General features: G+C 42.5%; 6 protein-coding genes and 2 long non-coding RNA genes across 33 annotated transcripts; 5 read left to right on the forward strand and 3 right to left on the reverse strand.

Moving 5' to 3' along the window:
- Positions 1-672: 672 nt before the first annotated feature.
- ARFGEF3 (ARFGEF family member 3) lies at positions 673-139,585 on the forward strand. Of its 11 annotated transcripts, none has more exons than XM_075924267.1 (36): positions 676-1,486; positions 4,223-4,277; positions 26,452-26,533; positions 28,551-28,682; positions 48,819-48,887; positions 55,907-56,029; positions 57,415-57,460; positions 58,573-58,651; positions 66,462-66,566; positions 69,059-69,383; positions 71,279-71,391; positions 72,216-73,126; positions 76,322-76,405; positions 77,428-77,594; positions 78,582-78,747; positions 81,039-81,074; positions 81,827-81,934; positions 82,347-82,562; positions 82,798-82,908; positions 84,175-84,325; positions 85,134-85,448; positions 88,367-88,500; positions 92,846-92,991; positions 94,379-94,558; positions 95,225-95,369; positions 97,683-97,805; positions 100,224-100,321; positions 102,520-102,664; positions 103,303-103,431; positions 104,665-104,841; positions 105,275-105,389; positions 106,184-106,286; positions 107,169-107,300; positions 108,303-108,433; positions 114,279-115,500; positions 117,820-120,710. In XM_075924267.1, the coding sequence occupies exons 1-36, from the start codon at positions 1,402-1,404 to the stop codon at positions 118,009-118,011; spliced, it is 6,651 nt and encodes a 2,216-aa protein (XP_075780382.1). In that variant the 5' UTR covers positions 676-1,401; the 3' UTR covers positions 118,012-120,710. The 11 variants fall into 11 exon arrangements, with proteins under 11 accessions (XP_075780392.1, XP_075780391.1, XP_075780393.1 ...); XM_075924268.1 differs by having other exon boundaries at positions 57,418-57,460; XM_075924275.1 differs by lacking the exon at positions 676-1,486 and adding an exon at positions 1,889-1,958.
- A 14,968-nt stretch (positions 139,586-154,553) lies between these two features.
- Positions 154,554-164,330, forward strand: SMIM28 (small integral membrane protein 28). Its single transcript, XM_075924279.1, has 2 exons — positions 154,554-154,918; positions 163,887-164,330. Exons 1-2 carry the CDS (start codon positions 154,808-154,810, stop codon positions 164,283-164,285), a joined length of 510 nt encoding a protein of 169 aa, XP_075780394.1. The 5' UTR covers positions 154,554-154,807; the 3' UTR covers positions 164,286-164,330.
- An 11,538-nt stretch (positions 164,331-175,868) lies between these two features.
- On the forward strand, positions 175,869-186,984 carry HEBP2 (heme binding protein 2). 2 transcript variants are annotated; one of them, XM_075924302.1, is made up of 5 exons: positions 175,869-176,072; positions 176,337-176,409; positions 178,579-178,714; positions 183,019-183,199; positions 185,854-186,984. In XM_075924302.1, the coding sequence occupies exons 2-5, from the start codon at positions 176,338-176,340 to the stop codon at positions 186,050-186,052; spliced, it is 588 nt and encodes a 195-aa protein (XP_075780417.1). In that variant the 5' UTR covers positions 175,869-176,072; position 176,337; the 3' UTR covers positions 186,053-186,984. The 2 variants fall into 2 exon arrangements, with proteins under 2 accessions (XP_075780417.1, XP_075780418.1); XM_075924303.1 differs by lacking the exon at positions 175,869-176,072 and adding an exon at positions 176,097-176,202.
- Positions 186,985-193,060: 6,076 nt separating this feature from the next.
- NHSL1 (NHS like 1) lies at positions 193,061-456,111 on the reverse strand. Of its 11 annotated transcripts, XM_075924289.1 has the most exons (10): positions 417,853-417,984; positions 373,288-373,531; positions 256,391-256,543; positions 247,507-247,614; positions 227,621-227,748; positions 215,440-215,632; positions 209,824-209,955; positions 198,749-202,195; positions 198,118-198,247; positions 193,061-195,315 (listed from the first exon to the last, which is right to left on the reverse strand). In XM_075924289.1, exons 4-10 carry the CDS (start codon positions 247,595-247,597, stop codon positions 194,586-194,588), a joined length of 4,851 nt encoding a protein of 1,616 aa, XP_075780404.1. In that variant the 5' UTR covers positions 247,598-247,614; positions 256,391-256,543; positions 373,288-373,531; positions 417,853-417,984; the 3' UTR covers positions 193,061-194,585. The 11 variants fall into 11 exon arrangements, with proteins under 11 accessions (XP_075780404.1, XP_075780405.1, XP_075780397.1 ...); XM_075924290.1 differs by lacking the exon at positions 373,288-373,531 and having other exon boundaries at positions 417,853-417,870; XM_075924282.1 differs by lacking the exons at positions 247,507-247,614; positions 373,288-373,531; positions 417,853-417,984 and adding an exon at positions 454,529-456,111 and having other exon boundaries at positions 198,749-202,192.
- Positions 456,112-484,571: 28,460 nt separating this feature from the next.
- Positions 484,572-499,975, forward strand: CCDC28A (coiled-coil domain containing 28A). 2 transcript variants are annotated; one of them, XM_075924304.1, is made up of 6 exons: positions 484,572-484,724; positions 492,082-492,277; positions 493,527-493,693; positions 495,806-495,960; positions 496,675-496,697; positions 499,228-499,975. In XM_075924304.1, exons 2-6 carry the CDS (start codon positions 492,120-492,122, stop codon positions 499,280-499,282), a joined length of 558 nt encoding a protein of 185 aa, XP_075780419.1. In that variant the 5' UTR covers positions 484,572-484,724; positions 492,082-492,119; the 3' UTR covers positions 499,283-499,975. The 2 variants fall into 2 exon arrangements, with proteins under 2 accessions (XP_075780419.1, XP_075780420.1); XM_075924305.1 differs by having other exon boundaries at positions 484,581-484,724; positions 492,087-492,277.
- Positions 493,588-519,693, reverse strand: LOC142827892 (uncharacterized). The gene is made up of 3 exons (XR_012902688.1): positions 518,196-519,693; positions 515,447-515,511; positions 493,588-493,726 (listed from the first exon to the last, which is right to left on the reverse strand). It is a non-coding gene; the product is annotated as an uncharacterized LOC142827892 (long non-coding RNA).
- ECT2L (epithelial cell transforming 2 like) lies at positions 502,579-546,497 on the forward strand. 4 transcript variants are annotated; one of them, XM_075924292.1, is made up of 21 exons: positions 502,579-503,686; positions 506,394-506,613; positions 508,895-509,007; positions 510,852-511,014; positions 512,480-512,732; positions 514,237-514,373; positions 516,318-516,445; positions 518,093-518,231; positions 519,689-519,857; positions 520,439-520,567; positions 523,088-523,180; positions 525,571-525,777; positions 527,439-527,542; positions 528,722-528,933; positions 531,123-531,270; positions 533,495-533,568; positions 534,256-534,412; positions 535,213-535,278; positions 539,901-539,989; positions 542,312-542,484; positions 546,114-546,497. In XM_075924292.1, the coding sequence occupies exons 2-21, from the start codon at positions 506,548-506,550 to the stop codon at positions 546,239-546,241; spliced, it is 2,748 nt and encodes a 915-aa protein (XP_075780407.1). In that variant the 5' UTR covers positions 502,579-503,686; positions 506,394-506,547; the 3' UTR covers positions 546,242-546,497. The 4 variants fall into 4 exon arrangements, with proteins under 4 accessions (XP_075780407.1, XP_025033795.2, XP_025033787.2 ...); XM_025178010.2 differs by having other exon boundaries at positions 510,954-511,014; XM_025178002.2 differs by lacking the exon at positions 502,579-503,686 and having other exon boundaries at positions 505,106-506,613.
- On the reverse strand, positions 528,879-539,907 carry LOC142827893 (uncharacterized). Its single transcript, XR_012902689.1, has 3 exons — positions 538,104-539,907; positions 536,975-537,196; positions 528,879-530,706 (listed from the first exon to the last, which is right to left on the reverse strand). It is a non-coding gene; the product is annotated as an uncharacterized LOC142827893 (long non-coding RNA).
- Positions 546,498-550,771: the final 4,274 nt, after the last annotated feature.

Here is a 550,771-nt window from a genome sequence, read left to right on the forward strand (position 1 = left end):
GGCACTTAAGTTTTACACAGTTTTGTTTTAAATGCAGTTGTGTAACAAAAGTACATTTGTAAATTGCACTTTCATGATAAAGAGAATACATTGCAGTGCTTGTATTAGGTGAATTAAAATACTATTTATTTTTTAAAACAAAAGACAGGACTATGCAGCACTTCAAAGACTAACAAGATGATGAGCTTGCGTGGGCCAGACCCACTTCCTCAGATCAAATTGTGGAAGAAAATTAGCATGTCTGAGGAAGTGGGTCTGGCCCAGGCAACCTCATCACCTAATAAACCATCTTGTTAGTCTTTGAAGTGCTGCATAGTTCTGTCTTTTGTTTCAGCAAAACCAGACAAACATGGCTACATCTCTATTACTATCATTTTTTAGTTCAGCTTATTTGTAATAAAATAGCACTTCACACTTAAAATTGTGCTAAATGAACTCAGTATCAGTTGGTATTCTTATTTAACAATGATTAAAACAATTAACTTTTGTTCATTATGATTTTTTACTTGCATGCATTAACTGCAATTAATCGACAGCCCTACTTTATTTACAACTTATCGTTTCAAAAATAATGCTATTCCTTAAGCTATCGTGGCACATGACAATGGATTGTTAAATCAGGATTTAGGGCTTGCTCCTGTTTCAGCAGAAGACAGTGAGATTTTGGCCAGTGACACGAAAGGCAGCAGGATTAGGCCCTAAATGCCCAGTAAAAACAGGCTGGGGGGGTTAGTTTCTGGTTTTATCTCCAGATCGCTTCCCAGAGCGACTCAACGCTGTGCAGGGCTGCCGAGAGGAGAGGCTTGCCTTGAGCTGCTAACACGCTGTGTTCATAGGAGTGGCGGCTCTGGGCTGTGAGACCCGTAGCTGTGCAATGAACCTGCTCCCCTCCACCCCCCAGTCCTGAGCCACGTGGGGCGATCAGTGTGTAGGCGAGCAGGTGTGTGCAGTGCGCGGGAGGACAGAGTCAGGGCCTGCGCTGTGCTCAGGAAACATCCCCTTGCGCCCTCCCTCACCAAGCCACCCCCTTCCCAGGCGAGGAGCTCCATCGCCACCTTTTCCCGGCGCCTCGGCTGGCCTGGGAGCCGGGCTCCAGGAAGGCGACGTGCGAGGCTGAGGATTCGGCCTCCTAGCGGCAGCGGCGACACCTCCAGCAGCCGCCTGCCGAGCCCAGCCGCCCCACAGCGACCTGCCGCGGGGAAGCCGGCGCGGGGGAGGGAGGAGGCAGCGGCCCGGACTGACGTGTCCCAGCCATGGAGCTGAGCGTGATTCATCAGCAGCAGCAGCAGCAGCAGCGCGCCGGGGGCAGGATGCTGCGCGGCGTCCCCGCTTAGAGCCGGGGAGGAGGCGAAAGCCGCGCTCTGCCCGCAGCCGCGTCTCTTTGCCAGGGGGGCAGCCAAGATGGAAGAAATCCTGAGGAAGCTGCAAAAGGACGCGTCGGGGAACAAGCACAGAGCGATCAAGGAGAGCTGCGGCTGGGCCATTGGTAAGGAAGCGGGTACCTGCCCCCCGGCGCTTTCTCCCAAGGCTTGCCCCGTTTCCCCCCGCCAGAGAGCAGCCAGCCTGCTCGGCCCGGCTCCCATTATGCACCCGCTGCTAATGTATTAGCAGCGTCCCCCCCCATTGTGCACGCGCTGTGCCTGGGAAATTCTCTACCTAGCGCCTCCTGGGTCTTTTCCCATTTATTTAAAAGCACCCAAAGCCACACCTGTGCTGAAGTATTTTTACCGCCCCCCCCCCCCCTTTAGTTGCTCTAATGCTCACATCGCTATCGATTTGTTGGCCTTCAGCGTGAGCGCCCCTAGGCCAGCTGTTTGCAATGTTTCCTTTGCCAGCCAGGGCGCAGGCAGACTTAAATAGGATTGCGTTTCCTTATCTGTTTTTCGAGTTGCCTATATGAGCTGGCAGATATATACCTTGGTTCGAGGTGCTGGAAAGCTGATGGGAGCCCATAGCAGGTAGTTTCCTTGCACTTGTGGCACCAGTGGTTTTAGTGGAATATGTTAATGGCATTTGTCTTAGTTGCCAGGTAAAAACATTCTTTTGTCAGGTTCAAGTGGTGTAAAACTGTTCAGCAGGGAATGATCCACAGTGACTAATTGGCACAGCTCTGGGGAGCTGTAACTGTGGGCCAACACCACCTGGGCATAGACTGCATAGGGTTAGCTACAGGAAAGGGTATTACAACCGCTGATAACATTTGAGAAGGAGGTATAATGACTTAATGAGGGCAGCTCTTGAGGTTGCAATGCTCCTGGATAGAGGAATTACTCTTCTTTCACAGGTCTCAAACTAATGTTCCCCATGTTTTGTTTTTGTTTTGTTTTGTTTTGTTTTACACAAAAGCCTTTTGCTTTTATTATCCGTGCATCATCATCATCTTGTGTTTAGGTGCATTCTAACTGCAGTGAATCACATGATATCTTAAAGCTAGTGAAAATTTTAAAAAAGGTATTCAATCAGTAGGTAACTTACTACTCTTCAAATGTACATGTAGGGTGCATCTAGACGGGCAAGATTTTGTGCAAAAGTGGCTGCTTTTGTGCAAAAACTTGCCAGTTGTCTACACTGGCTGCTTGAATTTGCACAAGAGCACTGACGTTCTACTGTCCGAAATCAGTGCTTCTTGCGCAAATACTTTGACGCTTCCGCTCAGGGATAAGCCCTCTTGTGCAAGAATACTTGCGCAAGAGGGCCAGTGTAGACAGGCACCTTAATTTTTTGTGCAAGAAAGCCCAATAGCTAAAATGGCCATCAGAGCTTTCTTGCGGAAAAGCACGTCTATACTGGGCATGGATGCTTTTGCACAAAAGCATCCATGCCAATCTAGACGCTCTTTTGCGGAAGTACTTTTAACGGAAAAACTTTTCAGTTAAAAGTATTTCCGCAAAATCATGCCAGTCTAGATGCAGCCGTAGTGATTCAGTCATCTGATGCCATGTTTAAAAGTACAGGTTTCCTATGTGGCCAACCATGCTTTGCTAGAGCTCAATGATTTCAGAGCAAATCAATATCTTTATATTCATGCCTAGCTGCTACTGTGATTGGTGTGGTATAAATGTGTGCATAAACAGCTATTCAATTGATATGTAGGGTTTTTTTTCCCCTTCCCAGATTCAAACTACCTATTTGATGCATATTTTTATTTATATTACAGAAACTATGTGTTTAGTAGTTACGCTGCAGTCATTAACACCTTTCTTTGAGTGAGATCTGGTAGACCTTTAATTATTGGAAGTTTTATTTTCTTAGTTCATAATGAGCGCACATATAAGGTGTTCTTCAATGAATGTGCTTTCTGTTACAATGCAATTTTTTTGTACTGTGACTTGTAAGCCACCAGTTTATGCTAATAGGTGAGTTCTGAGAGGACCTCCCTGCACATGCTTTGTTGTTAATTGACTAATAAAAAGAGTGCCTGTTTTTAATGAAAATGAACCAAGAGTAATGTGCTGCACCCAAACTTCCAAGGAGAGGCTGACTCAGAGAAAGAGTTCAAGCAACATAAATTAGTGCTGGGGTTGATGTATACATAAACTTGCACCAATGTAACTTAATTAATATCCTAAAACCAGCATAGTTATTTTGTTGCAAGTCCAGGTGGATGCTGATTTTGGAAGAATCCACACTGGCACTGAAATAATTAAATCATTTGTTATACACAGCTGCTGTTGTTTTAGTGCAGGTTTGTAGGTAGATTAGCCTGTTCCAAGGTCCTGTATACATCCCCATACTGACATGTGGAAGGGTTCCCTGCAATGAGAAAAGCACTCAACATCTGCTCCACAATACCTAGAAATATAGAAAACTAGAAAGGGCATTGAGAGAGATCATCAAGACCAGTCCCCTGCTCTCATGGCAGGACCAAGAATGGTCTCTATCATCTCTGATAGATGTCTGTTTAACCTGCTTTTAAATATCTCCAGTGATGGAAATTCCACAACCTCCCTAAGGCAATTTATTCCAGTGTTTAACCACCCTGACAGTTAGGAAGATTTTTTCCTAATGTCCAACCTAAACCTCCCTTGCTGCAGTTTAAGCCCATTGCTTCGTGTTCTCTGTGATCTGGCCCACAGATAACTTACAATTTCAAAAAATTAACTGAGTGCTAGTGATTGTTTTCCAAACTGACTCCTATCATTCAAAACTGTAGAAATGTACTGTCTCTAGATGTGGAACACTTTGTCTCCTCATGTTTTTATACTTCCCTTTACTCATACAGAAACTTTGGAATCTTCAGACACTGCTGTTACCAAGATCCCTCCATATCAGCTGAGGTAAGGAAACACAAATGTTTTGGATCATGTGATTCCCTGGGCATTGTCAAAGCCTGCAAAGAGTCAGAAATGTACAGAACTATATTAATGATATACTGAAAAAACAACAAATAGTCTGGTAGCACTTAGACTAACAAAACATGTAGATGGTATCATGAGCTTTCGTGGGCACAGCCCACTTCTTCAGTTGACCAGAGTGTTGGATGTCTAGGACCAAAATAAATAGGGGAGACGGGAGGAGGGGCGGGTGGAAGAAAAGAAAATTGGGAGGGAGAGAAAAAGAAAAGGCATGGGTAAAAAAAAAATCATTGAAAGTTGAGCTGGAAAGCAATATCGGATTTGTGTCCATTAATTTTTTCACATAGGGACTGTCCAGTTTGTCCATATATATTGCTGTGGGGCATTGCTGGCATTTGATGGCATAGATTAAATTACTGGATGTGTAGTTGAATGAGCCTCTGATTTGGTGGCTTATGTGGTTGGCTCCAGTAATGAGTTCACTTGAATAAATATGTGGGTGGAGTTGGCACCATGGCTGATTGCAGGGATGGGTTCCTGGTTGTTTTTTCAGTTTACCTGTACAGACTAACTTGGCTATCCCCTGAAGCTATATTAGTGATGTTCAGGGAAAGGAAGGCTGGACTATGGCAGGCTCTCACTCATGATGGAAGCCTGCTTATTGTCACTTTCTTTCAGTCTGAGAGACTGTATTGTTAAATCTGGGTCATTCAGTATGTACTGGAAACTGGTAGGCTGTGTGGTTGAGCTAAAACAATGAGTTGGAACTCAGGAACCCTAGTGTTGGTTTTGCTACTGACCTACTGAGTGACCTTTGGGCAAGTCACTGCATTGTTCCATGCCTCAGTTTCTCCATCTGTAAAAGTGAGAATAAAGATACTGACTTCCTTTGGTAAAATACCTTGGGATCTCCTGATGATAAATGCTATGTAAGGGCTACATAGTATTATTTTAGTTATTCAGTCTTTTGTATCGTAAGTAGCAGTGAACTCTCACTGTTAGGCAAATAGTAAATTGCAATTAAGAAAAGGGATTTTGTTTCCAAATGGTCACTTTTTAGTCAGTCATTTCCATTTGAGTTTTAGTTCATAAGTTGCTTTATGCTTCCTTAGCAAGTCTAAGCTTTTATCTTGTGAACACTAGTTGTTTTTTCTTGACAGATCTCACTGCAGCATTATCCCAGGAGCAGTTTCACTGCTGGTCGTAACAAAGTTCTGGTAATCGCTAGGGATGTTAGATAGCATGTAACTGAATAGTCATGTAACCACATCAAATTTTAGCGGTTACACAACTGTTCAATAGCACTCCAGTCCCAATCCTGGGGAGCCCCCTGCCACCCCATTCTGCTGACTGATACAGCAGCAGCCCCTGTCCATGGGAGGCCTGATCTCCTCACACACAGAGGCTGTACCGGCATCCATGAAGAAGCCTCAGATAGAGAAAGCAATGCCGAGAGGTAGGGGGGAATGGAGAAGAGAATGTCTGTGGGAGGCAGCAAGGGGTGGGGGCCTGAGTCAGCACACACGGAGACCCAGCTTAAAAGCTGGCTCCCCACACATGTTGGCTCCTGCCTGCCCCCCTCCTCTCTTCTTCTCCCCACCTCCCAGCTGCTGACTCTGATAGAGAAGCAGCAATGTGGGAGGGGACAGGCATCTCCACAGGAGCCAATACATACGGGGTGTTGGCTTGAAAGCCAGCTACCCCAAGCACTGACTCCTGCCTGTCTCTCCCTCCCTCCTCCCACACACACTCTGCTGCCTCTCAGTCAGAGGCAGCAGTGCAGAGGGATGGGGCAGGTGGCTCTATATGGGATCTGGTGCTTGTGGGGAGCCTGCTTAAAAGCCAGCTCCTCACAGGCACCGGCTCCTGCCTCCCCACTTCTCCTTGCTGTCTCTGATACAGAGGGAGCCAGGTGGGGGGAGTGCACATAGTCAACAGGATTAACTGTTATCTACATGCTGACAATCATGTAGTTGTTTACAGGCTGACATCCTTATTAGTCACCAGTACTTTTACTGCCACTTTGAGAACCACTTCCTTAATGGAAGAAAACCTTGTCTATGGCTGCTGGGGGTTCTCTCCCAACCTCACAGGTGACCCAAGCACTGGCCTCAAAGCCTTTGCAGGATCTACCCATTAGCAATGGGTACAATCTACCCCTCAAGATCTCCATTCCTGCCCCTGGACATGCACAATATTCAGATTCACTGCTCCCAAAGCAATCGTACACCCCAAATCACCACTTGGCTTAATATGCAGCACGTAGATTTATTGTTAAGAGAAATGAGGTGTACATTTATTTAGCAGAGAACAGAGATTTGAGAAATGACAAATAGAAGTTTTGGAAACAAATGGTATTTAAAAAAAAAAAAAACCCTAACATGCATATTATAGCCTAGAATTGGAGCAGGGACAATCTTGGCTGGGACAGATCAATCCCAGACTCAATCCAGTTCTCATCCCTCTTAACCCTCGCTCCTATTAAAATTTACTCCTGCTGCTGTGGTTGTGGTGGAATGCAGCTCAGTGGGGCCTGAGGATCTGGTCCAGAATGTTTAATGATGTCAGATTATAATAGAAAATTCACTTGAGTTTGTGCAAGCCAAATAACATCCTCCCTAGTTCACAGACCCCATTGATGAGTGAGCTATGTGATGCTAACATGTAGGAAGAGAGTGCAAATATTGGAATATCAACAGTTTAGGGCATAGGTGTTTCTACCATGTTCTCCAAAGGGGACAGTTTAGTGGATTTCCTGTCTTAGTTATCCAAAATCTTGAGTCTTGTGTGTGCAAGAGAAACATGCTCCTCCCCCCCATTTATCCCGTAGAAGAGTGGGTGTGTTCTTACAGTGTGCAGATCCAAGAAGCCAACATCTGATGACTGTGCTTTATTGCATTATGTTTTTGGTAGCAAGTTCAAAACTAAGTTAAGGATGTAGAGGGTCTTTCTTTCTCTGGTTTCCTTCCTATAAGGTAAGGGAACCGGGGGGTTGAACGGGGGTTCTGAAGAGGAGAAAGAAAGGGAGCTGTGGTGTGATGTGTGGGGAGGCCGGCACCAGCATGTCTTCTACATCTTTGTTTCATAGTGATTAAATGAAAAGTCAGTGAGTCCAGTTTCAAAACCAGTCCCTGTAGATTCAGTGGGGGCTGTTCCTAATGTTTTCTCTGACTCTGGTCTAATTGAGCTGTACTTTGCACAGAGAGGCCCACCAACAGTAGACAAAAGGAACAGTTGCCCTGGGCCCCGGTGATTCAAAGGGACCTGGGACTTGCTGCTGCTACTGTGACAATGGTGCGACAGGGATCGTGGGCCCTTCAAAATTACTGCTGGAACGCTGCACTGTGTGATGCTGTCACTGGCCCCACCTCTTCTGTCCAAGGCCTCACCCATTCTAGGAGCATGGAGCCACCTTCTCCCCCTTCCTCCACCTTGCCCAAGGGAACTACACAGATCCTGGGGTAGTTCTCAGCCAATTCTGACTTCCTCAGCCTTAGAACTGACCAGGGGCCAGTTTAGTCCTGCAGTTTCCGGCAAAACTTTAGAGCAGCTAAGGTTTCTCTACGTTCTGCAGGCAGAAATGGTTCCAGTGGCTGGGGATCACCAGAATGCAGGGCTGGAGGAATGCACTGGGGGAGCGCACCTTGATGTTTACAGGGGATGTTGTGGTGGCTGTTCTGTCTAGGAACTCCCAAGAGGATTTGTCTCCCTAATCTCTTTCCGGGGTTGATGAATTTAATCTGCCCTCATATTTCATGCTGAAGTACTATAATACTGTATACATACCAAGAGCCAGGAAGAAAATCTGTAAAGACAAATTAGGGAAAATGTCCTAATTTGTTCTTTTCCCTATACAATTTCTGTGATTCTGGAGCAAATGGAATACAGTAGCATGGCCTCATTAAAATACTATGCAAAATTCTGGCAATAATATAGTCTTCTTACAATGTTGGTCAAAGAATTGCATTCACTAACACTATCTCTAATCAGTGATCCAGCTGGAATTAAGATGATTCATGTTGGCCTCAAAGCATATAGAGATCTGGTATGATGGATGCTCTCCCAATTGTTTTTTAAAAGTAATCTTTAACTACATAAGGATCTATCTGATTCCACAAAAGTGAAGGCAGTTCTGATGTACACCTGTTGCTCTATTCTTAGCTTCCCCTGTTGGATGGCACCTATATATTATTGAACATATGGTATGTTAGATCAAACGGTTTCCCTGGGCCTTTGCACCAAATGCAGCTTTTTTATCATGGCTGCTGCTTCCAAGGCAACCTCAGCACTTCTTGAACGAAGTACCTATTACAGAGGACAGCACCTGAGATGGATTTTGCTCCTGGCCAGCTGTGTTCAGCAGTATTTGGACAGTTAAGGAAGGGGAGGCAGCCTTGAATGTCACTGCTTTTAACTGAGTCCCATTGGCACAAAGTAGGGAGATGTGGCCATTCAGCTCCTCTTGATGTTATTAGGCTTTATGGGGTTAAAACCCTGAAAAACACTGTGAAGATTATCACAGTTGAGGGACTTCAATTGTAATGTCTTGCATCCCAAGAAAAGTAGTCAGCTCTAGACACTGAGGCCTTTCATTTTCCCAGTGCCCATGTCCATGGTTTTTCTTGCACTGCTGTATCAATGTAGCTCAGTTCTATCCCAAGGAGACTGTACTGAGGGAGAGGGGGAAGGTTACAGGCTCATTCTGTCCTTGAATGTCGGAGGGGACTGCCAATATGGGCATCGGCTGGAAAGGCAGGAGGGTTTGGGGTAAAGACAATCTGAGTTTGGTCCTGCATGTGTCATGACTTCCTGTGCAACCTTGGATGTATCACCTACTCTCTGTATGACTTGGTTATAATGCTACCCTAATTTACAGGGTGCTGTGAAGATAAATGCATAGTCAGATGATGGCTTTATAAATATCTAAAGTCAAATGGAGGCACCATTTTTAATGACCACATGTGTCCAATAGAAAATGGCCTAAGATAAAAGGTTGCCAACCCCCCAGGATTGGACCAGAGTCTCCAAGAATTCAAATACAGGTTGCACCTCTATAAACCAGAACTCTGTCTAGTCCGGCAACATCCATGGTCTGGAAGGACCACGGATGTTCCAGGATCAGAGAGTCCCGGTGCGCTGTAGGGGGACTGGGAGTCCAGCACTATGTAGGGGTTGGATGACGCATGGCCTGGCTGGGCTGCACAGGTGGGGGAGCCAGTGCACAGCTCAGGTAGGCAGTGGAGGGTAATGGAGGCCAGGAGCCTGCACGTGGCTCAGCGGGATATTGGGAGAGCCAGAAAGCCCAGTTGGAGGAGACAGGACAGAGAGGGGGCAGCAGCAGGGGGCTAGAAGTGAGGGCTGTGAGCCATACCAAGGAGTAAAAGAAATCAAGGTGCTGGAGCTATGGTGCTAAGAGTTCCACAGCACCCCCTGGATTGAAGTGGTTTCTATTCAGTGTTTAGAGTTTGGTTCAGCAATTCTTAGCACCCTCACTATAAAAAAATTGCTCCAGTACCCCTGAAAAGAAAGAAACTAGAATGAAATTTACAAATGAAGAAATGCCATCTTCCGCATTCATTAAGGATAGCTAAAGGTGGCTAATGCTGAGGCGGATTTTTCTGCACATAAAATGGCAAGCTATCTTACTGAAAATTTACCCTTCAGTACACTTTAGAGATTGTATGTGTACAATGTTTCCATCTTGACTGAGCCATTTAGTGTTAGATAATATTATTCTTTTCCCCCCTAAAGTGATTGCCTCAGAATTCTCAGGTATATTTCGACGACATCCCAAGTTTTTCACTACCCAACTATTAAATCCTTTTCAGCTAATTTTCTTTCTCCCCAAGAATGGCTGAATATTGTACTTAACGGCTAATTGCCTCCTGCCAATCCACAAAAGTGTTGCTGCCCATTATGTGGAACTCCTTATCTCAGTGGTGCCCCACCCCTAGAGTGAGGTGAGGTGCTGTGAGAAGACATGTATGTGCTGGTTTTGTGTGTCTCTAAATTGGCATTGCCCCAGTGCTGTCAGTGGAACTATGCTAATTCATATCAGGTGAAAATATAACTGTTTTGACAGTGACAGAACGTGGATCAGTGTGTGTTATGTTAGCATAATGAATAATTAGGGGCCTATCAAATTCACAGCCATGAAAAGAGCCTCATGAACAATGAAATTTGGTCTCCTCCACCCCATAAAATCTGACCTGTCGTGTCCTTTTATCATATACTACACAAATTTCACAGGGGAGACCAGTGCTTCTCAAACTGGGGTCCTGACCCAAAAGGGAGTTGCATGGGATCACAGGATTATTTTAGGGGGATTGTGGTATTGCCACCCTTATTTTGGTGCCTTCAGAGCTGGTTGGCTGGAAAGCAGCAGCTGTTGGTGGGGGTGCCCAGCTCTGAAGGCAGGGTCCTGCCAGCAGCAGCAGCACAGAAGAAAGGGTGGCAATACCATACCCGCTCCTTACTTCTGTATTGCTGCAGATGGCAGCTCTGCCTTCAGAACTGGGACCTCATCCAGCAGTCACCACTCTCCAGCTGCCCAGCTCTGAAGGCAGCATTACCACCGCCAGCAGCAGCGCAGCAGTAATTGCAGCTGTATGTAACACACACCCCTACAATACTCTTGCAACCCTCCCAGCTCCTTTTTGAGTCACGGTCCCTACAGTTAGAACATGTAAATTTCAGATTTAAATTGCTGAAATCATGACATTCATGATTTTTATAATCCTTTGACTGTGAAATTGACCAAAATGGACTGTGAATTTGGTGGGGCCGTATGAATAATACAGTATATTATTATATTATGCATTTATTATTCAGTGAAGGTTCTCCAAGTGCTTTACAAACACTTGTTTGCTAAACTCCACAATATTTTGATGTCATGTATTATAGTGCCCAGTTGAGAGATGTGTAAACTGGAATATAAAGCGAGTATCCCAACATTTTCAGAAGTGTCCACTAATTTTGGTGCTCAGTAAAGAGACACCTAGACTGTGATTTTTTTCCGAGGTGGTGAATTCATTTCAATTCGGTGTGCTCAGTGCTAGTAGAAATCATGTCTATAGGTATTTCATGCTGCGAATCCAAGTTTAATAAATACTTTTGAAAAATTTGGCTCATGCAATTACTGTACATAATTAAAGTGAGAACTCTGGAGCCCTGACTCCCAAGCCCTTCCTCTAATCCTGAGATTGTGGCTACCTTGTTCCTTCTAGTGAGTATTATTAGGACATGCACCCCAAATAAAACTAAACTGGGTAGTGCCAGTGGTAGCTATAAGTTGATGAAGCATGTTAAGGGAAAAGTGACAAAGCAAATTTTTAAAAAATACTCTGACAGCAACTAGCATGGTCTTAATAGCCAGCAACAGCAATGGAGAAAGAGTCAAAGGTGCATGATATGATTTTAGTGATGAATACAATTTTAAAAAACAAATCTTCTTTGAGTATAGCAGTGATCCTTTAAACTTGCTTGCTCTCTATCACTAGTCTTAACATTTTCCAAGAATGTGTAAAAGTTGGTGTAGAAACTGGAAATTGTCTTTTAAAAAAACACATCCAGTGGAAGACTACTATTTGATAAGTATCATGACTCTTGCACCCAATTCATTAAGTACGACAAAGAAATTGCATAGGGGTATGAAAAGAATAGATTTGAAAGTGTCCTTTACAGTGGATTTCACATGTATTTTTATTTTCCCCTGCAGAAAACAGAAATTATATAATTGCTCTGATGACAGTGCATATCTTCCAGTATCTACAAGATTGTGCCTTGCCTATTTATTGTTTGAGGATTTTTTTCCATTGCTAGAAGTGATGGAGTGATTACATTCTGCAAAGGGTCTCTGATTTTTCCAGAAATGTTTGAGGAAAGGATTTTAGGATTGAAAGCAAAACAAAAGCCAATGATGTCAATATGGCAATGTTTTGTTGTGTTCAGGGTAAACTCTGATTACTGGTTAAGAAAGAGACCATAGCATCTTGGCCTCACATTATCCTGCCCAGCATAGCTTGCTCAAACTATAATCAATTCCTGTGTGTCTAGCCTTTTCTTGCAGTGTTCTTTCCATTATGGTGCATTTTGTTCCAGAGTTCATTATTTCAGACTGATGTGTGAAGTTCAGGGAGACTGCTCAGTGAGAAGCATGAGTTAGCATCAAAGGTAGTTGACCCCTGAGGTATGTATTTGAATTTTTCTGTAGTTCTTAGAACATTGGACAAAAGCAGATGATAGAACAGTTCAAAAAGAACTCCTCTTTCCATCTTTGATATCCTTCTCCAGCGTCTTATGTGACCAAGGTCTATGTCCTGAAAAGCTTGTTAGGTTCTCAAGGTCAGGGACTGCATTGCCTTCTTACTTTATGCTGACTGTCTCTGCTCAACAGTGTTAGTGGTGGCCTTTATTAGATGCATGATTATCACCAGATTCCTAGCACAGCCAGCTAATTTCCAGGATGGTCCATATAGCCAGAGAGTCCTGAAACTGGAATGGAGTTTGGCTCTTCCTTTGTGTTTGAATGTTTGATTTTTTTTTTTTAAACATCATTTCATTCTTCTCCTTCCTCATTCCAGATAGTGTCCTGGATTGTTGATTTCTGCTAAGAAGTTTCACATTTAGAATGCTCACGTATGCTAAAAAAGACCAATTCTGAGTCTCCTCTTTAGAGCTTAGTGGGGAACAGTTTCTCCTACCTGCAAAACTTTTTTGGACATTTGAAGAATTTTTCCTATTCTGCTCTGGAAGGGACCAGAAACCCCTTGAAACTTTTCATGAAAAATCAGAGCAAGGTTGATCCAAGAATAGCCTGTAATCAAATGGACAGGACAGATCGAACTTTATGTCTCTCTGAATCGGGCAGAGCATAATCTTGACTCTGGATCTACCACTTTTCTGTACAAGTACACAAGTAGTCCTATTGCAGTTAACAAGATTATTAAGAGTAGAGTTATGAAGCTGCTTCTGTATCTCCGGGATTAGAACCTCAATTTGCTATAAACAAAATGTTGACATTTTTGTAAAATAAAATAAGACACCCTCTTTGTGGTGGCGTTAATAACCCCTAGCATCTATAACTCTGTACCGTATAGACTGTGATCTGTTAAGCTGCAGTAGTACAAAATTTTCAAATTGATTATACACCATTCCTACTTGATTTAAAAAATCAATGAAATCACTTTTTTGTAAAAATCAATCATGATTTCATTCAGTGACTGAAATTGCCTTCATTTAAGTTGTTGTACTCTGTTTGCAAGGCACTTGATATTTATGTGCCCCTTTGCATGTAAAAGGATGGGGACACTACAGGGTCCGGGTAACAGTGCCTGCAGTTTTAGGCTGAATGTAGTAAAGGTTAGACCTCCCTGGTCTGGCACCCTTGATATCTGACCAGTCTGGACAAGGGAATTTGCTAGACCAGAGCAGGTTCGGGGAAAGGGAGCGCTAGCCTCCCTGCTGAGCTCCTCTCCCTGGCCACCGGGCCCTATGGGCTCCAGCAGCCCAGTAGGTTTCTACTGCCCTGAGGGCTCTGTGGCCCTGGCGACCTGCGAGCTCTGTTGCCCCATAGGTGAGCTCCACTCTCAACCACCAGCAACCTCTGCTGCTGGGGCTTTCTGGTCCAGACACATCCAGACCACAGATGCTGCTGAACCAGAAAGTCCCAGACCACCGAGGTTCAACCTCTGTTGCTTTTGGTCAAGGGTATATTCTCTGCAGCGGTAGCAAAAAATGATAGGCTCATGAATATGTTTGGTGTGCATTCACTCATAGTGAGCAGTAGCTTACAGCAAAGTAATGTTAAGAGCATGAAGCAAATTGTTTTGCCTGTCACTGCTGTTAATGCTCTTGTGCCTTCCTCCTCCATCTGAGTGCGGGGATAGGAAAATTGCCCCACGCTGTTCTGCAATTACATGGGCGCTATCTGACTATAAATTGAAGTCATAGATGCCCAATGGGAAAACTCCAGCAGCACCACAGACTTGATGATTAGTGTGCCTGGAGGTTTCAAACACCCAATTTGCAGGCGGGATAAATCCTTCTTGGCATATTTCTGCAGATTCTCAGCTTGAAACTTCTTTTTAAGAAAAATGTTGGCATCTATGGTTGCAGATATAATCTTCCATTCAGAACCATTTGTAAACGTATGCAGTGTTGTCTGCCTGAATATGGAGATATGGACTCCCTATTAATGTCACTGGGGTATTGACTCTTAAGCCTAAGGGTGACAACTTAAACATCAGTACTGATTTAGTAGATGGGATAAGCAAGTGGGAATTGGAAATTGCCACAAGGAGGGCAATGTAAAAGAGAGAGATGGCAAAAGTTACATTTAGGATCACTGCCAAAGTATTTTCTTACTGAATAATGTTGAATGTGACAGTAATACTGAATGAATAGCAAATGATGACTTAGAAGGTAGTTACTAATAAGAGGCTTTTTTTTATAAACCTCCCACTGATATCAGAGCATATCTAAATCACTAGGGGGCCTACCAATTCTCTCATATGAAAAAAGTGTCATGGATCATGAAATCTGGTTTTTTGTGTACTTTAACCCTATAATATGCAGATTTTTAAAAAATCCTATAATCATGAAATTGATCACAATGGACCTTGAATTTAGTAAGGTTCTACTAGTCATGACGACAATGGTGGAAAAAGCTACTAGAGCTAAAAAAGCCATCTACGTTACGGCTCCCAATGTTGCTTTCCCAGCACAGCTAGCAAAGCTCCTCTCTTGTCCTACAAGCCACCCTCCCTGGGAGCAAAGGTGAATAATGTCTAATCCTGATTGAAAAGTTTAGCATCACACTACTGAAGAAAAGGCCCATTCCAGAATTTAGAAGTAATGAAGATGGAGGGAGGCTCACAGACACACAAATCCATGTCACAGAACGCATATGACTTTAACAAAAGTCACTGCCATCAATTTCAATCTGTGAGGATTTTGCATAAGATCATTAGGGATATTTCTCCCTGGCAAACAGCTTGTCTGCTGCTAGTCTTTTATTCTCAATGACAAACATCAAATGTTTTGTGGTTTCAGTCAGGTGTATTTCTGTGATGCCGGTTTATAGTGCCCTGCACCCTACTGGCTCACTCAAACCATTTTCCCCCAGCCCTTGTTGAGCAGTTTAAGAACACATGCTCCTTACTTAGTTCCCTTTAAAATGCTTCTGATTCACCTCAGGTTTGGTTGTGGACCCCTCTCCTCAGTTCCTAGCCCTTTACTTCCCCTAAGTTGTAATGCTTTCATAGTGATTTCAACCATGTCTGCAGCAACCCACTTCATCTTATCTTTTCTGCCTCTTTGTTTTTGTACCTTGGTGGAAGAATGGTGGTTTGATATGAGACTGCAGAGTTTTAGGAGAGGAAGGATGTTTCAATGATTAAGGCACAGAGAAGGGCATGAGAGATCTAGGTAAAATCTGTACTCTGCCACAGATTGTGTGGTGTTGAACTTCACTAAATTTCTCTGAGTCTTAATTTTCCATCTGTAAAATGGGGATATTAAACTTCTGCACCTTACAGACTTAAAAAAGCTTAATAGCAGACAAAACAGGCCATTTCCTTATGCACAGAAAGTACCTTACATGCTTAGTTTCTTTTAATTCTTGTTTGCTTAGGAAGGTAATGTTTTTTTATTAAGTATACCAAGGCCCTGTGAATGTTAGTGCACAGTGCATGGTAAATGTGGTGTTTAAACAACTCTGTTTATTTTAATAGCCATTCTTTAGATCTGTTAAGATTTAAGACTGTTTGCATTGCTGCTAAAGTGGAGTGAAGTCCCAAGACACAGAACTAACCTTTAAAGCTCAGCCAGTAATAATTGGAAATGCAACTCATCCTCTCTTGTCTTCTTATAGAGCTCTTTTTGATTATCTGGCCCCAGGTTTGCTTACACAGTGGAAAAATTAGCATAGATTTCATTCAGCTTATTGCAGAGTCAGGGAGCAAAGAATGTTTGAAGTATCAAAACAAGAGACTTAACAAGAAAGAATTTTTCATTCATTTATTGCTGAGAGTCCAGAGTCTCACTAAATATGCTCCTGGCTCTAACCCTGGGCATTATGTTGTTTGTGCTGTGCAATGTAGTGAATGCAGGCCCATACACAGGAATTTCTGTTGGGGTTACTTTTTTGTAAATGTGTACCGCAAGGGGTGCAAAGGCATCCCACCCATGGTCCCCCAAGTAAGTGTGAGCTGACCATGGGGGAGGAGGGTGTGCATTTTCTTCCTTTGCAAATACTCCCGCCACTCCCCGCATATGGGCCAGGAATGAACTCTTGAGATTGCTGTGTATCTGTTGGAAGAAATTATTGCAGGTGAATGCATGGCAGAAAATATTTATTATAATTATAGTCACAACCAACATCCAGCCCCATTGTATTAGACAAATATTAAGAAAGAGTTCCTTCTCAAAAGAGCTTGCAATCTGGATAGTCCAAGGGATGGAGAAAAAGGGATTTGTCATGTGATCGTTCTGAGTGATTCCCATTGTCACAGAGAAAACTGGTTTGGATTTGACAATGTTATCCTTTTAAAATTACATACTAGGCATGCGCAGGAAATCTTTCAGCTAAGGTTAGAAGGTGCACCAGTAAGGATGGATTCGCTGACCCTTATCACATGTTCACTCTGCTTCAGCTAATAATCTGTTCAATCTTACTTTTGTGGTTCGGGAGAAACACTGAAGAAACTTAATAGCTGTAAATAAAGTAGGCAATAAATACAGAAAGGATACTGATTGTCTTATAATGAAGGCTCCTGTGGGATTTGTGTGTGTGATGAGACTCCTTAAGAACAGAGTTAGCTAGAGTCAGGCTATGCCTACACTGGGTAGGTTTGGTAACAAAAGTGCTGTCGGCATGCAAAGGTCACCAAAAGTGAAAACTGGTCACACCAACTTTTCTGCCTCCCATTGTTGACATTTCATGGCCACATTGCTTTTCTCTGTCTTTCAACAGGGTGCTAGTAATGTGGGTAAGCATCCCATAGTGCAGTGTTGTGGGAAGGCAGAGCTGATCCCTGCACTTCTTTGGATTTCCTTGTAACTCGGTGAGCTCTCTATGCTAAGGAATGTCAAAGCAGCACAGCAGTCTCTCCAGTACTCCACCTGCAGCAGCAGTCTGCCTGCCACTGTGTTCCTAGAAAGGCAGAACAGAAGCACTCCAGTTATTTGCTTTTTGCTCCCTAAATGGAGCAGCTCACTCAGCTGTTGGATAAATAGGGCTTTATTCCGGAGGATCGGGCCAGTCTAGACGCTCTTTTCCGTCTTATCTACAAGCTGGAAAAAAGTGGCGGACATCTTTATTTAAATCCCGCGGGGGATATTTAAATCCCCCGCGGATTTCCCTATTCTGAAGTTTAAAATTAGCATGCCCCTTCCGGAAAAGGGGCCAGTGTAGACGTAGCCTTATAATGAAATGTATCAAAAAGAAGTTCCTCTAGAGATTAAGGGTATCCTGGTTATTTCTTTTGGTCATGTTCACAGACTGACACATTTTAACATTGCAATATATGTTTTCTTTGTGTTCTTGCCTCACTGTTTCCTTTGTACTGCTACACTCAGAGCAATAGTACATTATGTGCCTAATGTTCTTTCTTCTTGACAGTAGTGTTGAACTGCTAGCTGGGTGGACTCTGTATGGTTTTTAAATAGATATCTTATTAAGGGACATAACAAAGCAGCTAATAACCTTAGAAACTATCTCTAGATGGGTGACTTTCAGAGCCATTGAATTATGATAGCCAGTATGAATAGTGTAGTCTCTGTTGCTTTGCTTGTTCAGTGGATTTACTAGTTCACATCTGCCTTTCCAGAGGTACTGTTACACTTTAGTGATGGCAATTCAGATTGTGGTGGATGGTCTGTTAAAAAAAAAAAAAAATGTCCAGGATTGTCTTCTATATTCTTTTGTTTGTCCGCTTTTACGTTTAAAGGGATGTTAGCTGCGGAGCCTTTCTAAAATTCCAGATTGGATAAGTGTGGAAGGTGAAGTTAACATGCACTCCAAGTATCGGTGAAACATACTGTTCTCCCCTTCCTAGTCTAAACTGCACTATGGTAAACAGCTGTTGTGTTCCACCCCAGAAGCATTTGTTTCAGAGTTGCATGATGTGATTGTTCTCTGTATCTAGTTTGTAAAGCAAAAGGAGAGGAAAAAGATACATGGAGCAAAGGGCGAAGGGGAGAGGAAATGTTGGGGGGGAAAAGAGCATGGAGAATTCCATGCCACTGACTGTAAGAAGAAATAATTAAGTTTGTGCCATTTCCTGTCCTCATTACAATTTTATCATCAGAGTAACGAGAAGAGAATAATGGCTTGTTAATTCATAGTGGATTTTTCCCCAGGTTTTCCTTTTTTCTCTCTCTCGAAAATCTTTAAGGGCAGTCTGAAATTCATAGTGCTTTTAAAGACATACACATTTTTAAGTCAGAAGATACCATTCTGATACTCTGACTTTTTGCATAATATCAGTGATGGAACCTCATCCAGTAATTTCTGCATTAGGCCCATAATTTCCATGTGAGCTGTGGCATAATGGCCTTGATAAGTAAGACTCCAAATAATTTAAAATGACCTAAATGCAGATAAAATGCTTTCATGCTTGCCAGATCCCCAGCCTATTTAAAGAACCATCACCTGAAACATTTTGTTATGATTGTCAGCTACCTTTACTTTCAGCCATAGAGTAGACCAAGATTTCACTAGCTTTAAGTAAACTACTGCAGCTAGAGAGAGTTTAGATATTTAAACTTTTTTTAAAAAGCATTATATTTTATCTTTTTGGAGTAAAATTTACCTTATTTTTTTGGACCGAACTGGCGCGCGCGCACGTGTGTGTGTGTGTGTGTGTGTGTGTGTATAAGAGAGAAAATGATTATTTGGATTCACAAAGGGACAAATTTAGGGATGACAGCTTTCTCTGAACCAACAGTATGAGTCTGACTTTTTAAAAATGCCAGGCTTACCTCGTGAGTATGTCCTTCAGGTACAGATTATCAAACAATGGCAATCATTTTTATATCCCATGCTTTGACTCAGCTCTTGTTACATTGTAGAATGCAAAATGCATGTAGATACGCCCTGAGGTATGTCATATTATTTCTACATAATTTGCAGTGGGAGATAATATGGAAATATGTTCTATTTTGAATGACTTTCTTTAAACCAATATTACGACAATGAATCCAGTCACTAGTTTTTATATGAAGGGGAATAAGATTTATTGCATATGAAGGGGAATAAGATTTATTGCAAAGTGTATTCTTCCCCCCCCCCCCCGTGCTGCAGCCAGCAATGCAACTCCATTCCACTGATACGGTAAGAAGAAAGAATTAGGTTTGTGCCATTTCCTATCCTTGTTACCGTTTTCATCATGAAATTAATGAGAAGAAAATAATGGCTCATTAATTCAAAGACTTGTTCCACTAGAATGAGGTAGCTGGATCTTTGTGATTTCTTATTTATAAGGTCAGCTGTCGTCTTTGGATGTTTCTAGTGTTCTTTGACTTGATTGGCTGGTCATCCTACCCTAGTGGCAGGTGCTTGGTCTGGAAAGGTAGATAGACAAGTCTTTCAAAACACAGCATGTTAAAGGTCATTGTAACCCAGTGTGCTGAACATAAGAGGCATTTACATTCTAATAAGGCATTCTGCAGGCTGACAAATGATCAGCAACAACGGAATAGTTCACTACTGCACGAAGCAACATCTCTTGTGGGGAAACATGCTGCTGGCTAAAACTAGGGCACTGGGACTGCTCCGAAGTTAGAGGTTCCGTCACAGAGTGGCTTTGTGACCTGGAGCAAGTTGCTTATTATGACTCAGTCCTAGTGCCTGTGAAGTCAGTGGGAAAAATTCCATTGATGTCAATAGGAGCAGGGTTGGATTTTCATCTTCTTGTTCCTCTAGTTCAGTGGTCTCCAGCCTTTTTAAGCACAAGATCACGTTTTGAATTTAAGTGCAATCCAAGATCTACCTCAAGTATAAATACCCTTGCCCCTCCTCCCTCCTGACTCTTCTCCAAGGCCCCTTTCTGGAGTATGAAAGGGGCTCTGAGCTGCTCTTGGGGCAGGCAGTTGGGATGTCAGAGGGGGTTCTAGGTGCAGGCCCTGCGATGGCGTTTGGATGCAGGTATGCTCGGAGCTGGGGCAGGAGCTTGGAGTGCAGGAGGGGGTTCATGTGTGGGGTAGGAGTTTGAGATGTGGGCTCCAACTGGGCACTGCTTACCTCAGGTGGCTTGTGAGTAGGTGCAGTGAGGTTAAGGCATGCTCACCCCCTGCCCTGGCCCTGCAGCACTCCCAAAAGCAGCCAGCAACTCCCCCTCAAGTCCTGTTGTGCCCCCTCTCTGCTCTGTGGAGATAGGATACGAAGTGGGAAGGGAGGCACCCTGTCATCACTGCCCTCCTCTCCCTCCCCTGCCCTGCACAGCAAGGAGGAGGCTCAGGGGGGCAGTGGGGGAATGGGCAGCTGAAGTGCCAGCCCATGATAGCCTCTTGGCCAAACCAGTCAGGATCACCTGTCAGAGGCTCCAAGATCTACCGGTAGATCCTGATCAACTGGTTGGTGACACCTGCTCTAGTTAACCCATCTGTGAAATAGGGACGGTAAGGCTCAACTTTTTGAAGAGTTTTGACTTCCTCTACTTAAGGTACCTTATGTGCAAGTTGTTGTTGTGTTTAATCTAGAGTTGCAAAGATCCAATAAGTATGGTCTGCACTGGTTTGTGTTTGTTTGAATATAAAAGAAAAATGGTCTGGGAGCAGAATACATTTCCCCAGCTATGAAATGGGAGCAGCATGGCTAGGAAGGCTGTCCGGTTTCACTGTTGTTTCTATAAGTGTGTCTCTGTTCTCTGCTGAAAGGTCACAGTCCATACCATTATTCTGCTGTGAGTAGCACCAAACTCTGCACACGGGGGAGTCCAACCTTACACCTGCCATGGTGGCAATACTAAGAGCTAAGAGCTTTCATTATCCCCTCTTCTCTAGCCAGAAAAGAACACTGACAGGAGGCTGTGCTGAATCAAGGCATTGTCCTTTTGCCTTTCTTCCTTTTTTTAATTTGACTGGCTCTAGCAGTCTTACGAGCAGGTGGCTAATAGTGCTCACTTGAGGGTGACACTGAAATTCTGTATACATGTGCAGAGGTGAATCCCAGCTGCCCAGATAGCACAAACTTCACACGGTTTGGGGCTTTGCTTAGGGACACAGATATTAAAGATGCACAGGCTGAACTTAATTTGTCTGTCTTTTCCCTTTTCCTTGCCCCCTTGCAACTTTCTTAGGCTTCAAAGTCCTTCTCCACTTCCACAACCTCCCTCCAAGCTTTCCCTCTCTATTTTATTTTCTTCTCACCACCTGCCTTTTAGCTCCTAAACTCCCACAGCACCTCTGGCTCCCAAAACTTCTGGCAGCTTCTCTGCCTGTGAGCCTCCAGCAAGTAAAGTACTCGCACTTCTTTTGATAATGCCTTGTGTGACAGTAAGGAGTCTCGTTCATGGCTTTGAGATACTGCCTTATGTAAACCCTTCCCTGCCCTGAGCACAGCATTGTAGACTAAGGATGTTAAAATGCAGTTAATTGACTAGTCGACCGAATTTCTGTCGACTAGTCGATAGGCACTTCTGCATACGCGGAGGAATGTGGAATTCCACGTACAGCCTGGGGCCAGCGGGAAGTCCTGCTGACTCCGGGCTGCACGCGGGTGCCTCCTTTGAAATGCACGAGAGTCCCCAGTGGGGGCTCTTGTGCGTTTCAGAGCCATAGAGCCCAGGATCAGTGGGGGACTCAAAGTTCCATGCTACATTGCATGCCGCTAGGAGCCCGGGGTCAGCTTGGCCCCCAGCTGATCCCGGGCTCCCTGCAGCATTTTGCAGGGGGCCCAGGGTCAGCTGGGGAGTCCCCCGTTGACTCTGGGCTCCCCACAGCTGCCCATTTGAATCGCTCAGATGCGTTGTTCAAAGGGACAGCCGCCAAATAGCTGATCCCCAGATCAGCTGTTTGGCGGCTGTCCCTTTGAACCTCGCACATGCATGGCATCTGTGCGATTCAAATGGGCAGCTGCGGGGAGCCCGGAGTCAGCGGGACTTCCCACTGGCCCTGGGCTGTATGCGGAGCTCCACATTCCTCCTTTGAAATGTACAAGAGCCCCAGCAACAGCGGCGGGGGAAGGTAGGCAGCAAGAGGCGGGGGAATCGACCAGGTGACTCAACTATCCGATAAGTATTTGCTTATTGGATAGTCGAATAGTCCTTAACATCCTTACTTCGGACCCCTTTGAATCTCTGAATCCCAGGGCAATTGCCTCCTTTGCTTCCCTCTCCCCCCATCATTGGGCCTGGTCCAGTATTGGCAGGATATCTGTAGGTGCTTTATGACCGTGGTAAGGAGATGATAAAGATCTTACTGGCGGAGATTGTAAAAAGAGCAGGAAATGACACAGTGGCAGCTTATTTTCTCAGAGAATGTAATGGGAAGGGAGATTGCTGCAGCATTAATTAGATCTTCAGTGAAACATTTTTAGCAAGGTTGGGGAGTACAGCTAATTGAATCTGTTCTCATTTCCATTCTCCTGTTGTGATTTGTGTGTGAAGCTTGGGATGATGTATCAAGAAATCACTTACATTCTGTACCCGTTGCAATCTCTAGCTGCCGAGGCTGGGCTCTGTGCACAATAGTGGTAGCTACATGGGGCACCAGGCCATTTTTATGGTAACGAACATCAGCGGGCTCAGTTCCATTGGGTTATGGCCTCCTCACCCTCACTTCTCAGACTGTTAATAAAAGAATAAAAGCGTCTAATGTTTGCCAAGTCCCACCTATCCGTATTCGTTGTCTGTACTGCAATAGTGCCTATGGCCAGGACAGCCCCATTGTGTTAGATGCTGTACAAAGTGCAGAGGGTGGAAGACCCTCCCTTTCCTAAAGAGCTTACAGTCTAAATCAGTGGCTCTCAAACTGTGGGAGGGAATCCCAAAGTGGATTATGACTGCGTTTTAATGGGGTCACCATGGCTGGCTCAGACTTGTTGGAATCCAGGGCCAAAGCCAGAGCCCCAACACCCAGGGCCAAAGCCTGAGGGCTTCTGCCCTGGGCAGTGAGGCTCAACATACAGGTCCCTTGTCTGGGGCTGAAGCCCTTGGACTTTAGCACTCCTGATTGGGGCAGAGGGTCTTGGGCAGGGGTGGGTAAAAGGGCCTCAGCGGGCCTTATCCAGCCTGCCAACCGGATAGATCCTGCCCTCGGAGGCCCTGCTGCTCCCACACCCCCAGGCCAATGAAGGCCTGGGGCAGGGAAGAGCCCAAAGCCTTCTCTGCTCTGCCCCCGCCTGCAAGGCCTCCTTCCGCCCTGTGATGAGCACATGGCGCTTTGAAGGGCAACCGGGGTGCGGGAGGGAGAGCAGAGAAAGCTTCGTGCGTTCCCTTGCCCCCAGGCCAATTGGGGCTTGCAAGGAGGGCTGACCCGGTCTCCCTGGCTAATCAGGGCCTGGCCCTGTGGCACTTCAAAGTGCTATGTGCTCCTCGCAAGGCAGGAGGAGGCTTCCTGCGCTCCCCTGCCCCCAGACTCTGATTGGCCTGGGGTGTGGGGGAGCATGCCAAGCCTCTTCCAGGGCATGGGTGCCTAGTGGGAAGTGGGGCCAAAGGGGCTCCCCACCCCCCAGACCGATCATGGTCTAGGGGTAGTTAGCCCTGCCCCTTCCTGTATAAGCTCCGTCCCTTTTGGGTAGGATTACCAGGTTTCCGGTTTTGAACCGGACAGTGCAGTATTTGAGCTTCTGTTCAGGAAATAAATTGAGAAAATATAAATGTCCAGTATTTTCTAAATAAGATGTAATGTGGATTGTGATGTAATGTCAAGTGTGTTCGGTATTTTTGTTGAAACCATCTGGCAACTGGGATGGCCTGGGGCTACTTCAAAAAATTTTGAAATGTCCCCAGGCAAAAATTATTGCCTGCCCCTGGTCTTGGGCTTTGGTTTACCCACACTCACACCCCCAAAGGGCAGTTGAGCTTAGGCAGGCTCAGGCTTCAGTCCCCTCTCCTGGGGTTGTGTAGCAATTTTGTTCTCAGAAGGGGGTCATGGTGCAGTGAAATTTGAGAACCACTGGTCTAAATAATAGGCCTTTTTAAACAAACGGTAGCAGTTGTGCTTAAAATGAGGGGAAGAGTGTTATGCGTGTAGCTTCATTTCTCAATACCTGTTATGTTTACATGAGTTCATGCACAGCGACCTTGATTGCTACCTGTTGATCACGTAAAAAAAACAACAACCCTCGATTCAGCAGCTGAAATGGGACAGCACTAAGTATTGGCTGTTCTAATAGCTGATATTTTTTTTAAAATAGCAAGAACAAAAGAGAAACATTGAGTGAGTTCAAGTCTTGGAATATCAGATATTGTGGTTTTTTTTTTTTTTTTTTTTTTAAAGAATGTGTATTGGCTAGAAGTGGCATTACTATGCATCTGTATGATTTCCTCAAGTGTCCTTCTGCCCCAACATGTGCATGTAATCCATGCCCACTGGATGTGTAGGTTACAAATGGGTTATTGAGTGAAACCTGTTAATAGAGAGAACCCATGAACTAATTTGCTTTTGGATGTTCCAGTCTACAGCAGTCGACAGAGATGTTTCTCACATGTTGTGTGAACAGCGTGTAACCAATACACCTACTGGCACCAAAGCCACTTTCAGAGAGAAGAACGAGTCTGTTCTGAAGCCTTCGCTGAGAGCCACAGCTGGCTTTTAGCTCAAGTTGTACAGGCTCATGGACTAAACTCCAGAGGTTCCAGGTTCAGTTCCACCTGTCAGCATTACAAATGCAACAGCTTTGGATGCTATAGCTAATATTTGCAGAGTCATTTTGGCTAAATATGTTCTAGAAACTTTTGAAGAGCTTCTGAAATAGTTAATTTCTGCATGTTTGTTCTTCAAAGCATCCTAAGCAAGGTGATTGAATATAAATGTAAACTCTATTAGAATTTAAAAGCAAGAATTCCACCCAGTCATCTTTGTGCTGCTATCAGATATGTTAGGTGAAATTTTGTAAATTTGCATCTGTTGGGGGAAAGAGTGTGGGAAAGCCTGCAAGTTCACAAACAAGTTTTGCAGTTATGAATTCACTCTTTTTTTAGTGTTTTGCTAAACTGTGTTAGATTAGTAGCCTTTGGGATGTGGTGAGGTCTTTAATTGGCACTAATGACAAGGGATTGTGTTTTGAAAAAATATTTTTTTGTGCCTTGATTTTTTTGAGTGCCCAGCTGGACAACCCTTTAAGGGACTTGGTTTTCAGGGGCGGGCCCTCAATATTTTTTATAAATTAAATTTGTTAGCATTTTCCCACACCGTGTCAATCTCTATGTAAACATTCCTCCACCTAGCGCTGTGGATACATGTCAATCATAAGATGCAATAGTTGTTCCAATTCAGGGCCTCTTTTCAGCCAGTTATGAAAGGATTTCTGAGATAAGCAATGTATTCTGGTCCACTAACCACTTTTTTTTTTTTTTTTTTTTTTTTTCTCATTTGTATCTTAAATCAGAGTTTGAATCCAAATCTCCAGTGTATTTGGATCTGCTTCTGGCTATTCTAACACACTATTTTTTTTAATATGCAAAAGCTTGCAGCATTCTGCAATTTGTAATAATGTGTTAATTAACCCATTGTAAACCCTATCCTTTAATGTTTATTCTTTGCACAATTTATTTTAGCTCAGTTAACACACCTTACATATTGTGCTGTACAAAAGGCAAAGAACAGTTTCTTCCATAGATGATAATGTGAAACTCGGTATCCTCTTCTGCAACTTGACTAATAAACAGAAGACAGGCGACTGATGCACCATGCTTCTCAGTGTATGCTACAGGATCATGTGTAGTTCGCAAATCACATTTGTGCTACACAACATGAAAAATAGTAAGGGCCAAGCTATTTGGGAAGTGGATCTACAAGCAGCTTTGTCCTGAGGGAATATTTATTTGAAAAATGTGGAGAAACTGTGGTAGTTTCTTTGAGAAGATACTTGCTGGTAAATTCTTCAGTGGTGGTTTGTGATTGTCCCTGTTTAAAAAATGAGGGATATCCAGAAGGGTCTGCTCTTTGTGAATGCCTGTTTCTCAGCATCATTTTCCTCTCATTTTTGTAGGGAGAAGTGTCTCCTTCCACTGCAGCTTGCTTTGGAATCAAAGAATGTGAAGTTGGCCCAACATGCTCTAGCAGGGATGCAGGTATGGCCTGGGACTTGAGTGGATTTTGACTTCCTTGGTTGGAGAGTGGATGTAGAAAATGGTCACTTCTGTATGATTTAATTTAAAAGGAAATATAGATGAAAAAAGTATGAAAAGGGGGGGGGGGGGGAGTAAATAAAACATCAAGTCATGAGGACTGACCTAGTGATACCATGGGCACTGTTGAGAAGTTCTTTTCCATAGTATGGGCTCTGCTGAGAAGGCATCCGGGAGCTACTCTCTGTGCTAGCAGAGGCAGAAGATTCTTTGGAAGCTGTATGCTCTTATGCCTAACCCTGCACTTGGATTCCAGTAGATGACTTAGGAGCTGTACTGAGAGTCCCAGTTAGTCCACTTTGATCAGCTCAGAGGAGAGTGGTGCTTTGAGGCTGGATAGGGTAACATAGGCTAAAGTACCTAGAGCTCTGTTATAAATGTATAGGAACCCCCACTGAAAATATTCCTCATACACTCACTAGCACTAGGTGAAGTGAAGCGGTTTTTATAAATTACAGCTGAAAACAGCCATGCAATGCATATCCCAAGAAAATCAGATGCAGACTTCAAAGAGCTAATGTATTTGCAGGTAACAAAATGGAAACTGAGCATGTTTTTGCTTTGTTGAAGGAAAATAGACATTGCACCAGTATTCAGTTAATGTTAATTGCTAGGAATATAGTTTTGTAGGGAAGGCTTCATGCTGCTCTTCTACTAAATGCAAGTTGCTGTTCACTGAGTTTCAAATCATCCCAGCACAAAAGGCGAGCACAAGACCTTTGTTTGAGGGCAGAAGTGCAGTAGGACTTCAGTGGTGCACGTTTCTCTGTTTTGCCCCAAGGTAACTGAAAGTAGGTTTGTGTTTTTGAGACTAATAAAAAGGTCAACTGTTAGATTTGAAAGTGGGCTCCCTTAAAGATCCAGTTAGGTCCATTTTTAAGTTGGATTTGCTTTTTTGGTGCCACCTTTTCTAGCTCTATCATGCTGTCTAGAAATACCTCAACGTAACACTCCATTACTCATATACAGTACTGGGTTCTTTCCAAGCTGCTCAGGCCCTAAAAATCAGTAGCACTGTGTCCTTTATACACATCCTCTTGCTCCTATCCCTGACAAATACACAAAAACTTCATATCTCCAGAACAACCCAGTGGTCAGGCTGCCTTCTCTTCAGGGGCTTAGTTAATGTTTTTGATGAGTCATCTCTTGAGAGATACATAAATCCCTCTCTCCATCCTCTGTCAGTGATTAGGAATGCCACCTCCACAGTGCTGCTGTCACCTCACCATCCCTGTGGCAGCTCAGCGTGAGAGAGTGGGATGCTAGCTAAATCTTCATCTCCCACTAAGCAACATGTAAAGTAGTGGGAGTTGTAGGCCAGTGTTTCTCAGCTTTCTTTTATAAAGTACCCCTTATTCCCCCCCCAAAAATAAGTACCCCCAGTACCTACAGTTTTTTTTCTCTACTATTGCGCCATGTTTGTTTAAACAACTTAATCGTAGCTGGGCAGGCAACGAAATTTTTGGGTGTAAAAAAATACAAAAATAATAAAGCACTATAAAACTTAAAACAAAAATTCAGTTTTTCTCCAAATTTCAGTTGTTGATGTACCCCTCAAACTTCTCTCAAGTACCCCTAAGGGTACTCCTACCACTGGTTGAGAAACACTGCTCTAGGCCATCAAACCAGTCTCATTGTCCACTCTGTATGTGTGTTGGAAGTTTTACTTCTAAAATGACATTAGCTGAGTGCTTCACCTAAGCCAAGACCAGCAGCCTTCAGAAATTACATATTGAGAGTGCACTGGGAAACAGTCTTCTCTAGATCATTTGAGCTCACGAAAAAGAGATAAAAGAGCCTGAATTCAATAATGAATTCAAAAGTGTTCTGCAAGGCTTAGATCCTGTCCTCCGAGAAGAAAGGACAGGTATGCAACTAGTACTCTGATTAGAGTGGAGTTTTATATAATGGGGAGAAATCAACGGTCTCTGAGACTGAACTGCTTGGTGTTTTATTGCAGAAGCTGCTATCTGATGAGAGATTTGTATCCATGGAAATAGGCGCCGATGAGAAGCAGCTACTAAATCAGATGCTAAATGCTGTCAAAGTGACTCCTCTTCTGAACGAAGACCTGCAGGTAGAAGTGATGAAGGTGAGTGATTTACAGATGTCCGTGCTTACAACACAGACTGTCTGGCTCACACTCAGGGGTTTGTGAGCATATTTGGAAGTGTCTTGGACATGTGCACATCTTGCATTCAATCCTCCCCCTTGTTGACGAACAGTCATTTGCAGTCCTACTGAATTATGTAACAGTAGCTTTCATTTGTTGCCTCGTAACACAGTTATCTCCCATGTTGCCATTACCCTACCTATAAGTTAAAAGGCAAATCTAAACAGCATAAAGCAGACACTGTGGTTTGAAAACTTCTTTGGAAGAAGTTCACAGATGGCACAAGGATTCACATTTGTACGTGCTCAGTGTTTGTTGTATATACTCAGATGGAGGATTTGCACATTGGAAACCCTGGTTGTACGCATGCACTTTTGAAAATCTGGACCACGTTCTCTATCTGTTGTTTGTCTCTAGAAAAAAATTGTTCACAAATAGTGGTTGGCAAAGGTGTGTGGTGTGGAGGGAGGAATCTGACTTATCTGGGCACCTGCTGGTTACCCCCAAAATATTTCTGAACTAGTGTATGGGAGCCACCCATATTTTGTATCCCTTAATGGAAGTTTTTATTCCTAGAAATACTTGTACTGCTTCAGGATGTTTGTTATGAGTTAGAATGGTCAGTTGGTAGTGAGGGAGTCAAAAAATGACCTGCCCTGTCAAGAGGCCTTTGAGTATACCCTGTTTCAGATACCAGCTCATGAGCCCTTAATTAAAGGTACAGTAGAGTCTCAACTTCAGTTCATCTCATACCTGATAGAAAACAGTACTATGATTGATGGCTTCCAGTCCTTTGGATCTAAATTTTATATTTGATGTAAATAATTTCTCTTTGATATCCTTCCAAGTATCTGCTTACAGTAAGGAGGGGAAACTCATCCAGGAAGAAACTATTTGAGGAATATGTGATCAGAGGGGCCTTTTCTGCATGTTCTAATGCACTCAGTACTGTACTGTATAATTCTGCCTCATATAGAATTAAGATTTATGAAACCATTTGTCCAAAGGGATCTTACTCCCTTCTGCTCCTAGACTCAATTACTCCTGCTAATTTTTCCTTAGAGCTTTTGTTTGCTTTTCTTTTTTTGTGGTCTTCAGCACTGAAAGGTGCCCCTGCCTGAAGGAGAAAGTGGCCCTTGCTAAAACTGATCCATATTTGCCAGTCATGCAGACTGCTTCTTTTTCTGTCTTTTACTCAAAGCCCTTTGTTTCCTTTGTGCCCATAGCAAAGATCATTTGTGCGTGCAATTACCCAATGCACATATACAAATTCAAGAGTGATGCCTACCAAAGATGATGTGCAATGGGTGGAAGTTGTCAGGAAGATGGGTTCAACTCTCTCATTACTAAGAGAAGCTCCAGTTCTGAGGCAACTTAAAGCTGGTGAGAGGAATCCTGAGCACCCACCAAGAATGTATCCTGCCTGCCTCTCACACACCATCTCCCTCCTTCTCTTCACTTGCCTCTGTGGTGGGAGGGGACTGGTCCAGGGTTAAGAATCAACACATCTGCACAGATAGGGGGTGCTCTTCCGTCAGGTGAAATCTCTTTGACTAGTGGCAACCAGTTTCTGTATTGTGCAAAATGGCTGAAAACAAATTAGGGCAGGCAATGATACTCGCAGCCCTCGGCATGTGCTGTAATTTAAGTGTGGTTGCATATATATGCAAATAACTTCTTTCACACTGACTGGCATGACTACAATTAAGGCAAGACTACACAACACGCAGGACCCATTTAAGTCAGTTCTGCTGATATTAATAAAACGTAATATTTACCAGATTTCCACCCATATGACAGCACTGTTAATGAGCACTTTTAAAAGAAAATTGTATACCCATGTTTTGGGTGTCTAGCTTGAAGCTTCAGGTTGTGCATTTCTTGGAGTGATTTTACTCAGAAAAAGGTTTCCAAGCCAGAGTGCTCCAGCCTGCGGCGGGTGGGGAGCTGGGTGAGTCAGGCCAGACACAAGAGGCAAAACACATCAGGTGCCCAGGAGCTCCATTCTGGATTCCCATCAGGGCTGAAGTCCCCAAATGGGGGCTGCCCAGCCACAGAACTGTACCCAAACGTGGCCAGTGTGAGCCAGTCAGTGCTTCTCAGGTTCTGCCCACAAGGCTAAGCAGCCAGCACTTCCCACAATGCCCTGACGCTCCTGGCACACCTTCCCTGGGGTCTAGAAATGCCGACACCCCATGCCCGTCTATTCCAGCCAGCCCATCCACTTGTGTCTTTCAATGCTCACCCCGCCTGGGAGATTTGTTGAGCTCTGTGTAAACCCAAACTGCACCGCGGGCACAAACAGGCCAAATGCGGCCCACGTGTGGAGTAGCCCTGGATTAGGGAATCTGGCACAATGTGTCAGATGTTTTAAAGGTCACTGGATCCTGACAGACCATTCTTAAATTCTTAGTTTGCTGTGAAATAACATATACAGTGCCACTTATCCAAAACTGGGATATGCAGAAATATTAGCATATATGAAATGTGAAATTCCTGACACAAGTTATTTTGGGCAGAAAAGAAAGCATTATACTTACCAGACTCGATTTACATCTTTTTCTCTCAAATACCACATTGTGAGATATCTTGTCCAGTTTTTCTCTGGCTTTTTTTTTTTCCACTGTGCATTGTTGAAGAAGAAATGCTTTCTTCAAGGGTTTCAAGAGTCCATACCAAAATTGGGTTTATGTCAGAGAGCAGACCCCAATTTTAACTAGAGAGGCTGCAAGCCATCCATTATTGAATTATTTATTGCTATTTATATAACTAAAAATATGCCTCGCCAAGACACTAGGGATCCTAGCTCACCATGAACAATTACAGTTAAATCTCAGCAACTGTAAATCTTCAGTCTTCTTCAAAACCCCAGTCTTTTGCAGTGTGACCTGATGGTTATCAGATTTGAGCTATTTCGGTATTTGGAGCTTTATTGTCCACTGTCCGTGTGATACTAATACCCTCTTGAACATGACTCATTCCAATTCAATGACTTTATGATAATCAGGGGTAGGTGGGTGAGGGTGTGTGGGGGGGTGTACACACAGGTAGCAGTGTGGGCTGTAGAATGGAGCACTGGATTGGACCTTAGAAGATGGGGGTTCAAAGCTTGGCTGTGCCATAGGCTTGCTGATAGCATTTCAGAAATGCCTTGGTTTCCCTGTTATTAAAATGGAGATAATGATACTACTAAATGGAACCAGTGTTCCTTACATATGTAATGTGTTGTACAATGAAGTAATAACTAGGTTGGTTAAGGTTTCAGCCCTTTGATGTGCACTGAGCAGATGAATATTGTTGAATTGAAATTGTGTTAGCTCTTGGGACCACATCTTAATTTAAATGACCAAAATGCAAGGATGAGTTAGGGTTGTGCAGGACTGCCTTATCCAGCTTGAGGCACTGAAAGAGTTAGCACAGAGTCTGAAGAGCTGCTGGGAAGACTCGTGATTAATTTAGAGACAAACACAGACTTTTTTGTCTTGAGTTTGAAAAGCTTTTAAAATGGTTTTAGCATTTTCTTCTTATGAAATTAGACTTACCTTACTTGCAAAAGCATGTGCGGTGTTGATAAAGACACTGTCAGATATGGTCAGGTCAGCAGTGGACGAGGAAACTGGTCTGCTGCTGAGCTGTTTTAGTTTCTCTTTTTGTGATCGTAGTACAGGTGAAAGACCCTTTCTTTTCTGGGTTTACTGGTAGTCAAAAGGAATCTAGCTCAGAACATGACCTTCTGGCTCTAAAGCAAAGGGAGCTAAATATAAAAGGAAAGTGAGATAGATGAAGGAGCTCTAAAGAGCGAGGACCTTTTATTTGGGGGGGGGGCACACTGTTTTATCATATGTAATATTAATTCCTACCATATTATTGTGACTTCTATTTGTAAAATGTCAATTTTCCTATTGACTTAATTTGGAAGCTAATTCTTTATTTTCTAAGAAGAAATTAATCCTGAGGCCCCTCTCAAATATCCCAGTGAAAAACAGACATAATGCACTTTTTAACACTTGTTGCTTGAGGCTCAGAAAAATCGTATTTTAAATAGGTGCCCACACTTACGATTGCTGTGGAGGAACAGCAGTAAAGTTAAAACAGCAGGCAAGTCCTCTTGGAAAGTGACAGTTGGCAACTTAGGATGTGCCCCTCTCACCACCCTTTTTGTTTTTCTCTCTTTGTGATTTCAGTTAAATTAATGCGCTCTGATGCATCATTCAGAAGCTTGAGTGTACAAGCAATGCAGGATTAAAATAATTCAGGATAGAAAACTTAAAACTGATGAGACAGAAACTGCAGAGGAAGATGAAGAAGAGATAGAAATACTTAATTAAGGCTGTCACTGGTGACCTTTTCTAGTATTTATGAGTAATTATTTCACTCTTAGTTAACGTGCTAAAGCTGTTCTGGTTCTAGGCTCTGAATATTTCTTGCAGCCTAATAGGCTTCTAATTTGGGCTTCCATCTTCTTAGCCCAAATAAACTTATCTTCAGGCATTTAGCAGCTACTGCTTGGTATACCATGTGGCAAGGTTTGCACACAAACACCATTGCAAAAAAGGATATGGTTTGTAAAAGAATGGTCAAAGGAAGAAAGGGCTCTGCTATTACCCAACTCTGTATTGTCCATAGTGACCAGCTGTTTAAGATTGGAGTATTCCCAGCAACTCCAAATTTACTTTTGTTGGTGGATTAGGTGTTCTGCTCTCTGATTAGTATTATCTTTCAAGTTCTATAGGCTTTTACTGAAAAAAACCAGGCAATACTCTGTTTAATCCATGCATGAGATGTATGATCAACGAACCTTTGCTAAAAACCGCTTTACGGGAACCTTGTTCTGAACCTTTTCATGTACTCCATGCACAGTATTTGGGACCCTGCAGCACTAATATAGGCAGCATTTTCTGAGATTTCAGCATTCACTTTTGTCTAAATGCATCCGGGAAATCCAGAAATAGAAATTATAGTTCTATACTCATAAACTTGTGGTCAGCCAGCAGAAACAGACCACAACAAACCATTTTGTCTCTAAGGGTACGTCTACACTACACATTTATTTCAAAATAAGCTATTCCAGAAGAAATACTCAGAAATAGCATGTCTGCACCACAGGGAAGCCTCAAAATTAGTCGGAGGCAGGCTTCCCTAATGTGGACTTGGTATCTCAATTTAGAGCCCCAGGAGGCACTGGGGAGTAATTACTTTGAATGGCCCTGGGGAAGAGCTAGTTTGAAATGGCAGCAGTAGAGCATCCACACTACTGCTATTCCAAAATAGCTATTTCAGGACAGGCGTTATTCCTCGTGGAATTACTTTTACAGATTTCGGAATAAGCCACCTGTTATTTTGAAATAATGGAATTGCTGTGTAGAGGCTCGCATTATTATTCCAAAATAATGGCCACTGCCGAATTCATAGGGGCTTTGCTCAGATATCCTGTTGTAGAATCAAGGCCAAAATCTGGTTAATATTCCTGTCAGTAATGCAGATCCGATTCACCCTAAGTTGTATTCTATTCTGCCTTAGCTATCAAACAAGATTTGCAGTTTATTTCTAGCTACAAAATCTTCGGAATTGATGGTGGAGTGGGAAGCAGAACCCAGGGAGAGTTTTGCAAAAGATTTTCTATTAAAAGATTTTTAATGAAGAATTGGGGGAGTTGCCTAAAAAAAACTTTGAGGCGTATTTGCTTTCTTTAAAACTTTGATTTTTTTCCCCCATCAGAAAATTTTAAAAATGTGTGGGTTTGGGGATTTTCGGTTTTTCAATGGAAAATTGTGTGGGTGAGAAACTGGGTACTTTTCACCAGTTCTAGGTTTAAGAGCTGGTAGCTAGCCATTTTGACTTATCAAATTTGTTGGTTGATGTGGAAATATGGAGAGAGCATGAATGAAGTCATTGTAGTGTAGTGTAACTTCAGCTCTTTCTCTGAATTAAATTCTGCATTTTACAGATAAAAAAATTAACTCATTTAATTAGCTCAATTGAAGCAGCTCATTAAAATAGTAGGACATCAAAAGGATAATGATTAGCCTGCTTATTTGTGGGTATTTAAGGGTCAGTGTGTATGGAATACTTTTCTCTGTCGCTGATGCGTACGGTTTGTTACATTTAATGGAGTAACCTTAGTAGCTACTGTGCTTCTCCTTGCACAGCATAATCAAATTGAGGAAGAGGTTGGACTGAAACAGACATGTTTTAGAACCGTATATAAGCTGCATTACTTTTTATGTTGTCTCTTTGAGTCATTATACATGTAATGACTAGGTTTATTGTAGGACTAAGAATCATTTCACTGTCCATAAAAACAGGAATTCATTGCAGGAACCATAAAAATGATAATTGGTAAACAGAGATGCACGAGGGGTGAAAAATGTTCTGAACATACAGACTAGGAAGCAATTGTTGATCTATGCTGCCAATTTGTAGTTAAGGCTCCTCTTAAATGATGTCACTTTTTTATCCTTTTTTGGGTTTTATTTCAATAATTTTTACTCTCTCGAACAGCTAAATTTGAGAGATTTGAAATATGAAAGACAAATGTGATATTTGTATTTCATGCAAAAAATAGTTACATTTCACAGAACTAATTTTGAGGGAGTGGAAGTAGAGAGGTGGGTGGAAAGAAATTGTGTGAAAATTCAGTGGATATCCTAGTGATGGGAGTCGTATAAAGGCACATGTGACACATCTGGTCACATCTCTCCCCCCCCCCCCAGTTAAGTTGTTTACTAGCCAACTGACTGAAATCGACATGCATTATTGACAAAACACGAAATCACATTCTGATGCCTTCTGTGTTCTGGTCAAGGCACGTCTCCTTAGGTGTCCAGCTGCTAGCATTCACCTCTGCCTAGGTTGGGCCCACAACCTTCTCTCTCCTGAACAGGGATTCAGGCTACAACACCCTGCAATCCATTGTGATGATCCCAGCAGGGCTGACCTCAGAGTGGCTAATTCAGAGCAGTATTTTGCTAAGATTTAACTTTCAAGGCTAAACCACCCTCATTAGAATGGCTTTTTTCTAGCTCTATGAAGTTGCTTGTACGGTCATGCAGCAGTGAGTCTGAGCAGAGCAGAAAGGCACTAAAGGCTCCCACTGGCATTTTCTGTGCAGAGCCCAATGGTTCCACAGATGAAAACATGGCAACCCAAGGACATGAAGCATTTTTTTCCCCTCATATCCAAAACACCTACTACGAGGAAATGGGCAGCATCTGGCAAGAAAATCAACTTAATCAGTTTTACAGTCCCAGTTTGGGGGTATGGAGCCAATTAAATTACAGCCCCTGGGTTACTTCTAGTTGACACATTTTCTATCCCTTATGAGCCTCCTCAAACCAGCAAAGCTACAAAAGAGCAAAATAAGCATTTCATGTTATTGGCTCAGAATCTCTAGAAGTTAGGTACAAAGAGTGGTTGCCACAACTCCAAAATGAATTCACTACTGACCCAGCATGGCATTTTAAATGTCCGGTTCAATGCAAGTGTAGGCCCATCAGTGTTTTTATGAGGCATTTGCAGAGAAGAATGAGCCTTCCCATCTATGTGTGCTTGCAGCCTGAAATGCTTACTCTGTTCAGAACTGCAGATGCTTGAGATGATGCCATTGATCACCTGTAACAGATGGATGAGGTAGCTACAGATCTGTATCTTCCATCAGGGATATATCTACATCTTGCCCACTTTTCATCCAGGCCCACCCAAATTGGGACTGGAGCCCCCCCCAAATCCACAGGCTGGGATTCCTGATCCTGGCTAGGTGTCCCATCAGCCCAGCCGCAGGAGCTTCTGCCAGCACCATGCACTACTGCCCTGGTCTCCAGCCCCAGCATTAGCTCTGGGTGAGGTGTGCTTAAGGGGGAAGGTCTGGGTTGAGCTACGCCTGGGGCAGGAAACTGAGGGAGCAGTACATGGCACACAAGAGGGATGCAGCAGGGCTGGCTACTGAGCAATAAGGGGGTATGGGAAGAAGAAAATCCCCCATTCCCTGTGCCCCTTTTTCCAAAACCCAGGATCCATTCTGTGTCCCCTCCCCTTTCTGTCCCTCTCCCCCATTCCTCAAGTACCCTTTTGCCACCGAGGGGAGGGATCCTTCATGTGGGAAGGTCTGGGCAGGGCTAGTGCTGGGTCCAAAAACGGGGGCAGCAGAAGAGAAGGAGACTCCAGCTACTTTGTTAGTAAAGCCCAGCAAATCTTCAGATATCCACTTTATACCCACCAGTATCTGCATCCACAAATGTGGATATCCGTGGCTCATTTTTGCAAATGCAGGTACCAATTTTCTGTCCTCTACTTGTTAGGACGACTCTCCAGAGCAGTGCAGAGGGAACAATGCAGGGAGACAGGAACTAGCTCCTTCACTACACCAGAGTGATGGCTCTCGGAATGAGGTGTCTACATTGTTCTGTGGTTTCGTCAAATTACCTGATCTCAGTCCTAAGCATTACCCACATACCACCATTTTTCTTTTTCAGCAGACCCTTTTTATGTCTATACCATACAGTTCCTAAGAGTGAATGAGATAAGAAAGTACCCAACACTGCCTGGGGGGGGGGGGGGGTGGTTTGGTCCAGTGTACAAAATAAATGAGGGAAGTCTTCTGGGTAAAATAGCATGTGATCAACTGTAATAGATGATATTGTTAAGATTGCACAGACAGTTTGAACTTTATCAGTTCCTAATTTTTGACTGCTTTACTTTTCAGATCTCGTGTTCTTAGAACATAGGTTTTTGTGCATGGAAATTGACAATCTTTAAAGAGAAAAATGAAGAAACAAAGATGTTCTATCATGCTTGTCTATTAGGTTAACTAACAGTAAAATGCTGTGTGCAATATACTAGATGGCATGGTGATGTATGGTGTAAAATCCCATGTTAGAATAATACCATGCAGTGAGTCAGCCTCCCTTGCCTTGTTTGATACATATCTTTCTATGGCCCATGGATGAAGGGAGGGCTTTGAGCCCTGTATCCCTTCATAAAAACTCTCAGATACAGTGTGGGTGGAGGCAGAACTTGCTACAGATTTTCATAACCCACACATGTTGTCATAGAAGCAGGAGAACATTGGTAAACCATTAAGAGATTGAATTAGGTCACTGTGTGGGCACAAAAATCCTATTTTAAAGCCTTTTAATTTTCACGGATCACTACCCAAGTTTTCTCAAACCACTGAAAAATACGTCCGCAACCTAAGCAACATTTCACGTTTCTACATCGAGCTGTAAAAAATTACAGAAAGTTTGATGGTAAAAATGTATTTTTTTTTCACTCTCATCAGTCATGGAAAGCGGTAGGACTGTTTTGAACAGTCTGAGTTATAAAATAACTCCCTGGTCCAAGAGCAAACTTTCATATTTTGTCTCAAAATGGAGAACATGAAAGTCCTAAGCTGTTGATGATAACTGTGGTTGGGTTCCCAGAGGCTGGGTAGCCTATTGCTAGATTGTTGAATAGGTGGGGCCAAAAGGTGGGAAGACTTACTCCCTGCTTTCTTCCCTTTGATCCTGGCTCCCCCCAGACTGCTCAAGTCCTTTAAGTTTGGGGCATAGACACAGGAGTCCAGATTTTCATTAGTTGAGGTTTCTTGAGTTCCCCTCCTTTTTTACCAAAGGGGGGGGGGGAATTTCTCACTGCCATGGCAGTGAGATAGCTCAGTGGTTTGAGCATTGGCCTGCTAAACCCAGGGCTGTGAGTTCAATCCTTGAGGAGGCCATTTAGGGCAAAAATTTGTCAGGGGTGGTACTTGGTCCTGCTATGAAGGCAGGGGACTGGACTCCATGACCTTTCAAGGTCCCTTCCAGTTCTAGGAGATGGGCAATCTCCATTAATAATAATAATAATAATAATAATAAAAACTTGCCCACATGCTCAGGGTTTAGCTGATCGCCATATTTGGGGTCAGAAAGGAATTTTCCTCCAGGATAGATTGGCAGAGGCCCTGGAGGTTTTTCGCCTTCCTCTGTAGCATGGGGCACCGGTCACTAGCAGGAGGATTCTCTGCATCTTGGGGTCTTTGAACCATTGTTTCAAGGACTTCAATATCTGAGAGATAGGTGAGAGGATTATTCTAGCAGTGGGTGGGTGAGATTCTGTGGTCTGCATTGTGCAGGGGGTCGGACTAGATGATCAAAATGGTCCCTTCTGACCTTAAAGTCTATGAGTCTATGGCTGCTGAGCTGAGTCCTCAGATCATCAAACCAAGTTCTTGTGTCCTTGATAATCTGCCCGAAACTGAGCCAGGCTCCTTCCTTTTCTTCCCCATTCAGGCCTGGGGTTGGCTAGCCTTGCCTGTTTTATCAGCAGCTGGATCCAGAGGCTTTCTTTAAGCCCTGAAATGCTGGGCCATCTTTTCTCCATCCCTCACAATGACCCTTAGATTTTAGCATTTCCTAAGGTCTCTCTTTAACTATAAGTATTCCTGTGTGCTTCTCCCATAATTAACACATTAAAAATAAAAAACCTATACCATATTAAAATATCAACATAGTTGCTCTGAGAAGATTTGTTTTTAATTTTCTGATTTCTAAGCAAATAAAATCTCTATCTCAGCCTTGTATTACCAAACAGTCCAAAATATAACATCATAGCAGAGGTTCTGTCTAAAGCTATTTCACCCCTCCATAATCTTTTCCACTCTGAAAGTTCTCTTGGTCTGACCTGTGGTTTTATGGGCTTGGTATAGTATGGCTACTTGGCACCAATTCTGTCAAAATGCATGACATAGAGAAGCTTTCAGGTACCCTAAGTTTTGCCAGCTGACCATATCCCTGTGCTCATTCTAATACCCTCAGTGATGTCTCCTCTTTAGCAGAATTGTTACTGTTTGACATATACAAGGTATTATGGCCTCGAAACAGGACAGAGCAGGCTATATTGTGTCACACGCACATGTGGGCCATATAAAGATACATTGGCACATTTTCACAGGTGTGTGATTGCAAATGACTTACCTTTTGATAGAGAGAGAGATGACTTTTTTTTCCCTCCAATTACTGTACTTCAGTATATTCTCTGGATCCAACTTTATTGTTGTTTGTGAACACAATAGAAAAAGTAGATATCTTTCTAACATTTACCCAGAGAACTGTTAGGATATTTTGGAAAGGTTCACTGACATTAGTATTAGTGACATTTATTGTGTGTGTTGTTAATGATCTGGATACACCAGGAATACCGCTATCTAATGTCAGAGAAACATCCAAATTTAATATGTTTTTAATGTTTTGGCCATTTTAGTCTGCCTGCTTGCCTTTCCTTATTCTGTCTTTTCTTTGTCTCCTGCAAAATCTTTTTATTATACTAATTGCTTTTTTAAATCTACAAAATTCAGTAGCATTAAAAACAGGAGGAAACAAATTGCTTGTTGTTTCTCTCAAATATGATCCCTTAAGGAATATAGACTGTTATGTCCTCTCAATGTAAAGTAGCTCATTGGTTTCTTTGGTCTTTTATGTGTTTAAAATTTACCCTTTGTTTGCTATGTTTTGTGCAATTTGTCACTAGCTATTACTTTTTGCTTTCCCCTTTTTTCTTCTTCCTGGTTGATTTTACTACTCTCTTAATCACCCATCATCCCATCTTTTTTATTTTTTAAAAAAGCCTATTTCTAGCTGTGATTTGTCTTTTTGTCTCTTCATATCTCTTCTGTTGCCCTTATGGCCAAATTCTAATCATGCTGAATCATACCTAATGCCATGAATAGTTTCCTGGATACCCTTACTTAGTGGAACCACCCATGGAGTACTGCTCAACATGTGAAGTAGTAGCAGTGTCTGGCTTTTTTTTCTCTCCATTTGGTAATGGAATTCATTTATCTGACTTACTGTTTTTCTTATAATTTGCTATGGCTTTGCTTGCGATTTAACTATATAATTTAATTTATAAAGGAACATTATGTACACACATATTGACATGGCTGGTGAAGCAGAAGATCTCATCCTGACTTTGCCAGACAGCTTTCTATAATCCTTCCTACATTAGAGTACTGTATTATCATTTTGAAAACAAAAGCCACTGCCAGAGCCATTTAAAAAAACTTGTAAAATATCTGTTGAGTGACTGATATCATTTCCTTCCCCCTTGCCCCTATGTTGCATAAGTAGAAGTTTCATGCTGAAATAGTTTTCAGCAGTAGCTTTTAGTCAAGTGAATTAATGAGCATGTTCTTCTGGGAACATTCAACATGTCATCATTTATAATTTGTGAGCTTAATCTGTACTAGATCTGAGTCTTTGTCTTTGGTGTTCTGGGTAATGAATGCACCAATTCCCACTGATAGCTGAGCCTTTCACAGTGCTTCTAATTCATGGGAAGCCACTGTCTTCATCCTTCCCATGCCATGCTACATACAGTGAGACAGGATTCAGGCCCATACGCAGGAATTTCTGTGGGGAGAGGGGTGTTTTGTTTGGGGTTTTTTTGAAAGTGTGGACTGCAACTTATACATTTCCTGCTGCTCTTTTCTCCCCATAGCAATATTTAAATCTGTTTTGAATAAAAAAGGGCACGACTGAAATAAAACTTCTATAAAGGGCTTTATTTTTAAATAATTTTCATTTAAATTTAAAATGGTCCCTTATTTTCCAGTAATATTCCAGTTGTGCTTAAAAACCAGTTTCAAAAATAAATAGTAATTTAAACTTGAATAATAATAATACAAGTAATCAGCCCAGTTACCGTGAAATTGCCTGTATACAGCTGTTTAAAAATAAACTGTCAGCGACAGAAAGCAAACACACGTTTCATGAGTTGGTCTACTGTTGCTTTATATTGGCATCCTAACTGGTAGCCATCTTGGCAATGAAAAGAACAATCTTCTACGAAGCAGCGCTAATCGCCGGACACCTGTGGGACGCCCAGCAGGGCCCAATTATAACCTATATCTGGGGTGCCCAAGACATTGACGACAATCTATCGCAAGTGGTTCACCAGTGGATCACAAAGCAGACTGGTAGCCTGCTTCCCTGGCTGGCTGGGAGGGGTGGGGACAGAATCAGCCCCTACCTGGCTGGGCCATGGTAGCCCATCCCCACCCCCAGGCACTGCTCTGGAGGAGAGGGGGGAAATTAGCCTTCCCTCAGCCAGTTGGAGCATGGGGGAGGGAGACTTGGGCAGTGCGCTGCCCACAGGTGAGGGAGGCTGGGGCAACTTGGGGGACTATGAGCGGGTGTGTTTGCACCCTTCAAACCACTGCAGACAGTAAAGTCTGTAGTGCATTAAAGTCCATTTAAAGACTTTAACGCACTTCATTTCTTTTGCCCTTGTTTTCCTTGCAAGGCCAGTAAAACCTGTATGATCAGGCTAACAGCCCATCAGCTACCAAGATGTTTCCTGGTTATATTTCTTTGCAGAAAAATTTGCGTTCATTGGCAGGTATTCAGATCCTAGCATAACAGAAAACCAGTCTGTATGCCTCCCTAACCCCCTCACCCCAAAATAAATAATTTAATTAAATTTAATACCGCAGGATGTAATTGATCTTGTGGATGTGGCATTGGACTGGTACTCAGAAAATCTGGTCTAACTGCCACAGACATTCCTGTGGGACATTGAGCAAGCCACTTGATCTCTCTGGGTAACATTTGCAAAAGCACTTAGGTCTCATTGGACTCATCTGACTTTGGAATTTTTACCCCCTCTCACTCACTTTTCCCATCTGTAAAATGGGGGGGGTAATGCTTACGTTCTTCCACTCTGTTGGCAATGTACTGTAGAATAGAAATTGCCATTCCAATTAAAGTGACCCTCTTTTTATACAGTTAGTCATTCTGAGAAAAGTGACTTTCGGTGTAGCACAAAAAGCAATTATTTTTTTTTCCTTTTGTCCATTGTGAAAACCCATCTGTGCGTGCAGTTTGACATTGCCTTGTAATACCACTTGTATCCTGGGCCTCTGGGGAGAAAGAAGATAATTCTTCTATGATGGGCAGGACTCCACCAGTAATTAAAATGAACAACTTTCATTATGGGCCCCCTACTGATAGAAATCCGTTTTGATCAGAACATTTACAAGATAAGGGAACCTGTTTGACTTTGCAGGTATCACCAAAGTAACAATATTCCTTCTTTCCAAGATAGTTTCTTTTCAGACTTTCTGAACATTCTAAAGCCCCTTCACTCTAGCTTCTCTCCTCATTGCACTTTATATAGTAAAGTCTCCTTTCTAATGTGCACCTTGATGTACTAGGGAAGAATGACTTATGCTACAAAAGATGCCACTAGAAATTGCATGGTAGTCTGGCAACAAATGTCTGTGAAAGTGTAAAACAAGGTAAAATGTCATAGTCCAGTGAAATGCATATTATTTCTTTTCAGAACGGAATCTGCCTATATTTAACATAGTTAGTCTGTGGCTGGAGATAAGTATCTTAGCAGCTGCCATGTGTTTAGTAGCTCTACATAATCATTTATAATGCACTAATAATTTGCACCTTCCCTTTATGGCTATGTCTACACTGGCGGCTTCTTGCGCACGTGTTCTTGTGCAAGAAGTCTTGCGCAAGAAAATGTCCACACTGCCATGTGCGAGCTGTGCTTTTGCGCAAGGGCACCCATAGCAGTGTGGACGCTCTCTTGCACAAGAAAGCTCTGATGGCCATTTTTAGCCATGGGGCTTTCTTGTGCATGAAATTCATGTTGCCTGTCTACACTGCCCTCTTGCGCAAGAGCTTCTGCGCAAGAGGGCTTACACCTGTTAAAAAAGAGCATATCTCTTGTGCAAGGAGCCCTCTCTTACCATGCTGTACTGTAAATTTACTTGCGCAAGAGCGGGCAGTGTGGACGCTCTGCAGATTCTTGCGCAAGAACGGTCGTACGTGCGCAAGAAGCCGCGAGTGTAGATATAGCCTATGACTGTCAAAAAACATTCAAGAACTAAGCCTCAGGTAGGAAACTTTTTATCCTCATTTTTGACAGCTAGGACAAAGTAGCAGCAGGTAATCTATGACTTGGTCAGAGTCACAAAAGAAGCCTGCAACAGGGATGGGGAAAGAATCAGAACTCCTGAGTAGTTCTGGGCATTAGTCAAAAGACCATGTTTTCAACCTTGGGTCTGGTGTATACAGAACTGTAGAAATATATGACTGGAAGGGGTCTCAATCATCTAGTCCAGTTGCCTGGATGGAGGCAAGGGTAAGTATTATAGCCACTTGTTATGGATGAACTAGAATCTATCTAAATTGTTCTTAAAAATCTCCAGTGATGAAGAGCCAACAACTCATGGGCAATTTGTTCTAGAGATTACCTACTCTGACAGTTAGGAAGATGGGTTTTGTTTTTTGGGTTGTGTGGCTAGTTGGTTTGCTTGCCTGATGTTTAATCTAAATCTCCCTTCCTGCAATTTAAGACCAATATTTCTTGTCTTGTCCTCAGTGGTTAAAGAGGACAATTTATCATCCATAAAAACAACTTGAAGATTTGTTACTATGACTACCCTCAGTTTTCTCTTTTCCAGACTAAACTTTCTCAGTCTTTCCTCATAGGCCGTGTGGGGTTTTTTTTTTTTTTTTCTAGACCGTTCATTTTTGTTCTTCTCTGGACTTTCCCCAATTTCCTGAAGTGTGGTGCCTGCAACTGAACACATTAATTTATTTGAGACTTTATTGGTGCAGAGTAGACTGGAAAAATTACTTCTCCTGTCTCGATTACAACACTCTTGCTAATACAGTCCAATATGATAGTTGCTCTTTTGCAGTAGTATTATACTGTTGATTCACATTTAGTTTATGATCCACTATAACCCTCAGGTTTTTTCTGCAATACTCCTTCCTAAACAAACATAGCCCATTTGTATTTTGTGCAATTGATTATGCTTAAGTTTTAGAATTTTGCATTTATCCTTATTGAATTTCAGCCTACTTTTTTAAAATTATTTCTGTTTGCCAAACTGCCCTGCAAAACCAGGAGGCAGTGGAATTGCCCAGCGGTGGAGCTGGAAACCCAGAACAGGTAGCACAACCAGGAACCTGGCAGCCCCGCTGCCACCCAGTCATGCAGCTGCACGGTGGAACTTAGGAGGCAGCGAGGCTCCCCACAGGGCCAGGAGCCCAAACACGGGCCTGTCTGACCGCAGTGCAAGGAACCAGGGAGAGGAGCTGCCCAGCATCAAAGCTGTCTGGTGAGGCCGGGAGGCAGCAGAGCTGTCCAGCAAAGCTGCCAAATGAGGCTGCCCAGTGAGGTGAAACAACTGAACCCCATAGAGCAGGGGGGCTGCCCCACAGGGCAGGGAGCCTGGCACTAGGGCTGTGCTTGCAGTGACGGGGGCTGCCATGGTGCCCTGTGCTGAGGGTCTGGCAGCAGAGGGAAGCCAGCTGGGAGGTGAGCAGTGTGACCCTGGTTTGTGGAAAGGGGTGGGATGGTGGTAGGGGTCCCCAGAAATGACCTTTCCTGGTCCAGCAAAATTCCTCATTTGAGACCGGTCAAGTCCTAAGGTTGCAGACCAGGGAGGTCAAACCTCTAGTACAAACCTAGTTACATCAGTTTTTAAATCCTTATACCAGCGTAGTGTGTTTCCCTTCTACACTGGTATCACTAGAACCACAGTAACTGAGAGAAGGGAGGTGCAACTTCACTATATTGCTTTTGTTGGGAGATGAGGCCTTACAAGACAGTAGGGACCAGAGTCTGTGTGAGAGAATGGCTTTCTCGGTCTGTTGTAAATCTAACCCCTACAAATTATTAGCAACCAAATCTACTTTTGCCTGAATTCCCTGTTATTTCAAAACATGCGGTCACTGTCACCTTTTCATCAGCAAGCACCTGATGAAATTTTTCTTATACTGTGCATCTGACCCCTAAACCAGAAACTGAGTGAGTTGCCTACTCCTTTAGGCTCACTGGCACTTCTGACAGGAAAAAGTAAGCACATTTCCTACCTGTTCAAATTGCAGCCACTTAAGGACAGAAGATGGAGAGAGACTTAAATGAGGGCAAACAAATAGGAATCATTTCCGTAAGCAGAGCCTCATAAGAATACATTACTCTGGGAGATATTTCCGTGTGTTTCACAGATCCTTGTTACAATTAAACATTCCATAAACTATGAAATCTTTTACAAAGCAGTATTGAGCTGAGCTTCTATATAAGAACAGAGATGTCACACAAAGCACACAAGGAGTGTTATGTGCCATTAGTGCCAAGGAAAAGACCTTATCTTACATCAGTGAATACATTAGGCTTTGTATTCTAAAAAGTTCAATGGCATTTTGCAAATTGTGGACCTAGTATTCAGGCGTGGGTATTTGATGCACCTGCACACCGTTTGGGGGGCTGATGCATGTGAAAATTGCATCTGTATGAGACAGGAATATAGTGATTCATCTTGTAGCGCATCCTGTCTCCAGCTATGAACAGAACAAGGGGCTTCAAGTGAAAGGTACACTGAGTCCTGTGTTGAATAGTTATGGAATATGTTTGACATAACAAATCAGGTAGAGAATTCACCCATCAGTGAAACTGGCATATCTGGGTGGAGTATCTGAGCTCTTCTGAATGTTCTGTTTTTAATAATTTTCTTTAATGCTTTGTGGGAATGTTTACCATACCATTTTCTTCTCTCCTTTCTTCATTTATCCTTTCTTCATTTATCAACTTAGTGTTGTGGATATGTGTTGCAGCACCCAAATTCAGATGTTTCTATCAAGTAAAACATAATACTGTTAACACCCTGAATGAATGTACCCAGAGAGGGTTGTATTTCTTGACAACCTCAGGAAATAATGATACTGACCAACTTGCATTTGATCATCTAAAGGCACTTTAAAGTCATTAAGAACTACAACACTTCTGTGAGGGGAGGAAATATTATTGTACAAATTGGAAAACTAAGACACAGAACATTTAATTGATTTAGACTGTATCAGAGAGCAAATCGCCAAAAGCTGAGAATAGAATCCAGACTATTCTGTTCCGGTCTTTTTCCATTCTCCTGGATCGCTGGCAGCGGTGAATATAGGGCAGAGTGAGCAGGGCAGCTGCCCCAGGCCCCACGCTTCAATAGGCCCCGTGCACACACTACTACCTGTCGGCTGTGGCCGTGGCAAATGCGCAAAATTGTGCTGCCCTGAGCCCTGTGGTTCAATAGGCCCCGTGCCCTGGGCCCCGCAAAACACTCATCCGCAACGATCACTGGCATTTAGCTACACCATTCAGTTCATATTTTAAAAGGCTGAGGGGTTTGAGACAGATAATATTGTTTGAAATTCAGTAATTCCTATTTGCCTGGTTTTGAGCATCCTCTTCTCAAGGATGTACAAGAGCCTAAATAAACACATTTTCCTAAAGGTAGTGTCCAAAGACAAGGTATACCCTCATTCCAGGATGCAAATTCTCTGATCTTGTTCACCTTACACAGAAGGTGGTAATTTAAAGATATGCATTTGAGCTATTTATAGTATGATTTTACATACAGGTAAAATAGTATGGTATGGTATTTTTAGTATGATTTTACAAGTTACAAAACTTTCTACATGTCACTAAAATCCAACTCACCTGTACACACCAGTTTCTTAATGTATTGTTATGCACGTTCCCTACCTTTGTTTTGGATACTAGTATTACAGGTATTGGTCTTTAAAGATACCTCCATATACTTTGCCATATCTCATTCTGAATACTACATTCCAAGTGTTGATGAACAATGACAGGATTCCCTGACTGTACTTCGTGCAAAGTATTCATTCATAGCTTTAGAAAATTGGAAACTTTGCAAAACTGAAGTTAGTTGTTTTGACAAGTATTGTGGAATATCTGATATGGATGAGCCCAGTTGTGGGAAGAGCATATCTGTTAACATAACTTCCCACATGTATGTATAGTATTTATCACACAGTACCAACTATTGTGTTATATGCTACACGTAACTTACATGTATTGCTAACAAGGTTCAGTTCCTGTACTCTTCCTGATTTTTTTTGAAATGGGGTATCTCGGTAAGGCAAATTATAAATGCATGAAATCAAACTTGTCCATTTCTGTGCTCTGGTGGTGTTTAGAGTCATATCCCATGTCATTTTTAAAGATCCATCATGTTTCTGACGGCAGAGTGCACTAATACAGGTTGAACCTCTTTAGTCCGGCACACTCTGGTCCTGCAATCTCCATGGTCCATCATGATTTTAGTTAGCCAGGTGTCCACTTATCATGCATGTGGCCAAGTTTCCTTAGATCCCATGCATGGAGGAATCTTTCTCCCAGATTTGTAGTCCACAATAAATACACTGGGGGAGATAAACACCAAGGAGAGAGAGCTATTTAAGCTAAAGGACAATGCTGACGCAAGAACAAATAATTTTGAGCAAATTTAGGCTGCTTAGAGCAAGGTTTCTTTCTAGGTGTTGGTACACTGCCTAGGACAATGGTGTCTTAATCCTCTATTCACTAGTGTAGTACAAATAATTATTAGATGAAAATATTGTCAGACAAAAGGTTCCCTTTAAGCCTCGACAGTCCTTTCAAGACTCTCTCTTTCCTATTTTCCTTCTCCACAGGGTGTTTTGTGGATTAATTATAGTTACTGATTATAAATCATTTTTAAGTATTGGCTTGGTAATTATTATACCCATACCAATTCAGGGAGTGGCTTCTTAAAAATTGCTCAGTTTTTTTTAAATATGTATTGCATGGCTTCTCACTTCCCATAATTATCTGAGGCTTTGCAGTCTTTAAAGTGTTTATCCTAACAACATTTTTGCTAGTGCCCCATCTGAAACCTGCCTGAGTCACAGAAAACCTAAGTGACTTTCCCAAGATGATACAGGAAATCAGTGGCAGAGCAGGGAAGTGATCCTGTCTTTCTCAAGTCTTTTTGCTTAATACATCCAAACCATTGGACCATATTTCCTCTCTGATAGACCTGTACATATAGAGCAACGTAACATCAGGGATTGTGGTGCCTTTTTTGGTCAAGAATCACAATTTTCCAAGCAGAAACTAATCAGCAACTTCATTGCCCTCCCCAACCCCAGTAGTTGCTGCTGTGGAAAATGTAATGAATTGTGTCTTGAAGGATATGATGCAGAAAAAGTAATTAACACAATAGACAATATCAGAACTCAACCACAATCTAGAAATGATGGATGAAACTAAAGCTCTTGTGCTTTTCCCCCTTCTGTGTTCAAGGTTTTGCTCTGCATCACGTACACCCCCACATTTGACCTGAATGGAAGTTCAGTACTAAAGATTGCTGAGGTGAGTGTTCTCCATCCTTCTCCTCCCCCCGCCCCCACTAACATTGCTTGTTTTCCTGGACCTTTTGCCACTAACTAGAATGTGCTTTCTATGCATAGACAGGGATTGACTTATTCAAAACAATTGCAGTCATTCTTTATGATTGCTATTACCCTTGTTACTATTGTGTTTTATTCAGTCAACATGATTAGCAATCACATAGTGCTGACAGCTGTAGACATGTAGTGGAAGATGCGTTTTCTACTCTTGGCAATTTCTCCTAGTGTCCACTGTGTAGTACAGTATTGTCTGTGTTGAAAACTTTGCCTGTTTTTTTTGTTTTGCTTTGCCTTCTGCAGTAATAAAAAATGTTCACCTTCAACTTTACAACAGTGTGAAGGTCCAAATTCATCCCAGGTCAAACTCCACCAAAGTTAATAACAGTTACAACAGAGATGAGATTGACCTATAATGTGCATTATTAGTGTGTCTCTTATTCTTGATGCATCCAAGAAAAAAAATCATTCCATCCCTAGATTTATTATGTTGTCCCACTGCAATTAATTGATCATCCCTTGCCCTCATTATATTTGTCTGGGTTAAATTGTGTAAATGGCTTTGTCAGCTGGAAAACACACCTGCCAAGAACCGATCTGTTTATAAATGAAAGTTTTCAGATAAGTGGCCTATGTAGCTGCACAGTGAGTTTCAAGCAGTGAGTATCCCATGTAGCCAGAAACAATGAGCCTGTTGCACGGCAGGGGCTGGGGGGGTGGGTGGGGGTGTGTGTAATAAAGCATAAAATTATATGGAATTACACTGCATGGGGATTAAGGGAGATGTATACACACTTAACATCAATGTATAATACAGCAATGAAAAGGTTTGTATGAAAATATTTGAAAACTCCATGACACAACGCCCCTCTGTTTTTATACTTGTTAGCTATTCTTTTCAATATTGAGGAATTAATAAAATAATAATAATAATAATAAACATAATTGATAATTACAGAAGGAGTTTTCATTCTGTGTTCAGCTCTTATTTAAAGACAATTTGGGAAGTTATAAGTGAAATTAGTAAGCCTGAGAGAGAGTGATTAAAAATGTCAGTTTTTCCATGGTGCAAGAGAGGAAAAGGAAACCTAATAGAAGTGCCTAGCTTTACCTGATAGTGATAACATTTTATAAATCTGGGAATTAAGTTGATCCTGCATCATCCTGTTGCTACTTAAGGGGAAAAAGCATGGTAAGTAAGAAAATTGACTGCCTTACTATGGTAATGTGGCTGCTAAAACATCACTAACTGACTTTACAGGCAGATGGATTACAAAAATAGTTTCTATGCAAAATATTAAAATTCTCTTGTGTCCTAAAAACAGGCCATGTGCTGAATACAGGCTAATATTCATTTGGGGGTGACCTGTGTAACTCATGGTTTCACCTCTCTTGAGTAATATTAGGAAATCCATACTCAAGAGAAGTAACTTCATTTTTCTACTCGTGGTTGTAGCAAAGATGTACTGGGTCAGCAGTTCATGCCACCCCCTTTCTCAGTTCATGCCACCCCCTTTCCCAGGCTGTGTTAAATCCCTGTTGCTCCAGTCTGCCAAACAGAGGCAAACTTATGGCTCCTTTCCACTGCTGCAGCCTCTCTTTTGCAGACTTTCCACTGTGGAGAACAGTTGAAGTGAGTGAAAGTTGAAGGTGAGTCTAGCCCAATATAGCTATAAATAGTAGACAGAGAAGTACAGTAAGAGACAGTGCACATTTTGGGGGGGAAAGCAATAGCTCCAGTATTTCAACCTTTGAGCTGCTTCAGGTAGTGAAGTTGTCACAGGAAATCAGTTGTCACTGTTTTGTTCCCTGGGGACATCTGCAAGGCTGTGTGCATTATTGAACTCACCGTTTCTATTTCTACTATGCCTTTTCAGATAATAATATGCAACTGACACGTGGCTGTATTTTCTCTTTAAAACACCCTGCTCAACACCAGTTTATTTCGTGTTGTGTTGGACCCTGCCGTTGTTTAGTGGCTCTGCCATATCCAAAAGGTCATGTCTAATAACTTTTGTCAGCATTTTATATTTATATAATATATAAATAAATTAAATAAAAAATATGACACAGACGCACACTAGCAAAGTCCTGAGTGTAGATGAAGCTATACTGGTAAAGAAAATTATTTTGCTGGGTTAGTACATTTTGTTCAGGAAATCGGTATCCGCGATACCAGCAAAAGCACTCTCTTGCCAGTATCAGCTCTGTCTACATTAGGAATGTGTGCTAGAATACCTATACAGAGGAGCACTATTTACACCTTTGGACTTTGTGATTCTGGCCCATAGATACTACAAAGGCCTTAAAATTTGAAACCTGAGGACACAGTACTCCCCTCCGTCTGAACTTTTCCCAGTGCTGGCATTGTAGCCATTTGAGGATGTGTATGGATCACTGAGTCATCACTGGTCTGGTTCTAGCATCAGCTGCTCAAACTTCTTCCAGTGGAGAACTGACATAGTTGCATTCTGCTAAGTGTCCTTTCTTCTCCAGAAAGCCCCCTCCCCTCCCTGATATTGCCCCTGCTAGCTGGTGCTAGTGCCAGCTCTTCTGTCTCGGCTTGTTTCTTACCAATGGGGGTACGCCTACAATGTGAATTGTCTTCTGCCAAGCTAGAACCTGGCCACTTTTTATCGCCCAATCAATCCATAATGGATGCACCCCAAATTAGTGGATACATCTTAGCATTTTAACCTTAAGCTCAGCCTCTTTTTCCCTTATTAACCTCACTGGAGTTCTGTGAAGGGTAAGGAGATATTTGTGAAGCACTGTGACCAAGAAAAGGGTTGTACAAATGGCTTAAATATTATTAGTGTTGAATCTACAGTCAGCCTGGCTATATCTAACTACACACAGTACTTTTAATGTGGTCAGACCCCAGCATGACGAGTTATTTCATGCTTTGTGACTGGTTTGCCTTCTTGTATCTATTCTTGCCTTCTTGTATCTATTCTCAACCATGTTTTGGGAGATTTGTCTTGTTTCGTCCATTGCACTGCTTGGCCTAACCTTTTGTGTTTTGCTTTCTTAGCTGTGTTTTGCATGTCACAAAGCTGGAAGCCCCCAAATGCATGAAATGATCAAAGTGACCATTGCACACCTCTTCCGTACCCTGAGCGCTCGCATTTTTACTGGTGCACCCCCACCAATGACATTTCACAAGGTATCATGTTTGGCTTGTGAGACTGGAGCTCAGCAGGGCAATAGTGGTGCATATTAACACACTAGGGGCAGGGGAAGAAACAAGGGGGAATTGATCTGGCTTTTTCCAGAAAGTCAGCCTGCTTTTAAATATAGTCTTTCTACAGTTCCTTCAGTCAGCTGAATTAGATAATAAAATTACTATTTACCCACTCACAGAAGACAAACTTCGAGTCAATGGTTTGGCCTTTGCAAGTGCTAAATTGCACAATTGTAAGTAGTCGATAGGATCCCGTATTGCTTGTCCACTGAAATTCTTGTAAGGTACACCATCTTCTCTTTTTGAAAATGGCAGAAGAGTAAGGGTTTTCTTGCACTGTCAGAGAAACATAAAGAGGAAATCACACTGACTTGGCAAGATGGGTCATTATGTTACCAGTAAACTCAGGCATTTTATATGTATTTCCTGAGGCCGCAGTCCTGCAATGGGTCTATTTTGGCAGATCCTTAACTCCTGTGTAGAGCACCACTGAAGCCAATGAGGAGACACACTGTTCAGGGGTCTGTTCACATAGGTCTGACGGCAGGATTTGAATGTACTGTATACTGTTCAGTGAAGAAATTTTGTTTTTGTTCATATGGTTTTCCTGTCATGAAGTGCTGCATGCTATATAAATAACAGTACTGACATCTGTGTGGCATCTTTTTTTACACATTTTAAGATAGAACACTTTAATCTGCACTGACAGTTTGTGCAGTGAGAGACATCATGTGTCTTTGGAAACTTCTTCACACATCTATTAATTAAGCTCCTGCTGTGTGAAATTCCCCACTTACCTTGGGAAATATAACACTCCCAAAGTCCACAGATGCCCCAAAGCCCAAGATAACTGTAGGTTCCATCCATTATCTGATCTAAATGCTTTCAGCATTATCAAGCTTTAATGTATTATTAAAATGAGAACATATGCAAGCCTGAGATGAAATATTTTGTCTTTATCTTGCCTCTAGCACATAAGAGGCACAAAATATCTTGTGTGCTATGTATATTGTTCTCATCATGCTACACCTGGATATAACAAGTGATATGGGTTGAGAATGGGGTAAGAGCTGTATGTAGTTCAGATTATTCTAGTGTGTGGTATTTTGGCTCACAATTTACACTAATCAAGCTTATTATGTTTGTAACCAAGAAATTCAACCATGCTTTATTGTGCCCATAACTTAGACACAAGGCAGAAATCCTAAAAGCATTAGCATCTTTCACTTCTGCTGGATATGTCTGACAAAATAGCAGAGATTAAAAATTCAAAGGGATTCTGGTAGCAGGTCTTATTCTCTATTGTATTAAAAGTAACACACATGAACAGCAGTTCCATTTTACCTTTACTCCTGACCTTCTCCCACAGAAGTTAATGACAAAGCACTACTTGGTTTCAGTAGGAAAGGAATCTGATCAGATTGTGTTACGGTGTACATATCAGTATTGATTAGTCCACATAATGTGCTAACCACCTTTAAATTTTCATCTTCAAACCTGGGCTGCTTCCTCGTTGGGGAAATAGAAGTATCTAAAATGAGATAAATTGTTTTTATTTCTGTAATGTGAAAAAGGACAATAATAGAAGATTAGGGTTGGCACACACCTCAGGAGGTCATCTAGTCCAACCTCTTGCTCAAAGCAGGACCAACCCCAAGTAAATCACTGCTGGTGGGCAGGCTGCTGATGAGCAGGGATTTGACCAGCATCAGGACCCAGAAGTACTGATGGGGGAGAAGACAGGAAATATGGAAGAAATTGTCAATTTTTAAGAAAGTCAGGACACCTGCAGGAGGCCTTAAAAATGGGAATGTCCCTTTAAAAACAGGACAGCTGTTCACCCTACATTTGTCAGACTTGATCAGGTATCTTCTGGCTGTGGAATTTTAGTGAGCTGAGACCAGGACCACATTACAGTGATAGGATGGTACTGGAAACAGGGCTATAAAACAGGGGTGGGCAAATGCTGACCCAGGCCCTCACTTCTGTGTTTACCTGTGCCTCTGCAGGCACCTGGCAACTTGGATTGCTATTCATGGCCAATAGGAGCATCAGGAAGTGGTATCGTAGTTGGCGCCTCTTCCCATTGTTCCTATTGGCCGCGAACGGTGATCCATGGCCAACGAGAGCTGTGACTGCCTGATAACTGCAAAGGGCACTGATCAATATAGCAGTGGTACCCCACCAGGGACTAACCCTGTTAGGTCGCTGCTTTTTTACTGCCCACCCTGCTGTCGAATGTCTGGATGAAGGAGATAAATCTGTGGAATTTTTTTCTGCTCACTATGAACAACTGAATGAGGAAAAACGGAGCTAAGGAAACTGTGTATGACACTACATATAGTCAGGTAGAGGTGTGTGATCATCATGAAAGATGTCTGATATTCAGTGCAGGGTATGCACTGCAGCTGCCATCCTGGGCCCAGACTTGGAAGGGGCGGAAGTATGTTTGGCACCAGGCCCGCAAAATGTTAATCCAGCCCTCACCTAACACATTTTGTGTGTCTTTACATTGCGCGTGTGCATGTGTATGTAGTCATTTCCAGGTTGACTTGACACAGGAGTTACTATCCTTCAGAGTGACTTTATGATAGAAATGCTGACATATCTGAAAGGCCCCACCCTGAATAGTACAACAGGTAGTGTTACAAACTCATGGGCATGCATGCTGGCTGAACTTGTATGAGTAACTGCAGAGCTGTAGAATCAGAGTGCAACATATGCCAACATCAGTGGAATTGCTCCTCTGGATCACAATGTATTAATAAATGTATGTTAAACAGTTTGGTCCCAACCTCATGATATAAATTACAGGAAGCACTAAATTAGCTCATGCATCAGCCTCTGGCTTGAGATATCAAAAATGACAACACAGTACTTTACCAACTCTTCTGGAAATAAACACTTCCTACAAGAAAACTTTTAAAGGACATTGCAGTGGGCATAATGCCATAGCCCCGGCATTCCAACTGCACTGCATTTTCACAACTGCCTACAAAATATTGTCTTTGGGCACAGTTAAGTCATGGAAAAAATTCAACCCTACAGCTGAAAGTTTGCCAAAGCCACAAACAACTGAAAATGTAGTTAGAATGGAAACTATTGCAATGTGAACTATAGCAGTCACTGTCACTTTTACTATAATAAAAATAGCCAGATACATTTTTTTTTTCCATTTATGGGCACTAAAAGGTTATTGGACACTGCAATGAACATAAATTAAAGTCATGATTTACAATGAACAATCAAGACACCTACTTGCATCATAGTAGCAGAAGATGTCTGAAAATCCCCAATGTATTACTCCTACAAAAACCCCACACAAATAACAATTTACGCAAATAACCTGAAAAGAAATAAAAACCTTTATGATCCTCATATGAGAGGATACCACCACTTATGTGCTAGTGGAAGAATTCCAGAGAAATGGTCCTTGTGAATTCGTTTGGTTCCTTTGATGTCATGAATACATCACTGGAATTAAAACAATGGGACTAAAATTTGAAAGCAACATCCACAGCACAAGCCACTGCCTGGGCACCTTAGTTTGACAAGAGAGAGGTTATGAGGTTGCCATTTTAGTTTTGCTACCTCAATGTACACAACACTTTAGAAACCTGACAAACTGCATGCTGCTTTTAAATCATATTAATTAACTACTCGCATTGCTGAAAAATGTTCTAACTCTGTGCGCTAGTAAATCTGGCTGACCTTCTACATCAAAGAGAGCTTCACTTCCTTCTGAGATGGTCTGCAGTTAAATTTAGTTTATATCTATGTGCTCCTTGTTTCCTCACCAGGTTTGCATTGAGACATATGTATCTAGCTGTCACCAGCGGAGTATTAACACCGCTGTGCGGGCAACCCTCAGCCAAATGTTGAGTGACTTGACTTTACAGTTACGGCAAAAGCAAGAGAATACGGTAAGTCTTCCAGCATCAACAGATGCTTCAGTATGTCATGGCTGTGTCCTTTTTGTGTCTCTGCTTGCAGCATTGAGTGACTGGGTGCTGTGCCTTCTGGCATTATTTGAGCATTCCAGCATTAGTCCTCTTTAAACTGCCTCCTTTTGGGGCTACATCAATATTCATGCCTAACAAATCTTTCAGCAGACACCGCTTTTCCCTTCCAGCAGACACACTCTACATTTTGAATTGCAAGATAGACTTCATGCTGATGTTAGATTATCTTGACCTTGTTTTCCTTTTCTCTTTTATATTGTGTGTTTATTTACAAAATCTAAGCCAAATCCTTTTGAATCTGAATAAATGAAATTATTTGGGCTAGAGCGCTTCTTCACCTGCTGGCTTATTGGCAAAAGTAACTGGTTTCTGTTTAGTGCCTTTATTGTTCTATTAAAATCCACAAGAGTTGTTTGCACTTAACTCCAGCATATTGTTTGATGGAATTATGAGCACCTCTGGGCAAATTTGAAATGACTTTGGCTTCTTGCACTTATGAGCACTTTCTTGCATATTAATGAAGAAATTATTTGCCTTTATGTGTTTGTTTGATATGTTAGGGGATTTTGCAGCTGTCAGTTGTGTAGAGGTTTAATCTTATAGCAGTTCAATAAAATAGAGATCCTTTTTAAAAAAATAAAATAGACAGAATTTAAGTATAGTCTTAATCTGAGAAATAGGCATAAACTTTAGTTGTAGGGTTCCTTTTATTTATACTTTCTCTGGATAAAGTGTGCCCAGTTTATAAGTCAAAAGTTGTTTTTTTTCCCCCCAAACTGGCAGCTCTGAAATCTAAATTGTTACCTCTGCTCATACTTTCTGACCTATAATGGAGATTCTGCAAACTGTCCTTAGCGTCTGACAATTTTTGATGATACATGAGACACAAGAGAGTTGATATTGTGCTTCCATGTGCTTTATGTGCCACAGGGAACTATCCTGCACTGGCAGGGAAATGAACTAGATGATCTAAGAGGGTTTATGGCCTCTGTAGTGTTAGCAGCAGTAAAGTAAAATGTTCAAGAGCAGCAAGGTGACATGTTCTTAAAACCCATTTCCGAAAATTACATAAATGCCTGGGAGTCTGTCCCAGTGGTTTTCAGTTGGTCTTAAATGCCTAAATATAAATCACTTTTAGAAAATAGGACTTAGACGCTTTTGAAAAAAATCCCCCTCAAAATTAGTAAAGAAAGAGGTATTTCTAACGTACAAGGAAGTTGTAATGTTAACACTTTCTTTTCTGACTCTAGTCCCAGACTGGCTTTTTCCAATTAGAAGCTGAGTACTTTATTATATAGCACTTTCCTTCCACCTATTCTCATTGTAACATATTTCTTTCCCCTCAGCAGACAACTGAGAACCATGAAGCCATGCAGCAGTTCAAGAGCCAAGGTATCTATTACTCTTAATTTTATGGTAACTCTTTAAAATGTGATTTTTCTTTCCTCTTCTCTCTCCTCGTTCCTTGTTCTTGCCTACTGTTGCCAAGACACCTGGTTGCCATAGTGTTTACATCCTCTGCAGAGTCACACTGCTCCTTTCATTTTCCATTGCTCACACCTCATTGGTCTCACCCCACTCATTGTATAAGTGTTCTGGTTATCTTCAGAACTGCAAAGTGTCTACAAAATCTTCCTGGCTTGCAACAGTTTTAATGATACCTTCAGCTGCACCATGTGAATGGTGTTCCATACAAGAAAGTAATAACTAATGACTATAATATGCTGTCTCTGCACCCAAAGGGCTTCAGCGCTGTGGGCAGGGTTAAAGTGAATTGGGGTCCCTTGTAAAATTTGAACAGTGTTTTTCAGAGATTAGCAGGGTCTGAAATCACAAATACAATTTCTTACCTATTGAGCCAGACATGGTATATTAACTAGTGGATAATGGTGTCCCTCCTTTCATCAATATTTTTGCAGGTCCTGACAGACAGCTCTGCTAAAAATGAACCTTCATCATGTCGATAGTATCAGTTTTCTAATGTTTTTCCTAGCTTCTCCACTATATTGTCTAATTGCTAAAATCTGTATTAGGCCTGGCTTCTGCAACTGGATCTGTGGGAGTGGATCCTTGGGTCCATGTGCGGCCCATTGATTCCAGTGATACTCCACCCAGGAATTATGATCTGTCCACACTGTTCCCCAGGCAGGACTGGCACCTTAGTGGCTACATAGATTTCTCGTGGTTGGAAGGAGCAGCCCAGTGATAAGCAATAGGAAAAGCCACCATGATTTTAATAATCCTGATGAATTATTTATAGTCCTTTTAAGAAATTAGTGTTATCCACCAAGTTAAGGATGCTACTTTTTTTTTCATTTTGTGACTTCCTCCCTCAGAATAACTTCCCATTCCGCTGATTCTTTTTTTTAAGTCTGGCAGCCTGCAATCCACAGCTGAGAACTGCAGATCCAAGACACAGAAGCTGGGATAGCTCTGAAAGTGGGGGGCGGGATGGTAATCCAGCGAAACGCACATAATGCCACTGACCTTTGTCTTTTTTGGAGGTTCTACAGTAGAGTCCCTTTGCGATGATGTTGTATCTGTCCTCACTGTGCTCTGTGAGAAGCTTCAGGCTGTCATAAAGTAAGTGGCTTATTTAGCTACAATTCATATTTGTTGCTGCAGTCTTTTGTGGAACATCACTTATAAATTCTCAGAGAGAGAGCCATGTTGGTCTGTAACTTAAAAAAAAAAAAACACACAAGTATTCCTGTGGCACCTTAGATGCTAACAAAAATTATATATAGTATCATGAGCTTTTGTTGGCAAAATCTACTTCTTCAGATGAGCTTGAGTGGAGCGAGAAAAAAACCCAATAAAAAGGGTGGGGGAGGAAACTTATAAATGATCTTACTGTCCTCATTCTAGAATAACAAGGCAAACAATTCTTGCGCTAGGTTTCTTGTCAGCTGTACCTCACTCTCTGTTGGGTTGATCGCATTGTATTAAGTAAGTCCAAAGTTACTTAATACAAGGAATTATTAGGAAAGGGATAGAAAATAGGACCCAGAATATCTTACTGCCCCTGTATAAAACTATGGTATGCCCACATCTTGAATACTGCGTACAGACGTGGTCTCCTCAGCTCAAAAAAGATATTTTGGCCTTGGAAAGGGTTCAGAAAAGGGCAACTAAAATGATTAGGGGTTTGGAACGGGTCCGATATGAGGAGAGGTTAAAGAGACTGGGACTTTTCAGTTTAGAAAAGAGGAGACTGAGGAGGGATATGATAGAGGTCTATATAATCATGAGTGGTGTGGAGAGGGCCGATAAGAAAAGTTATTTATTTAGTTCCCTAAATAGAAGAACCTAGAGGACACCAAATGAAATTAATGGGGAGCAGGTTTAAAACTAATAAAAGAAAGTTCTTCTTCACACAGCGTATAGTCAGCCTGTGGAACTCCTTGCCAGAGGAGGCTGTGAAGGCTAGGACTATAATAGAGTTTAAAGAGAAGCTAGATAATTTCATGGAGGTTAGGTCCATAAAAGGCTATTAGCCAGGGGATAAAATGGTGTCCTTGGCCTCTGTCTGTCAGAGGCTGGAGAGGGATGGCAGGAGACAAATCGCTTGATCATTGTCTTCAGTCCACCCTCTCTGGGGCACCTGGTGCTGGCCACTGTTAGTAGACAGGATACTGGGCTAGATGGACCTTTGGTCTGACCCAGTACGGCCATTCTTATGTTCACAGTTGTGGTAAGAAATGTATTTATCATCCACATTAAAGAAACTCCAGTAAGTAATAGCAACCTTTATTGTAGATAGATTCCATATAGTAACAACACATTTCAGGACAGTGCTTGCTGGGCATAATGACACATCCACAGAAATGAGAAGCAAATAGTACAGCAAAACTAAAATACAGTGATTTCTTGGAAAGTATTTATTGGTATTCTCTAGTCTAAATATGGGGACTATAATGACAATTTAGTACACCCAGATAACTCTTAATTATTTTAAAATGGTATGTCTTCTTCTGAACTACAACCACCATATGTGAGATAATACAGCATCAAAATACCATGATGCTCTACATCTGAATATTGATCCAGATCCTCAGGCGTTTGTAAAAATGCACAGCTTCATTAAACTAATGAAAGATTCTATTTAGCTTTAAGTGGTTTGTTTGTTAGCGTGTTTTATATAGAAGTCAGTGGAGCTTTGTTGATTTGCACAATCTCAGGATCTGACCCACTGATTTTTAAATGTTTGTCATATTATTTTCTATATTCCTGAGCCTTTCCTAGATTTCACAGAAACTGAATAAACTGTCTAAAATTCTGAAACATAATAATTATTGATTTGCCCACATGACAGCCTTTCAGTTTAAGAATTCAAATCAGATCACCAGATGATGATTATTATTATTCCTGTGTACAGAGGGGACAGTTGAAGTATACATAGAAGAGACTTGCCCAAGGTCTCATAGTGAGTAAGTGCCATAGGGCCATAGGAATTCTGAGAATTCCACGTGGCCATGCTGTGAGAGTGGCACAGAGCCATTCAGCTTTGAAAACACAGTCCTTTCTGGACTGCCCCACACTCAGGAGAAGTACATACTACACTGCACCAAATCTTGAGGGCTAAATGTTGCTAGGCAGTTTTCACTTTTAATGCATTATGAATTAATTGAAAAGCCCTCTGGATCTGATCCTACAGTTCTTACTCATATGAGGAGTCCTGACTTGTACAAGTAAATCCACAAACACTAGTGAAGTGGTTCTCAAACTATGTGGCCCATGGCCTATTCCACTCAATGCAGACCTTTCAATAGACCACCAGCCAGCCACCTATGATGACACAATGGGTGCAGGACGAGGTAGGGATGCAGAGTCTGATTGTGAGTAGGCTGTAGAAGCAGGCTGAGAGTGGGAGTGTGGGGGTCTGTATAGAAAGTTAGGTGCAGGAGCAGGCTGAAGCTGTGGGGTGTCTGGCTGAGCGGTGTGCAGGAGCAGGCTGGGGGTGAGGGATAGGTGGGAGGGAAGATGCAAGAGCAGAATGAGGGTGGTGGCCTGGGCAGGAGGTGGATTGCAGATGGAGATATGAGGTCTGGGCAGGAGAGAGGCTGCAGAAGCAGAGTGGGGGTGCAGCATCTCAGTGTAAAGGGTCTGACTGAGGGCATTGGGATGCAAGGTGTGAGCATGAGGGGGATGGAGGTTGCTTACCTGGTGCTGTGTCGCCCACTGCATCCCACCCCCACCCCCATTGTCAATTCCGGCCAATGGAGCAGCAGAGAAAAAGTCCTGATGAGTGATTTTCTTTGTTGCCATTCCCTTAGCCAGGGGAAGGGGGAGCAGTAAAGCGTGGAGCTGCTTCCTACCCCCACAAATTGGATCTGCCCCACAAGGCCTACCCTTACAGCAGGAACCTCGAGCTTCAACCTCATGGGGGGCTGTGGAGTTGGCATGCCAGTGCAGACTCCCCGCTGTGGTGGAGGGAATGAGCCCCGAGCCTGAACCTCGGCTGCTGGTGGGCTGTGGATCACTAGTGGTCCGTGGACCATACTTTGGGAACCACTGCATTAGAGGGACTATATAGATGTGTAAGAGCTACAATCAGCGGTCAGGTTTTGCAGGATCAGGCTTTTCATTTGCAATGCATTGCTCTCCATTTCCTAATGTTACTTAAGAACAGGGTCGATGCTGAATTTATTCAGAAAATGTCACTTCAAAATTCCCTTGATTTCAGTGGGATCCACATAGATGCAAGGCTGTGCCAGCCTTGTAGTTGCTTACAAAATCAGAACTTTTACTTATCCTGCCAAGACTTACTTTTATACACTGAATTTTATACACTCTGAGTAATCCCGTTGAAAGAGGGAGCCTTGCAAGTGACTTCAGTGCAGCTAGGAATTCACTCACAATATATGAAGTTATATCCATGTAGAATTCTTTGCGAGATTGGGGCTAAGAATGGAATCCTCAACATGGATAACTTGGTTCCTCTAGTGATCAATTTATATATCAAAACATCCACAATTCCAGTGTTTCACATCTTTCAGTGCCATTATATGAATATTTTGTAGAAAGCAGAATTTCAAACACTCTGAAATAAGTTTAGTGACAAAAAAAAATCCTAGCTGTGGTATTTTAAGCCATGCACCGCAAACATTTAATAAACTAGGGGGACATAAATCTCAAATGTGAGAAAATAAATTAATCAGAAATGAAGAGCAGCATAAGCAATACAGTGCAATTACTTTAGAGGTATAAATACGACACTAAAATTTCTGTGAAAATTTGAGAGATTTGAAGGAAAAAAGAGTTCTTATTTTAAATTAATACCACCTCTATATCATGAAAACTAAGCTCTCACTTGATTACTGCTTAATTGCAAAAAGATTGGCTTGAGTGAAAAGGAAAAAAGGAGCTCTTAGAAGCTGGTTTACGTGGTGCAAAACTAAAGCACAAACTGGAGCGGACAAGTTTGTAATGATCAATGCCTCTTTTTGGTCAGTGTGAGCAGTAGGATGCACACACAAAATTTCCTTGGATGGTTGGAAAATCATTTGAAACAGTGAAAAGAAAGAGAGAGAGAAACATTTAGGTCTGCAAAACCGTGTGCTCAAAAATGATGTTTTCAGTTGTCCTATGCACTTCGCTCTCTGGAATTTTGTCTATAAGCTAATTTTTTTTAAATGTTATCTGATAGGCATGGCCCATAAAATTATAACCATTTCAAATCACTAGCAATGAAATACCAAAGCTAAACAACTTAACAGGATCTCTTTTTAAAACTGTTGCCTTGAAAATAAATAAAGAAAAGACAAATCCTTTGTGAAGTTTATTCCAGCTCCCCAGGAGACTGCACTGAATTAAAGCAGATTAAGGCATAATATAGATAAACATAATAAATTAATAGAACCTAAAATATGGTCAGTGAACTGTGATTTACTGCTGTAAAATGCCCAGCTATCACAAAGACACTAATACATAATTCTGCACCTATTTTCAAGTTGCATATTTTAGTTAGATAAATATAATGAAGGATTTTAATTAGTTCTGGAGGAAAACAAATGTAGCTGACTTGCTAAAAATGTACTGAAGTAATTATGTGGGAGGCTGGGAGTAGAAAGCTGTTCTTCTTTCCAGCCAATAGTTGTTCTCCTCAGAAACAACCTGTCGGAGAGAGTCACCCTGTGCAGTCATTGGGGCAAGGCTTTGGGTTATTAAACTGTCTGCTATAATCACCTCATATGATGATTTCTTTAACATACTGTACTTAAATTCAAGCATATTAACCTTTTCTTCTGAGGGTAGTGAGGTGGGGGTGATGAAACTTGGACAAATGACCAGGGAGAGCTATAAATATATAACTTGAGTGCCAGGGGATTATCAGAAAGGCAAAAGCTCAATTGGAATTGCGACTGGCAAAGGATGTGAAGGATAACAAGAAAGGTTTCTACAGGCATGTTAGCAAGAAGAAGGTGATCAGAGAGGGTGTGGGGCCCCTGCTGGATGAAGGGGGTAACTTGGTGACAGATGATGTGGGGAAAGCTGAAGTATTCAATGCTTTCTTTGCTTCTGTCTTCACGGACAAGGTCAGCTCCCAGACTAATGCGCTAAGTGACACAAGATGGGATGAAGATGGACAGCCATTGGTGGGTAAAGAACATGTTAGGAACTATTTAGAAAAGCTAAACGTACACAAATCCATGGGTCCAGACTTAATGCATCCGAGGGTACTGAGGGAGTTGGCAAATGTCATTGAGGAGCCTTTGGCCATTATCTTTGAAAAGTTGTGGAGATCAGGAGAGATCCCAGATGATTGGAAAAAGACAAATGTAGTGCCCATCTTCCAAAAAAAGGAAGCAGGACAATCCAGGGAACTATAGACCAGTCAGTCTTACCTCGGTCCCTTGAAAAATCATGGCAGGGATCCTTAAGAATCCATTTTGAGGCACTTGGAAGAGGGGAAAATGATCAAGAATAGTCAGCATGGATTCACAAAGGGCAAGTTGTGCCTGACCAATCTGATGAGCTTCTATGATGTGGTAACTGGCTCTGGTGACATGGGAAAGTCAGTGGATGTGATATACCTTGCCTTTAGCAAGGCTTTTGATATGGTCTCCCACAATATTCTTGCCAGCAAGTTAAGGGAATGTGGATTGGATAAATGGATGGTAGGATAGATAGAAAGTTGGCTAGAAGGTCGGGCCCAGCGGGTAGTGATCAACGGCTCGATGTCAGGATGGCGGTCGGTTTCTAGCAGAGTTCCCCAAGGTTCGGTTCTAGGACTGGTTTTGTTCAATATCTTTATTAATGACCTGGATGAGGGGATGGATTGCACCCTCAGCAAGTTTGCAGATGACACTAAGCTAGGAGGAGAGGTAGATAGGGTCCAGAGTGACTTAGACAAATTGGAGGATTGGGCCACAAGAAATCTGATGAGGTTCAACAAGGACAAGTACAGAGTACTGCACTTGGGACATAAGAATCCCAAGCATTGTTACAGGCTGAGGACCAACCAGCTAAGTAGTAGTTCTGCAGAAAAAGACCTGGGGATTACAGTGGATGAGAAGCTGGATATGAGTCAATAGTGTGCCCTTGTCGCCAAGAAGGCTAATGGCATATTAGGTTGCATTAGGAGGAGCATTGCTAGTAGATCCAGAGATGTCATTATTCCCCTTTATTCGGCTCTTGTGAGGCCACTTCTGGAGTGTTGTCCAGTTTTGGGCCCCCCACTACAAAAAGGATGTGGACGCATTGGAGAGGGTCCAGCAGAGGGCAACCAAAATGATTAGGGGGTGAGCATATGACCTATGAGGAGAGGCTGAGGGAGTTGGGTCTCTTTAGTCCGCAGAAACAAAGAGTGAGGGGGGATTTGATAGCAGCCTTCAACTTCCTGAAGAGAGGTTCCAAAGAGGCTGGAGAAAGGCTGTTCTCAGTATTGACAGATGGCAGAACAAGGAACAATGGTCTCAAGTTGTGGTGGGAGAGGTCCAGGTTGGATATTAGGAAAAACTATTTCACTAGGAGAGTGGTGAAGCACTGGAATGGGTTACCTAGGGAAGTAGTAGAGTCTCCATCCATAGAGATTTTTAAGTCTCGGTTTGACAAAGCCCTGGCTGGGTTGATTTGGTCCTGCCTAGGGCAGGAGGCTGGACTTGATGACCTTCTGAGGTCTCTTCCAACTCTATGGTTCTATGAAAGAAGGGTAAAGCATAGAAGATGGATCAGGATGGGTCAGGTCTTTATAGCTTTGCCTACTTTTTATTGTATCTCAGGATATGTCTACACAGCAGCATTATTTCTGAATAACTGACATTATTTTGAAATAACAAAATGCGTGTCTACACAGCAAACCATTATTTAGAAATAATATCAAGATGGAGGACGACTAACTCTGACTTCTGCAACCCTGATTTTGTGAGGAATAAGGGAAGTCAGAGGAAGAGTGTTGTTCCTTCGACTTCCTGCTGTGTTGACAGCGCCAAAAGCAGAATTCAGCTATTCGACGTCAGCTACACAATTGACGTAACTGAAGTTGCATAGCTTAATTCAATTTTTGCCCTGCTGTATAGTCGTGCCCTCAAAGTATGGCCTCGTGACCTCACCTTATTTTAAAAAAATAACCAAAAAGGAATAGAAAAATTCCTCCTTGACTTGAGTGAAAAAACAGAATGTTAATCCTAGTGCAAAAAAATTGTCTTTACATGAAGAAGCAACTTTATTGTCTGAACCTTGCAGTCAATTCTCAAAATATGTATAAGAACATGTTCTGTTTGTGGTGTTCACAGATCTTTCCATGCACTTCCTCTTGGGATTCGTCTTGGTATTGATTGCAGCCGACTGATGAACCCAAAATCTAGTTTTCCTGAAATACTGATTTAGCATTCTTTGCCATGATTTCTGACATCAAAACAGAAAAGGATGACAGCAAAAAAGAGAGAGAGCGAATGATAAAATATATGAGTAATATTAAGAATGTTAGGCAGCTACTGGGTGTTCTCAGTTTGCATGATGCAACTAACAACTCTACTGGAATTTGAGGAGTTTTCTATTAATTTGTGGGATAAAATCCCATCTTCTGCATTAAATCAAATTTAGATAATGGCATTCATCTTCTGTCTACTTTTTCTTTTCTTTTTTTTTAAAAGAATTTTCTTTTATTCCTCATTTCCTTATCATGAAATGGAACACGCTAATCACCCTGTTACTTTTTCTGCCTGCTTGCACTGAATGTTACTAAGTGCAAAGCTAATGGGGTGTAAAGAGGATCACACATTTGAAATCCATGCCATTTTCAGGCAGACACAAAATAACACTATGCTATAAACTACAGGATAACACACAGATGAATCAATACTGTTCTCCAAACAGAATATTAATGATAGTGATGTTAAAGTCTCAAATATTTGTTTTTTGTTGAATATTCTTTGTTTCTGTTTGTCAGTGAAAATCAGCAACTGCAGCTTCTTTACCTGGAATGTATTCTCTCAATGCTAAATAGTTCTTCTCCCAGCATGCACGATCACAGAGGATTCACTGACCTTATTTGGTAAGTACACTTGCACCTTCCTATGAAGAGAAATAGAACTTAGATTTCCCCTGATTAATTTTTTTTGGGGGGGGAGGGGAGGGAGAGGTGGGTTTCACCTGAGCAAACATGAAGAAGCCATGTGCAGCCTTCACTGGAAAGTTCTTCATTAATATTTTGTTGGCTAATACAGGTTGCTGAGCACTGAGTCTCAGCTACGTTAAACCCTATTGTAAATCTCATTATTATTATTATGGCATTCCAGTTTTTAGGTCTTGAAAGGACTTCACTGATCATTTTGTGTATCTTTCTGCAACCATATAGGACTCAATTCTGTACTCAACATATACATTTTAGTTCAATTCAACCAGAAGTGACTGGGCGCAGGATTGATACGTATGTAACAGGGAATGATCGATTGAAGCACTACCCGAGTTACTGGCCTGTGTTATGCAGTAGGGCAAGAAAGTCTATGACCTGTTTTATGCAGGAGGTTAGAACAGATCATTCTTATCATTCCTTCTGGCTTAAAAATCTCTGAATCTAGTATGTTTATTAAAACCTCTGGTCTATTTTATCAAGTTATTCTCCTTTCTAACTTACCTTACTACAAGGTCCCCCATTTTTCAATTTTAAGCCATTAACTATTTTAACATGTGAACCAGTTGGTGCCCTATCACTTGAACTAACCCTCAACCCGCTTTCTGACTACCTCTTTGTAGTGTTCAGATGCTTGGCTCCCATCAATGGAGTTAGAAATAAGGTCAGAGTGTCATTAACACAAAGTCTATCAGAGTCTGTGAAAGAGCAGCAATGTCCAACCTGTGGCCCTCAAGGTTCTAAATCTCTCCTGCGGGGTGACAGTGTTAAGACACAAATATGTGTGAGACTGTGAATAGAAAATGTGTCCCAGGAGCAACGGCACCCTGTGATTTTTAAACCGAAGTGTTTGAATCTGGCCCGCCCTCTGTGGGGGAAAAAGTAGGAAGGGGCATGGCTTTTCCAGGCACTTTCCGCCACTTCCCCCCAGATGCAAGAGCAGCTCTGGCAAGACCAAGGAAAGATCTAATGAGCAACTGTCACTTCCCCAATGCAGATGTTCAACAGCTACCATGAGGATCATCTACTTACTGCATCACAGGGTTGAAAGCACAGAGTAGTTCTGGCTACTCCACAGCCTGCTCATTGACTGTTGGAGCCCTGCTGTGACCACGATGGGAGCTTGACTAGTGCTGTGCAAGCCTCAGAGAGCCTCTGGTGTGCACATGAGAGCAAGCACACGCACACACACACGCACACACAAAATCAGCACAGTGCAGAAGCAGGGGAAAGGAGCTGAGAACCATCAACCAGTTACAGCTTCCCAATTCCCTGCCCCGGTCCTGTATAGGTTAAAGCAGGCTGATGACTGCTCCAACCCAGGGGATCCCAACTGCCAGTCCGCAGACCAGTGGCGGGCCACTAACCCGCCACCTGCTGGGTTGTGGAACTCTGCCAGGCCACACAGCCAGCTGCTAATAAGCCCCGCCCACTGGGGAGCACAATTCCCTAAAATTCTCCTCCCACTCTCGTATGGTGAGTGGTGCTGTGGGCTGCCACGTGTGCCATGGCTGGAACCCGGGCCACGGTGAGGCTGTCCTTACAGGGGCAGCCACACAGCCCAGCCAGCGGGGCCACGTGATGGATGTCTGCTTTGAGAGCTTGGCTGCTCTAGGGATGGCCAGCCCACATAGCAGAGTGGGGCTGCCCCAGGGCAGCTGAGTCGTGTGGCAGAGCAGGGTTCCTCTGATGGGGCTGGGGCTGCTCCAGGGCTGGCCGGTCACGTGGTGGAACGGGCTGCTCCCGGGGCAGCTGGGCTGCTTGGCAGAATGGGGTCACACTGATCCCTGAATATGCAAATAAATGAATCACCATAATCAATATGCAAATGTTTCCATGCTGAGTCCACCATAGTTTCCATGCTGGTCCTCTGCCTTGAGATGCAGCAGTCAGGGCCTGGTGCGAGCGGGGACTGCTTGAGTCCCTACTCTCACTGAATTCCCCATTGCATCTCTGCTTTGGAAATGTAGCAAGGGCTGCGGGCGGCTCTTAGTACATTTAAAAGGCAGAGCCACAGCAGGGATAGCGAGTGCCCCCCCTCCTCCCTTATCAACCAATCGAGTAGTCAAAATTCCATCAACTACTCAATTAACTGATTAATCAAAATTTAACATCCCTAATTATTATGGTACAAAGTAGCACAAATATGAATATAAGCATGTTGCTTGAAGCTATTAATTCTTTGTGAGTATTTAAAGTCATTAGAAGGGAGTTAGGTGGCAATGAGATACACACAGGCACTTTCACCACTGATTTGAATTCGCTCTTGGCAGGCACTGGGCTAAACATCTTTACCAAGCTGTTTCAATCCAGAATGAGTTGAGTTGAAGGGGGTTTTAGGCTATTGTAAAGCTGTTTCTGGGACACTTTTTTTTTTTCTTATTTTCATCTGTTCTTTTTTTCCCTTTCCCCAGGAAGCAATTGTGTCCAGCCCTTGTTGTAATCCTGGGAAATCCAATCCATGACAAAACAATCACTTCTGCTCACAGTAGCATCTATCTTGAGGCCGATTCGCCCTCCTTGGGGGTCGCTGATCATGGTCGAGGCTCAGGTTGCTCCTCCACAGCACCTGCCCTCAGCGGCCCTGTTGCTCGGACCATATATTACATTGCAGCAGAACTGGTTAGATTGGTGGGGTCAGTAGAGTCCATGAAACCTGTGCTCCAGTCACTCTATCACCGAATGCTGCTATATCCCCCACCCCAGCACCGAGTGGAAGCCATCAAAATCATGAAAGAGGTAGGAAAATTGAGATCTGAATCCAAATCGAATGCAGGGGAAGTAAACATTGCTAATTGTAAATTACAGTGAGGTGCATGTAGAAGTCCAGTCTATGTGATACTCCTATGCATGTCAAAATAATCCTCTCTCAACAGTTGTTACAGTGAAGGCTGTTCTGCAAAATGTATTTTAGTCTTACCAGTGCTTGATAAGTTCCTTTTTTACCATTTTTGTCTCAGTCATACCAGCTGTCTTGGCAACAGTGGAAATATTGGTGCTGTATTACTTTGTTGGGAGCAGATCTTGTGACTGCGGCATGATCGCTTTGATGGGTGATAGAAGATAAATTATTCTGTTCCCAAGTTCTCTGATATCTTTTCCCACTCTTTCCTCTTGCTATAAGGAGGCAGTCACTGGCACTATAATGTTCACAAAGCCAAGATGGAAATATCTTTTCATTCAGTGCCAGGTTTTGAAGGTACAATAGGACAGATACAAAGCAGCTGTCTGCTTCTTGAGTAGCCTGCTCCATTCGTGTCACTAACTGTTCTGGGAAGTACAGTAAACTTCCGATAATCCGGCACCTTTGGGACCCAGGGGGTGCCGGATTATCAGATATGCCAGACTATCGGAAGGGGGGGCTATGAAGGGTCTAGGGTGGGGGGGATGCCACCTGAGACCCCTCATAGCCCCCCCTTCCGATAGTCCGGCTCTGCCCCAGGCGTCCCTGATTCAGCCGCTGCTGAAACTGACCAGCAGCGGCTGATCGGAGAAGCCTGGGGCAGAGCAGCTGGGGTGCTGCTGGGTTGGTCCCGCAGCGCCGCTCCTTGGCGCTACTGGACCAACCTGGTAGCACCCCAGCTGCTCTGCCCCAGGTGTCCCCACGTCAGCCGCTGCTGAAACTGATCAGCAGCTGATTCCAGGAAGCCTGGGGCAGAGCAGCTCTGCCTCGGGCTTCCTGGAGTCAGCCGCTGATCAGTTTCAGCAGCGGCTGAATCAGGACGCCTGGGGTAGAGCAGCTGGGGGGCTGCCGGGTTGGTCCCACAGCGCCGAGGTGTGGCGCTACTGGACCAACCCAGCAGCACCCCAGCTGCTCTGTCCCAGGTGTCCCCAAGTCTGCCTCGGGCTTCCTGGAGTCAGCCGCTGGTCAGTTTCAGCAGCGGCTGAACCGGGGACACCTGGGGTGCTGCCCGGTTGGTCCAGCAGCCCCGAGGGGCAGCGCTAGGGGACCTACCCAGCAGTGCCCCAGCTGCTCTGCCTCCGGCTTCCCCGATTCAGCCGCTGGTCAGTTTTAGCAGCCGCTGAATAGGGGAAGCTAGGGCAGAGCAGCTCCAATGGTCCGGCTGCCCGGAGCACTTCCAGGTTCCTGATGGTGTCGGACCATCAGGAGTGCCAGACCATCAGATGCCGGACCAATGGAGTTTTACTGTATCTCAGTTCCAGAGACTCTATAGAACACTGGCCATTCTGGGTCTGACCAGTGATCCATCTAGCCCCATGCTCTTCACTTGTGGGTTCCAGGATTAACTGCTCCATCTTGCCTCCCTATGCAGAGTGCTAGATCTGCTATCCTATTAAGGATGTTTGCTGTATGCTTAATATTTGAATTGTCTTGTATGCAGTTTCTCTGCATTTACTTATTTATCTATACAAAAATATAAAAGGAAATGCATTTGTCAGTATTTTGAAGCATTCTGTATTTGAATCACAATTCAATGTATGCAGTTTCTACCATCTTCCTATTGATTTAAAAAGAAAAGAGCGAAAGAAAAGTATCCATAATAAATAAGATATATTTTCCTTTGATGTGACCTGTCCTTTGACTGTTGACCTGGATTATCCATAAAACAAAGACTCGTTTATTTGAGCTATTTAGATAACCATTCTGCAACTTGGATTCTATTTTATTTTAGATATTAGGTAGTCCACGACAGCTATGTGATTTGGCAGGACCTTGCTCGTCTGAACCAGAATCCAGAAAGAGATCAATCTCAAAAAGGAAGTCCCATCTGGATCTTCTCAAACTGTATGCTTTATTCCCTTTTTTAGATTCTTCTTTTTAGGTTTACAAACCTGAGATAGTTTAGTAGCTACTGAAAAACCACTCTAGCAGGAATGTACACAAATGAGAACTATGTAAACTTTCTAATTAGATGCTGGTGAATAGAGCTGAGAAAATGGAGAAGGAATAAAATGTGGTAAAAATTAAATTTCTTAGGCCCATATTTTCAAAGATGTTTGTGTAACTAAACATACAGATAATCACTTAGTGGAAGTTTTTGAAGTACCTAAGCAGATTAGGTACCTAACTCCATTGAAATCCTAAATCCATCCAAACACCTTTTGAAAATCTGTCCACTAGGTTGTGACTCTGGAAACAATTATGCATGTGCTTACCTTTAAGCATGAGTAGTCCCAGTAGATGTTAATGGGGCTGCTCAGAAACTTAAACGCATACATAAGTGAGGCAGGATCAGGGTGCTGTAGCTCTGAAGACACAAGAAGAAAAGATCTGAGTTGGAAGGCATCAATGTGTATGGATGCTTTTAAAAATACAGACTCACTAGATAATTTTAGTTTTCAATCTCTTGATTTGCTATTCTTAGAGCTAAGTTAATGACTTGGGGATATTAATAATTGCTTCAGTGTTTTATTTATTTTAAATTAAAGCTCGCCTTTAAAAAGATATCATACAGTGGTTTGCCATGAACAGTCTTGCAGGACTATTTCACTGTAAATTTTTTCTGCTTATTAAAATTGATGATGTACAATAACAATATCAGGTTATTCTAGGAATTTGATCCATCAGCTAGAATAAATGTCATTCATTTGTTTATTTTGAAATTGTAGTATCATGGATGGGATGACTGAAGCTTGCATAAAAGGTGGAATTGAAGCATGTTATGCCTCAGTTTCTTGTGTCTGTGCCCTGCTTGGGGCATTAGATGAACTAAGCCAAGGAAAAGGCCTTAATGAGGAACAGGTCCACCTGCTACTCCGACGCCTGGAAGAATTGAGGGATGGGACTGAGACAAGCAGAGACTCTATGGAAATCAATGATGCTGATTTTAGGTGGCAAAGGCGTGTCCTGTCATCAGAACATACGCCCTGGGAATCAAGAAACGAGAAGAGTCCTGACATTAGCATTAGTGTTACCACAGATACTGGGCAAACCACTTTGGAGGGAGATATGGGGCAGACTACTCCAGAGGATAACCCTGAGGATCAAAAAAACTCACTGCAGTCTCCAGCCAGCCAAGACTTTAAAGAGATTGAGTGTAAAGAGTCGGAGTCAGAAACAATAGACCAGCCAGATGTGGTTCAAAGGAGTCACACCATCGTTTATCCAGATATAACTAATTTCCTGTCCGTTGACTGCAGGACACGGTCCTATGGATCCAGATACAGTGAAAGTAACTTCAGCGTTGATGACCAAGATCTTTCTAGGACTGAATTTGACTCGTGTGATCAATACTCCATGGCAGCAGAGAAAGACTCTGGGAGGTCAGATGTCTCAGACATAGGTTCTGATAACTGTTCACTGGCTGATGAAGAGCAGACTCCAAGGGACTGTCCTGGACAGAGGTCCTTGCGTACTGCTGCTCTCTCTTTGAAATTATTGAAGAACCAAGAAGCAGACCAGCACAGTGCCCAGCTGTTTGTACAGTCCCTTGAAGCCCTTCTTCCTCGACTAATAACTCTCCACCGTGTAGAGGAGGTGGATTTAGCGCTCCAGAATTTTGCCTCGACCTTCTGCTCAGGTTTGAAAGTCGATATTTACTATGCAATTAACATGCATTATATTTGAAGAGCGCCTCTTCTCCTAAGTAATCCTAAGCCACTTCTAGAATAGGCAGACTGATGCTGTAACAAGCATATAAATCTTCCTTTAAACAAACTATTTTTTTTTTAGTTAAATAATATTATCCCAAGTTCTCTGACATCCATGAGAGACTCTCCATTGATTTAATAGCCTTTAATGAAGGGAGAAGATAAACTTTGATGTGGTAGCTATGTTTCCCATATATTATACCGTACATCAAAAGAGCACAGTGGGGTAAAACAACCTTTTCTGAGTAAGGAGTGCTTTGGATTTCATATGAGCATAGGAATAAGAGGCATGAACCCATCTTCTATTTTAAAATGGATTAAATATAGTTTGCAATACATCTGCATTAATATTAACAATTCAAAACTTCACAAAGAAGAAACCAAAAGTCTCTCAGTAGTAAATTGTAAAAAGGGCATCTTTTCCTATTACTAATCTATGTTACCTAAACAGACTCTCATCCCACAGCAAATACAAAATAGTCTAGGGCGCAGGCATTAAAGGGCAAATAGTTACACTTAATTTTTCAGAATAAGGACCTTTGAGAGTTTGATCTTTGGAAATTAAAGATGACCAAGTGAAGGCTTATTTTCTATTGAAAATATACATAGCTAGTATAAATATTCTCTATTTGTAAAGAGACTTTTTTATCCTGATAATGATCCAACATGTTTAAGATATATATTTGTTCCTTATCTGATTTCACCACAACCACCTTTACCCTTGGTCCTCTCTCTCGTTCAGTCATTTATTCACTCACTCATTCATTCTATCTTCTACACACACAAACTCAAAAATGATACATCCTATATCCTCAGCCCAAAGAACACAGGCCAAAGAACCTCCCCCATTAATCTCTACATCAAGCTCGTACCTTTCTGTTTGCTTTTAGAGCATCTATTTTGGAAAGATAGCTAGTCTTGATTTAGACTGCACATCATGGAAACCACCATGTCCATAGCTAGGCTAGCACAATGGCTAATTACCTTCATTGTTAACGTTCTTTACCTTAATTTTAGTCTAATTTGGCCAAGTATTTTAAAAATGCACTCAGCAGATCATAAAAAGTTCCCAGGAAGAAGCATCCTTGTATTTCATGGAAGCATGGTTGCAAGGAAAGTTGTTGTGTCCTACCAACATCTGTGTGCAAGTCTCAGTGGTGGCTGTGTTGAAAAGATCCATTGCTGTTTTCTTTTTGAAGGGCATAGGTGGAAAACTTAGCTTTTGTAGAGAACCTGCTTACTAAGTAAAGGATCTAACTGATAAGTACAGAATCTTCAGGGGGAAGCCGAGTTAGTCTGCAGGATAAACTTAAAAAGCAACAAAAATTCTGGTAGCACTTTATAGACTAACAAAACATGTAGATGGTATCATGAGCTTTTGTGGGCACAGCCCACTTCTTCAGATAACCGGAGTTATGAGTTTAGGATGTGCAGACCCAAAATAAATAGGGAAAGGAGGTGAAGGGAAAATAGAAGGGGGCGGGAAACAAGGAGCAGAGGGAATGAAAATATCAAAGGGAAAAACAAGTAGGCAGAGCCGGTGCCTATTAAACCCCTGAAGATTGGATAGTTAAAAGTACAGTCAGATACCGTTAAATCCATTAAGCGTGCGTGCTAATGAGCTAACTTGTGAATTTTCAGTAAATCTGTGTTTCTATGCAGAGAATCCCCGTCCTATCTACTTTGTTCCATTCATGTTTTTTAATGCACTAGAATAATGCAGTGCAGTACTATGTATAATAGTGTCTTTCACATCAGCTATGTCCTAAAATACTTATATAACACAATTATAGAATTGAACAACAGCTGAGAGAGCACAGATTTATGAATTATAAAGAAGGGAATACTGATATGCTTTCAGATGAAATTTGAAAAAAAAAAGTAGTCAGAAATATGTGTTTGGGAAATATTATGATTATAATTTTAATCTTTTTTTTCTCCTTGAAAAATTTGCCCATATTTGTTACTAGATCAAAAGAGTGAACATGAAAACTTAATAGCACTAAGTTGGATGTTTGTTTATATAGTATAATTTGATATTTCACACATCACATGTTCTTGATTTAAAAAACAAACAAACCCAAATCTATGTGGCATGACTCTTCTGTGACCTCTCTAAACAATTGAATGAATTGTTGTCCTCCTCCAGGCAGTATATTAATTTGTTATGGGTACAGCTTTTTATAATTAAAGTTAGTAACTAATATTCTCGGAACGCAGAGTGTTATTTTCAGAACAGTACCGAGTTGTTAATTCTAACAAACCAGACATTGTTTGAATAATCAAACAGGACAGTTTACACAGTCTGTCGCTCATCTATCATATTCTGTTAATGGAAGCATTTTATGGTGTTTATGCCTTACAGGTATTGTTCATGATTACAAGCCTACCCATTAGCTGCTGGTTTCCTTTTTGAGGCTGAGCAGTTGCTCAGTCCATTCAATATACATGAGGGAACTGCAACTTTTCCATGTTTTAGAGGAATTGGTAACTCAGACATTTTGGGCATACATAGGCATAGCTCATTTCCATGCACGCTTAGCAGTTTTCACTTGCAATTTTGCAAATTTTTGCACTTTTAATTGCAGTAGCTATGCACATCAGTTTGGTGTGCAATTTTGTATAAATTTTATATGTAAAATGTGCCAAAGAGAATTTTCTATATTTTCTTTAAGATGTCTCTTTAATGCCTTATTCTTCTTTCACTCTATTCTAACTGATGTAACTTTTATAAGCTGACCTTAAGTAGCAAATCAATATATTGAAGCAGCAGGTTTCATTATCATGGTCTCACTCCAGCAAAGTACTTAAATACACCCTTAACTTTAAACACATGAGAAGTTCCATTGCAATCACTGGAACTACTCATAGACTTACAGTTAAGTGCATGGTGAAACGTGTTGCCGCACTGGGGCCTATTACAAGACAAGATGAAGATTTCTGCCAGGAGTAACCACAGGAATATCCAACATTTTCCCCCTCATAAGTAAAACACACATTTTTGTGGACACTATACATGTCCAGTCCCATGACTTCTTTTCCACACACCCCACTCCTCAGACAGTTATTCATTTTTAGACCCACCCGTGAACAATTATTCACTTTCTAAATCCGCCCTCAAACAGTTATTCACCTTATCTACGCCCCCCAAGTGACGTCAATGGAAAGTCCAAGAAGGCAGCAGCACAGAACTGTCAAACCCTCACGAGGCAAGAAAATCATTATTTTTTTCTGTGTGTGGTTTTTTAATGTTATGGTTTATTGTATTTTTTTAAATTGTGTCTAAGAAGAGGTATGATCTTTATGGTGGGAGGAGTATACTAGCAATAAACCATTGGGTAGTAATCAAGTGATTTGGCATTGCTGAAACAGTTTATCAACCGCAGAAGCTGATTCTAGCTTCATAGCAAATACTCCTCTAGGATGGAGTTTTACAGAGGTGAAGCCCGCAAATATATTGCCCATCCATAGTTTACAAACAAAAACAAGGATTCAAATAAATATTTCAGTTTTTGACTTGTTTTCCAACCAGTCAACTAACTAACTTAACCCTAAAGAAGATGTATAGTTCTGTTTAATATCTGCCTGAGAAGAAGGGATCATGCTATTATGAAGATGATCAGGAGACATAGTTACAAGTAAATATTTGTAGAGGAACTTAGCAGTCACAGCTTCTGTTGAAGTCAAGTGGAGTTGGGAGTGCTTTGCACATCTGAAAAGCAGCTCTTTGTACTACTTACATGAACTGTCCAGCTATCTGCTGACAATACAAGGTATGCCAACTTCTAGCCAAATTACCACCAAATATTTCTCCCTCTAATTCTAACTTTAGGTCAAAGAGTGGATGATGTTATGGGGCTTGATCCTGCAAAGTGCTGAGCATTTTGCTCCTGATCCCACAAAGCATTTAGCTATGTGCTTAACGTTGAACATGTCAGTTGGCCTTTTGAAGTCTTGCACTAGTCATATGGTTAAAGTTGAGCATATGCTTCAGAGCTTGGCTGGACCAGAGTTAGTGTTCAGCACTCTACAGGATCAAACTCAAGATAGGAATGGAGAAAAATATTGATTATATTAAATGTTTACAATAGACATCTATAATATATAGTCATATTAACCTACTCGAGCAATATGGTACTACTGAAGGCCTATGTTTTACTAGAATTAGGTTGTGATTGTTCCAGAGCAAAATCTATTTGAAGTGTGAGGGCTCACTCTGCCTTTTTGTTAGATATGATGTTCTCACCAGGATTTGAGGGGAACCCCAATTTCAGCTTCCAGACTGTGATGAATGCAGACAGTATCTACATGGTCTCGCATTATGCCCTTCTTCTCAACCTGAAATTGAACAACTCAGACTACTACAGGAAGAAACCTGCCCAAGCACCTGTGTCCCTGGTGAGTGAGGAAGATAGAACAAACCATGGTGAGAAGTAAAAAGCCCTTTGGTGACTGAAGATACAGTATTTATTTTATTTGGAGCTGCTAAACTCTGTTCGTTTCCTCCCAATCATTTGAGACTAGGCAGAGAAAGTAACCTGATATTTTCAAATCATGAAGCGACCGTAAACTAGTCCGCACGCGTGCACACACACAGAGACCGTAAACTATTCCATGCTTCCCCACGTATATACACTCACTCTCTCTCACTTTGCCTAGCTTTAGTTCACACCATTTGGTGCAGAAGGGGGTGGGTAATATGAAAAAGTGTTTCAATTCCAGTGATTATCAAAACTAACCTTTGAACGTTATTAGCATTTCCCATTTGTTTTTCTCAGAATAATTCAGTCTTTTGGGAGAGCGCATCCTTGCACCAGGCCTGAACTTGGCCTTGTGTGTCATTGGGTGTGTCACCTGAGTAAGAACTTCTCTTAATGAGGCAGGGCACATTCCTGATTAGTTGGCCCATGAAGGCAAAGCCCTGTATTAGAGGGCAGTGCAGAGCCTATGTGCACCATAGGGAGCAGCAGGTGTCCTCACATCTTCCAGCACTCAGGTCTTACTCAACAGGCGTGGGTGTTGGGCCATGGCTTGCCTCCCACGCCCTATTTGGGTCTTGTACAGCTCAGGAAAAGTATTGAAGGACCTGTCCCACCAGTGACCTCATCATAGGAACTGTAATTATGCCTGTCTCCTACGTGAATGGCCACAAAGAGAGGGGAAAGTTCCTTGCACCATCTCACTCATCATTGCCCAGGTGTGTAAGGGCCAGGCACAGTCTAGCTCTGGGTCAGTTTTTACTCTTACAGAAACTCTGTACCCCCATCCTCTGCCTCCTCATTTCTTTGTGTGCATCAGTCTGCTTGGCGAGAAGTGGATCTGGTAGCTGAGGCATACACATAGATGACTGTCATGTTATATTTAGATTTATATTGTTCTCTGCAGAAAGAGTTTATGAAGCAGGTTCAGTCCAGCGGAGTATTGATGGTGTTCTCTCAGGCATGGGTTGAGGAGCTCTACCATCAGGTACTGGAAAGGAACATGCTGGGAGAGGCTGGTTACTGGGGAAGCCCTGAGGAGCACAGTCTTCCACTCATCACCATGTTGACCGGTCAGTATCATATTGCCATTGCCACATGAACACCATATTCTGTTTGTATATATACAGATTAACTTCTAAATGTATTCTGTAGATACCTAAAATATTAAATATTTAAACATTAGGCTTCACTCAATTACCTGTAGTTCAACATGCTATATGGCTGAAGGACAGTGCTTACTAATGTGCCACTGGAGAAGAAATTTGGATTCAGGTGTGGCATGTACCTCATTCACTCTGAATCAGACATTCTGTGTTGAAAGTACTTGAATCCTGGATCATTTCAAAAAAATACCTGACAGTACCTTGGTTCTCTATGGCCAGTATGACCAAAAACTGAATAGACTCAGAAAGGTTAGCTTGTTTGTGTTTATGGCAGTCTTCCAAGCCCCTACTGATTTATGCAAAATCATGAACATTGAAAAAAATAATTCCAGCTATACATACAAAATGATAACGTTAAATTAGTTGTGACCACTCAAGAAAGGGATTTGGAGTCATTGTGGATGGTTCTTTGAAAACATCTGCTCAAAGTACAGTGGCAGTCAGAAAAGCTACCAATGTTAGGAACCATTAGGAAAATGATAGATACCAAGACAGTAAATACTGTAATGCCACTATATAAATCCATGGCATGCCTAAACCTTGAATACAGTGTTTTGTTCTGATTGCCCATCTCAAAAAAGATATCTTAGAACTGGAAAAGGTACAGAGAAAGGCAAACCAAAACATGATTAAGTGTATAGAATAGAGATTAAAAGGACTGTTACTGTTCATCTTGGAAAGGACACAAGTAATAGGGGATGTGATAGAGGTATATAAACTTATGAATGGTATAGAGAGTGAATAAGGAAGTATTATTTACCCTTATAGAGAACACAAGAACAGGGTCACCCAATGAAATTAATAGACAGCAGGTTTAACAAAAGGAAGTACTTCACACAATGCACAGTCAATCAATCTGTGGATGTTGCAAAGGCCAAAACTATGCCCTGTTCATTTCATTACCCTGAAGCATCTAGTACTGGTCACTGTTGGAGGACAGCGTACTGAGCTATGTGGACCATTGGTCTGAGCTAGTATGGCAAGTTTTATGTTTCTAATCAGAATCAGGGCTTACATGATAGTCAAAGCATGTGAAAAGTAGCTCTGTAGCTTTGTCAGAGATATTATAGGGACGGATCCTTAGCTGGTATAACTGAGCTTCAGGGGTTGTCTCTGGCAGATGCTGAAATGATCTTCCTTTGATATCTTGGAATCGAAGACCTACTGCTGCTCCAAAAATCTATCAGCAAAATCTAAATCTAGGATTTGTGCCCAGAACCGAAAGAACATGATCTGTGCCTTTCTAAAGATTCTCCTTCAGAGTCCTAGGGTGACAAGGATAGAATGTGGTGGATTAGACTAGAGAGGCAGTACTGGACTGGACCTTGGGAGACCTGAGTTCTACTCTTGGCTCTTCCATTAACCTGCTGTGTGACCTTGAACAAGTCACATCCCTACTGGTGCCTCAGTTTCCCCATCGGTAAAACAGAGGCAAGAACACTGACCTCCTTTATAAAACACTAAGATCTAAATGTTGCTTTTCCTCAGCACTTCTGTCTCCCCAAACCTCTTTCTCTATTCACCAGTGTTTATTAACAGCTCCATTGACTTCAGTGTGCTATTACAGAGGCAAAGGCTGTTGATTTCTGAAGACTCTGTAGAGCACTCTGGGACACAGCTTCGCTGGTGTCAGTTGAAATAGCTAACGGCCATTACTGTTCAAAAATTTGTAGTTTGGAGAAAAGCCAAAGGGGCTTTTAAAACTTGACCAGAACTTGTAAGTAAATACTGATGCAGGAGAAAGGAAGTTGTGTAACTGCCTTAGAAGTGGTGTGGTTCAACTCTCCAACTTCCTTTGTCACTGCAGGCCTCTCAGGAGGAACCTCTGGAAAAAAGCATGGTGTGTTCTGGGCATACATCCTAGATTTGTATTTTCACTGGCAGATATTGGAGCAGCAGTAGGGCACCAATAGAACAGCAGTGTAATGGCAGTGTACCCATGGCTCAGAACGAGCATGAATACTGGCAGTCTGAGCCTGCAATTTTTCCATTGATTGAACTCCCATTGATGTAGATTGATACTATGTCAGGGATATGCTAAAATACTACAAAATTCTGCTAAGAAGCTAAAAGACCGGAATATCTATGACAAATACTTCAGTGCTCCCATTAATATATTCCTAGGGGGGAAAAAATGCAGGATGGATATTGTGAAGGTGGGTATTCCTATAAAACTTTATCAATATTTTCTGTTTCAGTGTTGCATGCAATATGTTTACATGAGGCGCATACAAGTAAGTTTCTTGTAATTAGAAGCAATAACTTCGGGTAGCCCCATTTACTGGTATCATTCATTCTAATGTTTCACCTCTGAAAACACTGAGTTAAGTAGTCCTTTGTAATAACTGGCGAAGGGCTAGCACACAAAACTTTGGGGTAAATTAAAAGGCAGCCCCTGAAGGCAGAGACTGTTGAGAAGTCTAAGTTTTGAGTGTCTGGGCTAAGCTGCTAGACCTACCAAAATTTAATCCTTCTATCTGGTTATGTTTCGTTCCAGCTGTTAAGATTAAACAATACTGGGTTTTGAAAAGGCTGACTTGGGTCACTGTTAACCACTGGTCACAGCTCCCGAAGGGAATGCTTGTACAATGGACCTGCTGAGTTGACTTGTGGGGGACTGTACCCTTAAGGCCCTGCTTAGAGGGTCTAGCAGAGTCAAAGTTGTGGCTTACCCTGAACTGTGATTAATATCAGGAGAAAACATCCTATCAGTGAGGTCTGCTAGACTATGGACCAAGGAAAGTGATGGATGCTTTTTTCTTTGAATCACTTAAAATTACACTGAGGAGAACAGTTGGGATTATAATTCTTATTACCTGGAGGCCCTTTTGTACCCTCATTGAGGTCCCATCACAGTGCCAGAGGCATGTAAGTGAGAATCAGTCCCTCAAGAACATGCTATGAGAAATTCTGGAATGCTTAGTGCTGTGGTTCAATATGAAATGTTCTTCTTACCCCATATGTGTGTGTGTTTATGTCCTGGCAGACATTGATGGATTGGGGAGCAGTGCTATAGGTGGGCAGCTGATGGCATCTGCATCAACACAATCTCCTCTCACCCAGAATCAGAAGATGGATGATTCTATTGTGGCAGGTAGAAACTCTGCTCTGTGCGTGTGTGTGCGCGTGCACCATTAGAAGGCTTTTATATAGTAGAACCCCATGGAATTTATTCAAATGTGCAAAGGCTTCAGACAAATGGGACACTGAGCCCAGTGAAGTTGTTCCCTGGATTAATTTAACCTAATGTGCTTATGCAATTAATCACAGCTGGTGCTGTGGCAGGCTTTAAACGGTTTACCTATTAAAAGTAAACAACAGAACAAATATTTAGAACGTAAAGACCTAAGTCAATAAATCCAACGGACTAGTAAAAAGATCAGATGGTTCATTAAAAAGATCAGATTGTCCCGCAAGTAAAGAAGAGATGGGGCCCATTTCCCCTAAATGACAAAGCAGCAGTTCTTTTGCTTTCCAGGAAATGATGGTTTCATTTCTTGCTGCAGGTGTTGCTTTTGCTCGATACCTTCTGATTGGCTGCTGGAAGAATTTGATTGATACCTTATCCACGCCTTTGACTGGCCGCATGGCAGGAAGCTCCAAAGGGCTAGCATTCATCCTGGGAGCTGAAGGAGTCAAGGAGCAGAACCAGAAGGAGAAAGATTCTATTTGTATGAGCCTGGATGGACTGAGGAAGGCAGCCCGGCTGAGCTGTGCTCTAGGTATCAGTATGGACCAATGCCTAGATGGATTCATATAACTGGATGAAGCAGTAAATAGTAAATGTTCTTAAGAGGGAATTTGGGGAAGAGGGAAGCAAACTGGGAAGCACAGGAAAGCTGGTGTATAACCCAATAACCCTGTTTGTGATGCTGTCTGATGGTAAGATTGCATAACTCCAGTGAAAGAAATCAATAAAAATGCTGATTACGCAAGAAGTGTTTTGCCTCTTTGTAGGGGTTGCTGCTAATTGCGCATCTGCCCTTGCCCAAATGGCTGCTGCCTCCTGTGTTCAAGAAGAGAAGGAGGAAAGAGAAGCCCAAGAGCCCAGTGATACTATAACTCAAGGTAGCTACTATTGGCCAGTTAGTCTTTATTATCTAATGTTACCGAACTGACATTGTAAGGTATTTTGTTATAGGTGGCAGAAGCAGGAAAGGGGGAATTTCAGTGGCACAGTATGTTGGCAGTGGTTCCTCCAGTGGCTGAATGGCTAAGCTGTCAGCCTCCAGAACCTGGGGCCATGAGTTCAAGTCTTGCTCAAGGAGTAGCTGGGCTGCTGGCACCAGCTGAGGGTAGGGAGGTGGATTACTAGTTTTCCCAGGGCTGGAGCCAGCATGGGCGAGCAGCTGGCTCTGGAGCCACAGAGCTGCTTGCTCTGGCTGTAGGAACCGGAGCAGCGACTGGCCCGGGCATGCGTGAAGAGCCGCTCCAGCACATGCAGAGCCGCCCTGCAAAAGTCAGAGGTTCTATGATTGATAGAGACCATATGCTTGGTCCTTCTGTGAGGGCAGGAGACGGGACTTGATCTCTGGAGGTCCCTTCCAGTTCTAGGCTATGTCTACACTCGCGGCTTCCTGTGTGAGTAATATGCAAATGAGGTTGTGTGGAATATCGCTGAGTCTCATTTGCATACCTAATGAGCCACCTTTTTCTTCAGAAGAGGCTCTTGCGCAAGAAGGAGCATCTACACTGCCCCTTCTTGCGCAAGAAAAACCCTCTTGCACAATGCTGCTACGCCTGTTACTTTTCAGGAAGAACGGCATTGCGCAAGAAGGTTTTTCTTGCGCAAGAAGGTTTTTCTTGCCCAAGAAGGGGCAGTGTAGATGCTCCTTCTTGCGCAAGAGCCTCTTCTGAAGAAAAAGGTGGCTCATTAGGTATGCAAATGAGGCTCGGCGATATTCCACGCTTAACCTCATTTGCATATTACTCCCGCAAGAAGCCACAAGCGTAGACATAGCCCTAGTGTTCTATGATTGCCATGCAAATACATGGGAAGTACACCTACCAAGGAGACCATTAGTCTCACATAGACTTCGTTGTACCAGGATCTTATTACTTCACACTCCATTTTATCCTGTGTAAATCTTCTACTGATTCAGTTGAACACCATTAAACTCGCTCACTCACACAGAGAGAGAATGAACTTAAGTGTAGCATGTACATCTGAAAAAGGTGTTATCTTTTATCTTTTGCCTAAAACAACATATTAGCGTAAATCTTTCATATTGTGGTCTCCTCCATCCCCACCATACGTGAGAACAAATTGTTTGTTTGTTTGTTTAAGTGACGGATATTCTTAAGAAATGTTTTTTATTGTTTTTTACTGGACAGTGAAACAGAAGGTGGAGCAGAAGCTGGAGCAGATGGGGAAAGTGCAGGGAGTCTCCTTGCACCCTGCTCATGTTTTGTGCATGGATGCCATCCTCAATGTCGGACTGGAAATGGGAAGCCACAATCAAGACTGTTGGCCTCATGTGTTCAGGTACAAGAACCTAGTGGCTTTGTCTTTATTTTAACAGAATCCTGCAACTTAGAGCGTGTGTGTGAGAGAAATAAATTGGTATTTGTTCCCTTCATCATTCTGGGAGGGGCTCCCAGGGCTTAATATATTGATCCCCACAGCACTGCTGCCACCCAGGGTAGGGCTATTAACCCTGTAGTACAGATGGAGACCTGAGGCACAAGGGAGCTAAGGCCTAAATCCTCAAAGCATATGGAGGCAGCTAATACACACCTAGGAAGCCTGTGGTAGAGCAAGGAAATGAACCCAGATAATCAGCAAGTGCCCTAATCGCTAGCCTGTCCTTCCTTTCTAAAGCCATTTAAAGTCAAGGCTTTTAGAAACACAAAGGCAGCAGGTACTCCTGTATGTCTCCCCTCAGACTTCAGATTAGTGCAATGTCCCTTTCAGAGAAATTCCAGGCCCCAGGACAGGATAGCAAATCTCCACTTACTCAGCACAAGATAGGCTGGCTCCATAGGCCAAGATGGCTCCAAAGCGGATATGACCGTCAGCCCAGTGGTCTCTACATCACCATTTTCAGGTAGTGCGATTCTTTTAGCTTTTATGCCCCCCTGACTGGCCTACTTCACTATGTGCTTTCTAAATTATTAAACTAGCTCCAGTGAGGGACACTATTAGAGGTATTTGTAAAACAAATACATAGGATTTTGTTATTTGACAGATGCTTCCAGGTTACCTCTAAGGAGCCAGTGCAATGCCGAACCAAATTGTTTTGTAGTGACTGACTCTAGGGATTCACAATCCATGTTGTCCTATTTGTTCTCAGGGTGTGTGAATACATCAGCACTCTAGAGCACACCCATTTCAGCGATGGCGCATCTCAGCCCCCTCTCACTATAACCCAATCGCAGCAGGCCACAGCTGGGCTGCAAGTGGATTATCCGTCTGCACACTCCTCCAAGGAACTGACACCCGAGAAGGACACCACGCTGAGCAACAATCCCGTCATCCAGCCCGTCTCCATTCAAGACCTCATCAAGGAGAGTACCAAAGGCAGAGGCTTCGACTTTCGCGGAGGTAGCCTGTTAAGTGGAAGCAATGCCGCCAAGGCTGTCCTCACCCTCTCCACTCAGGCTGACAGGTAGGATTGCAATGTCTGAAACCTGGTTTGGTCTTCTTAAAATCTCTCCTGAGCCATCTTCTGAAATAAAGGGAACAGGCTGTCAGACGTGGACCATACAGACATTCATGCCATTTGCTTAGCAGCCAATGCTAGGGTTGAGGTAAGAGTGACATTTCCATTAGCACATACTATTTTCACATTCAACATGCAAAAAAAAAATCTCATTTTTGCTGAATTTTTCGATGCTTGTCTCCACCCGCAAGAGGAACATATATTTGAACCTCTTAACCTCTTTAACCTGGCCAGGGGCAGATGACCATTTTGTGGGGCCCCGGGCAGCATAATTCCGCAGGGCCCCCCCTTTGCCACGGCGCATGCGCGGGGCTTTTTGAAGCGCAGGGCCCGGGGCGGCCGGACGTTCGCCCTGCCCTATATCTGCCCCTGAATCTGGCAACCCTGGTAAACAGGATATGACAGATTAAAGAATTTTCTGGGCCAGGCAGGGTGCTGTGGGGTCTGGGCATGAGGAGTGTGATGCTGACCTGGCACCCTGCTCCCAGGGGTACTTGTGGCGCCACAAACCTCTCCCCCACACTGTTATGGGAGTAGCGGAGGAAAGCCTCAGGAGAAGTGCATCACTGCACTGTCATTCCCTTGCCAGGGTCCATACCACAGGTGTTTCCAGATCAGGGTCACCCAGAGTATGGAGGTTCAAGTATATTTGTAAATTATGGGCAAAAATTAGTTAATGCCTGAACAGTGTGTTTTCATACGCTGCATCATCTTTATTTCATTTAGAATTGCAACAGCATGCACAGGACAACAGAATAATACAAATACTTAATAGAGATCTTAGTTATGTACATGTGATTTTCATAATGTATCCTGTGGCGAGCGTAGTGAGTGGGGGGCACAGCCCCCTAGTATCTATAGCGATATACTATTATAAAAGGAGAGGGGTTCATCACAGAAAAGATTTGGAAGAATTGCAAAGCCTGGGTTTTCCAATGGTCTAATGGATAAGGCATCAGCCTCCAGAATTTGGGATTTTGAGTTTGAGTCCTGGCCCAGGAGCAGCTGCCTCCAGTTTCCCCAGGGCTACAGCTGGCACTGAGGGTAGGGAGGTGGGTTATCAGTTTTCTCAGTGCTGGAGCCAGCAGGGGTGAGCATCTGGCTCTGGAGCCATGGAGCTGTTTGCTCTGGCTGCAGGGAGCAGAGCTGTGAATGGCCCAAGTTGCGGGGGCTGCACATGCTAGAGGAGCTGTTCCAGATCCGCTGTGTGGAGAGCAGCCCTGCCAGAAATTACAGAGGTCGTGGAAAGTCATGGAATCCGTGACTTCTCTGACCTCCATGAGAAACACGCAGCCTTATTCATAGTAAGATTAATTCACTTGTATTGCTTGTGTATAACTTGCTCCTCAGATGGGTCAAATTAGGGATGTAATTGTGTAGTTGATTAACTAATAAGCAAAATCTTATTAATGCTATAGACCAGCTGTAGACCATCGTTTCCCAAACTATGGGCCACCGCCTGATACCAGGCCATGGGGAAAAAAATACCGGGCCTCAGTGTGGCTGCTGGGAGGGGAGCAGAGCAGGACGGGCTGGGAGGAGGGGTGTGTGGAGGAAACTGGTCACCGGGGAGCAGGGTTGGGGGCAGCAGGGCTGGTCCCGCTTTACGCCTCAGTCTTTACGCCTCCATCTAAACAAAGACATTAATTATCTTACCCATTACAAAGATAGCCTCCCCAATTATCACCTCTAATACCATTAGCTCACAGACATTTACCTCCTCCTCTCATCCCCCTTCTGTTCTGAAATGTGATTTGTCCTCTTCATATGTGTTCATTTTTTTGATTGTATCCTTTGGTATATATGGTTGTGCCAATTTTCTTCCACAAATGGATCTGAGAAAGTGGGTCTAGCCCATGAAAGCTCATCACCTAATAAACCATCTTGTTAGTCTTTAAAGTGCTACATAGTCCTGTTTTTTTGTTTCAGCTACACCAGACTAGCATGGCTACATTTCTATCACTAGAAAATACCAGACATTTTAAATGTCTGATAATTTCTCAATTTGTTTCCCGGACAAAACCCTCAAATACTGGAATGTCCGGTACAAAACCGGACACCTGGCAACCCTTCCCCTCCTTGCACCCTCCCTCCTAGCCAGATACCCTACCCCCAATCTGCTCCTGCTCCCACCTCCTGCAGTGTCCATGCGGTGCCAGGTCCTCCAAGCCCTGGCTCAGGCTGGGCGGAGGATGCAGCCAGGTGAAACACTGAAAATTTATTCATTTTTTTATATGCTTTTATCAGAGGCAGCAGCACAGGGCGACAGGCGGACTGGCTCCCCTCGTGGACCAGCATTTGCTTGGCACCCTGTGATATAGAGGCAGCAGCGTGAAGTGGCAGGGGGCTCCATGGGAGTGAGCACTGGCTGCCAGCCCTGCCCCCTCCCTCGGGACTATAGAATAGTTGACTGACTGCTAAGAATTCTTGAGGTTACTCAGCTATTCAGATAACCAATATTTAACATCCCTTGTACAAATCGGTACAACTCTGAAGTAAATGAAACTATGTCAGTTCACATCTGCTGAATATTGGCCCATGTCATATTTTAGCTTAGCCATTGGATCGATTGTTGCATGAAGCCACTAGCTGTACTTCAAATTAAAAATGGTCTATGCTGCAGTTAGAGCCCCAGAAAGAGTTCTGATTAATTATAGAGGCCCCTGCTTTTCCTTACTCCAAAAATAATAAAACTGGTGGATCAAAATGAAGTTGGTAACACTATCTAAATTATTAAACTCTCAGTAACCTAATCTGCTACTAACAGCCTGCAGCTGGCAGGCAGCAGCTGTATGTAGGCGGGGTTCTTCAGTGCACATAGATACTTTAACCTCCAGTTGTATTCTCTGCATTGTTGCTTACAGGCTATTTGAAGATGCTGCTGACAAGCTAAACCTGATGGCACTGGGTGGCTTCCTATACCAGCTCAAAAAAGCTTCTCAGTCCCAGCTCTTTCATTCAGTCACAGATACAGTGGATTATTCCTTAGCAATGCCAGGTAAATCTGTTAAAGCCCTCTTATGGGTTCAGGTGTTTCTTGTATGTTTTCTGCATTTCCTACATGATTTTCTGAGTGTTTGCTTTGCTGCTATATGCCCAGGACAGATAGCTTAAAGGCAACAGTAAAATACAAAGTTCAGTGAAAGATCCCTCTGTAGGGGTACGTCTACACTACAGCATTAATTTGAGTTAATTTAATTCGAAATAGTTAATTCGAATTAGCTTAATTCAAATTAACGCATCTACACACAAAACCTATTTCAAAATAGCATGTCCACACTGAGTGGACCCTGAACTGAAGTTAAGGTTGGCCGGAATCAGTACCAGCAGGGCATCAGGTTAGGACTTAGCCTCAGGCAGCAACCCCACGCACTAACTGAACTCCCTGCTTAAAGGGACCCTACCCCCACCCCGGACAGACAGTTCTCAAGGTTCCCCGCTTGCTTGTCTACCTCGATGAGGGACAACAAAGCAGTCCTGTCTTGGAGTGCCCGCACTCGGGACACCACAGCACGTGGCCACATGGAGCCAGAGCTGCCCCTGGGCATGCCAGTGCATCTTGTGGGGTCGTTGCTGCAGGCTGCCATCCAGGGGGATCCATCAGGGGGCTGTCAGGATCCAGGAGGCCATGAGGGAGAGAGCGTCCACCCCGAGGAGCACTCAGATCCACCCCGGTCCTCCCCACTGGGGGCTCATAGCCCGTTCCTCCCTCACGTCCTTCCACTTACCCCTCCCTATCCCCCCTTCCTGATGTCAAACAAAAGACACGTATGTTCAAAAATAGAAACTGGGTTTATTGAACAAAACTGGGGGGCAGAGAATGAACCTCTGGGGAGACTGGGAAAAGGAGGTGGGAGAGGGGAAGGGGGAAGCTCAGGGCCTAGGGTTGGGGATCTCACTGGACCAACTTGATTTTCATGCAAACCTGCTCCTGGGTTCTCATGTGGCCTTTGGTGGCCAGGCTGGCAGCTATCCTGCCATAGACAGTCGCATTCCTCCATCTAGTGCGGAGATCATGGACGTTGGGGGCATCCCTTCCTCCCAAAACCTGAATAAGGTCCATGATCTCCACCCTGAACCAGGAAGGTGCCCCCCTTCTCCAGCCCGTCAGGCTCCTGGGAGCTGGCAGACTGCTCCTGGGGAGCGGCAGATGGCTGGCTGGCTCATGTTTTGGGGCCACTGGGTCGGGGGCCCGGTGGCCACTGCTGGCTCTGGGTTGGCAGGCTTGGATCTGGTACAGGCACTGTGACCAGGGTCTACCCCTTTAATGGCTCCGGGGCTGGGGGAAAGGAGAGTAAGTTTTCCTGGTTGTGCCCAGAGTGGCCACCAGGGTTCCCTGGGAAGGCTGAAGGCCTCCTATCTTGAATTAAGTGTCTACACAGCACTTAATTCAAAATAGCTATTTAGAATTTGGCATTACTACTTAATTCAAAATAGCTATTTAGAATTTGGCATTACTCCTCGTAGAATGAGGTTTACCAAATTCAAATTAAGCACTCCGCTATTTCGAAATTTGCATGTATATATGCTATTAATGTTAATTCGAAATAACGGCTGTCATTTCAAATTAACTTTGCAGTGTAGACATAGGGGAATTGCAAAGTATTTTAAAAAGATATCTACAGTCCCTGGCCAAGAGAGCTTTAAATTCAGCACCTAATAGGGTACTAATCCTGACTCACAGCTGGGTGCTTCTATAATATAAGCATTTATTATTAATTATTATTTTATTTATTAATACATACCATTTAAATCCTTTAATTCCAAATTAATAACATCTATGGCTAAAGAGGAGACCTAGATTTTGCATGTAGGTTACATGTCACTAGTGGCAAGTCTACACAGGGGAGTTATTTGGAAATAAAGGGCTTATTTGGAAGAAGAATAAGCTTATTTCGAAATGGTTATTTTGGGGGTTATTTTGAAATAAGCTGGTAATATAGACATAGCATAAGTGGGTAGACATAGCAATACACTGCTACTAGATTCCAGACAGTGCACCCAACAGAAATTCTCAAGATAAAGCAGAGCGGATAGTCTCCAGGTTTCTCCTGCCGTGTGAAAGCCACCCCCTTGTAGCACAAGGGCAGTGTAATATGTAATTCTCCATAGCTCTTCAGACTGGGCATAAGGACCTGATCAAAAAGAACATTTTCCATTGACCCAAAGAACTTTGGACCAAGATATAAATGAGGCTTGAGGAGTACACAAGATTAGCGCTGCTGCTAAGTGAAGAGTTTTTTGCTCTCCGTGAATTCAGATTGATTTTTGCACTACTTTGCATTATTCCAGAATGACATTCAATTTGTTATTTTCCACTCATATCTTTTCTCTCTGACTCAACAGCATGTATTACTTTATTATTAATGAATGGTCTCTCTGTGATTTGTACATAGTGTTCCATCAACAACTGTTAGATTCTTATTGATAAACTAGGCAAATATAACTTAGATAGGGCCACGATAAGGTGGGTGCATAATTGGCTGGATAACCGTAGTCAGAGAGTTGTTGTTAACGGTTCTAAATCCTGCTGGAAAGGGATAACAAGTGGAGTTCCTCAAGGGTCTGTTTTGGGACCCGTACTATTCAATATCTTCATCAATGATGTAGATATTGGGATAGAGAGTACTCTTATTAAGTTTGCAGATGATACCAAACTGGGTGGGGTTGCGACTTCTTTGGAGGATAGGGACATAATTCAAAATGACCTTAGCAAGTTAGAGAAATGGTCAGAGGTAAACAGGATGAGGTTTAATAAAGAGAAATGCAAAGTGCTCCACTTAGGAAGGAACAATCAGTTCCATACATACAAGATGGGAAGCGACTGACTAGGAAGGAGCATGGCGGAAAGGGATCTAGGGGTCATAGTGGACCACAAGTTGAATATGAGTCAACAGTGTGATGCTGTTGCAAAAAAAGCAAATATGATTCTAGGTTGTATCAACAGGTGTGTTGTAAGCAAAACTCGTGAAGTCATTCTGCCGCTCTACTCTGCACTAGTTAGGCCTCAGCTGGAGTACTGTGTCCAGTTCTGGGCGCCACATTTCAAGAAAGATGTGGAGAAATTGGAAAGGGTACAGAGAAGAGCGACAAGAATGATTAAAGGTCTAGAGAACATGACCTATGAAGCCAGGCTTCATGAACTGGGCTTGTTTAGTTTGGAAAAAAGAAGATTAAGGGGGGACATGATAGCGGTTTTCAAATATCTAAAAGGGTGTCACAAGGAGGAAGGAGAAAATTTGTTCCTCTTGGTTTCTGAGGACAGGACAAGGAGTAATGGGCTTAAAGTGCAGCAGGGGAGGTTTAGATTGGACATTAGGAAAAAATTCCTAACTGTCAGGGTGGTCAAATATTGGAATAAATTGCCAAGGGAGGTGGTGGAATCTCCCTCTCTGGAGATATTTAAGAACAGGTTAGATAGACATCTGTCAGGGATGGTGTAGGTGGAGCTTGGTCCTGCCTTGAGGGCGGGGGGCTGGACTCGATGACCTCTCGAGGTCCCTTCCAGTCCTATTATTCTATGATTCTATGATTCACACCATTAATAGTAGTGCACACAGCTGCTTAAATATTTGTTTTATGTGTCAAAAAGAGGTAAGCTTCCTAATTATGGTCTCCATTAGAGATAAAAGCAGAGGCATCCTTATGAATTTATCAATTATGTGAATTTCCCAGCATTTTGAGAGCAGTGGGAGATTAAATTAGAGTTACGATGGATTTCAAAGTGTTAGGGAATTAAGAATTTGTATTGGCTGTTGAGAAATTAAGAAGGTTTTAAAGTTCTCTTTATCCTGTGTTCTTTAGCTCTGTAAAGACAATTTACAACCTCCCACTACCATGAAAATAAAGAAACTACAGTTAACTCTTTTCCTTGTAAATGTTACCAAAAGATTCTAAAGCCAACTCCTCATACTAAGGGTGAATCATAAACCACTTGCCCATCTAGACTGAATGCTCACCAGAATGCAACCTTTATCATTGATTTATTATTTTATATTTTCCCCAAGTGATTACACCTTAAAAATGCATTTGAAAAAATACACATTGTGAAGTAGTGAGACCATACCTAAACGACATAGCCGTGTAAGCCATTCCTACAGAATAGATCCTTTTTCAGTTTATTCCTGTGCTTTTGCAAGTACAGACTGCTTGCTATGCTGAATTTCTTTCTGGACCCATTTTAATATGTACGGAATTTAAATCAAATACTTTGTGACCAGACTTGAATTTCAACTGAGACCTGTGGAGATGAAATGCTAGAGATCCCTAATTCCTGTTCATTGTCCTTCTGCTCATAACAATTTTCACATTCATTTTCTTAATGCACCTTATTTTTCTTGTAGGTGAAGTAAAGTCTACCCAGGACAGGAGAAGTGCACTCCATTTATTTCGTCTTGGGGATGCCATGCTCAGGATTGTACGGAGTAAATCCCGCCCATTGCTCCATCTCATGCGTTGCTGGAGTCTGGTAGCACCTCATCTAGTAGAGGTAAGAGAGAGAGAAGAACCTGTCGAACAAAAGGTATTGTAAACGCACCTCACTTAGAGATTTAAAAAAAAAATCAAACTTTGACTAATGCAGAATATCTGCAGTTACACTAGACATAATAACATCTTAAAGACTATTAATCTTCTTTTATCTAGAGTCAGGAATACATACTCACCCCTTCTTGTGGTACAGTATTGCACAGCTAGAGAGGTACATTGTGAGCACTTTCACGCCTACTTCTCAAACATCTAATAATGTCTAAATTCAAAAACATAATTCCAGGGCAAGACATTTAGTGTGTTTCAACATGGCAATTCCTGTGGAAACTAGCTGTGCCTACACTAATTGAAAACCATTTTAATAGAGCTAGGTTTCTTGGGTTTATGTCATGCATGTGAACAAGTATTTGTACCTGAGCTTTCTTTATGTTGTTAATTACATTTGTCATCATGCATTGAGTTTTAAGGTGTACAAGAAGTACGTATCTCAGGAGTTTAAGATCTAGGATAAATAAAATACTTGGTCGGGTGTTAAGGCGTGTTGAAAATGTCCACAGTGGTATGTTTTGACTGTACAAATGGTCTACATTCTCAAAATAATTAGTGATTTTTGGATGCCCAGCATGAGATGTGTTAAAGGAGCCCAAGCCCTTGCCTTCTGGAATCAGTCCCCTTTAAAATGTCTCAGTTTGGGCATCTAAAAAAGGAGGCTCCCAAAATCACCTGTCACTTTCAAAATGTTGGGCATACCAAAAGTTCTCTTTTGGTGAATTTTGGCATAGGGGAAAGCATAAGGAGGAAGAGGCTGGTTGGAGTACAGTGACTGAGCAAAGAGATGCTTGGGTAGTCCCCCAGTGAGGAATAACTTTGTCCAGATTCACTCCAGCCCCACATTTGGAATAGCTCTTGCCAGCTGAGCAGTGTCCTGTTGAGAGCATTCCATTTCTTGTTTAATGTACTTTATTGCTAGTTATTTTTATTGTGCCATAGGTAGCCAGTGCCAAAGAGATAACGGTTCCCTTTCCTAAGTGTTTAAGAACATTCTAAATATAGTACTTAACCATAAATAGACTTTTAAGAGAACAGTACATTTATACAATGAAATGTGAGAGATGCAATTTCCCCTCAATGTTAGCCATTGAACGCAACAGTAATCTGAAAAAGCATGGATGATTGTAGACTTTTTTTTTAACTCAATAAATCTTCCCGCATCTTCTAACTATTGAGCATCTACAATACATAACCACTTATTTTCCATTGGATGGTTACTGTGTTCATTCAGGCAGGACTCTCTGGAGCTATTTTTGGAGGTTGGCACAACCAAGTTGCTACTTGTGTGTCCCGGCCAAAATTCTGGTATTTTTTCCTTCATTCCTTTCTCTCTGTAGGCCGCCTGTCATAAAGAGAGACATGTTTCTCGGAAGGCTGTCTCCTTCATCCATGATATCCTCACCGAGGTGCTGACAGACTGGAATGAGCCACCCCATTTTCACTTCAATGAGGCGCTGTTCCGTCCATTTGAGCGTATCATGCAGCTGGAGCTGTGTGATGAGGATGTCCAGGATCAGGCAAGTCAACCCTCATGATGGTGTCTGCATCCTGCATGTCATACAGGCAACAAGGGCTGTCTCAATTGTACATGTAGTGGCTACCATATCTGCCCATTTTCCTTTCATAGGATGCTTCTGAAACCCTGTATACAGCTTTCTCCCTAGCTAGAGCACCAATACAAGATGTGATAGACCCACCACAATTATTTTTGTAATAAGCATCTTATGGAAAGCTGCCTCATCATTGTCACCCAGTTCAATACAGTGACTTTTCTACAGTGCAGTAGATTGTGGAGCAATAATTTGTTCTGTTCCTTTATCAGGACTCACCTCAGATTCAAATTACTTCTTTTATTAGGTAAGTATACACCATGCATTAGAGCCAGATCTTCCAAGAGGGGGCACATGAAATAGCAGCCAGGAAGCAGTAGGCTTTGGGACTATGTAGTTGGTGATTCAGCTGTTTTTTCCTTATTGCAGGAAAGTGATTATTCAACTTCCAGCCCTTTAGATTTGAACGAAAAGTAACATTTTCTGGAAGAAAAAAAAATAGATCAATCTACTTTTTTTTTTTTTGGTTACTTCTGTTGGTGTTTGTCGGATAATTTCTGTTAGTTGTTCCTTCCCCCTGTTCGACTGGCTGGATTTATTTTTTGAAAGTTTTCTCTGCTTTGCCTACACTAGGTGATCACATCCATAGGAGAGCTGGTGGAGGTGTGTTCCATTCAGATCCAGTCTGGGTGGAGGCCCTTGTTCAGTGCACTGGAAACAGTCCACAGCAGTAGCAAGTCTGAGCTGAAGGAGTACCTTGTTGGAGAGTATTCTATGGGTACGAGTTTTCTCTATTGCTTGTTTGATGTGTTTCTTCATCCCATTATCTCTGAGCGAGGAAGGGAGAATGTTAAGGCCATTCAGCAGTCTGGCCGAGCCACGTTGTGCTGCTGGACCATTGATCCATCAGGTTGCTCTGTGGGTGTCCTGTGGCAGGAAAAAAAGAGGCTCCTTATCAGGCCTGCCAGAAGGAGGTGGAGGTGGTGCAAAGAGGACAAGTACCCTGGGATCTAGTAATTCACAAGGTTTAGCGACCACGGCTGCCTTTAAATCACTGCCAGAACCCTGCACAGAGCACTCCAGGTAGTGCTAAAGGGCTGATGAGAGGCAAGCTCAGCCCTACCCCTTCTACCTGAGGCCCTGCCCCTTCCAATAGCACAGAGCCTGCCCACACCCCACACACACCTGACCCAGGAGACTGGAAATTCTGTTGACTTCCTATGCCTTATGGCCATTTCTTGTCTATGCACCCGAGCCAGGCAGCCTGCATTTTGCCCACAATGTGAAACAGGTGCTTCTGTAAGAGAGGGCTTGTTAGCACTAGAGGTGCTGGGCAGCTGATGAGCAAGGTTCATCTCACGTAGCACTAACACATAATCCGTAGAGTCAAATCTGTAACAGTCTTGCCACATCAGTCCCGTGTCTCTCCTGAACACAGCAGGTCAATTTTATGGAACATGTATGGGGAAATGTCCATTCTATATTTTATCAACTTAGCAGGTACTTTAAAATGTTTTAAAAGTCAGATCTAGGTAAGTATGTGCCTGCTGGAATCTAGTCTTTCAGATCCATTGTATACTTTAGGCAGGCGTTGAAAGGTTTATTATCAACTCAAGAAAACAGACCAATTTTGCTTCTGTCAAGAGTCAAGCTTGTAAATGTGACAGCCACCTTGGCAGCCAGTAACAGTGAGAACTGAACCAGAGCTAAAAGCATGAAGTGCTACAGCCTGAGCTAGAAAGAGAAATCTCTGTAGCTGGGGCAGATCTGTTCTGGGATCAATTTGGGGAAGTTCTTTGGCCTGCGTCATATAGGAGGTCAGACTAGAGCAGGGGCTGGCAAAATATAGTTTACGGCTGGATCCAGCCCCCCAAACCACCAGATCCAGTCCACTAGCCTCCTCTGGACACACCCCTGCACCCAACTAAGAGCAGCCAGCTGCTGGGGCCAGCACATGCATCTCTGCGCACCACAAGCAGTAGGGGAGGGGAGCCTATACGCACTACCCCCACCCCAGAACAATCTTGCAGCTCCCATTGACTGGAAACCAGCCAATGGGAGCTGCCTGGACTGTGTTTGCAGCACAGGCACTGTGCAAAGTATCCACTCCCCTCAGAGAGCACATGCGCTGCCCCTTCCCCCAACTGGCTGTTTTGAGTGGCATGCAGGGGTGTCAAAGGCAAGGAGCCTTCCTGAGGGCTCCCACTGGGCTGCAGGCTGGGAGCCACCTAGGTAAGCATCTCCCAACCAGAGCTTGCACCTGTCACCCCAACCCCTTCTTCACCCAACCATCAGTTCTCCCTCCCGTACCCTGGCTCCAAGTCAAAGCCCTACCTTCTGTACCCCTGCTCTGGTACCCATACCCCATCCTGTACCCCAACTACCTACCCCAGGTCACAACCCAAACCCCTGCACCCTCTTTCACCCTTGCCACAGGTCACAATCCCCTCCCAGATCCTGCATCCCCTCCTCCAGGTCAGAATCCTCTCCTGCACCCATGACCCCTCCTGGACTTTGCACCCTCTCCTGCACCTTAATCCCCTGTCCCAGATCACAACCCCTACTTCACCCAAATTTCCTACATCCTATTCTGCACCACAATCCCGGACCTCTAGCTCCCTGATGCACCCAACCTCTATACCAGCCGCCCACCCCCCCCCCCCCCCCCCACACATCTCCTCAATTAACATCATGGAAGAGTGCAGCCCTTGACCACTTACCAAATTCTTGGAGTGGCCCCCATAAAAAATTGTTGGGCTAGAGGTTCACAGTGGTGCCCTCTGGCCTTGGAATCTTTGAAACTATGACTCTTATTCTCTACTGATTAGGTACAGAGGGGAACCTGTAAATCACTCTCCAGTGGGTTGAGAGAACACCCTCAGGTAGCTAGTCCCTTAGGAGCAAGAGGAAAAGGAAAGTAGATGCAGCTTCCAAGGCGGTCACAACATTTGCCTGTCAGAAAGTTGCCTATCTATCCCAGGAGTGTGATGGCACATTCAGCTGAACTAGCATAATAAGAAAACACAGGGAACCTCACCCTAATTTTTTTTTTTTTTAAAGTAACCATCTTTACATCCTATTGTTCTCATAGGGAAATGCCAGGCTCCAGTTTTTGACGTCTTTGAAGCATTTCTCAACACAGACAACATCCAGGTCTTTGCCAATGCCGCCACTAGTTACATTATGTGCCTTATGAAGTTTGTCAAAGGATTAGGTAAATATGATTTTTCCTTTTATGTCATTAAGCACAACCTTTCTTTTGTGGGGGTGGGTTTTTTATTCTGGAAGAGGTGAGTTGTTTATTATAAGGTAACGAGTATACTCGGAGAAAGATTTCACAGATGGTAAGATGGGGATACTGTATAAAAGGATTATTCAGAAACATTTTTGTTGCTGTTGGATTTTAGGGTATGTCACAGCAACAAAGATTGAGCAATCTAATTATTTTTACTATGACTTCCCATACCCATATACTGTAAATACTACAAAATTCTATAGCAATAGTCCAGAACTCTGCAGTCACAGTATTGTAATATTAGGGGACGGGATTGGATTAGCACAAAGAGCGCTGTAGCATTTTTTTTCCTAAGGGCAGTTTTCCATTCAGTGATCAAAGCCACTTTTTTTTCCCCCCCAGTCCCTTAGCAGCAGCATTTGGCACAGAAGCTGCCAAAAATCTGCTGGAACATTCTATAAGGACATGAGTATCTCAGGTAATAGCAATCTGTCAGCAAGATTAACTTATTTCTGGTAGTGAGGTCAGAGTAAGTGGGAGAGAAGATAGGGTATGACAAGTCAAGGTGACCTTGTACTGTAATCCATAATGTTTGTATACATTTCAGAACAAAGGCAAATTCTGGTGGGTCGTTCTGCCCTCTTATTCACATTTCCCTCCTTGGCTTTGATCAAGAAACAATTGTCAGTAATTCTGAGAAACTATGGAATTTATTCTCCTCCTCCTACTAATATAAATAGCAACATGCCAGGGAAAACTGACTGGAGCCCTACTTTCTTTTGTTTAATTCATCCTTTAATTCATAAACGATGCAGCAATTTTGTGCCTCGTCCTACCCTCTGATTTCAGTGGACACAGGACCTAGCCTTTGAAGAGGGGGACATGGTAATTATTTACTCCTTTATGGAAAACATTAAAATTGTATGCCAAGAACAAAAGAAGAAATTGTAAACACTGAACCAGTTACAGATTTTTCTTTTGATAGTTTAGAAAGAATGTTTTCCATTTGTTGAGATGGATTTATCAAAAGGGAAAGAAATGGATATTTGTCTGTAAAATTGTAATGAACAAATGGAATTCCTACTCTGAATCTAATTATATATATAATATTTACCTACTAGCATACTTAACCGGCATTGCCCGAGTGCTTCAGGGCAGGGTATTGGGGATGAGGGAAGTGGTTTTGGGACGGGAGCTATTTACTCGTGTGCTGGCAAGCAAGATTGTGGAGCCCCAGCTTTGCTGGTCACTTGGTTGGTGGAATGGCTGCCCTCCTCTCCCCTGTTCCCCCTGCAGTCTCACTGGCCCCAGTGGACACTTTTATATCGTGTCCCTTCAAAAGCAGCCTCTCCCTTTGCATGTTATGGAAAACTCTCCTTTTCCCAGGGCTTCCAGTTCTCCTGGCACAACCACACCCTGACTTTTGCTTTGTTATAAGAGGAATTTGCATACCAAATTTGGTGGCCCTAGCTCTTGCCATTTCAGAAAAGTTCTTGAACACACAGACAGATGCTCTCTAAAATATACTCAGTAACAAAAGAAAGGATATTTAAGCATCAGGGATTTATTCCAAAGCTTACCAAAATCAACAGCTGTCTCCCCACAGTCTGCAATAGGCTTAGAATAAAGGCCCTAGATCTTGTGCAACTACAGTACAGTGCTTATGACTTGTGAGGAACTATATTTTTAAGAATAAAAGAAGATAGGTCTGCTAATGTGTTTTCATGGTTGGAAAACACCTGTGACTGGCAGTAGGCACTGAAAAGTTGAAATAAAATTATCTAAAATTTTTTGAACAAAAAACAAATTTCTCCCATTATCCTATTAACAAATCTACCTTCAGAGAGTAACTGCTAAGTTAGTGAGATACAGTGGGCCAAATGTGTTCCTGGCATTACTTCAGTGTAGTTATACCAGGTTTGAATTTGTACCTGCATGAATCAAAGATTTGTCATGACCCTTTAAACACTGTGATCACACTTTATATTAAAATTACATGTACAAATAGTTCTTGAATGAGAAAAAGATACTATGATGTGTGTTGTGTGTGTTACATACAAATATAAACTCTGGTTATGACATGAGTAACCTATTGTAACCATCGATAACCATCTGTAAAAATATTCATTATCCTTTAACAACACTATACTACAAAGTATTTGCATATGTACTCAACATAAAGTGTTACCACCATTTATTATGTTCTTGGATGGCAGAAGTGTCCCCAAACTCTTTAGCCTGAGGTCTAAGGGCTGCATTTATGGAATGTGTTGTCAATAGCACATGTTAGCCGGATTGAATGAAAAAATGTGTGTTGCATAAAACTTTCACTTCTGTGTTTACATTTACTTTGGGGATGGGGGTCCCTTCTCCTTCCCCCTGTCTTTCAACTCCTAGGAGAAGTGGATTGTAAGGAGATGGGTGATTGTGTGTCAGGATCTACATCTACGGACTTGTGCCTTCCCGCTCTTGATTACCTCAGGAGGTGTTCACAGGTATGCTACTGATCACAGAGAGTTACAGACCTGAACTAGAAAATCACTTCTAGTTGGCTTTGTTTTTTAATTCATGGCAGTCATTTGGAAATGTTTGTCGTTTTTTGTCTGCACATGGTAGAATATTTTATATGTACAACTTCTGTGGCAAGTTTAACGTTAATATCCTACACTGCCATCATGGAGGCAAAGGGTTAGTTCTTTATTGGGGTTTCTTACTCTCTTGGCCAGCTGAAGTGGGCATAGCTCAGGATATGGTAGACTCAGTCCTGAGAGAGAAAAATGGACTGTATACTCTGTGAATGAACAAGATGTGATACTGGCATGTTCAAAGGTGAAGCCAACAACACTGGGATTTGGGGGAGTGGAAAGATTTCAGAGAGGGGGGGGAAAAAAAGAATCCTCAGATCTCTAGCAATGTGATAGACTCAGCCTGCTGAAATAGGTCAGCAGCCTCGCTGTCCCATAACACCATATCTAAAGGCAAGGGCAGAGTTCTAAGAAGTCAGAACACCAGCATATTTTATATGCAATGTTGTTGTAGCCACGTCGGTCTACGTGACAAGATGTATGAGGTAATGTCTTTTATTGAACTGATTTCTGCTGGAAATAGAGACAAACTTTCAAGCTACACAGAGATGTTCTTCAGGTCTGGAGAAGGCAAGTAGTGTCACAGCTAAATACAAGGTCCAACAGTTAAATATGTGACAACTTGTTATGCTAAACTATGGGATCATTCAAGGTGAAGAGGCCCATTAATAACCTATAGTCATAGGGCAAAAAGAAGGGCTAGAGAATTACAGCTTGTTGTAATGAATCATACATCCAGTGCCTTTATTAAGACCATGATTTTTACATATTTTGTATAACCTCCCTGCATAGGTTTCTGTTCAGGGCTGTTGGACATTTTTTGTCTGCACTTTGATATTTTTATTTTTACCACAGTAGCACATGAGGGTCTTAGTCATGGACTGGGGTCCCATTGTGCTGCATAGCAGTGTCCTTACCCCCAAAGCAATTAAATTCAACTATAAGATGAGAGACAACAAATAGATGCCACAGAAAAGGGAATAGGCACAAGGAAATAACGAGACAGTGCTGGTCAGCAAGGCAAGCAGCAGTCACGACAAATTGTAACTATTATTGTTAACATTCTGTGATAGCCCTAAGCATTGGTTTATGGCAAAATCTGCAACATCACATTTTATCTTTCTCCTCACCACAGAGAAAGGGAGCCTATTTGTTTCTTTTCTTCTGATTTGTTTTATTGATCTTATCAAAAAAGGAAGAGTAAAATATGTAATAGATACATTGCAAATACTTGTATTATATTAAAAAATGCCTCGGAAACACAGTACATGTCTTCTCTCTGCTCACAAATTGAAATTTGGGCCCCAGTTCTACCTTGCTCAAAGCAGTATCTTCCCTGATGAAAATGTTGGGAGGCTGCTGCCTCCTAATTCAAGAAATGCTGTATCATTTATAGGGATTGGTGTAACATGGAGTGGAAATGTTAGTGGCACAACACTGCTATGCTGTATTCAGTTCTGGAGCAAAAGGGACCATTTTGAATACTACCTTGAATTTTAATCCTGTCAGTTCATATTATTAGCAGCCACCCACTCAAATACGTCTGTTACTTACACACCAGTACTTTGACACTAGAAAATATGGAATCCCAGCTTTCAGAACAGAGAAAGCACTAAAATTATCACTGGTGATATGATGTTGCAAATTTCATTCCTCTTAAACAACGTGTACAGGTTTGCCAGCTACAATCAACCTTTACTGGGCTAGTGATCAGAAAAAAAAAACCCAAAAAAACCGATCTTCCAAAATATTCTGCAGATAGGTGGATTGCTGGTAGATGATGATAATGTTTAGTATTAATAAACTGCTTTAAATCTTCAAAGTACCCTGTCCAACTAACCCTCACACAATACTCATGCCGGATCAGTAATATTTTAATTTCACAGCTTGGGGAATTGACACCCAAGTTATTTCAATGACTTGTCCAAGGACAGAGGAAATTACCAGTAGGAGGAGCTCTTGATCCCTAATCCTGTGTTCAGTGCCCTAGGCTAAGCTTCCACAGACGGACCCAAATATCCAGCCCAAATACTGTTACTCCAATACTTATTTTCCCCATTTGTGACATAAAATGGGAAAGTGTTATGTTCTGTTTTCTCCTCCTTCAGTTGCTAGCCAAAATCTACAAAATGCCCTTGAAGCCAATTTTTCTCAGTGGCCGGCTGGCCAACCTGCCCCGAAGAGTCCAGGAGCACTCAGCCAGCAGCGAGGATGGCATTGAGTGTGTCCTTTCTGACTTTGAGGATGACACTGGTAGGTGAATTTAAAATAATGGCTGGTGTGTAATTGTGCTGACACTCAGGAGTTAATCAGTTCCATGCTGCTGCAAATGTCACCCTGCGTTTATAGTGTTAACATATCCACATATGTTGCAAGTTAAGCTCTGTTGTGCTGGTTTCTCTCAGTGGGGAGAACCTGTGCCCCACCTAGCTCTCTCCTCCCATGCATACACAAGTGATTTCACCTCATTTATACTCTGTGATGTTCTGCATACCTAAGAGACCCACACTCTTATGGGGTGAGGCGATCAAGTAATACCGATGACAGCCTGATAACCCTGACCCTTCCATCCACTAACTGGGTATGAAGGGAGAAAGACGACAGTACAGCGGGGGGGGGGGGGGGGGGGATGCTCTATAAATGAAAGAAGGGAGAGAGGAGCAGATATTCAAAACAGGCAACGTTCCCTCACTATCACGCACACCAACTGTATTGCGATGGGTAGAGAATAAAGACTAGGAATCCATTATCTAGCTCACAAGAGATTTTTTTTTTTCCTTCCACTCTCCGGCATTCTATAATCAACCACAGCCTGTGAGCAAACCTGTAAATGCTTTATAAATAGCATCTAGTCTGTTTCCTCGCTTCTCATTATGTATGTCTATTTCTAGGTCTTATCAATGTCTGGATCATTCTACTGGAAGAATTAACTACTGCTATATCCAACTGTCCCCGCCAGCACCAGCCACCCACCCTGGATTTACTTTTTGAACTGCTGAGAGATATTGCCAAAGTTCCTGGTAATTTCAGTGACTTTATAGAACATCTGCTACTGAAACACAAGAAAATCCTTGTTAAACTAGAAAGGACTGTGAAGATAGTTTGCTTAGCTTCTCTAGAGGGGAGATATTGTCCATGCGGTGTTCATTAGTAACTTCTCAGCTAGGTTAAAGATCACATGGACTGGCTCCCAGGGGAGCCTCATCAAAAAGATGATAGACTTTGCATAGGGGAGGGGAAAGGGATAACTGTGGTAATTGTGAGGTAGCTTTTGACATGTATTGACTTTCTTGTTGGTACTGTTGTCCAGTGCACATGATACTCCTTGTTCTTGACCCAACAGGGGTAGCAAGCATTTTTCCCCCCATTCCTTTGAAGGCCAAACTGATGTCATATCAATTCACAGCATATATAGGTACATTCCCACACATTCACTATTTTATCCAGAAGATATATTTCCTTAATGTTACCACTCACCCAAATCTTTCAAATGCATGTGCGCACACACTTCTGCCTATCTACCTACCTATCTCTTCATGGATAAAGTGTCTCTGAAAGCTTTTACCTTTCTGTGCTGTATCTGCTTGAAAATCTTCCATTCCTTGAAGTGCCGAACTGTTGTCTGTATGCTACTAGACACCGTTTATGCAATCCTTCTTGAATGTTCATCTAGTGTAACTGCACTGCTCAGTTTGCATTCCTTTAGTCAGAACCAGAACTGTGCATCAGACACCATAATATAGAAACATATGCCTTTACACCACAATAGATGTTTATTCATGTTTTATATTAAGAACACACAAATAATTGACTTGAAGAAGAGTAAAAAACCATAGTGGTGTCACTCATAGAAATAAAGTACTACTGTCATGCCCAATATTTATTTTATTGACTGCTGAATATCTTGCCTTTTTTGATCACTTTTCCAGAAAAATAGTTGCTTTGTCATCTTACATCTTAAAATAAACCTACATCAAATCCAAGATGACAGTTGAGTTCTTCTGTTACTCTTCAATTAATAGGTGATTTTCTATACACCTTCACGAGACCAAGGTGTATGTACTGCTGAAAACATTACTGGTTCATAGTTAAGATAACACAATTGTTTCAGATATTTTGGAAGTAATTTTCTTTAACATCACTCAATCCGTGATCTCAGTCTGGAAAGGGGTATTTGGATTTCTTAGTCTGGGCATGTATTTGATGGGTAGTTGTAGCCTGAAGGTCTTATCATGGTTGTGTTTTCCTTTCAGGCCCAGGATTTGGCATTTATGCGGTTGTACATCTTTTACTCCCCACAATGTCCCTCTGGCTCCATCGTAGCCATGGTGACCATTCTTACTGGGATGTGGCATCAGCTAATTTCAAGCATGCCATTGGCCTTTCCTGTGAACTAGTAGTAGAGCACATTCAAAGTTTCATACATTCCGGTAAGCAGTGTCCCTTCGACATCATTAATGATACACTAACCAGGCAAGGTTTTACTATATCAGATGCTTAGAAGAGGGTTTAGTTTTGATTGTTCAAGAACAAGTCAAAATCAGGGAGAGTGGGAAAGTCATTTTTACTTTAAAGAGGGTTATGTTAAACTTTCCAAAAATATAAACTTAGTTTTATATGCAATATCATAATGAACTGGAATTGGCAGACAGACACCAACACAGTCATTTTCTCAACATCAGTGGGAATATTTGACATTCCCATATACTTATCTCCTCTTAATTTGTTGTATTTTAATACTCACTGCCATTAGTGTCAAAGGGAATCAAGTATGTAAAACATCCAGATATCAAGGAGGATTGCCATTTGTGTAAATGATATTGCAAAGGTGGTAATGCTAAAACCAACTTTCTTGTCCTTTAGACATTGGCTATGAGAATATGATTAATACCATGCTAAAAGATCTCTTCAAGTTGTTGGTAGCCTGTGTGGCAGAGCCTACAGAAACAATCTCCAGAGTTGGCTGCTCGTGTATCAGGTAATACAGAAAAGCTCTTCCTCTTTTTAATATGCTGATGAGGAGAAAGTGATGCAAAAACTCCTGAATAGAGAAGTCTTGGTGGAACATGTAGATTGATCATTTTAGCCACCATTTCCATAGTAATCAATAACCTGTCTCTTGTTCTTTAAAAGCAAATTCTAGAATTAGAAATGGCTTCCAAAAGCTGAAATCAAACGTCCATCAATTAGCCAGACTCAGTTTGCTTGTTACCAAACTAAATTCCCAGTAGTCAACGGGCAGGTAGGAACATGTGGAAATGCCCAGACCCTGTCTGTATTGACTAAACATTGTCAGAGCAGAGGAGAGAGAGAGAGAGAAAGTCCATAGTTTTGGGAAATGATGTAAACACATTTCTCCAATGAAAATATTTGCTCTACACTAGTATCTACATCAGTCAATGTAAAAAATAAACCTCTAGAAAAAATAAACTGTTGTTGGCTAGAATTCACAGGTCTGCTGAGGTTAGTATTCCCTTCACATTCTGCAAATCAAACTCAAAATGTGGTTTGCAGCATTGAACAAACAAAGATGCAGTCCCTGCTCTGAAAACCTTGCCTTTTTATATAGATAAAAAGCATTCAAAAGCAATACACTGTGTATGCAAATTGGTCAGGGTAGTGATTGGCACACATCTTACTAGCTTGGTGTTGGTAAAGCAGCTGCCTAGATTTTTCTCTACCCAATTGGCTCAATTTTTACCGTCTTCCTTTTAGTCAGAAAAAGTTTTGTAAGACTTGGAGGGTTAATAACTTCTATGTTATGACTTGCAGGTATGTCCTAGTGACAGCAGGGCCTGTTTTTACTGAAGAGATGTGGAGGCTTGCATGCTGTGCATTACAGGACGCCTTTTCTGCGACTCTTGAGCCAGTAAAGGTAAAGCCAGCATTCCAATGCGTGCTAGACTGAGTATTAACCAGCCTCAAGTCACTGACATTTGCTAGATCAATAGATTCCCTTTCTGAGAAACTTTTGTGTCTTCATTTTTGGTTGGGTGAAATCAAACAGTTTGCTCATAAATCCAAAAACATAAGAAAAGTAATTTAAGATCTGTTAGCATATATATGTTTGTTAGTTACGTTAATTGAGAACTTTCACCAAACCAAATTAACAACCCTGAAAACAGAAGTGTTTGGTTTCCCCCCTCACACACACCCCCGACCCCAAAAGGACAAGTACACCATGGGCAATGGCATAGTGCTGTGATTCCTAAGACAGTGATCTAGTATTGCACCAAAGATCAGGGAGGGAAGTGACCATAGAATCATAGAACTGGAAGAGACCTCAGAAAGTCATCAAGTCCAGCCCCCTGCTCTAGGCAGGACCAATTCCAACTAAATCAACCCAGCCAGGGCTTTGTCAAGCCAAGACTTAAACACATGCTGCCCTGCCAATGTGAAATTGATAGAGTTGAACACATTTTGTCTCCATGAGGTGTCTTTATTTTCCTATTGCTTTTGTAAATCCAGCTGAAGACCTGGATACAAACAATAGCCTGAGTTTTGCTCCAAATTGAGTCCAGACTAAAATGCTTGAGTCTTTCGACTCTTTGGTTGTAACAAAAAATCATCACAGTCCAAGCTGCTTACAAGGGAATCAACAGTGCAGTTGTTCAAATAAAATGTCCATGGAGAGGGCAATTATGGGACAGATCACTCAGAACCTGGCAATGCATGTGCGCTCAGTAGGATGGAGGGCTCTACAACTACTTGGTTGATCTTACACACATTGAAAATCTGATGTTGTGTCTCTCTCTAGAACCTATTGGGCTATTTCCACAGTGGTTCTGAAAGCTTTAGTGGTGATGCCTGTGAAGTGAAGGTGGCGGCCCCATCTCTCTCTCCCAGTGCCGAAGCTGAGTACTGGAGAATCCGAGCCATGGCACAGCAGGTAATGATCTCAGTACGAGGGAAGCCAGAGAGTGACCTCCCTCCTAGAGGACAAACTGTTTACTAAAAGAATTAAACCAACATGCAAGTTGGGAATTTTCTTTCCAAAAGTTCTTAGAAAGGGCAAATAATTGTACTGTGTGAAGAGATTTTACTCGGTATCTGTGTTACTGGAGGCCCAGGGAAGCATTTCCTTCTAACTAGGCATTGTCCCGCAAGGGAGGGCAGTAAGCTTGTGAATCTCAGTACTAAATAAATACCATCTTGCTGGAGTTTGCCTTTCCTTGTCCTTGTCACTTAAGACAGTGCCCCATGAACTACTTCCCCCAGCAGCTCTTTTGTGCAATTGCAGGTAAATGTCCTTTTCCACATAGGAATAATCATTCTCCCAAAAGTAGTGGAATGACTGTAATTTTGGACACATTAAAAATAAAATTGGACAGGCCCTTAAAGGCAGAGACAATCTTGCCTGGAGAAAAAGGATGGCTTAGAAATTGATAGAAGTGACCTGTTGGTTTGTCTGTGTAATTGATTGCACATGCTGCTGCTTGGAGTGCACATTTCACAGATAATATGCAGAAGTGGGACTGATGGGAAATAACAAAGGCAACCCATGTGGAGACAGAGACTGATGGGTGATATTGGCTGTGTTTAAGTTTTTAAACACAAAGTTCAGACTAGCTCACTCCTTCTCTGGTTACACGTGTGCACATACAGTGCCTCTTCAGTGACCTCTCCGGAGATGAATTCTGCTCACTTGTGCTTTAGCATAACTGTCCCATTACAGTACAAAGCATGACAAGCCACAAGGGTTGAACTTTGGTTGACTAACCACTGGAAGTCACTGGAGGTTGGGTGCCTTTAGAAATAATCCCTCTCAGAATGCACAACCCTCAAGTGGGACACAGTAGCTATTTGAAGGAGCTGTTCTGTTCCTATATGTGTTACTCTTTCAAACAATGCAGGTGTTGAGTTACTTGTGCATAATGTGTGTGTATTGCAGGTTTTCATGTTAGACACTCAGTGCTCACCGAAGACCCCAAACAACAAGGAGGGATTTGAACATGCACAGTCCTGTGTGCTTATCATTGACCTGCCCCCTGACAAGAAACCCAATGGGCACACCCAGAAAAGGTAAGAAGCCAGCCCCATGAAAGTCTTCTGAAATAAGCAGAAGGAATAGAATGTTTTTAGCTAAGTAGTGACATGAAAGCAGTAGAGCAAATCTGTCAGTTCTTCAGTTTTGCTAAAAATATGAAATATCAGTGAATAGAATGGCACTTAGGGAAGAGCAACAGACATCAGCACGGACCCTTTTGTAAGGAAATACTGAGAGCTGGATAGTGCAACCCTCCTACTGGTGCACACACATACTTATGAGTAGGCCTATCGAAGTAAGTCAGGTTATATATGAATGTGCTCAACTTTTGTCAGGGGTCCAATTTGTTTTAATGAGATAAATACATATCGATGGCTAGATTGAAGGAAATATATAGTTTACAACTCTCTGAAAGATGTACCTGAAGAGTTATCATCTAGGGTTTTATACAAGAGTCTTCAACTTGAAGAACCAGGGCTGGAATTAGGAAAATTTAGGCAAATTGCAGGCAGATCTTCCTATCATTGAGAACTATTAGTCTGTGTAGTAGTCTCTCAAAGAAAGGTTCAATAGCCTCATCACATGGTATGTGAAAACTAGACTGGAAAAAGAATTGGCAAATCATTTATTGGGAAGTGTGTGTGTGTGTGTGTGAGAGTGTGTGTGTGTGTGTGTGTGTGAGAGAGATATGAATGGAGTTGAATTTTTCAGCAGCCAAAAATAGAAGATCCTGTTTAAGTTTTCAAAAATTTGCATTCACCATGGAGACAAATGGTTATACTGTTTTGTACATGGCCATAATATGTAGAAATTAGAACCAGAATAACTAATTTGTACCCCACAAATGTTTCTACTTTTGTTATGGTTAAAAAAAAAATTTTTGCTTGTTAAATAAAGGACCATTATATTTTTTTGGATGAAGAACAAAAAAAAATGTAGGACAGTGGAACTAGTGGATCAAAGTAAGCTAACCCTAGGTTAGCAAAAGCATTGTCCAAAACTACCAGTGTTGTGCTTTATATACTAAGCTGAGGAAATGTATGTGTGGGTGGTGGTGGTTTTGTAAACACCACTCTTTCAAGTATTCAGTCAGTCTAACACTGAAAGATCTGCGAGTTATTACCTGACACTTCGCATTCTAACTTTATCACATGCACTTAGTTTGATAGTGTTCAGCAGTGTCAAAAGATAACGTCAACCCCAGTAGCATAAATGGAACGCAGTATCAGAATTGTGAATCCAGGACCTGCATTTATATGGGTGGAAATGTACTGCCAACAATGAAACATTTGGGGATGAATTCTGTGTGATAAATGGTCTGTGGCAAGTCCTTGTGTTCCTCATTCAGAGTAGTAGTCTTGCTCACAGTAAGGCACAGATCCTGATGATCCTTCTTTGGCTAAGGAGAAAGGAGGACAATGCAACTTAATTTCCTTGCAAGGGTGTGCAAAGATATTTCACAGCTGCAATCCCTATGCTTCCTGCTTCTCCTCTCGAGAGAATAACCAGCACCATCCTAAAGAATGGGACAAATTGTGCAACATTCCTTTGCCTACTTAGGGTACGTCTACACAGCAGAGTTATTTTGGAATAATGTCTGTTATTCCAAAATAATGTGCTAGCTACACAGGAAGCCCGTTACTTTGAAATAAATTCAAAATAACGGGCTTCTTACTCCAACTTCCTGTAAACCTCATCATACGAGGATTAAGGAAGTCAGCGGAATAGCAATTTATTTCGAAATAAGTGCTGTGGAGACAGTGCCAAATTTTGAAATAAGTGACAATTTGCATAGCTCAAATCGCATTGCTTATTTCCAGGTACATGCTATTGTCTAGATTTCTATTGTCTAGATGCAGCCTTAGTGTACACAGAGGAGATGGGAGCACTTTCCAGTGTAATGGCATAAGTGGAAAGCCATAATTGAACATTTATAAGGGAGCATGGACCTTTCAAAAGGATCACTGTACTAAACACAAGTACTGAGAGCCATTTCAGCACCAGTAGACTTGTGTAGGGACTAAATCACCAGGTGTTGGGGTCCATTTTCATTTATAAATGGATTTCCCAGGTCTGGTGACAGATTTTTGCTGGGCCAAGGGCGATGTGGGTGGGGCTCAGCTCCACCTCGGGCAGGGTCTCAGGTGGGAGGGGGTAGGATTAGAGCAGCTAGCCCTCTGCATTGCCTGGACTGCACCATGTGGGGTTCCAATGGCTATTTAAAGGGCCTAAGGTTCTGGCTACTGCAACTGCAGCCCATAGCCACATTCCAGTGGCCATGGGGTTTCCATTTTTTTAGCCTCCTCTTCACCAGAATGGGGCTCAACTCTTGGCTGTGCCATTATTTTCCTTTGTATTGTTTTCTCCAACAATATAGCTATTGCCAGTCTCGCATGCTAAAAATTGTTACCATGCTGAAGCTTTGCTTTAACCTCATGGGATTTCTCTTTTCCCATTTGATTTTTTTGCTTCATTAATGCTGCATTGTTCCACAGGAAGCTGGGGTAAGGGAGCATTTCTTTTCCTACAATATTGTTTCACAATTTGCAGTAACAACATTATGCTCTAACAGGATTAGAGTTATGTACCCTTGTTTGTGTGTCTTTACCAGCACCTTAGTTGGGTGTTTTACCTAGGAAACAACATCCTGGCCAAGCAGTACTGCAAACAAATATCCTATTTAACTGTACGGCCCAGATTTTGAAAGGTGTTCAGGAATCCTAGTGCTCAGCGTTGCAGACCCTAACTGATATGATCCTAAGTCTAATTTTCAAAAGGAATTTAAGCACTTAGAAACCAAAATCCTACTGACATGCAAAGGCAATTAGACTCAAGTGCCTACAACCATTTTGAAAATGAGATTTAGGCTCCTAAGTCAGTTAGGCTCAGATTTTTAAAGATATTTAGATGTTGCATTACTGAGGGTGGCAACACTTAGACCTGCAATCACCACTCCATTGACTGGCACATGATTAGTCCCTTTCAAGACAATGGAAGTAGTCCTTTGCTTAAAGTTATGCTCATGCGCAAGTACCTTGTTGAATTGGAGCATCAGTCAGGAACAGTGCCGTCCTTACCCATATTCAGAATATGCACCTGGGTGCAACACCCCAAAATGTGGGGCACCACTGGGTCTTAATGTCCTTCTACCTACCTCTTCCTGGATTCATGTCCTCTGGAAAGGATCTAGTTAACTTAAAAGTGAAAAAGCCTATTAATCAGCACAACACTGAACCTTTGAACGAGCCATTTAACAGGCATTTGCCAACTCCAGGTATCTGGGGATATCCACATCCGCAGATATAGATTTGGTTAGTTGCAGCTCATTTTTGAGGATAAGGATAAAAAAAATATCTGTGCAGGGCTCTAATAGTACTATGTTTTGCCCCATAAATCCTGGTCACTAATGTTTGTAAATTATCTGCTAGAAAAGAGCTCCTGAATATTCATAGGATTTTGTCATCATGACAGATGTCATGTAATATGAAGCCATTCCAAACTTCACGGAATCACTTGTACTTCATGGCCAACAGGCATGCATGGTAAATTTGCCACAACAGCACTCTGACAGTACGTTCTCTGACCTGTGACTGCTGCACATGTGTGCCCACAGAAATTACATCAAAACAGAGGTAGCTCTTCTACCACAGTAACATCTATTTGTACCTCTAGCAATGTGCTGAGACAACTCTAGAATACTAGCACTCAGCTCTTCCTGTCAGTCACAACAGACTCTGCTATCCATACATTTACCACGGGATCAGTTCTAGTTCTGACATCATAGCATCTGTGGCTGTATGCAAAGACTGAAGAGATTAAGAAAATTATTGAACTAAAATGTTGGTGATTTGTAGGATTAAAACAAAACACCAGTGCCTTAATTATGCTAGCTTTTCTTCCTAACTGGATTTATACTGTGGGATTCTAAACATTTACTCACTAATGAAATAGCTGCAAAATTTTATCATGACAATAAGATGATGTTTTAGCATTCTAGATTTCCTGTGCAGATCATTGAGTGATGTATGGCAGGATGTTCCTGATCTCACTGAGAAGAATGGGGACACACACACACACACACAGACACACACAGGCAGTCGCCGAGTTACACGGATCCGACTTATGTCGGATCCGCAGTTACAAACGGGGTTCCTCTCCCTGGTCTCCAGCAGACCAGGGAGAGGAAGCAAAGCGGCGGAACACGTGGGCAGCGGACAGGGCTGTCCGCTGCCAACGAGCTCCGAGGCTTGGCTCTGCTTTGCCCCCCCCCCCCCCCCCCCCCCCCCGTCCTCCTGGTCTGCAGACCGGGGGGGGGGCAAAGCAGAGCCAAGCCCCGGAGCGCCCGGCCAGCTGACAGCGCAGATGCGTCTGGGCCGTCAGCTGATCGCGCGCTCCGCGGCTTGGCTCTGCTTTGCGCCCCCCCCCCCCCGGTCTGCAGACCAGGAGGGGGGGAGCAAAGCAGAGCAAAGCCGCGGAGCACGCGGGCAGCAGACAGCCACGGTGGGTCTGGGCTGTCCCGCTGCCCCCGTGCTCCAGACACCTGTGGTACAGCAGCTGGGGCGCTGCCAGTTGGTCCTGTAGCGCCGCTCTGGGCGCTACTGGACCAACCGGGCAGCACCCCAGCTGTTCTGCCCCAGGCTCCTGATTCAGCCACTGCTGGTCTGATTCAGCCACTGCTGGTCAGATTCAGCAGCGGCTGAATCAGGACGCCTGGGGCAGAGCAGCTTGGGTGCTGCTGGGTTGGTCCAGTAGCGCCGAGGAGCGGCGGCGCTACTGGACCAACCCAGCAGCACCCCAGCTGCTCTGCCCCAGGCATCCCCAAGTCAGCCGCTGCTGAAACTGACCAGTGGCTGACTACAGGAAGCCCCTGCCCCGGGCTTCCTAGAATCAGCCGCTGATCAGTTTCAGCAGCAGCTGACTTGGGGATGCCTGGGGTTCTTAAGTTGAATCTGTATGTAAGTCAGAACTGGCGTCCAGATTCAGCCGCTGTTGAAACTGATCAGTTTCAGCAGCGGCTGAATCTGGACGCCAGTTCCGACTTACATACAGATTCAACTTAAGAACAAACCTACAGTCCCTATCTTGTACGTAACCCGGGGACTGCCTGTATATACACAAGTCTGGGAATAATACCCATTAGGGGGGATACTATATTTTCCATTCCATATTAGAGATATATAGGAATCTGTTCCTATATTCAACCAATCTGCTTTAGAACAAGAGCTTCTATGCTGTCTCCACCACATTCCTTATAGTTAGTGTCCAGCTGCTCTGGGAAGCTTTTAAAGAGGTTCTTGGCCCTACTACAGGGGAAATGGAAACCAGGAATTAGTCAGTTTGTGTCTAGTCAGATCTGCCATGGCAAAGCTGAGCTTTGGCTCTCTCTAGTGGCAGGAAGCTTGCCACTCCTCTATATGAATTTAATCAAAGCGCAATAAGGAGAGAAGAAAGTACAAGGACCTAAGCAAAGCAAAAATCAGGAGATGCTGACATATTAGTCTACAGTCTTCCTAAGTAAGCTTAGTTATTGATACTGAAAGAAAATATTTGATCCCACAGCTGATGTCAAACGTGCCCAAAGGCTACAAAAGTAGCAAAGGCATACTACAGTATTGAAATACTCATTACATTTTGAATAGGACCCGATCCAGAAAACTTTTGCTCCGCATCCTTATCCAATAGATCGTAATAAACGAGACTTCAAATGAGAGTCAAGGCTACTGAAGCAAAGATTTGCAGGATTGTGTAGCTTTCATGGCTCATTTTAAAATGCAGTGTATTGCTGTAACTCAGTAAAACAGTAACATGTGAATTATAAATTAACAGTTCATAATCCCCTCCCCCCCCTTTTTTTTCCCCTCCCCCTCTCTTGACATCAAGTATCCCTTTCAGGACAATAGTGGTGAGTCTGTTGTCTCATCAAGTGCTGCTCCAAAATTTGTATGATATCTTGTTGGAAGAGTTTGTGAAGGGCCCCTCTCACATAGATGACAAGACAATACAAGTGCCAGAAAACAAACTGGCTGGCTTCCTCGGGTACATTTCCATGCAGAATTTGGCTGTCATCTTTGACTTACTGCTGGATTCCTATCGGACAGCCAGAGAGTTTGACACACGGCCTGGGTTGAAGTGCTTGCTGAAAAAAGTGTCTGGCATTAGTGGAGCTGCCAACTTGTATCGCCAGTCAGCAATGAGCTTTAACATTTACTTCCATGCCTTGGTCTGTGCTATACTGACAAACCAGGAGAACATGACTGCAGAGCAGGTGAAGAAGATCCTGTTTGAGGATGACGAAAGAAGCACAGACTCTTCCCAGCAATGCTCTTCAGAAGATGAAGACATTTTTGAGGAAACTGCCCAAGTCAGCCCCCCAAGAGGGAAGGAAAAGAGACAATGGAGAGCTAGAATACCATCTTTGAGTGTTCAGCCGGTGAGCAATGCAGACTGGGCTTGGTTAATCAAAAGGCTTCACAAGCTATGCATGGAACTCTGTAACAACTACATCCAAATGCATCTGGACTTGGAGAATACTGTGGAGGAACCTCCAGTTTTCAAAGGGGACCCTTTTTTCATCCTACCATCCTTTCAATCTGAAACCTCCACCCCATCAACCGGAGGGCTGTCTGGAAAAGATACACCTTCAGAAGATGACAGAAGTCAAATTAGGGACCACTTAGACAATCTGACTCCCAGGGGAGGGACTGGAGAAATGCTGGTACTCCCACCATTGAGCCCTAAAATAGAGAAAAAAGACCAAGCCAGGAAAAAAGAATGGTGGGAGAGTGCTGGCAACAAAATCTACACAATAGCCACTGATAAAACTATCTCCAAACTCATGACAGAGTATAAGAAAAGGAAGCAGCAGCAAAGCTTGACTTCTTTCACCAAAGATGTCAAAGTGGAAAAGAAGGGAGAGTTCCTGGGCTCGAGGGGGCAGGATTCACCACTCCCCCAGCGACCGCAGCATCTGGTGGACCAGGGCCAAATGAGGCATTCCTTCAGTGCTGGCCCAGAGATCTTGAGGCAAGAGAAGCGACCACGCTCAGGATCTACAGTCAGCTCCCTGAACATATCTGTGCGAGATGCAGAGGCACAAATCCAGGTAAGTTACATTGGCAGATTATGGCAGAATACCACCAAAAGGGGTAGAAACGACTAAACCAAAATGTCTAGGAGTATCCCTACAAACTAGGATTGATGTGTTCCTACATCATGATCAGATCAGAGAAAGAGTATTCGGTGGCACAATAGTCAGAGACTTCAGTGAAATTGGAATGGGAGCTATTTGGTAAAATTTTGTGAAGCGCTTAAGTGACTTGCAAGCTTATGTCCCATTTTCAAAAGTAATGTAGCTAATTAGTAGCCTTTGTTGAAAATGAAACTTAGGTTTCTAAGTCACTTAGGGTGGTACAATTCCCAGCGCAGGTAGACACATTTGCAGTGGCTCATCTTGAGGCTAATGCACTAGAACTCAGCGTCTACCTGGTTTGGAATTCACACACGCCAGCTGCAGTACAGACATAGCCTTTGGTGCTTTCGGAAATGTTGCCAGTTGTCTGACATCTGATGTTTAAGGCCTTTATTTGTGATATTGCAGAAATTGAAAATTCTACAATATTAAACTTCCACAGCAGTTTTTATTTTAATTAGCTTACTTTATACAGACCACAGTTTTGCAAACATTGAGGTTTGCAATAAATATGGGCAGTCAAACTGGTAGAAGCTGGGGCTACCATCATCAGCCCCCATGCATTAATACCTGTAATATAATTGCAGAAAAATTTTAGATAAAAAAAAAAGCAGGCATAATACAATACTCAAGTGTTTTATTGTTCCAGCAACTTTTTCCTAAACGAATGGGTCTTCTCTGACTTTTCTGAATTATAGCAATTAAGAAAGATCCATTATTACTTTTCTGTAATTTTTTCATGTCTTGTCCACAACTCAGCCAAATATTTGACAGTCATCCTGCAATTCAAGTAGGGCTGTACTTCCAATGCTCTTGTAATCAAATTGCTGCTTTTGTCAATTTCAGAATAGCAATATTGAACTGGTGACTAATTACCATTTGCACCCCCTAAGTAGGGACCGACACTACAGGCACCAAACTTTGGACTTGTGGTCATTTTGTGATAGGACAGTATATACAAAGAAACAATATAATGGTGATACACTCACTGTTCAGCCTAAATACCTTATATATAAAATGGCATGAGTGGGAAACATGCTAGCATCGTTCTGGATTTTTCCTGCGGTCATAGTCTTTCTTTTACCATATAATGTGACCCAAGAGGAGACTGTTCTCTCCAGAAAGTGCAAGCAATTTCTAAAATCAATGGGATTAACTCATACACCATCTGTTGAGATTACCCTCCTGGAATGTACTTTGCTGCATCTCCAAAAAGATGAAGCCCTTTGTGTCTCCCTTTAGCACACGCACTGAGTGCCAGGGCCAAAGACACAGCTGTGCAAAAACTAGGCACCCTCAACAATCTTCCTTCATGATCTCTTGGGTCAGAAAAGACTATCATCTCTCCTCTCCTACCCCAGGACAATTAGAACCAAGTTCCAGACTCTGACAGCTGCCAGTTTTCTTCACGCAGGCTGTTTCTCAAGCTGGCTTTAGGCACCTGGTTGCACAGCTATGGAGGGCTTCCTTCCTCTCCATTACAACCTGACCCTTACCTAATGACAGTGTAGTTTGTAGAGCTCTTTAAGGCCTGGTTTACACTAGACCAGGCAGGTTAGCTTAAGGTACACGACTCCAACTAAGCAAAATGCATAGGTGGAGTTGGTTTACCTTAAGCCGAGCCATGTGGTATCCATACAGCGGGTGGCTTTGCCGAACAAGGAGTACTGAACACCAATAGGAGTGCCCTTGGCATTTGATTTAGAGGTCTGTATTAGACCCACTAATGGAATGCTAGAAGATTGACCTCCGGGACATCGATCTTCTTGCGAGTATAGACATGCCTTATGAGTCTTTCAGTGAAGAGAAGGTCCATTCATCTTAACCCCTTATTAAATCTCCTGTGACTGTTCCCCTTTGCAACATGTTCAGCTTAGTTTGAGTTGAAAGGAGAAAAAGGTCCTTCACAGAACCCTTTTTCTCTTTTTTGGGGGGGGGGAAGGGGAGAAAGGAGGCTCCAGATTTTAACAACAACAAGGATTCTAATGGTATGAAAGGTTGGGGAAAAAAGTCTGGTTTTAAGATGTAGAGTGGGATTGAGACAAAAAGCCTGCTTCTCATGTCAGTTACATCAGTAATACCCCAATGTAACTCCTCTGACTATTACTACTACTGATTTATAATGGTGCCACAGGTAGCAAATTGATGCCCATAATATGCTAGTCCGGTGACTATTTATATGGATGTTTTCTGATTCTGTACAGCAAATTATGTTTTTCAAATTTGTTTTAGGCATGGACTAACATGGTGCTGACAGTTCTCAACCAGATTCAGACCCTGCCAGACCAAATATTCACAGCCCTCCAGCCAGCCGTGTTCCCCTGTATCAGTCAGCTCACTTGTCACGTGACCGACATCCGTGTCCGTCAGGCTGTGAGAGAATGGCTGGGAAGAGTGGGAAGGGTCTATGATATCATTGTGTAAAAGGAAATTTTCATTAACAAGAGAAGAAGGAATCCAAGGCTTTTACAGATATACAAACAATACCGTTTCTGAAAGTAACAGGGATGGAGCTACACATACATTGCCCATTGGTGGTGATAAATTCTGAAATAACAGGCTCTTCATGTCCCCTACCCACTTAAGATTGTGTGTGTCAGTCTCACACTAACAAAGGATGTTCTACAGTTCACATTAAGTAGCATGAAATGAAACCAAGTGATGAATCTGAAAATTGTTAGTAAATCAGGCTGATATATAATGGCTCAGTAAATGTCATATTAGGTATTTTCATCTGTGAACGGTAGGACTGTGTATGAATGCTTCTGAAGTGAGGAAAAAATAGATGGAGAAGAACATCTGTGTGGATGGAGTTGAGGTGAAAGCAACTGTATTCACTAAATGGATCTCACGTGACTCTTTAATTCCCAAGATTTAGGACCAAAATGATCAGACTGGTCTTACATGGCCTCCATTTTTTGAACCTGTAATATTATGGACCCCAGTAATTGAAGGTTCAGAGGATTCAATAATTGGTGGATAGAGATGGCACTTTAAGTACAAGAGTTGATTGTTGTGCTTGAAAGCCCAGTTTGTAGACAATTGGATCACCTAAGTCACACATTTAGATAACGGAATAACTGTGAGGAAAAAGGTAAGGGTACAAAAAGGGAAGCCAGAGGGAAGTGGTTGGTTGGTTGCTAGTGGTACTCTTTATATTTTCCATTTGAAACCAAAACACAGATCTGGGAAAACAGACACCCTAAGGATTCTTACATATCCAAACGTAGTACTGCCCTCGCTGCTTAGTAGTCATTAAAATTTTAAGCCTGGGGCTTTGTGTGGCTGCTTTTCATTGTACCTTAGGAAGATCCCTGCTGTAAACCAGACAAAGGAAAAAGTCAGCTCTGCGTAAGAGAGGCTACTGTAGCACAGCCTTGGGATAGTGGGCACTTTTTTCTGCTAACATATTTGGTATGGCTTGAAGAAAGGTGGAATTGCCAGGTCTCCTCTCCAACCTACTATCAGCCACACATACAGCACAATCCTCTCCACCAATCCACAGTGCAGACACTATTCCATTCATTCCACATCCGTTACTCCCACTGAGGTCAGTGGTAGTTCTGTGAAGAATATGCACTAGTGAGTTAAATTACAATCTGCAAAACAGAATTGAGGCAAACCCTCGCATTCAATCACACATGATGGGAATACTATACGATATACATCAGCGCCTTATACATAGAATTGGCTTGCATGTTGTCACATAAGAAGGTAGTCTCATGTGTGCACCCTGTTTGCTGTAGCTCTGTGGATCCCCGTCATTTGCAGCTATATATACACACATCCCTCTTTCCCCACCTGTACCACTTGTTCACAGGAGTCAAATTGGAAAAGAGCTGGCAGTGTTACCCTCAGCTGGTCAGAAAAGGTGCCTCAGACTGAGTTCCCTGCACCCTCAGCTTGAGCAGAGTTCACCAGTGTATAGTTTCTGCCTTTACTGGTGTACAACAATGCAAATGCTCCTCATTTCAAAAAAAATGAACCTCAGCCAGCAAGAACATGTTGATTCTGCAAGGAACCCCATTGGAGTGGCACACCTTTTAAATATAGCACAAGGTTCTCCTGTGCTGATTTTACAGGATCGGGGTCTACGTTTCTGATAAACTCTTAGTACTTTGGAATAATTTCATGAATAATTTGTGTAGAAAGCTTGATGAGGCACGATGAACTCCAGCAAAAAAAGCAAACGCATGCTAATTCTCCATTATGCTACGGCTCAGATAGGTTTACAGAGGGAAGAAATGGCCCCCTGATGGTAGCCCCTCTCTAACCACTGTAGAGGTAATACAAGAGCTCTCCCCATATCTTCCTCCCAGTCATCTAGTGTGCGGGGCAGGATCAGGGACATGTCTGGATTGCACAATGCTATGGCCAGTTCCTGCTTCACATGTCCTGATTGAAGGAATAGAGTGTAAGTTACACACCAGGGGTCCGGCGCACAGCTGTAAAACCTAAAATGTGGGGCATACAAAGGTGGATTAAAGCTACTGTTGTCCTCCCTCTCCCGCCATCCATGTAACAGAGGGCTGGTCCACATGGTAAGTTAGATTCACACCCTCTGCACTACAACCCACACCAACTTGCTATACTGCCTGTGTTTTTTCCTATCTGCTTGCAAGCCAAGGTGTCATGCTACAGTATTCTCTGCTTACTTAATCACACAATTTGCTGGACAAAAATATATTTACAAAAAATTTATATTTACAAAAAAACCCTCTCTCATCCACCTTGTGTCTCTAATATCATGGGCCCAATACAGCTGCAAAACTGCACCCCATAGTGATTAAATAGTCTGTCCTGAACTAGGGCTTTTGTTCCAAAATTAAAGCCAAGTGACATCAGAAGCTTTACATGCATGCTTCAGCTGATTTTTTTTTAATTAGCATAAACAATACATACTATTGTAAAGATTAGAGAAATTCTATTGCTTTAGACAATGAAATTTACACACAGTAGATTCACTGTGTCATGTATTGATATAGCTCTAGAATGGACGAAAAACATTTTTAAAATAGTAAAATGTGACTGTAAAACTTAAGCAATCAGCTGATGTATGAGGAGCACCTCAGATTCCCAGAAATTACTCTAACTCTAGTCAGTTTAAAAAAAACAAAACAAAACACACCACACAAAAATAATTTGGGGAAAAGCTTAAAGAAACAATTGTAGAAAATGCAAGGTCTTGGCTTTTAGAAAGAACTGCATACTAGTCAGGTAGTAATAGTAAAACTGATGTTGCCTACCGATGTGTATGGGTACACATTCTTTTGTGGAGCAGACACGGTTTGATTTCCACTTAAATGAAAGTATCCTCTTTCACACGTGAGTCCTACAGAAAACACCAAAGTTTATATTTCAAGCTGTGCTAGGATAATAGCACGAGGCGGTGATATTACTAGTTTAATTGGCGCATTCATAACAGCCTTTAAAATCAGCCTGGTTTATAATTCTTTACAGACAGATTCAGTACTTTGTAGCTCTGGTTAAAAACTGGATACTTTACCTGACTTGCTTCTGTGTTTATTTCTATTTTTTTGTGTCACACATTTGTGTGTGTTTGTTTTTAATTGGAAAGAAGACAATGAATGTACAAGTTCTGCCAGCTTCTGCACCTTTGTAAATAATATGCAGTAAATTATGAAAAGTTTTCTCCATTTTGTCAGTGAAAGAAACTGCTCCTGTGCTCTAATGAGATGCCATGAAACTGTTTTGTTCTTTTTCCTGTTTTGAAGGTGATTTTAAATTTAAATATGCAGTGCTTTTATAAGGCTGTCCTGTCAAGTTGAACTTTAAGGGAACATTTTTCAAGTGTTGCATGGTGGTCCTGGGTATTGTTTGTTAATGAGATTTTGTGTGTAGAACCTCTTCATATTGTTTAAAATATACCCGCTGTGGTTTTTGTTGAAACAACTGCTAAAAGCTCAGAGCCCCTCCTCAGATTTTCTGCTCCTTCAGCAAAACAAATTGAAGATTCCAGATTCAGCTTTGAAACTCATGAGCTGTGCACATAGATCCAAAATGAAGAAAAATAGCCTACAGTAGAGAATTGTACCACTGCCACCTGTACTGATGCAGTGCATTCACCAGAGTTAAGCCGTTTCATATGCAGCATGCCCCCACTGCATGCTTTACCATTCATCATGAGTTCTCTTTTGATTAAAAAAAGAGGCACAACTCCTGGTGGGTTCACAGGAGAGGAACCCTAACGAGATGTGGCCCTTGATGCACACCTCCTTTAAGCATGCAAGAGATAAGGCCAGTACTATGCGCTTCTTGAGATTTGTATCTCCTTGCAGCACTTAGGACACAGTTCTGCACTACTGAAGTCTGAATGAATCAAGATCAAACCCTTATCTGGCTTACCTTTTCAGGTTCTCAGGAGGTTGCAAGGCATCTCAAAGACCTTTTGGAGGTATACAGGCCCTCGTTCTAGAGCAGCTCATGAAATTTGAGGATTCCCCCACTCCAGTTTTCAGAAACACTTTGGATTTTAAAGAAATGAATACTGACATTCACTTTAAAAAAAAAAAAAAAACCTAGCAATTGCAAAAGAGGTCAAGATTACATAAAATCAAACATTGCACTTGTATGCCATGTTATGTAAACAGTATCACTGTGCTGCAAAGGATGCATTTTCCCCCACACCTTCCACATTCCTTAAAAGCTCATGAGGCTACTACTCATAGGATTTCTTTAGCAACCATTACTGGCAATACTCCAGTCCCAGTTGCATAAATGTGTTGATCAGATCGCTGACGACGACGCCTGACAGGCTCACTCCAATTTAGTGTAATTAATGCCTCAACTTGGAACACACACACTCCACCAGACCCATTCCTCACCACAGTGTCCTAATGTACCAGACGAACAGGCAAGCGCTTTGGCCCAAAGTGGTTTTGCTTTGGCCATAAAAAGACAAATAAAGGAGTGCTGCAAAGTTCTCCTTTTGTAATGACTGTGTAAAATAAATATGTATTTATATTCAGAGGCTCAGGCTAAAAGTTTTAGGGGAGAAAAATCGACATCTTTTTGCAAGTCTCTGGCATTGCACTGGAATAAAACTAGAGCAATGCACTATCGAACCAGGGCATGGGATCATACCTCTAAGCTGCCCTTCATTTTAGACCCTTATTTGGCACACTAATTTTTGCTGTTATAAAGAACTGAGCATCAGAACCACTGAATCAGGTAATAGTTTCTTTAGCCAAAAAAAACCCCGCATCATGAAAACGTTCTTGGACTCAGACTTCCTATTCAACATTTTTTTCTCTGTCCCAAATTTGGGCTGAGCTAAGAAACCACCATCATTCAACAAGCAGTGACTGAAATGAACAATAGCTGCGCTGGTAAGAGGGTGCAGGTGATTAGCTTTGAATGGTGAATGAACCAATGTGCCATAATCAAAATGGCTTTGACCACTTCTTGGAGCCTAGCTGCGTGGCAAACACACGATTCTACACAGAGGCGATGAGAAGGACAGAGTGAAGGCTGCTGCAGTTCTCTGTCACTACATGAGCAGGTCCTGCACAATGAGGGGATACAGTGGGGCTACGTCTACACTGTCCCATTTTTCGGAAGGGGCATGCTAATTTTCAGCTTCGGAATAGGGAAATACTTTCAAAGTAGGAATAAGAGATCCTCCGGAATAGGGCTTTATTCCGGAGGATCGGGCCAGTCTAGACGCTTTTTTCCGGCTTTTCCCCAAGCCGGAAAAAAAGCGGCGGACATCTTTATTTAAATCCCGCGGGGGATATTTAAATCCCCCGGGGATTTCCCTATTCCGAAGCTGAAAATTAGCATGCCCCTTCCGAAAAAGGGGACAGTGTAGATGTAGCCTGGGAGTTAGTCACAACACATTGCTTCATGGGCCTTGGAATCTGTGCTTGCAGTTCCCCTAATTGTGTGTGTTTACCACGTATGACGTTGTAACAGACTAGAGCACCCTACCTCTTTTCCCCCTTCTACAATGAATAGAAAATAAAGCCAAAGGGAGTTGATCCTCCATTTGCCATCTTAAAACTATGCCAAAGATCTATCTCTTTCCTGTTTGAAAGTGATTGTGAGATTTGACTAGAGTATTCCCATGGTGATGACTGCCCTAACAAGCATCTTACTACAAGAAACACTAATCCCAGGAGTACACCTTCGTGGTCATATGTTCATAAGGAGCCTCTGATAATTTTCCACAGACTAACTAGCCTTGTGAAGGAAGTTAGTACATTTGGTTTACATTCTAAACAGTTCTCACACAATGATCCACACCCAGGTCCTCAAAAGGTAGACAGACATTGACATTAGGTACCTAAATATCTTCAAGGATCTAAGCCCTAATGCTCAGCTAGCTGTGATTCCCACATATCTTGTCTCCTATCTTTCTTTGTGTCCTTTAGAGAAGCAACACTGCCTCATACCTGTGTGTTCTTTTGTGCCGCAATGTTTGTTTGGTTGTGTGTCCATTGCCCAACAGGGGGCTGTAAGCTGGCTTGCAAAATGTATTTTGTGTATATATTATTCAAACTGAATTCAGAAAGGAAAATATTTTAAAACAAATTATAAACTGTATTTAATGTTGCTTGTGTTGTAGAATAAAGAAGCAAAATGCAAAAAAAAAGTATCTAAATTTTCTTTTTGGCAGTTATACGATCCTTTCACAGGTCAGTCAACTGAAGCAGCAGAGTAGGGGCACCATGGAATACTTGTTATTTAGATGTTGAGACTGAGACACGTTTGAAAATTTTACCGCGAAACCCATCTTCAAAAGGGACAAAATGTTTACATGCCTAGAAATGCAAACAGACACCTTGTGGAATGTTCAAAAGTAGGACAGGTGCCCAACTCCCATTTAACTCAATGAGAACCCTTGGGCTTTGATGAACATAATTTGTTGGGGAAAAGTCAACATAGTTTCTGTAAAGGGAAATCGTGCCTTATTAAAGTTCTTTGAGGGTGTCAACAAGCACGTGCAAAAGGGATCCAGTGGATATAATGTACTTAGATTTCCAGAAAGCCATTGACAAGATCCCTCATCAAAGGCTCTTAAGTAAAGTTAGTTGTTATGGGATAAGTGGGAAGGTCCTCTTGTGGATTGATAACTGGTTAAAAGACAGGAAACACAGGGTTAGAATAAATAGTCAATTTTCAGAATGGAGAGAGAGGTAACTAGTGGTGTCCCCCAAGAGTCTGTACTGGGACCAATCATATTCAACCTATTTGTAAACGATCTAGAGAAAGGAGTAAGAGTGAGGTAGCAAAATTTGCAGATGATACTAAACTGCTCAAGATAGTTAAAAAAAAGTAGACTATGAAGAGCTTCAAAAGGATCTCACAAAACTAGAGAGATCTTGGTGTCATTGTGGATAGTTTTCTGAAAGCATCCACTCAATATGCAGCGGCAGTCAAAAAAGCAAATAGAATGTTAGGAATCATTATATAAAAGGATAGTGAATAAGACAGAGAATATCTTATTGTCTTTATATAAATCCATGGTACACCCACATCTTGAATACTGCATATAGCTATGATTGCCTCATCTCAAAAAAGATATATCTGCACTGGAAAAGATTCAGAAAAGGGCAACAAAAATTATTAGGGGTTTGGAACAGGAGCCATATAGAGAGAGATTAAAAAGACCAGGACTTTTCATCTTAGAAAAGAGGAGACTAAGGGGGGATATGATAGGAGATCTATAAAACCATGACAGATATGGAGAAAGAGAAGAAGAAAAAGTTATTTACTTGTTCTCATAACATACAAGCTTGGGGTCACCAAATGAAATTAATAGTTAGCAAGTTTAAAACAAGCAAAAGGAAGTTTTTCTTCATTCAGCACAGTGTCAACCTGTAGAACTCCTTGCTAGAGGATGTTGTGAAGACCAGGAATTTAACAGGGTTCAAAAAAAAAAAAAAAAAAAAAAAAAAACTAAATACATTCATGGAGGTTACGACCAAGCCAGAATGTGTGGGAATGGTGTCTCTAGCCTCTGTCAAGGGCAAGAAATGGATAACAGGAGAGGGATCACTTGATTACCTGTTCTGTTCATTCCCTCGGAGGTATCTGGCATTGGCCACTGTTGGAAGAGAGGATACTGGGCTAGATAGACCTTTGGTCTGACCAAGTATGGCCATTCTTATGATTTAAATGGGAGTTAGGCACCTAACCTGCAAAGATGCTTTTGAAAAGCCCACAAGGCACCTACGCTTTATGTTTAGGTGCCTGAATATCTTTGGAACTATTTGTTCATTTTGAAAATGGGAGGCTAAGTTATTTAGGCACTTTTACCCTACATATCCTAGCCAGTTTTTGAAAACCCCAGCTATAATTTAACACATATTTAGCAAATCTAATTTGTATTTAACTAGACTGTTACACTCAGCAACCAAATACATGCTCAAACAACACACACACACACACACACACTTCTTGCTAATTCTTTGAATTTAGATCTATGGCAACTTGAGAACACAGGTTGCTAAAGTACCAGATAATTTCATGTCACGACAGTAAAAGAAACCTTCTATAACCTGTTGTGGATGCAAAATGTAATGGTTATTGAGTTTGCTGGGGGGGGGGGGGGGAAGATACTCAGAGGAGGAAGAGGTATCAAATGTAGTCCACCAGATTTCCTGCTGCCTAACATGGTCATGGAACTCCAATTAGATTATCTTCATTTCCTCCTAAACAGTGTTGCCGGAGCAAAATGACTACTGGATAACCAACATAGGAAGTGCAATTCCTCTTTTTCAGGGGAGAGTGACTTCCTTCTCTACAAGACCTGCTTTCTCACTTGCTCTGGTTTTTCCACCATTCACATCAGTGGTATAACCTTGGGTGTAGGCCAGTGAGGGCAGGATCAGGTCCACCTTAAATTGCACTGCACACAAAATAGAAAGTATCAGATTTCTTTCAATTGCACAGAAGGCACTTGTACTTCCTCCATGCATTGGCTTAAATTCCAGCCGTTTTGTCAGGAAAGTGGCTGTGATAAATATTTAATAGGTAAGGTTTTTTAACCTCAAGCACTGTGTGTCCTTCAGCAGAGTTGGTGAGCTCATAAACCAAGCACAAGAAAAATACAAACTTAATGCATTGCTTTGGCTTTTATTAATTGACTGGTGAACAAAACTTCCCATTAGCTCATCTATATGAGACTACTTTACTTAATCCTTTCACCAACTATACATTCTCTTATTTGTAGCTGCCTGATTCTCACGTTGCTAACACACTAGAGTGCTGTAGCATACATTACCTGTTTTGTTCAGTTGTGCAGATTTATCATCAGCTACTCATTTTTCCTTGTAAATGCTATAATTTTAGTTTTAATGTTAGTTCTGCGAGATGCAAATGTAGGGGTTGCATACATGACTGTGCTCTCAGTTTCCAGAATAGGAAATTCTGCTCTGTGCGTCATTGTGCTCTGTTTTGGAGCATTCCTATCCATCTGTACAACTGTGTCCTGGTTTGTGAGCAGAACAGAAATGGAGCCCACTTTTTACAACTCACTAACACAGACTAGTTCTAAGATCAAGATGCAGGGTTAAAGGCCTTCCTTCCAGAGTGATTCCTATTTCCTTCCATCCATATTCCAACCACCTTTGCTGAGTCACTCTCAAGATACCCCTCAATATGGTTTCAAAATATAACAAAACTCAGTCTGGGTAACATTTACGACACTGAGTTTGAACCTGGCTAAAGACTGAAGAAGATGCAGTGGTGCCCTTTGGAGGTTCTATATCCAGCGTAGGAACTGGGAAAATGTAGTTCCACTTGGTCAAGTAAATCAGTTTATTGCAATATTGTGAATTTCCATACGACTGCCCCTCCTGATTTAGCCCAACACGCATGCCATAAAGGATACAACTACACGGATAGAAAATTAAGGCATTTCCCTAAAAGGACCATCATGAACATAGCGTGACCTCCTGTACTTTACTGGGCATAGATCCTTGCTTGTTCATTCCTGTAACACATCACTAGCCTGCGGCTGAGTTACTGACAGGGGCAACATGTATATGGGGGGGGGGGGGGCAAGAATAGGAGGCATCTCAAGGCAGGAGGGACTAGCCAGCAATCAGCAGGGAAAGCGCAACAAAGCAGCCCAGCTCTTGCTGCTCTACATCTGTTCTGTTCCCAGGGAGGAGGCAGGATCACCCCAGCACTCTCCAGAAGCAAAGCAGCATGGTGCAGCCAGAGAGCAGCACAAGCTAGAGCCACATGGCTGCACTTCCCACCTCACTGCTGGTGAGTGCAGGGGACGTGCCAGCAGCAGCCCTCTGGCCTTGCTCGTCCCTCAGGCAGCTTTGGCTGGAGGTAGGAGGAGGAGGGATGGAGGTGGGGCAATGGCAGGACTTCAAGCAGAAGGGGTTGTTCTGGACCTTCTCCAGGCTGAACGGGCATGTGACTGGTGCCGCCTCCCCCCCCCCCCCCCCCATCCCCCAGATCCCAGCCTCTGGCTATGGAATACCTCAAAACATGGTTTAGAGAGACTTCAAGTTACAGAGAATCTACTTAAAGACTAATTCCATTCATCTGAAGAAGTGGGTTGTGCCCACAAAAGCTCGTGATACCAGCTACATGTTTTGTTAGTCTCTAAGGTGCTGCAAGACTATTTTTTGTTTTTCCAGTTACAGACTAACTCAGCTACCCCTCCGACATTTTAGAGAACCTACTGATCACACTAGTTTAAGCCTGCAAATGACCCCATGCTGCAGAGGAAAGCCAACTGAAAGGTAACTAGTTCATGTAGTCCCAGGACCAACACTCACTAGGTACCTTTTTATTTCATGATCGCAGGGTCTTCATGGGGCAGTTATCTATGTCTATGCTGCAGCTGGGAGCCAGGCACACACCTAGCATAAGTAGACTTACACTAGCAGGGTTCTACCTAGCACATTCAAAATAGTAATATGACATTTGGCTCAGGCAAAAGCTTGGTCTCTCAAACCCATCCAAACACCTAAGCTTCATAGCTTCATCCAGAATGTCCACATTGCTATTTGTGCATTATTCTTTGTGATTTTTAATCTTCAGAAACAGTATTTCATTGTTTTATTCTATTCCTTTCATCAGAAAGGGCGGGGGAGGGAGGGAGGGAGGGAGTCTTTAAAATATATCACAATACAGCTACATAACATGCTGAATTAAAAATTAACTATAAATGTAACAAATATATACAAGAAAGTTAGTAGGAACAATAGCCCTCACAACCAAGGAATCTCCCCAAATCGCTTTAGTTTGCCATAAAAGTAATGGCTGTTATGGAAATGAATGATCCATGTTATCAAGAAGATAATTGCAAACTTGTTGTTTCCAGGGCAAAGGCACCTTCATATCCAGCCACATGAATTAAAATATAATGGAAAGCAAATAGTGTCAAAGCAATGTTAAAATGAACATTACCCCAAACAAGAAATACTATCAGCTTTATTGGTATGGTTTTGATTAGTTATTTTGCTAGACAATGGACATTTCTAAATATTGTTCTTTCTGCTTTAATTTTATAAACAACAGAAGGAAGTTGACAGAACATTCTTGTTGTGAAGTAATGAATTCTTCCCAAATCCCGAGTCACAGACTGATGACCTTAGGTTGCTTCTACTTAATCTATTAAATAATGACCTGGTGTTACTCTACTGATTTGGAAAAATATGAGCAAAAAGAGAAGACGCAGGCTTTGGAGCCAACCATGTGAGACCTGTTCAAAATGTGATGTGAACATAAAGGATTGGGCAGTGATCCACTTATTCAAAATACCTTAAGATTTGGTGGAGATTTCCAAAATGAACCCTAGTAAATAAATTATTGCCCACAGGATCAAGGAGACAAAAGCTGACCAAAGGTAAACATTCAAAGTGGTTTCAAGGCTGGACAATCCAGTGACAATATCAACTGAAGAAGGACAAGAGGGAAATCAATTCTAAACCTACTGTGCATATCTCGTATAGGGAGAGAAAAGTGACAAAAGGTGCTTGTGTCAAAACGTTCCACGCAGAAATGTAATTAATTCCCTCATGGGAAAAATATACGTATTGGATTCCTGAATTGAATTACGATGGGCTTCACTGAAAAAGCCAAGAAGTTTAAGCCCTCTGATATATCTTGCTATGCAGGTACAGTCCCAGCTGCTCTGGTGATCATCAGAGCAGATCTTACATCTCTCTTGCATACATTACCTTTTCTTCTAAAAGAACACTAAATAATTTAAATACCTTCATATAGGCTCTTGTGGCCAACTTGAAGCTCTAGAGATCAAAGATTATTAGTTTGCAAAGCCGACCATGAAAAAAGAAAACAAGGTGCTGTTTGAAATGTAGCTTGCCTAATCATTTTTTCTAGATACTCTGTCAAATTTTCTTCATATTTTAGGAGAGAAGGGGGAAGGGAAATTCTGCACAGTGTAGTTTGCTATAGACCACGGCTACTCAACATGCAGGGTTACCAGATGGTTTAAAAAAATACCGGACACACGATCTCAGATTGGGAGCAGGGGAGGGGTGTGTGTGGAGAACTAGCCGATGGGAAGCAGGACTGGCCGGGAGAGGGTTGTGGGGAGCGGGGATAGCTGGGAGGAGATCAGGGGGAGCAGGGCAGGACCAGACAGCTGGGAGCTGGGCTGGCCCAGGTGCATGCAGATCCCAGGTTGCTGCCCATCCCACACATGGCCGCGGCAAACACACAGGCAAGTCTAGCCCCAGGGTTTCCATCCCACCCCCCTCCTCTCTACTGTGTAGTTGCGTACTGCCTGGCTAGTATACACACTCACACTGCATGAGCGTGTACACGACTACATATGGATACTCATGATAATAATAAAACTTAATTATAAATGTCCAGTATTTTCTATGTCCAGTATTTTCTCAGTGTGTTTCCCAGAGAGAAAGCTCAAATACCAGACTGTCCGGTTCAAAACTGGACACCTGGCAACCCTATCCACATGCAGCTCGCAGTATAGTTTGGATTTATGCGGGGCTCAACACAGCCCATGGATGGGAGCCAAAACAAAAAAAGTAGTCATTATAATGGTCTTCTGCTGATATGCATTTTAGTAGTTAAATTCCTGGACTGTCATTGCTCATTAAAAGTGCTGTCATATAGGGGTGGAAATCAGGTAAATATTGCATTTTATTAATAGCAGCAGAACTGACTTAAATGGGGCCTGTGTGTTGTGTAGTCTTGCTTTAATCTTTGTATTCATGCCTGTCAGTGTGAAAGAAGCTATTTGCATATATATTTGGATGCATATACAACCACACTTAAATTACGACCCTCAATATGTGCTGTGAGTATCATTGTGGCCCCCCTGGGGCTTCCAAAGTTGAGTAGCCCTGCCTTTTGAATAGACTCTTGCATTTCTTCTAATTAAACTTACTGAATTTCAAACAACACATGCTTTCAGGAGGACAAGCATCCTTGCTGAGGGACATTGTCCTGTCTACCTTGGAGGCAGACATCCGAAACCAAATGCTTCCACAGATTTGAAAACAGCAGGAAACAACTGAAGAACATCAAGGCCTTGGTTCTGCCCCCTTGCTCCCATAGCAGAGTTGCTTGAACAGGCTTATGTGCATCAAGCCTCAAGCAGTTCTCTCCATGCTACATCTTGCCATGTGGCCTGGAAAGGAAGAAAAGCATTCCTAGACCACAGCCAGTATCTAGGAGCCAGAGATACCTTCTAGATCTCCTGACACCTCCAGTGGATCAAATATGGTGGAAAAAAATGGCAGCAGCTGCCTGCATTAATATTGGCACCAAGAATAGTACATCAGTGAGAGACTCTCAGTACATGTCTATCAACAAGGCCAGGGAGCAGCTAATTTTGTTGCAAGTTACTTCATCACTTCATCTCTCAGTTAAATAGGAAAACTGTCCCAATAAAGAATCAGTCCTTTAAGTAATTTTATACTTAATATCACATCTGGTAAAAGTGCTAAATATATGGGGTGCATATGAACACACACACACTCAGTATGCAGTGGCAGTCAAAAAAGCTAACAATATTAGGAATCATTAGGAAAGGAATAGTTAATAAAATAGATGCAAGCAGGGGCTGAACTGCTGCTTGCTATCAGCCAGCTAAAAGGAGAGAGCTGCCCTGGGCCTGCTCTGCAAGATAATTAACTATTAACTGTTGATATGTAAATACAGCTCATGCCAGGAAGGAGAAGGTATCTGAGGTGTGGCTATATAAATCCAATTCAGCAAGGGCTGATGGAGGATCAGTGTTGGAATGGAATGTGATGTATTGTAAATAATTTGGGGCTGTTGTGCGGGGTCACAAATCATGCTACCCCTAAATGTGGGAACTGTAAAACATGCCACTAGTGCTTGCAGGAGAAACACCATCATTGTAGAGGAACAAGCCTCCCCACTTCCAGAGTTGAGTGAACTGAGCTGGGGGGAAGGGTTAAAGGGCTTGAGTCAACCTGCTTCACACCTGCTAGGTGTGAGCTGTAAGACTGGCCCAACCTGCCCCTTTGTTTTAAGGGAAGACCTAAAACAGACTCCATGAGGAGCTGGAATATTTTGCCAGTTTAGGTGGTGGCTAAAGAGTTGAAATCACTAAAAGCTGAAATCACTGGTTTGGCTGGGAGCCAGACCTGTTGCAGCTAGCGAAGTGACTGGCAGGAATGACTGGTGGGCGGCCGGTAGGAGCGGCTGGTGGGAGTGGCAGCAGGTGACCAGCGGCACAGCCGGTAGGAGCGGCGGCAGGAAGCCAGCAGAGTGGCTGGTGGGGACGACCGGTGAGCAGCTGGTAGGAGTGGACCGAGACAGCTAGTGGAGTGGCTTGCGTTAAAGACTGCAGCAGAACCCTACTGAGAAATGGGGCCATTGGCCTCAGACTACGTAAGGTGCCCCCCTCAATCCGCCTGCCCCCTTTCCACCCAGGTTGGGAGGTAAAACCCTGCAGGTGAACTTTTGGACTCCGGGAGGCACTGACCAGGAACAGAGACTTTTGGGGTGTGGGACTTCGGGTGATTCTTGGCTAGGGGGTGGGGCCTTAGCTCATGGTTTGAGCTATGAACTCTGTTTGTGGTATTTTCCCGAGTTAATGCCATATGACTTCTCTCTCTGTTTCATTAAATAGTGATAGAGATGCAGCCATGTTAGTCTGGGTCTAGCTGAAACAAAAAGAAAACTATGTAGCACTTTAAAGATTAACAAGATGGTTTATTAGGTGATGAGCTTTCGTGGGCCAGACCCACTTCCTCAGATCCATTTGTGGAAGAAAATTGGCATGACCATATATACCAAAGTGATACAATCAAAGAACGCATGTGAAATTGACAAATCAAATTTTAGAACAGAGTGGGGGTGGAGGGGAAGGTTAGTGTCTGTGAGGTAATGACATTAGGTCAACCCTAATGTCATTACCTCACAGAAACTTCCCCCTATTATCACCCCTATGTCATTACCTCACAGACACTAACCTCCCTCACCCTCACTCTGTTCTAAAATTTGATTTGTCAATTTCACATGCGTTCTTCGATTGTATCACTTTGGTATATATGGTTGTGCCAATTTTCTTCCACAAATGGATCTGAGGAAGTGGGTCTGGCCCACGAAAGCTCGGCACCTCATTAAACACTTTAACAAGATGGCTTAAGTGCTACATAGTTCTGTCTTTTGTTTCATTAAATGTTTCTTTCCTACACTCAGACTCTGTGCTTGTGAGCAGGGAAGCATTGCCTCTCAGAGGCACCCAGGGGTGTGTGGATTTCCCAGGTTACTGGGTGGGGGCTAGAGCTGGTTCTGTGTGAGATGGACCCCTAGATATTGAAACCAGCCCTGGTTGCTGCCGGGCCTACCCGGCAGAAGGATTACCTAATAAACATCACAATGCAGTTGTATAAATCCATGATAGGCCCACACTTTTTATACTGCATGCAGTTCTGGTTGCCCCATCTCAAAAATATACATTATAACTGGAAAAGGTACAGAGAAGGGACACAAACATGATTCAGGGTATGGAATAACTTCCATAGGAGGAGCAATTAAAAAGATTATGATCTTTGATCTTGGAAAAGATACAATTAAGGGGGGATATGATGGAAGACTATAAAATCATGACTGGTGTGGAGAGAGTGAATATGTTATTTATCCCTTCACTGAGAACAAGAACAGGGGACACCTCATGAAATTAACAGGAAGCAGATTTAAAATAAACAGAAGGGAATACTTCACACAACGCATCATTAGCTAGTGAAACTCATTATCAGGGGCTGCTGTGAAGGCAAAAACTATAACCGGGTTCAAAAACAGAATATCTTGGCTGTCAGTCATGTATGGATCTAGTCAGGAATGCAACCTCATGCTCTGGGTGTCCTTAATCTCTGTGGATTATGAAGGATGGATAAATTAGCCAGTTGTGTTTATTGACTGTTGTCAACAGACAGATAACTAGGGGTGATGGACCACTGGTGAGACCCAGTAGGGCCATGCTTACAACAAGTGCAACCTTCTCACAGCGAGCGTTTTTGGGAACATCCAACTGCAACAGATATTTCCCAATGCCTCTCTTTTGTGACGACTGCACATTCTATTTTGGAATAATGATCAGCAAACTTCATAGAATTGTGTTGTATATGAAAGACCTGTTAAAAAAAAAAAAATCACTCATCACCCACCTCACCAATTCAGGATTTTTTTCTATAGAAGCATAGGCCTATAGAATCATAGCAAAATGCAGGACAATATAGCACTTTAAAGACTAACAAGATGGTTTATTAGATGATGAACTTTCGTGGGCCAGACCCACTTCCCCAGTCTGGCCCACGAAAGCTCATCATCTAATAAACCATCTTGTTAGTCTTTAAAGTGCTACATTGTCCTGCATTTTGCTTCAGCTCCCCCAGACTAACACGGCTACATCTCTATCACTATAGAATCATAGTATTGTTTCCATGGCCACCCTGCCACTACCTGTAGCTCTTCATTAACCGTGTTTAAAACTGAGGCAAAGTATTTGTTTTGGTGTTGAGCCATGTCTAGATTATCTTTAATCTCCACCCCATCCCTCTCAGTGCTTAGCAGTCCCATTTCTTCTTTCCTCAATTTATTTTTATTTATATGGCTACAGAACCTTTTACTATTGGTTTTAATTTCCTCTTGCAAGGTCCAACTCTGCTTGGCTTTTGGTAATCCTCACTAGAACTCTACTCTTTTTGATCTCCAAGAGAGCTTTCCTTGCTCATCCATGCCATCTTCCATTCCCTGTAGGCATTCTGCTTTCTCTTAATCACCTGTTTGAGATGCTTGTTCATCCAGCGTGGTCTGAAACCCCTCTCTGAATTTTTACCCTTGCTTAGGATGCAAGCTTCAGATCATTTTGGCAACTTAGACTTAAAATAAATTCTAAGCCGCCTCCAAATTCAGATTCTTGACTTCTTCAGTCCAGACAACTTTCTCAACTAATTCCCTTAATTTTTTAGAAGTTTGCCCTTTTGAAATCAAGGAAGAGTACACAGTGTGTGCTTGAATCAGGGTGATGTTCCAGTCCCGAGTCTGCTAAATTAAATCAACAGTAGAATTCCCAGGAGCCTATTGGTGAGTGCTTTGTTAAATAATGCATCTTTCAATTCAAAAACTTCCATCTGGATTCAGTAGTCCATGGACTTAGCATAACTTTCTTATTTTTTAAAAAGAAAGGTGCATTCTAGGGGACTGAGCACAAGACTAGGAGCGAAAGCCTTTCGGATTTCTATTTCCTACTTTGACACTGTCTCTGTGGCCCAGGGCTTCAGTTTTCTCTTATTATTGATAGATTAATAGATAATAATTAATAGATAACTCTCTACCTGTCTACCTCATAAGAGTTTTGTGATGATTCAGTGGCTGTATCTAAAGCCCTTTGAAAAGAAAGTGTTACAATACATATTGTGGTGATTGCTGAAATGGAGCACAACTATTGCAAAAACAGAAACAAAAGCCTTTGATCATATTGCTGAAACATTCTAAAAAAACCCTCATTCATATAAATGATTTAGATGAGATTGATCATATTGACAGATTCTAATTCTGCTGTGTGTGATTGCTATATCCTACTTCTCTGGTTGAAAAAGGGAAGAGAAAATTGAGAAGGGAATGAAAGCATCCCATCACTTCCTATCCATCCCCATTACCAATCTTAGTAAAAAGTGTGCTTATTTTAGTAATCATTACTGTTTACATTCATCATAACCACTATTGTTACTACTTGGCTGTGTCTACACTGCACCCCTTTTCCGGAAAAGGAATGCAGATTAGACACTTCGGAATTGCAAATGCCGCGGGGGATTTAAATATCCCCCGCAGCATTTGCATTTACATGGCTGCCGCTTTTTTCCGGCTTGGGGATAAGCCGGAGAAAAGCACCAGTCTAGATGTGATTCTCCGGAAAATAAGCCCTTTTCCGGAGGATCTTTTATTCCTACTTGAAAGTAATTTCCCTTGAAAGTAGGAATAAGAGATCCTCCGGAAGAGGGCTTATTTTCCGGAGAATCACGTCTAGACTGGCACTTTTGTCCGGCTTATCCCCAAGCCAGAAAAAAGCAGCAGCCATGTAAATGCAAATGCCGCGGGGGATATTTAAATCCCCCGTGGCATTTGCAATTCCGAAGTGTCTAATCTGCATCCCTTTTCAGGAAAAGGGGTGCAGTGTAGACACAGCCCTTGTGTATAAGAATTGATACTAGGTACCTTTAACATGAGTATTTTGGAAATGCCGCCTCTCAGCTTCTCAAACACTGCTCATCTCTTTAACAAGATAAATTAGACCATAGACAAAATATCACCACATTAATGACAACATAGCAGTCTACAGAAATCTGTGAAATAGTACTAGAAAAATGTCAATACATACGTATCTGCTGGTCTGGAATCACATTCCAAGTCATAAAAGACTAGCAGAAGAACTTATTAAACCATTATCAGGTATTTTTTTAAGCTTCTTGAAGAACTGGGCTAGTTTCAGAAGAGTAAAAGTGCAGATTTGTTTCCAGTCAGTAAATGGGGAAAGAGCGAGCTATCTTGGCTCGCTATACTAGGGTAATAAGCAGCCCGCAGACTGAACACAGTTCACCAGGGTTAGCCTCTGGAGGGCCACCAGTGATTTACTGTGGGTCTGCAGGTATAGCCGCTTGCATCTTTTGTTGGCTGTGGATCCCTAGGACACTGCTTCCTGCAGCTCCCATTGACTGAGAGTGGCAACCCACAGCCAACAGGAGGAGCAAGTGGCTTTACCTGTGGACATGCAGGTAAATCAAGTGCCAGCAGCCAGCCAAGGGCTAACCTTGGTGAACCATGTCTAGCCCGCAGGCTGCTTATTGTCCACCTCCACTCAACACCTAACTTCAATCCCTAATCAAGTCATGAGGTGACTAATTAAAGGAGTTTTATTCCTCAAGCAGCTAGAAGATAGAGACCTAAAGAGCAGTAAGTAGCATGGACCAGCAATGAATAAAGCATGCTAGGAAGACAGGATAACTTTCACTGCTGATTTCAGTAAACTGGATCAATGAAACCTAACACAGTAAAATAGATATTGTACTTGGATTTTGCTAAAGCAGATACACTGCTTCACAAAATTATGTTAGAGCAATTAAATCAAAGGGGCTTGAACAATGGTACTGTTAAATGGAATAAAAAACCAATCACCAAATTATGGGCAAAGCAGAATCATAAATGGCTATGACTTCATTTAATTGAGCTCAATTGTTTTAGCGAGGTCATGCAATGGTCATTGCATGACCCAACAATGACCATTGCATGACCTCGCTAAAACAACTGAGCTCAATTAAACTGTAATAAACAATTAACCATTATTAAAACATTAAACATTATTAAAATGTTGTCAGTAATGATTTCTGGAAAGGGAGATATAAATGCATGTTAATTACATCCATGCACAATACAAAGTAAAGGAGAATTGCATACACTCATGAGAGTCAAGAGAGAAAATATAAATGGACTTAAAGAGATTAGAGACATGGCAGGAATTAAATTGAGATTCAACCTGGTAAAATGCAAACTAATACATCAAAGAGAAAATAATCCAAAACCAGCTGCATAACAGCAAAGAGATTCCTGAAAAGCAGTATTACTGAGAAACATTTGGATCTAATGGCCAAAAAGTGAATTATAAGTTTGCAGTTATGGAGAACCAACCTCACGATTTGTGGGTCCAAATCAACAGTGTCGGAAAGGAACATCTGAACTGTCCCAGTATTGATTGGTTAGAAAAAATGGGCTAAAAACATACCTTAATTGTGATCTCAACTCTAAAATGCATGTAAAAATTCATGAAGGTGATGGATGGAGCGCTCCCTTCAGGTGGTGGATGGAGTTCCACCCCTTATACCCATGCCCCTTCCCCCTCATGCCCCCACCACCACCAGAGCCCTGACTTACCCCCAACCCGCACCCCTGAAACCCTAAGCCCGTGGTCTCCAACCTTTTTAGGCACGAGATCACGTTTTGCATTTAAGACCTACCTCAAACCCAAATACCCTTGCCAGGCCTCCTTTGTGCCGCTTCTCCGAGGCCCCGCCCCTGCTCACTCCATCCTCCTTCCCCTACTCTCCCTCACTTTCACCAGGCAGGGGCAAAAGGGTGAGGTGCAGGATCCGGTCTTGGATAAAGGATTTGGAGTGTGAGAGGGGCTCTGAGCTGACCCTGGAGCAGGCAGTTGGGGTGCTGGAGGGGGTTATAGGTGCAGGCTCTAGGAGGGTGTTTGGATGCAGGAGTGCTCAGGGCTAGGGCAGAGGCTTGGGGTGCAGGAGGGGGTTGATGACTGGGGTATGATTTTGGGATGTGACTCCAGCTAGGCACTGCTTACCTCAGGAGGGTGGTGCAATGGGGGTAAGGCAGGCTCACCCCTGCCCTGGCCCTGCACCGCTCCCAAAAGCAGCCAGCAAACTCCATTTGAAGTCCTGCTGTGCCCCCTCTCTGCTCTGTAGAGATAATATACAGGCTGAGAAGGAGGGGAGGGGGGACAGACCATGACATTAGTGCCCCCTCCTCTACCTTCCCTGCCCTGCACAGAAAGCAGAGGCTCCTGAGGGGGCTGCTCCAAGGCAAAAGGCAGGAGATGTACAGCGTTGTGGGAGGGGGAAGGGAGGGAAGACAGCTAAAGTGCTAGGCCTGATAAACTGTGCCACGAGTCGGAGTTAAAAATAGCCACCCTTAAAGGGGCAGGAGACTCCCCCCCCCCCCCCCCCCAAAAAAAAATAATAGCCTTCCCTGGCCTATTATACCCACATTGCCCATGAAGTTACAGTAACTCAGAATAACAAACATTGATGGGATAAAGTAGGAAAGGGAGACAAAGACAGAATTAATATAAACTAAAAGGTGTAATTCAAGATCTGTGTTAAGCTCATGCTTGGTCAACAAGAAAGTGTGAGATCAGAAAGCAGCGAACCAAAATTGGTGTCTGAAAGTAGGTCTAATTTGTGGACCAGATAAGAAGATGTGCGCTAGTCTACCTATTCTTCCTTTTCTGTGTCCTTAAAGAAAAAGATTTGAGGATGGAAATACGGAAGAATACATGAAGGCTACTGAAACAAGCTTCACCGTCAGGACTGGACCACCATCTCCTGGAACACTGGACCTTCTTCAGCGTAATTTCTGAGAGCTAGCATGACCAAACAAGAGGAGAGGAAAGGCCCTCTCTGCCAGCTGACTCCCAACTACCAGATGGGATGAAACAGGATTAGATTTTAAACAGCAGCAGCTCCAGTCTAACTTCTCTTTTCCCCACAAGGAGAATATTTGCCATCTTTGATACCATCTGAGACTGCCAAACAAGAGGAGGTGAGGGGCACCTTCTAAAAACCTCTCTCCTGCTGAAGGGAAGGGGAACATGGGGTGGAATTAAAATGAAACTTACATTCATTACATTTCAAATGCTTTAACAGTTTTTCCTTCTTGTCTTTATCTTTAAAAGAAAGTTTAATGGGCTTTTAATGGTGTGTTTGCCCTGGTACTTGGCAGACTGTATTAACAAACCCTAAACTTTAACATGGTTGAGTGCTGCACAGAGACTGGGTTACGTTAACAGTTAGTCCATGTGTTCTATCTAAATTTACAGAACAGATTCCACTCTTGGCAGAGATCTGTGGCAGGTGGGGTTTTTCAGTCTTCATTCCTGCTGCCAGAGAGGATAAAAACTGGACAGATGATGAGCTTAACTCATCCAGATCTTTTTGCTGGAGGAGATGATGTGATCAGGCCCTGAGTGGATGAGTTAGTATGCTCACCTGGGGTGAAAAAGAAAAAGAAGAAAAAAAAGAAAAAAGAAAGAAAAAGAAGGAGGAGGAGGAGGAGAAAAAAAAAAAAAAAAAAAAAAACACAGAAACACCACATCTCAGCCTGAGTTAGCTGAGCCAGGGCAGGCCCACCAATAGCAATTCTGGGCCCCAGGGCAGAACAGTGAATGAGAGCCCCCCTCCCTGTCCACTCACAAGCTGCACCAATGTGGATGCAAATCATTTGGGTGGCGCTGCACCTGTGCTGGCTGAGAGTTGAGCTCTGGGTGTGGGAGGGGGTACAGGGTTCAGGATCTTGGTGGGAAGTTGGAGGTGGGATGTGGGCTCTCGGCTGAGGTAAGAGGTGCAAGAGGGGTGGAGGGAGGGTTGGGCTTTGGAGGGAGTTTGGGTGTGGAGGGGGGCTGAGCTCTGGGTTGGGGCAGAGGGTTGGGGTGCAGGATAGGATCAGAGTGTTGGCACTTACCTCAGGCTCTTAGGCTGAGGGAGCCATGGGATCTCCAATTCCACTGCTCCCAGGCACTACCCGTCAGTACCCCTGGCCACCTTTCCCAGCCAATGGGAACTGCAGAGTCAGTACTTGGCATAAGCAGACACACACACACGGGCCACAGGGATGCGCTGGCCACTTCTGGGAGAGATACAGAATGAGGGCAAGAGGTCCCATTGCACTACTGGTGGCAGGGGTGGCCCTTTTAAAAATCCCAGGCCCCTTTAAATCTCCTGGGCCTGTGGGCAACTGTACCTCAGTCCCTTCCATCAGCAGGAAGCCAAATGGGTTATGGAGCTTGAGCAAAGCAGATTAAGAGCATCTGAGCTCAGGCTGGAGCTTGGACTCTTGATACCTTCCCCCACCCACTTTAAGTGTCTCAGGATCCAGCCTGAACCTCTGTACTGTCATTTTCTAGACTCACACTGCAAGTCTTATGAGCCTGAAACAGCTGACCCAGGCCAACCAGAGGTCTTTTATCACAGTGTAGGCATTCCTTTGAAAACTTGTATCTAAGGCCTGCCTTGGAGTGGTGTCATACCAAATTCTGCATTGTGGCACAGAACACAGAAATGGTGAACATCAGAACCTTAGGGTAGGGAAAAAACCAAACAGATTTCCACTAATAATCGACAAGTCTCAAAAGACTCAGCACTTTAGCACAGACGCTCATCTGAATTGTATGAAACATTTATATTGTATTCAGAGTAATGGAAAGAAACTGGCAAAGAAAAACAATCTGTATTCAGCAGGGACCACTTGAAAAAAATCAGTATTTGTCATGCCTCACTATTAGTCTATTGTGCTGTGGTATCCACCTCTATTTCTTAGACTCGAAGCACAAAGATACTGCAATTCTTGCAACTTCTAGAAGTGATGAATGGAATACTGAAGTTTTAGATGGTCCCCACATTCAGAGTCATCTGGATTGAACATCTATATTAGAAAGCTTTTTGAACTAGCTTCTCTCTATGATCCAGAAAGGAACTTAGGACAGAAGGTCAGAGTTCAACTTTATTGTTAATTGGTAAACCCAAGGTTTAAAAAGGTTAAATTGCTAGTAACAACATAGTATGTGTGTCTGAACTTCTCTACCTATTCTTACACATACAGAGGAGATTTGTATGGCTCATTTAGCTATCAACTTTTGTAAATCAAAAGAAATTTCAGTGATCACTTCCAAAGATATCTAGAGAAAGAAGCTGCAAATGGATTTGATTGTGGCTGGAGTGAAGTTACGTAGATTATTTTATTTGGACATAGTCTGTGTCTTTCCATGAGGTTTTAAAGAACTAGATTTATCTAAAAAAAAAAAAAAACCCACACACAAGAAATGGTCTGGTAGCACTTTATAGATGAACAAAACATACAGATAGTAGCATGAGCTTTCGTGGGCACAGACCACTTCTTCAGATAACCAGAGTTTTGAGTTTAGGATGTGCCCATGAAAACTCATGGTACCATCTACATGTTTTGTTAGTCTATAAAGTGCTACCAGACCATTTGTTGTTTTTTAAGTCTGTACAGGATAAACTAACTCAGCTACCCCCTGAAGCTTCTAATTTATCTAGTTAAGCATGTCTAATTCACAAGTCCCTGTAAGAATAAGATCTCTACCTACAAATTATGAACCTGCAGTTTTGTCTTTATGACTATGGGATCAAGGTCCCAGGTGCTTTTGAAAAATCCCACCTCACTCAATCTTTAGGCACCTATCCACCTTTAAAATTCTGGCCCTCAGTGACTCTCTCTCAGGAGGAATATTTCTGGATTTTCTTTCCTGATTCTTTAATTGGGAAGGGGGGGGGGGGGCGGGACCTTTGAAAAACAATGAGGCAACATCCAAAAGCTGACAACTCAAACTCTGCCTAATCTCTGGTGTTAGGAAACACAAGAAATAACAGTGAAATTTCATTATCAGAACATTCATCAAAGGACTAGTCATGTAATTCTCATTCACAGTAGGTTACAGAGCTACTACTACTACTAGCAGGTAAGCTTCCTGTACCAGATATGAACTGGCTACAGAGCTTCCCTTATGATGGAGGGAGGGGTTGAGAGAGAAGGGGTGGGGGGGGGGGGATCTCTCAGGCTTTGTCTATACCAGTGTTTCTCAACCAGTAGTACTTGAGAGAAATCTGGGGGGGTACGTCAATACAACTGAAATTTGGATAAAACTGAATTTTTGTTTTAAGTTTTTTATAGCACTTTCTTATTTTTCTACTTTTTACACCCAAAAATTTCATCACCCACCCAGCTACGATTAAGTTGTTTAAACAAATGTGTTGCAATGGTTAAAAAAAAAAGTGTGTGTCTGAAACTGTAGGTACTTGGGGTACTTAATATTTTTTTAAAGGGTACTTTATTTAAAAAAAAAAAAAAGTTGAGAAACACTGGTCTACACTTCAAAGTGTGGCCAAGGCACAAAGTGTGTTGGGAGAGTTCTCTCCCAACACTATGTAAACCACCTCCTTGAGGAGCATAGCTAAGAGGGGCTTCCAGCTCTGTAGCCTGGTTCACACTGGCACTTTACAACACTGTAGCTTGCTGCACTCCAGGGAGTGGGGTGTCTTCTCCACACCCCGATCCAGAAATTTACAGCACTGTAGACTGCCAATGTAGACTTGCCTCAGATACTTTAAGGCAGTATTTGGAAAATCTTACCAGCTCAGGTACAGTATGTTACACATGGCAAGACCTAGGAACCAAACTTTAGAATACCATTTCAGCATTCCATCAGAGGGCTTGTCTATTACAGAAAGCAGTGAATGGCTGGGATTCACTCTTCATCCTTGAAAGTCAGGAGACATAAGAACGGCCATTCTGGGTCAGACCAAAGGTCCATCTAATTCAGTATCCTCTCTGCTGACAGTAGCCAATACCAGGTATTCCCCCTCTCTGGGGCATACAACAGGTAATCCCCACATGATCCCTCTCCTGTCACCCATTTCCAGAAAAAAAAGGATAAGATGCAATGTGATATAGTAGAAAACAGGGATTCACGAGATCTGAATTCAAAGCTGTACCACTGACATGGAGCATAACCTCTGTTTCTTCTCCACCTTTTGGAGCAGGGACTTTTCTTATATGTTTGTATAGCCTCACAGAGAGGCCCCATCTCAGGAGAGGGCAACAGGCAAAACTGTAATTCAGATGAATGGCTGCTACAACAATATAAAGGCTGTGTTAAAGCTGCTTTCTGCAGAGTCTGAAAAGAGTAGTGCAGAGAGGATGTATTGACATTTTGTATGCTTTAATAACTCATCTACTAGGCAAGATTTCCAGTACAACAAAAATCAACTCATTAATGTACGGATGTTATTAATCTACTATATATCTGAGAGTTTGGCGGTCAGTGAGCGAGTTTACCCATCCATCCAATTGTTCAAGAACTTGTCCTAAATGGCAAGAGATAGGACCACTACATTTGATATAGCTTCCTCTTATCATAACGAAAGTCAGTGTTTCTCAAGCTGGTCCATGGGTCCACTCTGAGAAACCTGCTAACTGGTCACTCCAGTGTGTTTTTTTATTAGCTCTGCAGCCATGGAGACTTGTGGCTCCCATTGTCTCCAGTTCACTGTTTACAGCCAAGGGGGAGCCACAGGAAGTAGCAGTCCAGCCCATGCTGCTTCCCGCGGCTCCTGTTGGCTGCAAACCGTGAACTGGAGCCAATGGGAGCTGCAAGGCTCTATGGCTGTGGAGCCAGTAAACCAACAAACCAGGGTGGCCAGTTAGTAGGTTTCTCAGAGTGGATCCACAAACCACTTTGAGGCACGCTGACTTAAAACAAGGTAAGAGTCTGGTGGTATCAGGACAATGGGATGTACCTGAAATGTGATTATTTTCCATGAAATGGAAAGGGAGTGGGCTGCTGTCAGGGACAGTCCTGCTGTGTAATGACCACAAGGGGCAGCAAGATGTCACAGAAGGGGACTGGGACAGCAGGGGCAGATGACGATTTTGCCGGGCCCAGGGCAGCACAATTTCGCAGAGCCCCCCTTTGACACGGCACATGCACGGAGGAGCAAAACAACCCAAAACCAACCGTCACTGTCGTGGCCCCCAATTGAGAAGCAGAAAGGCACATCCCACATTTCCCTTGCACACATTCCCCTAGCCTCAAGGGACCTAGCCTAGTAGATTTTGTGCGCTCCAGCTCTGCAGTGGGGGCCTGGAGTGCCGGTGCCATCTCTCCAATGCTGGGGGGGGAACCCTGAGTCTCAGGTGCTGGATCCAGGCAAGCCCTGGGCCTAAGATTCTCCACCCTAGCTCTAAATTCTTTACGTCCAACTCATCACGAACATGATATAATCTGTAAGAAACTTGAGCATGTGCCTAGTTTAAAGCATGTGAGTAGTTGTGCTGCAAAGCCTTCACTGAATCAGGACCTTTGTCTCCCAAGCAATACAGTAGTGGTTTGAGTCATTCAAAAGTAATATGAATAAACAAACAAAAACTAGAAGATGCACTATGGGGAACAATGGTGAGTTGGCAAGAAGCAAACTACATGATCTAAGACAGGGGCGAGGAACCTTTTTTTGGGTCGAGGGCCTTTGAGCCACAGCATAATCTGTCAGGGGCTGAATGAGAAGGGGGGGGGGGGGAGAGAAACGACACTCCTCACATTGTTCACACACACCAGAACCTAAGGGGGCCCAGGTTAGTAGACTGTGCGCGCTCCAGCCCAGCGGTGGGTCAGTGGGGGCTGGAGCACCAGCCTGGGCTCCCCAATGCTAGGTGGGGGAGCCCTGAGCCTCGATGGCTGGATCCAGGCAAGCCAGGGGCCACATCCAGTCCGTGCCTTAAATTCACCACCCGTGATCCAAGAACTCTTGTCTGTCTGTAGATTTTATTATGTATCGCATTGAGAGAAGAGATATTGATTGCTTGCCTTTGCATCTCTATAGATAGAGTGCTGGGAAGAGCAGAGTGCACAATCCAGCAGTTAATTTTAATTATTGATTGAGATATTTACTTATGGCTTTTGTATGAAATTGCAAACAAACATATTGTAGGTTACTTCGGAAGAGTAGAAGGTAAATGGCTGGAGAATAATGGTCCCTGGTGACAAGGCTGAGAACAGAACAAGAAAGAAATGTGTTTATTCTAAAAGAATATTTCCAACACATCACTGAACAACGCACTGACTTGCAGTAGCCCACTGCCAGCCCCACAAGAGGAAGGCCTCTATGTGGACCCTTGCTGACAGTTGTCCTAATGAGAGTCTTGATAATGATACTATTTATATATTTTTCTTAGTCTCTGAGGGTATGTCTACACTTGCATCCTCTTTTGAGAGAGGGATGCAAATGCAGCGCGGATTTGAATTTCCCACACTTCATTTGCATATTCGCATTATGGTGCTATTTCAAAAAAAGAAACACTGTCTGGACGCGGTTATTTCGAAAGAAAACCCTTCTTCCGAAATAACTGGTAAACCTCGTGTAGCAGGAATAAGGGTTATTTCGGAAGAAGGGTTTTCTTTCGAAATAACCACGTCCAGACAGCGTTTCTTTTTTTGAAATAGCGCCATAATGCGAATATTGAAATGAAGCGCAGGAAATTCAAATCCACGTTTCATTTGCAATTTCGCTCAGCTGCATTTGCATCCCTCTCAAAAGAGGGTACAAGTGTAAACATACCTAAGGTAGGTGCAACAGGTGGAACATGGTTGTTGTTTAAAGTTTCTTCAATTCTGGATGGCATTCTATGAGACAATGAGGCAGAGGGCCTGATTAGTCACTCTGTTACATCTGTTTTTCACAGATATAATTCCACTGATTTCATATGAGTTACATCACATCGCTATTGCTCCAGTGTAACAGATGGAGACTCAGACCCATAGCCTGCTTTGGATATGCCAAGCAAACTTGTACACATTAGCTAAAGGCCCAATCCTCCAGCAATTGAAATCAAAGTTCCCATTCACTTCCACGGTATGAGATCAGGGCCTAAGACAGCAGCAAAGATAGCAACATTTACAACATTGAGAGTCCTACCACAGGAACTAGAAACTATTCAGAGCATAAATATTTTCTATCCATTCAAAAACAGCTATGTTATAGTAATACAAGCAGTCCCCGGGTTACGTACAAGATAGGGACTGTAGGTTTGTTCTTAAGTTGAATTTATATGCAAGTCAGAACTGGCGTCCAGATTCAGCCGCTGCTGAAACTGACCAGAGGCTGACTACAGGAAGCCCGAGGCAGAGTTGCTCTGCCCTGGGCTTCCTGGAATCAGCCACTGATCAGTTTCAACAGCGGCTGAATTTGGACGCCTGGGACAGAGCAGCTAGGACGCTGCCAGGTAGGTCCCCGCAGCGCCGCACCTCAGCGCTGCGGGGACCAACCCAGCAGCACCCCAGCTGCTCTACCCAAGGTGTCCCCAAGTCAGCTGCTGCTAAAACTAATCAGCGGCTGATTCCAGGAAGTCCGGGGCAGAGCAACTCTGCCCCCGGCTTCCTGTAGTCAGCCGCTGGTCAGTTTCAGCAGCAGCTGACTTGGGGACGCCTGGGGCAGAGCAGCTGGGGTGCTGCCGGGTTGGTCCAGTAGCGCCGAGGAGCGGTGCTGCGGGACCAACCCAGCAGCGCCCCAGCTGCTCTACCCCAGGTGTCGTCGGCAATAAAAGCCTGCTCTGCTGGGAGAAAGGGCGCGCTAACTGCGCCCCCCCTCCCCCCCAGCAGACCAGGGAGATGCGGGTGGTGAAACTGCTTGTTACCCTCCAGCTGCTCCGCGTCCAGCAGACCAGGGAGACAGGGAGCAAAGCCTCGAGGACGCCGGCAGTGGGACAGCCGCGGCACGTCTGGGCTGTCCCGCTGCCCGCGGCTTTGCTCTGCATCTCCCTGGTCTGCTGGGGAGGGGGGCAGCCCCCCCAGCAGACCAAGGAGACGCGGAGCAGCTTTTCTCGCCCTGGAGGACGCGGGCGGCGGGACCGCGGCGCATCTGGGCGTCCCGCCGCTCCAGTCCACTGGGGCGAGAAAAGCCCGGTTTGTAACTGAGGATCCGACATAAGTCGGATCCGCGTAACTTGGGGACTGCCTGTAAATAACATAGAACTCTTTAGTCCGAAAAGAATCCCGAAATGCTTAAAAAAACCAAATACAGAAACTGGTGTCACAGTTGCCAAATCCACACACAACATCTTGGGAAAGGAAGGAGGGTCCATCAAGTACTTTTAAAAATGAGGGGGATTTTAAAGTGGGCAGAATTTACATTAGAACCTGGCTGTGGCACCAAAGTTAACTTAATGTTGAGTCTTCGTTCCTGCCTCTCTGAGGAAAGAGATTGATGTGGGACCTGCCTATGGGTGATGGGGAGGATTTCTTACCTTCTGGTTGCTGTTAGTTTATGCTTTATTATTTGATACCCCTCCTGCCTAATATGATGGAATCCACAACCCACTCCTCTTACAAATTTGTTCCTTTTGCTGCTCCTGAAGTGTCACTATGACTAGAGAAAATCTGGAAAGTGCTCTAAGAAAGCACATTCACGAGAGGCAAGCACTTGCATAACAGGTGCCCCTCACAGGATTCCAAGATTTGCCTCCCCCTAGTAACAGCCTGCTTTTACACAGGGTAGGAATCCCGTATGTATTGTAGTTTAATTGGGAAATGTAATAGATAGATGACTGGAGAATATGGCCCCTGGTGAAAACCTGAGCTTCAGAGTTACATCAACTTCAAGAAAAATTTACAAGTTATAGCAATGCCAAAGAAAGTCAACAAAGATGATTAAGAGTTTAGAGAGCTTGACTTTAGAGAACAGCAAATGGTTTTCTGTCTTAAGCACAGCTAAAAGGGGGACAAGATAACACTATATATTGCAAATATTGGAAGGACAATTATTAAGGAGGGAAAACAATTGTTTAGGATGAAGAGGAATAATCAGGCTGAACTCAACAAGGGACAAGTTATGCTTAAGTTTAGGAAAATTTCTACAACACAGTCAAACTCACTCTAGGGGGAAAAAAAGACGAGAAATAGTGGAATCTCGTTGTGAAGTTTGAAATCAGAGTCAAAGAACTGGAAGGGACCTCGAGAGCTCATCAAATCCCATCCCCTGCACTCATGGCAGGATCAAGCACCATCTAGACCAGGGTTTCCCAACCTATGGGTCACAGGGTTGCCAGGTGTCCGGTATTCACCCGGACAGCCCGGTATTTTCACCTCCTGTCCAGTAAAAAAAATTCAGAAAATACTGGACACCCAAGATGTCCGGTATTTTCTGATTTTTCCCCCCATCCAGGAGGCGAAAATGCTGGGCACCTGGCAAACTTACAAACACTCAGCGCCCGGCCTTTCCCTCCCCCAGAGCCCCAACCCCAGAGCCCATGCTTACCTGGTTCTGCAAGGCTACCAACACAAAATGGCTGCTGGGAAAAAGACCAAGGGAAAGCAATGACTCCCCTGGGTCTTAGGAACAGGGGAGTGGTTGAGCACTATCCCCACACTCACTCTTAAAGGGGACATGCTGGTTTTTTTTGGGGGGGGGAAGGGACTTAAGTCTTGGAGTCTTCCCCCCCCCCCCAACAACTTGGGTCTCTCCCCCCCTTTTTTTTCCCCTTCAACAGAATTTTTTCCCGGTTTTTGTTGGGGGGGGGGGGGGGGCACGCCAGCAGGTGTTCGGTATTTTTGTTTCAACCATCTGGCAACCCTAATGGGTCGGGACCCGAATATGGGTCACCATTACATTTCAAAAGGGTTGCTAAGTGTCTCTCCAGGTGGCTCTGCCCCTCTTCTTCCACCCGTTTTTAAATTGCCTTGGGTCACCAAGTCTTCCTGAATTGTCAAAATGGGTCCCCATCTGGAAAAGGTTGGGAACCGCTGATCTAGACCATCCCTGACAAATGCTTGTCTAACCTGCTCTTAAGAATCTCCTCTGCAGTGATAGCAATTCAATAACCTCCCTAGGAAATTCATTCCAGTATTTGTTCTTCAGAACAAGGCTATGCAGACAAAACATTGCGGACTATCCTGAAGGTACTATGTGGCTTTGGCAAGAGGAATAGACTGGATGCTCTAAATAGCCTTTTCTTTCTTCTTGTTGTTGTTGAAATTCTTTGCTTCTGATTGCTCACCTGGAGTAACTCCAGAGAGAATACCACAGAAATACCTCCCTCTATTACTGTCACTGTTGCTTCCACTCCAAGATATCTGACTATATCCTAATAGGGGAAACAAATTTAAAAAATTCAGCCCATCTCAGTTGCTAAAAATTACAAGAGTGCTTAATTTGTCAAGCAACATTATTGAGTAGACTCTCAGCTAGCACAAATCAGGATAGCTCCCCTGGCTTCGACGTAGTTATTCCAGCAGAGAAGAAGCAGGCTCTTTAGATACAATGAGTTTTGCTCCCAAAAGCATTTATTAGCCTTTGTTGTTTAAATTACACAAGTATTCACACTTCTCAATTTCAAACAACTCCAAATCTTGAGATGGTTAAAGAACTTTACAGAAACAAGTGGACTGATTTTTTTTAAAAAGTACAAGAGAGAACGTTTGCCAGATAGCACAAAAGATAATGGGTCTTCCTGTCACAAGAGCACATGTAGCTTTTCTGGAGAGAGAGACTCCAATGTAATGTGATAATGCACGATTCATCATTGCTAGTTAACATTTACATAGTGGGAGGCTCGATGAGGTTGTGTTTTATGTATGCTTCCAAGAGAGAAGCCATTATAAGAAAGAAGGAATGATATTAGGTGGAAAAATAGGAGCAAAGACAAGAAACTGGTGTCTAACTGCAAATTGGACATCCTTCCTGTCATGATTATGAGGGTTAGCCAGCAGCCTGGGGATTAAGGGGTTAACTACACCTAGCCAGGTGGAGTGGCCAATAGGAATGCAAGTAGGACTTTCAAACTGGGACAAAGGAATTTGCTCTCCCTCTCCCTCTCCCTCTCCCTCTCCCTCTCCCTCTCCCTCCCCTCCCCTCCCCTCCCCTCCCCTCCCCTCCCCGTTAGGCTTTATTGTTTTAAGGGTTGGGTATGGGATCGGATATCTGGCACTGCTTAAGAGATGTTTGGCTTTTCTTTTTAACTAAGTTCCAGCCCATGGTGTAACTCCTCCATGAGTATATTTTGTTACCTTTCCTGCTTGCAACAGGAATATTGTTGTAATAATAAAAGTTTTCTCTTTTCTTTTTATTAACCTGGCATTGGTTACTTGTGTGTCCTGATTTTTATAATAGGGGTGAGATTTCCCAAATGATCTTTCCCCTAATCTCATTATTAATATTTGGGTGGTGGCAGCGGAAGTTTTATTCCCAAAATCTAGGTTTTTGAAGATTTTGGGGGAAGTTTTATACCAAAGTCTGGTAGGTAAGGCTTTGGGGTACACTTGCTGGCCCCCACTTCTGCATTTATCAAGTCCGAGTGGGGAATGAGCCATGACACTTCCCTCCACCCCTAGTGTTTGACGGCACCTACATACGGTTTCAGGCTAAAATCGTCAAAAGTTCCATCCCCACCAGGCATACATTAGTGCAGAACTGAGTAGGATTTTCCCTACAATTTCAACGTTAGCTGCTATCTGTCAGGTTGGAGGCAGTCACCTGATATGACAGCAGAGACACTCTTTCTTGTGCTCACAATGATCTCCATGCAGGGCTCCAGCAATGTGGTTAATAGACTATAAAACCCAAAGTGATCATTTGATAATATAATCTGACCTCCTGTACAACACAGGCCACAGAACTTTCCTGAGTTAATTCTTGTCTGAGCTACAGCGTATCTTTCAGAAAACATCAGTTTCTGAATTGCCCATTTCCAGTAGAGGATCCACCACAACACTTGGTAAATTGTTCTAATGAATAACTACTCTCATTATTAAAAAACTGCTTCTTATTGCTAGTCCAAATTTGTCTACCTTCCACTTCGAGATACTGTATCTTGCTCTTCAATTTAGCAGACAAAAAGGTACAGCTATTATCAAACTTCTGTCCCCCATGTAGGTAAAGGAGGAAGTTGCCTGATTTCAATGCAGATGAGACAAAGACAAGAACCAGACCTAAGAATGAGATACATGGGCACTGGAGGGTAGAAGAGGGAGAATAGATCAGGAGTTGCAAGAAGAGAACACCCTTGTACTGACTGGGATTGAGGACCAGTTGAACTGAGGAAATTAGGTGGGGAAGGAGAGAGAACTGATGGAGGATAGAGTGAAGGGAAAGAACTAGTGATGCCTCAGCAAAGAGACTGTGATAAGGAGTCAGGAAGGGGAGAGACTGGGACAAGCAATGGGAAAGGGGCTGTGGGGGAAGAGACAGATGCTGCATAAAGAGCCTTGGACTTGCAGCAAACGGTAATTGGCAATATGGCCTGGTGGGAAGGGAAACGGAAGAGACTGGATGAGGAGCTGTAGTGGGGAAACTGGGACTGGCTGGGCAAGGAGATTTGCACTGGATGTATGGAGTGATGATGGATATTAGGATGGGGAATTTGAAGTAGTAAGAATAGGACTTCTGGGCAAGGCGACCAGGCTTTTCATCCTGGTCCCAAGGAATGGAAACTGGGTGTCAGTTCACCAAATATCTGTAACATCCACTGGCAAAATGGAGGTCTCATCCCACATTGAGAACTCCCTACTTCTGCATTCAGTTATTCCATTAGCTCTGGTAACTGAGATCTGTGGTGAATGGAAATATTCCAACCCTGCTGATGACCAGTGTGTTTTCATAAGTCACATGATGATATTTTGGTTGATAGGAAAGCACTCTAAAGTCAGCAAACATTAAAATTAAGATTGCTCGAGCAACTCAATTCAGTTCTTTGGATGCCTGAATTACAGTCTTCATTATATGATCACATACTATTTCCCTCACACCTCCACAAGCCCTGCCTCATTCAGTGCATACAACAGACTTTACTCACATAATAAACAGCTAGTCAATATTTTTCCTCCTCATTGTTCAACATGTGGACCTAGGCTTTATGTACTCCATACTTTTCAAACCCTGTTCTGAAGACTGAATTATTAATTCTGCAGATTTTACTGCCGTGCTCTTTATTACAGTATTTCAGTGCTTCAGAAACACCAAACCCTCTGAGGGTGTTGATCCCCATTTTACAGATTGGGAATGGAGGCACAAAGATGTTTTTTAAAAAAAATCCATAATTTGGGGGGGCCAAATTTGATATCTCTGGGACTCGATTTTTCAGAATAATCAGTATTATATAGCACTTCATGTGTTTAAAGCACACGTGTTCCCACTGACTTCAGCTGCAGCTCTGAGTGCTGAACATTTCTGCAAATTAGACCCAATGTCTCACGACACCTACAATAAAGGACAGTGGATGACCACTTGTGCAAAGTTTGGTTGCAGTGATTTATCCAGCATCATATACAAACTCTGTGGCAGAGTGTGGGATAGATTCTAATTCCACAGGGTGGCATTCAAGTGCCTTCCCATGAGACTTTTCTGCTTCCTCCAATCCCATGCCTCATTCACTGCCTGCCTTCCAATTTCTCCAGAAAATGACAAAGGGTCCTACAGACAATAGTTTCCCTTACTACAGAACCCTGTTTCATCACTAGAGCAGGGCCATTCTGTGCAATGAATGAAACGAGAGTCCTGTGGGGGGAAAATATAGTACGTAAGCCTGAAATGAAAGAGTGCTGGAATGCACAGGCCCAAGGAGAGCAACTGAAGGTTGCACAAGCCACCATCCTTCCGGCATTTCCAAACTTTTCCTTGTTTGACGTTACAAGTCACAAAACATGCTCTCCCAAGTGAGCATTATTAAGACTGTAGAGCGCCCCTTATATTGTGTATATGTATACCCTTACTCAGGGGAACAGACAGCCCTGATGGGCTTCTGAGCAAGGTGAGGGGTAGCTCCATGTTCCCAGAAGAGGCAGGACATCCTACCATCAGTGCTGCCCATACAGCACTGCATCTCCTCCCCAAGCATGCAGCACCATGTGAAGCACGCACACTGCCCAGGGCTCCAGAGACGATTTAAAGAGCCCAGGGCTCTGGGCACTGCTACAGTAGCAACAGTGGTGGCTGGGAGCCCCAGGCTCTTTTGAATTGCAGCTAGGTCCCAAGGAGATTGCCCCTTCCATGCCGGTGGGCCTGACCTTACTGCCGTAGTCTCAAACTTTTTACTTCATGCTCCCCCTCTTCCTCCTGTTCATGCCCCCACATGGCCTCTGGAGCTGGGGACACAGCTGGGGGGGGGGGGGGGACAAAGGCATAAGGAGGCCAAGGCTGGGGCCATAGAAGGGGCTGCAGGATCAGCTGCTGGCATCTTTGGTATGGGGCAGAGTTGGGCAGCCCTCCCTCCTTACCCCCATTGGGTAAGGCCCAGACATGTCCCACATGCCTCCTCATCACCACAAATTGAGGACCTGTGTCTTATTGTCTAAGCTTTGTTTTCAGGTGGGCTGAGTACCCAAAGCTCCCATTGCCTTCTACTACAGAATCAGGCTCTAAGTCTTTTTAGAGTGTTAAATTAGAGAAGAAAAATGTAGGTTTATATGAAACCAGGAAATAAAAGCCAGAAATGCTGACACACAGACCTCTGTGTCCATCTCTAGGCCATGTTCATCAGGTTACTGAAAGGTCTGTGTGTGCAGGAAAGTAGTCCCTCCTCCTACTCAGAATTTAAAAAAATAAAATAAAAAACAACCCTGTCCACTTTTCCGAAATAATAGTCCTCCCTCCACCTCTCTCTAGCTCAATGCGATCTCAATGAGATGTGAATACATATAGTTGGGATTTAAAAGAAAAAAAAAACTAAACTAATTTCAATCTAGTGATGCTTATCCTAAAAAGGAGTAAATAAGGGCAGAATTAAGCAGTTGTCAGATTTGCTATTATTATGGAAAGTAATCGTATATTCTCAGTGACCAAAGCCTTTGCTGGCAGAGATCACTCTTTGGATTTATCATTAACATCTACATTCTAATGCTCCTAAATAATTCAGCAGCGTAGTCAGCCTTATGTCCTTGCCTCTCTACCCAGAAACGACTCTGTATGTTCCAGCAAAGATAAAGAGAATTTTGTCTTGATTCTTTTCCTCCACCCCTTTTCCTATATACAGTGCAAGGAACTTTCTCTCTGGGCATGGGAGCTTTTTAAAAAAACCAAGAAGTTGTTTATTAAATATTTACATTTAGAAAATTATTTATCCACAAAGAGTCAGGACCATGTGGTAACAGATTCACATGCAAATTCCCCTTTAATAATCCTAGTGCAGGGAACTCTCCAATCAGAATGCTATCCCATCCCTGATACCTGATGCCAGCTTTTCTGGTAATGTAGGCCAGTGAAGCAAATCCAGAGAGATTGAGTTGCAACAGAGAGTAGCATCTGAGATCTATTTGGTTGTTTTTTCACTTTTTTCCCCGTCTTCACCAAGGAAGAATTTTATAAAGGATCATTAGCTGGGTGCCTCCCCTCTGGGTCTGGGCTAAGAGGTGAGAAGGGCACTGTAAGCTGTGAAGCAAGGTGGAAGGACTAAGACAGTGTATTAAGTTAATGAAAGCATGAGGTGGCTCTTAGGCGGCAGCTGGAGGAAATTTGGACATGCTGACAGAGGAAACTACGACTGGTTAACAAGTGAACCAGGTGTGCCACTTCTGGAAACACAGCTGCAGGTCAGTACCATAGAGTCACTTTAGGAAATGCTCTTTGGCTTTTTTGTGACACACGTTGGTGTGTGGGGCAGAGGAAATGTGTGGGTGTTAGGACACGAGGATTTATACAAATGGAAAAAAAGAGATGGTATTTGATTTGGTTACTGAAAGTTTATGTACTTCCTCATTGAAATTAATTTGTTTTTCCTCCTACCACACAAATATATGTAAGCTTTAAGACCCAAATAAGAAAAACTTGCAGGTATAGGCAGTAAAAGAAGTTTAATTCTTCCAAATGAATTAAAAAATGAGTATACCGCAGTCTACATGCTATACTCCCTTTTCTTGTTTTAAATGTACACACACACACACACAAACACACACACTCTCTCTCTCTCTCTTTGGCTCTGATCCTTTCTACAGCTGTTAGAGTGAGTAGTACTCAGCAATGAACTCTTGTTCTCTAAGCTGTACAATGATTACTTCTTAGCAAAAGAAAAATATGTAGGGATGTGGGAGGAAGATAATTGTCTGTCAGATAAAAAGACAGCCTGCTTTTCTATTGTTGCCTGAAATGTATTGAAAACTCAGCTTTAGGGTGCAAGTTTAACCCTGGTGTAAATCCAACCTGCATGGAGTTACACCAAGAATTAAGATTGAGAGCTGCAGCAAATAAGACATAAAGCACACCAAAACAAAACAAGAAACGTGGGGCTTCTGTGTCTCTTAGATTATAACTAATTCCAGTTTACGTTAAACAGAATCTGCTCATTGGTAGCATTACCAAAACAATAGATTATAGATGGCAAAGTCTTCGCCCTGTTAAACTAATGTTCTTTTTCAACAGAAATAATAAAAAATAAATTCTTTGCACACAAATACTCCTGTTGTTCATATGCCTGTTAGCATGGAAGAACAAGTCTGAAAATTGAAAAAGCAAAATGTTTATATGAACACAGAATTACATATTTATATAGCTACACATACTAAAACAAATATTTTCTGTGTATCAGTTTTATATTCAATAATGCTGTGAAGCCTTTTTAAAATACCAAGAGGAGATAACCTATTTAAGAAATGAAGGTGTCCTTTTCAGAAGTGCCTATGACAGTTTGGTGCAGAAATCTTAATTACTTCCAATGCACCTAACTCACTTAGGAAGTTTTGGAAATTCTATCATTAATGTTTATCTCCTATTCCACCTTAAAAAAAAAAAAAAAGCATGAACATGTTCAATTTAGGGATGTTAAATGTCAATTAACTGAATAGTCGAGTAACATCATGAATTCTTATTGATTAGTCGACTATTCTATAGTCTCTGGGGCAGGGCCAGCAGCCAGTGCGCCTCACTCCCAAGGAGCCCCCTGCCACTTAGTGCTGTTGCCTCTGTATCAGAGGCAGCAGTGCGAGAGTGCCGGGCAGGAGCTGACCTGTGAGGGGAGCCAGTTTAAAAACCAGCTCCCCTCGTGGACCGGCTGCCTGTCACCCTGAGCTGTTGCCTCTGATAAAGAGACAGCAGCGTGGGGTGTCAGCAGCTTTTGTCTAAGGGAGGGTCTGAGCTCTTGGACCCGGAACTGAGCTAGGCTGTCTGCCTGCCCAGCTCCCAATACACTTTAAATGCAGAGCCATAGGAGGGGTAGGTCCTGGACCTGTTGCAAGCCAAGATTGAGCTGGGGTGCTGGCCAGCCTGCTAAAAAATTTACTGGCGGGGTAAGGGGGTGATGGGAGAAATGTGTGTAGTCTACAGCATTAACCTATAAGCTTTTGCTTATCAGTAAACTGACTACACTATTACATCCCTAGTTCAATTCATCATTCAGTCCCAGTTGTTTTATATTTCTCTTTAGATTTGAAATTTAGCTATCCAAAGCTCTAAGTGTCCAGCAAATCATTAGCAATATAGTAAAATCCCCACACTATTTAAAATGATTTCTGTAGGAACTCAGTAGCCAGGCATCTCTTTTCCACTTGGACATCTTCCCATAACTTCCCTGATTACGTGGTCATCTTTTACAACGAGCCGGTAGGTAAATAACTACAGGGTTTTTTAAAAATTTATTTAAATAGAGTTCCTCCTTATGGAAGTGTCATACAGCTCATCTGTTCTCTTCTGGGTTTCATTCTTTACCATCTAACCTAGGTGAACAGCTTTTTCAATTGACAAGGAACATGTGACCTGCAAGCTGGCAGTTGTACATACCAAGCAGTTAAAACATGTGCAGTCTGACTTATGAAAATGTTTCACTCCTTATACATCTTCTCAATGCTCAGTTGTTTGAAAATTGCATTTCCTAATTAGAAAATTGCATTTCCTAATTAGAAAATTGCATTTCCTAATAAGATGTATAAATTACAGGAAAGAATACATTTCACAGGAAGTTAAAGATGCCCAAGTAATCTCATTTACGTTCAAAGTTCTATAAACCAGTGGATGCCAAATGGAAACATTTTCCTGGAGAGAGAGAGAGAGAGAGAGAGAGAGAGTGTTTCACATTTTTGTTCTTTTTTCCCCTTCCCCTCTCCTTTATTAGGAAGTCTATTTCTCATGAAAAGAAGAGAGTTTATCTGCTCCTGTTGCTTTTTGTCCCTCAAATCATAGTCCTTTGTTTACAATATAAGAACTAGGGAAACCAGCATACCTCCCTTTGGCATGGGAAAGGAGATCTATCAATTAATATCCACAACTAACCAGGCCCACCAATGGGAGGGAGGGTCAACACTGTCCCAGGGCCTGGCAATTCAAAAGGGCCCAGGGCACCTAGCTGCTACTGCATCATCAGCCAGAGCCCCAAGGCCTTTAAATCACTACCTGAACCCTGGGTGGGATGCTCCATGTGGTGCTGACGGGCTGGTGTGGGGAGGCTAGCCTTCAGCTCTGCCCCTTCCACACAAGGCCTTGCCCCTTCCAGGAGCAGAGAGTCACCCCCTCACACCTGGCCCAAGGGCATGGCAATTCAGTTGCAGATAGGCCAACCAACTACACCACAACAACACAGAAGCTGTCAGCATCATTGGAACAATTTACCAAGGGTCATGGTGGATTCTTCCTCACTATCAATTCTAAAAATAAAAAGCCACCAAAGAGAATATGTTCATATTCAGGAAGTGTTATGTGTTGTAGGAGGGAGACAGGCTTAAACTCTGAAATAAGAGACAAGCAACAAGGAGCAAGTGACTCCAGAGAATGCCATCATTTTACATCCTAAGGAATTTCTCAATACACGTTCTTGGCTTTTTCATTTCACTCAGTCAAGACACTGAAACTCATTGTCATTTGTTTTTTAAAAGTTTCACTGTCTGGCTCCTGTGCTCTTGTATGTCGTTTTCTGCTGTTTTGTCCTCTGAAATGCTGATGAGCCAATTAGACTTTAAAAAGTTTATTTTTTTGAAATTTCATGAAAATATTTCCATTAAAAACCTTTTCAAATAGATCTACATGAAATACTTATTTGTCCCTTTCAGAAGCAAAGTCTTTATATCATGCAGCTTTCTTTTGTAATGATAAATAATAAATTTAAAAAAGGGTGAGGAAGAGACGGAAAGTCTGTACCAGATCGATCAAATTGTCTTCAAATACTCTTTCGTGAGGCAGGTTTTTAGTATCCATATATGAGATACAAAACTTAATAACTAACTAGCTGTTTGTTAGACCAGTTTCTCCAGTATATTACAAACATAATGTATAATGTTTGGCAGGAGGATATCAAAATAATTTTTCATCTTCTGTATACCAGACAAAGAGATAATGTGAATTTTACCTCAAGTGAGAGCAGCAGCATTGGCCTTAATTCACTTTATAAAAAATACTTTGGATTTAAAAATATCCAGATAACGCATTACCTAAACTTAAGCCTAATTCTCCGCAACGTATTTTCCTTAGAGATTCACTTGCACCTATGCAAAGCAAATGCAGAATAGATTTGAAACAGTACTGAATAGAAATGATAGTGATTTATATCCTCTTTTTCCTAGCACTTTGTGTAGTTTTACTAGACAGTGAATAATCTGGTCTTTAACCTCTCGATCAGTTTTGAAAGAGGAATCCATTGTCCTGCCCTGTTCAAATTCAGAGAAAACCAGATAGGAAATCTCTAATCCCAGCTAATCACACAAAACTATGCTAAAAAAAAAAAATATTATGCTTACAAAGTCAAGCTCCCAAAAGTCGGTAAATGCCAGAAGTAAAGTTGCCTTAAATACCTCAATTCAGTCCCATCCCTCCTTGTGTGCACACAAATGACATGCTCACATTTTTCCAGAGATGCCCTGCCTCATTCAGCACTCAGGACAGACAGCGTTCATTTAATCAGCAGCTATTCAATGCACTGTTTTTGCCTCTTTATTCAAAGCGTGGCCCCAGGCCCTATTTACTGCAAGCTATTCAAATCCAGGTCTGAGGGCTGAATTATTAATTCCTCTCAGACTATTCTACGGTGTTCATCGCTATGGCATCTCAGTGCTTTTGCAAATATGAAAAAATTGATTTTCACAGCACCGCAGGAGATGAGGGGGGATTGAGATTGAGATAGATCAAAACATCCCCTCATTTGGGGACTCCACATCCCAGAGTCTCATGTCACGCACCCAGAAAATAAGGACATACAATTAGCAACAAACTTTTCCCAGGTGGGTTTAAGTGACTTGCCCAACATCACTTAGAAAGTCTGTGTCACTGTCCCTTGAAATTGCAGTACCACAAGGAGGTACAAAACAAAGCCGACAGAGAAAGTGGACAAGCTCTACATTCAAAATTGCGTCAGACCACAGATACTGATATGTACAGAGAGGACACATTTACACGTGGGGCAAGTCAAATTAAGATATATAAACTTCAGCTATGCAATTGACGAAGCAGAAGTCAAAATAGCTTAATTTGGCTTTTGGCTCTGTCTACACAGCAGGCAGTCGAAGGAAGAACACTTCCTTCATTCTTTGTGATATGAGGGTTAGAGGAGTTGGTGTAAGAAGTCCCCCAGCTCCATATTATTACAAAAAAAACTGGCTTACTGGGTAGACACACACTTTGTTATCTCGAAATAATGTTATTCTGAAATAACATTGCTGTGTAGACATACCCAGAGAGTCCCCAATATCAACTAGACTTTGTAAGATGCACATAGACAGATTCCCCAAATCAGTCTCCTCTGGAAGGAAAATAACTTGCACTGCCTACAAAATTTTTTTTTTTTTTTTTTTTTTGACAAACAAAATTACTAAATGAGAGTTAATTCTGTGGTGGACCTCTGCAGAAAAAATTACAGAAGCATAGGAGCTGATCCAAAGCCCACTGAAGTCACTGGAAATGTGTGGTATTAATGGTGAGCTTATTATTATTATTATTATTTAAAAACAGCACACTGTATTTCAATGGGTTTTGGATCGGGCCTGTAGTACTTCAGAGACAAAAAATTGAATCATCCTCTTCATGCTCCATTTTACTGGAAGGAATCAAAATTCAATGGTATGGTGGGTCTAAACTACCAAGTTTTGTTGACAAAACTTATGCAAACACTCAGAAGTCAACAAAAATCACCAGAGGGTGTACACATTTGCTTCCTCTGTCAGCAGATCGCATTCGGGGCACCATCACTGACAGTGTGAGGAATGCACCGTGGATACATATCCCACAGTGCAGTGTTGTGGAAAGGCAGGGCTGAACCCTGCACCCCTTGGGATTCCCTCCGAGTTCTCCCACAGCCTTTTCAACGGGGGAGGGAGTGGGGGGGGGGGGGGGAAGGAGCAGCAGCATCATGAGCAGCTCTGTGAGCTCTTCATGCTGAGGAATATCAGCGCAGCACAGGTGTCCATCCTCCTCCCCCTGCAGCAACAGTCTGCCTGCCACCATGTTCCTAGTGCAGGGCAGCACAGGAGCATTCCAATGATTTGCTCTTGCTTCCTCAAACAGAGCTGCACGCTCGGCTGTCAGATACTTCCCGGAGCTCGGAAAGGGGAAGAGTACACACCTGCAGGGCAGCAGAGACCAAAAAGCTGAGACAAACAATCAGGGCAGGTATTGTGGGATACTGAAAAAAGCCAGGTCCGTAGACACTGCTGTTTGTTTTATCGACACTGGCTCTTTATTGACAATAAAAGGGATGGGGGAGGGGAGAGAAGAAAAAAAGTCTTAGGGTATGTCTAGACTGCAGAGTTTTTCCGGGATACAGGAGGTAACCTGGAAAAAGCTCTGCCGTGTCCAAGAAACGTGTCTGCTTTTCCAAAAAAATTTCAGAAAAGCAGATGAGTTTTTCAGCATCCCTGTAAGCCTCGTTCTACAAGGAAAAAGGGATGTTCCAAAAGAGGCTTTTCTCTCCAACATTTGGCTCATCTACACTGGGCCAAATGTCGGGGAAGAAAAGTGGAAAAAGATACACAAATTGTGGTTCACCAAAACTGGGCATTTTTCCCCAACAAGAGTCACATTGCAGTATGTACATTATTTTGTCACTAAAAGTCAGTTGTCAACAAAATCTGGTAGGGTAGGCATACTCTTACTTTCTTCTGACTTTTTACATTTTCACAATCATGTATTTATAAGCTAGTAGAAAAGATGGAGGGGCCCTGATACACAGTCTGCTGAACATGAGCTCCAAGTATAATGCTGTAATTAGAGGGCAAACATAATAATTGAATATATAAGAAGGGGAATATCAAGTAGGAATAGGAAGGTGATTTTACCACGGTATATGGCATTACTGAGACTATTACTGAAATTGTGACCAGTTTTGACATCCACGAGGGTTGTCAATTAACGCGCATTAACGCCTGCGATTAACACGGAACACAATTAATGTGTTAATTTTTTAAAACGCGTTAATCGCAGGCACTTCCACAGTGCTGCCCCTTTGAAATGCCACCAGGGCATTTCAAAGGGGCAGCGCAGTAGGAGCCTGGGATCAGCTGGAGTCCACAGCTGGGCTGTGGCCAGCCTGGGGTCAGCTGTGCAGCACTGCCCTTTTGAAGCTCTGCCCTGGCTTTTCACAGGGGCAGCGCAATGCAGCCCAGGATCAGCAGGGACTCCAGCTAATCCTGGCTCCTGTGGCAGCGGCATTTCCAAGGGGCAGTGCTGCACCAAGCCAAGGTCAGCTGGGTACTCCACTACTGTGTTTCAAAGGGACAGTGCTAGCAAAGCCGGCGATCAGCTGGGGACTCCAGCTGACCTCAGGCTCCTGTGGTGCTGCACATTTGAAAAGCTGCCACTGCGTTTCAAGTGGACAGCACACGCGATTAATTGGTTGGCAGCCCTAGTATCCACACTTCAAAAAGGATATTGAATTGTTGGAAGGATTCAGAAGAGCTACAAGAATAAAGGAACTCTGGAAAACCTGCTTTATGAGTGTCTTAAGGAATTCAATCTATTTAAAGTATTCCAAATAAGGTTAAGAGGTGACTTGATCACAGTCTACATGTACCCACCTGGGGAAGAGATTTCTAATAGCAGATCTGTAGTTAATCTAACAGAAAAATGCACTACAAAAAGCTGACACTAGACAAATTCAGACTAGAAACAGGACAGATTTTTAACAGTTAGGGTAAGTAATAATTGGAATAAATTTACTTAGGGCTATGTAAAATCTTCATCGCTTGAAGCCTTAAAATAATGACTAAATGCCTTTTAAGAGAAGTGTTAGCTTGGCAGAATTTGATTTTTTTTAAATAATTTCAAAAGATAGTGTTTTAGGCAATTTTCCAAATTTGTATCTATTTAAGTTTTTGTAGCTGGTTTTAAGCATTTTTCCTCAGGAGAAGAGGGGTAGACGTGTTAGACTGAATCTGCAAAAGCGGCGAGGAGTCCTGTGGCACCTTATAGACTATGCTCCAACACTTCAGTTAGTCTATAAGGTGCCACAGGACTCCTCGCTGCTTTTCCTCAGTATAAATATTTAAACTTTTTATACGTTTATGGAAAATTATGGGGGAAATCAGAATTATTTCATGACATACTTACTGAGATGAAAAAAAGTTAAAGCTTTATAACCATTAAAAACACAAAGTTGTCAACATTGCATGTCAAAAATATACAAATTAAATATCCTTAAACTGTAATAAGTTCTTAAACTAAGAAAAAATATTGCCTACCTAAGTTTTGATTATCATCAGTGGAAGTGTTTTTTCATCAGTTTGTTTGTGAATAGTGAAGCTAGCATTTACTCAAATTTATCAATGAAAACATAATCCTTCCTGGCCAAAAGATATGCTATAGCTCAAAGAGAAGTTATGAGTTTCATGCAGTGGCTGTTTGACCTTTTAATTTTGGTGGACCACTTCAGACAGGAAACTTTTAACTCCCACCTCTATAATACTTCAATTCTTCCAGATCTTGGTTTGCAAAGTATTTCATTATGTGGACCACCAAGGAGAACTCTTAAGCTCACTGGTCTACAAGTTATAGTGTGAGAATAGCTAATAGGGGAGAAAGAAGATCACCATCGCAATGTCTACACTAGAAAACTATTTCAAAATTACTAAATTTGATTTAACAACTCCCGATTTAACAGGTTTAAACTAGCATGTCCTCACTACAGGGAAGCATTGAAATTAGTCTGAGGCAGGCTTTATTAATGTGGATGTGCTACCTCAGACTTAGTGCCCCAGGATGTACTCTGGGAAGCTGCAGGAGGCCTCCTAGAGGCCAATACATTTGAATTAGTGGCACCAGAGCATCCCCATGAACATTATTTTTAAATTACTATTTCGGAATTATCATTACTCTTTGTGAAAAGCATGAGTATAGATTTCGAATTCCGTGACCAGTTATTTGGAAAGAACAGGCTTGATAGTGTGGACAATCTATTTGTAAATTCAGCCTTTGGGGCCGGGGAAGAGGGGTTGCGTTATTTTGGAATAAGGTTCTCATGTAGACCAAGAACAAATAGAAGCAGAAACATTTGATGATTGGGGGGGCATGCATATTCAACAGTAAAAATAAAGAGAGAGGGAGAATTTAAAAAAAGGAGATTGAAAATTAAATATATTTCCTTGTTAATTACAGAGCAGTTCAACCAAAGACGACATAGAACCATTTCTATGCATCATCCTGCCTGCCACCATGCTGCTCTTCCTGGCATTCCTGCTGCTCTTCCTATACCGCCGCTGCCAGAGACCCAGTCCCCAAGGGCAGATCTTCAGTATTGATCTTCCCGAGCACCTACCGGAGCGTGATGTGTCCGATTTGCTTTCTGTACTGCCCTGGAACAGTGAGCAGAATTTCCACTACTCCACTCTGCTCCCTGAAGCCACTTCCCTCATGGTAATCTTGCCTCCATCATATGAGGAGGCCACTATGAAACCTTCTATGGAAGCGGCTCAGAAAGAGTTCTCTCAGGATCCAGTGCCTCCTTACGAAGAGAGTACATGCTGGTCACCAACCAACAGTAAACAAACTTCCTAAGGAAACACCTTTGGCTGAAGCTTGCAATCCATCAAGGCTTAAACAAGAGACCACTAATCATTAACATTAGTGACAAAATTTTCAAACAAAACAACAACGAAATTAATGGAGGAAGGTGCTGTTGATGTGGGATTACTTAACACATTTAAATGATTCAGCATTTCTAATTCCAATTCATGGCAACAAACAGAAAATAACACCAGGTTGGTGTGGGGTGGGAGGAACTGTAAGGATAAAATTAATGATGTACCTTAACTAAATTGAAGGGCACTCATTAGGTTAGAGAGCTGAATCTGGAATATAGATTATCAGCTATGAAGGGAGGCAAACTATGCTAGATGTGTGTCAATTACTGAAAGGGCTTGTATCACAAATCTCTTCCTTTGTTGTTATTTTTTTTAAATTGAGATTTTGGTAATTTTAGTAACTTAATTTGAAGTATCTGTATTTACAAAAACTCACCATAATTGTAAGTGCAATAGCAGTGACGCAGATCTCAGGAAAAGTGAACAAGAAATGAGGCCTACAAAGTATGTGAGTGAGTAAATACCATCATCAGTCTCAATGCTTGTTTTTCCATACAGCTACGACAGCGTAACAAGAAAATAGGATCATAGGCCATACAATCGTTTCGGGTTAAGTAGAAATAGACAACATGGCAAATCAGGATATTCATGCAGCTGACAAGCAGATATGAAGTCCTAGAAGTTGTCTAGGTCTGATGGTTTTAATTTATTTTCTTATTTAAAGTAAAAAAAAAAAAAATCAAACCCTGTAACCTTTCAGTGCTGGACATGAGGTGCAGTTTGTAAAAATTTAGAAAAAATAAAAAAAAATAAACCAAGAGTGAGAAGATGACTTTGTGTTTGAAACACACACCTATTTCCCCCTTAACTCACTGGACAAATTGAAATGCAACTGTTTAGATACAGAAGTAGAATTAAGGGAACTGGAGGAAATATGGATGCATTAGAGTTTACTCGGCAACTATAATAACCAACATTACAAAAAAACAAAATTCATGTTTTTTTCTACAATATGTAACTACACACTGCAGAGGAAAAGTAGTATCCATTTTTGATTAATTGTGCAGTTGCAACAGTACTAAGCCACCTGTTTAGACAGGGCTCAGGGATTGTAACCTGGCTTCATGGAAGTCTTCTATGAATGAATTATTATGTAGATGCTCTTATTGCAAGCAAACATAACATGAAACATAGGTTATTTCCCTTACAGAACACAGCGAACAGTGAATTAGCCCCAAAGTGCCAAGCAAAAGTGATCTTATTAAAAACATGAGAGGGGAAATCACAGTACAAGAGGAGAAGATGTGCATACACCTGTAGCCTTAAAAATTAACGAATTCATCTAGAGTAGTCTAGTCCATTTAGTTAAAGTGAAGATGCAATAGGTTTACATCTATAAAGAACTCAGCCTCAGCACCAAGCTGTTTCCGTCTTGTTACTTTACCTTGGTAGTGTCAGAGAGTCAGCCTCTGGTCTCAGGTTTCACTTCCATTTGTCCCAGTGATATTTGCCAGTGATGTTTCATGTGAGTAAGAGTGACTTGTTGTGAAAGTTATCTCCCAGAAGAGTATTTACCCAGCTGTCCTCTCCAAAGAGATGATGAGTATCGATCTCTTGCTCACTAAATATCCATCTATGGACAAACAATTTGGGGGTTCCTCTTTGTAATCCCATGTACAGTTGAAAGACAGATGTTTGCTCAAAATTTAAGTGGTAACAAGAGCAAACTTAGAATTCAGTTTTATTTTCCCTGCACAGATTGCTTTTTGTATTCTATCCAGAGTTCGCATCTCTTAACCCACTGTGTCACAGTGCAATCTACTTTACATATTAGTTGGCCCCTGGCTGAAGGGATACCTCAAGACACTTCAATGTCCCCTTCAAGTCAAGTCTCATTTTCCTACAATTTCATTTTAATATTATGTGTACTCTACATCATGTGTGGATTCTCAGTAAATTAACATTGATTTGTCAAAATGGCCTGAATTCAGGCACTCCCAAACCATGGTTCCAAATCAAAATCAATATCCAACCTCAAATGTGAATTAACTCCTCTCTAGAATCATACCAAGTTATTTTAGATCATTTCAGTATGTGATGTGTTGGAGCCTGTTGGAAGAAGGGTACTTATTTCTAAGTGCTAAATGGTTATTGACCAGTTAGATCATTAAAGCAAAGCTTATTTTAGATCAAATTTGATGACTCAGGCTCATCCAATTGATTTGTGTCTGACAATACAGCAAAATAATATATACAGACAAAGCATGATTTTCAGAACTCCAGTAAGTCAGATGATTCCAAATTAATTTCTGTTCACCATCTACAAAGGTGACGTAGGAACAGAAGTTGGAAGGGGGAGGGGGTTGAGAGTCTGATTTTATTAATTTTGCAAATTCCTCTTTAGATCACTGTAAAATTATTATTTACTTACATGCGATATCACTTTGCTCAGGGGCCCAGTGAGTCTATATGATTATTTTGAAGATCAAGAGATCCATACAGCACTTGCAAACTGGAGTTAATTAATTGTATTATTTCCCTTTTACATGTGGAGGCTTCATTTCACAAAGTCTTGTATGTGCAGAGAGTCCTGCTCTCCCGTTATATAGGTTGAGAAGCAATGCAAATTTGGTTATTCCAGATATAAGAAAGAAAATGTTCTAGACTGAAGATCTCCTGTGCATCATAGGAATATATACACTAAACTCTTTATGTTTGTGCACTGAGATGGCCCTTAGCTTGCAGCAAAGAATGGGTGCCATCTCATGAATATTCACCACTTAATACGCTAGCTGTTACCAGATATAATTTAAACTCAGTTCAGGGGATTCCCTTTACAGATGAAATTTCTGATATGCCATTGGTACAGGGCTTCTCATTTTCATTATTGTTTATGCGTTGAGGCCACTCAGCATTTAAATGGACACATTTAAAAATAAATTCTCTAATTTATAACAAATTTCAATATGAATATTTATAGCCTTGATTTCAAAGATTAAAGAAAAGCCTGCTCCAAGTGATTATGTGCATAGGGTCATTACCACCATACTGATTGAAGTCAGAACTGTTCAAAAGTGTAACTTATTTTTTAGAGAAATACTCTTTCCGCACCCTCCCATCCCATACTCCCCACCCCATGCTCACACACAGAGGGTTTTAAAAAGTGTTTTATATTTTTAAACAATTAAAAAAAAAAACAACCTCCGCAATTCCATCATAAGACTAACTGACCAAACAAAGAAATATTAAAATATTTAATGTGGTAAAACTGAAACCGGTTTGGTAAAACTGGTAATGAAACATTTTGATAAAAGATTTTGAAACATTTTTTAAAACCTAGCTCTAGGTAAAATTGCAATTGTCATAATAAAAATTGGTGGACCCATTTATTGAGAACAATTTATTAATTTAATGTAATCCCTTTTCTATTCACAAACTATTCATGAATATACTACAATTCCTATGAATGTGTCAACTCAGATTTACTCATTGTTCAATGTATATGAGTTTCAGCCAATGAAATGCTTGTAAAGGGCTTTCAGCGAGTTATAGCTATTTAGAAGTTACACTATGTGATTGATCACATTATCATTTTTCATCCTTGACTGGATGATCATAGCTTCAGTAAAAACAGGAAGAGGGGGTTGAATAAGGATCTTAAGGTTTGATTCTCTCAAGAGATTCAGAGAAACTTGCAGGGCATTTGAGGGAGGGAAAGAGAGAAATAGACATGCAAAGATTTTCCATTAACATACGTGTAAACAAAATGCAAACCTTTTCCATGCATGATTGTGGAAAGTGAATAAAGAGAGGATGTGAAATAGTCAAAATGAATTTGTTCATAAAATATTTTCTGCGTGATTCACTCAGCTCCAGTCCTAATCTAGTACAGAGTTCACTGTCAAAAATTAAAACACCGGGGCAAAACGTTAAATTCGGACTTGTAATACTCAGATAATCAAGCAAGACATCCCAGTACATAAATCAATACCATGGTATTCTCTCTCTGCTTGGCTCTTTTTAAGAGCCAAGTCTATATCTTTTCCCCCTTAATGCCCTTCTCAGAACCTGAAGACAATTTTTTCCACTGTTGCTTTTCCCAGATCTCTCAAGGATGGTGGATTGAAATAAAAGTCACCATTCTTCCAGGCAGGAAAGAAAAAAAAAAAAGAATATGGAGTTTTTACTAAAGCCTTCACCACCTTCCCTTGAATTTGGAGCAGGTTCAAACCCATAGAGAACATAGCATCTCTTTGTCAATCCTTTAGCATGCTTCTAGAGAAGCAATTGCTTCAAGACACTATTGCAAACCTCATTCTATTAGCAGACTTGTGCATTTTCATGCACTAGAGATGAATCCATTCCTCAAAGCTATCATTACCATCCAACATACTAGAGCAGTGGTTCCCAACCGCTGGCCCGTAGACTGGTGCTGGACCATGAACTGCCAGCTTCTGGGTTGAGGTGACTCTGGGAGCCAGGGCTTTTGGCAGACCAGTTACATTTTATTTGCAAATAATGAATATACAGATTTTCAAATAAAATGTTACTGGTTCACCAAAAGTTTGTGAATGGGCTTGCTGGTCCTCAGTATAAAAAAGGTTTGGAGCCACTGTACTAGAACAACCTAACAGGAAAAAGGATATGCACAAGGATGAAAAAAAAAAAAAAAGGAGAGAACAAGCCAGTACAGAAGTAACCTTTTTATAAACCTGCTTCCCACATCCTGCCCTTCAATTCCTATTTTATTTAATTCATTTTTATGTCTGATTCAAAAAAAGTAATACAAGAACAACAACCGTATATGGACTGTTGCTTTCACTCAGAACAAAGTATACATATGCAGCATACCTTCTTCTAGCCATAGTCTGCAATGCCTTTTTTTCCATTATAAAGTGCTTTCTTTGCCTGCAACAATTTTTCATTCTCATGTTAAATGGAAACTGTTGAGTTCAGAACCATTTCTGAAGATTCCTTTCTTCATATATGCAGACAATAACTTATATTATTAAAGCAAAGTTATTTTAAAATTAAATATACCTTTTCTGGTGGAAAGGGATCACTTCAAATTGTTGATTGCTGTCACAAAACCAGTGCATGGTCAACCAGGCCTAGTGGTCAGAGTTGAAGTCAGAAATGGAGCAGGAGAGCAAGGTTGCAAACAAGGTAAGAACAGAAGACATTGCATTTGCAGGCATAAGTGCTGAGCAGCCACTGGGCCAAGTACTACTGCTGTGTTTCAGAGCAGCACCATTCAGGCAATCAGACTCTCTTGCTGATTAGGGATTGCAGCTGAAGCTAGCTAGCTAATCCCAGGTCCAGCTGCAGGGCCTCTTTCCTAGCAGATGACAAGAACTTTTATATTTAAAAAGTTAATTAAATATTTCAGTATAGAAAAGCAAGCAATGATAGACTAGATCTTAATGATTGTTTCTCTCACTACCAACTCATGGGTGAGTAGCAATGACCCTAAAACTGGATTGGCAGCAGAGTCTTTAGCATGCTATACCAGGGAGTCTAAGAGATGCTGCATTTCACTTTTAGTTAATGGAAAATATTGAGCTTGTTGCCATTTCTTATACTTTTGTTTCCCCTTTCTGTAATATCATGATCACAGCTTTCAAACTTCAACAACTGATCTTGAGCTCTGTGTGAAAACATTGGTCGAATTCAAAACATTTTAGCTTGCTATTGTTTGATGCTTTTGGGATGAGAGTTGTCTGGTCCTCTTGCCATTTCAGTTAGAGTTTCTACATTTTTTTTAAACTATTGCTGATATTATCTCTACACTGGTTAATTCCCCCTTAAATCTGATCCTACATTTGGGTCCTGACCTGCTTTCTTCATTTATAAAGGCAGATGCAAAATAATTGCTTAATATCTCAGGGGGCTCTTATCCTCTAGATCCTAATTCCCTGTCATTCTTTCTTAAGAGGGCTGATCTTTCCCTGTAATATTTATCTGCTGCATAGGTGCCTGATGAATATTTAAGCTATTACTCCTTTCCAAATAGTTTTACTGTATTTCTAGATCAGCCAGCATTTCCATTGGAGTTCCAATTTTATAGCTTATCCATATGACCTTCCCCAGTTTAAGATTTGATGGTTTACAACACACATAATAGAAGAAAGTGTGTTTCCCCTTTAGGTCCCTGTTTGAATGTTTCCCAGTAGAGATGAGGAGGTTTTCCACCTGCCTGAGTGCAACTCAGCACAGTAAAGAGGGGAGGCATTTCCCTGGTCCTCACCCACATAATCCCAGTGCAAGTTAAAGCTGCTCTTGTACAGCTCTAATTTACACCACTGGAATGAGATCTCCCAGGGACCTCCTACCCAGGGAAAATCAGGACACCTCTCTCCATCCTGGACATGTCCCTCTCTCATGCCCCTTGCCAGAAGCATGGGCGTGGCCAATGTAAGTGGCAGCAGAGATTTCTCCACCAGCTTTATGTTATCAGGTAGTTTTTGTATACGTTTGCCACAGTTGGTAGATCTGGTCTGTACAAAGAACTTTGAAAAACTGGATGTCCCCTAAAGCTTCTCAGCATAATACAATCTTTCCAAGATAACAGGCAAAGCATAGTGATTGTGCAACTTTGCTCTGCATTTCCTGTCTCAGTTTAGCTCAGCTCAACATTGTGCAAAGAATGGACATATCACCAACCAATCTTAACTCTGTTTAATGTAGAGATGGGGTTGGGTTTTTTTTGGTCCAGTGAATGTGTAATAGTACTTATCAACGTTCTGACTTACAACATTTGGAGAATGAAGCTCTCTCAATATTAAGTGCTCAATCCTCTTGTAGGGATAAAGTTGGTAATTGAATCTGTAGGTCCATTCAGACTTTGGCTGATCTGCTGAGAATTTAAAAAGGCTGCCAATGCCCACTGTGGTAGTGTTGTTCACATGTCTGCTGGAAACTGGGCAGAAGAGGGGCCAATACAATTATCCAATATAAGCATATATTAAGTTATTCTTTCTTTCACTAGCTAATATTGGATAAGCACAGGAGAAATACTATAATAATAATAAACTGGTACTTTTCACTGCTCTAATACCTTCTATCTCTGAATCTTAAAGCATCTTATAAACACTGACAAATCAAAGCTCACCCCACCCCAATATATTAGGCATTACTATTTCAATTGTATAGGTATTGAAAGAGAGGCAGAGAGAGATTAAGGCCCAAATTTCCCGAAATGCTCACTAATGTTGACACCTCTTTTTTAGAATGCCTATCTTGAGAGAAAATGTCAGATTTCCAGTAGTGATAAACATTAATAACTCCCCAAGAACCTCTTTATTCCATATCTGTGCCTTCAACAGATTCCATAAAGCTTTTTAAAAAGTTTATAGCCCCACTTAAAACTATCAAAGTAGTTTTCATAAGCATAACAACATTGTCCAACTATACATAAGCATTTCTTTTAGGAACATCTACCCCAACCAGTGCTTGCCAAAATATTATGTTTCATACACAGCAAAATAATTGTAATAATAAAATGAGTATTACTACTCAGTAAATGCCACTGCCTATTAAAGGAATAACCTTGACAAAAGAAATTAATGGCACAATAACTTGACCAGCCATATTAAATCTTTGCCTGCCTATCAATAGACGTGAGATTGTCCTGAAAGTGCTACTGATGCCAAATATGCTATTTGGTGCTTAAATAATGTACAGTTATTAGGCTGCAATAATCATTTTACTACGGTATTTTTATCAGCATATTAATTTTGTCTGAGGTAACATACAAGCCAGGAGAATAAAACCATATGAACAGTAATCAATTTTTTCCCTGTTTACATTCAATCCAAAGAGAAGGGAGAGCTATATTAATAATTTTGTTTCATATTGCCTCAAGGAAAAGGGTGCAGTATAAATTAATCCTTCTAGAACAGGTGAGGCAAACCTTATGTAAGACTTCTTAGTTAATTCCCAGAAAAACATTAGTGATAATACCTGAACATAAATCTTGACTGACAACAATGAAACTGAGGACGAAATCTACGATGAACTAAATAAAAAACATTAAGTTCACTCCAGGCCAGTTCACCCTTTATTTCGGTGAGGTTATACCTAGGATTAATTTGGCTTTAGTGAAATACATCATTTTGGCTGGTATTTTAAGTGTAGGAGATTCAAAATAATGGCTCAATATCAATTGGTTCCATGCACATATATAATCTAAAATGCTATCCATGTGTTTAAAATTTTTCATCGGGATAATATTTTGCAATTCTATAGCATTTTCCATTAAACTCAAAAGTATTTTATTGGAATTAATTTAGCCTCACAGCATGCCTGTGAAGTAGAAAGGTATAATCCCATGTTTTATACTAGATCAGGAGCGGGCAAACTATGGCCTGCAGGCTGCATCTGGCCCATCAGGATTTCTAATCCCACCTGCGGATTACCAGTCTGGTGGCAGAGCAGGGCCAAGGCAGTAGTCTTTCCTGCTGTGACCATGTGCTATTCCCGTAAGCAGATGGCATGTCCCTGTGGGTGAGGGAAAGGGCAGAGGGTCTCTGCACGCTACGATTGCATGCAAAAATCACCCCTTGCAGCTGCCATTGGTGGAGAACAGGGAACCACAGCCAATGGGAGGTGCAAAGATGTGCCAGTGGACAGCAGCTTCCAGAAGCCATAAACCACATCTCCTCCCACAGCTCAATCCCCTGCCCCAGCTGTACATGCATGTCCTGCCATACAATTTTTGTACTCAGATACAGACCTCAGGCCAAAAAGTTTGCCCATCGGGTAAGCCCTATTTAAGAATTTTGGTTTCCTTTCCATAAATACTGCAGGTGCTGTAACTGTAAGGATTATTTAAATTTAATTTCAAAAACGTTTTTTCTCCTCTCATAACCTTTAACTTTGGAAGGAGCCTCTCTTTCTCAGGCAGTCAGGTCCATCCTTAGGATTTATGGGGCCCTAGGCAGTACAGGCTGCCCCCGACTTGTGACGCGATCAATTCTGGGAATAGCATCGCAAATCAGGAGCGTCATAACTCGAGCCTGCATTTACGACAGGCATCATGCGCCATTGTAAATGCAGAGCCGAGGATGTAAGTCGGGGAATTTCTGCCCTTTCTGCACTTACGGAAAAGGTCATAAATGCGGGAGGGGGTCATAAATCAGGCCATCATAAAGCGGGGACCTCCTGTATTATTAAACTGGTATCCCTAGGACAGACTTGTTTTTAGCAGAGACCTCCAGACCTGCTCCCTCACGCAGAATGCGCAACACCAGTGCATTTGGCTCTGTGAACATGGGTCCTGCCTAAGGAAAGTGCAGCGTTTAGTGGGTGTGTGGGAGCAGGTAAGAGTGGGCTGGCTGTTCCGGTGGTCAGGACCAGATTTACTGTCTTGTGGACCTGGGGCTATTAATTTTTGTTTTAAATTAGAGGAAAAAATTATCATATGTGGAAGGCAGGGATGAAGGCCTGGGGCTTTCCCTGGGGGTGTGTGTGTAAATCTCTGTAACACTTCCATATAACCATGTATCATTCTCATGTAACTTTGTATTAAGCCCTTTATGTTATAGGCCTTAGGAATAGTTAAGGTAAAGAAAAATGTCTTTTGCTAGGAGTAGAATAGATCTCTCCCCTTTCCTTGATTGCCCTGTTGAAATGAATGAAGTGTGAATGGAGAATGAAAGGTGAGCACCTCCAGCAGCAGTTGCCAAGGGTGGAGAGGGGAGCCAGATCCAAGACAATACCTGTGAAGGGAGCTCATTGAAAAGAAGACTGGACATACAGATGCCTTGGGAGTCTGAGCAGCAAGGGCCTGCCCTTGGAAGAACTCTCTTTGAAGTAGCATTAAGAAAGGCAGGGTGATGATTAATTGGCTGCATGAGAGGGATAAATATGAGGCATCTTGCAGAGGGACCCCAGCTTTTCATCTTGTCAACATGGGAGCATCGATCCAGATTTGCAGAAGCCCAGCTCCACCCCTCCCCCATCTAACTCACCTGGCCAGTGCAGTTAGGGGGAGCAACTATTGGTAACAAGATGGTGTGTATGTGTATGAGTAATGTATCATATGCATATGATAAAGTGTTGATTGATCTATGTATGTTCAATAAATGTGGCGTGGTGCCTTATCCCCCTGAAAAAGATCCCGGGTGCTTCTTTTAAGTACAACAGAGGGATGAGGGGTTCAGAGTGCAGGAGAGGGCTCCAACCTGTGGCAGAGGGTTAGGGTGTGTGCAGAGGTGATGGCTTTGACTGTGGTGGGGCTGGTGGGTTTGGGGACTCCAGGTTGGGCCAAGAGGGATCAGAGCAGGAGGTTGGGAGGAGGGGGTCTGAGCAGGAGTTAGGTTGTGGGGGGGGAGGGCTCAAGCAGGTGTGTGGGGCACTTACCTCAGACAGCTCGCATTTGATGATGCAGCGGTGCTGAGACAGAATCCCTGCCTGCTCTGGCCCTCCCCTGCTCCCGGAAGTTACTGACATGTCCCAATAGACCTGAGGGGTGGGGACAAGTGGCTCTGTGCACTGCCCTTGCCCACAGACACTACTCCCACACTGCCCATTGGCAATGGTTCCCACCCAATGGGAACTGTGGGGGTGGTGCCTGTAGGCCAGGGCTGCATGTGCAACTTCCTTCATTGCTGCAAGCTGGGCAATCCTTGCTAATTCAGCAGGGGAAACCAAGTCTCAGGTCTTTGGTTGGTGGCATGAAGACTCGCTGTGAGCCAGATGAAACTAAGCAGGGAAAAGGATCTGGTCCATGGGCTAGAGGTTCCTTCCCTTATGTTAAACCGGCACTGCCAGGGGGGGCCCATATTTTCAGGTGCCCAATGCAGCTGTATATGCCTGAGGACAGCCCTGCTTCCAGTCCACCAGATGGGAATTCGCTAGCTGTTCCACAAGAGAGATGAGGAGCACCTACAATGCGGGGCAAGCACCACCATGCCAATAACCAGCAGGTACACAGCGCTCCCCAGTGCTGTGGTGGTGGAAGCTGACCGCTTGCTCTCTCCACAGTGGCCAAGCATTTGTTGGTACATGTGTTCTGATGGCTCCGAGGTGTATGGATTTTTGTTGAAGTGGCGAGTGTATGGCTGTTTATTGCTATGTACATGGTGTACTGTGCATGTACTGATCTGGTTTGATGGATATAATGAACGTGCAGTCAAATTTACATTCCTGCCCATGCAGCAGGAAAGCTACAACACAGCTTCCGATACAAACGGGTGGCCCTCGGGGATGCAGTAACCGCCCAGATCTCATTTAGGATGAAGACGAGGGGATTTCTAACTCCTTGTATGGCCAGATCAAGTCATAGCTGGAAGGCTGTTACATCTGCAGGGGGGCCAGGCCTAGGGTGGGCAGCTGCGGTTTTGGATGAAGGCAGGTGCGCTAATGGACCCCACACACATCTCTGGGGAAGCGTCTGCCTGGCTCCGAAACCCCCCGGCACTAACGCGCAGGTTCACCCCAGCCGGGGGCCGGTTTCCGTGCAGCCTGCAGGTCAAGCCGCAGCTTAATCGCCCGGCCTCCTTCCCAGCCCCGCCCCCGGCTGTTTACTCCCCGCCCAGGGAGCGAGCGAGCCGGGCAGCGCCTCCCGCCGTGCGAGCCCCGGTGCAGCGCAGCGCTCAGGGCAGGTTCCCCGCCTCCCCCAGGCCGAGCACGGGGGCAGGATGCAAGGGGCCTCTCCCAGCGCGCGGGGCGTGAGCCGTGGCTGTGCCCAGCCTCCAGCGTTATGAAACCTCGCCGCCTGGCCCGCCCACAAGCGGCTGGCTGGCTGCGGCGGACGGAGGTTTGTGCTTCTCCGGGGACTGGCAGGGGGCACCGCGGGTGGGCGACGCTGGGGCCGGTGAGGAAGACACGCGGTGCTGGGCTGGCCCGGCGCTGGCGGGGGAAGAGAACAGCTGCAGCGTTAATCCCAGGTCTACCTCCGCGGCTGAGTGGGCAAGGGGCACAGCGGGGCGCCGAGTGCCCGGCTGCGGGTGGGTCTCAGGGAATCATGGGGAGAGGGGTTAGCTAAGGCTCCACTAATTTGGTCCTGTTTTGATTTCCCTAGGATGCTGAACCCCAACAAGCAAGCCCGCGCCTCCAGCCTGGAGGAGCCCAAGTGGGCAGCAGCGCCAAACCAGGTGAAATGGGTCTTAGCAACCCTCTTGCGTGCGCTCATTTAGTCTGTCGTCTTTTCAGGTCAAAAAATGCCAGGGTTAGTGGTCAGCAAAACAGGACATTACAAGTTGGGGATAATCACTGTGGACATTTTTGGGGAGGCTGGGGGAAGTGTAGAAGTCAATTTACCCCTATCTTTTGTGGTCACACGGACAGAAATTTAAGTTGTTATTCTCTGGAGCAAGATACCACACTACAGTTAGGTGTGTTTTTGCAGTAACTCTGAGATGGTGAGTTGCATAAAAACAGTTATGCAATACTATCTTCTGAGGTGTTTGTTTCCACCTGCCTTAGAGCCTTGCAAACCAATACCCCCCATGATATTAGAAGTAGCTAGCTCTTCCACTAAAGTCAAACAAAATACAGAAAATTAAATATAACAAGTATCTTACAAAGTTTAACATAAAATGCAAAACTTAAGATTGCTGTAGCCACATTAAGTACATGGTCACTTGGACAGGTTGATTTAGTGTCATAATCAAAGTTGTATAAACATAGGTTTCCTAAACCTAAACATTAGAAAACTTCTCCAGAATTCTTGAAAAGGCAAATAACAGTTTTATACTTCCTTTTGCTCTGTATTTGCAATTTGTGTTATAGTCTTTTGCTAACTAAAGATGAAATTGGGGAGTTTACTTTGTTGACCAAACTGCAACTCAAACTATATGCAGTATTTGCATTGCTACCCATTTTAATATCTAAAAGTTTGAAGTTAATACACAACAGACTGGGATGTAAGTCTGCCTTCCATTAGCATGCCATACATTAAATGTCCTGCACATTAGAAGTTCCCTAGTACACACCAACCTAATCCTGTTTCTAAGCAGTGTATAGCAAAGCATACTAGAATGCTTTTGGTGTGCATCACCATGGGTCACACAAGTAGCGTTAGTGCAAGACAGATTAACAGCCTAGCTTGTCCTACACTAATTGTTCATCTAAACAAACTCCTAGAACCTCAGATAGTAATGAATTTCTTCCAACAACCCAGTGAGGTACAGTAGTAGTACTAAACCTGTTTGTCCCTTACAGATAAGAAAGGTAAGTGATTTGCCCTACATAATGTGGGAAGTCAGTGGGCAGTATAGGAATTGAACCCAAATCTCTAGGGATGTGTCTAGACTGGCAAGATTTTGCGCAAAAACAGCTGCTTTTGCGCAAAAACTTGTCTGCTGTCTACACTGGCTGCTTGAATTTGCTTGAATCAGTGCTTCTTGAGCAAATACTTTCACGCTCCCGTTCGGGGAAAAAGCCCTCTTGTGCAAGAATACTTGCTCAAGAGGGCCAGTGTAGTCAGGGAAGAACTGTTTTGCGCAAAAAAGCCCCGATGGCTAAAATGGCGATCAGGGCTTTCTTGCGCAAAATCGTGTCTAGACTGGCCACGGATGCTTTCGCAAAAGCATCCGTGCCAATCTAGACGCGCTTTTGCGAAAATACTTTTAACAGAAAAACTTTTCCATTAAGTATTTCCGCAAAATCATGCCAGTCTAGACGCAGCCTAGAGTTCCTGATGTGAAGTAAATTAAGCTCTGGCCCATCAACCATTACATGAGGACTACTTCAATAATATTATGTATTAGATTAATATTTTCCCTGTTAGTAGGGTAGGGCAAACTTTAAACTTTGCATAGGCCACTGAAAGCTTTAGAGTTGTTACAGGCTGGCTGATTAATAGACAAAAACAGATTTATGCCAAATAGATGTTAATTTCCAATGTAAGAAATTATTTGTTGTCAGAGATCAGTCAGATGTAGTCCAGGTATTTGAGGGGGAAGTGAGCCATGAAGGATACTATATTAAAATCAATCACACACACTCACTCGGTGTGACTTTGTTGCTTTTAAAAAAATAAGTTGTATTTCCTGACTTAAATTCACATCAAAACACTTTATTTGCAACACTTTTCCGGCTTTGAGCTCTTTTCCTACTGTCTGGTACCTATACATGTTTTCCAGCAATGTCAGGCTGGTTCATTAGTTTATATTCCTCTCCCTTTTAAAAAAAGTTTACTGAAATTATGCAAATGTTACGCTTGTGATATAAAAATGAATGAGTTGTTTGTGAACTCCTAATCAAGTTACAATCTGCTGACCATCTCAAGTGCTATTCCTGATATTTTTATTTGTTTATAGGCTTCAGATTATGAAGTCCGGCAGTATGAGCCAGCTAAATGGGTTGCCACACCTATTAAATCCATGGATTATGATTCAGCTATCAGCACTGGTTTCATGAAGCTCTTTAATTATATTCAGGGCAAGAATGAGAAAGGTAAGCTGCTCTGGACTACACTTTTTGTAACGTAGGGTTTCTAGTATCAGAGGGGAAGCCGTGTTGGTCTGACTGCATAAAGAATGAGAAGTCTATAAGGTGCCACAGGCCTAACAAATGTATTGGAGCATAAGCTTTTGTGGGCAAAGACCCACTTCGTCAGATGCAGATGTAGGATTTCTAAACTTTTAAAAGCTGAGCCCTCTTTTAGAGAAAACAAAGCCAGTCTTGTCACCCAGGAACCCTACTACATGATGGCAAAAGCTGCACTTCTCAGTCCATACATCTTCCACATATTCACTAGTCTTTTAGGCTGCGTGCAGTACCCAACTTTGGGAATGCTAGCAGTTGTTACAGAGCTCTTTTCCTTTAGCTTTCAGCAGTGAAATAGTTAATGTAAACAAAGTATAATCTGCAGCCATTGTTTCAGGCTCTGTGCAGACTCAGCCAAAGGTTTCTGTATCAATTAAGAAACACTCCGGCTATGTCTACACTCGCGGCTTCTTGCGCAAGTACAGCCGTTCTTGCGCAAGAATCTGCAGAGCATCTACACTGCCCGCCCGCTCTTGCGCAAGGAAATTTACAGTACAGCATAGTAAGAGAGGGCTTCTTGCGCAAGAGCTACACTCTCCTTTAACAGGTGTAAGCCCTCTTGCGCAGGAGCTCTTGCGCAAGATGGCAGTGTGGATGCTCGGCAGGGATTTCTTGCGCAAGAAAGCCCTATGGCTAAAATGGCCGTCGGAGCTTTCTTGCACAAGAGAGCGTCCACACTGCCATAGGAGCTCATGCGCAAAAGCACAGCGCGCACATGGCAGTGTGGACATTTTGCGCAAGACTTCTTGCACAAGAACCCTTGCGCAAGAAGCCGCAAGTGTAGACATAGCCTCGTTTTGAAAAACGTAACAAGTTTTTTAAAAAAATTACTCTGCAGGAGTTGATCCGTCTACACGTCCAGCTTCTAAACAGTCCCTCACTCCACCCCATAGTTGCACTCTGTACACTTCAGAAAATACTGCATTAACACTGTGTTCCTTAGTATCTAAATTCCAGTAAGCTGCAGCATTTAAATGGTCTTTATTAATTCTCTTTGTAGTGGATATAGGAAAAACAAATACATTTTAATATGGCATCTGGAATAGATCATATACTAACTATGGGGCTCCTATGTCCCATAAGCTTGGCTGCTGGCTGATTGCTCTCGGTAGCTAAGTAATTTTGTATTGTAAGCCATTGGAAAAAAAATCAATAAGTGATAATACATTTAACACATTATACCCTACCATGGGGCTTACTCGCCTCTAGATATCTCCTTTTCGCAGTGTCTGGGGATTAGCTGTGCCCAGTCTGATTTCCCTCCCCCTCCCCCCCCCCCCAATCTTTTGTTTGCTTGCTTATGGTGTCTCACCAGAATCAGGTTACTACTTGGAAATCTAGCCCCCTGGCTACATCACAATAGCCTTCTCCTTCCAAGGTAACAAAAGACCCACCAGACAAAGGGTCTCAGTCTTCTGATTCATTGCCTAGTCAGTGCTTTTTTCCCCCTATGGCTAGCAGAACTGGGACCTTCACACTACTCTAGGTTCCAGCCCAACGTACCCTGTGATCACTAATCAGTCTGTGCCAGCTCTTACCTTGTTGCAGTTTCCCTGGGCTCTTGTCTAATTACTTTTCAGTCTTCCATTCCCTGCAGGGTTACTGGTGGGACTTTCTCTACTCTCTGCAACTACTTAACCCCTTTTTGGGGTTTTGTCAGATCCAAGGCAAGATTCTAGGGCTTGCTAGCTACCCAGGCAGCCTCAGTGTCTCTTGCCAACACCCTTCCTCTCTGGGTAATAACTTCAGAGTTCCTTCTTATAGTTGTCTCTTACCATCAGCTTCCCCAGCTCCTCCCCCATCTGGGCTTCATCAGCAGGCCTTGACTTCTTCCAGGTGCAACCTAAAGAAGTTAATTTTCTCTCTTCAGGACTTGAGTAGATATCCCATCATATGCATTAATTATTTTTTCCAAATGAAATATTTGCATTAGATAATAAGTTCTAGTAAATCCTAGTTAATGCCCCCATTCTGTCTTGAGGGTATCATTTGTCCTTTTTTGTTTAGTAAGATATTTCTCTGCATTTTCTACTGCATAAAATACAACATAGCAATGTGTCCTTTTAGCAGTCAGTATAGTTATGTTTACAAGCTGAATGCTTTTTCTCCCTGCTGCTATTAGGAGTATTTAGCACACATGCTTCTAAATTTACCTGCTCCCCCTTTCTTTTCCATGTTCCACCTTAGAAATCCTTGCAGATCCTACCAGACTCTGTTCCACATAACACTCCAGAGTTCCATTAGTAGAGGGGCCAAGTCAGAAGAAGATGTGGCATTCTTTAAGATCCATGGTGATTATCACCAGCTGTACCTTACTGCTAATGGCATCTCCTCCTGGTGACTGCTTTATGCTAGCTGCTGCCCTTACCTGGCTGTGTCTTGGTATCTTTTACCTTACAGCCTCTCTCACTCCGAGCTGTAGATTTCTGTTCTGGGCTTGGTCACAAAGATTGCCCCCTTTCTGAGGAATTCAAAGTTCTTCAAACCAACTCATCTCCAAGTGGCCTCTTGCCTGTGGCTGGTAAGAGAACTCAGTCCTGCCTTCTACACTGGGGTGCAGCACAGGGACCCTGCCACAAACAGCCACGGTCTGTATGGCCCTACTCCTTGCTGCTGTTTCCCTGGGTTTACCTGCCCAAGTGCTCGTCCTCCCAGGAAATAACTATAAACTATTCCTTGCAGCCCTTTGCTGCTCATAATTCCTGGAGTTTAGACTGGCCCTTCTTGTTCCTGCCCAGCTGACCCTGTTTCTAGTAAGTGGCCTATTCCTTCAGGTGCAGCCTGGGCAATTAATTGGGCTGTCTAGCCACTTAATCCCCTCCAGACCTTGGGTGGGGCAGGCACCCCATTACAGTGATGTTCTTCAAGACTCTTATACGCTCAATGAAGGAGAAACTTCCCACAACCAGGCTTTTATTACTGAAAATGAAATAGCTAAACTCCTCCTTCTCATGAGGCTGGCTTCAGCAATTGCTGCAGCACCCCAGCCCACTGCATATTGGTCCATCCAAGCTTTGAGAGCTGGCACATGTGACTTCAGAACTTAGAAAGTAGTTTGCAATCACTGATGTACTGAACGTTACTCTTCTCCAGTCTTATTTTGGGGGCATTAATTGGTGATCAACGGGTAGTTTATTTTTGATGGTTCCAAAATATTTTGCTCTGCAGCACAGAACCGATACAAAGATTTGCTATAGCTGATGGTGCTCACTTTCTTAGCATGACTTTTACAAAACAGCCAGAGTGTGGAGGTCATTTCCTGCCAAATTAATGAGTTTGTTTTAAGTTAAACTTTGAAGCTAAAATTGTAACCCTCTTTGCCATGACTAAGAGGGTGTAAAACCCTCTAGCTGGGAGCAAGCCTCCCAGCCCAGATAGAGATGTTCATGCTAGCATGCTAAAAATAGCTGTGTGGACGTTGTGGCTCCAGTGGTTTCTTGGGCAGTCAGCTGAGCTCAAGCTTTGGGGTAGCCAAGCATGAACCTAAGCCACAAGGTGGACAGAATTATTTTTTGGGATGGTAGCTCTAGCATCTGCCTGCACTGGGAGGCTTACTTCTACTTTCAGTGTAAACACAGAAAAGCAACTAGCATGCACAACCCCCAGCACAAGTGTAAATAGTGGTGAAGATGGTGAGGCATGGCATAGGTAAGTATAGTCACACCAAAACCTTTAGGATATGTACCCTACATGGCTCTCTGTGCAGCCAAGCAGTGCTGTAGACACTTGTCTACACTGTAGACACAGCTCTTTTTAGCAGTGTAGTATCCTACTACCTTCCCACTGCCAGAGCCTTTCCCTGCTCCAATGAAAGTTTCCAGACATGCGGCAGGGGAGTGGATGGGGAAAGATGCTGGGGCCTTTCACTGCTGTCTCCCACTACACATACTCTACATGCTGCTGCGAGTGTAGAGGAGGCCTAAGTTGTTGAGTCTGTGGTAGTGGAATTCACAATCCAAATGGGATGTTAATCAAAACAAAGGGATCTGCTGTATATGAGCAGAAATGTATTATGTATAAATTTGTTATGGGTGGATAAGATAATCCTAATGCAATGCAACAATATTTAAACACACATGTAAACTAAAATTACCTTTCATTAAATTGAAAAGCAACCTTTGATAAGACCACCAATGTGCGCTCTCACTCTTGACACACTGCATTATCTAACTGGAGACTGAGCAATGTATTGTGGCTTATTTGCCTGATAGGGATGAAGATTGAGATGACAGCTCCAGTAACATGCCATGTGGCTCCTGGTGCAGGCCCATTCTGCGAATCCACTATTACAGTCTCTTTTTATTTACCATCTGATCATCAGGCTGATCCACCTAAACCAACAGAGTCAGATATTTTCATTGAAAACAGACCAGAAATGACTGTATTTGTCAGGTACGTATTAACTAACTACTGCAGCTCTGCAAAGTGCAGGTAGTAAGTCTGCACACAAGACCACTTATGTATGATCAAAATGTTTTTAGTCCTCAAAAGAAGAGGTGGCCTGACACTTTAAAGCAGAGGTGGGAAACCCTTTTTTTGGGGGATCGGAACCTACACACAATTGAGAAGCAAAAGGGAAAAAAACCCCACTGACCTGGTCCCCAAGTAAGGCGAAGAAAACCCTTGCAGATGTGGCTCCTAACTGAGAAGCAGAAAAACCCACAATCAACATCACTCCTCTCACGCTTCAGCCCCACAGGGGGATTAATGCTGAAGCTCAGGGCTTCCTACTCAGGGCTAGATTAAATCTAGGGATCCAGGGCTAGCAGATTTTGTGGGGGCCCCCGAGGGTCTGAGGTGGAGCCAAAATGAGTTCAATGTAAAGGAGTGGGTTGCCGGGCAGCGGGGTGGGAATGTGGTTCCTGGGCAGGAGGGAAGAGTGCAGGGGGAGAAGGGCGGAAAGGTGAGGGTGGGGTCCTGGGCAAGAGGAAGAATGAAGGAGAGAGAGACTGTGGGGACTAGGCAGGAGGTAGGGTGCAGGAGTGGGGGTGCAGGGTCTGGCTGGGATGGAGGGGGCAGGAGAGGGTTAGGGGTGTGGGAATCGGGCAGGAAGGAGTGTAGGTCAATGTTCCCTCTAATCTTTTCCATCCACATGTGGAATACATTTTTATGTGCACTGAGGCATATATGAATGTGCACCACCAGTAGAAATAGTTGTTCTGCTAAGCAGTCAGGCCGCATTTGAATTGGGGATGTAAGCAAGTAGTCGACTGCTCACACACACACCCCAATGCCTCTCTATCAGCACCCAGTTTCTCCCAGCACCATCTTTATGGTGCTGCCTGCCCTGTCCCCCCACTGCTGCCTCTATTAGAGGCAGCAGCATGGGGGGGCAGGGAAGGCTGCTCAGGCAGCAGCCCCTGTCCACAGGGGGTCCCAACTCCTCATTGGGACCTACCGTGGACAGCGGGGTTTGGTCCCGGACTGGCATGAGCCAGCTGCGTTCCCCTATTGACTAATTGGGTAGTCGATAAAAATTTTATCAACTACTTGATTTGTAAAATAGCTTCATTTTAACATCTCTAATTTGAATCTGTCCTGAGCAGCTGCACAAACTCATGGCTTGCAGGGAATGTTGGTGGGTGAGGGTGCAGGGTCTGGCTAGGAGATGAGTGCCAGGGGACAGAAACTTGGAGAAGGTGTGCTGCTGTTGCCAGAACCACTTCCTATCCTCTATCAGGCAGAGCCTGAGGGCCATAGGTTCCCTATCCCCACTTAAAAAATAGCAACTGAACAGGATATCCTTCAGCTAAACTGTGGCTGCCATCTTGTGGCTGTCAGTACATAAATATGGTGCAGAGACTGGCTTTTTTAATGACCAATTCACTTTATTCTAGCCCAGTAGTCCCCAAACTTTTAAAGTTTGTGCTGCTCCCAGGAGTGGGGCTGCAAACAGCACTTAGGGGGCCTGCAGAGAGAGGTAAAAGGGGTGGGCCTGGGGGCAGGAATGGAGATATGGCCAGGGGCCAAGGCTAGGGTCAAGGAAGGTGCTGGGGGTGAGGCTGGGGTCAGAGTGGAATTGAGGCCAGTAGCAGATCCCCAGCAGGGCTGTATTGGGGGCTGTGGCTAAGTGTGAAGCTGCAGCTGGCAATTGGAGTTACAGCTTGTTGGGGGAAGGGCTGGAGCAGAGATGGTGGTAGAGCAAGGGTAGGTGGAGCTCCCTCCCCACCCCCCACTTGGGGTGACTGGCCCAGGCCCTGTGGGCCCCCCCCCCCAATATTCCTCCATAACATATCCCACAGGTTGTGAACCTACTGTATTAGTCTACAATTCAATCCAAATCTCTATATCCTCATACTTTTTTCACGTGAGGACATTAAGTAGAATGTCCTGACGATATTATAGCTTATTCTACCCAGGAATGTCTAACATTTAAAAAAATTTTTTTTAGTGTATATTAATGAAAACATCAGGAAAAACACAGGGTTGGAAAAAATGCTGTATTTTTTCCTACTAGTTCAAGTACACAGCAAAACTTTAATTGATTAATTTTCTCCACCCTGAAATCTAGACTAAACCAAGTTGTTCTAATACAAAGTTAATTTCTGAGCATACAGTAACTAAACTTTCCATGTAAGCTTCAGGTAGTATCTTTACATAGTTTAAAAACTCCTGAAAAAGAAAACGTCAATGGGTACTGGGGAAAGTGTCCCACCTACCCATCTCTGTTTTTGAACATTAATTCTGGGTGTTGAAAACCATGTTCCTTGGAATTTTGCTTTTCACAGAGCCACTCTCAGGACATCAAGACAACATTCTTTACAAGTGCAAAACAAGAGATGTGGTCATACATTTTACTAGTTTTTTGCCAAGATGTCCCACTGGTAAAGTCTATTACTGTGAAAGTGTCTTAAGGGAAATTGCAGAAGTTTGTATTATTTGAAGCAAACAAAACAAGTGCTAAAAAACAGGCTAAAGGAAACAGTCCTGAAAAGGGTGGACTATATGGTCTAAGAACATAATGCTGGAGAAGCAGCATAGAGAACAAGCTTAGATTTATAATGATAACCTTTCTTCATGCTCTCCTGTTATGTTATTATTGACAGGTCCTTTGGAGGATTTTCCAATGCCACAAAGAACCAAGAAGAACTATTGACACTAGCTGAAAGTTTGAAACGGGATGGGAAAGTATTTGATGAAAAGGTCTATTATACTGCTGGCTATGACAGCCCTTTTAAATTGCTTAATAGACACAATGAGGTGTGGCTTATCAAGAGAAATGGAAACCCCAGCAATCAAGAATAGGAAACAAAATGCTTTCTTTAGAGACAAAAATTCAGTTTATTCAGACACTTTTTTTTGCCTAGGAATTGAAAGTAAGTTTTAAAATATCTAGACATATAATTATCAGATTTCAAATGTGCCTCTTCTAGAACGAGACTACAATTTTCCCCATTCTGTTATGAGAGTGGTCACACTTTCAGTTAGGGTAGAAAACCATGAAGGTTTTCCTGTTTCTCATTGTTCACACCATGTTCCCTATTTCTCTTCCCTGGAAATCCATCAATCACAGCAATTCAGCACACATGTAGAAAGGCTACTACTGCGTAACACAAGGAATTTTTCTTAGGTATTCCACACTATCTCTTGGAGAACCTATCCCTCACCACAGTACTATGCTCCACAATTAGCTTTTATTTTTTTTAAAAAAGTTTGTAACTGCAGTGGTTGTGAAGAAGACAAGAACTTAGTGCCTTTGTCTGCAACCAGCAGAAAAACAATAACCGAGAGGTTTAAACAGTCTCCTAATCGCAGAAGTTTCATGCTCTCACAGTTTTAAAAAAGGAATCACTGTTCAAGAAGTTAATGTCACTTAAAGTAAACTAACAGACATTTGTTTAACACCATGCTTGTGCAGGGTCTTTTCCAAGCAAAGTAGAAGTCTAAGTTCTACCTGGAGGAATTTACAATCTGTATTACACCTACTATGAAGAGACCATGAAATAAAAGGGGATAAGGCAGGAGACAAAACAATGGCAAGAAATTACTGCAAGTGCATTATTCTTCTGCAGAACAGGCAGAAAAGCCTACTTTGTTTTATTTCTTGTTTGCTATAAGTATTTTTAAATTTTCAGTTTAAATGTGTGTTTCCTGGCCTTTTTAACGTTGCTAAATTTGTTTTTGCCACAGACACAGTAATATCAAGCTTTTATTAAAAATTATACTTTTAAAACCTGTATCTTTCTGGATTATTTTTCCCTATCTTGGTTCTATGCTAGTTAGGGTTTCTGCTGTTGTATAAACAGCTGTAAAATCTGACTCAATAAGGGTAGTATATTAAAGAGGAAAGGAACTATTTACCAATCTTCCACTGAAATTAATAGAATTTTACCATTAGCTTAAGTGGGGATTGACCCCAAAGGGTTATTTGAAAAAAGTCATTGGAATGTTTCACATTATGAACCAAGCATCTAAGGAATTTGTGAAAAGGAAATGTAATAATGGAGTCCTATAAATTGTTTACTTTCCTTCAGAGCAATAAATTACCTGACACTTCAGCCTTTTACCATCTTTGTTCAGCATATATTATTTCAGATTAACTCAGGAGGTATGTTTACACTGCTACTAAATAGCTAGAGCTTGCACATGTCAACCGACTCAGGCTTATAGGGCTTGGGCTGTCTGTGGATGACTTGGAGTAAAGGGCTGTTTAATTGTGGTGTAGCCAAGGCCAAACATCTGCACTGCAATTAATTAGTCCTGTACCCCAAGTCAACTGTCATGTGTTTTAATTTTAATGCAGTTGCATTAGCCAAAGCACACCGGAGAAGACCTGCATGTTCACTACACAATTAAGTTATGCATGGACAGAATAGCCTATCTGAAAACAGCGTTAAAAGATTTAACCAACTGTCAAATTCAAGCCCAGAATCCAGGCTTTGTTTCCACAGCCAGTGCCTCTTGACAAGTTATAATCCTGTAGGCTACTAGCAGTGGATGTTTGATGAGTGCAATTGCCACCATTAGGATTTCCTCATGTTGGTTCTGCATGTGGTACCAGTGATGTCTGCTCAGCCCATATTTTTCAGGTGGAAAAACTGATGAAGTATGGAGGGATTACTTTTTGCCCAGTGCTGTTGTCTTGATTACATTATAGATGGCTGCCCCATATATTTTAGCAGTCCTCTATATCTGTATCTACATGGGCTGGTGGTTCAAAGAATTTGGAAACTTACAAAACTAAAACCTTGTCTAAACAGGAAAAGTTGAATAGGTTTAATATATTGATTTTGAATCAGTCATGCTAACTTGATTTAAGGCACAGTCCAACTGGTGTATGTGAATCTATATTAAGAGAGTTCACTGGTTTAATTCTAATTAATTTAGTCAAGCTGGCATAGACAAGTTGGGACTTGACAGGAAATTAATTGTTAAATTTAGATTAACTAATTGAATAGTCGATGCAATTTGCATTGACTATTTGATTAGTCGGTAAGGGCACCTCCGCCTTTGAAGTGTAGTCTCAGGGCTGTTGCTGCACTTCAAAGGCGAAAGCACTGTGGGGAGCACGGGGACTCCTCAGCTGACTACTTTGAAACGCAGCTGGGAGCTCCTAGCTTGCCCTGGACTGCATGCGGCATTTCAAAGAGGCAGCATCGCATGGAGCCCAGGGTCTGGCCCCAGGCTCCACATGGCACTGCCGCTTTGAAGCACCCCCTCGTCTCCCCCGCCACCATGTTGCCGTCTCTTTCTGATAGAGGCAGCGAGAGGCGGCGGGGGGAGGAGGAGGAGGGGCACAACTAGTCAACTAGTGTGTTGACTAGCTGATAAGTATTTGCTTATTGCATAGTCAAGTAGTCATTCACATCCCTACAGGAAGTCTTGCTTCTTATGCTATCATGTGCCGAAAGTGTCCGTCTGCTATGTACATTGGACAAACGTCTCAAACACTTCGCCAAAGGATCAATGCCCACAAAACAGATATTAGACAGGATCACAAAGAAAAAACGTTTTTTTGCCATTTCAACCAGAAAGTACATTGTCTTAACAACTTGATTACCTGCATCCTGCTTCAAAGGCCTTTTAAGACTACACTTGAAAGAGAATCCTCTGAACTGTCATTCATGCTTAAATTTGACACTTTACACCGCAGTTTGAATAAAGACTAATTATCTTACCCATTACAAAGATAGCTTCCCCAATTATCACCTCTAATATCATTAGCTCACAGACATTTACCTTCTCCCCCCCCATCCCTCTTCAGTTCTGAAATTTGATTTGTCCTTTTCATGTGTGTTCATTTGTTTAATTGTATCCTTTGGTATTTATGGTTGAGACAATATTTGACCTGAGGAAGTGGGTCTGGCCCATGAAAGCTCATCACCTAATAAACCGCCTTGTTAGTCTTTAAAGTGCTACATAGTCCTGTTTTTTGTTTGAGCTACACCAGACTAACACGGCTACATTTCTATCATGCTTCTTTCATGGAAGGGAATTAATTAGTGGTATCTATTCACTACATTAGCATGCCTGGTAGCTTGAAAGGACTTCCAATTGCTTCTTATAAAAAATGAGCAAGATGTGTCTGCCTTACAATAAACAGACATATAAGCAGTCAAGAAAGGAGCTATGTGATTTTGACGTTCCTATACATTTATTATTAAAAATGTAAACAAATATATTTGCTCACCCTTTTCTTCTTCAGAGAGGAATATAAATTGTTTTCCTCTCAAGCAGCGTGTCAGTTTTATCATCTTACAGTAGGAGTGGGCATTCACCTGCCCAGAGGCCGGATGTGGTTCACTGCGGGCAGGCCACCAGGCACTATTTACTCAAGCATCCACAGGTGGGACTGGTCACAGCTCCTGTTGGCTGTGGGTCACAGTTCTTGGCCATTGGGAGCTGCTGGAACTAGTGGCCCAGCCTGTGCTGCTTCCTGCAACTCCACTCACCAGGAATTGCAAGCAAACCGCAGCCCACAGGAGTTGTGAGCGGCCAGGCCTGCAGACACTTGGGTAAATAAAGCCTCTTGCAGCCTGCCAGGAGCTAACTGGCAAACCCTATCCAACCCATGGCCATTTATTGCCCACCACTGTCTTACAGTTCTGTGCAGAAGACTGCCACAGAGTGTATTTTTCTAAAAGCTGTCACTTACCTTCCCCTTCTCCTCTAGCAGATTGCTCTCCCTTCTATCTGCTTCCAACCCCTCAATTTGTCCTTTTGACAAGTTCCTATATCCAAAACTTCTTTTGATTCTGTCTCCTTTATTTCTGATAGCTCGCTCTTTCCACCCTCCCCTGCCTCTGTGCCTTGAGGCATGCTCTTGTTTATCTCCCAGTCTCACCTTGGGGGAGGAAGTTGGAGGAAATCTGATTCCACCTTCACTCTTCTATCTTGCCTCCATCTGAGGAAGTTGGTTTTACCCACAAAAGCTCATGATCCTGTGTATTTTTGTTAGTCTCTAAGGTGCCACAGGCCTACTCACTTTTAAAGTTACAGACTAACACTGCTACCCGGCAGACTTTTTGCCCCCATGTACTGAGTGCAGTATCTAGTCAGGCTGCTTTTACACTCTTCAACCTTCTCCTCCTCTTCTTCCCTCTAGCTTCTGCTCATTCCTGCTGCATTGAAACTGTCCTGCCCAAGGACACTAATGACCTTCTCCTAGGTAAATCCATGGATTCTGTCTCGATCATTCTTTCTGAACTATCTCATACCTTTCACACTGTTTCTTTCTTCCCTGCATTGTCCCCTCTAGGCTTCCACAACTCTGTGCTGTTTCTTCCCCCTCATCTCTTTAAAACTCGAGCATTGTCCTCCTATTTGCTCTAATACTTACTGTCCCCATGACCTTATCTGCTCTGAGTTTCAAGCCCCATTTTTATGCAGACAAGTTTCAAAACTTCTCTACCTGACTTTTCCCTTCCACACATTATAACTGATTCTCAAGTTGCCTATATAATATTTCTTCATTTCTCTGTCTCATCACAAATGCACTCTTTCCAAAAGTAGACTTCCATCCTTGCTCCTCTCCTTTCCATTAATGACAACTCCACTATCCTACCCATGGCTCAGGTTCAGAACCATGTCATGTTCTCTCCTCTGACTCACCATATTCAATCTCTCTACATCCTGTTATTTCTTCTTCTTTAATATCCCCAGAATCTGCCCCCCTCTCACTCTTTTCTAAAACTGATTCCCATGACTTCACCAATTTTAGCCTTAACTTCCTTTCTCTCCCAGCCTCCTTGCTCTTCCCCCTGCCATTCATAAAAATCCTACCGCTAAAAGAATTTCCCTTTGCTATTGCTCTAATTGCATCATTCCCCAACCTTCCTTTTATCTATATTGGTTTTCTGTTGCTTGCTGTATTAAATTCAAGCTTCTTGTCATCTTCAGGGTCATATACAACCTTGCACATGTGAATCTTGCTCTCAATTCCCTCTCTTCTTTTAGTCTCTCTGTTTTCCTTTCCTCCACCTTTCCTGCTCCTTTAGCCTCTGTGCTTTCTCTCACATTGCTCTGTATGCTCGGAACAGTCTAGACTTTGGTCAAACCTGGTCTCCCCTCCTTCAAATCCACTTAGTTCATCTCCTCCTGATTCTGAGTAATTGTCCCTTGATTAGTCGTCTTGCCAAGATGGTAAGCTTACTGGAGCAGAGCTTTATACTTCTGTTTGAAAGGGGTCATGTCAGTTTTGTGTAAGGTATATATAAATGTCATAGATTCAGGCTTCATTTTGCTGTTGGACTCTCATGTTGTAGAGTACATATATTCAAGATCCACCACAGAGATCCTGTTCTTAGTGATAAGGAAGCATAAAACTAGTTAATAAAGAGCAAGCTTGAGAATATACTCAATGGAACTGAAAGGCAAAGTGAGGAAAGCAGAAAAACATCTCATAGCTACATAGAGTCAGTAATCGTTTCTCACTGTCCGCGAAGAGCACAGGTGCCCAGAGCAACCTCTGCCCATGGGAAGCCTGTTTCCACCATGGAAAGGGGCTGCTCCAGTGGGGTCTGGGAGCCAAGAGCCAGCAGAACCAACCTCAGTTCAGGGCTGAGAACCAGAAGCCCCATGGGTTGGGCTCCAGCCAGAGCCCAGAACTTGCTTAGTCGATTAACCAGTTAAATTTTAACCTAATCTACCGTTTAACCAGTTAACTGATTATTGGGATTCTACATCCCTATCTGCCATTCCATTCTTTTTCCTGTTGTTTACAGCTCGATTGTCACACTGCTTTATTCTAGTCTTTCGATACTGAATATTTTCTATATAAATGCAAAATTTAACTCAGCAGTAGCTATGGAGCAGTGACTGAGCACAGGGCTGAGAAACCAGAAACTCCCAAGTTCTTATTTATATACTAGATCTGCCAGTGAGCTGCTAGTTGGCTTGAGCACCCGTCTTAGAGCCTGACCCAGCAACCACCGACATATGAACAGACTACACCAAACTCAGTTAAATGTACTCCTACACTTGAAGCATAAGGCCCTTTAGTTTTCCATCTGCAAAATGGGAGTAATTAACTCCCTCAAGGTGGCATTACAAGATGAGTTAGCATTTGTGCAGCGTATTGAGAATGTGAGTGCTAGTTGTTACATGAAAATATGGAGCTCTACATTTAATATTCGAATGACATAGGAAGACAATAACCACGTGTGCTTCCCCTTTATTTCATTAGAACTTTCATTCTATGTGCAGCACTTGTGCACTGGTTTTTTTTTGCTATGTGTCTTTATAGCTATAAATAGCCCAGATCAGTATTAACAATTATTTTAAAATTTTGGTTACCTGAATTAGTTTTCACTTGGTTCCAATAATCAAAGGCATCTGGTATTTTTACCTGCTCAATGTATCAGAAACATAGGAAGTTTGCTAGACACCGTTCCATCTGACCATTGTGACAGGGATTTAGACACGCAGCAGCACCATAGTACACATGCTATGGACAAACTGGCTGCCACTGATTTAACCTCTGATCTTCTGCTTCAAGAACTTTTGTTCCCCAGGATTGGTACTAAAGAAGAAAGGAGGGACAATAACACCTCAGAAAATGATATAGTAAACATCATGAGGTGGAGGTTGGTGATGAGTTAGGATTTTTTTCTGCCCTATTCACTGCAGTTGGGATTGTCCCAAAAGATATGTAGAAATGGTATTCAGAGATATACTTTAGTGGCACTGGTATTTAACCATTTTTGGTAAATTTCGCTTGATGAACTGGATGTTAGTAGTTAGACACATGATCTTCTATAAGCACAAAATGTTGGCTGCATCTTTTGACAGATGTTATCAATGCAAAAGACAAGATAGCAATTGGCAGCCTTGTTTTATTTAAGCAGAGTCACAGCATTGTCATCATCCCCCTCCTTTGAAGGGACGAGTCAAGTGAAGGCCCCTGAAATTTACATTACTAACAAATAAGGGATTGAAGAAAGGGATTACAAGCATATCTCACTAAAATAAATAATCTACAAAGAGTGTTTCTTCTTAGAGCAGTCTAAAAATGTATAAATTCTAAAGTGGGAAAATCAAAAGGTATTTAACAACTTCCATTATTTACAAACAATATAAAAAACGCACAAACCATCAAATGATGCAAAATTCCTTTTAAAAATTAAAAGCGTCCTCCTACGATGAGCCAAAAACTCCAGGCAATCTTCTGTTTTAATCAACTATTTTCTTTACAAATGAAAGCCATTAAATACTTTTTATTACCATCAGTAAAATATACAATAAAACAAACCTTGCTAAATTATTTTTTTCCTAAAAGAAAAAAGAAAGGAAAAGATATATTGCAGGCAAATCAAAAAGGAAAATAACTAACTTACTCTTTGGTAACTGAAAGTTAGCAAGTATTAGACATTTCCAATGATGAAAACTTATAACGTCTTCCCATTTTGATAAATGGAAGAAAAACCTCTGGCAAAATGCAACTCCCATGTTTAATTTAAACGGAAAGGCTCCACCATTGCTCTCAAACTCATGTTTTATGATTAATTTCATTTCAGATACCCGAAACTTTCCAGCTCTGGCAGTGTATTGCTTATACCGCTTCCATTTTCCTGTTATTTGCTTATACTCTCTTTACAAATATGCATCCAGTTATTTCAGTTCTCCTGTGGGATCACTCACTTTCCAATCAAGTAAGCGATTCACTTGGAAATGAGAGAGAGTGTATGTGTGTGACTGTCATTACGGCTGCACAGCAGCTAGGACTGTGTTACAACTGTGCCCTCTCTCCTGTGTTAGGTTTTTAAAGTTTACATTTTCCTCTGGAAAAAATGTACCTACACCGATTCATAATTACTGACTTCTTTACATGAATATGAAAGGCTTAAATTATCAGGAACACACACAATAAAAGAAGGTGTGCAGTGCTAGCCCCGCTACCGCCAGCAGGCCATGCATCTCATCCACTTCCCAAGCCTCAGAAATAGAATGCTTTAAAAAAGCAACTTCCCTTTTGTACCACAGAAAGCTTCCTATCTTCCTTTCAGGCTTACTCTATTTTTTACCCCCACAATTCAAAAGTGAAAAAAAAATTCACAGCCCATGGCATCTGAGGAAACTCCCTCAGACCGGACTTTTAAGGCTTATGAAAATGTTCCACTGCTACTTCCATTAAAGCCGCAGACCGTCTACTCAAAGCAAGTCCTACCCTACCCAATCATGCAGAGCAATCAGTGCTCCAGTTTTCAGTGCCCATATGAAGTTCATGTAATAAACACTCAGCAAAATGAACTCCTGGACTGGGTTTTCTCCTGGGATCTGTTCCTTACTCATTCTGTATACTAGCTGAAAGACTACCACCACGTGCCTTTGTCCTCACTTATTAACTCTTTTCATCTGAAGGGCTCAGACACTTCTTTGAAGAATTTGGTTTTGCCAGTTGAGTCATTAAGTCTATGTGGGTTGGAGCCCTGATCTCACTGGAACCAGCATCATCAGCATATGGAAAATCAATGTCCATTTCATCACTGTTAAAGACATCAAGCTGACTCTCTTGCTGTTCTTTTAAAGTCCTACGGATCCTGTTCTCTGCTGTTTCGACTGCTTCCCCATCTCCCTCACTAATAACAGTCATGGGGCTGCTCTGGATACGGTTCCGGACGTTGTATTTGCTGCTGGCAGCAGAAGGTGGTGTTCGTGACCGGCCATACCTTGTGCTGGAAAAGGACATGCTCCTTGGCATCAGGCCTTCACTCTTGGCCCATTCTTCCTGAGCCCTTTTGTTTTTGCTGGGGGAACAGCTCGTGGGACTGTCGGGAAGCTCAAGGGAGGAATCTGCCTTCGTTCGGTGAAACCTTGGATCTGTATTCTTCAGCATCTCTGCTGCTGACATGCGGGAACTGGTGTCTGAACGGCTCCCTTTCTTCAGCAGCAAGGCTTTGAAGTTATCGTTGCTGGTGCTGCTTTTGCGAATGCTTCTCTGAATTGATCCAGCCTGCTTGAGGGAAGCTAGATTTGGGGAAGCACCAGTGGGCGTTACTGGGGGTGAAGGAGAGTGGTTGCGGGTGCGGTCATCCTCAGAATCTTTGCGGCCAAGGACTTTCCTTTTGGATCTGAGATTGTAATATAAAAATAAAACATTTCCCCCCAATAAATGAGGATGTCTATTCACCACCAAACCTGTGTATATATTAGAACAGATATTTGAGAAGACATCAAACACCAGTCCATTATTCTTATTTCTCATAATAGGAATAATGAGCCTATACTGTATTTGACAGTGCCGATATCCAAGCCAATTTGAATTTATTTTCCAAATAAGATTTCCTGAGGTCATTACTTTAGTAAATCTAGATATAGGCTGCATTCTCTTTGTTAACTAATAATGGGATTTTATCAGAAAAATATATATCACTCCAGTCTGTCTGGCATATATTCTTCACAAGGGAGTAATTTCGGGAGGGTAAAGGGGACAACAGCTGTGCACTCCAGGACGCAGCTAGCTTTTCATCCTGTTCCCTGGATGCTAAAGGTGTGAGGAGAAAGTACTTGCATTCTGTGCATGCCTCTCACACCTGGCTGGTGAGCTCCCTTTATTACTGTGGACAGCTCCACTGTTTGCAGCCTGCCTTTGCTATTTTGCAGAGGAGATGTCTTCCCCCCCTCCCCCCCCCATGAAATCTCATTCAGATTTGGCTGAAATATAAATAGTTAAAAATGGTCATTTCCCTTCTCTCCCTTAGGTTCCTCAGAGAAACTGTGGCAGGCTGCCACAAACACTGAACACACTGAGTCTAGGCTCATGAAGCCGCCAAAGCGACATCTTGTCCTATGCTGAAGCCTGCTCAGTGAACACTAGATTCACACACTCAGTGTGGCTGGCCTGAAGCTCTGAGGGGATGCAGTATCCTCAACAGAGATGGAACATTTATGGCCAGCCCTGAAACAAACCTTTCTAGAGTACCGATAAGCCAAGATTTTCCTAAGTTTATTATTCAGACAGATTTCACAGGGAGAGCAAAAGGCACATCTCTAATCAAGGAAGAATTCCTTGCCAGATTTCAAAATCCCTACTCCAAAGTATGGAGATAGGGGAGCTTCTCAGTGAAAGGGGTAGGGAGAGGAAGTGTTTTTTAACATGGCCAAAACAGTCTTATTTTTTCTCTAGTCTTGTTCTCAAACAACTGGATCTTTTTCCCCTCCTGAAACTTTCCTAAAAATGCAACCTGAAGCAGTATCTAACATAGACAAATTCAGCTTATGTAGTTAAAGTTTAGCAAAATTATAAAACAACTGAAAACTGGGGTCTTTTAAAGGAAAGTCTCCCCCAATATTAACTATAGGCATCACTGACAGCTCTATTACATTCTTATATGTATAATGTGTATGTGTGAGTATAGATATATCTACACACACAAATATACACAACAATTCCATGTATGTATTCCATAGAGTGAACCTTTGTATGTATATAATGTAAAATACTGCTTTCAAGAAACCAGTATTTCATTTGTAGAATAATTCTTTCAGCTTCAGACATTATATCACAATTTTCTTTTTTAAAAGTATTTTCTATATCCCATACCATTTAGTTCTTATTATCAGACATTCTAACAATGGATTTGTTACTTTCATAATGAGTGCCATTAAGAATATGACAAATTCACTCTTTAAATGAAAGCAGCGAGGAGTCCTGTGGCACCTTATAGACTAACCGAAGTGTTGGAGCATTAAGCTTTCGTGGGCAAAGACCCACTTCGTCAGATTCATCTGACGAAGTGGGTCTTTGCCCATGAAAGCTTATGCTCCAACACTTCGGTTAGTCTATAAGGTGCCACAGGACTCCTCGCTGCTTTTGCAGATTCAGACTAACATGGCTACCTCTCTGATACTCTTAGAATGAACAGTTACTAAGGGCCAACTTCTAAGGGATATAAAATTTGCATCCTGGGTGTTCTGATTCCTAGCCATGTGCCAGAAGACTTTTCCTGTTTCATAATATTTGAGCTAGAAAAGCCACAAAAATGGCACAGACTAATTAAATACCTAGTGAGTGCAAGTAAACAATTACAATGACTCTTTGGAAATTTGGTTCATATGTGTTTGAAGAAAATGACATGGCCATAAGATGGCGCCATCTCCACACACATTCTAAATGCAAGTTCTTCAACTGTTCAAATTATAAATCATTTTTCCTGCATACTTGCTGGTGAAATGGTGCACCTCCTTCTCACTGAAGTGTTTTTATTTAACCTACAGAAAGCTAAATGAAATTCAGATATCTACTGAAGGTGTTTTTAAACAGGGGAATGATACATGGAATCTGTATTGCACTCTTTGTTGCTAAACCAGTTTGACACAACATACCCCACTTCGAACTGGATTATGGCAAACTATAATCCAGCACTTGTCATATGTTTTGCCATATGACTGACATATTATGTTACTTGCCAGTTTAAGCCACGCTTGCCATGAAGCATTAGCGTTGAGCCTCTGTCCCAAACTGCACCATATAATCAGCGAAGGAGAGTAAAAGGGATGAAGGGGAAAGGGAATGAAAACAAAAAGATACACAGAGAAAGCAAGAGTAAAGTTAATCAGGCAGATTAAGAATAGTACAATATATATAAGGTGTAACATGACATTTTCAGGGGTCAGGAGACTGGAGGGTTATAAAAACTGGTTTAAGTGAGCATTATTTAGTGCAGAATTAGTTAATTATTATTATAAAGCAAGAAAATGCATGTTCTTGTGTTTATTACAGGCTTCCGACTACAGATATTTACTGGAAAATAAAAGAGGATTTTGCAGTAAAAACAAAAAAGATCAAAATTAGGTTTCTTTGGAGGAGACTATTAAATAAATGGTGAGAGAGTTAGTGGATGGAGCAGTGCCAATGGCAACTTCTTCAGTACCTGTGAATTGCTGCGAACAGATCCTCAGTAGTTCTCGGTCTCGCTGGCATTGCCACCGCCTCACTCCTTGTTCTGTAACTATTGCTTGGCAGTGATGAGTTACTGGTTGTATCCGTCTCAAACACCTCAGCTAAGCAGAAGGAATGAAAAATACAGACAGGCTGTCATTGGAGTCCCAAACTGCACCTTCTCTGTTAAAGCATCCCTCCGTATTCTTCACTGAAGTAAGTGAAACACTGAAGGGATATACTGAACATACTGTTTTCTCTGTGATTTCACAATAGTTTTTCTGAGGCAACTGCAGTTTCTGAAATGCCTAGGATTATTTTTTTAGGGCTTCGATTAAAACAAGTCACTGAAATTCTTCCAAAAAAAAAATCAGGTTTTCACAGGATTTTTAAAACAGATGATGCAGATAATAAAACACTGCTTTCCAGACTAGAGCTTAAAAAGAAAAAGACAGACATAGGGACTCAAGACATGCCCTGTTATTTTCCTTGTGATTTTTAGTCTAGGATCACACCTCCCTTTCTATAGGTGAAAATTTGAATGCTATAGCACTTCCTTCCACCCCCTACCATCACTAAACAATGTTCTGCTACCCATGAAGGATAAAAGAAGAGAGACTTACCACTTTCATCCTCTTGAGATAGATTTCTATCAGTATTACTGCTGTTGTCTCCATTGCTGTCTGAACTGCTTCCTTCATCCAAAGTGGTCTGATGCTCCTGCTTGGGAGCTTCTTGAACTGGTGATGCAGCAGGCTGTACCATACAGACATTGGTTTCCACTGTTTCAAAGAAGGTGGAACCAGCAGCTCCTCCCTTAGGAACCAAGTTGCCTGAGTCCATCTCATTGGAACTGAGTCCATCTGTAAGACAATTTTTTGCTTCTTCGCAATGTGCAGCCTCTCTCCTAGTTGGACTTGATGTGCTTCTGACAGGATCACACACATTAACTGTTTTCTCTGCTGTAAAATCTAGCTGCGGAGGTGGCACAATGAGGAACAGTTTGGGTTTCTTTGAAATAGGAGGTGGCTTCTTGTTTGGTGATGTGCTCTGAATCTTGTTTGAAGACGACCCTGATGACCCCTGAAACAATGTACTAGTAAGGCCAAAGTGAGATTTTTCATTGTGCCCAGGAGACTGAGGTGCTTCTTCAATGTTTGTTCCTGATACATCAGCTTTGAAGGTTTGTATTACACCTGCTGCATTCCCAGGTTTCTGACCACTGCTGATCTCAGGTGCACTGTCACCAAAATCTGGAACTGAATTCTGAGGAGGGGTTTGAACTAGGTTTTTGAACGAGGGAGTATGAGTTTTCATGTCTTCATCCAGGCTGTTGCTGAGTCGCAGGGAAAGAGATGGTTTTAGAGAAGGCTGTGGTGGCAAAATTACAGTTGCTTTTTCCTGAGATTTGGCATCAAAAGTAGGTCCAGATGATTGTTCGGTCTGTGCTCCTGTACATTTTTTGACAGACCTCAATTGTACCATCTGCAGTGCTTTGGTAGTTATTAGGGGCATTACAGGCCTACTGGAGTCTTGCTTATTGGCTGGCTGTTTCGCTGCACCGTGGCCAGATTTATTCTGATTACATTTATTAAAAGAATATTGTGTGAATTTCGTTGCATCTTGTGTCAGTTTCGGGTCAAGAGGAGGTGCTGGTGGAGGTACTACAATGGGGAAAATGGAGGAAGGAGGAGATGGAAGGGTAGCAGAAGAGGCAGAAAAAGGACCGAAGGACATTTCCTGTGGAGGAGAAGGAAACCATGGACCACCCAGGGGAAAGGAAGAATTTATAACAGCTTCTGGTGGAGGTGGGGGGAAGCTGGGAGAGGCTGGTAGTGGAGGCAGATCCATTCCATCTGCTGGGGAAGGGGGAGGAGGAGGGAGAAGATGATCAAGGGAATGTGGAGGTGTCAGAGGAGGAGCACCTGCAACATCAGGGGGGGAGGTCAAGGCTGGGTCCAGTTTCTTCATGTTCACACTCCCTTCAGTAGAGGTATTAGAAGAAAGAGAAGTGGAGGATGAAGAGACAGATACTGAAGATAGCAGAGAGGATTTTCTCTCAGGCACTTTAGGTTTCAGCTTGGGTTTGCTATTTGCTGGTGACATGGATTTTAAAAACCCAGGCACTGGAGTAAGTGCTGTGGGTGTGTTTGATTGACTAGAATACCCACTAGATGGTGATGTGACTCTGTGAGACTTCTCTGGAGAAGCGTTCTTTGGTTTGGCCAGCTCACTGGCCACTTGGGGCGCAGACGCCCGTGAACCATCACTGAGGTGGCTGATGCTATAATCATTGAGAGCGGCTGTAGTGCTTGCAGAATGAGCCACTGAGCATTTTAACTGATCGTCTGGCACCCCGGCATAGTCACTGTAGTAACCCCACTGGTCAGTGTACTCTGACTTGATGCTGCTTGTTTCACTCTGTGATGGAGTGACAGTACAGAGAGAGTACATATTTGGAGCTGTTGTGGACATCATGCTGCTACTTGCACTGATGGAGCTCTGGCTGCGAGAACGCAGCACCCAGGGATCCTCGTAATCGCTGCATGGACTTTGGGATGGCGAGCTACCATTTTTGCACTTAAGGTTTAACTGCAGTGAATGCTGGAGGGTAGCAATCAGTGTTTCATCAAGTATCTGTCCGCTGGACTGGGCTTTTTTCTTCGGGACCCTTCTGAGCGAGTCTGTTCTGGATGGGGGAAGAGGTGGTTTCTTTGCTTTTTTCAAAGATATGTTTCGTATGAGGGATTTGTCATTGTTGCTTGACCGCTCGTCTTGATTTTTCTTCTCATTTCCATCAAAAACATTAATCACACTGTGCCTGGGGTTTCCAAAACCATTATTACTATTGAATGGTTTACCTGACTTGAGTCCAGAGTCCATATGCATGGTAGTATAGTAGCCATCATGGTCTACTGAATACAAAGAACTTGAATCTTCCTGGACTGAAGTTCTCTCTAGGCTGCTGCAACTCAGGTTGCTTACAGGAGTGGAATAACCTGCAGTGGCACAGGTTGGCTTGTGTGAGGGGGACTCATCATTTTCTTTAGATTTATATACCCAGTGGTCCGTGCTATTCATACTGTTGCTTTGTGATCTGTCCCCTGAATAACTGGATTCACTCCTGCCATCACTGTCCTGGGAGTGGCCTGGGAAAGGGAGATTGTTTCTACAGCCATAGCTCACACTTTGGGACCCATTCTCCACATTTCCTGGAGCGCTGAGAGATACTGCTGAGTCACCAAGGGAGAGCATCATGGTAGCATTAGACGAGATAGTGTCTGAAGTCTGTGAGTGGCGTGCTGAGCTGCTCTCACTCCAGTTACCGCTAGAAGAATGGTGATCTTCCTTCATGCTTACTGCACTGCTGGCAACAGGAGTATCTCTGGGCTTAGTGTAGGAAGGTGAGCTGGTAATTTTACTCTCCAGGGGTCCAGCACTTTGGGTGGTATGAATAACAATAACTTCTGAAGAGGACGATATTGTGGCATTTGGTATGATGCTAGTTGAATAGGTAGCATGAGGCGAGACCACACATGCTGGGCTTGTAGCTTTTTCACTCTCATAACTTCTCATCTCTTGGGACTTTGGCCTTGGCAGTGTCCCAGTCCTGGGATTATTCCTTATATGGATCACGCTATCATCAACCTCCAATTTATTTATCTGGTGTGACAAAGTGCCGGATACGTCTTCTGCCTGGTTAGAGATGCTCTGCCTCTGTTCTAGTGACTGCAGAGACACTCTTGCTCCTGATCGAGGCAGACTGTGAAAACCCATGTTGTTACCGAGGTGAGAGGCAAACACAACCCCAGCGGAATCACTCATCACAGACATGTTTTCAGATGAACTGGAGAACTGTGACATCTGGGCAGCAATCCCTTGTCCTTTCTGTGCTCGTATTCTTCTCACTGAAGGTGGCACAACTTTGACTTCCTCTGTCTGGCAACTGGTGTCCTTGGTTTCAGATCGTTGCATAGCAGAGCGGTAGCTGTCTAGTCTCCCTAGTGTGGAATAGTGATCTGGAACATACATCGAATGCCCACGGAAGTCACTTTGGCCAATGCCAACTGCTGGAGTCAAAATAAAACAACAATTATCCCTCAAAACCACAGGTACTTACTTTACTTCACTACTTCCATGTTCCTATTAATTTAGAAATCATCATAGGTCATATTTATTATTAGGTCATTGTTCCCTTTGCCCTTGGAGTTATTTAGCTGTGGAGAGATGTTCATGCCTTCTGAAAAACCACGAAGCACCAACAAACTCTGATTATGCGTTGTGTATTTTCTACATTCCAATTCCTATTTTCTTATTACAAGGTACTGTTTGTTAGCTTGTGGAATCTTATGTGCTCCTACAGCTTATTCCACATGACATCTTCAATTTAGTACATGAAAATAATTTCCACAGCAACCCATTATGTTAAACACCCAATAAAACTGAACAACTTCCGGAAGGAAAGCAGCAGGATCAGACAAAAGCCTGAGATATGTAAATCTTGATTCTGTGGTAACATCTTGGGTAACAAAGAATAAGGAAAAAGAAATCTTAAAGATAGATAAGTAAGTAAAATCTGCAAAACTGTTTCTGAACACTATTCTTTTCAAAGTCCTTCAGAAGGCACCAGTATCTCTCCAAATCTTTAGGAAAAGGGGCGGGAAGGCTAAAGAATTGACAGTAGAAGTTGTTGTATCACAAATAAAGCAAATATCTGAAAAAGCAATACAAATATGACCACCTAAATCTGTAAAAGATTAAATATTTCCATTTGGAGCTATTTTGTATTTACAGTAAAAGAAGAAAATCTGAAGGGGGGGGGGCGGGGACGGACGGACGACACCAAGAAGACTAATTCAACTAATGAACATCTAATGCCCAGCACCATTAAATACCCACACCCCTCCTTTAAAAAATCAAACAAAGATCTTGTGGACTGTTAGCCTGGGGATAAACAGACATGGAGGACAAAGGATGAAGAATGTATTTATTCAAGATATAGTATCAGTTATTTATTATTTATATTACTGTAGGGCCTAGAAGCCCTATACAGCTATTACTAAATCAATAGAAAGGACCTTCAGGTTATTAGAGATTTATATTTTTATAAGTCTTTGTGCTAAGGAGAAAAACCACCACCATATATATTTAAAACATTTAAAACAGGATTGGAAGAGCTCTTATTCCTCACTTCAGTTGTGCTACTACAATAAATTGCAAACAGAAGAGACAGCAGAGAAAAAAAAAGTATCTACACGGTGTTTTAAAATCCATCACAGTGAGTTTCAGGGCCGGCATCTACAGACTTGGACTCCTGCTATGGCACAAACAACAGCTTGAAGAGGAGAAAAGTGGCTGCTTTAAAACTCCTGCCTGCAAGCTGCTCTCACAGAAATGATTCAGTGACATGTCTGAGTTCGTATCCTCTCCCACCGCTTGCCTTCCTTCTTATTTGCCAAATTCAACTGGTTTAGTAGAAGTGTTTTCCCCATTCAGTTTTAAATATAGTTTATAGCACATTAAATTGTTCTTATTCTTGGCATATATCAAACTGAAAAGGTATGTGATGGACGAAGGAAGTGTATTACTAGTGGTGGTGTTTCTAGAGGGAAAGAAGCACATAAAAGACTGAATTTGCTTTACCTTTTCCAAGGCAAAAAAGTAAACTTTAAGCAGTTTTAAGCCCGTTTTGTTTACTTGTCTGTAGATTCTTCTGCACTCACAAAAATGCAGTTTTTCTGCTTTAGCCAAGGGAGTGAGAAACGAGATTAGAGATTTCTTTGCTAGCAAGCAGCATGAAATTCCAAGTATATGAGGCTATCACAGCAGACAGACGATAGCATCCAATCAAGGTACAGATTTGCATAATCAGAGTCCAGTTACTGAAAGAGACTTATAACAATAATAATATTTGTATTATTTTAAATTTATATTACAGGGTAAGCGCCCTGTTTTTCACAGTGCTATGAAAACACAAAGATAGACTTCACAAAGATCCTGGCTCTTGTGCTATGACCGGGTCACAATTATTATTAGCCAGTTAGAGATAAGGAATTTGTGTATTACATAGAGAAATAATGGTTATGATTTGACAAATAAGACAGAATGTAGGAAACTGTGAGACTTTAGTGCAGCTATATATCATACTAGGTATACAGTATCTTTGCATTCTGATTGGCTGAAAAATTTATTCATATTATACATATATATAACCTACATTTGTTTGTCTACACAAGTAGCTTTAAAAAATACATGGAAACAGGCTTCACATTTATTTTAAATGTTCCATGTAGGGAAACTAAATACATAATAGTACCATTATTCACAAAGCAGGACAAAACCAGAGATTTTGACACAACTTATACTCTACAATTCTCAAGCAAGAAGCTGAGACTTTTAGAGTATAAGTTACTAAGTCAAATATATATATATATTGTAAATATGCATGGACATTTTAAAGTGATCAGAACAAAAAATGTTAGGACAATTTACGGCCTATTCTAGTAGTCCTTATGCACATTCACGGAGTGCAAAAATTGACTAAAGGTAAAACTTTAGGCCTTGGTATTGCGATCAGATCCATGTAGGCAGATCCCTTGCAGAGCCTCATGACTTCACTGAGGTGCCACAGTTGTAACAGGCAACTAGTGTGGAGCTCCAGTGAAATCAGCATCACTCAGTGCAGGTGCAAGTTTCTACTCACATAGCTATATAGCTGATGGATAAGGACCTGGAATTGAAGACTAATTGTTTAAAGTAACATTCTGGAAAGTGTCTTTTTAGTTTAGAAGAAAACATAACTTTGATATTTTAAAACTGTGCTAGAAAAAAAAAGAACGAAGTGACAAATTGTGAATTAGTCTGTTTCTGTCAGATGAGTGCACAACTCCCTTTGAAATCAATGGAAGTTTTAAACCCTGTCTAATTGCACAATTAGGAATCCATTTTCAGTTCAATTTCTTATACAGGGATACCAGAAATCTGCAGGAACTCATTGTGCCTCTCTTAAAATGCCATGGGTTTACCACATCTTGGTGGGATTTTTAGAGGGAAATTGTTTCGAATTTCTCATCGAATGCCAGATTGTCTCCTTATACACACTTATGAGGGCTTTTCAAAAATTCTTAACCTGAACTGCCTTTGTTGCCCTGAAAAGTATATTGTCCAGCAGCAGTTTCTGAGGAAGAGCTCAAACTATCAGTTGAATGTCAAATTTAGAAATCTCTAATTTAGTAACAGGTTAAAGTTACATCTTACACAACACCAAATGCTAGACAAGAACTTGAGCTTTGAAGGATACCGCCTATCAGCTAAAAGCCTGTGTGGTTGCAGAGAGGTGATATTCAAGCAGATATCACCAATTTTGTTTTAGAAGTGGAAAACTGAGCTACAGATGTTGCACAAATGCAACTGACAATAATCATTATCATGTTTGGAGTTTTAAAATGGTGGTAACTAGCACACTGGCTCAGTGATTAGTGCTGTGCGCCAACATCTCAGAGACCTGGTCGTAGCATCTTACTGATCATCACTGTTGCCAGGCTGGGAATTGCTGGGATTACTGAAGAGGCAACTCAATTAGGGCATATTCTAAGAGCAAATAGAGAAAATAGAATACCTTAATCACAATGGACTCATATATTAATAGGGTTCCAATCAGAAATGCTGGGTAGAGACTTAGTTGACTGGGGACAAGTTTACAAAGGAAAATACCCCTGTCACACATCAGAGATCAGTATCCCTGATTCCAGTGGTTACTGTATAGTCACCAAACATCTAGCCATTGAAGGTTAATCATGCAGATCTGGAGAAAGAGTTTGCTTGCAAACCCCTAGAGTTGGATGAAATGCAGCTGGGAGAGCCACATACTACTCTGCAGTGAATCCTCTAAGAGCAACAACAATTAATCTGTCCCACAACATGGGACTATGATAAAAAAGAGGGTGCAAAGAGAAGGGATGGCTAAGAGAAAAAGAAGCCTCATCACAAAAAATTGTGTTTATCAACCAATATATAAGCAAACTCTTTTTCCAAACCTTCTGTGTCTGGCTCTCTGATTATTTCTAACACTTTCACTTCTCACTTATGCTTCATGAATTATGCCCAGCTGATTCTTTACTTATTAGGCTTTCTCCAAAGGTGATACGCTATGTAAAGGAATAGTGCATGGATAGGGCTGGCACTGCACTATCCCTGTTACCACAAGTGAACAGTCTAAGTTCACTTCCCGCTTCTGTGTTTTCCACTAGTATTTGCACAAGTGCACAGTGTATAATATCTACACAAGAATATGAGTTTGCATTGGTACTCCATAAAGCATCTGTGATCTTCAATAGGGGGAAAATCCCACAAAACCCTAAATGCTCAAATAGAACTATAGCTAAAAATGTATTGGATCATTGTAAACATCACTGCTTTGTGAAAATGTGACTCTTAATAGATGAATGTCTACTGGACAAGGAGTTAATACAGCTATGGTTCTGTTCCTTGCTCTTCCACTGATTCAACACCTGACTGTGGGCAAGGTAGTTATCCTTAACCTGTGCTTCATTTGCCCCATCTGCAAAGTGGGGATAACACTTAGTTGTTGCCTAAAAGTGTTGTGATTAACTCTGAATTCATTAGTATTTGGAGTGCTCTTTGTGATCCTCAGATGAATGGTACAATAAAAGTACAATGCATTAAGCCCAAAATCAAACATCTCAATGGCATTTAAAAGCTGCAGCCTTTTCAGAAATGCCCAACATCCCTAAAGGGAAATAATATCCTCTCTGAGGACTGTGTGGGCTATGTAGAGAGATACTGAGTAAGTATGAGGTTTTGCAATCTCATGGCTTATGTTGCCTGACACTGGCATGGAATCTACACAGACATCTGTACTACCTCTGGTCATCTGTAGTTCTATCTGAGAAGGTGGGAGATTGGGGATGGGGGGTGGGATTTTGTAAGTATACAGTAATTACTTGTGCTCAGGCAGTTGATGAAGTTAGCTGAATCTTCCAGGAGACAAAACACCTATGGATTTACTTATGAAGCTTAGTATTATTTGGGATTACAGATGCTCAAATTTTGCTGATATAGAGACAGCAGCACGGGGGATGGGGGCACAGGCAGTACACATGGGAAGCCGGCTTTCAAGCCGGTTCCGTGCACATACTGACTCTGCAGAGTCGCCTGCCCCCCACCCTCCACTGCTGCCTCTGTATCCCCACCCCACATGTAAATGTGAAAATAAGCATTTTCTAACACCCCAGTGTCCAGAGATTTCAGTACTTTAGGGAAGACGTGAAGAGGGATTTACTCAGCTGAAACCATAGGGGAAATGTAGACAGGCACGAGTAATCCCTTGATTTAGATCAGCTCTGGATTCATATTCCTACAAAATGAGTCCTGGAATCAAACGCATTGTTTGTTTTGAGATAGGGTTAGGAAAACAATGTATTATATATGCGTATATTGCAAGGAAGTAATGTGGCTTAGCGGACAGAGCACCGGAATGGCACTCAGAAGATCTGAGTTCTTTTCTCTACTACTGCCGGATGACTTTGAGTGCTAAGGATTAAGAAGGCAATAACGGCTCCTAGGGAATCCTCCTAGTGTAAGTTTGCGCCCTATGTGGTACAGAACTGTCACAATGGTTCTGTGAAGTTAATATAACAGCTCCCACCACAGGGGTTAGGGTTGTGCTCTGCCTATCCTGACACAGCACAGTCAGTCATTAAGAAAGTATTGCAGCCACAGCATAGATTAGCAGCTCAGAGGTTACTGTAGCTTAAGCGAGGGGACAAATAAACTTCCAAACAGCCTGAGAAAATACAGGGAGTGCAAAGGTGACTTTAAGGTCCCTTTTATGTCTGCTCCTTCTGTTTCTGTGTTCAGCACATAACAGAAACACACGAACAATCATTCAGGCCCATAAAATCTATGTTCTGAACAGTTTTAAAAGTAGAACTAGCAAAAAGACACTCGTGGAAGGTTTCTTCATAATCCAGATCCTGCCTGTTTATTAAGCACCTACTTATTTTAGCTAAAGACACTTGTACAAGATTTCTTCATAGTCCAAATGCTGTTTATTAAGCACCTATTTATTTTAGCGAGTAAATTAAACATCTTCCACACAGTGCTTCCTCATCAGGTTGCTCCTCATTTCAGAATTCACAAATCCTGTTTTTCTAGGTCTGGTTTGCACCCTACAAATCTAGTATTTAGGACATTAAGAGAATCTCAAAATTGTTATAGGTGTAGAACAATGTCATTTCATCATGACATGTTGTAATATAATGTTGCCATTGGAAGATTCAATACAGTATTATACTTTGTGAATCTTCTTTGGTAGCAAAAATGAAGGTGGGGTTCCCATACTGGGACATTGTTTCATTATGAATTTTGAGGGAACAGCTCTATTTACAGCACCACTTTGTATAGCATCTGGATTTCCCTGTAGATCTCCCACTGAAGTATTCTATAGGCCTGACCCTTCTCACATCAGAAATTGAGACAGGTGAGCTTGCTTTGCTTAATTTCAAACCTACTCAGACTCAAACATCATAACTTTTGTGTACTACTTGGGAGACTGAAAAAATGGAGTGGGGAAAATGGAAGACCGAGGGGGGAAAATGGGTGAAAAAATGCAGGAGGGAGAAAATCTAAAGAAAGAATCCACACAAGATATTACCATATGTATGGCATCCAACTTGCACTACCTCAGTTTTTTGGAAATTCTTGTAACTTAAAAATTATGATTTAGAAAACTCCACTATCTTTAAAAACAGGAAAAATGCATGGATTTCAATTACTGGGAAAATAAAGGTTTATTTACTCAAACTAGTTTTGTAAGCCTTTTAAAAAACGTTTGAAAGGGTTTGCCAAAACCCAGAGCTCCATCATATTAAAACATCCCCAATTTATTAAATCTGAAAAAGATCACAACCCTAGAAGAGTGGTTGCAACTCACTACAAAATTCCTCTGGAACATGCAAGAGAGTTGGAAGTCAGGACATTGCGGTGTTCTCATTAAACATCTACTTAATGTATTACTTCAGTGCAAGAGTGGGCAATAAATGGTCTCTGGGCTGACTACAGTTTGCCAGAGATAGCCCCTTGTGGGCTGTTAGACGCTGGCCTGCAGAATTCTTATTGCCCAACCCAGCTCTAGTATGTCTAGCAGAATCAATGAGATAGTTAACAATGCTGGCATTTAAGAGCTCACAATTAGGTCTGAACTACACTGGAGGAAGCTGATTGCTTTTTGTAATTTTGCGTTGGGTTGAGTGGCAGAACATCCAGTAAGACAACCATTAATTGGTTGATAGCAGTAACACGTTCTTCACAAGCAAAATGCTTAATTTTTATTTAAATGGTTGCATATATTCTGGAGCACAAGGCAAAACCTGTAGGAAGATTCTAAATGCGTGGATTTTACACCCCGGCAGATTTCTGTTGTCCCAGTACACAACTTTCTCAAACAATGTGTTCCCCTCGATTGATTGAAATCAGCAAGCAAAGAACTTTAATTTGCAGATTCACAAATGATTTGGCTTGAATTAACATGTATTTTGCAACAGGGCACACATTTATTTGGAACTTTAATAGGCTATCAGACTGTATTGGCTTCATGAGCACTGGTAAATATTATTAGTCAAGTAATGGTAAGCAGTGAAGATGAATAGTGATGGAATACAGTTCTGATGAGCCATACCTAGCTCCTTTTGTATGTTGTCAGGGACTCCTGTAATAGTCTTTCTCCTTTTGACTTTCTTCGGCCGTCTTACCACAGTGTCTGTGTAAATTAGAGACCGCCGAATGCTGGCTTGGCGGTCGAAATTCTCCCCTAATGTGTAGTAGAACAAGCAAAGCAACATTACTTTGAAGCACGCTGACATCATGCACTTTCTTCCACTAGCTCATTGTAGAAATGAAAAAAAGGCATTAATAAATGATGTTAGCTCAGTCCTACAGTGAAGGTATATACATCGAAGAAAAAATACAGCATATCGTCATAATAAGGCTTGAAGAACACACATTATAAAAAGGTGCATGAGATTTTGACTTTTTGGACCCATTTCAAAACTGACTAACAGGTGCCATTCCAATAAAGTCAACAGGTTTGAATTTAGCTTCTATGGGTTGTATTTTTTTGGGGGGGAAGAGCAAATTTGATTGCTCTCTCAAAATGAAAGACTAATATTGTTCATTTAGGAACAGAAGTTGTAATGGCAGGAATAAAATTAGCTTCCTTCTGCAGCTCCATCATGGTCTAAACCTTGACCTGCAATACTTTTCCCCCCCCCCAGTCTGACCATTCTCAAGCAAGCATTGCCAAAGCAATGGTACTGAATTTGTATAACATAGTTATTTTATAATATGGGCAAACGTCCACTGGGGACCAGGATGAGACCAAACAAATTTTGTGTGTGATCTGTTATATTTCAATCTCAATGAAAGGCCCCAAGTATTAATAAATTATAATACTCGTTACTATCAAACCCTTATAAATGGTACATTCATAAATGGACTTCTACTGCATGGAGAACTCATGTCGTGTCTGCCAGAGTGCACTACTGGAGAAAGCCTTATGGTGACCATGTACTGTATCATAATGGGACCCAGCAGCAGCACCACTCTAGTTAAGGTTGAGAAGCTTTTCTTTAGAAACTCACTTTTTAAGAGTTCACAACTTGGCCATTTTAATTCCCAGTAGGATAAAACTTAGCTTATGAATAGTCAGCTGAGTTAATTCCGCCCCCCCTTAAAATTAGATCACAGTACTCAAACTTTTTTTTTTAATTTAAAAACCCACAAATAATTTTGAAAATACAAATTCACTCTGGATGAGTTTTAACACTTTCAAATCTGCCCCTAATTTGGGGGCAGAGTTTTAGAAACTGACATGCTACAAACATTTGAGCACGTGTATTTCTTTTGCCTTCCTCTATGCTTTTGTTCAATTAAAAAAATTAACGGCCAAATTATGTACCTCTGAAAAACAACGCAGTAGCTAATTTCCTTCTCATACATCTTTCTCTTGTTTTCCTTCACATCATAGTGATGCATGTCATATAGGTAGCCTGGAAAATACTATAATTTCTACAACACTTTACATTTTAAAATATAACCATAATCTTTGCAACTGTAACAGTATATCAATTTCATCTCAATGTTTGGCGTTCTACTAATTAAAGTAAGGCCAGATTAGGAGGGGAGGGGGCAACCCCCAGGATCTGTGCTATAGAGGCTCCAAAAGATTGTGGCAGAATATCTATTTTTAGAGCACACACTACTACTACTCTAATGGAATGTCTACATTGCAGTCAGGTGGTGAAAAGCAGCACTTATAAGACTATTCAAAGTACCTCAATAAAATAGCAGGGTAGCCATGGCAACATGGGCTAACCACTCAAGGATATACCCAAATCCTGTGCAAGTTAGTGGCCTGCAAATTCATGCCAATTTGACTACACTGCTATTTTTAGCAAGCTAGCTCACATATGGCAATCATGTATTATGATTGGTGTATAGGCATACCCGGGGGTATGTTTATACACCAAACACACACCTGCGGGTGCCCTAAGTCAATGGACTCAGGCTACAAAATTGCTGTATAGACATTTGGGTTCAGGTGGGAGCCTGGGGTCAGGTGGGAGCCCAAGCTCCGGGACCCTGTCAAGCCTGAGCCCAAACATCTACATGGTAATTTTACAGTCCCACAGCTCCAGCCCCACAGGCCTGTGTCAGTTAAACCAGGCCAACTATGGCTCTAGCAGGCATCTTTTAATCCAGTATAGATGTACCCTAAATGCTATGAAATGTTGGGACCCTTATTGCTTGAAGGTTCAGGATAATTTATTAATTCAGCCTTCAGATGAACAACTAACACTTCTACACATATTATAACAGGTCCAAATAACTGGATGGCACTAAAAATAGATTTTTTTCTGTTTCTTCAAAAAAAAAAAAAATTCTCCCATTTAAAAACAAATAATTGCATGGAAGACAGTAGGTTCTGAGGAAACCCAAACATAAAACGAAAAGAGAAAAAAATATCACAGATCCTCCAGAATAAAATAATATTTTTAATTGCAATTTAAGAGAATTAAAACAAGGAAATCCTCTCTCTCCATACTTGTTTGCCTTATTCTGCCTTTGTATTTTACAGTATGGATTATGTAATATATGCAAGTCACTGTTAATTATGGATCCAATCCTGCAATTGTTACTAATACTCTCAGTCCATAGTTTAAGTAGAACTACTCATGTGAGTAAAGGCAGTAAGATATATTGATTTGTATTGAAGAAGAATGTTAAGCGCCAAGTGGAAAAATTTACAAACTAAGTTAAACTAATCCAGTCAAGATGTGTCAGTCTTATTTTTACCACTGCTGGAGGCTAAAATACATATTTATCAGGATCAAATTAAAATATCTAAAATAATAATTTTTTGTTTTAATGGTTTATAATAAATATCCTTGGAGTCCTCATTTGAAATCTGTGTGTCTTACTTGTTAAATCATGGGACACAAGGTGAACTGACCTAAGCACATGCTCTTCATTTTCACCCTTGCTTATCCTGTCCGTCACCACCAGATACTTTTATAGCTGGAAATTAGTCCTAGAAAACCAACTGCAGCAGACCCCTCTATGTATCTCTTGATTAACATGTAGAATGTTGTAAAAGCACTTGCTGGCCCCCACTCCATCACTAAAAAATGAACTGAAATCCCTTATGAAGCAAGCGCAGCTCCTGTTTACCCAAAAGACTGAATCCATTCTCAAGCCTGGATGTCTAGCCACCAGCTTGTCAGCCTAATACAGTAACCATCTTCAGACCAGCCACCGGATTTGTAATACTAATGTGTTAATTGCAATCTGTTCCACTAAAGAGCTAAACTGCCAGAACACTGCCATGTGGTGCACACCCAAGTAAGAGGCCTTGTTGCATCTTCATTATTAATGCATTTTCAAAAAAGGTTTTCAATTTCCAAAAGCCACTTCTAGTATGTTATTTCAGTCAAATAGTAACCAATAGGGATTTCTGTCCCACTTCTGTGCAATGTAAGAGTCACTAGCTATTAAAAAAGAGCAACCAAAGGAACAAAAGTTTCTATATATGTTGCACAGCATGGTTTAAAGAGTGGCACAGAACTAAATTTTCACTCTGCATTTTCTTCCTCCGCTGTATAACTAAGTTTAACAGGAAATTTATAAAACTAAGTTACTGGGAGAAAGAGTGAATATTTTGAAATCTGTAATAGACAGCAACAAAAGATAGATTCCCTTCACTATGGTGCTCAGTTCTTTACTTTAAATGAAACAAAGTAACAATTTCAGAGACAAGGAAATCTCATGGCTCATGTAGAGTAGTTAACACACCTAGTAGTAATTTTGCTTTGCTCTAACCACTTTCATAGCTCCTTCTATAAAAGGAATAGAGTGCAAAACAAGCACTTCAAAGAAAGCAAAGTGTGTTACATAACTTGATAAAATTACAAGTTTAGTTAGTACAGATTCACTAACATTTCCAATACAGCTAAATTAAACCTGTGGCTGTTACTTGATCTCTTATCTTCTTACTCGCTCTCCTTCTTTCTTTCCATCTGTTTGTCTTCCCTGTACATTTGCAGCACACAAAGGTCATTACTGTGAACTGCAGATTACTCAGTTTATAAGTATGATGTCCTCCTGCTGTCAAAATATTTAAGCCATGCTCAGACTTTACTGATAATGGCAGATAATCCATTGTTCCCATAATACCGCCTTCTGCACCTGTGCATCCTATAGTCTCAAGATAATGCCAATTGGTCTTTAGTATTTCAGTGTTGCATTTGTTCATGCTGTTTATTTAAAACATTTAGTTATTTTCTGTATTTTCTTTTATGTCTATGACATTTCCTCTTGATTTGCAGATTTCTTTGTAGTGTTCCTTATTGGCCTGAAGTTGCATAGCACTGTAAAATTTCACCAAATGGAAACATTCAGCATTAATTTTATGTGGTTCTTTCATAAAAATATATTAATAAAAAAGATGTGTATTACATAGTGATTAGTAATCAAACAGGAGATGTGAACACCCCCTTTTAATAAATTATTAATATCAAGTATCACACGCTGTTGAGTACAATATAATGGTAAGCTTGGAGTCAAAGGGAAGCTGCATGATGTTTGAAATAAGTCAGGTACTGAATTATTCCTTCTGTTTATGGCATTCAAACATAGGCCATGTCTGTACTTACCCATATCTCAGCACTCCTAAGATCAATCTTCTGGCATTCCATTTAGCAGATCTAGTAAAAACCTGCTAAATCAAACGATGAGGGTGCCCACATTGGCGCCAGTAATTCTACTCCTCGTGAGGTCTAAGGGAAGTAGACAGGAGCATTTCTCCCGTCAACCACCTGCTGTGGGGATTGCGCTAAAGTGAGACTCAAGGTACGTTGATTCCAGTTATGCAATTAACGTAGCTGGAGTTGCGTATCTTGATTTGAACTTCCGGGTAAGTATAGACATGGCTATAAACACACATTTCCTGAACAAACTATAATATATAATCTTTATAATATTCAGACACAAGGAAAAATTAAGTGATGGTTTTAATATTTCATGAAAGTTCTAATTTGGGATATATCAAAAGCTTTTCTGGGTCTTGCTGGTTTTCAGAAGCATAACTTCCATAGTCTTATATGGGAACTATGCGGCTACAATAGCCCACAACATTTTTTACACTAAAGATCAATTATATTACTGACACTAAGGAAATATTATATGCATATATAACAGTGGTAAATTTTCTCCCAAGTGCCAAAAATATAAGCAGCACAACAACTCTTTTTATTCTCTCACTCTTTCTTGATAAGCCTCTTGCTATCAGTATTAAAAGGTTGAGGGTTTTTTTTGGCCAAACTTTGAAACTCTCCCACTTTGGGGGACAGAAACCTTTTGGTAACTTACGCTAATAAATCCTGAAAATAACTGCCAGTATTAAAGTAGATGATTTTCATTGTATCCATTACCCTTTTTCATTGTAGTCTATTGCAAAATGTAATTGATATAAATGTTCCTGTTTGATCTCATCTATTTTTTTCCTGTTTCAAGACCACCGTGTTGGTTTCCTTTATTAAATTAAGTATCTGACTAGGGATCACAAATCACTCTTGAAATAACTAGTATTTATAACTTGTAACTAGTATTTATTTCAGGTGATGTAATTAAATCATAAGCTTCAGGTAAAAAAAAAATATGAAACAACACTAATTAGGATGCATCTTCCCTCCCCACTCCAAGAATTCATTCAAAAAAATCTATGAAATTAAAAGCCTACCAGTTACATTAATAGGAACCACATCTGTTTGGACTGCTTGTGCTTGCTGTCTCATTTTCTCCTCTGGTGTCGGCAATGGAAGTGACTTGGTCCAGTTAGTTTGGGTGTTAATATCAAAACATTCATTTGAAACTGGTGTTCTGGTTCTCTTGATGCTAATAAGCTTTTCCTCTTCAGGGGAAGGGACTGAACACTACAGAAGGAAACAGATACAACAGTATGAATTTCTCATAAGCAAAAAATGTTAAGACAAACTATGATAGCCTTATTCAAAATGAACAGTATTTGACACTGCCAAGTCCTTGGACTCAGGGGGTATGTCTACACTACCCTCCTAGTTCGAACTAGGAGGGTAATGTAGGCATACCGCACTTGCAAATGAAGCCCGGGATTTGAATTTCCCGGGCTTCATTTGCATAAGCGGGGAGCCGCCATTTTTAAAACCCCGCTGGTTCGAACCCCGTGCAGCGCGGAGGTGTACCGGTAGTTCGGAGGTGTACTGGTAGTTCGGAATAGGAAGCCTAGTCCGAACTACCTAGTTCGAGCCCCGTGTAGCCGCGCTGCACGGGGTTCGAACCAGCGGGGTTTTAAAAATGGCGGCTCCCCGCTTATGCAAATGAAGCCCGGGAAATTCAAATCCCGGGCTTCATTTGCAAGTGCGGTATGCCTACATTACCCTCCTAGTTCGAACTAGGAGGGTAGTGTAGACATACCCAGGGGGACTACTTGTGGGGAAAGATACTATTCAGCAAGAATAAGGGTATCACAGCGTGCCCATAAAAAGTATGATCTCTTTTTTTGTTAATGAAAACTTATTTATCAAACAAAATCTGCTCAGATTCAAGAATATATGTTAAAGTAGCAAGAAAATGATCTTGAGCATGGCTAATTATAAAATTATTTATTAAAGTATTCCTTTTTGCAGTTGTTACTTTGGGAATAACTGTATTATGTACTATAGTGATAGAAATGTAGCCGTGTTAGTCTGGGGTAGTTGAAGCAAAATGAAGGACAATATAGCACTTTAAAGACTAACAAGATGGTTTATTAGATGATGAGCTTTCGTGGGCCAGACCCACTTCCTCAGATCAAATAGTGGAAGAAAGTAGTCACAACCATATATACCAAAGGATACAATTAAAAAAAAATGAACAAATATGTACTGTCAGATTAGTTAATGTACACAGTTTTAGCAAGAAGCCTGTTATGAAAAAGCAGTTTTTGATGCAGCTCAATGAAGCAGAGAACTAAAATAAAGCACAGGGAGAGTAACCTTAACCTCTATCAGTGATAAGGAAAGGAGAGAAATCCTGACTCTCATCAGTGATAAGGAAAAGGATCTACATTGATATACCAAAGAACAAGAACAAATAAGTTATATTTGAAAGCTGACCAAGAAACTCTAACCACTATTGAATTTTACTAGGAAATCTAATTACCACCACACTATCAAGGGATTTGCATACCTTATCAAGTCATTCCTTATCAAAAGACCATGCTTTGTGTCCATGTCACTATTTGGGGGAGTAAGTGGAGTATAACAAAGCCTGCACAGTATTTTCACTACTCTAAGTAACAGTGCCAAAAAAGGGTTTTGGATGAGTGACTTTTGTTTAGTGATATTACATGGTCCAAGTTCTGGGGTCATGGATGGTGGAGTGGGAACGAATGTAACTTCTTTCTGATCTGAATATGCTGATGGAATGAGACAGACTAATTGCAAGGGCAGACGGACCTGTGTACATGCAGGGCAGAAGGTGCTTGGAGGTGAGGGTCAAGATCTCTGAGCAACCATTCAGTAATTCTCAGCTTTTTTTCCCTGGAGCCTGGGAATTTATTGTAGCCAACCCCCGTGGTAAGGAAGGAGAGAGAACTGGAAAAAGGTCTCTATTTATAAGGAAAAACATTTTTAAGAGTTATGAGACATTGTGGTGTTGATGGGCCTCTTTCTGACGGCGATGATCCAAGATGCTCCATCTGACCTCTCTACTGACATCTGTGTTTCAGACCATCAACCAGGGATACTATGCTAGGTGAAGTTACCCATCCAGTCCCTTTGTCATTCTGCCAGGGAGAATAGACCCTTATTAGGGTGGGACTATCTAAAACTAGCTCATCAATGAGCGATCTGATCACTGTTCCTGCTGATGTCAGTCACTCCTCATAGCTCAATTGCCATACAGGGAGGCTGAATTCATGACCCTCTCTAGGTGCTTTGTAGCCACCACTTATATGCCAGGGGCTGAGAATTTTGGGAGATGTCTGTACAACTTATATAGGCAGAGTTTTTAATTTTCCTGGAAAGCACAACAGTATAAAAATGGTGTAGCAGCTATTATGCTACAACCATTGCTTAATAGATGGGCCGTAATCATCTCATGTTGTACTCCCACTGTTAATTTGATCCATTCTCCCTTCCCCTTACTTAGGCTACATCTACACCACTGCAGGGATCGACACTCTGAGATCGATCCACCAGTGGTCAATGTAGTGGGGCTAGGGAAGACCGGCCAGGTCAACCGCAGACTGTTCTCTGGTTGACCCTATTACTCTACCCTGGACGAGAAGAGTAAGGGAGGTCAAGGAAAGGGTTTAGTCCATCGATCCCCCATGACAGTAATTTGACTTAAGGCACATTGACTACAGCTATTTTCTTCATATAGGTGGAGTTGCATAACCTTAAGTTAACTTTCTGGTATAGTGTAAATGTAGCCTTAGTACGCTCTTGGGGACAAGGGCCACCTTTTTATGATTTGTTTGTACAATGCCTACTCCTGCTATGGGCCTCCTGATGTAAATGATAAATGACACTAATAATACTGCACTTCCATGATACAGGAATATGCTTTGAAGTGTAGGATTTTCTTTAGTTTAAAACAGGGATGAGGAAGATATGGCCCCTGGTTTTCCTGGATCTGGGTTGCCTGGCTGAGACTTAGGGCCTTTCCCAGCATTGGGAGTTCGCGCTGGCACGCCAAGCTCTTGCCACCTCCCTGTGGGTCAGCGGCCTCTGGCCCAAAAAAGGTTCCTCACCCCTAGTTTAAAAGAAATAAGCAAAAAACGAAAGATTCTATACATTTTAATTTTTCTATTTCTCTACTGAATATTATACGGATGATATGGGTGTGCTCTCTGATCTATGGGCACTTCCATTCATATTTTGGAGGGTCCAAAATCAACAGAATCTTAGTAAGTTCATTACATATAGTTTAGGGACACAATCCTGCATGAAGCTTCAAGGCCAGATCCTTGTGGCTATGCTCCACTGAAACCAATGGGAGTCACTTCATGCAGAGGGTTGAGGTCTTAATTATTTTTACAAATCTCAACCATCAAAATATTTTTTTCCCGATCGCTGAGGCTTTTAATAAAACTGCATGAAGTGGGCAACTGAGGAAAAACTAACACTACCACAGTAGGAAAGGCAGCTTATATGCCATGTTTCAGCCCAATTTCATTACAAAAAAATATAAGTGAGTTATAATGAAAATGGCAAATGACTCTGAACTGTAAGTGATGTTAACCTGCATTGCTAGAGTACAACAGAACAAAAATAAAAAAGGGCATGTGTGGTTGTTTCAAAGGGGTAGTCAGAATCTGTTTGATGATGAATAATATTATTTCGATCCAGAGGGTTTTCTCTCTCACTGGTTCATTTGCCAAGGGACATATTTGAAGCAATGTTTTTTGCCCTTTGTGTGTGGTGATAAGCTCCAGTAACCTACTTTTCCTCTTGTTGGTTGATAGTGTCAGAATTGATAACTGTCACTCTGAAACTATTTTGTGCTCTAGGTCTCAGCTGTCATCAGGCAATCACCAGGGGCTACTCCACTATGACAAGTGACAGATAGTCAGTTAACAAGCTCGCCTTCTCTCTCAAGGAAATCACTCCAACAAACAGGGCACAGATAATTTGTATTTAAATGAAGCTGTTGTACAGTGGAGTGATCAGGTGGAGGGGAAACAACCGCATCTAGAGTGAGAAAACGCTAACTGTGGTGGAATGCTGACTACCCAATGCTCTGGGGCAGCTGCCTACATTTTTAGAAAAATCAGGATTCAGAAAACTAACAGGAGGGAGAGTGGGGGATGAACTGACCAGCCAAGTGAGCAAACAAATCTCACAGGTGATGAAGAGCCTTATGAAAAATGATTCAAAATACAATTTGTGCTGACTGCAGCTAACATGCCCTTTCAATGGAAAGCTGGATACTATTCTCTCAAGCTAGAGGACACATTTGTATTTCTGATAAGGGGGAGTTTTGGAAATTTAGGAGCTTGGGGAGTGGAGTGGGATAAGAAATCTTGTTCCCACTGCAGATGATTTCTCCCCTGTTATATAGGCTTCCTGAAGCACACAACGTCCCTCACTTCCAAGGACTGCTCCAAGAGTGGTACTAACTAGTGATACTGATGGGGGTTATGTATACTTTTACATATCAGTGCATGAAAAAAGGCATGACATTTACAAAGCTACGCACAGCTCACCTATAGCAACATGTGCTGGAAAACAGCAGCCTGGGACCATTTGCACTGAACTGGTTCACCTCTAAATTAGGTGATTATAGGAGATACAGATTTCTTGCCAAATATGGAAGTAGGCTCTTTTAAATATTTCAAGGTCACCTACTTTTCTAGACTAGTGCACATAGCCTTGTAGGCAGATTAGATGAGTGAATGTCTTTTAATCAAATAAGACACATTACATCAGAATGGTAATGCAAGTGTCAATATATAAGAGATTATACTATACATCTAGCAAATCAGTATAGCCATAAACAGAGTATTTCTGAAATGATAGAAAGCAACTTTCCCATTTTAAAAAATTCTGTTTCGTACTAGTTTTTTATTTTTAGACCAATAGGGCCACATTTCAAAATATGGCTTCTAATCTGTTTGCATACAACTTTGCACGAGCTATTGCTTGAATGCTAAGTTTTCTGTTGCACATGCAAATCATGAACTTGGACCATATATACATTTTCATTGATGCGCACAATGGAAAAAAAGATGAATGCATAAATAGAGGTTGATGTGAGATCTCCCTCCTGGAAAATGTGGTTCACAACCCTGTCCACATATCTATACAAACCACACCATCACAGGACCTAACCACACAAGCCACATTATCAAGGGCTCATACAATTACACATCCTCTAATGCAATATATGTCATCAAGGGCCAGCAATGCCCCTTTGCCACGTATATAGGCCAAACTGGACAGTCTCTATGACAAAGGATAAATGGACACAAATCAAACATTAGAAATGGTAACACACATAAACCTGTAGTAGGGGGATATTTTAACCTGCCTGGTAACTCAATCATGGATTTAAAAGTAGCCATTCTACAAAGGAATTTCACTAACCAGTTTCAGAGAGAGATTGCAGAACTAGAATTCATCTACAAATTTGACAGTTACCATGAGCTTGAATAAAGACATTAACTGGTTGGTGTATTACAAAGACAATTTCTCCTGCCTTAACATCCACATTTTCACATAAAAAACTATGAATGGGACACATCCAGTCCGCTTAATTAGCCTCATTAACATGGAAGCTCATGTTTCTATGTATTTTTGTTAGTCTCTAAGGGTATGTCTACACTACCCCCCCCTAGTTCGAACTGGGGGGGGGGGTAATGTAGTCATACGGAGTTGCAAATGAAGCCCGGGATTTGAATTTCCCGGGCTTCATTTGCATAAAGCCGGCCGGCGCCATTTTTAGGTCGGACCCCGTGCCGCGCGGCTACATGCGGCACAGACTAGCTAGTTCGGATTAGGCTTCCTATCCGAACTAGCTGTACGTGGAACGAGGTGTACCCTAAGGTGCCACACTACTACTCGTCATTTTTCAAGTTGCAGACTAAGATGGCTACCCCTCTGAGACTTTACCCACAGTTTGTGTAACTACTCCACTTTGTGTGTGTATTCTGCTTTGGAATTCTGCTATTTTCATGATGAATTTGCATTCAATTACATTAAATTCTTCATCTATAGGTCCATTTAGTGGCAATCTTCATGTCCCTTTGGGTTTGGGAGAATCCTTATAATTAATTAAATATTTACCATTTTCAATCTCACTTACCAACTTTGCTATTGGTATCTGAATTATTCACTTCCAAAATAATATCTGAAACCTCATTTCTTCTCTATTTCCAGATCAGGCAGCTAGAACTTTTTAGGTACAGTCAGTATTTCTCACATTATTTATCTAAAAATGGACAACCTGGACAGCTTCATCTCTAGTTTTCTTGACTAATTACCAGCCCCATGGCCTCAAAATTCTTATCATTCACTGTCATGTTAAGGAAGCATTTTTCTGGGAGCAGAAATTACTTAGATACAAAGAAACCATCAAGTCTTCTACTAGCATTTTTATCGCCTCTTTCCTCTGCTCCTACAGCATCTTTACTTATTTCCTTGGGTATTAGAATTCTACCATGAGAAGAAAATGTATTATTTTAAAAAATGCCAAGTGGTTTAGAGGCATTAGTCCCTTAATTTTCAGTAGGACTCATGCCTCTAAATCACCTTGGCTGTTTGAAATTCCCATCCAACATATGCATGAACTTTCCTTTTGGACAGTGCTCTTCTGTTAATCTCTTCACTACATTATCTCAGTGCCTTATGGTTTCCTAGACAGCAATCTTTAGCACATTTTGTTTCTGCTATGCAGGCACAACATCACAACTGCCAGCCTGCCACATCTTTGGGCTATTAATGCTGTATAACAGTCTCTATACTCTGAAGGAAATTTTTACTAATCAAGATCAAAAGTGTTACAAGAGCCAGTTCAGCAAGCCCAGAGCTCCCACAATTAACATCAATGTACTGTTTTCAAAGGGGCCTAAAGATGCTAGGCACCCTGTTCTTTGAGACTCCTTGGAAAAATCCCAGCTCTAAATCTCAATTTCTATGTGTAAATACTATTAATAAATGTTTCTATTTATGATCTCCAAGGTCCTCATTGCTGCAGAATGCTGAAAAGAGAGCAGTTCTGATGAGCAAAGTGACAGACATATTTTCCCCCATTAAGAAGTGTGAAGTACTTTTTGCTACCCAATGTTTGTTGAAATAAAGGCACATTATGATGCATATCTGGGTCCCTGTACTTTGGGCAATCGGCATTACTTAATGTCAAATCTTTCTAGTCCTAGTCCAAATCACACTGTTTGAATGTTTTTGATGACTAATAGAACTAGATCACTGTCATCAAATAGCCATTACATAAAATACACTGCTCATTTAAGAACTGTAAACAAAAGTGAGTGCTATCAGGATTGCAAAGGCAATGAAAATGTTAGTTTATCAAGTAAACAAAAGAATCCTGGGCTGCAGACAACTGAGCTAATGGGAAAAAAAGGACATGACTGGATTTAACATTACTTTTGTTTGCTGGTTGTTTTTGTTTACTTTTACAAAGAAAACAGCAGCCAGTGAGGAACAAAGAATAAAAGCACAGCGAGATTCCAAATATGCTAATGCTACAGTAACATCAAGCTGCAACTAGGACAGCTGGATGCTTCTATTGTGGCTAGGTACCTTGAGGCTCCATGGAACCAAGGAACAGCAGGCGCTAATGCAAGACTGAGATATGCAGTCTAACAGACTAGACTGTTGAGTGAGAGAAAAAGAAAGAATGAGTGAAAAAGAGAATGGACAAGAAAAAGCATGTAAGGAGACAAACATTGAAGTGATAACAGTATACACACTTTCAGAAAGCCAGAGAGAGAATCAGTGACTGAAGTAACACCTTTTTGATTGTATCTTTTGTTGCAAAGAAATCAGATAAACCCTGTCTAGCAAAAGTACAGACATGATTGTCTGCCTTTACAAAAAGAGAATTAGCAGAATCAATCAAGTTTTTACAACTGAGATTTGAAACACAACAGGACAAATTCATCCTTATTTGGTTCAAACTGTAATTTAGAAGCCATTTCATGGGATGAGGGCATTTTAAGTATTTTGTACTATATAAACTGTCTTTCAGAAATCCATACTTGTTAATTCAGTCTCTCTCTTTTTTTTTAAAATAGGGTAATCTTGCCTATTAGGTAAACTTCACTGGAACAGTCATCTGGAATATCAGACACTCCAACAGTCCAAATCTTTCCTAAGCAGACACACTGTGTAGTATTTTGTGATATGAATTTCATTCTCTGGTGATTTAGCTGAGAGAACTATACTTACACTTAGCACCATGATTCCATGCCAACTGTCCAGAAAATAAAGGCAAATGAATTATCCAACTACATGTGACCTAACCTACTACAAAGGTTTAGAGAACATAGAAACTTGAGTTGTCTATTTTCGGAAAGTACTAAGCTCTATAATATAATTTTTCCTGGCGCAAAAATGGAATTACACTAATTTAAGAGAAAGCTTCCAAATAGTAAATAAGAATTACTTGATCCATTCACCATTCTATTATTCTCCAACTACAACACTGCCTTCCTCTGATCTGTCTATTTAATGTTTGCTTTGATTGCTTTTGATAAGTGGCAGATATCATTAGAAACTTCCATGAAGAGAAACTCTGAACTCAAATCCAGGCTGTTGCCTGAATACTTCCTCCCCTCCCCCCGCAGTACGTGAAAACTTACAAACTCTAGTCAATGGCTATAGCTACAGTCTTAGAAGCCTTTGACTTTTTTTTTAAATCAAGGGGGTTATACATCAATTTTAGCGAATGGATTTTAGAATATCACTTTTTAGAACTTGCTACAGATGCAAAGAAGAAAATGAACCACTGAAACTGTACAGTGTAAAGGGAGCACCATAGTGCAATTTTGCTAATGAGTAAAATCCTACTAAGTTTTAAGCTAGACTGAGAGAGCTAATGGTGCTCAGTTAATTAGTGTCACTAAAAACTGTGTCATCCTTGCATCTGTCCATTCTCCTTCACATAAACCATGCTTTGAGTAACACAGATTAATAGGAAGATGTTTTAATTTGCAATACAAATGCTAATGAAGTATAATCATTTATAGTTAAGCAGTTCAGAATGCATAGATTAACTGAACAAAATATTACCAATTCTTTTATTAATTTTAAAACAACATACCACAGAAAATTAAGGATGACGTTTAGTCTTTAAACCGAATTATCCATGGCAATTAGTCCTTAGTAAGTCAGTTTACCTATAAACAATCTTAACATTGTATCATACTGCACTAATTTTACACATGTTCTTCTGTAGATTATGTATTTATAAGGGCAATCAGGTACTTAAAAAAGCTTCAACACATGCACACAACTCACATAGCAACAATTATGAATATGTAGTCAATTTTTATAATAAAAGGATTATATTATATTATATTATATTATATTATATTATATTATATTATATTATATTATATTATATTATATTATATTATATTATATTATATTACATATCTCCTACTAATTGACTTTTCAGATTATCCTTGTTATGTGCTTACTCTTACTTCATAGTACATACACAATGGTTGTAAATTAGATATTACAGCACCACTAAAAGCACAGCTAAAGTAGAACCACAACATAGCTGAAGTTTCTGCAAAGCCAGAGCATTCTCATTGATATGGGGCAATGTGGAGAGTAGAACAGAAAAACTATGTGATTGTACCAGTCCCTTTATATTGAATTCAAAGGAACTGCATACCTCACAGAGTAGATATGATTATATTTAGACACACATACACAAACAAATGATATATTGTTAGTGTTAAACAAGCAAAAAGAAAAAAATAAGCTACTGTAGAGATAAAGCTGTGATATGAACTGACAAAAGGATTCCAGACTTTTACTAGGAAAGCAATATTTTGTTCCAAGATATTACAGGATACAATATCTTCAATAGTGCATGTGCTCTAACATTTATGCACAATGGGATGAATTAAGGACAGGTTACTATATCTCAGCATGAGATTTTCTTGCTTTTATACAGTTAACTCAGAACTTTAATACTATTGATACATCGTGTTTCTGGAGTTGAAATAACTGAAATCAAATGAAGACTGTAACACCATCTTAATACAGGCAGTCCCCGAGTTACGCGGATCCGACTTACGTCGGATCCGCAGTTACGAACGGGGCCGTTCCTCTCCCTGGTCTCCAGCAGACCAGGGAGAGGAAGCAAAGCAGCGGAACACGTGGGCAGCGGACAGGGCTGCAGACCGGGTCTGCAGACCAGGGGGATGGAGAGGGGGGGGGGGGGGGCAAAGCAGAGCCAAGCCGCGGAGCGCCCGGCCAGCTGACAGCCCAGACGCTTTGCCCCCCCCCCCCCGTCCCCCTGGTCTGCTTTGCGCCCCCCCCCCCCCCGGTCTGCAGACCAGGGGGAGGGGGGGGGGCAAAGAAGAGCCAAGCCGCGGAGCGCCCGGCCAGCTGTCAGCTGCCCGTGTCCTCCGCGGCTTGGCTCTGCTTTGCCCCCCCCCCATCCCCCTGGTCTGCAGACCAGGGGGACGGGGGGGGGGGACGGGGGCAAAGCAGAGCAAAGCCGCGGAGCACGCGGGCAGCGGACAGCCCAGACGCGTCTGGGCTGTCCGCTGCCCGCGTGTTCCGCCGCTTTGCTCCCCGTCCCCCTGGTCTGCAGACCAGGGGGACGGGGAGCAAAGCAGAGCAAAGCCACGGAGCCCGAGGGCAGCAGGACAGCCACGGCGCATCTGGGCTGTCCCGCTGCCCCTGTGCTCCGTGGCTTTGCTCCGGACACCTGTGGTACAGCAGCTGGGGTGCTGCCAGTTGGTCCCGTAGCGCCGCTCTGGGCGCTACTGGACCAACCGGGCAGCACCCCAGCTGTTCTGCCCCAGGCGTCCTGATTCAGCCACTGCTGGTCAGATTCAGCAGCGGCTGAATCAGGACGCCTGGGGCAGAGCAGCTTGGGTGCTGCTGGGTTGGTCCAGTAGCGCCGAGGAGTGGCGGCGCTACTGGACCAACCCAGCAGCACCCCAGCTGCTCTGCCCCAGGCGTCCCCAAGTCAGCCGCTGCTGAAACTGACCAGTGGCTGACTTCAGGAAGCCCCTGCCCCGGGCTTCCTGGAATCAGCCGCTGATCAGTTTCAGCAGCAGCTGACTTGGGGATGCCTGGGGTTCTTAAGTTGAATCTCTATGTAAGTCAGAACTGGCGTTCAGATTCAGCCGCTGTTGAAACTGATCAGTTTCAGCAGCGGCTGAATCTGGACGCCAGTTCCAACTTACATACAGATTCAACTTAAGAACAAACCCACAGTTCCTATCTTGTACGTAACCCGGGGACTGCCTGTATTACAACTAAACTGTTCTTCTCCATCACACTTCATTTGTTTCAGTAATTTCCAAGTACTGAGACAAATGCCAGTGTTACTGAGTTGAGACAGGGCACATAAATACGAAGTAAACTCACGTGCATTGAGACAAACCAATATCACTGTGAGCTCTTTCATTCCCTTATAGTCTCCTTAATGCATTTTCCCCTAATCTCCCATCTCCTTAGTATGGCTGCCAATTAATTGCAGCTAAGGCAAGCAATGAACACAAAACAAACTAAGTAGATTTTTTTTTTTAAACTGCAGAAATTAATGGCAGTTTTAATCATAGTTAAAAATAATAAAATATATATTTAAATTTAAAATAAAATGCATTGTATGTATTGTACATTTTCAGATATATTGATTTCAATTATAAGACTACAAAGTGTACAGTGCTTACTTTATATTATTTTTATTACAAACATTTGCACTTTTAAAAAAGAAATAGTGTTTTTAATTCACCTCAAATATTTACTGAAGCGTAATCTATCATGAAATGCAATTTACAAATAGGGAATTTTTTTTCTGGTTACGGAACTACACCAAAAACAGAGCAGTGTAAAACTCTGAGCCTTCAAGTCATTTCAGTCCTACTTCTTGTTCAGTCAATTCTTAAGACAAATTAGTTTGTTTACCTTTACAGGAGACAATGCTTCCTTTTATTTACAATGTCACTGGAAGTTAGAATAGGCATCTATCTACATGGCAGTGTTGTAACCAATACTGCAAAACATTTGTATGCCCCTTCCTGCTTCAACCACCATTCCAGAAGTTATGCTTCCATGATGAAGTTCAATTGGTATTTTATTATTGCTTTTCAGTGCAATTAAAACTGTAATTAATAGCAACTTTTTTTAATCTCACAATTAATTGTGACCTTTTTTTTTTTAATGGTTTGACAGCCTACTCTTTACCTTTCGTTCAATTTCTTCATAGTCATCTTGGTAACTGCCATAGGCTGCACTGGAAGAAGAGGAGAAAGTTGGACCCTGAGAGTAATATTGTGAACTTCGATAGCCATCCCGCCGCAGTTTGTCACATTCTGTACATTGAAGGGAGAGAAACAAAACAAAACAAGAGAGAAGAAAGATAACATTATTCTCATTCTCTTATTTGATTTCAGTGTCTAATTTAAGAAAGGCATAGGGATCAGTGTCACATCAATTTATTTTTACTTCTCTAATCATAAAACTCACTTGATATAAATGTATGTAGAATAACGCTCTGATGCATATGAGTCTTGTAACTAAAGGGCTTGATTCCTCTATAATGTACTGTACAATGACAACAAATACTAATCTGTACTTATAGTTAAATTTTTCTCTGGCCAGTTTCTAATATGAATTATAATATTAGATTACAGACATCATACATACATTCTATTTTACATCAAGTATGCAAACATGTATGTATGCATACTTAATTTTACATTAAGTATACATACTTACAATATATAATGTACACAATATATTGTAATTACACACATACAAACACATCTATTGATAACATATTACAAAGGCCAATCAATACCTATTACTTTTTACAGTGCTGCAAATCTAAAAATACTCAATATTTACAGTGAGTGTGGTGATAGGAACTTTTATGATACATTAATGTTGTCTAATAGATAATGGGAGACAATTTTGAAGTTCTATACATATATGCAGGGCTTAACAAATCCACTTATCTACTCGCCCGGGGCGAGTAGATTTCAGCTGGTCGCCCCATTCATTGGCGGTTCACGCATGCGCAGTGGTTTTCGCCATGATCATTGAGCCCTGCATATATGTACAGTACAGATTTAATTTATTTCAGTTGGCATGAGCTCTAGAAATACTACAGATAATTGGGAGAGAGAACAAGAGGGTTGTTTTTTTTTAAATTTGTGGTCTGGCTTATTGTCTTGGCAGATGGCAGCATACTACAGTACAGGAAACCAAGGTGTGCTAGCAACAGTGGGTGTATCACTCGCCAGACTGGATACCTCCATAATATGCCCTTCACTTGGACTGCAGATATTGCTCACTGCTCAAGCACCATCTGTTAAGTGGCTCTGGCACTGGCCATTCATCCAGCCTCCCAGCCTGAGGAAGACACAATGTTTTCAGGGAGACAGACTGGAGTGTGAATTATAGAGATCCTCAGAACCTCAGACCAGCCTTTGTCAGGCCAAATGTAAAGTTAAGAGTCTTTCACGTAGAGGGAATATAGAGTAAAATTGAGGAAAGGATTAAAAAACCCAACCCAAATTGGCCAAAATCCCAGTATCACTTCATTTCCCTGAATAAAATTTCTATAGCTGTGTTCCTGTCGGTGTACTTTTCTTAATTGGTATTCAGTGTGACTGTGCTCAAATTTAACAGATGCTGGAGCATAAGGAAAAATTAAATGTTCAAGATGTGACAACGAAACTGATTTGTCCAGTGGAAATGTTAGTTTTATATTTCCAGAGACTGAAATCTGAATCTGTTGAGAGATTAGGAAAGCACAAACAAAAATAAATATTTATTACACCTCTACCAAAGTAACTGAAACGTCTCCTGGACATTATACGTTGTCATGATGCAAACAGCTTTTGTCATTACTTACTGGAGAAGATGTGTTTTTTAAATAGTCTTTTAATAGTTTCTTGCCTACTTCACTCCCATCATTTTCCCATATAACTTCAATTTTATTTTTTTTATTCATGGCACCTTTTAAGAAGGAATTTTGCTTGTTGAATCATTAAATGGAGCATCAACTTGTAACCAGAGAATAATTTGGCTTTGTTTTACTGTTTATTAAAAGGTTCTCAACTCTTCTACCATTTTCAACAAGACTGGGGATGTTAAATATTGGTTAATTGAATAGTCGATTAACCTCATGAATTCCTACTGGTTAGTCAACTATTCTGTAGTCCCGGGGGGGGGGGGAGGGGGGAGGGAGGGACTCTAAGCTCCCGGACCTAGCATGAGCCAGAAATGAGCCTGGCTGCCTGCCCACCTGGCTCCTAATACACTTTAAATACAGAGCCGCAGCAGGGTAGGTCCAGGACCCAGTACAAGCCAGGACTGAGCTGGGCTGCTGGCCAGCTTGCTAAAAAATTTATTGGCAAGGGGGTGGGGAGGAAATGCATGTAGTCTGTAGCATTAACCTGTAAGCTTTTGCTTATCAGTTAATTGACTATACAATTACATCCCTAAATAAGACATCCATAAAGTAGTTTGTGGGTCATCAAACTCAAGAGAGCCTCCAAAACAGAAAGCCCTTTTTTCAGGATACAGGAATCTGATTCTGAGACAAAGCCTATTTTGAACTGCTGTGTTTTTAATGGAATGCAATACCATGTTTCACATTTAACTTAGAGGTACAGGATTATGGCATGTAACCTTTTTTTTCCTTTTTATTCTCTATGAACATTACGAATGTATCATATTTCAAGGCCACCTCTCAGGTTCAAGGTCTTCTGTTCTTACAATGAAGTCACACAACTGTCTTGGATGCCAAAACACATCATTACAGACAAAATCCAGGATATGATGGTAAATAAGCCTTCCTGCTACAGGTGAACCTCCCTGGTCCAGCACCCTCAGGACAAGGAGGGAGCTTGCCGAGTCAGAGGTGGTCAACTTTGGCCCCTCTGCTGATAGACTCCGGTTCTCCTGTGGTCTGTCAGCAAATCTGGATGGGCTCCCCTCTAGGCCGCAGCTGTGCTGCCAGCCCTAATCCCAGGCTCCCCGCTGCTGGGTTCTGCAGCCAGCCCCGGGGCCCCAGGGTTTCCCTGCTACCAGACTCAGTTGTCCCAGGACTGCTGCCGAGGTCTGCAGCAAGCTCCCAGCCTGCCAGGCTATGCCGCTTGCAGTTGCAGAGCTCCACTGCTGCTGGGCTCCTGGACGGGCTGCCGGCTCTGCTCCCTGCCGCCAGTCTTTCAGGGGTCTTTTGTGTGGGGGATCTCTGGTCTGGCAACATCTGTGGTCTGGTACTAGGGATGTTAAATTTTGATTAATTTCCATCGACTACTCGATGAGCTGATAAGGCAGGTGCTTCGCTATCCCGCTGCACCTCTCCCTTTGAAATGGCAGCTTTTGTACATTTCAAAAGGAGAGGAGCAGCAGTCAGGACCCACGCGAGTGGGACTTTCAATCCCTGCTCACGTTGTTTCCCTGCTGCCATTTGCCTTCCCTGCCCCCTGCAGAGATAGTGCTGTGGGGAACTGGCTTTTAAGCCGGCTCCCGCTTCCCCCCCCTCTCCATTGCTGCCTCTCTCTGCTAGAGGCAGAAGGGAGGGGGAGGAGGGAGGGGAGCAACAAAGTTGTGTTCCTACTCGACTACATGATAAGCATTAGCTTATCGGGTAATCGACTAATCGCTTACATCCCTGTCCACAGATGTTGCCAGTCCTGGACCACAGAGATTCAACCTTTAGTACGTTCCCATCTGTCCATAAGAGCAGCTCCTTTTTACACCCCTGTAACTAATCCTGGAACAACACATAATGACCCTGTAAAAAGTCAACAGATTCCAAATGAAGGTGCAGCATTTAAAGATAAATTGCAAAATATAATAAACGTGTGTGGGTTGTAGTTGTTGTGGGAGTGACAAATGGCAATTTCCTGGAATATCCTAGTTAAACTTTATTGGAATATGTTTAAACATTTTAAGCCTACACTATATTAAAAATGCAACTGTTTATGCACTACTGAGGGACTGTATGTAATCCAATGAGGCTGGGGAACCATAACTCTCCAGGAACAAAGAATAGTGAGGATTCATTCGGGTTGAAAAACAAGTAGAGCGCTACCACCACTTCGAGAGATGCTCATTTCTACTGGATTTTATAGGAACTAACAAAGAAAGGAGTCTGTGTAAAAACTGATTTAGGACCCTTCCCCCTGATCCAGCAAATGGACGGGACCTGTAGTCTAAAGGAGTCCTCGAACCTTAGAGATGCATTCGAAAGAGTAATTGCCAACAGGAGTCATAAGAATGGCCATACTGGTTCAGACTACAGGCAGTCCCCGGGTTACGTCCCCTAGTAACAAACCGGGGGGGGGGGGGGGGGGGGGCACTAGTGCGGGGTGCCTCCCCCACTGTCGCTGCCTCCGGCGGCGCTTCCCCCCAGCAGACCAGGGAGACGTGGAGCTAGCGCCCTCCCCTCCCCAGCAGACCAGGGAGACGCAGAGAGGCTTTCTCGCCGCGGAGGACACGGGCGGAGGGACCGCCGAGACGCGCTGCGGTCCCGCCGCCCGCGTCCTCCGCGGCAAGAAAGCTGCTCCTTGTCTCCCTGGTCTGCTGGGGGAGGGGGGTGCGCAGCCTGGGGTAGATCAGCTGGGGGGCTGCCGGGTTGGTCCCACAGCGCCGATGTGCGGCGCTAGTGGACCTACCCGGCAGCGCCCCAGCTGCTCTGTCCCAGGCGTCCAGATTCAGCCGCTGTTGAAACTGATCAGCGGCTGATTCCAGGAAGCCCGAGGCAGAGCAGCTCTGCCTCAGGCTTCCTGTAGTCAGCCGCTAGTCAGTTTCAGCAGTGGCTGACTTGGGAACACCTGGGGCAGAGCAGCTGGGGTGCTGCCGGGTTGGTCCAGTAGCGCTGCTAAGCAGCGCTGCGGGACCTACCCAGCAGCACCCCAGCTGCTCTGCCCCAGGCGTGTCCAATTCAGCCGCTGCTGGTCAGTTTCAGCAGCGGCTGAATCTGGACGCCAGTTCCAACTTACATACAAATTCAACTTAAGAACAAACCTACAGTCCCTATCTTGTACGTAACCAGGGGACTGCCTGTAATGATTCGTCTAGCCTAGTACCTGGTCTCCTAACAATGACCAATGTCAGATGCTCCAGAGGGAACAATCAGGTAATCAAGTGACCCATCCCTTGTTGTCCATTCCCAGCATCTAGCAGTGAGAGACTTAGTATAGGGTTCTAACCCTGACCATCTTGGCTAATTGCTGGTCCTTCCCCAAAAAATAAGGATGCTAAAATGCTGGACCAATTTGGTCACAAGGTCTATTCCACTGGGGGGGCTTCAACTGTTGGTCTTGAACCAGCAGGCACTCCTCAGTGGGCATGCGTGTAACTCCTGGAGTGCTCTCTCCAAATTCCAGTAGTTTTTCTCTTCCGACTCTAGGCAGGAGTTCTTGGAGTTGCTACAGGAAGACCGCCCGGTCACCAAGACTGCCCTGCAGGTGGCCCTGGACACTGTGGACTCAGCAGCATGCACGATGAATACGGCTATAGTGATGCTGCATGACTCCTGGTACTTCCTTATGCCAAAGAGGGCCTGCACCCCACACTGGACCTCAAAAACCTAAACACATTCATAAGAATATTCAAGTTTCTTATGTATCCCATGCCTCTATCATCCCCGTACTGGATCTGGGGGATTGTTACACTGTCTACCATCTCAAGGAGGCATACATTCATATCACCTCCATTTTGGGGTGGCAGACTTGCATTTCCAGATCACGGTGCTGCTCTTCAGCCTGGCCATGGTGCCCAGATGTCTGTGAACTGCACGGTGGTGGTAACTGCATTCCTGTGTAAGAACAGGGTGCAGGTCTTCCTGTACCTGGGTGACTTGCTCATCAAGGGCAGGTCATGGGAGCTGGTGCTCAAGCACATGGAACTGGTCAAGACCCTGTTCTCCTGATTCTCAAACATACCAAAATTCACTCTTGCTCCAACACACAGAACAGAATTCACTGGGGCCCTTCTTGACTCTACCCTGGCAACTGCCTCTCTGCCCAAGTCTTGGTTCCAGGCCATGATGGGTTTTATCTCCATGCCACAGCAATGCCTGACCACTCTGATAGTGACTGGAGCCCCAGACTCGCTTGAGTGTGTTGCTCCATGCAGCTTTGAGGGCTGGAAAGGGTGTGGGGAAGAGCAAGTGCTAAGGGCTGATTGCCCAATGTCCCACCCCCCAACTCCTTGCCCCTGGTCCTGCAGTGGCTGTCGTCTATGCTACGTTGGATAGAACGAAAAAACCCTCCCAGTTACAAGCTCTGTCAGAGAGCCACTTTTACCCACAGTTGTGGTTGTGGTAGTTTTGTTTCTTTGTCTTGTTCACTCACATGGGGTTTATTTTATTTTTTCCCTTTATTTATTTAATTGTAATGGAAGAGATATGGTAAAAAACCTCTGAAAGACTCCCATTTCATTTTTAGTTGTAACAACAGGTTAGGTGTATGGTCTGGAAGATGCATTGCAAATATAAATGTTTTTAAGCAGTCAACAGTACTATATAAGCATTTTCTCATGCCTGGGAGGCCTTTTACTACCACCCACACTGCTGAATTCTGGTGTAATGCTAGCACTTGTCACAGACAGCACATAAGCTAGTCACAGTACTCTCCCCATTACATAAGTCTGTCATTCAGAACAGGGATTTTGTAGACAGTATTAGTGTAGTGTGTCAAAGTGGCGTTCACGGTGAGGGTTCATTGGAAGTCAGTGCAGCCCTGTAATAGAATGTGGCACTATAAACAATGATTTAAGAATTGTAGTACAACTAAGGGTACATCTATCCTGCAGGGCTTAACTCGAAATAAGCTACACAAATTGAGCTATGTCAATTGCGTATCTTATTTCAAAATAGCTTATTTTGAAATAAGTGCTGTGTAGACACTCCCTATTTCGAAATAGAGCACTCTTCCTCTGACTTCCCTTACTCCTCATACAACAGGAATAACTGGGCCTGTTGAAAATGCAAAAGAAAACTCATAAACCTGGAAAAGATACCTCATCATTCTTGTACAAGACACAACTCCCATCTCACGTTAAACTCTAGCTGACCCTCAACAGTCAATGCACAGTAGCAACTATTGCATCCACAAGCAATTTACTGCATTTCAAATGACTTGAGTCCATATTCTTACACCATAATTTGAGTCTCTGATCAATTGAGTGAACAGAAGGCACTGAATGTATACCTCATTAATTCATTTGACATGGTATTACTGTGAAAAAAACAGGATTAACTTATGCATTTTCTGTCTAGTCAGACAGACAGATTGAATTTCTCAATGGTGAAAGAGAGTGCATATCTTGGGGGATAGGCTGGAAGGGTTTTTGTGCAGTTTCTCCTCTGTTCCAGACTTACCATTTAGTTAATATTTCATACCAGCAGAACTTCCAACAGTTAAAATTAATCTCCATGTCTTGAAAATGTATGTGAAACAAAATTTATTGCAGTATAGAGCAACAGCTAAGCATGCAGCAGAACTGAACAGAGTGACATGGATCTACAAACATTTTCTGAATGTTTTCCATACAGTACAATCACATTTACTAAAAATTCCAAGATGATACATAATAAGTTTCATGTGTTTTCTTGTACCTAAGAACATAAGAAGGGCCATATTGGGTCAGACCAAAGGTCCATCTACCCAGTCATGTCTTCCCAACAGTGGCTAAACGATGTCCCAGAGGGAGTGAACAGACCAGGTAATCATCACGCGATCCCTCTCCTGTCATCCATTTCTAGCCCCTGTCAAACAGAGGTTAGGGACACCATTCCTACCCATTCTGGCTTGGACCTAACCTCCATGAATTTATCTAGTTCTTTTCTGAACCCTGTTAAAGTCCTGGTCTTCATAACATCCTCTGGCAAGGAGTTCCACAAGTTGATTGTGCACTGCATGAAGAAAAACTTCCTTTTGTTTGTTTAAAACCTGCCACCTATTACAGTAAACTTCTGATAATCCGGAACCTTTAGGACCCAGGGGGTGCCGGATTATCAGATATGCCGGAGTATCGGAAGGGGGGACTATGAGGGGTCTGGAGTGGGGTGGGGGGATGCCACCCCAGAACCCTCATATCCTCCCCTTCCGATAGTCTGGCTCTGCCCCAGGTGTCCCCATTCAGCCGCTGCTGGTCAGTTTCAGCAGCGGCTGAATCGGGTACGCCTGGGGCAGAGCAGCTGGGGTGCTGCCGGGTTGGTCCCTCAGCACCGAGGAGCGGTGCTACTGGACCAACCCAGCAGCACCCCAGCTGCTCTGCCCAGGCATCCCCACGTCAGCCGCTGCTGAAACTGACCAGCAGCTGATTCCAGGAAGCCAGAGGCAGAGCTGCTCTGACCCCGGATTCCTGGAGTCAGCCGCTGGTAATTTTCAGCAGAGGCTGATTCAGGAGCTGCGCTACTGGACCAACCCGGCAGCACCCCAGCTGCTCTGCCCCAGGTGTCCCCAAGTTAGCTGCTGCTGAAACTGATCAACAGCTGATTCCAGGAAGCCCGGGGCAGAGCAGCTCTACCTTGGGCTTCCTGGAGTCAGCCTCTGGTCAGTTTCAGCAGTAGCTGAATCGGGGCCAGCTGGGGTGCTGCCGGGTTGGTCTCGCAGCCCCGAGGGACAGCGCTACGGGACCTACCCAGCAGCACTCCAGCTGCTCTGCCCCCGGCTTCCCGGATTCAGCCGCTGGTCAGTTTTAGCAGCGGCTGAATTGATGAAGCCGGGGGCAGAGCAGCTCCAATGGTCCGGCTGCCCGGAGCACTTCCGGGTTCCTCATGGTGTCAGACCATCAGGAGTGCCGGACCATCAGATGCCGGACCATCGGACTTTTACTGTAATTTCATTTGGTGACCCACAGATCTTATGTTATGAGACTACCTAATCAAACCCACACAACCTGTGTGCTGTTTTTGTGACTTCAGTTATGCACTTTACTTTAATCCTTTGGAGACGGAGTTATTACTTACAAAACTTGTCCTAATGTGATTACTTATGTAAGTAAACTTTGAAGGGTTTCAGCATCAGTCCCAAGCCCAATATATCTTCATATACTACACATACACACCCACATATGTGTGCATAAATGTATGTGAGAGAATATGCACTAGTATGTATAAATTATAGATAAAGGGTCTGATTCAAGTAATCCTATTTCTCCATATTTTAAGCAGTTATCAGTAAAAATGCTTATGTTCCCTGAATTAATTTAACAATGGATACATATACAATTTTAAAAGGCATTTTGGGTAGCTAAAGCAAAATAAATAAGTATTGCTCAGAAATGCCTGCATCAGGTGCCTTGTCTTGCATCCAAGAAAAATTAATTCAACTACAACTTCAGACCAACTGATAAAATCCAAAATTAAATGCCAGCTGGCCCATGGTAATTTCTACCAGCACTGCGAATGCATGGGAGAACAGATGTCTCTATGCAAAGCTGCCTCAGTAGAAGAGGCTCTATGAACCAAGAAGAGAAGAGGGAGGAAAACAGTACATAGGGGCTGCCTTTGTACTAGAGGTCTTCTCTTTTGCTGAAGGGAAAAACGAACAAGTGACAAACTGACAGCTAGATTTGCATGCCTGAAAAATTAGCTTGGCTAAATGCAGGGTGACTTCTTGGCTCAGCCTTTCTTGCTGAACTTGTAACTTAAAAGATCATGGAGAGGTTATTAATTGTAATAGTCAGCTGAACTTTCAACCATAGAAATAAATCAACTGATTGTTCACAAAAACACATTTATCTATTCATTGCATACCTGATTGGAAAATTATTCTGTTCCCTGAAATAAAAAAACTTTTTCTCATTGGTTTTAAACAACTTGGGCAGTCTCATTTTATGCAAAAACCCAAGAAAACAGCTCCTTTATACAGGTCATATCTATGCATTTTGTATTAACTTTTTTAAATGAGTGTCCATAAGAACTGTCTAAAAATCACATAAGACGATGACAATCCTAATAAAATGTACAAGACATTTCTTTCTAAGGCAAACTGACTACATTGTTTGTTGCTTTATGCTTTTTTGTTTTGTTTTGTTACTGTCTACTTGTTTTGCAATAAACTTCTATTTTAGAAACAGAGAAGAAACCTCTTTGGTAATAGTTGAAATTATTGCTGAATTATACCTGAAATAGCTGAGGTCTTACTGACTGTGAAAATGCTGAGCATCAAGCAACCTAAGTTATATTCACAACTCCGCCACTGACTTACTGTGCGACCTTGAACAAATCATTTGGTCTCTATATCTATAAAATGAGGATAATATTTTATCCCTTATGTTGTGGGGATGCAGAGTGCTCAAACATTATCTGCAATAAATCTGATTTCTACAAATAACTCATACATAATACGGCATTCAAAGAAAGGTTTGATTTATGTTACAGTATAGAAACTGTGTCCCTTAGTCTAGTGAGGACGGTTGACCAAGTGGTTAGGACATTAGTCAGAGACCTAGGTCCCTGCTCCACTACTGACTCCCTTAGTGACCTTGGACAAGTCACGGTCTCTCTGAGTACGCCTACACAGCAACATTATTTTGAAATAACTAGTGTTATTTCAAAATACTGTCAAGCTGGAGGGTTTCTTACGCCAACTCCTGTAACCCTCGTGATACGAGGAGTAAAGGAAGTCGGAGGAAGAGTGCTCTATTTCGAAATAAGCTATGCAACTCACGTAGCTCAAATTGCATATCTTATTTCGAGTTAAGCCATGCTGTGCTGATTGCACTCTCTGGACCTCACTTCCTCCTGTATAATGGGAATAAGAGCACTGTCCTACATCACAAGAGTGTTATGAGCATAAACAGGTTAAAAATTGTAAGTGCTCAGGTATTACAGTAACAGGCAGGGCTCGACAAATCATGTAATCTACTTGCCCGTGGTGAGAAGATTACAAGCCGGCACAGCGCATGTGCATTTCGCAGAACCGCGTAGCTGGTGAGCGGTGGTCGCCGCCGCTTGGCAAGCCCTGGTAATGGGGACCATATAATACCTCAAACAGATACAAGTCTACATATCACACAAGAATGCATTCAAACTTGGAACAAATCCCATTATGCCTGTCTAAATCTCCATACTAGCTACACAGACCTGGGCTATCAAGAGTGAATCTCTACATCAAAACTAGCTTTAAAATATGCTGCAGAGCCATACCACTGATGACCAATACTGACAGTAAGGCAAGTTCATGAACTTTATCTACAATACATCCAAAACACCCACTTTGGACTCAGGACAAAAATTTTCTCTGTACTGAGTCAGGAATTCAAACAGACGTGCTGCCACAACAAATTAGCTGAAAAATCTTTTGTTCAACAGTGTCTAGTTGGTTTGGTTAATATTGCTTATATAAATGACTAGGGCTCGACAAACGGCTGAATCTACTCGCCCATGGCACGTAGATTTCAGCCGGTTGCTCCGTGTGCCCCATTCACCGGCGCTTCGTGCATGCGCAGCGCTAGTCTGGCGCATGCGCAGTGCGTGGCTGGCGAGTGGCTCTCTCCAGGGTTCGTCAAGCCCTGTAAATGACTATATCTCTTCATCCTACCACTCTCCCTCCACCCCTCTCCCAAAAATGTAGAGATATTAGCAAGTTGAGAACTTTGTTACATCAGTACATATAATGAAGCATTCCCTGGCATGCATTTAGAAACTGGACTTTTAATAACTCCATTCATCTGAAGAAGTGGGTTGCAACTATGAAAGCTTATATCACCGTCTGTATCGGTGGTCACCAACCCGTCAATCGCGATCGACTGGCGACAATGGAGATACCTCTGGCGACAATGGAGTAGCATCGGCTTCCTGCAGGGTGGACGGAAGTCCCTCAGCTGTGCGCTACTTCCGCAGTTTCAGGAAGTAGGCTGGCTGCTCCCCTCCCCCAAACAACTGACACGGTACCTGAAAGGCCAGGTCTGTGGCGTGCCAGGGACTTCCTGGGGGGAGGGGAGGAGTAGGAGTCCCCAGAACAAGCACTGCTCTGGGGCTTCCCTCCTTTGTGGGGTGAGGGGAAGGAGAAGGAGGTTGGAGTCACCAGAGGAGGCACACACCGGGGCATCCCTCCTCTGAAGGGTCCCTGGAGAAGATGCAAGCCGTGGATTTCCTGTGCGAGGGGTAGGAGTCCCCAGAGGAGACACGTGCCGTGGTTTCCTTCCTCTGCAGGGGAGGGAGGGGGCAGGGGGTAGGAGTCCCCGGAGGAGACATGTACAGGGGACTCCCTGTCCCCTGCCCCCACTGGCACCCTATCCAATGTCCCCTGCCGCAGTACCCACTGGCACCCTGTCCTCGCCCCAGCACCCACTAACACCCTTCGCCAGTACTATGTCCCCTGCTCCCACCAGCACAGTTGAGGCCACATTAGTGAGGCTTGTGGGGTTTTGGAGGAGTTATTTCTTTGCATCTCACTTGCGTGGCCCAACTAACTTTTCTGTGTGTCAGTGACCCCTGACTCAAAACAGGTTCCCCGCCTTTCTCATAAATAAAGATAACACTGAAACATTTTGTGTTTGACATAATATTTTATTTAAAAAATGAAGCCTGGCCAATAAACCCCTAATTGGGGCCAAGCCCCCATCTGGTACGTAACACTCCTGTACCCCTCCCCCCCAAACCCAAATCTGAGCCTATTATACACTGGAACCTCCTGTCCTGAGTGTCTCACATCCCCAGACTCCTGCCACAACACTTCTGCACCCTCCACACACTGCAAATCTGTGTCCTGAGCCCATCATACTCCCAACCTCCCTGTCCTGAGCCCCTCACACACACTCCAACCCAAACTCCTGCACTCTCACAAACATAAGCCTGTGGCTTGCTCAGCACCCCAACCCTCCACCTGACCCCAACACTCCCTAGCCTGGTGTCCCCTCCCAAAGCCAGCATCCCCTTCTCCACCTCCTCCTGCACCCAAATTCCCTCCCAGACCTTGCACCTCTCATCCTTTCCCACACCTCATAGAATCATAGGACTGGAAGGGACCTCGAGAGGTCATCGAGTCCAGCCCTCCACCCTCAAGGCAGGACCAAGCTCCGTCTACACCATCTCTGACAGATGTCTATCTAACCTGTTCTTAAATATCTCCAGAGAGGGAGATTCCATCACCTCCCTTGGCAATTTATTCCTAATGTCCAATCTAAACCTCTCTTGCTGCACTTTAAGCCCATTACTCCTTGTCCTGTCCTCAGAAACCAAGAGGAACAAATTTTCTCCTTCCTCCTTGTGACACCCTTTTAGATATTTGAAAACAGCTATCATGTCCCCCTTAATCTTCTTTTTTCCAAACTAAACATGCCTAGTTCATGAAGCCTGGCTTCATAGGTCATGTTCTCTAGATCTTTAATCATTCTTGTCGCTCTTCTCTGTACCCTTTCCAATTTCTCCACATCTTTCTTGAAATGTGGCACCCAGAACTGGACACAGTACTCCAGCTGAGGCCTAACTAGTGCAGAGTAGAGCAGCAGAATGACTTCACGAGTTTTGCTTACAACACACCTGTTGATACAACCTAGAATCATATTTGCTTTTTTTGCAACAGCATCACACTGTTGATTCATATTCAACTTGTGGTCCACTATGACCCCTAGATCCCTTTCCGCCATGCTCCTTCCTAGACAGTCGCTTCCCATCTTGTATGTATGGAACTGATTGTTTCTTCCTAAGTGGAGCACTTTGCATTTCTCTTTATTAAACTTCATCCTGTTTACCTCTGGCCATTTCTCTAACTTGCTATGGTCATTTTGAATTATGTCCCTATCCTCCAAAGAAGTTGCAACCTCACCCAGTTTGGTATCATTTGCAAACTTAATAAATGTACTCTCTATCCCAATATCTACATCATTGATGAAGATATTGAACAGTACGGGTCCTAAAACAGACCCTTGCGGAACTCCACTTGTTATCCCTTTCCAGCAGGATTTAGCACCGTTAACAACAACTCTCTGACTACGGTTATCCAGCCAATTATGCACCCACCTTATCGTGGCCCTATCTAAGTTATATTTGCCTAGTTTATCAATAAGAATATCATGCGAGACCGTATCAAATGCCTTACTAAAGTCTAGGTATATGACATCCACCGCTTCTCCCTTATCCACAAGGCTCGTTATCCTATCAAAGAAAGCTATCAGATTAGTTTGGCATGACTTGTTCTTCACAAACCCATGCTGGCTATTCCCTATCACTTTATTACCTTCCAAGTGTTTGCATATGATTTCCTTAATTACCTGCTCCATTATCTTCCCTGGGACAGACTAACTGACCGGTCTGTAGTTCTTATTCCCCTTTTTATAGATGGGCACAATATTTGCCCTTTTCCAGTCTTCTGGTATCTCCCCTGTCTTCCATGATTTTTCAAAGATCATAGCTAAAGGCTCAGATACCTCCTCTATCAGCTCCTTGAGTATCCTGGGATGCATTTCATTAGGACCTGGTGACTTGCTGACATCTAACTTTCCTAAGTGATTTTTAACTTGTTCTTTGTGTATCCTATCTTCTAAACTTACCCTCTTCTCTGCTTGTATTCACTACGTTAGGCACACCTCCAGACTTCTCGGTGAAGACCGAAACAAAGAAGTCATTGAGCATCTCCACCATTTCCAAGGTTCCTGTTACTGCTTCTCCCTAAATCCCTCACTCTCACCCCAAAGACCGCACCTCCTGTCTCAACCCAGTGAGGGTACAGCTAGACGACAGGAGTTTTTCCGGGATTCCAGAAGTATCCCAGAAAAGCTCTTCCGCATTCAGGGATACATTTTGTTCTTCTGCTTTTTTTAGTGGAAGAGCAAATATGCTCTTTTGGCAACCCTTGTATTCCTCGTTTCACAAAGAATAAGGGGGCTTCTGAAAGAAGGGGTTTTTCTGACATTTGGCCCAGTCTAAACAGGCCAAATGTTGGGAAAACCTCTTCCTACAGAATAGGAAAAAAAAGCAGCAGTATAGCTGTACCCTGAGAGTGTACAAGGGCTGGGGACAGCAAGTGATGGAGAAGAGGAGAACAGAGAGGGCGGGGCTTCAAGGAAGGGGTGGGGTTTTGGGGGAAGGATGGGGTGGTAGATCTTTGCTTGTTCTGACATTTAAAAAGTGATCTTGGGCATAAAAAGTTTGGAGACCACTGGTCTACATGTTTTGTTAGTCTCTAAGGTGCTGCAAGGCTATTGGTTGTTTAAGTTTTTTCCAGTTACAGACTAACTCAGCAACCCCGTCTGAATCATTCCAATAGTTAGCCTTTATTTTGTGGAACCCGAAGACTCTTCATCCCCAAACAAGTAATTCCAGTGCTAACACCTTCTTCACTGGTCGAGTGCATGCTGCAAAATACATTTAATCTCACTGAAAAAAACATGGTTTAAATAGTCTCACAGAAATGCCTAATCTCTGTGACACCTCCACTACTCTAGGTTTCCCCATACCTTGCTCACTTTAGCACAGGGCTACTCAACATGTGGCCTGCAGCCTATTTGTTTGCGGCCCGTGGCGTGATTTAGGTTCATGTGGGGCTCAACACGTGGCCCGCAGGTGGGATCCTTTGAACATGGCCTCCACTGGGAACACAGTCCACAATGGCAAGGCGTCTCCCAGGCAGAGTGAGCACTGAAAGACACAAGCAGATGGGCTGCCTGGAACAGATGGGTACAGAGTGTTGGCATGTCTAACCCCCAGGGAGGAGATGCCAGGAGCGCCGGGGCATTTTGGGAAGCCATGTGGGCAGAGTTGACTCACACCGGCCACGTTTGGGTCCGGCACCAGGGTTGAAGGCTTAATCTTTGTATTCACGCCTATCAGTGTGAAAGATGCTATTTGCATATATATATTTGCATGTATATGCAACCACACTTAAGTTGCAGCCCTTGGCATGTGCTGAGAGTATCACTGTGGTCCCCAGGGTTTCCAAAGTTGAGTAGCCCTGCTTTAGCAGATCCTTCTGTAAATTTTTTAACCCTTTCCTTCCTTTACCTTCTCCTTTTCTTGTGTCCCTTCCTTGCTTCTCTTCTCTCTACTTTACCTGTGGCTTCCACCCCACAGTTTCAGACATATACTGGGTTGATAATTGTGCTCACTAAAAGCTAATTAGGGATCATCAGTTCAGACTCATGTCCATCACTGTCATTCCAACTATGCACCCCAGCCAACTGTGAATGAAAGTGACAATTTAAATGAAGCATACTCTATATGGATTTTTAATCACAACTGCAACTATAAAGTGAATGTTCTAAATCAGCGTTTCCCAAAGTGTGGTCTGCATCCCAGTACCGGTCCTTAGAAAAAACCCACCAGTCCTTAGAAATATTATCACGCACAATCCTATTAATTTGTGCGATGGGGTAGCAGCACCCTGCACTGCTGAGATGGCCTAGTGCCGTGCACACTGACACACAACACCTGGCGCTGGACGTAGCTGGGGGAGCCAGCGCCGGCCAATAAAGCGGCCAGGACTGAGGCCAGGAGGGGAGGGAGGGGGCAGAACAACCCGCCAGACAAGTAGGGCCAGCGACAATTTATTTGCATATTCATCATTTGCTTAATGAGTATGCAAATAAGCAAATAAATGTTATCGGTCCTCCAAAAGCTTGTGATTGGGTTGACTGGTCCCCAGTATCAAAAAGATTGAGAACCACTGTTCTAAATGATTTGATAGATGTATATTAAGAGGACAGTTTGTTTTAGAGTGCTGCACTGTGTACGATGGGAAGAGGGGTTTCTTGTACAGTATTTCAGACAAGTAAAGGCTGCGGCTTCATTCTTCAGGATGGATCCAGACATGACTGAGAAGAAAGAACTCTGCAGTAAGTGATTCCCAGTTATATATGTCAAATCATCAGCATATTTAAATATTCCCGTTGTGTCTTTTCTCTCTTTCACATGGCCTTTCACACCCAGCAAATTTCAGCAGAGTGAATGATCTCAATGATTCACGAGTACTGAAAACTCAAATCAACATTTTAAGGGCACTAAGCTAAAACAGACACAAATAAATATCATTTGTAAGAAGCTGTCATCAGGGAGACTTAAAAATGATTATCTCCATTTGTCTTGGGCTAATTTAAATTTCTATGGGGAAGTAATACCAGAACACACACTTGTAATAAGTGTAATTCATTTAACTGTGCCTTTCCTACATTCATTTATTCTTGCATTTCAGTGCAGAAAGAAAAAAACACCACCTTTTCTATCCTTTTTATGGACATTTGCTGTTTCTAAGACAACTGAATACAGTTTAAATAAAAAATATCCAACGGCTTTCTTCTAACACACTTGGTGTCATTTTTAATTTAACATACTGGATTCTTAAAATATTACAAACAAAAGCAGAGTACACAGAACGCCCCCCACAAAAGGCCAGACTGACAGTCCTGGAGACAGAGCCTCTTATTCGTAAATAGAATATCTACAGCACAGGAGTAATGTTCCTACCCCACACCTGACAATCGTCCTTAAGCAGAAGCTGAGGGAATACCCTCAATGTCATGTCTAGGCAAAAAAAAGTGGTCACGTTCACGCACACAATTTGAAACAGGTCTTTGTACCTAGTATAAACCCAGAAGGCTATGTTTTAAAACGATGGTCAACAATCAGTTAATAGGTTTTAAAACATGTCACCACCAGGTGAAAAATCCTGTTTAACCTCATGTTATGTAATACATATGAGTTAACATGACAACATGCTCTGTTTTCCTAATCTGTACATGGAGCAAGAATGACACACTAGTTCTGGTGTTTGTTTATTCTTTAGCCTCCTCTGAGGATGACAATAGAATGCCAGCTAGATGGACAACTGAGATCATTGGATTCTTGCTATATGGACACCCACCCACTCAGAACTCAACAAAGCCATGTCAACATTAGTAATTTCTGTCAATTTCATCAAATCATAGTCACACACTGATGCTGTACTTATGCAAACCTCCTGTGTAGATGAAGAAAGCTGTAATGTCACAAGTGAATAATTAGCCCTGCTTGAAATACAAATTAATTACACTGGTGCAAATCACAGCTTCCCTTGTCTATACTACACAAGGGCTTCCACTGGTGTAGCTACATTAGCAAATGGCCATCAATTGCTGGATTCAGAAAAATACCCAATTTAACAATGTCTGAGACAACATACTCATTTCAGGTAGGTCGCCAAATCAAGCAACAACTTGGGTTGAGTTTAAACTGTGAGCTAGAAGTGAAAGGTTGTGTCTCTCATTAGCAGTTCTCTGTCTTAACCAATATTTTAGAAGGTGTGTTCTTAGAATGTGTTGGCTAAGGTTCCCAGCCTCCCACTCCCGCTAAATAGCTAGCACATCTTAAAAGTTCACACCGCCTTATCTACACTAGACTTTAAAATATATTAGATAATACAGTTCAAAACACACACTTTTTATTTTACTCAAGAGAAACCCTAAGTGAAGTACACCCCCTGCTGTCTCTACAGGATTCTGGATAATAGGTTCAGTGTGAACAAAGCTTTCAAGGAACAGGTTTTAAAAAATGAGATCCACATAAATACCACCAAACACAGACCTAAATGTGGAAAATGGTAAGGCTCAATGGAGTTAAGAATATTAGTGGAATATTGCTATGGGCTTTGAGTGAACCAGTATCAGATATACAAAATGTCTTTTAGATTATTTTTTAAAAAATCTTCTCACTAGGGATTTTGACAGCGTTTCTTAGCTACGTGTCAAGCATTCAACTGTAAAGTGTTCACCATGTGCCCTGTGTGCATAAGAACATATAATCAGTCTAAATATAATTAATCTATATATTTTCACACCCAGTGGTGTGATATTTAACTAACTGTATAGCTTTGCATTCTGAGTATGCTCCAATAAGCTCTCATTTCTCAGCATGAAAGCAATACTGAATATGTAAATTCTAGGTTTTTAGTGGAGTTTTGTCTAATTTCCTTTAAATACTTTTTTTTTTCTTTTTAATTCCTTACAGAAAGGGCAGTTGGAATATGGAACTCTGCCAAAATCAACAACAGATGTACTCTGTGAATTAATTCAAAAGGAGTAAAAAGGAGAGAGTACGTGGGTAGCGCTACTGGCACTAACTTGACTATTGAAACTAAAATAATAAGAAATACATTGATTTTTATTGCCTGGTTTTGTAAGAACAAGTCTTGCTAGGACATATGGTTTGCTCCTAGCCCCTAATGGTTTTATTTCAATAAAAGTTCTGGGGGGAATTTCACATCTTGACATCTCTGGGAACCTGGAGCAGAGCTGTTAATATTAAGTGGTTCCTCTTTACTTTGTAGCTCTTTAATGAAACACAAGATTACTGTTAAAACAATAATCTCAGCAGGATTATCCACCAGTGGGGCTGAACTCCACTATTGCTCCTCTGTACAGTGACCAAGGAGAGGCACGGTGAAAACAAAGGGTAAACCAACAGCAAGCTTTGCTAGGTGTATTTATTATTATACTCTTGAATAGTCAAACATAGTTCAATTGGCTGTACCACAGTCATGCATCCTAACACGGCTCACACTGTTGCCCTTGTTGCTGGTCACCTTTTAAATTATTGATCAGCTAGCGATTTGAGGATTATTTTCAATTTACTTTTTATATAAGACAACTGCTTGTGTTACTCTATTAATAGAATTATTACTGCTGCTGTTGCAGGATCTCTGGTACTGGATGAAGGTCATTGTGCATGATCCTTTAGGTATACCTCATTACACACAAACAAGTCAAATCTGTGGGGCAAATTTCTAGAGACATACAGAGAGGGGAAGTGATTATGTAGGATACAAATCCCTTCACTCTGCACAGTCTCTTGGTCACATAAATCAAACGGGCTGGAGATGAGAGAATTATGGGAACGACAGGAGTAGTGGCATTTCCCTCTGCATCACAGCTTAAAATCGGAATAAAAAACTAAAAAGGATTAGTTAATGCTGCTCAGAGCAACATTAATCTGTGTGTACTGTGATTCTCCCCCCCCCCCCCCCCCCCCCCCCCGTTAGAGAGTCACAGAACTCAGCAAGTGACACAGTAAGCATGGCAACATGGAAAAAAGGATAAGCAGCCATTTGGCCATGGGACAGAGTATATCATGTAGCTGGTTGGGATCTACTTGGGAAGCTCATATCTTGCACTGCTGCCACACTCACCTCGATTTGTCCCACTGAGGAAATAGTCACAGGAACTGCAGATTTCAACAAGAACCACAGAATTTTGATATAGTTTTGTCCCAGTCTGCATGTTTTATGCTGGGGAACCTATGAGAATATGAAGGAGATCCTTGCTAAGAAGAACTATCTGGGAATGAACTATAAAACCACCTTGAACATGAAGGACAGTGAAAATAAGTACCTTGGATATCAGGCTATGTCTACACTACGAGTTTTTGCCAGAAGAGGCAATGAAAATGAAGTGCTGATTAGGATTTTGTTGCGCTTCATTTGCATGATCTATTCCGAGCAGTTTTTGTGCAAAAACAAGCAGTGTGGCCATGGTCATTTTGCGCAAAAAGAAACTTTTTGCACAAGATCGTTATGCCTCTCCCGGAGAGAATCTTGTGCAAAAAGGGGTTTTTGTGCAAAAAGACCACGGCCACACTGCTTGTTTTTGCGCAAAAGCCTCCTGTGGAACGGGGTACCATATTCTACTTTTTATTTTAAAAAGTTAAGCAGTACACTGAAATGAAATTATTATTATTATTATTATTATTCAACTGAGCTTGCACTTCCTTTCCAAAGCCTCATGTTAGGCCATTTATAATTTTCCTGAGAAACACACACATACATTGAATTTCTCAGGTATTGATTTCAGACCAGAAGTCTCCTTAGTTTTTTTTTAAGAATACATTAAAATTCATTCAGCATTTCTTGAGAATAAACACAAAAATATGCATAGTTCATTTTACATGTTTTGTTTTTTAATTCCAATCCTTCATAAACACCTTGGTTTTTAAAGTTTCATATGGAACTTACATACTACATGAAATGAGGGCTAGCACCTTTACCTCACTTGAAGAAATCTGCATACCAGATTGAGACAATCATATTTTAAAATAGTTCTACAATCAGGCAAAATTGGGTCTTCACTCTGCTTAATTTCAGAAATATATAGCTATAGTTTATGGGAGCAAGAACTTTAAAACAACATTCATCAGCATATAGAACTGTACTTTTTTTCTCAAACTGGTTCTGTTACACATTGTAGTGATGTGACGGACCAGCAGTGGCCCACACTAGAACGGGGCAGAGTGCCCGGGAGGGGCTGCCTTGCCAGCGCGCTGCCAGGAAGGCGCCCCCGCCAAACACCGCGAGAAGCAGAACTTCGTGGCTGCGGGGAATAGGGCCAGCCGGCGGGCCGGGTGAGATGTGCCCGGCCCCGGCGAATGACGCCGTGACGCAACTCCGCCCCCGACGTCAGGACACTGGTAACGCCAGGTGCAGGGTCGGGGGAGACGGCGTGACGTCCAGCGGGAAGTTCAAAAGCCACCCCGGAGCCAGGGCAAGGAGGAGGACGCCAGAGAGGCCATTCCTCCCTCCCCGGGAGAGACGGGACACTGGGAGAGTGGCGGAGCAGCATCCTGCGTAACCCCGATGAAGAGGTAAGGATCACCGGCCCGGGCCCGGAAACTGTGGACACAAGGGCGGCTAGGAAGCAGCCTGGGGCAGGGCCACTCTGGCGCCCGTGGGCTGACGCGTTACAGGGTGGGACCTCGTCAGCCAGGTGAGGGTCAGCACCCAAACCCTTAGGGCCCCGGGCTAGGACCTGACGGAGAGCGTGGGGCCGGGTCCCCCTAACCCCCAGGATTCCTCCGTGCTGCACCCAATGCAGGAGAAAAGGGAGTAAGAGGGAGACCCCGCCATCCCAAAAACCGTGGGAAAGGACTGAGGCGCCCGGGAGGTGAACCGGGAGTGCCGGGCTCCACTTCGCCCCCACCTCCACCCCAGGGTGGGCATCAGGAGCTCGCGCCCATCAATGTAGTGAATCCGTAAGAACCAGATGGCGGGCTCGCTGGGCCGTGACCCTGCGGAGGGGGTTGCGCGCTCGCACCCAGAACTAGATCCATCACAAGTGAGGAGAGTTTTTCTATGTCTTTCAGAAACCTAAAATATACATTTGTATTAAGTTTATAAAATTAGATAAGGTAAAAACACAAACAAACAAAAGCCATTTGCATGCGTTTCCTGAAGAGATGCATAAGAAACATATGTAAAGGTCTCTATTGCTGAATGCCATTCATCTCATGAAACAATATCCCTCCCTAATGTTTAAATGTACTACCTACCAAACAGTTAATACAATTTAAAAAAGCTATTAGTATAACTATTACCATTGTGCGTATATTTTTCATACTGCTGTTCAAAAGCCTATTAAAGTCAATGAAAAGACTCCCATTCACTTCACTAAACTACTGGTCACTCCATAAAAATTATACCAGTGTAAATAGGAAAACTTTATACAACTTTAAAATCTAAACAGGTTTTAACTCCCAGAAAGCTTGACAGCAATAAACTTGTGTGTTTTTATTATTTTTAAAAATGTCACTCATTTGATAAGTTGCCAGGTACAAACTATTCTGCTTCTGCTTTGTTATTTGTAACCTGAGTTGAACATTTACTTGTCATTCATTGGGGCATCATCACTCATCTGGAATCAGACTAGCACGGGTAGGCAGTCATACTGTCAGAGCTCATAAGCAAAGGCCAAGCAAAGCTGGGAATCAATACTATTTGGATGGGACAGCTCCCTGGAGCAAATGTACTTTAATGCACCAGATAACAGCAATTAGTTGCTTTCCGATGACATCACATCCTCTAGTTTTGGTAGCAGTTGTCCTACTGCCCCAGATCTCAGTTTAACATTTAACAAATATTTATACAATTTTAAAACTGGAAGTTTAATCACAGAGACAAGAAATTTAGAATTCAGGTTCCCATAGAAATCTGACTGTTCTTATTTGACTACATTTCATCAGGGCCTTTTATTGCTGAATCACAGAGTTCAGGGTAGTTATTCAACAAATAAATACATCATAAAATAATCCAAAGAATTTCAGTTTATTCTCAAATCACAGATGCATATATGCAATATTTGAAAAATCCTCTCAGAAGTGGAGAGTAGAAAACTAACCCTAGGCAGTAATGAGTCCTCTGCTCCCCTCACCCCCAAAAAAGTTTTTTTCAGCAGAAATTTAAATTGAATAAAGCTTATTTCTAGATTTACAGTAATGAAGACAAACTTCCAAATGTGACCTGATGCAAAGGTGTCTTCCTCATTCTGCATGGCTTTTCCAAGACACAGCAGAGTAACATTGACAGGACTTTGGCATTTGCAGTGCATTGACAAGAAGCCCTGCAGTCATCAGGGAAATTGACAAGAATTATGTCATTCTGCTATAGTTTGTGCAGCCAGGAGTGGAGCAGAGGGAAGCTTTGGAATTACTCTCAGGGAGAAAAACTAAAATGAAGCTGAGGAAAAGATAACGTAATGCAGATCTCCATCCATTTTGACAACAAAGACACAGGTGAAGGAGTAGAAACATGCTGCCAAGGAGATCTCATAAAAACGTTCTCCTTTTACCAAGGAGATCTCATAAAAATGCTTTCCTTTAACGTATGATAAACTCTGTGATAGACTTAAGGCAACTGGGGAGATAAGATGTGGACATACTCATTCATTTTTCCATATAACCCATTTCTGACCAAAGAGGGAGACAAAAAGTACATGGAAAACTTACATTTATTGCCCATTTAATGCCCTGGAAATGTTTCGCTTTGATTTTAAAAAATATACTGTGGTCTACATGTACACCAGAGTATACCATTATAACGGCTGCAACTTGAAATGTAATCTTTAGTTTTGCTTTAACTGGAGAATTGAGAGGGACTTTATGAAAGACCTTTTAGTATGGTCCAGGAATATAGTTCCCCTGTCTGAACTCTGAAATATCTGATGTGGTGCTCTTCCGTGTATTTTACAAGCCGAAGACACAGATGTGTTACCAATAACCAGAGATGATGTGAACTAGGATAACCATCCCAGCACTGCCTAATACTGCAGAATACTAACTGCAGAATACTAACAAGCACTTGCGTTCCCCTCTCTTGGGAGGGGCAGAGTAACAAAGACCACTATCTAGCCTGAGGGAGGAGATAAGAGACTTTGGCACAGGGAAGAAAGAGAAGTGGGGACTAAAAGTATCAGCCTTTGAAAGTCTTCCATGATAGATAAAACCCCTAGACAGGTACAGAGAGAACACCAAAGTATGAATTCCAGAACTTGTTGCCTTTCTTACACTGAAATTAGGAGAGGGGTAGGAGGAGCTTACAAAGGTATCACCCATGCACTTCTTAACAACTGCCCAGCCCCATATTTTTGTATCAGTCTCTAGGACAGTGGTCTCCAACCTTTTTACACCCAGATCACTTTTTAAATCTCAGAACAGGCGAAGATCTACCTCCCCGCCCCTTCCTTGACGCCCCGCCCTCTCTATTCTCCTCCTGTCCATCACTTGCTATCCCCAGCCCTTACTTACACACTCTGATAGTTTATTTTTAAATTATGCAATATATAAAATTAAAATCACCTGTTTTTAGTTATGAAATAAATGGTCTGTTTTTTATTCATGCTATTTAAATCTAAAATGAATCATTTATAATTATATATTTTGTGGGGACAGAGCTCTGTGGTTGGGGGCATGGTGCTGGGAGGGCAGAGGACAGGGTTCTGCAGCAGGGGACAGAGTGCCAGTGGGGACAGGTTTCTGCAGCTGGGGACAGGGTGCCAGTGGGGACAGAGTTCGGGGAGTGGGGACAGGAATAGGGACACAGTTCTGTAGCTGGGGACAAAGTTCAGGGAGTGGGACAGGGGACAGAGTTCTATGGCTGGGGACAGGGGAGTGGGGACAGTGTTCGGGGAGTGGGGACAGGAGTAGGGACAGAGTTCTGTGGCTGGGGACAGGGGACGGGAGTGGGGACAGAGTTCTGTGGCTGGGGACAGGGGAGTGGGGACAGAGTTCTGTGGCTGGGGAGTGGGATCTGGGGAGCGGGGTGCCAGTGGAGGCACAGAGTCCCCTGCATCTGCCTCCTCCCAGGATACCCCCTCACCCCAGAGGGAAACCAGCGCGCGCCTGCCCCAGGGCCGACCCCCTGCCGCCTCCCCGGCGCAGGTAAACCCCACACGAGCCTGCCCGGGGCCGACCCCCCGCGTGCGCCTCCCCCGGGACTGACTCACCCCTCCTGTGCGGTGCAGGGAGCCAATGCTCCCTCCCACAGTACACTCGGCAGAGCAGCTAGCGCACTTCCGGAATCACCGGAAGTGGCGCTAAGCTGCGGGACTTCTGTCAATCCCCGGAAGCCGACACTACCTCCATTTTCACTTGAGGAAGGTAGTGGGGCTCCTCGGGGGTGGGAGGGAAATAGGGGCAGGGCGGACAGGACACCTCGCAATCGACTGGTTAAGGCCTGTTGGTGACCACGGCTCTAGGAAGTAGGGCATGGAACAGATGTAGCATTTTGTATTATTGCAGATATATGGTGTGACCCTGTAATATCGCTTACATGTGATGGGACAGTTTAAATATTGTTAGTGAAACCTTAACTTTCTGTCATGCAAGTCAGAATATTCAAGCATCATCTTTAACACGCTTTTCTCATCTTTTGGACCAGACACATCATGGATGAGATAATTTTAAAAACAGCATCAAGGTAGCTTTGTTTGTTCGTAAATGTGAAGTATTTTTTTTATATATATTTATTACAAGCTTTTGGAAACGTGAAACTGAAACCTGTTTCCTCCTCAAAAATTTCCTCAAATGTGTGCATACACTGATTCGTTTGTTCAAGGTTGCATATGGTAAGATTCAACTAGCACTGAAGGATTTATTTTACAGAAGTGTGGCCACTTACTTTGATCTCTTAAAATGTATATATTGCGTAGAGGTGCGTAAACACCTTCACACTGCAATATGATTTTGTATATATAAACCTATTAAAGATAGAAAAGGAAAATCATCCCTGATATGACGACTGCACTGAAATAAAGAAAACCACAGCAGCCATGCATTTTGGCCCATAAATCTTTGATTAAGTTTCCAGGGCAGTTGATAGTTAGAAAATGGAAGAACAAGTAGTTAAGACTTGATATTGCAAAATTTAAGTACCAACAGCATTCTCTTTAAGGCACAGTGGGCGAAAGCCTTTTCCTTTTAAGGCACATCTTGTATATGCACTGATAAACTACCTCTACAAGAGATAGTTGGCATGCTTTTATATTTATTACTGAGTTAATATATTTGTGCAGAACATTAGCATTTGAACTATCTGCTGACTGAACCCTGGCATGATCTATTAATGTTGGCCGTCAAGAGTGCCCTATTAAATTATAATCAAAGCCATAAAAGTAAGAAATGGTGAAACCCAATTAACTGAAGAGGTAAGAGAACTGAAAGAAAACAAACAAACCCAAAAACAAACAAAACTGCGGGAAAAAAATGTTTCTCCAATTATATTAAAATTACATTTCTAGGCAGTCAAAAGAGTAGACATTATTTCTTACACTAGCCAATTGGCCCATCAAAAGATGAGATTTTCAGGTCTCTCCTCCATGCCAGTCTTCCCTCCTGAGCCTCTGGTCTCTCGCTGCATCTCTTCCTCTCTCTCCTCCTTCTCCTACCTCCCCCCCCCCTCTAAGCTCTCCTCCACCTTCTGCCTCTCTCTTTCTCTTCTCCCCCTCCTGCACCTCTCACTCTCTCTCCACTCTTCTCTGTCTCCGTCGAGGATGCACGCTCATCCAGGCCCCACCCCCTGGGTATGTGTCAGTCACCGTCCCTCCCCTCTTCGCCTCCCACCATGGCGCTTGGCTGACTTCTGTGCTGCCGCGCAGGAGCAAGCAGCGCAAACAGCCTCTCTCTCTCTTCTCCTCCTTCTGCCTCGCCATCTCTCTCTCTTTCTCTTCTCCCCCTCCCGCCTCTCACTCTGTTTCTCTTCTCTTCCTCCTGCTCCGTCTCTCTTACTCTCTCTCGCTGTGCTCCACCTCCTCTGTTCTCCTCTCTTTCTCCTCCGCTTTCTTCCTTTTGAATACGGCGCCCTTTCCTGAAGTCAGAGATGCATGCTCGTCCAGGCCCCGCCCCCTGGCTGTTCCCTCTGGGTGGCGCTGTTGCCTCCCGCTATGTCGCTCGGCTGACTTCTGCGCTACTCAGCCGAGCCGCCAAGCGGGAGCAAGCAGCACAAGTGGCCGTTTGGGCTCTGCGCTCCTGCTAGGGGCCCAAATGGCCACTTGTGCCGCTTGCTCCCGCACGGTGGCTCGGCTGAGAGGGGCAGAATTCAGCCGAGTGCCACAGTGGGAGGCAACAGCGCCACCCAGAAGGAACAGCCAGCGTTTCAGTGTTACAGAGTCAGAGACATTGGGCTACTATATATATGATTCCCACACACCAAGACTGTCTGAAAAACACTATTTCTATCCACAGGTAGATGTTGTTCCAAACTAGGGATGTTAAATATCGGTTAACTGAATAATCAATTAACCTCATGAATTCTTATCATTTCAGCGGGGGAGCCGTGTTAGTTTGTAACTGGAAAAAACCTTAAAAAAAACAATGAATAGTCTTGCAGCACCTTCAAGTCTAACAAAAAAATGCAGATGGTATCATGAGCTTTCATGGGCAAGAGGTGGGGGTGGGACTGTGTGGGGGCGGGGCTGACAGCCAGTGCAATCCGGCCCCACTCCTGAGGAGCTCCCTGCCACTCCACCTTTCTGCCTCTGTATCAGGCAGGAGCTGGTCCACTAGGGGGGCCAGTTTAAAAACCAGCTCCTATCACAGATCCCCTCTGCTGATAGAGGCAGCAGCATGAGGTGGCAGTAGCCTGTGGCGGGGGAGTAGGGGTGTTGGAGAGGGAAGAGTCTGAGCTCCCGGACCTGGCACAATTCGGAACTGAGCTGGGCTGCTTGCCCACCTGGCTCCTAATACATTTTAAATAAAGAGCCACAGCAGTGGTAGATCCCGGACTTAGCTGGGCTGCTGGCCAGCCTGCTAAAAAATTTACTGGTGGGCAGGGGAAGAGGCGGGTGGAATGCATTTAGTCTACAGCATAAACTGATAAACTTTTTGATTATTGGTTAATTGATTAATCGAGTACATTATTACATCCCTATTCCAAACATTTCTTCATTGACTGCTCTTGTTCAAATGACTGCACAAAAAGAACATAGTGCCACTAACATCAGAGATATAGCCCTGGTCAGGCAAGGACAGGCAAGACAGAAGCCATCTCTATAGACTTATCAATTTTTTAATTTTAAATTTTTTACAAAATAATTCTTTTTTTAAGAGTTTCTAACACAGAAACTCATTCAAACTCCAGGACAGTTTCTCATTCTTACCGAAACGTAGAGCCTTACTGTACATTTCTGTACTGTGCCCACCTGCTGTCTTTCACTGAGAGTTGTGCATATGTACGTGAAGGCTGAATATAGTCCTTAAAAGTTTAATGCAACTTTTTGTGAACAAGGAGCTATGCTACAGACAGGGTCCTTGGAAGCTGATGTGGCTGGATACTTCAAAGCAGCTACCTTCTCACACATGTGTTACTATACCACTATCAACAGAACTCCCTGAAAAAGATGCCAATTCTGTCTCGCTATTTCTTTAAGACCATAAATGGTCTGATTCAGTACTTTAAAACATAGTTATTATTTATAATAAGGCTCTGAAGGCAGATGTGAATTTATAAAAGCAGTTTTTCCACTCTTTATACAAGAGTGTAGTGCAGCAAAGCTGGGGATTTACTAAACTCTCCATGGCAGAAAGAATTACTTTCCCTCCTCCACTGGCAAATGTCATCCAACACACCTGACATCTGTTTAAGACAGCAGAACAAGCTGTTTCTTTTGGAACCTAAGAAACTCAAATATGCTTTAAAAGACTATAAAAGTCTAGTAACAAAGCCACGCTCGCTAGTGGCAGAGAATGTAACCATGTAATTTACTGAATTTCTCTCTAAGCTCTTAGCCACAGCCTTAGTGGCAGCATCTTACCTCTTAGTACGGACTTGAGGTTCAGCTTGGCTTGACGATGCAGATCCTCCACACAAGGTGGCCTCGTGGAGGGCAGAAACACATTTTCCTGCTGGTGCCAGGGAGCAGTATAATGGACTGTCCATCTACTTTCTTCATCTAAGTTGGAGACAGCTGCAAAGAAAGAGAGAGAGAGAATGTAATACACAAATTATATGCAGCTGAATGAGGACTGTGCATAAACAGTTGAGATGCATGAGCTGAGGATATTAAAATAAAAACAGACCAGCTCTTCAGATGTCACACTGGTATAAACTGAAAGTAACTCTATTGACGTTAATAAGATGACACCGGCTTTACACTGTTAGGAATGGAAACAGTCAGGCCCACTGCTTTTACACCTCACAAACTGACCAGGCCCCAAGAGCAGCTTGGCAGGATCCCAATGGCCACAACTAACTCACCAACATAAAAAAACCTATTAAAAAAAACTTAGTGCTTCTCAAGTTCAAATTCTCTAAAATAATTCTCTAGTAATAAATCAAACTAGTTAATTAACAAAAGTACACCACTATAATATTTATACTTATAATTTATCTTCCCTGAGATGCTTACATTGTTTGTTGTCTAAAAGTTTGCTATCAATATAAACTGTAGTTGAATAGTCTGGCCCCTTTCTCTGTTGGGACAGGAAAAGGGCAGCTGAGGTATCACACCTCTAGCAGCATTTGCCCTTCAGAGCACACACTGTGCATCCAACTCTCCCAAGCAAAAAATTACAGCTGTGCTTGTCTCCCAAGTACCTCTTATGCAGGCTCAGCCAAACTGTGTTGGTCACTTAGCTGCTCTCCACCCTCTTGTTCCCGTTTTTGAGTTTTCATGACTTATTTGTTAAAATTGGAGTAGCATAGGAGCTGCATGCTATCAATGTCACAGCACTAGCTGCACTGTATCATTATTAAGCATTAGAAACATAGTGCCTTACCTAGTGGCAGATAAACTGTACTGGCTGTGTGACAGTGAGAGCTTCCTTGCCTTGAAGAATAATTATAAAATAATTGCATTGATTAAACAAAATAAAGGAACTTGCAAATTAACGTCAGAATCTAAGTACAACAGTATCTTGTGGTGTTTTGTCAGATCCTTTAATAAATGTTTTCAAAATGTTTTTGTTGGACTGTTCATTTGCTCACAAGTTTGACTGGCCACGTGGCCTGGCCGCTCCCCTCCTGTACTTACTTTCATTGTCCTGGATGTAATAGAAAACACCTCATGCAGCAAGGCAGACAATGGTGACATGGTGTATGGCTGCATTCTCTGTCCTTGCCAATCAGAGGTCAAATACAAATGATAATGAACAGACAAGTCACTCACTACCTGAGTACAATATCAATCATCCTAGAATTACAGGCAACAAAAGGTACATTAACAGACTGACTTACCAAGAAAGAATGCCTTGCATTCACCTTACAAAATAAGAAAAGTCAGACACACCAGCATACTGCTTAGCTCTACTCGGTACCATATTGAGAGAATTCTACTAGAGCATGATTAAAAGGACTAACGTGTGCTACACATGCTCAGACTGCCAGATCAAACTCAATTAGCTTGTCTCAATGAATTAAATCTCACCAGCTAAATATGCAAATAAATCAAGAAAAACGTTTCTGACTAGAATGATGCTACACAATGAGACAACACCCCAAATTTATGTACATATTCTGCAGCTGTAGAGCTGGGGGAGGGAGGGCATTAGAATAACACCTTTTCATACAATGACGATAGATACATAGAGCAGCAAGTTACATCAAGGCTTTCAATTCTCAGAAGTAAACAGCTTACTTTACATGAAAAGCTTCTTCAAAGCCATTCCGAGAGACATAAGGAATAGAAGTTAGTTAACATTCACTCATCCTTACAAAGAAGCTCAGGTACATTGCCTTCCAGACTACTGCCTCTGCACATTATGAAACATGTAGAGAAAAAACTGTACAGATTTTCTGACAAGGGTTTCTATAACCTATTTTACACACACACACTCACCCACCCACACACCTTTCTTACCACAAAATTCCAACACTTTCCAGACATACAACATGTATGCACATAACTACTTACTCTTCTTCTTGAAAAGTTTAATTAAAGATTTCAGCTTTGTGTTGATGAACACCACCATTTCCAAGCTGTCTTATTTGTGGGTCCTGGAGTTTAGTTCTCATAGAAAGCAGGTAGCTGGGTTTTCAATTTGTACTTGCCAAAGCTCTACAAACCCTGCTAACTTTGCCTCTTCCTACACCCCTCTTCTCCACCCCATGCCCTTCTTTTTGCACAACTGTGAGATTGTCCTTTTTGTCCTGGCAGTTAGCAACCATTAACAATCCTTGAACCTGAACATCTCCTTCTGAAACATAATCCTGGGGGCTGGGAACAGCTAATTACAACTTCTGAAGGAAAGAAAAGAGAAAGCCAATCGTTCATATTTGCATAAAACAAGATCAGGCTTTTTGGCTTCAATGCTCATTCATCCAGTTCACTCTAGCAAATCAACAGTTTTCCTTCTCCGGGTTTCACTCCACCACAAACTGAGCCAATTGTAGGTAATTTCCGTTTCCACTGCACTAACAGGATCTTCCAAAATCCTTTACAGTGTCGCAGGGAGAAATGTGGCTACTTTCATCTCCATCCTTTGTATCAGGCAGGCTAATTGTGAGTGCATGGAATTTGAACTGGCTGGGACAGTGTGGCTTTCTACCTCTTTCAACTATTGTTTCTCAAACACGCCCCCAATCCCTCCCTCCTATTCCATAGGCAACATTTCTGAGCCACAAGGCTCTACAATTGAATCTCCATGGAGCTGTAAATGAGAGCTGCATTCTTGTGTAAATCAGGATCCCCTTCTTTCTCCCCCCCCCCCCCCCCACTTTCTTAATGTCCCAAGACCTGCATTTTAATTGTCCCTATCATGGAAGGGGTTTTTCTTTTGAGGGCGGGATATTTCTTTGTTGCCAAAATATCCCCCTCCCCATCCCATTACAATGATAGAAACAACCCAGCAATCTTACACATTGAATTGCATTCTGTCACCTGAGGAACTATCCTGATTAGGATCAACTTGGGAGCTTCCTTAACAAAATGAATAATAAAGCTATAATAAAAAATTATTTCTGTCCAATACTGAAACTATAATTCAACAAAGAACACTAGTACAAAAGTGGATATGGAAAGGCTTTTTGAAATGCACTTTAACTTCATGCCTTTAAATATTTCTGTACATCAGCCCATATACTTTTCTATTTAGATGTGAATTACTATTTTACCCAAGTTAAAGAGAAAATGCTAAGTACCCCATCCATCCGCTCAGCAGGGCATGCCCCTTATACAATGCTAGGATTCAAGAAGCAAGACCTCCTATACAAAGCAAGGGTCGGCAACTGCCTTGGGTTAACAATGAAAGGATTTTTCTTTGGGGAAAGAAATACTAGTAGCAGGGGTCTTAATGTGCCCACAAAGCTGCTTCAAGTTCTAGTCTTCACAGTACAGCATGCAAAAGCAGGTGCACTTGAGAAGCATCCAATTCCCAGCCCTGCTGGTTCGTCTCAGAATCACAACTGTGGAGAAGGGAAGCTAAACAGAAGGGATAATATTTTAAATTCATACACTGCCTCTCAGCCAAAAGGACCCCAAAGTTCTTTACAAACTACAAGTGTGTTTAATATCACATCCACCGCTGGGGGGCAAGTCCCAGAGGCACTCTGTCTAGCTCACCACCAAGGCAGCCAGAACATCCTGGAAGCGCACACACTGGAGTGGCAAGTGTTTCACTCCTTGAAAAGGTGCGAAAAGCTTTTCCCACAGGCTGGGAAAAAGGGACAGGGACCTGGCCTTGAACTTTTAACCTCTCTTTGGGGAATGTAGAACTACCAGTGAGAGGGACAGGGGCTGAGACTTCCCCTTGTGTAAATGTGAGGTGTCATCCTAGTTCACCAGTGCAGGGCCAGCCACATTCTTGCCCTACACAAATAACCACCACACACCACACTAGAAACACAAGGATGGGAGCAAAAGTTGGACAGAAAACCAACATACTGCACGTTTGCAGTTGATGAAAGATGGGACAAGCCTTTATGGGTATAAGTTCCACATCCTTCATTGTCCTGGTAATGATAAACTGCATGCTACTTATTTCATCTGCCATGGAAGGGTGAAGAGGCTGAATAAACTTTCTGAGATTTCAAACAAGAATGCCCCTGATTTGCAGGTAAAGATATGCATCTGGAGAGGTAGCTGAAGGTAAAAAGGAGGGAGAAAAGGAAGCAAAAAGTGACTTTGATGCTATTAAAACTGTGTACACCAGACCACATGACATAAATTGCCTACAAGTCTATCAGGGGTTGAGCAATGCAGAGTAAAATTGGTTCTGGGTAGAGCTTGGAATTGGAAGGGCTGATGGAGTCATGCTACAAGGCATAACGAGGCTGGTGAAAACCAAGGTGCAGAAGTTGCATGGCAAGAGAGCATCCAAGTCGACAGGGCAAGCCATGACAGAAGCCCTTACGGGTCTAGGTTGAAGTACAGAACATCGCAGTCTGTTACGTAAACCCATCCTCCACAAGAGAAACAAACTATACCAGAAAAAGCTTGGCTGTGTTGCTGCATCTATACTAGTGACTTTGCTAGCACAGCAACATCTCTCAGAGATTGATATCATGGTCTACACCCCTGACCAATACAGTTGAGCCTGAAGTGTAGATCTGGCTGGCCTACATACTGGCCCAAATCTAGATTAACTATGTAGCATCTGAATTATGTTATTTATAATTCGATAGCTGAAGGGAAACGGGTCCCTGGTCTCAATCCTGTTCCTAAGTCTACATCCCTGGAAATAACCACCAGTCCCACTGGCACCCTTGTTCTCAGTCTTTGCAGAAAAGTTAAGGACCAAAAAGCCTGGCGATTAAACACCTTACCACTACCCCAAGCCTCTCCAAAAACTTATCAGCAAGGGACACTATCCTGAAGCTTGTACTGTCACTGCCTATGCTGTTCTGCCATATAGATAAGGGATTTCAATTTCCAAATCTAGCTTATTTTATTACTAGTAAATGCCACTATAAAGCAGGGGAAAAATAGTAACTGGCCCCAGTAACAGTTATGTTGGTAATGAAGCGCTAGCAGCCAAACTGAAGCATTCGGGGAGAATCCTTGGAAAATTCTGAATGGTAAAGAAAGTTTCCTTAATTTTCCATTTGTTTCCATAAGATTCCTTTCATCACGCCCTCTAACCTGTTGAAGGCTCAGATGTGAAAGGTCTGTGTCTCAACCTCACTTACACATTTTCAGTCTTTAATCATCCTTGGAAGCAAGAGCCTGAGCCTTCCCCACAGAGTGCAACCTTCAACGTAACAACACAGTCCAATCACTGCAATCCATCACTTAAACATGCTTCTTCCCCTGTATGGATGTTTAGTGGCATCTGTGAACTTAGTATATATTGTCTGATCAACATTACCCAGAATGACCACAGCACAGTTGCATTGTTTCATTTACAATAGTATCATGTATTCATATTTAAAATAGTATGATGGGAAATTGTGTGTGTGTGCGCATGCGTGCGTGTGCGCACTCAGCAAAATGACTGACCAACATAGTAAAACAAGCTTGATTAGTTAATCATTAAATCACACAGTGTTATAATATCCTGTGCTGCAAAGAGCCGCAAGAGACACATTTGCAGCTCCTAAGCTTCAGTTCACAGGATCCACAGCCGGAGCAGTCTCTACCCGTGGGGCTGCCAACTCCCAGCCACGGACTCCCAGCCCGTCATGGGGCTACTGTTCCTGGCCCCAGGCGGGGCTGCGAGCATTGCAGGGCTCCTAGTGATGCTTACTGGGTAACCGGTTAACTGCCCATTCCCATTACCGGTTTCCCATTCCCATCCCTACTGGGCTTGGAGACTAAAGTATCCACAAAATGTATTTCCTCAAGGTCGGGGTGGAAATACAAAGGTAGGACAGTTTGGGGAAGCTTATACTATTATCAGCCCCCCCAATAATTAAAGGGCTTCATTTTCCATAGCCATCAAGTTAGCAGTCAAAACACCATCCCTAAAATTAACTTATTAAAAAAATATTAAGAGCTAGTTATAGTAGTAAAATAATTGCACTAGCATTCATATAGGGCTGACCCATAGTTGGGATGTGAGACTGGACTTGGAAGACAGAGGTTCAATTCCCTGTTCTACCACAAACTTCCTGTGTGACCTTGGGCAAGTCACTTTGTATCTCTGTATCTTATTTTCCCATCTGTACATGGAATAACAGCACTTCCCTACCTCACAAGAAAGTTGTGAGGAGAAGAAACTAAACAATTAACAGGGGTAGACGTACTATCACCACCAGGGCTCGACAAAGTATTGAATCTACTCGCCCATGGTGAGTAGATTTCAGCCGGGCGCCCCGTTCATTTGCGGCGCACGCATGCGCAATGTGGGTCTTGCGCATGCGCAGTGTGGGGCTGGCGAGCAGCTTTCGCTGCCGTTCGTCAAGCCCTGATTATCACATAGGCTGTATAAGTAGCTTCTCTAGACAGGTAGGTGTTTGGCAAATTCAAAATGTTTGACAAAATAAAAATCAAAAGGGAAGTAACATTTAGCAGAAAGTGATATGATGAAATGGAAAGGAATGTTTTGTTTAATGAGATCATTAATTGAAGGTGCTTCTCCTGTCCTACAGGATGAAACAACAGGTGGCAGAAAGGTGTGTGTGTGTGTGTGTGTGTGTGTGTGTGTGTGTGTGTGTGTGTGTGTGTGTGTGTGTGTGTGTGTGTGTGTTTCAGAGCACAAAGAAAAGACAACTAATCATCTAGGGTAAAAAATGCCTATTCAAAACTTTGGAGAGTATCATGCATAACCACTGGTAAACTTGTGCTTCTCTCTCTCTTTTTTTTTTTTACACGCAGAAGTCTCGCTGCATATTCAATTTCAGGAAAGTTGAACAATCCTCTTTTTTGACTATTTCAGCATTGATTATTTTGTTTTGTTTTAAAGTCTGCCAATAATGTTGCAACAGTAGCACTGTAGTAAATGATAAAGGCCATGCACATGTCTGAAATCTTTTAAATATAGAAGGATTGCAAACGCGCAATCAGTAGTATACGGAGTGCTTGAAACACTGCATCCCCTCCCCCTTACCCCCTCTTTCCTCCTTTTTAGAGTTAGGTTTCAGCAGACCTGTACCATGACAACCGATTGGGGCAGTCATCCCTGATAATCACAGCCATATAGGAGGTCTGTGCTTGTGAAACTATCTGGAAATATTCAGGCAGACCACTGAGACAGCATTCCTTTATCGAATCAGCATTCATGTAAGCCATGGAACTCTGCCCCACTGCTACCAATCTTGTGAAAATCTGAGGCTTTACGAACCAAGCACCAAGTCTAGACAAATCTGGGACATTTATAAACAGGTTCACAGCATATCTGCCAAAGGCACTAGAGCAACTGTGCATGATGAGAACAGCTATTCCTGCTTATCATACTATGCATGATGGTGTTATGCAAAACTCAGAAAATATTTAGCAAATAAAAAATCTAGTTCTCCTCCTACTCATGTTAATAGTTTCACCATTCATTTCCATGCAGGCAGGGTTGAGTCCAAGCCTCAGACTACACACACCATGAAGTTCATGCAAAGAGCAACGTGATTTGCCTAGTTACTATCAGATGTACTTCCCCATAGGCTCAAAATACAAGTGTTAAAATTGTAAGAGATAGCCACCATATTGTTCAGCAAACAAATAATAGTCACAGATGCTCTGGAAACCTTTTAAAAAGAGAGTTTTTAAAAGATAAAAATTCCTGTCTGAACTGTCCAGTACATCTCCATTTCACATTTAATAAATGTAATAATGGAGGAGAGGCGTGTTTCCAACATCAAATTAAATGTTTTTCATCTTATCAGACATGCCAGTCACCAAAAACTAAAATATAGCAGTATACTCTTTTGTGGTTCTTATGTCCATGCAATATGAAATGGTTTTCACACATATATAAGGAAGGAGGGTATATACAGTATGACCATAAGCACATCAGGTTAAGCATACTACTAAGAACTGCTCTGAGTCATCTCATCAATCCCTTTAAGCAGCTTGTCACCCAACATATTCAGTCTGAGAACATGTGCTTTATATGGCCAATGAGAGAAACAGGAAAGTGGACCTGATCCTGCAAGGTGCTGAGTAACTCCTCCAAGCTAGAGGGTGTGTTCCGCTTCCATCGATTTCAAAAGGGAGTTGAGGGTGCTCAGTACTTTACAGAACTGGGTTGCAAGACAGTCCATTTCTTTTTTAATTTCAATTAAAAAATACTCTTGTAGGAGACTAAAACATACAAAACAGCTCAGGTATGGGAAAAGTGTCTCGCTATGGCCATTATTTTATTACAATTCCAGTCATCTTGTCTCATGCCATCAACTATTTGTCAACCTGGAGAGGTACCCAAAAGGCTGTATTCCTTTAGCAGTAACTAATTTATAAATTAACAAGAGTCCCCCCCACACTCCTTTGGATCCAATCATGTCTGGCCAGCTCAGGGCATTTTTCCTGAGAACAAAAGTCAGTTCCCACCACAAAGGCACTCCCAAGTGGCAACACATTCAGCTGCCTTCCTATCTGGAACTCAAGTAGCTCACAATGGCTTCTTTCAAGACAATCTCGCTCTCCATGAAGCATGATACTTCCCCAGCTACTAACAAAATTATAATAATTAAATCTGGGATGGAGGGGCAGAGGGGAAGAGAGAGAGGAGAGAAGTATTTTATCCAAAAGCAGCTGTAAAAGAGAGGTCCATGCCCCACTTAACCCTCTGGGGGGGCATGCCCAAAGTCTCTCTTCACATAGGCGATTACCAAGCAGGTATTGATTTAAAGATATCACAAAAGCTCCCTCATTTATTCATGCTCATTGGAGATTAAGGGCTGCAGTCTCTGGTAGATAAAATAATCAGATTAATCATTCTGTTTCTTATTTACGCCACAACACAAAAAAGCTAATTCGTTCCTTCAACAGTTCAAAAATCTTCTTCATATTCTCCAGCTATAGCAAACAGGTCACCAAAGAGAGACAGGCTTTTAGGCAGACCTGCACAGAGGAAAAACAACAGCTTTCCCAGCCAAATATTGTAAGAATATGAAGAACAGAACATTTATCTACTGTGCAACTTTTAATGTGTTTGTTTTAAATTCAGGTGAGCAACCATTTGTCTTTGTTCATATCAATGCTTGGATTAGCTCAATATTTGTTTAGATTACATCGGAAAATATTCTTTATTGTAAAATTTCAAAGGTTCTCTGTTGTTTGTGACCATGAAGTTTGGTTTACTCTTTGGGGAAACAGAGCAGCCCAGAAGCCCTGGCACGTGTGCCACAAGTGGCACGTGAACCGATTTTTACTGGCATACGGGACAGGAACTCAGCCCCACTCCTCCCCCTTGAACATCTACAGGCTGCAGCACCAGTTCTGGCTTCCTGCTGGGGGGGGGGGGGGGGGGCGGGAGAGGTGCTTGCATCCCTGGGGCTGCTTCCTGCCTCAGAAGGGGGCAGGGCTCAGCCTTCTCTGCAGAACTGGGGCTTAGTAGCTGGCCCACGTGGCACGTCGGGGCCTAGGTTGCACAGTGCTGATCCCCATGAGCTGTGTGCAGGGTAGGGTCCCTTCCCCAGCGCTCCGCTGCACCTGGCTGGGCAGGAGCCAGCCCTGGACAGCCCCAGGCTCTGCCTGCTCCAGCCTGTGCCACAGCCTGCAGGCAAAGGGCTGGGCAGGGCAGGGAAGAGATGCTGCCCCCCACCCCTACCTCTCCTCACTCCAGTGCTGCTCCCAGGGCACTGCTAGTCCCAGAACTGCTGCCCTGCTGGTGAGTGCGCTGAGGGCACAGGGATGTGGGGGCAGAAGGGAGTGAAGGAGAGTGGGGGGCAGGATGGGAGAGGGTAGGGGTTGCACTGAGGGACATGGGATCAGGCTGCAGGGGCAGTATGGGAGGGGGCAGGGGTTGCACTGAGGAGTATGGGGCAATGCAGGGGATCAGGCTGGGGAGATCATGGGACTGAGGGGAGTGAGGCGGAAGCATAGGGAAGATGTGAGGGGGGATACAATTTGCAGAAGCTGCACTTTCCTTTATTACCCACTTCTTCGCTTCCTTCCCCAACGAGCTATTTGGCTGCAGTCTCACCCTTGCACCTTTACTGCGATACTCCCCCATCCCCACCCTGCCCCCAAACTCCCTCTTGTACTTCCAGCCCACACCCTCTCCTGCCACCAAACTCCCTTCCAGAGCCTGCTCTCCTCACCCCAACCTGCACCCTACCTCCCACCCAGATCCTGCATCCCCATCCCACTTGATGGCAGTCCTGTCCTGCACATTGAGCCCCTCATTTTAGTTCCTACCCAGAGCCTCAGGGGGGGTCCACAAAATCCACTAACTCTGGAACCCTAGAAAAGTAAATCTGGCCTATGGAAAGCCCTGAACCTCAGTCCTCCCTGCCCCTTCCCCTCATCCCATAGGTTCTGTAGTGCCAGAAGAGTGAGGTGTCTCAGTTGGGGGCCACATAAGTGAGGATTGGGGGTTTGGGGAGGAGGTTTTTTTTTGCTTCTCAGTTGTGTGGTCCCCAACTGATTTTTCTGTGGGTCAGTGACCCCCAACTCAAAAAAAGTTCCCCACATATGCCATAAATAAAGAAAACATGGAAACGTTTTGTGTTGGACATTCTACTTTATTTAAAATGAAGATTGATAAACTAACATGAGAAAGTTAAAACACTTAATCTGTTTAATAATATAAATTAAACCATTCTCCCCAGCAGCAGCACTAGCAAAATGGCTTGGGCATAATTATGTAATTAATGGTGAGTTTCCATTAGCAACTGGTGGGCCATGGAAAGGTTTACATTGACTCAGGTGGTCCACGGGGTGTGCGGTGGAGAGCACCCCTTCCCTCCCGGGAGCTTGGCATGGCCCAGGGCAGGAGAGTTAAATCTTGGCACAGCACGTCGGAAAAGCTGCTGACACATGGTTTAGATGCATTGTACTACCCTCCCAGCCCACCATGTCCCGCTTCGTGGCAGTGGGAAGAGGAACGCCCAAGGACTGGGGCATTCTACTCCCTGCTGCCACAGAGAAGCAGATCAGAGTTGGCTGAGAAAGGGCAGCGCAGTGGGGCCCATCGGAGCAGGCTGCTAGGTCACTACAGATCCCACCAGTGCGGTGACTGTGTGTCTGTGGGGGGGAGAGGGGAAGAGCACTGCTGCCACCCTGCACCAGGCCCCATACTCCCCTGGGTTCCTCCTACACATAGGATATTTGAGACGGCCTCCAAAGCACGGGGCCTGGGGTGGCCATTCCAAAACATCCTATGGACAAGATGGCTCCGAATGTACATCCATCTTCCCTCCCTACATTGCTCACCATGACCATTATATCTGTATATGGACCAAGTGGATTTTTCATGGAGTGGAGAGGCAGGAGACCCAAGTTCTTATTTCATCTCGTCCACTGATTTTTGTGTGTAACCTTCAGATATGTCATCAAACTATGCTCTCAGGCAGAGGTGGCCAAAATATAGCCCGCAGTCCATATTCAGCCCATTAAGCCACCACATGAGACCCATGGGCACAGCAGGAGCCTCAACCAGGCTCCCTGCTTGTCCTGCCCCTCAAACTGCTCAGAACAACTCTCTGAATACTGCAAGTCCCCCTGAGGGAAAGAGATGCCTGTGAGATGCCGCACCCCCCCCCCCCCCCCACCCTTGCATCTCACAGTTCCCATTGGACGGAAACTCGCCAATGTGAACTGTCTGTTTGCAAGACAGCAGCCCGCAAAAGTACTCTCTCTCTCTCTCTCTCTCTCTCTTTCCCTCCAGGCTCACAGTGTTTGGAGCAGCACATGGCACCCTGCTCTGAGCTGTGTGAAGGAGCAAGGCAGAGAGCCTGGATGAGGAACCTGCTGGGCTGCTGGCCAGAAGCCACCCAGGTGAGAATCTCCCGGCCAGAGCTTGCCTCTGGCACCCCAGCTCCTCCCACCCTCCAACTTTCTTTCTCCCCCTCCCCACCCCGACTCTGCACCCCTCTTCCAGGTCAGAATCCTCTCCTGCACCCATACCCTTTTCCGGACCTTGCACCCTCTCCTGCACCTCAATCCCTTACCCCAAGTTCCTTTCTGCCCAAGTAATGTATTGACTTCATATAACCACCTGACTTTGTTTTGTGAGAAGGTGCAAGGAGGAATCATAATTTACTTAGGATGCACTGCAACTTGAGACCCTGTCCACCTCACAGGTCTGCAGAAAACTTATTGCGCTGGTCAAGAGATACAGGCAGTCCCCGAGTTACGCGGATCCGACTTACGTCGGATCCGCAGTTACGAACGGGGCACTTCCTCTCCCTGGTCTCAAGCAGACCAGGGAGAGGAAGCAAAGCGGCCGCGCGCTCCGCTCTGCTCCCCCCGGTCTGCAGACCAGGGGGAGGGGGAGCAGAGCAGAGCGGCGGAACGCGCAGCCAGCTGACAGCCCAGACGCGTCTGGGCTGTCAGCTGGCCGCGCGTTCTGCCGCTCTGCTCTGCTCTGCTCCGCTCCGCTCTGCTCCCCCTCCCCCTGGTCTGCAGACCAGGGGGGGGGGGGGGAGCAGAGCGGAGCACGCGGCCAGCTGACAGCCCAGACGCTTCTGGGCTGTCAGCTGGCCGCGCGTTCCCCCGCTCTGCTGTGCTCCGCTCTGCTCCCCCTCCCCCTGATCTGCAGGGGGGGGGGGAGCAGTGCGGAGCACGCGGCCAGCTGACAGCCCAGATGCGTCTGGGCTGTCAGCTGGCCGCGCGTTCTGCCGCTCTGCTCTGCTCCGCTCTGCTCCCCCTCCCCCTGGTCTGCAAACCATGGGGGGGGGGGAAGCAGAGCGGAGCACGCGGCCAGCTGACAGCTCAGACGCGTCTGGGCTGTCAGCTGGCCGCGCGTTCCGCCGCTCTGCTCTACTCTGCTCCCCCTCCCCCTGGTCTGCAGACCTGGGGGACGGGGAGCAGAGCAGAGCAAAGCCGCGGAGCCCGAGGGCAGCAGGATAGCCACGGCGCGTCTGGGCTGTCCCGCTGCCCGCGTGTTCCGCGGCTTTGCTCCAGACGCCTGTGGTACAGCAGCTGGGGCGCTGCCGGTTGGTCCCGTAGCGCCGCTCTGGGTGCCACTGGACCAACCCAGCAGCACCCCAGCTGCTCTGCCCCAGGTGTCCCTTAGTCAGCAGCTGCTGAAAATGACCAGTGGCTGACTACAGGAAGCCCCTGCCCCGGGCTTCCTGGAATCAGCCGCTGATCAGTTTCAGCAGCAGCTGACTTGGGGATGCCTGGGGTTCTTAAGCTGAATCTGTATGTAAGTCAGAACTGGCGTCCAGATTCAGCCACTGTTGAAACTGATCAGTTTCAGCAGCGGCTGAATCTGGACGCCAGTTCCGACTTACATACAGATTCAACTTAAGAACAAACCTACAGTCCCTATCTTGTACGTAACCCAGGGACTGCCTGTATACTGATCTCATGACACCAAACACATATACAAAAATTGAAAAACAGAATTCAAACAAGACCTTTGTGTGGTTCAATTCCTCTTAATTAAAATATCCCTATGATGTCCTTAATATGAAAGTTTAGTCCCATAAATGTACCCTGTTAATTAATTTAACTTCTAAAAATAACCATCATATGGAGGCTGGTTTGAAGTTTTATTTCCAACTCTGCTTGACAGACTACACAGGCATGAGACATTTCTAGTGTCACTGAAACACAAACTAGCAATTCAAACCTGACCATCCTGTTTTCAATTCACATGAAAGGCTGTGTCTCCTTTGAGATTACCTAAACAAATATATTTTTGAATTGTAAATGATGTAACTCTGAAAGAGATGTGTCAAGACTTTAATATGTATGCAAAAAACAATTGCGAGCATCCAGCCTTCCAAGATTCTCTTTCACACTGGAAACCTTGTTAGACCTAAGTGCAATTCCAGGTCAAACCCTTGTTTGCAATGAGGTACTATTATGGGCAACCCGAGTCCAAGAAAAGCAAACAATAGCATCACATATACTGCCTGAAAAAATATCCTTGGAAGTATAACTGGAGAGTGATGGAATTTGCCACTTCCTTCTGAAAAGTGAACTACAGGTTGCACCTCCCTTAACCGGGACCTCTCTGGTCTGGCAACATCTATGGTCTGGCATGACCATGGATATTTCTGGACCATAGAGCCCAGGAACAGGGACATCTGGTGGCAGGGCAGAAGTGCAGTGGGGGGACCAGTGACTCAGCTGGGAGTCCAGTGTTGGGGGGCGGGGGGAGATGGCGGGGAGTTCTAGCCCCAGTGGTCGGGGAGCTCCAGTCATGGCCAGGGAACTGCAACCCTGGCAGTGGCTGTGGAGCTCTGACCCCAGCCCCTGCTTGAGCCATAGAGTCCTGGCTGCAGAGCAAAGTATCTGCACAGCTCCAGCCCCAGCTGTAAAGCTAAGTGGCTGTGGAGCTCCAGCCCCACTGCTCTGGCTCTGGCAACAGTGGGGCCAGCAGCAGCTAGAAAGCCCCAGGGCTGGGGCAGCAGCGGGGCCAAGGCTGCCTTAGTCTGGTGGCAGTGGGGCAGGGCAGCACAGGCCATGAGGAGAGGGACATCCCCATGTCCAGGCAAATCCCCTCGTTCGGGAAAGGCCCCGAAAGTGCCAAGGGAGGTCCAACCTGTACAAAGGAAAAACTGGGGTGTGTGTCCCTTTACTTCTTTCTGACCTATACAGAAGGCCTGACATTTCTACAACTGTCCTCCACAAAAAAAGGGACAGAATGTTTCTGCTTCTTTTAATAGTAAATATATGAGATCTTCCCTGTTTTTGCTGGAGAACTGACCAAGTGAGATTATACATCACAAGAGACTTTTAACCTACGCAACTAAGGGAGGGAAAAGTTTTAGTCAGATGCACACAATTATTTGAGTTATAAAACCACACACACACACACACACACACACACACACACACACACACACACACACACACACACACGAGAAAAATCTCTTTGTGAAAGATTCAAACCTTCACACCATTTTAACTAAGAAACAAGAAAGATTTCATTCCTGCTCTCTAGTTCTCAAACAAAAACATTCAAGACAGAGCTTCATATTCCTGATATATAAGGTTAGCAAAAATAAACAGGAGGAATAGAGGCAGGTGTGAATGACACACCTTTAACAAGAAAATGAACTGTGGGGGAGATGTGAAAGGGAGATGCCCTTATCCCCGCTAATAAACTACAACTATATGCTAACAAAACTATTAATAATTATTTACAGTCTTTTTACAGTAAAGTTGAACCAAAGAAGCTAGAAGCTACCAACACAGGAGGTTCCTTCCCAGACTTACCACCCTCAGCTTGCAGCAGATGAAGGCATAGTGCAAAGGTGCAGACCAAGGGACACTGTTTCTGGAGGACCTGGCACACATGTGTACCCACAGTAAAATCAGCACACTGAGAAGAATTATATAGGTTGAACCTCCCTAGTCCAGATACCTAAGGATCTGACTGGTTCCGAACAAGATAATGTTCTGGACTACGGGAGGTCAATACTGTCTAGCAACATTACCACTGCTTGCTGGGCTGATAGAGGACATATAGGGATAAATTAGAGCTAAATAACAGCACAGAATACTGAGAGCTAGGACTGGTGGCTGTAAACAAACTTTATGGGACCACAGGAAACTTGGCCACACCCATGAAAAATGGACATCCAGCTAACTAAAATCATTCTGGATGATGGATGTTTCTGGATGAGAAAGTTCTGGATTAGAGAGGTTCAACCTGTAGCTGATGCCCAATTAGCTCATAACATTTACTCCCTGCTGAATGTACAAAACACCCATTTTATATACCTGTGCTGCAACTGCATTAGCAAGACCAGTGTTAATAACAACGATAACAATGCTGCATTTATACAGCGTTCTGTTCTTCAAAACAAACTGCAAACCTTAATTAATGAATCCTCAAAACATCCACATAAAGAGCCTCTTTCACAGATGGGAAAGAGAAGTAAGAGGTTGATAATCTGCCCATGACTACATCGCAGATCATTTACAGTTTTAGAATGACAATTTGAACTGCTGAGTCTATTTAGTGCTCTGTTCACACCTCTAAACCAAGTCTCTCCATAAACACTGGCTTACCTGGCTGTGTCTAAGTAGGTACAGTCAAGGCTGAACTTGGTTATAAAACATGATTATAAAAATGTGCTAGGGCAGTGGTTCCTAAACTTTTTGGCAACACGTCCCCTTTTTGATTTTTGAGAAACCCTCACGCCCCACCCCACCCCCCAATAGCTGCAAAACTTGTTGACGGGGGAGGGGCTGGGTCGCCTTGTGCCTTCTCCCTCCCCTCCCTCCCCCCAGAATTTCTTCACACACACCCAGTTTGGGAACCCATGTGCTAGGAGCTGACATGGGGGCCCAACCCAGCAAGCTTTCTCCACACAGAACTGCCAATGACTTGAATGGAAGTACTGTGCCTAGTGAGGGCTGGCAGGTTCAGCCAGATATTGTATTAAGATAGTCTCCTCATTAAAATAAAATCACAATTTGAGTAAGACCCACTTAACTGCAAAAATACGTCCTTTGTCCCTCAGTCTCCAACCTAATAAACAGTGGAAACTTTTCAAGCAGATGAAAGGCATTACAAGAGTGAACATTTAAAGCAATCCAGAACGCAGTCTATCTATAAAAATATTCATGCTACTAGATTTACTACTTATATTTGAAACCCTCTTAACCTACACAGTCATACCATCTTCATTTCAGTATCAATTTGATAAGTGCTTTTTAGACAATATACACAGTCATACCATCTTCATTTCAGTATCAATTTGATAAGTGCTTTTTAGACAATACGTATGCCAGAAAGAAATTAAAACCTCTTGAAAACGAACAGCTCAGCTCGGTGACCTTTTGCAAGGTGTGGAGAACAAAACTTCCACATGAATGGAAGCTGCAGACACTCAGCGTCTTTAAAAGTCAGGTCAGCATTTCATTATATGTGTGTAATTTCAACGTAGGAAGTGTCTTGAGCTGGCCACAAATGCCAATATGATATAAAACTATGATTTCAAGCCAGCCAGTCCTGTCTTAACAATTCTGCAAAGATCCTGAAGTAATAGAGTGACAAATATTTTGGGGCGTTTTCTGCCAAATTTTCAGTTCACAATAAACTCTAGTGTCCTACTCAGTTACTCTGTACAGATAAATCCTTTGTTAATTTTTTAAAAGGCAAAGCATTATCAATAGTTAAAGAAAGGAGTAAACCTTGTCACCTTTTAATATAGCTTTAAAATTGTAGTGTGTTCCATTTCACATTCCAACAGCTGTACAGTATTTTAATGCTAGGTACAGTGGTCCAAATTCCACTCTCCTTTACTAACATGACTAACAGGACTGCCAGTTCTACATTCCAATAATATTATTAAACAATTTGATCTACTTAGATTATCAAGAGCAATGGAGTAGTCACTAGTTATGGCAGTGAAAATAAACACAAATGGAGGAGCCATGTTGTTAAAGTATGTTGTTTTTAAAAAAAATATTTTTGCCAGATGAAGTACCTAGTCAGCAGTCTCCAGCAAACTCAGTGAAAGGTGTGACCACTGAAAGAGAAAGTTCAACTAGACTGTTTACAACAAACATCAGTGGTGTAGTCAAACACAAATGAAATTTCCACCCTTAGGAAAACTTAATCAATAAAACCTCAATAATTTTGTTCTTAAGATGCACAGTGATGTGAAAAAGCCTTCAATTTCTTTAATCACATTTATGGGATGATGATACAGATGCATTCTGTTCTTCAGCAACTTTTATTCAGTATTATGAAATACAGTATTTGATGAAATATAATATCTTTACATACAACTCAACAATATGCTAGGGTGACTAAAAGTATCAGATTATAATATCCTTATTTTATAACCATGCCAAAAGTTATCTAGTGCAAAAACACCCTCAAGCACACAAATATTCTCCAATCACAGAGAAGTTTACTATTTTACAAATAAAGTCCAAAAATCATTCCAAGTTAATTACAAACCTGTAAAAAGCCGTTCTCCAATCTAATTTGCTTATCACCGCTGGTTTGATTCATGAGCAAACTTTGTGAAAGAATTTTAAATAGAGACACCTAAAATATCCAAAACATTTCCCAGTGTTTAAAATTCTATAAGGGTGCCCATTCCAGGCATCAAGAGATGAAACAACCCTTTTTCTATGCATGCTTTGAGAACACATTTTTTATGCAACACCAAATAGCGCTAACATTCACTTCTGAAGAATGAATACTACTGAAGACAAGATAGGCAAGATAATCTTCACTATCATCAGACACAAGAGAAAACCCTGCACTTCCCTATAGTTCTCCTTCAGTAACTATGGGGTAAAGGCTTACAACAAATTAAATCTACCGTGCATTGAAAGAGTGCCTCTGCCTCTATTTAATTATTTAATCTGACACTGCTCCTACTACCTGTTCAATGCTCTACTTGCACACTTCCAGAACACCAGCTCACCATCACTGGTCGAGCAATGCCTTCATGTTCATCATTCAAATGTGTCACAAACAAAAGGAAAATCAGGGAGATAAAAAGAACGCTGCTAGAAAAAACTGAAGGAGATCACTTAAACAAAATAGTTATCAAACTTTCTGTGAAAAGGAGCTCATTATAAATGTAATTAAAGTCTCCAGGCCAGAAACTCAAGGTTAGGGGCTCCCAAAAGACAGAACACAAAACTGCAGGAAAAACACTTCGTAAAAAGCCCACTAATTTGTTTTCAGGAAGGGCCAAAAAGCAGATGGATTTCATCCTCCTCTTCCCCCAATCACCCAGAGAGGACCTAAGAAACAATTTGGCACCATTGGTTCCAGCCTTTATATCACCACAGTTTTTAAGTTCCCTGTATCCAACAAAGGAAAGGTGTAACAGATTAATGTTTCTGCTAAAACTGAGTAGTAGTAAAAGTTGCCATTTGAATTACTGTCATTAGGCTCCGGTTTTAAAATGTTGAGAATAAATATTGACCCTTCTTGGAATTATTGTTTCAAAATGTCTGTGCATTCTAACAGAAAAGCCTACTTAACACTTGGAAGGAAGGCTTCCAAACAGTCTATGTGTTAGCAACTGAACTTTAAGAAACAAAACATTAAATTCAACAGACACTTAAGACTGTCACATTGGCCAGGTTTACACATCACCTGGGTCAGATCCAGCTATCAGGCTGGATGTTTGCCAACATATTGCCATTCTCAGACTGAAAAACTTCAAAAACAGACTGTGGAGAGAAATTGCTGAGCTGGGATTCACATGTAAAGCCGAACTGAACTGAACTGAACCGAACCGAACCTGAAGTGAAGTCTAAATCGGGGCCGCTCAACATGTGACCCGTGGGCCGCACGCAGCCTGTTTGTTTGCGGGCTGTGGTGCGGTTTGGGTTTACATGGGGCTCAACATGCCGCCCACAGGTGGGATTCTTTGAACATGGCCTCCACTGGGCATGGCCTCCACAAGGGCAAGTAAATAGAATGGTCTTCTGTTGATATGCATTTTAGTAGTTAAATTCCTGTCATTGCTCTTTAAAAGTGCTGTCATATGGGTGGGAATTGGGTAAATATTGCATTTTATTAATACCAGCAGAACTGACTTAAAATGGGGCTTGCATGTTGTATAGTCCTGATTTAATCTTTGTATTCAGTGTGAAATAAGCTTTTTCCATATATTTGCATATATATTTGCATGTATATGCAACCACACTTAAGTTGCGACCCTCAGCATATGCTGTGAGTATCACTGTGGCCCCCAGGGCTTCCAAAGTTGAGTAGCCCCAGTCAAAATAAAAAGTTAGTGGTTCTCAAAACAGAACAGGTAATCTCCCATTCAGCTACTCTTATCTTCTCACCACAAATGGAGATGAACCACATCCATTCTGATTTAATTAGCCCTGCTGTCACAGTCCCATATTTGCATCCTTTTTTAACATTTGTTTTTTTTCTCTTCAGCATCTGAGGAAGTGAGTTGTAGCTGATGAACGTTTATGCTCTAACACGCTAATAAATCTGTTAATCTTTAAAGTGCCTCCCAACTATTTGTTTTTATTGAATCAGACTAACATGGCTACCTCTCTGAATATTAACAAAGTGTTGTTCTAAGAAGAGATATGAATTAGGGATGTAAAGGGTTAAGTGTTTATTTAACTGGTTACCCAGTAAAGCATGCATCTTACTGGCATGCTTACCTGAATAACCAGGAGGGGGCTACTCCGGCATGGTGCAGCAGACTCGGAGCCACTCCAGGAGCAGACCCCAGCCGTGGATCACAATTAACCAGGTAACCATTTACGGAGATATACCTATCTCATAGAACTGGAAGGGACCTTGAGAGGTCATCGAGTCCAATCCCTTGCCCTCAAGGTAGAACCAAGTACCATCCCTGATAGATTTGTCCCAGATCCCTAAATGGCCCCCTTAAGGATTGAGCTCACAACCCTGCAGGCCAATGCTCAAACCACTGAGCTATCCCTGCCCCTAGCTTTACCCAGTTAACTTTTTAACTGGGATTTTACATAGGCACTGCAACCTGACAGTTAAGCCCAGTGCTTGAGAGGCTTCTATTTTAAAATGACAAATACTTAGACTGATGCAAATCTCTGTGTGGAAGACGTATGGAGACTGATTTAAGTGCAGTTCCATTTCAGTAAGTGACTGCAAAAAATGGTATCATGGGGTTTCATAGCCCTTCAGTGACTCCAGGTCAGATTTGCTCAATTTCTAAGTAAAGTGACTGCTAAAACTACAGACAAAGCCAGGGATCTGGAATTCAAGCTGTGGTCTTTCTAGTTCATGCATCAGCCCCATCTTGATATTTTTATGAGATTACAAGTTTGATTGATAAAGTGTTAATGTATATACTTAAACTTTCGGATAGTATTTGACATGGTACCACATGATATTTGCATACTAACGATGAGTGTTAAATAATTAAGAGGACAGGTCACTGCTACCATCAATCTGCATCAGCTGGTAAACTGGGCGCAAGTAAACAATGTAGCTTTTAATATGGTTAAATGTAAATGCACAGGCCTAGGAACAAAGAACATAGGCCCTTAAGTACAGTAATGGAACACATTGCTTCTAGGAGATTTGGGGGTTGTGGTGGACAACCAGCTGAACACAACCATCCAGGAAGATGCTGTGGCCAAAAACTAATGCAGAGGTGGGCAAGATATGCACCAATGGCCAGATCCACGCCTTTGGATCTGACCCACACCCCACTGGGACTCTCTGGCAGGCTGCTCAAAGCAGCCTACTGCTCCATGCATCTCTTTGTGCTGCGTGCCAGGGGGAGAGGAGGGAAATAGGCAAATGGGAGCTGTGATGATGGTGCTGGGGGGCATAGGCAGTGCACAAAGTTCCACTCTCAGAGGCAGAGAGGCACATGGCCCCAGCAGCCAGCCAGCCTCTTTGAGCGGCCTGGGATTGCAGAAGGCAGGGAACCTGCCCGAGGGTCCCACTTGGTTGCTGGTTGGAAGCTGCCTAGGTACGTGCCTCCAGGCCAGAGCCTGCCTCTGTCACCCCAGCTCCTCCCTCCCCCACCTCAACTCATTGCCCCACGTTACCACCTCCTCCTGTCCTGGGTCACCACCCAAACCCTCTTCATCTCCTTCCCCCTGCCCCAGACTACAACTCCCTCCCAGACCCTGCACACCCTCCTACACCTCTCCCCAGACCAGAATCCTCTCCTGCACCCATACTGCTTCCCCAACCCTGCACCCTCTGCTAACCTCAATCCCTTGTCCTAGGTTGTAACCCAAACCCTTTGCTTCCCTATATCAGAATTCCCTCCTGCACCCATACTCATAGACTCATAGACTTTAAGGTCAGAAGGGACCATTATGATCATCTAGTCTGACCCCCTGCACAGTGCAGGCCACAAAATCTCACCCACCCCTCCTAGAATAATCCTCTCACCTATATCTCAGATATTGAAGCCTTCAAATACTTTGAAGACCCCAAGATGCAGAGAATCCTCTAGCTGTGATCTGTACTCCATGCTACAGAGGAAGGCGAAAAACCTCCAGGGCCTCTGCCAATCTACCCTGGAGGAAAATTCCTTCCCGACCCCAAATATGGCGATCAGCTAAACCCTGAGCATGTGGGTAAGACTCACCAGCCAGACACCCAGAAAGTTCTCTATAGTAACTCCTATCATCCCTCCATTGACCTATTTCCCACTGATAATGAATGGTCAATTAGTTACCAAGATCATGTTATCTCATCAAACCATCCCCTTCATAAACCCATCTAGTTTAATCTTGAAACCAGATAGATCTTTTGCCCCCACTACTTCCCTTGGAAGGCCGTTCCAGAACTTCACTCCTCTAATGGTTAGAAACCTTCGTCTAATCTCAAGTCTAAACTTCCTACTAGCCAGCTTATATTCATTTGTTCTTGTGTCCACATTGGTATTAAACTTAAATAATTCCTCTCCCTCCCTGGTATTTATCCCTCTAATATATTTTAAAAGTGCAATCATGTCTCCCATCAGCCTTCTTTTGGTTAAAGTAAACAAGCCAAGCTCCTTGAGTCTCCTTTCATAAGACAGGTTTTCCATTCCTCGGATCATCCTAGTGGCCCTTCTTTGTACCTGTTCCAGTTTGAATTCATCCTTCTTAAACATGGGAGACCAGAACTGCACACAGTATTCCAAATGGGGTCTCACCAATGCCTTGTATAATGGCACTAACACCTCCTTATCCCTACTGGAAATACCTCGCCTAATACATCCCAAGATCGTATTAGCCTTTTTCACGGCCATGTCACAATGGCGGCTCATAGTTATTCTATAATCAACCAGGACTCCGAGGTCCTTCTCCTCCTCTGTTACTTCCCCAGCTTATAACTAAAATTCTTGTTATTAATCCCTAAATGCATAACCTTACACTTCTCACTATTAAATTTCATCCTATTGCTATCACTCCAATTTACAAGATCATCCAGATCTTCCTGTATGATATCCCGATCCTTTTCTGAATTGGCAATAGCTCCCAACTTTGTGTCATCAGCAAATTTTATTAGAACACTTCCACTTTTGGTGCCAAGATCAGCAATAAAAAGATTAAATAAAATTGGCCCCAAAACTGATCCCTGAGGAACTCCGCTAGTAACCTTCCTCCAACCTGCCAGTTCACCTTTCAATATAACCCGCTGTAGTCTCCCCTTTAACCAGTTGCTTATCCACCTCTCAACTTTCATATTAATCCCTATCTTTTCCAATTTAACCAATAATTCCCCATGTGGTACTGTATCAAATGCTTTACTAAAGTCGAGGTAGATTAGATCCACTGCATTTCCTTTATCTAAAAAATCTGTTACTTTCTCAAAAAAGGAGATCAGGTTGGTTTGGCACGATCTACCTTTTGTAAAACCATGTTGTAATTTGTCCCAATTGCCATTAGCCTCAATGTCTCTAACTACTTTCATACTACTAACTACTAACATACCCCCTCCCAGACTCTGCACCCCAATCCATTGCCCCAGGTCAGAACCCTAACCCCCTTCTCAGACCCCACACCCTCTCCTGCACCCCAATGCTCTATCCCAAACTCCTTTCTGCACCCAACCTCCATTTCAGACACCGCTCCCCCACCATAGAAAAGTGCAGCCTCGACCATTTACCAAAATCTTGGAGTGGCCCCCCTATCAAAAATTATTATCCACCCCTGGACTAATGCAATGCTTGGATGCATGATCAGGGGGATTCTGAATAGGGGGTATAATGTTTAGGTTATTTGGCACCGTTGTGAACCATAGTAGCTGTTTGATTGGATACAGAGGGAGTGTACAGTCAATGTTGTGTATAACTAGCACATATCTCGCTTCACATGAAAAAACTATGTGGACAGGAACTAGAATAATCTGGCAACCCTGTGGACAACAATAAACAAAATATCTCATGGGCTGCAGGTTGCCCACCACTGATTTAACTGCAATCTGAGAGGAAAATGTTTTGCATTCCAAAACATCAGTGTGAATGCCTAGCATAAGGCAAAAGACTGCCATCTACAGGGAACTACTTGCACTTGTCAATTTCCAAATGAGTAACTATGCAAACTAGTAAGAATCTAGACCAATACACCGTAAATGTGGGAGAGAAAGGGAAGAAATCAATTCCTGCCATGTAGTCATAATCTATATTTTCTATCTGACTTAAAGCTATTGAGTGTTTTCCAGTGGTGGCAACTGCATTCACAAGGCATAAAAACATAAATATAGGCAAGCATTTCAGTGCCTTGCCTCCAAGTGTGATATAGTTAATTATTGTGAAAGATGGGTTGATGCTAAACACATACAGCAATCAACATTTTAGTTTTGTGGAATGTTTTGCACAGAAATTCACAGTGTTTCAGTTTTCTCTAGTATTTGAGTCTCAATTTCATTTTTTAGAGTTTCAGAAACAGCTGTACGCCCACAGAGACCGTGCAAACATGAAAACATCAGATGAAAAAGCCATATTTAACTTTTAAAAGGGCAGGGATTCATTTATGCTCAGAAATAGGTCACAATTTTCCTCAGAAACTGTCCTTTTTAGATATGAGATACCTATGTATAAGTCTATAGCAAAAACATATACATTCATCTGATGAAGTGTGTCTTTGCCCATGAAAGCTTACCCTCCAATAATCTGTTAATCTATAAAGTGCCACAGGACTTCTTGTTTTTTATGCAGATTCAGACCAACACTGCTACCCCTCTGATATAAAGTCTTGAACTTCAAAAAGTTTTGTATTTCTTATATATATTTGGCATATCTCTAGCTAATACCAGGGCTCCCTTCCCAAGCAATCCCATCCAGATCTTTGACCCATAAATAAAAATAAATACAAGAACCAGAGATCAGACATACATGTCACATTTCTTCTAGGTAACGTGGGGCTATAATTAACAAATCTGAAAATGTGTCTGAAATAATTTACCTCTCGGATATTCATTCAAATTAAATACCAACTTGTTTTGGTTTTCATCCACATAAAGTCATCAACCAAAACATACTTCATTATGGTCACCTGTCTTTCCATTAAGTCCCCCCATGTTTTCAGTATGAATCAAAACAAAAACAGCAGAAGGACAACACATGGATCACTTCAGGGTGGTGTGCACACACTACCACCCTTGAGATTTATACTCTGAAGATACAATTACTATTTCGTTTCCCATTTTCCTTGTATTAAACAGCCTTCAATGCATTCAGCAACATCTCCCATATGGTTAAGATGAATGTTTTTAATTAATATGCAATTAATAAGACAGTGTGATCAACTGCTTTTGTTCAGTGAGGCAGCTGGCCCACATACTGCATGCTAATTAGACAAATTAAGATGGACCACTTTTGTTTACTGATGAACTGGCAGCACTGCTGGTGTTTAAATGTCACCAATCCTATCAGAATTTTTTAGTAATACTTAAGAGGTATGAATAAACCAGAATTATTAATCCTTATCCATAAAGGTGGGAAAAGGTAAGTTTAATTCACCTCAAAAATGCTGGCGCCAGCAGCTCAATAAATTAATGACGGAATTGATCTGATTCAGGGATGCTGTATCCTGGAACTAACAATGTAGCAATGAGTGTCACAGGCAGTGTGGTATAGAGCAGGCCTTTAAAGTGGCATGAAAAGAGACAGAGATATAAACAGAAAGTCTGAAGATCTTCAAGTAACCTAAATAGTACCAGACAGTTTTATAATATTTCCCATTATTTTATCCTATTAGTCCTAGTCAATAAACTTTTAAAGCTATCCCTAAAATTATTTTTAAAGTAATTTAAAATTCATTTTGTTATGCAAATTATATGTAGATGTTTATTATATTTTTACTTATATTTTTGATCAGTGTGTCCCTCATGTTCTATCAGCCAGATGTTGTGATTCCAAAGTAAAATCCAATTGGGACTAAACACCTGGGAGTAGGTGCCAGATATAACAATCATCAGTATGTTTAGATGAAAACTATATCCAGAGTGCTTGCAGGACAGCATCCTTCCAGGTGGGCATTAACGATGTTAAATATTGGTTGACTAGTCGAGTAGTCAATGGAAATTCCATCCACTACTTGATAGGCTCTTCCGCATTCCTCCTTTGAAATGCACAAGAGCCCACACTGGGACTCTTGTACATTTCAAAGGACGAATGCAGAACTCCGTGTGTAGCCCGGGACCAATGGGAAGTCCCACTGACTCCTGGATGCATGTGGCGTGCCAGCTTTGAAATGTACAAGAGTCCCCTGCGGGGGCTCTTGTGAATTTCAACGCCGCAGCGCAACATAGAGTCCAGGGTCAGCGGGGTACTCAAAGTCCCCCGCTGACTCCGGGCTCCATGCTGCACTGCCTATTTGAAATGCTGTGTGGAGCCCAGCTGAGCCCAGGCTCCACAGCGCCACTTTGAAATGTCGCCTCAATGTTTCAAAGAGGCAATGCCTCAACAGCTGACCTCGGGCTCAGCTGTGCAGGGCTGCTCTTCTGAAATGTGGTGTTCAAAGGGCAGCGCCGCACAGGTGAGCCACTGGGGATCAGCTGTGTGGCACTGCCCTCTGAACACCGCCTCCACCTTTCAGAAGAACAGCCCCTCACCGCTGCCCCTTTGAAATACTCTCTCCCCACCCTTGCTGCCTCTATCTGACAGAGGCGGGGAGGAGGGGGGAGAATCGACTAGTCGACTGACTATCCGATAAGCTTTTGCTTATTGGATCGTCAACTAGTCTTTAACATCCTTAGCGGGCATTACTAGAGTTTTCAGCTTCTTAATACATATGTGCCGGAGAATGGCATATGGGAGAAGAGCTGGCAGAAGGGACAGTGACTTGGAGGAGACTGCGAAAGAAGGAAGGTATGTTATGATTTTCACCTTTACTCACTGTTTTCAAGAAAACCACATCAACTATAAAGAAAATCTTACACTCTCTCTCTCTCTACACATACACCCCTCCTGAAAATGGGATCACATGCTTGGGCACCAATATAATGTTATGCTGAAGAGTGAACTTTTAAAAGGCCAGTGTAAAAAAAATGACACTTTCATCGGAGAACTATGCAGCATTGTTATAGCCCTGTCAGCCTCAGAATATTAGACACACAAGAAGAATGGGGCAATATCTTTTATTGGACCAAAGACTGTTGGTGAGAGAGACGTGTGTAAACACAAAAGCTTGTCTCTTTCACCAAAGAAAGTTGGTCCAATCAAAGAACTAGTTAACCATAATCCAGCAGGTGCTAAAAATGCACTTTAACTACAAACTGATTGCCTTTTATCACTTCATCTGGAACCAGCTACCTCTCCAAGAAGCAATCTTCCTGAACCATGACCTGATAGAATAGATTTACATTATGCTGCCATCATCAATTGGCACTGGCAAACCTAATTCAATGAGGTGTTTGAGGAGAGGCCTTAAAATGCTTGTACTTTTCCCATGCAATAAGGGAATCTTTAAAAATGATAGGATACTAGGAGTCTTTGGCTAGCCCACCCGAGGGAAGGAACCAAGGACCCCAAGGTGAGGAACAGCCCTGCTTTGGAAGGCTTTGCTGGAATGGAAACATTTTAAGGAGAGTTTGTTATGAGTTTGTGTAGTGAGTTTTCAGTTAGACTTATCTAAGCATTTTTTGTTATTTTGAGTTTGTCATCTACTTTGCTCTGCCTGTTTTCACTTATTTCCACTTAAATCCTTCTGTTTGTACTTAATAAAATCATTTCCAGGAAGTTAACAATCAGAAAGTCAGACTTTGCTCTGAAGGCTCCATTAGTTTAAAACTTAGTTTAATCACTCATCTTCTTTATACTTACACAGAGACATTTTCTGAATGGCAGTCTACATTATTATATGGGTAGATGCAAAAAGAAAAAAAATTTAAAGCACCTGAAACCTAAAATTGGACATTTGGTGTCTTCAGAATATATAACACCACAAACAGAAAACATTTTCATTTTGTGCTGCTACTAGCTAATAAAAAACACTGAGAAATTTCTTAGCAACACCTATTGTTTAACCAATGCCAAACATAATCTAACACTCCCCCAAACACAAAAATCCCCAAAACTCTCCCTACCACAGTATACTCAGCTGTCTCAAAAACAGATGAAACTGTTAAGTTAATTCAGCAATAACAGAGTTCATCTCTAATGTTTCCTAACCTAGCAATACAATCAAAGGATGGTAAAGGTCAATCCAAGAGACCTGCAGCTGCTGTAAATGTGACAAGGAGTTTGTTTAAAAAAGGACAACGCCATAGCTTAATATACCTATGTGCACACACCCCTCTTCCATTCCTCATAACATGTCAGTTCGGGGATAAAAAAATGTTTCAACGTAACCTCTCTACTGAGAAACCTATCAGCAACCAATCTAGGCTGATGGGTTTCTTTATAATCACGGATAAGTGAGGACATTTCTGTCACTGTTGCTTTGCTGACCTACTGGATTTTTTTTCTTGAGAGCAAGAAGATTATGGGAAGACACATGATTCCTATTCCTGGACTCTGCTTGATTTCAATACCCTGATTACTTATAAGAAATGGGTCAGTAATTACCACAGAGGAACAGAGTTATGAACACTGGACCAAGACAAGTCTAGCAACATAGTACCTTCAGTTTATATCAAATTTAAATATATTATGATTATTCACACTATAAAATAGTAAAGAAATACAACTAAAAGTTTAGTGTTTAGGATTATTACTACAGAACTCAACATTCTTCCCCATCTCTCAAATAAGGGGACCCGCTGATTTGTGAGAAAATCCAATAATTTGACCACATTGTGCATTAAAACAACATTAGTATTATGGAGGGCTTTTTTCAGTAGGGTAAATCAGTACTGTGAAACCACTTAAAATGCTGTTCTCATTCAGCTTTATAAGGACCCCAATGGAAGGCTTTTATCAACAGAGATAAAACCTAGCCAACAAGCTCTGCAGTTATCACTGTTCCCAGAAATTTTTTCAGCTCCTAAAACACTTTTGTTTCTTAAAATAAATATTAATAAATTAAAAAATAAACACGATTATCTACTGGTGAAATGCTCAGTACTTATCCAATATGGGTGGTTTTCACTTGTTCTTCAAGGGGCTTGCAATTTATGCCTTAATTATGATTGGTATACACTTTTATTGTCAGAAATGAGGAAAATCTGTTCTTAATAGAAGTCCCTTCAGAATTCATATGTCCTGTGAAGACTTGCATAGTAGGACATCACACAGAAAAACACAAAAAAGTTCAATTTCACAATATAAGAACACTAAACAGTGATTTACCAGGAGAGTAGAGAATTTTAATATTGTAGCATTTTAAGGATGGTAATTATTTCACCATTCAACACCAAAAAAACCCAGAAACTTCACTACTGAGTGAACCATTTTAAGAAACCGGATAATCAAATGAACAAATTGCAAACCTAGGAAACCTTTCATATTTCACTATAGGCCAACCAGAACAGCTGAAAAGGTTTGTACTTTGGAGAAATATGCTTTTTGCTTGTTCTCCATGAAACCTCACTGAAATTAACAGGATTGAAGGTGAAGTAAACATAAGATAAAATTTTGACTCTAAGGGTCTCAAAATCTCACACTGAGAGGCAACAAACCAAACAACATGCCATTGTTGATTCGGTATATTAATGTTATTTATTTCTTATGTAATTCCTTTTAACATGTATGCATAGAGTTTGAATACCTATCTCTTCCCCTTCTCGTGTTGTTAAAACACTGAAACCAGCAAAGTGAACGCACTTACAGAGAAGAGGAGAGAAATTTGCACAGCATACTCAGAAACTGAATTATAGAGCACTAGAAGATTTTACCCAGAGTTGCTCGGGTCCTTAACTCAATTAGGGTTTTTTTCTTCAATTACATTGTTACGATAGGTAGGGCTGGGGATGAAACTGTCCTGAGAAAAAAGGACTACTCCAGCCCTCTCTCACTGCAGCAGCTTGGGGCCAGGTGAAGAAGGACCTCTCTATGGCTGCTGCAGCTCCAGTGGGAACAACCAGAGAAAGGGGGCATGTCCCTTGGCTGGGGCAGGTTCAAGTTTGTCTATACCTTGTCCCCCACCCCACCCTCCGGAGCCAGAGTGAGGAATACAAGCAATGGTGCACTTTCCCCTTGCTTCCTGACGAAGGGGAACAGCCAGCAATGTTCCCATATGAATGGGGTGGGGGGGAAGCTTCAGTCTTCCCCCCCAAGGGCACCAGGGGGGTGGCTCAGAACTGGGGCAGTACTGGATGGTGCTCTCAGCCAGCCCCTTTCACCTGTCTGGTAATTGTCTCCTTTCTGTATGGATTTATAAGAAACAATCCCTTGCTGGGCACATCCGAGTTTCCTGGCAAAAGCAAACCTTTATCTTAGTTTAAGTTATGATAAGAGGAAGCTGCCTATCGAATTTGGTGGTCCTAGCTTTTACGAGGTATGTTAGTTAGCAGGTATTTGAATAGTAGTGTAACCACATGAAATCTTCGCGGTTACATTATTATTCAGTAGTCCCCGGGGAGGGGCAGGGCTGGCAGCCAGTGAGCTCAGTGGCAAAGGGAGTTGGTCTGTGAGGGGAACCAGTTTACAAACCAGCTCCCCTCGCTGATTGCCTGCCTGCCGCCCCACACTGCGCCTTTGATAGAGAGGCAGCAGTGTAGGGTGGCAGCAGCCCCGTCTGTGGGAGGTCTGAGCTCCCCCATGGACAGACACTGCTCTGGGAAACGTGGAACAGCTGTTGTCCGCAGGGAGCTCAGACCACCCGTGGACAGGGACTGCTACTGCGAAGCAGCCTCTGCCCTTGGCAGGCCCAGGCTTGCCATGGACAGAAGCTGCTTTGTAGCCACCTTCTCTTCCCCTGCCCCCACTCACCACAGAATCAGTGCTGGGAGTGGAGGGGAAGGGGAACCAGCTTTTAAGCTAGCTCTCCCCAGCACCATCTCTTGCTCCGCCCCTTGCTGCCTCTGATACATAGGCTGCAAGGGGGAAGAATGCGAGTAGCTGACCAGATTAACCAATAAACCTAGGCTTATTGGTTAGTCGTCTAGTCGACTACTCTTTGACAACCCTAGCTTTTACAGTTTAGAAGGAGCTCTTGAACAAAGAAAACAAAACAAACCAAAACAAAAAAAATAGGCAGACACACACATGCACACACAGACAGACAAACGCTCTCAAATATATAGCAGAAATGAGCCGATGGCTAAAGCTTCCTTGGGTCTTATTTTCACAACTGTCTGTCTCTAAGTCAACATGTAGCATTTTAACATTTATATAACTCTGCTGATTCAAAGTTCATAAAGCACTGATCAAATTGAATCAATCAGAGAATCAAACAGCCTCACAATGAATCACAAATATACAATATGAATGAAAAGAGAGACCAATTTAAGTGGGTGGAAAGATTTCAAATGTTTACTTGAAAAAGGAACTATGACCAATGCACATTTAACAAACTTTTAAATACTGTAGTAACTAAATAGCTTCCACAGATGGGTCATCTCTTCTCTTCTTCCTTTCTGCTCTCTCTCTTCTCTCCCTTGCAGGAGAATGTCATTATTAAGACACAACACAATGGGAGGGAGGAGGAGAATTCCTTGCACTTTTGCAGCACAAAGAGAAAGGAGTGAAAAGCTCTGGGTAGGATTTGAGTGCTCCATCTAGTCTTAATCTTAACTTCATACACTGAAGAAGCAGGTTCAAACAGAACAGCTGTTTTACATACCTTGAATGCAATACATAAACATACCAAAAGGTCCTTTAAGGGACTAGCTCTGTTTTAGATAACATGCCAAGTTATCCTGGATAGTTCAAAAGAGGCATCTAACACCAGATACACACATAAAAAGCCAAAATGTTGTCTGCAAAGTATCCTTTGTACCAAATAAGAAATTCTACTAAAACAAACCAACTAAAAATCAGTATTAATAAAACTGCATTTATCTTTTCATGAGCTCCATCAGTGCATATATATTTCCTAAAATATTATAGCTGGAGGCAGATTGATTAGTCACAACAATATCATGATTTCTTTATATATGAAATCGTTCAACATTTTCCCTAACACACATGTACCATAGTATTTCATATAATTTTGCAGTCATTCTTTTCCCTTCTGACTTAAACCAGAACTGCCAGAATTAATACCAGAATTTTATCTAACTACTATTAGATACAAAACTCAACCAAAGACCTGCTCAGCAGGACCCTGTAGGTCATGTTTCTTCAGTTACATTTTGAGAAATTATTTTTTCTTCAAACAGGGCAGAGATATCTATTCAATAACAGGTCAGGATTATTCTCTCCTTGGGGCAGAACACTAAAGGAAGCATGTTTCTACTAACCAGAAGAATGTTATAATGCAGGAAATTAGAGCTATGTCTAATGTCACTTAACAGAATTAATACTGTATAGCAAGGTGGTGTTTTTCAATTGTTGGTGATAAACATCATCATCAGATCAGACTGAGAGCAAAGAGAAGAAAATCAGTACAGGTGCAAATGAATTAATTCACTTTTTCCAAACAAAGCCTGGTGCCATTAAGCACAGCAGGTTTTTGCAAAGGAAGCTTTCCTTGCCTTTTGCACATTTTGTTCATACACTTTCCTGAACAACCACTCCATGAACAGCTGGGTGCCTCTGCTTGAATGGACAGAGAAAAGGAGAGGCACGTTAACAACGGCCAGTTGAGCATTACTATTGTACATTCCTTCCTCTCTGTCCTCTATCTCAATCTCTATTTACTAATGGAACCTGACCTTTCAAAAAAGACTCATGACGACTCAGGAATTCTCCCCCTCACATTCAGAGGGAAAAAAAAACTTAGTAATAAAGGGATTTTTTAAGTGCTCATCTATTGTACCAGTTGCAGCTTTCATCCAAATGGAACAATTAACATCTATGAAGCAAATCTTCTTTTTCCTTTGGTTTTATTTTTAATTTTCTAATTATTTATATATATATAATTGCTTCTCCAGTTCTTTAAAATCAAAGTAATGTGGCATCATACCATTAATACAATACACTGTTTTGCTTTAAAAAAAAACTTGATTAATTAAACTAAGCTAGTCCCTAAGAGCTCTCAAAATGGTCATGTCACGCCATAAAGACAACCTCATGGCCTCTTCACTCAACAGTTAAATAGCAAAAAGCACTGCTCATAATTTAATACTAATTGAAACAGTATATTTGTTGTAAACAAGATTCATTACCTAACCACACTATCGTGCAAAAAAAAAAAAAAAAAGACACTTTATCTGCTTAGACAAATTACGAATCTGACAACTACTAAATTTAACTAATTTTTTTTAAAAGGACTTGAGTCCATCTAATGTTTATTTTTTCCAAATAATTACATTATGTGAGAACATAATAAAAGGACATGATCCATTCTTACTTGGCCAGAAGGAATTGTCTTCTGTGTTCAGTAACTTCTTCTTGAGACGCCCACGAAGTTTGATGTGACTATTTCCCATTTTGTTTGTATACAGTGGGATAAGTTCCTCTTCATCATCATTGTAGTTTGCCTGCCACTTGCTTCTGTGCAAACACCCAACCATCGGGTCTGACGGCAGGCAGGGCACATAAGCAAGCATTGTAAGATGCTGCTCCAAAGGATGTCCTTAGGATTCCCAATGGCTAGTTTGGAGCAGAAGGAGTGGCCTGTCCATAACCTTTCAAATGGACAGAGGAAAAGATTGTGGAGGGGAAAGGTTTTGCTCTCCTTCTCAGTTAAGTAAGCAAAACTATTTAAGTTGTGGGCTATTTGGAACAGGATTTTGTAATCATTAAAAAGTGATCTGACTATGCAGATGACTTTTTGGATGCTGTATACATCAGTATTTGTCCATTCTCTGACTGATTCTTGCAGTGAAGGAACAGAAAAATATCAGCAGCACAAACAGATCCTTCTACAAGAGATTTCAAACTTGTTCCTTGGTGCTCTCACTAAAGTCCACTGCTTCTCTTAAGCTTTATCCCAGATTATGTGTCACCCTCTAAACAACAGGTACTATGGTCACACACAGATGGTCATATCTTAGAAGCTTATGCAAGGATGACTTAGCATGGTCACTGCAACATGAACAGCTACAGAATCATAACCTGAAAGGAATCTGCCTTGATTAAGGTTATTTAAATTATTTTTTTCATTCAGGTTAAAGAAAATGGAGGGAGGAGGGGAGTAAATGTCTGGATTTTATACATGTGAACTGGAGCAAGGATATCAGATTTTAAAACCAGCATCCTATTATTTGTTACGAAAATTGTAGGAAATACCTCTCAGTTTAGTCTGTGGCTTTATTTACAGTGCACCAATAAGTGAGCTAATCAGTTATATATCACTTAGCATTTTATAACTGCTAGACACAAATTACTGAATTCTTGTTAACACTCCTGTGATGTAGATACTGTCCCTACTTAAAGACAAAGACTCAGAGAGGTTTAGCAATTTGTCTGTGCTTCAAGTGGAAAAGCCAGGATGGATTAGAACTCAGATATAAACAGTCACTAACTTCAAATTCAATCTACTGTCCATGCTACCTCTCCTAAACATTGTGATCCCTGTAATTAGCATTTTAAATAATGGGACCTAAATATTTGTAGCTGCATCAGTCTTGATACTATAACTCCCTCTACTTCTGTACATATGCACACATTAGTGCAGATATAATGGTAATCTTTCTGGTCCTCCATATAAGCCCAAGTGGGTGAAGAGGTTAGGTAATACTTTTGTGGGGAAGTTGCTACACTTCAAAGGCAGAAGTGCCCTTAATTAACTATTTGATTAGCCAATTAATCAAAATTTTACATCCCTAATCACATGACCTCCCATTCACTACCACAGAACATCTTTGTGATAACTATAGCAATTGCTTACACACACTAATATTATTATGTCTGCTGTAGTAAGGCTTTTAGGTTCTGGAACAATTTGTACAGAGGGGTGGCTAAGAACCATTGAACCAAGCCGAAGCATTCAACAAGGTGCTTTTCTAGACCAGACGTGATCAATTATCCTTGTTGTCAAATGTGTGCCCTTGAAGTAATGCTAATACAAGATAATGGGATCAGTAACAAAATCCAGTTTTAAAGAGTATATTTACCATGTGGTAAAAATGAATGTCTGCACCTATTCTTTAAGTTGGGGAAGTAATAGTGTAATCAATTAACCAATAAGCAAAAGCTTATAGGTTAAAGCAGTGTTTCTCAACCTTTTTTTGCTCATGGCCCCCTTCTGAGCCTTATTCATCATACACTTGGCAGTTAACTTTGGGTGGCCCCCTAATGTTCCGTTTTTTCCCCATATGGCCCCCTGGGGAGCCATATGACCCACGTTGAGAACCACTGGGTTAATGCATAGACTACATGCATTCCCCACCCAAATAAATTTTTTAGCAGGCTGGCCAGCAGTCTCTCTCATTCCTGGCTTGAGATGGGTCCGGGACCTACCCCTGCTGCGGCTCTGCATTTAAAGTGTTAATAGGAGGTAGGGAGGCAAGCAGTGCGCAGCTCTGTTCCAGCTCATACTGGGTCCAGAAGCTCAGACATGCTCCGCCCCCAGAGAACAGCTGCGATCACCCCGTATCAGAGGCAGCAGCGCAGGGAAACAGGCAGCACGTCCAGGAGGGGATCTGGTTTTTAAACTGGCTCCCTAGCGGACCAGCTCCCACCTGGCACCCCACACTGCTGCCTCTTATACAGGGCAGCAGTGTGGAGTGGCAGGGGGCTCCTCGAGAGTGGGGCCAGATTGCACTAGCTGCCAGCCCCCATCCCCATCCCCAGGGACTATAGAATAGTCAAATAGCCGATAAAAATTCATGAGGTTATTCGACTATTCAATTAACCGATATTTAACATCCCTACTTTAAGTACAGACTACATTTTTTCCATGAATCCTGAACATCCACATTTACAATAAAATTCTATAATTAAAATTCTGTTATTCAAAAATACAAAACCATGAACACTTAAAAAGCAACCACAGATTCATTCTCTCTCTATGATAACTCATTTCTAGTACATTGCAAACACTCTCCCTTTGCCAATTCTTAGTTTGAAGCTGTTAATAAAAAGAAAAATTCATCTTGTACTTTGTCTGATAATACAATACTGAGGGTGAAATCCTGGCTCCATTTAAGTCAATAACAAAACTCACATTGACTTCAAAGGGACCGGTATTTCACTTTATATCTTCAAAAGCAGCCTGTGAACAAAATTCTTACGGTTACACTGCTGTATTAATATAATTTTTGTTTTCTAAAAGAAAACTATCAATTGCTTTTTCAGCTCTAAACTGTCATTTACACACAACTCCCCCCCATAGCACTTATTTCCAGCACTACCTGTTTTTACATCATTTAACTACTAATAATGTAGGTTATTAACCTGTGACTGCATTCAGGGTTTTGACAGCTAGCCTTCTATTGCCCTATTTATAACCACCTCCTTATTTTCAAGTTTTGCTCCTTGAAAGAAAACTGATTACATTACATATAAAACTGTCAGGAGCTGATGGAATCACAGGCATGTGGACATTCAGTTTTTAAGAGAAAACCATCCTGTTGTGTCTAGGCATTCCCAAGATCTCAAAATGTGCTATAACATGAAGGAATGTGGGTACAGAATACATATTTTGTGTATCTATTATAGAGACACGGATATCAGCGATGCATATGGGGGAATTAGGGAGCACGTGCTCCTCAAACGCCATGAGTGGGAGGGGCAAGGGGCCAGTCATCAGCCTGTGGCAGGGCCTGGCCCCTGCAGCAGGGATCCAGACACACACACCCCACACTCTCCAGCAGCAGTGGTGGAAGCGGAGCAAGGCGGCCCCAGCTCGCTCTGCTTAGTCAGACACACACATTCCAATGATTTGCTCTTTGTCCCTTCCCAGAAGCTTTGAAAGGGGAGAGGTGTATGCCTCCAGGGCAGCAAAGATCAAAAAGCTGAGCAGGGCCATTAGGGCAGGCACTGTGGGATACTGGCAGACCTCAGATCTTTCCACAAAACAAACAGCAGCGTCTACACTGGCTCTTTGTCGACAATAAAGGGACTGGAAAAGAAAAAAGTCCCTTGTAGGGGTGGAAGTTGTTTGTGGCAGAAACTGGGTGTTTTTCCTAGCAAAAAAGTGGCATTTCAGTGTGAACACTTTTGTTGTGTCACCAAAAGGCAGGTTTTGGCAAAAGAACTTGGTAGTGCACACATGATCTCAGACTTGTGTCCAAGCTCAAGGATCATGCAGAGTAGGAGGATCCCAAAGAAGACTGCAGCCTGATCCTGGAAGTCTCAGTTAATCAGTCCCTTAGTCCGAGCCCCTGAGCTCGAATTAGCTGCCATGGGCCAGCCTCAAGTTTTTAATTGCAATGTAGCCGAATTCTCAGTTCAGGAAAACTAAGAGAAGGGGATTTCCCCCACAGTGAACCACAGTAGACTAATGCCTCGTCTACACAAGGCATTAGGTTGGCTTAAACTAAGTCAGTCTGAGATGTAAAAAATTCACACTTCCAAGGGGTGATGTGAAGATGACTTTAGTCCCCTTACACATAATTCTTCTGTTAACCTCCCTACAACTTCACAAGGAGGTGGATTACCTACATTAACATAACCCCTCCTGTTGGCAGAGGTACTACCTACATTGAAGTGCTAACAGCGGCACAGTCCTGAGAGAAAGAAAACGAGCGGCACAGTCCTGAGAGAAAGAAAACGAACTGCAAGCCCTTAAAATAGAAGACTGGTGAAGTGAAGGACCTCCAGACAATACAGTCCAGCATCGTGGGAGGATGCTGGCTGTGAAACGCTGGATTTCCTCTGGGACAGAAGAAATGCTGAGAAACTGTTTAGAGGCAATAGAAATGTGAAACCTGAAGTCGAAACTTTATTTTTGTGTTACTTTTATGCATCTGTTTCCCCTTACAATTTAATCTTTGAATCTCTAGGTGTGTGGGGACGGGGCCTATTAAATAAACATTTTGTTTATATTTATCACAAGCAGGATTCTGGCATGCAAACGGCGTGGAGTCTGTATGCCAAAGTGAATTGATAACAGGGCAGGTTTCACTTCTTCAAGGAAGAGAGAGCAAAGGGGAAAAGTCTTGAGTATCTGCCAATTTACTCAGGATAGATGGATTTGGAAAAACTAGGGACTGAAAGGGCTAGTGAAGTCACCCTGCAAGCAGTAAGTAGGCCAGTGGAAGCCAGGGTGGGACCTTATGCTTGTAGGCTGGAAACTGGTATCAGGACTCTGACCCATAAAAGCACACCATTAAGACACCAACAGCTACAGTGCAGGAAGTGGCAGAACCCCCTTCTGGTGTGAATATGCCCCAAAACGTCATACCGAGTAAGTTAAAATACCATGAGAAGTCAACTATAGGTGCATGCACAACAGCCAAAAATGTGCACGTAGTGTTCAGCCATTATTTCAATCCAGCAGATGGACATAAATCTGCTTCATTCAATGACTAACTCCTGTTTGATCAGCCAACAGTGCAAATTATGAATCCCTATATAACATAATAACCAGATCCAAATAGCTTTTTTGCTGGAGCTTCTTAACAATACAGGTCCTCAAAAAATATTGCTAAATGTTGCCCTATTTTGACAGTGATTCTATTTAAAGGATGCTAGGGGATTAATGTATTTCGTACACTTGTTTTTAATTAAAAAGTAAGATTCTACCTTATTTGAAATACAACAGCATTCTCAGACTAAAATCTACAAAACACCAACACTATGCAACTGATTCAGGTAAATAAAATCTTTGTCACATTGTTATTACTCACTATCACCTACCTGATAGAAATAACATTCGGTACTTACATTATGCGTTTCTTTTTGTCAATAAGCTGTATAAACAATAGCGAATGTTTACTACATCTTTGCCTTGTGGGAATTATTTTAATTTTACAAGTGAGTAACTTATGCAGAGCGGGAAAGATTAACATGCTCAACACCAAAGAACTAGTCAGTGTTAAAGCAAGGATTAGAATACAGCAGTGCCTGGCTCCCAGGCCTGTGTGCAGCCCAGAACCAATTTAATTCCTACTACTTTCATGCTAAGACATGCATTTTAAAAAACAAACAAACAAGAAGCCCTTACACTTTCAGTCTCCTGCATGTTTTTAAAAAGTAAAAATCAACCTTTCAAATGAGAGCTGAAGTGACTTTTACTTGTTTTTAAAATGACTCAAACATTAATAGCTTTTAGCATAAATACCAAAATACATCAATCAACACAGACCATTAGCATCTATGGACTTCAGAGTCAGGCTCTGCCCCAACTTCAGACTGTTCAGGACACAACTCTCTCATGCAACATCACACTCTCTGGCATTAGCTCCATTCTTGACTCTCTTGTGGAATTAAAAAAATAGTGCTTGTGACTAACTCTGTTAACTTGCATTTAAAGGAAAAAACAAGGTGCACATATACAGGTCAGAGTTGCATCACATTATTTAAAGAATTAAAAACACAATATATAATATACAAACTCAAGATTAATCGTGCTGGCGTGCAAAACAATTCAGATATAAATCCACACATAAAGAAGGAACTTGGGTAGTTTAATTGCTAGTGTCCAAATAGTCAGAGATAGGCTCAAATTGTGACCTGAAAGCACAATCCCAAATTTCTGAAGAACCTGAACAGTACACTATTTGCCCACAAAACCAGCTGACAAGCTTGCCACTAAACAAAGCTGAGTATGCACTTTCACCTTTCTCTCTACAAAACAAAGCCCTAAGGAGAAAAAAAATCCAACATTACTCAGCTTTGGGGGAAGGGAGAGGAAACAAATTTAAGGGCCTTGCTTTCCCACACTTATCAAGCAGCATGACTGTACCACTAATATCCCCAATTAATACTCCTAAATTCATGTGCATTTCAGAATTGTTCACCTTGGTGTTTAAACCTTCCACAGACTTGATTGCATCTTATCCCACTGACCTGGTGTCTCTGTATTATGTCCCCAGCCTTCTACCTGTCTCACATGTAATCTCTCAACTGATGATGTGAAAACCTTCTCTTCTGCAGTTCTTGTTATCTGGAATAGCCTTCCCATATCTCCCTACTCCAGGGTGGACAACCTGTGGCTCTTGAGCCACATGCGGCTAGGATTGCTAGATGGCTGAAACAAAAATACCGAACACCCCCCCCCCCCCCAAAAAAAAAACAAACCAGGAAAAAGGGGAAGAGGGGGATGGACACCAAAGTTGTTGAGCAAAAAAAAGACTCCAAGAACCTGGATCCCTGCTAGAGGTTACCAGGTAGTCATTTAAAAAAACAACACAAAAACCCGGACATGCCTCATTGGGGGAGGGAGGGGGCGGGCAACGGGGCTGGCCGGGGGCGATAAGGGGTGTGGGCAGAACGGGGCTGGCCGCAGGATATCGGGGGAGGGGGCTTCCCCTCCTCCTCACATCAACCGAATGAGGGCTCCCTGCCACAACTGCAGCCCCACCGCCCAGCTGGGACTCCCAGCCGCTCCCCCCACCCCGCCTACGCCAAGCTTCCGTCCGGCACGCAGCTGGAAAAATCAGAAAATATCGGACACTGTCTATGTCCGGTATTTCCTGGGTTTTTTTTTAAACCAGACAGCGTGCACAAATACCGGACTGTCCAGTACAATACTGGACACCTGGCAACTCTACATGCGGCTCTTTGCTCATAGAAATGTGGCTCTCAGGGTTATGGCTTGTTCGAAGCCACATGCCCGCTTTGTGCACGTGCCCCAGTTCCTGGAGGGAGAAGTGCATGGCTGTGGTTGTGGAAGCTCCAGTGAGACCCAGGCATCGGGTTAGAATGGGGGTTCCTGGCTCTGGAGGAGAGGGAGGGCACTGGGTTAGGGACGAGGCTGGGGGTGCCTGGCTCTGGGGGAGTGGCTATTTGCACTACTATCCACAGCTCTTTTGGCTCTTCATGTCTAATTGGTTGGCTTCCCCTGCCCGTATACCCTCAACTCTGTTTTCAGCTTTGAACGTATAATTTCCCTCTCTTCTATGCCTCTAATTTCCCTCTTCCTCGGCTATCATTAATTATTTAATTTCATTACTACTGTTTGACCCAATGAAGCATTTTGGGATCACATCAAAGATAATAATGAAAATTATTATTGCTGTTATTATTAATAATAATAAATTGCAAGATACCTGTTTGCAGTCCCTGAACATTTAAAAACAAGCTTAAACATGTATTTCAATCATTATCTTTACTTTCAGTCTGAAAAGGCCTATTTTAACAGCAACATCAGTGTCATATGTTTGATATTAGCTTTGCAATGTTTAAACAAGAAAGCAAACAAAACCAGCTGTATAAGCAGTAGGTAAATGAGTAGAATCCTTTCACAGGTTTTCTCTTTATCTTTGTTGCCACCAGAGGCAAGACTTTAGCTGAGATTGTTTCAGTTAGTATAATTCGTGAATCAAATTTTATGAAGGGGAGTTGTATGTTTTTGGGACTAAGGTTAAAAAAAGTAATTAGAAATGCAGAAGTAAGTTAACAATTGTTCTAATGAAAAATTATTACTGGAGGCTGCTAAAACAAAAGCTATTATGCTACGTTATTTTAGGGCCTTGGTCCCATGCAGCTGTAGCAGCATCAGAAACATGGAACGAAAGATGATCAGCAAAAAAAAGGGGGGGGGGGCGGGATTTCTAATCTGGAGCAACAATGGAATGACAAAGCTGGTAATGCTGGTACACCCAAGCACCACTACAGCAAAGGATTCATTTACATCTGTGAAAAACAGCTCATTTTACAGCTCACATTAAATGGCAATTCAGACACAGTTGCGGTAGGATTACCAGTGTCAGGCCTGCTTATTAAACCCATTACCATGGTAACCAAAGAAAGTAATCTTCCCCACTACCACTCCCTCTGCAATCCCTTTATGGATTTAAAAGGAAAAGAGGAAAATGCTTTTTTAAGGGGGGGCGTGGAATGGGGAGGAGACTTAGCACTTTAAAAATATCTTAATTTCCTTTCCAAAGCTTTTCTGTACTTAAAAATCATAGTGCAATTGAATTTTCAAAACAAAAACCAAGAAAAATAAGAGTTATAAATCAATGTTTCTCAACCAGTGTTACGAGTACCCCTACCCATCCTCAAGAGAAGTCTGGGGGATACTTCAACACAATTGGAATTTGGAGAAAACTGAATTTTTGTTTTAAGTTTTACATTGCTTTATTATTTTTGTACTTTTTACACCCAAAAATGTAATTGCCTGCCCAGCTACAATAAGTTGTTTAAACAAACGTGTTGCAATGGTAGAAAAAAACTGAAAACTGTAGGTACCGGGGGTACTTATATTTTTTAAAGGGGGTATTTATAATATAATTTTTTTTCAAAGGGGAGTACTTTATAAAAAGAAAGGTTAAGAAACACTGTTGTAAATGGCCTTTTGTGAGGAAATGGAAAGAGAAATTATTCTGATACTTCCATAATGGATTATGAATTAGAAGTTCTGTCAAAAATGTATAGTATCACCAACTTTTGTGGGTAAAACCCACTTGATGACCTCAGCATCTGAGGAAGTGGGTTTTACCCATGAAAACGCACAATATATATGTTGCATTTTTTAGGATTGCCAGATACTTTCCCAAAAAATACCGAACATGGCAGGGGAAAAAATTGGTTGAGGAAAAAAAAAAAGGGGGGGGGGGGTAAGCAAAGTTGTTGTGCAAAATTCCAGTGCTACACACTCCTCACTCTCCCCCACCTCCACCAGATATGGCAGGGGAGGAATGTCCCAAGCAGTCTTCCTGTCCGGTATTTTCTGGGTTGTTGTTTTTTTTAACCAGACAGAGGCCATAGATACCGGGTCAATACCGGACACCTGGCAACCGTAATCTTTCTGTTAGTCTCTGAGGATATGTCTACAGTAGGACATTATTTTGAAATAACTGATTTGAAATAATTTCTGAAATAACTATTTTAAAATAGTGTGTCCACACTACAGGGAAGCCTCAAAATTAGTCCAACACATGCCAATGTGGATGTGCTACCTCGACATAGAGCCCCAGGAAGCACTGGGGAGTAATTACTTTGAATGACTCTGGGAAACAGTTATTTTGAAATAGCAGGAGTGGAGTGTCCACTACCACTATTTCGAAATAACTATTTCAAAATATGTATTATTATTTCATAATAACCAACCACTTATTTCAAAACAACAGGCTTGATAGCGTGGATGCTCTGCTTGTTATTTCGAAATCTCTCCCTAGTATAGACGAGAACTAAGGTGCCCCAGGACTACTTGTTTTTGTTATCATTTGTAATTATAAAAATATAGTGCCATCTACTGGTCAACCACAAAATTATATAAAAGCCCAATCCAGCACAATGCAGAATCAGAAGAATTTTTCTTCTCTCGTGACAATTTGAGATTCTGAACATTTTTCCTGTCTTAAATAAGGGGGAGAAGTCAAAACCTCAAAAATTTCACATACCAGTCTTTTTTTCTTTTAACTCAGGCAATCAAATTCTATTGCTTCTATTTCAATGGTTTTAATTATTTTTAAACTAAAATTTCAAAATGAAAAGTAATTTAGAACTGGAAAATCCACTCAGCATCTCACAGGATCCAAAGCACCACAGCATGATTTACAAAATGTTAACAGGGATTGCAGGGTTGTTATAAAACCTTTTTACTGCAACACAATGAGTTGCATGCAGACAATTGCGCCTTTCAACCTTCTGTAAAACACAACTGAAGCTTAGTTTCAGTACTGAGTACTCAAAGCAAATTTGTGTCAAAAGCATTATCAGAAGGTGTAAACACAGGAGCCCAGCTGTAGCTCAGACAACAACAGTTTTGGCCAAGCATGACAAACACATCTACATCTTCAGAGTGGTAGCTGAGTTAGTCTGTAACAGGGAAAACGTAAAAAACAACAAATAGTGTAGGAGCACCTTAAAGACTAACAAAACATGCAGATGGCATCATGAGCTTTCATGGACACATCCACTTCTTCAGATGATAGCAGTTTTACATCTACATCAGTGGTCTCCAACCTTTTTACACCCAAGATCACTTTTTAAGTCTCAAAACAGGCGAATATCTACTGCCACTCCCCTTCCTTGAAGCCCCACCCTCTCTATTCTCCTTTCCATCACTTGCTATCCCCAGCTCTTATACACTCTGTTAAACAGTTTATTTTTTAATGATGCAATATATAAAATTAATATCACGTTTATAGTTATGAAATAAATGGTCTTTTTAATTCATGCTAAATGTCAAATGAAGCATTTACAATTATACATTTTGTTCTCTGCTATTTTGTAAATCTAAAATCAAGTATTGATAATTATATATTTTTTCTTCCAATAACAAAGTCTCAGTGTGACACCCGTGACTGAACAGTATCTGCCAGTGTCTTGAAGTCTGGGTTGTAGTCTGAGATTGCTAGTCGTATACAGTCCATCAGATGGGCATCTGTGATCCTGCGCTCAGCCTGGGAAGCTTGCTCCAGCACAGCTGGAGCTATACGCAGACTCCCTGGGCTGAGCGCAGGGCAGCCGGGCTGGAGGGAAGAGAAGTGGCTGCCCGGCCAGCTGGCCATGGCGCTCAGCCAGGGTGCACCAAGCTCCACGTGGGCAGGCGCAGAGGAGAAGCTGCTGATCAGCTGGAGCATGGGGCAGCCTCTTTCAGCTGAAAGCCACAGTCAGCTGGCTGGGGTGTTTCAGCCCTCCTGACCTCCCAGCTCCCACCATTCCTAGCAGCTACTCACCTGTATTGTTGCTCGGTTAGTAGCTGCTCCTCAAATGAGGAAATCTAATGTAAATGTACTGTGCAGGTGCACAGTTCAGAGAGGGCTCAAGAGCTACTCTTAGAGCCTCTGAGATCTACCGGTAGATTGCGATCTACTGGTTGGTGACCACGGATCTACATCTATCAGACAGTCATTTTCACCAGTTCCAGAGCAGACCACTTCAGAGTTGAGTAAACCATTTCGGTCCTGCAGGATGAAGGAAATTGCTACATGTAATTTTCACATGACAAAGTAGTGGGCTATTAAAAGAAAGACAGATTGTTATACCTTTATGCAAGCTGCATATTATTTAACATTTATACTGTGTAGTACAGTAACTTATTTGGCAAGAAGTGTCCTAGCAATGAATGGTACTGCTTGTGGTAATCCAAGTTAAGCAGTTTGGTAGAATATGGCCCTCAATTAGCAAAGGTAATCAAACTGTATTTTCAGGTATTAGCCAAAGCTGTAATCACTGCATGTTGTTTTGCTAATGGCTACCTTTGAAAATAAGAATCTCCTCCTCTTGACCATTCTCCTTAATGTGGGTTTATTATATGGAGGAATTTTTACTGGAATTATTATGATTTTTAAAAGGCAAACACCTAAGAAGACTATTTGACTCAACTGGTAAGCATGTGATTATTCTGTCTCTCCCCCCCCCATCATACATTTGTTTCAATGTAACAGTTACAAGCCCTCTTGTAAACACAGATAAAAAGTGAACTTTAGCAACAACAACAAAAACATACATGAATTGGCCTTGAATAATAGCTTGTATCAATAAATATTACTGTTTTAAGCCATAATGGTACAGCAGAAAACATAAGTCTTTGCAAATCTAAAGTATTATTCAGCCTCTTAGGATATGTCTACACTACCACCCTAGTTTGAACTAGGGTGGTAATGTAGGCAACCGGAGTTGCAAATGAAGCCCGGGATTTGAATTTCCCAGGCTTCATTTGCATAAAGCCAGGCGCCGCCATTTTTAAATGTCCGCTAGTGCAGACTCCGTGCTGCGCGGCTACATGCGGCACGGACTAGGTAGTTCGGACTAGGCTTCCTAGTCCGAACTACTGTTACTCCTCATTTCACGAGGAGTAACGGTAGTTCAGACTAGGAAGCCTAGTCCGAACTACCTAGTCCTTGCCGCGCAGCTACACGCGGCACGGAGACCACACTAGCGGACATTTAAAAATGGCGGCGCCCGGCTTTATGCAAATGAAGCCCGGGAAATTCAAATCCCGGGCTTCATTTGCAACTCCGGTTGCCTACATTACCACCCTAGTTCGAACTAGGGTGGTAGTGTAGACATACTCTTAATTATTAGAGAAACATATCTTGGAAACAAACTGGAAGAATTAGCTACTTAAAGAGTTAATGTTAATACAATGTTTGTATACAACTGTTCGGGGGGGGGGAGGGAGAAATATATTTGCAAAGAAGAAATAGATTAGCTCTAGGATTTATAGATCCTGGCAGAGGAAGGCATCTAATTCCACCAGCTAAGCAATGATGAAAATATGTGCTGCTATTAACAAAGGAAAGATGAATCTGGTGAGTAGCAGTTCAAGTTAGCAGTATGTCATTCCAAAATAAACAGTCAAACCCCATAAGCAGAGCTTGACAAACCATGGCAAAATCTACTCGCCTGCCCCACACAGTGCATGCACAAGATCCACATTGCACATGCGCACGCCACCGATGAATGGGACAACTGGCTGAAATCTACTCGCCACATGTGAGTATATTCACTGATTTGTCGAGCCCTGGCCAGAAGAGCAATATATGTCAATCCAGCGTTCTATGGATAACGAATGAAAATTGTTTAGAATCAAGAGTTATATGGACATATTTCTTGAGATTGTGACGGGGCGGACCAACTCCCTGGGAGTGGAACTGATTCGCCCCGCACTCAGCCCGCGCCGACGTCCGCAATTTATGGGGCGCACGGTGGGTGGTCAGCCGCCTGGCTCCTGAGCGGTGCCGCAGCCAGAAGAATGCTGAATGCAGCGGTGGCAGCAATGTGCAGACGGTACGTCCGGGGAGGGGAGGGGGCCGCCGAGTCAGGAGACGTTACGGGAAACGTGCATCAGGAGGAGGGGGCTAATAGGGTGTGACCAGGTGGGAGATTCAAAAGGTACAGCCACAGGGAGTGAGGGGGGGAGAAGAGAGAGAGAGAGGGATGAAGGTGTATTGGGAGTAGGGCAGAGGAAGGAAGCAGAGGAAGGAAGCAGAGGAATAGAAGGGACACGCTCCTCCACACCCGGTGTCGGGGGTAGAGACGCGGGGATGGGGCGGAGAAGTGCAAGCAAGGTGGGCCGGCTCCAAAGGCCCTCGGGGGTAAGAAGTAGCTCAGGGCGGGGCTATCTTGTGGTTAGCCTGCAGGCTGGTGCATTTCAGCAGGAGCCCCACCAGCCAGACAGGTCTCTGTCTGTACCTGTTCTTAAGGCCCTGGGCTGGGACCTGTGAGAGAGGGCAGGCCTGAGTCCCCCTATCCCCACCTGCCATTAGATGGAGAGATATATTTGAAACTACGGTGGCTTGCGACCATAATAGATGGTTACAGAGGCCGCAGCGTTGTAAAATCATGCATAGAAGGGATGTCAAGGTAGCTGCCAGACCCAGGGTAGGCTGGGAAGAAGGGGGGAGCGGGGACGCGCTCCTCCACAGAGATAACTATTAATATGCTCTATTAATATGCTCCTATTGATTTGCCACTTTTATTCCTAAAGCCTCTGGTTTAATGGTCAGTATATTTCATGATGTAAAAATTAAATTAATGGATTAAACTAATTATATCTATTTATATTGCTGTCATTTCCATGATACCTAAGCACCTAACAAAATGATAAAATCCAACGGGCTGAACACAACAAATGATATAATGCTCCCTCCTTCTTCCCCTCTATCAGTAGTTATTTGTTCTAGCAGTGGAGTGAACTTTACATATTAGTCTGGAAGTGGTCTGAATCACAATCATTTTCATCTTCTCAACAAAGTGTATTTCACAAACATAGACTGATTGCCTGAAAAGCTCTTTGACAGTCCCATGAATGCTCCCATCAGGGGAAAACTTAAAAAACAAAAACAAACAGTCTAGTAGCACCTTAAAGACGAACGAAACATGTAGACAGTATCGTGAGCTTTCGGGGACGGAGGGGTTTCATCTGAAGAAGGTTTCTCACATTGTGGGTCACAGCAAAGGGAGTAACCCCAGATTCTGCATGGCCACTATTCTACTCCTTGTGCAGGTGAGCAGGCAGGAGGACTGGGGGATGCGAGGAGCCTTGATTCTCCCTACTCGCATTCCTCCTGTGAGCACTACCAACTTTGGCAACAAAACAGTGAGAGCATATACACTACAATGCAACTTTTGTTGGGGAAACACCCATACCTGGAATTCAGATGTTTGCTTGTGGGTAGTGGCCCAAAAGGTATTCAACCTGCACATCTTGAAAGGGCTGTTAAAAGTAAATGGCTCATCAAAGAACATTTAGCTCAAAAAGGACCAAAGGAGACAGCTCAATGAACTTTCCTGTGAACAATCTATCTGGGGTATATAGGTAATGGCTACTACTGTGACTTGTCCATGTGACTCCAAACACCATCTTGTCACCTGTAATTTTCCACAATGAGAGCAATGGTTTTCCCTTAACGTGGGAGAAGATATACAAGGCCCTGAAAACATCTCCATTTTGCTTCTTTCCTGCTCAAACCTCTGAACAACGAACGTTTACTACTGAGAGCCTTTTAATCAAGGGACCGAGGACCTTCTAATGATTTGGAAGCAACCAGAGACTTGTCAAGCTAGCAATTTATTCTATCACTACTATAAGCCTGAACCGAAAACTTTCCAAGAACGGGACATCCAACATTCTGGTCATCTGAAGAAGTGGGTTGTGCCCATGAAAGTTCATGATATCATACATATTTTGTTAGCGTTTGAAGTGCTACCAGACTATTTGTTGTTTTTTAAGTTTCTCCTGTTAAAAACTAACTCAGCTATCTCTCTGAAGCTTTTTTACAATTATTGTCTGTATTTGATTACTTTAACCAATTTTAACTCTCACCCTTCTTCCTTTTTTTAATAAATAAAACTTCAGTTTTAGATACTAAATATTGGCAACAGCATGATTATTGGGTAAGGTCGGAGTTGTACTCTGACCTAGACTTGGTCCTTTGGGGTCAGAAGTATCTTTTGTTTCATGACATAGGTTTTAAATAACCACTCATTAAAGTTCAGTGGTTTTGGACTGAAATGCCTAAGTAAACTGCCTTTCTATGAAACTAGTTTATTTTGTTTCTGGTCTGGTATATCTTATGAGAGAATAACCATAGTTTTGGGGAATGTCTCAGCAGTTTCTCCTGAATTTGGTATTCTCAGTTGTGACCGACTGAGAACTAAGACAGAACATGCTAAATATTAGAAAAATCTGATTGCAGAGCCACAAAAATTGGAAGGGAGACTTAAAAGGAGGGCCAACACTTTTCCATAGACGTAAAAAATTACTTTTAACTCATGTTTTGAAAATGACTGGTATTCACAGTAAAAATGTTCCTTTATAGTGGGAGCAACAAGAAAATCATAATGTACCAAATGTCTCCATTCACCAACATGTAAATAAGGAAAAACACTTTTCAAAAATTAACCAAAAAATCAACTATATTTTTTAAAGGAATGGGAGAGTAGAAAATCATCTTTCAAAAAGCCACACTTCCAAATACAACTTAAACAGGCAAATTTTAAATTAAAGTTAACTGGCAGAGTACAAGAAGAACTTTCTATAGTGCAGCAACCGCTACAAAAATTAAAAACCCTGGAGATGATGTAGTGAAGGGGGCTAACTCTAGTTCTTTCTACAGCTTTCATGGGTAAGGTTTCCAGTCAGAAAACATTCCTCTGTAATCCCCAGTCAGGTTAAGTGTAAACTACAAGATAGTATAACTAGAAGAGTGAAGCTGACAGCTAAATGGCCCACTTCCAAGGTTACTAACTTCATTTTTTCAAAATCCAAGAACATACCTAATAGGAAAAACTTGTTACTATGTCGCAACACAGACCTGACTCATCAGTTCAAACTATGCTTAGTACAGGAAACTCGCCAACAACTTTTGTTCCCACCCAAAATACTTACTGAAAAAAAAAGGAACAAGAAAACAACAACAAAAAATAGTATCTAGCTTGAGCAGTTTTATTGTTTTTTTAACTCTAACAACACAAGTCTCATAACTACAAGACATGGACCAGCCGGTAACAGTTTCCAATGTCATAGTTTTTTCAACAAATAAATGAAAGGCTGTCGAGAGATTTAAAAATTTAATCGCAATTAATCGCTTGCACTGCCCCTTTGAAACTCTGCAGTGGCATTTCAAAGGGGTAGCGCTGCAGAAAACCAGGATCAGCTGGAGTTCTCAGCTGACCCCAGGCTCTGTGCAGCTGCCCCTTTGAAATGCAGAAATGCAGTGGTGGCATTTCCATGGGGCAGTGCTGCAGAAGCCCAGGATCAGCTGGAGTCCTCAGCTGATCCCAGGCTCAGTGCACCTGTCCCTTGGAAAGGCTGCCCGGAGTTTCCAAGGGGCAGCACTACAGGGATGACTGCAGGCTCCCGTGGTGCTGCCCCTTTGAAGCTCTGGACCGGCACTTCAAAGTGGCAGCCTAACGCGGAGCTGGGGATCAGCTGGGCACTCCAGCTGATCCCAGGCTCCTAGTGCGCTGCCCCTTTGAAGCACCAGAGCGACACTTCAAAGGGGCAACACAGCATTAATGCCTGCGATTAGCGTGTTAAAAAAAATTAACACGTTAATCCTTCCCTGCGTTAATTGCAGGCGTTAACGCACAGCAATTGACAGCCCTAAATAAATTATCTGTCTTTTTCTAAAAACTATTTACTTCAGCATGGAATAAACACTTCAGACAAAGAGCTGGATTTTGCTAACTCAGACTTTCATTTACTCATATCCACATGTTTTCTCACAACTATGCACATATTTTGTGTGGATGTGACCCCCTACTTGCACAATGCTTCCTTCTAACAACTAGTTTATAGAGGATTAGGGCCTACTATACATAAAACTATGGCCTCATGGCATCTGGCAGTCAGAGCTTTAGGGACACTCAGAGCATGAGGTTGCATCCCTGATCTTGGCCTTCATGCTGCCCCTCGGCAATGAGTTCCAAAACTTGATGTGCGTTACAGTAAGAAGCATTTATTTTTCTTTTTTTTAAACCTGCTGCCTATGAATTTCACTTCAATCCACCCTGGTTTTTGTGTTCCATGAAGGAGTAAATAAAACTTCTCTCTTCACTTACTCCATGCCATTTGGGAGGTTATAGAACACTATCAAGTATCCCCCATACTTGTCTTTTTCTCGAAGATAAAAATTCCAGTCTTTTTAATCTCTCTTCTTGTGGAAGCTGTTCCATACCTTAATCATATTTGTTGCCCGCCTCTGCATCGTGTATATCTCTAATATATCTCTTTTCAGATACAGCAACCATAACTGCATGTGGTATTCAAGATGTGGGCATACCATGCACTGTATAATGGCATTATGATATTTTCTATGTTATCTCTTTCCTAATGCTTCCTAATATTCTGTTAACTCATGAAACCCATGAAAGCTCATAATACCATCTACATGTTTTGTAAGTTTTTAACGTGCTACTAGACTATTGGTTGTTTTTTAAGTTTTTCCTGTTACAGACTCAGGGTATGTCTACACTGCATTCCTCTTTCGAGAAAGAGGAATGCAAATGCAGCCAAGTGAAAATTGCAAATGAAGTGCGGATTTGAATTTCCCGTGCTTCATTTGCATAATCATGTCTGGGCGCTATTTCGAAATACCCTATTTTGAAAAAGAAACGCTATCTAGATGCGGTTATTTCGAAAGAAAACCCTTCTTTTGAAATTACCCTTAAACCTCATTTTATAAGGAATAAGGGTAATTTTGAAAGAAGGGTTTTCTTTCAAAATCACCGTATCTAAACAGTGTTTCTTTTTTCAAAATAGGGTATTTCAAAATAGCGCCCAGACATGATTATGCAAAGGAAGCACGGGAAATTCAAATCCGTGCTTCATTTGCAATTTCATTCCTCTGCATTTACATTCCTTTCTGGAAAGAGGAATGCAGTGTAGACATACGCTAACTTGGCTACCACTCTGAAAGAGGGATTATGGTTTCCAAAATGCAATATATTGAATTTATCAACAATTAATTTAATCTGCCATTATTTTGCCCAGTCACTAAGGTCAGTGAGAGTTTAGTGTAACTCTTTACAGTCTGCTTTGGACTTAACTGTCTTATGTAACTCTGTATTATCTGCAAGCTTTGCCTTTCTCATTGTTAACCCCTTTTCCCAGATCATTTATGAATATGCTGAACAACACTGGACACCGAGCAAATCACTGGGGGGTACTGCTGCTTATCTCTCTCCATTCTGAAAACTCTGCATCTATTCCCACCATTTGTTTCCTGAGTTTTAACCAGCACACGCACAGGCTCTTTTATTTGTAATATATATTTTCCTGTAACACATTCACCTTAAGAATAATGCATGCGCTTAGAAAGGGCTATGTAGTAACTTCTGCATGCAATTAATTATGCTGTTTATAGTCTCTGACAAGAAAGCAAAGCAAGAGGCAGGAATTGGGGTCTGCAGCACAGCCAGTCTCCAGGCAACCTGACAAGAGCAGCTGGCCTGTAGCAGACGGGCCTGATTGCTTGGGAGAGTCAACACACACACCAGGTTTTGAGCCTAGCAGAGCCAGCAGCTCAAAGCTGGGTTCAGTGGCTGCTCAAAGCCTTTGCACATAGCTGCGATGGCCCTGGCCTTGGCCTTTGCCATGCCTCACTTCAGGTAACCTAGCTCTGATCTCTTGGTTCTGATCCTAATCTCTGACCTTTGGCTCTGGCCTCTGACTCCAGGATTAACTATAAAACCTGACCCCTACTTCAGCCACTGGCTATGACCACCCATATCCTGGTTCCAAGACAACAGGCCTGCTTAGGCAGTCTGGCTTACTGATGAACTCATAGTATAGTTATGGAACTGTGCAACCTATATATAGACCCCAGTCAGGAGAAAGAGAAATGCAAGCTTCCATCCAAGAAAAGTGAAGGTGGAGAAGCTGGGCACCTAAAAGGGGGTGCCTTTGCTGGATCATGGAAGGGGAATACATGTACAGCAGCCCTGAACTGTGACACTTCTAATCCCTTTTCAGCCTCACTTGTGTAAAAAAGGTGCTAGGTAGACATTGTTCTGTGAAAACCTGTTCTGAGCACAAACATGGTTCTTAGGAAGGCCAGTGACCACATGAATTTAAGACTAAACTATGCTCTTACCATTGCTACCACGGTTCACACAATACTGTGACTACGAAGAGGAACTAGTACAGGTTGAACCTTTCAAATCTGGGACTCTCTGGTCCAGCAACATCCGTGGTCCATCAGGGCCAGGGATATTGCTGGGCCAAAAAGCCCTGGAGAAACACAGGGACTGGGGCAGGCCTGGCCTTAGGACAAGGCGAGCAAGACGCTTGCTCACTACCTTGGCTGGGAGTTGCCCGGCCATGTGGACCACGTGACACGGTGCAGCCAACCACATCATGCTCCTGTGGGCCCTGCTAACTCTTTGGCTGGGCCTGGGCTGGGAAGCCCCAGCTGGGCCAGGCTATATCTGGGGAGTCCTCACCCTCTCCGAGAACGCCCAGCATTAACAGGGCCAGGCATGGGGGGCCCAGCCCCCGCCAGGGAACCCCCAGGGTCAGCAGGGCCACCACGGCTGGGGAGCCCCGGGCATTAGCAGGGCCATGTGGTGGGGAGTCCCAGCCCCAGCTGGGAACTTGGGCTGCAGCTGGGCTGCCCCAGCCAGGAACCCCAGGAAACCCCCAGGGGACAGCGGGGCTGGGAAGCCTCTGCTGGGAAATCCCCAGCTGAAGCAGGACTGGTGGAGGTGGGCAGCCAGAAACCTTAGCGGCAGTCTGCCCAGGCAACCCTGGCTGGGGAACACACAGCAGCAGCAGGACCGCCAGCAGCTGGGTGGCCACAACCAGGAACCCCAGAAAACACCCTGCAGTAGCAACACCAGCAACAGCCAAGTACAGGCAGTCCTCGGGTTACGTACAAGATAGGGACTGTAGGTTTGTTCTTAAGTTGAATTCGTATGTAAGTCAGAACTGGTACATATTGTAGGGGAAACTCTAGCCAAACATTTCTCCAGAGCTCAGTTTTATTCTCCCACACCTCACTTCCCTCAGTCCTTTATTCTCAAGCTGAGGTGTCTGCTGAGAAAAGCCGCTCCGCGTCTCCCTGGTTTGCTTTGGGGGGGCACTAGCTTCGCGTCTCCCTGGTCTGCAGGGGGGAAGCAGCTAGTGCAGGGTTGCCTTACCCTGTTTGTAAGTAGGGATCCGATGTCAGTCGGATCCATGTAACCCGGGGACTGCCTGTAGTTCCCACCAGGAACCCCAGGAGACCCTGGGGCAGCGGGAGGGCAGCAAGGTGAGGAGCCGTGGCGGGCGGGCGAGCGTTAGCAGGGCCAGCAGCAAGGTAGAGAGTCCCAGGGAGAGAAGCCTGGGAGCGGGACAGCCAGCAAGGGAGCACTGACCTCTCCTGGTCCAGCAAACTCCCTGGTCCAGGACAGCTCAGGTCCCAAGGGTGCTGGACCAGTGAGGTCCAACCTGTAGTCACTGAATGATCTCATTACCCATGTTTTCATTACTACACTTTTGATTTTCTTAAATCTTCCCATCTTTGTTTTTATCATTGGTTTAATTTTTTTTAATAAATGCAAATTATGAACTGCCAAGACTATACAGATAATATTTTGCTGCTCAACAGAGGGCAGTGGCTTCCTGTTAAACTGCAGCTAAACACCGACACTCCTTGTAAATAATAAAAGTGTGCATCCTAGCGAATACACTAAAATATATGTGCAGCTGCCTGAATCCTTAAGTATTGAAAGAATTTAATACAGAAATGTTCTGTGAAATAGCATACACATACTTTAAATAAGCCTATAAATATCTTTGCAGGCTTTTCAAGGATTTAAGTAAAATAATTACTCTACATTGTTTAAGTATAGCATTACCAATGCTGTATATGGTATGTCCTCTTCTAGCTTTGCCTTGTTCACAGCCATCTATTCAGAGGGCTGATGTTGCTGTTAAGGAGCATATGTTGCCATAAATTACTTAAGGGTTTCTCTGATTAACAAGAAGTTTAGTGAAGGTGGCAAATTGCTTCTCAGTTTAAAACTCTGTGGTAATCCCAGGGATAGGATCACTGCCAGAGTTACCAGGTAGTCATTTAAAAAAAAAAAAAAACTGGACATGCTTCATGGGGGGAGAGGAGGGGTGCTGGCCAGGAAGGGCGGGGGGGAGGAGGGGAGATGTGTGGAACAGGGCTGGCCACAGGAGTGTGGAACAGGGCTGGCTGCAGGATTTGGGGGGGGAGGGGAGAGGGGACGACTGGCCAGAGCAGGAACTAGCCAGTGGGATGCAGAGCTGGCGGGGGGGCGGGGGCTGGCCAGGGAAGATCCAGAGCAGGAACGGGCCAGCGGGACACAGAGCTGGCGGAGGGGGCAGGGCAGTGAATCAGCTGGCAGGGAGCAGGACTGACCCGGGCTGTGCAGATCTCAGGGCGCTCCCGTCCCAGGCGAATCAGTCCAGCTGTGGCTCCACCACGCTCTTGACCAACGCGCAGGAGCATGGACCGGGCTGCCCCTTCTCCTCCTCACATGCAACCAGGGCTCCCAGCGCTGATCGCGCCCCATCTCCCAGTCACTCCCCCCGCCAGGGTTTTGCTTATCGGTTAATGAGTTCATCGACTACACTATTACATCCCTAGTCTGGGGCTGCCACCTGGACCACTGCCACTCCACCTACTGCCCTGTCTGAGCTCCCACCAGCTGGCCTGGTTAACCAGTTACCTATCCAGTAAGCCTAACGCTAACCGGGTAACTGTTTATACCCGCGTTTCTCAAACTGTGGATCTCAACCCCCCAGGGGGTCATGAGCAACTTAGAGCGGGGGGTCGTGAGAAACTTAGAAGATGGTCACAGTATGACAAAGTTTGAGAAACCCTGGTTTATATCCCAAAGCAAGGTTGGGCAATAATTTTTTACTGGGAGCCACTTTAGAAATTTTTGAAGTGGCCCTGAGCTGCCACGGAAGGGGTGGGGCCTCAAGTGGAAGGGACGAGGCCTGGACACTTCTGTGCTTTGCCACCCACAGACCTTAATTGGTCTGGATTGGCGGAGTGTGCAAAGTCTTTGTCCTCCCTCTCCACCCTGGCTCTGAGAGAACTGCCAGCTATTCTGAACAGCTGGTGGTTCTCTCTAGGTACCCACACCTCTGGAAGTGGGAGGAGACTTCACACATTCCCCTTGCTACCCCCAGGTCAATCAGGGGGAGCACATGAAGTCTCTCACTCCATGCCCTCGCCCTGCAAGGAAGCACTGCACTTAATAGTCAACCACCAGTTGAGCAACAGGGTGTAAGGAGATTTTGCATGCTTCCCCATGTCCCACACCCGGATTGGTGGGGTGAGGAGGGAGAGAAGTGTGCAACTGGTTGTGGGAGGAGGGTGGCGCTTCTAAGCGCTGTATACTCCTGGCAAGGTGGGGGCAGGACAGGAGGAGACTTCATGTGCTTCCCCCACCCCCAAACCCTGATTGGCCAGGGGGTGTGGAAAGCGGCAGGACCTCCACACGCCCAATCAACTCTCCTGGTGGGCCGGATCCAGCTCGCAAAGGCCCTTTTGCCCACCCCTGCCCCAGAGGCATCAGTAAAGGGCAACAAGTAGCTGGTCCGCAAAAGGAACTGGTTTTTGAACTGGCTCCCCTTGTGGACTAGCTCCCGCCTGGCACCTCGCGCTGCTGCCAGGCCTGCCCCACCCCGGGGACTACAGAATAGTCGACTAACCAATAAGAATTCATGAGGTTACTTGACTATTCAATTAACCGATATTTAACATCACTGCCCCAGACCTGCAGATAGGCAAGGGCAGTTGGGACCCCAGCCAGCCTCATGCAGTGGTGGGGGATGCAGGGAGTACCTGTCCCCTTCTCTGGCGGCTCCTCACCGGGGGAGAGGGAGACTGGGCTTCCTGGAAGCTGTTAGGGGGTGCGGCTGCTTGCTGAGGATGGGGAAGGAGAAGAGAAAGGCCAACTGGGTGGTGGACAATGTAGAGAGTCCTGGTCCCAGCTGGCCACTCTCTTCCTGGCACAGCTGTTCCACTATGGTCTCTCTGCAATATAAATGGCCCCCTCACTCGCTGTCCCCCTGTGGTCATTGCACCCAGCTGCACAACTGTCCCTCCTATCAGATCAAGGGAAAGGGAAAGGAGAAAGAAAGAGAGAAAACAGCTCTCACACATACTCATTGAGCCAAGCTACACATATTAGCTCTTTCAAACTTTCCTGATGTGTCCCACACACTGTTTCTTTCAGAATGAAAAGATGAAGCTTTTGTTTAATAAACAACTATTTTAAATTTTTCTATTTAAAATGTTGTTGGGTTTATTTTTTTTGTAAATAATATTTTTCCTGCTTTGGCAGACAAGAGACCTCCTCCTCAAGATTTAACCCTGGACCATTAGGCCATGGTGTTTGGGTAGGTTGCTCTTTATTGTGACCACCTGTTTTCAACTTCAAATTGATACAGATGTCCAGTTGGGAATTAGACAGCTGTAAACTGAAAAGTTTTGCTGATATAGCTATTTTGTTTAACAGTGTAAAAAAAACCAACACCCACCTCTAACCGACATAGCAATCTATGCTTGTTAGAGCACTGATGTAGACTCAGATATACCAACAAAAAAGTTGGTACAAGCTTTTATAAATATATATAATTTCTTTCAGGCCAGTGGAGTAAGATATAGTGATGGAAAAAACTTCTGTTGGCAAAAGCTGAAACCGTACTAGGCAGGTTTGCTGATATAATTCATGTAAAGGATGCAAGTGAAGTAGAGGCCCTGACAAAAACCCCTTCCTTCTCCCTCTCCTATCGTAGGCATAGTCAGAACCTCTCCCTTCTGTTGTGTGGGGGCTGAAGCCACTGGAACCCTAGGGCAGAGCTGGGAGATGTCAGAAATTGGGTAGCCAGGCTCCCTAGACAAGAAGCTCAGCAAGAGGTGGGCACGGGCAGGATTCTTCTGAGAGTCACCCATTGCTCCCCTGGGACTTCTCCAACTCCCCCGCCCCTCCATGTTCCTATCTTCCTTCTAGCTCTCCCCACTACCTCTCAGCTCCTCCCAACTCCTCTATGCTGAGCAGGTTAATCACCACACTTGCCCTGAAGTTCACAAATTATCGCTGACTATATCAGCAAACTCTGTCTAGAGTAGACAAGGCCTGGGTAAAGTGTTCCACACAGTGGAATAGGGATAATAGCAGGTAGCAGTCCAGACAGTTGGTAACTACATGTCTAAGTAGACTTCAGTAGCGATTAACTGAGTAGATACTACATATAACAGGATGTGCAGGAAAAGGAGAAGTGAAGAAAATAGATTAGAAGATGGGAGCAAAAAAGAGAGAGTAATTCTGTACAGTACAAGAGGAAAAAATAAAGATGAACCGCCAAGAAGAAAGAAAAGTTACCTGAAGCTTCCGTATCTTGGTGATCAAACTCTGTTCAATCACAATTATAAAGTGTGTCTTGTTATCCAGGGTTGCTGGAGCAATGTGTACACTGGGGGGTGCAGAGAGCTAGTGAACCAAACGATAAGCCCTGTCTATGATAGAAACCACTTCAATGCTGGGAGTATAGCAGCCTCCCTAATTCTAGCACCTGTGCTTGCCATAATATATCAATCACTTATTTCGGAGGAAACAACCTCCTAACTAAGGAGCCAAGTAAATATTGAACTTTAACAATTCAGGATCATGCATTATTTGTCTTTCCTTTGCACTTCCATTCACTCTTTATTGTAACTAGAGTCCATGGTAGCCCACCCTGCTGATGATAATCATTTTGCACACAGATACCAGAGCTGATGCTAGGAGACCTGGGCGAATGAGATAAAAGGCCATAAAATTGTTTCAACAAAAAGAAAAAGAAAAGAAAACTTAGATTCATACGTAAATGTGAAGAACCTAAAATCTTCTCAATTTCAATACAGAAATGTGTGAATTTTGTTTCACGTATTTATTAAGATTATTTGTTCTACATGGGGACAATCAACTTCAGGGCCTTCACAGTTGCTGTGCATGATTAAAAAGACTATATGATTCTCAAAATGCACCAGTGATCCCTCTAAGATTTTCCAACCATGAGCGGAGTGAGTTTTGGCTTGTGCACCAATACTGAGGTCATGTGAGCTGGTCTGAATGTGTGTCACTGTAGCACCCAATTTATTAATACACACACATTCCTGGCTGCCAGAGCAGAATCCCTCTCCCTCTCTCACCATGTAGCATATGTCCCATTCCAAACTGCCGGAGCAGACAACCCCTCATGCAGCAAGTCCCATTCCCGGCCACAGGTGCCAGAATAAATTCTGGCTCTCCCTGCCACCAGAGCAGGCCTTTCCCTTTCCCCCCACTCCAGCGGCCACACTAGGTGCCAGATTCCCATTCCAGTGGCCACGCTGTCTCATCTGGCCCCGCCTGCCGGAGCAGTGGCCAACTGCACAACTGCTGCTGCGCGGCTCTCCAGAGGAGGTGGGTGGGGGAAGAATTTTTTGTGGCCAGGCAGGTGCTCATCTTAATGGGAACTATGAAATGCACCACAGACAATATTTAAAGGTTCTAACTCTCAACACATACAGGACTTCAAAGTTCAAGATAGAAATAAAAGACAGCATCGAATTCATGTCAGATGAACAAACACACGCACACATGGGATGTTAATATGGAATTAACTAAACATGCAACCTCTGAAAATTTCAGTGGTTACAATCAGAAAGGGGTGGGAGCAGCCAGCCTTTAAGCCGGCTCCCCATGCATGCTAGGAATCTGCATGTAACTATGAAGGTGAACCAATGAGCCCAGGCTTATCGGTTAACAGTGTACACAGTTACACTTTCACATCCCTACTACACACACCCACTTGGTTTCCTAGTTTTAAATAAAGTCATTTTAAATTTTTACTGACTCTCATGGGCAGGCAGCACTGTCACTTTAACTGGCTCCAAATCTCCTCCCTTCCTTCAAATTTGCTGATGAATATATGCGGGGCGGGGGGGGGGAAATGGAGAAAAAAGCAATCCCATGTATAAATTGTCACTTGCATGGCTCAACTTGGAAAATCTGTTTCTGATTCCAAACATTAGATATTTTCTGAGTATGCTGCCAAGAAAAGAATCCAAGGAATGTCTTTACACACAACACACATGAGACAACTGGTAAGCAGGCCTTGTGATCTTCAATTTAAAAAAAAATCTGCATTTACAGCATGGAACTCTCCTCTAGGGAGTAACACCCACATACCCAGGATTTTTCACAGATAGTTTCTAACATAACTTGTTGCTATTATTAGTATGAAAAACGTCCCCCACCAAAGACACAGTTGTAAGACATGCAAGGATATGGAAAATACTTCTCCAAAGCAGGCAAGCAGTGAGTACACACACACCCCTTTGCAGCTTTGCTGGCACTATTTCCCGTCTGTGAAACTATAAACTTCTACAAAGATCCAGAAGAGATCCTAGGCAAAAATCTGAGTTCACTTTTCAGCACATGCCAATGTATTGAGACTGACACTCACGACACTCCCAGATATTAACTTTTAAGGACTAAAATATATTTAGAGTTTCTAGATATCCATCTCTCTCATCCAAGTTATTGAGAGCAATAGAACAGTCCACCTTCTGCCTTGCACCTGCCTATATATTTATGCAAAATCTGCTTCAATCTATCGGCAATAACATTTCCATTAATGCATCAGAATAATTTCAAACAAATAATCTCAGAAATTGTGAAACAACACCTGGTACTTTCAAATGGGATATTAAGATACAGAAGCGATTTCAGAACTAATGCTCCTTGATCCTGGAAAGCCAGATACAGCTAGAGGAAATATATTCTGGCTCACTGGGGATATAAGAGAGCCCTGTAAATCTCGGGATATCTGCTTTATATCTAAAGGCCATTTTTGTGCATTGCGGACTGGATGTGAATACAATTTTGTAGCCAGGGCAAGGGCCTAAATATGAGGGTGTAGATACACTGTCTGAACCGTGTCCTTTGCCAGACCTATTCCAAATTGATGGTGGTTCTGAAGGATACAAAGTGCCTTTTCTTTTGATACTGACATGGTGGCTGCAGATGGGTGGCAAGGATAAAGGCAAAGTGAGCACAAATGATAGTTAAAAGAAGAAAACAGAAATTAGAGGGATGCTGAACCGAAGACTATAAAGGTGTGGGGAGACTAAGCTATGAGGAAGGACTTCTGTGCCAACCAGTTCCACAAGAACACATGTGATTCAAAGCATACACAGACATTAATGACCGAGTCGCCTAAGCAAGAGTACTAATCATTACTAGAGACTGAAGAAACTACTAATGCACAGCAGCAGCATCGGAGGTGCTTGCCATAGAAACATGCAAATAAAAACACCCTATGCTCCTAGTGCTTTCTGAACTAAAAACAAAACAGAACATAATAGCCACAGGATAAACAAGTTGGGCTATTTAAGAGACAGAAAATAAACCCACTTCACAGCCTCCCATCATTTTATTGTATCTCACGGTACTAATATATCCAAAACTACAGCTAAGTATGATGATTAGGACAAATGAAACAGACTGATACGATAGAAGGATTTACAGAAGGGAATAACTAAAAAAAAACCACTGCTAGTGAAAGTAAATTAGACACTTGTACTGCCAAGCTATTACTACAGGATTGCAAATATAAATATAAATTAATACTAGTATAGTATGTTAACTTTTGTTTTAATTACTGCTTTCAGAATTATTTTAGGAAATGGAGAATATCGCCCATGATGATAATAGAGCGCTATAATATCACCGTCTGTGGAGGATGAAGAGAACCAGAGACCAGAGCGTAAATAACATAACTGGAAAGGGATAGACAAGAAACCCATCTTATCACCACAGTGACAAACATAACACATGCCTAGAGTAAAAATTTGGTGATGATGATGTGACCATATGAGCCCTTGTATTCACATCCTACATATTAGTGTAATAATCTTTGTATGAAATATGCTTTGTTAGTTAACATTTGAAAACTAACTCCTCACTCGTCAATCATATCATGATGAAATTGACTGAAATGTGGTTATCAGACAAGTTTGTGGAGTGGATAAACCTGTCTCTCAAAGACAAAGGACAAGTTGATGCCTCTCCTCAGGTGTCATCAACATTGATGGGAAATCACCTGTCAAGTGGCCATTCTTTGAAAAAAAGAAGGGGAGCAGAAGCAGATCCATCTAAATTTTAGTAAACGACATGGGACCTCTTTTACACTAACACTACTTGACTCCAACCTTACAGCAGGAATGAACTTTATCACAGGATAACCCTCGGGGAAATGCATTTCAAAGCTGACTGGACATGTAAATTTTAGTGAACAAAATGGAACCTCTTTCAGGCTAACACTACCTGACTCCAACCTTACAGAAAGAATGATCTTTATCCCAGAATAACCCTCAGGGAAACGCATTTCAAAGATGACTGGACTATAAAAACTTTTACCTTTAACTAAGTCTAGTTGGATAAGTTTTAGTTACTACAATGTGCTTATCTTTATTTCTGTAGTAGCATTTCAGACTTTTAATGCCTTATCCACGTATTCACTTAAAATTGCTCTTTGTAATTAAATACACTTGTTTTATGTAATCAAACTAATGCTGTGTTTAAAATGAAACGTTGAGTAACTACAATTAAAGTAGTAAACTGTTGTATATTAACCCCTGTCTGGGCAAGAGACTTGTGATATCTGAACTGTTGAGGAGCAGTACTAACAATCCGTATTTTGGGGGGAAATTCAGAACTGGGAGATGCTGAAGTCACCCTGCAGCTAGTAAGCAAAGCTGCTGGGGACAGTGATGTTGGCAGCCTGGAGCTATACACAAACACTTAGGGTGATGTCTTAGAGTAGCCCAGATTGGGCATTACACCAGCAAAGCATTGTGAGGCACCAACTTACAGGGTAGGTGGTGACAACCTTGCACAGCTCTGGATTGCAACCCTGAATGTGACCATTATCATAACATTCATCACAAATGTATTGTTAATATTTCAACAGTTATCTATTTTAGCCATACACTCAAAGGGCACCCTTAATTAGCTTTCTGAATATTATAATATTCAATTTGTATATCAAGAAAAAATACTTATAAAAATGCATTTCATGTGTTAAGCTATTTCCCTTGCCTTTAGCATTTACATAAATGTTTAAAAATCAAAGGATATTGAGAAAAGTTTACAGCGCTGTAACTCGCTGTGCTGGGAAAGGGGGTGTTTTTTCACACACCTGAGCCAGAAAGATACAGTGCTGTAAGGTTCCAAGGTAGATTTAGCCTAAGTGTTACTGACAGTCAATGAGTCAGACTCCTAAGTTCTTAGTATCAGGGATGTTGAATAGCAGGTAAATAGAATAGTCAACTAACGGCGTTAATTCTTAGTCAACTCTTCTATCGTCCTGGGGCGGGGCAGCAACCAGTGGGATCTGGTCCCACTCCCACCCTGCACTGCTGTCTCAGAGGCAGAAGCCGGTCCATGACGGGGGGCCAGTTTAAAGCCGGTCCATGACGGGGGCCAGTTTAAAAGTCAGCCCCCCTCGTGATCTGTTTGCTGACACAGAGGAAGCAGCGCGGGGTGGCATCAGCCCCTGTCCGCAGGAGTTCTGAGCTACGAGTCGATTACACATTCACATTTCTACCTAGTACACTTTTGAAAAAATGCTACCCATAGTCCACATAGATTCTTTGTTTCAGCAGTAACTAATATCCTACAAAACTAATAATTTAATGCTTTTCAATGAACAGCTCAGAATCACTGGGTTGTTTTTTTTTTAATTTCAGTGGCCTCAGTTCAGTACATGTCATAAATTGAAAACATTGTTTTAAACAGTCTTTTAAAAATGCACGCAACACAACTTTTTGTGTACGCACATGTGTGCAGAAGCATATCCACTGTATAATTTAAGATGAACCTCATAGATAGTGAAAAGTCTTAATTGGTTACAGAAAACTGTATCAAGAAACTATGAAAATATAAAGCACTAATTAGACTAAGAGTTTGGGGACAGGGTTGCTCTTCTTGTTATGTATTAATTCAATGCCAACACAATGGGGCTCAGTTCATGCTTGTGGCCTCTATGTGCTACCTTGATACAGTAAGTAACAATAACTTGTAATAGTCTATAGTAGGTATAATATATTCAATATTTTGATGTTACCACTTTGAAAGATGGTCAAGAAGTTCTTACCGAATGAAAAGCAAATTATGTGCATTGAATATTTAATTTTACTCTATCCCATGGAAAACCTGTGTCAGAGTCCTAACACTTCACCCCAACAGCTTTTTGCTCAGCCAGCATTCAGCAACCACACCTCAGAAAACTATGACAAGTAACAGCAAGATAATTTTTGAGGAAGGACTTAAATATAGACCTGATAGAGAACGCTTCTCCCTTTAGGAACAAAACTTTACCAAGCCCAGTTACCTCCTCTCCTAATGTTGTAGTTATGTTTCCGAAAAAGCTACTTTAAGAGAAATGATGCTATGTGAATCCAATTTCCCCATAAGAACTAATAAATACGGAGTACGGAACATCGGGCAGGTAGGCAGAGTGGAGCAAGCCAAACAACCCTATAATGGAACGCTTTGTGACTTTAAATAAGAATGTTCTCTAATACATCAGCAACCAAATAACAAAACAATGTTAATTAGGATGGCACAGTGCAGAATTACTGTATTATTTCTCTCCCCCAAACACATTACCTTTGCTATTCGTATGGCTCAGCATTTATTCTAGGTCCAGAAAAGATATCATCCACAACTGCAGAATTAATTGCTACTGAGTATTTGTGTTATTATCACAAAACAAATTTACTTCTGTTTTCCCTCAAGGCATTCATCACATCCCATCCCATTTGGGGAATAACTAAATTAAGATACACTCTTGCTCAGCTCACAATGCAGCATCACCAGTGCACATGCATTAACTAATAAACCATTCCAAAAGTTTCTGCGATGCAACTAAGTCTCTTTGAAATGTTCTCTACATTAAGCTAGCCACGTTTACTTTGAGACACACACAGCAAACCTGGCCTTTTGTCTAAAAACATTCATATGTACTACAAGAGAATTCCAGCCAGGCAGCAGTGGATCTTTTGCCTGTTCGTAAGAACAAAAGGAACAATGAATTGATGCCACTCTCTCATTTCTGCACAGAATAAACTCATAAAGTTGTAAGCATTTTAAAGGAGTTGCCATCCCTATGAAATAACACAGTCCTGTGAGCTAGAACCAGAACAACTACTTTGCCAAAGAAGTCCCCTCACCTTTCAAACAAAACATGCTGAGGCAGTTCCATGAAGAGGAGAGAAAGTGTTCTGCTTCCCAAGCACAACACAAGAGTGCAAGGTACAGCTGTTCCCCAGTCTATGCTATTCAAGCACACAGTCGGAGAAGTGTGGCAGCCAGCCAGCTCATGCTGTTACAGGAAGCTGCTACCCAATCCACAGATTTCTGAGCTGCACGATGACACCTCCCCATATCTCACCTCCCCACCCAGCCAATTCCAAAAAAAAGCTACTGTGTCTGTGTCTCTTTAGTCAATCCCAGCACAGCATAAGCTTGAGTGCAATTGTTTTATCTTATCAGTCAGCATTTTTCACTGCTGTGGACACAGCTTATATCCACCAATTGGTCAGCACTAGAAAAATAAATCACTTTAATCCAACTCAACTGTTTGTTATGAATTACTAACTCTGCTCTTTGTAATTTTTTGTTGTTGTTGTTCTGGAATGCATGGCTTTTCTCTCCCCCATAAAGTGCTTTGTGCGGTTTGTATTTTAGATATGCATATACACATACATAGTACCTACAACATATAAAAAATCTCCCCAGAGTCCTACTTTTAGTTGTTTTGCCAGTTAGGGACAGTGTAAAGAATGTTAGCAATTAGGAAATCAAACATGATGTCAAATGAATTTACATTACAGTTTTAAGCGCTCTCATTCTGAGTCAAATCCTATCAGCTCTCAGTCAAGCAAACCTACCATTACAGACACTAGCAGGTTAGCCTATGTAAGGACTCTAGCTTTTAGCTTTTGTAATTCAGGGCTTAACTGTATCTCTTCAGCACAACTCTGAGATAGGGCTGAACACCACCCTCTTCTACCTCACTTCCCAGCAATTCAGCACAATCACCTGTGCATTGGTCCTACTCCACCCATCTGTGTGTAGGGCAGGAGTGGGCAATAATTTTTGATGGGGTGGAGACCAAGAATTTGGAAAATGGTTGAGGACCGCTCTCTTCCAGGATATTAATGGAGGAGGTGTGAGATCTGGGATGGAGGTTGGGTGCAGAAGGGAGCTTGGGTAATAGAGGCAGTTTGGGTGAAGGAGGCCATTGTGACCTGGAGCATTGGATTGGGGTGGAGGGGGTTGGATTGTGACCTAGGGCAGGGAATTGGGGGTGCCAGAGGGTACAGAAGGGGGTGCAGGGATTTGGCTTGTGGGATAGGGCAGGAGGGGACTGTGATCTGGGGAAGGGGATTGGGGCGCCAGTTCTGGGAGGGGTTATGGGTATAGGAGTGGGGCAAAGGATTTGGGTATGTGGAGGAGGGGGCAGAAGTGGGGGGCACAGGGCTGGGGAAGAGAGGGACTGGGATACCAGAGGTAGGCTCTGCCAGGAGACTTACCAGCCAACAGCTGTTTCTGTTTCTCTCTACCTGCCCTGCCCACACACAAGTTGCAGCCATGTGCTCTGGTGGCTGCCTATTATTGAAACAGGTAGCTCCCATTGGCCAGTTTCTGGCCAGAAACTGGTCAATGGGATTATGCTGGGTGCAGAAGCAGCTCTTAAAGCTTTCCCTCCTCTCCTCCGGATTAGGGATGTTAAATATGGGTTAATTGAATAGTTGAGTAACCTTGTGATTTTTTGTGGGTTAGTCGCCTATTTTATAGTCCCCGGAATCAGAGGCGGCAGTGCAGGGTGTCAGGCAGGAGCTGGTCCACAAGGGGAGCCTCAGCAGGAATAGATTCTGGACCCAACGCGAGCCAGAACTGAGCTGTGCTGGCAGCCTGCTTGCTAACAAATTTACTGGCGAGGATGAGAGGAGGGAAATACGTGTAGTCTATAGCATTAACCTATAAGCTTTTGCTTCTCAGTTAATCGACTACACTGTTACATCCCTACTGCCGACTCGCAGCCACATTTCTGAGCAGCATGGGGGTGGGGCAAGGAAAGCGGATAGCCTGCCTGGGGCTCCCTGCAGCATCCACAGGCTGCATCCAGTGGCTTGGCAGGCCGGATCCGGCCCGCGGGCCGTATTTTGCCCAGATCCAGTGTAGGGGGTGGAACCAAGGCCTTGCCTTCCTTTGGAGCACTGTATGCTCCCTCTGTCTCTCCCCTAAGAGAGAAGTCACTGAGATCAGGTACTGGAGACTCTTTGTAAGGGTTTAATCCAGAAAACATTTACTACCAGATGTTGTGCTTTCCATCTTGTGTGATCCTACTGATATCTCAGTAGGACTAACAATGGTACATTTAGCTCTATGCCCCACAGCAAGTGCTTATACAGAACCAGAACCTACAGGTATGCCTATGTTACAAATGCAATGCAAGTAGGCAGACCCATTCTAGCTTTCATTTAGCTGGTCTGGTTAACAGTGGTAGTGAGGACATGATGACACGGTTCAACAAAGGGTCGCCGTCACAGTAGTAGGGTGACCACCATTTCAAAAGGCAGGACACATGTAGGAACCTCAGCCCCTATGTAGCCCCCCACGCTTTCCACCAAGGCCCTTCCCTGGGCCAGGCTGGACGCCATGGTGTGGGGCCATGGTATGAGTTGCACAAGAAGTCTGAGCCGCTGTGGGAAGCATTGGTGGAGAGGCCGGGGCTCTCTACAGTGGCCCAAGTTCACTGGGAGGCTTTTATCACGGCCCAGCTTCATCTTCTGGACTAGTGGAGGGGCTTTGGGGGCAGAGAAGGAACAGGGTGTGGACTAGAGGCAGGAGGCAGGCAAAGGCCCACCCAAGCCTCCCCTTCTTCTCCACCCCAGAAAGAGGCTGGTGCCACTCTGATCCCTTGGCATGCATGGAGCAGTTCCACAGGAATTCGAGGACAAATATCTCAGGGTCATTCAAACCCAGGACCAGGTCTTGAACTCTGAATTTTGTGACTGTCACATTTAGGGTTGCCAGGTGTCCGGTATTGGCCCGGACAATTGTAGCCAGACACGAACCACATCTTGATTTCCGCACCCCCCCCACCCTCCCCAGAGAGCAAGAGAAACGCAGTCAGCCTTTGATGCCCTGGGAACACAGGTGTGCTGCCTGTCCCTGACTCTACCATAAACAGAAACCAGACAGTAAATGGGCTAGCTGACGACCCGGGGCCTCCCGCCGTCCTGATGGCTAGTACCAGTAATTGACACGCCTGCACTGTCCCAGGAGAGGAATCTTCGCCCATCACATACCAGAGGTGCCCATTGTCTGCATTTTCCCAGGTGTGAATTATGCTTTGCACCCTTCGTGGGAAACTTGGCATTCAAAGCCATTTTTTCTAATTGGCCACTTGAGACCAGGAAGAAGCCTACGTGACCTAAGGGGTATAAAGAGGGGTATAGTAGCCCACCCCATTCGAGCTCCAATCATCTATACCTGCTGGCAGGTATTGATTGTCTCCCGAGGTCTGTGGGACGCCCAACCTCGCCCTACTTCTTCCCGAGGGATTGAGAGAAAGACACTGGCCATGCCAAGTCTGGAACGCAGGGGTGAGAATTATACCTGCTATGTGTCTATTTTGCATGCATTTAATAAGAGCTCAGAGAACCAAAGGGGTTTCATGGTAACTGTAAGTGACTTATTAGTGTAATTTGTGTCCTGTCCTTTGTAGTGGCTGTATTAACTGTAACACAGCAGTAGCATTTAACAACTAAGTTTACCCTGTAACAATAAAATACTAACTGTTTAAGCTTTAACCTGACTCCTTCAGTTGCTGTAACAGAACCAAGCACAATTTAAAAGAACTTCAGCCGGTCATAAGGGACTCACTGCTCTGACCGTCGACTGACAACAGTCCAGAAAAAAAACAACAGAAAATGCCAGACATGTGAAATGTCCAGTATTTCCTGTTTCCCTTGGACAGATGCCCAGCATGGACAATTTTCTGGTGAGGGCAGGGGAGTGAGGAGCGTGGCAGAGGCATAGCGAAGGGGGGGTAGGAGAGGGCACTTGCCCCGGGCGCCATGCTACAAGGGCACCGGGCTGGGGTGGGAGTGGAGCACACGTTGCTCTGGCCCACATGACGCTTTGAGCAGAGACCCGGGAGCTGGCCACGTGATGCCTCTCTCTACACACTGAGAGCTGAGGCAGCGGGGCCAAGCAGCAGGAGCGGCAACTTTAAAAGTAAGATTTCCTTACCCGGCCAACCTATTCCTCCGGTGCCTGGCAGGGAGGGACAGGGAGATAGATTTGATTGGGACAGGGCGCTCCCGGCGCTGGGGACGCCTAGCTCAGGGAGAGGGGTGAGTGCATGTGGATAGGGGACGCTGTGGGGGGCCTGGCTCTGAGGGAGGGGTGAGTGCACTGGGATGGGGGGGAGGGCGATGAGTGCGAAGCCATTTAAAGGCGTAGCGCTCCTTCCCCCTCCTCCCAACAACTTTGGTCTCCCCCCCCCTTTTTTTTCCCCGCCCTCAACAGAATTTTTTCCTGATGGTTTGGGGGGGGGGGGGGGAAGGGGGTTTGGTATTTTTTGTTAAACCATCTGGCAACCCTAGTCCCACCCAATTCAGTATAACCCTGTCCAGTACAAGCCCACTGGGTATGTAATCAAGTTGCTGGGTCCACGCTGGGATCTTTGCAGCCAGGTCTTTCCTACTACTGTTACCCATATCAGCTAGATAAAACCTAGCATGGGCATGCTTACCATACTGCAGTTGAAGATGGATGCTTAGATAGTAAAGAATTATATGTGGTAAGGAGCAAGGAAGAGTTCAGGGTTAATGGCTTCATTGTATACCTGGGAAATGCAGCCCCTAATGTATAGTTTACCAGCATACCGTTCCTGAAATCCAGGTCCCTCTGTGAAACGTACGCATGCACAACTCATTTTCTAGAACTTCTCCCAAAGAATCAATATAGCAAATAGTGCAGGCACTTTAAAAATAGCAGTAAAGACCATAGCCAAAACAGCACTAATAGCATGTGGAGCCCTATTAGCCATTATTAGCTCTTATGTGATCATTGTTCAGTATGTGTTACCATATACACAGTAGAAACTCAGAGTTACAAACATATTGACAATGGAGGTTGTTCATAATTTTGAACTAAATATGAGCATTCTTTCAAAAGTATACAAATGAACATTGACATAATGCAGCTTTGAAACTTTACTATGCAGAAGAAAAATGCTGCTTTTAAGCATCTTAATTTAAATGAAACAAGCACACAAAAAAATGTCCTTACTGGGGCAAATCTTTTTTTAAACTCACCCTCCTTTTTTTGTACATTTTTTTTTTAAATGTAATATATAACACAACACTGTGCTGTATTTGGTGCTTTTATTTTATTTATTTATTTTTGGGTCGCTGCTGTCTGCTTGCATAATTCTGGTTCAAAATGGGATGTGTGCTTGACTAGTCAGTTAATAATTCTGGTGTTTGTAACTCTGGTGCCCTATTGTACACAAGTTACTTTGGTGGGTTACAACTTTGGAATAAATTATTCTAGCAGAAAAGTAGGGAAGATCTTATGATAGTGGTCACTTATCCTGGCCCAGTGATCCCTAAACTGTGGAGCGTGTCCCCCTAAGGAGGCATGGCAGAAAGTTGGGATGGAAGGCATGGCAGCTAAGGACTTCACACTCCCTCCAATGACAGCTGGAAGAGGAAGTCAGTTCATTGTAGTAGGCATAGAGAAGCTGGCCTGTCAGATGCTCCAAGTAAACATACGAGTTCTGAAAATGGCTGGATCATTCCTTTCAGAAGAGACCCTGAAATCCTCAAACTGCTAGATGAAAGCCTTTGTGTGTGCAACCTCAAAACTGCATTGGCCCTTTTTCCAAAGCGGGGGGGGGGGGGGGGGGAAGAGCACTACATTTCAAGACCAGATCCACTTTTGCTGTACAGTAATGGAGGGGAGGTGCGGACAGATTCCATTACTGATGGGGGAGGGGTCCCATGACTAGAAAAGTTAATGCGCCACTAGCTTCCCATGATATTCCAATGGGAAGAATACAGCCCTATTTCAAGGTTTAAAAAAAAAATCCTTTGAACAAAGGATCGGTGTTAGGGCCAATCTTAGTAAAGCTATTCATTAATTACCTGGAAGGAGAAATAAACAGACTATTAATTAAATCAAACATTAATGAAATCAACAGATTCTAAATTGGGAGCAGCTGGTTGAATACTGCAAAATAGTGTTAAGTGGTCCTAGTTGAGCATGAAAAAAACAGAATGATATTTAACTTGGAAACAAAAAGCAGTTTTGTACATCTGCAGGTGGGAGTGTGGAGGAGAATCACACATATGCAGCTGGATGAAGAGACTTGGGAATCAGTATCTGACACAGAAATTAGACATGTAAATTACACATTACTGTGTAATGTGATAGAGCAGGAAAAAGGGCCATTGCAGTTTTGAGGTTGCACACACAAAAGCTTTGTGTCAACCAGCAGTTTGAGGATTTCAGAGTCTCTTCTGAAAGAAATGATCCAGCCATTTTCAGAACCCATGCATTTGCTTTGAGCATCTGGCAGGCCAGCTTCTCTATGCCCACTACAATGCCCACTTCCACTTCCAGCTATCATTGGAGGAAGGGTGAAATCCTTAGCTGGTCTCACAGAAGTAGCCGTGTTAGTCTGTAACCGAAAAAACTTAAACAACAAACAGTCCTGCAGCACCTTAGAAACTAAAAAATAGATGGTATCACGAGCTGTTGTGGTTCATCTAAAGAAGTGGGTTGTGCTCACAAAAATTCATAACACTATCTACATTTTTTGTTGGTCTCTAAGGTACTGCAAGACCATTCATTGTTTTTTAAGTCCTTTGCTGGGCTAGGAGAGATGGGCACTTGCAGGAGAGAAAATGGAACGTTTCCAGCAAAGAAAGGAATAGGACTGTGAAGGAAGATGAAGGAGTTTCTAGATCACGGTTGGGCAAAATAAGGTTCAGGGGCTTAATCCAGCATGCCAAGACACCAGATCCAGCCCACAGCCTAGCAGGAGTCTCAGTCCGGCTCCCTGCCTGCCTCAACCTCCCCCCTATGCTCAGAGAAGAAGCTGTGGTGAAGAAGAGGCTTCAGATGCTGTCCCCACCCCCAGCACAATCCCACAGCTTCCATTAGCTGGAAATCCCCTCCTCCCATGTTCCCAGTGTTCAGACCAGCATCTCCACTCCTGCACAAATACACTCTCTCAGACCCTGCACCCTAAATTCCTAACTCCACCACACCCTAAATCCCTGCACCTCTGTCACAAGACACAACCCCCTCCCAGACCCTTCACCCGCTCCTACACACCTCTTCCAGGTTAGAATCCTCTCCTGCACCAAACCTCCTCCTAGCCCCTGCATCAGATTACAATCCCCTCCTGCCCCAGGTCACAATCCACATACTTGCACCCCCAACCCAGGTCACAACAACCCTATCCCAGATCCTGCATCCCCCTGCTGCTCGGTCTGCCATGGCTCTGCACTGAAAGTAATTTAGGAGCCAGGTAAGCAGGCAGCCCAGCTCAGTGCCAGCTTACGCTGGGTCCCAGGAGCTACCCACTGTTGCAGCCTGCCCACCCGGCTCCTAAATTGCTTTCCCTGCAGAGCTGCAGCAGAAGTAGTTCTGGGGACCTGGAGCCAGCCAGGACTTAGCTATGCTGCTGGCCAGCCCTCTAAAAAAATATACTGGCAGGGGAAGGGAGATGTGTGCACACGATAACATTAACCAATAAGCTTTTCTCTTACCGGTTAATTGTTTAATCGTCTACACAATTACATACCTAGACAATACAATATGTCAATTTAAGATACTCTTGACTCCAGCTATGTTAACCATCTGCATAACTAGGTTGATCCATAGTGTAGACCTTTAAGTGTCAAACAAATATAACTTGACTAATGGGAATTTAGAAAGAGAAAAAAATATACTGAAAAACAGGAATTTCTTGGCAAAGTAGAAGCTTTATCTTTCCAGAGGAATCAGCACAAGTCCCATCACTTGGCTTATTTTAAACTCTGCTGGGCAAACCATTATTCAATGCACTACAGGGAATAATTCTACATTGGCAGGGAGATGAATTACAAGCCTTATAGGTGTTTTCCATCTCTAAAGTTTAACAACGTTTAAAAAAAATATTCAAGCCATCCCTCATAACTGAGTCTGACCAACCAACACACATACTAATAATATCTTGCACAGGCTTCATTCAAATAAGAAAGATGTTCCTCACTCTTCTCCAGCTTTCTCTGAAGTCGGCTCAGTGATCACAAATCCACACAACACCACATGCAAAGTAGAAAGGAGAGAGATTTCTTCCTTTTTTATTATTTCCAGAGAACACTTCTGCCAAAAACACTATCTTCAGAGATAGAAATAAATGTGGCCTTTTTCAAGACTATCTAGTGTCTTGTAGGACACTCATGCACTTGCAGGTCTCCCATTCATTCCCGCAAACTAACTGGATCTTCTGGTATCTCTGTACCAAACTCTGTTCATCAAAGGTTGTTGTTGCACCTGCTCTGCGTGCCTGGTGAAGAGCTGAGATCCCAAAGTAGGCAGTGGCAGCATCAGGTGGGCAACAGATGGGAGGCGGAATGGGAGGCCAGGGATAGGTAGAATGTGGTGACTGAAGACATTGGAGGAACTGATATGAGAGGAAGGCTGGTCTGGTGATAAGAATGCCAGCCAGGACTTGGGAGATCCTGGTTCAAGTCCCTGTTCCAGCACAGATTTCTTCTGGATTTGTCACTGAGTCACCTTAGTCAAGTCACTCAGTCTCTCTGGGTCTTTGTTTCCCATCTGTCAAAAAGGAATAGTCATATTTCTCTACCTCACAGAGGTGCTGAAGTTTGTGGATATATGGAATTTATTTGCAAACAGGTAAAATAGCTCATTAAATTAATTATACAAAATGCCCAACAGGTAGACTTCCAGGAATCTTAGCAGCCTTGAGTATTAAATGTTGAACATGTGCATATTCCATAATTTTGACCAGGGAAATGGAGGACAGGGGGAAGGGAGGTAACTCAATCTGTCACTGCCTGTTCTCTTGAAGGAATTATTTCTAATTAAGTGCTAAGTGGGCATTCCTGATGATGCAGTCCATGAATTACCATTCTTAAATTGCTTCACATCATTTCTTGGATCTGACTTTGCAAGAGTAATTGTACAGTCTTTAGATCAGTGCTTCTCGAAGTGGTCCACAAAACCACTTGGAGAAATATACTAACTGGCCACTCCAATGTGTTTATTTGCCAGCTTTGTGGCCACAGAATCTCACAGCTCCCATTGGCTCTGGTTCGCTGTTTGCAGCCAAGGGAGGCTGAGGAAAGTGGAATGGGCCGGGCTGCCACTTCCCACAGCTCCCCTTGGCTGCAAACAACAAACCGCAGCCAATGGGAGCTATGAGATTCCGTGGCCGCGAAGCTGGCAAATAAACACATTGGAGTGGCCAGTTAGTATGTTTCTCCAAGTGGTTTTGTGGACCACTTAAGAAACACTCCTTTAGCTAAAGGTAGATTGGCTGGCTTTTTAAAAGGATTTTGGGAAGCCAGAGTGGGTCTTTCATTCTTTTTGCTGTGTGCAAAATCATTGGAATTCATTGCATGCAACTCCTTGATGACAACAAATACGCCATTTTTATTTTTTTCTATTAAAAATATAAATCAATATCAACATCCCAGAAACAGAAAACAGTTTATAAAGAAGTGAAATTTCATCCTTCTAAAGGGATTATTAAATTATTCTCATTCTATTATTCTTGTTAACAAAACAGATTGCAAACATTTTTTTAAAAGACATTTACATTTTCTTTTTTAAAAAGACAGGGACATAAAGTACAAATAAAATCTAACTTTTGGCTCTAGAAAAATTTGTTCCAAGTTGCCCCATTTTCCTAAAAATAATTGATTAATCCCATAAATCAGAGCTGTCAAATTCAAAGCTACCAAAGATCTGGGTTTGGACTATTCCTACTCCATCTGCATTCTATCTTGCTTTACCTGTTACTGGGCTACCAAGTGCACCCAAAAACTAAAACTACCAAGTTGCAAAATGAAATTGTCACTCTCTGGATAGGTCTACCATCAAGAAACGCAAGACAGAGATTCCACCACAAAAATGTTCACATCACCAGTAACAGGAAAAAAGGTCAGCAACAAGGAAGTATTTAAATTTATTTTCTTTATGGATGTATTTAGTCACAATGTTAATTTTAAAAAAATCACACTTCTCTCTGAAATTATGTTATCAACTACCGTGATAAATAATACAATCTTATTGTAGCTGAAATAGTAGAGTAAAATATTTTCCCTATATTTTGTTTTCTTTGCACATTTGATAGGGCTTTCTATATAATCAGTTTCACTAGAGTCATTTTTCTTTTTCTTGTGGTTTTCCCTACAAAACTATAGGGGAAAATAGCACTTTGAAAATAGAAAAATATTATTTTAAAGCTACAAAATTGAGTGTGGGACCTTGGAGCACGTGTTTTTGAAACTCATTAACTTTCTTTTAAGCAGCTACATTTTCAATTGAAAATATGCCTGGCAGAGAACCACCATCACTGCTGATATCATCTCAGATAGCTAAATATTTACTACACAAATAAATAAAAAATTAAGTTCCTATCCGACACACAGTTATGCATAGAGGAAACTTTAACTTCAGCAGGACTTCTCAAGTGTGTAATGAAACTACTCACATATGTAAGTGCAAGACTAGGGCCTTCATTTTCATGACAACTTTTGAAAGTAGCCATGACACTGCTTCATTTCACAAAATCTACAGTGTAGCATCCACAGTTACAAACAACACACTTTTAAAAGATGTCTGTTTTCTTAACCAGTAACACCAAAAAGAATTCAGGCGTGTAAGTTAGTTCAAGTTCATAATGAAGTTACTTGCAGTTACATTCCCCTTTCTATGATTTTCTTGGTAAGGAAAACTATTATATAGACCCAAAAGTTGACCTATCATAAAATTATTGTAATCAAGTGAGCAATATCCTTTGAATTCTAAAAGTATATTTAAAAATACACCACTGTTACAAAAAATATGAAAAAAATTGCTACTATTTTGGCTTTTATGTTTTCTTTTTCTTATTCTTATTCTGATATCCATTTATAGGAGGATGTACAATCAAGTCACCTTTCTTATACCATCTACCACAAAGATCCAAGGTGTCCCTCCACAGTACACTTGTGACCAGGAGCCAGGTGGATACAAATATGTCAGCCTGACTTGTAAAAAGGTAAATATGAAAACTGGTTTCTCCATACAAATACAAACCAACAGAAATGTACAGATAGGCAAAGAATGGTACTTGGGATCTTTTTAAGAGTTTGAAGGAAACACATGTGATGCTTTAATAGTTATAAAACTGAATCTTAGCATCTACTGTCATTAAATATCTATTGTCTGTCTACCATATTTTACCACAACTGTGAACATTTAAATTAATAAAAATTAAATTTCAAAGTGCTTAAAGCACTTGTAGCAACACTTGAAAGTTGAAATTAGTTTCTACATGTATCTAGTCTTCTCGGTAAATTACCCTAAAGCCCCATCTCACTTGTGACACTTAATTATAGATACTCAAAACTGAATATAAAATTAGATACCAAAAATCATTTATTTAACTGAAGCACACCATAAGTAGAATCCTAAATTAGTATTATTTCTCAGTTTACACTTCTGTAGTAGGTGCATTTGCAAAGATCTCACTTTGCTATTATTAGAAATAAATTAAGAATTCATGCTATGTTCATTGCAAACCAAAATTTAAAAATAAATAAATAAATGTTTGACTTGTTAAGAGGGAACACAAAGGGCAGAATTCTCTATGATTTGCCATATTGTCAAGGAAGGAATCTGTTACCAACTTTTCCAAATGTGTTCAAGAATTTCTTAGCCATAGAAGCTGTATAAAGAGAAAGGACAAAAGAAATATAAAGGGTTTACCATGAGGACAAAGTGAAGACTATATTAAAATAGTTAATGAAGGGTTTCTGATGAGGGCAGGGTGAAGCAAAGAGGTATGGGAGAGACAAGTGTTTTGATTTCTTTAGGTAAGAAATCGCCACAGTGGAAGTGGTGCAAAAAAACAAAGGATTATCCAGGGATTTCAAGACACTAATCTTTGTTTGGCAAGAACTTCAGTAGCAAATTATATGTGGTTAATGGACACATCTGAATTGTATTACTGATGCTTATAACTTTACTCCAAGATAGGAAAGCTAAAGGTCCAATCAGTGGATCAAATTCAGTGATGAATAAGGCAGTGAGTCTGTCATTGAGGTCATAAATGCTGTGACTTTCCAGGATCTCCATGACTTCCGCAGCTTCAGCAGCCAGTGTGACCCTAGGGCCAGCCACACCAGCTGCTGCTCATGCGGCTCCCGGAACCACTGCTACTTAGGCAACAATACCCAGAGCCCCCCCAGGGAAGCTAAGATTTAGTCAGAAGTATTTACAGTAAAAGTCATGGACAGGTCACGGGCTATGAATTTTTTTTTATTACCCGTAACTTATCCATGACTTTTACTAAAAATAACCAAGACTAAATCTTAATCTTAATGATGAATCGTGGTCATGTGCCACCTGCAGCACATATGCGAAGATGATGATCACCTGTTCTCAGAGGCAAAATCTTTCATCATATTTATTTATTCTTAAATCATACTTTGCACCAGAAGTCAATGGAGTCCTATTTCAGAGTAACTCGGTATTTTACTATAATAAAATAATAATGATAACAGCAGTGCGGATAAATATTGGTGCTAAAATGGAAAATAGGAATGTCAGGATCAAGTAAGGCTGCGAAAACACAGAATTATTCTGCTACAGTTTTACTTATTGTCTAGAAGGCAGATCACACTTTAAATGGACAGGTGAACGAAAAGGGAAGTGTACTTGGCAGTATCAGATTACGTTGATATTTGTCTTCAGGGTAAACAGCACACGTTTTAATAACTAGACTTTAACAGAGTATCTGTGTTCCAGAAAGTACAGGCAGCTTCTCTGAGATGAACATTAATATGCACGATAGACATTGTGATTATCTTCTGGAAAATGACATATTGAAAAATCCCTGTCTGAGACATACAAAAGGAAAAAAAAAGCTTGTTTACCTTTTAGACTAAAGAGGACAAATGAATGAAAGCAACAGAAGATGATCCCCAGTTATTGATATATAGCTTTCCTTCAGCAACCAATGTTCACTTCTGGTCCAGAAACAATTAACCACAATATTTTGGAGTGTTTAACAGGTTTTTAGCCATGTAGTTCACTAATGCAAAATGCAGGACAATGTAGCATTTAAAGACTAACAAGATGGTTTATTAGATGATGAGCTTTCATGGGCCAGACCCGCTTCCTCAGATCATTTGATCTGAGGAAGCGGGTCTGGCCCATGAAAGCTCATCATCTAATAAACCATCTTGTTAGTCTTTAAAGTGCTACATTGTCCTGCATTTTGCTTCAGCTACCCCAGACTAACACGGCTACATTTCTATCACTATTCTAGTTCTCTAATGTGTTGGAATCTCAAGACTCAAATGCCACCCAACTCCTTAAAAAGTGAAAACAAAAAACATTTCCACATAGTCTTTGTCCTCAGTGAGATAAGAAACCATGTGTGGAATGGAATAAGGCAGTGATTCTCAACTTTTACATCCTTTTGTAATTATAGTTTCAGAATTCTCCTGCCATCCTCCTCCCACCCAATATATTCCTACCTAGCTATAGAAAGGTTGTAACCTTCCTGTCACTGTGACACACTCCGAGTTGATGACCATAAACAACTCAAGCACAATCCAGCTGTCTGTGTGCAGAGTTCCTGTGCTGAAAGAAGAGGCAAAGAGGATTTTCTATTTCTGTTTTGACAGGACTAATCTGACATATTTGTTGCCTCTCTCACATACCTAAGAAAAATGAAGTCTGCCTAGACACTTATCTATGTTTCTTATCAGCACTAGCACCTGCAGGACATGCTGCATTCTGATCTAAGTTAGCCAAAGACAACCAAATGGAAGGAGTTAATTATGTTCTGTTGCCACCTACTGAGCTAAAGGAGATAGCTGCCCCTTTGTGAGAGCAGGTAACTGGGAATCACATTTACTGTTGTATTTCCTTCTCTGTTATGAAATTTCTCTATGGCAAGACCCTTCACTTCTCTGTGCCTCATTTCCACACACGTGTAAAATAGGGATAACAATACTTATCCTATGAGGGTAGGATGGTAAGGATGAATCGAAGTTACCAAAAGTAGTTAAAGATCTTTGGATGAGAGGTGCTGTACAAGCGCATAGCACTAATATTAAATGTGGCTCAAGTCCTGGCTTTACTACAGCGCACTGGTAAAAATATATATGCCCCTTAGTTTTCAGATAAAACCAATTTTTACTGAAAACTTCCTGGAGTTTACAAAAAGCTTTTTTTTTTTTTTGTCTGAATTGCATTTTTCTATTGTCTAATTGAAATATAAAAAAATACTTCTTTATTAGGAAAATACAGTACATTGCATGAGATATATGTATTACAATAACACATTAGCCTGTGTGTATATGCAAAGCTGCCTTTTGAAGTAAGGCTATGTATTAGTCTAGAACATGGGTTCCCAAACTGGGGGACATGCCCCCCTGGGGGAGCGTGAAGCAATTCCAGGGGGGGCGCAAGGTGACCAAGACACATACACCCCCGTCAATCCCACCCCAAGTTTTGCTGCTATTTGGGGAGATGGTGAGGGTTCTCTAAAATCAGAAAGGGGGTATGATGCTGAAAAGTTTGGGAACCACTGGTCTAGAAGATACACACAATAAACAAACAGGCATGCAGGGAAACTTTGAAGTGCATGCACATACTAATGTACTGATGAATCTCTCCTCTCTTCCCCTCACCCCCCCCCCCATAAACATTTCAAGCTGTTAGCAGCAGATAACAGTTTAAAGATCTGACACACTAAAATTGGCAGAAAATGTAAATCTGTATCAGAATACATTTCAGAACATAAGGTAGCAGTCAAAAGTTTTTAAAAAATGGAGAAGGATGGAGTTGAGAGCATACACTGGAAATGGTGTGGCCAAATTATTACATGTCAGTATTTATAGGCTAACAGTTTGAAGTCTACAATAGTAAACTGTTTATTCAACTGAAAAGTTTTTTTGGGGGGTGGGGCGGGGAATCAGACATACAGGCTACGTCTACACTGGCCCCTTCTCCGGAAGAGGCATGCTAATTTCAAACTTTGGAATAGGGAAATCCGCGGGGGATTTAAATATCCCCCGTGGGATTTAAATAAACATGTCCGCCGCTTTTTTTCCGGCTTGGGGAAAAGCTGGAAAAAAGCGTCTAGACTGGCGCAATCCTCCGGAATAAAGCCCTTTTCCGGAGGATCTCTTATTCCTACTTTCCCTATTCCAAAGTTTGAAATTAGCATGCCTCTTCCGGAGAAGGGGCCAGTGTAGACGTAGCCACATTGTTTTCTTAGACTCAAAGGTGGCATTTCACTTTGAGTTCTGTTTTAGTTTTACAGTGACGATGGAATTCAAAACATTAATCTACTGAATACTTCTTGCCCATCTTTCCATCCACCAAAATAAGCCCAGTATTTACCCACTGATTGGCATCTGTTTTTGTTGTGGTAATAAACACTGATAAATTCCCGGGAAATATTAAATAAAATAAAAATTGAAAAAGGGAGATGTATATTACACACATACATTAAGCTAGAGTTTTTCTTATTGAAAAGTGCCTTTTTATCAGAACTGAAGTGTTTTGCAGAAATGTTTCGATAAGAGGAGGACGAGAGGGGTGATATTATGGATGATATTATGAGGTTGTACTGTGAAAACTGTTGAGTCATTAAACATCTCTGGGTCTATGTGGAGTCCACTTTTGCTCACAATGGCCGCTTCACATCCTTCTCTCATCAGATACAATGGAGGGTCTTTAGAATCTTAATAACTATCTACACAGGCGAAAGCACCTTTGGACAATGGATCAGCTGAAGCCAGAACCACCAGATCTATATAAAGTTATATATCTACATACACCGCTTCTTCACAACTTCTGAAGATTCTTTGGGCGGGCCCTCCTGCTTTGAAACATGGCAGGCTCTTCTCTCCTTCCCAGAACTTCCTATGGGGTTCTATGGGTTTTTCCATAGAAATTACCTACCCAGCCTCGGTAATTTTTTAAAAAGTAGCATCAATGGTTTTGGAGCCCTTGCCCTGCCTATTTTAGTCTTCCACTCTTCAACTGTCAGCCCTTTCACACAAGCTGGAGAAAATAGTATATTTCTCCTGCTAACAAGTAATGAGCAATGGTGTTAGGATCCCATGAAAAGTCTGTTTGCATGTGTTATAAGTTACACCTATCACATCCCATCAAAGAGTTAGCCAGTGGACCTAATATGCACACAAAGCTGGAGCTCTGGGAGAGGGTTTGTTTAAGGTGTGGGACTGCCTGAAAGATCAACCCTAAGGGGCTACATGATCTGTACCCAAAAAGGGTCCTTTGAGATCCTAAGACAGAGGAAGATCCTGGACTCTGTTTAGGCTGCAGAGGCTTAAAAGATACAGGATCCAACATTTGGTTACCTTACAACAGCCTGGGAGAGCCCAAAACGGGGGGCAGAAGTGGGAGATAGTGCATTCACCTAGGATGCAGCAAACCCAGCTTCAAGTCCCTTCTTAAAGCCGGCAGACCACGTACTTGATCCCTGGATAACCCACATCTCTTACACCAGATTATTGACTATTCTGGGGCGTTAGGCTCTGTTTTATCTCCCTGGCTACCCCAGGTCATTTTTCAGCTGATTTCTCCACAATGAGGGAAAACAAGGAACCAACACAGAGGAGGCTATAGAAACCACGGTTTGTACCAGCACATTTCAGATCTCAAAAGACAACATAAAACTCTAGTATTCATTGGATGTAGAGTATAAAATCTAATCACCATTGAGTGCAATGTCCAAAATAAAAACAAAAGGCTAAGAAAATAAGAGAATACATCCAGCAAACAAGCAAGTCTGCAAGGATATACCAGAAACGATTTGCTGTTTATATCAGTGGATATGCAACCTCATGTTTGTCTCTGGGGATGGTCAGCAGGTGCAGTTAATCAGGCAAAATGCATTATCAAGACTGGCTGTGTTGTCTTCCAGCAGGGGAACAAGGTTTATATTGGTAATAATTAAATCAGGCCTGCCAGCGCCGTAGCTAATGCACATGTGACATAGTGTGTGTGTGTAGGGAATGGGGGTTTAATGAGTGTAGGGATTTGGCAATGGGAGAAGGGAAGGTGCTCACACCCTTCTTACAGGAACATTATTACAGAGTTTGCCATGATTTTGGCGCATGTATCATGAGAATTCTGATAATTTTATCTAACAAGTCAGTGACCCATTTCACAAAAGTACACCTTCCTTTCCTCCCTCACTCTGGTTCCCAACACACTACAGCATTTGGCTTCAGCAACATCTTCCCAAGCTACCCTCTCATTCTCAACATCTGCATCATTTTGAGCGTATGGACAAGCACATACTTAACTCGCGGCTCTTGCTCCATCTCATATGCTACAGGCTGATCAGGAGAGCAGTGCCTGAGGAAACCATCTGCTCCACAAAGGTAAAGTGCCAAAATGGAGGCCACATATGTAGGAGAAGTACTGGGAAGATTTGAAAAAGTACATTTTAATTATTTTTTGCTGGTGCAGAAAATATTCCAGCTTCTTGTGTTTTCAAAAGACTATGCTGACAATTTAGCTCTGCCATATAGCACAAGTATGTATTCTATATATTTCAAAAGATCAAGTTTTATTCATGAGGATTTTTTGATTTTGTTGTTTGAGTTTTTGGTTTCTTTGGGGTTTTTTTGGGGGGGGGGGGGGTAATATGTTTCAGAACAGTAATTCAGACATAAAAGGTTTTCTGTCCTGCAGTAAGAACTACAGGCAGTCCCTGGGTTACGTACAAGATAGGGACTGTAGGTTTGTACTTAAGTCGAATTTGTACTTAAGTCGGAACTGGCATCCAGATTCAGCCGCTGCGGAAACTGACCAGCGCTGACTACAGGAAGCCCGAGGCAGAGTTTCTCTGCCCCGGGCTTCCTGGAATCAGCCGCTGATCAGTTTCAACAGCAGCTGAATCTGGACGCCTGGGACAGAGCAGCTGGGGCGCTGCCGGGTAGGTCTCCGCAGCGCCGCACCTCAGTGCTGCGGAGACCAACCTGGCAGCACCCTAGGTGCTCTACCCCAGGTGTCCCCAAGTCAGCTGCTGCTGAAACTGATCAGCGGCTGATTCCAGGAAGCCCGGAGCAGAGCAACTCTGCCTTGGGCTTCCTGTAGTCAGCGCTGGTCAGTTTCAGCAGAAGCGGACTTGGGGACGCCTGGGGCAGAGCAGCTAGGGTGCTGCCAGGTTGGTCCAGTAGCGCCGGGAGCGGCGCTGCGGGACCAACCGGCAGCGCCCCAGCTGCTCTACCACAGGCGTCCGCGAGAAAAGCCTGGTCTGCTGGGGGGGGGGGGCGCACTAGCTGCGCGCCCCCCCCCTCAGCAAACCATGGAGACGCGGGCGGCGGGACCGAGACACGCCGCGGTGCCGCTGCCCGGGTCCTCCGTGGCTTTGCTCCGCGTCTCCTTGGTCTGCTGGGGGGGGGCACGCAGCTAGTGCGCCCCCCCCCCCCCCCCAGCAGACCAGGGAGACGTGGAGCAGCTTTTCTCTCCCCGGAGGACGCGGGCGGTGGGACCTCGGCGCGTCTGGGCGGTCCCGCCGCCCGCGTCCTCCAGGGCAAGAAAAGCCCCGTTCATAAGTACGGATCCAACATAAGTCGGATCCACGTAACTCGGGGACTGCCTGTATTCCATAGTTAAGGTTACAACTGAGCTCCCATTTGAACTTCAGTTTTGCTCCTTTCCCTCAAAAAACCCCATAAAGATATATCAGGCTCCAAGTTGGTTGCTTAGGTCTACCACACTTCAAGTGAATTGAGACATGGATTCCTTTAATTATGGGCAGCCTAAAAATAGCAGGGTTCACCAGAGTTCAATAAGGCTTCTATAGTGGGTTGTTATGTTTTCTTATTTTTTTGTTTTTCAAGATACTGAAGCAAAAAACCAGAAAGCAAAGAGCAAATGTTGTTGATAGGACTTAGTGCCTGCCCTTCTAATAGCCTATTTTCTTTAGAACTAATTACAACATTCTTTTAGGGTTCTTTATCCTTAAGTTCCTGTATGTGTTCTTAACCTCAGCTTCACCTTAATTTTTTGGGGGCTGCATATTTACAAGTTCAACCTCTATGGTCCAGACCTCTATAGCCCAGCACCATCTGAGGTCCAGTATCCCTGTGGATGCTCCTCTGCTCAGAAACAACTCCCCTATTCTCCCAGAGCTTCAGATGCACTGCAAACTCAGGGAGGGCGGAGGGAAGGGTAGAAGCAGGAATGGGGGACACTCAAGGCAAGAATCAGCGTGGCTGCAGAGCCCTACAGCCAGGGGAGGGAGGAACAGGAGTGCAACCCCGCAGCCAGTGGCGAGGGCCGAGAGTACAGTCTGGCTGCTGCAGAGCTCAGTGTGGTCCCACAGGGCTGAGCTTCTGAGGTCAACATCCACCCTGCATCTTCCCCTGAGTGGTCCCTCATCCCCATGCTCGGTCAATGACAGCCCTTCTGCTGCTGCCAGAATGGAGCCCCACAGCTGGTGGCAGCAGAGGACCCAGAATTGACCTCCCCTAGGTTCCCTGATCAATTCCCTGGAGCAGGACCAGTCAGGTCCTGAGGGTGCTGGACCAGGTAGATACTAGGGATAGAATCATAGAATACTAGGACTGGAAGAGACCTCGAGAGGTCATGGAGTCCAGACCCCTGCCCTCATGGCAGGACCAAATACTGTCTAGCCCATCCTTGATAGACATTTATCTAACCTGCTCTTAAATATCTCCAGAGATGGAGATTCCACAACCTCCCTGGGCAATTTATTCCAGTGTTAGACCACCCTGACAGTTAGGATCTTTTTCCTAATGTCCAACCTAAACCTCCCTTGCTGCAGTTTAAGCCCATTGCTTCTTGTTCTATCCTCAGAGGCCAAGATGAACAAGCTTTCTCCCTCCTCCTTATGGCACCCTTTTAGATACATGAAAATTGCTATCATGTCCCCCCTCAATCTTCTCTTTTCTAAACTAAACAAACCCAGTTCCTTCAGTCTTCCCTCATAGGTCATGTTCTCTAGACCTTTAATCATTCTTGTTGCTCCTCTCTGGACCCTCTTCAATTTCTCCACATCCTTCTTCTGTTAAACTGCGAGTAATTAAATTGGATGCTAAATTGCGAGTAATTGACTAATCGAATAATCAGTGCATTTTTCTTCAATTAGTCGATAGGGCACCTCTGCCTTTGAAGTGTAGCAACAGCCCTAGGGAAAGGCAAAAATACTGCGTGGAGCCCTGGGTCAGCTGAGGACTCCCCACTGACCCCCCCGGGCTCCATGCAGCGTTGCCACTTTGAAACGCCATGGGAAGCCCAGCGTCCAGCTCCTTGTGGCATTTCAAAGCGGCAGCGCTGCATGGACCCTGGGGTCAGCAGGGGAGTCCCCAGCTGATCCTAAGCTCCATGCAGCACTGCTACTTTGAAACATCGTATGCAGCCTGGGGACAAAGCAGTTTCAAAGCAGCAGTGCCGTGTGAGGTCCAGGGTTCAGGCTCCACGCGGTGCTGCCACTTTGAAGTACCTCCCGCCCTCTCCCCGCCACACACACACACACACACACACACACACACACACACACACACTTGCTGCATCTTTCTGATAGAGGCAGCAACGGGGGTGGGGAGGGGAGGGAAAGGACACACACACTAGTCAACTAGCCTGTCGACTATCCAATAAGCATTTGCTTATCGGATAGTCAACTAGTCCTTCATATCCCTAGTAGATACAACTTGTAATAAATGTATCTTTTCAGCCTCATTCATGCTTCCACTGGTGTGGCCACAATGCCTGGGCTGCAAACTCCCCACAGATGGGAGCAGGCTTCTTCTCAGTTACAGGAGACTAAATCAAGATGGTTAGCAAACACTGGTGTAAAAACAGAATTGTGTTTTACTTCATCAACCTGTTTGGAAACTTCCTTTAACAAAAACTTCCATTCCCCATTTGCCATTTCCTAATGCAGGCAAAAGTGCTTGAACAGGAGTCATCAGTGATGCTCCTAAAGAGATGTCTTCATTTTTGAAAATAACTTTCAACAACACAAATAAAAACAAAACATAGAATTCAAGACTGAAAGGTTTTTTGTCCCCTTCCTAAATTTTTGGGGCCAAAAGAGCAAGGAAAAATTTTTTTTTGCCATGAGAAGTTATTTGAGCTGGAAAAAAAGATAAAGACAAGTAAATCTAGCAAAAGTTTTGCAGTATCTTCAACAGTGGTGTCTTGGCTATAGGTACATGATATCCAACCCTCCAAACCTAAATTGTACGCTTCAGATGAATTATCCCAATCTGGATTTATCTGGGACATGTCAAAATCATCTATGGAAAAATAATTTGTTTTTGTGGATCAAATTCACTATTTTTCCCAGAAAAATCAGACCTCTATAATTTGTAGCTATGCTTACTGGTAGAAATGGCAAAAAAGTCAATACAGAAAAATGATGTTTACTACTTACAAAAATGTAGACATTACTGTAATCCACACACACAAAGTGAAATTAGTGGCTTTGCATAACTCCTGTTTTACTATCATGAAAAGCTGTGACTGACACTGTATATTATTAGCATTTTAAAAATGCATTCTCCTATGTGATGTCCCCAGATGCAGCAACAAATATTGCACGTCTTTTGTAAACTAAATATCCGAACACAGCAACAACGACTGGCCCAATTTGAGAACAACTTAATTTAGCATAAAAACACATGATATATCTGAACTGACCATAGGGAAGGCATTTGGGATTAACATTCAGAGTAACATTTGGGATTAACATTCAGAATGAGAGGAAAGTGATCAGGAATAGTCAGCATGGATTCACAAAGGGCAAGTCGTGCTTGACCAATCTGATTGGCTTCTATGATGAGGTAACTGGCTCAGTGGACATGGGAAAGTCAGTGGATGTTGTGTACCTTGACTTTAGCAAGGCTTTTGATACAGTCTCCCACGATATTCTTGCCAGCAAGTTAAGGGAATGCGGATTGGATAAATGGACGGTAAGATGGATAGACAGATGGCTAGAAGGCCGGGCCCAGCGGGTAGTGATCAACGATTCGATGTCAGGATGGCGGTCGGTTTCTAGTGGAGTGCCCCAAGGTTCTGTTCTAGGACCGGTTTTGTTCAATATCTTTATTAATGACCTGGATGAGGGGATAGATTGCACCCTCAGCAAGTTTGCAGATGACACTAAGCTAGGGGGAGAGGTAGATACGCTTAAGGGCAGAGATAGGGTCCAGAGTGACTTAGACAAATTGGAGGATTGGGCCACTAGAAATCTCATGAGATTCAACAAAGACAAGTGTAGAGTCCTGCACTTGGGACGGAAGAATCCCAAGCATAGTTACAGGCTGGGGACCAACCAGTTAAGTAGTAGTTCTGCAGAAAAGGACCTGGGGGTTACAGTGGATGAGAAGCTAGATATGAGTCAACAGTGTGCCCTTGTAGCCAAGAAGGCTAATGGCATATTAGGATGCATTAAGAGGAGCATTGCCAGCAGATCCAGAGATGTCATTATCCCCCTTTATTCGGCTTTGGTGAGGCCACATCTGGAGTACTGTGTCCAGTTCTGGGCCCCCCACTACAAAAAGGATGCGGACGCATTGGAGAGGGTCCAGCGGAGGGCAACCAAAATGATTAGGGGTCTGGAGCATATGACCTACGAGGAGAGGCTGAGGGACTTGGGTCTGTTTAGTCTGCAGAAGCGAAGAGTGAGGGGGGACTTGATAGCAGCCTTCAACTTCCTGAAGGGAGGTTCCAAAGAGGATGGAGAGAGGCTGTTCTCAGTAGTGACAGATGGCAGAACAAGGAGCAATGGTCTCAAGTTGTGGTGGGAGAGGTCCAGATTGGATATTAGGAAAAACTATTTTACTAGGAGGGTAGTGAAGCATTGGAATGGGTTACCTAGGGAAGTAGTGGAGTCTCCATCCCTAGAGGTGTTTAAGTCTCGGCTTGACAAAGCCCTGGCCGGGTTGATTTAGATGGGATTGGTCCTGCCTAGAGCGGAGGGCTGGACTTGACGACCTTCTGAGGTCTCTTCCAGTTCTGATTCTATAAGGGGATGGTTGGATGAAATAACATGATCTTGGTAACTAATTGACCATTCATTTCCAGTTGGAAATAGGTCAATGGAGGGATGATAGGAGTTGCTATAGGGAACTTTCTGGGTGTCTGGCTGGTGAGTCTTGCCCACATGCTCAGGGTTTAGCTGATCGCCATATTTGGGGTCAGGAAGGAATTTTCCTCCAGGGTAGATTGGCAGAGGCCCTGGAGGTTTTTCGCCTTCCTCTGTAGCATTGGGCACAGATCACAGCTGAAGGACTCTCTGCTTGTTGGGGCCTTCAAAGTATTGGAAGGCTTCAATATCTGAGACATAGGTGAGAGGATTATTCTAAGAGGGGTGGGCGAGATTCTGTGGCCTGCACTGTGCAGGGGGTCAGACTAGATGATCATAATGGTCCCTTCTGACCTTAAAGTCTATGAGTCTATGAGTCTAACACATTATGGGTCAAATTAATATATAGCATAAACATGGGCAACCACTGTGGCATAATCAGTTGACATGTCTCTGGTTGTATGCCTTTTATATATCTCATTACTTGAGGACAAAGTGTGACAGAGCATAGCAGCAGACTTCACATTACACTTCCTCCCACTACCAGGTTCGGCTTGGGCAAAAAAGTATTTAGGCTCTTATAAATGGGTATTTAAGTACTTATGCAAAAGCCTTAAGGCCTATTTTCACAACATTTTTTCCTACAAACACTGCAATCTGTCACTGAGTATTGGTCCATCAAGTCACAACTGCTCCTTCTACATGTGCACTGTCCCTAGTCTGTCTATTAAGCATCCTTATTTTTATGTTGTTGCTGAAAATAAATCAGTTCACATGTACAAAAATGCTACTAGAAAGTTTTTCATTATGAAATAAAAATGCTTTAAAAAAATCCATATTATGGATTAATTATGCCAATATTTCCTTTAATAAACTAACAGAAAATTGAACCATAATTTCTAGGAAACTCACCTACAACTTATAAATTACATTTTTTCAATTTAATTTGGACTTTTAAAATAAAGCTGTGATTTAAAAGCTGAAATTCTGAAAATTAAGTTTCCTCCTCCTTTGGTTAAAAAAAAAATAAGGCTAACTTTGTAAATGCCTAAAATGATTTTCTGAAGAAAGTGTTGACATAATGTTAAATATTGAAGCATGTAAGTATTCCAAAAATTAAGTCTCAGAGTAATGCAAGTTGTCTTTGGAATGTTAAAGAAAACTTACCTGATACCATCAGCATTTAAATCAATCACAGATGGTAAAAGTAACACTAACTTTGTAGTTTGTAATGATATAGTAAACCACCACCAATATCACTACTTATGCTGAGTCTTTAACTGTCAAGTTTAAGGGAATTTAAAATTCATATGCATTCTCAGAGAAATAATATAAACCTAACTTATAGTTGAGGCATTTCCAGGTTAACATTTTTATCGATACATAGTAATTACCACACCACCTATGCTATTATGACACCACAGCTCGAGCCCACAAGTAGTTACCATACTGCAATTTTTTTTTAAAAGCCTGGGCATAAATAATGTTTCAAGTTCTAAGATTTTTGGCGGGAAACAAAGCATTCCACATACTGTAGTTCTAAGAGTTCTACTGAAGACTTGGCCTTGTACACAGCAAAATGCCAGTGGTTTCCACCTTCTGAACGTTGTCTGAATCAGTCTTTAAAGTAACAGTCATCTTAAAAATAACACTGTCCTGATTGACAATCCAAGAGAGGTCTGTGAGGTGGCACTCCCAGTAGCAGATAAACATAGTCCCATGACCTCCTGACACATGCACGAGTGGGAATGCTGGGTGAGGCAAACTGAAACACTGCACAGATAGGTGGAGATGCTGCAGGGTGGGGGGCGGCCCATTAATGGCTCTCAATAAAAGGTCCTCATATTAACATGCTCTCCTATCATTTTTGTCTTCCACCTCAGTAATGCCCCAGCCTCTGCCCTTTACTGCTAGCTATGGACAATGTTCCCTCTAATCTTTTCCATCTGTGTATGGAATACATTATTTTGATGTGCACCGAGGCATGTGCAAATTAAGGATGTAAAATCCCATTTAATCGGTTACCCAGTTAAAGGTTATATTTAATCAGTTAACTGATAAGGCAGGATCCCATCAGGGTGGGTGGGGAACTGCCAGCAGCTCTCCCAACAGGACTGCTGTTTAGCTGGTTACCAGTAAGCATCATACAGTAAAGTTAACCAGTCACCCATTCCCATTGCAAATGTGCACCACCAAATAGAAACATAAAAACCTACCTATCTGTGGGCATCTCTGCTACTCAGCAGGGTGGCATTTGAACTTCTGAGCAGCTGCACAAGTGCCTAGCTTACAGGGAACACCGGCTGTGCCTCATCATTCCCTAACACCAAAAATACAGGACGTTCATCAGCAAGGAAAAGTACATGAGTAATAGGACTGCTAGTTCAGCTCCTCGGACAACTTTAGGGAGAAGTCTTCTCCTCTGTCTGCCTTCCTCCCAACATGACTAGAGGAAGGGTGAGACTTATCATCACTGAAGGTACCTCATGTTCGAAGCTGGTAGCTCCATTTGTGAGCTGTGAGCATAGATGCTGGAACTAGGGGTACTGAGGATGCTATCCCACATCCCTTGGCTTGAAGTGATTTCCATTAGGGATGTAAAATCCCATTTAATTGGTTAACCGGTCAAATGTAATGTTTATCCAGTTAACTGATTAAAAGGTGGGTGGGCAGGTGGGTTGCCATAGCTGAGCTGCCCCTGCCAAGAGGTGCCTTTCCAGTCAGACTACTGCACCCCCCCCCCCCCCCCCCACACACACACACCACCACATGTGGCAGGCCTCGCAGTACTAGAGCAGCCCAGGTGCGGTAGGTGGGGAGCTGTTCCAACCCTCACCGGTTAATCGGAACCAGTAACCACCACCTACCTGTTAAAGGTGAGAGTTACCAGTTAACAATTCACATCACTAGTTTTCATTATACAGCCGCTCTCCGAGTTGCGAACGGTCGAGTTACGACCATTCGCACTTACGACCAAAGCTCCCATGGAGCATTCGTAAAGGCGGTTCCCGAGTTACGAATGCAACCCGCGCTTACGAACAGTGCAGTCGCGTGTAACTCAATGGGGTCCGAGTTACGAACAGCTCAAGTTACGGCTAAGTGTTTGGTCCGTAACTCATTTGTAACTCGGAGAGAGGCTGTATACAAGGTTTACAGTTTGGTTCAACAATTCTCAGCACATCCACTGTACACATTGCTCCAACACCCCTGTCTATAAGAGTCTTCCTCACAAACTGGAGAATTTAAGCTTTGGGAAAACTCTAGAAGTTTGCCAACAAATCTTGGTGTAGCACCATATGCTGCAATTGGCTTTTATCTTTCTGCAAAATCAACAGAACTGTTGTGACATTTGTAATGCATATGAAGTCATTCACTATCCACTATTACAATAAATTTGATGTGGCTAGAATCTGTGTGGTTATTTGTTTGCAATAGGGATCTGAAAAAAAGATAAGGCATGCCAGTCCAAAGTCCAGAAGAGTAATTTATAACTGCCGATATACTATTATTTGTATTGTGGTAGCACCTAGGAGACTCAGTCATGAACCAGGACTCCAATATGCTAGCTACAAACACAGAACAAAAACATCACTCCTGCTCCCAAAGAAAACAATCTAAATAATTGAGACAGACACACTGTGGGTACAGGGATAGAACACGCAAGCACTCTGAACAAATTTTATAGCAAAAACATCAGGTTTGTTCCCAAATTTTGTATCCTCACCTTCCTTCCCCACCAAGATGAATACAATTAGAGGGGAAGAAGCTAAATAAAAAGAAAATGGGAAGGGACAGGGAACACTGAAGGGAAGCACAGGACGAAGACAACAGGATAGGAGAGAAGAGGGCAAGAGGAGCAGGCGTGGTGTGATACCAGTGGAACACTTCCTACTACACACAGTCTTTGAAAATTCAGACAACTCTGGCAGTGTTTTCCACCATCCTCCCTCATTATTTTAAAGATGCAATTGAGCTACAAAGAGGTTTTGAGAAGTCCGAAATGCATAAGTGGGATGCAACCTTGACTACAGTGCTGCTATTGCACTTACACACACACACCCCCACAGGCCTGGGGAACAGTCACAAAATAGAGTATTTTTCTATTTGCTGCAGCTGCTTCTTTAAGCTTTGTTCAGAGATCAATAGTATCTGTATTATAGCTTTTCAGTTCTGTGTTTACTGAAAAGAGAAAGGAAGAATGTAGAATATAATGCCAAGTATGTCCTTGACAGTTCCCCCGCTTCTGTAAAGAATTGAAATATATGTTTAGAGTCAATACATAAGAAATAACCACCCGCCATGATAAAAACACCAACATAGACCATAAAAAACTATTCTCTACTTTTCCTTAGAGAATAACAAAAAAAGTATACACCATTGAGATGGAGGAGCAAACAAGATAAAGGCTGGAACCACACACACTGTTTGAAAACCAACAAAGCTAGTCATAAGCAAGTAGCCCCATTCCAAACTTCCAGCAAGAGTTAATTTGTGATGTCCAGGAATTCACTGCTCGAGTCCATTTAATTCTATGCAACATGAAAGGGACATAAGAAACCAAAGAGGGGTGTGAGAATGTAGATATGGAGTAATGAAGGTCATAGACCTGACTAGCAGATATGGGAAACTCAGAAAAATGTAGAAGCCTTAAATTTCTCAGAACCTAGACGAAAGAAGCCTGGAACTCTCCAACATGTGAGAAAGCCATCCTTTGATGCTGGAGGAAGAAACACTACCATCTTGCTTTAACACTGACAGGCAGTAGCAGGCCAATAGCTTCACACAAATAGATTATTATAGGCCTCAGCCTACCAACTTTTCTTTGAAGAGGAATTGTTTGAGGATGTGGAATTGCGAGGCTCTGTGATGGGGTGTCCATAAATTTAGAGAATCATCCTAAACTATTCATTGCTAAACTTAATCTCAATCCTTTCCTGGCTATTTGAAAGAAAAAAAAGAACTCGATTAACTGACAAGGAAATATTTAAGGAAAGAAACTGATGTACAGGTTCAACCTCCCTCGTCTGTGACTCTCGTCCAGCAACATCCATGGTGGCAGCACCAGGGATGTTGCTAAATCAGAGGGCCCAGCCACAGAGGTTGAGAGCTGCTTGAAGAGGAGCTAGTCTGGTCGGCGGCAGCCTGTAGGGCCAATGATCTGGGGGTAGAGAACCCCGGGAGCAGCTGCCACCTCACTCAGGACTAGGGAACCCCAGGAGCAGCTGTTACTGCGTGCGGGGCCAGGGAACCTTGGGAGTAGCTGTAGCCGCTGCAAGCAGGGTCAGAGAACAATGGAAGCAACTGCTGCTGCACTCGGGACCTGGGCAGGGAACATCAGAAACAGCTGCCACCCGCTGTGGGGCCAGGGAACCCCAGGAACAGCTGGCAGGGCTGGGGGACAGCAAAGCCAGGCAGGTGCCTGGAGGTGGTCTCCCAGGACAGCAGCCAGGAGGGGAGCCCTGAGAAAGCCTGGATGCCTGACCTCCCTTGGTCTGGCAAATTCCCTTGTTCAGGACCACTCAGGTCTGGAAGGTGCCAGACTAGGGAGGTTCAACCTGTACTAATTTAACAGATCAGTGGTCAGGGCTAGCCCAAGATCAATGGTGCTCCAGGCAAGGAATGCCTCCCCTGCTTGTTAAACCTTTGTATACTTAATTTTGTATGTATTGTATTTTAGCCCATATGGATTTGATCCATGGTTTGCATCCATGATTTATTCTTGTCATATAAGGCAATACATTTGCATACTGGAATATGTACATCAGTGTTTATTCACACCATATATGAGAAAATTTCAAAAGATCATATCCTCTAAGCTTATAGAAACATTTTAATTTTAAGAATAACTGAAATGTACGATTATCATCAATAAACTGAACTGTGCATCAACACTGGAAGGACCAGTATTAAATAATGTTATAATAGGGGACAGCCTTACAAAGTTAACCTTAGCGCTTTAGTTTAAAAGGTCACTTTTCTTGCTTTGGCCTTGCGAGCCAAAGCACAGTGTGTGAGAGATCCACAGACTGGCCAGTTCCATTTCAAACCATAAAATAGCAAGCAATGTCAGTCTCTCATGGGGCATTGTCAATCAAAGATCTGTTTTAATAAGCTTGTGCATTGGAATACTCAGCTCACCACTCACTACTGTGACCTGCAGCAGCATCAGAATCCTCAAAGCTGTCCATATGTTAGGAAAAGTAATGAGGAGTCCTGTGGCACCTTAAGGGGATATATATATATATATATTATATATATATATATATATATATATATACACACACACTACCATATCAAAAGAAGGGAGTTACTTATAAAATGTAGGACCAAACGAGGCCAATTGAGTCAGGATGGATGTGGCTCACTCCCAGCAGTTGATGGGGAGGTATGAATACCAAGACAGGGAAAATTTGCCTTTGTAGTGAGAGAGCCATTCTAAGTTCTTATTTGATCACATTACATTTGCAAATGAATAGCAGCTCCGCTGTTTCTCTTTGCAGTCTGGTTTTGATGGTTTGTGTTTTTTGGGGCTTTTTTTTTTTGTTGTAAAAGGATGGGTACTTTTAAATTTGCTTCTGAGACCAGGGAGGTTAAAGTGTTCTCTTATTGATTTTTATATATTATCCTTCCTGATGTCTGATTTGTGTCCATTTATCCTTTGGTGCAGGGACTGTCCGATTTGGCCAGTATACATGGCAGAGGGGCATGATGGCATCTATCATGCTAGTAGATGTGTGGGTAATAAAGGGCTTGTCTCATGGTGCATTACTGCACATCAGAGGGTGATAATTCTACCACATACAAGCACACTGCTCACAATCTGTCCCACTTGGACACTGCTGGTATGCACTGAAGGTTGCCTAGTACACATTAATGTAGCTCCATTTCATGTACGATTGACAACTTTCTGAATGCTGAAAACCAAATACCATGGCCCCACTCCCTTTCCTTCCGCAGTTCTTTTCCAAGGCCCTGCCCCCCATGCCCTCCATCTTAACCCCAACACAGTCCTTGCCTACAGCAGCATGTAATTTCAATCTTTAGCAGACTGCCCACCGGACCAAATGGTGTAGAGCAAGTTATGAGCTGAACATATACCCATTACACAAACTAATATTACAAATTATTAAGCTAAATCTGAGTCTTCTCTCTGTGTAGGAGAAGCTATAGGGCATGTTTGTACAGCGTGGCCTAGCCCTCCTCCATTTCCCACTCAAAACCCACATACTACAATCTCCATTATGACAAAGGAGGCAAGCTTTTATAGCTTGCTGACCAATTTCAGAAAGAATCTTCCCCTCCCCCCGTGCTCTGTACAATGGACTTCTTTATTTTCAATAAATCAAGTGTACAATAATGCTCCCGGCAAAATTAATACACCATGTTAATCCACCAGCATCTTTTCCTTTCCCACCACAGTCATGCCATTTCTTGTGAAAGAATTCCTAGCTGGTGCAAGAAAGTTTAATGCAATAATGAACAGCGTACTTTACATTATGTGACCAGTACGTACCATCCCAAGAATGTACAAGAATCGACTTGAGCACAGCAACCATCCCAGAATGGTATGCACTTATCAACAACTAAAAACTAAAAATTAGGAGCCAGCTGCAAAATGAAGATCCTTCTGAAGCAGTTTTACAGCATTTAAAAGGTTACACAGCCACCTTCTAAAGAACAAATCAACATCCAGTTCCACCCTCTTGGTACCACAGTACAACTGTATACGCCCTTTTAAGTGTTCCTTCTGGGAAGGTTTCATCCAAACCGCATACTAAAACTATATTTATTTCTGACTTGGAGTAAAGCAAACCAATGTTCTGGTTGCGCACACGCTACTGCTGCCAAAAAGAAAAGGAAAATTCACTTTGGCTACGTCTAAACTACACCCCTCTGTCGGCAGAGGGATGTAAATTAGATGTATCGAAAGTGCAAATGAAGCCAGGATTTAAATATCCTGCGCTTCACTTGCATAATGGCAGCCACCGCTTTTCTTTCTGCGAAATGGGGCTTTTCGAAAAAAAACCCAGCAGTTTAGACAGGACATTTTCGACAGAAATGCCCCGTTTCGAAAGATCCTGTACTCCTCATTTTTTGAGGAGTACAGGATCTTTCGAGACAGGGCATTCTGTCGAAAATGCCCTGTCTAAACTGCCATTTTTTTCCCAAAGAGCCCTGTTTCCAAAAAAAAAAAAAAAAAAAAAAAAAAAAAAAGCAGCGGCCGCCATTATGCAAATGAAGCACAGGATATTTAAATCCCGGCTTCATGTGCACTTTCGATACATCTAATTTACATCGCTCTGCTGACAGAGGGGTGTAGTTTAGACGTAGCCTTTGAAATGCAAGTGTTTAAGTGCTTGCCTGGTCTTACAGAAGTCACCTTTGCAGCTTAAATCTGTCACCTTCAGTTTTCCATTGACAAGCGTTGGCCATTCTCCAGAATAGAGAAAGGATGATCCAACCCATCTTATCATACATACCAGCCTATGACAAATGCACTGACAGTAGTTCAACCTGTCAACAGAAGTATGAAGACTGAGTTCTGAAATTCATTCTGCTATGTAGTTAGCAGATACATGTATGAGCAGGTGGCTTCCTCATTCTGCTACAAACACTCTGCACAAGTCAAAATGTGTGTGCGTGTGACACACCTACCTCCCTTTTATTTGAATAGTGTTATAAGTCTGTAAAACATGCTTAACATTTTCCAGCAGGACTATTACCTATTAACATATTGATGGTGTAAGGAAACACTACCAACTTGTTAGAGAAATTGTGGTGTCATAACTGAGCACTGCTACTGTAGTGAAATAAAAGATCCTTCCAACATTTGCCAATCCAGCATAACTAGTGAGGCACAGTCACAAACCTTAGGCGGACAGGGAGGGAGAAATATTATGGAAATGTAAATATAAAAAAAACTAAATCTATTGAACACACTATAGAAATAAATGTTACTTGCCCAATCAAGGAAGTTCAAAGCTTTTTCCACTTGGATTTTTATAAATTCCCATAGAAATGATGTGACCATGCCAAGGACATCTCTACAAGATCATGCAGAGATCAGGACAGTTCTGCTCTGCTTATTCAACATTCAAACACAGTATTGGGAGAGTCATATTGTCTCCTCATGGGGTAGGTCTACACTGCAACTGGCAAGTACAGTTGCAGCACACATAGGCATAGCTGAGCTAGTTTTGACTAAGCAAGCTCACCAAAAATAGCAGAGTCAAACCCAAAGGGATGGATGGTCCCTCGTAAAAGATTCATCTTAACAGCACCAGTGGGCATCACTAGTAACAAGAACAAGAGACAACAGGGAGAAAGAAAAATGAATGGAGAAATGGTACATAAGCAAGGACACAATTAAATGTGGACAAAAACTGAGTCACCTTTTCTGTGTTGAGTTCTGTAGATCCAGTTCTCATCGTCCTCTTCTACCTGATGCCTACATATTGATGTGAGCTCACCATCACTGCGAAACAATCTTTTTGACTGCCTAGACAAGGAGGAAAAATTTATCCAGCTCACAGCACGTGAGAGGGAACCCGAATTTTGCTTGAGTCTGAAAGACCTTGAGGTGCATTCCTTTTTCATTTTCTTTAAAGTCAACTACAGTACTCAACTTTAGAGAAGCCTCTTCTGGCGTTGATCCTATCCCCCACCACAGTGGCTGCTAAAATGCTAATCTTGAAATACAAGATCTTTCCAGGCTTTTTCCAATTCATTCAATCAAAACACTTGCTGCATTTAAACCAGCAGCAGTAGGGAGCTGGGTCACTATGCCCGTGCAATTCTCCTGAGGCAGACTTGCCTACAACACTTTGTAAGCTGCCAAATAAAAAAGGAGGAGGAAAAACAACAGTAAGTGGCACCTTGCAGGAGTTTCAGAAAAGCATATTAGGATTGTGTAGACATACAATACCAAAGTACATCCTTTCTGCACTCTCCAATCAGTATCCAAAACTGCAGTCCCATTCCGCTCCCTGACATAATTTTCCAGAAGTGAGCCTGCAATCCAGTCGTCTGTTCTATCTCATCAGAAACAATACCATGGGGAAACAGACACAGATCAAACAAGTTGTCAGAGTACGATATAAATTAGAGTACTTATGCCGCTGCTTCATGGCAACCGTGCTGCCGCTCTGATTCCTAAGCCCATCCGCCTTGCTTTCCCTTAATGAAAAGCCTAGTGAGAGATCTCCAGGAGGATTCTCCTAACAATAAAACAGACTGCGTGGCTATCGTTTCGGATTAGAGTGAAATACGATAGGCTCTCTCTCCTACAGGCACAGCCACAAAGGCAGCAGACTCCTCCTCTCCACAGCCAAGAGCTCAATAGCAATGAAAACTTCTGAACTCTGCACACACGAACAGGAACACTCACGTGCAACTCTTCAGACTCAGGAGGGAATAAATGATTGATACTTTATCTATAATTGCACAGACATTCTATATATAGGACATAGGGCTTGTCAATAAACACAGTGGGATATAAAAAGTCCTCAGTTGATTAAATATGAAAACAAAAACTGTACACTAGGAGGTTTGCACTGAACAGGCTAACAACACAGAATTGGTATGACTGCTGCTTTCAAATGCCTTTCACCCCTGGTTGTTCCTACCTTATCCTTTCATTACCAAAAGTGAAAACACTGAATCATCTGACTTAGTTTTTCAATAAGCCTGCCATGACTAAAATCATTACAGTGATGCCAGTAGTTTATTCAGTAGTTTGTACTGAGCCTGTTGAAAGGAAGGAATGAGGAGTCAGAAGGGAATGGAAAGAGAGGATGACAGGGCACGGTAAGAAGGCACAAAAGATAAAAGTTGGTAATATACAAAGTCCAGATATCATGACACTATTTCCTGATTATTTCTGATTTTACTGATTGACAAAACACTGGAAGGGATGTTTAAAACTTGCACCTAAAAACTCATGATATACTATGTAACATTATAACCCAAACAACAATATAATATATATTGAGAAACTACTAGTATAGCACCTTAAAAACAACCACCTACATTATTAGTAGATTTGACTGCCTTATCATTTAAAAATGCCAATGCAAAACGAGTGGCCGCAAAAATAGATTATTTTTAGCTGTCAAGTGCCAAGATCATTTTAAAAAATGATTTACAGTACAATAGAACACACCAACATTTCCTCCAAGCCTAGATGCCCTTCCACACACCTGTAAAATTTGCTAACACACACCCTTCAGAAACCATAAAAAGAAAAGCTTCAAGTTTTTCCAAAAATTATGGTACTCTGACTTATAATAAAAGGATACGGTTTAATTTACTGGCTACAAAGCAAAGAGCTAAGTACTGTATCACATTACTCTATGAATCAACTAAGCACACCAGAGTGACCTTTGGCTCCTACAACACAGTACAATGGGTTAGCCAACTGTCTTCAGTAAATAATTTAATAGGCTGCATTTAAATTGAAATCACCATGTGAGGTAATGCACATGTGCACATACAAACTGAAGACTTTCACCACTCCTGCAAGTAAACAAGTGAAAAAGCTAGTCCAAGGTTGCTAACTCACAATTTTACTTGGTGTTCTTTAAGTCCCAACTCCTGGAGGGATTTGAATATGTGAGAATCTCAGATTTCATATAAGAAAAGGTAAATTTCTAGCCTTCATCTTGAAGGGAAAAAGCTTGAAAATGTGATCCAAGTGCACCCTAGGCGAAAAGAAAAAGAACCCAATAGCTATACCTTTTTTAATATCTCAAGATTTTTAAGCCAATATCATGAGTCACGGGGGCCTGACTCGTGATTTATGAACACTTGCAGTTGGCAATATGGCTGTTTACTATACAGCTTCAGAAAATTCAACAAGAAAATACAGATAAGAATAAATAGAGTCATGATTACTACAGTCACTCTAAATAATATACAGAGGCTGTATAAAATCTCCGTTAGGAATTGTGGAATAATAGTCACCTCCACTGCACTGTAATTCTGAGAAATAGAAGAGATGGGGAAATAGAATAGCTGTCAACCCCGAAATGCAAGGGTAACTCCCATCTGTCTGTTTGATGTCCTGCCAGCGATTTTAAGACTTTAAGAATCTGTCAGACATAAAACAATGCTGAATTTAACTCATGATGTTGCATCACAAGTTGACAAAGTTCTGAAAAATACATTACCCTGATGTGGTTGACCCTATCAAAATAAACTGAGAAATGTTCTCATTTCCACTGTAAAAAAATAAATAAATAAATAAAACAGTGATAGGGCATTTATTTTAGAATTTTATATCCCCTGATCACTATATTTCACTGCAGGAATAGGAACATATTTTAAGTTACTATGATAAGGTCAAATACATTATATTGTTCCTGTTTATACTTTAGTGGCCACTAGCCTAATAACAAATGTTATAAACTCAGCACCAGCCATCACATGACAATTACTTTTGTCGTGCTGTACAAAAGGAATAGGAAGCAACTCTAAGTGGAAAAATGTATCTTGTACCCTTGGATTGTTTCCTATCAATCGCTTTTAATTTGCTGGCTTGCTCCATGGAAAATATAGTCAGTCCAACCCTTGATTATTGCCATGTACAGATGTTAGACTTCATTTACAAAGTGAAAATGGAAAAACACTAAACAGCCGTTATTACAGGATGCACATGTTCAAAACAAATGACTGTATGTATGCAGCAAAGGAGGTGGAAAATGTTAGTATTTGACAAACTTTAAACGGGAAATGTATCTTATAAGATGCATTGATCTATAAAAGTCATTTAAGAAAAACCAAGGGCACAATTCTATTAACTTTCATTCAATTACATTAGTTTCCAACACTACAATTTTTCTCTCTCATTACCTGTTACACATGCAAATGAGCTTTTAGGTTTCAGGATTAAATGGGTTAAAATGAAAACCCTGTATTTCACAGTTATACTCTGAAGATCCATGAATCACAGAAAAGGGAGCAGTTCTTGGAAATCCTAGGGGAAGCTAAGCAGGACTGAAGGAAAGGCTAAAGGAAAAAAATATGTGCCACATTTAAGGTACTGGATAAAACACAATATAGTTTATGACATCAGTACTTACTGTGGTTCATAAGTTTTGAAGTAGGCAAATGCAAATGACTTAAAGCAACTGATTTTTCCCCAAGTCCAACAAACTAAAAGATTGGTTGTAAGAACAAAAGCTTTCAGTTTTGCACAAAACTCAGACTTGCTGGATTTTTAGTTGGTCTGTGGTTTCTGGCACCATTCACATGCTATTTTAATCCTTACGTTTTCTCTAATTTCATTTCTGACTACTTGGTTTGACATTATCCAACATGATTCACAAGCATTGCTCCCTGGGGTACTTATTGCTTATGGTGAGTGAACACCTTTATCCAAGAGCAAGGGGTGTACCGGACAGTCTCTTTCTATACATATTAACCAAATCATTGTCAGACAGCCACAAAGGCAGTTAGATTTTCAGATTAAATAAAATCAAAAGCTCCTTGAAACCATATTGTTTGTAGACTCAACCTTTCACAAATGCTTCTGTAAACAGAACCAAAATGAATCATCACTCATACTTGCTCAGACAATGAGAAAACCATCCGGACACAATTCCAAACCCGTTATCTACAGCCACTGTACAGAGTGTGACTGATGATCTCCAGCCATGTAAATCATTTGAAAGCAAGTAGAAAACTCACTGGCTCTAAATGACACAAAAGCTCTGAACCTGCCCTACTTCAGAAACATTGCAGTCTACTCTGTTAAAGAGTGGTTGGGAACCCTTTTTGGGTGGGGGCCACTAACCCACAGAAAAATCAGTCAGAGACAGCACACAATTGAGAAGCAAAAAAACCAACCAACTAAACAAAAAAACCCAAAACACCCTCCCTGCCATGGCACCCAACTGAGAAGGAGAAAGATATGTCCCACATTCCCCTTGCACACCAGAGTCTAGGGGAGCCCAACCCCCTCATGTGGCGGGGGAGGGAGGGGGGAGACTGGAGTGCCAGTGCAGGCTCCCCAGTACTGGGGGAGAGGGGGCTTAAGCCTCAGAGGCAGGATCCAGGCAAGCTGGAGGCTGCATCCAGCCCCCCAGGCCTGAAGTTCCCCACCCCTAATGTAAAGGCACACTGATCAACTTGGATAGGCACCTGGGATATAAAGGGTTAACCCAACCAGGCCCACCTCACCACAGGCAAGAGGTGCTCCAACCTGACCAGGCCCACTGCGGGCAAAAGGTGCACCATAGGCAGGCCTGCCTGGCTAGGCCCACGATGCACCATGGGTGAAGGATGATGCGACAGGCCTGCTTGGAGTGGAACAGCTCCCCACTTGCAGCACAGCAGGCCCAGCTAAAGCATCGCTCGCCCCCGGCATGACAGGCCCAGCCTGGCCTCGCTGGAACATCCCATGGCATGGTGGGCCCAGACGGGTTGCAGCAGCCCTCCCACCCATGTCACAGAGGGCGCTCCAGACCACATGGGCCCACCACTCTGCTTAACCAGCTAACATTTTAAACAAAATTTTACATCCCTAATTGGCACAGTATAAAAATGCTTGGAAAGATAACAAGCTTTTATAATACCATAACCCAGAGCGCCATATACAGTAAACTTACGATAATCCGGCACCTTTAGGACCCAGGGGGTGCCAGATTATCAGATATGCCGGACTATTGGAAGGGTGGGCTTTGAGGGGTCTAGGGTGGTATTGGGGGATACCACCCCAGACCCCTCATAGTCCCCCCTTCCAATAGTCTGGCTCTGCCCCAGGCTTCCCCAATTCAGCCGCTGCTGGTCAGTTTCAGCAGCAGCTGAATCTGGATGCCTGCGGCAGAGCAGCTGGGGTGCTGCCGGGTTGGTCCGGTAGCGCCGCCCCTTGGCGCTGCGAGATAAGCCCGGCAGCACCTCAGTTGCTCTTGGGGATGCCTGGGGCAGAGCAGCTGGGATGCTGCCGGGTTGGTCCAGTAGCGTCGCTCCTCGGCGCTACTGGACCAACCCGGCAGCACCCCAGCTGCTCTGTCCCAGGTGTCCCCAAGTCAACCACTGCTGAAACTGACCAGCAGCTGCAGAGCAGCTGTGCCTCGGGCTTCCCGGAATCAGCTGCTGGTCAGTTTCAGCGGCGGCTGAATCGGGGACAGGTGGGGTGCTGCCGGATTGGTCCCGCAGCACTGAGGGGCAGCGCTACAGGACCTACCGGCAGCATTCCAGCTGCTCTGCCCCTGGCTTTCCCGATTCAGCCGCTGGTCAGTTTCAGCGGCAGCTGAATCGGGGAGCAGAGCAGCTCCAATGGTCCAGCTGTCTGGAGCACTTCCGGGTTCCTGATGGTGCCGGACCATCAGATGCTGGACCAATGGAGTTTTACTGTAGTTATTTGCAGCAATTATGCATACAGAAAACATCACTTTTTATTACAATAGGGCCTGAAGGTCCAACCAAAACTGTGGCCCTTCTGTGTCTACTGTATACAAACACATAATAAGCAGCAATTCCTTTCCCAAAGAGCTTACAATCTAAACAAACAAGGCAAAGGATGAAAGGAAAAAGAGCTAGAAATTGAGTTATTTGCCCCCAGTCAGACAGCAGACAAGTTACAGATGTAAGAACTGAACTCATGTTTCCTGACTCTCTTGTCCAGTGAGCTACGCTAGTCACTAGCCACATGTGGCTATCTGGCCAATTGAGTGTGTCTAGTTCACTAGAGCGGCTACTGTTTCAGAATTGGTTGGACACCATGGGACTAAGACATGAGACCGCCTTCTATTGGTCTCAGAATAGGGAAGCAAATATATAATGGAACAAATTACCAACCCGTGTTCTTTCAAAGATTATTATAATCTAATTGCAAGGAATAAAATTTTTTGAACTCTTACATTTTATTACTGATTATCCAGCAGGGGAATGTAAGTGAGGTGATTGGTTGGTTGGGAAATGGAAAAATGCATATAAAAGATAAGTATCCCAAATTTTATTTTTAATTGAAACATTATTTTTAGCATCACACACATACTTCAAATCAGTCAGACCTACAGAAAAGAAGCCTGCAACAACATTAAAATCCATCCACGGTAAATCCAGCCTTGAGCTTGGGGATCTTCACATGCACACATGACACCATCCCTCTGTCCCCTAACCTTGTATGGAAATAATATACTGACTGGCCCAGACAGGCATTTCATATCTTGTCTGAACACAGCAATGAGAAAAGGCAGGCAAAATCGCTCAACTATGCAGCATTGTCATACATCGCACCATACATTGTTGCTGACAAGCTGGGATTTTAAGTGTGTTTGCAGACCATAATTTACAGAGCTAATACATTCCATGCTATCAGTGGGCAAGTTTGTGGAGTTTTATTTCTGGAAGAGATCGGACTTCATTTGCCTCTTACTTTCACCAGTCTGACATCAGTGCAACTCCGCTAACATCAGATGACTTACTACTGATTTACATTTGTGAGAGAGCAGAACCAGGCTCATTACATTTGAAGTTTTTATTTATAAAAATATGAACAACAAGAAAGCATTTTATATTAAAAAAATTTTTTTGAAAAGGGAGATATGAGTCCACAAAATCTTCATGTAGAACTGCTTGGCACCAAACTAATAAATAAAATAAGCTTTCATAGCATAACCCCATAAAATAAGAAATACTCCTTTAAAAAAAAGTCAGTTTAGCCTAATAAATTCCAGAATTGATGCAAAACCAAAATTCCCCAGTAATCAACTTCCCAACATAAAAATGAATTAAGCAATCACAGACCACAAGAGAAATATTTTAAGTACTGAGACTTAATTGAACAGAGCTGTTACATTTTGGTGTATGTGGAGGGACAGAGTATTCTGAGGATGTGGAGTCGGCTTAGCAGTAGAGAAACCTTAATTTTTGCCTTGTCTAGCCTAGAAAGGCCTACTGATTCGGTAATAAAGCCTCTTAGTGGAGACAGATTGTACAGAGTTTCTTTGGCTGTTTAGAGTGTACCAGTTCCCCAAAATAAACTATATCAACTGGCTCTTTTTTTGGGGGGGGAGGGGGAGGGAGGGACTGGTTTAACTACATCTGCACTGATGCATTCTGCTGGCATGGTTATTACATTTAGGGGTGTGTTTTTACACACCCCTAACTGACATAGCTATGCAGGCAAAACTTAAGTTGAGACCAGGCTTTAGAAAAGGCTTGGCTTCTCCTATCCTATAGGAATGAATGTGGGCACTTGTTGGGTTCATAAAGATTGATGCATTTATCATGTCAGACATTGCATTATGGTGATAGAAATGTAGCCGTGTTAGTCTGGTGTAACAAACAAAAAACAGGACTATGTAGCTTTAAAGACTAACAAGATTGTTTATTCATCACCTAATAAACCATCTTGTTAGTCTTTAAAGTGCTACATAGTCCTGTTGTTTGTTTCATTGCATTATAGATTCCTTTATATCATAAAGGTACTTGACTTTACTCACAGATCAAGATGTTTATAAACATCTGTGCTCTGAATAAATGAAGTCATGTTGTTGGAATCAGGTCTGCGGCTGTTCTGAAGCATTGAATAACATGATATAATGATCAGCAGGTGAGCCACAATGCGGCTCCATGGAACAATTAACATCTCTAGACTACTACACCGACATGAATTGAAACTACACAAGACAGCATGCTTTGTGTAGTAGCATCAAACCCAGCCAAAACTAACAGCAGAAAATTCTGGGTTGTATTATAAAACAAGAAAAATGAAAGTTCAAGGCAAATGAGGGCAAACATTTTTTAATGGCATCTTCTGTCTAGAGAGCAAGAATTTTCAGAAAATTCCCATACAGTGTAGGGATAACATATTAATGTATTGAAAATGATTCCCCAAATGGAAGTGACCCCCCATAATTTGTTCCCCACAACTTAAAGTGTTTAGATTTATTATTAATTCTTATTCTTATTATTATTTGTTAAGATTGTTAAATGTTTAGACTTATCATTATTATTGCCACTTTAGAATATAATGTATTAGGTCATGTAACTTAGAACTGTTAAGAATATAATCCTATGTAACCAGAAACAGCCCCCCCCCCCCCCCCCCATGCTCCAGGGCATGCTCAAGTTTGTGCAAGGGGTTGCTTGAAATTGACATTGCAGAGATACATTGTAACAATGCATTGTCAAGCCACTAACTCTGCTATGGGAGCCAAGCCCTGTAATTGACTAAGGGCATTGTTACTTAATTGAGGCCTGTTCTCTTTAAAACATTGTAACTTTATTCAGCACTCAGAGAATGTTTTAAGCAATACCACCCAGAAACTTTCTGTAACTACAACTTTTATTATTATACAAAATACTGTATGAATGTATGAGAGAGTGCTTGGACGATGAATGAATGGTTCTGAGAGGTGCCAGCCTGAGAATACAGCAACAAAGGGCTGAAGAAGGAGTCAGGTGCCAGTGCAACCGAAAGGTGTCAAGTGGAGAAAACCAAGTACTGGAGGTCCACCCGATGAGATCACTGACGAGCACCTGGCAGCCACCCTGGAGACATTAGCATGATGCAGCAATTTCCATAGACTGGCATAGGAACAAATTCCTATAAGAACTGGACTAAAAAACTATGGAATCAGAGTCTAAGGTTCTGCTGCCAGCCTACCAGGCGCTTCAGATGCGCATCTGATCAGGACTTCGCTCCCCACTACCATCACTTGTGTACAGAATACCTGGCCAGTATTCTGTCACAAGCAACTTCCAGGCTGGTAACTATACACAGAACTTGAATGAATGGATGTATGAATGAATGGTTTTATATATATATATATATATAAGTGTATAAGGGTTAAGTAGTGTTAGGAATAAGTAGTTAAACAACGTTGTTTGCTTCTATCTTTTCTTTATTTTTTATTATTATCTTTACAATAAATGTGGCTTTTTGCCTTATCCCCCTCATAAGATCCTGCTTGCTTTTATTTGGTACAACAACAGCACTAAAACAAAAACATTACTACTACAGGACAACAGAACTGATGTGAGATCATAAAGAATCATACTAAGTTCTGGAGAGTGATCATCCTGTTTTTAGCAACAAGCTCATGTGAACCCTTTTATTATCCCAGTAAGGAAATAAAATTTAATCTCATTTATTTTAGTGTTTTTTTTTTAAACTGAGCCATGATTCTTCTCCAGCCAATAGTCCCAGAATTCTATAGGAAAGTCCCACATCTAAGAAGTTGCCACAGCAATTTGAGTTGCTATACCAGTTTCCACAGAAGGTCTAAATTCGGTGTGGTTGTGGCTTCATAACACAGAAATCTTCTTCACAGGCAAAACATCAAAGATACTTCTAACCATAAGTAATCACATTCTTTCCAAAACTCAAAATTGGCTAGGGTGAACAGTTACATGGCTTAGAAAATTTTAAAAAAACAAAACCCATATCTACTGACCAAGCAATCCCAGAAGCTGATGCACTCTACATCCTACTAAACACTGTAGGATGAAGAGGATTGTATTTAAATTTTCCTCTATCCATGGAAGATAATTATAGCATAATTTTATTGTAAAAAAGTTTGCATTTTTTTTCAACATACAAAGTATTCTAAATAGTCACTGTAATTAGAAGATCAGCAAAGTTTAGCAGACCACACAACAAAAAAAATACTTCATAGACATTTTGGCTGCCAGGTCTCTGTTTTTAGAAGCTCAATATTTTTCTGCTATGGAAAAGTCAATTAGGATGAGACATATCTAAATACATCAACTCCTTGGATTCTTTAGTTAACAAATGTAGGTGACTCTTATACATTTACCTTGAACCTAAAGAAACCATGGTTCAACTCCTGCTTCAGGCAACAGCTGAAAAAAAGAGTGATCTCCTGCCAATCACAAACACTTCCCCATATAATTCCAGCAAACACAAAAAAATTGCCTGAGAATTCTAAGGTAGAAATACCACCATCACTGCAGGTCAAAAGTGAAGAGAACCCATTAAACTTAAACAAAGCCTGTTTACACTGCCCCTTCACTTTCTCAAACACTCATAATTGAAATTTTTGTTTCAGCTCAGAGGAAGAGTTCTCAGAATCAAACCATCAACTGCTTCTAATCACACTGTCTCCTGGCAAGAAAGTGATGTGTAGTTTTGTAATTTTTTTACCTAATTTACTTAACAGTTTCTTCTCCGTCTCCTTTAATTTACTTAGCTGCTTTGAGCACCTGGTAAAGAAACTACGTCAAACTGCATATTCTCAGCTAAATTATACCACAGTTTAATAGATACTGCAGTGTTTTAAGTTTAGCACGTGTTGAAAAAGTTACCAGTTTCTTAACAGGTGTGCCAAAATATTTTTATTACCTGCCTATACACTTGTGTCCAGCGTGAGATCTGTAACATATTACAGTGATCAAGGTTCAGGAGACCTTGGTGAGGCCAAGAAAAATTTCTTGACAGCATGTGCCTTTAGGTTGTAGAAGTTTCTCATGGGAACTGTTGGCAGCCTTATTGCTGTAGATTTTTAAAACTAAACTGTACACCAGTAAATGCATAATGGAGAACAGTCCTATGCTGGCAGGGAAGCAGACTACATGACCTAATAAATATTTTCTATTTCTCACTTTTATGATTCAGTAGGCGCTAGAGAAATTGTAGAGAAGATATGACTGTTTACATCGGAAAGGGAAGAGATAGGAAAAGATGCTGACTATATTGAATAAGCAGCACCCTCTGCTGGTAGTTTAATATAAACAAGCACTAAGGCTTTTTATAGAGAAGAAAACAAGTGGAACAATGATGGTAAAACTACGGAAGCAGAGGTGGCTGAATTTGCATAATGTGCAATTTGCTGAATATCATTAGGCACATGAGTCTTCATAATTAAATGCTAATAATTAAAATAAAAAATAACTGACAGCTACCATAAAATCGTGAGTATAATGAGCACCTATTTATAATGTGCACCTACCTTTTCAACGTCAGAATCCTGGAAAAAAGTGAACTCCTATATATAATGCTCACCCCCATTATATTCGCGATTTTACGGTATATATAGGAAGGAAGGGGCTGCTCCCACCTGCAGGGTCGCCCGGGGAGCCGGCGGCAGATTTTGAAACCTGCTCCACCACCCAGTAGCCCGTGCGCTGCGCTAAGTTCATGCCTGCCACAGAGCCCTTTGCCCCCCCTCGCCCAGCTATCCACGCTGAGACCGGGCAGGCAGCGAGCCAGGGCGCTCCTCACCTTGTCCAGGAGCCTGTCTGAGCTTGCGCCTGCCGCAGGGAGCCCCTGCCCAGCTGAGCTCGTGCCACACTGAGCTCGTGCTGTGGGGAGCCCCTGCCCAGCTGAGGTCGTGCCTGTGACGGGGGGCCCCTGCCCAGCTGCCCATACGCCGTGCCGAGACCTGGCAGGCAGTGAGCCAGGGCGCTGCAGTCTGGCGGCGTCGCCAGCTTCTCGCCTTGTCCAGGAGCCTGGCGGGCCAGCACTGCAACTGGAAAGTTTCCATGCAGAGGAGAGGGTGAGTTAAAAACTTTAACAGACAATCTCCTTTGTATAATGTGCACTCTGGCTCTGACCCTAAAAAACCTGGAAAAAAAAGTGTGCATTATACTCGAGATTTTATGGTAATACCTACAGCAGAATATGAATTTCTTTTAAAAGGAACATTCAGTTCTCTCTCCGGCTGTGACACATCTCTACCAAATGATATGCCCATCATTCCACAATCATCAAAACACATTCACCATTTGAAATACAGCCACAGCAAAGGTTTGTTCAGACATTTACTGTTTATACCACTTCCCTCACTGCACCACGTTTCTATAGTCAGAGCTTAAACATTAGGGTAAGTTTACACTTACTGGCAAATCGATTCCCTGGGGGTCAATTTAGTGGGTCTAGTAAGAGTCACTAAATCGATCACTGATTGAACTCCTATTGACGCCATCATTCCACCAGAACAACCTCCCAAAATAGTAATAGAGATGTAGCCGTGTTAGTCTGGTCTTACTGAAATAAAAGACAGGACTATGCAGCACTTTAAAGACTAACAAGATGGTTTATTAGGTGATGAGGTTTTGTGGGCCAGACCCACTTCCTCAGATCAAATAGTGGAAGAAAATTGGCATGACCATATATACCAAAGGGATACAATCAAAAAAAGTGAACACATATAAAATTGACAAATCAGATTTTAGAACAGAGGGTGGGTGTGGGGGGGATGGGGGAGTGTCTATGAGATAATGATATTAGGGGTGATAATTGGGGAAGCTATCTTTGTAATGGGTAAGGTAGTTAGCATCTTTGTTAAGGCCCATTCGTAAAGTGTCAAATTTAAGCATGAATGACAGTTCTGAGGTTTCCCTTTGTAGTCTGGTGTTAAAGTCTCTTTGAAGTAAGATACATGTAGTGAGGTCATTGAGACAATGCCCAGTCTAGTTGAAATGACAAGAAACTGTTTTTTCTTTGAGAAACAGTCTGATGTCTGATTTGTGGGCGTTAATTCTTTGGCGAAGTGTCTGAGAAGTTTGTCCAATATACATAGCAAATGGACACTGTTGGCACATGATGGCATAAATTATATTTCTGGATGAACAGGAATATGTGTTCTTGATCTTGTAACAGAAGGTGTCAGCAGAGTAAATATGTGGACAAAGCTGGCAACGGGGTTTGTTGCAAGGCAAAGTTCCAGGGTTGGTATTAGTGTGGTATGTCCTGTGGGCAAGGACATTCTTCCCCTGCCACGTCTGGTGGGGGAAGCGTGGGAATTTAAAGGTGCAGCAACCTTTCTTTCTTCCTACAAGTTTGGTCTCCCCTCCCCCCTTTTTGTGTTTTTTTTGTTTTTGTTTTAAAGCAGGTTTGGTTCCCCCTCTTCCCCCCCCCTTTTTTTCTTTTTGTTCAACCAATTTCTTTCCCCGCCATGTTTGGGATTTTTTGTGAAAGTATCTGGCAAACCTACACACAAAAAAGGTAAAAACAAAATGCCCACCCGAATACAAGAACAACCACTACATGTAGATGTAGATAACAGAGCTATAAGCCATAATCAACTCTGGAGATGGAGCACCCACAGACAAAATAAAATAGTGGGTGCTCAGCACCATCAGCATGCCTCACCATTCAGCTCGTCTCCCTGGCTCCCAACCTGCCACTGATCAGCTGTTCAACAGCAGGGAGGGTGAAGGAGCAGGGACAGGAAGTGACGGAGCAAGGGCAATGCACTCAGGGGAAGGGGTGGAAAAAGGTAGAACAGGAGCAAGGGTGAGGCTTTGATGGAAAGGACAAAGTGAAGGCAGGGCCTAGGACAGAGCAGGAATGACTTGTGGATAGAACTACAGGCTGGTCTTAAATACACCTACTGACCTCAGAGTCCTGAAAATGTTCTTTATAACACATAGATTTCACAATTCCTCTGCTGAATACTGCCAAATATTTTCACAATGGAATTATACCCATATATTTTATGCAAACCAGACTTACAATGCATTAATTTTTAATGTCTAGCTTTTCTTTTGTCATACACCTCTGGCTCTGCATTTCTAGGAGACTAGAAAGAAGGGAGGAAAAACACACTTAAAAAGGTTTTCAAGTGCACATGTTCTGTACCCTAATGCTTTGCAAGTCTGTATATATAGAGAGAGTGTTGCAAGTCTGTGCAGATTTCAAAAAGATCCATGCCTTCCCAAGTGAAACCAAAACATGCCACACCTAGAGCAATGCTGTAATCTTGACTCAACCTTATGAGAAGTTCTCTCGCATTTCTAGGTGGAGAATGAGCATAATGAGTAATCTTGCTGACATATACCAAGGTGTAGATTTCATGCATAAATTACTGTATAAAATAGTGGGTGCTCAGCACCATCAGGAGGCCCCACCATTCAGCTCCTCTCCCTGGCTCCCAACCTGTCACTGATCAGCTGTTCAACAGCAGGGAGGGTGGAGGAGCAGGGGCAGGAAGAGATGGAGAAAGGGCAGTGCACTCAGGGGAAGGGGTGGAAAATTTTACTGTAATCTAAAATTAAAATGATAGGGCTGAGTCCCCATCAGCCTTGTTAAGCAGCCTTGCTAAAAATACATAAAGAAACATTATTTTAAATATTATACTGATGATAAATGTGTATTTACATGCATGCAGTGGGGGTGAGAGCACCAATACTGATAAACCAGAAGGATTTCCACATTACTCATTCACATATACCCACCCCTTCCATATTTGGACCTGAAACTACACAAGATTCTTTTTGACAACTCTGAAATATCTAATTGGGGGAGGGGGAAGGTGTTCATTACAGTTGCTTGTTGGGACTAGGATCAGGAATGCAGAAATAATGCCAGAAATGTGGTCTGCCCTCCGTCTAGACTGAAATGGACAAAACAGACAATATATGCAACCTCTGAAGAGTCATAGGAGTACCTGATGATCCTAGGGTTGCCAACTTTTAATGGCATAAAATTGAATACTTTTGTCTCAACCTGCCCCATCCCTTTCCTGAGGCCCCATCCCCCACATTGTCCCTTCCTTGAGGCCTGTCTCCTCATGCCATCCTCTCTCATTGTCACTGGGCTGGGGGGGGGGGGGTTTCAAATGTGAGAGGAGGGTGAGGGCTCTGACGGGCTGTGAAGGCTCCAGGGTGGGGCCAGGGGTGAGGGGTTCAGAATGTGTAAGGAGGTGCTGGCTCTGGAAGGGAATTTGAGTGCAGGGAGTTGACGTGGGGGGGGGAGGGCGGTTGAGCTTTGGGGCAGTGTCAAGGATGAGGAGCTTGGGGTTGGGAGAGGCTCCTGGCTGAGACCAAAGGATTTGGGGTGTGAAAAGGAACTTGGGGTTGGATCAGGGGGTCGGGCCTGGGAAGGGTTATGGAGTCCGGCCAGCACTTACCTAAGGTGTCTCCCAGAAATTGGTCAGCAGATCTCTGCGGCTCCTAGGTGCATAGGTACCAGAGAAGCTCCATGCACTACTTGCACCCGCAGGCACCTCCCACTAGTTGCGGTTCCTGACCAGTGGGAGATACAGAGCCGGAGCTTGGGGAGGGGGCAATATGCAGCACCTCCCTCGTTGTCCATATGCCTAGAAGCCTACCAGCTGCTTTGCAGAAGCTGCATAGAGCCACATCAAGTAGGAAACCTGCCCGCAAGCCCTAATGCAAGTTAAAAATTTTAGCGAGGCAGCACAGAGCAGAGCATAGATTTCCTTAATGTACAGTACTGTTTCCCCTGAGATATGTAAGTGCATATGTTACTTTCTCTACCACCTTTGAAATACAGATACTACCATGCTTTGTGGTTAGCACATTGTACGCTTTTCCTTCTCCAAAGCCTTTGTGAGTCACCTCCCTGTTTCATGCTATTGTCTTCCAAACAATTCTGGATAAAAGCATGTTTCTTCATTCTCACACCAAAAAAAAGATATTGAACAAGAGCAGGTTACAAAGATGGGATTATACTTACAGCCAATTTTTCAAAGCATTTCATAAAAATTGTGTAAGGCAAACTATGTGGTAACTACTGAAAATAAAGTAAACTGGCTTTATGAAAGTTATATTCTTTATCTCTAGCATTTAAAGTGTTTCCTTTCAACAGTGGCAAGACCAGAGCAGACAATTCAACAGATAAAAAGCGATTCATTCCTCTTATCCAGCATCATCTTTTTCTTCAAGCTGCACAGACATGTCAGGAAGCATTTTAAATCTTTACTTGTTGGTCATACTATTCTCTCATACAATGCTTGGCAACAGAAATCATACTTTTAATGGGACCCTCAAAGTATGGCACAATTCTTTTCTGGAAAAAGAAGAGGCTATGGGCTAATTTTGCTTCTATATTTTGTAGCCATGTATGACCAACCTTCATATATGAAGAGCTGGTCCGATCTTCGGCTTTTGTGTGAGCATTTCAGTGCTGGTGACAGCTCTAGAGAATGCAACTGCTGAATATGCCTCAGCACTGGCAGTTCTCTATGCACGAGATTAAAGTTCAGATTTCAGGTTAATGTACTCTGGTTTCGCTGAAGAGCTGGCCAATCAGCCAATAAATTATCACTTAATACACGATACATAATCCTTTGTGTTTATGCAGAGCATTGCATCTGAGGACTTTCATTGACAACATGCAAAGGCTAAGTGGGGTAAATTCTGCACTATCCTTCCTGGGAGAAGCAGCACACAAAACACAGCCCCATGGAGAACGGGGCAAAACTTTGTGCCTCACAGATTCTGGGCTGTTCTGAGGAGCAATGTCAGCCCCATACACTGAAGTAGCCTTTGGGGCTGCTGTAAGTGGCTGTAGACTCCAAAGCTGGGAGCAGATTGCACTGCAGCTCACAATTCCAGTTGCACCTCCAGCCCAATGCCAGTCCAGAGACTATGACTGCAGCAGTGGAATTTCTCTCCTAGCCACTTGCACTGCATTAAGACAGAGGAGCAAGGGGCTTAAACCAGGGGTGGAGAACTTAAGGCCTAGGGGCCAGTTGTGGCCCCCGCTTGCCTAGATTTGGCCCCCGAGGCTCGACCCCAACACTGGGGAGCCCACTATGGTGCTTCAGCCACCTCACTCCCACCAGAGCACACAAAATCTACTAGCTAGGGCTCCTCTAGGCTCTGGTGTGCATAGGGAATGTGGAGAGTGTCTCTCTCCTTTTCAATCAAGGATCATGTCAGTGAGGATTTGGTTTGGTGTTTGTTTTTTGCTTCTCACTTGTGTGTGGTACCCAACTGATTTTACTGTGGGTCATCAGCCACCAATCCAAAAAATATTCCCCACCCTGGGTTACATAAGTAACTTAAGTGCTTAAATGGGAGAAACAGTATTCGGGGAGAATTCCACTATCAGAGCATTCAAGAAAACAGTAGCCTCAAATCTTCAATGGTTCTATCCAAGTAGGGATGTGAAACCTATACTGTTAACTACATTCATGGTTACACATGCAAGGAGCTGATTTAAAAGCCGGCTCCCAGCCCACACCAGCCCACCTGGCACTCCACACTGCTGCCTCTGATACTTTCAGCGGTTACTTGTTTACTTAATTACATGCATTTTAGCATCCCTAATTCCAAGGGTAATCCACTAAATTCATTAAAACAAACCATATATATTTTTACAGCATAGTCTATTAAGCTCAAGGAGTGTGTGTGTGTGTGTGTGTGTGTGTGTGTGTGTGTGTGTGTGTGTGTGTAAATAAAATACACACACACGCACAATTTGAAGTATGTCACTTTTATTTTAGGTATCAGTAACATTTATCTCAGGGTATCTAGTGCAACAAGCACTGCGTACCTACTAACACATTTCACATTTCACTGGGTGAGATCAGGGCTGGGAGGAGAATTCTAATAGTTTAAACTGACCTGACATGCCACATGTATATTTCAAACCACTTTATACAAAGTAAAGTATCGTTATCCTCATTGCTACAGAAAAGGAATCTGAAGCACAAAAGTGAAGTGGCTTGAAAGGTCACAGTATCAAGAGCAGAAGCAACACTCTTGATTCTCAGCACTGTACTCATTCCACTAGGTCACAGTTTCCCTTAAAGAAAATCAGCACCTGAGAGAACCCATTCTAGTACTTGCAGACCTCTCTCAACACAGTAAACTTCCGATAATCCAGCACCTTTAGGACCCAGGGGGTGCCGGATTATCAGATATGCCGGACTATCTGAAGGGGGGGCTACGCGGGGCCTGGGGTGGGGTGATGCCACCCCAGAGCTCTTATAGCCCCCCCTTCCGATAGTCCGGCTCAGCCCCAGGCATCCCCGATTCAGCCGCTGCTGGTCATTTTCAGCAGCGGCTGAATCGGGAACGCCTGCGGTAGAGCAGCTAGGGTGCTGCCGGGTTGGTCCGGTAGCGTCACCCCTTGGCGCTAAGAGACCAACCCGGCAGCACCCCAGCTGCTCTGCTCCCGGCTCCCCTGATTCAGCTGCTGGTCAGTTTCAGCAGCGGCTGAATCGGGGAAGCCGGGCGCAGAGCAGCTCCAATTGTCCGGCTGCCCAGAGCACTTCCGGATTCCCGATGGTGCCGGACCATCAGGAGTGCCAGAGCATTGGATGCTGGACCAATGGAGTTTTACTGTAAATTCCCCCAATCACTTTTGTTTTGCTGGAAATCCATCTTCCCCTCTTCTGTACTGAGGTTTCATTTGCATCCAAAAGTTTCTAAAAGATCAGCCAAGAGAGGAGCTCAGAGAAGGAAAAACATAGCTTTTCCAATATAGAGGCGGGAAAAGCCAAGATAAATCATTTAGGTAAATCCTGCACTGAGGTAAACCTTTTTTTCCCCCCCCTCGGTCAACTAGATATTGCAATTTATTGAAACAGTCTGTTGACATTAAGTGATAATGTTTTTTCCACTACAGTTCCAAGAAATGGTATTTCCTTTACCCAACTTTATCCTGCAGCTCTCTTCAATGTTATAGTTTAATTAAAAAAAACCCCAAACAAATAAATAAAGGAAACCTTTGAATCAACTCAGAATTCTTTCTTTTATCTCACCAGCTGATCATGATGCCTCCAGGAGTAATTAGACTGATTTACAACCATCAGGGAGTCCAGTGTAGTGCAGGGCAGCCATGTTTTTCGCAGATGCATTCTGGTCAGCTGTCCATAGTGTTGGTGTCTGGAAGATTGCAACTGTGGATGCACATCAGGAGGAGGAGCAAAACTCTTGGCTTTGGATTCACTATCACTCAGACATGGGCAATTGGGCTAAATGGTCACAGACATGGGGTAGACAGGCCTGGAGGTAAAAGTGAAACAGAGCTGGAGTCAAGGATCAGGGCCACAGGACATAGTCAAGAACAGAGCTAAAGGTCAGAACCAGGGATCAGAAGCTGAATGCCAGGACCAGAGGGTGAGACAGAGGCTTGGTGAGGAAGCAGAGTCAAGGATCAGGGCTGGTTTACAGTAAAAGGTTATCATTGCTGCCTTTTTCCACAGTCAGCTTTGTAAGCCAAAGGGTTTGAGCCATTGGAAGCAGGATGTATAAAGGTGAGATAATGACTTTTGGTCAGCAAAATAGCAACTTTTGTCTCTTACTGAACACTTACTCCCAGCTATGAGTCATAATCACAGGACTATCTTTTTCTGGCTACATCCTCTCCTCATTCATTTGTATGGAGTTCAGAACAAAACCATGAGCCAAAAGAACACAACAACAGTGCCCTCTGTGAAAGTTTGTATCCAGTTTACCTAGTAATTTCTACATTGCTTGGACAAAACTCATAGCACAAAGAATAAACTAAAAGTTTCTACTTTCTAAAAAAATCACCAAAATGTTCTCATTTGTCTTTCCCCTGTTCTTTAATAAAAGTGATAAAGCCATCAAACACTCAATGACCACCTCCTCCCAACAGATCTGTTTCTACACATCCTTGGATTTGGAGGGAAAAGAAGAGGGTGGCCACAAACTGCACCTTTTCTTCAGAGGCTGAAGTTTATGCAGATTAACTACAAAAAGAGAGGGCAGTTAGAGAAATCAAATTCACCCATTGATTTTGTTACCTTATCTTATTGTTGGTTAGAAGTAAACATATTTAGAGCACTCTATGCCTAGATATTAAAGGGCAGTAGGGACAGAAAGATAAGTTAAATTGAACAGATGAATTCAAAATACTTAGGAAATATTTTATTCATAGTGTTGCCATGGTTGGCTGTATTTCTGGTGGTCTCATCACATGACAATCTTTAATTAAAAATTAATCTAATTCTCGAGACTCCAGGACAATCCTGGAGGATTGGCAACCCTATTTATTCATCTTTAAAAGCTAATCCATCATTTTAAAAAACCTGGAAGAAATGAAGCATATATGGATTACTTTCTAAATATGGTAGCAACAGCAGAATCTTGTATGTGTACTCAGTCAGTAATCATTAAGTACAAGGTATTTCATGCCAATCTGTGTGAAAACTCAAGCATTTGAGTTGAGGAACCTGTGGAATGAGTACAGGCAGTCCCCGGGTTACGTACAAGATAGGGACTGTAGGTTTGTTCTTAAGTTGAATTTGTATGTAAGTCGGAACTGGTACATTTTGTAGGGGAAACTCTAGCCAAACATTTCTCCAGAGCTCAGTTTTATTCTCCCACACCTCACTTCCCTCAGTCCTTTATTCTCAAGCTGAGGTGTCTGCTGAAAAAAGCCGCTCCACGTCTCCCTGGTCTGCTGGGGGGAAGCAGCTAGTGTGGGGTTGCCTCACCCCATTTGTAAGTAGGGATCCGATGTAAGTCGGATCCATGTAACCCGGGGACTGCCTGTACTGCAAAGGTACTCAAGCAATCCACAGAATCATACACTCCAAGTCTGTTCTGCAATAAAAGAGACTCACTAAGGCTTTGTCTACACTGCTAAGTTTAAAGTGAGGCAGATAGTGTGGTCACAACACTCTTCCAGCCTTGTAGGTAAACCAGATAAGCACTGGGAGGCTATTTACACTGACACTTTATAGCACTGTAACTTGCTGCACTCAGGAGAAATAGGGGTTCACACCACCAAGTGAGAAAATTACAGCGTAGAGAAGTGGCAGTGTAAACAAGCCCTGAGAAAAGCCATTAGAAAATTCTCTAGCAGGTCACCAAATTACTTGTCTTATATTAGTTACTGCAGGCAAGAAACTTTGGTTCCCTATAAAAGGGGACGATAAGTGTACGTTTACCTCGCTGGAGTTCTATAAAAGGTGGAACAGCAAATAATGAAAACACTATAATCTAATTCCTATCAAAAATATTCTCCTCTAGTTAAATCATGCAGCTGTTTTTATCTGGAAATAATTAACTAAAAAGGAAGGTACTAGGAAAGAGGAACTCAGGAATACTTGAAGCATTAAGCAAAACAAGTTTTTTTTCTATTTGCATAATTAAAACAGTGTAGACCTGTAACTAAAAACTGACCTACACTTAAATAACATTTTAGGTGGTTTAAAATACAAAAGACCTCTTAATTACCAATGCACAGAGGCATTGTAGAGTTATAAAAGCAGAGCACACTGTCTACACATGGAATACATATGTTCATAATACTTACGAAGCAGAAAAGGTTGATGTCATTTAGCCTGTTTCACGTTATGGCCTGTTTTTAAGACTCATAGCAATACCACCCTACCACTACATAGTAAGTCCTCAAAACACAATACAGGTTAAACTTCCTAAATCTGGGACTCTGGTGTAATAGTTGTGAGATCCAGCCCGGAGTCCAGTGGCAGGAAGCCCCAACCAACAGGACCAGAGATGGCTGGGGATCCCGCTGAGAGGAGCCCCATCAGAGTGGGATAGCAGCAGGGCACTGGCAGCTGGTGAGCCCCGTCCCCGGGGAACCCAGACCAGGCTGGGCAGCAGTGGGACCAGTGAGCCCCATCCCTGCAGAGCTCCGTCCTGGCATGGCAGCAGCAGGGCAGCCGTGGAGCCCGGCAGGTCAGCAGCTGAACTGGAAAGTCCTGTCTTCAGGGAGCCCCAGCAGGGCCACTGCAACAGCTGGGAAGCTCCATATCTGGCAAGCCTTAGCCAGCCCACTATGCCTAAGCCTGGCAGCAGCAGGACTATAGTCCAGTGGCAGTGGGGCTAGAGCAAAGCCAGCCACAGAGAGAGGCAGCAGGTTGGGAGGCCGGTGGCAGGGGACCTCCCCATATCGAGCAAATTCCCTCATTCGGCAGGCCCCCAAAGTGCAGGACCAGGGAGGTCCAACCTAGAGTATTTCATCATAACTTGGGCCTGAGGACAGACGATGGCTAGTCGAGCTACAATTTACACCTTTGATTGCATCCATATAAACATACCTCCTCTGCCACTATTATAATCAGGTGCACATTTACTGAATTGGGCCTTGCAATAATAGTACAGATAAATAAAAGTATAAAAATATATTACTTATCATCTGAGTTTCTATACTGGCACCACAGTATTTAAGTGCGTCTGAAAAAATGATTGAGTGGACTATGTTAAAATTGTAAGCTGCCACATAAAATGTGTTTTTTACTATTGGCAGATGGGGGCTTTGTAGGGAATCATGCACTCTAGGCCTAAGCCAGTGGTCTCCAACCTTTTTACACCCAAAATCACTTGTTAAGTCTCAGAACAGGCGAAGATCTACCACCCCGCCCCTTCCTTGAAGCCCCGCCCTCTCTATTCTCCTGTCCATCACTTGCTATCCCCAGTTATACACTCTGTTAAACAGTTTATTTTTTAATTATGCAATATATAAAATTAAAATCCCGTTTATAGTTATGAAATAAATGGTCTTTTTAATTCATGCTATTTAAATGTCAAATGAAGCATTTACAATTATACATTTTGTTCTCTGCTATTTTGTAAATCTAAAATCAAGTATTGATAATTATATATTTTTTCTTCCAATAACAAAGTATCAGTGTGACTCCTGTGACTGAACAGTATCTGCCAGTGTCTTGAAGTCTGGGTTGTAGTCTGAGATTGCTAGTCGTATACAGTTCATCAGCTGGGCATATGTGATCCTGCGCTCAGCCTGGGAAGCTTGCTCCAGCACAGCTGGAGCTAGACACAGCCTCCCTGGGCTGAGCGCAGGGCAGCCGGGCTGGAGGGAAGAGATGTGGCTGCCCGGCCAGCTGGCCATGGCGCTCAGCCAGGGTGCGCCAAGATCCACGTGGGCAGGCGCAGAGGAGAAGCTGTCGATCAGGTGGAGCATGGGGCAGCCTCTTTCAGCTGAAAGCCACAGTCAGCTGGCTGGGGTGTTTCAGCCCTCCTGACCTCCCAGCTCCCACCATTCCTAGCAGCTACTCACCTGTGTTGTTGCTCGGTGAGTAGCTGCTCCTCAAATGAGGAAATCTAATGTAAATGTACTGCACAGGTGCACAGTTCAGAGAGGGCTCAAGAGCTACTCTTAGAGCCCCTGAGATCTACCGGTAGATCGCGATCTACTGGTTGGTGACCACGGGCCTAAGCAATCACTCTGCAGACCACCAGCCTATAGTAAGATGGGATGTATTGTGCCTCTTGTGGTATGAATCAGCTTGTTTTGTCTCACTCTTTTTAGTTTTCTGTAGGGCTGCCAATTCACTTGCATTAATGCCTGTGATTAACACAGGACAGGATTAACACATTTATTTTTTAGATGCATTAATCACAGACATTGCTGCAGCATTTCAAAGGGAAGATGCACACGATAAAATTTTTTAATCTCTTGGCAGTCCTAGTTTTTTGTTCTGACTTCTAAGAAATAAAGTGGTGTTAACTTGTATAACATCTCAGCGTGCAATGCAGGAACATGAAAGGCCACTCAGACCTTTAAATATAAATCACCAACAACCAAAACTGCATTCAGAGGTGTTTAAGACTGTATGGAAAATATGAGAAATAGAACTACACCTAAACAGTAGCCCACTTGAAATCAGCTATAGGCAGCAAAACAGGAGATAGCCTACAAGGGATGTCCTTGCCTCTATTTTTTAGAAATAAAAGCCTTGCTGAAAGGTCAATGTAACACACTGTACCTTCAATTAATCCATGTGCGCCATTTATGGGGAGCCTCCAGAGTTTGAACACCTGGGGTTCTACTTGAGATCTGTTGAAAGCTGAATGCCCTGGCTCCAAAGGCAGCTCTTAACTGCAATAGAGTTTGAACTACTTGCAGCTTTGCCTTTGGGGCAGGGAGTTTATTATAAAAAGAGAGAAGCAGGTAATTAAGAACAACATCTGAAGAAGTGTGCTGTGCCCACGAAAGCTCATGATACCATCTACATGTTTTGTTAGTCTTTAAGGTGCTACCAGACTATTTATTGTTTTTTAAGTTTATCCTGTACAGCTAACTCAGCTACCTCCTGAAGCTTTTGAACAAAAGACTGGTCATCCAAGTAATTGCCAGATACTTAACGTGCGTGGGTTGGTGGGTGCATGGGAGGGGGGAGAGTAGCAATGAGTGTTGTGCAGCTGGGATTTTAATTTGTCCAAAGCTGACTGCAAAGAGTTACAAAGGGATCTCACAAAACTGAGTGATTGGGCAACATCAAGGCAGATGGAATTCAGTGGTGAGAAATACAAAGTAATGCACATGGAAAAATATAATACCAACTATTCACACAAAAATGAAGGGATCTAAAATAGCTTGTTGCTACTCCAGGAAGAGATCTTAGAATCATTGTGTACAGTTCCCTGAAAACATCTGCTCAATGTGCCACAGCAGTCTAAAAACCTAAAAAACTAACAGCCTACTAGTGGTGCAAATTCACACATGCCTCAGTGCACATAATAAAATTAATTCTACACCTGGATGGTAAAGATTAGAGGGAACATTGGATACAACTAGGCTAGTGAATTAACATGACATGGGCCCACAGTTCCAGGTTGTACCCTGTTGTGCCATATGGGTTCTATAATCAGTGGCAGCAAATATTTGCAAAACATTATGAGATCTTTGGATGGCATTATAGGGGCTAACTATTATTAACCAGAGGACCATATCTCCTCTATATCCTAATGCAATTATTTTAAACACCTTAATATATAAAAGAATGTGTAATTTTAAAAGGATTGTGTACATCAAAATATGGTTTCAAAATTGTACATATTTTGAATGGTCTTTGTTTTTAAATAAGGCTGTTGTAGTGTCTTAGTATACTAATCATTCTTGCTTATTAAAATGTAAGAAATAAATAATTCAAATATGCTCCTGAAGGACAAACCAAAGGCCATTTTCAAAAGGGAGAGAGTCTCCCATGGATTCTCCCACTTTCATATAGAGTTTTTGCCCCTGGTTATGCTTGGTATTTCAATTAAAATGGTAATGCAATGAAAGCCAGAAGATTCATCCAAGCCACAAACCTACTGCAGTATTAACCAGCAAATGCCTTACAAGAGAGGGAGAAAAAAAACCTCGTTTACAAGAATGCTTCATACTGAAATTTTTGAGCATCATAAAGAATGTTGGCCATCATCCTTACTTCCACATGAACCAAAATTAAACTAATGCCATATATTAGATGCATGAATTTCCTGCACTGCACATATCTTGAGTGACAAATTTAAGAACATTCACATCACAAATCTGTGCACCATGACATCAATTTAACTCTAGATAAACTATAACTCCACAAAAACACAAAAATCTCGCCAAAGATCAGCAGTTTATGAACTCTATTACATTTTTGAACTTATAAAATGTGACTACAGTCATATCTTGCAATCAGTAACCCAGTACAAATATTACCTAACAGAAGATAGATTCCTTGGTAAATTCCACACACCTCAAGCAAAAGCTGAGCAAACAGATGAGCCGTGTACTACATCCTGAAGGTCAACAAGCTTTGGATACACCAAATCAATGGTGGAAATAATTTGCCGACTTGGAGGCCCTCAGCTAACAATGTGCTGTCAATAGACCCCAGAAATCTAAATTATGCACTTTGTGTATGCACTCAGATACAGCCACTGTACATGGGTAAGAAGGCAGCCACATCAATACCTAGAAATGAGCAGGAAGCCAGTATAGGCTGCAAAGCTCCGAACAGAGAATCCCACTAAGCATGCAGTCCCATCACATTCTGATTCTCACGAAGCTCTCATGCATAAAGAAGGCATGAATAACTAGGAAAAAGTCTATCTTGAAGAAAAATGTCAAGATCATTGTGTCAAACACTAGCAAATCTACCCAGCAGTACTCAGGTCCTACAGGACCGGGGGGCTGGCAGTATGGAGGGTACAAAATTCAGGCCAGGGCATTAGGGATGGGGAGGGAGTGCAGGGGGATGGAAGGCTGAGTGCAGAGGGATGGGAGCAGTGGGAGGTCTCAGGGCAGGGGAGGTCCCATCTGACACAGGCTTTTTCTTTCCCTCAGCCCCTCCTCCCTGACACCAGGGGCCTTCCCTGCCCAAGAGCCTGTTCTCTCCCACTTACCCCACAGACCATCAGGGACTCCCCCCACCTCAATGCTGCTGCCAAGGGCCAGGAGGAGGGGAAATGGTTTGGGGCAGGAGGGCTACTTACTCAGGTTGCTGACAAGACAGTGGAGGTCCAGCCCTGCTGGCCACTGCCTTGGTGGTATGGCTGCCCCCAGTGGACACTGAAGAATAGCTCTGCCGTGAGGGCTACCTGCCTTCAGTGGCCTCTCTCCTATAGCATCCCTCTGAACAGAAGCCCCTCCCTTTTCATGTTAAGGAAAACTGTCTTTTTCACCGGATTTCCAGTTGTTCTAGTACAATGTTTCTCAAACTGTGCTCTGAGGAGCCCCAGGGCTCCGCGAGACATCTCCAGGGGCTCCGTGAGGTTGACAAACTGGAAACATCAATAGGTACAACACACACAATCAGTGGACCACTGGGGCTCCGCATAAATGTTTACGCATGTAAAGGGCTCCGGAGCCCAAAAAGTTTGAGAACTGCTGTTATAGCACAACCAAACTCTGATCTTGCTTTAAGGTAGGAGAAGAGGAAGCAACATATCAAAATGTGGTGGTCCTAGATCTTACAGTTTAGCAGGAGTTCTTGAACAAACAGACTCAAGGACAGACACACAACAGATAGGCGCACCCAGATTAGTTAGATAGATCGATAGATGGGCTGTTACACTTCAAAGGCAGAGGCGACCTTATCAACTAATCGAATAGTCAATGCAAATTGCACTGACTATTCAATTAGCCAATTAATTGAAATGTTACATCCCAAACTATGGCCCTGACTACCCACCAAGGTTGCTCCAGCACAGCCATGGCCGGGGTGGGGTCCCACCTTCCCACCATGTTAAAAAAAGATAGAATGTCACAATTTTCTAAATAGAATGTCACAATTGGAAACAGAAAAACATAAGACCTCTCTCACTGAACAGCACTGGAATTATTTCGTGTCTTGGAAATTTTTATATCAAAGCTTTCATAATGGTATAGAGTGTGAAGAAAGAAAGTTTTTTAAGAACTCTGGGGCATCCTTGTAATTCAGGAAAATGGACTGGATGTATAAAATCAAATTTTTCTCTCACCCTTCAATCTTTTTTACTTCATCCTATCCCATTCACATCCTTCCATTTTCACTTCCGTACTTCATTCATGTAGAAACCATGGTATATCTATTTATAGGCCAAAGTAAAAATACTCAAATTGACTATTCATTAATTCACATTTTGGCCCCTTTTAAATAATCAGGCATCATAACCATGTTACACCTTGAGAGCTCTTCGTAAACACTACCAGGGTTCACAATGTACCTATGATATAGTAAAAGTAGTATTAGCTATGTTTCACTACTAAGGATACAGACATAGAGCCTGAGGGTATGACTACACTACAGCACTAATTCAAACTAACTTAATTCGAATTAATTCAAAATAAGCTCATTCGAATTAGTGCATCTAGACCTAAAAACTAATTCGAATGACCATTTTGCTAATTCGAAATAGCATGTCCACATTGAGTGGACCCTTAACTGAAGCTAAGGCTGGCCGGAACCAGTGCCAGCAGGGCATCAGGTAAGGACTTAGAGCGTGGAGCTGCTGTCTCAGGCTAGCCGAGGGCTGTGCTTGAAGGGACCCGACCACCACCCCGGACAGACAGTTCTCAGGGTTCTCCGCTTGCTTGTCTAACTCGATGAGGGACAGCAAAGCAGTCCTGTCTTAAGCTATGTCTAGACTGCAAGCCTCTTTTGAAACGCGTCTAGACTGCACGTTGAACTTTTGAAAAAGCGGCTTGCTTTTTCGAAAGAAAGCATCCAGTGAGTCTGGATGCTCTCTTTCGAAGAAGCCCTATTTACATTGAAGAACGCCTTCTTTCGAAAGAGGAACTTTCGAAAGAAAGCGTTCTTCCTCGTGAAATGAGGTTTACCTCCATCGAAAGAAAAGCCGCGTTCTTTCGATTTAATTTCGAAAGAACGCGGCTTGAGTCTGGACGCAGGGGAAGTTTTTTCGGAAAAAAGCTACTTTTCCCGAAAAAAACCCTGAGTCTGGACACAGACTTACAGTGCCCTGAGTGCCCTCACTCGGCACATCACAGCACTCGGCCATCAGCCCGGCTGCACTTGCCACAGGCTGCCATCTGGGGGGAGTCAATCAAGGGGCCGTCATGATCCAGGAGGCCCTGAAGGAGAGCTTCCACCCCAAGGAGCTTGCAGAGCCATCCCAGTCCTCTCCATCGGGGGCTCATGCCCCATTCCTCCCTCAGCTCCTTCCACTTACCCCTCCCTGATGTAAAAAATAAAGGACACGTGTTCAAAAATAGAAACTCTCTTTATTTAACAAAACTGGGGGGGGGGGGATTAACCTATGGGGAGACTGGGAAAAGGAGGTGGGGGAGGGGAAGAGAGAGGGTGGAAGAGGGGAGGGGGAAACCTGGGAGGAGGGAGCTGGAAGGGGAAAGCCAGGGGAAGAAGAAGGAGGGAAGTATAAAACTATGGTATGCCATATCTTCAGTACTGTGTACAGCTGTGGTCTCCTCACCTCAAAAAAGATATTTTGGCCTTGGAAAGGGCTCAGAAAAGGGAAACTAAACTGATTAGGGGTTTGGAACAGGTCCCATATGAAGAGAGGCTAAAGAGACTGGGACTTTTCAGCTTAGAAAAGAGGAGACTGAGGGGGGTATATAAAATCATGAGTGGTGTGGAGAGGGTGAATAAAGAAAAGTTCTTCATTAGTTCCCATAATAGAAGGACTAGAGGACACCAAATGAAATTAATGGGCAGCAGGCTTAAAACTAATAAAAGAAAGTTCTTCTTCACACAGCGCATAGTCAACCTGTGGAACTCCTTGCCACAGGAGGCTGTGAAGGCTAGAACTATAACAGAGTTTAAATTCATGGAGGTTGGGTCCATGGAGTGCTATTAGCCAGGACATAGGAATGGTGTCCCTGGTCTCTGTTTGTGGAAGGCTGGAGATGGATGGCACGAGACAAATCGCTTGGTCATTGTCTTCGGCCCATCCCCTCCGGGGTACCTGGTGTTGGCCGCTGTCGGCATACAAGCTACTGGGCTAGATGGACTTTTGGTCTGACCCAATACGGCCATTCTTACGTTCTAAGCTCAGGGCTCAGGGTCGGGGGTCTCAGTGGACCAACTTGATTTTCATGCAAACCTGCTCCTGGGTTCACATGTGGCCTTTGGTGGCCAGGCTGGCAGCTATCCTGTCCTAGAAGGCCGTTTTCCTGTGCCTAGTGTGGAGATTGTGGACATTGGAGGCCTCCCCCCAAACCTCGATGAGGTCCACGATCTTCGCACTAGACCAGGCGGGCGTCCGCCTCTTGCGACCCCGGGCAGGCTCCTGGGAGCCGCCAGCCTGGTCCTGGGAAGAGGCGGAGGGTTGGGTGGCAGCAGGTGGCTGGCTCATGCTGTGCCAGGTGCAGGGTCTTCTGGCTGGGTGCTGGCAGGCTTGCAACTGACACAAGAACTGTAGCCAGACCGTGCCCCTTTAAGGACTCTGGGGCTGGGAGGGGGGCAGAAGAGTTTCCCTGGTTTGGCCCAGAATGTCCACCAGGACAACCTGGGAAGGGCTAGCCTCCAACTACTGTAGTTCGAATTAAGTGTCTACACAGCCCTTAATTCGAACTACTTAATTCGAACTAGGCGTTACTCCTCGTAGAATGCGGTTTACCTAGTGCGAATTAAGCGCTCCGCTAGTTTGATTTAAATTCGAACTAGCGGTTTGTATGTGTAGCCCCTATTAAAGTTAATTCGAACTAACAGCCGTTAGTTCGAATTAACTTTGTATTGTAGACATACCGAGTGACTTGTTCAGAGTGAGAAAGAAGTGAAAGCAAGAACTAGCCACCAAGAAAAACAATGGGATAACAAGTAGAATACACAAACATACTTTATTGGCAATCATTGCAATAGAAATTGAACCTTTTAAGAAATTGTTTCTTACCTGGTTTGTATTGTAATTATTTAAATTTATACTGGATATAATTATCTAAGTATTAAAAGGTAAACCTGACATGCAAGAATATCTTTTGACAGTTTTTCCTGATTTCAAAAGTTGTTGATTTGTTTTTTAAACCAATGCATCTTTATGCTGTTTTATTTTCCTTTGAATAATCACCTATTTTTAAAATAAGGTCAGCGGCCTTAAATTCTTCACACTCACCCAATTTAAAAGTATTTTTTAAGGTTTACATCCAAGAGAGAAGAAATTTTCTTACCAGAAATGTAATTCCCCTACTTTTTATATCCAGAACCAGAGAGGGTTGTTAAGCTACATCCTATATTTGATACAAAAAAGAATTAAAGAAATAAAAAAATAAATTCGTAGCAGATCCAATTTCACACTTAGGGATTACAACATAGAGAATACACATGCATTCTTTATTGACAATAGTCCTGTGAAATGCTAAATAGATTGCCTAGCACTTTCAGGATTTAAAAGCTTTAATGTTCTGCTTCGTTATTTCACAGTGTTCTAAAGTTTGAGACACATTGGTAAACAGAGCTGCTTTCCACTGAACAATAGAAAAGAAAAAAAAATAGCAAAAGAACTTCATTAAACTCAGGAAAAAAAGGGGGGGGGGGCTTTTGGGATACCTCCAACTCCCAGTATTTTACTTAGCTTAAACCGTGTAAAAACAGTACTGTGCCCTTCAAAGAACTGGCTATACAAAACCTTCTAGTGGAAACCAAGCATTATTACTGCTGAAATTGCACTGTGTATACATTTAAATGGTATTTTTGTTTTAAAGTAATTTTTTTAAAGACTTCAACCTTAAAAAATATATTGAAAGACACTTGTGATAGCAAAAAGCTTATGTAAATTGACAAATTATCTTGGTATATTTCCAAGAGAATTCTTTCTTATACTTGAGTAAGGGCTGTTTCTTTTCCGGGACCTCCAGCACTGTACTCGCAGGGGCATTTTTCTCAGTCAACGCTAAGGTGGATCAGTACCCCTATAAGAATAATAATCAGGGCAAAACATCTCCAAGATGTTTTTTGTCCTCCTCAGGCAGCCAAACAGGACAAAGAAGGAACAACCCCGCAGGGAAGACTACAGCATTACGACAGCTAATCCCAACAACTGAAATTCCAGACTAAAAATGTGCTTTGAAAATGCAATACGTCATCCAAGAGGATAAGTTTCCTGGGACATGAAAGCTTCCATGATTGTTAGCTCTTTTTTTTTTAAGGTAGGTCTCTCTCATTTGTAATGAGATATCATCTTGTTAGTCTTTATTTAAAGTGCTACATAGTTTTTACTTTTATTTGTAATGAGAGTAATTTCAATCCTAGATCCACGAAAACAGATTTTTTTTGTAAACAAATAAAATATTAAAACACCTTTTAGGGATTGACACTATAAACTTCCAAAATAAGTAATTTCCAGCCATCAGTGTTCTGATGGGCATCCTTTAAATATACTATACTAGCTCGCTCTCTCTCACTCACTAAAAAAAATAAATAAATAATTACAAGGATTTTCCTCTTGTTCTTGTGGGAAAGTTTGAAACTCCACCACCAAAAATCCCTTGAATCCTCCCTCTCACAGTGTGCATCCAACTACTTCTGTCTTTTCTGCTTCATCCTTATACCAGGTAGCTTGAGGAACTGAGTCCTTCCAATGCAGTGATGGAACTGACCAACCATGCAACTGACCACCAGCAACATGCCTTCAAATGTATTGGCAGACAGAGGTCTTCACAAGTCCCACCTGTCACTATATGATAATACTGAATCAGTGCTAAGCAAAGAAAACAACAAAAAGCATGGCTGAGTGCTCTTTTTTTTCAAATGAGCACCAGGTTCAACCATCCCTGGGATTTGCTGTCTGTTACCACCCAAATTTTTAAGTTCTCAGCTATTTTGACTAAGAATTACACCCAAGCAACAGCAAGGCATGTATCTATGGCTATGCCATGCCCAGAGTCCAGGGCCACTACCATAGAAGTAATTCAGCCAATCACCACCCTTATTCTATAGCTAATTTGTATACAACGTTATTGGTTGTAGGAGAGTGACTGCTGAAAGGGTGAATTACTTGGCCCATCTGCCACAGTTCTTCAAAGCGACCCACACAACACCATAACCAGCACACAATAGCTACGAATACACGGCCTTTCACCATGCATCCTTTATCTGTCACCTGCAAAAGTTTTGCAGCACAATCCACCCTCTGCCCCGCAAAAAAAACTCAACACAGCCAGCACACACAATAATCCAAACATAGATAACCCTGCACTGCAGCAAAAACCTAAAATTGCTACCTGCACTAACACAAATTCTCCCATCACATTTCAGACACACACTTGCCCACTCTCACTCATATAGATCACTCAGAGATTTGTGCATCTGTCTGTCTATGAGTCTGTCTGTCTGCCATCAAGTCCTTTTGTTCAAGAATTCCGCCTCTAAATGGAAAGAGCTGGGACCACTAAATATTGGTATGCAGCTTCCTCTTACCCTGACTTAAAGCAAGGTAAGGGTTTGGTTGAGCCAGGAAAACGAAGTGCCAGGAATAGGACTGTTTTCCAGAACATAGAAAGGGAGGGAACAGAGAAAGGAAGGACAAGATACTTACAGTCACTAATGGGGGACAGCGAGCACAGGGGAGAGCTATACTGCAGAGTGACCAGTAGGGACAGCCACACACCAGTTAGGGTATGTCTACACTACCACCCTAGTTCGAACTAGGGTGGTTAATGTAGGCAACCGAAGTTGCAAATGAAGCCCGGGATTTGATTTTCCCGGGCTTCATTTGCAACTTCGGTTGCCTACATTAACCACCCTAGTTCGAACTAGGGTGGTAGCGTAGACATACCCTTAGAGAATGGCCAGCTGGGGATGGGGCTCTGCAATGGAGCAGGTAAGTGGCCCTCCCTGCCCCAAAACAATGCTGGGGGAAGCCCTCAAAACAGCTCCCCAAGCCTCCCCCTCCTACCCAGAATCCCTCCAGCCCCACCCAGAAGTTCCCTGTCCCCTCAAAGAGAGGCCAGGGCTGGGAACCCTGCCCCTTCCAGTCTGTGGGGAGGAAGGGCTGCTGGAGGCCAGGGTCAATCCTGGAACCCTCCCTTTCCCCCCCAGACAGGCTGCAGGCCATTCATTTTATTATCCAAAAAAAAAAAATAATTGAGTTAAGAACTTGAGCAACACCAGGTAATCAGAATAGATAACAGATCTAATGTTTTGCCCCTGCTGTAATCAGTGGCAAAATTCCCATTTACTTCTGTGGTGCAGGATCAGAAACAAATCATACATGCATTCACAAGGAGTTAAACAGTGGTACCTCAAAAGTTTTATCGGCCTCCATGCAACACTTCATGTTAACTGGCAAAAAATGTGTTCTGGTGCTTAGGGGTCTATTCGCTTGATATAAGGACTACGTAAACTTATTCTCATCTTTTCTTTTTATACTGTTTTATAAAAATCTAAAGCACTAGGAATCTGCTTCTGCATTGAAAAATTGAGTCAAGCAGACTTTTTGTCATTGATTTCAAAAGGGGGAACAGCAGCAGTTGTTCCTAATTGCTATTAGAAGCTCACTGGGATTCACTGGGCTGAGGTAGAAGAGCAGTTTATCTGCATTGTAGATTTATGGGCTCTGAAATTTTGGAAAAATTTACAACCATTTCATAGTTCCATTGGTGAACTATGGTGGGAACTACACTATAGAAAGTGCTTATGCAGACTCCAGAATTGTTACCACTATTTCGTCTAGATTAGCCCATTGTTCTTGATCTGAGCAATTGTAGACAACATAGTGGTTGAAATGCCTAATACCTCTCTACCAGTGTTACTATCATTTGTGATAAGAGATTTAAAAAAAAGTCTAGTGTATACACAGTCAAACACATCACAGATAGTTTCAAAGATGCTGCAAGCTGAGAATTTTCACTTTAGATAAGGCGTAAATAGAAGGAACAGAAACAGTAAAAAGATGATAAAGGATTTCAAATGAACAAGGACCTATTAATAAAAAATAAGGTCAGGGATGTACAGTAGTTGTAGGATGTTCACATACTAATATTAGAAGATCAGGATAAAATATTTTATGAAATCACAGATGCATTTTTTAAAAAGGTGTAACAGAGGTACATTATCATACTTGGGTTTGGAAGACTCACAGGGTATGTCTACACTACCACCCTAGTTCGAACTAGGGTGGTAATGTAGGCAACCGGAGTTGCAAATGAAGCCCGGGATTTAAATTTCCCAGGCTTCATTTGCATAAAGCCGGGCGCCGCCATTTTTAAATGTCTGCTAGTGCGGACTCCATGCCACGCGGCTACACGCGGCACGAACTAGATAGTTTGGACTAGACTTCACGTGGCACGGACTAGGCTTCACGGAGTCCGCACTAGCGGACGTTTAAAAATGGTGGCGCACGGCTTTATGCAAATGAAGCCCAGGAAATTCAAATCCCGGGCTTCATTTGCAACTCCGGTTGCCTACATTACCACCCTAGTTCGAACTAGGGTGGTAGTGTAGACATACCCACAGACTTTCACATACATTGTAGACAAACAAAATGTTTATTATTGTAAGTAAAATTCATCTTACAAGTCGGGGTGGGGAACCTAAGGCCTTGCAGCCAAATGCAACCCCCAGCTTGCCTGAATCCAGCCCTCGAGGTTTAGGGTCCCCCCTCCACCATTGGGGAGCATGGGCTGGTGCTCTAGTCCCCCCACTACTCAATTTGTGTTCAGTCGCCGACTGATTTTTCTGCAGGTCCCTGACCCCCAAAAAGGTTCTCCACTCCTGTTAGAAGTGATTTACAAACATTCAGGGCCTGGTTCTGCCTTTCTTACTCACAGCATGTCCCACTTTACTCAATGAGTAGCCCAGTGAATAACCTATTAACTTAAAAGGCACTATTTACAGAATACAGTAGTGCTCAGAGTAAGGTTTCACAGCATCCTGAAGTAAATAGTATCGGGGAGAAACTATTATTTAATAAAATAAGCCATGGGAAACTGACTGCTACAGAAATTATATAATTTCCCCAGTACTTTGGCTGTCAGTGTCAGAGCAGAATTAGAATTCTGGACTGTAGTTCTCATGCCGATGCTCAAACTTCAGCTCTCCATACAATACATATCATCCATAGCTCAATTTATATGATTTATTTTCTATTTGCAGTAATTGAAAAACAATTTTCAGAAAGCAAAAACATTTTAAATATGTGGGCTTTTATTACACAGGAAACTGGAAAGTGTCCTTTCCAAGGAGCCAAGAGCTGTGCAGAAATGCCCAATAAAGAAAGAAAAGGAAATTAAATGAAAGAGGGAAGGTGAAACTGAAGAAAGAATGGTTGGTTCATAAGTGCTATGATACAAAATGGGCTAATTGCCAAGTAACAATTTAAGGGAGTTTAGTGCAACAATCTAGAGAAAGAAACCGTATTTACCTAGCTCTGGCACCTCTATGGCAAAACACATTCTTCCCATACCAGAATGTCCAATATTAGGATATATAATCTGGGACAACCTGGACATCTCTCTCTCTCTGTCTCTCTGCCCCATGATAAAAAGTCAGGTTTAAAATGCAGTTGCATCTCTAATGTTGCCAGAACTTCTCCTTTTTATTACCCACTTTAATATTCAACACAGACTCCAATATTCATACTCATATTGGCCCTCATTATCTCTGTTTTCTGGCCTATCACCACCACCTATTTGCAAGTTTCTTTGTTAACAAATGTCACTGTTGTTTGTTACAAAATTGATGGAGAACAGATAATGTTGCCAAATAGTTTGTTACTCAACTAGTTACTCAACTAGTACAGCTGGTTACATTTTCCAAAATTGAAACACAACATTTTTATATCTGCAAAATAAATGGGAAATTTTTGTCAACTTCAACAATTTCTCTTCCTTTTTCTTCGCATGTTCGGCTATCGGTAGAGCTGGTCAAAATTTTGAGGGTCAGAATATTTTTCTTTTGTTTTTTTTATGAATATCTCTAAATTTGTAGTAGCTTTTTTTTAAAATAACCTTTTCTACTCCATTTCCATATTATGTTATATTATTGTGTATCTAAGATGATGGCATATGACTAGAATAAAAACATTTCTATTATAATTACTTAAAATATAAATTTGATATCAAATATTATAAGTCACTGACCGCCCTCCCTCTTTCACCCTTCTTTTCAGTCTTCAGCTAAACGAGTTTAAAAAAAAAAAGTAATCCTGAAACACTTCTGTACATGGATTTGAAATAATGTTCCCCACTTTCTATTGGTAGGAACTCTCTTCTTCAATGATCAGGTCTCCCCCTCAATTAAAACAGATCAAATTCAGCAACCTATCCATTGCTCACATTCCTTCACTTTTTTTAAAAAAAAGCATCTTCCATTCAGTACAGAGCTAATGAAAGCACAATTAATAGCAGCTCAGTTACACAGATGTAAAAGCTCAGTGTCTAGTTATTCTGCAATGTCCCTGGTGCCTATCAGACAAAGCCAAGCTCTCTCAAGCAGCACAAACTCATGATTTAGCTATACTGGGTGGTGGTTTGGGAGCTGGGGATTCATAGGGGGTAGTTAGTGCAATGTGCATAATGAACTATATAAAACCTTCATATATGCAACTCTAGCAAGGTCCTGCACATGTACTGTATAACATCCACAGCTATGAGGTTCTTAAGATTACGCTAATGTTCTCACAAATTAAAATTTCCAGGAGGTCAAATACAGAAATTTGAGAAAACAAAAATAAATTAAACCAAAACTATAATGTGGTCCTTGACCCACTCATGTTCTAAAATTTTAGTTCACACTTCTTCCATTGGAAATTGCATAAGATAGATACTGGCTTTTGAGATTCCTGTGAAATTATTACAGAAAACAAGGATGAAGTGGATACTGCCCTGACAATCAACATCTAAAACCTGTTTCTTCCAACGTGAGGTAAACAGATACATTTCCACTGTCATGTCATGTGGTGAGAATAAAATCACTACTCATAGCATGCTTCCTGCTTCTTCTTAGTTCTCCTTACTGCAGTTTTGTTGTATGCATAAGATGAAGAGGAAATTGCAATTACTCTTATCCACAAAGAACCAAAGCTTAATCTGGAAATAATACAAGCCATTTATATCAATATTGGATATGTACTACTAGTATATAAAGCATTCTTCCCCCCCCCCCCCCCCATTGTTTTCTATGGCATGTTTCCCAATATTATTTGACCACAGAACCTCTTCAAACTCGAAAGAATTTTGAAGAACCCCTAATAAAAGTCTAATACACTCCTAGCTCATGGGAAAGCTCCTCCAAAAACATACAAGGCTCATTCACAAGTTCTTCAATGAGGAAGGCAGGAAAAATTACACTGTAAATGATACATTCAACCAATGCTGTCAAATAATTTGTATGTAATGCCATTAAGGGCAAGCTGCCCAAGTAAAATATATCTCAGAGGGGTAGCTGTGTTATTGTGTAACTTTTAAAAACAATGAGTAGTTCTATGGCACCTTAGAGACTATATATTTTTGTTAGTCTCTAAGGTGCCACAGGACTAGGGATGTTAGCGAGTAGTCAACTGGAGTACTGATGACTCGCTTTCCCCCCCTCCCCCCCACTTCCCTTGCTGCCTCTATGAGAGACAGCAGGAGGGATAGGGAAGGCTGCTGTGAAGTACCCTCTGCCTGCAGCAGGCCGAGGCTCGCCGTGGACAGAGGCTGCTCTGGAAGCAGCCCCTGTCTGCAGGGGTCCCACAGCAGAGAGCTGAGCCCCCGCCCTTGCCACAGACAGAGGCAGCAGTGCAAAGTGGTAGGGGGTTCCCCAGGAGTGGTGCCAGGAGCACACTGGCTGCCAGCCCTGCCCCCGTGACTATCAAATAATTGTGTAACAGCTAAAAAGTGATGTGGTTACATGATCATTAAATTAATAGTCATCTTCTTTCTAGTACAATAGCACCAAGTAACCGAATCATGATCACAGCTATGCAGACATGCAGTAAGAGACAAACCTTGTTTCCCAACTCCCCGCAAAAAAACCAAAGAGTTTACAATCTTAAAACTAGATGAAAGCAGTGTAACAAACAAATGAATGGGCTGATCATGACAGAATCTACAACAGTGTATATAGAATGTGTGGTTACATAAAAGAAACATGAATACAATTAGCTGAATTGTAATTTGCTGAGATTTTTAATGCCTATAATCTATAAAACAAAATATGAGGATCAGTAATATCCTTACCAACCACTTGCCTACCCATCAGTTTTACAAAAGAAGAAGTATCACCAATGTATCACAATACATTAAAACCACAAAAAAACATTCCAAAACTGTCAACTTTCCTTTCCCCTCTACTTCCCCAAGAATATGTTTGCCAAGCATAAGAAATATGTCAGTGATTTAGTGAAATCTTGTTTACATTATATAAAAGAGAGGGTGAAGGAAAATCAAGGAAATTATAGAGGCAGCCTTCATCTGGCTGAAAAAAGCTTCAGTAGCAAGAATTTAAACCTTGAAGCAATAAACAAAAGTAACAGGCAAAATTAAAATATAACACTGAAAACATGAGCCAAGCCACATACACAGTGGTAACAAAGACAGTGATGCTTGTGAGAACAGAGCAAGAATTAACTCTTGGACAGAATGAAATAGCCCCTTGCTTCTTCTGCAATAACACCAGTGGCCTAACACGTAGTCTAATAAGAACCAGTGGCTAGCAACTGTGTTCTAATCTTGTGAGAGTCTTCATCAAAGGCAACATTAACAGGTGAAAGAATCCAGTCAAGAGGCGAAGGGGTGAAGTGGTTAGAAAGGGGAGAAGAAATATTCAGCTCTCACTCTTATGTCTGAAACTTAGCTCATTTTAAAAAGACATAGGTCTAATAATTCCAAAACTTCTTTGATGGCCAGCTGTAAACCAAGGGCTAGGGTAGATAAATGTACTACCTCATGAGAGTGTTACAAGATTCATCAATCACTCTGAAGATGAAAAAGGGCTATGTAAGTGCTAGTAGAGAAAAAGGAAAGCAGCCAAATAATATATGACACATTTAATCTCTTTATATGAATCAAATGGACTCAGGTCAGGGCAAGTGTACATAAATCAGAACTGTATGTTCTATGTCTGTATCCTTAGTTGTGAAACAGCAGGCTGCTAACTGCTATGCAGTCTGGACAGGAAGGAGAATGCTCCACATATCATCCCCTAGAAAAATCCCTCAACTCCCATTGACCAGTTTCTGGCCAATAGAAACGTGCAATGTGTCATGCACCTTTCCAGACTCATGATACTATTTATATATTTTGGTTAGTCTCTAAGGCGCTACAGAACCAGTTGGTTTTTTAAGTTACAGACTAACACAGCTACCCCTTGAGACTTTCCAGACCAGTCCCAAGGTGATCCACAAGCTCCTGGACAACCATGGAGAAATACTGATGAACTTGGAGGATAGAGGCCAAAATTGGAATGTGGTGCATGCCATCTATCACCTCTCTGCAGTTAGGGAAGCCCATCTGTGCAAAGCCATCCACAATGTCACACATGTTGCTCAAAATCACGGTCTTTCAGAACAGGGTCTGATTAACGGCCCTGCACACTTCCATCAACACGAGACCAATGGTCAACTTTCACACTCCAAAACTGATTGGTGACCAATTAATAGCCAGCTTCCACTGTACAATTGCCATCCATGTTTCCATCAGCAGGACAGCTCTGAATGCTCATGTCTTTGCAATGCAGAATGGGAGTAAGCACATATCATAGACCCACAAAAGTGGCTTTTCTCATCCAAAAGTTCTGCAGCCACTGCGCTTCATCCCAGACTGGCAGGATGATGTGATTCCACCACTAAGCACTTGTTTCCCAAGCCCAAAAGAAGCTTTCCACTGTGGTCCATGAATGTCACAAGCTCTCTCATGTTGTAGCTACTATGGCCTGGCAAGATGAGTGTCTGACTCCTCATTGTCACTTTGTAGCTTAAGGAATAACTCGGCTGCATTTGTGACATGTTAGTGAGACCTATCAGCATTTTCTTCAATCGTTTGGGATCCATTCCCACAGACCAAGGAGGCACAGTATGCAGCACAAAACCCATTGAAAGGTGGCACCAAATGTGGACAAGAAGCACAGGAGTTGCTGGGATGCAAGACAATGCATTCCAGGGCATTGGGGCAGGACCCTGAGGCCCCACAATCTCCTTTTCCACCTTCCCATAAACCTGAGTAGCAGAAGAGAAACAGGTGCTTTGTGGGACAGATGCCCAGCTCCTCTAAAAGCTGCTGCAACTGTTGCCAGTGTGATCATGCTCTAACCAAGGTTCTTTGTAAGCTGCACACCCACCCTTTTCTGAGCTCAGCACAGAGGTTCAGAGGTCCCCACACAGGCAGGGAGCTCAGCTGATCAGCTGGGGAAGAGGGGGTGGGACACACACACTCTGGCAGTGGAAGAGCAGTAGCAGCAGCAACTGCTGCTGCTGTCTGCTACACTGGATCCAGCACCTTCTCCAGTCCTCCCTTCTCCACCCCCTGGAGGGTCTGTACTCACTTGGGGTGAATGAGTTCTTCAATCAGGTAGGCAGGAAGTACTTGAGGGATCATGTGACCCAGATCTTGGAGGGAGTAGAGGTGCTTCTTTGCCTGCCACTGGCCATGTGGAAAAAGCTGGGTAAGTTACAGGCCCTGCCAAATTGGGTCAACTTCTCTACTTTGCTCCCAAAAATCTTCCTCTGCCCTGTGAACTGCTAACAGGGCAGAAGACTCTACTACCCCTTCCTGCTTAACCCCTAGCCTTCCTGCTGGAGAATTGGCTGGCCAGGGATCCCCTGTTTTACCCTAATTCCACTCCCCTGCTGCTCATTCAGAGCAGGACAGTTGGCTTTTCATTTCTCTGCTTTCTATTTTCCTCTTGCTCTTGCCAATTTACACGCACCCCCATGATAACAAGACAGCGCCTCTCTTTTCCTCCTCCCCTATGCTTTCATACTTTCACCCTGTTTAGAATCAAGCCAGTATCTCCTCCAGTGAGAGCAAGACCAAACTTCTCCCTGCCCTGTCACTGAAAAATGAGAACTCTCCCCCTCCCATTTGCAGCCATCTCTCTGATCACTTTAGCCCTCCCCCACTTTTTAACTCTGAGTTCCATGCTTGAAAAGCTTCCCTCCCTCGCTGCAAGAAACAGGACAGTCACAGTCTACATGTGCAGAGGCTGCAAATGGGTTGAGGGATGGTTTTCTTGTTGAATCAAGACATTTGGTAAGGATTTTTGGAGGAAGGGAAAAAATCCCATGTTGTGAGAAGACACTGAGAGGTGAAATGCAAGACTTTGAATTAAAGAGTAAGATGACTGTGAAGCTATGTATTTCCTGGGAACAGTGCAAGCTAGAGCCTTTGGTAAATTTGTTCTGTAAATGTTATCTTAGGCAGTTAAGGGAAGGGAGACTTCTTTTAGTACCATAAGAGTTCCTTAGAAAGGACCTGAAGCAGATTGCATGCGGGGGGTGGGGAGGGTGTCAAGACATTTGCATTATTACATTTCAAACAAAGTTTACATAGATGTTAATGGCTTAAAGTAAGAAAGAAAAAGATTCTTTTAACAATTTTTTGAGTGTTGCAGATATCTAAAACACTGATCTTAATGATTTTTTTAAAATCTTCTGTTACTAATTAATACATAGTAAACTGTATTGCATTAAGGTCAGATCTTTTCTATCTGGTAGAGTTCCGGCTCTTACAAGTCAGAATTAGCAAGTACTAGGTGTGATGCTAGTTGTTTTGTAGAATGAAACCTTATTTGCAAGATCTTTGAAACATGCATCTGTCTGTTAGAAAGGACGAGGACACGTGTATTCTAACGTTTCAGAGGGTAGCTCTATTAGTCTGTAACTAAAACAACTTAAAAAATAACAATGGTCCTGTAGCACCTTAGAGTCTAACGAAACATATAAACTGTATCATGAGCTGTCATGTCAATCCAATTCTTCAGCCAAAGGTAGTGTTAATTTACTTTTTATTTGATTTCATATTAAATAATCATAAGCATTGCTCCTTGTTAATTATCCTTTGTTTTAATATATTTTCTTCCACACATCTGGATTATTTAAAATACATATTTATATGTACGGTTTTTGTTTGTACTGGTGGATGCACATCCGCATACTACCTCAATACTGGTGTCACACATAAGAAATTTCAACCTACCAAAACGAAAATTCAAACCGCCCCCAAGGATGGAAAATGTTAGACGGAAACACTGGCTGCAACTGCCAATGCTTTACCTTTGCCAGTGTGGACAAAGCCCATGATGGTATTTTATGTACTGCAGTTACTCCCAGAGATTCTAATCAAGATCGTGGCCTCGCTAGGCATTCTACAGACATGCAGATTGATACAATACCTGCCCCCAAAAGCTTGCAAACTCAGAACAAAGGCAATATATGAACAGTAACAAAGAAGGATATAGGCAAAATTGAAAGATGTCAAATTGCAGTTACCAAGCTAACTGCAGAGTTGATTCAATTTGTATCAACTATATGATTAGTCAATAGGGCCGCTCTGCAGAACCAGGAGCCACCTGCGCAGCAGGTCTGCATTTTAAATAAAGAAAGAGCCACCAAGCTTGGTGAACCAGCTTGCACAGAGTCCAGCAGCTCCTGTCTGCGGGAGGGGCCAGCTCCCCACTGTGACCCTCTGCAGACAGGAGGTTGCTTCATAGCAGTCTTCGCTACCCCCCACTACCTCTGATAGCACCCCGGAAACAGTGCTGGGGTGAACCAGCTTCTAAGCCAGCTACCCTCAGCACAGGCTTGTATTCTCTCCCCGTGATGCTTTTTATAGAGGCAGCAAGGGGGGGGGGGCACCGCAGGGAACACGAGGCGAGTGGGAACTCAAGCAGGTCGTGCTCGCTTGTGTTTCCACTGCAGCGCTTCAGCCTTTAAAATGTAGCAAGAGCCCCATGCTACATTTCAAAGGCAGAAGCAGCACAGTGGGAACTTCCCCAGGGGCTCTTGCTACATTTTAAAGGCTGAAGCGCTGCAGTGGACTTCAGTCCTCGCTTGTGCCGTTTCCCTTACGTGCCTCTGCCTCCCCTAACACCCATGGAGATGACGCGGGACACCGGCTCCTGCTCCCCACCTTGCTGCCTCTCCATAGAGGAGGGAGGTGGGAGGAGTGACTAGTTACTACTTGACTATCCAATAAACTTATGCTTATCGGATAGTCGCGTACATCCCTAGGCAAAATATGTATGGTTTTTATAAACAGTATGCACTCTTTAAAATTTACTCTCAGAATGTTACAGTAGAAAGTATGGAACCAAACTTAGCTCTCAAACCTGCAAATTGTTCCCCAGGAGCAAATTGCTGCTCTCACACAGAGTCCTGCTGGAACCAGTGGGACTCTGCACATAAATCCATCCACAAGGAATAATTTGCCAGATTGTTGCTTAGTCTTCATCTCTAAACCCTGTTCACAGTGGTTTGGCATCTTCCATCACAACAGACAAATGTTTGAAATACATTTTAACATTGTTGTCAAATCTGCTCTTCTGAGCATAAGAGAAGTGAAAATTCATACCAGGCCCCACGATCCCACAGATGACTTCAACAGGTTCCTAGATGCTAAAGACCAGTGATTTTCAAACTCTGGGTCGTGACTTTTAAGGGCAAGCCGCTAGCTGGCCTTAAGTCTTTTTGCTTTCCTGTACCTCCACAGGCACAGGTGACTGCAGTTGTTCCTGGTCAGCAGGAGCTGCAATTGCCTATACCCGCAAAGGCACAGCTAAACAAAGCATCTTGCAGCCATCTAGCAGCTTGCCTTTACGAACTGTGACCCAGAGTTTGAAAACCCCCCACTATAGAAAACTGAGAAACTAACTTATTCCTTAAAATCTCCAATTATAGTAGAGAGAAACACTTTTTGAGACTGTACTTTAGTGGATGATGGCCTATATGACTGAAGTTATGAGAGGGAGGATTTTTTTTATATTTCAGATTTAACAGTGCGTGTATTCTAATGGCAGCAAAATCAATGTGACAAACAAAAAATTGTATTTAGGTGGCATAGCACTAAGATTCTTCTATCTGTAAATATTTAACTATATAAAAATATAGTCCAGTGAATCCTACTTTAGAATGACTGAAGAAGGAAGGGAAGAATCAGGTATCTCTGTCCCAAACATAAATATTTGAAACAAAAGAATGAAGGACAAGTGCAATTTAATAACCAAGAAGAAAGTGATGAGCTGTCTGGTCGAAACTGATTTCCTGGCAATCCAAAATTAGCAACTATATAGTCAAACAACATTGAACACAATGGGGTCACAATCAAGATTAGAGCTCATGGCGATACAATTTTGTAATTTAAAAATAAAATCATAACAATCCCAATCAATAAATGTCAGTCTTCCGCAAAGTCATAGCCTGCCATCAACTGTTTATTCAAAATTTCCACAGGCTTTAATTGAAGTTTAGTGCAAAAAAAGATGGCACTATAATTAATGAACCAGGCAGAATTATGAAATGGTGTAAATTCTGGATGCAAAAAGTAGAATATCAGCAAGTTCTCAATCTTGAATTTATTATTTTCATCAACCCAACCCCACTCTAATTTGGAAGCATTTCATTTTTAGCTCAATTGTTGGAACAAGTCAAACCTTGAAGGTGCTTGCCCATGGGACAGGTGTGGTTTTCAAAGCATACTCCCAGAGTAGAAATAAAGAGGGAGAGGTTGAGAAAACAAAATTATGGCCATATTAGCATCTAGTTTAATCAGACACCTATATGAGCAACAGAAATAAAGACTCATATGCACATGAGTGTTTGTGAATTTTCTCCAACACAGATAAATCAGCACACACACAAAAAGTAAATACGCTTTTCAAATTCCTTTACTACATCTTATTCAAGAAAACAACTGAGCTCATTAGCTACTCTTCATGCTTCATTAAAGTGTAGTTATATAATCATGCTATGCTCCCTTTCCTGCTGTGACACATTATAACCTCAATGAACCTAATACCTTCCTAAATAATCCTTTTCTTTCTCAACTGTGCTTATTAATGCATTTGTCTTGCTGTTACTTCACAAAGAAACAAAATTACCATTACTAAGGCTACCCAAATTTAAACTTTAAGTATTACAGAATCTGTATATTTAAAACAGTTCTCACTCCATTTTTAACCCTCCAAGATTTCATCTTTCAAAGAATTCAACATTTATATCTGCAAGTAAATTTCAGAAGATTAATGGAACATTTCTTATAGAATTTTGCAAGAGCTATTAATTGTAGGATGAGTGTTTAGTGTTAGTATCAACTAGGACAGTGGTTCCCAACACAGTGCCTGCGGGTGCCATGGCACCCACAGGGGCATTTGTGTGCACCTGCCAAGTGCTCAGGGCTGGCCCCGCCCCGGGGGCGAGCCACATGTGCGGTGCCGGAGCCGGCCCCGGGTGCATGGAGCATGGGGAGCGCCAGCCCCGGGCACGCGGCCAATTAGGCGCCCCGCCCCTGGGCGCACGGCCAATTGGAGGCCCCGCCCCCGGGTGCGTGGCTATGGGGGGCGCCGGCCCCAGGCACACAGCTATGGGGGGTGCCGGCCCTGGTAGCGCGGTGAATTGGCCGCCTGCGCCCCAGGTGCGTGGCGCATGGGGAGTGACGGCCCCGGGAGTGCGGCAAATTGGCCTTCCTGCCCCCAGGCACGCAGCTATGGAGGGGGGTACCAGCTTTGGGCACGCGGCTATAGAGGGGTTCCAGTCCTGAGTGCGCGGCTCCGGAGGACGCTGGCCCCAGGCTTGCTGCGAATGGGCGGCCCCACCCATGGCCATGCAGCGCATAGGGTTGCTGGCCTCAGGCACATGGCTCATGGGTGTATGGCGTATACGCGGCCCCGCCCCCGGGTGCGCAAATGTCCCCATCCTCTGGCATCCAGCAGGCAAACGGCCACAGCCCCTGGCGCCCAGCAGCTTCAAATGGTTGGGGACCACTGAACTAGGAAATAACATTTTTCCAAATGTTAAGCTTAGTAAGTGTACGAAAATACAAAACAATTTATTCCACCAATTATAAATTATTTTCTAGTTAGAAATAACTAAGTGGACATTTTCTGAGCCTTTATCATATGAGTCAATTTAATGCTTACGAAAGGTGCCACATTAATAACCCTGAGATTTAATATGCAAAAGGCACTGAAAATTGGAACTTGTGTCTGTTTTTGATTCTTCATCATATATAAAAAACATCTTATTGTTTTGTCTGTCTGTTTTTTATATTAGAAACTCAGGTCCTGTCTAGGCTGGAAGATTTGAGATCTAGTAAGGTGGTGATATCACAAGAGACATGAAACTGAAAGTTGAGCGACTGAGAAAATAAGTAATTTTTATTATCAGAATGTTGCTGTTAGTCTCTAATGTTCAAAAGATGTTAATTAATATATTGATGAATAAAAAATACTTTGTTAAAGATTCAACACCTTATCATCTTCAATTAATGTGCCACCAATCACAAAAATCCCCAAGACCTTCCAGATATGCTCTCAACAAAACCAGGGAGATCAGATATCACCTTTCTTAGATATAAAAACAAGAGGGAGGGATCCTTTAAAAAAAAAATCTAAAATCCTTTCAGTTCTACTTCATACATTATCAACACACATTCAAATTAAAAAATGAAATAACCTGTCCTCCCCCCAAAAAAGTTGGTCGTCTCTGCTATCCACAGAACAGATACATACTAGGCAGTTTCCATACAAAATTCCTCTTGCTATCATACCAAAGTTGTATCTTCAACCTAGATTGAAGAAAATCCTGGAGATACAATTATAATGGACAACTGAACCACTGGGATTGCACCCAGGGTAACAGTAATGGCACAATGCTTTCACTTCAGTCACTCTTTTGGGTGCAGTTCTGCCCCAGAGTGCCTGTGTAGACACCAATCCATCAATGAAGCCATGTGTTCATGTTCTTGATGCTCTGTTCTCTGCACAGTTTCCGGAAGCAGTACTTGTGAAGGATTCCAGAAGATCTTGAGGGAGCCCAAGGCAGTTGAATGAAAACTCCCTTAACATAAAAATGCTGAGCATCTTGTAAGTCAGCACTTTCTAAAATCAAGCCACTTATTCTGAGGTCTAAATATATATTTAGAACCCTAACTTTAGCCATCTATTTTGGAGAATCTTGGCCTTGGTATTTTTTTCTGAGACTATCAGATGGTCAGAAATCCATGCTAATTGTGGGGGTGCCTTTGCTGTATGGATGATTTGCTGGCTTTGGAACAGTACCGAGACCTAACATTTCATATGCTGTTACCAAAACCACATCAGTTAGAAACAATTTTCAGACACAAATCTTTAATGCTCGAAGAGGGCTGGAAACCATGAAGTGAGGCTCTACAGCTAGCATTACCAGCTCCATCCATGACCCCTGCTATGTTTTCAGAAAGAAAACAAAAATAACATGCAAACAACCACAACAAATTCACAGTGACTCATTTTTGGTAACATTGCTTGTTATCAACTGCGTAAGTAAAACTGTTTTCACCATCACAGAGTCCAAGTCATGCATGTTTAGTACAGAGCCCTGAAAGAATACACAGCTTCCAATATACCTGTGTGAGTGGGTGATGTGGCAGTACTTGTAAATAGTTGCAGCATTTCAATATTTCGTCTCGGACCCATTCCTGTTTTGAACAAATACACATTCTTTGTGGTTATCAAAAATTTAAACAGAAAGTATGGGAATTACAACATATTACATCCCCCTCGAGTACAAAGGAAACTGAGTAATTGCCTGAATCTCGACTTAAATACAGTAATTCTTCGTTTAACATGGTAGATACATTTCAGAAAATGATCGTGCTAAGTGAAAATGTCTTATGCGGAGTCAATATTCCCATTGAAAATAATGGAAAAGATGGGGGCTGCGTTTACGCTCATGGCTCCAGCCTGCATTTGTTAGCAGCTGGGACCAGGACATAAGGTTGGGGGAGAAAGGGGACTGGGTTATACCAGGGAGTGGAGGTGTTTGGCTCTAGAGAAGGAAAGGGGAGGACAAGAGAGGGGGCTTGCAGCTGGATTTCCCCAGCTGGCCGGTCACCAGCAGCTGCGCAGGGCTTCCCCTGCCTCCTTGTGTTCGGCAAGGAGGGGTTGCTGGGGAACAGCGCAGCGAGCAGCGAATCTCCGCTGCTTTGCAAGGAGGCAGGGGAAGCCTCGCGCAGCTGCCGGCACCCAGCCAGCTTGGGAAACCCAGCCGCCGGCTGCAAGCAGGGTGTGGAGGAAAGGGAGCAAGGCATCCAGCCTGAGGAGGTCGCCGGGGAACGGTGCAGCAAGCGGCAAACGTCTGCCGCTTTTGCAGGGAGGCAGGGGAAGCCCCACGCAGCTGCTGGAGACCAGCCGGCCGGTCAGGGAAATCGTGTTATTGCGGGGATGGTCGTGTTGTTCGAAAAATGTTCCCTAAAAAAAAAAAAAATCGTGCTATTGAGAAAACGTGTTAATTCCTCCCCCTCCTTCAACCACCCGACTTTAGGGAAACAGAATAGCATTGTGAAAGAGGAATTCAGATTATATCAGAGAACCTATATTCTTGAAGTCTTCACGTGAAGTAGGCACTGAATAAATAATATTATGGACCATGTTTCACAGTTTATAAACCATTTTCAGTATTCTCGGGCTCCATAAATTTTAGCTATTTCACAGAGAGACTATTATAAGCATAATTTTCCAGCTGTACCACTTCCCATAACAGTATGCACTAATGTCTATGTATTTAACATCTCCAGGCAAAATCTGAATTCATGGTGTTCTGTAGACAAAAGTTTATCCTCAAATCTACAAACATCAATGTTGCTTTTTCCTCCCATGTGCCCCATATATCGAGGATTTAGTTAATCAACACTAACAAGCAATGAGAAAAGGTGCATTTATGCATTCTGATAATTTAAAAGGTTTTGTTCTAGAACTAGACAACATTCTGGGTTGTTACTCATCACGGTGGGTTATGATGATTCAGAAACATCACTGGGAAATGCTTTTCAAATAGTACAACTGTTCAACAACAAAAGATGTTTTTGAGCTGGTAACTGACCCAACACTGATGCAGCAGAGTTAAAAGGACATTGTATTTCTCCAGAATAACCACAGTGAACTTTGGCAAATGGGAACACAAGCACCTCAATTTCTTTTCCCAATCTAAGATCAAAAGTATGTGCTTTGATACATTTATACATCAACAAGCAGGAGCAAACCAAAGTTAATATTGTATGCATATACAGTATCACAGGGTTGATACTAATTTAGATTTCAGAGTGTCACACTTATTAATTAAGCTACAGAACGTAGGTGATAAAATCTCAGAGAAGACATCACATAAAAGTTAAGTGATTTGCCCAACTTGAAACCACAAATAAGTAGCAAAGACAGGGACTAAGGATGTTAAGCATCAGGTAACTGACTAATCGTGTACTCGATACAATTTGTATCGAGCACACGATTAGTCGATACAGGGCTGTCCTGCAGCGCTGCAGTTTAAATGTAGTAAGAGCAGGGTGCACAGCCAGCCCAGCTCTTACTACCTTTGAACTGCAGAGGAGATCCAGGTCCCGGACCTCTGCGTCTCTGCTTTTTAAATGGAGTAAGTCGAGCTGCCTGGCTCTTACTACATTTAAAAGGCAGAGCCTCAGTGGGAACTCGCTACATTGAAAAGGCAGAGGTGCAGCGGTCTGGGATCTGGAATGAGCCGGGACTGCTGAGTCCCAGCTTGTGCTGGGTCTTCCACTGCGGCTCTACCTTTTAAATGTACTAAGAGCAGGGCGGCTCTTACTGTATTTAAAAGGCAGAGCCGTAGTGGGGGTGGATCTGGGACCTAGCGTGACCTGGGACTCAGCAATCCTGGCTCATTCCGGTCCTGAACCGCTGCACTTCTGCCACCCCTGCCTCTCTCCCATACCATGGAGACAGTGCTGAGGAAACTGGCTTTTAACCCAGCTCCCCCCTAGCACTGGCTCCTTCACCCACCCTTTGCTGCCTCAGATCCAGAGGCAGAAAGTGGGGGGGAGGGAGGAAAGCAAGTAGTCAAGTAGTGATTCAACGACCTGATAAACTAGGCTTATCAGGTAGTCAACTCCTCGACTAGTCACTTACATCCTTATCAGGGGTAGGTCTTAAAACTCAACACTCAGATCTAAAAACAGGATTTGCTCCAAAAAACACACTATGCATTGGGGTCTTACCACAAAGAGCTCATCAGAGCCTTAAATTGTTAGCTCTTGTTTTGTCATATGTTTGCTGTTATGAATTCAATAACTAAGTGTAATAATCAAAAACTGTATGAGACAAAGCCAGATTAGCGCAAGCAATTTTGCTGGAAGTAATAAAATATAACACTGTGTTATATAAAACCTGAAGAGAGAAACTACAGTGGCCATCAATTACAAGATTCATGTTGTTGTGGCTAGTATGTTAGGATATGTGCAGCTCCTAAATACACATACAAGTTGAAGTCTGAGATACAAATGTCTACTTGAAATACTTACCAACCAATTATCTCTCATTTCCTCTTCCCGTATCCCTTCCCTTCTCCCCAGGCTTGCAGTGCATTAGAAGTCCTAAGGAAAAATAATGTTTTTTGTGCCTTCCTCCTTCATTCCTCCTTTACGAAATAAAAAGGCAGCCAGGTTTTGCTTTTTAAAAGCAGCTTTATTCCTATCAGTTACATGAAACAACTCTTACTATTATCTCTTAATCTTTACAAGCATGTAGAACTTTTATTTTAATAAAAAAGATTAATCCAATCTTTTTTTTTTTTCAAATTTATTTGAAAATGTATAGCGAAGGAAACTTGAGTGAATGATACAGAAATAAACAGGAAATGTCCTCTTTATTGCCACAATTTACATGTCTCTGACTACACTGCTAAGCACTTTTGTGTTTTGGCCCTTGAAGGCTTCAAACTGCACAAAATTTGCAGAAGCAATAACAAAAAGCGCCAATCCTCCTAACAGTCTGTTCAGGTGGGACCCCCTACACACAGGCACACACTACAGGATTGGGACCAGAGATGCAATAACTCATGCCTGATGACACAGAAGGATAAATATAAGGTTCCGATCTTTGCAGCACTGAGTGTTTGTCCACATATAAAAGTTTGACTACTTTGAGTATCCCAGCATAGTTCTGAACTTACTTCTGGAGGAATTCCAACTAAAAAATTAAAAATCCTGTACACAATATTTAAAATTCTGTAAAAATCAGCATATTTTATTTGTCAAAAACAAAATATAATCAGGCTCCCACTGGCAGTCCAGATAGCTGGGTCTCCTACTGAGGTATGGGCAGGACGTGGTAAGACAGCACCTTATTTTTTCCTAGTGCAGACAAGGCCAGTGAAAAACTACCAGTGCCTGTACTGCTAAATATCAAAACCTGCAGTTCACAGCAAGGGATTATCCTTCTATTTCATCACCTAATGCCAGCTGGCATCTTCTTATCTTTTGAGTAAACAATAAAACACAGTTTTCAAGTCACTATCTTCACTCCTTCCCCCACTATATACAGGTTCCATTTTTTCCCTTTTAGCTTTCATCTTTCCTAAGCCTTAAGAAAGCAAAAGTCACTCTATAATGTAAAATAACCTATGTAATCCCTTCCATCATTGCAATTGCAATGTGTGTGCGCAAAGCAGGGCTGAGCAAAATATGGCCTGGGGGCTGGATCGAGCCTGTGGACTACCATTCCAGGTGCCTCAGGCACACAGCTGACATCGTTTAAAGTGCAGTCGGTGCGGCTCTCTGCTCTGCAGGGAGGGGGAGTCTTCATGTGACCTCCCAGCCCCCAGCCCAATCCTCAGCTCCTATTGGCTGGAAACAATTGCCCAATAGGAATTGATCCCCACCAATCTCTCAGCTTCTATTGGCTGGAAAAAACAGCCAATAGGAGCTGAGAGATTGGCCTGGGGGTTGGAGGCAGCACAAGCCTCTTCCCCTTCCCAGAGCTGAGAGCCATGTGGAGGTAACAAGCCTGCAGTTTAAAGTGATTTGGGGATACAGTAGGCAGCGAGCCCAGCCTGCCTTGGGGGGTGCTGCAGGGCTGCTGGCTTAAGTAAGTCTCTTGCAAGCAGAGCCTGCCTCTGGCACCCCGTCCCTCCCACATACCAACTTCCTCCCCCAGGTCACCATCCAAACCCTCTGCACCCCCCTGTCCCAGATCACAATTCCTTCCCAGACCCTGAATCCCTCCTACACCCCTCTCTCAGGCCAGCATCCTCTCCTGCACCCATATCCTTCCCTGACCCTACACCCCAATCCTCTGACCCAGGTCACAATCCCCTCTTTTATCCAAACTCCCTCTCAGACCTCACACTGTCTCCTGTACCCCATGCGCCCTTCTGCATCCAACCTCCACCATCGACCCTGCATCTCCTCCACAGAGAAGTGCGGCTCTTGACCACTTCACAAAATTTTGAAGTGGCCCCCCCCACCAAAAATTATTACCCATCCCCCCAGCCACATTATTCTGAAAATGTAAATAATATAGTGGCTACTGATATAGCCAACTAGCAACACTCAACTGGCCAAATAGCTACATGTAGCTAGTGGCTAGCACATTGGACACCTCGGCTCTAGCTGATCTATCCCTGCTGAAGGTTAAAAGGCAAACCTCGGCTCTGCTTCTGGATGAGAACAGGGGACACCCCACTCCTTATGCAGCCAAACTTTGTGCTGCGTTGGTTCAAGCAGCACAGTTTGAGGAGTGGTTTGGGAGAGTGTCATACCGCACTGGAATGAGGAATCAGCAGCCCTGCCATGGAATCTCTATGAGAAAATTAATAAATACCTCAGGAAAAGCTTCAAGACCATCTCTCATCATCTGTATATCAATGCCCTCTTCGGACAGAATGCAGACCCAGAGCGACCTTAGCCAGCTCACAGAAATATAGCCTCCTGGTGCCCCATGCCACCATCCCCATGCTCTTCCCAGCCACAAGAGCAACTTCCCACCCCACGGCAATACACAGCAACTTACTGCCCCATGCCACCACCGCCCTCCTTTCCTGGCTGCAATAGAGTAACAGTGTCCAGTTGCTGAGACTCCGCATGAGCCTCAGGACTTGAGAACAATTCTTGGCTTCCTGACTCAAAGGCTGATCCCTCAGTGAGCCCCATCTCCTCCTTGTCCGCTTCCTCCTCTTCATCAAGAACATCTGCATCTAGGTTATGTCCCGTTTCTGACTGTGTGCTGTGGGAAGTATCCACGGTCTCCTTGCCTGTGGACATGGGGTCCCCACCTAGGATTGTGTCCAGTTCTTTATAAAAATGGCATGTTTTGAGGGCAACACTAGACTGGTTGTTTGCATCCTTCACCTTGTAGTATGCCTGCAGGAGTTCTTTTATCTTGGCTCTGCACTGTAGGGAGTCCCTTTGCACAAAGGGCTCAGGAAATGTGACCTTACGTGTCCCAGCTCCTATGGGTGGGTCACTCACAGCTGTGGCTGCACTGATTCTTCACCCCACACACTGATAAGATCCAAAAGTTCCTGGATGTTCCAAGCAGAAGAATGTCTTGAGTGACAGCCTCCCATTTCACTGAGAAGAAGCCATGTGGACCACTACACAATAAGCCAGACACCAGGAAATGGATTTTAAAGTTCCCAGGATTTTCAGGCAGAAGGCACACATCTGTTTACCTGTTTACGAGGCTGCAAGAGCAGCAGAGTTCAAAGTGCTCATCAGCGTGGCTAACTGGGCACTGTGGGAAACATCCTGGATTTCAATAAACTTGGAAGGAGGAGGGAAAACTCATTGTAGTACAAACTACAGTAAAACTCCATTAGTCCGGCATCCAATGCTCCGGGACTCCTGATGGTCCGGCACCATCAGGAACCCAGAAGTGCTGGGGCAGCCGGACAGGCTTCCCCCATTCAGCTGCTGCTGAAACTGACCAGCAGCTGAATCGGGAAAGCCGGGAGCAGAACAGCTGGGGTGCTGCAGGGTTGGTCTCGTAGCGCTGCCCCTCGGGGCTGCGGGACCAACCCGGCAGCACCCCAGCTGCTCTTGGGGACGCCTGGGGCAGAGCAGCTGGAGTGCTGCCGGGTTGGTCCGCAGCGCCAAAGGACGGTGCTGCGGGACCAACCCGGCAGGACCCCACCTGCTCTGCCCCAGAGGTCCCCGAATCAGCCGCTGCTGAAACAGATCAGCGGCTGATTCCAGGAAGCCCGGGGCGGGGCAGAGCAGCTCTGCCCTGGGCTTCCTGGAATCAGCCGCTGATCTGTTTCAGCAGCGGCTGACTTGGGGACCCCTGGGGCAGAGCAGCTGGGGTGCTGCCGGGTTGGTCCCGCAGCGCCTAGGGGCGGCGCTGCGGGACCAACCCGGCAGCACCCCAGTTCCTTTGCCCCAGGCATCGGGATTCAGTCGCTGCTGAAACTGACCAGCAGCGTCAGTTTCACCAGCAGGCTGAATCCCGACGCCTGGGGCAGAGCAGCTGGGGTGCTGCGGGGTTGGTCTCGTAGCGCCGCCCCTCGGCGCTGCGGGACCAACCCGGCAGGACCCCACCTGCTCTGCCCCAGGGGTCCCCGCCGATTCAGCCACTGCTGAAACAGAATGAAGCCCGGGGCAGAGCTGCTCTGCCCCGGGCTTCCTGGAATCAGCCGCTGATCTGTTTCAGCAGAGGCTGAATCGGGGACCCCTGGGGCAGAGCAGGTGGGGTCCTGCCAGGTTTGTTCCGCAGCGCCGTCCTTTGGCGCTGCGGGACCAACACGGCAGCACTCCAGCTGCTCTGCCCCAGGCGTCCCCAAGAGCAGTTGGAGTGCTGCTGGGTTGGTGCCGTAGCGCCGCCCCTTGGCACTGCGGGACCAACCCGGCAGCACCCCAGCTGCTCTGCCCCAGGCGTCCCCAAGAGCAGTTGGAGTGCTGCTGGGTTGGTGCCGTAGCGCCGCCCCTTGGCACTGCGGGACCAACCCGGCAGCACCCCAGCTGCTCTATTGCAGGCATCCCCGATTCAGCTGCTGCTGAAACTGACCAGCAGCAGATGAATCAGGGACGCCTGGGGCAGAGCCAGACTATCGTAAGGGGGGGCTATGAGGGGCCTGGGGTGGCATCCCCTCCCACTCCACTCCAGACCCCTCATAGCCCCCCCTTCTGATAGTCCGGCATATCTGATAATCCGGCACCCTCTGGGTCCTAAAGGTGCCAGATTATCGGAGGTTTACTGTATATGATTGTCAACAATAAAATGGGGGGGAGGGGACAAAAGTCCCTCACAGATCTGGAAGTTTTTGTTACCTAACCTGGGCTTTGTTATGACTTTTGTTACACTGCAATGGGAATGTTCTCCGGGTTTTGTCACCAAAAAGGGGTTTTTGGAAAAAACAACTTGTTAGTGTAGACAAGCCCTCATTAACAAAGCCAGAAAACCCTTCATACAGCTGCTTATCCATTCCAAACTATGTCTGGTCTCTTGCTTTCCTCCCCATCCCCACAAGAAAACCATATGGAAATGAAGTAAGCCAAGCCACTAATCAGAGTCCAATCAAAATTCATTTCCTTCAAAATATAAAATATAAATATATGTATACAGTAGGAAAAGGGGCTGAGGTTCTCTATCATAAAAACGAGAAAAACTGTTTTAGAATATGTGGGTTACTTCTAATCATTGCCAACATTTTAAGTGAGCAATTTTTTTAAAACAGTTTTTGGTTTGTTTGGGTTTTGGTTTGGGGTTTGTTTGGTTTTTTTTTTTTCAAACTATAGGCATGAATTTTCCACTGTTAAACTTAACTGCAGAAATTATGCACTTATGTACTTCTATACTTAAGTAGCAGCAGCTTTATGTATGCTAAAAGATTTAAGAATATATGCCATAACTAGAAACCTCACTTCTTTAAGGGCCCAATCTTGCAACATTTAAGCAACTCCTTAACCAGTTCCACTGAAGTCACATCAGAAAAGTAGCTCACACATGTAAATGTTTGTAAGACTGTTATCTTAATAAATACTTAGCTTTTATCTAATACTTTTCATTAATAGATCTCAAAGTGCTTTGCAAATGGAAGGAAGGAAACTGAGGCACAAGGCATTAAGATAATTAGCCCCACGTCACCCAGTAGACCAGTGGCAGAGCTGACAAAAGAATTCAAGTCTCAATAACGGTCACATAAATTGCTAAAAAATGAGCAAGAATTGTAGAAATCTGTGCACAAAGCTTTTTTTCCTGAGAATTCAACATACAATTCCTTTTAAACCCATCTGCATTCCCTGCACAGTAAAGCTCCCTTTATAGTCAGTAGATGCCAAGAATGCAAGATGAAGCACATTTACCATTTTATACATATTCTGGATACTGTGTGTCATGGTACCTATACAATTTCATGCACGTTTCTGCCAAAATCCAGTTGTCCTGACTTACTCATCATTTCCTGAAACATAATCAAGAACAGCAATTCTACAAATGCCTTTTTACTAAAAATTAGATGTACAGATAGTCCTTTTCGTAATCCTTTTGTTACTTATTTTTAATCTAGGGTGCCAACATGCTCATAAAGCCCAAACTCTGTTCTCCTTTATTGACTACTGGGGGCTGGTACAATGTTACAGATTAGTTAAAAATATTCACCATAAAATAAATGTATTTCTTCTTTTAAATGTGCAAAACAACAAAAGGCAGAATGTGTCCACGATTTCACAGCTAGCAGCAATTCTTAAAGTCAGAGCCATGCAGTTAACTATACCTCATGCATTTCTTTTCTTTTAGATTGTCTTCCTTCCTTTTATTTCTGTGAGAGATCTCCCAAAATTAGGAATGCTAAACATGCTCTGCCCTCTTCCTGATCCATATTCAATTCTGATAACCAAAAATGCACTGGGTTAAAGCACATAATCAGAATTTAAAAACAGACAGAGTGCCCCTGCAACCCAAGTAGAAGATTCATATTTACCATTTGTTTCAGAATACTCTGAATTCATTGTTAGGTGAAAGCTGTGCCTCAGAACACCATAAAACAGGTCGCCTCAACTGACTAAAAAATAGTGGGTTTATAATGAGAATTCTTTTTAAGCAAAAGAGAACCCCAAAACAAAACAAAAAACAAATGAAATCCACAGAGCAATTCAAACTTCCTGCAGCCAACAGCAAGTTGAATAGTGGATGGAAAACACTAGTATGATCATTATGTGATGCATGCTACCACAAATCACAATGAGTCATTTATTGTGCTTCTTTACAGGATTTGTTGCAATGTGAAGCCAACTGTTAACAATAGATATAATTTCAGTGACTGATTACACTTATCAAAGATTGGTATTCAATTTGTAACAAACCCACACAAATTTCCCCTCTCCCCCAAACACACCATTGCACCAATTATCAACTGGCAACATTGGCAACAATGCTTTTGAAACAAGAATCAAGAGTGTTGCACTTTACAACCTAGTCCCAGAGCTTAAAACCAATCAGTAAATTACAGAAACTGTTGATATTATTGATTTAAAGAAAAGAAAACAAACAAAAACAAGACCCCAAAACACCATCCACAGCCAAAGTCTGAAATAGTTTATAGACTGATTTGAAACAAGCAAGCCAGAGCTAAACACGACAGCAAATATTTGTACTGTGCTTCACTTAGCATCACTTTCTCTATCAAAAAGGTGATGCCTACAGAAATATAAAAGTATGATTTCTTTAAAAACCCCAGTAGAATGACAGAAATATTATCAAAACATTAGAAAATCTAAATTTTCAACCATAAGATAATTAGCGGTATGTTTCAGGAAGGTGAAAAGAGAAAGAGCTCTTGACTTTTGCCTACAGTTCAATAGTTTAGCACCAAAGAGAGTCTCATATTTCATTTAGCAATTTTACCAACAACCACCTTCCTTTTCTTAATTCAAAATTTCAGATCTGTGGTTTGAGAGGGTTAGATTTTATGCACATTTTATTCAATGAAATAAAAAGTTCAGAATATCCACAAGCATAATCAATACCAAACCTTTTGGTTTGTTCCCAAGCTCACTAAAGAAGGCATTCTATTTTACCTTCCATATTCTTATTAAATGAACAAATTACCATGACTTCAACAGAAGGATTTCTTCACTATTGGATCAAGTTGTCAGAGAGTTGTTGTTAACGGTTCTAAATCCTGCTGGAAAGGGATAACAAGTGGAGTTCCTCAAGGGTCTGTTTTGGGACCCGTACTATTCAATATCTTCATCAATGATGTAGATATTGGGATAGAGAGTACTCTTATTAAGTTTGCAGATGATACCAAACTGGGTGGGGTTGCAACTTCTTTGGAGGATAGGGACATAATTCAAAATGACCTTAGCAAGTTAGAGAAATGGTCAGAGGTAAACAGGATGAGGTTTAATAAGGAGAAATGCAGAGTGCTCCACTTAGGAAGGAACAATCAGTTCCATACATACAAGATGGGAAGCGACTGTCTAGGAAGGAGCATGGCGGAAAGGGATCTAGGGGTCATAGTGGACCACAAGTTGAATATGAGTCAACAGTGTGATGCTGTTGCAAAAAAAGCAAATATGATTCTAGGTTGTATCAACAGGTGTGTTGTAAGCAAAACTCGTGAAGTCATTCTGCCGCTCTATTCTGCACTAGTTAGGCCTCAGCTGGAGTACTGTGTCCAGTTCTGGGCGCCACATTTCAAGAAAGATGTGGAGAAATTGGAAAGGGTACAGAGAAGAGCGACAAGAATGATTAAAGGTTTAGAGAACATGACCTATGAAGCCAGGCTTCATGAACTGGGCTTGTTTAGTTTGGAAAAAAGAAGATTAAGGGGGGACATGATAGCGGTTTTCAAATATCTAAAAGGGTGTCACAAGGAGGAAGGCGAAAATTTGTTCCTCTTGGTTTCTGAGGACAGGACAAGGAGTAATGGGCTTAAAGTGCAGCAGGGGAGGTTTAGATTGGACATTAGGAAAAAATTCCTAACTGTCAGGGTGGTCAAATATTGGAATAAATTGCCAAGGGAGGTGGTGGAATCTCCCTCTCTGGAGATATTTAAGAACAGGTTAGATAGACATCTGTCAGGGATGGTGTAGACGGAGCTTGGTCCTGCCTTGAGGGCGGGGGGCTGGACTCGATGACCTCTCGAGGTCCCTTCCAGTCCTATTATTCTATGATTCTATGATTCTAAGTTAGATTAAATGCAACTGTTTTCTATACCATATAGTATATATCACATAGTACTTTACACAGCAAATGTCCAATCCAGTGCCCACTAAAGTCAATGGAAGAATTTTTACTGATTTCCATGGCCAATTAATTATGCCCTAATACAATTACAGAATCATAAATTACACTGAGTAATTTTAAAGGGTGACAAAGATTGTGAGGATAGAAACAAGGGAGAAGAAAAAAAGATACAGACACTTGAAACTTGACATTAACTTAAGTTATAATTCAAGGTTCATCCATGCACAAAAATCCTCATCTCAAATGCTGTGATGCTTTTAACTTAAGTTATCTGATCTGTCAGGTTAAACTACAACTGAGCACAACTTGTCAGCTACTAACACAGCCACTCTGTGGTGTGGATACAGGTAGGTCCCTCATTCAGTGCCTTCCTGCATTTCACCTTGGGTTCTCAGAAAGGTCAGATACATTTTCCCACAATTCACTGGGAAAACACTGAGAGAGCAGCTCAACTTACTGCGGCACTAAATAACACGGAGCGTGCTCCTATAAGTTTTAGCACCACACACTAGAGATGTTAAATTACATTGACTCAGACTCTAAGGTCAGAAGGGACCATTATGATCATCTAGTCTGACCCCCTGCACAACGCAGGCCACAGAATCTCACCCACCCACTCCTGGAATAATCCTCTCATCTATATCTCAGATATTGAAGTCCTCATATGATGGTTTGAAGACCCCAAGATGCACAGAATCCTCCAGCAAGTGATCTGTACCCCATGCTACAGAAGAAGGCGAAAAACCTCCAGGGCCCCAGCACAATCTAGCCTGGAGGAAAATTCCTTCCTGACCCCAAATATAGCAATTAGCTGAACCCTGAGCATGTGGGCAAGACTCACCAGCCACACACCCAGGAAAAAGTTCTCTATAGTAACTCCTATCTTCCCACCATTGGCCTATTTACCACCGATAGTGAAAGGTCAATTAGTTGCCAAGATCATGTTATCTCATCAAACCATCCCCTTCATAAACCCATCTAGCTTAATCTTGAAGCCAGATAGGTCTTTTGCCCCCACTACTTCCCTTGGAAGGCTGTTCCAGAACTTCACTCCTCTAATGGTTAGAAACCTTCATCTAATTTTGAGTCTAAACTTCCTGATAGCCAGTTTATATCCATTTGTTCTTGTGTCCACATTGATATTGAGCTTAAAAAATTCCTCTCCCTCCCTGGTATTTATCCCTCTAATATATTTAAAGAGAGCAATCAAGTCTCCCCTCAGCCTTCTTTTGGTTAAGGTAAACAAGCCAAGCTCCTTGAGTCTCCTTTCACAAGACAGGTTTTCCATTCCTCGAATCATCTTAGTAGCGCTTCTTTGTACCTGTTCCAGTTTGAATTCATCCTTCTTAAACATGGGAGACCAGAACTGCACACAGTATTCCAAATGAGGTCTCACCAATGCCTTGTATAACAGCATTAACACCTCCTTATCTCTACTGGAAATACCTCGCCTAATGCATCCCAAGACCATATTAGCCTTTTTCATGGCCATGTCACAATGGCAGCTCTTAGTCATCCTGTGATCAACCAGGACTCCAAGGTCCTTCTCCTCTTCCGTCACTTCCAACTGATGTGCCCCCAGCTTATAACTAAAATTCTTGTTATTAATCCCTAAGTGCATAACCTTACACTTCTCGCTATTAAATTTCATCCTATTACTATTACTCCAATTTACAAGATCATCCAGATCTTCCTGTATGATATCCCGATCCTTTACTGAATTGGCAATACCTCCCAACTTTGTGTCATCCGCAAACTTTATTATCACACTCCCACTATTGGTGCCAAGCTCAGTGATAAAAAGATTAAATAAAATTGAACTCAAAACTGATCCCTGGGGAACTCCGCTAGTAACCTCCCTCCAACCTGACAGTTCATCTTTCAGTATGACCCACTGAAGTCTCCCCTTTAACCAGTTGCTTATCCACCTCTCAGTTTTCATATTGATCCCCATTTTTTCCAATTTAACCAATAATTCCCCATGAGGTACTGTATCAAATGCCTTACTGAAACAGAGGTAGATTAGATCCACTGCGTTTCCTTTATCTAAAAAATCTGTGACTTTCTCAAAGACTATCAGGTTGGTTTGGCACAATCTACCTTTTGTAAAACCATGTTGTAATTTGTCCCAATTGCCATTAACCTCAATGTCCCTAACTACTTTCTCCTTCAAAAAATTTTCCAAGACCTTGCATACTACAGATGTCAAACTAACAGGCCTGTAGTTACCCGGGACACTTTTTTTTCCCCCTTTCTTAAAAATAGGAACTATATTAGCAATTCTCCAGTCAAATGGTACAACCCCTGAGTTTAGAGATTCATTAAAAATTTTGCTAATGGACTTGCTATTTCATGTGCCAGTTCCTTTAATATTCTTGGATGAAGATTATCTGGGCCCCCCGATTTACTCCCATTAAGCTGTTCGAGTTTGGCTTTTACCTCAGACATGGTAATATCTATCTCCATATCCTTATTCCCATTTGTTATGTTGCCATTATCCCTAAGCTCCTCGTCAGCCTCATTAAAGACTGAAGCAAAGTATTTGTTTAAATATTGGGCCATGCCTAGATTATCCTTAACCTCCACTCCATCCTCAGTGATTAGCGGTCCCACTTCTTCATTTTTTGTTTTTTTCCTATTTATATGGCTATAAAACCTTTTACTATTGGTTTTAATTCCCTTTGCACGGTCCAACTCTACATGACTTTTAGCCTTTCTTACTTTGTCCCTACATGCTCTAGCCCAGGCATGTCCAAAGTCCGGCCCGTGTTCCGGTTTAATACGGCCCCACAGGTAATTTGGCAATATCTATCTTTTAAGGCCCCCAACAAATCCATATGTATTGAGATGAATACATTGTAAAATCTCAGTTAATGTCAGTTGGTCTAAATCAGTTATAAATATATTTGGACACAACATGTATACTTGGTGTTATGTTCCTGTTCATATTTTTTTAACTTAAAAGTTGACAGACAACCTTTATTACCAATAATATATAATGTACTTTACAATGTTCCTGACATATATTTTAGCTTCCTGGATTTTTTTTTCATCTGGCCTTCAGATATGAAAGGCAGAGTGATTTAACACCTGTTTAGATTTGTCATCCATGTGACAAAATGAAAAGTATGCCGTTTGCAATAAACTTTGCATAAAATAGTTAATTTGCATTTAATTTTAATGGTTCAAAGAATGTCAGGCAAAATGGTCGGCCCTCACGCACGTTCACTGCATCAAATCTGGCCCTCTCTGAAAAAAGTTTGGACTCCCCTGCTCTAGCCTCAATAAGGTAGCTTTCTTTGCTGGTCCCTCCCAGCTAATTGAGTGTCCAGGGAGGCAGCAAGGTAGAGGGATCAATTAGTCGAGTAGTGACTCAACTACCCGATAAGCATATTCTTATCAGGTAGTTGGCTACTCAAGTAGTAGCTTACATCCCTACCACACACAAGTGAATTTCATGTTTGTCAAGATGCAGCAGTTCAAGAGAGACTGATGAATATAACTGAAGCCTCTTAGGCATTAATATCATCATCTGCATCAACCCAGATAACTTCACTTCTTCTTGACCAGAAAAGAAGATTCTCTGTTGCCCCACAACAGTTCACTCAGGTCCACAAAAGTCTCCACTAGCATTTGTGATGAGGGAGGTAAGTGAAAAGTGGTCTGACTGTTCCTGTTTGGCTGCTGTTCAGTATCACAAACTGAATAGCCAAGTTGTTTTTATTCAGTCACAGGAAAGCCTGCTTCCGTGAGGGGTGTTAAGTTAAACTTTAAAAGGGGAGGGGGTGGGGGGAAAATGTGCCTGGTCACAATTAAAAACAATAAGCAGCCTGAATTCTTATTGAATCTATCATTAAAATACATTTAACACGTATAATATTATTTAAGGAAAGAAAACAAAGACTTCATATTAGAATGTGTTTTAGTAATCGGAAATAAATTACCACCCATTCAAATTTCAGCACAGTACAGATCTATTACTCCCCTTATTTGCTAACTATGTAAGATTTACAATATCTTTTCTTCCCTGAATGACAGGCCTTGGTTACCAACCTGATTGTATTTCATTTGTTATAGAGCTTCCTGTTCCCAGTGAGGGAAGAAAAATCCATGAGTCAAATATTTAGCTCCAGGCAGCAGGCCAGTACAGCAACAGAAAGTTTTACACTTGTGCCAAGATTTCTTGGTTTCTTTTTTAAATGAAAATCGTGACAATTATCTTGATGCTTCTTGATGAATCAGATCTGTCTGTAAGAGAAAAGACTTCTTTTGGTTTGAAATACACTTTTTTGGGGGGCGGTAGGAGCAGCTTATGTACCAATTTTAGAACTAAAGTGCTTGTGTGAAAACATTCGTAACCAGTCAACCCACAGAGACTTTCAGTCAGTAATCCTGAAATGCCAATTGAAAGGAAACTACAGGATTTTGCTAAGTGAATGAATGTAAGGATACTTTTCCAAATATTCAGTGATGGTTTGCTTTTGTTCAACATTTTTTGCATTATGCATTTGATTAACAGTTCCAATCCATGTCAAAGTTTCAAAAAAGAAAAAATCTCACCGCAAATTGAAACTTTAACCGAGAAAGAAAAAAGAAAAAAAGAAAAAACTTCATCACTTTAACATGCCCTGCCCATTCTGCTTTCCATCACAATTCTAAGTCCAAGCCTTCTTTTTTAAAATTTATTTTATTCTTTGCTCGTCTGTGCTAGTTTTTTTCCTACATTTTCCCAGAGTTGCTACCACTGGTGCAGCTCTTCCAGTTATAAGCATCAACTGGCTGCTGGTATTTTTTTAACCACTAATTTGCTGAACTCTGTTCAAAGTAGATTCCAAGTCACAGGCTTTGTCTTCTCTAAGAAAAAATTATGCATTTTAACATGTGACATGTTAGCTAACACATTAAATCCTAGCGTACAATGAAGGCAAGTTTTAGCATGTACAACTAGTTGAGGTAAATTATCAATATATTTGAAGCCTTGGGTTTACTTATCCAACTCGTGTGTTAAAACTAGAACGTGTCATGCCTATATTATGATAATTACATATTAGCTAATAATACATGCTTGTTTGTTTTTCAAATAAAAAACATTTTTTTTCCTTCCAGGAAACAAAGGTTAAGACACCACTGATTACCAACAGTCAGTCTGTGCTGCTACCACTGGCACAGCTGAACTAGTGGCTGTAAATGTGGGACATTTTAGGGGAGAATCAAACAAATCTGTTCAAACAAATCTTAGAAGCTTCAGTCTTATGCTGTATTTGTGTTTTGTTTTTTCTTTACAATTATATGGGAGGTTTCTATACTCAGTGCTTTGTTCTTAATACCCGTAAACCATTCTTTTAGTAAATTAAAAACCAAGATTTGTAATGGCGATACTTTTGTTAATTGTTATGCAGCACACACTCGAAACCCCCACAGCCCAATAAAGGCATAAATCCAGTCACTTTTGTCTTATTTCCAGCTCAGTATAACTGAAATTTAGGACTAATGTCAGGATGACTGCAAAATCAATGGAGACACAATTAGCAAGGAGAAGATGCTCAGTTTTATAATTTTCAGGAGAGTCTTCATGTGTTAATTTCCCTGAAGCAGCAGTGTTTCGGCTTCCAGTTCTAGAGACACAATGCTTCCTCCACAAACCCCTTGTTTACATGGCCACTATACAGAAGCTTCATCTTTTTCAAATGAAGAAAAGAGATTCTGATATTCTTCATCTCTTCCATGTGTGCATGCAGATCATTACAATGCACTCCAGAAAGAACATACCATCCTTAGAAATATTAAACACCATTTGTAGAGTGCCATATACTTTGTGCAAAGATTTTTGTTATAAAAGAATCTGCATTCCCAAAATCAAACAGGGCACACCAACAATTGACTTACATCAACCTCTTTTTATAAACAGAGACTCACGTGTGCATGGGAACATGGCTTTAAGGGTTACCCAAAATTAATACTTGCAAATTTAAAAAACATCTGACAAATCAAATCGTTTAGTCTTTATAAACTCTACAGAACACTTTTTTTCAACTTCACATTATAAGTTGTACCTTCCAAAGATACTTTTTCCTTTTGCTCCATTCTATTTTCATGTGAATGGAGAGTGAGATGCCTAGATACTCATCTCTTAAACAGAACACATCTGAATCAGCAGGCCTGTCTTCTGACCAACCACTCCTTACCTCCTTATCATTCAAAATTATATCTTTAATAGATCACTATGGGAAAAAGTAGGGATGTTAAATATAAGTTAATTGAATAGTGGAGTAACCTCATGAATTCTTATCAGTCAGTTTACTATTCTATAGTCCCTAGGGGGCGGGGCTGACAGTAATGTGGAGTGCCAGGCGGAAACTAGTCTGTGAGGGGAGCCAGTTTAAAAACTAACTCCTCTTGCAGACTGGCTGCTTGTTGCCCTGTGCTGTTGCCTCTGATAAAAAGACAGCAGAGCGGGGTGGCAGGTCCTGTCTGGGGAGTGGGTCTTGAGCTCCCAGACCCAGCACAAACCAGAATTGAGCTGGGCTGCCTGCCCGCCTGGCTCCTAATACACTTTAAATGCAGAGCCACAGCAGGGGTAGGTCCCAGACCTGGCATGAGCCAGAACTGACCTGGGTTGGGTCTCAGACCTGACCATGAGCCAGCTTGCTAAAAAATTTACTGGTGGGGGGGGGAGGGGGAGAGCAGTGTGTAGTCTATAGCATTAACCTATACGCTTTTGCTTATCGGTTAATTGACTACACTATTACATTCCTAGAAAAAAAGTGCCCACTAGTCATCTCCCCCGCCAACAAACATTCTTACTATATATATATATATCAAATAAAAAAACAACAGGAGATTGAGATTTTTTTCATCTTGTTTGGGGGCTAGAACAAGAGCAAACAAATGGAACCACTGACAGTTCAACTTCAGACCCTTGTTTTGCTTTGTTAATATATAGTAATCTACCTTTATTTCCCTATGCAGCTGGTATTATTTCAACCTTTTAACCAAATCTGCAAACAGATCTACCTGCAATTATCCTTCCTATTTTTACCATAACAGTTTTCAAACCCCCACCACTACAAAATTAGGAGAGTACAATAATTTTTGAAATGGAAACAATTTCATTTCTTTTAATATACTATTTATTAAGAATTTGGTTTCAGTCCATTTTGTCTATCTAGGACTTTTGAGTTCAGAAAAAGGGAAATCTTCAAGCTGTTTTTAAGTACGCACAAAGTAATCTGTTTTGCTAGTAATGTTTCTTCAGTCTTGGGACATGTTGCTACTTTGAGGTTTTCCTTCAATTGGAGCTATACAGTACTGATTCCCAGAACCATATTTCATACAGTCACCAATAGGGGATGACATGAAAGAAAAAATTCAAACATAGTATATTATTAATGTATTATATTATTAGTGGTTGAGGTATTCCTTCTATTAGTTTTAAGTAAATTCTTACACTATAATTAACTATATTATTACATTTGACCTTCCTGAGACCTCTTATTGCCATGTTCATGTGTTCGTATTTCATATAGTAAACAGCCTGCAGCAGATATGTGCAAGTAAAAAAGGTCCATGTCATTATTTCACTTTTATGCCTTTACTGGCACCTGTAGGAATAGGGAGAAGAATATAATTTGCCAATTTAACCACATTTCCTGCATCATTTCCTGGAAGAGTCCAAACTGTACTTTGGCAGGTATGTTTGAAACACCTCAAAGGACTTATTGGATATCTATCCTGAAAACACTTCCCAGGAACTCTTGAAAAGGAAAATAAGCATAATAATACCCCAAACTTAGGAGCATGAACTGTTCATCACAAGGGTCAGGAAGGTAACATTTCACCACTAAGGTATAATAGTCAGTATTATTTGACTTCACCTGTCTGTGAAGAACCTTAAATAGGCCTGAGGCAGAAGACTGAACTTCGTAGACAACACGTCTGACTGGATATATCAAAACTCAACACTCATTTACTATGCACAGCATCATTTGCTGTTTTTAACTGTAAAGCTCCAAAGCCCAAGTCAACCACTCATCTTTTGGCTGTACTCCATGGCTGTGACTACATTGGCCACTTATTCCGGAAAAATCAGCCGCTTTTCCGGAATAACTTGCCAGCTGTCTACACTGCCCCTTGAATTTCCGGAAAAGCACTGACGATCTACTGATGACTGTAAAATCATCAGTGCTTTTCTGGAAAAACTATGCTGCTCCCGTTCGGGCAAAAGTCCTTTTCCGGAAAACTGTTCCGGAAAAGGGCTAGTGTAGACAGCACAGATTTCTTTTCCGCAAAAAAGCCCCGATCGCGAAAATGACGATTGGGGCTTTTTTGCGGAAAAGCGTGTCTACATTGGCATGGACGCTTTTCCGGAAAAAGTGTTTTTCCGGAAAAGCATCCTGTCAATGTAGACGCGCTTTTTCCAGAAATACTTATAACGGAAAACTGTTCCGTTTTAAGCATTTCTGGGAAAGGGTGCCAGTGTAGACATAGCCCATAAGTGTTCGCTTTTGGGGAAAAGGGCAAGGAAATCTAACTCCCACACTCACCATCACAGCTGTTGCCCCCTTGACCTGGTCTGAACTAAACATTATTTTTTTCTTGGTCACTATTTTCCAAGTTCTGTGTGTCTTCAATACTTGACCTCTTTCAACAGCTCTCATTCTTATTGTTTTCCAGCTTACATCTAGTTACTTTTTTTAGTCTTCAGTCTCCCACCCTTTTTGCTGCCTGTCTGCTAGAAGCGCTAACCCTCCTTCCCTTCATCAATATGCCATAGTTTCTTTTTCTCAAGTTTTCCATCTAGTGTACATCAGACTCCTTGTTTCTTTCTCATCCTGTGGTTTGTCCCTGTAGTATCAGGAATGGACATTCCTCCACATTTTCTTTCTATCTTGAACTGCATCACAATCAAGCTCCTTTTCCTCAGCCTCAAAATACTATTTAATCTCAACCCAACCTACATCTATAAACTTGTCTCCTTCAACTCCTCGTTTCCAGTCCTCTCAATCCTCTCTTCTTTTTGTCTCAATACTTCGTGCCCACTGTCAAGAATTTAGGTTAGAAAAAAGGGTGGAGTGAGCAAAGAATGGGTAACTCTGAGTAGACATGGATTTATTATGTGGCATCTGTATTACAGTACAACCTAAAAGCCCCAGATTGGGGCTTCATTCAGATAGGCACTAAACAGATACATAGTGAGAGACCAAGACAAAGACTGAGAAGGAAAACAGAGACAAAGAGACTTTCCCAATTTCATGCAGCAGAGCTGGAATTAGTATCCAGATCTCACAAGTCCCAGTTCAGTGCTCTAGCCACAAAATCATGCTGTCTCCATGTGCAATCCTGACATGACAGCAATTCTAAGGATGTAAAGCAGTCACAATGTAAATGTCCCCATTTTGGCCTTACTTATTTTTTTTAAACCAGGAAGAAGTAACTTGATGGCCACATAAGAGAGTTCTCATTAATTTATCATTATGATCACTGTTTATTATTTTTCGTGCAATAGTGTCCCATTTTGCTAGACACTACACAGGAACATTACAAAGTCCCTGTCCTGAAGCAGAGCTTGATGGATCCTACCAATTAAATGGCTGCACTAAACTAAGCTGCCGGGGGCACCACCCAACCACAGAAGCCCCTCTACCCTAGTACTGCAACCCTAATTCCAGTCCAATATGGGAGGATGCAGTGGGTGGAGAGCAATCCCTCCCTACACTTCTTTGTGGTGGTGGCTCCTCTCACAGAGCTAGCCTGGTTCTCCACTCCAGGAGTCATAACTTGGGGCATATGATCACCGCACTGTTCAGGTCTGGTTCAGCCTCCACGGCACTCCGATCCTGCATTTGCCCCTATTTGCATCCTTATTATAATGATTTCTTTGGGTGCAAGTGAAACCATGACGCCATATCAAAGCCACTCCTGACTGTTCATCTCTTTTTATTTTGTACTTATACATGCAAAACTCCCTACCTACACAATGCAGGACAAAGCCATTAATATCAACTATGGTCATTTTAAAGTGCTAACACTGATCTACCGGGAATTAGTTCACTGAGATTTCCACACTATGACTATTAAGTGACATTCACCCAAGAGGGACAATAAATTATATTGCTCACTTGCTAAACATACCGAAGTATAGCTTGCACACTTTTGTAGGTGTGTTGGTCCCAAGATAATAGAGGTGGGGCAGATCTGAAGAATAGATCTATGTAAGCATGAAAGCTAGTCACTCCACCAACAGAACAACAGAAGCTGGTTCAATAATAATATATATTTTCATTCTCTCACCTTCCTTGTCTCTAGCAAGAAGTTAGTCAACTGCATACAAATATATACCAGCCTCAAATTGCAGTACTAAAAGACTGTAGGAAGGAATTTTTCAACAAAAAGCTCACTATTTACTTACAACATTTAGTCTTCTGTTACCTAAACAACAGTCTAGTAATTAAATGCATCGATAGACAACATACAAATTTTAACAGGTTATATTTATTGATAAAGATTTCCAAGCATACAGGGCAGCAATAAACAAAGAGACAAACTCTGGAGTGGGCAAAGGAGACTAAAGGAACACCCAGAACTAGGGCTGTAATATCCCGGTTAAAAAGTTAACTGGTTAACCACGATCCCACGAAAAGAGGAGGAGGGTTGGGGGGGGGAGCATGGCAGGACCAGCCGGGCTGAAGCAGTTCCCTGCTCGCAATAGGACGAAGGCAAGATGCTGCTCCAGACTGCCTGGGCCTGCCCGACCATGGGCTGCTCCGGCCGAGCCAGGAAGGACCCACTGCGCCATGCCACGGGTGCGGGGGATGCTCTGGCCAGGCCAGGAAAGGTCCACTGCATCACATCACTAGCGTGGGGCTGCTCCGGCCTGGTTGGGCCCACCACACTGCAGACTGCTCTAGCCAGGCCTGGCCGAGGCCGCTGCCCAACCGGAGCAGCCCCAGCCAGTTAACTGGTTACCCCAGTAAGCATGCTGGCAAGGCTGCTCCAGCCCCGCTTCAGTTAACCAGAACCAGTAAGTATTCAGCAATGGTTTGGTCAAGTAATAACTTGAATGTTACCCTAACTCAGCTCCCATTCATGTACAAATATCTCTAGGTTCAGGTAAATGGTGCTTTAGGCTCATGGAGGTGTCTGTTGAAGCCTGAACCAGCAATGCAGCAGGTGTGCTCTGCCACGGGGCATGCAGGGGGGCACAGTCACTGCTGCTGCCCTGCTCCGGCTTCCCCCACCCCTTGAATTCCCCAAGGCTGCATCCCTCAGGAGGACAAGATGCCTTGGAGAGAGAGGGTGGGGCAATGGCAGGAAGGGGCAGGACTTGGGAGATGGGAAGGGACAGGCTTTCACCCTTGGCCCACTGGTACTCCCAGGCCAGACTACGCACCTGCTCTGACCAGGGACGACCCATGGTCCAGGAGTTGGAGACCCCTGCCATAGCCCAATGGTTAAAGTAAGGATCTGAATGGTTAACGGGTAAGCCCCATCCTTAACAGGTGATGATTACTGGCTCAGGTTAAACAGTGGGGGGCTGAAGCAGCTCCCCGTCTGCCACAGGGCCCACCGCAGAGCTTGCAAAACGTAGGGGCTGCTCGGCAGTGGAGCAGCTCAGCTCCCTTACGCCCCCTGTCCCCATTAACCAATTAAACATTACAGCTAACCATTTAAACTGGATTTTACATCCTGAAATTAGAGTACTTACATAAGAGGTAGAAGATCCCAGTTCAAATCCCTTCTCCCCCACAGGAGGAAGGGCTTGAACCAGGGATCTCCACATACCCAATGTGTGCCCTAGCTACTGGACTAAAAGTTATGACCAAAGTCTTCCCCAAAGACAGCCCCTCACAAGTTTCTTGGTAAAATGGCTTCTGCACCTAGCAGCAAGAAAAGGCTTGCAGCTGAAAATCCCAGACTGATGGAGGTTCCCTTCCTGCAGCCTAGATTTACTTCTGAGGTCTGGTCTGCAGTGCAGTCTTCTATCAGTAGAACTATGTGGCTCAGGGATATGATCAGTAGAACTATGTGGCTCAGGGATATGAAAAATCCCACAGTCCTAAGCAATGCAGGTATACCAACCTAACCTTCTCTGCAGAGAGACTGTCTACCTTAGGTGAGGACCTGCAAAGTACACTAGCTTTTGTGAACCCCACCCCGACGTGCCCTTCTCTTCTCATTGTATAGGAAGCCTACCTGCTGAATTCAGGTGTTGCAGATCCCTGTAATTTTCTAGATGCCTACGCATTAGGCATGGCAATGCTCAATCTCAGCACACCTAATGGTCTTTGTGACTGTAGCCCAAAGTCTTCATCCAGAAATGTTTATCGTCTAAAGTATGTCTTTCTGCTATTTGCACGTCCCAAGGTATAAAAGTTTGCAAGTAACTATGTAAGGAACTTATTCTGTATGGCAGTAAACTTAAGGCATTCTTTCAGCATTCCCATTACCAAGGCCGTACCTACAGTGGTGCAGGGGCCCAGGACAAACTGGCCCCAGACCTCTGCATCGATGTCTGGGCCAGTGGGATGGATCCAACCTGCTGCTGAGCTGCCTGCTGGGAGTTGCGGTGCCTATTTCAGAACTATTGCTAGCCATAGTGCCATGGCAGATCAGTGCTCCAGCTGGGGCACAGGACTCGCTGCACCGTAACATTGTCAATCTGGGCACTGTGGATTAATTTTAATATATGTGTGTGCTTTATAATCCCTAAACAATTTCTGTGGTGGTGACATCCTTTGATTTACATGCAGGGGTTGCTAGAAACTAATCAGTGAGAGGGTTTTTATGAGGCTTTTGAGGACTGTTAAAGTAAAATGAAAGGTTTAAGTGACAGCTGAGGGAATTAATCAGCTGAGACTGAGGTGAATGAATGAACAGATTTAAAAGATTTTACACTAATCAGTTTGAGATAGCTTCTGGGCATTTGTATAATTGACCAGGTGATTTGAGAAAAAGTTGGATAGCATTACAGAAACCACAGCATCACATATGCATTTCTCCAGCAGAGCAAGTTGAAATTGCGTAATTCTAATAATTAGCTTTATAAAAACAATGACAAACATCTTGTGGGTATAATCTACGTAAAATAAAATGGAATCACTATAGTATTGTAAAGTTATTTAATTCTCATGAGAGGCCCACGCCTGTGAAATGCTAACCTCTCTCATTTCCCACTTAGATCAGATTGATAGCCCTAACAGATGTGCTATTCACAGAGGGTAAAATGATCAGATCTAACAGTTAACTGATTAAATGGGATTTTACATCCCTAGCCCAGAGATGCATCTTGAATTTTGTCCCAGAGAGAGAGAGAGACAGACAGACAGACAGACAGACAGACAGACAGACATGTGCTTTACTATTTTTCCCCCTCACTGAAGGGAAAGGCAAGTAGAAGAGAAGTATGAGGCAGCTCATAAACCTCAGATAGCCATGAAAATAGTAGTATAGGCCAGATCCTGGAAATATACAGCCCAAAGTAATGATTATTACAATGCACAGTCTCGTGAGACTGCTAGTAGTAGTAAGCACTACATTTTGTAGGGTTTTTTTCAGGATTTGGCCCAAATGCTTTAACTTTTGTTGGTTTTCAGGTTGTTTATTTTTTCCATCATTTCATTTATCAAAACGATAAATGACATTTCCTATTCATTCCCTTCACTTAGATGTACTTATTTCAAAAGGGAAGTAAGGGAAATACAATGAAATAGGGATGTACCTCTGACTGCAAGACAGATTTACAGTGTTAGCTACAAAAACTGCATCAATTCACTGGAACTGATCTTTGCCTCAACTGTTAACTTGTCCTTTATTCCCCTTCTGACCACAGCCTATGTGTTTTCTACCCTTTGCTCTCTTTTCTGATTTTTTAAATGTGTGGAAAAGAGAAGGGTTAAATACAAAGGAAATGTCACTCATGTATCCATGATCCCCATATTTCCTGACATCAGTGTTCCTGCAGCTGCCTGTAGAATTTGCATGCATGCACACATGCATGATTGGAAGAAGAAAAGTAATCACAATGCTCAAAGAAGCAGCTAACGATCTGTTGATCCCTGTTCAACAGTTTCACAGGGCTGCTTTTATTACATATATTCATTACACTCGCAAGTGCAGTAATATCTTGCAGTATGTTAATATGAACTGATGAAGATAAAAAATAAATCACTCACAAGTAAGTTCAGTTTTTCACATTCTGGCTTCCCTAACACATTTGTATACATTTGGAATGCTTCATTCATAAACTACTCCTCCCCACCCAAAACAAACTCCTCTGTTTTTATAAAGGAAGTGCCATTCATTAAAGGGCTGAGGATATCTAGGCACTTGGATTATATATTTGCTACTCTACATACTTGCAAAGTTTGGTGAAAAGCTGTGAAAAGTTTGAAAGATGTTTTGTGAAAAACTGTTGTCAAAACTTAGGGAACAGAATTCAACCAGCTCTATGGATTAATATACTTCAAAATAGCAATGAATTATTTCCCTTAACACTGGATGAATTACTTTTTGGGGGAATAGGGAGAGAGAATGCTTTAAATGCAACACACAGTTAACATATCATGAGAGAGATGTGCTATTTTCATTTAAGATTAGCGAAGGAGGAGGGACCAGGCAACATTTCCCATAGTCACATACTATGAACATAAGACAATAAGCAGAAAACAAAAAGCTATTGAGGAAGCTTTCAAATAAACAGACAAAAAATAAAACCCTGCCAAAAAAACAAAAGGATCCACTCTACTGAAAACATTTCTGTGTCTGAAGCAAAAAAACAAAGCAATGCCTAAAATATCAACCTCAGTATTTTTAACTTCTTCAGAAATACTCTTCTCTGTAAGGAGAGCGCATCAGTCATAATATAACTGGAGCCTAAATTCTGAGGAAAGTGAGGATGGGTGGGGAAGAAGGGGGGGAAGCCCGCAATTCAATATTACAACCCATCCATCAACCACTCATAGAGCTCTTTTGTTCTAGGTTCATCGTTATAAATCCAAGGTCAAGAGTGATCTTGGAAAATGCAAATCATAAAAGTTGATCCAGACTTTCACTCCCTTCCCTTCTTGACCTTAAATGAAAACACACAACTCTTCACAAAGAGACATTTTAGCTGGACAACTTCTTATACTGCCAACTGTGTATATAAAAAGACACTATCAGCTAAAAAAAACATACTGTAAGATGTTACTTTACTATTTTGCTAATAACTTAGATTACATTTTTAAGATTTATTTTGGTCATCAGTTCTAACTACTTATACTTTTTTCCCCCCTTTCAATTTCAATGATTGGCAATTAGTTTCACTTGCAGGTTTACTACTGGCAATGTTGCTGGTTTGAAAACAAATGTATCCACTAAAGAACAAATGGAAATATTTCTATTGATGTTCAATTTAAAAAAATCTAAATATTGGGTCAAATGTGAATTCTCGATGCATTTTAAAAAAGGAAAAATTGTGGTATAAAAATAAGACTTTTTACAGACATCAAGGAAACAGAACTGTAAAATATTTCACAAACCTAAATACTTTACTCATATATGCAACAGAAAAATAACGTGATCATTATATTTAAAGCAGATTTTTCAAGGAACTTGATTGATGAGATTTCATAGCAAAAACAACCACCAAAGAGGTGTTAAATACCTGAAATTACCATGTTATTATTCAAGAGCATAATTCCCATAAGTGCTGTAGCAAAGTCCACCTAGAAATGCTGTGTAAGACACTCTTAAGGAAGGGCAGTAAAGAGAAATTCCATCCTGGAGCACAACAGTGTACTAGTAACTAGTATATAGTTTTCTTCATTTTAGGATGATTTGTTAAGTCACTGTGTGAACTTGGTTTGAATCAACACCTCAAAACTTTATTCCAAAAATTTACATACAACATCTTTCAACCCCTTTGAGAGCTTTACATATGGTTCTTTACAAACTGCCAGTTTGGCTTTATAAATGTGGAACTGGATGCTTTTGCTGGAGTTTATGAACTTTCCTTGGAAAGAATTAGGCAACAGTTTCTCATCCATATGTGAAAGCAATAGGTCATGTTGAATACTGGATGCTTTTCCAGTCTACTAACTAAAACTATTTTTGTAGGGATAACATATTAATGTATTGAAAATGATTCCTCCAAATGGAAGTGACCCCCCCCATAATTTGTTCCCCACAACTTAAAGTGTTTTAGATTTATTATTAATTCTTCCTCTTATTATTATTATTTGTTAAGATTGTTAAATGTTTAGATTTATTATTATTATTGCCCCTTTAGAATATAATGTATTAGGTCATGTAACTTAGAACTGTTAAGAATATAATCCTATGTAGCCAGAAACAGCCCCCCCTCCCCCGCCCCTCTGCCCCAGGGTATGCTCAAGCTTGTGCAAGGGGCTGCTTGAAATTGACATTGCAGAGATACATTGTAACAATGCATTGTCAAGGCACTAACTCTGCTATGGGAGCCAAGCCCTGTAATTGACTAAGGGCATTGTTACATAATTGACGCCTGTTCTCTTCAAAACATTGTAACTTTACTCAGCACTCAGAGAATGTTTTAAGCAATACCACCCAGAAACTTTTGTAACTACAACTTTTATTATTATACAAAATACTGTATGAATGTATGAGAGAGTGCTTGGACGATGAATGAATGGTTCTGAGAGGTGCCAGCCTGAGAATACAGCAACAAAGAGCTGAAGAAGGTGTCAGGTGCCAGTGCAACCAAAAGGTGTCAAGTGGAGAAAACCAAGTACTGGATGAAATCACTGACGAGCACCTGGCAGCCACCCTGGAGACATCAGCATGATGCAGCAATTTCCATAGACTGGCATAGGAACAAATTCCTATAAGAACTGGACTAAAAAACTATGGAATCAGAGTCCAAGGTTCTGCTGCCAGCCAACCAGGCGCTTCAGATGCGCATCTGATCAGGACTTCGCTCCCCACTACCATCACTTGTGTACAGAATACATGGCCAGTATTCTGTCACAAGCAACTTCCAGGCTGGTAACTATACACAGAACTTGAATGAATGGATGTATGAATGAATGGTTTTATATATATATATATATATATATATATATATATATATATATATATATATATATATATATATATATATATAAGTGTATAAGGGTTAAGTAGTGTTAGGAATAAGTAGTTAAACAATGTTGTTTGCTTCTATCTTTTCTTTATTTTTTATTATTATCTTTACAATAAATGTGGCTTTTTGCCTTATCCCCCTCATAAGATCCTGCTTGCTTTTATTGGTACAACATTTTAAACATTTTACCTCATCATTACCAATCCATAAATCAGTCTCCATTTAAAGCATAATTATGAAAATGATATATGAGAAAATGAGATGGGAAATGCTGCCAAAGATTTGTAATAAGGTTTTTATTTAGCAGGAGAGTAGGAGTGTCTAAATCAAAGATAAATCAGAATGCTGAGGGAAGAGAATATTTCACTGTATGGGTGGATATTGTGGATGAGGGGAGAGGGAATCATGTTTCTCATTGGAGCTCACTTGCTCATTCTGAGAAATACATTTATACGCCGTCCTTCCTTTCGACAAGGCTTAAAGTTTCATGGGTGTATGCAAGGAACCACAGGGGAAAGGATGTTCTATTATTTTAACCACAGATCTACTTAAGGTTTCTCATGAGAGTTATAGAATTGGTTGTTCCCTCTTCCAGGGAACAGTTTTTGACATTTGCAGTCAGTGTGCAACCCATTTCCAACTGTCCTCTCCTGAGCATTCATCTCCAGCAGAGACATCTCTTGAGAGTCACTTCAAGGTTGCCAAGAAGGAGGCTATGTAAAACTGCCATATAGAGGGAGCAGTTACTTGGCCCTTAGTTCCTGACTTATCAACTATAACGTCAGCATCAGCCACCTTCCTCTTCAACGCAAGTTTACTTATGGTGGTGGTGGCAGTGGTGAGGCAACCCATACACCATGCAGAGTTCTCAGAGTCCCTTAATCCTGCTCAATCTGATTGTTCATCTTGGGTATGTGACAGAGATGACAATGATTAATGATCTTGTAGTGAAGGACAGTAGTCAAATGTTCATATTTTCATACACTATAAAGCCAGAAAATACCATTGCAACCACCTGGTCTCACCTCCTGCGTAACAGGACATAGGACTTTCCCAAATTAAGTCCTGTATGAACTACAGCATGGTCTAGGGAAAATATCCAATTTTTATTTAAAAATTGCCAGTGGGATATGGGGCTCCAACTTACTCTGTTAAAAATTTGTGTTTTGTCATCTGAATTTGTCTAGCTTGTCTCCAGCCATCTGATTGTTACAGCCTTGTCTGCTTTATTAAAGAGCCCTTTATGGTCATTTTTTTGTTGATGTATTAGCACTGATTCTTTCTGCTCTGTCAGACTTTAATGCTGTTGACTGCAAAGTTGTGTTGACTTCTCTATGAATCCTGAGTGAACAGGATAGCGCTTTGAGTGGTTCCTCTCCATTTTTAAAGGCCTCAAAGATATGATTGATAATTGTTCATTCTACCCAGATTTCCACCAAGCAACCCTAGCCCTGAACCCCCTCCCAAAGCACCTCCTACACCCCGTCTCAGAGCCAGCACTCCACACACCCTTCTCCACCACAAGCCTTTGCCTTGACTCCCCTCCCAGAACCAGCATCCCATATTGCCTCCTGCTCCCACGAGCCTCATCTCTGAGCCCCTCCCAGAGCCAGCACCCTATACCTCTTCCTGAGCCCTGACCCCTCTCAGTGCTACCGCCTCATATGCTCTCCTGATTCCCCTCCTGCACCCCAGCCCTGAATTCCTTCTCAGAGCCAGCACCACATACCCCTTTTGTACCTCAAACCCGCAAACCTCCACCTTCACCTCAAGCACCTGCCCCAGCCCTGGTCCTACTCTCAGAGCCAGCCTCCTGTATTCACTCCTGAACCCCAATACAGTGCCCAAGCCGATGAAAGGAGAGAGGGGGGAGGAGAGAGTGGGGCAAGGCTTCAAGGAAGAAGCTGGACCTTGAGGATGGGGCTGAGTACACTTGGGTTGCCCTTAAATTCAAAAAGAGATTTTGGGCATAAAGAGGTTGGAGACCACTGATGTAATGACTCTTCCAACTTTTACCTAAAGAAGTGATGCTGGGCTACACTTATGTTTCCAATATGATTTTAGAACTGAGTCTAGTTAATTGACACTACTTTATATTTAATTCAATCATGACTTTTTGCACATATGCCCAGAATCCAGTGCAATTTGACATATGAAAAGGACAGAAACTAACATCAGCTCAGATAATAAAAGCTTTTGTTTAATGCTGTTACCTCACTTTGCTGCCAGTGGTAGCTAATACTGATTATGAGCAAGGAATACTTTCAATGTTTGTTCCCTTAGATTTTAGTGTACTGGAGCCACAAACAAAACAGCTCATACATTTGTCTTTCTCTGACTTGTTACTGTCCCTTGCCTCTTTCAGGCTGCAACAAAGTCTCAGAAGTCTATAGAATTACCAGCAGGGAAAGAACCTGTATTTTATGTATCCTAGAAGTAGGTTTTGGATGTTTCTATCTCAAAGAGCTGGAAGGGACCTTGAGAGGTCATCAAGTTCAGTCCCCTGCCCTCACAGCAGGACCAAGGACCAAGTACCATCCCTGACAGAGTTGCCCCAGATCCCTAAATGGCCCCCTCAAGGATTGAACTCTCATCCCTGGGCTTAGCAGGCCAATGCTCAAACCACTGAGCTATCCCTCCCCCCAGAGAGTTATAGATACTAGTGAGAACTAGGGAAGGGAGGTGAAAACCTGCTCTGTTAGGACCAATAGGTCATAAATATATGACACAAAAGAGTTTTCCCACACATATTGTATTCCATGCTTTTCAAAGAGGACTGAACACATCACAGGTCACAATAGTCAGGGCAAACACAGCTATGCGCGACATCAAGGAGGATAATCAATATTACCAGGGCTCGACAAATAATACAATCTACTCGCCCGTGGTGAGTAGATTGCAACCCAGAAGAGCCAGGTTCGGGCGATCTGCGCATGCGCAGATCATCGGACAACGTGGCTGGCGAGCGGGGCTCGCCACAGTTCAGCGAGCCCTGAATATTACAGATGGTAATGAAGACTAGCATCCAGACCTCATGCCCTGCAGTGCATCAGAACAAATGGATGATTTAATGAAAATCCATATTAAAAACACAGACAATGCTATTCAAGTTGAATTCTAACTTTAAACACTAACCTTACCCTTAGCCGAGTAGAGGAAAGACTGCCAATTACCTTCTCTTTCCTCCTTCAATCCCCTCTAAAAACCTACTTCTAGGAAACCTTCCTACTCCTCTCTGTTCAGCAATGATCTCCTCAAACCATCCTTTCTCTGAATTCTCATACTGTTTTGTGTCTTGTCTCTGTAGTACTGCAAATTCTTTGGGAGCATAGACAGTATCTTGGGCTTAGTACATTTCTCTGTACATATATAGTACAGGTTGAACCTCTCTAGTCCAGAACTATCCATCATCCAGAATAATATTAACTAGCTGGATGTCCACTTTTCATGGGTGTGGACAAGTTTCTCCTGATCCCATAAAGTTTGTTTAAAGCCACAACTCCTAGCTCTAGTGTTCTGTGCTGTTATTTAGTTCTAATTTACCCCTAAATGTCCTCTAACAGCTCAATAAGCAGTGGAAATGTTGGTAATAATGCTAGATAATACTGACCTCCTGTGGTCTGAAAAATTATCTGAGTTAGAACTGGTCAGGTCCCAAGGATACCAGACTAGAGGGGTTCAACCTGTACTAAAGAAGTGCTTCAAAATGACAGACACCTGTGTTCAAAACCAAGCAAAATCTTTATTCACTGTTCTTTTAGGACAAGCAACCCTCATCTTCAGATTCTTAGTTGAAAACTAGACAAGCTAATATGTAAATTGGTGAACTGCATTAGCCCCTATTTAGTAAACATCAGAAGGAGGAAGAGTGCATACAATGGCCTGTGCTTCTCTCTCATCTATTATGTCTGTGCTCTTAATGTTCTTACACAATAAGGCAAATAGGGAAGATGCAAAAATAGCAATAAAAAAGTTACAGTCTATTAGCATTTGCTTTAACATTGCTAGGATCAGGGAAAAACAAATTTGCAGCCCTAACCCTCAACACAGGTAAAAAGGTTGGAGAGAACTGGTGTAAGGACTAGTCCAACTTTTACCTGAGGAAATGATGCCGGGCAAAACTTATGTTTCCAACATGATTTTAGGATTGAGTCTAATCAATTACTTCAGTACTGATGTAAGATCTGGGTAATGATAGACAGGGTTAGTTCATTAACAAGGGGTACCCCTTCAGAGAAAGCAAAAATGCTACACCTGCATATAAATTTCTGTGTCATAGAAGCATTTGTCAAAGGGCACTTACTGTTTTGGATCAGATACAGAAGTGGTCCGACTACAATGTAAAAGATTAACCAGTTCACTGGTAAGCATTAGCCTTACTGACATGTTTACTACATAACCAGTTAACCACAGGGCAGCTGGAGTAGCCTCCTCCCTTTCTCCACCCTCACCCCCCCCACACACCTGCGGCAGAACTCTGGCCATATGGAGCAACCCCCTGCCCACGAAGGATCAGGCTGAAGGCCTTCTCCCCACCCACATCAGGATGCAAATTATATTGTTTAACTAGTTAACTTTTTTCATGGATAATTACATCCCTGTGCCTGACACACCTCAGCCGAAAAGGGGGAAGAGAGCCCACCCTGACTGTTCCCTGTGGGCTGTACTCTAACAAAGCCTGCCTGACAGGTTGTGTGCTAACTAACCTGATGCTAATACGTTCAGACAGTGGGGTGTTGGTCTTGTGAAGATCTGCTCCTATACCTGTTCCTTATCTTTAATCTCTGTGTGTATTTTGTACACAACCAATATTCTATTTCCCCACCCTCTCCGTTCTTCCATAATTAGGTTGCACGACTGCATATTATCTTCCATGACAGGCAGAACTCTGTTTATAATTATATATAATGTTCATGCAAAGGTTAATGGACACTCCTCTTTTTTAAAACTAGAATCTAAGAAGGTAAAAGGCTGGAAACAGGCAATCATTAATTTTCTATTTTAATAGAAACAGGCAGAAGTTTTAAAAAGTTTTTCAGAAATAATGATGCAATACATAGACAAAATCTGTGTAATCCCACAACTTTATGAATGTGACTTTTGTCCCTGCCCTCAGTGTTTATAGATCCCACTTATTTGTTTCTTAGCATATATCTTAACTAAGATTTTCAGGATAGGGATTATACATTACTCTTCTTCTACCATACCTAGAAAATCTGGGATCTCTATATCTGCCTGCAATATAAAAAACAAATTTTATAAATACATCATAATGACTACATTCTTTTTATATAAAAATAATATTAGTTAACCTATATAGTATCACCAGAGTCAACCCTTACAGTTTCTAAACTCCTTTGGCATTAAAGGCAGAGTGCAAGGACGAGCTGAAAAACTTCTGGGGTGAGGGAGGAGCTTCCCCATTTTTGTTGAAGAAAAATTCACAATTGGACATTTCCTCAAGCACATCTAATGAGAACATAGTTAACTATCCATTTAGGATTACTGGGGGGCTGTGCCCCCTGCTCACTGTGCTCGCCAACCTCCCTGTTGCAGGGGGGTAGGCAACCCCATCTCTCCCCATGGCAAGCGTGGAGGGCCAGTGTGGCGACACCAGCCAAAGCCCCTTCCCCATCTGCCAGCCCAGTCCTTTCTCTCCTTCCCCCTCCCTCCCACTGCGATGGATCCCACCATTGGCACCCTGGAGCACCTGTTTTGAAAACACCAGCAGGCGACCACCATGTGGTGACTGCCGGAGCTTCAGCCAGCCGCTGTGTGGCAGCTCAGAGGGCCAGGGTGCACCCCAGTCCTGACTCCCTGCCATGCAGATCCTGCCTCAGCCCCACATGGATCCCACCACAGATGCCCCATCAACTGTTTTTAAAATGGCAGCCACCAAATGGCAGGTGCCAAACCCTCCACTTGGCAGGTGCCAGACCTTCAGCCAGCCACTGTGCAGCAGCTCAGATGGGCTCAGGGTGCAGGTCTGGGCATGAGGGGGTAGGGTGCACTCTCTCGTCTTTGGGCCGCCCACTGCTCCCATTAGTCAGAATCTGGCCAGTGGAAGCACAGGGAAAGGCTCCATACATCACACACACATGCTGCTGTTACCCCAGCCCAGGAGGGGGAGCACTTCTTCCCTGCACAGCAAGACTCGGGGCTTTTTCTCCCTTCCTATCCCGCCCCCCAGTGGTTTGTCAGGGCTCTGGTTCACAGAGCACTTGTAGTGGTCAACTGCGGAAGAATTTTGTACATGTTAGTTTAGGGGTGGTGAGGCCTGCATTCTTTCTCCTCTTTCCCTTTTTCCCTACTACTGATGAGCCAGAAGCAAGTCTTTGGGAACATATGCCACTTAAGATAAGCATTGTTGCCAGTACAGGCAGTCCGCAGGTTACATGGATCCGACTTACATCGGATCCCTACTTACAAACGGGGTGAGGCAACCCCGCACTAGCTGCTTCCCCCCAGCAGACCAGGGAGACGCGAAGCTAGCGTCCTCCCCAGCAGACCAGGGAGACGTGGAGCGGCTTTTCTCAGCAGACACCTCAGCTTGAGAATAAAGGACTGAGGGAAGTGAGGTGTGGGAGAATAAAACTAAGCTCTGGAGAAATGTTTGGCTAGAGTTTCCCCTACAATATATACCAGTTCCGACTTACATACAAATTCAACTTAAGAACAAACCTACAGTCCCTATCTTGTACGTAACCCGGGGACTGCCTGTATAGCAAGAACAAGTAAAGATAAGGGTAAAGGGCAAGAACTCATAAACAATTCTGTTTACCCTAATGTACTGATCACGTAAACAGGGCCAAAAAACAAGTACCGTATATACTCGAGTATAAGTCGACCCGAATATAAGCCGAGGCACCTAATTTTACCCCAAAAAACTGGGAAAAAGTATTGACCCGAGTATAAGCCTAGGGTAGGAAATGAGGCAGCCTAGGGTAGGAAATGAGTCGGGGCGAAAGCTGCTCCGGTGCCCCTGGTCTGCTGGAGACCGTCTCCAGCAGACCAGGGGCACCGGGCGGGTTCCCGCGCTTCTGAGGCTTTGCCAAAGCAAAGCCTCAGAGGCGCGGGACCCCCCCCCCCCCCCCCCCGCGGCTGCGGCTTCAGTCCGGGAGCCTGTGGTCTGCTGGGGACGGTCCCCAGCAGACCACAGGCTCCCAGATTGAAGCGGCAGCAGCGGAGGTTCCCCGCGCCTCTGAGGCTTTGCTCTGGGGAACCTCCGCTGCTGCCGCTTCAATCTGGGAGCCTGTGGTCTGCTGGGGACCGTCCCCAGCAGACCACAGGCTCCCGGACTGAAGCCGCAGCCGCGGGGGGGGGGGGGGGGGGGGGGTCCCTCGCCTCTGCGGCTTTGCCCGCCTCAGTTCTCGAGATGCTGACTCGAGTATAAGCCGAGGGGGGCATTTTTCAGCACAAAAACTGTGCTGAAAAACTCGGCTTATACTCGAGTATATACGGTAGATCCAGAACAGAACCAGATCGATAACTAACAGCTAAGCCCACATCAGCACGTAATGAGTAACCCCTGGAAATTTCCAAACTGCCAAACGAGGCATGAAAACTGTATTTAAGGCTGCCTCAGAGCCTAGCAAATCAAACCTCACTGATGGGCTTTGGGTATCGGCGCCTCAGAAGCTGAGACAACCTCCCACTTCGTCCACAGTCTACCCAGGGTTCAGGTTTGCAGGAAGGGATGTAAGATAGGCCGCTTCTTTGTTATGTTGTTCTTCCATTTATGGGGCACAGCTGTTAGCTGTCAGGAAATAAACTACTTGTGTTTGACAGATACCTGTGTGGCATATTTTGTACTTTGAGAATCCAGTACCGGACCTTAGACTTACTCTGGCCGGCTACAGCACTGGAGGGGAGTCAGGGGTGCCGGGGACAGTGAGGTCCCGACGCTCCTGAACCCAGTGAGGAGCCATCACCTCCAGCTGCTCGGGCCACCACCTGCCAGTGCTCGTGGCCACCCTTCTTACCCCTTCCCCACAAGAGCAGCACGCCAGCGGGTGGCTTCCTGTGGGAGAGAGGTGGAAACCCCAAGGATCCACAGTGGCTGCACCTGGAAGCGGCTGCCCAGGCTGCCACCAGCAGGAGCAAGAAGGGAGAAGTCAGGTGGTGGGCCCTGCGCTGCCTCGGTGCTGTAGTGTGCCACCTCAGCCTGACCCCGGAACAGCTGTTGCTGGCCCAGAGCCAGTCTCCTTGGACAGCCCCCCTTCCCCTGGCAGTTGGGGAGGTGGGAGTGGGAAGGCATCTGAGGGTGGAGGAACGGCAGGACGAAAACTTTACCTGCAGGATGCAGAGTGACACATGACATCACTTCCATCGTCCCGCTGGAAAAAATATTCTTTATTATATAGTAAGGATTTCTTAATTCTTAATGTTTCCATTGGCAAAACATCAGTTTTACCACCTCTACTTAGATTTGCAAAGTGGTAAAATATATTTAGTTACTCAGTACTATCTTCATGTAAATTAGGGAGAGAAGGGCTGCACAGTTGATTTACTTCTCTTTCTTCCACTATACAACAGAAACAAAAGGTGTAACTAGAAAGTAGTTTACTGAGAGCTCTTCTTAAATCCTGCTGGGCTTCCTCTAAACAGAATGTATCTATTGCCAGAAGGCAACACTAGCCAAAGCGGAAAATATGAGACAGATGTCAGATTGCTGTTAGGAGGCTTGCTTTCTTATGTAAACAAACCAACAAAAAAAGCTCACCAGTGCAATGTAACCAGGCTTGGAATGATAAAATGTAAACCAAAAAACTGCAATAATAAAAAGAAGCGAACTAGTCTGATACAAAAAGACTACCTTGGCTTAAATTTTGATTAAGAAAGGGAAAGAGTTAAAAACATTGTGTGTGCCATTAGGTAAGTGTCCGGTGAATTCTTTTGCTTTCATTTTCTATCTAGCAATGAAAATAGAAGAAATATTTCTGAATATATTTGAAATCTCAAGTTCTACTCCGAATTAAAATATAATGAAGCCTAAATATAGTTTACTGAAAACTGAAAAAGACAGGAAAAACAGTTCTATTAACAGGCATTCATTAACAAATCTACAGCTGTCAAGATGTTAGCCTTCAATTTAAAATCCTGTGGATGGACTGCTGAAGCATAAAATGTCATTTATTTTGAAATTAAGAAGCCTACTAGAACTATAAAACATAATTTTGTTAAGAAGAGGAAGGAACTATAAGGCAACAGAGGAAAAGTAAAAAACAGAATGCATTTAACTTCAAATAAGTTTCTCTGTCATGTCATTGTGATTTAATTTAAATGGAGTCTTTCTTGATTCACACCAATATAACCAAGCAAAATATGGCTTTTAAAATATGAAAAAATAAGACGGTTGCACAAAAACTACAAAGTCATTCTGCAGGGGTATTTGGTACATTTCCATAAGTTATATCAGAGATAGCTTCAGTTTTGTTGCAGCATACAGATACACTTTATAACAGGGCTGGGCAAAATATGGCCTTAGGGCCGAACCCAGCCCACCAAGCCACGGGTTCTGGCCTGTGGACACAGAGGGAAGCCTCAGGCAGCCTCCCTGCCCACCACTCAGAAAAGCTGTTGATGGTCCATTTGTCTTTCAACAGCTGCGAGCCCAGGAGGAAGGAGGGGGAAAAGGCTTTGCACGCTGTCACCACCCCCAGCACAATCTCATCCGCTGGTTTCTGGCCAATGGAGCTACCTGTTTGAAGAACAGGCAGTTCATGAAGTACCCCTCCCTCAGGCTTGTAGCTATTCACAGATGCATACGGCCCTTGAAGCCTGTGCAGGAATGGGAGAAACAGGGAGATTGCCTGAGAAAGGTACTGGGCTTCTGGCCAGGAGTCATTCAGGTAAGTCCTGGTCCAAAGCCTACCTCTGGCACCCCGGTGTCTCCTTCCCCTCCAAGTCTCCTCCCTCTCTCCTGCACCCATACCCCATCCCAGACCCTACACCCCAATCCCCTTTCCCAGGTCACAACCCCCTCCTGCCTAAGATCACTACCCAAATGCCTGCACTCCCTCCTGCACCCCAGTCTCCTGTCCCAAGTCACACAACTGCTTCCATTACCCAAACTCCTTCCCAGACACCACACCCCCTCCTGCGTTCCAATCCCCCTTCTGCACCCAACCTCCATCCCAGACCCCGCACCTCCTCCATTAATATCGATGAAGAGTGTGGCCTTCAGCCACTTTCCAAATTCTTGGAGTGGTCTGCCATCAAAAAAACAGAATCTTAACGTTTCATATTCTAACTAACCAATTTCTTACAACATAACAAGGTCTCAAATGAAATTAGTTTGATACACACTCTAGCCAAGCAACAAACTATAATACCAAATAGAGGGGAGGAGAGAACTACCACCACGACACACACACTTTGGACCCAAAGGCACCGAGGGGGAGGAGGGGAGAAGAGATTAGAAATACTTAAAAGGGAGGGGTTATTGTAAGACTGCACTATATAACATACAAGTAGCTTGCAAAGTCCATCCATGCTAGTCTGTGTTGACCTAACCATACACAAGCATTTTCTTCAGTCTCACAAGTGGTAAATTACTGACAATAGCCAATCAGTATGGTTCATACCCAGCCTACACCCAGGAATAATGCTATAATTACCAGGTTGCTTTGATCTTTTCAACAAAATTAAGGTCATGCTTTGATCATGTCTTGCTTATGGCTACTCTGGCACTAGAAAAGAAACTGGGACCGTAATGCATAATCATCATGCTTTTCGACACACTTTTCCAAGTCTCACACTGAATCTCAATCTCCTCCCTCTTGTACTACACCTAGAGGAGGGTAGTCTAGTCAAGCTAGCAAACACAAGGAAACTCAGCAAATCAAGCAAAAATTTTGCCTTTTGTCTCTGGAAGGGCAGTATTACGGTAGAGCAGGCCTGGGCAAAATATAGCCCGCGGGCTGGATCCGGCCTGCCAAGCCACCAGATCCAGCCCGCAGAGGCAGTGGGAAGTTCCAGACAGGCTCCCCTGCTTGTCCCACATGCTGCTCAGAAACGTGGCTGCGGGGCACTTTCTCTTCGAGTCTGAAGGGGAGAAGATTCAGACATGGCTCCCGCCCCCAGCACAATCCCATTGGCCAGTTTCTGGACAGACACTGGCCAATGGGAGTTGCCTGTTTGAACAACAGACAACCACAAAGCACAACCCTCCTGCTCGCTCACTCACTCACGCACATGGCTAAGTGGGCAGAAACATTTTACGCTCTGCAAGCCTTTAGCCCTGCCGGCAGGCTGGTAAGTCTCCTGGTGAGAACCTGCCTCTGGCACCTCAGCCCCTCCCTTCCCCAACCCTCTGCCCCACACTCCTACCCTGCTACTCCACATGCGCCCATTCCCAATCTGGCACCTCAATCTCCTGCCTGAGATCACAATCCCGTCCTATCCAAGGTCACATCCCAAAACCCTGCACCCCAGTTCCCTTCCCTAGGTCACAACTGCCTCCTTCACCCAAACCCCCTCCCAAATCCAATTCTTCCTCCTGCACCCAGTCCTTTACCCCAAGCTACCTTCTGCATGCAACCTCCATCCCAGATCCCACATCTCCTCCATTAATACCATGGAAGTGTGCAGCCCTCGACCACTTTCCAAAATCTTGGGAGTGGCCCCCAATCAAAAATTATTGCCCAACCCTGCAATAGAGGGATATGCATTAGTTTCAAATATATTAAATTTTAAAAAAAGCACCACATCCAGTGTTTGGTTCAAATTTAACTACATTGTTAGGGGGAGCATCCACACTACCAAGCCTCTTACTTCAAAATAATGGGCTTGTTATTTCAAAATAACAACTCTTGCTTGTGAAGAAGAATAAACTTATTTTGAAATAGTTATTTTAGGAGCTATTATTTTGAAATAGGTTGTACAGACCAAGCCTTATTGCACATTTACTTATGGTATATTATTTGTTCCAGGTAACACTGAAATTATATCTATATATAAAATCAGTATGTTTGCATGTTCAAATAGATAGCAAAATAGAGATCAGAGGGAAGAGAAGTTTTCCTTTCTTCTTGCAAACAAATTCATGGTACACAGAAATTGCACTGCTGGATGAGGTCCATCAAGTCTAGTGTCCTGTCTCCAATAATGGTCAACACTTGAAACTTCAGAGAAAGATACAAGAACAGTACAGTAAGGAGATGTGGAATACTCTTGTCCCCATATTAGGGATGTATAGTATAGTTGGTTAACCGATAAGCAAAAGCTGATAGGTTAATGCTATAGACTACATGCTTCCCCCCCATCCCTTGCCAGTAAATTTTTTTAGCAGTCTAGCCAGCAGCCTGGCTCAGTCCCAGCTCACATGGGGTCCTGAACCTAACCCCTCTGCATTTAAAGTATATTAGGAGCCAAGCAGGCAGCTCAGCTTAGTTCCAGCTCATGCAGGGTCCAGGAGCTCAGACGCCTCCTCCACAGACAGGGGCTGCCCAGGGACTATAGAATAAGGTAAGAATAACGAATAGTCAGTTAACCTTGTTAATTCTTATTCGATTAACCGATATTTAGCATCCCTACCCCATATACGTCTCATTCTAAACATTAATGATTAGAAATTGATTTACACCTCAAAATATGAGGTTCTTAGAAATTTCTGTGGTTTTCTATTCACCTCTTCCCTCCCCCAAAAAAGTCTTTTCCTGCAAGAACCTCACATTAGCTATTTAGAAAAGACGACCACAAAACCAAGATTAGTAGCTCTCTCTCAACCAAACCTAGACTAGACCAACACTAGAAGGAAAAGACATTTTTGAGGGCACTATTACTGTATCTTATAGTATCTGAATATTTGGGATGGTGGTGGTGGTGGGGTGGCTACTTTAAAAAAAACCCTATATATCCTGAAGTTTAATGTATTAACCATGTATCCTTAAAATGAAACTGTGACTGGCTGAATCACAGAAGTCCCCTTAGGGTTGTCCCCTGGTGTGCTCATCATGCCACTGACACCCACCTTCTTGCTCTCTGGGACTCCCCACCACCCTGTCCTGCTCAGGTCTTCCCCAGACTAGGGATGTTAGATAGCAATTCATTTAATAATCATGTAACTCCATCAAATGTTAGTGGTTACACAATTATTCGATAGTCCCTGGGGGCGGAGCCAGCAGCCAGTACTGTCCCAGGCACAACTCTTGGAGAGCCCCCTGATATCCTGCATTTCTGCCTCTATCAGAAGCAGCAGCGGAGTCAGGGGGGAGTGGCAGGCAGGAGCCAGCCCACATGGGGAGCTGGTTTAAAAACTGGCTCCCACCTGCCACCCCACACGGAGCAGCTTCTGTCCGCAGTGAGCATGGGCCTGCCACAGACAGAGGCTGCTCCTCTTCCCATCCATCCTGCGCTGCTGTCTCTGATAGAGGCAACAGCGTGGGGGGAGCAGGTGGAGCTGGTACTTATAGGAAGACAGATTTTAAAACAGTGGCGGCGGGGGAAGGAGGGAGTTAGATGGCTCCACAGGAGCCAATATGAACGGGGAGCCAGCTTGAAAGCCAGCTTCCCATGTGTACCAGCTCCTGCCTGCCACCTTCATGCTACTGCCTCTTTATCAGAGGCAGCAGCATGTGGGAGTGAGAGGAGAGGAGGAGTAAAGTGGCTCCGTGGGATCCTGTATAGGGATATTAAATGGTGTTTAATCAACTAGTCAATGGACTTTCCATTGACTAGTCAATTAGTTGATAAGGAGGGAAAAACTGCAGAGCTGCAGTGCGGTTAGCTTCTGGTCCCAGGAGTTAACCCCACTGCGGCTCTGCCTTTTAAATGTATTAAGAGCTGCTAGCCACCTCTGCAGCTCTTAATACATTTCAAAAGCAGCAGCACAGCAGGGGTGACCAGGCACAAGCTGGGAATCAGCTGTCCTGGCTCATGCCTGGTCCCTGCTATGTCTCTGCCCCCCCGCAGATACGGTGTTGTGGGGGAACCAGCTTTTAAGCCAGATCCCCCCAGCACTGGTTCCTGCTCCCCCCCTTGCTGCCTCTCTCTGACTGAGACAGCAACCAGGGCGGGAGAAGCAACTAGTCAAGACACTAGAGGTACATCTAAACAGTAGCATTATTCCAAAATAACTATAAAAGCACCTACACAGCTAGCCCATTATTTCAAAATAACGAGTGGCTTATTTTGGTGTTTGTAAACCTCATGTGGAAGTAGACATGTAGCTACTTCAGAAGACACTCCACTGCTTCTATTTCAAAAGAGCTTCTCCCCCAGGCCATTCAAAGTAATTACTCCCCAGTGCTTCCCAGAGCTCTAAACCAAGGTAACATGTCTACATTAGGGAAATCTGCCTCGGACTAATTTTAGTGTAGTGACACTATTTCGAAATAGCTATTTTGGAGTATTTCTTCTGGAATAGCTTATTCCGAAATAATCATGCAGTGTAGACATAGCCTAGCCAACTATCCGATAAGCATGTGGTTATCAGATAGTCAACTAATTGCTTATATCTCTAATCCTGTATAACTCCTGCCTCCCCAACCTTTGCTGCCTCTGATACAGAGGCAGCAAAGGTGGGGGGAAGAGTGCATGTAATCAATAGGATTAGCCCAGGCTTAGCAGTTAATCATGGAGCTAACTACACCTTGACATCCCTACCCTAGACAAGGCACAGCGTTGAGGTTACCACCCTTCGGAGGGCCAAACAAACAGTGGACCAATTCAACTTCAGGAGTGTTTAGCTATAAGGGCTCAGCACCCAGGAAACCATCACCCAAATGGGACCAAAACCCCAAATAAATTCATCTTACACAGAAAAAGCTTATAAGGGAGGTCCGCTCCCTTTATCAATGAAAGAAATAGATGAACAGTGGTTGCACCCCTCACCAAGTAACACTGGGCTTGATAATAAAAACATTTTTGTTTACTAAGTACAAAAAGTTGGATTTAAGTGGTTGCAAGTGAAACAGTCAAATCAAAGTAAGTTACTCAAAACGAACTTAGCTAGTTCTAATCCTCTAAGAAACTCATTACGTGCAAATTCCTAACCTAAACAGCTCTCCTTATCTCAGGGAAAGAGCATAGAGTCAGAGTTGATCTTTACTCTCCCCAGCTTACAACTTCTTGCAAGTACTTTGTATCCCCATAGTATGGGCCAGGCAGTTTCAATAGCTAGCTGAAGACAAAAGCTAATTGCTTCCTATTGCTTAAATAGACTTCCCCCAAGGTGGGAATCCTTTGTTCAGCTCCCCCTGTTCCCATGGAAAAATACCAGGTTCAACATGGATTTCTGTATCAGGTGTTATAGTCACATGTCCTTCTAAGACCAACCACAGATTGGGTTTACAGGACAAACACAACCATCCACAGGTTGCTGGTTTGAGTACTGAGTCATTACATTTCTGGGGCATTACTAATAGCCTTCATTAGCACATTTAGAACCATAAAGAGATCCAAATTTCACATTTCTAACTTCACATACAAGAATGACACACAAATAGGATAAACAGACTCAGCAAACTGTAACTGTAAAAGTTATATTACATGACCTGTTTTGCATAAAGCATCTTCAAGTTATGCATATTCCTATCCCTAAGAAAAATTTCATAAAGCATGAGGGGGAGCCTGTGACAAAATAAAATAGATATGCTGAAATTTAATGTATTAACAATGTGTCCTTAAAATGAAACTACCTCCTTTTTCCACAAAGATATTTCTAGAATTTTCAGCAAGCCAGAGGATCTAAGGCAATTAATTCATAGGTGCCATGTAATAAATCTCTAAGAAATGCACAAAGCTGTTCCAGATTTGAGCCAAAGAGTGTCCCTTTTTCAAACAGGGAGCCAAATCCTCATCAAATTGAATTCAGCTGGAGTTCTGCCATTCAGAAGGACAGGGACATGGCCAAGTATGCCTATGGGAAATCCTTTTCTACCTCAAGCTTTCTTCCTGCTCTTTTTCAAACGAAATCTCCTGAGGGTCAGACTGAATTTCCACGGATAATTAGTCTTGAAAAAACTAAATACAACAATGGTTAAACTGTTCCTAAGCACTATTCTGCATAATTAGGAATGGGTGTAAAACTCTTTACATTCCAAATTAACTATGTGTAGGGTATTTTGTTATAAATTATTTAACATCTGAACTTTACTCCTGGATCTTGCTGTTTCCATCATCCTCTGTCCACTGCTGATGCTGTCTTGAACAATGTTCACTTTGGTGGTTGGGAGATTGGGGATGGAGGAAAGGTTTCCCTAGGAATAAGCTGAATAAAGCTTCCTGTTCAGCTAAAGCAGGAAATGTGCTCCCGCACTGCCTTTACTAAACAAAATAGCAGGAGATGAAGCCTCAACTCAATTGACCTAGCTAGTCTACAGTTCCCTTGTATGAGAAATCAGAAAGCCAAACTTCAGCATGGCTTCTCTCTCTGCCTGCTTCAGTTTACCTCGCTCTGATATTAGTAAGTTCATGCTTTTATGTTTCAAAGTATATGCAAATTATACGTATATATATCTGTATGAACAATTCAGAATATATAAAATAAAGCCTCTCTTACATATGGTGCTATATTCTTCAGGCCTGATAGAGTTAAAGATGCAAGTCATGTCTACACTAGCAGTTCTGTAGTGACACAGCTTTGGCAGGCTTTGTCTACACTTAAAAGTTTGAAGTGCAGCCACAACAGCACTTTAAACTGAAAGTGTGACCCTGGCTCAAGCACTGGGAGAGAGAGCTAACAGCATTCTATGTAAACCACCTCCAAAGGGGAGTAGCTAAAAGTACTGAGCTCCAAAGCCTGCTTTACAGCAGTGTTTCTCAACCTTTTTTTGTTTAAATAAAGTACCCCTTTAAAAAAGTTATAAGTAACCTCATTTTCACACAAAAGAAATTATAAGTACTCCCAGTATCTACAGTTTTCAGGCACAGTTTTTTTTCTACCATTGCAACACATTTGTTTAAACAACTTGATCATAGCCAGGCGGGCAATTAAATTTTTGGATGTAACAAATCCAAAAAATGATAAAGCACTGTAAAACTTAGAACAAAAATTCAGTTTTCTCCAAATTTCAGTTGTGTTGAAATACCCCCAGACTTCTCTCGAGTATCCCTGAGGGTACTCATACCACTGGTTGAGAAACACTGCTTTACAGCACTGTAACTTGCTGCATTTTTTGGGGGGGGGGAGGTGTTTTTTCACGGCCAGAAAGTTACAGCACTGTAAAGTGCCAGTGTAGACTTAGCCATATTGTAGCTACAGCGCTGTAGTATCATAGCATATACACTGCCCAAGGACAGAAGGGGGTTTTCCCATTGCTGTAGGAATTCCACTTCCCAAAGCGATGGTTTCTAGGCTAATAGGATTTTTTCATACCCCTGAGCACCATAGTTATGTTGACCTAATTTAAGTGTAGACCAAGCCTTAGAACACAACAGTGGCAACACACACACCACGCGAGCCAATTTCTTCTACAGCAGCACAAAGTAGGGATGTAATAGTATAGTCAATTAACCGATAAACAAAAGCTTATAGGTTAATGTTAAGTATAGATTACATGCATTCCCCTCCACCTCCTGCCAGTAATTTTTTAGCAGGCTAGCCAGCAGCCCAACTCAGTGCCAACTTGCACCAGGTCCAGGACCTATCCCCTGTGGCTCTGCATTTAAAATGTATTAGGAGCCAGGTGGGCAGGAATCCATTTAAGTTCTGGCTCACTCTGGGTCTAGGAACTCAGACATCCCACCTGGACAGAGGCTGTTGCCACCCTAGAGTGGGCTGGCAGGCAGCCAGACCACAAGGGGAGCTGTTTTTTAAACTGACTTCTCTGTGGACCAGCTCCTACCTGGCACCCTGTGCTGCCTCTGATATAGAGGCAGTAGCATGCGGTTGCAAGGGGCTCCTCGAGAGTGGGGCTGGAGCCCTCGGGGACTACAGAATAGTCAACTAACCAATAATTCATGTGGTTAATTGACTATTCAATTAACCAATATTTAATATCCCTAGCACAAAATGCAATGAACTAAATCTCACCATATTATGGGAGATGTGACCCAGAAACCTTCACAAGGTTCATTTCATGGTATTTCCTTCCCAGTATCTCTTTGAAGAAACAGAAAGGACCAGGGAGCTGTGAAGGAGGTAAGAGATATGACCTCCCAAGCCTGTGAACAGTATGATCCACAGAGTAGGAAAGCAGTGTTAACATTTGCATAGATATCAAATGTCTTTGTAACAGGGAACATGAAGGAGAACTCCCAGCCCTTACAACAAATACCTGAGCTGTCACATCAGAACAGACTGACAGTGCTGTGTGTAGCCAGGCTTATGTTCTACTTTCTGTGCTCCTCAGCCAAAAGCCACCCAATCAGAGTTTCCTCTGAGCATGGAAGCAGGATGGTTTGATGTTGAGAACTTCCTCTCATTGTTTCATCAATTGGCTCCGGAGAATGAAATAGTTATCTATCTTGTCTCAACTCCATTAAATCCCAGTGTTTTTTCAGAGTAATTTTTTAAATGCCAAATCTTATAATACAAAGTTACTAGAATCTTATATGTACAAAGTAACTAGAAGATTTCTTCTACGGACACTTCAATTCTATTTAAACAATCAAATTAGATCAAGCATTCATACCTGGTGAAATCCAGGAATTCACATTGTTGGGATGCTTTAGGATTGAATTTTCAATGAGGGTTAATAGTCTGTAAAAGTTCAAGAAATGTATGCTTTTATATGCATAAACATGCTTGTTTACATCACCATATTTACAGATAGGAGGAGAGAAAGAGTGCTTCCTGAAAGATGCTGTGTGCCCTGGACTCTCCTGACAAGGAAAGACATTTGAGGGTGCATAATATCTCACAAGTGTTTTTAAAAGGTATAATTCACTCCAGAACTATTACTGCCATCTTATTAGTATTTGCCGTAAGTAGGCAACAATCATGCCTAAAAAGTTCACACTTGCAATTACTTCCCGCCTCCATCTTGGCTGTGAAGTTTAAAATCTGAAATTTGCTCTTTAAGGTACATTACTGAATTCTGTTTCACTGAAGTTTACACAGTGTCTTGAAGATAAAAAGCATACATGAGTGCTAGTATCATTATTAATTATTATTATTATAACTACAGTGTTTTACAAATGTATACAACAATAAGGAAATTACATATGCTTAATGAAAACCTATGGAAGGTTTGTCAAAATCTAATGGCTCTGTTCCAGGAATGAATGCCAATACAGCCAAACTAAGGTCATAATATTGCATGCAATGCTGAAGTTTTACAGCCCCCCCTCCCTCCGAGCCGTTCGTGCTCAGAACCAATATCACCTTGGGCCATTAACTCCAGTTGTCAAACCCCAGGAAAAGCTTTGCATCTCAGTAGCCATAATTGTTGCACAACACACTACTCATGATGAGAAATTCAAATAAGAGGCGCTTAACATGCACTGTATTAATCTTTATCTTCATAAACCTAAATAAACAAAAAAAACTCTGCAACATGATCTGATCTCAAACTTGACCTCCCATTAGGAGTCAGGAGAAACAAGTTCCAAAGATGGGGGTCTTCAACAGAGTATTTCTACTGCTGAAGACAGAAGGCAGAGCTCCAGATCACACAGTCGGCATCATCTTGAATTGCACACTGACCAGAGCTGAAAGCTACTACAGTGCATGTTAAGTGCAGAAAGTGAATCTACCATGTGAAATACAGTACAGAAATCCAGCCTATCTTGTTTAGATACCCAAGACAATTCCACTGTTGAAAGAGTTACAAATGTGTGATACTTATTCTTGACTGGTTTGCAAAGCACAACAGTCCTCCTGCATTCAGGACCCTCAGAGAATGTATTTTAATTAGCACGTTCTTTAGGCAGATTTTCTCCAAAATGAGCATTAGAGACCAAAGATAACTAAAAAAAACTAGCTGACAGTTTAAGACAAATTTTTAATTACTAATGTTATTAACATGTAAAAGTACAGGATGTCATAGCAGCACTGATATGGACCTTACACTTAAGTTGCGTAGCCAGACAAACAAATAAGCATACCGAATGGCTGTTCAGAGTGACTAATTATCAAGATTAGCAGACAAAAGGTTGTAGTTATGTTGCCTCCTCCCCTGCCACACCCTTATGCTCATGCCTGCATACTGCACACAAACCTATGCTCTTCTTTTTGGTGATCTTTGTAAGAAAAAGAAGAATCCCTGGGAGTCCCTACCCCAACTCTGACCCCCCCCCTTCAGAGCCAGAACCCCATGCTCCCTTCCTACACTCCAACCTGACCCAGCGAATGTGAGAAAGAAGGGATGGAGTGAGAGGCGTGGGGGCTCAGGGAAGGGGCAGGATAGATCTTGGTTTTCCCTTAAATGCAGAAAGTGATCTTGGGCATAAAAAGGTTGGAGATCACTGCTATAGACCAGTGTTTCTCAACCAGTGGTACGAGTATCCTTAGAATAGAGAGGCGTGAACTGGTTCAACACAACTGAAATTTGGAGAAAACTGAATTTTTGTTTTAAGTTTTATAGAGCTTTATTATTTTTGGACTTTTTACACCCAAAAATGTCATCACCCACTAGACTACAATTAAGTTGTTTAAACAAATGTGTTGCAATGGTAGAAAAAAAATCATGTGTCTGAAAACTGTAGATACTGAGACTACCTATAATTTTTTTTAAAAAAGAGGTACTTTTTTTTTTTTTTTTTTTTTTTTTTTTAAATAAAGGTTGAGAAACTCTGATCTAGACCATCCCTGGCCAGTGATTGTCATTGGAGGTTTTTAAAAACAGGTTAGACAGAGATTTGCGAAATTTTCTACCCTTATTCTGAAGCTTTAACATACAAAAGTAAAACCAAAATACTTAACGATAACTGCAATGTTATTAATGAACTGGTTAAAATGCTTTTTCAGCAACCTGTGCACAAAACAGATACTGCCATAACATTACTTTCTTCTCTACCATCTTGTGCAAACAATAAGTATCTAATAACTGAGAACAATGTTAATCGATTTACTCTTCTCTGTTCCTTCCCTTCAGCCAATGGTTTCTTATGTGAAGCCTTTATTGTGAAAGTATGTTGTTCTGAAAAGCAAACATTTGTGGCATTGGTATACAAAACAAAAACAAATATAATTAAACTACTCTCTTTGTTTTGCCGATACTTCCTCCAACCCAGCAGGACAAAGTTAAACTGGCAGACAGACCTTGACAGCTTCCATTATAAATGAGTTCATGATGTTAACTATTGTTGATCACCCAACTAAATCTCAAGAACTCAAGCAGAAGAAAGCATGTAACAAGAAAGTTAAAAGGTAACATTATGCTGCATATTAGAATGGTTAGTTTGAACAGCAGCTATCAACAGTTGCTAGTCACCCAAAGTAATCCACTGAAAAATTGTTTCACACCAAGTCTTTTATCAAATAATTTTTAAATATATAATTCATTTATTAAATACAGCTCAATAAGCTACAGTAACTTTATTAAGTTATAGCAACTTTATTAATTAAAGGAGGCTTTGTAAACCATGGAGGCATAAAGAAAAGACAATGCAATTTGTCTACACTGGATAAGTATCTCTAATAGCATGAGTAAGGCAGAATATAAGAAATGTGTAAGTTCTGGGAACTTAAATATACAAAGAAAATGAAAGAAAATTCTTCAGTACTGCACTTTTTGACTGGTATAAGAAAGTGAAGTGGATGGTCTACAATTTGGAGTGCCAGAAGACATTTCAATAAGGTGGTCAGATAGCAAGTGTCAAAATTCAGGATGCTTTTTTTCCAGGGTGTATTGTTGCTATGTAACACAAACCCCCTAATGTTGCAATGTCTGGTCACCCTATGTGCCAAGAAATTACATCTAACAGGTAAAGGTTATGATGTATTGTACCCTATTCTCTATGCAAGTTGAAAAATGTAGCAATTATAAGAGTTTTCTGAGATTTACAAAACTGTCTTTTCACAGATTTGTGTATTCTTGGGAGAATGAAGGTAATCAAGTATCTGAAAGCAGATCTTCCATGCTTTTGAATTCAATGTAGTCTATTCAAAGTGAAATGTAATTCACTTGGTACTTGTTTAGACAGCTTTCAGGACGTGGTGAATGGATTTGGTGCTAAGAGAGATATACCTAAACCAAAACCTAAGTATGAGGGATTCAAAATCCATGGACAAATCTAAGTTTTGCAGCTTTAGCCCTGTATTCAGTTAGAAATTCAACATTGTAGTTAGCCTGCATATAAAAGAGTATCATATAAATGAAAGACAAGTCCAAAGAACTATGAAACAGAAAAATATTTTTTAAAAAGTGTGAAAGAACTTAAGTATATGCAAATTTTAAAATGTCAAGATGTGCACCAGCAATCTGATGAATAGAGGAATGAATTGGTTCAAAAAACACAGCACAAACCAGACATAAAAGAAGTCTCATAGTTATTATGCCATATTACAGCTGAAAAGTATGCGTTAAAAGTGTTGACAAATAAACAAGACCCTCACACTGCACAGTCAATTTACTGTTCTTTATCCTACAGCCCTGCTTTTCACGGAATCAGATCTGTGACAGGCAGCAAGAATGGAAAAAAAAACTCTTCCATGCTGAAAACTTCCCAGCCCTGAGCCAGCAGGAAATTCCAACTACTCCATGCACAGGAGCCAAAAAGAGAACTACTGGAACGAAACGGGGAGCTTACTGTGAAAGCCGTGTGGTGATCCCTCTGAACTTCAGTTGAGACACAGAGGGGAGATAATTATGCGTAGCAAGCTTGGCTGGAAGATTGTATTTCAGTAAGCGTGGAGGGGCAGGGTGGGGAATGTTTATTGGGTTCCTTGCAAGGAGAGCACTTGAAAGTGCTTTTTGAATATGAAGTAATATATTGAGGGGAGAAGGCAGGCACTGAGGTCACCGGTCTAAGGAAAATACATCACATTAAAGTCACTTTAATAACCTTCTAGTGTGATGCATATTCCAGTGGGTGCCCGCGGTTGTTGCATTTCCTCTCACGTTAACACCAGTGGAGCCGCACACCTTGTTTTTCCAGACGTTTTCAGCCGGTGATGGCTAACGCAGCCATTTAACAAGTTTTTAAACAACTGGCCTTAGCCACGCCAAGGCGAAAAGCATCTCAGTTAACACGTGTAATAGGATGCATCTGCCAACAAGGCCTACAAGCCTAATCCTGCAAACAGCGCCGCGCTAAATGGATGAGGCTCCCTGGGGCACGCCCATCTCACGCCGCGAGCCGCCCTGGTGAACAGCCGCAAAACAAACCGCACCTCGCTGCTCAGCTCAGCCCTGCAAAGCTCTCACACCCTGGCACCCGTCAGCGGCGGGGGGCGGGCCGGCGGGGCAGATTCGCCAGCGGAATGAGCAGGCTGGGGGGGGGGGGAGGGGTAGTTTCAGTGTGTGCCTTTCCCTCACTAACCCTGCAAAAGTGGCACGAGCCCAGTGTCTGCCCCCTTGCAGCCAGCCGGCTGCTCTCCACTCGGGCCGGACTAACTCTGGGGCCGCGAAAAGTCCTCCCCCGCCAGTGCTGCCACCCTTCACAAGGCAGTTTCATACACATGTCCACCCTCACCCCCCGGCTGCAAATGCAGCTCTCCTAGCTCGGCCCGGCAGCCCCGGGCGGTGACTGGCCGGTTGGCGAGCCCGGGCCCGCAGGCAGACAGAAGAAGTTTGCACTCACGGATTTTCACTCGCCGGTGGTCTAGGCGGCCGCTCAAAGCGCGCAGGGAGCCCAGGCGGCGCTGGAGCCGGGCGCTGCGTTCACACAGGGCGTCCGCTTGGCTCTGGATCTCGCCGAAGATGTCGCTGGCGCAGCGGGAGAGGTCGGAGAGCTGCCAGAGCAGGGAGACCAGCGAGCGCGAGCTGACCTGCTCCAGCGAGCTGAACAGCAGCCGGCGCCCGCCGCTCCCGGCCGCCCGCGCTCGCTCTTTGTCCGCCGCTCTGGCTGCTCCCAGCAGAGCCCCGCAGCCGCCGCCGGCAGCAGCAACAGCATCTCCCCCGGCGTCTTCCAACCTGCACAGCCTCAGGGGCTCCACCGTCCTCAGCGGGAACGGCATGTCGGGGCTGGAGGGGCTACACTTCTCCGGAGCAAGAAACCCTCATTCAAAAGCGAGAGCCCCACGAGTTCAGAGGAAAGCCAGCAAACCAACTAACTTTTCCCCACCCTCCGCCGCGGATGGGGGAGGACTTCGCGCTGAGATCCGGGAGAGCTCACGTGCGGGAAAGGCAGCGAGGAGTCCCGCAAGCCATGGGGCAGCAAGCGACGCTGCCCAGGGAGACAGAGGGGAAGGACGCTGCCTCCGGGGGAGGGGTGGGGAGAGGAGGAGAAGTGGTAAACTTGTGTGGAGACAGGAAAACAGCCCGAGATCCTCCGTCAAAAGTGGAGCTGGGGAGGAGGAAAAGGGAAAGCGCGGCGGGGGGGGGGAGGGCAGAGTGCCCTGGCTGCGACCACAAAGAAGGAAAATTAAGAGAAAAGCGGAGGAAAGGGAGGGAAAGAAAAATCCCCAAGCAGCCACCTGAGGCTCCTTGAGCTGCCTTCACTCCTCTGAACCTCCACCCAAACTCCAAACCCGGAAAGCGAAAGCAGGAGGCAGAGAGAGGGAAGGGAGGGGGAAAACACGCACACCAAACCTGGGGAAAGAAAAAGAGGCCGCCGCCTACCTGTGGCTGCCCGAACTGGAGTCTCTGCCAGAGCCTCGCCCCTGGCAGCCAGCAGCAAAGGTGAAAGCCTGCCTCTGCTCTGCCAACCCTTCTGGGGGCCACCTGAAATGGGGTCATCTTTCCCTGCCTCGCCCACCCCGTATCAGTCCGCTGGCCTCCCTTCCCAGAGGTGAAAACTACCCTCCTTTGTTTTCTCCTACCAATCGAAACTTGACTTTACAGCAGGAGGTTTCAACCTTTTGCATTTGAGGGCCACTTAGACAAAAATTGAATAGAAGTGCAGACCCCTTTGGAATTGTTAGCCCATTGGTTGACAACCCCTGTTCTGTGATAACCACCACGTTTCACAGACCCCCTTAAACCTCCTGTAGACACCCATTTCCCCAAGGGAAAGACCAGGGGTTGAAAACCACTGCCCCAGAGAGAAGCAGAGGAGGTGCTAACTGCATCTCCGTTCTTCCTCCTTTTTGCTCTTACGTTAAAAAGTACTGAAGAGCAGGTGAAAAGGCACAACCTTTTTAACCATACAAGTCAGAAGCCACACATTACATGTTCTAATTATTGTTTTGCAATTAATGTAGAGCATAAATTATCTTAAGTAAAAATGACACCTCCACAAATACAAAATCCAAGTAAGCCAGCACAACATGTAGGGCTACAAACCAAATGAATTACTTCAATACGCATGCACTGTTGTATCACTGATTGCATATTCGTCCCAGGATATTAGAAAGTGAAGGTGGTCAAATAAAAGTTACCATCACCACCTTCAGAGGGGTAGTTGTGTTAGTCTGTATCTCCAGAACAACTTGGAGTCCTGTGGCACTTTAACGACTAACATTTATTTGAGGTTAAGCTTCTCTGGACAAAGACCCACTTAGTCAGATGCATCATAACCTTGTCTCTTTTACCTCAAGGTGTAATTCTGGCATAGCAAAAAACCACACCCTCAATCCTCACACTGTTCCTTCTCTGACCCCATTCAGTATTCTGTTGGGATGCACTTAATCATGACTACTATACTGGGATATCCCCAATGGAAGCAATTAAGCTTTGTGATAATACAGGACAATTGGCTGTTGCTTAATTGGACTATTGTCCTATTTTACTGCATGTGCAGAGAGGAACAAAGTCATAGACTGCTTGTGGAAAGGGAATCTGGAGCAAAAATGGAAAATAGTTGCTATGCCCTCCTCATTCACCTTGTAACCAAAGGTGCAGAAAGCAGGGGCACTGGGGTGTTGCAGCACCCCCAGGTGTTCGGCTTGCTGTCCACATGCTCTGCTGCTCAGGGTCTTGGCTGCCAGGCCCGCTGTTCTCCAGGGACTCTGTTTCCAGCCCAAGGACTCTGCTTTCAGCCCCAGATCCTACTCAGCTGCCATCCCTGCACACAGGGACTCCACTGCCAGCCTCAGCTCTCACTTGGCTGCAATCCCTGCACACACGGCTTACCCACCAGCCCCAGGTCCCACTCTGTGGCCATGCCTGTGAAATGGTCTCGGCAGCCAGTTCTGGGTCCCACTAAGCTGCTGGCCTTGGCGCTGTGGTGCAGGCACAGGGTCCCGCCTGGCAACTAGCCTCACACATGGGGTCCCATCTGACAGCCCTAGCTCTAAAGGGCTGTGAGGAACATGACTCGGCATCCCCTACTCCAAAAATTGTTCCCATGCCACTGCTTGTAGCTGCAGCATAATTCAATAGCCAAGATATTTGAAGTAATAGAAATTCTCTCCCTCTGCAGTTTTGGCATTAGTTACACATGAAATTTTATGGAAAAAAAACCCTACCCAGTGACTAGCATGGGGTTGGTTGACCATTGTAAATATTTATCTGGAGTTCTGCAATGAACCTAATGCTTTTTAAGGTAACCGAAAATAGTGCTAATCGCAAGACACAGCCAATGGGGGTATAATAAGAGCAGGCATTGAACTGCTGCCAGGCGCACAGAAGAGCTGAGAGGCACAGGATAAGGCCATTATATTCCTGTGGATTGTATTCATATGCAAAAAAAAACCCTCAGCCGTTAGTGGTTCTATCATTAGAAGTATCTTTAGTGGGTAAAGAAGCTACAAAGATTTGAGAAAATATAGCGTCAGACTGGGAAAAGTAGGATTCCCTTCCATGTGTTTTTACTGACAAAAGATAGCATATACAGCAGTTTTTAAAATCTCTTCCACCCTAATCCTACAACGCTGCTATGAACTGTCCCATTGTTAATATCCAGACAATGATATTTAGTGAGGTGTTCAGGTGAAGTTTGAAGCATTGGTTTTGCAATACAAAAATTGCCAAAAAAGATTAAAATAAAGATGAAATCAGTGATTAATATTTTGGTTCACTGCTTTTATAAGATATGTAGGCATATTTTAAATGGCTTTTTTCTTTTAATTGTGGAATAGCCACTTACCCAGAATTAAAAGAATTGTAATTGGTTTTAGAAGATGATAAATGAATTGATGAGCCAAAGGGACTTTAATATAGATTTTTTTGAATGACTACAAAGTTAGGTAAAAGGGGATGGTGTCTTTTTTTTTAATTATATATGTTGAATACAGTGCTTTCCACAAAACCATGCTGACATATCTGCAACTGGAATTTCTTATTTGAGATGACTATTCTCATTTTAATAATACTTGAAGTTTTAACAATAGATGGATTAAATACAATTTACGGATCTAAAGACATTCTTCTTTCTAGAGCAATTTGGATTTCGGCCCTGATACTACAAACCATTCTGTATGTTCTTAGCTTTCTACATGTGAGTAGTTTCACTGAGTATGAATCAGGGGAAAGATAATTTTTAATACAGAACCAGGTTTGGAAGATCATTAATAATTAAAGCTGCAGAGCAGATGTTCAACTAGCATCAAAAAAGTGAAATGCTACTGCAGTCAACAAAACAGCACTAATTTCACTAACTAAGGCTCTGGTTCTCCATTTGCAGGCTGGAAATTTAACTTGGTTCTGAAAAACCCAAAGACCTTTGGTGTGGGAATAATCCCCCAGCAAAATAAGAAATGCAAATATCACTGGTAGGGACTGCTATGGTCTCACAGTGTCTGCAAAACATCAGTTTCTGCCCACACAGAGGAAGGGGCATAGGAAGGAAAAAACAACTTAAAAACTTCCTTATCTAAAGCAGTTGAAGAGCTAAAGCATTTATCATGCTAAAGAGAGAGCAGATTAAAATAGTTAAATTAACTAGAAGAACAGATGCAAACTTTGTTCTTCTACAAAAGTAATTCTGTATTTTCACAAAAGGTATTTCTAGACACATATGTATACAATCTTATCTGTTTTGAGAGGTTCTTGTTGAAAACTTCTTACTTCCTCCTTTGCAACATTGAGAATGTATTTTATTTATTTTTAATCTGTTTTGATGCACAGTTCCCCCTTTCTGCTAGAACAAAAACAGCAAGTTACACAACAAATTAAGTCCCTAAATATGGGGAAAATAAAAGTATTTATGGCCTGAGAAAGCTTTCCTGCTGAATAGTTGTAATTAGCTCATTTACCCAGCTCTGCTCAGGTCCTTAAAGAGGGGCTCAGGGCAGGAGGCTGGGGATGTGAGGAGGGGCTCTGGTTAGGGGACTCTGTGGGTAGAGGGGCAAAGCCCTCTCACTCCCAAGATTCATACCAAGGCTGCTTGCTCTTCTCCTTCCTGTCCCTGTCAGGAAGCAAGAACAAAGTGCTTGTCTGCCCCCTGGCACTCCCCAGCCAGAGTGAGGCATGCAGCAAACTATGAACTTCCCCTGACTCCCTGATGAAGGGGAACATCCAGCAATGCCAATGTTAGAATCTGAGGGGATGCTTCAGCCTTCCCCACCACCACCACCAAAGAGTATCTGGATGGTTGGAGGCTCAGGGCTGGAGCAGTCCCCTGTATGGGGGGGTTCCTCAGTCAGCCCCTTTCACCTGCCTAGTGACTCTGTCTTTTTTCTGTATTGTTTTATGAGAAGCAAGCCTATTTAAGGTACGTTCCATTTTCCTGGCACAATCAAACCCTCACCTTGCTTTAAGTTACTATAAAAGGAAACTATATACTGAATGTGATGGTCCTAACGCTTACTGTTTAGGAGGAGTTCTTGAACAACAGACAAACTCTCTCAACTATATAGTAGATAATGACGAACAGGGGAACAAACTGGGGAGTGGGAGACAGAATGGGAATGGCAAAGAGGATGAACAGAGGAAAAGACAGTATAAACTCTATTAAGAATTTCAGATTGATATTATTTTATTTTAAAGTACTTGCACTAAAACTGTTGACTCAGTATCATCATCACATATGCTCCACACCTTTAAGTTACAAGTTCTATTAGGACTCAGTAACTTTAAAGATACACATATTCACAAGTGGAATACTACAAAGATTGTAGAAATTACTCATCACTTATTGTAGGTGGAGCACTAAAGTAGTCTATTCACTTTTGCAATTCAGTCAAGCTAGCAATATTAAATGGAGAGTCATGGTACAGAGGAAATAATATTTATCAATCAATTAACCATTTGTCAAGATGGAATGAGGGTTTACTGGTAAGTCTGGAACTAGTTACCTCAATCCCCAGGTAGACTAATTAACACAGCTGAGCAACAGCAGAACCGCCTGTTGGGCCAGCTCCCTTGACTGAATGACAAGAACAGTTTGCCTGCTTTTTTAAGCTCAGCATCAGGTCAGCGGGGGTAACTCTACACTGCACGGCTATCCTGCACCTCCAGTATCCCAAAATAGCTACCCTGCGTCTACACAAGCCACCGTTATTTCCAAATATTTTTCAAAATAACAGGCGCACTATTTCGGTATCCTGGTAACCCTCATTCCACAAGAGTTAAGGGATCTCGAATAGCATGTTATTTTGAAATTTGGCGCTGTGTAGACATGCCACATTTCAAAATAAGCTATTTTGAAATACATTTGAAATAAGATACGCAATTTGCTTAGTACGAATTGCGTATCTTATTTCGAGTTTAGGGTGCTGTGTAGACGTTCTCTGGCTGACCAACACTTGTGCCTGCAGACATGATTGCTCATGTGTCTGTCACGTTCCTGTCCTATCCCAGTCTACTTTAGCTCTGTTCTTTGTTTGGTTCCTGATTCTGGCTTGACATTTGTCTTGAACCCTGATCGGACTGCTGACTCATAGCATGATTGTCACTGTTCTGATCTCTAGTCCTGACTGTTCCTACCTCAGTTATTGACACTTCTGGTCTTGCTAAAATGTTAACAAAGTGCCATTCTTCTGGTGTATATGTGGTCCTGTGCAGGGCTGCTCTTAGAATTTATGAGACCCTGTGCAATTCTGTTAAAACTAGAGTGTCTATGCGCCAATGGCAGTGGACAGAGGGAAAAGGTCAATGATTTTTATAATCTTCAGCAGGACACTAATAAAATATTTTTAAAACTAAGGTACTATTAACTAACAGTCCATTCAGAAACTGACCGCATATACCTGGAGATGGCAGATGCCTGTTAAATAGCTTCATTATCACTTGAATGGCTCTTTCAAAGGTTCCATGTTCTGTTACTAGCTCTGGCAGGCTTTTTTCACTTTTAAGTTAACAAAATAATTTCCAGAAGACGCTAAGCCACAGAACAGGGATAGAAAGAGGCAGATGACTAGACATTAAGAACCAGTGGTGCCCCAAATTTTTGCATGCCCTACACAGCTGCATATTCTGTGTATGGGAAAGGACAGCTCTGGTCACGTGGAATCAATGTGTTTATTCACTGTAGGCATACCCATAAATTCAAGCTACCTGGCCAGAAATGCTGAAGAGACTGAGTTGATACTTTGAAACCAGAACCATAATATCCTTGTTATGTTTCTTTGGAGAAAGAATTTATACTTTTCACTTGCTCCCTGATTAGTGATCTGTATTATGCTGCTTTGGTTTAAATTTTAGAATTCAGTCTTAATGTACAGGGCATGCACATTCAGCCAGCTTCATTGACTGTGGGTTACGCTCCTGTTGAGATGGGAAAGAATGAGATGTGAGCATTAAAAAAGGGCATTTTCTGAATGAAAAGAAACATGTTTTCTGTCATTTTACTCTAGTTAACCATAAAATGTGGATGCTCCCACTCTTCTGGAGCACTGATTGATGTCAGTCTAGGCCACAATAAACATCTCTCCTCACTGCAAAACTTCCAAACATTCTGACACAACTATAATGTCTGCTGGAGCTGGAGTGTGAATTTGACCTATAAAGTTTGTCTTAAATTATCCATTTAAGTAGAGTTTTGCCATTCATCTCAATGGGCCCAGGATTTCACCCTGTGTCTTTGTACCTGTACCTCTCACACATCACACTACTGGAGCTATATAAAAATGTTTTTTAAAAAGTTTTCCCCAAAGTTGATAACTGTTGTTTTATGAATGTTAAAAATCAATACACTATCTTTGTTGTATGCTGACACTGCAGGACCTCTGAGTGGGAATGGCAGGGGCAAAGGGCCAAGCTCTGAAGATGCCAATAACCAACATGACTGAATGAAATCTCCTCCTTACCCAGAATATAAATTTTAAATTTGTTTTTACAACTCTGCCCTAGCTTATACTGCAGATCCCATCAGTGGTGCTGGAACTAGAGGTGCTACCATATCTCGTAACATGAAATAGTCATGACAAGCACCAAATAAAATACATGGTTTCCATCAGCAGCACCCCCATTATAAAATTCTCCCAGTTAGTCCATGTAAGCAGAACACTGTGCTTCCCAGCTACACTGACTTCCATGGAGCTCTGCACAAGAGAAGGTCTGACCAGTTTTTACTACCATCAGCATCAGTCTCAACCCCATTTCTCAGTTTCCTCTACTAGCCCTTTTTACATGCAATCACGGGTGTATAAAATAGTACCACACTTCCTTCCTTCAAATCCCTCCTAACTGCGCCCCCCCCACACACACACACATTTCTTTCATGTCACTTATAAGATACTTTGTTTTCTAAGTTATATGTGTTACAGAATCTTCAAGATGTGTACATGCTAAAAACTGAGGTATTACATGATCATATTACTAGAGTATAAAACTTGTCATTATATTTCCCCCTTTTTTAAAGTTTCAGTAATTGTACTGTGTCTAAAATCAGACTGTAAATTCTTTATCATGGGATCATATAATCTCAACAGCTTAGTGCATTTTTGGGTGCTGTACAGTTTAACAGTAACATCTACTGGGGTATAAGCCTTATCACCTGGGTAGCAACAGCGGTCCAATAAAATAAAGTAATTCCAATAGTGGACTGTGAAACAGAAAAGAATTATGAAAAGTATTCATTTGCTGTAGTAAATTTTTAACAGAATATTTTTCTTGTATCATCAGCATATAGTGTCTACTGTACAAAAAGCTAATGCAAATAGAAAGGGCCCTTCATTTCACACACTTCCGTCCCCTTCTTCTCATCCCAATGATGAATTAAAATGTGCCCGAGGAACTGGTAAGAAAGGATTCCCACATAAATCCCAATATAATCACTAGTGACCAGAGATTAAATGTGTCAGCTGACAACATTTTCTCTAGGACTTTAATATTGTGATTTATATAAAGAAGATATTTCTTCAACTACTCTTGGATTTTAAAAACAGTTAATATTAATTTATATCTAACGAAAATATCAGTGGAAGTTGAAAGCAGTCAATACTTTATAAGATCAGCTTCCAAGTAACACATTTCCCATTAGGCATAAAATAAGGCATGATAAAATTAGTATGGCGACAAAGTACAGTAATTCATCATGTTGAACAGGTAAAAAGGAGATGGCTAATTATTTTCCTAGGTGAGATTTCTGCTGTCCTTGATTTCTACCTTAATCAAGTAGGGGTCCCCTTGATTTCAATGGGACTAATCACAAAGTAAGGTGTTAGTCCAATGTGAGTAAAGATGGAAGGATCTGGCCCTGTCTTATAATATTTCCTTCCAAATACATCTCCTAGGAGTTACTCTGTGGCTTTAAAAAAAATATCTGTTCATGGGTTCAAATTCAACATCCTGCTCTGCAAGCACTATAGACCCTAAACACAGGAGAACCACTGTAACTGCTGCAAAAGACAAGGCATGAAACAGGCTATGGAGAGATCACAGGAGAACTTGTGTTTCTGTAACCCACACATCTAGTGTAGTTCACTGTCCCATATAGTGGTACTTAGACCACTTACAGCAACAGGAAATTCTCCCTGTAGCATTGCAGAGAGAGGGAGGAATTTGGCCAATAAATCTGCAACGGTGCAGATCCATTTGGGAAAAACAACACTATGGGGGCATCCTGGTTAGAGTGATATAAGATTCATTCCTTTGAGAACATGTGGGACCTCCTGCAATGACCTTGATTGCACCTGGTATTAAGATGGGGCCAGAATCTGGTTGTTATAACATCTTTACATAACTTCACAGAATTGTTACATTTCCCCATTCCTCCAAGAGTTGCTTACTCCTAATGGGGAAATTCCCAGCATACAAGCTGACACCATAGAGACAGTAAGGGTGCATCTACACAGCACCCTACAGTCGAAATAAGAGACACAATTTGTGCTACACAAATTGTTTGTCTTATTTCAATTCTATTTTGAAATAGCTTATTTTGAAATATGGCACATCTACACAGTGCCAAATTTCGAAATAATGTACTATTTTGAGACATCCCTAAACCCTCATGGGACAAGGGTTTCAGGGATGCCGAAATAGTGCGCTTTTCAAATACTTTTCAAAAAAAGTATTTTGAAATAATGGGCAGCTTATTAAGATGTGGGGTACCTCCGGTATCCTGAAATAGCTGCACTGTGTAGACGTATCCTAAGTGCCTAACATTGCTCTCACTGAAGTAAATGGTAAAATTCTTTCTGACTACAGTGAAAGCAGAGAAGCCAATGCTGGGAGCTTTAGAAAATTCCATGTTACATTTTTATTAAGACACTGACCACCTTTATATCTTTTATAATTGTATTTTTGTCACCTTTATCAATCATAATTAAGTAGTTTTTCCATTTATTACCGAAAAATCTTATTAACCGAAAAATCAAGATTTTAACTCATCAGCTAAATAAGACTTGAAATCCCTCTTCTTTAGCAACATGGATTACACTTTTAAATGCCTCTGGTATAGAACAACCAATAGATCCAAAGAAAGGATCCACTGAATCACTCCACATATGTATGCAGAATGTCTGCATGTACTGTTTACAAGAGTTGAGCTCAATTTTGATAGATACTAAGATTGTGGTTTTAATCGTTTTAATAGACTCAATCATTTCAGAGATGTTAAAATACATGCTATATTTAGGGACAGTGAAAATTGTGGCTTGTTTGTTTTTAAATTAACCCCACAAACTTGTTTTGTGTCAGGTGAAGAATACAGATTAGGTGACAAGTCAGTGATGTCATCTCACAAGTCTTGCTAACATTTCTTACAGAGAAATGGTATGTTTCAGCTAACAGGGATGAATGTGGGAGGCAATATGACTAACTATCAAGGCTTGTTCCCCAATTTCTTGATAGGCATTTTGGTATTCCCTGTCAGTGTGACTTGGAGGATTGCTAATACAGGAGGCCCCCGACTTGAAACTGCCCGAGTTCCAACCCCCTCCCCCCCACACTTACAACCATTTTTGTAAGTGTGGAAGGGGCCGAAACCCCCCGACTTATGTCCTCGGTCCACATTTACACATGCGCACAGTGCCTATTGTAAATGAGGGTTTAGGTTACAATGCCCCCGACTTGCGACACTTCTCCCAGAACCAAATCACAAGTTGGGGGCCTCCTGTAGCTATTGCTCTTCTGGAAGGTTGGGTTAAGAAGGAGAGAGTAAAGAGTTGTGCAGCGCAGCCTTATCACTGATGACAGGAGCAGGGTGTTAGGCTCTGAAAGAGAGACGACAAGGAAATGAAATGCATTCATGCTGAGTTAGAGAATACACAGGTAAACTAATCAATCAAGATAACTAAAGATTTTCTGCATACACTGGAGTTAGGTAGACAGACTCGCGCCCGTTTTGTTGGAGGTAGCATGCTAAAAACAGCAGTGTGGTCATGAGTATTGCTGCATGGGCAGTGGCTTGGATTAGCCACCCATTCTAAGCCCGCTTGACTCCCTGAGTCCACGCTTGGGTGGCTAGCCCAAGCTCACAGGCACGTGGCACATCTACACTTCTATTTTTAATGCACTAGCTAGTGATGCCAGCACAAGTCTGTCTACCCAAGCAAGGAGGCATGCTCCCAGCTCCATTGTAGACGTACACTTAACAGTTGACCAAAACTCAAAGTTAATCAAAAGTTCAGTTACAGTCCCCAAGATTACCTGTGTGCTGTTAAAGTACACAAGGCAAGAAGGAGATAAAGAGTGTCCTGAAGAGTTCTCTTGGCTTGATAAACACATGCAATCAGAATTTTCACTCAATTTAATAAAAACATTACTAATGACATGTCATAGGTGTTGACAGGGGCAGATGACCGTTTCGCGGGGCCCCAGGCAGCATAATTCCGCGGGGCCCCCCCTTTGCCACGGCGCATGCGCAGTGACGCCATGTGCATGCGCGGTGGCGCCCCGGCGCATGCGTGGGGCTTTTTGAAGCGCGGGGCCCGGGGCGGCCGCCCCGTTCGCCCTGCCCTATATCCGCCCCTGGGTGTTGAAATGATGCTCAATCTACAATATGGTAACACCCCAATAGACAGAAAGATCTGATTATTATATTCCTATGTATTGGCTTTAAACAAAAGCACACTGTTGTCTATGTAAAAAAGAAACTAATAATCATTACATGGCAGGGATTTCTAAACTTGTTAATACTTTCTAATTAAAAAATACAAAAATCAAATTGATGCATCAACACAAGCTTCCTGCACTTTAGTTTCTTTCAACTATTAAACTCCATAAAGGTATAGGCTAAGCTCAGAGCTTCAGTAATGCTCTACAGAAGGACTCTGCAGGCTGTAGCTTCCAGTTGTCTGAACCCCCAATTTTGCATGTCCCTTCAGACCTAGAGATAAATGTATAAAGTTTTGATTTATTTTTCAAGTTCTGAATATTTTAGGAATATGCCATATTTCAAAACGGGGGTTAACTCATAGTCTTTCTGCTCATTTTAAGTGGAATTTCATCTCTATGCGGAGATCCAGAGTCCAAAGGCCTATCAATGTACTGTTAAATCACAAAAACATATGCTTATCCTCTACACAGAGATGAATTTCACAAGCTCATTGATGTGGAGTTTGGGGTTCATTTAATCCAACACTTACAATCTGAATGGAGTTGTAGACAAATCTTACCCATCTAAAAGCCTGCTCTAGCCCATGTAAAATAAAATCTGTTAAAAAAAATGTAATCTAAATTCCAAAAAGGGGGGCTGGAGTAGCAATGATGACAAGAAAGTACGTTTTATGGCTATGAACAAGTTTTAATCTAGACTAAATCAGTATTACAGCTCAGAACTTACCTGCATGCAAGTTAGGAAATTCTAAGTTAGCAAAATCTGTCCACTTGCATATTTATATTTTCTATTACTGTATCATAAGTGGCAATAACTTCTCTGTATTATAATGTATGTATAAGATGGCTGAATTACTGTTGCTTTGGAAACCTACCTATAACACCATACATATTTGTGTATATAAAACTTTGTATTTAATTTCTTTATAAGGGGTGGATGTTGAGGGAGGAAAGAAAACAGAACTTTTAGCACCCCTATTTCAATGTTCTCACGTTTGTGGGTTCAAATACTTGATTATGTGATCACTGGAATAAGTGCAGATGTTTATTTCATTGCACAGACTTAGCATACTATACAATTCAAGCTAAGCACCAGCACATTGCTAATAAATGAGTAAATATCATGTACTGAGCAAGCAAAGCATGCAAGTTTTTATTCATTTCTAATCCAAATGTTTTCAAACTTGGCAGACTCTTCATTCTTCAGGGGACTATGAATGTGCCAAATTTTGAATATTTCAAGCAAAACTATGCCTGTTCGAATTATCTCAGAGAGAAAAGGAATGTAATAATATAGTGAAAAACATCATTTAAAAAACTGAAATGTAGCTGAATGGATTATCTTAAACCTTTTCTAATAAACTTTTCCTACAGGCTGAAGATAAACACATTTCAGTCCAAAGAGTAGTTTATTCAAAAGAAAGCTGACTTTAAGACCCCCATCCTTGAGTCTCATTTATGTTCTCTTTCGGACATGTTTGCATTTTAAAAATCACTGCTCAAATCACTGTTAAAACTACTTCCTAGCACCGTTTTTACAGTGATGACACTCTATTTAGCTTTTTAATATGTTAGCTTTTATATTGCAAATTTTATGATGATTTCATTACTATTGATACACTTATTATTACTCAGGAATGTACCCTGATTCAGCTAAGGACTTCAGCATGTTTTTAACTTCAAACATGTGCTTACTTCCCATTGAAGTCAATGGAATTTCAACATATGCTTCAGTGCTTTCCCTACAGGTTTTTTTCTTTGTTAGTATTTTGATGAGGTAGGACTATAACAAATATTTTATTAAAATGTATAAGCTGAATTGTAAAATAGAAATACCTTCTATTCTATATATAATAGACATATCTGTAGTACATTATCATGCTCCTATACACCAGTAGGCTATGCGTAATTCCCCGTTATTGCCTTGGTTGTACTTCTCACACCTGTTTGTTTGTATTCTTTTGTTGCTTTCCATCATACACTTGATTATAAGTGCTGTACGGTGGGGTCCATCTTTTCCTCACATGGTTGTCAGTACCAACCTCATTGGCTTTCTGATCTTGACTGAGGCCTGTAGATACAAATGCAATTAAAAAAAACCAAAACTTAAAAACAACAATGTAGCACCTTAGAGACTAACCAAAAATATATAGAGATAGTATCATGGGCACAGCCCACTCCTTCAGATGACAAATAATACACAGAAACAATTGACAGAAAAATATCTTTAAACTTTTAACTCTCTCCCTACTTACTAAAATACTAGTGCAAAAATAAAATGTAGAGAACACTATGTTATAATATTCCCTATGTTCCTGGTTTAGAACAATTTTCTATCTAAAATTATTCCAAAATCAAATGTTTAAAGCTTAGATTGATTTTGATTTCTGTTAGCTTATTTGAAAGAGGATCGCTCAAAGACAGTGTCAGGACTCAACAAGATAATGAAAAAGTAGCTCTATAATTGGGACTAGCCATAGTTAGAGCAAACTGTCACCTTAATTGTTATTGTATATAGATGCCTATATACAAATGCGAGAAGTATGGGAAATAAGCAGGAAGAACTGGAAGTGCTAGTAAATAAATACAATTATGACATTGTTGGCATCACAGAAACTTGGTGGGATAATACACGACTGGAATGTTTGTATAGAAGGGTACAGCTTGCTCAGGAAGGATAGACAGGGAAAAAAGGGAGGAGGTGTTGCCTTTTACATTAAAAATGAACACACTTGGAGTGAAGTGGAGGTGGGGATAGGAGACGGAAATGTTGAGAGTCTCTGGGTTAGGCTAAAAGGGATTAAAAACAAAGGTGATGTCATGCTAGGAGTCTACTACAGGCCACCTACCGAGGTGGAAAAAGTGGATGAGGCTTTTTTTAAACAACTAACAAAATCATCCAAAGCCCAAAATTTGGTGGTGATGGGGGACTTCAACTATCTAGATATATGTTGGGAAAATAACACTGCGGGGCACAGACGATCCAATAAGTTCTTGGACTGCATTGGAGACAACTTTTTATTTCAGAAGGTTGAAAAAGCTACCAGGGAGAAAGCTGTTCTAGATTTGATCCTAACAAATAGGGAGGAACTGGTTGAGAATTTGAAAGTGGAAGGCAACTTGGGTGAAAGTGATCATGAAATCATAGAGTTCACAATTCTAAGGAAGGGTAGAAGGGAGAACAGCAAAATAGAGACAATGGATTTCGGGAAGGCGGATTTTGGTAAGCTCAGAGAGCTGAGAGGTAAGGTCCCATGTGAATCGAGACTGAGAGGAAAAACAACTGAGGAGAGTTGGCAGTTTTTCAAAGGGACATTGTTAAGGGCCCAAAAACAAGCTATTCCGATGTGACAGAAAGATAGAAAATATGGCAAAAGAGCACCTTGGCTTAACCACGAGATCGTGAATGATCTAAAAATAAAAAGGAGTCATATAAAAAATGGAAAGTAGGACAAATTACAAAGGATGAATATAGGCAAACAGCACAGGAATGCAGGGGCAAGATTAGAATAGCAAAGGCACAGAATGAGCTCAAACTAGCTATAGGAATAAAGGGAAACAAGAAGACGTTTTATAAATACATTAGAAGCAAGAGGAAGACCAAGGAGAGGGTAGGCCCACTGGTCAGTGAAGAGGGAGAAACAGTAACAGGAAACTTGGAAATGGCAGAGATGCTCAATGACTTCTTTGTTTCGGTCTTAACCGAGAAGTCTGTAGGAATGACTAACATAGTGAATGCTAGTGGAAAGGGGGTAATTTTAGAAGGTAAAATAAAAAAAGAACAAGTTAAAAATCACCTAGAAAAGTTAGATGCCTGCAAGTCACCAGGACCTGATGAAATGCATCCTAGAATACTCAAGGAGCTGATAGAGGAGGTATCTGAGCCTCTAACTATCATCTTTGGAAAATCATGGGAGACAGGAGAGATTCTAGAGGACTGGAAAAGGGCAAATATAGTGCCCATATATAAAAAGGGAAATAAGAACAATCCAGGAAACTACAGACCGGTTAGTTTAACTTCTGTGCCACGGAAGATAATGGAGCAAGTAATTAAGGAAATCATCTGTAAACACTTGGAAAGTGGCAAAGTGATAGGGAACAGCCAGCATGGATTTGTAAAGAACAAATCATGTCAAACCAATCTGATAGCTTTCTTTGATAGGATAACGAGCCCTGTGGATAAGGGAGAAGCGGTGGATGTGGTATACCTAGACTTTAGTAAGGCGTTTGATACAGTCTCGCATGATACTTATCAATAAACTAGGCAAATACAACTTAGATGGGGCTACTATAAGGTGGGTGCATAACTGGCTGGATAACCGTACTCAGAGAGTAGTTATTAATGGTTCACAATCCTGCTGGAAAGGCATAACAAGCGGGGCTCCGCAGGGGTCTGTTTTGGGACCGGCTCTGTTCAATATCTTCATCAATGATTTAGATATTGGTATAGATAGTACGTTTATTAAGTTTGCAGATGATACCAAGCTGGGAGGGATTGCAACTAATCTGGAGGATAGGGTCATAATTCAAAATGACCTGGACAAATTGGAGAAATGATCTGAGATAAATAGGATGAAGTTTAATAAAGACAAATGCAAAGTGCTCCACTTAGGAAGGAACAATCAATTTCACACATACAGAATGGGAAGCGACGGTCTGGGAAGGAGTATGGCAGAAAGGGATCCAGGGGTTATAGTGGACCACAAGCTGAATATGAGTCAGCAGTGTCATGCTGTTGCAAAGAAAGCAAACATGATTCTGGGATGTATTAACAGGTGTGTTGTGAGCAAGACATGAGAAGTCATTCTTCCGCTCTACAATGCGCTGGTTAGGGCTCAATTGGAGTATTGTGTCCAGTTCTGGGCATCACATTTCAAGAAAGATGTGAAAAAATTGATGAGGGTCCAGAGAAGAGCAATGAGAATGATTAAAGGTCTAGAGAACATGACCTATGAAGGAAGGCTGAAGGAATTGGGTTTGTTTAGTTTAGAAAAGAGAAGATTGAGGGGGGATGATAGCAGTTTTCAGGTATCTAAAAGGGTGTCATAAGGAGGAGGGAGAAAACTTGTTCATCTTGGCCTCTGGGGATAGAACAAGAAGCAATGGGCTTAAGCTGCAGCAAGGGAGGTTTAGGTTGGACATTAGGAAAAAGTTCCTAACTGTCAAGGTGGTCAAACACTGGAATAAATTGCCCAGGGAGGTTGTAGAAGCCCCATCTCTGGAGATATTTAAGAGTAGGTTAGATAAATGTCTGTCAGGGATGGGCTAGACAGTATTTGGTCCTGCCATGAGGGCAGGGGACTTGACTCGATGACCTCTCGAGGTCCCTTCCAGTCCTAGTATTCTATGATTAATTCCACTGTGATTGCACTTATACTGAGCTAGGGAAGAGGGGGTAGGGTTGGGGGGGAGACTCTAGGGCATCAGTTTACAAACCAACTTGAAGAAATGATCTTGAGTCTGACAGCAAATCTGACCTGAAGGCACTCTTATATAAAAGTAAGTATGTAATAAGCACTTTTTGACAAGATAGTGATCTCAATTTGTAGGTTACTTATCTCATGTCTCCAGTGTGTCCAGGAAGGCTGTGTCTAGACTGCAGCATTTTTTCGAAAAAAGTAGCCTTTTTTCGAAAAAACTTCACCTGCGTCTAGACTACAGCCGTGTTCTTTCGAAATTAAATCGAAAGAATACGGCTTTTCTTTCAACAGCTGTAGTCCTCATTTCATGAGGAATAACGCCTTTCTTCGAAAGTGCTCTTTCGAAAAAAGGTGCTATGTAATGCAAACTGTGCTTTTTCGAAAGAGAGCATCCAGACTGCCTGGGTGCTCTCTTCCGAAAAAGCAGTTTGCTTTTTCGAAAGTACTGATTGTAGTCTAGATGCTCTTTTTCAAAAGAAGCTTTTTCGAAAGTATCTTTCGAAAAAGCCTCTTTCGAAAGAGGCTTGCAGTCTAGACATAGCCTAAGAGAGAGCCACTTGACTACACCCACAGATAGATGCATACTATCTGCACATTATTGTTCTCAAGACACACATTCAGAACAATTCAAAGAGCTTTTCTGAAACCAGACAGTTTCAAAATGGGGTCTCCAGTTTTGTACATGCAATTTTCCACCAACATGAATGTATATATATTTGCAGATATATTATGAACTACTAACAACATTCCTTATTGGAAAGTTATGTGCAGTTTAGTATGAATGATAACTTTTCTCTATATTTATAAACCACAGATCTATAGGTTACTTAAACTGCAGAATTTATTCCCCATCTATAGAATTTTATAGGATGGTTAACAAACTTCTGATAAATTCTATAGGTTCATAAAGTAATTGGAATGTTGATTTAATCCCTATTTTATAGAACTTTTCCACATGGATGAGAAGGAAATTCAACCATTTGCATGTGCAAAATAGGGTGCACAGAATGGTATATGCAAATCATACTGCTCACAGACCTGTATGTTGGAGTCTGGCCTAATATTTCCTTGAAAATTTGAACTTGTATAAAAAGAATCACCCTAGGCACCTCCAGGCTTGAAGTTTACAGTTATTCTGTACAATCAACCCAATTCAATAGTGTTTTTATGGAAGGAATGTCAAGAATTATGAACACTACTGAAATTAAAGGGTAAATTTAGGTAAGGAAAATATAATAATCTGAGTTGGAATTTGGCCAGGATTTGAAAGGAACTGAAGAGAATGGTTTCTTTCAATTGCTGGTTTAAGCTGTTTTATTCTGCAAAGGTTTCATATTCCATAATGGTCTTTTGCAGTAAATTATTAAACATTTTAAAGTAGCAGACTATGGAAACAACAAAAGATGTACTAAGGTCTTTGTACTGCAAGCTGCATGTTGTACTAAAACTGGTCATACAGATATGATTTCTTCTAACCTTAAAAGGTGGGAAACTGAGCACTGACTGCCAGGAACAGTTGTTAAACTCAAACTCAAATGAAATACCTGTTTTTTACTAACAACAACAACTCTATCCCCATGTGCCACTTCCACAGTTGCAATCAGAAAATGTTCTTCAAGCTAACACATGGTTGGTCAGTAGCAGAAGGGTATTAATGTCACGTATTTCTGTAAAAGTTCCTAAAGTCTGGAACTCAAATCCAGAGACACTTTATTTGGTCCCACAGAACCCAAATTTGCTGCCCTTCATGGCATTCTGAAAAATTTCAGCTAGAAGCTGAGCCTGAAATACTTACACACTTAGCTTCACATGAGTGGTCCAACTGAAGTAATCTAAATTATTCTTATGATTACAAATACACTTTGTTGCTTCACCATGAGTGAATGCATTTATTTCAATGTATTTTTAAAACATCTTATGAAACTCTTCTTTGTACGAAATTAAGCATGTATGTAAAAGTTTGTAATATCAGGCCCAGACTTTTCCTGAAGTCATCAGTGGGGACAATGGGACAGTCTTGGGAGGAAGGGCAGCAGTCAGCTGCCTTACCCATAAAATCATTCTCTCTTCCTGCAGTTTCCAGTTTCATTCACTACACACCTTCTAACTTCTATACAAATAAAATAGGGGTACTTCAGACAATTGTCTTCTTCACCACACCGGCTCATCCCCAGAAGAAGGCCCTATCCTGTGCAATGGATGAACCAGGGATCCTGTGAAAAAAATTGTATGTGATCATGTAAAGACCATATCATAATGCCATAATGTGCACACACAATAGAAACAATTTAAAGTTACAGAGGCAACCTTAATGGGGCATTTCTTAACTTTAGAGCATTTGACTTTTAACATGGATATTTTTGTGTGTAATTTCCTTGGGGTTTTTTTGTTGTTGTTTTTTTAATCATACTGATCTGATCCACTCCCTACAATCCTGGCTTCCCTGGCCCACATTGCCTGTCCTCATTGGCTCCCAGTCTTCCTTCCTTTGTCCCTCAACCAATTTTAGTGCCTTCCCATTGGCTCCTTGTCCCAGTTTCCTTGCCCAGCCAATCCTAGTGTTTCACATTCCTCAGTTGGTCAGACTCTGTCTTTCTCCCCCATATCTTTCCCTCACCCCACTGATTTACAGTCGATCTCCCTTACTGACTCCCAGTCCAAACCTCATTTCCTCTCTGGCTCCCAGTCAGTGTTTCCTCTAATTTTTTCCATTTAGTTGCGGATTTTTTTCCATCCATGTGCAGAATAAATTATTTATGTGCACCAAGGCATGTGTAAATGTACATTACCAGTAAAAATGAAAAACCCAGCTGTGGCACTCTGCTAATCTGCTGTGCAGCATTTGACTCTCTCCTGAGAGGACACACAAGCGCACAGATTACAGGGAACGCTGGTCCCACTTTCCTTGCCAAGTGGAGTCCTAATCTCCTCCACACCCAGCTTCCAGTCCTAATTTTTTGCCCAACCAGTCCTAGTTTCCCATTTTCCCTCACTGCCAGTCCTACTCACCCAAACCCTGACTGCTTGTCAGTGTCTAATTTTCTCCCCCACACCTCAGGTTCAGCTCTTGCATTCATGTCAGGTAGCTTCCTCTTGCATGCTGCCTGTATGGACCCAACAGAGGGGATGTCAACAGCATAGGCATGCGCACAGGGTGTGCCGGGTATGCGTAGGCACACCCTAATGTCATGGGCCAGTTAGTGGCTACTGGAGGAGGAGAGGAATTTGTGACAGGGTGCCACAAACCTTCACTTTAAATTCCCCCCGGGCATCTATGGGGCACTGTGAGGCAGAGAGAGAGCATGCACGGCATGCTGAAACGCCGCACAACAGGTGAGAGGGGAGATGCCCGGCCATGGCATGACGTCACGGCCCGGGACTTTCAAACTCTGCAGCCCAGCTCCACAAGCAACTGAGGCCCTGCTACAAATGCCGGCTGGCCCGAGCCATTTTTGCACTCCAGGCCCTGCAGCACCACCCCTTATGCACCCGAGGGCGCCCCTGAGGCACCCCCACCCCGGCCCAGCCCGGAAGCACTGCGTGGCCCCCCTGAGGTGCCCTGGGGACGCTGTGCGGCCCCCCCCTCTTGAGGCACCCCACCTCCCAGCCCAGCAGCACCACGCAGCACCCCAGGGCGCCCCAGCTAGGGCCTGGCCGGCCTGTAGCTTGGGCCAGCTCTGACTCCAGCCCCGCGAATTGGAAGGCAGAAGCTGAAGGTAAGGAAGGGAAGGGGGGGGAATAAGAGGAAGGGGTGGGAGAGGAAGGGGATTGTGCTAAAGGGAGGGGCGGGTTAGGAGAAGAAAGGGGAAAGCGCTAAGGGGCACGGTAGAGGAGAGGTAAATGCCAGAGGACAATGAGGAAAAGGGCAGGAGGGGAAGTGTCAGTGGGAGGGGGGACAGGGTGATGCTGGGAGAGGAGAAGGTAAGGGCTTTGAGGGCTAGAGGGGAAAAGGGGAGGTGCTGGGACAAGGCTTGAAAGAAGGGGTGGGCATGAGGAAGGCAGGGATGGAGCAAGGCATGTGTGAGGGAACAGGGGCATGAGGGTGGTGAGGGGGTGGGCATCAGGAAAAAAGGGGGAAGAGGCAGTGAGGGAAGAGGGAGGCACCAGGAGGATGCAGGGCTAAGGGAAAGTGCAGGTGCCACGGGATTCTGGGGGTGAAGCAGAAGGACAGACACCTGCAGGGGAGGGACCAGCACCAGAGGAGAGAAGCAGGGCAGGTGTGTAGAGGGGGATGAGGAGGATAAAAAACTAAAACACAATAAAACCACTTAGCTTGAGACAAACACATTTCAGCCCAAACAGTACAGCTGAAAACAGGAAAGTGTAGAGAAAGTTTAATATTAGGTGATATTAGACTGCCAGCCCCTCTTATAATACAGGTACTTATGTCCAGTGCCCATCTTAATCAGATTTAAGATGAGGGCAAAGAACTGCATGTAAAAAACAGATTTTATCATCTCTTTTCTCTCCTCTCCTCCCATCAGGTGGTTCCCACTATTCACCTATTCTCCCAGGAGATGTCTGCCACTCTCTTTCCATCTTCATTTGATTTAAAACAGAGAAACTCAGTTTACTGCTGCTCCTTTCAGACTATCATTTTGGGTGCCAGAGGGAAGGGGGAACCATATGGCCAGGTATACACTAAAGGGGAAAGTTGACTTAATTACATACCTGGCGTCAACATATCTTAATTTGTGTTTTTGCACCATTCACACAACGGGAGGTCGATGGGAGCAAATCAACAATTTTGATATTGGAATAGAGAGTATGATTATTAAGTTTGCAGATGATACCAAGCTAAGAGGGGTTGCAAGTGCTTTGGAGGATAGGGTCATAATTCAAAATGATCTGGACAAACTAGAGGAATTGTCTGAGGTAATAGGATGAAGTTTAATAAGGACAAATGCAAAGTACATCACTTAGCAAGGAACAATCTGTTTCACACATACAAAATGGGAAGTGACTGGTTAGGAAGGAGTACTGCAAAAAGGGAGCTAGGGGTCATAGTAGACCACAAGTTAAATATAAGTCAACAGTGTGGCACTGTTTCAAAAAAAGCAAACGTGATTCTGGGATGCATTAACAGGAGTGTTGTAGAAAGACACAAGAAGTCATTCTTCTGCGCTACTCTGCACTGATTAGGCCTCAGTTGGAGTATTGTGTTCAGTTCTGGGCACCACATTTCAAGAAAGATGTGGAGAAATTGGAGAAGGTCCAGAGAAGAGCAACAAAAAATGATTAAACATGAGATATGAGGGAATATTGAAAGAATTGGGCTTATTTAGTTTAGAAAAGAGAAGACTGAGAGGGGACATGATAGCAGTTTTCAAATATCTAAAAAGATGTTACAAGGAAGAGGGAGAAAAATTGTTCTCTCTGGCCTCTGGTGATAGGACAAGAAGTAATGGGCTTAAATTTCAGCAAGGGAGGTTTAGGCTGGACATCAGGAGAAACTTCCTAACTGTCAGGGTGTTTAAACACTGAAATAAATTGCCTAGGGATGTTGACTGGAGATATTTAAGAGACGGTAGGATAGACATCTATCAGGGATGATCTAGACAGTACACAGTCCTGCCGTGAGGGCAGGGGACTGGACTCAATGATCTCTAGAGGTCCCTTTCATTTTTAGTATTCTATGATTGTAGGATTCTATAAGACTTTAAACTCTTTTATTAGTGATGTGTGTGTAATTAATGCTCAGTATTAAAAGCAACATGGACGTGGACTTGTATTCTCCAGAAGCAGTTCTTGTATTAACAATTCAGAGAGTAAATCTGTGCCACTGGTACAATTAATTATAGAGGGTCAGTGCTAAAACAGATAACATTGCCCCAACCTTTAATTTTGTCACTAGATTTTCACAATTTTAAAGCGGGCTACACTTTTAATCTAACCGAGCTTTAGTAAATAAAGGACTATTATTGTTTACATAATTTATATTTTGCAATAACTTTGTTTGCAAAATGTATTGTATTAGTGGAGCTAGTAATCTGAGGAATGGTCATTTTCAATATGCCTGCTCTCACAAGTTATTTTATTTACTTCAATAGGATTACTTGTGTCAGAGTTGCAAAGACAGTTAAAAAACAATATGGAAGGATTTTGAGTAAATTGCAGGATGTACTGATTTAAATCAAGGTAATTTAAAATCAGTGATTTAAATCACAAATGGGAAAGCTTCAGTTTAAACCACTGATTTTAATCAGTCTTTCATTTTGCACAACAGTTGTTTTCTAAAGAAAAGTGCATTTCACATTGGTTGATAACTATTAAAATACATTGATTTATAACTACAAAGAGCCTTTACATCTGGTTTGGTACATCTTTTCTGCCTACATGAGTACACTGTAACTGTATATGTTTATTTAAGCAATTATATAAAGCTTAAGATTTTCAGCTTCTTGAAAATTTTTAATATGTTAGAAAATGCTTAATATGCTTATTTATGAGATAAGAAACTTTTTGCCCATGATTTGTGGACAAGGAAGGTTTGGTAAACACCCCTCATGCTTTGTCACAAGCTCGGTACCTCTTCCAACCTTGGTATCTATAGATCCATGTGATATTTATTGTATAAATATATAAAAATATGCTGTTGTTATATTCTTTTGAAGTCCTTAAAGTCACCTTTTTACCATCCAGTGTCCAACCTAATACTAAAATGAAAGGACTAAATTCAAAGTGGATTAGTTTGTAACAAGAGCTACATGCTAACAACACTTAGTAGTAAATCAGATTTCATTAACATTGTATTTCACTTCTTTAACAAGAAGGGAAAACAAAAACAAACATTCCTGTTAAAACACTGCTTTTGTATTTGATGCTACAGTACAGGCAGTCCCCGAGTTACGCGGATCTGACATACGTCGGATCCGCAGTTACGAACGGGGCACTTCCTCTCCCTGGTCTCGAGCAGACCAGGGAGAGGAAGCAAAGCGGCGGCGGAACGCGCTGCCAGCTGACAGCCCAGACGCGTCTGGGCTGTCAGCTGGCCGCGCGCTCCGCTCTGCTCCCCCCCCCTCTGCAGACCAGGGGGAGGGGGAGCAGAGCGGAGCAGAGCAGAGCGGCGGAACGCGCAGCCAGCTGACAGCCCAGAAGCTTCTGGGCTGTCAGCTGGCCGCGCGTTCTGCCGCTCTGCTCTGCTCCGCTCTGCTCTGCTCCCCCTCCCCCTCGTCTGCAGACCAGGGGGAAGGGGAGCAGAGCGGAGCACGCGGCCAGCTGACAGCCCAGACGCGTCTGGGCTGTCAGCTGGCCGCGCGTTCCGCCGCTCTGCTGTGCTCCGCTCTGCTCCCCCTCCCCCTGATCTGCAGGGTGGGGGGGGGGAGCAGAGCGGAGCACGAGGCCAGCTGACAGCCCAGATGCGTCTGGGCTGTCAGCTGGCCGCGCGTTCTGCCGCTCTGCTCTGCTCTACTCTGCTCCCCCTCCCCCTGGTCTGCAGACCTGGGGGACGGGGAGCAGAGCAGAGCAAAGCCACGGAGCCCAAGGGCAGCAGGATAGCCACGGCGCGTCTGGGCTGTCCCGCTGCCCCCGTGCTCCGCGGCTTTGCTCCGGATGCCTGTGGTACAGCAGCTGGGGCGCTGCCGGTTGGTCCCGTAGCGCCGCTCTGGGTGCCACTGGACCAACCCAGCAGCACCCCAGCTGCTCTGCCCCAGGTGTCCCCTAGTCAGCAGCTGCTGAAAATGACCAGTGGCTGACTACAGGAAGCCCCTGCCCCAGGCTTCCTGGAATCAGCCGCTGATCAGTTTCAGCAGCAGCTGACTTGGGGATGCCTGGGGTTCTTAAGTTGAATCTGTATGTAAGTCAGAACTGGCGTCCAGATTCAGCCACTGTTGAAACTGATCAGTTTCAGCAGCGGCTGAATCTGGACGCCAGTTCCGACTTACATACAGATTCAACTTAAGAACAAACCTACAGTCCCTATCTTGTACGTAACCCGGGGACTGCCTGTAATTAAATCTGTTCAACACACAAAAAAACAGAGTTGTAATGCTTGCTGATGTTGGTGCAATGCTCCAGAGAGAAACAATCATGCATTTTTTCTTAACTTCATTTTGAGATATTACCTGACACTAAATTACTCCAAATCTCAGGTGGACCACAGTGTTCTCTCTAAAATGCCAGCTGTTGGGCAGTACTGCCTCACAGGGGATTAATCAGCCCCACCTAATCAGAGGCTCAGGGCTCTGTGCACAGAGCTGACTGACTAGGCGGGGCTGATTAATCACCTGGGAAGCTGTACTGCTGCACAGTTTGGGAACACTGGGACCAATGTGGTTAATTTAGTATACCAGGTTTCACTGAATGTACAATACTTTTATCTGACTAGCTAGCAGTGTTCTCTAAAAAAAACAACCAGTAGGCCTGTGACATCTTAGAAACTAGCAAAATATATATAGTATCATGAGTTTTTTGGGGCCAAACCCACTTCTTCAGATGAGCTTGAGTGGAGAAAAAAATATATAACTACAGTATAGCTCTCAATAGCAAATCTAAACTATCCTGACTTTGCTCTTCATTCTGAGCGAAATTACTATTTATACAAAATAGGATTTTTTCATCATAAAGGAAGATTAGTTCCACAATCAAAACAGATACTAATTTAAACCTCTCAAACTTGGGATACCACAGAACATATTCTGAAGCGATAATTCTGGATATTCACCTTCAAACTAAAATATACTTAAAAATACCTTCAAGCAAAGATGCCCCACCAAAGGAAAAGATTGTGAAGTAGAACGCGCTATAAATACCCTGAGAGAACCTGCTTCAATATAAATACCTACTGATTGCACAGCCCTGTCACCTCTCCTATACTGGAAACCATACAGAGTATCAACAAACAATTGCAATCCCTATTTAATTGAGACCACAACTCAAAATAAATCTTTCCTGAACCTACTCTTCTAGCCTTCAAAGAACCCTCCAATCCCATCAGCAGAAAAAGCTTTTCAGAGAGCAGGATACGCTAAACTCAAAGATGCACCAGATGCTGCCATAACAGATTTAAAAGCTTTCAGACATATCTTCACTGCTACAACAATGAATACCCTTCACAATACACCTTTCGAGATCCAAGAGTCCTAGTATCACAACATGTGCACATCTCACTAAATACCCCAACAACAACTATGCGAGTGAACGTGGACAATCTCTACGCTGTAAAAGGAACTAGGTAAATCTTACTACATTTAGAAGGCAGATCCACAGTGGGGTAGGTCCAGGACCCAGTGCAAGCTACCAGGTCCAGGACCTACCCTGCTGCAGCTCTGGCTTGTTTAAATGTAGCAGGAGCCGAGCTGCCTGCATGCCCTCCTACTACAATTAAACTGCAGAGCCACAGCAGGGCTCCTTCTCGACTAATTGTGTACTCGATATAAATTGTATCAAGTACACAATTAATTAATTACACACTTCTTAACACCCTTAAAATGAACTCTAAGAAAATCAATACAAGACAAAAATACTCTATAATCCATTGTCAAACAGCTCAGTGATTCTAAAAGCTTGTCTCTTCAAGCAACAGAGCTACGTCTACACTGGCATGATTTTCCGGAAATGCTTTTAACGAAAAAGTTTTCCGTTAAAAGCATTTTCAGAAAAGCGCATCTAGATTGGCACGGATGCTTTTCCGCAATCTAGACGCGCTTTTCCGCAAAAAAGCTCCGATCGCCATTTTAGCCATCGGGGCTTTTTTGCGCAAAACAGTACTGTGCTATCTAAACTGGCCCTCTTGCGCAAATGATTTGCGCAAGAGGACTTTTGCCCGAACGGGAGCAGCACAGTATTTCCACAAGAACACTGACGATCTTACATGAGATCGTCAGTGTTCTTGCGGAAATTCAAGCGGCCAGTGTAGACAGCTGGCAAGTTTTTCCGCAAAAGCAGATGATTTTGCGGAAAAACTTGCCAGTCTAGACACAGCCCTTGAATTGATCAAATAAATATTACCTCACCCATCTTGTCTCTCTCATATCTAAGAATCAAAAGGACTACAACAACACTGCAATCAGAAGCCAATGGCAACTGAAGAGACTCTGCACCTAGCACAATACAACGTTAAAGCACTGTTTAGGACCCCGCAGAGAGTAAATTAATTAAGAAGCTCAATTCCCTAAACAGTTATTATTTTTGAAAAGGTGTGTAGTAAGTGCACTGAGTTTTGTAAAAAATGGAGTTAAATCTAAAAGCACAAATACTGTCATGAAGGTCTTAAAATCTAAGAGCAAAAGAAGGAACAAAACAACATGATATAAACATTAAACTCAACACAGAAGTTTTACACGGGCTAAGAATTTGTGGAACAGCTTGGCTGTGTCTACATTGGCGCGATCTTTCGCAAATATTCTTTAATGCAAAAGTTCTTGCGTTAAAGTATTTGCACAAGAGAGCGTCTACACTGGCATGTGCCTTTGCTCGAGATATGTTTTTGCGCAAGAGCATCCGTGCCAGTGTAGATGCTCTCTTGTGCAAGAAAGCTCCGATGGTCATTTTAGACATCAGGCTTTCTCGTGCAAGAAATTCATGTTGCTGTCTACATTGGCCTCTTGCGCAAGAACAATTGCGCAAGAGGGCTTATTGCTGAGCGGGAGCATCATAGTTCTTGCCCGAGAAGCACTGATTTCATACATTAGAACGTCAGTGTTCTTGAGCAAGAACTCCCCGCCAGTGTAGACAGGCAGCATGTTTTTGCGCAAAAGCGTCCGCTTTGGCACAAGATCGCGCCAATGTAGACACAGCCCTAGATTTCTGAAGATTTTGTGAAGAAGTTGTGGTGCATGGAAACAGTAACTGACAGGCAAATGGGGGAGTGAATAAAGGAGTGGCAAAGCATTGATGAGACTGATGCATACCTGGGGAAACAATGTAAATACCAAAGTACTAACTCTTGAAGCAACACACAAAATCATCAAATTTTGTAATTACAACAATGGCCATTTTACCAATGGATATAAAAATGTAAGGCTTCAACAGCTGTAAGGAAGTATTCCTATTTTGATGGAGTAGGCTCAGAGAGATTAAAGCCCTAATCATACAAACATGTACATAAGTAACTTCAAGTAAGTGGTCCTTTGGCACCTTAGAGAGTAACATATGATTGTGAGCTGTTGTGGGTAAGACCCACTTCATCAGATGAGTTGGAATGGAAATAACAGAATCCAAGATATTAACAGCAAAAAAATTACCTGACAATTGTAGGACCTGTGTTAGTGAAGCTAATTAAGAAGGCTGGATGTGTCCAGCTTTTGATGTGAAAATGCAGATGTCAAAGGCAGGGGAAATGGTTTCCTGATTTCTCTCATGATTTAGATTATCCAAAAACCAGATTCTCAAGACTTTCTCAAAAAATGTAATTGAGAAATGTAAGCACTAACATGCCTACAGAATACTCATTTTGTCCCATTTTAAGATTCAAACATACTATATCTTCTCATGACTCTCTTGGAATTTTTCAGGTTGTGTGTTAAGATTAAAGAGAAAACTCATTTGCAGATCTGAAAGAGAATATATTCTCAGAACCATGACTTTCTAGGTTACATACTTAAAGCTGTCAATACTAGTTTTCCAAAGTACTGAATTGTTACATTCCATAACACTTCTGAAAATCTTTTATTTTGGGCGTTTAATTAATTTATACTTAAATTAGAGGGCTGTATGATGGACAGGCACTCATCACCATTTCCTCTTCCTCCTTTCAGGAGCTACCAAATGCAAACAAACAACCCTAACAAAAGAAATGCTGGAAACATAATTAGTATATTAGCACTGTAAAACTAATTATTCCTACAACAAAACACTTTGTTTAAAAAGCTGATCCATTGTTTTGCAGATACAAACCTGATAGACATGGGAGGATTTGCTTTTACTGGCAAATGTCAATGAATCTCAGTTTCACCATAGACACACAAACTGATGACAAAATATTTCCAATAATTATGGATCAGCAAAACAAAATACCTCGAGAACTTATTCGAGTTTAAGGATATTTACTTTATATATTTTGATGTGACATTATAACCATTAAAACACAAATTGGCAAAGTTTTTATTTTAGGCATCTCAGTAAGTCCTGTCATTTAGATAATTATTGCATGGGCCAAGGATGTAAATATCTATTTAAAAAATTAACCAGTTAAACAATGTTTAACCAGTTAACCATGGAGGGCTGAGATCCCAGAGACAAAGGCCCTACTCCGCCTGTCCAACTCCCCCGAGGCCGGGGGTGGGGCCTGGCTCAGGTTGGCCCGGCTTCTCTCCGGTTGCCAGGAAGGCTAATGCTTACCGAGTAACCAGTTAGCCTTTTACATTCCTGCGTGGAACCCGCCACCTTCCCAAGAAGCGGGGAGCTGGAGCAGTTTGCTGGGGGGACATGCCGAGAGGCATTTCCCCGCTTCAAGGCAATGGGTGCAGGAGCCTCCCCAGCGCCCCTAGCTGCAGCACTTACAATTCCCTGCAGCTGTGCGCGTTATGAACACACAGACCTGAATTCCGCCCGGGCTACACGCAGCAGCGCTAGTCACAGCCCAGCCCGCCGCGGAGCTGCCCCCTAGCGCAGGAGGAAGCACCTGACAGGCGCCTGCCCAGCCCCTACGGCCCGCGCCAGCACCTAGAGACACCAAGCGCAACCCGCGCCCTTCCGCCCGAGCGCGCGCGGCGTCGGGGCTGGGCACGAGCCTGCTAGCGCTCGGGACTCGCGCCTCCGGACATGGGCGGGGTAGGGGCTGAGCTGAGAAGGGGCGTGGCTAATGCAGATCGAACACTAGTGGGCGCTGAGCCCCAGCCTGTAACCGTGACGAAATCAGACTCCCGCGAGGCGAGGAACGGTCCTGGCCCCGTTTGCTGTGGGGTTTTTTCCCTGTGCTTTTCCCCTTGCTCTCGCCGCAGGGAACTCTGGGAGTTGTAGTTCCTTCGCCTTTCAAGCACAGGCCTGGCTTCCGAGCCGCTTGCCGGAGCGGGGAGAAAAGGGAGGGCTTACACTTCCGCTCCCACAATGCACGGCGCGCCCAGCGACAGTGGGGAGGGGCTGCCTTCTCACGTGACGGTCGCGTCACTTCCGTAAACACGCCGGGGAACCGGTGAAGCGGGTCGTAGCGCGCAGGTAGGGCCCAGGGCGAACCATTGGCGGGGACGGGGGGGGGGAGAATCCGGACATGGCCTGGGCCCCTGACCGGGGATCGCCCTAGAGCGTCTGCCGCCCTGCCGAGCGGCCCAGACTTCCCGGTGGCGCCGGAACCACCTCTCTGCCCCCCCATCACTACGCAGCCTCCTGGGTTTGGGGGCAGCCGGGGGGGGGGGGGGGCGGCGCCGAGATCCATTGAACCAAACTGCAAACGTTTGGAAACCGTTTCGGAGGGGGTCGGGTGGGGGGGGGGGGGAGCAGCCGCCTCAGCCCCCTTAGTTTCGTCACCTAAAGGTCTGACTCGTGACTTTTGAATTTAGGGTTGGGAAAGTGACATTCTGTCCCTGGGAAGCGTGAGGTGGCCTCACAGCACAATCACCCCAGGACAGTCCGTAGCCTGCAGAACCACGAGCGAGCGCTGCTTGCATGCCTGCTGAAGCCACCGTTTGTGTGATGGTTGGGCATACAGTACAAGCTCCCAGGGACAGCCTGTTCCTTTAATTAACATTAATTTAAAATAGTGAAATGAAACAGCAGGTTTCTGTTAGTACATTAAAGGTGTCATTGTTTGGAAGGGGCTCTTATGAAGAAAGATTAAAAAGATTGGGACTTTTCAGTTTAGAAAAGAGGAGACTAAGAGAGGAATATGATAGTCATTTTTTAGACTGGTATGGAAAGAGTAAATAGGGAAAAGTTATTTACTTATTCCCACAATGTAAGAACTAAAGGTCACCAAGGCTATGTCTAGACTGCAAGCCTCTTTCGAAAGAGGCTCTTTCGAAAGAGAGCGTCTAGACTGCACGTTGAACTTTCGAAAAAGCGGCTTGCTTTTTCGAAAGAAAGCATCCAGTGAGTCTGGATGCTCTCTTTCGAAGAAGCCCTATTTACATTGAAGAACGCCTTCTTTCGAAAGAGGAACTTTCGAAAGAAGGCGTTCTTCCTCGTGAAATGAGGTTTACCGCCATCGAAAGAAAAGCCGCGTTCTTTCGATTTAATTTCGAAAGAACGCGGCTTGAGTCTGGACGCAGGGGAAGTTTTTTCGGAAAAAGGCTACTTTTCCCGAAAAAACACCTGAGTCTGGACACAGCCCAACTGAAATTAAGAGGCAGCAGGTTTAAAATGAACAAAAGGAAGCTTTTCTTCATTCTGTGCAGTGTCAACCTGTGGAACTCCTTGCCCAAGGATGCTGTGAAGACTAGGACTTTAGTAGGGTTCAAGAAAGAACTAGACCCATTCGCGAAGGCTAGGTCTATCCATACTTAATAGCCAGGATGGGTAGAAATGATGGCCTTAGCCTCTCTCCGATGGTAGGAACAGGAGATAGAAAGGGAATCATCAAGTAATCCCTCTCCTGTCCACTTCTTCTGGGGCACCTGGTATTGGCTACTATTGGAAGAAAGGATACTGGGCTAGATGAACCTTTGATCTGACCAGCTGTGTCTAGACTGGCAACTTTTTCTGTAAAACAAGAACTTCCCAGCTGTCTACACTGGCTGCTTGAATTTCCACAAGAACACTGACTTCCTACTGTCTGAAATCAGTGCTTCTTGCAGAAAGACTATGCTGCTCCTGTTTGGGCAAAAGTCTCTTATGTGCAAAAAGGCCAGTCTAGACAGCTCAGATTTGTTTTGCGCAAAAAAGCATCTAGAATGTGTGAGAGAAAAATCAAATAACTCCAATTGTGTCTAAGGGGGGACTGTGCAGGAAATCAAAACTCTCAAAGAAAACTGCTGTAAGGGTTAAAACTTTTCCAGGCCTCTCTCCCTGTATCAGAGAGAAATCAAATTAACTTTAATCAAGACCCTTACAATGCCTATCTCAAGTTCATGGATACTCCTAGTCTGACAATTTGTCATGTAAACCCTTATCTTTGTCACAGTTTGCCTTGTAGTCTCCTCCACTCAAGTTCTCATATGGCTTTGTTCTGCAAAACTTACTTCTAGCACTCCTGGTGTGAACAGAAAGTCTCAGAGTACTTCTGCTGAGACTTTGATATGTTAAAGAAAACAATCAACAACTACTGTCTGAACATACTGTATAAAGAATCCCTGAAACTGTCTCTCAATGCTGCTGCTGCTCACTCTGATAGCGGTCAGCCTGCATGCATGCATAATAAAGTTTTCCTTCTAGGTTTCTCTCCTGCCTCACTGCTTTGACCTCCAGCCTCGGACCCTTCTGGGGGCTCTGTACCCCAGGGGAGCGAGATTTCCCCCACAAGTGGCACAGACGCTTTTCCGCAAAAAGTGCTTTTTTCAGTTAAAAGCATTTGCGGAAAATCATGCCAGTCTAGACGTAGCCACCCAGTATGGCCGTTCTTACGTTAATTCTGAAAGTAGAGGTTCAGTTAGGCTCCTCCCTTCTAAATAAAGTAAGAGGGGGAAACTTTTTGGGGGCAGGGCTACTGTCCCCCAGAAAAACATCAATGGAGAACTACACACAAATGAAAAGTCAAAAAAGATAAACCCCAATGACCCGGCACCCAAGGTTATGTCTACACTGGCAGCTTCTTGCACAAAAACATCTTGTGCAAGGGTTCTTGTGCAAGAAATCTTGCACAAAAAAACATCCACACTGCCATCTGCGAGCTGTGCTTTTGTGAAAGAGCTCCCATGACAGTGTGGACGCTCTCTTGCACAAGAAAGTTCTGATGGCTATTTTAGCCATAAGGCTTTCTTGCGCAAGAAATCCCTGCCGAGCATCCACACTACCCTCTTGTGCAAGGAGCCCTCTCGTATCACGCCATACTGTAAATTTCCTTGCACAAGAGCAGGCGGGCAGTGTGGACGCTCTGCAGATTCTTGTGCAAGAATGGCCGTACTTGCGCAAGAAGCTGCGAGTGTAGACATAGCCCACGTGAGGAGAAAAAGAATCCTCATAGTCTCCAAATGAAATGCAGGAAAAAAAACAACATACACTTACAGGAGTGAGGTAATGCTTTAGTACCACAGGCCAGATTAACTTTTCTAGGGGTCATGGCTAGTAGGTTTTGGGGAGCTCCCCTAGGCTCTATGGTGTGGCCAAAAATGAGGGGTACAGTGTGCAGAGGTTTCTGGGGAGCAAGCTGCAGGTGTGGGGTCTTGACTGGGGGAAAGCCGCAGGGGAAGGCTGCGGGTGGGAGGGGTATGAGCAAGAAGTAGAGCGCAGGAGCTGGCTGTGGACACGTACCTGACAGCTCATGGAGGGGGCACAGGTGGCTCCACACTGCTGTACACTTCACTTACAGCAGGCATGTCCAAAGTCCGGCCCGCGGGCCAAATGCGGCCCGCGGTCGGATTTAATACGGCCCCCCGCTTCTCCCGGCTCCCCGGTGCTTTTGTTAACTGGCGCGCATAGCGCGCCCCTTCGGGCCGCCGCCGCGGTCCCAAACCCTGCCCCTGCACTCTGCTTTGGGGCTGAGAGTGCGGGGACAGCCCCCGCTTCCTCCCCCTCTCCTGGCTCCCCGGCGCTCCTCTGAACTGGCGCCGCTTCCGGCCGCGCCACCGCCGTCCATGGAGGCCGCTGCGGTCCTAAAGTCTTCCATGTAGGTCACATCCGCAGCCCCGCTCCCCCGCTTGGCTACGGGGCCGCCGTGAGGCCAGCGTGCCCTGCGCTCTCCGCCCGCCTCTGACCCTGCAGGCCCTCTACCTTGGGGCTGAGAGTGCAGGGACGGACTCCACAGCTGCTGAGATCAGGGACGGACTCCGCAGCTGCTCAATCTCAGTATCTGTGATTGGCCCTGCGCACTGTCAGCTTCCTGGCGGGCTCAGGCACGTGGAGCTGCGAACATTAGAGACTTCGCCACAAACGGGCTCAGGCACGTGGAGCTCATCATTGGAGACTTCGCCACAAACAGCCACAAAGGCAAGAGAATTCTTGTTGGGCAGTGTATTAGTGCAGTGTATTACTTGGGCAGTGTATTAAACCTCTGGCACTGCGCTCACATGATCCCTTCCCCTTCTGGTCAATTTAAAAAAATGGCGACTGTAAATAAGAGAAGGAAAGTTGACAGTGAGGGCCGCCGCTTCCAGGACAGGTGGAAAGTGGAATATTTCTTCACTGAAATAGAGAATCACTGTGTTTGTCTGATATGCCAATAGACTGTGGCTGTTTATAAGGAATTTAATGTCAAGAGACACTACCAGTCGAGACATAGCACATACGACAAGCTTACAGTGCACGACCGCAGTGAAAAGTTGAAGCAACTTGAAGCAGTTTTAATGTCACAACAGAAATTTTTCATAAGAGCCCGTGAGTCAAATGAAAATGCCACAAGGGCGAGCTATGAGGTGGCAACGTTAATTGCTAAAAATTGCAAATCTTTTGCTGAGGGTGACTTTATCAAAGAATGCGTTATGAAAATGGTTGAGAATATCTGTCCCGAGAAGAAGCAAGAGTTTGCCAACATTTGCCTGGCTCGTAACACTGTAGCACGGAGAATTGAAGAGATTTCATCAGATATTAAGAGACAGTTGACATCCAAAGGAGTGGATTTTGACTTCTTTTCAATAGCCTGTGATGAAAGCACGGACCTATCTGACACAGCTCAGTTGCTGATTTTTATGAGAGGGGTGGACGATGAAATGAATGTGACTGAAGAGCTACTTGACCTCCAGAGCCTTACGGACCAAACAAGAGGAAAAGATTTATTTGTTTCTGTTAGTTCCGCCATAGATGACATGAAACTGCCTTGGAACAAAGTTACTGGGATTATTACTGATGGGGCACCTGCCATGGTTGGTGAACGAAGTGGATTATCAACCCTAATCTGTAACAAGGTGATCGAAGAAGGAGGCAAAGCTATTAAACTCCATTGTATCATTCATCAACAAGTTCTCTGTGCTAAACATCTCAAATATGATCATGTTATGAAACCGGTGCTAAAGACTATTAATTTTATTCGCTCTAAAGCCCTGTGCCACCGCCAGTTTAAACAGTTTCTACTGGACATCCAGGCTGAATACGAAGATGTTTTATATCACAACGATGTAAGATGGCTCAGTCGGGGGTCTGCACTGCAGCGTTTCTACTCTCTCAGAAAGGAAATCGGAGAATTCTTGGAAACAAAGGGACAACCAATGCGAGAACTATCTGATCCTATTTGGCTGGCTGATTTGGGGTTTCTAGTTGACATAACAAAGCATCTGAATGTACTGAACACGAGTCTTCAGGGGAAAGATGCAGCGGTGAACCAGCTTTATTCACACCTCAAAGCCTTTGGGACAAAGCTCAACTTTTCATAAGGCAGTTGTCACAAACACAGCCCAATACCATACATTTTTCAGCGTTGCAGGAAATAATGAACAGTTTTCCACAGGACAATATCAGTGCGCAAACGAGCAGGTATGCAGCAGACATTGCATCTCTGGCTGGGGAGTTTAAACGGCGCTTTCAGGATTTTGCAGCTATTGAAAAGGAGATCAGCCTTTTCTCCTCTCCATTCTCTGTTGACCCCGAGGATGCTCCAGATCAGCTGCAGCTCGAGCTCATTGAGCTGCATTGTGACAGCGAGTTACGCAGTCGTCACCAACAGCTCTCTCTTGTGAACTTTTACCGCCAACTGGATAAGAGCCGGTTTCAAGAGATTCGAACATTGGCTAAGAAAATGCTGAGCTTGTTTGGCTCAACATATATGTGTGAGAAGACATTCTCTGCTATGAACTTTAACAAGAACCGCGTGAGGACAAGACTAAGTGACTCTCACCTGCGTGACATTTTGCACATCAAAACCACTGCCTTTGAACCAGACCTAGCCTATGTGCTGCAGTCCAGATCTCAGTTTCACCCTTCACATTAGTGTAGGCAAGTTTTTTTTTCAATTGAGATGAATACATTGTAAAATCTCAGTTAATGTCAGTTGGTCTAAATCAGTTATAAATATATTTGGACACAACATGTATAGTTGGTGTTATGTCGTTTGCCGTTTGCAATAAACTTTGCATAAAATAGTTAATTTGCATTTAATTTTAATGGTTCAAAGAATGTCAGGCAAAATGGTCGGCCCTCACGCATGTTCACTTCATCAAATCTGGCCCTCTTTGAAAAAAGTTTGGACACCCCTGACTTACAGGTACCACTCTGCTCACATTGACTATTACCAGCCAGTGACAGTGGTAGAACCTGTAAACCAGCACAGGGCCAAACTTCCTTGTGGTGCTGTGTTGAGCCACTTCCCCTCCTCCCTGCCAGGCAGAGCCCACACATTGGATATAGCCCACAGCTTGTTCTCATTCAGCCCACAAGGCTCCCCCTTCCCACAGCAGGGAACCCTTCATTAGTGCTTCAGTCATGCAGGGGGCACCAACACTTTGAGACTTGTCCTGAGGCTGGAATGCCAGCACTAGCTCATCCTTCTGTGTGTTGGGCTGTGGCGGGGGGCAGAGGTTCCGACCTATGGGCCATAGGTTTGCCATCTCTGAAATAAGGGCTTGCCCTGAGAAGGAAACAATGAACAGCAGCAACACCTAGTGGAACAGAGGAAAGTTTTGATGTAAAATGAAGGAGGAGAGATATTTGAAATAGTAAAGATGTCTGGCTTTTTCCTCTTCTGTTTTTCTCTATTGATAATAGAGCTGCTATAGTTGCATTATGAAGTAATGCTGTTTGTTATAATGGTTTTTATTTTCCTGCTACATTTAATATCAGCTTGTTTTCTGTATAATGCTTGTACTGCTATTTCCATGCAGAAAGCAAAACTGGGAAATCATTTGAAATGTGGCAATTAGACAGGCTCATTACTTTTTTCCAGTTTTTTTTATGCTGATCCCACATGCTTTCAGTATGAGCTTGATACTACTGAACGACTACATTAAAGAAATGATAGAATTAACTAATGAAAATGGAAAAGCATTTGTAGGGGCAGTGGCTTTAACTAGTCAATTTCCAGAATGGGCCCTATACCAAACCCATTTCTACTGCTATAAAACACATAGTGAAGTGGTTTTTAAATATTTGGATACATAGAGATTTCTAGAGTATTAATGGATAGTATAATGTCTACTGCAATTGCTTCAGTCATCTCTCATCCTACTTAGACTATAATTGAATAATAGAGGTTGAAACAGATATCTAGTAGATCCCAGTTACACAACAGAAAATAAGTTAATAAAATAGCTTAGTTACTAGTGGGGGCTGTAGGAAGGTAAGACTAGAATTGTCATTTTGATTCTTCAGCTGGCTCATCCAGGCTTTGGCAACTTATCTCGAAAATTAATATTTTCTATTTTGGGTAAAGCAGTTCCATGAGAGGTTTAAAAACTAGACTCTTATACAATACATCCTGAGCATTAGTCCAGCTCTTTCTAATAAATAACTTGTTTGCCTCTTTTAATGTAAATTTAACTTTTTTTCCTTTCATAAGAGAAGAAATTAGGCTGAAGGCAGTAGTTAACCAGTGGAATGGAAGAAAGGAAAATCAAGAGGAGGAGCCCCAAATCATCCAATAGTCACCCTACTCAGGTTGCTAATGCCAAGAAAAATTCTGTGCCAGTCAGTAAAAGTACAGCATTTTCAAATCCTGCACCACAAGCAAATTCCCAAAGACCAAAGTTAAAAAGGTAAGCTCCTAATCATCCACGGTGGGAAAAGAAGAGAGAGTTGGACTTATTGGCCAAAACATATTTGCTGAAGATTAAACAGTGATCTAATGGCTTTAGGCAAAGGTGAATGGAGTTGAGAACAAAAATCTTAAGCAATCTTTGTAGTAGTAAACTTATTAGTACCATACTGAGTTCTAAGTGTGGAGGTGTCACTATTAGCAGAAGGGCAGAGTTTGCTGAATTTACTACAATAGATAGTCTTTTTCCACTGCATTTAAGGAAAAATTATTCCCCTAGAAATATTTAATTATCCAAAATGTAGCAGGTAGAAGTCTAGAAATCTACAGTGGCTGCAGCTGGTGTGAGAATGAGTATAATTGAATCATTGTGTACAGTTCAATGTTTTAAAATATTCAACATGATTATTTCTTCTATGGGAAGATATGGGGGAAATACAATCATTTTTATTTTTTTATTGTTGTTAAATATGACCTAATTTTTAAATATAAATCATTTCTGTGGTTGGCCAAGCTATTAGCTTTACTTGGCAATGGGAGGTCATATGGAAACTTATTGCAGTTCCTAAACTATAATACTATTTGCAGGTTGTATTGAGCCCACAAAACTGTATGTATGTCATGATAAGCTACTCATGGAATAGTTGAATAAAAAGATTACATTCACTTGAGTTTTCTTCATCCTTGCATGCAAATGCATTGTACGCAAAACATTTAAAAATGTGTCTGTTTGGTTAATGTTCATGCAGTTTTCCAAAAGAAAATAAAACTAGTGACAAGTTATAAAACTTTAGTTAATTTAATATATATTGGAAATACCTGTTACTATATTATCATCTGTTCAGTGAATATGATTGCCTTATTTATTTCCCCACCTAGGAGCTTAGTTTGATGCCAAGTAGAGTTCCAGAAGTTTGCTTTCTATAAAAAGTATTGGGGAAAATCAAACTGTGTTTAAATGTTTTTTTAAAAGGAAAACTTGTGGGTTATCCTCTGCTTTCTAATGGTAATAATAAAGCAGATTTTTGGAGTTCTGCTTTGTATTATCAGGATAATGGCTTTACAACTTGATCACTTCATATTTAGATCAGATTTGTGATCCACACTTTAATGGCACAGTTAAGATACGTACTTTCACTACAGTTGTCCTTTTAAGGCCCATTTCTAGGCTAGCCATTTCACTTCTTCAGCAGGAGCAAGAAGAGAAAGGTAGTCTGTTCTGTAAAATTAGATGTCTTTCATTTCCTCAGAGGAATAAAAGAAAAAGCCAAACCTCCAGGAGGGGAAGGAAAAGGGGCGGCGCAGGCAGCTCCAATACAGCACTCTTTTCTCACAGACGTGTCAGATGTTCAAGAGATGGAGAGGGGACTTTTGAGCCTTCTGAATGATTTCCACTCCGGCAAACTTCAAGCATTTGGTAAATATGTAGATTTTCTTTGCCCAGTTATATCTGTAAAAGCAATAAGATACACATGAACCACCATGTGAATTCCTAATCCAGGAGCACCCATGATATGGACCCTGGCAGAGGGAGGAGGAAGTGGTTCTGCATGCTGCCACTTCCCCTCCCCCTCAATTGTGGGGGTGTGCAACATGCTATTTCTGAGGCTTTTCCCCACAGTGGCAGGGGTAGTGCTTGGGAGCAGTGGGAAGCCATGTATACCCCTGGTAGTGGGCACCAACCTCCTCATGCCCAGATCCTGCAGTGCCCTCCCTGGCCCGGAAAATTCTTTAATCCAGCATACCCTGTTTCAGATAAAGTCCCTTTTTGTAGTGCTTGTGTGCTAAGAAGGTTCTAGTTATCCTGGGTGTCACAAATCCGTTTCTTGGCTTGTAGATTTAAAACACCAAGTTTACAACTACTTTGCTTATGTTAGACAGTATAAATATAACCAAGAAATAAGATACCACTATGAAATGAAGTAACACATTCCAAACTAGGAAACAAATTCAAGCTGCAATTCTGTTAGTATTTAATTAAAATTACAAAGTTTAAAATTGTGTCTTATGCAGTAAGGACTAAATTTTATTTTTGCCAGATTTACATTTTGCCAGAAACAAAGCTTCCGAACAGAACTTTATCTGTAACTGTTTTTTGAAGTGTGATGCTATATTACCTGGTCAAGAGAGGATAGGAAAAATGGGTTGATAATTGGTTAGCTTCTAGAATCCAAGCATAGGTTATGCATACTTCCTCGCTTATGCCATCCCTCGGAGCAGCCTATGTCTGCAGGGGGCCCAAGGTCCCCCTGTGGACAAGGGCTGTGCTGGCATCCCACCTGTCTTCTCTCCCTCTGTGCTACTGCCTCTACTCTAAGCTGGTACACTTTTTAAGATAGCTGCCTCTGAGCACCGGCTCCTGCCTTCCCCTCCTCCCCTTGCTGCCTCTGTGGGAGGCAGCAAGGTGGGGGAGGGGATGTCAGGTGGCTCCATGGGAGCCGAGACTCACAGAGAGCTGACTTGAAAGCCAACTTCCCATGTGTACCAGCTCCTGCCTGCCAACCTCAGGCTACTGTCTCTCTATCAGAGGTAGCAGCACTGGGGTGGGGGGGCAGGCAGCTCTGAGGGATCCAGTGCTCTGGAGGAGCCAGGTTAAAAGCCTGATTCTACCTCTTCCTCCCCACACACTGCCTTTGATAAATTGGCAGCGAGGGTGGGAGTGTGTGTAGCCATTTGGATTAACCAATTAACCCAGGCTTATTGGTTAATCATTTACATGACTATACACCAACATCCCTAATTTAAATCAATCCACCCTGCTCCAGTCTGGTTAAATAGGAGGTATTCAAGCATATCTGAGAGACAGGTTTTGGAGAAGGAACCTTAGGAACAGCCAAGTTTAGTCTGATGACACTTTGGCCAGGTCTAAACTACACTCAGAAGTTCGGCTTAAGGTGTGCAACTCCAGCTACGTTATTTATGTAGCTGGAGTCACCAGACATTAAGCTGAGGTTGACATTGTCTCCACAGCAGGAAGTCAATGGGAGAAATATTCCTGTCGTCTTCCCCTACTCCTCATAACAGTGAGGAGTACTGGCGCCTACAGGGGTGCTCTCAAGCTTCCTATTTAGTGAGTCTTTAAAAAACCCATTAAATTGAACCCCAGAAGATCAATCGCTAGAGTCTCGATCCTCTGCTAAGTGGGGACATGGCCCAAGTGAAAAATAAGGCCACATCTAGAGTTTGGCAGAGGTGGACTGAATCCAACATGCAGTCCTTCATTCAGAGCAGGGTGAGAACACCTGCCCTGTTTAAAATGTTAGCCTTTGAAGTGACTGATATCACAAATTCAGCATGACCTAAGTACAGGATTAAATGCAGCAACAAAATTTCTTATTTAAAAAGTTACAGTAATAAACATGGAAAGAAAACTAGTCCGATGGAAGGTAATTGGATTTGTTTATCTGATCTTTGCCTGTTTTTTCTCCCTACTATGAAAATCCATTTAAGATGTATGTGCTTAGGTGTTTCTCCTTACCTAATTGCCAGACTCTTACATAACAGCTTTACAACCTGGTTTTTTTTTCAGGAAATGAGTGTTCCATAGAACAGATGGAACATGTGCGGGGGATGCAGGAGAAGTTAGCTCGCTTGAATTTGGAACTCTATGGGGAATTGGAAGAACTTCCTGAAGATAAAAGAAAACTTGCCAGTGATTCCAATTTGGATAGGCTACTATCAGATGTAAGTATATTGAAGACAGAAAGTCTGCTGCTTGAAGTTGCTTACAGAACTAGATCTGGGTTCAAGAACAGGATACAGTCGTGTTCTTCATTCTATACAACTTGGAGACCCTCTTGTCTTTGGAATTTAGAGTTTAATGTGTTGAGAAAAAAACATGAGAAATGAGTCAAGATAGTTTCCATATCTCCCCATGATTCTGCTTCCTCAGCATTGATTTTGGGGAAATACAAGTGCCTTGTCCATCTCTCTTATTCAGACTACTCCTTGTAGCACCAATACTAGTTGGTGCAGTTTAGAGCTGCTTTTAAAGTCCTGCAATCTGTATCAAAGCTTTGACTGATGGAGAGCCAACCTGAGCATCAGGGAGTTGAATCATCTCCCCTATGTTCTTCTCCTCTATACTTTGCCACACCTAACAGATACTAGAGAGAGAATAATCTGGACTATATATTCTAAATGTATCAGTCTTTTCTTTCTCTAGTGCCTTCTTTGAGAACAGGAAAACTGTTAAATATCCAAAAAGCCTAATTTCATAAAACTTTCTAGTATAGAGCTACACTAGCTTTTACGTTTCCAGTACCCTCAAGAAGAGTTTATCTAATTTTTTGCAACAGACCTAAATTTGAACTTGTAAATTTATAATTGTATTAATATGTTTGCTTGATTAATTATAACTACAGTGTTTTTTTCTGATACTTTCCATTTATATTGCAGCTGGAAGAACTGAATTCTTCTATGTATCCTTTAATTTAAATGTCATTTCAGGTAAACATTTTTGTATTAAAAAGTAGATCAAAAATTATACTATTAAATTTCCAAAAAATTGATTTCACAGGCTCTCTGTAGCTCAGGAGAATTCAAAGGATTTTAACAATGCTCCTTTTTTAAATTAATGGCTGTAGTATATTATGATTTTAGATTCCTCTAGCTAATAGATGGCTTTCCTATAACACTCAAACTGTAGGTTGCTATAGATAGAGCTACACAAAGCTTTGTGTGTAGGCTATTTCTTTAGAGATGTATTCATTAACTATTTGTTTACACTTTGGAAGAAGAAGGTATATCAGACATATCTAAAGTTGCCATAATTGAAGTATCAAGTTTTAGACTGTAAATGTTGAGACAAGATAGTTTAAGTCAGTTGAGTGCAAACCCATAGAACTTCAGGTAGAAATTCTGGAACAACTATGCCTAGTACTATGTCTCCTAAAGTGTTCAGGAGCAGAATTCTATGCTGCTGATGCTAAAGGGGAAAAAAAACAAACAGACTGACTACACTTCCCACACCACTTTTTAGGTCCATTGTCAAAGTAGAAAACTTAGAACATAGATGACTGAAATATGCAAAATACAAAAAAACTGTAGCATTACCATTAAATGGCTAAGCATAAGAATTGCAAATAAACAGCAGAATAACTTACATTTTTATGTGTACATTATTTAAGTTGTCACTTCCATTCTTTTATGCCTCCTAACCATTGCAGAAGGATGGCCCAGTGGTTAGGGCACCGGGCTGGGACATGAAACACAGTTTAATTCCCTTCTCTTCTATTTACTTCCTCTGTGAAAGTCACTTCGGCTACATCTACACTACAAGTTCTCAGCAACAATATGCTAATGAGGGACTCATTTGCATAGTCACGATCTCATTTGCATAATTTCTGCGGATCTGTTTTTGCGCTTGGGGTTTTTGCGCAAAAACAAGTAGCGTGGACGTTTCCTTTTTGCACAAAAACCCCTTTTTCCGCAAGATCCTTATGCCCCAAAAAAGGAGATATCCTTTTTCCTCGAGATCAGTATTTTTGCTGAAAAAGAAAACGTTCACACTGCTTGTTTTTGCACAAAAACCCCTAGCATAAAAACGGATTGGCAGAAAATATGCAAATGAGATTGCAACTCATGCAAATGAGTACCTCATTAGCATATTTTTTTGCTGAGAACTCGTAGTGTAGATGTAGCCTTTAACTCTCAGTACCTAACTTCCCTATCTGTAAAATAGGAATGATAACGTTCCTCTGTCTCGCACAGTCTTGTGATCATAAATGTATCCTTGAATATAAAGTACTTAGATACTGCAGTAATAAGGGCAATGTCAGTAAATGATAGATTAGAACTTTCCAACATATTGTAGCAAACCAGAGGCCAAGTGTGAAATATTTCAGTCCCAAAGTTGTATGTGTTGGAATTTGAGTAGGACTTGCTGGAAACCATTCTGCAACCTTAGGCTACGTCTGGACTACATCCCTCTGTCGGCAGAGGGATGTAAATGAAGCACTTCGAAAGTGCATAATCATGTAATAAAGCGCCATTTTGAAATTGAAACCGCAGTCTAGACAGTTTTCGAAAAATCTTGTAAACTTTTTTTTTTTTTAAACAGGTTTACAGGGTCTTTGGAATATCGCCCTGTTTTCCAAAACCACTTCTAGACTGTGGTTTCAATTTCAAAATGGCGCTTTTTCAAAAGAGCGCCATTACGTGATTATGCAAATGAAGTGCAGGATATTTAAATCCTGGCTTCATTTACATCTCTCTGCCGACACCAGGATGTAGTCTAGACACAGCCCCTCTGATGCTAAGTGAAACCAGTCCCTGCTATAATATGTTGTACTATCTTACAGCATTTCCAGAAATTCGTGGCATACCCATTCCCACCCATATAAAAAAAAAGTGGTTTTAAGTGTCTGTGCCTCATTGGGCTCTAGTTATATAAGAAACTAATCTGAGTTAGCACCTTTAAATATAAGGATAGAATTCTAATGAGGATTTCATATGTCCTCAGATTAATAGTGAATGGTCTGTATCCTAAGAAAATTTAATACATTTAAAGGCGCTGTGCCCTTCTAGATACCTTCACACTATTCTTTCAGTCTTCTCATTTAAGCTTTGTTAATAGTCTCTAAATTTAAACCTTTTTATGCAAGAATAATATGTATTTCATTTTTACTATTTGCATTTTATTAACTATTTGCATCAGGCTATGTTATAATTGTACTAATACAGAGAATTAATTTGTTAAATTGGTGATAATGTGCTTAGTACTGAGAACTACTTATGATGCTTTTTTCTATACTGGCATGCAGCTTTGGCTTTGTTTATAATTGCATCCAGTGTGTACTGACATTTCCACATAGGACTATACATGTGATATTTTGTTTTTAAATCTCAAAACTGTTACCCTCTATAAATATTAAATACCATTGTAATAGATAAGATAGTTACTTCTTAAGTGTTGTTATAAGTGAACAATTTCTTAACTCTTTGTTCCAGACAAAAGCTTCATTTAGCAGATGCACAAGATATCCCAAATACCTCCACCAGCTAAAAGTGTTGGGTTTTTTTTATTTGGAAACCTCTCTGAGAAGTCATGTCTTTATTTTTCCAGTGGAATCTAGAGTCTTACTCATTTGTCACAATAAAGAATTAAAGTGCAACTCCACATGATTATTTTCACATATATTGCAGTGGTCAAATCTGCTAACAGGAATATCAGGGTTGGAATCAATTGCAATGGTATGCTGCTATGCTTTGTAATTACTGCCTTATTTAATATAAAGTGCTGGGAAAAACTTGAAAGTACATGCTCAGTGTTGTCCATATGTCTACATGTTCACTAACATCACTCCATTTTTGACAAATCTAGCAGTGAAGGCTTTTTGTAGCTGCCTTTCTGCCTAGTATGTAGACACTCTGAACACTCTTCAGTGTGGTTTGTTAACCATTAAATCAGTGCTTGATTTATTTTAATAAAGTAATTTAAAATGCTGTACAATTTATTGAAAAGCTTAGTGTCTATTTAATTATGGTCAAATAAAGGTTTTGTATGGTCTGAGTTTTCACAAAGTCAATTTTTACCCTGTCAGCCACTTTAAAATTTCACCCAGTTAGAATTGGAATACTTATTTACTTCTGGCAATTTTGAATTCTCAGTAATATATATACACTGACTCTTAATAAATCCATTCCACACTATTTTTCTTTCAATTAATAACTTTTAATAAAGTCTCCAGTTACTGGGGTTAATGGATGTTCCTCATTCTTAGTTATTTCAGGAGTGGGGAGAGTCTGCAACAACAAACACGGACCTTCAGCACATGCCCAGTAACAAGAGGTCCATTCCTAAAAAGTGCTTCTATTGGCAGGTTTTCTGGAGCACATATTACTATATATATTTCAGTACTGAAGATGATGCACTGATAAATTCATGGTTGACAAAACAGGACCTTAGCCAACAAGCACAATCTGTCCCACAAATTGTTCCTTTCATACAATCAAGATGAACAGTTGCTCCTGCTTTTATCAGTGAGAGCCCAAATCCCATACACATTGCTACATTTTTTGAATATGGAAAGGGAAAAGCTTTGTGTTTGTTCAAAGACTGATTATTTGATGGCTCAAAATGTCTACCAAGACGCAATCAGTGTCACATTTGTTCTGTGTAGATGTTGAACTGTTCATTCTGATTCCATTTTTTGAGTGCATTTGTTCAATAGCAGGAATAAAGTCTCTCCCCTTCCCTTTTGGGTCTTCTGAGCACTTGATCTATCCACATTACTAGTGACAGAGAGGAGAAAAGGTTCAAATTCTGTGCAAGTCCCTCTCTGAGAAGATTCCAGACATACATTGAAAAAATACAATTCTGTGCCTTGCGAGCTCTCACTTTTTTCTTTCTGAATCAATTGTAACTAAGTCTGATCTCCAAAGTGCTACACAGAAACTCCAACTCTTAGAGGAGGAGACTTTAAATACCATAATTCCATTGAAGGCAAGCCCAAGTCTTGCACCTTCAAAGTAAAGTAGTAGCATTCCCTGCCTTCTCCCATTTATATGCCCAAATCCCATACTACACCATCAAATTCCTAGTAAAGCCCTTATCCAAACTTCCCTTATTCCACTGAGATTTATTTCACAGTTCCCTTTCTCAGTGTGAATCTTTAGAAAGTTTGCCAGTAAGGAAGATCCTTAACTCAGTCTCCTGCTGGATGTCTTTTAGGGAGATTGTGAGTAAACTACTCTGCTTCCAAGACAATATATAGAGTAGAGAGGAACTGGGAGCAAAATGCACTCTGTTGACACTAGGAAAAGAAAGTGTACCCAAGATTGTCAGACTTTGGTCAGCTAATACCTGAACAGTTACTGTACATAGGATTTGCAGTTTCAAAATTTTACAAGCTGAAGTGTAGCTGTTTTATATAGAAACTATTTTAAATCAGTCTTTGAATAATACAAGAATACTGCAGAAGCCATGTGGAAATGGAATATACATATATTTAAAGGAAGCTGGTTGTGATTTTTGGCTTATCAACGTTAACAGTTTCTTCAAACTGCAAGTAGGAACTTGCAGTCTGAAGTTCCTATCCTCCCCATGGGAGTGCCCTAGGCCACGTGGGAACCCACCCCACCACCTTACTATTGGGGTGCCCCTGGCTTTTGGCTGTCTGTGCCCAGAGGAGGTAGGACTTGAATCTACAACCCTGTCCTCCCCAGGCCAGCACCCTATCCCCTAGGCTACACAGGAGCCCACCCCACCCACCTTACTGTCAGGGTGCCCCTTATCCCTCCCGCCCTGGGGCCACCTGGCTTTTTGTTGTCCCGTCGCATCAGTAACAGGAATATAAGTATTTCATAAGGTGGTTGAAGTTACCTGACAGAGTTGGTTCTTTACTTCATTTACATTTACAGGCAGTCGCCGGGTTACGTACAAGATAGGGACTGTAGGTTTGTACTTAAGTCGAATTTGTACTTAAGTCGGAACTGGCGTCCAGATTCAGCCGCTGCTGAAACTGACCAGCGGCTGACTACAGGAAGCCCGAGGCAGAGTTTCTCTGCCCTGGGCTTCCTGGAATCAGCCGCTGATCAGTTTCAACAGCAGCTGAATCTGGACGCCTGGGACAGAGCAGCTGGGGCGCTGCCGGGTAGGTCCCCACAGCACCGCACCTCGGCGCTGCGGGGATCAACGCGGCAGCACCCCAGCTGCTCTACCCCAGGTGTCCCCAAGTCAGCTGCTGCTGAAACTGATCAGTGGCTGATTCCAGGAAGCCCGGGGTCAGCCGCTGGTCAGTTTCAGCAGCGGCTGACTTGGGGACACCTGGGGCAGAGCCGCTGTGGTGCTGCTGGGTTGGTCCCGCAGCGCCACTCCTAGGCGCTACTGGACCAACCCAGCAGCACCCCAGCTGCTCTGCCCCAGGCGTCTTGATTGAGCTGCTGCTGAAACTGACCAGCAGCGGCTGAATCAGGACGCCTGGGGCAGAGCAGCTGGGGTGCTGCCGGGTTGGTCCAGTAGCGCTGAGGAGCAGCGCTGCGGGACTGAGCAGCAGCGCCCCAGCTCCTCTGTCACAGGCGTCCTCGAGAAAAGCCTGGTCTGCTGGGGGAGGGGGCGCACTAGTTGCGCCCCCCTCCCCCCAGCAGACCATGGAGACGCGGGCGGCGGGACCGAGACGCGCCGCGGTCCCACCGCCTGGGTCCTCCGCGGCTTTACTCCGCATCTCCCTGGTCTGCTGGGCTGCCCCCCAGCAGACCAGGGAGACGCGGAGCAGCTTTTCTCACCCTGGAGGATGCGGGCGGCGGGACCGCGGCGCGTCTGGGCGGTCCCGCCGCCCGCATCCTCGGGGTGAGAAAAGCCCCATTCGTAAGTACGGATCCGACATAAGTCGGATCCGCGTAACTCGGGGACTGCCTGTACTGTTATTTTGGGCAAGCTACAGTGTCAAAATAAGTTACTATCTCCTGGGCTAAATTCCAGATTGTGTAATTCGTGCCACAAATAACTTGCTAGCTCAGAATAAACATTTACCAAACCTATTACTATTTAACTGTATAACTGCAGAATTAATGAACATTTTGATCAATAGTGGAGATTTGGGAAGCAGCTTAAAAATATTCCACTCCTTTCCTCATGCCCCTTACAGCATTACACTTCTGAAGCACACTTTGAATAGAGATAAAGGTAGTTTGCTTTGCAGCATGGTGGGAACATGGTTAATAGGGGATATTAGGAGTCAGTAATACAAATCTTATTTATATTCCATACACTGCCACTGACTGGATTTGTGACTTAGGGAAGTTTCTTAATTTGTGTCCCAGTTTTTCAACCTTTATAATTAGAATAATCTTATCTAGTTCAACAAAAACTGCGCCCATCCAACAGTCCCCCCTCAGAATGATCGCCCTAGCTGAGAGATGATGGCTTTTAGTCCTGATCCACTTGCAATATTGGTAGGTTGTCCCTCTTTACACTAGTGTGGATTTATGGTGCTGTGTTGTTCATAATTTGGTACAACTAGTACAGACTGTGCTGTTCTCCACTTGGCCTGCGCTGCAGTGGGATATGCCAGTGCCATTCCCTGCAGTTTCAGCTTGTTTCATCCCAATTCTATAGTGGCACTACCACATGTGGGGGTCAAATGTCTGTTACAGAGGTAATGCAAGGAATGCCTCCATGCCCATGCCACTACATAGTGTACAGGGAGCTGCAAGTTGCCAGTCTAGTAGGAGTGAGCTACAATGAGATTTGAAGCTGTGCCACATGTCCTTCCCCTTTAGGGGAGGGGCACATAAGGCAACTGCAGCCTTAGTCAGGCTCTGGCTGGGAGCCCAAGGTGTAACTTGTTGTGCAGTTCCTATGGTGATGGGGGAGTAGTGACCCTCATCCAACGCAGCAGTAATTCCAGCTTCCACTGCAGCGCTCCAACACCTTGCTCAGAAGGAAAAGCAAGACAGCCTTTTAGAGGTAAAGCTTTCAATAGACTGTGAACTCTGTTCTACATAAAAAGTGGCTTGCTTTGTATTTTAGTTTTATGTTAATCGAAAGGGCATAAAAAATTAAAAACTAAAAAATGAACAATCTATGTTTTTCTTAATTGCCAGGTACTATTTGCATGTCTGGACTGTAGCAGAGGCAAGATATCAGAACTTTGAGGGCAAGCCTCTGCCAGAGAAATTGTGATGGTTTTTAAAAAAAATGAAAACTGGCAGAGATAAAAATGCAAATGTAATTTGCAGGCAAGCAGGGTGAGGAGACAAGACATTTCTGCACACCTTTTATAGCACAATCTAAATAGGGACCAAGTGCCTTCTCATTAGTGGCTATTCAGTAAAGACCAGATATGGATTCCATTGAGGATGGGAGAAACAGACCTAGCATTAGATACAACAGTACTAGGCCCATAAACCAGAGGAAATCTGGTATCCTCACCCCAATATATCTCCTGTTATCAGAGAGGGACCAAACACCGAATGGCCATAGAAAGTAAACTGCTTCCACAGAGAAAGAGCAGCTTTCCAGCTCATGGTTGAGATACAATGGTGGGCAGATATGGGGGAAGCATGCACCACCAACAACCCAACCTATACCGAGTAAATACTAGGTAAATATTTCAAGTCCAACATTAATTGTATAGGTATTAAAAGGGATCAGTTATAAGAGAATTGTACATAGGTAGACTAATTATTCAATTTATAATTTGGCCAGAATAATAGGGCACATGCCCCCTTTCTATACCAAAAAACATGGAAATTGTAATTTGTAATCTAGAACAGTGTTTCTCAACCTTTTTTTTTTTTATAAAGTACCCCTTTAAAAAAATTATACCCCCAGTATCTAGAGTTCTCAGACACACAAAACTTTTTTCTACCATTGCAACACGTCTTTAAACAACTTAATCGTAGCCGGGTGGACAATGACATTTTTGGGTGTAAAAAGTACAAAAATAATAAAGCACTGTAAAACTTAAAACAAAAATTCATTTTTCTCCAAATTTCAGTGGTGTTAACGTATCCCCTCAAATTTCTCTCGAGTACCCCTAAGGGTACTCCTTCCACTGGTTGAGAAACACTGATCTAGAAGGCGCCCTCCAAAGAGTAAGAACCATGGGAGCCATAGTTTCTATGACAGAGAATAGACTGAAAGGCAGAACTGCCTTTGATAGCTTGTGTTTCTTGGAGCAAAATGCAGGACTATGTAGCACTTTAAAGACTAACAAGATGGTTTATTAGATGATGAGCTTTCGTGGGCCAGACCCACTTCCTCAGATCAAATAGTGGAAGAAAATAGTCACAACCATATATACCAAAGGATACAATTAAAAAAAATGAACACATATGAAAAGGACAAATCACATTTCAGAACTGAAGGTGGATGCAGGGGGGGGAGGGAGGAAGGTAAGTGTCTGTGAGTTAATGATATTAGAGGTGGGGAAAGTTAGATGTCTGTGAGCTAATGGTATTAGAGGTGATAACTGGGGAAGCTATCTTTGTAATGGGTAAGGTAGTTGGGGTCTTTGTTCAATCCCCCCCGGAGAGTGTCGAATTTTAGCATGAATGACAGTTCAGAGGATTCCCTTTCAAGTGCAGATGTAAAAGGTCTTTGTAGCAGAATGCACGTAGTTAAGTCGTTGAGACAGTGTCCTTTCTGGTTGAAATGGCAAGAAACTGTTTTTTCTTTGTGATCCTGTCTGATATCTGTTTTGTGGGCATTAATCCTTTGGCGAAGTGTCTGAGACGTTTGTCCAATGTACATAGCAGATGGACACTTTCGACACATGATAGCATAAATTATATTTCTGGATGCGCAGGAATATGTGTTCTTGATCTTATAACTCACTTGGTTAGGTCCGATAATGGTATCAGCAGAATGAATATGTGGACAAAGCTGGCAACGGGGTTTGTTGCAAAGGAAGGTACCAGGGTTGGTATTAGTGTGGTATGTCCTGTGGTTGTTGGTAAGAATCATCTTGAGGTTAGGTGGTTGTCTATAGGAGACTATGGGTCTGTCTCCCAGAGCCTCTTGGAGTATGGTATCCTGTTCCAGTATAGGCTGTAGTTTATTGATAATGTGTTGGACAGGTTTAAGTTGGGGGTTGTAGGTGATGACAAGTGGTGTTCTATTGTTGGTTTTCTTGGGTCTGTCTTGAAGTAGATGGTTTCTAGGTATTCGTCTGGCTCTTTCAATTTGCTTTTTTATTTCTCCAGGTGGGTAGTTGAGATTTATAAATGCTTGGTAGAGATCCTGAAGCTTCTGGTCTCTGTCAGCGGGATTAGAGCAGATGTGGTTGTATTGAAGGGCTTGGCTATAGACGATGGATCGTATGGTATGTTCTGGATGGGAGCTGGAAGCATGTAGGTAACTATGTGTTTCTTGGGAAATCTATCTAAGTTGTTACTAACAAATCCCAATCTCAATTATGAGATCTGATGCTCAAGCAACAGGCTTGCTTGTGTAAACAGTGATGCCCTTTACTCAGTTGCCTCATCTAAACATAGGTAAAATTATAAGATGTAAGACGGACAGCAAAAGAATCTAAATACCCCATTTAACATAGGGGAAGCTGAGAGTAGGTGTCAGATCTGAATCTAAGTTTGCACGCAACAGTTTGCATCCAACTCTACTAAGAATTAATTAGGTCACTTCACATTGTTTGTATTCACTGAATTTCTAGGTGGCTCTAACCAAGCATCACTGCAGCGATGACAACCACAGGTTATGTAACACCTCGTTCTCACACTGCTAAATAATTGCAACGAGGGAGCTCAGGAGTCCTTGCAGAAAACCCATTGAAGTCCATCAGAGAGTTTTCCAGTAAAATTCAGACAATGTGGAGCTTGAACATAAGGTTCAGCACTTGGACACCTATTGCAAACAAATCATTAAACAAGCAGGTAAGGTACATTCTGGTAGTAGTCATTTTCATAGGCTTAACTATCAAGAAATGCATTGGTACACATTGCCACATACCTTGAAATACCGCCAGTCACCCCTTGCATGCTCAGTGACAAGGAAAGACCTTACAATATATGCCCTCATGCATGTTCATGTACAGTAAATTAAACCAGAAACAAACCTCACTTTTCAAAATTACTAAATTAACATCTCCCTGTCTTAACTGCCACACCTTTATTTTCTTTGGTCATTGCACAGAAATGAGGTAGGAACTGTTATATCTCTGTACTGTTATTGGCACAGAAGGGCTGTGGCTTCTAGGAGCTACAACAACCCAAAGAATAAAAATAAAAAACAAACTACAGTAAACTTCTGATAATTCAGCACCTTTAAAACCCAGGGGGTGTCGGATTATCAGATATGCCGGAGTACCAGAAGGGGGGCTATGATGGGTCCGAGGGAGGGGGTGTCGGCAGGGAACTGTGCAGCGTGGGAGAGAGCAGCGCTGTGGGACCAACCCAGCAGCACCCCCAGCTGCTCTGCCCCCGGCTTCCCCAAGTCAGCCGCTGGTCAGTTTCAACAGCAGCGGACCTGGGAAAGCCGGGGGCACAGCAGCTGGGGTGCTCTGCTCCAGGGCTTCACCAAGTCCACCGCTGCTGAAACTGACCGGCGGCGGACTTGGGGAAGCCGGGGATAGAGCAGCTCCAATTGTTCGGCTGCCTGGAGCACTTCTGGATTCCAGTTGGACCACTGGATGCCGGACAATTGGAGTTTTACTGTAGTTCCCTGAAGCAAAGCATTTTCTGCCATGATGCTTCACAGCAGTTAGCCTGTGAGGACCAAGGACTCGATTCAAAGCAGTAACACTATGTCCATTAGCAAACATATAATTGGCTCTATAACTATAGTCAGGTACTATGGTATTGAACATCTTAATTTTTTTATTACAGATTTACACACTGAAATATTAATATTTTAAACAAATTTTATTTTTCCTTCAATCAAATCTGATACCATGCAGTCAAGCCCTGGGACTCAGGAGACCTAAATTCTTGTATTCCTACCACAGATCAGCTTTGTGACCATTCCTGCAGTGCCAAGCAGCATTACTCAAAATGGCTGGTTGCTCTCTCACTGCCCTCACCCCCAGCAAAATCTCTACTGGCTGGAAACCCATCCCCAGTAAAACATCTCAGCTTCCCATCCCTGCACTGCCCCTACCCTCAGTAAAACATCTCCATTCCCATTGGTTGGTTTCCAGCAAATCGGAGCTGAGAGATTTTGCTGAGGGTGGGGGCAGTGAGAGCCACAGGGAGCAGCCAGCCATTTTGAGTAATGCTGCTGGGTGCTGCAGGAATGGACTGCTGACCAGACTGAAAGGCTTGGTGGGCCACATCTGGCCCATGGGCCCACCCCACCTTAAACAAAAAATCGAGAATGAAACAGGCAAGGAGAGATGACGTGGCTTGACCAAGGTCACAAAGCTGATCAGTGGGCAGGAGCTGTTGTAGGAATACAAAAATGTAGGTCTCCTGAGTCCCATGGCTTGTCTACATGGCAAGTTATACTGCATGGAAAGCCAAGTTATAAATCTACAACTTACCACTCAATGACCCCTGTAGTCACTGCTGCAACACAATGCAAGTCCTAGAGGGTGTGGCTAGGGAGTGGTACTACTACCACTAAGTGTAATATGCGAAGAAGCCACACTCCAGGACTTCCACTGAATTGTAGCAGTATCCCTGCAGGACAAGACAGGAGTGCAAGCTGGTGTGCTATAGTTTCACATTGTGGCTTGCCTTGAAGTGCCTTGCCACGTAGATGAGCCCAATTCATAGGTGATGGAATTAGGAGTTCTGGGGGTGCTGCAGCACTTCCAGGCTTGAAGTTTCTCCCCATTATATACAGCAGCATTTACAGTTTGGTTTAATGGCTGTCAGCACCCCCACTACACAAATTGTTCCAGCCACCCCTTCCCCCCCCCCCCCTAAAAGAGAGATAGAAAATAGGACAGAGATATCTTGTTGCCTCCATATAAAACCATGGTGCACCACATCTTGAATACTGCATACAGATGTGGTTGCCTCATCTAAAAAACTATATATTGGCATTGGAAAAGGTTCAGAAAAGGGCAACAAAAATCATTAGTGGTTTGGAATGGTTTTGTATCTATTAGGGTCACACCATCTCTCTAAGCATTATTATATATGAATCAGAATCATACAGGGTGGTCTTTACAGCATACTGACCTAAATGTGGAAATACTCTGTTTCCTTTCAGCTCTTTGAGGAAAGAGCTAGTCTCATAAACCACTGGTTTGATCTGTGGACAGACAAGCAGCGAAAACAATTCCTCCAGACAATATTGATGAGATGCAGTAAATCACAACTGAAGTAAGTTTGTTATAAGGGCTAGCTTAGTGTCGTCTTTCCAAACGGGTATGTATGAATATGGATATCATGTAAGACACACAGCAAACCAATTCTGCAGTAAGATTTGGCCAAGCAGGGAAAGGGAGGAATCCCTGTCACCTCACAGAATCCCAGGGAAGTCCATGTGGGTTTAACATCAGTGCAGATGTCTGCCCCGTGGGATCCTAATGGGACCTGAAATTTTATCTTGCATTTTTAAGAGGATCCCATCAGTTTGACTTAATAAGCACACTGTCAGTTTCATAAGACTGAATATCAAAATTGTATGAGAGACTCTGTATAGATATTTGTCTAGTGCAGGCCTGAGGATCTAGATTCTTCAACCTGTCCCCTTTTCCCTGCATCAGTAGGGAAATGAGAAAACTGGTCGGGATCTGAGCAGTTCTGAACCAGAAAATGTTCTGGACTATGGGAGGTCGATATTGTCTATCAGCATTACCAACACTTTCACTACATACTGTGCTGTTAGAGGCCATTGCGGGATAAATGGCACAGAACACAGAGCTAGGACTGGTGGCTGTAAACAAGCTTTATGGGACCACATGAAATTTGGGAACACCCACGAAAAGTGGACATCTGGCTAACTAAAATAATTCTAGACAAGGGATGTGTTCTGGACCAGAGTGTTTTGGACTGGAGAGGTTCAATTTGTATTACGTATTAGTGGCCAAGCACTGTCCATGTGGGTCAGTGCCGTGTAGAACGTGGATCAGACTAGGTTCCTTGCCCCAGTCTAGAAGTTGGATCTTGCAATTTATTGAGTAATGTAATAGTCTTCCTGTGCAGACACTCACAGAAGTCAGCATGGTACCATGTGGGCAAAACCGCCTTCTCCACATTATATATTACAGAGTCAGGTCATAAAGATTTAAGTTGGCAAAGTACATATCACACCAAGTTCCCATTACAATTCCAAATGGGAGAAAGGGCTGCTCTGCATCTCACAGGATGAGGTCTCAGTCAGCTCTTGAAAGCATAAGGCCTAATCACGACATCCCTTAAACACACACCTGTAGACCCTCTGACTTCTATTGGTTGAGAGGGGTAGCTGAGTTAGTCTGTAACTGGAAAAACAAACTATGAATAGGCAGCACCTTAAAGACTTCTATTGATTTGTGTTTGAGTAAGGATTGGCAGAGTTGTTTCCTGGCCCCATGATTATTAAAAACGAGAGAGATTTTCCCATCCAACCATGGACTGATTTGTGAATTCCTCATACAGGTCCAGGATAATACAATTGCCTAATAGCTTCTTTATTGACAAGCATAATCTTTTAGTAACTCGGTAGGTGAGAAGTTTAAGAATAATAGAAAATGGCTACTGAAGATACAGTACAAAGGTTCAACTTTCCAGTCTTCTGGAGAATAAAACCAACTCCAGTGATATAAAAGTGCCTGGAACGCATATAATGGTCCTATTGAAATGTCCACAATCTTGGCATCATTGTTTTGCAAAACATTTTAGATCACTAGTTACAATGCAATGATCCTCCTTGCATAAAAGTCTAGATTAGCCCTCAATATGTTGCATTATCACCAAGAATCTATGACTATCAATAGAGAAAAGGCCAACTAATTAGACTTACACACACCTTGAATCACTTCCCAAGGAGTCACAAAGCAATTTGTAAATGATGTGCTCATAGGAATCATTTCACTCCTGACACAAATTCATCAAAGAGATTTCAGGCTTTTTGAAGGGAAAAACCAACAAGGTGACAGAACAGAATTTCAACAGGTTTTTAACCATGGCGGGAAGGGGGAGGAGGGGTTCCAGTGCTAATGGCTGACTATCTATCTTCACAGGTTTACCCAAAACTGGCTTGGAGAGAGGATTCCAGTAACCAAAGTGGATTTCACCAGAATGCTACCACGTTTCATTTCTCTACACATCTTTTCCTTTCTCAGCCCTAGGGAGCTGTGTGCAGCTGCTCAAGTTGACTGGCATTGGAAGTTTATAACTGAACAGGTCTGTTCATTGTGGACCTCGGCCCATTCTCATGACCATCAAGAATAATTCTTTCATGGATGTTAAAAAAAAACTTTAAAAAAAATGAGTGGTTCTATAGCACCTTAGAGTCAAACAAAAAATATAGATAGTATCATGAGAGATCTAAAGAAGTGGGTTGTGCCCACAAAAGCTCACAATACTATCTATATTTTTTGTTAGTCTCTAAGATGCTACAGGACCACTCATTTTTTAAAGTTATTTTAAGTTAGAGACTAACACAGCTACCCCTCTGAGACTTTGTGGATGTTGACAGGAACAGGACCTGTAATTGGACAGCTATAGTGCTTTTAAGTAGCACTACATGCATTAAATGGGAAATCTGGAACTGCATGTTATAAATAGCATAATATGCCAAAGTAATTTCCTATCTTGTACAGCAATTACATAAGTGCTCAACCTCTTGAAGCATTTCATGTATCTAGCATACTTTTCACAATTGAAAAAACTTCTGTACCAGAATTTTTAACTTTCACACACTTGACAAAATAACCCTTTAAACTTTGCTTTACTTCATTTTTTTTTATAACAGATAAATTGTTGGAACCAGATTCATCTAACCCCTCCAAGAACATCTCAATTATTAAAAGTATATTACACATAAAGGCATTTGTATTTTCTTTGGTCAGAAGCTAATTCTAATTCTACCATTTCACTCTGCTACTTTGCCTCGGCACTTAACCCTGCTGTGACATGGGTCTTTAACTGCACACATCAAGCAACTGAACACAAAATGTAATTTAGATCTATGTAGTCAGCCGGATGTCCTAAAATCTTTAATTTATAGAGATTGCTGTGGACTATATAGATACAGAAAAACTCAGATCTTGCATTAACAATTATGCTACTGTTTGTTATGATCTGTCTAAATATAATGTATATTATAGGCACAATACTGTGTTTATAAAAATTAAAATGAAATATTGATCTTCAGAAGCTGCTTGTAGTTTTACAACAATTAGCCTCTTCTCCAATACTCTTAAGTCAAATATGACAATCAAGGTGACAATGCCTTTATTTGCAGATTTCCATATATAGAAGAACTTTAAAATGAAGCCTCCTTCCCTGTTCTTTAAAAATAAACAAAACCAAAGTAAATGCATCTCACTGAATTCACTAACATTATCTGCTTATTCACCTTCAGGAACCACATCTGTGTCTGCATATAAGGAAACATTGCAGCCAGCTATTTGAGATGGAAGGATCATGTCTTTTTATTTGCGTAAAAGCACCTACCATATATGCCTAGGCACTTAATAAAAAAACAAAATCTCACTTAATGTATTTATGGAGGTCCCATGTTTCATTTACACTCAGATACTACAGTGATTGGTGGCAGTATGGAACCCAAAGGTTTATTAAATTGAAAGCTTTTTGTCCTCAAGCACAGCTTACTATCTCTGTTTTACTGCCTTCTTGTTTTAAGGACTGCTTATGGATGCCAAAATGTGTGAAGTTTGGATGGTTTCTGCCATACACTCCAGCAGATAATGAATATAGTGCTTGGAAGAGACATTACATAGACTGTGCAACCAGCTTAGATTACTTCACCCCAAGAGAAGCCACTGAAATCTACGGGACCCTTAATGAACCAAAAGCTGAAAACGAGGAGCAGGAAGAAAGGCTAAGAGAAAAACGGCTACGAAAAATGATTTGGGAGAGATTAGCATTACACAAGAGTCAGTGGTATTAATATAACCTTTCTTCTGAGGCTAATGTTAAAATAAATGCTTTTTATTCAAAGTGGTATAATAACTTAAAGTGTTCAAGTAGTGAAAAACTTTTTTTTTTTTAGGGTTACAGTAAGGAAAACTTATCTTTGCAAATTTATTTTATTAATTTTAATATCAAAAGGGCAAGAGCTAAAAATGGTAAAAATGATAGATTTTGGTTCTTCTGATTGTTTAGTCCTATTTAATATGCCTCTGGCAAAAGGGATAAAAATATTCTGCTTGATAATGTCTAGTGGGGTTTCTCGTACATCTCAACTGTGGAAATAATAGAAACCTCAAACTGTCAGTGTGTGGTTGTTGACCTAATTCCTTTCATTCTGGCATATACTGCTTTACAAGGCAGGAAAAATGAAAGTTGAAAGAAAAAGGCCCAGTAGCCAAGTGTCCTGTAGAAATTTTAATTATACCTAAAAATATAGTCAGAACATTAAAGGAATTCATGGTAAAGTTTATTCAAAACCTAAATTTTGACCTAAAGTTATTTAAATAAAACGTAAGAGCACATATTCACTCTGCACTGAAGACAGACGTTCTGGCATTCGATTTAGCGGGTCTAGAATAAATCTCACACTGAGGGCAGTTGTGGCTGGCATCTGTACTCCTCAATCACAAGGATTAATGGAAGCCTCCCGCAAGCTCAGCTTAAGGTAAGCTGATTCCAGCTACATAGGTAGAACTGCGTACTTTAAGCCGTACTTGCAGGTCTAATGTAGACCGGGCTTAAGACTCACAAATATTATTATAGAATTCTATGAAGTCAGACTTTTATTAAGCAGAATATTGAGATTTGTGTACAAGTCTAATACTCAGTGTACTTTATATTAAATAGATACAGATTGGGAATTTTTGTCCAGCAAACATGGTTCTCCAACCTTCAATAATATTTGTTTAAAAAGATGTCACTACTCATAGAAATTTTGGAGAATACACCTTCAATCCCATTAAGTCCTAGTTTTCTCTCAATTCTCATATTTGACATTCTCTTTAAACCCCAAGCACCTGGAGTCATGTGATTATGTGAGAATCTCAGTTTTCCTTTTTTAAAAACAAGCTTCTGCTCCTTCCGGTTAAAGAGAAAAACTTATATCAGAAGGCAAATAAAAACAGATCCCATTTTTTTAAACTCTTGTGACTTAAGATATTCTTATGATTATTTTAAAATGAACTCATATTTTGAACCAGTGCCAAAACCACTATTGTTTCATGGATTAATAAAAGACAACTTTATTTTAGTAGAATGACTAATTCCTAGCCAAAATGAGGAGGACTTTTCAGGCAGGATGCTCTGTTTAAATAAAAGCTAAAGACTGCCATGTAAAACTAAATGCTAATTAAACAAATAAAAGGATGAATTCCCTAGTTACTGCATTGTTTCCCCTGTTAGTGTATACTTACATATCAGTGGAAAAACAGAATTTAACAGCTGGGACTGCTGATGCTTGTTTTTCAGGGGAGTTATTCAAAGCTCGACTGCCTTGGACGAGCGGGACTCGGAGTTCCCGATCCTTAAAGTCACGATTGCAGCCAAAGCAGGCCCAGGCAATCCAGGATCGAGCAAGACTACACACAGCTTTGCAACTATTTAGGGTAAATTCCCCTCCCCAGGGGCAGCTGACCATTTTGCGGAGCCCAGGGCAGCCCAATTTCACGGGGCCCCCCCTTTGCCACGGCGCATGCGTGGGGCTTCTTGAAGCGCAGGGCCCAGGACAACCGCCCTGTTCACCCTGCCCTATATCCACCCCTGTCCCTTCCCCCCCATCTTCTTGCATTTTTTCCTTTGTAAATTAATATTTGCACACGCAAAAAACAGTAAATGCCAGAACCTGAGATTGGTTTCAATTCCTTCTAAGTAAGGGAAATGTACTTTGAGTAGTTCTGATTCAAACAAGATCTATATGTTACCACTGCCGACCAATTTCATTGATTTGTGTTTCATGCAACTGAATCCCACTGAAGTCAGCACAGCGTATGATCCACAGTTTATTGTGGGCCTGATTCTGTAACCCTTAGTCATGCTGAGTAGTAGTCTACTCACTGTGTACCCCCTTTATCCTTCCAAAGACTGCTTTGTGGCATGAGATACTATGTACTCTGAGGAAGGCTGTGATTGTAAAACCCAAGTAATTCGTGGACAATGTCTTTGTCTGGAACATATACAGTATAACAAACAGGTTCTCTGCTTTATTCATCTAATTGGTTCACAAGGGCACACAGTGATTATATGCGGCAGGCTTTCTTATAGTAAATGCTGGCAAGTGTCACCTTCTGATTAACTAGTATGTTGATGTGAGAGAGTCACTTCTGCAAAGTCTTAGGCTCACAAGTAACTAAGGGCGAGTCTACACTGAAAAAAGCCCTACATTGTAGCAAATCATAGAGCTTTGGTGAAGTATCTCTGACTCACAGGACTTATGCTACAGAGCTAAAAATAGCAGTGTTTGTCAAGCTGGAGCTCAGATGCTAAGTCCCTCCCCGTCTCTGGGAGTCAGTACAAAGACTCCAGCCTTAGCGGGAACTTGTACACTGCTATTTTCAGCCCTGTAGTCAAGTCCTGTGAGTTGAAGTCAATTGACCCAGGCTCTGAGACTTACTACCTTCCTCCCTCCCACCTGACATGTACAAGTATGAATACTCACAATGACATAGGTAAAGTTACTCACATCTTTATTTCGTTGTGGATTGGTCTTTCTGTCTTCAAGGGGCCCCGATATCTTGTTAACTTATGCTGATTGGGTGCCATAGTAAAAAAAAAATCAGTGCACAATATATTTTACTTCCTAGTAAGCTTACTTTCTACTGAAAAAAACATTTATAGATATCACTTAGAATTTTACAATACAGCAAGACTTCAAAACACATAAAAACTCATCATAAAGAGCTGTTAAAATTGAAGGACTTGCTCATCACCTTGCAATATCAACCTTCAATATCTTGCAAACAGACTGAAGTAATGAGAGCAATAGAATATATCATCCTCTGCACAAAGCTCGGCAGCTGTGTGAAACTATTCGGCTTTCTAATGAACTCGGCACACTCATTTGTATTATCATAGCAGTAGGAGTTTGTCATGGAACAGGACTCCATTGTGCTAGGTACGGTACAAACAGAACAAAAAAAGACAATCCATGCCCCAAATAGAGCTGGTTGAAATATTATACATGCTGATATTCAAAGTGAGCCATTGGCAGCATGTTTAAAGGAAGCTGGCAGGGGAACCCAAAGACCCTACCCCTGCATCCTTGTTAAGCTGTGTAAGATCAATGCCCTCATTCACATCTGCGTTACACAGTTTATCTGAGACACTATTAGAGTTGTATTCTCAAGTAGTGTCCTTCTAACTAAGTCAGTTAAATATAGCTTACTGTCTCTCGGAATGATCATGTACTAACAGCAATAAAATAAGTTAACTTTTTTTACTGGTAGAAAAAAAAGACAGGCTTGCTTAACTGCTCCATTGTGTAACTACTGAATGGTATGTTATTACACTGCATCATGCATATTTCTCTCAACATTTTGTTTAAATGCTTTCAGGAAAAGCGCACTCTTTCGAATCATACTCTTTCAATGCTGCCTTCTGAAGAAATGAAATCCAAGTTTAATCTAGCAGCAGATAAACAGCTTGTTTTGGCCTCCTTAAAATCTTTGCCCAGCCCCAAAAGGTAAGCAGGAATCAAGCTTTTCAAAACACTGACAATTCCAAACCACATAAATAATGGTACCCAAAGTGCATTGATTAGTAAGTGTGACAAAATACAGTGTGTGTAGGAAACAGCGCACAAACCTTTGGATCATGTCAGGTAGCTTTTTTTGGTACACTACACCACCATGATGGAGCTCAACTTTGTCCATTACAGTACAGGCAGTCCCCAGGTTACATGGATCCGACTTACATCGGATCCCTATTTACAAACGGGGTGAGGCAACCACGCACTAGCTGCTTCCCCCGAGCAGACCAGGGAGACGCGAAGCTAGTGCCCCCCCCCCCCCCAGCAGACCAGGGCGGCTTTTCTCAGCAGACACCTCAGCTTGAGAATAAAGGACTGAGGGAAGTGAGGTGTGGGAGAATAAAACTGAGCTTTGGAGAAATGTTTGGCTAGAGTTTCCCCTACAATATGTACCAGTTCCGACTTACATACAAATTCAACTTAAGAACAAACCTACAGTCCCTATCTTGTACGTAACCCGGGGACTGCCTGTAGTTCTAAATAATTACCACACAGATTCCTGCTCTTAAAATTTGCTCTGCTCGTCCTCTGTGCTGGAAGAGCAATTCCACATACCGGCTTGTAGACAATATGCCTGGCCTATACAAGTCCTCTAGTTAGCTGAAGCCACACTTGAGTGCAATCCTGAGGAGGGCACTGAAAATTGGTTGGGCAGAAACTTGGTGTTCTCGGAAATTTAGAGGCTCAGATCAGTTGATCTGGTCTTAAATCACCATCCTGAAGTTTAAAAAAAAACCAAGGAGAACCTGAAATGAGGGGGACTCTCCCTTACGCAGCATATCCACCCTCAGTAAGTTGCCAGGTTAGTCATAAAATGTAAACTTCTTGCTTAGCCTGGATATGGATCTAATGACAAAGCTTTCAAGTCTAGAGCTGTACTTTTCATTGGCTAAACTTACTTAGAAGATCCTAAAAATTCATTTTCTTTTGTAGACTTACAAAAAACAAATGATAATTTGTTCTTTGTGCATATTGAGACTAGCAGTTTAAAATCCTCTTTTCATCACAGAGCAAACAAGGGCACAGAGGGGTATTTTCTCTATCAACACTTCTATAACACCATGGATGATGGGCGAAGGCCCAGCTGGTAAAGGCAAGACTCAGCCCTGTCCCTTGAGTCAACCCCACTCACTCCCAGCCCTATACTTCCTGGCCACCTAGAGAGCCAGAGAAGCCAGGCTGCCACACCACTGCCCTAGCTTTCCCCAGTGGCCGGGGAATGTAGGCAGTTTTGGGAAAGCAGTGCCTTCCTTTGCCTACACTACCTGCGGCCCATGTATAAAACAGTGTAAAAAATAAATGCAAAAAACCTGCAAATGGCTAACATGGAACTCAGTGGTTTCAATAGGCAGTTGGTGATTAAGGTTCATTTTCTCACAGAAGTGCTGGCCTTCAGCAGGCATGGGGGAGAATTGTAAATACACTTACAGCGACATGTATTAAACACTGCATGTCTATTCAGTGTAACTGAGGTTTTGGCATGTATTTTCATACCCTCATGCTTTATCTGTGCATTAAAGTAAAAAAGAATGATAATCTTTAAGGGATATTCTACCTGAGTTTTTGCTTTTCCTTCTGTAGACAGAATGTAACTGGAAGGAGATCCTACCCTGGGTTACCTAACAAACACTGTCAGAGTGTCTACCAAAAATACAGCAGCTTTGCATACTCACTTGAGCCATACCTGGTCTTGATATCATCCCAGATTCCTGCATTTGAGGTATGAATTTCTTCTGGGTCTCCTATTTTTGAATGGATTGGGCTCTGTATACCCATTTATCCTGGGGATTTATCCAAGACAGCAATCTTTTTGTCCTTCCCCTGCACAGGTGGCATCCTTCCTGGAGTCTGTTAAAGCCTCACTCCTGCAAACACACATGGGCTTAGCTTTGCTCACATGAGTTGTCCCATTAAGTGTTCACAAGATTAGGGGTTCAGCAAGAGAACATCATAAAGGGAAGAAAAACAAAGGAAAGTATAAGATTAAAATAGTCAGTAAAGTAATAGTATGGGCCTAAATCAGTAGTTCTCAATTGGGGGGCACAAAGGAACATTCCAAGTATGTGAGGCCAAAGCCAGTCTGGATGGGAGGGGAGGGAAGCTTGTGGGAAAGGAGCACAACACTTCTAGCCCCACTCCACCCCCCAGACAAGCTCCACTTCCAACCCCATTCAGCTCTACTCAGTCCTGCTTTGCCTCTAGCCCTGGTTCAGCCCTCACTCCGTCTCTGCCTCCAGACCCACTCCACCCCCAAGTCTGGCCCCAAACCTAGTTCTGCCCTCATCCCCTTTCCACCCTAAACTGTCTTTTCCTTAAGCCCCAGCTCTTCACCTGTCCCCCTCTCTACCTTCAGCCCAAACTCTGCTGCTGTGGACGCCTTAACTGGCAATAATGGAGAGAGGGGCACAGACAGATTCCATTACTCACGTGCATGTATTTGTGTGTGTGGGGGGGAGGAAGTGACTGAAAAAAACTGAGCACCACTGGCCTAAATGAATCTCTAATGTAGAAATTCAGAATTTAATGGGAAACTGAATTTAAAAATGCTGTGTGGGGGCATGGCTGCAGATTTAATGACACTGTGATCTGAAGTAAAAACAAATCATATGGTTTAACTACTAAATTGTGTAAGATGTTCAGTGTTCTAGCTAGTCAAGGTCCAGGAGATGCATTTTAAAAACAGCCTGTCCTGTATATTGATTTAAAGAGCTGAATACAATCCAATTTCCAGTAAAGCATCAGTAGGAAATAAGTAGAAAGTGTAGCTGACCACCCAGCATTGTCTTGTTTCATGATAAAAATAAGCCTCTCGCCCATCCTAAAATTCACATGTGGATGGAGAGCTGCATCTGTACAGAATATAATTAACATCCGTGGCAGTCTACAAGGAGTGCCAGGCTGCTCATGCACAATGAATTGCAGGTGTGACCTAGCTGATATTTTCTTTTCCTAAAGACTGTTGGAGAGATTCTCTCATGTCCATTGGCATTATGGGGTCAAAGGACAAAGTTGAATAAAGAATTTTAAATTTTTATTTGCAATTAATTACAAATGTGTTACAATATGATGAGATTAATTCTACAAATGACTATTGAATTTAGAATTATATTTTTTCTTGTGGAATTACATCTTGAGAAAAATCAGGATTTGAAGCTCTGAACTGATTTATTTCTATAGATGGTGCTGGACAGCATCAAACCTGGGGTGATTCCTGTGTTGTATGAACATTGTGGAATGACATTGGAAAGCCTCCTTTTTTATGTAGAAAAGGCTCTGGATGGTCGAAAAGCAAAGAGTATTGGGATTTTTAGCAATGGAGACTCCAGGGAGATCAATTTACTTCAAGGTAGGGCAAGAAAAAAAAACTGAAAACATATCAATGCCACATCACATTTAGGTATTCCAAAAAGGGAAACAGCATGACACTGAAAAGTTGATTGAGCTAGTAAACTGGGCACTGATCCAATTGTAATTTGTTTCTGGCAGGTGGACCTCTGTACCTTCCATTGTAGTCAACAGGAATAGGGGGCTGCTTGCATGTAAGGAGACTAGACATATGATGCCAGTCCACAGTAGCTCAAAATCTGACTAGGAGGTTAAATAAGGGAATAAAAGAAGATGAGAAAGAAACAAAGAGACACAGAAGGAGCAAAGAAAAAAGTAATAGCCAGAGAGAGTAACACATGGTACATGGAAAATAAATTTAGAGAAGGGAGAGACAAGAGAGAGGAGAGAAGGTACTAAAGAATTGGAAGACAAGAAATCTCTCATCTTTGAAAGTTAGTTCATTGCCCTGAAGACAGATTTTGGGGAAGAGTGTTAAGTCCTGAGAAGAGAAGTAATGATATGAATATAGGAAGGATGAATTTTGAGCAGAATTAAAATCATGGAAATTTTCTTTCATTGACTTATGTAAATGTTTTTCAGGCTGCAGAATCAATATTAAGAACATTCTGAGTCCTGAAGTGAGAGAATTTTGGGAGAAGCTAAGTGGTTGCGTCATCTCTCCAGAAGAAGGTGGCCGGGTGGACATCTTTGTGCCTCTAGCAGCATCAGGTCAGTTTTGTTTGACCTTCAGTCATGACGGAGAATCTCCCACTCTCTTGTCTCCTTGATCACTGCTGAGTAAGGCTTGTTGAAATTCATGTTAGCAGAAAAATCAGGTTTACAACATAGTGACAATTTTTACTTTGGTGAGAAATCTGAATGCCTGAAAAGTTATGGGATTTGTAGTTTGGGTGCCTTGCCTCTTGTTCCCATTGTCTGTGGGCCCAGCTCCAGAGCTAGACAACATCGCTCATGATCCACCACAAGTATGGGCATCTGCTGTGCAAGGGAGATGATTGTAGTGCATCATGGGACATAGTCCAGCCAAGAAGCCTGGCTTACAAAGGAGGAGACAGTTTAATGATAAACCAAGCTAAAACATTACTTTTCAATTTGGTTTCATAAACCACGTTTTTCAGAGTAGAAATCTTTGACTGTCTGAAGCTGTCTCTACACGCGTGGCTTCTTGCGCGAGTAATATGCAAATGAGGCTAAGCATGGAATATCGGCAAGCCTCATTTGCATACCTAATGAGCCACCATTTTTTTCAGAAGAGGCTCTTGCGCAAGAAGGAGTGTCTACACTGCCCCTTCTTGTGCAAGAAAAGCCCTCTTGCGCTATGCCGTTACACCTATTACTTTTCAGGAAGAACGGCATTGCGCAAAAGGGCTTTTCGTGAGCAAGAAGGGGCAGTGTAGATGCTCCTTGTGCAAGAGCCTCTTCTGAAAAAAATGGTGGCTCATTAGGTATGAAAATGAGGCTCACCGATATTCCACACAGCCTCATTTGCATATTACTTGCACAAGAAGTCGCGAGCGTAGGCATAGCCTGAATGTTTTTTCTTTTGCAGAAAAAGCCAAAGTTTCCCACAGGGTGAGTACCCATGACAATCTCCTACTGCTATGATAACTCAGCACACTAGTTAATTAGAAAGCAGACTAGTTTCACACAGCTGCTGAGCTCTGTGAAGAGGGTGATGTATTCTATTGCTCTGATTACTTTCAATTACATCAGTCTATTTGCAAGATATCGAAGGCTGATCTTGGCAAGGTGCTGACCCACATCTCCCATTTGCTCAGCCTTGCACAGTCATCCCCTAGTTGGCATCAAGCAGATCTCTACAAGAAATAGAGTAGTTCCACTCCTATTGTGTTTTCTTGGAAAGAATAAGATACAAAGACCCTCAAAGCTCGTACATCTTTATTTCACACACTTCTTCTCAGAGATCCCACAAACTCACGGGCTACGTCTACACTGGCCCCTTCTTCGGAAGGGGCATGCTAATTTTGAAAGTGGGAATAGGGAAATCCGCGGGGGATTTAAATATCCCCCGCGGGATTTAAATAAACATGTCCGCCGCTTTTTTTCCGGCTAGGGGAAAAGCTGGAAAAAAGCGTCTAGACTGGCCCGATCCTCCGGAATAAAGCCCTATTCCGGAGGATCTCTTATTCCTACTTTATTCCGGAGGATTGGGCCAGTCTAGACGCTTTTTTCCGGCTTTTCCCCAAGCCGGAAAAAAGCGGCGGCCATGTTTATTTAAATCTCGCGGGGGATATTTAAATCCCCCGCGGATTACCCTATTCCCACTTTCAAAATTAGCATGCCCCTTCCGAAGAAGGGGCCAGTGTAGACGTAGCCACAATGTATATCACAGGATCACAAAGAAAAAACAGTTTGCCATTTCAACCAGAAAGGACATTGTCTCAACGACTTGATTACCTGCATCCTGCTTCAAAGACCTTTTCAGACCACACTTCAAAGAGAATCCTCTGAACTGTCATTCATGCTTAAATTCGACACTTTACATTTAGGTTTAAACAAAGACATTAATTATCTTACTCATTACAAAGATAGCTTCCCCAATTATCACCTCTAATATTAGTTCACAGACATTTACCTTCCTCCTCCCCCCATCCCCCTTCTGTTCTGAAATTTGATTTGTCTTTTTCATATGTGTTCATTTGTTTAATTGTATCCTTTGGTATATATGGTTGTGACCATTTTCTTCCACTATTTGATCTGAGGAAGTGGGTCTGGCCCACAAAAGCTCATCACCTAATAAACCATCTTGTTAGTCTTTAAAGTGCCGCATAGTCCTGTTTTTTGTTCCAATGTATATCTCCTCATTGACATTGGAACTAAACTGGAGTTATTTTTCTTTAGAGATCTCCTGCCAAAAACAATTTTTCTAGTTTCATGCCCATGTTAGTGGATGTGATTGTTTCAGTGTCATTTTGTTTCGTCGGTGTAATTTTGTTAAGATAGATAGTGCATCTTTCACGTTGTCGGTAAACGTAGCAGAGTTTTCAGAATTATAATATGATAAAAACTAGAGAAAGTCTTGTTGAATAACAAATACATGAAATTTTCTTCCAGCCTCAAAAAAAAGTTTAGACTCCTTTTGGTCTCAGAATAATTAGAGCAGCATGGAGGGAAAAAATTGGGTAGTGAACTGTATTGACTGCAATATTTTAGTGATGTAAATAGTTTAGTTTTATGAACTAGAAAAAAAATAATGCAACTTTGCAGAGGCAGGGATGGAAGTCCTTTCCAAGCTGACTCATCTAACTGGTGTGCTCTTCAGAACCCCCACAGGAATTGCCACTGGATCTTTTCAGCACAGTAAGTACAGAAAGTTATTAAATGGATGTATAAAGGGAGTTAGGTGTCACGTTACTGGATTTAAAAGTTATTGCTGCTCCCATGGGAGGGGTGGGTGTACCAAAAGTCTATACAAAGGGGGCTGTGTGGTGTCACATGAAAGTTTATATTCTACTGATTCTGTATATGCTATTCATGTACTTGTATAATATCTATATGTGGAGTTATAAATATGTACTCTGTGTTGATGCTGGAAAATTCTGTCAAAGCATTAGACAAAGAATGTTCAGCCCCCTTTGTATAGACTTTTGGGGCACCCGTTGCCTCCTCCCCCGCATGGATGCAGCAATGACCTTTAAAATCCAATAATGTGACACTAGGTGACATCTGGTATTTGGCCACATTTTACATGACTTGGAGAAACTGAGTCATTTCCAAATAAGAGAAAAATAGTTTCACATCTTTAAAATAAAGGCACTTATTTTTCCCATAAGGAATGTAAGAATTATATGATAAAAGCAAAATAAAATTATTATAAATCTGCTTCTGGAAAATGAGGGGTAGAAGTAGGGTGTGTAGAGGAAGGATGCTGGTATTTGACCAATTTTAAATGCCTATGATTGTTTTTCTAAAGACTCAGTGTAATTCTATAAAATCAAATTACAGATTTACACGATAGCAGCCTTCACATATTTGAAGGGCTGCCATAAAAAGATGGAGAAAACTTGTTCTCTTCCCCCTCAGGCATAACAAGAGGCAGTGGGTTCAAATTACAGCATTACAAATTTAGAAGAAAATCTAAAGAAAAAAAGTCAACTGCAAAAACAGTAGAACATGGAATAGACTACCAACAAAGGTTGTGAAAATTCCTTCATGGGAGGTTTTCAAAAGGAGGCTAGATAGCCATCCATTTTGGATGGGTTTGCTACAACAAATCCTGCATTTTGGCAGGGGGCTAGATTAGATGAACTTTGCTATCAGCTTCTATTATTCTACAGGTTTGTAGTTTTGGCTACTTTATTTTATCACTTTTAAAATTTAATTTCAGAAAGGGCTTAGGACCATTTGATATTATGCAACGTGTCTGTCAGATTAACATGATGATGATCAGAAAGGTCAAAGTCTAGGCGTCATCTTAAACTTAAAGTAAACATTCAACTCCTCCTGGGAGAATTAAAAATTCTGTAAATACTTTAAAATCCTGCCTATTTTATTTGTCAAAATAAAATTATATAATCATGCCAGTTTCAATTTTGGTAATTTATTTCAAAATACCCATTAGCGAGTATGTCTGTGACCATACAGATACCAAAAAAGATTCAGGCGATGTTTTTTGACAAATTTCTTACGAGTTAATACAGAATGTTGAGCAATCCATTTAAGCTACAATACAGAAACATTTCCCTCACCCCTCAGAAGCCATGAAAAGGCTTGGGGAGAGTGAGTGGTAATAGAGAAGTTGAGAGAGAAGGAAGGAACCTGGGAGCGTACTTGCAGTATTGTTGGGTGTGGGTGGGAGAAGTATGGAACAGCTTCTGCTGGGGGAGGGAAGGGACTGTTAGGGAATTAGGGAGCCTCTTTTGTGCAGACCCTAGCTGATCCAGAACCACTCCCAATCAGATACATCTGCCCTGTGTCCAATACCGCCGCCATCTTCATGTAGCCCTGGAATCTTCTACCCACCCTTCTCCCATGCGGCCCTGGAGTCCCGCCCCATTCAGTAGCTGACTCAGTGCTATCACCCACTAGCTCCTGAGCCTGCCCTGCACTAGCGCTTCTGAACTTGCACCTCTGTGCACCCCATTCTAACCTCACTCCACAGGCAAGATACTGTGATGAATGAAACTGGCTGCTAGCTGTTGCTGGAGGTCAGCTGGCTGTTCTGGTGCCACAGCAGCGTCTGGTAGGTGAAAGGCAGAACTGCAGGACTTCTTGGGCAGAATGTATTTTCTACCAAAGAAAATCTGTGCTAGGCATGAACTCTGCCTTTGCACAGTGGCTCTCAGTTCTCCAGGAGTAAAAGAATGTACAGTCTTGTTTCCTTGAACACAGTAGGAATCAAACAGGAGATAGCTTCTTTAATCATGGTTCTAAGTCTTTCAGGTAGTACTCTGCTCAAATGCTCATGCTCTCAGACTCCCCCCCCCCCCCAATCTAAATATGCTTAGCTTTTTTACTCCCTCTGTCTTTGCTGCTTCTCTCTGGCACATAGCTCTAGAAAATCAGTACCCCAGCTCCTGCTTTATTTTATCAGTATCTAGGGAAACCCCTGAGGCTACATGGTTCAACTTCTACCCAAACCTTGCCATGTGCCTGACTTTTGGATCTTATTGTTTGTTAATCATTCCATAAAAGAGCTTGATTGTTTATTACATTTATACTAAACAAAGGGCAATGGTTACATCTACCAGTTTCAGTGAGTATAAAAATATCAGTCCTTAGTGACTGGCTGGGAAAACAGAAAGATGGACCTCCCATCTCCACCTACTTCACTGAAGTAAAACTACAGATATGGCTCAGACTGACAGAGCTCCTGGAAGAGACACTGAAATCTGTCAGGAAGCAGATGAAACCATATTTAAGTGAGCTGCAGAAGAACATTAGTGGCAGGATTATTGGTAAGATGTGTCTTTTTTCCTATTTTAACACTTATAAAATAAGTACCCTCTCAAAAACAGCAAGAAATACTTGAAATCTCTGCCCGCCCCTCCACGGGTCATGGAACCATCACAACTCAAAGTTGTTTTCTGCTCCAATCTCTGTATTTAGACAATAATATTTAAAGTTGTCATAGGTCTGAGATTTTCATATACGGGCAGTCCCCGGGTTACGTACAAGATAGGGACTGTAGGTTTGTTCTTAAGTTGAATCTGTATGTAAGTCGGAACTGGCGTCAGCCACTGCTGAAACTGATCAGTTTCAACCGCGGCTGAATCTGGATGCCAGTTCTGACTTACATACAGATTCAACTTAAGAAACCCAGGTGTCCCCAAGTCAGCTGCTGCTGAAACTGATCAGCGGCTGATTCCAGGAAGCCTGGGGCAGAGCAACTCTGCCTGGGGCTTCCTGTAGTCAGCCGCTGGTCAGTTTCAGCAGCGGCTGACTTGGGGACGTCTGGGGCAGAGCAGCTGGGGTGCTGCTGGGTTGCTCCAGTAGTGCGGCTCCTCGGCGCTACTGGAGCAACCCAGCAGCACCCCAGCTGCTCTGCCCCAGGCGTCCTGATTCAGCCGCTGCTGAAACTGACCAGCAGCAACTGAATCAGGACGCCTGCGGCAGAGCAGCTGGGGTGCTGCCGGGTTGGTCCGGAGCGGTGCTGCGGGACCAACCCGGCAGCCCCCAGCTGCTCTACTCCAGGGGTAGGCAAGAAAAGCCTGGTCTGCTGGTGGGGGGGCAGCACTAGCTGCACCACCACCCCCTCCAGCAGACCAGGGAGACCGGGGTGGCGGGACCGCCCAAGTCCTCCACGGCTTTGCTCCGTCTTCCTGGTCTGCTGACCTGGGAGACGCTTAGCAAAGCTGCAGAGTACGCGGGCAGCGGGACAGTCCAGGCGCGCCGTGGCTGTCCCACTGCTGGCGTGCTCCGAGGCTTTGCTCCCCATCTCCCTGGTCTGCTGGGAGACGGGAAGCAAAGCTTTGGAGCACGCCCGCAGCGGGACAGCCCAGGCGGCAGCTTTGCTCGGGTGTCCCTGGTCTGCTGGGGGGGGTCCAGCGGCTTTGCTGGACCCCCCCCAGCAGACCAGGGAGACCGGGAGAAGCTTCTCTTGCCCCGGAGGACACGGGTGGTGAGAAGCCCCGTTCGTAAGTGCGGATCCGACATAAGTCGGATCCGTGTAAGTCGGGGACTGCCTGTACTGGCATAATGCCAAGGAAACTACTCTGCTTGACTGAGATCTCAGGCTGAGTTTGTGTGGCTGGCAGTGGCAAGTAAAGAATATATTATTAAACCCAGAAAGTGAGCATATTTGCTGTTGTGATTGACACAAATGTGGAACTTGGCAAAGTCATGTCTAGAGTGTTTTTTCAGATCAGACACACATTTTGCCCTGGTCTACACTGGATTTGTCTTTGCAATGTTTGTGGCACTGGTGCAGCCACATCATTGTAGGTACGCTGATGGCTAAAAACCACAATGTGGACAAAGCCTTGAAAGTTCCCTTTTGTTATGGATGCCCAACAAAATGTCACCTGACTAGAGTATAGAGATTTGCTAGAAACTATCAAGCAAGCTTACCATAACCATTTAAAGGACTCATTTACAGTTAATGCTCTTGTCTTTTCAGGTCAGCTTATGTTTGGTATGATGAACAGTGCCAACATACATACTAATCAAGAAACAGCCCAGAGGTTCACTGATGAATTAGCTGAGCTTTCAAAAAGAAGCTACGTAAGTAAGATTGGTCTGTTTTAATAATTGAAGTGGTATTCAGGGTTCTAGACCCTCCAAGAGAAGAGGCAATTCTTAATTTAGTCTTAAGTGAAGTGCAGGATCTGGTCCAAGAGAAGAATATAGCTGGACTTCCTGGAGATAGCACATAATATAATCGGGCCCATATGCAGAGGGGTGCAAAGGTCTCCAAAGTAAGACCAACATTATTCATAAATAATCTGGAGACAGGGGTAAACAATGAGGTGGCAAAATTTACAGATACCATCAAACTGCTTTAAATAGTTAAGTCCAAAACAGACTGTGAAGAGCTTTGAAAGATCTCACAAAACTAGGTGACTAGGCAACAAAATTGCAAAAAAATTGGAATAGAGAATGTGACAGAATATTTTATTGCCTCTATATAAATCCTTGGTACACCCACATCTTGAAAGCTGTGTGCAGATGTGGTTGCCTCAAAAAAGATGGCTTGGCATTGGAAAAAGTTTAGAAAAGGGCAACAAAAATGACTAAGGGTTTGGAACGGTTGCCAAATGAAGAAAGACAGACTTTGATAAGACAAACTTTTCACCTTAGAAAAGAGAAGACTAAGGTGGGTGGGGAGGATCGGATAGAATAGAAGTCTGTAAAAGCATGACTGGTGTGGAGAAAGTAAATAAGAAAAAAGTTATTTACTTGTTTCCATAACACAAGAACTAGGGGCCACCAAACAACATTAATAGGTAGCAGATTTAAAACAAACAAAAGGAAATATTTTTCATACATAATAGAGCTTGTGGAACTCCTTGACAAAGGATGTTGTGAAGACTATGACTAACAGAGTTCAAAAAAGAACTAGATAAATTCACAGACACCATTTGTCTCCCTCTTTCCTGGGGTCAGAGAGTGGGGGAGAGAGAAGGGAGAGATACTAACTAGGGATATAGTTAGATGGCAGTTGAACAAGCATATGGTCACATTTCAAGAGTGAGAACACACCATTATGTGCATTTGTGGACAAGGAAGAGGTAGAGAGAAAAATTATCAATAAACTTCAGTAGGTCAAATTGCAATGGTGCAAGCAGGTATAATGTTCCATCCCCTTTTCATTGTTGTCTGGTCCTCCTTTAGCCACAGACTTTTTATTGTAAAGCTGTGTAAAGAACCTCGGCTAACTTATTCTCCATGCTCTGATTGTAGGATAAACTTCAGAAGGACACTGCAGACAGACGAACTAGATGCGCCTGGGAGCTCCTGACAAGTGAGAAGAACTATGTGCACATGCTGGAAACCGTGAGGAATGTTTATGTTATACCACTAAAAGCAGCATTAGGATCAAATCGAGCCATCCTAAGTCATGCTAATGTTCAAATAATCTTCTCTGATATCTTGGATGCCTTACAACTCAATAGGTATGTTCTATAAGCTATATTTTAAATTTACTAAGCGATTAAATATTTTGGGTTAAACAAAAACCAAATCTTTGGTTAGCACCATCTGCTGCATCTGTGCATGTTCTTTGATGAAGAGAAAGATTGTCCAGTACATGACACCAAACTCCTGGCTGAGGGACACGACTTGATTAACAGCTATCTGTCCAATCTTGCTTGCATGACTGACTTTTCAGGCAGATGATTTTAGAAAGTAATGGTATTGCTAATTACTGACCTTTCTGTACCTCCATGCACAGGTACATATAGCTTTGCAGAATATGACCAAACTATTAACATGAACAATTAAAACGGTTTCGGTTTTGGTAAAATTATGGTAGATTTTACACTGAGTGCTACAAAAGTATACAATCATATCTGACTAGAGATAGAGAAGAAAATGCTCAACCCTGTGGGAAGGCACAGTACTAAGATAAAAAGGGGTATACATTGTGGAGGCAGCATAGTCCAGAGAACAAGATACTTGAATAAAAGTTGGGAGTCCAGGGGGCATTCCCAGCTCTGTGTCAGACTCATTGTGTGATACTCACTTATCACTGCTTCTGTTTCCCCATATTTTTCAAATTGGAAGCCATATTTATCACATATGAAAAGGCTTTGAGAGCTATAAAAGCATGCTTTGTAAGTGCTAGGTATTTATCAGTGAGAGTGATAGTAATATGCAGGATGAAAAACTGGAATCTTGTTCTAATCTACAAATATCCCTTTGAAGTCTTAATATACTTGAAGTGTCAGATATAATGAAGGTTCTGATCCTGCAATCATATCTGAATGGGGCAGATCCTGAATCTACACAGAGCCCTCTCTGAAATCAGAAAGGCTACGCACTGGCAAAGGAGTTCACAGCATACAGCTGATTGAGCCCCTCTCTAAGTCATGATTCTGCAAACTAAACTCCAGATCTCAAAGCTCATAGTTCAAACCTAGTGGGTCAGAGTTGGGCAACCCAAACTTTAGATCTGGATTCTGAATCCTAAACTTCAAGAATTGTTTTTACTGCAGTCTTGATTCAGCTTACATTAGACATATGAAGGTGAGATCAGAATCAGATCCATGTTTTTGCTTCAGGCCCAACTCCAGTAAAAAAGATTTTAAAAAAATCATTTCAGTGACAACTACTGCATGTCTACAAACGGAAAGGAAGAGACAAGAGTGAAATAAACATGATTTGGAATAGATTGCAAGGAAAGCTATGAGTTGAATAAGCAAGGTTACATAATAAAAGACATCAAAAGAATGTAAGCTAGAGCTCGTTACTGAAAAAAGATTTAAAAGGTCAATTTTAAACCTCTAGATAAATAAAATCTGTAAGAACTCAAAGCTTAGGTAAAAAACCAGCTAAAATACTCTATCCTCCCATAGGAGAATATCTGTCAAACATCTGAGATGATGTAGGTATTAAGTAAAAAAATAAAGGAAAAGTATCAAAGAAAGCTCCATTAACCTAGATTAAAAGTGTTCAGATGGTTAAAAGCTGTACTTCTTGCATCAATTTTTAACAATTTTATAAGGGTAAGCCAGGAATTTAGATCTGATTAATCTTACAAATTAAAACCAACATACTTACGTTTTTTATTTTTCTTGCAAGTTGTGTACACATTTTCCATTCTCCCAGTTTAAAAAAAATGTTGCAATTCAGATGATTAAAAGTAGGCCCAGGGCCAATATTACGCAACAGTTTAACGTCATTTGTGCTATAGGAGCTACTTGGAACAGGGAGTGGGGCATCAGTGCCTGAGAAAAGAGAGATTCTGTCAATAAAAAAATACATGCATTTCCTTATGCAAAACTTTGGAGAGCCTAAAAGATAAACTTTGTAAATCTTTCAAGGCAGTAACAAAAGGTTGATTTTATAGGCAACCCAAATGTTTAAATAAGAACTTATATTTAGTGTGTGTCATCAGAAGGCTCCCAAAGCACTTTATGAAAGATATAGAAATCACACCATGTCACTCTTCACTGCCAGCTCTGGGATGAAAACATGGCGAATTTATAACAGCTTACTATTAACTCTAAACAGCAGTATAGAACAAGAAGAAAATTGTATCCAGTTAAATTAGAGTGGGATTTTTTTTAAACACTTGAAACAATGTAGTTAAACAATAATTTGTCCAAGAAACTATAGAAAGATATCTTTATTTCAAATATAGGAATTTTTTAAATGACCTAACTGAAAGAGTTCAAGAATGGAGTCCAACCCAGTGCTTGGGTGAACTATTCACTCAGTTTGGCCGGCACCTTCAAACATACACAAACTTCTTCAACAACTACACTATCATTCTGAAAACCATTGATACAGTAAGTACTCCATGACTGTGAAAATACATAAGATGCCAGTCTAATGTTCATTTATTTCACTGGAAACACTAGCTAATAATCACACTTAGTTGGACAGAAGAATAATTATGTTTCATAGATTAAGTTTATTTCCATGGAATCCATTCCAATATTCATATTCTTTGCATGTTGAAATATAAAAAAAATCTAACTCAGAAAAATATCAGTCAGACTACAGAAACTATGAAAAATGAAGAGGATGATGGTCTTAGACTTAGCCACTGCTTCTTTGAAACCTATATGGTTAAGTTTGCCTGAATAAATGTGCCATTTAACACCTCTCATGGATGTATATAAATTATCAAGTTTTAGAAATGCCCATGCACTCAATTTGTATGAACAGATACCCTAATCTAATGCATATACAGAGGAGTTTGTTTGCAAACCTAAGCTTTTGTAGTATGTTTGTGCAAATCCTCATTGTTCATATGCATTCAAGTATTTGAGCCAAAACAAAGATTTATTTTTTATAGATATAGATATAGATATAGATATAGAGACAGACAGACACACACAGAGCCAGCCCACAACATTTTGGCACCTGAGGCGGGGAGCTCAAATGACGCCCCCATGCCATCTTTTCTCCTGCCTGCCTGTTAAGTCTCTCATGCCCTCCTTCCTCCAGCACAGCACTCCACCATCTCTGTGCATCTAGAGCAAAGAGAATACATATGCACTAGCAGCAGACAATTTTCTACACTCTGGCAGGGCCGGCCCGAGGCATTCGTGTGTCCCGGGCGCTCGTCGCATGCGCGGCGCCACGTATAATGGGGCACCCTGGGCGGAAGCTCGGTTGGCCTGTACCTTGGGCCGGCTCTGCACTCTGGGTCCTAGTGGTGCTTCCCTCCACCACAGTCTGGCACCTGAGCCGGCTGCCTCAGTTCACCTCATGTTAAGTCCAGCCCTGCACGCACATGCACACATATGCACGCGCATACACGCACACAATGTCTTCCAACTAAATAATCATCCTGCCTTCAAAGCTTATTGTGCATGCAGAGAGATGACATCTTAATAGCTACCAGTTTCCTTGTATAGTCCTACTATAAATCTACGAAGTAGTATTTAGAAATTGTCCATAATTCCAGCACAACTGATGCTAGAGTTTAAAGAGACACAATGTTGACAGAGCTAACGGGACAGCCATTTATGCCCCTTTTTCATTTTAATTGGTGCCATTAAACTTTAAAAAGATCCTTCACGATGATTACTACTGCACCATTGATCTCCAACTCTAGGCTTGGTGATAAAATCCAGGGAACAAGGCTTGCTTTAGGGATGTGAAAGTATAACCATGTAAACGGTTAACTGATGAGCCTGGGCTCATTGGTTAACATTCACAGTTACATGCTGGCTCCTGGTACACGCAGGCAGCTGGTGTAAAAGCTGGTTCCCGGGGAGCCACCTGCCTCCCAACATGACTCCCAGCATGCACCAGCTCCTGGGGAGCTGCCTGCCCTCTCGCAATACTACCTCTGATTCAGAGGCAGCAGTGCAGGGAGGCAGCGGGGAGCTGGTATGTACAGAAAGCAGCTTAAAACCTGGCTCCCTGCGCTGCTGCTACTTATACAGGGGCAGCAGGTCAGGGCAAAAGGTGGGAGCTGGTACACGCAGAGAGCCAACTTAAAAGCCAGCTCCCTGCACGAACCAGCTCCTAGGGAGCTGACTGCCGCTCCACATGTAACTGCTATAATTTTCAGCAATTACATGGTTACTTACACACATTTTAACATCCCTAGTTTGCTTGAATGTAGATGCCAGAGTATGTGGCGCACTGTTACCTTGCGAGTGGTAAAACTTTGGCTCTGAGAGCCATGCTTATCAAGCTGATGATCCTTATTTCCTCCTGCCAAGGAAGCAGATTTGTGCTCGCTTGCTCTTTAAGGTTTAGAAAGTTGTCCAGCCCAAGAACAGAGATTTCAACGCTGTCACATTTCCTGTTCTGGTGGGTTGTTCACAGTCAATCAAATGACAAAATATACTTGGGAGGGGGGTGTCACAGAAATTTATATTTACTTCTCTTGTTGGATCACATACCCCTTTAAAGGATACTTTTGTACAAAGTCCTATTACAGCTGGGAATATAAAAGTCTTTATAAAATTATTTTAATTACAGTATTAAAAAACCTCCATTAGGCTGGTCTCTAACAATCAAGTTATACTGATGGTAAAACTTCTTTCATAGTGCAGAGAGACCATTCCTTTATTCCGTGCCTTCTTGAAAAGACATGATAGGACTGCTGTTACTAACATGATGAGGTAAGGGGCTGTGGTATTCACACTGTGACATAGCATAAAATCAGAATTCTGGGCTTTGGATCAATCCATTGTGAGCATCCCAACCTCCTAACTCAATTTAAAAAGCAGTATAAACAATTAAGTGTGTCAATGAAATCTTAGTGCAAATACATTAGTCATGGGAGGTGTATGAGTTGGCCCATAGTGCAATATCTGTTCAGTTGTAATTCTTGTAGGACTAAATGGATCCAGTATTCATGACATTTTCCAGGATCTTTCCTTTCTCATGGGTACTCTACCAAAATGTAAGGGCGTGAGAGCACACACAATGAAGACGTTTGTCAGACGGGACTGGTCAGATTTTTAAAGAAAAGGATTCTGACTTTGCATCAATGTCATAGTGGAACATTAGCAATTGCTGTGTTCTTTCTTGCAGTAGAGAGCCAGACATGTTAAGACTTATTTGATTAGCAGATTTCTCAAATCAGTAGGCAGACTCATCATGTGTGCATGTTTGGCACACTGCTTCAAGCTGATACGTGATCCACAACTCTCTCCAGTTCTAGCAGGTCAGCCAAAGAACGGTTTTCCAGTGTGTATCCTGTAAGCGTCATGCTAACCTAGTCCCCATTAGAAGTCATGCTGTATAACTTACAATACATACGTCAGGTTCCTAGCTAATGCATGCATTATATCTCTGAAATGTAGGCTACAGGAACTGCTGCTGTGTCCTTATAAAAGATTTGAAGAGTATCTTAACCTTCTTTATGCTCTGAGACTGTACACTCCTCCAGAACATGCTGACCGGGAAGATTTGACTTCTGCAATAAAGATGATGAAACAATACAAGGAATACATAAATCAGGTCTGTTATCAGAGATATCTCTGTTCTCTCCTTTCAGTGTGGTATTCGTGTGGGTGCCTCATAAGACAAAACAAGGAGCCAAGACATTTGAGAGAGAGTTAAGGCCATGAGTTGCCTTCCATTTCAGATACCTTTGCTAGGAAGAGCTGCTTCCCCCTCTAATTTCAAAGACAGGAAAAGACACAATGTTCTATGAATTCTATAAAAACATTGGGTTATGAGTAGAGTAGTCCTTTTTGAGGGACTTTGAAAATGTCTTGGACTTCTATAAAGTCCCAATCCTTGACTAGATTTGTGCAGCAGTGTAAAAGGAGCATAAAAATGGGCAGTGTCCCCAGTGAATACCACCTGCATAACGGGTTTTCTTAGATGGTGAGATGCTGTTGGAAATGCCAGAGATGAGAGGGCCTTGCACTCTAGCTGTTCTTCACTGATGGATGACCTCTACTTCATTAACAACTACACAGATAATCTTCCTCTACAGAAAAGAAACTAAGCTGGCTCATGAGGCATGAGAAAACACCTACCAGTTGGTACATTTACTCTAAGAAAGTGATGGGAAAAAAATCTCCACACACAACAGAGGATTTCAGAACATGAAGGATTTTGTCTGACTCATTTTACACAAGTAATTTTCTTGGTAAAAAATCAGTGGGGTGAACTTAGTTTAACAAAACTGCTATGTAATTCAAATATCACTGTACCACCTAGAACTGCCCACATATGAATCAAGGTCTCATAAAAGCTCAATGAAGTCTCTTCTTTTTACCATTTTTTGTGGTCTTATCTTTATTTTCTAGCTAAAACTGAATACGAGCAGGGATGAGCACATGATAACTGCACAACGAGTCATCCAAGGATGTCCTGTAAGTACTTAATTTTCCATTAGAACACTCAATGCATTTTATTTCAGCTCTGATTTACAGCAGCCTCTATATATCAGAGAGTTCAGATTTTGATAGTCCTTCCATTATTAGTCTCATTTTAGCATTCAGATTCTGGCCCCATTGAAGTAAATGGCTAATTTCCATTTACCTCAATGAGGCTTTAATTTGACCTGATGTACATAGAATTCCACAAGAGTGAGTGAGTTTTACAAATATGACATCCCCAGAGGCATTTCACAACTTTCTCCTGTTGGAAAGACCTTTGCTCTGAGTGTGGGCTTAGGACCATTCCTCATGAACTCCCCAGAATTCTGTCTCTCCAAGCAGTGCACACGCCAGGCACCCATTGGAGTGGTGCTTTGATAGGATTTCTAAACAGTTTTTAGCAAAGTGTCTGTTTCTTCATTGGCTTTAAACTTTTCTTCCTCCACAAACTGCAGAACTGAATATATGATGTCTTGTAAGAAGGGTTTCAGGGATAGCACCTTTTCTCCCCCTCCACTCTCAGAAAAGGGGAACAGACAGCAGGCTACAGCAAAACCCAGCTCTCAGCTGACATGGGGCACGAGGTGCAGCCAAGACAGTGGAGCAGGATGAATAGAAGTGCCCTATATGGAGATCAGGTCAGATTTAGTGACACAGAACTAAGAGATAGGTTTTTCTAAACTCCCTGCCTCTCGCTTAGGGACAGGAGCCCTATTCCCACTGCTTAAGGAACAAGCAGAGAAAATCCAATAGTCTCCAGAGTCCCAAGAGAAGGCAAAGTTTGAGGAATAAATTCCTGCTCTCAGCTGGCAAGATACAAAGGTCCATGTTCCCTTTCCACAAACCATTATATTACAAGGCCTCCTGTGACCTGGTATCAGAGTCACTTGACTCCAACAGCTCTGCTTCACTCATCGTTCTGTGCAGTCAGCTCCTATTCAAGCCTGAACTCAGCCAGAGGGAGTATAGGGGAAGTCATTGATATCTCTCGCCCTGGGAAATACATCCTCTCTCTATCAAGCCTCCAAGGATCCAACAGGAGATCAAAGTGGATACTGTTCTCCTGAGGGACTTATGAAGATTGTCCTTTACCACTCTCTAGCTCAAACCCTTGAGAAAACTTGGGAGGCAATCTTATAGAGCACAGAGGGTAAGAACCTTCCCCACTTTTCTGAGGAGTTTGCTTCCACTAGTAGGAACAGCAACAAAGGCATGCAGTTCACTTAAGACCTGAAGTCCACAAAGAGATACAAATAAAGTGCTCCCCTTTTTGGACTTGCAACTTCTCCAAAGATATTCCCAAATGCCGGATCATCCTTCTCTGTCTGTACCCTGGTCCAATGACCTCATCATATTATACAAGGCCCAGCAGCTACATTGAAAAGCCAATTACAGCCATTCCAAAACTCCAATTTTTGGATATCTCTAAGCTATCATCCAAGAAAATCTCTCAGAAGAGAAAACAGCTGATTTGCCAATCACCTGAAATAATTTCTGACTCCCCTACTGCTGGGAATACTCAGCACTTTTTTTTTTTTTTTGGCGCTTCCAGACAGCAATCACAAAAGATCAATATATTTAATATTTTGATCTAGGTCTGGTACTAGATCTCATTCTCAATACTATTTAACAGCTGGTTGATATCAGGCTCTAAATACAAATACTAGGCACCATAGAGGGAGAAACATACCTGGAGTTCTACATGAGTTGGGGAGGTGTGACCCAAGGAGGCAACATGGAGTAATATAAACGGTCTCATGCTATGAAAGGGTGAGCTTGATGGCCCACTTCCAGCAGATGATTCTTCAGAAAATTGGTAAAGACAACTGATATGGCAGAAAGCCTTCAGCACTGCTTTGGGTAGCATCCTTGTTTGTGTCCTGGGCAGAAGGCCACACTGTTCCTCAGGAATCTGAATGGAAAAAGGAAAGTCCTGGCTGAGCAGCTCATCAAGACACTTAAATTAAGGGAGTGCACACTACAGGATACACCTGGTTGGAAGCCTCTTGAAAGAAAATAGGTTCATTAAGTCCAGTTGGAAAAAAGAGGTGGTACATGAGGATTTGGAGGCTACAGTCAGCAAGCGGTCTAAAAGGCCTTTATGCCTTTCCACCCCTTAATTGCCCACTGAACAGAGGTTAAAGAAAATTTTGAAGGAACAGACCAGAGTGATTATAACCACTGTCTCATTAAGTTTAGGTCTTGGGTCTTAGTTCTGATTTAGATGTAACTGGAATCTCCTTTTAACATTCAAACAAGACAAAATGCAGTATAAGAAGAACCTATCCTGACCCAATATCCAGTGCTGCCTAACCCATCAGCTGGGAACCTAAAAGGATGCAACTAGAATTCCTCGCTCAATGGTGATTGTCACCCTCCTGAAATGCTGAAGAAACAAAATCACAAAATGTCTACCTATGAGTTACTGAAGATTAGATGATGTTGTCCGAAGGCAGATTTTCTCAACAAAATGTGCAGGGTAGAGAAGGCCTTCATGTTAGAGACATAAATCAGGGGAAGGTTAGCTGAAGCAAAGCACAGTAATGTTTTTACAAGAAGGCACACACTCTGGGCACTAGCCCAACATTTTTTGGAAACGTTGGCCAGGGACTAGACACATATTACATTATAAGAAACCCAGGAGAATGTCTCATTGTTACATAAGGTTCTAGAGAACAACCGCTCTTATCAGTCCTCTGGAAACATGCTGATTCCTGTTGTTATCTTGATCTTTGTGTTACAAATCTGAATAAAATTATGGCTTAGCCACAGTTACCAGGCTTCCCTCTGTTTCCACTGAAAGGCTCTTGCCTACTTACCATTTGCATCTTCAAAAGGATTTCAGAGACTGGCATATTCTCCTTGAAACATCACTTCCATATAAAAAACATGGCAGTTATGTGAACTAAGCAGGCCTCCAGCCTTACGTCACCACAGTCTTCCTCATGTAATACAGAGTGGTATTGTTGCCCTCTTGATGGAATCCAAACATCCTAAGAAAGTAAAAGTGCATAAGATGGTTGTGAATTGAACTTACTTGAGGAATTATGATGTGTATGGCAGAGCTGTACAAGCCTCAGCGAACAATTTCTCTCTAGTTATTATGCATTTCCTGAAAAGAGCTACAATTTTGTGGCCAGTAAGGTCACACATCTAATGGAGAGGTCTGTTAAGCTCCTACAAGATTTTCCATCTTTATCAAACAGCAGCAGCAATCTCATCTCCCAGGTCAAGGCAGTGTTTGGTGTTACTGAATGAGGTGCTCCAAGAACCTGTAAATGTCTTTTCAATTCTATACCAGTACCAGGTAAACTGAATCCTACTGCAGGCCACTGTGAACACTATCTGCATGGAGAGGCCTGTGAATTTTCATCTTAGGACCTTTCCAAAGATGCCCCCTTTGGAGAATTTTTCTGCCTATTGCTTGCTTTTTAAGTACTTTGAAAGCAAAGAGAGTTTTTCTTCAGGATACACCTAAATTAAATGTCAAAGCTCTGCTGCATGTGGTTTGAATTGAACAGCACATTCACACTTTTTAATAGTTAGTATTTTTCTGCTCTGGAAGCTATTGTTCCAGGGAGTTCTTCCTAAGTGGTAGTTCAGGCTTAGAGCAAAAGATATGCTTGGCCTCTAGTTGGTACAGAGATGGGGGAAATGTCCTACTGTGAATTGACTGGCATGGGGAATTCCAGAACAAAAACTGCATGTAAGAATTTCCTTTACAGGCCGAGCTCCTCATGGTACACCGTAGTCTCTCCTCAGAGGAGAACATGGGAGTCCCTGGCTGTGGTACACTATGAGATATGTAGGCTGCGGTGGAGGCCAGCCCATGTAAGAGAACGAGGAAATCAAAATACAAGTCTTGTGTCACCATAGCAGGAAATCCAAATTACTTTGATTTTTGGCTCAAAATATTTCAGTTTTTGGATGTTTGATGAAAGATTAAAATTTATATGGAAAACAGGCATCATATAAAAAAGTCACATTGAAAAAGAATCCTATTGGTTTAAAAATAGTTGGCAAAATGTTCAGCCAGTCTTATCTAGAACAAAATTAATTTAAACAACGAATAGTCCTGCAGCACCTTAGAGATGAAAAAATGTAGATGGTATCAGCAGCTTTCATGGGCACAACCCACTTCTTCAGATTAAACTCATGATACCATCTACATTTTTTGTTAAGTCTCTAATGTGCTGCAGGACTATTTGTTGTTTTAAAAACTTTTTTAGTTACAGGCTAACATGGCTACCCCTCTGAAACTTATAAAGTTAATTAAATGTGCTAAAAAGTGGAAATCAAGTGGTGACTAACTCAGCCATATAAATGTCTAATTCAGTTGAGATATTTCAGGAGAAGTCAATTTGAAGAAGATAGTTTTCTGTATCTGGTGAATACCCAAAAGATATCTGACCATATTTTAATACTATTTTAAAGGCAGTGCTCAGAGAAATTCTGGCCCTAGAAGAGACTTAATTTATAAAACCAAAAATAGGTAACTAACTTTGTGATAACTCATTGTCAGCTTTGTGGCTTAATTTTATAATTAACATCAGGATAATCCCCAAAACCAAACTTTGGTTTCCATGGCTTTTAATCCTGCAATGTTTAATTCACAGAATTTATTAGAACCCAACAGGTATCTGATCATGGTACAAGATGTAATCCAGTTTAGCTGCTGTTCTGAGGAAATCTGTGTTTCATTCAGGTAAGCAAATATATTAAACTATATCCAAGGGGAAATGAAATTAGACCTCACAGGAATTGGTTGCTAATTTGGAGTTGGAAAGAAGTTGTCCCAGGACCTTACTAATGTCTCCAAGGAACTTTTGGAGTAGAAAAAGTGCATGAGTTACATATTCCTTTGGAGCACTGATGAGAGATCAGTCATTAGCATGAAGTGGTCATCTTTCATCAACTTCCAACAGGGAGTGGTAGAAAATTGCATTCTGCTTGTTTTCCTTTTGTGAACTGTACGGCAGCACTGAACTAACACTCAGGTTGGGTAATAATTAGGTTCATACACAAATTGGGTTGCCCGTGTGGCTGAACAAGGCCACAGTAACTAAAGAACAAACTCTTTCCAAATTTCTTTTCGAACAGACTCTTTTCTCTCAACTGTGAAGACAGAAATTAACTGACCAGAGCGATGATACTACTACTTAGGCTGATGCTGGCAACAGCCACCCTTGTCAGCTTTGTATGATCTGTAAAAATTAGAAAAAAAATCATGTGACTCAGGCCTGCTAATGGTGCACACTAAGGCTGTTAAGGACTAGTTGACTATCCAATATGGAAATGCTTATTGGATAGTCGAGTCAACTAATAGATTCCCCCCCCCCCCCCCCCCGCCTTGCTGCCTCTATCAGATCGAGGCAGCAAAGGGGGTATTTCAAAGCAGCAGTGCTGCACAGCTGATCCAGGCTAAGCTGTGTGGCACTGCCTCAAACACCACCTTGGCATTTCAAAGCAGTGCCGCATGGAGCTGACCCTGGGCTCCATGTGGCACTGCTCCTTTGAAACGCTGCCACAGTATTTGCATGGAGCCTAGGTCAGCTGGGGACTCCTCAGCTGATCCCAGGTTCCATGGAAATGCTGCATGGAGCCTGGGATCAGCTGAGGAGTCCCGCACTGACCCCAGCCTACATGTGGGCGCTTCCCCTTTGAAATGCACAAGAGCCCCTGCTGGGGACTCCTGTATATTTCAAAGCTGTCATGCCATGTGCAGCCTGGAGTCAGCAAGACTTTCTGGTGGCCCCAGGGTGCACACGGAGTTCCGCATTCCTCATTTGAAATGTACAAGAGCCCCAGCTGGGGCTCTTGTACATTTCAAAGGAGGAGTGCATAAGTGCCTATCAACTATTTGAGTAGTCAATGGAAATTCCACTGACTATTCAAGTACTAAATTACTTGATATTTAACATCTTTAGTGAAAACCTGAGAAAAGTCTACAAAAACAGTTCACTTATTGGGTCATTTTCTGCATCTTTTGCTGCTGTTTGCTGTTTTAGTTTTTGGTTTTAGTAAGAGCTTGCCCCTTTTTCTGCTTTATTCTACAGCAACATGCAATATTATGCAACTATGACTAGAGCAGTATACTGTAAGAATAGCAGAATACTCCTGTTCAAAGGTCTTCTAAATTAGTGTTTAAGTGCAGAGTGTGAATAGCAAACATGTAAAGGAAGATATCAGTGAGAGGAAAATGCAATTTAAACAGCTTAGTTCCAACCAAAGTAATTCCATAAAAACATGTACCTAAATTGAAAGAGGTATATTAGAAGTATAATTTTGTATTTCTTGTTACATAAATATGAGAGCTCTTTTAAATCTACTTATGTAAACTTGCAACATGTTGGCAATGTCAAGAACAGAAGACAGAAGGACGCAGTCTTGATAAGAAGAGAAAGCTAGTTGTAGTGAAGCTACAATTCTATTGAAAACAGGGCAAAGGACAACTCAGATTCCATCCCTTCATTGTTAACAGTACAGAGTAGCCAAAAAGCTTTCATTTAAAGAACAGCCTCTTCCCAAAGGCTGGAAGTCCTAATTTGACTCAGTAGGTGCAGTCTCAGTTCAGCTGAAAGTCATTAGGAAGTTAAATTAAAAACCAAATTGAATGAAGCAAGCAATACTGTACAAAATTTGAAGCCTATGCGGATAACAATTAGGTATCCCCCAACTCTTAGCTGCAGAGATTCTTATAACCAGCTATTAGAATGAGGCTTGAATATTGGTTTACCAGAACTCACAACTGGATCTGTAGCCTTATATGTATTTTACTTGCAACGTAAATTAATATATAGAACTTAAAGATTCCATCTTCCAGACTTTCTTTTTGAAGGTCAGATAATCTTCCCTAGATTACTAAACCTTTAAAAATTATTTTTACTTAAAAGAGACAGGAAAAAATATTAATATACTGTAGCAGTACTGGATAACTCTGATGTAGCTACATTAGTTCTCAGAAGCCTCTAGATTTCCAGATATTTCTCAATGTAAAGCATATAAGTAATGTTTTTCCTTTTGATAGGCTCTATGAACATATCCACGATCTTCGCCTTTTCCTTTTCAATGATGCACTTGTTATTTCACACCGTCGCATCTCCTATATACCATTTGAACGGACCCCCAAAACAACTTACCAGTTCCTAGCAACAGTAGCTCTTCACAGGCTGGTTGTAGAAGACATTCCACATACAAAATGTACGTTTTGTAACATTCCTACAATGGTCACTTATAGGTCGGTTTAAACTGTTCCATTCTGCGGGCTATAGTCTGCTGCTAGTTTGTTTTATTGCAAGTGAGTTTGTCCTAAATAAGAAGCAATATGAACATGATGATCCGTGTTGAGTAGTTCTGGTCATTACAGAGTTCTGGCTTATGGTCCATCTACACTGAAGATTTTTTTTTAAAGTTCTGTTTGACTGCCAAATAACTGGACATAACTAACATGTTTGTACATTTACAAGTCTCAGAGGGGTAGCCATATTAATCTAAAAAACCTTTAAAAACAACAACAATTGTTTATATTTGTACATGTTGATCTGGAGAAGCCACAATCATGAAGTATGTAGCAAATCAATTGTGTAAATCCCAGAACAAATAATTGTGAAGCATCTACACTCCCATGTACAAACATACTAATTTCAGTTAATTGGCAATTAAGTTAAAAACTACTGCAGAGTCTCTCTTGCATGGGTGGCTCTCTCTCTATGCATATCCCATATAATTAAAACTGTGTGCATGTGTTTTAAAATATTAAAACCCTCTGCCTCAAATACCATGTCATTTTAGCCAGGAGAAGGCTATCATCATCATCCACCCATGGAAGGGTAAGAAAACATGAGCCAAAGTAAAAGTCAACATACAAAGGGAGACAGCAATCAGCCACATTCCTAATGCAAGGCTGTAAATCAGCTCAACTCCCACACCCACTTATTAGCTACCCAATCATTATTACAGTACCAGTATTTTCCTGAAGTCAGAAGGAACTGGTGACTTTTCATGGGATCCAGAATATAAGAGACACACAGAAAAGATAGAACATTTTCAAAATGGACAAGCAGGGCAGAGTTTTTCCTCTAGTTGTTAATGAAAGCTAAGGCATGCATCAAGAGGACTCCATGAATAGGCACTGATTATTGCAGTTGCTTGTTTATGCAGAGTTCAGAATATTTCCTCCACTTGTTTGGTAGACTATCCTTAGTTCACAGTGTTTCAAGTACAGGCAGTCCCCGGGTTATGTACAAGATAGGGACTGTAGGTTTGTTCTTAAGTTGAATCTGTATGTAAGTTGGAACTGGCGTCAGCCGCGGCTGAAACGGATCAGTTTCAGCCGCGGCTGAATCTGGACACCAGTTCTGACTTACATACAGATTCAACTTAAGAAACCCAGGCGTTCCCAAATCAGCTGCTGCTGAAACTGATTAGCGGCTGATTCCAGGAAGCCTGGGGCAGAGCAACTCTGCCTGGGGCTTCCTGTAGTCAGCCGTTGGTCAGTTTCAGCAGTGGCTGACTTGGGGACGCCTGGGGCAGAGCAGCTGGGGTGCTGCCGGGTTGGTCTGGAGCAGCGCTGCGGGACCAACCCGGCAGCCCCCAGATGCTCTACCCCAGGGGTAGGCAAGAAAAGCCTGGTCTGCTGGGGGGGGCACTAGCTGCACCCACCTCCCCAGCAGACCAGGGGGACAGGAGCAAAGCTGCAGAGCACGCCCGCAGCGGGACAGCCCAAGCACGCCTTGGCTGTCCCGCTGCGGGCATGCTCCAAGGCTTTGCTCCTGTCCCCCTGGTCTGCTGGGGGGGTCCAGCAAAGCCCGTGTTTCTTAAACTGTGGGTCCCGACCCCCCAGGGGTCGCGAGCAACTTAGAGGGGTGGTCACGGTATCACAAAGTTTGAGAACCCCTGGCTTAAGCACAATACTTCATACACTCCAATAACAATCTAGGATTTGATTCACTGAACATTTTAAAAAGTTGAACAGTACCTTTTCCATTTTTCAGAATTGCCAGCAATCCAAAACATCTGTTATTCACACAGGACTAATTAGGGCACCCTCTTGAGTTAATCTTTGCATTGCTCCTCATTGAACTCCCCTCTCAGCAGGTGAATTGCTCATTACACAATCTAAAAGCTCTCACTTAGATAACTATTTATGATATCCAAAACATTTTACTCCTGTACCTGAAAAAATTTCTCCCCATTCAACCATAATGAAGTATCTGAGTTCGTTCCTAATCAAATCAACTCTTCCTACCATTTGTTTAATGAAAGCATCTTTTGTCATCTGCTAATCAAGTGGGGGAAGTATTTGAATTCTGCATCAACAGTCCCTATGTAGGGAATACTCTTGATGCATGGTTAAACTTTCATTAACACTAGTGAGTGTTATTAGAGTTGTAAGCATCCGGAAAACCTCCCCCACTCGAGTGCATTTTGAAATTATAGGGGATTTCTTAAGCCCAATAAAGCAAATAACTGGAGTGCCCATAGATAAGTGTTATTGCAGGTTTGTACTGCCACAACATCTGCATAAACCATTATAAAATCTGGTATACAAAGCATTTTAACATCAGTAACATGCACTTCAAACATGTTAGTGAAATGCATAAGCATAGTTTGACTTCTATATTGGGAGGGGGTAAGAGGCATTATTAATAAGTGTAGGTCTAGGTCTAGCTTCTGGATTTACCAATTGTTAGTGGTGCTTAAATTACAGTGTCCCTGAGATCACATACGCAGTTTATATTAGTTGCCATTAATTTTGTTTCAATTTACTTGGTGTGTTTACCACTTAAAAATCAGTATTAGAATACAAAAGCATTCTTGAACAAACAGAACTAAGCACTTTTATGCAATTATGAATCATGGCTCCCCGGTTTTAGAGAAACAGAAACGTTCAATGCACACAAGCAAATACATGGCTAAAGCCTTTTCCCATCTGCCCGAGCACATTCCACTCACATGTAATCTTCCCCGTTCATCTAGGCCTGACACCATCAGTTCTGTATGTTGTACAGACCCTTGTGAAAAAACTCTGTTCTTCAGTGTTACCAGTGCTGATTATAATGTCTCAATTCATGTGTTTTGGGGGCAACTCTGATTTTATAGGCTAGTAAAATTGAAATGACCACAACCCAAGCTGAGGCTCTTCTGTGAGGATCATAAGTGTCTCTATTGCCCTCCCCTTATGTAGCTCATTTTGGGAAACGGATTTTGATTTCCAGGCCCCCCTACCGTCCCACCCCAAACACACAATGCCTCACTCCACAGGGAGAAAGCAGGGCCAAATAAAAGGGAGAAAAAAAATCTGGCATTACCATGCATAATTTCTGCGACATATCCAGTTTGGGGAAGCAATGCCCCTCCATACTCACCCTAATCTCTACCCACTGAAATGATTGTGTCTGCTACTCCCCATCCTGAAAACCCTAAGTAACCAGCAGATAACAGAGAAAACAAGATTCATAGCTACATTAAGTTAGCATAGCTACTACCAAAAGCCCAGTGCAGGTCACTGGAAATATGCCTCTGCATCAGTTTAAGACAATGTAGGGCTGAAAGTCAGCATTACCCTTAGATTTCTGATTTAACACTGTCCAGTGTCTCCCTTGTGATATCTACCTTCATGGGCAGTCTTCTATCAGCTTCCCATGATACAGCTCTATATATTCTTAAATTAGCTTGTACAGAATTTTTTTTTTTGTTATTTATTATGTCCTTAAGTCAGAATTTAAGAGTAAAGCTACAAGATTCTACTATCTATCCCTTAGATAGCCTATTGACCAAGAGTAATGAATACACTAAAGCCTACTTTCTTTTTAAACGCTATTTAACAGATATCAAGAATGCATTTACTCTACAAGGCACAAAACGTAAATGGATTTGTTCTACCGAGGATGAAGATGACAAATTTACATGGCTATCCACACTGCAAAGTGCAATCAACTGTAGCATGAAGAACTGAGATTCACCTTAGTATTTCAGATGCCTAACTTGTAAGCATATGCTAATTATCTGAACACAGACCTATTTTGTGCAGTTTCCTACTCTGAGGAGCTTTTCCTCAAATTTAGCATAATTACCAAGAAATTAGCATTCCTTTCAATCGTAGTTCATAGAATACCATCATGCCTAACTCAGACTGAAGATTAGTTATAGAAATGTAGCCGTGTTAGTCTGGTGTAGCTGAAACAAAAAACAGGACTATGTAGAACTTTAAAGACTAACAAGATGGTTATTAGGTGATGAGCTTTCGTGGGCCAGACCCACTTCCTCAGATCAAATAGCGGAAGAAAATTATCACAACCATATATACCAAAGGATACAATTAAAAAAAGGAACATATATGAAAAGGACAAATCAAATTTCATTTGTCCTTTTCATGTGTGTTCCTTTTTTTAAAATTGTATCCTTAGGTATATATGGTTGTGACAATTTTCTTCCGCTATTTGATCTGAGGAAGTGGGTCTGGCCCACGAAAGCTCATCACCTAATAACCATCTTGTTAGTCTTTAAAGTGCTACATAATCCTGTTTTTTGTTTCAGACTGAAGAAATTAACAGTAGAAGCACACAGCCAACCTATGAGATCGATTTAAAAAAATTCACACTATTCCAATCCATTTTGCCTTCAGAACTGAAGGCAAAATTCCCACAATGTGACTTGGAAGGCCAAGAAAAACAAATCGTATATGAAATCTGAAGAAAACCACCAGTTCATCAAGAATCTGTTATAGAAGGAAGATTTTCTCTACTGATTGCACAAGGAAACAAGACTACAGCTTACTTATGGGTAACAAGACATTTAAAGTAGTAGAGTCTCCGTATATCAGTGTTTCTTAAACTGCGGTCGGAGGTGTGCCATGGAGAACAGAATCAAAATGGCCACCCCTAAAGGAGCAGGCAAACCTTTCCTCCCCTCCTCCCAATAACTCCCCCCCCCCCGACCCTTTTTCCTCCTGACCTTTTTTTCCCCCTTTTGCTTAAAGAATCCTTGGCATCTCCCATAAAAAAAAGTTTGGTGTCCCTCGGTCTTAAAAAGTTGAAGAAACACTGCTGTATATACGACTACTACCACTACTACCTTTTATTATAGTTTCAAAGGGAATTAAGGAGATAGAAACATCTTTTTGCAATTTTCATCAAAGACCAAAATCCTCCATTTTCACATAATTCTTCAGAGGGAAATTTTTACTAAAAATTAGTACAGCAATATGAATAATAAAATATACAGGCAATTTGCTCTGGGGAATAAAAGTTATTAACCATTACAAAAAGACATAGCTCTTGGAAGCTTAACTGTGTAGCTGAAACTGAAGTTATCCAACAAGGATTGTTGTAAGATGGTATTTAAATAGGGCTGTTGAGTCAGTTAGGCTAATGTGATTAACTCAAAAATCAATTGATAAAAAGTAATTGTGATTAATCACAGTTTTAATCTCACTGTTAAATAGAATACCGATTTAAATTTATAATTTTGGATTTTTTATATTTTCAAATATATTGATTTTGATTACACAGAATACAGTGCTTTATATTTTTGATAGTATTTTACAATTCACTATAAATACTGTAGTGCAATCTCTTTCCTGGAAGTGCAACTTACAAATGTAGATTTTATTCCATACCTGCGTTCAATAAAACAAAACTTTAGAACATACAAGTCCCCTCGGTCCTACTTCTTATTCAGCCAATTGTTCCAAGTTTGTTTACGTTTGCAGGAGATAATGCTGCCCATTTCTTATTTACAGTGTCACTTGAACATGAGAATAGGTTTTTGCAAGGGGCTGTTGTAGTAAGTTGAGGGCTGGTAACATGGAGTCAGCAGGCCTGAATAAAGGCCTGCAACATGAAAACAGCAACAGGCCTGGAATCTAGTGAGCAAGACTTTGGTTCAGTAACACAGGAGCCAAGAAAGAGGCTCTATTGATAATTGTGTAAGTTAGGTCGAGCATGGAAGGACATAAGGAGACACTGGATACATATTATAAGCCAAAGGGGAGTAGTGGAACATCTTCATAAGAAACGTTTTGGTACCAAAGACGCCCCAAAAACTAATGTACATATCAACCTAGTTTCAGGATCAGGTCGAAGTTTAAGTATGAAGGATAGTAAGCAAACCCCCCTTCCATAAGGTGAGGGATGGTAACTAGGCAACAGAGGATGGCAACCTGGTATGTAAAGAAGTGATGCAAGTTGTCTGTACATGTCTATAAAAGGGCACTGCAAATGGTGGGCACCAATCAACAGGAGGATGGGGGAAGAGTGCATTAGGCACCTGAAACAGCAGGTATAATTGATGAGATTTACAGAATGCACAGTGGCTTAACATTGGCTAACCACTGTTAGTATCTGTTATTTGGCAATATGTCTGCTGTGTGTTGGTACATTGTCAACGCTTGCAGAATGCACAATGGCTTGGTGTTAAGACTTTCTGCTGACAACTGTTAATGTATAGCATTTGGCAATAAACCTGCTCGACTGGTTTCATCCTTGCCTGAATCTGTCATTTACGGGGGCTCTCAGATCCACTATGTTGGCCCAAGTCACTGGGTTTAACGCTTTAGATAAAGGGAGCAAAGGCACACATGCAGCCGAAAGTATATCACCAACGGAGTAGAGGACTTGTCAGGAACGCACTGGGACAACCCCGAAAACCCTGACTGACAACAGCTGGGATCGCAAAATACTTACATGCAACATGTATGAAACACCAAAAATATTAAAATAAATGTTATTTTAATTATTTAACAGCATTATTAAGAAAGACATTTTTTGTATTAATGCTATAGCCCCATATTTAAGTACCACTGCAACAAAAATAACTTACCTTTTTTAGAACTTACATGCATGAATGGCTCCTGATTTTTCTCCTAGAATAACTAGCTGCTGTTGGTCTGGTCTTATATTTTTAGGAATCTTGACAGTCTTTTTAAAGTAGCACTGCCTTTCAAAATAGTTTTTCCACATATTCACTTTTATTGTGCAAATATAGACACGGGAGAAGACAAAAAATGAAGGCTGAGGGGAAAAAAGCAACCGTTCCAGCACCAGGAATGGTGTCAGAAAAGAGGCAAATTAGTAATGGGAAAAGATGTGGAAAAAAGTATGATGGAAGAGAAAAATCAGCCAAGGGGCTGCCCCAGCCTCCACTGGTTTAACATTCACATCTCTAGTTTATAACAAGCTACTACAGATGACCAGAAGAAACAAATATATGAGAGAGAGAGAGAGAGAGAAGAAATGAGGGAGCATTAAAATAATTATGTTTTGCATCCCACTCTGACTTCTTCCGGAAGTCAACACAATTCTCTTTTATTGAAAGCAAACCATGAGCATATTATTTTTTTTAGAGGCGTTAACTCTTGATGACTATCACCCAATCTGATGTTTTTAAAGACAAGAGGTTATAACAGAAGATGAGAAATTAAACTGGCTCTTTAGATGGCAAAGAATTGTTTCTGAATTAAAATCTGGTTTAAAGTTCACATAATGAGCATTCAAAATAAAAAAAATCTTTAAAAACAGTTTTCCTATTTCTCTTGACTAGATATAAAAAAGTCATTTACTGCAATTAAGCTCTTGACATATTTGATGTACAATTTGTTGATTCGATTGCAAGGATCTGAGACATTGAAATCCATACATGCATTTAAAATTTGAGTGTAAATGATTTTTTAAAAATATTTTAATAAAACAAAACTGCATGGACAATTACATGCAATTTATTAAAAAAACGCCACGATCATTGTACCAGAAACCCAGTTGGAAAGCTAGCATTTGGTCTTTCAGTTTTATCTAGCTACTTGGTAATTAGTTACCGGTACAATGGTGATGTGATCTTGGTCCATAAAGTTTTCTGGGTTGCCTTGCATTTCTCCTTTTTGCTTACACCTGATTTTACTAAATTTAGTCTGGCACTTAATCTACTAATTGACAACATATTGTGCAAGTGCGATATCTACATAGGCAGTTTATTATTTAAACAAGTTATTTCATTATAGAAATCTCAATCCACCTACATGCAAATAAAGATTCACTTTTTTCATTTAATAGTGTGAAATTCATGGCTTCTATGTTAAGGAATGGTAGTTTGCACATGTACAGAAAAAAAACCCAGTAGTTTTTCCATGACATTTACAAAAATGTAATTCGAACAGGTCTTAAAGTAGCAAAATTCCACCACAGTATTTATGACAGCTTCAAATATCCTGTCAATGTACAGTAAGTTGAAAGGGAAACCATCTATTTCACCGTGCAAACAGAAGTGCAAGCAGTAAACAGCATAAACAGTGGAAAATGTTTTAAAATGTTTTTCAATAATCAATTGGTAATACAGTTAAGAGACTAATTTAAAATCAAACAGTGAAACAGGGAAGGTAAAGGACTTCTAATCTTTGATTCATTTAGTTTGATTACATTCAGAAGGCACTTTTAAAGAAATCTAGTTCATGTAATTTATTAGCTACCTTCTTTCACCCATGAGTTATACTGTA

Source organism: Pelodiscus sinensis, chromosome 3 (genome assembly GCF_049634645.1).
Source record: "Pelodiscus sinensis isolate JC-2024 chromosome 3, ASM4963464v1, whole genome shotgun sequence".
Taxonomy (NCBI): Eukaryota; Metazoa; Chordata; order Testudines; family Trionychidae; genus Pelodiscus; species Pelodiscus sinensis.

What these genes read in the sequence shown, in the direction of transcription:
- CCDC28A (XM_075924304.1), top strand. Translation starts at nt 492,120, where the DNA reads ATGGAAGAAAGGAAAATCAAGAGGAGGAGCCCCAAATCATCCAATAGT. An exon ending in TGGATAGGCTACTATCAGAT is followed by an intron (nt 495,961 to 496,674) that starts GTAAGTATATTG and finishes TTTATATTGCAG; the next exon opens with CTGGAAGAACTGAATTCTTC. An exon ending in GAAGAACTGAATTCTTCTAT is followed by an intron (nt 496,698 to 499,227) that starts GTATCCTTTAAT and finishes TCTTTGTTCCAG; the next exon opens with ACAAAAGCTTCATTTAGCAG.
- ECT2L (XM_075924292.1), top strand. Translation starts at nt 506,548, where the DNA reads ATGTGGAGCTTGAACATAAGGTTCAGCACTTGGACACCTATTGCAAAC. An exon ending in GAGTCATCCAAGGATGTCCT is followed by an intron (nt 535,279 to 539,900) that starts GTAAGTACTTAA and finishes TTTAATTCACAG; the next exon opens with AATTTATTAGAACCCAACAG. An exon ending in AGACATTCCACATACAAAAT is followed by an intron (nt 542,485 to 546,113) that starts GTACGTTTTGTA and finishes GCTATTTAACAG; the next exon opens with ATATCAAGAATGCATTTACT.
- ARFGEF3 (XM_075924267.1), top strand. Translation starts at nt 1,402, where the DNA reads ATGGAAGAAATCCTGAGGAAGCTGCAAAAGGACGCGTCGGGGAACAAG. An exon ending in ATCCCTCCATATCAGCTGAG is followed by an intron (nt 4,278 to 26,451) that starts GTAAGGAAACAC and finishes TCATTTTTGTAG; the next exon opens with GGAGAAGTGTCTCCTTCCAC. An exon ending in TGTTGGAGAGTATTCTATGG is followed by an intron (nt 95,370 to 97,682) that starts GTACGAGTTTTC and finishes TTGTTCTCATAG; the next exon opens with GGAAATGCCAGGCTCCAGTT.
- HEBP2 (XM_075924302.1), top strand. Translation starts at nt 176,338, where the DNA reads ATGCTGAACCCCAACAAGCAAGCCCGCGCCTCCAGCCTGGAGGAGCCC. An exon ending in TCAGGGCAAGAATGAGAAAG is followed by an intron (nt 178,715 to 183,018) that starts GTAAGCTGCTCT and finishes TTTGCCTGATAG; the next exon opens with GGATGAAGATTGAGATGACA. An exon ending in GAAATGACTGTATTTGTCAG is followed by an intron (nt 183,200 to 185,853) that starts GTACGTATTAAC and finishes TATTATTGACAG; the next exon opens with GTCCTTTGGAGGATTTTCCA.
- NHSL1 (XM_075924280.1), bottom strand. Translation starts at nt 454,904, where the DNA reads ATGCCGTTCCCGCTGAGGACGGTGGAGCCCCTGAGGCTGTGCAGGTTG. An exon ending in CCTCAAGTCCGTACTAAGAG is followed by an intron (nt 227,749 to 256,390) that starts GTAAGATGCTGC and finishes TTCAATGTACAG; the next exon opens with AATGTGACAAACTGCGGCGG. An exon ending in GGTTCCTATTAATGTAACTG is followed by an intron (nt 209,956 to 215,439) that starts GTAGGCTTTTAA and finishes ACTACACATTAG; the next exon opens with GGGAGAATTTCGACCGCCAA.
- SMIM28 (XM_075924279.1), top strand. Translation starts at nt 154,808, where the DNA reads ATGAGGTGGCTCTTAGGCGGCAGCTGGAGGAAATTTGGACATGCTGAC. An exon ending in TTCTGGAAACACAGCTGCAG is followed by an intron (nt 154,919 to 163,886) that starts GTCAGTACCATA and finishes TGTTAATTACAG; the next exon opens with AGCAGTTCAACCAAAGACGA.